This window comes from Nesoenas mayeri (assembly GCF_963082525.1).
Source record: "Nesoenas mayeri genome assembly, chromosome: 29".
NCBI classification, from domain to species: Eukaryota; Metazoa; Chordata; class Aves; order Columbiformes; family Columbidae; genus Nesoenas; species Nesoenas mayeri.
This window is the reverse complement of record NC_137561.1, coordinates 1,952,755-2,526,593: the sequence shown is the minus strand read 5'-3', so window position 1 is coordinate 2,526,593 and position 573,839 is coordinate 1,952,755. Positions and strand designations below refer to the sequence as shown.

Genomic DNA, 573,839 nt, shown 5'->3' with positions numbered 1-573,839 from the left:
GTGTTTCACAAACCACATTAGACGTGTGTCTTTCACAATCCACATTGAATAGTGTGTGTGTCACAGCCCCCATTGCAAAGCGTGTGTGTCATAAACCCCATTGGACAGGGTGTGTGTCACAAACCCCGTTGGACAGCGTGTGTGTCACAAACACCCCTGGACAGGGTGTGTTTCACAAACCCTATTCGACAGCGTATGTGTCACAAACCCCATTGGACAGCGTGTGTGTCACAAACCCTATTGCATAGCGCGCGTGTCACAAACCGTATTAGACAGCCTGTATGTCACAAACTCCATTGGAAAGCGTATGTGTCACAGACCCCATTGGAAAGTGTGTGTCTCACAAATACTCCTGGAAACAGTTTGTGTCACAAACGCCGATGGACAGGGTGTGTGTCACAAATCCCATTGGACAGTGTGTGTGTCACAAACCCTATTGGACAGCGTGTGTGTCACAAACCCCATTGGCCAGCGTTTGTATCAAAACCCGCTTTGGACAGCGTGTGTGTCACAGACCTTATTGGATAGTGTGTGTGTCACAAACACCTTTGGACACCGTTTGTACCACAAACGTCCCTGGAGAGGGTGTCTGTCAAAAACCCCATTTGACAGTGTGTGTGTCACAAATCTCATTGGACAGTGTTTGTGTCAGAAACAAACCCCACTGGAAAGGGTGTGTGTCACAAAAACCCTGCACAGGGTGTTTGTCACAAACCCTATTGGACAGCGTGTGTGTCACAAACCCCCCTGGACACCGTTTGTGTCACAAATGCCTCTGGACAGGGTGTGTGTCACAAACACCCCTGGACAGCCTGTGTGTCACAAACCCCATTGGACAGCGTGCGTGTCACAAATCCCATTAGACAGCCTGTATGTCACAAACCCCATTGGACAGCGTGCGTGTCACAAACCCCATTAGACAACCTTTGTGTCACAAATCCTGTGTGTGTCACATACACCCCTTGAAATCGTTTGTGTCACAAGCGCCCCTGGAAAAGGTCTGTGTCACAAACCACATTGGACAGTGTGTATGTCACAAACCTAGTTGGACATTGCATGTGTCACAAACCCCATTGGACAGGGTGTGTGTCACAAACCCCATTTGACAGCCTGTGTGTCTCAAACCCCATTGGTCAGCGTGTGTGTCACAAACACCTCTGGATAGCCTGTGTGTCACAAACCCCATTGGACAGAGTGCGTGTCACAAACCCTATTAGACACCCTTTGTGTCACAAACCCCATTGGAAAGCGTGTGTATCACAGATCCCATTGGAATGTGTGTGTCTCACAAACACCCCTGAAAACCGTTTGTGTCAGAAACGTCCCTGGACAGGGTGTGTGTCAGAAACCCCATTGGACAGCGTGTGTGTCACAGACCCCACTGGACAGCGTGTGTGTCACAAACCCCATTGGAGAGCGTGTGTGTCACAAACCCCCCTTGACAGAGTGTGTGTCATAAACCTCATTTGACATTGTGTCTGTCAAATCATCATTGAATACTGTGTGTGTCACAAACCCCATTGGACCCTGTGTGTGTCACAACCCCATTGGACAGGGTCTCTTTCAGAAAACCCATTGTACAGCGTTTGTGTCACAAATACCCCAAGAAAACGTTTGTGTCTCAAAGCCCATTGGACAGGGTGTGTGTCACAAACCTCATTGGACAGAGTGTGTGTCACAAACACCATTGGATATCTTGTGTGTCAGAAATCCCATTGAACAGTGTATGTGTCACAAACCCCCCTGGACACCGTTTGTTTCACAAACGCCTCTGGACAGGGTGTGTGTCACAAACACCCCTGGACAGCCTGTGTGTCACAAAATCCATTGGACAGCGTGCGTGTCACAAACCCCATTAAACAGCCTGTATGTCACAAACCCCATTGGACAGTGCGCGTGTCACAAACTCTATTAGACACCCTTTGTGTCACAAACCCCATTGGAAAGCGTGTGTATCACAGATTCCATTGGAAAGTGTGTGTCTCACAAACACCCCTTAAAACCGTTTGTGTCAGAAACGCCCCTGGACAGGGTGTGTGTCACAAACCCCATTGGACAGCGTGTGTGTCACAAACCCGACTGGACAGCGTGTGTGTCACAAACCCTATTGGAGAGCGTGTGTGTCACATATACCCCTTGACAGGGTGTGAGTCACAAACCCCATGGGATATTGTGTCTGTCACAATCCTCATTGAATACTGTGTGTGTCACAAACCCCATTGGACTGTGTGTGTGTCACAAACCCCATTGGACAGCGTGTGTGTCAAAAATATCCCAAGAAACCGTTTGTGTCACAAACGCCCCTGGACAGTTTGTGTTTCACATGCCCCATTGGACAGTTTGTGTGTCACAAACTACCTTGGACAGCGCGTGTGTCAGAAACCCCATTGGACAATGACTGTGTAATAAACCCCATTGGACAGCGTTTGTGTTAAAGACTCCATTGGACAGAGTGTGTGTTCACAAACCCCATTGGATAACTTATGTGTCACAAATCCCATTGGACAGTGTGTGTGTCACAAACTCCCTTGGACAGCGCTTGTGTCAGAAACCTCATTGGAGAATGACTGTGTCAGAAACCTCATTGGAGAATGACTATGTCACAAACCCCATTGGACAGTGTGTGTGTCACAAACCCCATTGGACAGCGTTTCTGTCACAGACTCCATTGGACAGAGCGTATGTCACAAACCCCATTGGATATTGTGTCTGTCACAATCCTCATTGAATACTGTGTGTGTCACAAACCCCATTGGACCGTGTGTGTTTCACAAACCCCATTGGACAGCGTGTGTTTCACAAATATCCCAAGAAACTGTTTGTGTCACAAACGCCCCTGGACAGTTTGTGTGTCACAAACCCCATTGGACAGCGTGTGTGTCACAAACCCCATTGGACAGCGTGTGTGCCACAGACCACATTGGACAGCGTGTTTGTCAAAAACCCCATTTAACGGGATGTGTGTTACAAACCCCTCTGGACAGTGTGTGTGTCACAAACCCCATTGGACAACGTGCATGTCACAAACCCCATTGGACAGTGTGTGTGTCACAAACCCCATCGAACAGCGTGTGTCACAACACCCCTGGAAACTGTGTGTGTCAGAAACACCATTGGACAGTATGTGTGTAACAAACCCCATTGAACGGGTTGAGTATAATAAACCCCATTGCACAGTGTGTGTCACAAGCCCCCCTGGAAACTGTGTGTGTCACAATCAGCACTGGACACTGTGTGTGTCACAAACACCCCTGGACAGGTTGTGTGTCACAAACCCCAATAAATAGTGTATCTGTGACAATCCCCATTGAATAGTGTCTGTGTCACAAACCCCATTGGACAGCGCGTGTGTCACAAACCCCATTGAACAACGTGTGTGTTCACAAAACCCATTGGACAGCGTGTGTGTCACAGACACTCCTGGAGAGGGTGTGTGTCATAAACCCTCTTGGACAGTCTGTGTGTAACAAATACCCCTGGAAACATTTTGTGTCACAAACACCCCTGGACTGCATGTGTGTCACAAACACCCCTGTAAACCGTTTGTGTCACAAACATTGCCGGACAGGGTGTGTGTCACAAACCCCTCTGGACACCGTTTGTGTCACAAACGCCTCTGGACAGGCTGTGTTTCACAAACACCCCTGGACAGCCTGTGTGTCACAAACCCCATTGGACAACGCATGTGCCACAAACCCTATTAGACAACCTTTTTGTCATAAAACCCATTGGAAAGCGTGTGTATCACAGACCCCATTGGAAAGTGTGTTTCTCACAAACACCCCTGGAAACCGTCTGTGTCAGAAACGCCACTGGACAGGGTGTGTGTCAGAAATCCCATTTGACAGCGTGTGTGTCTCAGACCACATTGGACAGTGTGTGTGTAACAAACCTCGTTGGACACCATTTTTGTCAAAAACACCCGTGGAGAGGGTGTGTGTCACAAACCCCATTGGACAGTGTTGTGTGTCAAAAATCCCATTGGACAGCGTGTGTGTCACAAACACCCCTGGATAGGGTGTGTGTCACATACTCCATTGGACAGCGTGTGTGTAACAAACCCCATTGGACAGCGTGTGTGTCACAAACTCCATTGGACAACGTGTGTGTCACAAACCTCCCCAAAACAGTGTGTGTCTCAGAATCTCCATTGGTCAGCGTGTGTGTCACAAACTCCATTGGACAGAGTGTGTGTCACACACCCCGTTGGACAGTGCGTGTATCATAAACCCAATTGGACAGTGTATTTGTCACAAACCCCCCTGGACTCCGTTTGTGTCACAAACGCCCCTGGAGAGGCTCTGTGTCACAAACCCAATAGGACAGCCTTTGTGTCCCAAACCCCATTGGACAGTGTGTGCTGCATAATCCCCATTGGACAGCGTGTGTGTCACAAACCCCATTGGACAGCGTGTGTGCCACAGACCACATTGGACAGCGTGTTTGTCAAAAACCCCATTTAACGGGGTGTGTGTTACAAACCCCTCTGGACAGTGTGTGTGTCACAAACCCCATTGGACAACGTGCATGTTACAAACCCCATTGGACAGTGTGTGTGTCACAAACCCCATCGAACAGCGTGTGTCACAACACCCCTGGAAACTGTGTGTGTCAGAAACACCATTGGACAGTATGTGTGTAACAAACCCCATTGAACGAGTTGAGTATAATAAACCCCATTGCATAGTGTGTGTCACAAGCCCCCCTGGAAACTGTGTGTGTCACAATCAGCACTGGACAGCGTGTGTGTCACAAACACCCCTGGACAGGTTGTGTGTCACAAACCCCAATAAATAGTGTATCTGTGACAATCCCCATTGAATAGTGTCTGTGTCACAAACCCCATTGGACAGCGCGTGTGTCACAAACCCCATTGAACAACGTGTGTGTTCACAAAACCCATTGGACAGCGTGTGTGTCACAGACACTCCTGGAGAGGGTGTGTGTCATAAACCCTCTTGGACAGTCTGTGTGTAACAAATACCCCTGGAAACATTTTGTGTCACAAACACCCCTGGACTGCATGTGTGTCACAAACACCCCTGTAAACCGTTTGTGTCACAAACATTGCCGGACAGGGTGTGTGTCACAAACCCTATTGGACAGTGTGTGTGTTGCAAACACCCCTGGACAGCGTGTGTGTCACAAACCTCCCCAAAACAGTGTGTGTCTCAGAATCCCCATTGGTCAGCGTGTGTGTCATTAACCCAATTGGACAGAGTGTGTGTCACAAACGCCCCTGGACTCCGTTTGTGTCACAAACGCCCCTGGAGAGTGTCTGTGTCACAACCCCAACTGGACAGCCTGTGTGTCACAAACCCCATTGTGCACCGCGTGTGTCAAAAATCGCATTGAACAACGTGTGTGTTCACAAACCCCATTGGACACCGCGTGTGTCACAGACTCCATTGGACAGCCTGTGTGTCACAGACCCCATTGGACAGCGTGTGTGTCACAAACACCCCTGGAAACCGTTTGTGTCACAAACGCCCCTGGACAGGGTGTGTGTAACAAACCCCATTTGACAGCGTGTGTGTCACAAAGCCCATTGGACAGCGTGTGTGTCACAAACACCCCTGGGCAGCGTATGTGTCACAAACTCCATTGAACAGAGTGTGTAACAACACGCCCTGGACACTGTGAGTGTCACTAACCCCCCTAAACTGTATGTTTGTCACAAAGCCTATTGGACAACGTGTGTGTCACAAATCCCATTGGACAGTGTTTGTATCACAAACCTGATTTTACAGCGTGTGTGTCACAAAATGTGTTGGCAACGCGTGTTTCACATTCCCCATTGGACAGCGTGTGTGTCACAAACACCCCTGGAAACCGTTTTTGTCACAAACGCCCCTGGACAGGGTGTGTGTAACAAACCCCATTTGACAGCGTGTGTGTCACAAAGCCCATTGGACAGCGTGTGTGTCACAAACACCCCTGGGCAGCGTATGTGTCACAAACTCCATTGGACAGAGTGTGTAACAACACGCCCTGGACACTGTGAGTGTCACTAACCCCCCTAAACTGTATGTTTGTCACAAAGCCTATTGGACAACGTGTGTGTCACAAATCCCATTGGACAGTGTTTGTATCACAAACCTGATTTTACAGCGTGTGTGTCACAAAATGTGTTGGCAACGCGTGTTTCACATTCCCCATTGGACAGCGTGTGTGTCACAAACCCCATTGGTCAGCGTGTGTGTCAGAATACCCATTGCACAGTGTGTGTATCACAAAAACCCCTGGATACCGTTTGTGTCACAAACACCCCTGGACAGGGTGTGTTTCACAAACCCCATTGGACACCGTGTGTGTCACAAACAACCCTGGACAGCGTGTGTGTCACAAACCCCGTTGGACAGAGTAAGTAACAACACCCCCTGGACACTCTGTGTGTCACAAACCACCCTAAACAGTGTGCGTGTCATAAACCCCCTTGGACAACATGTGTGTCACAGACACCCCTGTACAGGGTGTGTGTCACAAACACCCCTGGACAGGGTCTGTGTCACAAACCCTGTTGAACAGCGCGTGTGTCACAAACCCCATTTGACAGCGTGTGTCAGAAACGCCGTTAGAAAGCGTGTGTGTCACAAAAACCACTGGACAGGGTGTGTGTCACAAACCATCCTGGACACCGTTTGTGTCACAAACGCCCCTGGACAGAGTGTGTGTCACAAACCCCATTGGACAGTTTGTGTGTCACAAACAGCCCTGGATAACGTTTGTGTACAAACGCCCCTGGAGAGGATGTGTGTCACAAACCCCATTGGACAGCCTGTCTGTCACAAATCCCATTCGACAGCGTCTGTCACAAACCCCATTGGGTAGCGTGTGTGTGTCACAAATCCCCTTGGACAGCGTGTGTGTCACTAACCCCATTAGCCAGCGTGTGTGTCACAAACCTCATTGGACAGCGTGTTGTGTCACAAATCCCATTGGAAAGCCTGTGTGTCACAAAGACACCTGGACAATGTGTGTGTCACTGACCCTATTAGCCAGCGTGTGTGTCATAATCCCCATTGGACAGGATGTGTGTCACAAACGCCATTTGACAGCGTGTGTGTCACAAATCCCATTGGACAGCGTGTGTGTCACAAAGACACCTGGACAAAGTGTGTGTCTCAAACCCCATTGGACAGCATGTGTGTAAGAAACCACCCGGGACACCATTTGTGTCACAAACGCCCTTGGACAGGGTATGTGTCAAAACCCCATTGGACAGCGCGTGTGTCACAGACCCCATCGGAGAGTGTGTCTCACAACCCCCCCTTGAAACTATGTGTGTCACAAACCCCATTGGACAGTGTGTGTGTGTCATACCCCATTGGACTTTCTGTGTGTCACAAACACCCCTGGAAACCGCTTGTGTCACAAACTCCCCTGGACAGTGTGTGTGTCACAAACCCCTCTAAACAGCATGTGTAACAATACCCCCTGGACAATATGTGTTTTCACAAAACCCCCTAAACAGTTTTTCTGCCACAAACCTCGTTGGACAGCGTTTTGTTCACAAACCACTTTGGACAGTGTGTGTTGCACAAACCTCATTGGAGAGCGTGTGTGTCACAGACACTATTGGACAGTGTGTGTGTCACAAACACTCCTGGAAATTGTTTGTGTCACAAACACTCCTGGACAGGGTGTGTGTCAAAAACCCCATTTGAAAGTGTGTGTGTCACAAACCCCATTGGACAGTGTGTGTGTCACAAACACCCCTGGGCAGCGTATGTGTCACAAACCCCATTGGACAGAGAGTGTAACAACACGTCCTGGACACTGTGAGTGTCACAAACGCCCCTAAACTGTTTGTTTGCCACAAAGCCTATTGGACAGTGTGTGTGTCACAAACCCCCCTAAACACTTTGTTTGTCACAAAGCCTATTGGACAGTGTGTGTGTCAGAAACCCCATTGGACAGCGTGTGTGTCACAGACTCTATTGGACAGAGTGTGTGTAACGAACCCCATTGGACAGTGTTTGTATCACAAACGCCATTGGACAGCATGTGTCAGAACCGCCACTGGACAGCGTGTGTATCACACATCCCATTGGACAGCGTGTGTGTCACAAACTGCGTTTGGCAACGCGTGTTTCACAAACCCCATTGGACTATGTGTGTGTCACAAATCCCTTTGGACAGCCTTTGTGTCACAAACCCTGTTGGACAGTGTGTGTTTCACAAACCCCATTGGTCAGTGTGTGTGTCACAAACCTCCCTGTTCACCGTTTGTGTCAAAAACGCCCCTAGAGAGGGTGTGTGTCACAAACCCCATTGAACAACGTGTGTGTCAAAAACACCATTGGACAGTGTGTGTGTCACAAACCCTATTGGACAGTGTGTGTGTCCTCAAATCCAGTTGGACAGCGTGTGTGTCACAAACCCCATTGGACAGCGTGTGTGTCACAAACCCCATTGGTCAGCGTGTGTGTCATAGACCTCATTGGATAGTGTGTTTGTTATCAAACACCTCTGGAAACCGTTTGTGTCACAAACGCCCCTGGACAGTGTGTGTGTCACAAACACTCTTGGACAGGGTGTGTGTCACAAACCCCATTGGATAGCGTGTGTGTCACAGACTGTATTGGACAGTGTGTGTGTCACAAACACCCCTGGAAGCCGTTTGTGTCACAAACGCCCCTGGACAGTGTGTGTGTCACAAACCCTATTGTACAGCGTGTGTTTCACAAACCCCATTGGACAGCGCGTGTCACAAACCCCATTGGACAGCGTTTGTGTCACAGACTCCATTGGACAGAGTGTGTGTCACAAACACCATTGGATATCTTGTGTGTCACAAATCCCATTGGACAGTGTATGTGTCCCAAACCGCCCTGGACAGCGTTTGTGTCACAATCGCCTGTGGACAGAGTGTGTGACACAAAAACCCCTGGACAGCCTGTGTGTCACAAATCCCATTGGACAGGGCGCGTGTCACAAACCCCATTAGACAGCCTGTGTCTCACAAACCCCATTGGACATCGTGTGTGTCACAAAACCCATAGGACAGCGTGCGTGTCACAATCGTCCCTGGACACGGTGCGTGTCTCAAACCAGCTGGACAGCGCTTGTCTCACAAACCCCATTGGACAACGAGTGTGTCACAAACCCCATTGGACAGCGTGTGTCACAAATCCCATTCGATACCGTTTTTGTCACAAACTCCATTGGACCGAGTGTGTGTCAGAAACCCCATTGGATAGCGTCTGTATCACAAACCTCATTGGACACTGTATGTGTCACAAACCCCCCTGGACACCTTTTGCGTCACAAATGCCCCTGGACAGCCTGTGTGTCACACACCCCATTGGATATCATGTGTGTCACAAATATCATTGGACAATGTATGTGTCACAAAGCCCACTGGACACCGTTTGTGTCACAAACGCCTCTGGATAGGGTGTGTGTCACAAACCCCATTGGACCGTGTGTGTCTCACAAACCCCATTGGACAGGGTGTGTGTCACAAACCACATTGGACAGTGTGTGTGGCACAAACCTCGTTGGACATTGCATGTGTCACAAACCCCATTGGACAGCGGTTTTTTCACAGACCCCATTGGACAGTGTGTGTGTCACAAACTCCCCTGGACATCATTTGTGTCAGAAGCGCCCCTGGACAGGGTGTGTGTCATACATCCCATTAGACAGTGCGTGTATCACAAACCCCATTGGAGAACGTGTGTAATCACACACCCCATTGGACAGCTTGTTTGTCAAAAAACCCATTGAACAGAGTGTGTGTCACAAAGCCCGTTGGACAGCCAGTGTGTCACAAATCCCATTGCACAGTGTGTGTGTCTCAAACACCATTGGACAGCCTGTGTGTCACAAATCCCATTGGAAAGTGTGTATGTCACAAACCTCATTGGACAGCGTGTGTGTCACAAACACCCCTGGACAGCGTGTGTGTCAGAAACCCCTTTGGACAGCATTTGTAGTCACAAAACCTATTGGACAGTGTGTGTGTCACAAACGTCATTGGACAGCGTGGGTGTCACAAATCCCATTAGACAGCATGTGTGTCACAAACATCCCGGGACAGGGTGTGTGTCACAAACCCCATTGGACAGCGTATTATTAACAAACCCCATTGAACAGTGTGTGTGTAAGAAAACCCATTGGACAGCATGTGTCACAAACCCCCTTGAAACTCTCTCTGTCACAAACACCCCTGGAGAGCGTGTGTGTCACAAACCTCCCTAAACAGGGTGTGTGTCACAATCCCCATTAGACAGTGTGTGTCACAAACGCCCCTGGACAGGGTGTGTGCCACAAACCCCATTGGACAGCGTCTGTACCACAAACACCCTTGGACAGGGTGTGTGTTACAAACCCCATTGCAGAGTGTGTGTGTCACAAACCTCATTCGACAGCGTGTGTAGTAATGAACCCCATTGGACAGCGTGTGTGTATTAAAACCCATTGGACAGTGTGTGTGTCACAAAAAACAGTTGGACAGTGCGTGAGTCACAAACCCCATTGGACAACATGTGTGTAACAAGCCCCATTGGACAGTCTGTGTGTCACAAACCCCGTTTGACAGTGCGTGTGTCACAAACCCTACTGGACAGCGTGTGTGTCACAAACCCCATTGGACAGTATGTGTGTCACAACCACCCCTGGAACCGTTTCTGTAACAAACGCCCTTGGACAGGGCGTGTGTCAAAAATCCTTTTTGACAGGGTGTGTGTCACAAACCCTATTGGACAGCGAGTGTATCACAAACCCCATTGGATAGCGTGTTTGTCACAAACGCCATTGGACAGCCTGTGTGTCACAAACCCCATTGGACAGCCTGTGTGTCACAAACCCCATTGGTTAGTGTGTGTGTCACAAACCCCATTGGACAGCGTGTGTGTCACAAACGCCCCTGCACAGGGTGTGTTTCACAAACCCCAATCGACAGTGTGTGTGTCAGAAACCCCATTGGACAGCTTTTGTGTCAGAAATACACCTGGAAACCGTTTGTGTCACAAATGCCCCTGGACAGGGTGTGTGTCACAAACCCCATTGGCCAGTGTCTGTGTCACAAACCCCATTGGACAGCCTCTGTGTCACAAACACCCCTGGACAGGGTGTGTGTCACAAACCACATTGGACAGCGTATGTGTAAGAAAAACCATTGGACAGCGTGTGTGTCACAAAACCCATTAGACAGCGTATGTCACAACCGCCCCGAAAACTCACTGCATCACAAAAACCCCTGGACAGTGTGTGTGTAAGAAACACCATTGGACAACGTGTGTGTCACAAACCTCTTGGACAGTGCGTGTGTCACAAACCCCATAGAACAATTTGTCTGTCACAATCCCCATTGAATACTGTGTGTGTCTCAAACCCCATTGGACAGTGTGTGTGTCACAAACACCACTGGAAACTGTTTGTGCATCAAATGCCCCTGGAGAGGGTGTGTGTGACAAACCCCATTGGACAGCGTGTGAGTCACAGACCACATTGGACAGTGTGTGTGTGACAAACACCCGTGGCAACCGTTTATATCACAAACGCCCCTGGAGAGGGTGTGTGTCACAAACCCCATTGGACAGCGTGTGAGTCACAAACCCCATTGGAGAGCGTTTGTCACAACGCCCCCTGGAAACTGTGTGTGTCCAAACACCCATGGACAGGGTGATGTGTCACAAATCCCATTGGACAGCGTGTGTATCACAAATCCCATTGGACATCGTGTGTTTTACAAACACAGCTGCATAGGGTGTGTGTCACAAACTCCATTGGACAGTGTGTGTGTCACAAACCCCATTGCACACTGTGTGAGTCACAGATCCCATTGGACTATGTGTGTGTCACAAACACCCCTGGAAACTGTGTGTGTCACAAACCCCATTGGAGAGCGTGTGAGTCACAAACCTCCCTGCAAATTGTGTGTGTCACAAGAACCATTGGACAGCGTGTGTGTCACAAATCCCATTGAAAAGCGTGTGTGTCATAAACCCCATTAGACAGTCTGTCTGTCACAATCCCCATTGAATACTATATGTGTCACAGACCCCTTTGGACAGTGTGTGTGTCACAAATTCCGTTGGACAGCGTGTGTGTCACACACCCCATTGGACAGCGTGTGTGTCACAAACCCCCTTGGACAGCATGTGTTTTACAAACCCCCCTGGACAGTCTGTGTATCATAAACCCCATTGGAAAACGTGTGTGTCACAAACCCCATTGGACAGGGTGTGTGTCACAAACCTCTTTCGACAGCCTGTGTGTCATAAACCCCATTGGAAAACGTGTGTGTCACAAACCTCATTGGAAAACGTCTATGTCACAAAACCCTTTGGACAGCGTGTGTGTCACAAACTGCGTAAGACAGTGCGTGTGTCACAAAGCCCATTGGACAACGTGTGTGTCACAAACCCCACTGAGCAGTGTGTGTGTGTCAAAAACCCTATTGGACAGTGTGTTTGTCACAAACCCCATTGGACAGCGTGTGTCACAACCCCCCCTGGATACTGTGTGTGTCATAAACCTCATTGGACAGAGTGTGTGTCACAATCTCCCATGGACAGTGTGTGTATGACAAACGCCATTGATGGGTGTATCTCATTCCCCACTGGAAACTGTGTGTGTCACAAACTCCATTGGTCTGCGTGTGTCACAAACCCCGTTCGACAGTGCGTGTGTCACAAACCTCACTGGACAGTGTGTATGTCACTATCCCTATTGGACAGTGCGTGTGTCACAAACCCCGTTGGACAGTGTGTGTGTCACAAACCCCGTTTGACAGTGCGTGTGTCACAAACCCTACTGGACAGCGTGTGTGTCACAAAGTCCATTGGACAGTATGTGTGTCACAAACACCCCTGGAAATCGTTTGTGTAACAAACGGACTTGGGCAAGGAGTGTGTCAACAATCCTTTTTGGCAGGGTGTGTGTCACAAACGCCATTGGACAGCGAGTGTATCACAAACCCCATTGGACAGCATGTGTGTCAGAAACGCCCCTAGAGAGGGTGTGTTTTCACAAATTCCATTGGACAGCGCGTGTGTCACAAACACCCTGGACAGCGTTTGTGTCACAAACACCCCTGGACAGCGTGTGTGGCACAAACCCCATTTCACAGGGTGTGTGACACAAACCCCCCTGGACACCGTTTGTGTCACAAACGGCTCTGGACAGGGTGTTTCTCACAAAACCCATTGGACAGCCTGTGTGTCACAAACCGTATTGGACAGTGTGTGTGTCACAAAGCCCATTGTACAGCGTGTGTGTCACAAACCTCCTTGAACAGCGTGTGTTTTACAAACCCTCCTGAACAGCGTGGGTGTCACAAACCCCATTGGAAAACGTGTGTGTCAAAACCCCATTGGACAGTGTGTATTTCACAAACCCCATTGGACAGCGTGTGTGTCACAAATCCCATTGAACGGGGTGTGTATCACAAACCCCATTGCACAATGTGTGTCACAAGCCTCCCTGGAAACTGTGTGTGTCACAAACTCCATTGGATAGCGTGTGTGTCACAAACATCCCTGGACAGGTTGTTTGTCACAAACCCTATTGGACAGCGTGTGTGTAACAAACCCCATTTGACAGCGTGTGTGTCACAAATACACCTGGAAACCGTTTGTGTCACAAACTCCATTGGACAGATGTGTGTCACAAACCTCCTTGGACAGCCTGTGTGTCACAGACACCCCTGGAAACGATTTGAGTCACAAACGCCCCTGGACAAGGTGTGTGTCACAAATCCCATTTGACAGGGTGTGTGTGAGAAACCCCGTTTGACAGCGAGTGTGTCACAAACGGCCCTGGAGAGGGTGTGTGTCACAAACCCCATTGGACAGAGTGACTAAAAACACCCCCTGCACACTGTGTATGTCACAAACCCTCCTAAACAGTGTGTGTGTTACAAACTCCATTGGACAGCCTGTCTGTCACAGAACGGATTGGACAGTGTGTGTGTCACAAACACCCCTGGAAACCGTTTGTGTCACAAAGGCCCCTGGACATAGTGCGTGTCAAAACCCCATTGGCCAGTGTGTGTGTCACAAACCCCTAATAGAGAGCGTGTGTGTCACTAACATCATTGGAGAGTGTGTGTGTCACAAACCTCATTGGACAGCGTGTGTAATAACCCCCCCTGGAAAATTAGTGTGTCACAAACACCCCTGGACAGCGTGTGTGTCACACACCTCCCTAAAAACTGTGTGTCTCACAATCCACATTGGTAAGCGTGTGTGTCACAAACTCCATTAGACAGTGTCTGTCACAGCTCCCCGTGTAAACTATGTGTGTCACAAACCCCATTGGATACCGTGTGTGTCACAGACTGTATTCTATAGTATGTGTGTCACAATAAACAGCCCTGGAGAGGGTGTGTGTCACAAACCCCATTGGACAGAGTGACTAACAACACCCCCTGGACACTGTGTGTGTCACAAACCCCCCTAAACCGTGTGTGTGTCACAAACTCCATTGAACAGCCTGTCTGTCACAGAATGGATTGGACATTGTGTGTGTCACAAACACCCCTGGAAACTGTTTGTGTCACAAACGCTCCCGGACAGGGTGTGTGTCACAAACACCCCTGGACAGCGTGTGTGTTGCAAACTCCATTGGATAGTGTGGGTGTCACAAACCCCGTTGGACAGTTTGAGTGTCACAAACCCCATTGGACATCCTGTGTGTCACAGACCATATTAGACAGTGTGTGTGTCACAAACACCCCTGGAAATCGCTTGTGTCACAAACTCCCCTGGACAGGGTGTGTGTCACAAACACCACTGCACAGCGTGTGTAACAACACCCCCTGGACACTGTGTGAGTCACAAACCCCCCTTGTAGTGTGTGTGTCACAAAACCCTTTGGACAGTGCGAGTGTCACAAATCCCATTGGAAATCATGTGTGTCACAAAGCCTATTGGACAGCGTGTGTGTCACAAACCCCATTGGACAGGCTGTGTGTCACAGACCCTATTGGACATTGTTTGTGTCACAAAAACCCCTGGAAACCGCTTATGCCACAAACTCTCCTGGACAGTGTGTGTGTCACAAACCCCATTGGACAGTGTGTGTCTCACAAATCTCCCTAAACAGCGTGTGTGTCACAATCCCCATTGGACAGCGTGTGTGGCACAAACGACCCAAGACAGGGTGTGTGTCACAAACACCATTGAACAACGTTTTTGTCAGAAACCCCATTGGGCAGAGTGTGTCACAAACCCCATTGTACAGCGTGTGTGTGTCAGACCCCATTGGACATTGTGTGTGTCACAAAAACCCCTGGAAACCGTTTCTATCACAAACGGCCCTGGAGAGGGTGTGTGTCACAAACCCCATTGGACAGAGTGACTAAAAACACCCCCTGCACACTGTGTATGTCACAAACCCTCCTAAACAGTGTGTGTGTTACAAACTCCATTGGACAGCCTGTCTGTCACAGAACGGATTGGACAGTGTGTGTGTCACAAACACCCCTGGAAACCGTTTGTGTCACAAAGGCCCCTGGACATAGTGCGTGTCAAAACCCCATTGGCCAGTGTGTGTGTCACAAACCCCTAATAGAGAGCGTGTGTGTCACTAACATCATTGGAGAGTGTGTGTGTCACAAACCTCATTGGACAGCGTGTGTAACAACCCCCCCTGGAAAATTAGTGTGTCACAAACACCCCTGGACAGCGTGTGTGTCACACACCTCCCTAAAAACTGTGTGTCTCACAATCCACATTGGTCAGCGTGTGTGTCACAAACTCCATTAGACAGTGTCTGTCACAGCTCCCCGTGTAAACTATGTGTGTCACAAACCCCATTGGATACCGTGTGTGTCACAGACTGTATTCTATAGTATGTGTGTCACAATAAACAGCCCTGGAGAGGGTGTGTGTCACAAACCCCATTTGACATCGTGTCTGTCACAAACCACATTGGAGAGCGTGTGTGTGACAAACACCCCTGGACAGCGTGTGTGTCACAAACCCCATTGGACAGTGTGTGTGTCACAAACCCCGTTGGACAGTGCGAGTGTCACAATCCTCATTGGACAGAGTGTGTGTCACAAACACTCCTGGACAGCGTGTGTGTCACAAACCCTATTGGACAGTGTCTGTCACAACCCCCCCCTGAAACTCTGTGTGTCACAAACCCCATTGTACAGCGTTTGTGTCACAAACTCCATTGGACAGCGTGTGTGTCACAAACACCCCTGGAAACCGCTTGTGTCACAAACTCCCCTGGACAGGGTGCGTGTCACAAACACCACTGCACAGCGTGTGTAACAACACCCCCTGGACACTGTGTGGGTCACAAAACCCCCTTACAGTGTGTGTGTCACAATCCTCTTTGGACAGTGCAAGTGTCACAAACCCCATTGGAAAAGGTGTGTTTCACAAACCCTATTGGACAGAGTGTGTGTCACAAACCCCATTGGACAGCCTGTGTGTCACAGACACCATTGGACATTGTGTGTGTCACAAACAGCCCTGGAAACCGTTTGTGTCACAAACGCCCTTGGAGGGGGTGTGTGTCACAAAGCCCATTTGACAGCGTGTGTGTCACAAACCCCGTTGGAAAGCGTGTGTGTCACCAACACCCCTGGAAACCTCTTGTGTCACAAACTCCCCTGGACAGTGTGTGTATCACAAACCCCATTGGACAGCGTGTGTGTCAAAAACCCCTTTGGACAGTGCGAGTGTCACAAACCCCATTGAACAGTGGCTGTCACAACCCCCCCTGGAAAATATGTGTTTCACAAACCCCATTGGACAGTGTGTGTGTCACAAACCCCATTGGACAGTGTCTTTCACAACCCACCCGGAAACTATGTGTGTCACAAAACCCATTGGACAGCGTGTGTGTCACAAACCCCCCTGACAGCGTGTGTGTTACAAATCCCATTGTACAGTCTGTGTGTCACAAACCCCCTTGGGCAGGGTGTCTGTCAGAAAACCCCCTGGAAACCGCTTGTGTCACAAACTCCCCTGGAACGGTTTGTGTGTCACAAACAGCACTGGACAGCATGTGTAACAACACCCCCTGGAAACTATGTGTGTCACAAACCCCCCTAAACAGTGTGTGTGTCACAAAGCCCATTGGACAGTGTGTGTGTCACAAACTCCCCTAAACAGTGTGTGTGTCACAAAACCCATTGGACAGTACGTGAGTCACTAACCTCATTGGACATTGTGTGTGCCACAAACTCCCTTGGACACCGTTTGTGTCACAAGAGCCCCTGGACAGGCTGTGTGTCACAAACCCCTTTGGACAGTGTGTGTGTTACAAACCGTTTGGACAGCGTGTGTGTCACAAACCCTGTTGGACAGTGCCTGTGTCACAAACCCCATTTTACAGTGTCTGTGCCACAAACCCCATTGGACACCGTTTGTGTTACGAACGCCCCTGGAGAGAGTGTGTGTCACAAACCGCAATGGACAGTCTGTGTGTCACAAACCCCATTGTACAGTGTGTGCTGCACAAAAATCATTGGACAGCCTGTGTGTCACAAACCCCCTTGGACAGTGTGTGTTTCACAAACCCCATTGGACAGCGTGTGTGTCACAAACTCCTTTGGCCAGCGTATGTAAGAAACGCCACTGGACAAGGTGTGTATCACAAATTCCATGGGACAGCATGTGTGTCACAAACACCCCTGGACAGCGTGTGTGTCACAAACCCCTTTGCACAGGGTTTGCGTCACAATCCCCCGTGACAACTTTTGTGTCACAAACGCTCCTGGACAGGGTGTGTGTCACAAACACTATGGACAGCGTGTGTGGCACAAACCCCATTGGACAGTGTGTGTGTCACAAACACCGTTGGACAGTGCGAGTGTCACAAACCCCATTGGAAAATGTGTGTGTCAAAAACACCATTGGACAGAGTGTGTGTCACAAACACCCCTGGACAGCGTGTGGTCACAAACCCCTTTGGACAGGGTTTGTGTCACAAACCCCCCCGGACACCGTTTGTGTCACAAACGTCGCTGGACAGGGTAAGTGTCACAAACCCTATTGGAGAGCCTGTGTGTCACAAACCCCATTGGACATCGTGTGTGTCACAGACCCGATTGTACAATCTGTGTGTCACAAACACCCCTGGAAACCGCTTGTGTCACAATCTCCCCTGGACAGGGTGTGTGTCACAAATCCCACTGGACAGCGTGTGTACCAACACCCCCTGGACTATGTGTGTGTCACAAACCCCCCTAAACACTGTGTGTGTCACAAACCCCATTAGACAGTGTGTGTATCACAAACCCCCTTTGACTGTGGAAGTGTCAGAAACCCCATTGGGAAACGTATGTGTCACAAAGCCCATTGGACAGTGTGTGTGTCACAAACCACATTGGACAGTGTCTGTCACAACCCCCCCTGGAAACTTTGTGTCCACCTTTTGTGCCACAAGGGCCCCTGGACAGTGTGTGTGTCACAAACACCCCTGGACAGGGTCTGTGTCACAAACCCTGTTGGACAGCGCGTATTTCACAAACCCCATTTGACAGCGTGTGACAGAAACCCCATTGGACAGCGTGTGTGTCACAAACCCCTTTGTACAGGATGTGTGTCACAAACACCCCTGGACACTGTTTGTGTCACAAACGCCCTTGGACAGGTTGTGTGTCACAAACTCTATGGACAGTGTGTGTGTCACAAACCCCATTGGACAGCGTGTGTGTGACAGACTGTATTGGACAGTCTGTTTGTCACAAACACCCCTGGAAACCGTTTGTGTAACAAACGCCCCTGGAGAGGGTGTGTGTCACAAACCCCATTGGACAACGTGTGTGTCACAAACCCCATTGGACAGTGTGTGTTGTACAAACCCCATTGGACAGGGTGTGTGTCACAAAAAGCGTTGGACAGTGCTTGTGTCACAAATCCCATTGGACAGCCAGTGTGACACAAAACCCATTGGAGAGCGTTTGTGTCACAAACACCATTGGACAGCCTGTGTGTTACAAATCCCATTGGACAGTGTGTGTCTCGGAAACCCCGTTGGGCAGTGTGTGTCACATAAACCCCATTGGACAGAGTGAGTAATAACACCCCCTGGACACTGTGTGTGTCACAAACCACCCTAAACAGTGTGTGTGTCACAAACCCCATTGGACAGTGTATGTTGAACAAAGCCCATTGGACAGGGTGTGTGTCACAAATCCCATTGGACAGTGTGTGTGTCAAAAATCCCGTTGGACAGCATGTGTGTCACAAACCACATTGGACAGCGTGAGTGTCACAAACATACCCTGGACAGAGTGTGTGTCACAATTCCTATTGGACAACGTGTGTGTTGCAAACTCCATTGGATAGTGCGAGTGTCACAAACCCCATTGGACAGTGTGTGTGTCACAAACACCCCTGGAAACCGCTTGTGTCAAAAACTCCCCTGGACAGGGTGTGCGTCACAAAGCCCCCTAAACAGAGTGTGTGTCACAAACCCCATTGGACAGTGTGTGTATCACAGACTGTATTGTATAGTGTGTGTGTCACAAACACCCCTGGAAACCGTTTGTGTCACAAACGCCCTTGGACAGGGTGTGTGTCACAAACCCCATTTCACATCGTGTGTGTCACAAACCACATTGGAGAGCGTGTGTTTACAAACATCCCTGGGCAGCGAGTGTGTTACAAACACCACTGGACAGGGACTGTATCACAAACCCTATTGGACAACGTGTGTGTCTCAAACCCAATTTGACAGCGTGTGTGACACAAAACCCATTGGACAGTGCGTTAGTTACAAAACCTATTGGACAAAGTGTGTGTCACAAACCCCATTGGACAGCCTGTGTGTCACAAACCTCCCTAAACAGTGTGCGTGTCACAATCCCCATTGGACAGTGTGTGTGGCACAAACGCCCCTGAACAGGGTGTGTGTCACAAACACCATTGGACAACGTTTGTGTCACAATCCCCATTGGATAGCGTTTGTGTGTCAGACCCCATTGGACATTGTGTGTGTCACACAAATCCCTGGGAACCGTTTCTGTCACAAACGGCCCTGGAGAGGGTGTGTGTCACAAACCCCATTGGACAGAGTGACTAACAACACCCCCTGGACACTGTGTGTGTCACAAACCCCCCTAAACCGTGTGTGTGTCACAAACTCCATTGAACAGCCTGTCTGTCACAGAATGCATTGGACATTGTGTGTGTCACAAACACCCCTGGAAACTGTTTGTGTCACAAACGCTCCCGGACAGGGTGTGTGTCACAAACCCCATTGGATAGCATGTGTGTCACAAACCCCATTGGACAGTGTGGGTGTCACAAACCCCGTTGGACAGTTTGAGTGTCGCAAACCCCATTGGACACTCTGTGTGTCACAGACCATATTAGACAGTGTGTGTGTCACAAACACCCCTGGAAATCGCTTGTGTCACAAACTCCCCTGGACAGGGTGTGTGTCACAAACACCACTGGACAGCATGTGTAACAACACCCCCTGGACACTGTGTGAGTCACAAACCCCCCTTGTAGTGTGTGTGTCACAAACCCCTTTGGACAGTGCGAGTGTCACAAATCCCATTGGAAATCATGTGTGTCACAAAGCCTATTGGACAGGCTGTGTGTCACAGACCCTATTGGACATTGTTTGTGTCACAAAAACCCCTGGAAACCGCTTATGCCACAAACTCCCCTGGACAGTGTGTGTGTCACAAACGCCATTGGACAGTGTGTGTCTCACAAACCTCCCTAAACAGCGTGTGTGTCACAATCCCCATTGGACAGCGTGTGTGGCACAAACGACCCAAGACAGGGTGTGTGTCACAAACACCATTGAACAACGTTTTTGTCAGAAACCCCATTGGGCAGAGTGTGTCACAAACCCCATTGTACAGCGTGTGTGTGTCAGACCCCATTGGACATTGTGTGTGTCACAAAAACCCCTGGAAACCGTTTCTATCACAAACGGCCCTGGAGAGGGTGTGTGTCACAAACCCCATTGGACAGAGTGACTAAAAACACCCCCTGCACACTGTGTATGTCACAAACCCTCCTAAACAGTGTGTGTGTTACAAACTCCATTGGACAGCCTGTCTGTCACAGAACGGATTGGACAGTGTGTGTGTCACAAACACCCCTGGAAACCGTTTGTGTCACAAAGGCCCCTGGACATAGTGCGTGTCAAAACCCCATTGGCCAGTGTGTGTGTCACAAACCCCTAATAGAGAGCGTGTGTGTCACTAACATCATTGGAGAGTGTGTGTGTCACAAACCTCATTGGACAGCGTGTGTAACAACCCCCCTGGAAAATTAGTGTGTCACAAACACCCCTGGACAGCGTGTGTGTCACACACCTCCCTAAAAACTGTGTGTCTCACAATCCACATTGGTCAGTGTGTGTGTCACAAACTCCATTAGACAGTGTCTGTCACAGCTCCCCGTGTAAACTATGTGTGTCACAAACCCCATTGGATACCGTGTGTGTCACAGACTGTATTCTATAGTATGTGTGTCACAACAAACAGCCCTGGGCAGGGTGTGTGTCACAAACCCCATTTGACATCGTGTCTGTCACAAACCACATTGGAGAGCGTGTGTGTGACAAACACCCCTGGACAGCGTGTGTGTCACAAACCCCATTGGACAGTGTGTGTGTCACAAACCCCGTTGGACAGTGCGAGTGTCACAAAACCCATTGGAAAACGTGTGTTCCACAAACCCAATGGACAGTGTGTGTGTCACAAACCCCATTGGACAGCGTGTGTGTCACAAACCTCATTGGACAGAGTGTGTGTCACAAACACCCCTGGACAGCGTGTGTGTCACGAACCCTATTGGACAGTGTCTGTCACAACCCCCCCTGAAACTCTGTGTGTCACAAACCCCATTGTACAGCGTTTGTGTCACAAACTCCATTGGACAGCGTGTGTGTCACAAACACCCCTGGAAACCACTTGTGTCACAAACTCCCCTGGACAGGGTGTGTGTCACAAACACCACTGCACAGCGTGTGTAACAACACCCCCTGGACACTGTGTGGGTCACAAAACCCCCTTACAGTGTGTGTGTCACAATCCTCTTTGGACAGTGCAAGTGTCACAAACCCCATTGGAAAAGGTGTGTGTCACAAACCCTATTGGACAGAGTGTGTGTCACAAACCCCATTGGACAGCCTGTGTGTCACAGACACCACTGGACATTGTGTGTGTCACAAACAGCCCTGGAAACCGTTTGTGTCACAAACGCCCTTGGAGGGGGTGTGTGTCACAAAGCCCATTTGACAGCGTGTGTGTCACAAACCCCGTTGGAAAGCGTGTGTGTCACCAACACCCCTGGAAACCTCTTGTGTCACAAACTCCCCTGGACAGTGTGTGTATCACAAACCCCATTGGACAGCGTGTGTGTCAAAAACCCCTTTGGACAGTGCGAGTGTCACAAACCCCATTGAACAGTGGCTGTCACAACCCCCCCTGGAAAATATGTGTTTCACAAACCCCATTGGACAGTGTGTGTGTCACAAACCCCATTGGACAGTGTCTTTCACAACCCACCCGGAAACTATGTGTGTCACAAACCCCATTGGACAGCGTGTGTGTCACAAACCCCCCTGACAGCGTGTGTGTTACAAACCTCATTGTACAGTCTGTGTGTCACAAACCCCCTTGGGCAGGGTGTCTGTCAGAAAACCCCCTGGAAACCGCTTGTGTCACAAACTCCCCTGGAACGGTTTGTGTGTCACAAACACCACTGGACAGCATGTGTAACAACACTCCCTGGAAACTATGTGTGTCACAAACCCCCCTAAACAGTGTGTGTGTCACAAAGCCCATTGGACAGTGTGTGTGTCACAAACCCCCCTAAACAGTGTGTGTGTCACAAAACCCATTGGACAGTACGTGAGTCACTAACCCCATTGGACATTGTGTGTGTCACAAACTCCCCTGGACACCGTTTGTGTCACAAGAGCCCCTGGACAGGCTGTGTGTCACAAACCCCTTTGGACAGTGTGTGTGTTACAAACCCTTTGGACAGTGTGTGTGTCACAAACCCCGTTGGACAGTGCCTGTGTCACAAACCCCATTTTACAGTGTCTGTGCCACAAACCCCATTGGACACCGTTTGTGTTACGAACGCCCCTGGAGAGGGTGTGTGTCACAAACCGCAATGGACAGTCTGTGTGTCACAAACCCCATTGGACAGTGTGTGCTGCACAAACATCATTGGACAGCCTGTGTGTCACAAACCCCCTTGGACAGTGTGTGTTTCACAAACCCCATTGGACAGCGTGTGTGTCACAAACTCCTTTGGCCAGCGTATGTAAGAAACGCCACTGGACAAGGTGTGTATCACAAATTCCATGGGACAGCATGTGTGTCACAAACACCCCTGGACAGCGTGTGTGTCACAAACCCCTTTGCACAGGGTTTGCGTGACAATCCCCCGTGACAACTTTTGTGTCACAAACGCTCCTGGACAGGGTGTGTGTCACAAACGCTATGGACAGCGTGTGTGGCACAAACCCCATTGGACAGTGTGTGTGTCACAAACACCGTTGGACAGTGCGAGTGTCACAAACCCCATTGGAAAATGTGTGTGTCAAAAACACCATTGGACAGAGTGTGTGTCACAAACACCCCTGGACAGCGTGTGGTCACAAACCCCTTTGGACAGGGTTTGTGTCACAAACCCCCCCGGACACCGTTTGTGTCACAAACGCCGCTGGACAGGGTAAGTGTCACAAACCCTATTGGAGAGCCTGTGTGTCACAAACCCCATTGGACATCGTGTGTGTCACAGACCCGATTGTACAATCTGTGTATCACAAACACCCCTGGAAACCGCTTGTGTCACAATCTCCCCTGGACAGGGTGTGTGTCACAAATCCCACTGGACAGCGTGTGTACCAACACCCCCTGGACTATGTGTGTGTCACAAACCCCCCTAAACACTGTGTGTGTCACAAACCCCATTAGACAGTGTGTGTATCACAAACCCCCTTTGACTGTGGAAGTGTCAGAAACCCCATTGGGAAACGTATGTGCCACAAAGCCCATTGGACAGTGTGTGTGTCACAAACCACATTGGACAGTGTCTGTCACAACCCCCCCTGGAAACTTTGTGTCCACCTTTTGTGCCACAAGGGCCCCTGGACAGTGTGTGTGTCACAAACACCCCTGGACAGGGTCTGTGTCACAAACCCTGTTGGACAGCGCGTATTTCACAAACCCCATTTGACAGCGTGTGACAGAAACCCCATTGGACAGCGTGTGTGTCACAAACCCCTTTGTACAGGATGTGTGTCACAAACACCCCTGGACACTGTTTGTGTCACAAACGCCCTTGGACAGGTTGTGTGTCACAAACTCTATGGACAGTGTGTGTGTCACAAACCCCATTGGACAGCGTGTGTGTGACAGACTGTATTGGACAGTCTGTTTGTCACAAACACCCCTGGAAACCGTTTGTGTAACAAACGCCCCTGGAGAGGGTGTGTGTCACAAACCCCATTGGACAGCGTGTGTGTCACAAACCCCATTGGACAGTGTGTGTTGTACAAACCCCATTGGACAGGGTGTGTGTCACAAAAAGCGTTGGACAGTGCTTGTGTCACAAACCCCATTGGACAGCCAGTGTAACACAAAACCCATTGGAGAGCGTTTGTGTCACAAACACCATTGGACAGCCTGTGTGTTACAAATCCCATTGGACAGTGTGTGTCTCGGAAACCCCGTTGGGCAGTGTGTGTCACATAAACCCCATTGGACAGAGTGAGTAATAACACCCCCTGGACACTGTGTGTGTCACAAACCACCCTAAACAGTGTGTGTGTCACAAACCCCATTGGACAGCATGTGTGTAACAAACACCCGTGTACAGAGTGTGTGTCACAAACACCCCTGGAAAGGGTCTGTGTCACAAACCCTGTTGGACAGCGTGTGTGTCACAAACCCCTTTCGAGAGCGTGTGTACAGAAACACCATTGGACAGGGTGTGTGTCACAACTCCTATGAACGCGTGTGTGTCAGAAACCCCATTGGACAGTGTCTGTCACAACCCTCTCTGGAAACTATGTGTGTCACAAACCCCATTGGACAGCGTGTGTGTCTCAAATCCCCCTGGACAGTGTGTGTAACAGCACCTCCTGGACAACGTGTGTGTCACAAACCCCCCTAAATATTGTCTGTGTCACAAACCCCTTTTACAGTGTGTGTGTCACAAAACCCATTGAACAGATTGTGTGTCACAAACACCCCTGGACAGGGTGTGTGTCACAAATCGCTCTGGACAGGGTTTGTGTCACTAACCGCATTGGACAATGTGTGTCAGAAAAGTCACTGGACAGGGTGTGTGTCACAAACCCCTTTGGACAGAGTGTGTGTCACAGACGCCATTGGACAGTGTGTGTGTCACAAACCCCACTGGACAGTTTCTGTCACAACCCCCCCTGGAAACTATGTGTGTCACAAACTCCATTGGACAGCCTGTGTATCACAGATCCCATTGGACAGTGTCTGTGTCACAAACACCCATGGAAACCGCTTGTGTTACAAACTCCCGTGGACAGGGTGTGTGTCACAAACCCCATTGGACAGCGTGTGTGTCACAGACTGTATTGGAGAATGTGTGTGTCACAAACACCCCTGGAAACCGTTAGTGTCACAATCTCCCCTGGACAGGGTGTGTGTCACAAATCCGATTGGACAGTGTGTGTTTCACAAACCCCATTGGACAGTGTGTGTGTCACAAACTCCTTTGGCCAGCGTATGTAAGAAACGCCACTGGACAAGGTGTGTATCACAAATTCCATGGGACAGCATGTGTGTCACAAACACCCCTGGACAGCGTGTGTGTCACAAACCCCTTTGCACAGGGTTTGCGTCACAATCCCCCGTGACAACTTTTGTGTCACAAACGCTCCTGGACAGGGTGTGTGTCACAAACGCTATGGACAGCGTGTGTGGCACAAACCCCATTGGACAGTGTGTGTGTCACAAACACCGTTGGACAGTGCGAGTGTCACAAACCCCATTGGAAAATGTGTGTGTCAAAAACACCATTGGACAGAGTGTGTGTCACAAACACCCCTGGACAGCGTGTGGTCACAAACCCCTTTGGACAGGGTTTGTGTCACAAACTCCCCCGGACACCGTTTGTGTCACAAACGCCGCTGGACAGGGTAAGTGTCACAAACCCTGTTGGAGAGCCTGTGTGTCACAAACCCCATTGGACATCGTGTGTGTCACAGACCCGATTGTACAATCTGTGTGTCACAAACACCCCTGGAAACCGCTTGTGTCACAATCTCCCCTGGACAGGGTGTGTGTCACAAATCCCACTGGACAGCGTGTGTACCAACACCCCCTGGACTGTGTGTGTGTCACAAACCCCCCTAAACACTGTGTGTGTCACAAACCCCATTAGACAGTGTGTGTATCTCAAACCCCCTTTGACTGTGGAAGTGTCAGAAACCCCATTGGGAAACGTATGTGCCACAAAGCCCATTGGACAGTGTGTGTGTCACAAACCACATTGGACAGTGTCTGTCACAACCCCCCCTGGAAACTTTGTGTCCACCTTTTGTGCCACAAGGGCCCCTGGACAGTGTGTGTGTCACAAACACCCCTGGACAGGGTCTGTGTCACAAACCCTGTTGGACAGCGCGTATTTCACAAACCCCATTTGACAGCGTGTGACAGAAACCCCATTGGACAGCGTGTGTGTCACAAACCCCTTTGTACAGGATGTGTGTCACAAACACCCCTGGACACTGTTTGTGTCACAAACGCCCTTGGACAGGTTGTGTGTCACAAACTCTATGGACAGTGTGTGTGTCACAAACCCCATTGGACAGCGTGTGTGTGACAGACTGTATTGGACAGTCTGTTTGTCACAAACACCCCTGGAAACCGTTTGTGTAACAAACGCCCCTGGAGAGGGTGTGTGTCACAAACCCCATTGGACAGCGTGTGTGTCACAAACCCCATTGGACAGTGTGTGTTGTACAAACCCCATTGGACAGGGTGTGTGTCACAAAAAGCGTTGGACAGTGCTTGTGTCACAAACCCCATTGGACAGCCAGTGTGACACAAAACCCATTGGAGAGCGTTTGTGTCACAAACACCATTGGACAGCCTGTGTGTTACAAATCCCATTGGACAGTGTGTGTCTCGGAAACCCCGTTGGGCAGTGTGTGTCACATAAACCCCATTGGACAGAGTGAGTAATAACACCCCCTGGACACTGTGTGTGTCACAAACCACCCTAAACAGTGTGTGTGTCACAAACCCCATTGGACAGCATGTGTGTAACAAACACCCGTGGACAGAGTGTGTGTCACAAACACCCCTGGAAAGGGTCTGTGTCACAAACCCTGTTGGACAGCGTGTGTGTCACAAACCCCTTTCGAGAGCGTGTGTACAGAAACACCATTGGACAGGGTGTGTGTCACAACTCCTATGAACGCGTGTGTGTCAGAAACCCCATTGGACAGTGTCTGTCACAACCCTCTCTCGAAACTATGTGTGTCACAAACCCCATTGGACAGCGTGTGTGTCTCAAATCCCCCTGGACAGTGTGTGTAACAGCACCTCCTGGACAACGTGTGTGTCACAAACCCCCCTAAATATTGTCTGTGTCACAAACCCCTTTGTACAGTGTGTGTGTCACAAAACCCATTGAACAGATTGTGTGTCACAAACACCCCTGGACAGGGTGTGTGTCACAAATCGCTCTGGACAGGGTTTGTGTCACTAACCGCATTGGACAATGTGTGTCAGAAAAGTCACTGGACAGGGTGTGTGTCACAAACCCCTTTGGACAGAGTGTGTGTCACAGACGCCATTGGACAGTGTGTGTGTCACAAACCCCACTGGCCAGTTTCTGTCACAACCCCCCCTCGAAACTATGTGTGTCACAAACTCCATTGGACAACCTGTGTATCACAGATCCCATTGGACAGTGTCTGTGTCACAAACATCCATGGAAACCGCTTGTGTTACAAACTCCCGTGGACAGGGTGTGTGTCACAAACCCCATTGGACAGCGTGTGTGTCACAGACTGTATTGGAGAATGTGTGTGTCACAAACACCCCTGGAAACCGTTTGTGTCACAATCTCCCCTGGACAGGGTGTGTGTCACAAATTCGATTGGACAGTGTCTGTGTCACAAACACCCCTGGACAGCGTGTGTGTCACAAACCTCATTGGACAACGTGTGTGTAACAAACACCCCTGGAAACCGTTTGTGTCACAAACGCTCCTGCACAGCGTGTGTGTCACAAACACCCCTGGACAGGGTCTGTGTCACAATCTCTATTGGACAGCGCGTGTGTCACAAATCCCATTCGACAGTGTGTGTCAGAAACACCATTGGACAGTGTGTGTGTCACAAACACCCCTGTACACCGTTTGTGTCACAAACGCCCATGGACAGGCTGTGTGTCACAAACCCTATGGACAGCGTGTGTGTCACAAACCCCTTTGGAGAGGTTGTGTGTCAGAAACCACCCTGGACACCGTTTGTGTCACAAAGGCCCCTGGACATGGTGTGTGTCAAAACCCCATTGGACAGTGTGTGTGTCACAATCCCAATTGGACAGCGTGTGAGGCACAGACTGTATTGGAGAATGTGTGTGTCACAAACCCCATTGGACAGCGCGTGTGTCTCAAACCCATTGGACAGCGTGTGTGTCACAAACACCCCTGGACAGGGTGTGTGTCACAAAGCCCATTTGACAGTGTACGTGTCACAAACCCCTCTGGACACCGTTTGTTTCACAAACGCCTCTGGACAGGGTGTGTTTCACAAACACCCCTGGACAGCCTGTGTGTCACAAACCCCATTGGACAGCGTATGTGCCACAAACCCTATTAGACAGCCTTTTTGTCATAAAACCCATTGGAAAGCGTGTGTATCACAGACCCCATTGGAAAGTGTGTTTCTCACAAACACCCCTGGAAAACGTCTGTGTCAGAAACGCCACTGGACAGGGTGTGTGTCAGAAATCCCATTTGACAGCGTGTGTGTCTCAGACCACATTGGACAGTGTGTGTGTAACAAACCTCGTTGGACACCATTTTTGTCAAAAACACCCGTGGAGAGGGTGTGTGTCACAAACCCCATTGGACAGTGTTGTGTGTCAAAAATCCCATTGGACAGCGTGTGTGTCACAAACACCCCTGGATAGGGTGTGTGTCACATACTCCATTGGACAGCGTGTGTGTAAGAAACCCCATTGGACAGCGTGTGTGTCACAAACTCCATTGGACAGCGTGTGTGTCACAAACCTCCTCAAAACAGTGTGTGTCTCAGAATCTCCATTGGTCAGCGTGTGTGTCACAAACTCCATTGGACAGAGTGTGTGTCACACACCCCGTTGGACAGTGCGTGTATCATAAACCCAATTGGACAGTGTGTTTGTCACAAACCCCCCTGGACTCCGTTTGTGTCACAAACGCCCCTGGAGAGGCTCTGTGTCACAAACCCAATAGGACAGCCTTTGTGTCCCAAATCCCATTGGACAGTGTGTGCTGCATAATCCCCATTGGACAGCGTGTGTGTCACAAACCCCATTGGACAGCGTGTGTGCCACAGACCACATTGGACAGCGTGTTTATCAAAAACCCCATTTAACGGGGTGTGTGTTACAAACCCCTCTGGACAGTGTGTGTGTCACAAACCCCATTGGACAACGTGCATGTCACAAACCCCATTGGACAGTGTGTGTGTCACAAACCCCATCGAACAGCGTGTGTCACAACACCCCTGGAAACTGTGTGTGTCAGAAACACCATTGGACAGTATGTGTGTAACAAACCCCATTGAACGGGTTGAGTATAATAAACCCCATTGCACAGTGTGTGTCACAAGCCCCCCTGGAAACTGTGTGTGTCACAATCAGCACTGGACAGCGTGTGTGTCACAAACACCCCTGGACAGGTTGTGTGTCACAAACCCCAATAAATAGTGTATCTGTGACAATCCCCATTGAATAGTGTCTGTGTCACAAACCCCATTGGACAGCGCGTGTGTCACAAACCCCATTGAACAACGTGTGTGTTCACAAAACCCATTGGACAGCGTGTGTGTCACAGACACTCCTGGAGAGGGTGTGTGTCATAAACCCTATTGGACAGCCTGTGTGTAACAAATACCCCTGGAAACATTTTGTGTCACAAACACCCCTGGACTGCATGTGTGTCACAAACACCCCTGTAAACCGTTTGTGTCACAAACATTGCCGGACAGGGTGTGTGTCACAAACCCTATTGGACAGTGTGTGTGTTGCAAACACCCCTGGACAGCGTGTGTGTCACAAACCTCCCCAAAACAGTGTGTGTCTCAGAATCCCCATTGGTCAGCGTGTGTCATAAACCCAATTGGACAGAGTGTGTGTCACAAACGCCCCTGGACTCCGTTTGTGTCACAAACGCCCCTGGAGAGTGTCTGTGTCACAACCCCAACTGGACAGCCTGTGTGTCACAAACCCCATTGTGCACCGCGTGTGTCAAAAATCGCATTGAACAACGTGTGTGTTCACAAACCCCATTGGACACCGCGTGTGTCACAGACTCCATTGGACAGCCTGTGTGTCACAGACCCCATTGGACAGCGTGTGTGTCACAAACGCCCCTGCACAGAGTGTGTTTCACAAACCCCAATCGACAGTGTGTGTGTCAGAAACCCCATTGGACAGCTTTTGTGTCAGAAATACACCTGGAAACCGTTTGTGTCACAAATGCCCCTGGACAGGGTGTGTGTCACAAACCACATTGGACAGTGTATGTGTAAGAAAAACCATTGGACAGCATGTGTGTCACAAAACCCATTAGACAGCGTATGTCACAACCGCCCCGAAAACTCACTGCGTCACAAAAACCCCTGGACAGAGTGTGTGTAAGAAACACCATTGGACAACGTGTGTGTCACAAACCTCTTGGACAGTGCGTGTGTCACAAACCCCATAGAACAATTTGTCTGTCACAATCCCCATTGAATACTGTGTGTGTCTCAAACCCCATTGGACAGTGTGTGTGTCACAAACACCCCTGGAAACTGTTTGTGCATCAAATGCCCCTGGAGAGGGTGTGTGTGACAAACCCCATTGGACAGCGTGTGAGTCACAGACCACATTGGACAGTGTGTGTGTGACAAACACCCGTGGCAACCGTTTATATCACAAACGCCCCTGGAGAGGGTGTGTGTCACAAACCCCATTGGACAGCGTGTGAGTCACAAACCCCATTGGAGAGCGTTTGTCACAACGCCCCCTGGAAACTGTGTGTGTCCAAACACCCATGGACAGGGTGATGTGTCACAAATCCCATTGGACAGCGTGTGTATCACAAATCCCATTGGACATCGTGTGTTTTACAAACACAGCTGCATAGGGTGTGTGTCACAAACTCCATTGGACAGTGTGTGTGTCACAAACCCCATTGCACACTGTGTGAGTCACAGATCCCATTGGACGATGTGTGTGTCACAAACACCCCTGGAAACTGTGTGTGTCACAAACCCCATTGGAGAGCGTGTGAGTCACAAACCTCCCTGCAAATTGTGTGTGTCACAAGAACCATTGGACAGCGTGTGTGTCACAAATCCCATTGAAAAGCGTGTGTGTCATAAACCCCATTAGACAGTCTGTCTGTCACAATCCCCATTGAATACTGTATGTGTCACAAACCCCCTTGGACAGCATGTGTTTTACAAACCCCCCTGGACAGTCTGTGTATCATAAACCCCATTGGAAAACGTTTGTGTCACAAACCCCATTGGACAGGGTGTGTGTCACAAACCTCTTTCGACAGTCTGTGTGTCATAAACCCCATTGGAAAACGTGTGTGTCACAAACCCCATTGGAAAACGTCTATGTCACAAACCCCTTTGGACAGCGTGTGTGTCACAAACTGCGTAAGACAGTGCGTGTGTCACAAAGCCCATTGGACAACGTGTGTGTCACAAACCCCACTGAGCAGTGTGTGTGTGTCAAAAACCCTATTGGACAGTGTGTTTGTCACAAACCCCATTGGACAGCGTGTGTCACAACCCCCCCTGGATACTGTGTGTGTCATAAACCTCATTGGACAGAGTGTGTGTCACAATCTCCCATGGACAGTGTGTGTATGACAAACGCCATTGATGGGTGTATCTCATCCCCCACTGGAAACTGTGTGTGTCACAAACTCCATTGGTCTGCGTGTGTCACAAACCCCGTTCGACAGTGCGTGTGTCACAAACCTCACTGGACAGTGTGTATGTCACTATCCCTATTGGACAGTGCGTGTGTCACAAACCCCGTTGGACAGTGTGTGTGTCACAAACCCCGTTTGACAGTGCGTGTGTCACAAACCCTACTGGACAGCGTGTGTGTCACAAAGTCCATTGGACAGTATGTGTGTCACAAACACCCCTGGAAATCGTTTGTGTAACAAACGCACTTGGGCAAGGAGTGTGTCAAAAATCCTTTTTGGCAGGGTGTGTGTCACAAACGCCATTGGACAGCGAGTGTATCACAAACCCCATTGGACAGCATGTGTGTCAGAAACGCCCCTAGAGAGGGTGTGTTTTCACAAATTCCATTGGACAGCGCGTGTGTCACAAACACCCTGGACAGCGTTTGTGTCACAAACACTCCTGGACAGCGTGTGTGACACAAACCCCATTTCACAGGGTGTGTGGCACAAATCCCCCTGGACACCGTTTGTGTCACAAACGGCTCTGGACAGGGTGTTTCTCACAAAACCCATTGGACAGCCTGTGTGTCACGAGCCGTATTGGACAGTGTGTGTGTCACAAAGCCCATTGTACAGCGTGTGTGTCACAAACCTCCTTGAACAGCGTGTGTTTTACAAAACCTCCTGAACAGTGTGGGTGTCACAAACCCCATTGGAAAACGTGTGTGTCACAAACCCCATTGGACAGTGTGTATTTCACAAACCCCATTGGACAGCGTGTGTGTCACAAACCCCATTGAACGGGGTGTGTATCACAAACCCCATTGCACAATGTGTGTCACAAGCATCCCTGGAAACTGTGTGTGTCACAAACCCCATTGGACAGCGTGTGTGTCACAAACATCCCTGGACAGGTTGTTTGTCACAAACCCTATTGGACAGCGTGTGTGTAACAAACCCCATTTGACAGCGTGTGTGTCACAAATACACCTGGAAACCATTTGTGTCACAAACTTCATTGAACAGATGTGTGTCACAAACCACATTGGACAGCATGTGTGTCACAGACACCCCTGGAAACGATTTGAGTCACAAACGCCCCTGGAAAAGGTGTGTGTCACAAATCCCATTTGACAGGGTGTGTGTGAGAAACCCCGTTTGACAGCGAGTGTGTCACAAACACCCCTGGACAGGGTGTGTGTCACAAACCCCATTGGAGAGCGTGTGTATCAAAAACTCCATTCGACAGTGTGTTTGTCACAAACACCATTGGACAATGTGTAAGTCACATACCGCATTGGACAATGTCTTTGTCACAAACCCCATTGGACAGGGTTTGTGTCACAAACCAGTTAGACATTGTGTGTGTCACTAATCCCGTTGGACAGCATGTGTCACAACCCCCTCTGGAAACTGTCTGTGCCACAGACCCCATTGGACAGTGGGTGTGTCACAAACCACACTGGAAACAGTTTGTGTCACTAACATCCCTGGACAGGGTGTGTGTCACAAATGCCATGTGGCAGCTTGTGTGCCACAAACCCCATTGGACAGCGTATGTGTTGCAAATAACCCTGGAATTCGTTTGTGTGACAAGCGCCCCTGGACAGGGTGTGTGTCACAAACTCCATTGGACAGTCTGTGTGACATAAGCCCTGTTGGACAGGGTGTGTGTCACAAAACCCATTGGAGGGCGTGCGTGTCAAAAACCTCATTGAACAGCGTGTGTGTCACAAACACCCCTGGACAGGGTTTGTGTCACTAACCGCATTGGACAATGTGTGTCAGAAAAGTCACTGGACAGTGTGTGTGTCACAAACCCCTTTGGACAGAGTGTGTGTCACAGACGCCATTGGACAGTGTGTGTGTCACAAACCCCACTGGACAGTTTCTGTCACAACCCCCCCTGGAAACTATGTGTGTCACAAACTCCGTTGGACAGCCTGTGTATCACAGATCCCATTGGACAGTGTCTGTGTCACAAACACCCATGGAAACCGCTTGTGTTACAAACTCCCGTGGACAGGGTGTGTGTCACAAACCCCATTGGACAGCGTGTGTGTCACAGACTGTATTGGAGAATGTGTGTGTCACAAACACCCCTGGAAACCGTTTGTGTCACAATCTCCCCTGGACAGGGTGTGTGTCACAAATCCGATTGGACAGTGTCTGTGTCACAAACACCCCTGGACAGCGTGTGTGTCACAAACCCCATTGGACAACGTGTGTGTCACAAACACCCCTGGAAACCGTTTGTGTCACAAACGCTCCTGCACAGCGTGTGTGTCACAAACACCCCTGGACAGGGTCTGTGTCACAATCTCTATTGGACAGCGCGTGTGTCACAAACCCCATTCGACAGCGTGTGTCAGAAACACCATTGGACAGTGTGTGTGTCACAAACACCCCTGTACACCGTTTGTGTCACAAACGCCCATGGACAGGCTGTGTGTCACAAACCCTATGGACAGCGTGTGTGTCACAAACCCCTTTGGAGAGGTTGTGTGTCAGAAACCACCCTGGACACCGTTTGTGTCACAAAGGCCCCTGGACATGGTGTGTGTCAAAACCCCATTGGACAGTGTGTGTGTCACAATCCCAATTGGACAGCGTGTGAGGCACAGACTGTATTGGAGAATGTGTGTGTCACAAACCCCATTGGACAGCCTGTGTATCACAGATCCCATTGGACAGCATGTGTGTCACAGACTGTATTGGAGAATGTGTGTGTCACAAACCCTATTGGACAGCCTGTGTATCACAGATCCCATTGGACAGCGTGTGTGTCACAGACTGTATTGGAGAATGTGTGTGTCACAAACACCCCTGGAAACCGTTTGTGTCACAGTCTCCCCTGGACAGGGTGTGTGTCACAAATCCGATTGGACAGCGTCTGTGTTACAAACACCCCTGGACAGTGTGTGTGTCACAAACCCCATTGGACAACGTGTGTGTCACAAACACTCCTGGACAGCGTGTGTGTCACAAACCCCTTTGGACAGGTTGTGTGTCAGTAACCACCCTGGACACCGTCTGTGTCACAAAGACCCCTGCACATGGTTGGTGTCAAACCCCATTGGACAGTGTGTTTGTCACAAACCCCATCGGACAGCGCGTGTGTCACAAACCCCATTCGACAGAGTGTGTCAGAAACGCCATTGGACAGTGTGTGTGTCACAAATACCCCTGGAAAACGTGTGTGTCACAAACCCCATTGAACAGCATGTGTCTCACTAACCCCTTTGGACAGTGTGTGTGTCACAAATCCCCCTGTACATCGTATGTGTAACAAACGTCTCTGAACAGGGTGTGTGTCACAAACTCCATTGGACAGCATGTGTCTCACCAACCCCATTGGACAGTGTGTGTGTCACAAACTCTCCTGGACACCGTTTGTGTAACAAACGCCTCTGGACAGGGTGTGTGTCACAAAGCCCATTGGACAGCGTGTGTGTCACAAACCCCATGGGACAGTGTGAATGTCACAAACCCCATTGGAAAACGTGTGTGTCACAAACCCCATTGGACCGTGTGTGTGTCACAAACCCCATTGAACTGTGTCTGTCACTACCACCCCTGGAAAATATGTGTGTCACATAAACCATTGGACAGCGTGTGTGCCATAAACACCCCTGGACAGGCTGTGTGTCACAAACCCCATTGGACAGTGTGTGTGTCACAAACACCCCTGGAAAACGCTTGTGTCACAAACGGCCCTGAAGAGGGTGTATGTCACAAACACCACTGGACAGCGTGTGTAACAACACCCCCTGGACACTGTGTGTGTCACAACCCTCCCCTAAACAGTGTGTGTGTCACAAAGCCCATTGGACAGTGTGTGTGTCACAAACCCTGTTGGACAATGGAGTGTAAAAAACCCCATTGGAAAATGTGTGTGTCTCAAACCCCATTGGACAGTGTATGTTGAACAAAGCCCATTGGACAGTGTGTGTGTCACAAATCCCATTGGACAGTGTGTGTGTCAAAAATCCCGTTGGACAGCATGTGTGTCACAAACCACATTGGACAGCGTGAGTGTCACAAATATACTCTGGACAGAGTGTGTGTCACAATTCCTATTGGACAGCGTGTGTGTTGCAAACTCCATTGGATAGTGCGAGTGTCACAAACCCCATTGGACAGTGTGTGTGTCACAAACACCCCTGGAAACCGTTTGTGTCACAAACGCCCCTGGACAGGGTGTGTGTCACAAACCCCATTTCACATCGTGTGTGTCACAAACCACATTGGAGAGCGTGTGTTTACAAACATCCCTGGGCAGCGAGTGTGTTACAAACACCACTGGACAAAGACTGTATCACAAACCCTATTGGACAACGTGTGTGTCTCAAACCCAATTTGACAGCGTGTGTGACACAAAACCCATTGGACAGTGCGTTAGTCACAAAACCTATTGGACAAAGTGTGTGTCACAAACCCCATTGGACAGCCTGTGTGTCACAAACCTCCCTAAACAGTGTGCGTGTCACAATCCCCATTGGACAGTGTGTGTGGCACAAACGCCCCTGAACAGGGTGTGTGTCACAAACACCATTGGACAACGTTTGTGTCACAATCCCCATTGGACAGTGTTTGTGTGTCAGACCCCATTGGACATTGTGTGTGTCACACAAATCCCTGGGAACCGTTTCTGTCACAAACGGCCCTGGAGAGGGTGTGTGTCACAAACCCCATTGGACAGAGTGACTAACAACACCCCCTGGACACTGTGTGTGTCACAAACCCCCCTAAACCGTGTGTGTGTCACAAACTCCATTGAACAGCCTGTCTGTCACAGAATGCATTGGACATTGTGTGTGTCACAAACACCCCTGGAAACTGTTTGTGTCACAAACGCTCCCGGACAGGGTGTGTGTCACAAACACCCCTGGACATCGTGTGTGTCACAAACCCCGTTGGACAGTGTGGGTGTCACAAACCCCGTTGGACAGTTTGAGTGTCACAAACCCCATTGGACACCCTGTGTGTCACAGACCATATTAGACAGTGTGTGTGTCACAAACACCCCTGGAAATCGCTTGTGTCACAAACTCCCCTGGACAGGGTGTGTGTCACAAACACCACTGCACAGCGTGTGTAACAACACCCCCTGGACACTGTGTGAGTCACAAACCCCCCTTGTAGTGTGTGTGTCACAAAACCCTTTGGACAGTGCGAGTGTCACAAATCCCATTGGAAATCATGTGTGTCACAAAGCCTATTGGACAGCGTGTGTGTCACAAACCCCATTGGACAGGCTGTGTGTCACAGACCCTATTGGACATTGTTTGTGTCACAAAAACCCCTGGAAACCTCTTATGCCACAAACTCCCGTGGACAGTGTGTGTGTCACAAACGCCATTGGACAGTGTGTGTCTCACAAACCTCCCTAAACAGCGTGTGTGTCACAATCCCCATTGGACAGCGTGTGTGGCACAAACGACCCAAGACAGGGTGTGTGTCACAAACACCATTGAACAACGTTTTTGTCAGAAACCCCATTGGGCAGAGTGTGTCACAAACCCCATTGTACAGCGTGTGTGTGTCAGACCCCATTGGACATTGTGTGTGTCACAAAAACCCCTGGAAACCGTTTCTATCACAAACGGCCCTGGAGAGGGTGTGTGTCACAAACCCCATTGGACAGAGTGACTAAAAACACCCCCTGCACACTGTGTATGTCACAAACCCTCCTAAACAGTGTGTGTGTTACAAACTCAATTGGACAGCCTGTCTGTCACAGAACGGATTGGACAGTGTGTGTGTCACAAACACCCCTGGAAACCGTTTGTGTCACAAAGGCCCCTGGACATAGTGCGTGTCAAAACCCCATTGGCCAGTGTGTGTGTCACAAACCCCTAATAGAGAGCGTGTGTGTCACTAACATCATTGGAGAGTGTGTGTGTCACAAACCTCATTGGACAGCGTGTGTAACAACCCCCCCTGGAAAATTAGTGTGTCACAAACACCCCTGGACAGCGTGTGTGTCACACACCTCCCTAAAAACTGTGTGTCTCACAATCCACATTGGTCAGCGTGTGTGTCACAAACTCCATTAGACAGTGTCTGTCACAGCTCCCCGTGTAAACTATGTGTGTCACAAACCCCATTGGATACCGTGTGTGTCACAGACTGTATTCTATAGTATGTGTGTCACAATAAACAGCCCTGGACAGGGTGTGTGTCACAAACCCCATTTGACATCGTGTCTGTCACAAACCACATTGGAGAGCGTGTGTGTGACAAACACCCCTGGACAGCGTGTGTGTCACAAACCCCGTTGGACAGTGCAAGTGTCACAAACCTCATTGGACAGAGTGTGTGTCACAAACACCCCTGGACAGCGTGTGTGTCACAAATCCTATTGGACAGTGTCTGTCACAACCCCCCCTGAAACTCTATGTGTCACAAACCCCATTGTACAGCGTTTGTGTCACAAACTCCATTGGACAGTGTGTGTGTCACAAACACCCCTGGAAACCGCTTGTGTCACAAACTCCCCTGGACAGGGTGCGTGTCACAAACACCACTGCACAGCGTGTGTAACAACACCCCCTGGACACTGTGTGGGTCACAAACCCCCTTACAGTGTGTGTGTCACAAACCTCTTTGGACAGTGTAAGTGTCACAAACCCCATTGGAAAAGGTGTGTGTCACAAACCCTATTGGACAGAGTGTGTGTCACAAACCCCATTGGACAGCCTGTGTGTCACAGACACCATTGGACATTGTGTGTGTCACAAACAGCCCTGGAAACCGTTTGTGTCACAAACGCCCTTGGAGGGGGTGTGTCTAACAAAGCCCGTTTGACAGCGTGTGTGTCACAAACCCCGTTGGAAAGCGTGTGTGTCACCAACATCCCTGGAAACCTCTTGTGTCACAAACTCCCCTGGACAGTGTGTGTATCAGTGTGTGTCCCCATTGGACAGCGTGTGTGTCAAAAACTCCTTTGGACAGTGCGAGTGTCACAAACCCCATTGAACAGTGGCTGTCACAACCCCCCCTGGAAAATATGTGTTTCACAAACCCCATTGGACAGTGTGTGTGTCACAAACCCCATTGGACAGTGTCTTTCACAACCCACCCGGAAACTATGTGTGTCACAAACCCCATTGGACAGTGTGTGTGTCACAAACCCCCCTGACAGCGTGTGTGTTACAAATCCCATTGTACAGCCTGTGTGTCACAAACCCCCTTGGTCAGGGTGTCTGTCAGAAAACCCCTGGAAACCGCTTGTGTCACAAACTCCCCTGGAAAGGTTTGTGTGTCACAAACACCACTGGACAGCATGTGTAACAACACCCCCTGGAAACTATGTGTGTCACAAACCCCCCTAAACAGTGTGGGTGTCACAAAGCCCATTGGACAGTGTGTGTGTCACAAACCCCCCTAAACAGTGTGTGTGTCACAAAACCCATTGGACAGTACGTGAGTCACTAACCCCATTGGACATTGTGTGTGTCACAAACTCCCCTGGACACCGTTTGTGTCACAAGAGCCCCTGGACAGGCTGTGTGTCACAAACCCCTTTGGACAGTGTGTGTGTTACAAACCCTTTGGACAGTGTGTGTGTCACAAACCCCGTTGGACAGTGCCTGTGTCACAAACCCCATTTTACAGTGTCTGTGCCACAAACCCCATTGGACACCGTTTGTGTTACGAACGCCCCTGGAGAGGGTGTGTATCACAAACCGCAATGGACAGTCTGTGTGTCACAAACCCCATTGGACAGTGTGTGCTGCACAAACATCATTGGACAGCCTGTGTGTCACAAACCCCCTTGGACAGTGTGTGTTTCACAAACCCCATTGGACAGCGTGTGTGTCACAAACTCCTTTGGCCAGCGTATGTAAGAAACGCCACTGGACAAGGTGTGTATCACAAATTCCATGGGACAGCATGTGTGTCACAAACACCACTGGACAGCGTGTGTGTCACAAACCCCTTTGCACAGGGTTTGCGTCACAATCCCCCGTGACAACTTTTGTGTCACAAACGCTCCTGGACAGGGTGTGTGTCACAAACGCTATGGACAGCGTGTGTGGCACAAACCCCATTGGACAGTGTGTGTGTCACAAACACCGTTGGACAGTGCGAGTGTCACAAACCCCATTGGAAAATGTGTGTGTCAAAAACACCATTGGACAGAGTGTGTGTCACAAACACCCCTGGACAGCGTGTGGTCACAAATCCCTTTGGACAGGGTTTGTGTCACAAACCCCCCCGGAAAACTGTTTGTGTCACAAACGCCGCTGGACAGGGTAAGTGTCACAAACCCTATTGGAGAGCCTGTGTGTCACAAACCCCATTGGACATCGTGTGTGTCACAGACCCGATTGTACAATCTGTGTGTCACAAACACCCCTGGAAACCGCTTGTGTCACAATCTCCCCTGGACAGGGTGTGTGTCACAAATCCCACTGGACAGCGTGTGTACCAACACCCCCTGGACTATGTGTGTGTCACAAACCCCCCTAAACACTGTGTGTGTCACAAACCCCATTAGACAGTGTGTGTATCACAAACCCCCTTTGACTGTGGAAGTGTCAGAAACCCCATTGGGAAACGTATGTGCCACAAAGCCCATTGGACAGTGTGTGTGTCACAAACCACATTGGACAGTGTCTGTCACAACCCCCCCTGGAAACTTTGTGTCCACCTTTTGTGCCACAAGGGCCCCTGGACAGTGTGTGTGTCACAAACACCCCTGGACAGGGTCTGTGTCACAAACCCTGTTGGACAGCGCGTATTTCACAAACCCCATTTGACAGCGTGTGACAGAAACCCCATTGGACAGCGTGTGTGTCACAAACCCCTTTGTACAGGATGTGTGTCACAAACACCCCTGGACACTGTTTGTGTCACAAACGCCCTTGGACAGGTTGTGTGTCACAAACTCTATGGACAGTGTGTGTGTCACAAACCCCATTGGACAGCGTGTGTGTGACAGACTGTATTGGACAGTCTGTTTGTCACAAACACCCCTGGAAACCGTTTGTGTAACAAACGCCCCTGGAGAGGGTGTGTGTCACAAACCCCATTGGACAGCGTGTGTGTCACAAACCCCATTGGACAGTGTGTGTTGTACAAACCCCATTGGACAGGGTGTGTGTCACAAAAAGCGTTGGACAGTGCTTGTGTCACAAACACCATTGGACAGCCTGTGTGTTATAAATCCCATTGGACAGTGTGTGTCTCGGAAACCCCGTTGGGCAGTGTGTGTCACATAAACCCCATTGGACAGAGTGAGTAATAACACTCCCTGGACACTGTGTGTGTCACAAACCACCCTAAACAGTGTGTGTGTCACAAACCCCATTGGACAGCGTGTGTGTCACAAACCTCATTGGACAACGTGTGTGTCACAAACACCCCTGGAAACCGTTTGTGTCACAAACGCTCCTGCACAGCGTGTGTGTCACAAACACTCCTGGACAGGGTCTGTGTCACAATCTCTATTGGACAGCGCGTGTGTCACAAACCCCATTCGACAGCGTGTGTCAGAAACACCATTGGACAGTGTGTGTGTCACAAACACCCCTGTACACCGTTTGTGTCACAAACGCCCATGGACAGGCTGTGTGTCACAAACCCTATGGACAGCGTGTGTGTCACAAACCCCTTTGGAGAGGTTGTGTGTCAGAAACCACCCTGGACACCGTTTGTGTGTCACAAAGGCCCCTTGACATGGTGTGTGTCAAAACCCCATTGGACAGTGTGTGTGTCACAATCCCAATTGGACAGCGTGTGAGACACAGACTGTATTGGAGAATGTGTGTGTCACAAACCCCATTGGACAGCCTGTGTATCACAGATCCCATTGGACAGCATGTGTGTCACAGACTGTATTGGAGAATGTGTGTGTCACAAACACCCCTGGAAACCGTTTGTGTCACAGTCTCCCCTGGACAGGGTGTGTGTCACAAATCCGATTGGACAGCGTCTGTGTTACAAACACCCCTGGACAGTGTGTGTGTCACAAACCCCATTGGACAACGTGTGTGTCACAAACACTCCTGGACAGCGTGTGTGTCACAAACCCCTTTGGACAGGTTGTGTGTCAGTAACCACCCTGGACACCGTCTGTGTCACAAAGACCCCTGCACATGGTTGATGTCAAACCCCATTGGACAGTGTATTTGTCACAAACCCCATCGGACAGCGCGTGTGTCACAAACCCCATTTGACAGAGTGTGTCAGAAACGCCATTGGACAGTGTGTGTGTCACAAATACCCCTGGAAAATGTGTGTGTCACAAACCCCATTGGACAGCATGTGTCTCACCAATCCCTTTGGACAGTGTGTGTGTCACAAATCCCCCTGTACATCGTATGTGTAACAAACGTCTCTGGACAGGATGTGTGTCACAAACCCCATTGGACAGCATGTGCCTCACCAACCCCATTGGACAGTGTGTGTGTCACAAACTCTCCTGGACACCGTTTGTGTAACAAACGCCTCTGGACAGGGTGTGTGTCACAAAGCCCATTGGACAGCGTGTGTGTCACAAACCCCATGGGACAGTGCGAATGTCACAAACCCCGTTGGAAAACGTGTGTGTCACAAACCCCATTGGACCGTGTGTGTGTCACAAACCCCATTGAACTGTGTCTGTCACTACCACCCCTGGAAAATATGTGTGTCACATAAACCATTGGACAGCGTGTGTGCCATAAACACCCCTGGACAGGCTGTGTGTCACAAACCCCATTGGACAGTGTGTGTGTCACAAACACCCCTGGAAAACGCTTGTGTCACAAACGGCCCTGAAGAGGGTGTATGTCACAAACACCACTGGACAGCGTGTGTAACAACACCCCCTGGACACTGTGTGTGTCACAACCCCCCCTAAACAGTGTGTGTGTCACAAAGCCCATTGGACAGTGTGTATGTCACAAACCCTGTTGGACAATGGAGTGTAAAAAACCCCATTGGAAAATGTGTGTGTCTCAAACCCCATTGGACAGTGTATGTTGAACAAAGCCCATTGGACAGAGGGTGTGTCACAAACCCCATTGGACAGTGTGTGTGTCAAAATTCCCGTTGGACAGCATGTGTGTCACAAACCACATTGGACAGCGTGAGTGTCACAAACATACCCTGGACAGAGTGTGTGTCACAATTCCTATTGGACAGCGTGTGTGTTGCAAACTCCATTGGATAGTGCGAGTGTCACAAACCCCATTGGACAGTGTGTGTGTCACAAACACCCCTGGAAACCGCTTGTGTCAAAAACTCCCCTGGACAGGGTGTGCGTCACAAAGCCCCCTAAACAGAGTGTGTGTCACAAACCCCATTGGACAGTGTGTGTATCACAGACTGTATTGTATAGTGTGTGTGTCACAAACACCCCTGGAAACCGTTTGTGTCACAAACGCCCCTGGACAGGGTGTGTGTCACAAACCTCATTTCACATCGTGTGTGTCACAAACCACATTGGAGAGCGTGTGTTTACAAACATCCCTGGGCAGCGAGTATGTTACAAACACCACTGGACAGGGACTGTATCAGAAACCCTATTGGACAACGTGTGTGTCTCAAACCCAATTTGACAGCGTATGTGACACAAAACCCATTGGACAGTGCGTTAGTCACAAAACCTATTGGACAAAGTGTGTGTCACAAACCCCATTGGACAGCCTGTGTGTCACAAACCTCCCTAAACAGTGTGCGTGTCACAATCCCCATTGGACAGTGTGTGTGGCACAAACGCCCCTGAACAGGGTGTGTGTCACAAACACCATTGGACAACGTTTGTGTCACAATCCCCATTGGACAGCGTTTGTGTGTCAGACCCCATTGGACATTGTGTGTGTCACACAAATCCCTGGGAACCGTTTCTGTCACAAACGGCCCTGGGGAGGGTGTGTGTCACAAACCCCATTGGACAGAGTGACTAACAACACCCCCTGGACACTGTGTGTGTCACAAACCCCCCTAAACCGTGTGTGTGTCACAAACTCCATTGAACAGCCTGTCTGTCACAGAATGGATTGGACATTGTGTGTGTCACAAACACCGCTGGAAACTGTTTGTGTCACAAACGCTCCCGGACAGGATGTATGTCACAAACCTCATTGGATAGCATGTGTGGCACAAACCCCATTGGACAGTGTGGGTGTCACAAACCCCGTTGGACAGTGTGAGTGTCGCAAACCCCCTTGGACACTCTGTGTGTCACAGACCATATTAGACAGTGTGTGTGTCACAAACACCCCTGGAAATCACTTGTGTCACAAACTCCCCTGAACAGGGTGTGTGTCACAAACACCCCTGGACAGCGTGTGTGTCACAAACTCCTTTGCACAGGGTTTGCGTCACAATCCCCCGTGACAACTTTTGTGTCACAAACGCTCCTGGACAGGGTGTGTGTCACAAACGCTATGGACAGCGTGTGTGGCACAAACCTCATTGGAAAGTGTGTGTGTCACAAACACCGTTGGACAGTGCGAGTGTCACAAACCCCATTGGAAAATGTGTGTGTCAAAAACACCATTGGACAGAGTGTGTGTCACAAACACCCCTGGACAGCGTGTGGTCACAAATCCCTTTGGACAGGGTTTGTGTCACAAACCCCCCCGGAAAACTGTTTGTGTCACAAACGCCGCTGGACAGGGTAAGTGTCACAAACCCTATTGGAGAGCCTGTGTGTCACAAACCCCATTGGACATCGTGTGTGTCACAGACCCGATTGTACAATCTGTGTGTCACAAACACCCCTGGAAACCGCTTGTGTCACAATCTCCCCTGGACAGGGTGTGTGTCACAAATCCCACTGGACAGCGTGTGTACCAACACCCCCTGGACTATGTGTGTGTCACAAACCCCCCTAAACACTGTGTGTGTCACAAACCCCATTAGACAGTGTGTGTATCACAAACCCCCTTTGACTGTGGAAGTGTCAGAAACCCCATTGGGAAACGTATGTGCCACAAAGCCCATTGGACAGTGTGTGTGTCACAAACCACATTGGACAGTGTCTGTCACAACCCCCCCTGGAAACTTTGTGTCCACCTTTTGTGCCACAAGGGCCCCTGGACAGTGTGTGTGTCACAAACACCCCTGGACAGGGTCTGTGTCACAAACCCTGTTGGACAGCGCGTATTTCACAAACCCCATTTGACAGCGTGTGACAGAAACCCCATTGGACAGCGTGTGTGTCACAAACCCCTTTGTACAGGATGTGTGTCACAAACACCCCTGGACACTGTTTGTGTCACAAACGCCCTTGGACAGGTTGTGTGTCACAAACTCTATGGACAGTGTGTGTGTCACAAACCCCATTGGACAGCGTGTGTGTGACAGACTGTATTGGACAGTCTGTTTGTCACAAACACCCCTGGAAACCGTTTGTGTAACAAACGCCCCTGGAGAGGGTGTGTGTCACAAACCCCATTGGACAGCGTGTGTGTCACAAACCCCATTGGACAGTGTGTGTTGTACAAACCCCATTGGACAGGGTGTGTGTCACAAAAAGCGTTGGACAGTGCTTGTGTCACAAACCCCATTGGACAGCCAGTGTGACACAAAACCCATTGGAGAGCGTTTGTGTCACAAACACCATTGGACAGCCTGTGTGTTACAAATCCCATTGGACAGTGTGTGTCTCGGAAACCCCGTTGGGCAGTGTGTGTCACATAAACCCCATTGGACAGAGTGAGTAATAACACCCCCTGGACACTGTGTGTGTCACAAACCACCCTAAACAGTGTGTGTGTCACAAACCCCATTGGACAGCATGTGTGTAACAAACACCCGTGGACAGAGTGTGTGTCACAAACACTCCTGGAAAGGGTCTGTGTCACAAACCCTGTTGGACAGCGTGTGTGTCACAAACCCCTTTCGAGAGCGTGTGTACAGAAACACCATTGGACAGGGTGTGTGTCACAAATCCTATGAACGCGTGTGTGTCAGAAACCCCATTGGACAGTGTGTGTGTCACAAACACCCCTGTACACCGTTTGTGTCACAAACGCCCATGGACAGGCTGTGTGTCACAAACCCTATGGACACCGTGTGTGTCACAAACCCCTTTGGAGAGGTTGTGTGTCAGAAACCACCCTGGACACCGTTTGTGTCACAAAGGCCCCTGGACATGGTGTGTGTCAAAACCCCATTGGACAGTGTGTGTCAGAAACACCATTGGACAGTGTGTGTGTCACAAACACCCCTGTACACCGTTTGTGTCACAAACGCCCATGGACAGGCTGTGTGTCACAAACCCTATGGACAGCGTGTGTGTCACAAACCCCTTTGGAGAGGTTGTGTGTCAGAAACCACCCTGGACACCGTTTGTGTGTCACAAAGGCCCCTTGACATGGTGTGTGTCAAAACCCCATTGGACAGTGTGTGTGTCACAATCCCAATTGGACAGCGTGTGAGACACAGACTGTATTGGAGAATGTGTGTGTCACAAACCCCATTGGACAGCCTGTGTATCACAGATCCCATTGGACAGCATGTGTGTCACAGACTGTATTGGAGAATGTGTGTGTCACAAACACCCCTGGAAACCGTTTGTGTCACAGTCTCCCCTGGACAGGGTGTGTGTCACAAATCCGATTGGACAGCGTCTGTGTTACAAACACCCCTGGACAGTGTGTGTGTCACAAACCCCATTGGACAACGTGTGTGTCACAAACACTCCTGGACAGCGTGTGTGTCACAAACCCCTTTGGACAGGTTGTGTGTCAGTAACCACCCTGGACACCGTCTGTGTCACAAAGACCCCTGCACATGGTTGATGTCAAACCCCATTGGACAGTGTATTTGTCACAAACCCCATCGGACAGCGCGTGTGTCACAAACCCCATTTGACAGAGTGTGTCAGAAACGCCATTGGACAGTGTGTGTGTCACAAATACCCCTGGAAAATGTGTGTGTCACAAACCCCATTGGACAGCATGTGTCTCACCAATCCCTTTGGACAGTGTGTGTGTCACAAATCCCCCTGTACATCGTATGTGTAACAAACGTCTCTGGACAGGATGTGTGTCACAAACCCCATTGGACAGCATGTGTCTCACCAACCCCATTGGACAGTGTGTGTGTCACAAACTCTCCTGGACACCGTTTGTGTAACAAACGCCTCTGGACAGGGTGTGTGTCACAAAGCCCATTGGACAGCGTGTGTGTCACAAACCCCATGGGACAGTGCGAATGTCACAAACCCCGTTGGAAAACGTGTGTGTCACAAACCCCATTGGACCGTGTGTGTGTCACAAACCCCATTGAACTGTGTCTGTCACTACCACCCCTGGAAAATATGTGTGTCACATAAACCATTGGACAGCGTGTGTGCCATAAACACCCCTGGACAGGCTGTGTGTCACAAACCCCATTGGACAGTGTGTGTGTCACAAACACCCCTGGAAAACGCTTGTGTCACAAACGACCCTGCAGAGGGTGTATGTCACAAACACCACTGGACAGCGTGTGTAACAACACCCCCTGGACACTGTGTGTGTCACAACCCCCCCTAAACAGTGTGTGTGTCACAAAGCCCATTGGACAGTGTGTATGTCACAAACCCTGTTGGACAATGGAGTGTAAAAAACCCCATTGGAAAATGTGTGTGTCTCAAACCCCATTGGACAGTGTATGTTGAACAAAGCCCATTGGACAGAGGGTGTGTCACAAACCCCATTGGACAGTGTGTGTGTCAAAATTCCCGTTGGACAGCATGTGTGTCACAAACCACATTGGACAGCGTGAGTGTCACAAACATACCCTGGACAGAGTGTGTGTCACAATTCCTATTGGACAGCGTGTGTGTTGCAAACTCCATTGGATAGTGCGAGTGTCACAAACCCCATTGGACAGTGTGTGTGTCACAAACACCCCTGGAAACCGCTTGTGTCAAAAACTCCCCTGGACAGGGTGTGCGTCACAAAGCCCCCTAAACAGAGTGTGTGTCACAAACCCCATTGGACAGTGTGTGTATCACAGACTGTATTGTATAGTGTGTGTGTCACAAACACCCCTGGAAACCGTTTGTGTCACAAACGCCCCTGGACAGGGTGTGTGTCACAAACCTCATTTCACATCGTGTGTGTCACAAACCACATTGGAGAGCGTGTGTTTACAAACATCCCTGGGCAGCGAGTATGTTACAAACACCACTGGACAGGGACTGTATCACAAACCCTATTGGACAACGTGTGTGTCTCAAACCCAATTTGACAGCGTATGTGACACAAAACCCATTGGACAGTGCGTTAGTCACAAAACCTATTGGACAAAGTGTGTGTCACAAACCCCATTGGACAGCCTGTGTGTCACAAACCTCCCTAAACAGTGTGCGTGTCACAATCCCCATTGGACAGTGTGTGTGGCACAAACGCCCCTGAACAGGGTGTGTGTCACAAACACCATTGGACAACGTTTGTGTCACAATCCCCATTGGACAGCGTTTGTGTGTCAGACCCCATTGGACATTGTGTGTGTCACACAAATCCCTGGGAACCGTTTCTGTCACAAACGGCCCTGGAGAGGGTGTGTGTCACAAACCCCATTGGACAGAGTGACTAACAACACCCCCTGGACACTGTGTGTGTCACAAACCCCCCTAAACCGTGTGTGTGTCACAAACTCCATTGAACAGCCTGTCTGTCACAGAATGGATTGGACATTGTGTGTGTCACAAACACCGCTGGAAACTGTTTGTGTCACAAACGCTCCCGGACAGGATGTATGTCACAAACCTCATTGGATAGCATGTGTGGCACAAACCCCATTGGACAGTGTGGGTGTCACAAACCCCGTTGGACAGTGTGAGTGTCGCAAACCCCCTTGGACACTCTGTGTGTCACAGACCATATTAGACAGTGTGTGTGTCACAAACACCCCTGGAAATCACTTGTGTCACAAACTCCCCTGAACAGGGTGTGTGTCACAAACACCCCTGGACAGCGTGTGTGTCACAAACTCCTTTGCACAGGGTTTGCGTCACAATCCCCCGTGACAACTTTTGTGTCACAAACGCTCCTGGACAGGGTGTGTGTCACAAACGCTATGGACAGCGTGTGTGGCACAAACCTCATTGGAAAGTGTGTGTGTCACAAACACCGTTGGACAGTGCGAGTGTCACAAACCCCATTGGAAAATGTGTGTGTCAAAAACACCATTGGACAGAGTGTGTGTCACAAACACCCCTGGACAGCGTGTGGTCACAAATCCCTTTGGACAGGGTTTGTGTCACAAACCCCCCCGGAAAACTGTTTGTGTCACAAACGCCGCTGGACAGGGTAAGTGTCACAAACCCTATTGGAGAGCCTGTGTGTCACAAACCCCATTGGACATCGTGTGTGTCACAGACCCGATTGTACAATCTGTGTGTCACAAACACCCCTGGAAACCGCTTGTGTCACAATCTCCCCTGGACAGGGTGTGTGTCACAAATCCCACTGGACAGCGTGTGTACCAACACCCCCTGGACTATGTGTGTGTCACAAACCCCCCTAAACACTGTGTGTGTCACAAACCCCATTAGACAGTGTGTGTATCACAAACCCCCTTTGACTGTGGAAGTGTCAGAAACCCCATTGGGAAACGTATGTGCCACAAAGCCCATTGGACAGTGTGTGTGTCACAAACCACATTGGACAGTGTCTGTCACAACCCCCCCTGGAAACTTTGTGTCCACCTTTTGTGCCACAAGGGCCCCTGGACAGTGTGTGTGTCACAAACACCCCTGGACAGGGTCTGTGTCACAAACCCTGTTGGACAGCGCGTATTTCACAAACCCCATTTGACAGCGTGTGACAGAAACCCCATTGGACAGCGTGTGTGTCACAAACCCCTTTGTACAGGATGTGTGTCACAAACACCCCTGGACACTGTTTGTGTCACAAACGCCCTTGGACAGGTTGTGTGTCACAAACTCTATGGACAGTGTGTGTGTCACAAACCCCATTGGACAGCGTGTGTGTGACAGACTGTATTGGACAGTCTGTTTGTCACAAACACCCCTGGAAACCGTTTGTGTAACAAACGCCCCTGGAGAGGGTGTGTGTCACAAACCCCATTGGACAGCGTGTGTGTCACAAACCCCATTGGACAGTGTGTGTTGTACAAACCCCATTGGACAGGGTGTGTGTCACAAAAAGCGTTGGACAGTGCTTGTGTCACAAACCCCATTGGACAGCCAGTGTGACACAAAACCCATTGGAGAGCGTTTGTGTCACAAACACCATTGGACAGCCTGTGTGTTACAAATCCCATTGGACAGTGTGTGTCTCGGAAACCCCGTTGGGCAGTGTGTGTCACATAAACCCCATTGGACAGAGTGAGTAATAACACCCCCTGGACACTGTGTGTGTCACAAACCACCCTAAACAGTGTGTGTGTCACAAACCCCATTGGACAGCATGTGTGTAACAAACACCCGTGGACAGAGTGTGTGTCACAAACACTCCTGGAAAGGGTCTGTGTCACAAACCCTGTTGGACAGCGTGTGTGTCACAAACCCCTTTCGAGAGCGTGTGTACAGAAACACCATTGGACAGGGTGTGTGTCACAAATCCTATGAACGCGTGTGTGTCAGAAACCCCATTGGACAGTGTGTGTGTCACAAACACCCCTGTACACCGTTTGTGTCACAAACGCCCATGGACAGGCTGTGTGTCACAAACCCTATGGACACCGTGTGTGTCACAAACCCCTTTGGAGAGGTTGTGTGTCAGAAACCACCCTGGACACCGTTTGTGTCACAAAGGCCCCTGGACATGGTGTGTGTCAAAACCCCATTGGACAGTGTGTGTGTCACAATCCCAATTGGACAGCGTGTGAGACACAGACTGTATTGGAGAATGTGTGTGTCACAAACCCCATTGGACAGCCTGTGTATCACAGATCCCATTGGACAGCATGTGTGTCACAGACTGTATTGGAGAATGTGTGTGTCACAAACACCCCTGGAAACCGTTTGTGTCACAGTCTCCCCTGGACAGGGTGTGTGTCACAAATCCGATTGGACAGCGTCTGTGTTACAAACACCCCTGGACAGTGTGTGTGTCACAAACCCCATTGGACAATGTGTGTGTCACAAACACCCCTGGACAGCGTGTGTGTCACAAACCCCATTGGACAGGTTGTGTGTCAGTAACCACCCTGGACACAGTCTGTGTCACAAAGACCCCTGCACATGGTTGGTGTCAAACCCCATTGGACAGTGTGTTTGTCACAAACCCCATTGGACAGCGCGTGTGTCACAAACCCCATCGGACAGCGCGTGTGTCACAAACCCCATTCGACAGAGTGTGTCAGAAACGCCATTGGACAGTGTGTGTGTCACAAATACCCCTGGAAAATGTGTGTGTCACAAACCCCTTCGGACAGCATGTGTCTCACCAACCCCATTGGACAGTGTGTGTGTCACAAATCCCCCTGTACATCGTATGTGTAACAAACGTCTCTGGACAGGGTGTGTGTCACAAACCCCATTGGACAGCATGTGTCTCACCAACCCCATTGGACAGTGTGTGTGTCACAAACTCTCCTGGACACCGTTTGTGTAACAAACGCCTCTGGACAGGGTGTGTGTCACAAAGCCCATTGGACAGCGTGTGTGTCACAAACCCCATGGGACAGTGCGAATGTCACAAACCCCGTTGGAAAATGTGTGTGTCACAAACCCCATTGGACCGTGTGTGTGTCACAAACCCCATTGAACTGTGTCTGTCACTACCACCTCTGGAAAATATGTGTGTCACATAAACCATTGGACAGCGTGTGTGCCATAAACACCCCTGGACAGGCTGTGTGTCACAAACCCCATTGGACAGTGTGTGTGTCACAAACACCCCTGGAAAACGCTTGTGTCACAAACGGCCCTGAAGAGGGTGTATGTCACAAACACCACTGGACAGCGTGTGTAACAACACCCCCTGGACACTGTGTGTGTCACAACCCCCCCTTAAACAGTGTGTGTGTCACAAAGCCCATTGGACAGTGTGTGTGTCACAAACCCTGTTGGACAATGGAGTGTAAAAAACCCCATTGGAAAATGTGTGTGTCTCAAACCCCATTAGACAGTGTATGTTGAACAAAGCCCATTGGACAGGGTGTGTGTCACAAACCCCATTGGACAGTGTGTGTGTCAAAATTCCCGTTGGACAGCATGTGTGTCACAAACCACATTGGACAGCGTGAGTGTCACAAACATACCCTGGACAGAGTGTGTGTCACAATTCCTATTGGACAGCGTGTGTGTTGCAAACTCCATTGGATAGTGCGAGTGTCACAAACCCCATTGGACAGTGTGTGTGTCACAAACACCCCTGGAAACCGCTTGTGTCAAAAACTCCCCTGGACAGGGTGTGCGTCACAAAGCCCCCTAAACAGAGTGTGTGTCACAAACCCCATTGGACAGTGTGTGTATCACAGACTGTATTGTATAGTGTGTGTGTCACAAACACCCCTGGAAACCGTTTGTGTCACAAACGCCCCTGGACAGGGTGTGTGTCACAAACCTCATTTCACATCGTGTGTGTCACAAACCACATTGGAGAGCGTGTGTTTACAAACATCCCTGGGCAGCGAGTATGTTACAAACACCACTGGACAGGGACTGTATCACAAACCCTATTGGACAACGTGTGTGTCTCAAACCCAATTTGACAGCGTGTGTGACACAAAACCCATTGGACAGTGCGTTAGTCACAAAACCTATTGGACAAAGTGTGTGTCACAAACCCCATTGGACAGCCTGTGTGTCACAAACCTTCCTAAACAGTGTGCGTGTTACAATCCCCATTGGACAGTGTGTGTGGCACAAACGCCCCTGAACAGGGTGTGTGTCACAAACACCATTGGACAACGTTTGTGTCACAATCCCCATTGGACAGCGTTTGTGTGTCAGACCCCATTGGACATTGTGTGTGTCACACAAATCCCTGGGAACCGTTTCTGTCACAAACGGCCCTGGAGAGGGTGTGTGTCACAAACCCCATTGGACAGAGTGACTAACAACACCCCCTGGACACTGTGTGTGTCACAAACCCCCCTAAATCGTGTGTGTGTTACAAACTCCATTGGACAGCCTGTCTGTCACAGAACGGATTGGACAGTGTGTGTGTCACAAACACCCCTGGAAACCGTTTGTGTCACAAAGGCCCCTGGACATAGTGCGTGTCAAAACCCCATTGGCCAGTGTGTGTGTCACAAACCCCTAATAGAGAGCGTGTGTGTCACTAACATCATTGGAGAGTGTGTGTGTCACAAACCTCATTGGACAGCGTGTGTAACAACCCCCCCTGGAAAATTAGTGTGTCACAAACACCCCTGGACAGCGTGTGTGTCACACACCTCCCTAAAAACTATGTGTCTCACAATCTACATTGGTCAGCGTGTGTGTCACAAACTCCATTAGACAGTGTCTGTCACAGCTCCCCGTGTAAACTATGTGTGTCACAAACCCCATTGGATACCGTGTGTGTCACAGACTGTATTCTATAGTATGTGTGTCACAACAAACAGCCCTGGACAGGGTGTGTGTCACAAACCCCATTTGACATCGTGTCTGTCACAAACCACATTGGAGAGCGTGTGTGTGACAAACACCCCTGGACAGCGTGTGTGTCACAAACCCCATTGGACAGTGTGTGTGTCACAAACCCCGTTGGACAGTGCGAGTGTCACAAAACCCATTGGAAAACGTGTTTTCCACAAACCCCATTGGACAGTGTGTGTGTCACAAACCCCATTGGACAGCGTGTGTGTCACAAACCTCATTGGACAGAGTGTGTGTCACAAACACCCCTGGACAGCGTGTGTGTCACAAACCCTATTGGACAGTGTCTGTCACAACTCCCCCTGAAACTCTGTGTGTCACAAACCGCATTGTACAGCGTTTGTGTCACAAACTCCATTGGACAGTGTGTGTGTCACAAACACCCCTGGAAAACGCTTGTGTCACAAACTCCCCTGGACAGGGTGTGTGTCACAAACACCACTGCACAGCGTGTGTAACAACACCCCCTGGACACTGTGTGGGTCACAAAACCCCCTTACAGTGTGTGTGTCACAAACCTCTTTGGACAGTGCAAGTGTCACAAACTCCATTGGAAAAGGTGTGTGTCACAAACCCTATTGGACAGAGTGTGTGTCACAAACCCCATTGGACAGCCTGTGTGTCACAGACACCATTGGACATTGTGTGTGTCACAAACAGCCCTGGAAACCGTTTGTGTCACAAACGCCCTTGGAGGCGGTGTGTGTCACAAAGCCCATTTGACAGCGTGTGTGTCACAAACCCCGTTGGAAAGCGTGTGTGTCACCAACACCCCTGGAAACCTCTTGTGTCACAAACTCCCCTGGACAGTGTGTGTATCACAAACCCCATTGGACAGGGTGTGTGTCAAAAACCCCTTTGGACAGTGCGAGTGTCACAAACCCCATTGAACAGTGGCTGTCACAACCACCCCTGGAAAATATGTGTTTCACAAACCCCATTGGACAGTGTGTGTGTCACAAACCCCATTGGACAGTGTCTTTCACAACCCACCCGGAAACTATGTGTGTCACAAACCCCATTGGACAGCGTGTGTGTCACAAACCCCCCTGACAGCGTGTGTGTTACAAATCCCATTGTACAGTCTGTGTGTCACAAACCCCCTTGGGCAGGGTGTCTGTCAGAAAACCCCCTGGAAACCGCTTGTGTCACAAACTCCCCTGGAAAGGTTTGTGTGTCACAAACACCACTGGACAGCATGTGTAACAACACCCCCTGGAAACTATGTGTGTCACAAACCCCCCTAAACAGTGTGTGTGTCACAAAGCCCATTGGACAGTGTGTGTGTCACAAACCCCCCTAAACAGTGTGTGTGTCACAAAACCCATTGGACAGTACGTGAGTCACTAACCCCATTGGACATTGTGTGTGTCACAAACTCCCCTGGACACCGTTTGTGTCACAAGAGCCCCTGGACAGGCTGTATGTCACAAACCCCTTTGGACAGTGTGTGTGTTACAAACCCTTTGGACAGCGTGTGTGTCACAAACCCCGTTGGACAGTGCCTGTGTCACAAACCCCATTTTACAGTGTCTGTGCCACAAACCCCATTGGACACCGTTTGTGTTACGAACGCCCCTGGAGAGGGTGTGTGTCACAAACCGCAATGGACAGTCTGTGTGTCACAAACCCCATTGGACAGTGTGTGCTGCACAAACATCATTGGACAGCCTGTGTGTCACAAACCCCCTTGGACAGTGTGTGTTTCACAAACCCCATTGGACAGCGTGTGTGTCACAAACTCCTTTGACCAGCGTATGTAAGAAACGCCACTGGACAAGGTGTGTATCACAAATTCCATGGGACAGCATGTGTGTCACAAACACCCCTGGACAGCGTGTGTGTCACAAACCCCTTTGCACAGGGTTTGCGTCACAATCCCCCGTGACATCTTTTGTGTCACAAACGCTCCTGGACAGGGTGTGTGTCACAAACGCTATGGACAGCGTGTGTGGCACAAACCCCATTGGACAGTGTGTGTGTCACAAACACCGTTGGACAGTGCGAGTGTCACAAACCCCATTGGAAAATGTGTGTGTCAAAAACACCATTGGACAGAGTGTGTGTCACAAACACCCCTGGACAGCGTGTGGTCACAAACCCCTTTGGACAGGGTTTGTGTCACAAACCCCCCCGGACACCGTTTGTGTCACAAACGCCGCTGGACAGGGTAAGTGTCACAAACCCTATTGGAGAGCCTGTGTGTCACAAATCCCATTGGACATCGTGTGTGTCACAGACCCGATTGTACAATCTGTGTGTCACAAACACCCCTGGAAACCGCTTGTGTCACAATCTCCCCTGGACAGGGTGTGTGTCACAAATCCCACTGGACAGCGTGTGTACCAACACCCCCTGGACTATGTGTGTGTCACAAACCCCCCTAAACACTGTGTGTGTCACAAACCCCATTAGACAGTGTGTGTATCACAAACCCCCTTTGACTGTGGAAGTGTCAGAAACCCCATTGGGAAACGTATGTGCCACAAAGCCCATTGGACAGTGTGTGTGTCACAAACCACATTGGACAGTGTCTGTCACAACCCCCCCTGGAAACTTTGTGTCCACCTTTTGTGCCACAAGGGCCCCTGGACAGTGTGTGTGTCACAAACACCCCTGGACAGGGTCTGTGTCACAAACCCTGTTGGACAGCGCGTATTTCACAAACCCCATTTGACAGCGTGTGACAGAAACCCCATTGGACAGCGTGTGTGTCACAAACCCCTTTGTACAGGATGTGTGTCACAAACACCCCTGGACACTGTTTGTGTCACAAACGCCCTTGGACAGGTTGTGTGTCACAAACTCTATGGACAGTGTGTGTGTCACAAACCCCATTGGACAGCGTGTGTGTGACAGACTGTATTGGACAGTCTGTTTGTCACAAACACCCCTGGAAACCGTTTGTGTAACAAACGCCCCTGGAGAGGGTGTGTGTCACAAACCCCATTGGACAGCGTGTGTGTCACAAACCCCATTGGACAGTGTGTGTTGTACAAACCCCATTGGACAGGGTGTGTGTCACAAAAAGCGTTGGACAGTGCTTGTGTCACAAACCCCATTGGACAGCCAGTGTGACACAAAACCCATTGGAGAGCGTTTGTGTCACAAACACCATTGGACAGCCTGTGTGTTACAAATCCCATTGGACAGTGTGTGTCTCGGAAACCCCGTTGGGCAGTGTGTGTCACATAAACCCCATTGGACAGAGTGAGTAATAACACTCCCTGGACACTGTGTGTGTCACAAACCACCCTAAACAGTGTGTGTGTCACAAACCCCATTGGACAGCATGTGTGTAACAAACACCCGTGGACAGAGTGTGTGTCACAAACACCCCTGGAAAGGGTCTGTGTCACAAACCCTGTTGGACAACGTGTGTGTCACAAACCCCTTTCGAGAGCGTGTGTACAGAAACACCATTGGACAGGGTGTGTGTCACAAATCCTATGAACGCGTGTGTGTCAGAAACCCCATTGGACAGTGTCTGTCACAACCCTCTCTGGAAACTATGTGTGTCACAAACCCCATTGGACAGCGTGTGTGTCTCAAACCCCCCTGGACAGCGTGTGTAACAGCACCTCCTGGACAACGTGTGTGTCACAAACCCCCCTAAATATTGTCTGTGTCACAAACCCCTTTGTACAGTGTGTGTGTCACAAAACCCATTGAACAGATTGTGTGTCACAAACACCCCTGGACAGGATGTGTGTCACAAATCGCTCTGGACAGGGTTTGTGTCACTAACCGCATTGGACAATGTGTGTCAGAAAAGTCACTGGACGGGGTGTGTGTCACAAACCCCTTTGGACAGAGTGTGTGTCACAGACCCCATTGGACAGTGTGTGTGTCACAAACCCCACTGGACAGTTTCTGTCACAACCCCCCCTGGAAACTATGTGTGTCACAAACTCCATTGGACAGCCTGTGTATCACAGATCCCATTGGACAGTGTCTGTGTCACAAACACCCATGGAAACCGCTTGTGTTACAAACTCCCGTGGACAGGGTGTGTGTCACAAACCCCATTGGACAGCGTGTGTGTCACAGACTGTATTGGAGAATGTGTGTGTCACAAACACCCCTGGAAACCGTTTGTGTCACAATCTCCCCTGGACAGCCTGTGTGTCACAAATCCGATTGGACAGTGTGTGTTTCACAAACCCCATTGGACAGCGTGTGTGTCACAAACTCCTTTGGACAGCGTATGTAAGAAACGCCACTGGACAAGGTGTGTATCACAAATTCCATGGGACAGCATGTGTGTCACAAACACCCCTGGACAGCGTGTGTGTCACAAATCCCTTTGCACAGGGTTTGCGTCACAATCACCTGTGACAACTTTTGTGTCACAAACGCTCCTGGACAGGGTGTGTGTCACAAACGCTATGGACAGTGTGTGTGGCACAAACCCCATTGGACAGTGTGTGTGTCACAAACACCGTTGGACAGTGCGAGTGTCACAAACCCCATTGGAAAATGTGTGTGTCAAAAACACCATTGGACAGAGTGTGTGTCACAAACACCCCTGGACAGCGTGTGGTCACAAACCTCATTGGACAACGTGTGTGTCACAAACACCCCTGGAAACCGTTTGTGTCACAAACGCTCCTGCACAGCGTGTGTGTCACAAACACCCCTGGACAGGGTCTGTGTCACAATCTCTATTGGACAGCGCGTGTGTCACAAACTCCATTCGACAGCGTGTGTTAGAAACACCATTGGACAGTGTGTGTGTCACAAACACCCCTGTACACCGTTTGTGTCACAATCTCCCCTGGACAGGGTGTGTGTCACAAATCCCACTGGACAGCATGTGTACCAACACCCCCTGGACTATGTGTGTGTCACAAACCCCCCTAAACACTGTGTGTGTCACAAAACCCATTAGACAGTGTGTGTATCACAAACCCCCTTTGACTGTGGAAGTGTCAGAAACCCCATTGGGAAACGTATGTGCCACAAAGCCCATTGGACAGTGTGTGTGTCACAAACCACATTGGACAGTGTCTGTCACAACCCCCCCTGGAAACTTTGTGTCCACCTTTTGTGCCACAAGGGCCCCTGGACAGTGTGTGTGTCACAAACACCCCCGGACAGGGTCTGTGTCACAAACCCTGTTGGACAGCGCGTATTTCACAAACCCCATTTGACAGCGTGTGACAGAAACCCCATTGGACAGCGTGTGTGTCACAAACCCCTTTGTACAGGATGTGTGTCACAAACACCCCTGGACACTGTTTGTGTCACAAACGCCCTTGGACAGGTTGTGTGTCACAAACTCTATGGACAGTGTGTGTGTCACAAACCCCATTGGACAGCGTGTGTGTGACAGACTGTATTGGACAGTCTGTTTGTCACAAACACCCCTGGAAACCGTTTGTGTAACAAACGCCCCTGGAGAGGGTGTGTGTCACAAACCCCATTGGACAGCGTGTGTGTCACAAACCCCATTGGACAGTGTGTGTTGTACAAACCCCATTGGACAGGGTGTGTGTCACAAAAAGCGTTGGACAGTGCTTGTGTCACAAACCCCATTGGACAGCCAGTGTGACACAAAACCCATTGGAGAGCGTTTGTGTCACAAACACCATTGGACAGCCTGTGTGTTACAAATCCCATTGGACAGTGTGTGTCTCGGAAACCCCGTTGGGCAGTGTGTGTCACATAAACCCCATTGGACAGAGTGAGTAATAACACTCCCTGGACACTGTGTGTGTCACAAACCACCCTAAACAGTGTGTGTGTCACAAACCCCATTGGACAGCATGTGTGTAACAAACACCCGTGGACAGAGTGTGTGTCACAAACACCCCTGGAAAGGGTCTGTGTCACAAACCCTGTTGGACAGCGTGTGTGTCACAAACTCCTTTCGAGAGCGTGTGTACAGAAACACCATTGGACAGGGTGTGTGTCACAAATCCTATGAACGCGTGTGTGTCAGAAACCCCATTGGACAGTGTCTGTCACAACCCTCTCTGGAAACTATGTGTGTCACAAACCCCATTGGACAGCGTGTGTGTCTCAAACCCCCCTGGACAGCGTGTGTAACAGCACCTCCTGGACAACGTGTGTGTCACAAACCCCCCTAAATATTGTCTGTGTCACAAACCCCTTTGTACAGTGTGTGTGTCACAAAACCCATTGAACAGATTGTGTGTCACAAACACCCCTGGACAGGATGTGTGTCACAAATCGCTCTGGACAGGGTTTGTGTCACTAACCGCATTGGACAATGTGTGTCAGAAAAGTCACTGGACGGGGTGTGTGTCACAAACCCCTTTGGACAGAGTGTGTGTCACAGACCCCATTGGACAGTGTGTGTGTCACAAACCCCACTGGACAGTTTCTGTCACAACCCCCCCTGGAAGCTATGTGTGTCACAAACTCCATTGGACAGCCTGTGTATCACAGATCCCATTGGACAGTGTCTGTGTCACAAACACCCATGGAAACCGCTTGTGTTACAAACTCCCGTGGACAGGGTGTGTGTCACAAACCCCATTGGACAGCGTGTGTGTCACAGACTGTATTGGAGAATGTGTGTGTCACAAACACCCCTGGAAACCGTTAGTGTCACAATCTCCCCTGGACAGGGTGTGTGTCACAAATCCGATTGGACAGTGTGTGTTTCACAAACCCCATTGGACAGCGTGTGTGTCACAAACTCCTTTGGCCAGCGTATGTAAGAAACGCCACTGGACAAGGTGTGTATCACAAATTCCATGGGACAGCATGTGTGTCACAAACACCCCTGGACAGCGTGTGTGTCACAAATCCCTTTGCACAGGGTTTGCGTCACAATCCCCCGTGACAACTTTTGTGTCACAAACGCTCCTGGACAGGGTGTGTGTCACAAACGCTATGGACAGCGTGTGTGGCACAAACCCCATTGGACAGTGTGTGTGTCACAAACACCGTTGGACAGTGCGAGTGTCACAAACCCCATTGGAAAATGTGTGTGTCAAAAACACCATTGGACAGAGTGTGTGTCACAAACACCCCTGGACAGCGTGTGGTCACAAACCTCATTGGACAACGTGTGTGTCACAAACACCCCTGGAAACCGTTTGTGTTACAAACGCTCCTGCACAGCGTGTGTGTCACAAACACCCCTGGACAGGGTCTGTGTCACAATCTCTATTGGACAGCGCGTGTGTCACAAACTCCATTCGACAGCGTGTGTTAGAAACACCATTGGACAGTGTGTGTGTCACAAACACCCCTGTACACCGTTTGTGTCACAAACGCCCTTGGAGGCGGTGTGTGTCACAAAGCCCATTTGACAGCGTGTGTGTCACAAACCCCGTTGGAAAGCGTGTGTGTCACCAACACCCCTGGAAACCTCTTGTGTCACAAACTCCCCTGGACAGTGTGTGTATCACAAACCCCATTGGACAGGGTGTGTGTCAAAAACCCCTTTGGACAGTGCGAGTGTCACAAACCCCATTGAACAGTGGCTGTCACAACCACCCCTGGAAAATATGTGTTTCACAAACCCCATTGGACAGTGTGTGTGTCACAAACCCCATTGGACAGTGTCTTTCACAACCCACCCGGAAACTATGTGTGTCACAAACCCCATTGGACAGCGTGTGTGTCACAAACCCCCCTGACATCGTGTGTGTTACAAATCCCATTGTACAGTCTGTGTGTCACAAACCCCCTTGGGCAGGGTGTCTGTCAGAAAACCCCCTGGAAACCGCTTGTGTCACAAACTCCCCTGGAAAGGTTTGTGTGTCACAAACACCACTGGACAGCATGTGTAACAACACCCCCTGGAAACTATGTGTGTCACAAACCCCCCTAAACAGTGTGTGTGTCACAAAACCCATTGGACAGTACGTGAGTCACTAACCCCATTGGACATTGTGTGTGTCACAAACTCCCCTGGACACCGTTTGTGTCACAAGAGCCCCTGGACAGGCTGTATGTCACAAACCCCTTTGGACAGTGTGTGTGTTACAAACCCTTTGGACAGCGTGTGTGTCACAAACCCCGTTGGACAGTGCCTGTGTCACAAACCCCATTTTACAGTGTCTGTGCCACAAACCCCATTGGACACCGTTTGTGTTACGAACGCTCCTGGAGAGGGTGTGTGTCACAAACCGCAATGGACAGTCTGTGTGTCACAAACCCCATTGGACAGTGTGTGCTGCACAAACATCATTGGACAGCCTGTGTGTCACAAACCCCCTTGGACAGTGTGTGTTTCACAAACCCCATTGGACAGCGTGTGTGTCACAAACTCCTTTGACCAGCGTATGTAAGAAACGCCACTGGACAAGGTGTGTATCACAAATTCCATGGGACAGCATGTGTGTCACAAACACCCCTGGACAGCGTGTGTGTCACAAACCCCTTTGCACAGGGTTTGCGTCACAATCCCCCGTGACAACTTTTGTGTCACAAACGCTCCTGGACAGGGTGTGTGTCACAAACGCTATGGACAGCGTGTGTGGCACAAACCCCATTGGACAGTGTGTGTGTCACAAACACCGTTGGACAGTGCGAGTGTCACAAACCCCATTGGAAAATGTGTGTGTCAAAAACACAATTGGACAGAGTGTGTGTCACAAACACCCCTGGACAGCGTGTGGTCACAAACCCCTTTGGACAGGGTTTGTGTCACAAACCCCCCCGGACACCGTTTGTGTCACAAACGCCGCTGGACAGGGTAAGTGTCACAAACCCTATTGGAGAGCCTGTGTGTCACAAATCCCATTGGACATCGTGTGTGTCACAGACCCGATTGTACAATCTGTGTGTCACAAACACCCCTGGAAACCGCTTGTGTCACAATCTCCCCTGGACAGGGTGTGTGTCACAAATCCCACTGGACAGCATGTGTACCAACACCCCCTGGACTATGTGTGTGTCACAAACCCCCCTAAACACTGTGTGTGTCACAAACCCCATTAGACAGTGTGTGTATCACAAACCCCCTTTGACTGTGGAAGTGTCAGAAACCCCATTGGGAAACGTATGTGCCACAAAGCCCATTGGACAGTGTGTGTGTCACAAACCACATTGGACAGTGTCTGTCACAACCCCCCCTGGAAACTTTGTGTCCACCTTTTGTGCCACAAGGGCCCCTGGACAGTGTGTGTGTCACAAACACCCCTGGACAGGGTCTGTGTCACAAACCCTGTTGGACAGCGCGTATTTCACAAACCCCATTTGACAGCGTGTGACAGAAACCCCATTGGACAGCGTGTGTGTCACAAACCCCTTTGTACAGGATGTGTGTCACAAACACCCCTGGACACTGTTTGTGTCACAAACGCCCTTGGACAGGTTGTGTGTCACAAACTCTATGGACAGTGTGTGTGTCACAAACCCCATTGGACAGCGTGTGTGTGACAGACTGTATTGGACAGTCTGTTTGTCACAAACACCCCTGGAAACCGTTTGTGTAACAAACGCCCCTGGAGAGGGTGTGTGTCACAAACCCCATTGGACAGCGTGTGTGTCACAAACCCCATTGGACAGTGTGTGTTGTACAAACCCCATTGGACAGGGTGTGTGTCACAAAAAGCGTTGGACAGTGCTTGTGTCACAAACCCCATTGGACAGCCAGTGTGACACAAAACCCATTGGAGAGCGTTTGTGTCACAAACACCATTGGACAGCCTGTGTGTTACAAATTCCATTGGACAGTGTGTGTCTCGGAAACCCCGTTGGGCAGTGTGTGTCACATAAACCCCATTGGACAGAGTGAGTAATAACACTCCCTGGACACTGTGTGTGTCACAAACCACCCTAAACAGTGTGTGTGTCACAAACCCCATTGGACAGCATGTGTGTAACAAACACCCGTGGACAGAGTGTGTGTCACAAACACCCCTGGAAAGGGTCTGTGTCACAAACCCTGTTGGACAGCGTGTGTGTCACAAACCCCTTTCGAGAGCGTGTGTACAGAAACACCATTGGACAGGGTGTGTGTCACAAATCCTATGAACGCGTGTGTGTCAGAAACCCCATTGGACAGTGTCTGTCACAACCCTCTCTGGAAACTATGTGTGTCACAAACCCCATTGGACAGCGTGTGTGTCTCAAACCCCCCTGGACAGCGTGTGTAACAGCACCTCCTGGACAACGTGTGTGTCACAAACCCCCCTAAATATTGTCTGTGTCACAAACCCCTTTGTACAGTGTGTGTGTCACAAAACCCATTGAACAGATTGTGTGTCACAAACACCCCTGGACAGGATGTGTGTCACAAATCGCTCTGGACAGGGTTTGTGTCACTAACCGCATTGGACAATGTGTGTCAGAAAAGTCACTGGACGGGGTGTGTGTCACAAACCCCTTTGGACAGAGTGTGTGTCACAGACCCCATTGGACAGTGTGTGTGTCACAAACCCCACTGGACAGTTTCTGTCACAACCCCCCCTGGAAGCTATGTGTGTCACAAACTCCATTGGACAGCCTGTGTATCACAGATCCCATTGGACAGTGTCTGTGTCACAAACACCCATGGAAACCGCTTGTGTTACAAACTCCCGTGGACAGGGTGTGTGTCACAAACCCCATTGGACAGCGTGTGTGTCACAGACTGTATTGGAGAATGTGTGTGTCACAAACACCCCTGGAAACCGTTAGTGTCACAATCTCCCCTGGACAGCCTGTGTGTCACAAATCCGATTGGACAGTGTGTGTTTCACAAACCCCATTGGACAGCGTGTGTGTCACAAACTCCTTTGGACAGCGTATGTAAGAAACGCCACTGGACAAGGTGTGTATCACAAATTCCATGGGACAGCATGTGTGTCACAAACACCCCTGGACAGCGTGTGTGTCACAAATCCCTTTGCACAGGGTTTGCGTCACAATCACCTGTGACAACTTTTGTGTCACAAACGCTCCTGGACAGGGTGTGTGTCACAAACGCTATGGACAGTGTGTGTGGCACAAACCCCATTGGACAGTGTGTGTGTCACAAACACCGTTGGACAGTGCGAGTGTCACAAACCCCATTGGAAAATGTGTGTGTCAAAAACACCATTGGACAGAGTGTGTGTCACAAACACCCCTGGACAGCGTGTGGTCACAAACCTCATTGGACAACGTGTGTGTCACAAACACCCCTGGAAACCGTTTGTGTCACAAACGCTCCTGCACAGCGTGTGTGTCACAAACACCCCTGGACAGGGTCTGTGTCACAATCTCTATTGGACAGCGCGTGTGTCACAAACTCCATTCGACAGTGTGTGTTAGAAACACCATTGGACAGTGTGTGTGTCACAAACACCCCTGTACACCGTTTGTGTCACAATCTCCCCTGGACAGGGTGTGTGTCACAAATCCCACTGGACAGCATGTGTACCAACACCCCCTGGACTATGTGTGTGTCACAAACCCCCCTAAACACTGTGTGTGTCACAAAACCCATTAGACAGTGTGTGTATCACAAACCCCCTTTGACTGTGGAAGTGTCAGAAACCCCATTGGGAAACGTATGTGCCACAAAGCCCATTGGACAGTGTGTGTGTCACAAACCACATTGGACAGTGTCTGTCACAACCCCCCCTGGAAACTTTGTGTCCACCTTTTGTGCCACAAGGGCCCCTGGACAGTGTGTGTGTCACAAACACCCCCGGACAGGGTCTGTGTCACAAACCCTGTTGGACAGCGCGTATTTCACAAACCCCATTTGACAGCGTGTGACAGAAACCCCATTGGACAGCGTGTGTGTCACAAACCCCTTTGTACAGGATGTGTGTCACAAACACCCCTGGACACTGTTTGTGTCACAAACGCCCTTGGACAGGTTGTGTGTCACAAACTCTATGGACAGTGTGTGTGTCACAAACCCCATTGGACAGCGTGTGTGTGACAGACTGTATTGGACAGTCTGTTTGTCACAAACACCCCTGGAAACCGTTTGTGTAACAAACGCCCCTGGAGAGGGTGTGTGTCACAAACCCCATTGGACAGCGTGTGTGTCACAAACCCCATTGGACAGTGTGTGTTGTACAAACCCCATTGGACAGGGTGTGTGTCACAAAAAGCGTTGGACAGTGCTTGTGTCACAAACCCCATTGGACAGCCAGTGTGACACAAAACCCATTGGAGAGCGTTTGTGTCACAAACACCATTGGACAGCCTGTGTGTTACAAATCCCATTGGACAGTGTGTGTCTCGGAAACCCCGTTGGGCAGTGTGTGTCACATAAACCCCATTGGACAGAGTGAGTAATAACACTCCCTGGACACTATGTGTGTCACAAACCACCCTAAACAGTGTGTGTGTCACAAACCCCATTGGACAGCATGTGTGTAACAAACACCCGTGGACAGAGTGTGTGTCACAAACACCCCTGGAAAGGGTCTGTGTCACAAACCCTGTTGGACAGCGTGTGTGTCACAAACTCCTTTCGAGAGCGTGTGTACAGAAACACCATTGGACAGGGTGTGTGTCACAAATCCTATGAACGCGTGTGTGTCAGAAACCCCATTGGACAGTGTCTGTCACAACCCTCTCTGGAAACTATGTGTGTCACAAACCCCATTGGACAGCGTGTGTGTCTCAAACCCCCCTGGACAGCGTGTGTAACAGCACCTCCTGGACAACGTGTGTGTCACAAACCCCCCTAAATATTGTCTGTGTCACAAACCCCTTTGTACAGTGTGTGTGTCACAAAACCCATTGAACAGATTGTGTGTCACAAACACCCCTGGACAGGATGTGTGTCACAAATCGCTCTGGACAGGGTTTGTGTCACTAACCGCATTGGACAATGTGTGTCAGAAAAGTCACTGGACGGGGTGTGTGTCACAAACCCCTTTGGACAGAGTGTGTGTCACAGACCCCATTGGACAGTGTGTGTGTCACAAACCCCACTGGACAGTTTCTGTCACAACCCCCCCTGGAAGCTATGTGTGTCACAAACTCCATTGGACAGCCTGTGTATCACAGATCCCATTGGACAGTGTCTGTGTCACAAACACCCATGGAAACCGCTTGTGTTACAAACTCCCGTGGACAGGGTGTGTGTCACAAACCCCATTGGACAGCGTGTGTGTCACAGACTGTATTGGAGAATGTGTGTGTCACAAACACCCCTGGAAACCGTTTGTGTCACAATCTCCCCTGGACAGGGTGTGTGTCACAAATCCGATTGGACAGTGTGTGTTTCACAAACCCCATTGGACAGCGTGTGTGTCACAAACTCCTTTGGCCAGCGTATGTAAGAAACGCCACTGGACAAGGTGTGTATCACAAATTCCATGGGACAGCATGTGTGTCACAAACACCCCTGGACAGCGTGTGTGTCACAAATCCCTTTGCACAGGGTTTGCGTCACAATCCCCCGTGACAACTTTTGTGTCACAAACGCTCCTGGACAGGGTGTGTGTCACAAACGCTATGGACAGCGTGTGTGGCACAAACCCCATTGGACAGTGTGTGTGTCACAAACACCGTTGGACAGTGCGAGTGTCACAAACCCCATTGGAAAATGTGTGTGTCAAAAACACCATTGGACAGAGTGTGTGTCACAAACACCCCTGGACAGCGTGTGGTCACAAACCTCATTGGACAACGTGTGTGTCACAAACACCCCTGGAAACCGTTTGTGTCACAAACGCTCCTGCACAGCGTGTGTGTCACAAACACCCCTGGACAGGGTCTGTGTCACAATCTCTATTGGACAGCGCGTGTGTCACAAACTCCATTCGACAGCGTGTGTTAGAAACACCATTGGACAGTGTGTGTGTCACAAACACCCCTGTACACCGTTTGTGTCACAAACGCCCATGGACAGGCTGTGTGTCACAAACCCTATGGACAGCGTGTGTGTCACAAACCCCTTTGGAGAGGTTGTGTGTCAGAAACCACCCTGGACACCGTTTGTGTCACAAAGGCCCCTGGACATGGTGTGTGTCAAAACCCCATTGGACAGTGTGTGTGTCACAATCCCAATTGGACAGCGTGTGAGGCACAGACTGTATTGGAGAATGTGTGTGTCACAAACCCCATTGGACAGCCTGTGTATCACAGATCCCATTGGACAGCATGTGTGTCACAGACTGTATTGGAGAATGTGTGTGTCACAAACACCCCTGGAAACCGTTTGTGTCACAGTCTCCCCTGGACAGGGTGTGTGTCACAGATTCGATTGGACAGCGTCTGTGTTACAAACATCCCTGAACAGTGTGTGTGTCACAAACCCCATTGGACAACGTGTGTGTCACAAACACTCCTGGACAGCGTGTGTGTCACAAACCCCTTTGGACAGGTTGTGTGTCAGTAACCACCCTGGACACCGTCTGTGTCACAAAGACCCCTGCACATGGTTGGTGTCAAACCCCATTGGACAGTGTGTTTGTCACAAACCCCATCGGACAGCGCGTGTGTCACAAACCCCATTCGACAGAGTGTGTCAGAAACGCCATTGGACAGTGTGTGTGTCACAAATACCCCTGGAAAATGTGTGTGTCACAAACCCCATTGGACAGCATGTGTCTCACCAACCCCTTTGGACAGTGTGTGTGTCACAAATCCCCCTGTACATCGTATGTGTAACAAACGTCTCTGGACAGGATGTGTGTCACATAAACCTCATTGGACAGCATGTGTCTCACCAACCCCATTGGACAGTGTGTGTGTCACAAACTCTCCTGGACACCGTTTGTGTAACAAACGCCTCTGGACAGGGTGTGTGTCACAAAGCCCATTGGACAGCGTGTGTGTCACAAACCCCATGGGACAGTGCGAATGTCACAAACCCCGTTGGAAAACGTGTGTGTCACAAACCCCATTGGACCGTGTGTGTGTCACAAACCCCATTGAACTGTGTCTGTCACTACCACCCCTGGAAAATATGTGTGTCACATAAACCATTGGACAACGTGTGTGCCATAAACACCCCTGGACAGGCTGTGTGTCACAAACCCCATTGGACAGTGTGTGTGTCACAAACACCCCTGGAAAACGCTTGTGTCACAAACGGCCCTGCAGAGGGTGTATGTCACAAACACCACTGGACAGCGTGTGTAACAACACCCCCTGGACACTGTGTGTGTCACAACCCCCCCTAAAGAGTGTGTGTCACAAAGCCCATTGGACAGTGTGTATGTCACAAACCCTGTTGGACAATGGAGTGTAAAAAACCCCATTGGAAAATGTGTGTGTCTCAAACCCCATTGGACAGTGTATGTTGAACAAAGCCCATTGGACAGGGTGTGTGTCACAAACCCCATTGGACAGTGTGTGTGTCAAAAATCCCGTTGGACAGCATGTGTTTCACAAACCACATTGGACAACGTGAGTGTCACAAACATACCCTGAACAGAGTGTGTGTCACAATTCCTATTGGACAGCGTGTGTGTTGCAAACTCCATTGGATAGTGCGAGTGTCACAAACCCCATTGGACAGTGTGTGTGTCACAAACACCCCTGGAAACCGCTTGTGTCAAAAACTCCCCTGGACAGGGTGTGCGTCACAAAGCCCCCTAAACAGAGTGTGTGTCACAAACCCCATTGGACAGTGTGTGTATCACAGACTGTATTGTATAGTGTGTGTGTCACAAACACCCCTGGAAACCGTTTGTGTCACAAACGCCCCTGGACAGGGTGTGTGTCACAAACCCCATTTCACATCGTGTGTGTCACAAACCACATTGGAGAGCGTGTGTTTACAAACATCCCTGGTCAGCGAGTGTGTTACAAACACCACTGGACAGGGACTGTATCACAAACCCTATTGGACAACGTGTGTGTCTCAAACCCAATTTGACAGCGTGTGTGACACAAAACCCATTGGACAGTGCGTTAGTCACAAAACCTATTGGACAAAGTGTGTGTCACAAACCCCATTGGACAGCCTGTGTGTCACAAACCTCCCTAAACAGTGTGCGTGTCACAATCCCCATTGGACAGTGTGTGTGGCACAAACGCCCCTGAACAGGGTGTGTGTCACAAACACCATTGGACAACGTTTGTGTCACAATCCCCATTGGACAGCGTTTGTGTGTCAGACCCCATTGGACATTGTGTGTGTCACACAAATCCCTGGGAACCGTTTCTGTCACAAACGGCCCTGGAGAGAGTGTGTGTCATAAACCCCATTGGACAGAGTGACTAACAACACCCCCTGGACACTGTGTGTGTCACAAACCCCCCTAAACCGTGTGTGTGTCACAAACTCCATTGAACAGCCTGTCTGTCACAGAATGCATTGGACATTGTGTGTGTCACAAACACCCCTGGAAACTGTTTGTGTCACAAACGCTCCCGGACAGGGTGTATGTCACAAACCTCATTGGATAGCATGTGTGTCACAAACACCATTGGACAGTGTGGGTGTCACAAACCCCGTTGGACAGTTTGAGTGTCGCAAACCCCATTGGACACCCTGTGTGTCACAGACCATATTAGACAGTGTGTGTGTCACAAACACCCCTGGAAATCACTTGTGTCACAAACTCCCCTGAACAGGGTGTGTGTCACAAACACCACTGGACAGCATGTGTAACAACACCTCCTGGACACTGTGTGAGTCACAAACCCCCCTTGTAGTGTGTGTGTCACAAACCCCTTTGGACAGTGCGAGTGTCACAAATCCCATTGGAAATCATGTGTGTCACAAAGCCTATTGGACAGCGTGTGTGTCACAAACTCCATTGGACAGGCTGTGTGTCACAGACCCTATTGGACATTGTTTGTGTCACAAAAACCCCTGGAAACCGCTTATGCCACAAACTCCCGTGGACAGTGTGTGTGTCACAAACCCCATTGGACAGTGTATGTCTCACAAACCTCCCTAAACAGCGTGTGTGTCACAATCCCCATTGGACAGCGTGTGTGGCACAAACGACCCAAGACAGGGTGTGTGTCACAAACACCATTGAACAACGTTTTTGTCAGAAACCCCATTGGGCAGAGTGTGTCACAAACCCCATTGTACAGCGTGTGTGTGTCAGACCCCATTGGACATTGTGTGTGTCACAAAAACCCCTGGAAACCGTTTCTATCACAAACGGCCCTGGAGAGGGTGTGTGTCACAAACCCCATTGGACAGAGTGACTAAAAACACCCCCTGCACACTGTGTATGTCACAAACCCTCCTAAACAGTGTGTGTGTTACAAACTCCATTGGACAGCCTGTCTGTCACAGAACGGATTGGACAGTGTGTGTGTCACAAACACCCCTGGAAACCGTTTGTGTCACAAAGGCCCCTGGACATAGTGCGTGTCAAAACCCCATTGGCCAGTGTGTGTGTCACAAACCCCTAATAGAGAGCATGTGTGTCACTAACATCATTGGAGAGTGTGTGTGTCACAAACCTCATTGGACAGCGTGTGTAACAACCCCCCCTGGAAAATTAGTGTGTCACAAACACCCCTGGACAGCGTGTGTGTCACACACCTCCCTAAAAACTGTGTGTCTCACAATCCACATTGGTCAGTGTGTGTGTCACAAACTCCATTAGACAGTGTCTGTCACAGCTCCCCGTGTAAACTATGTGTGTCACAAACCCCATTGGATACCGTGTGTGTCACAGACTGTATTCTATAGTATGTGTGTCACAACAAACAGCCCTGGGCAGGGTGTGTGTCACAAACCCCATTTGACATCGTGTCTGTCACAAACCACATTGGAGAGCGTGTGTGTGACAAACACCCCTGGACAGCGTGTGTGTCACAAACCCCATTGGACAGTGTGTGTGTCACAAACCCCGTTGGACAGTGCGAGTGTCACAAAACCCATTGGAAAACGCGTGTTCCACAAACCCCATTGGACAGTGTGTGTGTCACAAACCCCATTGGACAGCGTGTGTGTCACAAACCTCATTGGACAGAGTGTGTGTCACAAACACCCCTGGACAGCGTGTGTGTCACAAACCCTATTGGACAGTGTCTGTCACAACCCCCCCTGAAACTCTGTGTGTCACAAACCCCATTGTACAGCGTTTGTGTCACAAACTCCATTGGACAGCGTGTGTGTCACAAACACCCCTGGAAACCGCTTGTGTCACAAACTCCCCTGGACAGGGTGTGTGTCACAAACACCACTGCACAGCGTGTGTAACAACACCCCCTGGACACTCTGTGGGTCACAAAACCCCCTTACAGTGTGTGTGTCACAAACCTCTTTGGACAGTGCAAGTGTCACAAACCCCATTGGAAAAGGTGTGTGTCACAAACCCTATTGGACAGAGTGTGTGTCACAAACCCCATTGGACAGCCTGTGTGTCACAGACACCATTGGACATTGTGTGTGTCACAAACAGCCCTGGAAACCGTTTGTGTCACAAACGCCCTTGGAGGGGGTGTGTGTCACAAAGCCCGATTGTACAATCTGTGTGTCACAAACACCCCTGGAAACCGCTTGTGTCACAATCTCCCCTGGACAGGGTGTGTGTCACAAATCCCACTGGACAGCGTGTGTACCAACACCCCCTGGACTATGTGTGTGTCACAAACCCCCCTAAACACTGTGTGTGTCACAAACCCCATTAGACAGTGTGTGTATCACAAACCCCCTTTGACTGTGGAAGTGTCAGAAACCCCATTGGGAAACGTATGTGCCACAAAGCCCATTGGACAGTGTGTGTGTCACAAACCACATTGGACAGTGTCTGTCACAACCCCCCCTGGAAACTTTGTGTCCACCTTTTGTGCCACAAGGGCCCCTGGACAGTGTGTGTGTCACAAACACCCCTGGACAGGGTCTGTGTCACAAACCCTGTTGGACAGCGCGTATTTCACAAACCCCATTTGACAGCGTGTGACAGAAACCCCATTGGACAGCGTGTGTGTCACAAACCCCTTTGTACAGGATGTGTGTCACAAACACCCCTGGACACTGTTTGTGTCACAAACGCCCTTGGACAGGTTGTGTGTCACAAACTCTATGGACAGTGTGTGTGTCACAAACCCCATTGGACAGCGTGTGTGTGACAGACTGTATTGGACAGTCTGTTTGTCACAAACACCCCTGGAAACCGTTTGTGTAACAAACGCCCCTGGAGAGGGTGTGTGTCACAAACCCCATTGGACAGCGTGTGTGTCACAAACCCCATTGGACAGTGTGTGTTGTACAAACCCCATTGGACAGGGTGTGTGTCACAAAAAGCGTTGGACAGTGCTTGTGTCACAAACCCCATTGGACAGCCAGTGTGACACAAAACCCATTGGAGAGCGTTTGTGTCACAAACACCATTGGACAGCCTGTGTGTTATAAATCCCATTGGACAGTGTGTGTCTCGGAAACCCCGTTGGGCAGTGTGTGTCACATAAACCCCATTGAACAGAGTGAGTAATAACACCCCCTGGACACTGTGTGCGTCACAAACCACCCTAAACAGTGTGTGTGTCACAAACCCCATTGGACAGCATGTGTGTAACAAACACCCGTGGACAGAGTGTGTGTCACAAACACCCCTGGAAAGGGTCTGTGTCACAAACCCTGTTGGACAACGTGTGTGTCACAAACCCCTTTCGAGAGCGTGTGTACAGAAACACCATTGGACAGGGTGTGTGTCACAAATCCTATGAACGCGTGTGTGTCAGAAACCCCATTGGACAGTGTCTGTCACAACCCTCTCTGGAAACTATGTGTGTCACAAACCCCATTGGACAGCGTGTGTGTCTCAAACCCCCCTGGACAGCGTGTGTAACAGCACCTCCTGGACAACGTGTGTGTCACAAACCCCCCTAAATATTGTCTGTGTCACAAACCCCTTTGTACAGTGTGTGTGTCACAAAACCCATTGAACAGATTGTGTGTCACAAACACCCCTGGACAGGGTGTGTGTCACAAATCGCTCTGGACAGCTTGTGTGTCACAATCTCCATTGGACAGAGTGTGTGTCAAAACCCCATTGGACAGCGTGTGTGTCACGAACCCCATTGGACAACATGTGTGTCACAAACCCGATTGTACAGGCTGTGTGTAACAAACACCCCTGGACAGCGTGTGTGTCACAAACCCCATTGAACAGTGTGTATCTCGGTAACCCCGTTGGGCAGCGTGTGTCTCATAAACCCCATTGGACAGTGTGTGTGTCACAAAAAGCGTTAGACAATGGCTGTGTCACAAACCCCATTGGACAACGTGTGTGTCACAAACCCCAGTGGACAATGTGTGTGTTTCAGAAACCCCATTAAACAGTCTGTTTGTCACAATCCCCACTGAATAATGTGCGTGTCACAAACACCTTTGGACAGTGCGTGTGTCATAAAACCCATTAAAAAGCGTGTGTGTCACAGACCCCATTGGACAGCGTGTGCGTGACAAAGACCCCTGCACTGAGTGTGTGTCTGTAACCCCATTCGACAGGGTGTGTGTCACAAACCCCATTCTAGAGCCTGTGTGTCACAAACCCCATTCGACAACGTGTGTAGTAATGAACCTCGTTAGCCAGAGTGTGTGTCACAAACCTCGCTTGACAGGGTGTGTGTCACAAAGCACATTGGACAGTGTGTGTGTCACAAAAAACAGTTGGACAGTGTGTGAGTCACAAATCCCATTGGACAACGTGTGTGTCACAAACCCCGTTAGACAGTCTATCTATCACAATCCCCATTGAATACTGTGTGTGTCACAAACCCCATTGGACAGTGTGTGTGTCACAAACACCCCTGGACAGGTTGTGTGTCACAAATCCCTTTGGACAGCGGATGTGTCACAGATACCCCTGGACAGCGTGTGTGTCACAAAACCCATTGGACAGTGTGTGTGCCAGAAACCCCATTGGACAGTGTGTGTGTTACAAACCACCCTGGACAGCATGTGTGTCATAAACCCCATTGGACAACGTGTGTGTCACAAAACCCATGGGACAGTGTGTGTGTCACAAACCCCATTGGAAAGTGTGTGTCACAACCTCCCATTCAAACTGTGTGTGTCACGAACCCCATTTGACAGCGTCTGTTTCCCAGTCCCCCTGGACAATGTGTGTGTCACAAACCCCATTGTACGGGGTGTGTATCACAAACCCCATTGGACAGTGTGTGTTACTACCCCCCCTTGAAACTGTGTGTGTCACAAACTCCATTGGACAGCGCGTGTGTCATAAAAGCCACTGGACAGGGTGTGTGTCACAAACTCCATTGGTTAACGTCTGTGTCACAAACCCCATTGGACAGTATGTGTGTCACAAACACCCCTGGACAGCGTGTGTGTCACAAATTCTTTTGGACAGGGTGCGTGTCACAAACTCCCCTGTACACCGTTTGAGTCACAAATGCCCCTGGACAGGGTGTGTGTCAAAACCCCACTGGACAGTGTGTGTGTCACCAGCCCCATTGGATATCGTGTATGTCACAATCCCCATTGGACAGTGTGTGTGTCATTAAACCCAGTGGACAGTGCGTGTGTCACAATACCCTTTGGACAACGTGTGTGTCACAAACTTCATTGGAAAGTGTGTCTGTCATAATCCCCATTGATTATTGTGTGTGTCACAAACTCCAATGGACAGTGTGTGTGTCACGAACCTCGTGGGAGAGTGCGAGTGTCACAAATCCCGTTGGAAAACGTGTTGGTGACAAACCTCATTGGAGAGCGTGTGTGTCACAAACCCCATTGGACAACGTGTGTGTCACAAAGCCCATTGGACAGCCTGTGTGTCACAAAACCCATTGGAAAGCGTGTGTTTCCCAGACCCGATTGGACAGTGTTTGTGTCACAAACACCCATGGAAACCGTTTGTGTCACAATCGCCCCTGGACAGGGTGTGTGTCACAAACCCCATTCGACAGGGTGTGTGTAACAAACCCCATTGGACAGTGTCTGTGTCACAAACCTCATTGGACAGTGTGTGTGTCACAAAAACCCATGGAAAACGTCTGTGTCACTAACGCCCCTGTACAGGGTGTGTGTCACAAACCCCATCGGATAGCGTGTTTATCACAAACCCCATTGGACAGTGTATGTGTCACAAACCCTCCTGGACACCATTTGTGTCACAAACGCCCCTGAACAGTCTGTGTGTCACAAACCCCATTGGACAGGGTCTGTGTCACAAACACCCCTGGACAGGGGGTGTGTCACAAATCCCATTGGACAGCGCACATGTCACAAACACCCCTGGACACCGTTTGTGTCACAAACGCCCCTGAACAGTCTGTGTGTCACACACCCCATTGGACAGCGCGTGTGTCACAAACCTCATTGGAAAGTGTGTGTCACAACCCCCCATTGAAACTGTGTGTATCACGAACCCCATTGGACAGCGTCTGTTTCCCAGTCCCCCTGGACAATGTGTGTGTCACAAACCCCATTGTACGGGGTGTGTATCACAAACCCCATTGAACAGTGTGTGTTACTACCCCTCCTTGAAACTGTGTGTGTCACAAACTCCATTGAACAGCGCGTGTGCCATAAAAGCCACTGGACAGGGTGTGTGTCACAAACTCCATTGGTTAACGTCTGTGTCACAAACCCCATTGGACAGTATGTGTGTCACAAACACCCCTGGACAGCGTGTGTGTCACAAATTCCTTTGGACAGGGTGCGTGTCACAAACCCCCCTGTACACCGTTTGAGTCACAAATGCCCCTAGACAAGGTGTGTGTCAAAACCCCACTGGACAGTGTGTGTGTCACCAGCCCCATTGGATATCGTGTATGTCACAATCCCCATTGGACAGTGTGTGTGTCACTAAACCCAGTGGACAGTGCGTGTGTCACAATACCCTTTGGACAACGTGTGTGTCACAAACTTCATTGGAAAGTGTGTCTGTCATAATCCCCATTGATTATTGTGTGTGTCACAAACTCCAATGGACAGTGTGTGTGTCACGAACCTCGTGGGAGAGTGCGAGTGTCACAAATCCCGTTGGAAAACGTGTTGGTGACAAACCTCATTGGAGAGCGTGTGTGTCACAAACCCCATTGGACAGCGTGTGTGTCACAAACCCCATTGGACAGCGTGTGTGTCACAAAGCCCATTGGACAGCCTGTGTGTCACAAAACCCATTGGAAAGGGTGTGTTTCCCAGACCCGATTGGACAGTGTGTGTGTCACAAAAAACCATGGAAACCGTTTGTGTCACAATCGCCCCTGGACAGGGTGTGTGTCACAAACCCCATTCGACAGGGTGTGTGTAACAAACCCCATTGGACAGTGTGTGTGTCACAAAAACCCATGGAAAACGTTTGTGTCACTAACGCCCCTGTACAGGGTGTGTGTCACAAACCCCATCGGATAGTGTGTTTATCACAAACCCCATTGGACAGTGTTTGTGTCACAAACACCCATGGAAACCGTTTGTGTCACAATCGCCCCTGGACAGGGTGTGTGTCACAAACCCCATTCGACAGGGTGTGTGTAACAAACCCCATTGGACAGTGTCTGTGTCACAAACCTCATTGGACAGTGTGTGTGTCACAAAAACCCATGGAAAACGTCTGTGTCACTAACGCCCCTGTACAGGGTGTGTGTCACAAACCCCATCGGATAGCGTGTTTATCACAAACCCCATTGGACAGTGTATGTGTCACAAACCCTCCTGGACACCATTTGTGTCACAAACGCCCCTGAACAGTCTGTGTGTCACAAACCCCATTGGACAGGGTCTGTGTCACAAACACCCCTGGACAGAGGGTGTGTCACAAATCCCATTGGACAGCGCACATGTCACAAACACCCCTGGACACCGTTTGTGTCACAAACGCCCCTGAACAGTCTGTGTGTCACACACCCCATTGGACAGCGCGTGTGTCACAAACCTCATTGGAAAGTGTGTGTCACAACCCCCCATTGAAACTGTGTGTATCACGAACCCCATTGGACAGCGTCTGTTTCCCAGTCCGCCTGGACAATGTGTGTGTCACAAACCCCATTGTACGGGGTGTGTATCACAAACCCCATTGAACAGTGTGTGTTACTACCCCTCCTTGAAACTGTGTGTGTCACAAACTCCATTGAACAACGCGTGTGCCATAAAAGCCACTGGACAGGGTGTGTGTCACAAACTCCATTGGTTAACGTCTGTGTCACAAACCCCATTGGACAGTTTGTGTGTCACAAACACCCCTGGACAGCGTGTGTGTCACAAATTCCTTTGGACAGGGTGCGTGTCACAAACCCCCCTGTACACCGTTTGAGTCACAAATGCCCCTAGACAAGGTGTGTGTCAAAACCCCACTGGACAGTGTGTGTGTCACCAGCCCCATTGGATATCGTGTATGTCACAATCCCCATTGGACAGTGTGTGTGTCACTAAACCCAGTGGACAGTGCGTGTGTCACAATACCCTTTGGACAACGTGTGTGTCACAAACTTCATTGGAAAGTGTGTCTGTCATAATCCCCATTGAATATTGTGTGTGTCACAAACTCCAATGGACAGTGTGTGTGTCACGAACCTCGTGGGAGAGTGCGAGTGTCACAAATCCCGTTGGAAAACGTGTTGGTGACAAACCTCATTGGACAGCGTGTGTGTCACAAACCCCATTGGACAACGTGTGTGTCACAAACCCCATTGGACAGCCTGTGTGTCACAAAACCCATTGGAAAGGGTGTGTTTCCCAGACCCGATTGGACAGTGTGTGTGTCACAAAAAACCATGGAAACCGTTTGTGTCACAATCGCCCCTGGACAGGGTGTGTGTCACAAACCCCATTCGACAGGGTGTGTGTAACAAACCCCATTGGACAGTGTGTGTGTCACAAAAACCCATGGAAAACGTTTGTGTCACTAACGCCCCTGTACAGGGTGTGTGTCACAAACCCCATCGGATAGTGTGTTTATCACAAACCCCATTGGACAGTGTATGTGTCACAAACCCTCCTGGACACCAAATGTGTCACAAACGCCCCTGAACAGTCTGTGTGTCACAAACCCCATTGGACAGGGTCTGTGTCACAAACACCCCTGGACAGGGGGTGTGTCACAAACCCCATTGGACAGCGCACATGTCACAAACACCCCTGGACAGGGTTTATTTCACAAACCCCATTTGACAGTGTGCGTTTCACAAACCCCATTTGACAGCATGTTTGTCACAAATCCCGTTGGACAGTGTGTGTTTAACAAACCCCGTTGGACAGCTCGTGTGTCATAAATCCCATTGGACAGCGCGCATGTCACAAACACCCCTGGACACCGTTTGTGTCACAAACGCCCCTTGACAGGCTATGTGTCACAAACCCCTTTGGACACTGTGTCTGTCACAATCCCCATTGAATACTGTGTGTGTCACAAACCCTATTGGACAGCGTGTGTGTCACAAACACCGTTGGACAGTGCGTGTGTAACAAACCCCATTGGACAGGGTATTTGTCACAAACCCCATTGGACAGCGTGTGTGTCACAGACTCCATTGAACAGTGTGTGTGTCACAAACACCCCTGGAAACTGTTTGTGTAAACGCCGCTGGACAGGGTGTGTTTCACAAACCCCATTTGACAGCGTGCAGTCACAAATCCCATTGGACAGTTTGTGTGTCAAAAACCCCTTTGGAAAGCGCGTATGTCACAAACACCCCTGGACACCGTTTGTGTCACAAACGCCCCTGAACAGTCTGTGTGTCACACACCCCATTGGACAGCGCGTGTGTCACAAACCCCATTGGAGAGCGTGGGTGTCAAACACCCCTGGAGAGTGTGTGTGTCACAATCACCCCTGGAAATCATTTGTGTCACAAACGCCCCTGGAGAGGGTGTGTGTCCCAAACCCCATTTAAGAGCGTGTCTATCATTAACCCCATGGGACAGCCTGTGTGTCACTAATTCCATTGTACAGCGTGTGTGTCACAAACCCCCCTGGACATCGCTTGTGTCACAAACGCCCCTGGACAGAGTGTGTGTCAGAAAACCCATTTGATAGCGTGTGTGTCACAAAACCCATTAGACAGCCTGTGGGTCACAAACCCCATTGGAAATCGTGTGTGTCACAAACCCCGTTGGACAGCGCGTGTGTCATAAACCCCATTGGACAAAGAGTGTGTCACAAACCCCCTTGGACAGCCTGTGCCACAAACCCCATTCGATAGCGTATGTGCACAAACTCCATTGGACAGCGTATGTGTCATAAACCCCATTGGATAGCGTGTGTGTCACAAACCCCATTGGACACCGTTTGAGTCACAAACGCCTCTGGACAGGGTGTGTGTCACAAAAAACCCTGGACGACCTGTGTGTCACAAATCCCATTGGAGAGCGCGCGTGTCACAAACCCCATTAGATAACCTGTGTGTCACAAACCCCATTGGAAACCGTGTGTCACAGACCCCTTGGACAGTGTGTGTCTGACAAACACCCCTGTAAACCGTTTTTATCACAAACGGCCCTCTAGAGGGTGTGTGTCAGAAATCCCATTGGACAGCGTGTGTGTCACAAACCCCACTGGACAGCGTGTGTGTCACAAAGAACCCTGGACAGGGTGTGTGTCACAAACCCTATTGGACAGCATGTGTGTCACAAATACCCCAAGAAACCGTTTGTGTCACAAACGCCCCTGGACAGTGTGTGTGTCACAAACACCCCTGGAAACCATTTGTGTCACAAACGCCCCTGTAGATGGTGTGTGTCACAAGCACCCCTGGACAGTGTGTATGTCACAAACCCCATTGGACAGCGTGTGTCACAAAAACCATTGGACAGCGTTTGTGTCACAGACTCCATTGGACAGAGTGTGTGTCACAAACACCATTGAATATTTTGTGTGTCACAAATCCCATTGGACAGTGTATGTGTCACCAACCCCCTGGACACTGTGTCACAAACGCTTCTGGACAGGGTGTGTGTAACAAACACCTCTGGACAGCCTGTGTGTCACAAATCCCATTGGACAGCGCACGTGTCACAAACCCCATTAGAAAGCCTGTGTCTCACAAACCCCTTTGGAAAGCGTGTGTGTCAGAGACCCCATTGGACAGTGGGTGTCTCACAAACACCCCCGGAAAACTTTAGTGTCACAAACGCCTCTGGATAGGGTGTGAGTCACACACCCCATTGGACAGCCTGTGTGTCACAAACCCCATTTGACACCGTGTGTGTCACAAACCCCATTGGACAGAGCGTGTGTCAAAAACCTCATTGGACAGCGTGGGTATCACAAACACCCCTGGACAGCGTGTGTGTAACAAACCCCATTGGACAGTCTGTGTGTGACAAACCCCATTGGACAGCGTGTGTGTCACTAACCACATTGGAGAGCGTGTGTGTCACAAAACGTATTGGACAGCATGTGTGTCACAAACGGCTCTGGACAGCGTGTGTGTCACAAACTCCATTGGACAGTGTGTGTGTCACAAACACCCCTGGACAGGGTGTGTGTCACAAACCCCATTTGACAGTGTGTGTGTCACAAACCCAATTGGAGAGTGTGTGTGTCACAATCCTCATTGAATACTGTGTTTGTCACAAACCCCATTGCACAGCGTGTGTGTCACAAACGTCATTGGACAGCGCGTGTGTCACACATCCCATTGGACAGCCTGTGTGTCACAAACCTCATTTGACAGGGTGTGTGTCAGAAACCCCATTGGACCGCGTGTGTGTCACAAATACCCCTCGACAACGTGTGTGTCAAAAATCCTATTGGACAGCCTGTGTTTGACAAACCCCATTGGACAGCGTGTGTGTCACTAACCCCATTGGAAAGCGTGTGTTTTAGAAATACCCATGGACAGGGTGTGTGTCACAAACCCCATTGGACAGCGTGTGTTTCACAAATACCCCAATAAACCGTTTGTGTCACAAATGCCCCTCGACAGCGTTTGTGTCACAAACCCCGTTGGACAGTGTTTGTGTCACATACTCCCTTGGACAGCGCGTGCGTCATAAACCCCATTGGACAATGACTGTGTCACAAACCCCATTGGACAGTGTGTGTCACAAACCTCATTGGACAGCATTTGTTTTCACAGACTCCATTGGACAGAGTGTGTCTCACAAACACCATTGCATATCTTGTGTGTCACAAATCCCATTGGAAAGCGTATGTGTCACAAATCCCCCTGGACACCCTATGTCTCACAATCACTTCTGGACAGGGTGTGTGTCACAAACACCCCTGGACAGCCTGTGTGTCACAAATCCCATTGGACAGCGCGCGTGTCACAAACTCCATTAGACAGCCTGTGTGTCACAAAGCCCATTGGAAAGCGTGTGTGTCACAGACCCCATTGGACAGTGTGTGTGTCACAAACACCCCTCAAAAACGTTTGTGTCACAAGAGCCCCTGGACAGAATGCGTGTCAGAAGCCCCATTGGACAGCGAGTGTGTCACAAACCCCATTGGACAGCGTGTGTGTCACAAACATCCCTGGGCAGGGTGTGTGTCACAAACCCCATTGGACAGCGTGTTTGTCACAGTCTCCATTGGAGAGAGTGTGTGTCACAAACACCATTGGATATCTTGTGTGTCACAAATCCCATTGGACAGTGTATGTGTCACAAACCCCCCTGGGCATCGTTTGTGTCATAATGGCCTCTGGACAGTGTGTGTGTCACAAACCACATTGGACAGTGTTTGTTTCACAAACACCCCTAAAAACCGTTTGTGTCACAAATGCCCCTGGACAGGGTGTGTGTCAAAAACCCTATTGGACAGCGTGTGTATCACAAACCCCATTGGACAGCGTGTGTGTCACAAACACCCCTGGGCAGCGAGAGTGTCACAAGTACCAATGGACATGGTCCATTGTCCCTATTGGACAACATTTGTGTAACAAGAACCTTTGGATAGACTGTGTGTCAGAAACCACCATGCACACCATTTGTGCCACAAAGGCCTCTGGACTTGGTGTGTGTCAAAACCCCATTGGACGCTTTGTGTGTCACAAACACCCCTGAACACAGTTTGTGTCACAAACATCCCTGGAGAGGATGTGTGTCACAAACCCCATTGGACAGCCTGTGTGTCACAAACCTCATTCGACAGTGAGTGTGTCACAAACCCCATTCGACAGCGAGTGTGTCACAAACCCCATTGTACAGCGTGTGTCACAACCCCATTGTACAGCGTGTGTGTCACAGACTGTATTGGGCAGTGTGTGTGTCACAAACACCCCTGGAAAACGCTTGTGTCACAAACTCCCCTGGACAGGGTGTGTGTCACAAACCCCATTGGACAGCGCGTGTGTCACAAACCCCTTTGGACAGTGTTTGTGTCACAAAGACCCCCGACACCTTTTGTGTCACAAACGCCCCTGGACAGTGTGTGTGTCACAAACCCTATTGACCGCGTGTGTTTCACAAACCCAATTGGAGACCCTGTGTGTCACAAACCCCATTGGACATTGTGTGTGTCACAAACCCCGTTGGACAGTGCGAGTGTCACAAACCCCATTGGAAAACGTGTGTGTCACAAACCACATTGGACCGTGTGTGTGTCACAAACTCCCCTGGACAGAATGTGTGTTACAAACCTCCCTAAACAGTGTCTGTGTCACAAACACCATTAGACAGCGTGTGTGTATCACAAACCCCTTTTGACTGTGCGAGTGTCAGAAACCCCATTGGAAAACGTGTGTGTCACAATCCCATTGGACAGTGTCTGTCACAACCCCCCCTGGAAACTATGTGTGTCACAAACCCCATTAGACAGCGTGTGTGTCACAAACACCCTTGGACAGCGCGTGTGTCACAAACCCCCCTGGACACCTTTGGTGTCACAAACGCCCCTGTACATGGTGTTTGTCACAAACCCTATGGACAGGGTGTGTGTCACAGACCCAATTGGAGACCCTGTGTGTCACTAATCCCATTGGACATTGTGTGTGTCACAAACCCCTTTAGACAGTGCGAGTGTCACAAACCCCATTGGAAAACGTGTGTGTCACAAACCCCATTGGAAAGAGTGTGTGTCACAAACACCCCTGGAGAGCGTGTGTGTGACAAACCACATTGGACAGCGTGTGTCTCACAAACACCCCTGCACAGCGTGTGTGTCACAAACACCCCTGTACAGGGTCTGTGTCACAAATCCTGTTGGACAGCGTGTGTTTCACAAACCCCATTCGACAGCTTGTGTCAGAAAAGCCATTGGACAGTGTGTGTGTCACAAACCCCATTGGAGAATCTGTGTGTCACAAAACCCATTGGAGAGTGTTTGTTTCTCAAACACCCATGGAAACCGCTTGTGTCACAAATTCCCCTGGACTGGGTGTGTGTCACAAACCCCACTGGACAGCGTGTGTAACAGCACCTCCTGGACAATGTGTGTGTCACAAACCCCCCTAAATAGTGTCTGTGTCAGAAACCCCTTTGGACAGTGCTTGTAACACAAACGTCGTTGGAGAGTGCGTGTATCACAAACGCCGTTGGACAGTGTGAGTGTCACAAAGCCCATTGGAAAACGTGTGTGCCACAAACGCCATTGGAAAGTGTGTGTGTCACAAACCCCATTGGATAGTGTCTGTCACAACCCCCCCTAGAAACTATGTGTGTCACAAACCCCATTGGAGAGCGTGTGTGCCACAAACTCCCATGGACAGTGTTTGTGTCACAGACCCCATTGGACAGCCTGTGTGTCACAGATGGTATGGGACAGTTTGTGTGCCACAAACACCCCTGGAAACCATTTGTGTCAGGAACGCCCTTGGACAGGGTGTGTGTCACAAATCCCATTTGACAGTGTGTGTATCACAATCCCCATTGGACAGTGTGTGTGTCACAAACACCCGTGGAAAACGCTTGTGTCACAAACTCCCATGGACAGTGTGTGTGTCACAAACCTCATTGGTCAGCATGTGTGTCACAGACTGTATTGGACAGTTTGTGTACCACAAACACCTCTGGAAACCGTTTGTGTCAGAAACGCCCTTGGACAGGGTGTGTGTCACAAACCCCATTTGACGACGTGTGTATCACAAACCCAATTGGACAGCGTGTGTGTCACAAACACCCCTGGATAGGGTGTGTGTCACAAACACCGCTGGACAGGGTCTGTGTCACAAACCCTATTCGACAACGTGTGTGTCACAAACCCACTTCGACAGCCTGTGTGTCACAAACCCCATTGGACAGCGTGTGTGTCAAAAACGCCGTTGGACAGCGTTTGTGTCACAAACCTCCCTAAACAGTATGTGTGTCACAAACCCCATTGGACAGCGTGTGTGGTACAAACGCCCCTGGAAAGGATGTTTTTCACAAACACCATTGGACAGCGTGTGTGTCACAAACCGCATAGGACAGCATTTGTAACAAACTGCGTTATACAGCGTGTGTGTCTGACACCATTGGACATTATGTGTGTCACAAACACCCCTGGAAACCATTTGTGTCACAAACACCCCTGGACAGGGTGTGTGTCACAAACCCCATTGGACATTGTGTGTGTCACAAACCCCATTGGACAGTGTGAGTGACACAAACGCCTTTGGAAAACGTGTGTGTCACAAACCCCATTGGACAGTGTCTGTCACAAATCCCCTGGAAACTTTGTGTGTCACGAACCCCATTGGACATCCTGTGTGTCACAGAACCCATTGGACATTGTTTGTGTCACAAACACCCCTGGAAAACGCTTGTGTAACAAACTCCCCTGGACAGTGTGTGTGTCACAAACACCATAGGACTGGCTGTTTGTCACAAACCCCATTGGACAGAGTGAGTAATAACACCCCTTGGTCACTGTGTGTGTCACAAACCACCCTAAACAGTGTGTGTGTCACAAACGCAATTGGACAGCATGTGTGTCACAAACACCCCTGGACAGGGTGTGTGTCACAAACCCCCCTGGACAGGGTGTGTGTCACAAAGGCCATTGGACAGCGTGTGTGTCACAGACTGTATTGGACAGTGTGTTTGTCACAAACACCTCTGGAAACTGTTTGTATCACAAACGCGCCTGGACAGGGTGTGTATCAGAAACCCCATTGGAAAACGTGTGTGTCACAAACACCCCTGGAGAGCGTGTGTGTCACAAACCCCTTTGGACAGGATGTGTGTCAGAAACCACCCTGGACACCGTTTGTGTCACAAAGGCCCCTGGACATGGTGCATGTCAAAACCCCATTGGACAGTGTGTGTGTCACAAACCCCATTGGACAGTTTCTGTCACAACCTCCCCTGGAAACTATGTGTGTCACAAACCCAATTCGTCACTCTGTGTGTCACAAACACCCCTAAACAGTGTGCGTTTCACAAAGCCCATTAGAATGTGTCTGTGTCACAAACCCCATTGGAGAGTGTGTGTGTCACAAACCCCTTTGGTCAGTGTCTGTCACAAACCCCCCTGGAAACTATGTGTGTCACAAACCCAATTTGTCACTCTGTGTGTCACAAACACGCCTAAACAGTGTGTGTTTCACAAAGCCCATTAGAATGTGTGTCTGTCACAAACCCCATTGGACACTGTATGTATCACAAACCCCTTTGGTCAGTGTCTGTCACAACCGTCCCTGGAAACTATGTGTGTCACAAACCCAATTCGACACTCTGTGTGTTCACAAACCCCCCTAAACAGTGTGTGTGTCACAAAGCCCATTGGACACTGTGTGTGTCACAAACCCCATTGGACAGTGTGTGTGTCACAAACCCCGTTGGACAGTGTGAGTGTCACAAACCCCTTTGGAAAACATGTGGGTCACAAACCTCATTGGACAGTGTCTGTCACAAAGCCCCCTGGAAACTACGTGTGTCAGAAATCCCATTGGACAGCCTGTGTGTCACAGACCCCATTGGACATTGTTTGTGCCACAACCACACCTGGAAAACGCTTGTGTCACAAACTCCCCTGAACAGTGTGTGTGTCAGAAACCCCATAGGACAGGGTGTGTGTCACAAACCCCATTGGACAGAGTGAGTAACAACACCCCCTGGTCACTGTGTGTGTCACAAACCACCCTAAACAGTGTGTGTGTCACAAACCCCATTGGACAGCATGTGTGTCACAAAAACCCCTGGACAGGGTGTTTGTCACAAACCCTCCTGGACAGCGTGTGTGTCACAAACCCCATTGGACAGTCTGTGTGTCACAGACTGTATTGGACAGTGTGTGTGTCACATACACCCCTAGAAACCGTTTGTGTCAAAAACACCCCTGGACAGGGTGTGTGTCACAAACCTCATTGGACAGCGTGTGTGTCACAAGCCCCATTAGACAGCCTGTGTGTCACAAACCCCGTTGGACAGTGTGAGTGTCACAAACCCCATTGGAAAGCGTGTGTGTCACAAACTCCCATGGACAGCGTGTGTGTCACAAACCCCATTGGACAGTCTGTGTGTCATAAACACCCCTGGACAGTGTGTTTGTCGTAAACCCCATAGGACAGGGTGTTTGTCACAAACCCCATTGGACAGAGCGAGTAACAACACCCCCTGGTCACTGTGTGTGTCACAAACCACCCTAAACAGTGTGTGTGTCACAAACCCCTTTGGACAGCATGTGTGTCACAAACACCCCTGGACAGGGTGTGTGTCACAAACACTCCTGTACAGAGTGTGTGTCACAAAACCCATTGGACAGCGTGTGTGTCACAAACCCCCCTGGACAGGGTGTGTGTCACAAAACCAATTGGAAAACATATGTGTCACAAACCCCATTTGACAGTGTGTGTGTCACAAACCTCATTGGACAGTGTCTGTCACAACCCCCCCTGGAAACTATGTGTGTCAGAAACCCATTTCGACACTCTGTGTGTCACAAACCCGCCTAAACAGTGTGTGTGTCACAAAGCCCTTTGGACAGTGTGTGTGTAACAAACCCTATTGGACAGTGTCTGTCACACCCCCCCCTGGAAACTACGTGTGTCACAAACCCCATTGGACAGCCTGTGTGTCACAGACATCACTGGACAGTGTGTGTGCCACAAACACCCCTGGAAACCGTTTGTGTCACAAATGCCCCTGGACAGGGTATGTGTCACAAACACCCCTGGACATCGTGTTTGTCACAAACCATATTGGAGTTTGTGTGTGTCACAAACCCAAATGGACAGTGTCTGTCAAAACCCCCTCTTGAAACTATGTGTGTCACAGACCCCATTGGACATTGTTTGTGTCACAAACACCCCTGAAAAACGCTTGTGTCACAAATTCCTCTGGACAGTGTGTGTGTCACAGACTGTATTGGACAGTGTGTGTGTCACAAACAGCTCTGGAATCTGTTTGTGTCACAAACGCCCCTGGACAGGGTGTGTGTCACAACCCCCTTTTGACAGCGTGTGTGTCACACACCCCATTGGACAGCCTGTGTCACAAACTCCATTGGACAAAGTATGTAACAACTACCCCTGGTCACTGTGTGTGTCACAAACCACCCTAAACAGTGTGTGTGTCACAAACCGCATTGGATAGCATGTGTGTCACAAACACCACTGGACAGGGTGAGTGTCATAAACCCTATGGAGAGCGTGTGTGTCACAAACCCCATTGGACTGTGTTTGTGTCACAAACCCCATTGGACAGTGTCTGTCACAACCCCCCCTGGAAACTATGTGTGTCACAAACTCCATTGGAGAGCTTGTGCGTCACAAACCCCCCTGGACAGCGTGTGTGTCACAAACCCCATTGGACAGTCTGTGTGTCACAGACTCCACTGGACAGTGTGTGTGTCACAAACACCCCTGGAAACATCTTGTTTCACAAACTCCCCTTGACAGGGTTTGTAGTCACAAACCCCATTGGACAGCGTGTGTGTCACAGACTGTTATGGACAGTGTGTGTGTCACAAACAACCCATGAGACCATTTGTGTCACAAACGCCCGTGGACAGGGTGTGTGTCACAAACCCCGATGGACAGTGCGAATGTCACAAACCCCATTGGACAGTGTCTGTCATAAACCCCCCCCGGAAACTATGTGTGTCACAAATCCCATTGGACAGCCTGTGTGTCACAAACGCCACTGGACAGTGTGTGTGTCACAAACCCCATTGGACAGTGTCTGTCACAACCCTCCCTGGAAACTATGTGTGTCACAAACCCCATTGGACAGCGTCTGTGTCACAAACCCCATTGGACACCGTGTGTGTCACAAATACTCCAGGAAACCGTTTGTGTCAAAAATGCCCCTGGAGAGGGGGTGTGTGTCACATACTCCCTTGGACAGCTCTTGTGTCAGAAACCCTATTTAACAATGACTGTGTCACAAACCCCATTGGACAGCGTTTGTGTCACAAACTCCATTGGACAGAGTGTGTGTCACAAACACCATTGGTCATCTTGTGTGTCACAAATCCATTGGACAGTGTATGTGTCACAAACCCCCCTGGACACCATTTGTGTCACAATCGCCTCTGGACAGGGTGTGTCTCACAAACATCCCTGGACAGACTCTGTGTCACAAATCCCATTGGACAGCGCGCGTGTCACAAACCCCATTAGACAGCCTGTGTGTCACAAACCCCATTGGAAAGCGTGTATTTCACAGACCCCATTGGACAGTGTGTGTCTCACAAACACCGCTGGAAAACGTTTGTGTCACAAACGACCCTGGACAGGGTGTGTGTCAGAAATCCCATTGGACAGCGTGTGTAGTCACAAACCCCACCGGGCAGCGTGTATGTCACAAGCACCCCTGGACAGGGTGTGTGTCACAAAGCCTATTTGACAGCGTGTGTGTCACAAATACCCCAGGAAACTGTTTGTGTCACAAACGCCCCTGGACAGTGTGTGTGTCACAAACACAGCTGGAAACCATTTGTGTCACAAACGCCCCTGGAGAGAGTGTGTGTCACAAACACCCCTGGACAGTGTATGTGTCACAAACCCCATTGGACAGTGTGTATGTCACAATTCCTATTGAATACAGTGTGTCACTACCCCATTGGACAGCATGTGTCACAAACCCCATTGGACAGCGTTTATGTCACAGACTCCATTGGACAGGGTGTGTGTCACAAACACCCCTGGGCAGCCTGTGTGTCAGAAACCCCACTGGACAGCGCACGTGTCACAAACCCCAATAGACAGCCTGTGTGTCACAAACCCCATTGGACAGCACGTGTGTCACAAACCCCATTAGACAGCCTGTGTGTCACAAACCCCATTGGAAAGCGTCTGTGTCAACGACCCCATTGCACAGTATGTGTCTCACAGACACCCCTGAAAAACGTTTGTGTCACAAACACCCCTGGACAGGGTGCGTGTCAGACACCCAATTGGACAGCGTGTGTGTCACAGACCCCATTGCACAGTATGTGTCTCACAGACACCCCTGGACACCGTTTCTGTCACAAATGCCCCTGGACAGGGTGTGTGTCACACACCCCATTGGATATCTTGTGTGTCACAAATCCCATTGGACAATGTATGTGTCACAAAGCCCCCTGGAAACCGTGTGTGTCACAAATGCCTCTGGATAGGGTGTGTGTCACACACTCCATTGGACAGTGTGTGTGTCACAAACCCCGTTGGACAGTGTGTGTGTCACAAACCCCATTGGACCGCGTGTGTGTCCCAAACACCCCTGGACAGCGTGTGTGTCACAAACCCCATTGGACAGCCTGTGTGTGACAAGCCCCATTGGACAGCGTGTGTGTCACTAACCCCATTGGACAACGTGTGTGTCACAAATCCCTTTGGACAGCGTGTGTGTCACAAACACCCCTGGACAGGGTGTGTGTCAGAAACCCCATTGGAGCGTGTGTGTGTCACAAACCTCATTGGAGAGCGTGTGTGTCACAAATACCCCAAGAAACCGTTTGTGTCACAAACGCCCCTGGACATGGTGTGTGTCACAAACTCCATTGGATAGTGTGTGTGTCACATACTCCCTTGGGCAGCGCGTGTGTCAGAAACCCCATTGGACAATGACTGTGTGACAAACCCCATTCGACAGCGTGTTTCACAAACCCCATTGGACAGCGTTTGTGTCAAAGTCTCCATTGGATAGAGTGTATGTCACAAACCCCATTAGACATCGTGTGTCACAAAGCCCATTGGACAGTGTGTGTGTCACAAACCCCCCTGGACACTGTTTGTGTCACAAACGCCTCTGGACAGCCTGTGTGTCACAAACCCCATTGGACAGCACGCGTGTCACAAACCCCTATGGAAAGCGTGTGTGTCACAAACCCCATTGGACAGCCTGTTTGTCACAGACCACATTGGACATTGTTTGTGTGACAAACACCCCTGGAAACCGCTTGTGTCACAAACTCCCCTGGACAGTGTGTGTGTCACAAAACCCATTGGACATAGTGTGTGTCACAAACCTCCCTAAAGAGTGTGTGTGTCACATTCCCCATTGTAAAGCCAGTGTGGCACAAACGCCCATGGACAGGTGTGTTTCACAAACAACATTTGACAGCGTTTGGGTCACAAACCCCATTGTACAGCGTGTGTCACATACCCCATTGTACAGCGTGTGTGTGTCAAACCCCATTGGACATTGTGTGCGTCACAAACACCCCTGGATAATGTTGGTGTCACAAACGCCCCTGGAGAGGGTGTGTGTCACAAACCCTATGGGACAGAGTGAGTAACAAAACCTCCTGGACACTGTGTGTGTCACAAACCACACTAAACTGCGTGTGTGTCACAAACTCCATTGGACAGTATGTGTGTCACAAACACCCCTGGACAGGGTCTGTGTCACAAACCCCATTGGGCAGCGTGTGTGTCACTAACCCCATTGGAGATAGTGTGTTTCAGAAACACCCCTGGACAGGGTGTGTGTCACAAACACCCCTGGACAGCGTGTGTGTATCAAACCCCTTTGGACAGTGTGTGTGTCACAAATCCCCCTGGACAGTGCTTGTCTCACAAACGCCCCTGGACATGGTGTGTGTCAAAACCCCATTGGACAGCCTGTGTGTCACAAACCCCATTTTACACCTTGTTTGTCACAAACCCCTTTGGACAGCGCGTGTGTCACAAACCCCATTGGACCGCGTGTGTGTCACAAACACCCATGGACAGCGTGTGTGTCACAAATCCCATTGGATAGCCTGTGTTTGACAAACCCTATTGGACAGCGTGTGTGTCATTAACGCAGTTGGAGAGCGTGTGTGTCAGAAACACCCCTGGACAGGGTGTGTGTCACAAACCCCATTGGAGCGTGTGTGTGTCACAAACCCCATTGGACAGCGTGTGTGTCACAAATCTCATTGGACAGCGCGCGTGTCACAAACCCCATTAGACAGTCCGTGTGTCACAAACCCCATTGGAAAGCCTGTATTTCACAGACTCCATTGGACAGTGTGTGTCACACAAACACCCCTGGAAAACATTTGTGTCACAAACGACCCTTTACAGGGTGTGTGTCAGAAATCCCATTGGACAGCCTGTGTAGTCACAAACCCCACTGGACAGCGTGTATGTCACAAGCACCTCTGGACAGGGTGTGTGTCACAAACACAGCTAGAAACCATTTGTGTCACAAACGCCCCTGGAGAGGGTGTGTGTCACAAACACCCCTGGACAGTGTGTGTGTCACAAATCCCATTGGACAATGTATGTGTCACAAAGCCCCCTGGAAACCGTGTGTGTCACAAACGCCTCTGGATAGGGTGTGTGTCACACACCCCATTGGACAGTGTGTGTGTCACAAACCCCGTTGGACAGTGCGTGTGTCACAAACCCCATTGAACCGCGTGTGTGTCCCAAACACCCCTGGACAGCGTGTGTGTCACAAACCCCATTGGACAGCATGTGTGTGACAAACCCCATTGGACAGTGTGTGTGTCACTAAGCCCATTGGAGATCGTGTGTGTCAGAAACACCCCTGGAGAGGGTGTGTGTCACAAACCCCATTGGACAGCGTTTGTGTCACAGACTCCATTGGACATAGTGTGTGTCAAAAACATCATTAGATATCTTCTGTGTCACAAATCCCATTGGACAGCGTATGTGTCACAAACCCCCCTGGACACCGTTTGTGTCACAAACACCCCTGAACAGCCTGTGTGTCAAAAATCCCATTTGACAGCGCGCGTGTAACGAACCCCATTAGGTAGCCTGTGTGTCACAAACCCCATTGGAAAGCGTGTGTGTCACAGACACTATTGCACAGTGTGTGTCTCACAAACACCCCTGGAAAACGTTTGTGTCACAAACACCCCTGGACAGGGTGCGTGTCAGAAACCCCATTGGACAGCGTGTGTGTCACAGACCCCATTGGACAGTGTGTGTCTCACAAACACCCCTGGAAAACCTTTGTGTCACAAACGCCCCTGGACAGGGTGCATGTCACAAACACCATTGGACAGCGTGCGTGTCACAAACCCCATTGGACAGCGTATGTCACAAACCCGATTCGATACCGTTTTTGTTCACAAATTCCATTGGACAGAGTGTGTGTCACAAACCTCATTGGTTATCGTCTGTGTCACAAACCCCATTGGACAGTGTATGTGTCACAAAACCCCTTGGACACCGTTTGTGTCACAAACACCCCTGGACAGCCTGTTTGTATCAAACTCCTTTGGACAGTGTGTGTGTCACAAGCCCCATTGGACAGCATGTGTCTCACAAACCCCATTAGACAGCCTGTGTGTCACAAACCCCATTGGAAAGCGTGTGTGTCAAAGACCCCATTGGACAGTGTGTGTCTCACAAACACCCCTGGAAAACGTTTGTGTCACAAACGTCCCTGGACAGGGTGCATGACAGAAACCCCATTGGACAGCATGTGTGTCACAGACCCCATTGGACAGTGTGTGTCTCACATACACCCCTGGAAAACGTTTGTGTCACAAACGCCCCTGGACAGAGTGCATGTGAGACACCCTATTTGACAGCGTGTGTGTCACAAACCCCATTGGAAGGACGTGTGTCACAAACCCCATTTGATACCATTTTTGTCACAAACTCCATTGGACAGAGTGTGTGTCACAAACCCCATTGGATAGCGTCTGTGTCACAAACACCATTGGACAGTGTATGTGTTCCAAACCCCCCTGGACACCGTTTGTGTCACAAATGCCCCTGGACAGGGTGTCTGTTACACACGCCCCTGGACTTGGTGTGTGTCACACACCCCATTGGAAATCTTGTGTGTCACAAATCCCATTGTACAATGTATGTGTCACAAAGCCCCCTGGACATCATTTGTGTCACAAACGCCTCTGGATAGGGTGCGTGTCACACACCCCATTTGACAGCTTGTGTGTCACAAACCCGTTTGACACCGTATGTGTCACACACCGCATTGGACAACCTGTGTGTGACAAACCTCATTTGACACCTTCTGTGTCACAAACCCCTTTGGACAGCGCGTGTGTCACAAACCCCATTGCACCTCGTGTGTGTCACAAACACCCCTGGACAGCGTGTGTGTCACAAATCCCATTGGACAGCCTGTGTTTGACAAACCCCATTGGACAGCCTGTGTGTCACTAACCCAATTGGAGAGCATGTGTGTCAGAAACACCCCTGGACAGCGTGTGTGTCACAAACCCCATTCGACAGCGTGTGTGTCACAAACCCCATTAGACAGTGTGTGTGTCACAAACACCCCAAGAAACCGTTTGTGTCACAAACACCCCTGGACAGGGTGTGTGTCACAAACCCCGTTGGACAGCGCATGTGTCACAAAGCCCATTGGACAACGAGTGTGTCACAAATCCCATTGGACAGCGTGTGTCACATACCCCATTCGATACCGTTTGTGTCACAAACTACATTAGACAGCGCGTGTGTCACAAAACCCATTGGACAGCATGTGTGTCACAAACACACCTGGACAGGGTCTGTGTCACAAACCCTGTTGGACAGCGCATGTGTCAGAAACGCCATTCGACAGCGTGTGAAAGAAACCTCATTGGACAGCGTGTGTGTCACAAACCCCTTTGGGCAGGGAGTGTGTCACAAACCCCACTGGACACCGTTTGCGTCAAAAACGCCCCTGGACAGAGTGTGTGTCACAAACTCAATGGACAGAGTCTGTGTCACAAACCCCATTGGCGAGCGTGTGTGTCACAATCCCCATTGAATACTGTGTTTGTCACAAACCCCATTGCACAGCCTGTGTGTCACAAACCCCATTGGACAGCGTGTGTGTCACAAAACCCGTTGGACAGCGCGTGTGTCACAAACTCCCCTGGACAGCGTGTCTGCCACAAACCTCATTTGACAGTCTGTATGTCACAGACCCCATTGGACAGTGTGTGTGTCACAAAGCCCCCTGGAAACCGCCTGTGTCACAAACTCCCTTGGACAGTGAGTGTGTCACAAACACCACTGGACAGTGTGTGTGTCAAAATCCCCTTTGGACAGTGCGAGTGCAACAAACCCCACTGGACAGTGTGTGTGTCACAAACCCCATTGGACAGCGTGTGTGTCACAAACCACATTGGACAGTGTGTGTGTCACAAACCACATTGGACAGTATCTGTCACAAGCCCCCCTGGAAACTATGTGTGTAAAAAACCTTCCTAAACGGTGTGTGTGTCACAAAGCCCCTTGGACAGTGTGTGTGTCACAAACCCCATTAGACAGTGTGTGTGTCAAAAATCCCTTTGGACAGTACGAGTGTCACAAACCCCTTTGGAAAACGTGTGTGTCACAAACCCCATTGGACAACGTGTGTGGCACAAACCCCATTGGACTGCGTATGTGTCACAAACCCCATTGGACAGTGTCTGTCACAATGCCCCCTGGAGCCTATGTGTGTCAGAACTCCATTGGACAGTGTGTGTTTCACAAACCCCATTGGACAGCGTGTGTGTCACAAACCACATTGGACAGTATCTGTCACAAGTCCCCCTGGAAACTATGTGTGTCACAGACCCCCCTAAACAGTGTTTGTGTCACAAAGCCCCTTGGACAGTGTGTGTGTCACAAACCCCACTGGACAGCCTGTGTGTCACAAACCTCCCTAAACATTGTGAGTGTCACAATCCCCATTGGACAGCGTGTGTGGCACAAACGCCCCTGGACAAGGTGTGTTTCACAAACACTATTTGACAGCGTGTGTGGCACAAACCCCATTGGACAGTGTGTTTGTCACAAACCCCGTTGGACAGTGTCTGTCACAAATCCCCCTCTGGAACCTATGTGTGTCAAAACCCCATTGGACAGTGTGTGTCTCACAAACCCCATTGGACAGCCTGTGTGTCACAAAAGCCATTGGAGAGTGTGTGTGTCACAAATCCCGTTGGAAAGTGTCTGTCACAATCCTCCTTGGAAAATATGTGTGTCACAAACCCCATTGGACAGCGTGTGTGTCACAAACTCCTCTGGAAACCGCTTCTGTCACAAACTCCCCTGGAGAGGGTGTATGTCACAAACACCACTGGACAGCATGTGTAACAACACGCCCGTTACACTGTGTGTGTCACAAACCTCCCTAAAAAGTATATGTGTCACAAAGCTCATTGGACAGTGTGTGTGTCACAAACCTCATTGGACAGTTTGTGTGTCAAAAACCCGTTGGACAGTGTATATGTCATAAACCCCATTGGACAGTGTGTGTTTCACAAACCCCATTGGACAGCATGTGTGTCACAAACCTCCCTAAACAGCGTGTGTGTCACAAACACCACTGGACAGTGTGTGTGTCAAAATCCCCTTTGGACAGTGGAAGTGCAACAAACCCCATTGGACAGTGTGTGTGGCACAAACGCCCCTGGACAGGGTGTGTTTCACAAACACCATTTGACAGCCTTTGTGTCACAAACCCCATTGTACAGCGTGTGTCACAAACCCCATTGTACAGCGTGTGTGTGTCAGACCCCATTGGACATTGTGTGTGTCACAAATACCGCTGAATACCGTTTCTGTCAAAAACCCCACTGGACAGAGTGAGTAACAACACCCCCTGGACACTTTTTGTGTCACAAACCACCCTAAACTGTGTGTGTGTCACAAACCTCATTGGACAGCATGTGTGTCACAAACACCCCTGGACAGGGTGTGTGTCACAAACCCCATTGGACAGAGTGTGTGTGTTACAAAAACCCCTGGACAGGGTGTGTGTCGCAAATGCCCCTGTATAGCGTGTGTGTCACAGACCCCATTGGACACTGTGTGTGTCACAAACACCCCTGGAAACTGCTTGTGTCACAAACTCCCCTAGACAGCGTGTGTGTCACAAACCCCACTCGACAGCGTGTATAACAACACCCCGTGGACAATGTGTGTGTCACAAACCCCCCTAAACAGTGCGTGTGTCACAAACTGCATTAGACAGTGTGTGTATCACAAACCCCGTTTGACTGTGCGAGTGTCACATAAGCCATTGGAAAACGTGTGTGCCACAAACTCCATTGGACAGTGTCTGTCACAACATCCCCTGGAAACTATGTGTGTCACAAACCCCATTAGACTGCGTGTGCGTCACAAACCGCCCTGGACAGCGTGTGTGTCACAAACCAAATTGGATAGCCAGTGTGACACAGACCCCATTGGACAGTGTGTGTGTCACAAACACCCCTGCACAGCGTGTCTGTCACAACGTCCCCTGTAAACTATGTGTGTCACAAACCCCAATGGACTGAGTGTGTGTCACAGACCCCATTGGACATTGTGTGTTTCACAAACACCCGTTGAAACCGCTTGTGTCACAAACTCCCCTGGAGAGACTGTGTGTCACAGGCCCCATTGGATAGTGTGTGTGTCACAAATCCCCCTGGAAACCGCTTTTGTCACAAACTCCCCTGCACAGTGTGTGTGTCACAAACCCCATTGGACAGCGTGTGTGCCACAGACTGTATTGGACAGTGTGTGTGTCACAAACACCCCTGGAAACCGTTTGTGTCACAAACGCCCCTGGAGAGGGTGTGTGTCACAAACCCCATTGGACACCGTGTGTGTCACAAACCCCATTGGACAGCCTGTGTGTCACAAACCCCTTTGGACAGTGTGTGTGTCACAAATCCTGTTGGACAGCGTGTGTGTCACAAACCCCATAGGACAGAGTGAGTAACAACACCCACTGGACACTGTGTGTGTCACAAACCACCCGAAACAGTGTGTGTGTCACAAACCCCATTGGACAGCATGTATGTCACAAACAGCCCTGGACTGGGTGTGTGTCACAAACACCCCTGGACAGGGTCTGTGTCACAAACCCTGTTGGACAGCGTGTCTGTCACAAACCCCCCTGGACACCATTTGTGTCACAAATGCCCCTGGAGAGGGTGTTTGTCACAAACCCTATGGACAGCGTGTGTGTCACAAATCCCATTGGAGAGCGTGTGTGTCAGAAACCCCATTGGACAGTGTCTATCACAAACACCCCTGGAAAACGCTTGTGTCACAAACTCCCCTGGGCAGGGTGTGTGTCACAAACCCCATTGGACAGCGTGTGTGTCACAGACTGTATTGGACAGTGTGTGTGTCACAAACATCCCTGGAAACCGTTTGTGTCACAAACGCCCGTGGACAGGGTGCGTGTCACAAACCGCATTGGACAGCTTGTGTGTCAAAAACACCCCTGGACAGCATGTGTGTCACAAACACCATTGGACAGCGTGTGTGTCACAAACACCCCTGGACAGCGTGTGTGTCACAAACCCCTTTGGACAGACTGTGTGTCAGAATCCACCCTGGACACCGTTTGTGTCACAAAGGCCCGTGGACATGGGGTCTGTCAAAATCCCATTGAACATTGTGTCTGTCACAAACCCCATTGGGCAGAGTGTGTGTCACAAACCTCATTGGACAGTGTGTGTGTCACAAAACCAGTTGGACAGTGCGAGTGTCACAAACCCCATTGGAAAACGTGTGTGTCACAAACCTCATTGGACAGTGTCTGTCAAAACCTCGCCTGGAAAGTATGTGTCTCAGAAACCCCATTGGACAACGTTTGTGTCACACACCCCATTGGACATTGTTTGTGTCACAAACACCTCTGGAAACCGCTTGTGTCACAAACTCCCCTGGACAGTGTGTGTGTCACAGACCCCATTGGACAGCATGTGTGTCACAGACTGTATTGGACAGTGTGTGTGTCGCAAACACCCCTGGACACCATTTGTGCCTCAAAGGGCTCTGGACATGGTGTGTGTCAAAAACCCATTGGACAGCCTGTGTGTCACGAATCCCATTGGACAGTGTGTGTGTCACAAACTCCCCTGCACACCGTTTGTGTCACAAAGGCCCCTGGACATGGTGTGTGTTAAACCTCATTGGACAGTGTGTCTGTCACAAACCCCATTGGAGAGTGTGTGTGTCACAGACCCCATTGGACAATGTGTGTCAAAAACACCCCTGGAAACCGCTTGTGTCACAAACCCCCCTGGACACCGTTTGTGTCACAAATGCCCTTGGACAGGGTGTATGTCACAAACCCTATGGGCATCGTGTGTGTCACAAACCTCATTGGACAGTGTCTGTCACAACCTCCTTTGGAAACTATGTGTGTCACAAACCTCACTGGAAAGCTTGTGTGTCACAAACCCCATTGGACAGCGTGTGTGTCACAGACTGTATTGGACAGTGTGTGTGTCACAAACACCACTAGAAACCGTTTGTGTCACAAACGCCCCTGGACAGTGTGTGTCTCACAATACCCATTGGACAGCGTGTGTGTCACAAACACCCCTGGACAGCGTGTTTCTCACAAACCCCATTGGACAGTGTGTGTGTCACAAACCTCATTGGACAGTGTCTGTCACAACATCCCCTGTAAAATATGTGTGTCACAAACCCCATTGGACAGCGTGTGTGTCACAAACTCCTATGGACAGCGTGTGTGTCACAAACCCTATTGGACAGCCTGTGTGTCACAAACACCCCTGGACCGTGTCTGTGTCACAAAGCCCATAGGACACGGTGTTTATCACAAACCCCATTTGACAGAGTGAGTAACAACACCCCCTGGTAACTGTGAGTGTCACAAACCACCCTAAACAGTGTGTGTGTCACAAACCTTATTGGACAGCACGTGTGTCACAAACATCCCTGGACAGGGTGTGTGTCACAAACACCCCTGGACAGGGTGTGTGTCACAAACCCCATTGGACAGCGTGTGTGTCACAGATTGTATTAGACAGTGTGTGTATCACAAACACCCCTGAACAGGGTGTGTGTCACAAACCCCATTGGAAAACGTGTGTGTCACAGACTGTATTAGACAGTGTGTGTGTCACAGACACCCCTGGAAACCGTTTGTGTCACAAACGCCCTTGGACAGGGTGTGTGTCAAAAACCCCATTTGACAGCATGTGTGTCACAAACCCCATTGTACAGCGTGTTTTTCACAAACACCCCTGGACAGAGTATGTGTCACAAACCCCATTGGACAGAGTGAGTAACAACACCCCCTGGTCACTGTGTGTGTCACAAACCACCCTAAACAGTGTGTGTGTCACAAACCTTATTGGACAGCATGTGTGTAACAAACACCCCTGGAGAGGGTGTGTGTCACAAACACCCCTGGACAGGGTCTGTGTCACAAACTGTGTTGGTCAGCGCGTGTGTCACAAACCCCATTCGACAGTGTTTGTCAGAAACGCCATTGGACAGCGTGTGTGTCACAAACCCCCCTGGACACCGTTTGTGTCACAAACGCCCCTGGACAGGGTGTGTTTCACAAACCCTATGGACAGCGTGTGTGTCACAAATCCCATTGGATAGTGTCTGTCACAACCTCTCCTGGAAAATATGTGTTTCACAAACCCTATTGGACAGCCTGTGTGTCACAAACACCCCTGGACAGTGTTTGTGTCACAAAACACCCCTGGACAGGGTGTGTGTCACAGACTGTATTAGACAGTGTGTGTTTCACAAACACCCCTGGAAACCGTTTGTATCACAAACGCCCCTGGACAGCGTGTGTGTCAGAAACCCCATTGGACAACGTTTGTGTCACAGACTGTATTGGACAGTGTGTGTGTCACAAACATTCCTGGAAACTGTTTGTATCACAAACGCCCCTGGACAGCGTGTGTGTCAGAAACCCCATTGGACAGTGTTTGTGTCACAGACTGTATTGGACAGTGTGTGTGTCACAAACACCCCTGGAAACCGTTTGTGTCACAAATACCCCTGGACAGTTTGTGTGTCACAAAACCTATTGGAGAGCGTGTGTGTCACAAACACCCCTGAAGAGCGTGTGTGTCACAAACCCCTTTGGAGAGGTTGTGTGTTAGAAACCACCCTTATCACCGTTTGTGTCACAAAGGCCCCTGGACATGGTGTATGTCACAGACCCCATTGGACAGTGTGTGCGTCACAAACCCCGTTGGACAGTGTGAGTGTCACACACTCCTTTGGAAAACGTGTGGGTTACAAACACCATTGGACAGTGTGTGCGTCACAAACCCCGTTGGACAGCATCTGTGTCACAGACTGTATTGGACATTGTTTGTGTCACACACGCCCCTGGAAACCGGTTGTGTCACAAAATCCCCTGGACAGTGTGTGTGTCACAAACCCCATAGGACAGGGTGTGTGTCACAAACCCATTGGACAGAGTGAGTAACAACACCCCCTGGTCACTGTGTGTGTCACAAACCACCCTAAACAGTGTGTGTCACAAACACCATTGGACAGCATGTGTGCCACAAACACCCATGGACAGGGTGTGTGTCACAAACCCCATTGGACAGCGTGTGTGTAACAGACCCCATTGGACAGTGTGTGTGTCACAAACAACCCTGGAATCGCTTGTGTCACAAACTCCCCTGGACAGGGTGTGTGTCACAAACACCACTGGACAGCGTGTGTAACAACACCCCCTGGACACTGTGTGTGTCACAAACCTCCCTAAACAGTGTGTGTGTCACAAAGCCCATTGGACAGTGTGTGTGTCACAAACTCCCCTGGACAGTCTGTGTATCACAAACCCCGTTGGAGAGCGTGTGTGTCACAAACCTCATTGGACAACGTGTTTGTCACAAACCCCATTGGAAAGTCTGTGTATCACAAACCCCATTTGAGAGCGTGTGGGTCAAAAACTCCTTTGGAAATTCTGTGTATCACAAACTCCATTGGACAGCGTGTGTGTCACAAACCCCATTGGACAGAGTGTGTTTCACAACCCCATTGGTCAGCCTGTGTGTCAGAAACCCCACTAGACAGAGTGTGTGTCACAAACTCCATTGAATACTGTGTGTGTCACAAACCCCAATGGACAACGTGTGTGTCACAAACCTCATTGGACAGCGTGTGTGTAAAAAAACCCATTGGACGGCATGTGTGTCACAAATCCCATTGGACAGCCTGTGTGTCACAAACACCCCTGGACAGGGTGTGTGTCACAAACTCCATTTGACAACGTGTGTGTCACAAACCCCTTTGGAGAGTGTGTGTATCAGAATCCCCATTGGACAGCCTTTGTATCAGAAACGCCATTGGACCGTGTGTGTGTCACAAACCCCTTTGTACAGTGCGTGTGTCACTACCCCATTGGACAGTGTGTAACAAAACCCATTCGACAGCCTGTGTGTCACAAACCCAATTGGACACAGTGTTTGTTACAAACCCCATTGGACAGCGTGTGTGTCACAAACCCCATTGGACAGAGTGTGTGTCACAAACCCCATTGGACTCTGTGTGTGTCACAAACCACATTGGACAGCGTGTGTGTAAGAAAAACTATTGGACAGCGTGTGTATCACAAACCCCATTGGACAGCATGTGTCAAAAAACCTCCTGGAAACTCTCTGTGTCGCAAAAAACCCTGGACAGTGTGTGTCACAAACCTCCCTAAATAGTGTGTGTGTCACAATCCCAATTGCACAGTGTGTGTCAGAAACGTCCCTGGACAGGGTGTGTGTCACAATCCCCATTGAAGAGCGTGTTTGTCAGAAACCCCATTCGACAGAGTGTGTGTCACGAACCCCATTGGACAGCATGTGTGTCACAAACCCCATTGGACACCGTTTGTGTTCAAAACGACCCTGGCCAGGGTGTGTGTCAAAACCCCATTGGACAGTTTGTGTGTCATACACCACATTGGACAGCGTGTATGTCACAAACCCCATTGGACAGTATGTATGTCACAAAACCAGTTGGACAGTTCGTGTGTCAAATACCCCATTAGACAACATGTGTGTCAAAACCCCATTGGACAGAGTGTGTCTCAACCCCCCTTGGAAACTGTGTGAGTCACAAACCCCATTGCGCAGCGTGTTTGTCACAAACTCCCCATTGCGCAGTGTGTGTGTCACAAACCCCATTGGACACCGTGTGTGTCACAGATCCCATTGGATAGTACGTGTGTCACAAACACCCCTGGAAACCGTTTGTGTCACAAACGCCCCTGGACATGGTGTGTGTCACAAACCCCATTTGACAGCGTCTGTGTCACAAACACCATTGGACAGCGTGTGTGTAAGAAAACCCATTGGACAGCATGTGTGTCAAAAAACCCATTTGACAGTGTGTGTGTCACAAAACCCACTGGACATAGTGTGTGTCACAAACCCCTTTAGACAGTGTGTGGGTCATAAACCTCATTCGACAGCGTATGTGTAAGAAAACCCATTGGATGGCATGTGTGTCACAAACCCCATTGGACAGCGTGTGTCACAAGACCCCCTGGAAACTGTCTGTGTCACATACAGCCCTGGACAGCGTGTGTGTCACAAACCTCCCTAAACAGTGTTTGTATCACAAACCCCATTGGACAGCGTGTGTGTCACAAACCCCATTGGACAGCGTGTGTGTCACAAAGCCCCTGGACAACGTTTGTGTCACAAACGCCGCTGGACAGGGTGTGTGTCACAAATCCCACTGGACAGGGTGTGTGTCACCAAACCCAGTGGACAGTCTGTCTGTCACAATCCCCATTGAATACTGTGTGTGTCAAAAACCCCATTGGACAATGTGTGTGGGCCTACCCCATTGGACAGCGTATGTGTCAAAAATCCCATTGGACAGTGTTTCTGTCACAATCCCCTTTGAATTCCGTGTGTGCCACAAACCCCATTGGACAGCGTGTGTGTCAAAAACCTCATTTCACAGAATCACAGAATCACAGAATCGACTGGGTTGGAAAAGCCCTCAGAGATCATCGAGTCCAACCCTTGGTCCAACTCTAGTCTCTTTACTAGATCATGGCACTAAGTGCCATGTCCAACCTCACTTTAAAAACCTCCAGGGACGGTGAGTCCACCACCTCCCTGGGCAGGTCGTGCCAATGCCTGACCACTCTCTCTGTAAAGAATTTCTTCCTAATATCCAGTCTAAATTTCCCCTGGCAGAGTTTAAGCCCATGGCCCCTTGTCCTATTGCTGACTGCCTGGGAGAAGAGACCAATCCCCACCTGGCTAGAACTGCCCTTCAGGTAGTTCTAGAGAGTGATGAGGTCACCTCTGAGCCTCCTCTTCTCCAGACTAAACAACCGCAGCTCCCTCAGCCTCTCCCCATAGGGCTTGTGCTCAAGTCCCTTCACCAGTCTTGTTGCTCTTCTCTGGACCCGCTCCAGCACTTCAATCTCTTTCCTGAACTGAGGGGCCCAGAACTGAACACAATACTCCAGGTGTGGCCTCCCCAATGCAAAGTACAGGGGAAGGATCACTTCCCTTGTCCTGCTGACCATGCTATTTTTGATACAGGACAGGATACCATTGGCCTTCTTGGCCACCTGGGCACACTGTTTGCTCATGTTGAGCTTCCTGTCAATTAGTCCCCCCAGGTCCCTTTCTGCCTGGCTGCTCTCCAGCCACTCTGCGCCCAGCCTGTAGCGCTGCAGAGGGTTGTTGTGACCGAAGTGCAGCACCCGGCACTTGGCCTTATTGAACTTCATCCCATTGGAATCAGCCCGCTTTTCCAGTCTATCCAGATCCCTCTGCAGAGCCCTCCTGCCTTCCAGCAGGTTGACACACCCTCCCAACTTAGTGTCATCAGCAAATTTGCTGATGATGGTCTCAATCCCCTCGTCTAAATCGTCAGTAAAGATGTTACACAGGACTGGACCCAACACTGACCCCTGGGGACACCACTAGTGACCGGCCGCCAGCTGGATGCAGCCCCATTCACCAGCACCCTCTGGGCCCGGCCCTCCAGCCAGTTCTTAACCCAGTGGAGAGTGCACTTGTCCAAGCCACGGGCTACCAGCTTTTGCAGGAGAATATTATGGGAGACAGTGTCAAAGGCCTTGCTGAAGTCCAGATAGACCACATCTACAGCTTTCCCCTCATCCACCAGCTGAGTCACCTGATCATAAAAGGAGATCAGGTTGGTCAGACAGGACCTGCCCCTCCTAAACCCATATTTTCTCAATTTCATTTATCTATTTCTACTTAATTTACCTTGGCTATTGTCAGTGAAACCAAGGACTTCTCTGGAGTGCAGCTGCAGGTGCAAACTGGTAAGAAGAGGCACAGACAGGACAGCACCTTGATTAACATCCAGGTCAATCAACAAGCTATTCTCTGCCATTACCGTCATGCTCGGTATAAAGCTGGAGGTGCCTTTTCCAGCCCGTTAGTTTTGGTTTTCCGGCTGCTTTGCTTAGCTCTGTTCGAAAGTTCCATTCTATGAGGAGTTCAGTGTTAGTTCAGTTTTATGATGTTTTGCTGGTTTTCAGTTGGCCCTTGGGCCTCTCTGCCTTTTGCACTTGTACTTTCTCTTGCCTGGATCAGCTGTTCAGGACCAGGGTGCTCTCTTCTTTTGGGCTGCCTGTTCAGCACAACTGGAGTTCTGTGGGGGATTGCACAGAGTATCATATATTTTACTTTATGTGTATTTTAGTTTAAGCATATTAGTAGTAGCAGTATATTATTTTCATTATCTTATTATATTTTTTCTAAACCCACAAGGTTCTCCCTTCCCATTCAGTTCTCGCCCTTATCCCACCTGAGGACTGGGAGCAGGATGTGAGCAGCTCTCATGCTCTTGGTTGGTGGCTGTGGTAAAATCATGACAAGAAAGGGCGGTAGTAGCTTCAGAAATCTTGAAAATCACTTTCCAAGATGACGCCTTTTATTTTATTTTATTTTAGTATTTTTGGTAGAGGGAACAGCAAGAGAAAGGAAAATCATCAGAAACTGCAGCTCTGGAGGTCCAGAGTGGAGCTCAGGATAAAGAAATGTCATTCTGAGCGCAGTGCTGTGGTCATTCAGAGGGACTCAGGATCAGCCATGACTTTGTGTTTCCAGGAACAGCTGGTGAGGATGGAGAGACAGCAGCACAGGTGGGGACACACTGGGCTGAGAACAAGGTGGGGAAGCACATGGGGTGTCTGCAGCCTGTGGGGAAACAGCCACAGGCCTGGGACAGTGCAGGATGGACCATGGTGGACATGGCCAAGGGCGCTGGCAAGGCTGGATGTCCCTGCAAGAGCCAAGGTCTTTGTCCCCTTGGCTATGGCTGATGTCCCTGCCAGCGAGGCCTAAGAGGAGACACATGGTTGTCATGGTCATGGCTCCCCATTGCCTCCTTGCACCCCCAGGGAGTGTCACACCATTGTCCTGCACTGGGCATCGCACTCCCCACAGCCCCAGGAAGAGCCCTGAGCCACACGTGAGGGACAGGATCTCCCTTCCAGGGGCAGGGGCTCAAGGCTTGGCCATTGTCCTTCATCAGACAAACCAAGGGCTTTCTCAGCACCAGAGCTGCTGCACTTTGCCTTTGCCTGATGCAATCAGTGCCTCCAATTATCTGCTCTAACGAGTCCCTGGGAGGCTTTGTCAGTAACAGCCCTCAGTGGGGCCCATTAATGCTTCAAGGTACTTTGGAGTTTGTTCTGGCTTGGACTTCTTGAGCAGATTCTTCAGTCTGTGCTTGGTATCTGACGTTCACGGACTCAGCACCAAATACGCCATGGGGCTAATTAAAATGCAGAAAGCCCTAACGAGCAATGTTTCTTTCTGTATTTTTTTTTACACCTTTCAGAGTTGTAGAACTAACTGGAGAGGTTTCAATGGGACACTTGCTGATGAAGGTTTCAAAGAAGATTTCATAAAAGAGTTTTTTTTCTTTCAAGGGTATTTTCTGTCATTTCTCAGTGTATAGAAGAAGTGACAGCAGCATTCTACACTGGACATTGCTCCCGAGGGTCTCCTGAAGACATCTGGACAGGCAGGAGAACAGTCCCTTGAGGCTGGACACTGTATGCACAACCTGGCTCCTCACCCCCACCCCCAGTCTACCGGGTCCCTCATTGGCCCCCAGAGATTGCATCACTTTTCCTCCATCAGACTTCTCCACTGAGCTCTGCAGGAGATGCTGCAGCTCCTGTGCACCAGCTCCACCTGCTCTCCTGTGCAAACACTGCACAGTTCAATCAACAGCAAAACACTTTCCTCAGCTGTGTATGTAAGTGGATCTGATGAGGTCCAGCATCCACAAGGGACACCCACACAAGAACTGCTTTAGACAGAGAGACAGGAGAGGATAGAAATAAACACAATGAAAGTGTTGACTGCCATGTCAATTAGAGCTCTGAAGAACGGGGCAAGTTTGTAACTCCCTGAAGCTCAAAGCAGAAACCAGACAGTTGAGAGGCCACTGAATGACCAAAGAGCAAGTGGAGGAGAAACTTGAGAGCACTGGGAAGGGCAAACGTCCAGACAGGGCTGGAAAGTTGTCCTTGGACAGGGACACTTAATCAGGAGAGGTGGGAACTCCTGAATGACGAGGGAGATGAAATAATAGAGTGTTGGTAATAGAAGTACAGGAGAAGACCAATATTTCTTCTCCTACCCTTAGTGCACTTCCACATAATTCACTTTTTGGCTTCTTTCTTTTAAATTTTAATATGCTAAAAAAAAAAAAAATTAACAAAGATCTCCAATCAAACAAACAAACCAAACAAACAAAAGAAACAAAATACCCACAAAACCAAAGCAAAAAAACCCTCAAACCTATTAAACAATAACAACAACCAAAACCAAAAACAAAATGGCAAGAAAACCAACAAAAAAATGCATAAACAAAACAACAATAATAAAGTGCATGTTTCCAGACAGACATCAGTCATCAATTGTCTCACCATAAACAGCCAGGGCCATTTTAGGGGTCCCCCCAGTGTATCTGAGGTGCTGGCCTGGGATTGGCATCTATCACAAAGGACCTGGGGAGACCAGAGCACGTTGCAGTGCAGGTGGAGCCTGGGCAGGGGTTCCCGGGGCATCTACACTGGCACCTGGTGTTTGTGTCCCTGGAGCTGAAGACATTTGTGTCCTAAATCCATCCCCAGTTCTGGAAAATTCTTTCATTAACTGCCACCAGATAGCCCTACAAGCATGAAGCCAAGATCATGTTGTGTCTTGCACAGCGCCCCATGCCCTCTGAACCTGCCCTGCCCAGAACTCCTCACACGTTGCCCAGAGCGAGTCACACTGAGGTGTTGGCTGGTTCCCTGGCTGGGATGTTGGTTTAGATGGTCACCTACAGCACAGGTGGGTCCTGCCCCATCATCGCCTGCTCTGCTCCAGTCTGAAACAGAGCCCAACATCACAATGGGATCATGAGAGAACTGAGGCTGAAGGGACCTCAGGAGTCTGCAGTCCAACCCGTCACCAACTGGGTCACACCAAGGTGTTCAAGCCTTGATTCAATCAGAGCTTTAGCAGGACTAGAGAAGTGATCACCCCTTTGTACTGGGCACTGGTGAGGCTGCACCTTGAATCCTGGGGTCAGTTTGAGGCCCCTCATGGCAAGGAAGACATTGAGGTGCTGGAGAGAGTTCAGAGGAGGTGACAAGGCTGGTGAAGGGTCAGGAGCACCAGTCTCACGAGGAGCGGTTGAGGGAGCTGGGGCTGTTCAGCCTTGAGAACAGGAGGCTGAGGAGAGACCTTATTACTCTCTACAGCTGCCTGAAAGGAGGTTTTATCATGGGGGGTGTTGGTCTCTTCTCCCAAGTAGCAAGTGATAGGACAAGAGGAAATGGCCTCAAGTTGCACACGGAGAGGTTTAGATTGGATATTAGGAAGAAATTCTTTAGGGAAAGGGTTTTGAAGCAATGGAGCAGACTGCCCAGTGAGGTTGTGGAGTTGCCATCACTGAAGGTGTTTAAAACACAGATAGATGGGGCTCTTAGGGACATGGTTTAGTGCCACATTTAGGTTATGGTTCGACTCGATGATCTTAAGTGTCTCTTCCAGCCACAATTATTCTATGATTCCATGATAAGTCATGTTTGCTATTTTCTTTCTCAGAGGACCATGCAGCCTCCCTGAGAGCCAGGACTTAGTTCTGAGGTGTTTGGGAGACGTCTCACGGTCACACCAGCCAGTTCCACCAGCCCCTGTCTGTCCCTTCCCAGACCAAACCTCTTCTCCATATCCCAAACTTCCAGGTGAGTTTCTGGGACACAACAAATGCTGTCCAGGTCCTCTGGGCTTGTTCAGAGAGAGCAGCTTGCCAACATGGTGATGGGCTCTCTGTGCACCTCAAAGCTTTCCTGACCATTTTTCTCAATGCCCCACTTGTACCCAACCTTTCTGGTCCTTGAGCTGTACATTTGGGGATTGAGCAGGGATGTAGGGAAGGTGTAGAAAAAAGGCTTTGTCACACTGTCTTGGGAGGGCTGTTCTGGGCATCCCACAGTCCAGGATGAGGGTGCTGGAGAAACCAGTGGCACAGGTGAGGTGAGAGGTCCAGGTGGAGAAGGCCTTGTGCCTGTCTACACTGTGACAGAGGGCAGTGATGCATTCATGGGATGCCCATGTGAACAGGAAGGGGACAAATGGCTCTAAAATGCCTTCCAGCCAGTTCTTTACCCATCGCACATACACCATCCAGGCCACGAGCTGCAGCTTCTCCAGGAGATGCTGTGGGACATGGTGTCAAAGGCTTCACTACAGTCTAAGGACACAACACCCACAGCCCGTGTGGCGGATTCACTGCCCACGACAGACTTTCCCTCATCTGCTCAGCGGTCACCTTGTCACAGAAGGAGATTAGGCTGGTCAAGCAGGACCTGCCTTTCATCAAGCCATGCTGATTGGGACCCATTGCTCGTCTGTGTGTGTGACCTCACAGTCCTTTCCTAGCCATGTTCCTGCTGTTGGCCAATCCCCTGCAGAGGCAGAAGTGACCTCACAGTGCCCTCCACAGCCATTGGCTTCCTACTGGACTATGAGTTCCTCTTAAACAAGTGACCACATGGAATCGTACCCACCATCACCCTCCTTGTGGTCCAGTGTGTGAGCAGATCAAACTAAGATGCTTTCATCAAATGTATCTGATAGATTTCCTATCATGGGTTTGAGTGGAGAAACGTTCCTCAGAGGTGCTGCTGTATTTATTCTGGGACATTTGACATCTCTGCTTCTGCACCTCATTTTCTTCTTCTTCTATCTCTGTCTATTCTGATGTGAAAGAGCTCTTCAAGGAAAAGATTCATGGAATCCTACAATAACGCAGGTTGGAAGAGACCCCTGAACACCATCTCTGTCCCACTGACCTTTATGGCACCCCAAGGAACAGCTGATGGCATTTGTGCTCACTTGGATTCATCTCACCACATGCACACAGTGGACATGCACATGATGTGTATGTTTACAACTCATCTGCACAATGAAAACATGGACTTTTGACCTAGTGTTTCATAGAATCATAGAATGTCCTGAGTTGGAAGGACCCACAATGATCATGGAGTCCAACTCCTGTCCCTGCACAGGACACCCCACAGGTCACCCCGTGTGTCTGAGGATGTTGTCCAGTCTCTTCTTGAACACTGTCAGGTTGGGGCCGTGACACCTCCCTGGGGAGCCTGTTCAGTGTCCAGCACCTCTGGGGGAAGAACCTTTTCCTCATGTAAAACTGACCCTCCCCTGGCACATCTTCCTGCCATTCCCTCATGTTCTGTCACTGGCCACCAGAGGAAAGACCACAGAACATTCCCTTCCTTCTCCCCTTGTGAGGAAGCTGTAGCCACCATGAGGTCTCCTTTGAGTCTTTTCTTCTGCTCTGATGCTCAGAAACCCCTTGGCTTGCTTTCTGCAGCAGAAAGGAGGAGCCATGAGCTCCAGGCAATGGGAAGGGGGATCCTGTCCCTCACACACGGCTCAGGGCTCTTCCTGGGACCGTGGGATGTGGGTGTGCAAGGCTCAGGGAAGGACAACACTGGGACAACAACTTCCAGCTTCCCCATGGGGCTGCAAGGAGGCAGCGAGGCCCCAGTGCCATGAGGACAACATGTCTGCTCCTGGGCCTCATTGCAGAGACAACTGCCCTGGTCAAGGGGACACAGACCTGGGTTCTGTGGGTCCCTTCCAGCCTTACAGCGCCCTTTGCCATCTCCACCACAGGCTGTTCTGCATGGTGCTGCCCCTGCCCCTCTTTCCCTGCAGGCTGCAGACACACATCTCGCTTCCCACCTGCTCTCACCCAGCATTTCTGCACCTTCACTGCTGTGTCTGCACCCTCACCGGCTGCTCTTTGGCACACAAACCATGGGCTGATCCAGCTCCCTCTGGGTCACCTCTTGCCCCACAGCACTGCCTTTCCAGTGACATTTCTTACTCCTGATATCCATTCCTCACCTTCCAAGTAGACTTCTTTTTTCTCTTTCCTGCTTCTTTCCACTATCACGAAAAGCTCGTTTATCTCATGAACTGCCCTTCATGCAGGGAACCCAACCCGTTAGGCTTCTTATGGTCTTTTACCTGACCAGAGAGAAGTCACCTCGCCATGATCTCCTAAATCCCATGAGTGCTGCTGGCCTTTCAGCTTCTCTGACAGACACGACCATGTTCCTGCTGCTGTCCCGTCATGTTCTCAGGTGGGATGGACATGACAACCCGTCTCTCTTCCTGGGTAAGACCTGTGGACCCTTGGGCAGAGGTTCTTTCCCAGTCATGTCCCTGCTGGGCTGTCACCTCCAGACACAGAACTGACCCCACTGTCCTTTCACAGTCACAGGATTCCGCCTGGATTATGAGTGTCTGAGACTCAAATGACCTCATAACACCGAACCCATCCATCCCCCTCCCCATCACCCAGGGCCTGACCAGATAATAGTGTGCTTGTATCAAATCAAACAAAAGTATTTCCCCCTAAATGTTTGAGTGGAGAAACTTTCTTTGCAGTAACTATTCTATATTCAAAAACGTGTCCAGGGGGAAGACTCATTGAATCATAGAGTCAGTCAGGTTTGAAGAGAGCCCTGAACATCTTCTTGCTTCACTCTCCTTCCCAAAGCAGGTGACCAGGTGAGGTTCTTCAATGTCTTCGCTCAGCTTTGCATCATCTCCATCACAGCACAAAAGGGAGAATAAAGACCTTCAGCAGTTTTGGCCCAAGTGCTGGTCACTGCGGGATGACACACTAACTGCACAGAGGACACTGCATCGCAGATGATATTTGGGCTTGATGTTTCAGTGAACTTCCCACCAAGCATCCACTTCTTCAGCCCAAACAGCATCAATCCGGCTATAAGGACACCACAAGAGACCATGTCCAAGGCCTGGCACAATTTCATACACACAACATGCCTGTCTTTCCCCTGCCCATTTTGGTTCACAAGTCTCTTTCTTGTCCTCCAAGTGCCTGCAGATGGCTGCAGGAGGACTTGTCCCATCACCTTCCCAGGGACAGAGACAAGCTGAGCAGCCTGTGATTCTCCCTATTCTCCTTCCTGCCTTTCTTGAAGATGGGTTTGACAGATGCCAGGACCTCCTCGATTGCACTGTCATTTTGAAAACACAATCCAGAATCACAGGGCAACTGAGGTGAATCTCACTGGGTCAGTGGGGTTTGTTCCCAGAGTCACACACACAAATGTCAGGGTTGTGCCAGGTGTCCACAACTGAGTTGGCTTTGTGGACTCTCATCTGAGACAGAATCATAGAATCATAGAATACTGTGATTGGAAGAGACCCTTGGGATCATTGAGTCCAACCACAGCCCAGCTCTCTCACTAAACCATGTCCCTGAGAACCTCGTCTAAACACCTTTAAACCCCTCCAGGGTTGGTGACTCCCCCACTGCCCTGAGCAGCCTGTTCCAATGCCTGACAACGCTTTCCATGAAATACTTTTTTCCTAATATCCAATCTAAACCTCCCCTGGTGCAAATTGCAGCCAATTCCTCTTGTCCAATCACTTACTACTTGGGAGAAGAGACCAAGACTTGCCATATTGCAACCTCCTGTCAGGCAGTTGTGGACAGTGAGAAGGTCTTCCCTCAATCTCCTGTTCTCCAGGCTGAACAGCCTCAGTTCCCTCAACCGCTCCTCATCACACTTGTGCTCCAGCCCCTCAGCAGCTTTGTTGCCTCCTCTGCACTCTCTCTAGTACCTCAATGTCCTTCTTGAGATGAGGGGCCCAAAACTGAACACAGGATTCAACGTGTGGCCTCACCAGTGCTGAGAGCATTGGCAATATCCCTTCTCTAGTCCTGCTGGCCACACTATTCCTGATACAAGCCAGGATGCAGGTGCCCTTTTTGGCCACCTGGAAACATTCTGGCTCATATTCAGCCAGCTATCGATCAACACTCGCACATCCCTTTCCACCAGGCAGCTTTACAGCCACTCCTCCCTGAGCCTCTAGCACTGCCTGGGGTTGTTGTGACCCAAGTGTAGGACTTAGAACTTGGCTTTGTTAAGCCTCAGACAATAGGCCTCATCCACATGATCCAGCATGTCCAGATCCTTAGGCATGGCCATCCTCATGTCCCACGTCATGAGGAATGGTCATGGGGACCTCAGTTCAAAACAGCACATCCTAGTGCTGTATTCAGGGCTTCATGGAACATGCAGGAATAGCTGATGGTGTTTGTACTGAGTCGGGTTCATCTTATGTCCATGATATGCATGCTCATATCTCATCCATGCAGTGGAAACACTGCCTTCTGACTTCCTCATTCAGTGTCCTTGTGTTGAGGGATGAACAACCTCTCTCAGCTGGGGTGAAGGGCCAGTGCAGGAAATGGTGGTTTTGAGGGGCTGGTCTGTGGTGACTGTGCTGGGCCAGTTTCCCCAGGTTGTCCCATGAACATGGGCACACAGCAGCCCCTGCTCTGCTGGTGCTTCAGGGCTCTCCCAGGAGGCCTGGCTGGGAGAGGACCCTGCTGTGTGCCAGCCCTGCACACTCACACACTTCAGCCCTTCACTAGTATTTTCTTCTCTGGGGCATTTGCCAGTTCAGCCCTCCCACCCCCTCCTGAATTGTGCCACCCCCTGCCCTCTCCCCAGCCCAGCCCACAGAGCAGCCACACTGGAACTGGAACTGGTCCCACAGCAGTGGGGACCAGTGAGAATGAAGGACAGTGAGAATGTTCATCCAGCCGGCAAGCTGAGTGGGTCTCCAGCACAGGCAGCTTGCAGACCCAGGTCCAGACTGGCTCCCCAGGACAGCATGAGACATTTGGCCTAAGGGATCCTCAGGAAGGTCCTGCGGCCACAGTGCCAGGGCCACCTGCTCCGAGCTGCCACCTGCAGCAAAGGGTTTCTCTTTCCACGTCTTTCCTGCACACATACAGTGCCCCACTCTTCTCCTGGAACATCCCGTCTCCCCACAGAGCCCTTTCCCAAGGGACCTGAGCTATGCTGACCTGGCCAGCTGTTCCTGCCCCCCTTCCCACACCTCATACAGCTGTGATCTGGCGGTGCTGCTCTGCAGAGCAAGTGGGCTGTGGTGCCCAGGACCATGGAGTGAGTCCGCAGACTCATGCTGGTCAGGGTGGGAGGAAGACCCAGCTCAGGGTGGCTCCTGCTCACTCCCCCTCAGCACACAGACATGGCTCCTGCAGCCCCAGAGATCCCAGAGGGAGGATTCCGGGCAAACAAAGCAGTGCAGGGTCCTTCATTTCATTTAAACACACAGAGAGTACAGCTCCTTATTTACACAAACACTATGGGACACACTAGACAGGTAGATATGGACACAGCCATAAGAAGACAAACAATTTTGCTTGTGGATAGCATTAATAAAGGCAAGAAAAGCAAACACTAAAGAGAAAAAAACCAAAAACAACAAAAAAACCCAACACAAAAGCTGCAGAACTCAGGTCGAAATAGTAATGTGTTATATCACAAGTGACATGCAGAAGCAGGAAGTCACTTCATTACAGCTTTTGAAAAGCGAACAGTCATCACTTTCCTTATAGACTCCTTAAGCTCCTGGTTCCTCATGCTGTAGATGAGGGGGCTCACTGCTGGAGGCACCACCGAGTACAGAACAGACACCACCAGGTCCAGGGGTGGGGAGGAGATGGATGAGGGTTTCAGGTAGGCAAACATAGCAGTGCTGAGGAACAAAGAGACCACGGCCAGGTGAGGGAGGCAGGTGGAAAAGGCTTTGTGCCGTCCCTGCTCAGAGGGGATCCTCAGCATGGCCCTCAGGATCTGCACATAGGACACCACAATGAACACAAAACAGCCAAATGCTAAAGAGAGAGTGACCACAATAAGCCCTAGTTCCCTGAGGTAGGAGTGTGAGTAGGAGAGCTTGAGGATCTGGGGGATTTCACAGAAGAACTGGCCCAGGGCATTGCCCTTGCACAGGGGCAGTGAAAATGTATTGGCCGTGTGCAGCACAGCACTGAGAAACCCAGTGGCCCAGGCAGCTGCTGCCATGTGGACACAAGCTCTGCTGCCCAGGAGGGTCCCGTAGTGCAGGGGTTTGCAGATGGCAACGTAGCGGTCGTACGACATGATGGTAAGGAGATAAAACTCTGCTGAAATTAAAAAGACAAACAGAAAGAGTTGTGTAGCACACCCTTCATAGGATATGGCTCTGGTATCCCACAGAGAGTTTGCTATGGATTTGGGGACAATGGTGGAGATGCAGCCCAGGTCGAGGAGGGCGAGGTTGAGCAGGAAGAAGTACATGGGGGTGTGCAGGTGCTGGTCCCAGGCTATGGTGGTGATGATGAGGCCGTTGCCCAGGAGGGCAGTCAGGTAGATGCCCAGGAAGAGTCACAAGTGCAAGAGCTGCAGCTCCCGTGTGTCTGTGAACGGCAGGAGGAGGAACTGGGTGATGGAGCTGCTGTTGAACATTGGCTGCCTGTGGGCATGAGGACCTGTGCAAGGAGGAAAAGACAGTGACAAGTTAGAGGAGAATAAACATGCTGTTTCTCATGGAACACCCCTTCACCGATGGAGGGATGTTTCAACTCATTCTTTATTTCTACCAAGTGAGAAAAACAGTTCATCAGAGTTTAAAATGCAGCTTGGACATCTAATTTCTATGAACGCACCTCTGGGTAAAGACTCCCTAAATTGGTATCAGAACAAAAACTGACCCACACTGCCACCCCAACCACAGAGAGTAAGAGCACCAGGGACAGGTGGAGAAACAGGGAAGGACACTGCAGTGCTACCAGAAAATAAAGCAAGGACAGAAAGGCAGACGGGCATGCTGTGGAACCTTCTCCTGACCCCACTGTGCTGCTGCCACTCACATAATGACACTGTAGAGCAAGTACTTTTAACACCTTACTTGTGTACCCCGTTCCAGGAACCCCTCACCTGGAGGTCCAGCTGCTGAGGTGGAGACTCGTGACCTGGAGCCCATGGCTTTGGGGCAGAGGGTCTGCTGGGGAGGAGAGGAGACCAGGAATTGCACTGGGAAATGTGTCTGCACTGCAGGAGTTGGCAGGGAGGCCTGAATCCCCTCCCCAGAATTTCAGGTCCACCTCCCTCTCCCTGCCCATGTCTGTGCTGCCTACAGCTGTGTGTCTGTCCCTGGTCTGCTCCCTGTCAGTGTCACAGACCCCGTCCCACCCGCTGTGTGCTCAGCTCTGTCCTGCTCACACCTCCTGGCACTGCCCAGGGGCAGCTCTGTGTGTGCAGAGGCTCAGGAGCAGCTCAGACATGTCCTAACGAGAACTGGGGTCTCAGTGTCTTCTCCAAAGGGAGAAATAAATCCCCATCTTCCACTGCACACCCAGACGAGCAAGAGTGGAAAACTAAAAGCACAGACTGCTTCCCTTGCGACTCTTGCTGTATCAAAGTTGCTGTTCAGAAGGACCCTGTGCCATGTCTGTGGGGGGATCTGGAGCTCTGAGCAGCCCTGACCCACACAGCCCCCTTCAGCCCCACAAGCTCCCTGCCTGCCCTGCCGGGGGTCGCTCCTTCCCCCCACAGCTTCTCCCCTCCTTGTTGTTTGGCTCTCCATGGGCAGGCTGAGCGCTGACCCTGGCAGGCGGCAGAGTCCCTGCCCAGCACAGCCCTGGGGTGCAGGGACCCTGCTCTGCAGGACAGCCCTGGGCACCCCTGCATGCACATTGACATTTACACCCCACAGCCACCCTGGGGAGAACGCAGCATTCACGTCTTGTCACTCACAGTGCAGAAAGCAATCCCTGCTCTGCAGCGCATCCTCCTCTCTGATCAGAGAACCTCTGAGAGCTGTACTCACATCTCTCGCAGGCTCTGCAATGTGACAGCTTTCTGAGATCCTACCATGATTTGCAGATGCAATGCCCTGCAGCCACAGGCTTCATATCGGAGAGGATTTCATTTCCAGTGACCTCTCAGCATCCTCCCAGCCCAGACTGCGTTTCCCTCTCTGTGCCTGGCTGCTGTGCCCTCGGTGCTGCAGGCAGAGCCCTCAGCCCTGCTGCGTGTGCAGAGGAGCTGCTCCTGGGCAGAGCTGTCTCTCTGCAGCGCTGCCGCTGCCATGAGCTCCCTGTGTCCCAGGAGCCCAGCCCAGCTCAGCAGCACAGGAGCAGCCCGTGATGTCCCTTTCTCTGTCCCCTCTGGGCTCCTCCAGGTGTCCCTGGGGCTCCAGGGGCACATCCTCTGAAACAACCTCAATTAATCATTGATGTTGATTCTCTCTCCTCTGAAGAGACACATCACTGTGTTCTTTGTAATAAACAATGAATTAGTATGAGAATCAACTTTTCTTGTCCCATCATTAGACAGGACCCCAGCAATATTACAGCAAAGGATTTAATTCTTCAAAGCTGGGGGAGGAATATCTTCAGTTGAATGAGTTCAGGCATTTTATTCTGGTTTTATACTCCCAGGTCTAGAGAGACATTCATCAGTCTCTGGCCATGTCATGTCTGTGTTCTGATTCAAAGCCTTTGCACACATGGGCTCTTGGACACTTGGTACCAGGTTTCTTGTGCAGGTCAGAGCTGGGCTGGTGCCACAGCTGGGGTGGCTCAGCCCAGATGTGAGGCCATGTCCTCAGCCAGGGACTGACTGGGGAGCTGGAGCTGTCAGTGCTGCAGACAGAGCTGTGACACGGATGGAATGAACTGCCAGGCAGGGTGGCAGGAGTGAGTTCATCTGGTCTCAAGGACAGCAGCCTCCAAGCACAGCAACAGTCCAGATCAGAACTCGGTCCAGACCTGGAAGGCAATTCAAGGGCCCATAATGAGCTGTTACTACTGCAGGAACAGTTAAAGGAGAAACAAAGACACTGTGTAAACACTGATGAATTTAATAAGAGCTGAGAATCTCTGTGTCCTCTTGTCCTCACTCTTCACCAGCAAGGTCTCCCAGGCCTCTGTGGCTGAAGGCGGAAGGGGATCAAGTGAGGGTCAATGGAACTAACACAATCCTCTCCAGTCTATGGGACAGCAGGGGCAGCATCCCAGGAGCTGGGACAGCAGGACCATGTCACAGTGAGGCCACTCTCCACCATCTTGGAAAGCTCATGGAGACTGGGGGGACTCCCTGACCACTGGCAGCTCTCACACAGTGTGTGCACTTTTCAAAATGGCCCATGGGTGAGCAGGGGAACTAAGGGCTGTGCCCCAGAGCATGGCCACTGGGACCCCATTTCTGGGTGTCTGGAAGAGAAGGTGACGGGGTTTGGCCAGGGCAGTTGTGTCTGTTTATCCTCTTTGCTTTCTGTGAGGAAAGGACAGGGTTGTGGATGTTGGGAAAACATTGATGGTCTGTTACCTGGAAGTCAGCAAGGCATTCGGCATTATCCCCCACAACATTCTTGTGCCCAAGGCAGTAAATTCTGGTCTGTGTCAGTGTGCAAGTAGATAGGTAAAAGTAATTTGGATGGTTGGGCTTGGAAAGGTGCTGTAGAAAGGGAGAAACTTTCCAGTCATGAGGACAGTCCAGCACTGGAAGCTGTTTCCCAGGAGTGCGCACTCACTCTGTCCCAGAAAGTGCCCAAGATGTGTGTGGATAAAGCCCTGAGCAATCTGGTCTGACCCTGCTGTGAGCAGGAGGTTGGTCAACACACCTCCAGAGGTCTCTTTGAGCCTGAATGATGCTGTCCTTCCTTCTCCTTTATGTTTTCAGTTTAGGGAGAGCTCTCAGGTGCTCCCTGAGCACAGGAATAATTCACGTGAGGTGCAGGGCTGCTTTACAAGTGCTCCTAAACAGCCCTGACACACATCTATTGCATCCCTTTTCATTTGCCCCAACCCAGGTTCTTCTTTTTTGCTCAGTTCATTCCCATCTTGTTGATCCTTTCAGAACAGGTTACTGAAGAGGTGTCAGCATCCATGTACAGAGCCTGCACAGCAGCCAGGCAGCAAAGCCGCCGTTACAGTAATGGAGACGAGGCTCTTGACCAGTTCCTTGAACCAACGGATCAGTGTGACTTGTCTGCTGAGATTCCCGGGAACATCTGAACTGTAAGTGCAGAGCATGTGAGTCCTGGTTGGCTATCCTGGCTTGTCTCCTGACCCATGTGGTGCTTCAGGCTGTGAAGAGAATCAAAACCAGCCATTGGACTGGGGTAGTTCCATTTTACACGTGTCACACAGGGCAGATGAGGGAGCTCAGAACTCCAGACTCTGCGGCACGGTTGGGACTGCAGAGACTGGAAATGCAGGTGACAGTGTGTGTCAGTGCACACACATCAAGATTCTGGCTTCCTTTGGGCCTTTGCACTGACCTGGGATCTGTTCCCTGGCCAACTTTGTCTCAAAAAGAAACTGTTCTCCTATGCAATCTCCACAACACACCACATAAGAAATAATTAAAAGGTAGAAAAATAATGAAAGAAGCACAAATTGGGGGTAATTCTGTCTAAGAGGTGTACTCTTTAAATGATTAAAACAAAAAAGAAGTGAGAGAAAAAGCATTGTTCTAAGAAATCTTTTCAAGAAAAAACTGCTGAGGTGTAATACATGCCTGGAAAAGCAAGAATGACTGTTAGGACTGAAATTAAAGAGATTTTAATCATCATGATCATCAGTGAGAATGAGGAGTTCCCTGTTACTGTTACTAGTGACAGCATCACTGTTGACAAACATCCTTCAGAGCATCTCCATTTTTCCTGGGCTCCAAAGCTCATCCTGCTCAGAGTTTGACAGGATTGCTGCAAACCCCTGTGACCCAAATCTCTGCAACTGTCTCTGCCCAACAGCCTTTTACCCCAGGAAGGGGAAAACTGCCAATGCAGACACCAACCCAGTGCCCAACCTGCCTGGAGAGCCAGGACAGTTGTGCCACACAACAGCCACCTCTGAGGGAACCTGGAGGTGATGGAACTGAAATGGTTTCAACCCAAATCAGAGAATCGTAGAATCATTGAGGCTAAAAATGACCATTAAGAACATGGAGTCCAACCGTAAATCAAACACTGCCCATTCTACCACTAAACCATATCCCTAATCGCCACATCTCCACGTCTTTTAAACTCGTCTAGCAATGGTAGCTCCAATCCTGAGCTGGCAGGACACCATTGGCTGCAGTTGGACATAAGATACTGGTCATGGCTGTGAGTTCAGCCCTGGCTGGCAGAATGTCTCACACCCTCACTGAGGAGGGCAGGGGGCTGGGAGATGGGAGCACGTTTCAGTTTCCAGATCCCAGCACAGAGCCCAAACCATCCTGCCCTTGGACTCTGGATCCCATTTCCTGAGATGCAAAGCTGGTGGCCTTCTGAGGATAATCATGTTAAAAGGCATGAATAATCCTTCCAGTGTTTGTGCAATTTGTCTAGGAATGTCACTTTTATATGCTTATATTTAAATATCTCTAAAATAGTAAACTGCATCAGTGGTCGCCCCTCTGGCAATGACAATTAAATAGGCATTTGCACTATAAGGCTCCATACCCCATCCACAAGCACACATCTAAGTGGTTCAGATGAAGGGTGGTCTGGCAAACGTCACCCTTTGTGTCCCCAGGTGATGGACACTGCTCATGTGCCTCTGCAGAGAGTGGCAGGAGCTGGATCCCCTTCTCGGGACAGACTCCTTCCAGGAGAGAGACAGACACAGGGGGAACTCATCGGGTCTTTAGGGCATTTCACTGGGCATCAGTTTTGACATATTGGGTGCTGTCCTGTGACTGCCCTTTCTGCACAAATGATCATACAAACACAACCATTTAGTGAGACATGGTCATAAAGGGGCTGTTATGGACAAGAAAGCTCACCGTGAACTGTGGAGAGAGCAAGGAAGTTCATAATAAGCACCAGGAAGAACCAAGAAGCTCGAGGCCTCTTCTGAAGAGCAGGAGGCCTGAGCAGCCGTGATTGGCCATTGTAGGTGTGGGAGAGGGTCAGGGCATGTCAGGGAGAAGCAATGAGATGGCTGATGGCTTCAGTGAACCCTTCCAGCCATGTCTGAGCCCAGCAATGGAAAGTAGTTGATGTCTGCAGGTGGAGGAGGAACAGGAGGAAGATTTTCCTGGGAATACGGAAGGAAGAAAGGCCTCTCTTGGGCTAATCATGTATGGCAGTGCCATTTGCATGCTGTGGGCATGGCTGTGCCTGGGAGATGGGGAACGGCTGCTGCTGGGGTGGCTGTGCTCGGTCATGGCCCATGAGCTGACCCTGCTCTGCTCCTCTCTTACACTGCCCACACTTGGATGGACCTCAGGAATCATCCATGAACCTGGTGGATCCATGAACCTCCTGGAATGATGGGCTATGGATCCAAATAGAGGATTCAAGCAAGTGTGGGACTGGGAGGTGACTGGTGACCATTGCCAGGTGAATGAAAGAAGCTGGATGAGTTGTGAGGAGCTCACAGGCATTTCCAACTCCACAGAACACCAGAGCCTTGCAGTTAAAGCAACAGCACTTGACATAAACACCACCCCCAAAACACAAAACACTCACACTGACCACAGGAAAAGCCTTGAAAAACATTGGAGAAAGATCTACCAGGTCCCAGGGGTCAGGGCTCAGCCATTCTGGTGATGAACAAGCATCAAGGGCTGACATGGCATCAGAGCCACCTCCACATGGCCCTCACCACCTGGAACCAGCGTCTCCAAGTCTTTCCTTCACCAGCCTCCAGGGACAGGGACCTGCACTGGTTGTTTCCTTCACAGCTGTGTCAGCGATGGCCCTTCATGGGGTCAGAAACTTGGGGTTTGCTTCTGCCTTTCACTTCATGAGAGGTTTGTTCATTCTTTCAGTATCTGCAGTTCAGGATTATGGCACCAGAGGGCTCACTAACATCGAAAATGCTCTTACAAGCAAAGACTCTGTGCATCATTTTCCTATAAGCTTCAAGTCAGGTGTGAATGAAGCGAGAGTTTTCAGGACTAGCCAAACAGAGACCATTTCCACAACAAATAGCAATAAAGCCAAATTTCTTCGATTTCCTTCCCTGCTCGCCCTTCCCTCCCTTTCCAGAACAGTTGGCATCAGCAGCCTCCAGTTCATATTGATGTGGAATGTCTCCTAGGAAAGACTGAATATGTCAGAAAACTGGGTGCCTAAATCAGCATGTGAGTGAGGAGACAGGCCAGGACAGCTCAAGAGGAGTCACACTCCTCTGGACCAAGAGGTGGGTGTTCCTGGCAATCTCAGGTGCCACAGCACAGCGATACTTGTGTTCAGGGAGCTGGTCAAGTGACCCATCTCCTGTTCCCATAGGAACTAAGCAGGTCCCTCAGCAGGCCAAATCCTGCTCTCCTGAAATCCTGCTCTTGGCCTTGTTCTCATCTCCTAGGAGCCTCAGCTCCACTTTCCCATCCCTGACTGTTCCATCCTGACCAACTCTTTCTGGTTTGTAAGTGTGAAGTCCCACAGGGCACCTCACCCCACTGACTCCTCAGTCACCCGTGTCAGGAAGATGTTGTCAATGAGCTCCAAACCCTCCTGGACGGCTGGTACCTTGCAGATATTGGGATATCTCAGGTCTGCGATGAGGACACGGCCCTGGAAACATGAGGCTTCTTTCATTTGTCTGAAGGAGGCCTCATCTCATTCCAGTTCCTGATCAATGGGCCTGTAGCTGATGTCCAGTGACCACAACACGGCCCATGTTGTTCTGCCCTCTCATGCTGACTCCTCAACGTTCAGCTGACATTGTCTGTCCCCAGGCAGAGCTCCACACATTCCTGCTGCTCAACCATATGAAGGGAAACATCAGAAACTCCAGAGCTCTGGCATTATGAGTATCAGACACATAGGACCCCACATTTTACTCAGGAGATGATATTTATAGTGTCCTGTAACGCCTCATGATGTTATGTTGGGAGAGAGACTCTCATCAGGATAAACCGCCTGCGTGCAAACAATAACAGATGAGCAAATGGAACTTCAGTCCAGGGAGAGTCCAGACCTTGTGAATATCTGGTGTTCGCCCATCAGAAAGCTCTGAATTGTGAAAAGATGAAATGAGGAGTTCTCAGTGACCCTGAGGAGAAGGGCCTGGGCACTACAAGGTCCCCACAGCAGCCCGTGGTGCACGCTCACCATGAACAAGGCAGCTGCACACGGGGCTGCATGAGGAGGAGCGTGAGGACCCAGACACCTGCAGTTCTCATCCCATTCGGTTCAGCACTGCTGTGACCCACACACACGGGTGTGTGCCAGTGTGCGGCTTCCCAGTCTGGAGCAGCAGGGAGGGACTGCAGAGTGCAGGGCTGTGCCAAGGCAGGTTCAGCACCTTGTGCACATGGTGTGGGGTGCTGAGGGACCTGGGCTGCTTTGGCCCAGCAGCGCTGGGGAGGCTGCAGCAGTGCAGGAGTAGCCTGAGAGTGCTTGAAGGGCAGTTTCAGAGGTGGTGGAGGTTTCTGCATAGTGGGAAAGAGCTTGAGAAAGAAATAATGGCCCAAAGTGCATCTGGGGAGGTCCAGGCTGGCCATGAGCAGAAAGGAATGTGATGGAAGGGCAGTGCTGTGGTGGAGCAGGTCAGCAGAGGGAGTCTGCATCAGCCCAAGGCTTTGTGCTTCAAGGAGCAGCTGGGGAGGATGGAGAGATCTCAGCAAAGGAAGGAAGATGCTCAGACAGGAGCAAGGTGGGGCAGCAGGGGGGATGTCTCCAGCCTGCAGGGACAGAGGTGCAGGGGATGCCACAGCACAGGACAGGCTGTCGTGGAGATGATCACGGGATGTAAAGAGGCTGAAAGCCCCACCAGACATGAGCTCCTTCTCCCCTTGGCTGTGGCTGTTGTCTGCACCTCTGTTGCCTGTGAGGAGACACCTTGTCCTTGCAGCACAGGGGCCTCATGGCCTCCTTGTCCCCAGCCAGGAACCTGGGAAGGGTGGGACCATAGTCCTGCCCTTGGCCTTGCACAGCCCCACATCACACTGTCCCAGGAAGGGCCCTGGGCAACGTGGGAGGGACAGGATCTGCCTTCCCATGCTATGAGGTCAGGGCTTGGCTTTTGGTTAAAGAAACACAACCAGGTTTCCTCAGTATCAGAGATATCTTTACTTTGCTTTTCCTGACCTCCAGTTTTCTTCTCTAACCAAACCTGGATATTGTTTCTCAGTAGGTTCCCTCAGTGTGACCCATTAACCTTACAAGAAACTTTGGAGTTTGAATCTAACTTTGACTTCTTGAGAAGTTTCATCAACTTCCTCCAGGGTCTTAGGTCCATGGACTCAGCACCAAACCCACCAGAGGGGTCATTAAAGCGTCTTGTACTGCTCCTGTGCTGCTGAGCTGGGCTGGGCTCCTGGGACACAGGGAGCTCATGGCAGCGGCAGCGCTGCAGAGAGACAGCTCTGCCCAGGAGCAGCTCCTCTGCACACGCAGCAGGGCTGAGGGCTCTGCCTGGGGATCTCAGCAGACGAGCAAGGCAGAGAGAGATTAAAGGTGGTCAGGACTGGAGGGTGACTGAGAGCTCACTGGAGGAGAAACCTTTGCAGCCCTTGCCATGGTAAGTCTCTGGTGCAGGGCAGTGCAGCTGTAGCTCCTGGAGGCATCTCCTGAAACTGGCACAGGCACAGCTTGTGGGATCTGTAAGGACGGGGCTCTTGTCAGGCCATGTTGAACAGCTGTGAAGCCGGGGGAGCACCCAGGGGTGCCCAGGGCTGTCCTGCAGAGCAGGGTCCCTGCACCCCAGGGCTGTGCCGGGCAGGGACTCTGCCGCCTGCCAGGGTCAGCGCTCAGCCTGCCCGGGAGATCCCATGGCAGCCACTGTGGGGGGAAGGAGCGACCCCCGGCAGGGCAGGCAGGGAGCTTGTGGAGTTGAAGGGGGCTGTGTGGGTCAGGGCTGCTCAGAGCTCCAGATCCCCCCACAGACATGGCACAGGGTCCATCTGAACAAGGACATCAACACAGAAACAGCTGTCAGGGAAGAAGTCTGTGCTTTCAGTTTTCCACTCTTGCTCGTCTGGGTGTACAGTGGGAGATGGGGATTTATTTCTCTCTTTGGAGAAGACACTGAGACCCCAGTTCTCGTTAGGACGTGTCTGAGCTGCTCCTGAGCCCCTGCACACACAGAGCTGCCCCTGGGCAGTGCCAGGAGGTGTGAGCAGGACAGAGCTGAGCACACAGCGGGTGGGACGGGGTCTGTGACACTGACAGGGAGCAGACCAGGGACAGACACACAGCTGTAGGCAGCACAGACATGGGCAGGGAGAGTTAACTGCTACCAGAAATGCTACGGGTGGGTTTTCGGAACGTCTCTCAGATACTTTCCAGTGCAGACACATTTCCCAGTGCAACCCCTGGTCTCCTCTCCTCCCCAGCAGACCCTCTGCCCTAAAGCCATGGGGTCCAGATCACGAGTCTCCACCTCAGCAGCTGGACCTCCAGGTGAAGGGTTCCTGGAACATGGTACTCAAAAAAGGTGCTACAAGTACTTGCTCTCCAGTGTCATGTGGGTGGCAGCAGCACAGCCGGGTCAGGAGAAGGTTTCACAGCATGCCCGTCTGCCTTTCTTTCCTTGCTTTGTTTTCTGGTACCACTGCAGTGTCCTTCCCTGTTTCTCCACCTGTCCCTGGTGCTCATGCTCTCTGGGGTTGGGGTGGGCATGAGTATCAGTTTTTGTTCTGACAGCAGTTCACTGGATCTTGCCTCACAGGTCTGTTCATGGAAACCAGCTACCCAAGCTGCAATTTAAACTGTGATGAACTGTTTTTCTCAGCTAGTAGAAAGAGAGAATTGGCAGAAAAATCCCATCATTAGGTAAGGGGTTTTCCAGGAGAAACAGTCTGTTTATTTTCCTCAGAGAACTCTCCCCTAACTTGTCACTGTCCTTTCCTCCTTGCACAGGTCCCCATGACCAGAAACAGCCAATGTCCAACAGCAGCTCCATCACCCAGTTCCTCCTCCTGCCGTTCACAGACACACGGGAGCTGCAGCTCTTGCACTTCTGGCTCTTCCTGGGCATCTACCTGGCTGCCCTCCTGGGCAACGGCCTCATCATCACCACCATAGCCTGGGACCAGCACCTGCACACCCCCATGTACTTCTTCCTGCTCAACCTCGCCCTCTTGGACCTGGGCTCCATCTCCACCATTGTCCCCAAATCCATGGCCAACTCTCTATGGGACACCAAGGTCATTTCCTATGGAGGGTGTGCTACACAACTCTTTCTGTTTCTCTTTTTAGCTTCAGCAGAGTATTCTCTTCTCACCATCATGTCATACGACCGGTTCGTTGCCATCTGCAAACCCCTACACTACGGGACCCTCCTGGGCAGCAGAGCTTGTGTCCACATGGCAGCAGCTGCCTGGGCCACTGGGTTTCTCAGTGCTGTGCTGCACACGGCCAATACATTTTCACTGCCCCTGTGCAAGGGCAATGCCCTGGGACAGTTCTTCTGTGAAATCCCCCACATCCTCAAGCTCTCCTGCTCACACTCCTACCTCAGGGAACTTGGGCTTCTTGTGATTAGTGTCTGTTTATTACTTGGGTGTTTTGTGTTCATTGTGGTGTCCTATGTGCAGATCTTGAGGGCCGTGCTGAGGATCCCCTCTGAGCAGGGACGGCACAAAGCCTTTTCCACCTGCCTCCCTCACCTGGCCGTGGTCTCCCTGTTCATCAGCACTGTCATATTTGCCCACCTGAAACCCCCTTCCAACTCCTCCCCATCCCTGGACCTGGTGGTGTCTGTTCTGTACTCGGTGGTGCCTCCAGCAGTGAACCCCCTCATCTACAGCATGAGGAACCAGGAGCTGAAAGTGGCACTGAAGAGGCTGATTCAGTCATTTTTCTTTCAGCAACAATAAGTTACTCATGTCTCTTCAGAAGTGATTTCCAGTTCATCTCAGGAACCTCCTGTGCATTGAGCATTTCATCTGTGATAACCATGTTTGTCAAGGATTTTCTTCACCCACGGCCCTTCTCCAGAGCAGCGACTCAGAGGCCTGTCCACCTGTTTCTGGGGCCCTGGTACAGCTGGTGTCCTGTGTCACATCTCTGTAATACAGGTGTGGACCCATTTTGAAATCACTGTATTTCTGAAATTGCAGCCATCTTTTTGAAACACCCCACAAAAGGGGATTTCCTCAGTCTCAGTATTTGGAGCTTGGGCTCTTCTTCCAAGACTGTGGTCAGCCTGAATAAATTTCCCCCACAAGGCCATGCTGCTGTACTTGTGCTTTTAATGGCTCAGGGGAGGACATGGGGCACCATGTTACATCATGGTGCTGGTTTGAGTGTTCATCTGTGGGTGCCCAGTGTTCCTGGAGATGGTGAAGGACCTTCCGTGATCTGCCTTGAACAGTATCGCTGTGGTTTCCAGGCACCACAGCCTGCTCCCTGTGCTCTGTGCTTCAACAGGAGAATGAATGACCCCCAGAACCCTGTTTCTGCATTCCCCAGCTCAGGGCAGGCTGCTCTGTCACTGCGGTAGCAGGAGCAGCATGAAGAGCTCCTGGCCAGGAGTCGTGTGCTGGTGAGAGGGGCTGGCACAGGAGGAAACAAGAGCAGGGGACAAAGTGGGGCTGGCCTTCCTTCCATCATGCCATGGCTGGCCCCAGCCCTTAGGCTGATAGGCTGATCCCCCTCTCTGTCCCAACCCATCTCTCCATCCACCCATCCATCCATCCATCCATCCATCCCAGTACTCCATCTGGGTGAGCTGCCCCATCACGTTTCTCATCCCAAAGAGATCATAGAATAATTTAAGTTGGGAGAGACTCTCAAGATCATTGAGTTCAATTATTAACCTAACTCTGGCACTAAATCATGTCCCTAAGAACCTCATCTATATGTCTTTTAAACACCTCCAGGGATGGTCACTCAACCACTCCTTGGGCAGGCTGTTCCAATGCCTCACCAACTCTTCCATGAAGAAACTTTTCCTAATATATGAACCGAATATTCCCAGGTGCAACTTGAGGCCGTTTTCTCTCCTTCCACCACTTGCTACATTGGTGAACAGACCAACACCCTCCATGTTCCAACCTCCTTTCAGGTAGCTGTAGACAGCCATAAGGTCTCCCCTCAGCCTTCTTTTTTCCAGGCTAAACAGTCCCAGTTACCTCCACTGCTCCCCGTCTGACTTGTTCTCCAGACCCCTCACCAGCTTAGTTGCCCTTCTCTGAACTCACTCCAGCACCCCAAGGTCTTTCCTGTAGTGAGGGGCCCAAAACTGAACACAGGATTTGAGGTGCTGCCTCACCAGTGCCAAGAACAGAGGGATGATCACTTGCCAGGTCCTGCTGGCCACACTATTCCTGATGCATGCTGGGATGCTGGTGGCCTTCTTGGCCACCCGAGCACACGCTGGCTCATGCTCAGTCACTGTCCATCAACACCCCCAGGGCCTTTTCCATTGGACAAATTTCCAGCCGCTCTTCCCTGAGCCCGTAGTGCTGCCTGGGGTTGTTGTGACCCAAGTGCAGGACCCAGCACTGGGCATGAAATTGAACAAGTCCAAGAGTTGGATTGTTCACCTGGGATAGAGTAACACTGAGTGCAAGTGTAGATTGGGAGAGAGCGGCTGGAGAGCAGCCCTGCAGAGAGGGATCTGGCGTGATGGTTGGCCACAGGGTCAACAGGAGGCAACACTGTCCCCCAGCAGTCAAGACGATAGCCCCCATCATGGGGTGCATCAAACACAGCATGGCCATGTGGTCAAAAGAGGTGACTATGCTGCTGTATTCAGCATTAGTGCGGCCTCACCTTGAGAGCTGTCTGCAGTTGTGGGACACACACATAATTACAACAAGGATGTAAAGGTCCTTTAATGCATCTAGATCATCCCCAAGCCCATTGGAGGTCCTTAGGAAGAGTTCCTCTCTCCAAATATCCAGCCCAGCTTGTTGCTGGAGAAACTGCCCCTGGACCCTCATCCCAGACCCCATCTCCTCCACCCCATACAGGCAGTGCTCTCCCCCTTGGCACTGAGGTGGTTCCAGGGACCCAAGAGACACCTGTAGGAGGAGATGTTGGGTGGGGATATGGTGTCCTTCAGTGCTCCTCATGGTACCTCCTGCTGGGCTTTGTGCCACTGGTCACAACCCTCTGAGCCTGGATGTTCAGCCAGTTCTCAGTGGTGCTGAGCAGGAACATGCCCACGAGCACATTGGGCTGCACTGGGAGGAGCGTGGCCACCCAGACAAGGGCAGTTATTGCCCATCGTGACTCAACACTGGTGCGGTCACATCTGGAGCCGTGTGTCCCAGTGTGAGGTTCCCCATTCTGGAGGAACGGGAGGAGCTGTCGTGTGGCCAGAGAAAGTCTGGGTCATGTGTGGAGATGTTGAGAGACCCAAACTTCTTTAGCCTGGTGAAGGGGAGCCTGAGGAAACGTGCTGTTTCTACTGAAACTGAGTTGATTTTCTTCATGCATTTTGAACTTCTCTCCTTCACAGCCAGTACAGTCTTTTGCTTACATTTACTATGAGAATAATGAGGTAGCGCTGTTTCTTCCCTGGGATAGAGTTCATTTTGTCTTTTAGCAGCTTTACAGTGTTTGCCATTTGCTATGAAAGGAATGTCAGAACTCACTGGTATCTTGGCTGTTGTCAGGGAAACCAAGGACTTCTTTGGCCATCCAGCTGTGGATGCAGATCGGCAGGAGGGGACACACACAGGACAGCACCTGGATTGACGTGCAGGCTGATCAATGACATACTCCCTATGATTAGCGCCATGCTCAATCTTAACCTGGAGTCGGCTTTCAGGGCTTGTTACATCCGTTACTTTGGCTTTTCCAGCTGGTTTGGTCAGTTCCATTCACAAGTTTCATCCTGTCAGGAGTTCGATGTCAGTTCGGCCTTTTGCCGTTCTGTCATTTTGCCGTTGGCCTTTGGGCCTTTCTGCCTGTTGCCCTTTTGCTCTCTCTCGCTGGGATGGGCTGTTCAGGACCAAGGTGCTCCCTTCTGCAGGACTGGCTGCTCCGTGTGACTGGAGTTACACGGGGGATGGTACTGAGTATATTATCTTAATTTAATTTATCTATTTCTATTTAATTTAGCTGGACTATTGTCAGTGAAACCAAGGACTTCTCTGGAGTGCAGCCGCAGGTGCAAATTTTTAGGAGGGGGCACAGACAGGACAGCACCTTGATTGACATCCAGGTCAATCAACAAGCTATTCTCTACCATTAGCGTCATGCTCAGTATAAAGCTGGAGGTGCCTTTTCCAGCCCGTTAGTTTCGGTTTTCCGGCTACATTGGTTAGCTCTGTTTGGAAGTTCCATTCTATTGGGAGTTCAGTGTTAGTTCAGTTTTACGATGTTTTGCTGGTTTTCAGTTGGCCCTTGGGCCTCTCTGCCTTTTGCACTTGTACTTTCTCTTGCTGGGATCAGCTGTTCAGGACCAGGGTGCTCTCTTCTTTTGGGCTGCCTGTTCAGCACAATGGGAGTTCTGTGGGGGATTGTACTGAGTGTCATATATTTTACTTTATATATATGTTAGTATAAGTATATTATTAGTAGTAGTGTATTATTTTTATTGTCTTATTAATTTTTTGTCTAAACCCACAAGTTTCTCCCTTCCCATTCAGTTCTCTCCCTTATCCCACCTGGGGACTGGGAGCAGGATGTGAGCAGCTCTCATGGTCTTGGTTGGTGGCTGTGGTAAAACCATGACAAGAAAGGGCAATAGTAGTTTCAGAAATCTTGAAAATCACTTTCCAAGATGGCGCCGTTTATTTTATTTTATTCTACTATTTTTGGTAGAGGGAACAGCAAGAGAAAGGAAAATCATCAGAAACTGCAGCTCTGGAGGTCCAGAGTGGAGCTCAGGATAAAGAAATGTCATTCTGAGCGCAGTGCTGTGGTCATTCAGGACTCTGGATCAGCCATGGCTTTGTGTTTCCAGGAACAGCTGGTGAGGATGGAGAGACAGCAGCACAGGTGGGGACACACTGGGCTGAGAACAAGGTGGGGAAGCGCATGGGGTGTCTGCAGCCTGTGGGGAAACAGCCACAGGCCTGGGACAGTGCAGGATGGACCATGGTGGACATGGCCAAGGGTGCTGGCAAGGCTGGATGTCCCTGAAAGAGCCAAGGTCTTTGTCCCCTTGGCTATGGCTGATGTCCCTGCCAGCGAGGCCTAAGAGGAGACACATGGTTGTCATGGCCATGGCACCCCATTGCCTCCTTGCACCCCCAGGGAGTGTCACACCATTGTCCTGCACTGGGCATCGCACTCCCCACAGCCCCAGGAAGAGCCCTGAGCCACACGTGAGGGACAGGATCTCCCTTCCAGGGGCAGGGGCTCAAGGCTTGGCCATTGTCCTTCATCAGACAAACCAAGGGCTTTCTCAGCATCAGAGCTGCTGCACTTTACCTGTGCCTGATGCAATCACTGCCTCCAATTATCTGCTCTAACGAGTCCCTGGGGAGTCTTTGTCAGTAACAGCCCTCAGTGGGGCCCATTAATGCTTCAAGGCACTTTGGAGTTTGTTCTGGCTTGGACTTCTTGAGCAGATTCTTCAGTCTGTGCTTGGTATCTGAGGTTCATGGACTCAGCACCAAATATGCCATGGGGCTCATTAAAACACAGAAAGCCCTAACGAGCAATGTTTCTTTCTGTAATTTCCTTCACATCTTCAAGCCTTGTAGAACTAACTGTAGAGGTTTCAATGGGACACTTGTTGATGAAGGTTTCAAAGATCTAATGAAGGAGGCTTATTATTTCAAGGTTGTTTTCTGTCATTTTTCAGTGTATGGAAGAAGTGACAGCAGCATTATACACTGGACATTGATCCCGAGGGTCTCCTGAAGACATCTGGACAGGCAGGAGAACAGTCCTTGAGGCTGGACACTGTATGGACAACCGGGCTCCTCACCGCCACCCCCAGTCTGCCGGGTCCCTCATTGGCCACCAGAGATTGCATCACTTTTCCTCCATCAGACTTCTCCACTGAGTTCTGCAGGAGATGCTGCAGCTCCTGTGCACCAGCTCCACCTGCTCTCCTGTGCAAACACTGCACAGTTCAATCAACAGCAAAACACTTTCCTCAGCTGTGTGTGTAAGTGGATCTGATGAGGTCCAGCATCCACAAGGGACACTCACACAAGAACTGCTTTAGACAGAGAGACAGGAGAGGATAGAAATAAACACATTGAACGTGTTGACTGCCATGTCAATTAGAGCTCTGAAGAACGGAGCAAGTTTGTAACTCCCTGAAGCTCAAAGCAGAAACCAGACAGTTGGGAGGCCACTGAATGACCAAAGAGCAAGTGGAGGAGAAACCTGAGAGCACTGGGAAGGGCAAACGTCCAGACAGGGCTGGAAAGTTGTCCTTGGACAGGGACATTGAATCAGGAGAGGTGGGAACTCCTGAATGACGAGGGAGATGAAATCATAGAGTGTTGGTAATAGAAGTACAAAGAAAGACCAATATTTCTTCTCCTACCCTTAGTACATCAGTTATCAGCTGTCTCACCATAAACAGCCAGGGCCATTTTAGGGCCCCAGTGTACCTGAGGTGCTGGCCTGGGATTGACATCTGTCACACAGGACCTGGGGAGACCAGAGCACCGTGCAGTGCAGGTGGAGCCTGGGCAGGGGTTCCCGGGGCATCTACACTGGCACCAGGTGTTTGTGTCCCTGGAGCTGAAGACATTTGTGTCCTAAATCCATCTCCAGTTCTGGAAAACTCTTTCCTTTCCAAAGAAAAGAAACTCCCCTATAAAGACATTTAAATCAATAAATGAATAAATAAATAAATAGATAAATGAATAAGTAAATGAATAAATAAAAAAATAAATAAATAAGCAAAGAAGTAAATAAATAAATACGTACTTAAGCAAATAAATAATTAAATAAGTATAATAAATAAGTAAATAAGTAAATAAGTAAATAAGTAAATAAGTAAACAAATGCATACATAAATAAATATATAAATACATGCATAAGTAGAAAGGAAAAGAAAGAAAGAAAGAAAGAAAGGAAGGAAGGAAGGAAGGAAGGAAAGAAAGACGGAAGGAAGGAAGGAAGGAAAGATGGAAGGAAGGAAGGAAGGAAGAGAGAGAGAGAGAGAAAGAGAGAAAGAGAGAAAGAGAGAAAGAGAGAAAGGAAGGAAGGAAGGAAGGAAGGAAGGAAGGAAGGAAGGAAGGAAGGAAGGAAGGAAGGAAGGAAAAAAGAATGAAAGAAAGAAAGAGAAAGAAAGAAAGAAAGAAAGAAAAGAAAGAAAGAAAAGAAAGAAAGAAAGAAAGAAAAAGAAAGAAAAAGAAAAAGAAAGTTGGCACCTTCCTTTGCTTTGGATCTTTGTCTTCAGCTCTTCTCATTTTAGTTTTTTTGACATCAACTGACATCTGATGGGCCTGCAGGCATGAAGCCAAGATCATGTTGTGTCTTGCACAGCGCCCCATGCCCTCTGAACCTGCCCTGCCCAGGACTCCTCACACGTTGCCCAGAGCGAGTCACACTGAGGTGTTGGCTGGTTCCCTGGCTGGGATGTTGGTTTAGATGGTCACCTACAGCACAGGTGGGTCCTGCCCCATCATCGCCTGCTCTGCTTCAGTCTGAAACAGAGCCCAACATCACAATGGGATCATGAGAGAACTGAGGTTGAAGGGACCTCAGGAGTCTGCAGTCCAACCCGTCACCAACTGGGTCACACCAAGGTGTCCAAGCCTTGATTCAATCAGAGCTTTAGCAGGACTAGAGAAGTGATCACCCCTTTGTACTGGGCACTGGTGAGGCTGCACCTTGAATCCTGGGGTCAGTTTGAGGCCCCTCATGGCAAGGAAGACATTGAGGTGCTGGAGAGAGTTCAGAGGAGGGTGACAAGGCTGGTGAAGGGTCTGGAGCACCAGTCTCACGAGGAGCGGTTGAGGGAGCTGGGGCTGTTCAGCCTGGAGAACAGGAGGCTGAGGAGAGACCTTATTACTCTCTACAGCTGCCTGAAAGGAGGTTTTATCATGGAGGGTGTTGGTCTCTTCTCCCAAGTAGCAAGTGATAGGACAAGAGGAAATGGCCTCAAGTTGCACACAGGGAGGTTTAAATTGGGTATGAGGAATAAATTCTTCAGGGAAAGGGTTTTGAAGCAATGGAGCAGACTGTCCAGTGAGGTTGTGGAGTCACCATCACTGAAGGTATTTAAAACACAGATAGGTGGGGCTCTTAGGGACATGGTTTGGTGCCAGATTAAGGCTATGGTTGGACTCGATGATCTTAAGGATCTCTTCCAGCCCCAATTATTCTATGATTCCATGATAAGTCATGTTTGCTATTTTCTTTCTCAGAGGACCATGCAGCCTCCCTGAGAGCCAGGACTTTTCTGAGGTGTTGGAGAGACGTCTCACGGTCACACCAGCCAGTTCCACCAGCCCCTGTCTGTCCCTTCCCAGACCAAACCTCTTCTCCATATCCCAACCTTCCAGGCGAGTTTCTGGGACACAGCAAATGCTTTCCAGGTCCTCTGGGCCTGTTCAGAGAGAGCAGCTTGCCAACATGGTGATGGGCTCTCTGTGCACCTCAAAGCTTTCCTGACCATTTTTCTCAATGCCCCACTTGTACCCAACATTTCTGGTCCTTGAACTGTACATGAGGAGATTGAACAGGGATGTGGGGAAGGTGTAGAAGAAAGGCTTTGTCAGACTGTCTCAAAAGGGCTGTTCTGGGCATCCCACAGTCCAGAATGAGGGTACTGGAGAAAGCAGTGGCACTGGTGAGAGGTCCAGGAGGAGCTGCAGCTTCTCCAGGAGATGCTGTGGGACACGGTGTCACAGGCTTCACTGCAGTCTAAGGACACAACACCCACAGCCCGTGTGGCGCATTCACTCCCCACGACAGACTTTCCCTCATCTGCTCAGCGGTCACCTTGTCACAGAAGGAGATCAGGCTGGTCAAGCAGGACTTGCCTTTCATCCAGCCATGCTGATTGGGCCCCATTGCTCGTCTGTGTGTGTGACCTCACAGTCCTTTCCCAGCCATGTTCCTGCTCTTGGCCAATCCCCTGCAGAGGCAGAAGTGACCTCACAGTGCCCTCCACAGCCATTGGTTCCTACTGTACTATGAGTTCCTGAGACACAGTGACCACACGACATCGTACCCACCATCACCCTCCTTGTGGTCCAGTGTGTGAGCAGATCAAACTGAGCTGCTTTCATCAAATGTATCTGATAGATTTCCTATCAAGGGTTTGAGTGGAGAAACGTTCCTCACAGGAGCTGCTGTATTTACTCTGGGGCATTTTATATCTCCAAGGAAAAGATTCATGGAATCCTACAATAACATAGGTTGGAAGAGACTCCTGAACACCATCTCTGTCCCACTGACCTGTATCGCACCCCAAGGAACAGCTGATGGCCTTTGTGCTCCCTTGGGTTCATCTCACCACATGCACACACTGGACATGCACATGATGTGTGTGTTTACATCTCATCTGCACAATGAAAACATGGACTTTTGACCTAGTGTTTCATGGAATCATGGAATGTCCTGACTTGGAAGGACCGACAAGGATCATGGAGTCCAAGTCCTGTCCCTGCACAGGACACCCCACAGGTCACCCCGTGTGTCTGAGGACGTTGTCCAGTCTCTTCTTGAACACTGTCAGGTTGGGGCCGTGACACCTCCCTGGGGAGCCTGTTCAGTGTCCAGCACCTCTAGGGGAAGAACCTTTTCCTCATGTCCAACCTAAAACTCCCCTGACACATGTGTCTTCTGTTCCCTTCCATTCCTTCTCCCCTTGTGAGGAAGCAGCAGCCACCATGAGATCTCCTTTGAGTCTTTTCTTCTGCTCTGATGCTCAGAAACCCCTTGGTTTGCTTTCTGAAGCAGAAAGGAGGAGCCATGAGCTCCAGGCCATGGGAAGGTGGATCCTGTCCCTCACACATGGCTCAGGGCTCTTCCTGGGACCGTGGGATGTGGGGGTGCAAGGCCCAGGGAAGGACAACACTGGGACAACAACTTCCAGCTTCCCCATGGGGCTGCAAGGAGGCAGCGAGGCCCCAGTGCCATGAGGACAACATGTCTGCTCCTGGGGTCAGTGGCAGAGACAACTGCCCTGGCCAAGGGGACACAGACCTGGGTTCTGTGGGTCCCTTCCAGCCTTACAGCGCCCTTTGCCATCTCCACCACAGGCTGTTCCACACGGTGCTGCCCCTGCCCCTCTTTCCCTGCAGGCTGCAGACACCCATCTCGCTTCCCACCTGCTCTCACCCCAGCATCTCTGCACCTTCACTGCTGTGTCTGCACCCTCACTGGCTGCTCTTTGGCACACAAACCATGGGCTGATCCAGCTCCCTCTGGGTCACCTCGTGCACCACAGCACTGTCCTTCCAGTGACATTTCTTCCTTCTCATATCCATTCCTCACCTTGCAAGCAGACTTCTTTTTTCTCTTTCCTGCTTCTTCCCACTATCAGGAAAAGCTCGACCATCTCATAAACTGCGCTTCATGCAGGGAACCCAACCCGTTAGGCTTCTTGTGGTCTTTTACCTGACCAGAGAGAAGTCACCTCCCCATGATCTTCTAAATCCCATGAGTGCTGCTGGCCTTTCAGCTTCTCTGACAGACACAACCATGTCCCTGCCCATGTCCCGTCATGTTCTCAGGTGGGATGGACATGACAACCCGTCTCTCTTCCTGGGTAAGACCTGTGGGCCCTTGGGCAGAGGTTCTTTCCCAGCCATGTCCCTGCTGCTGGGCTGTCACCTCCAGAGATAGAACCGACCCCACTGTTCCCTTCACAGCCAAAGTCTTTCCACCCAATTATGTGTTTCGGAGACTCAACTGCCATCATAATCCCACACCCATCCATCTCCCTTTTTATGGGCCGCGATCTGACTAGATAAAACTATGCTTGTTTTATCAAACTGGTCAAATCTATTTCATGCTAAAGATCTGAGAGGAGAAGCGTTCTTTACAGGAATGTGAAATGTTGAAACCTTTTCTATGTCCTCTCCTACCTCTTATTTCTTATTGTTTTCCTTCTTCCTGGTTGCTCATGGTGAATCTGCTACCTGAAGTGCAAAGCCAATCCCACACCCAGAGGTGAGATCTTGTTTATTCCGGAGTTGTGCAAGTCTGGATGCTGGAATGAAACCAGCACAACAGATAGAGAAGGAACATCTATTATATACAAATCTTACCCCTACATTCAGACCCTCCCGGCAGTCCAAAGGAGTCAACTTTTCACACATTGACATATTGGTTACATAATCATTTTGCCACTACACATGCTTTTTGAGAGAGGGTCCCGGGCTGAGCCTGGGGCTCCCATCCTAGGGATGTGTGTTTTAGTATTAGAATGAGTGTATAAAGAGCAAAGCTCAGCTAAAGGACACTTTATGTAACTGTCTTGAGACAGATGCTAAAATAAGATTCAGCTAATTGTGCAGACTCCAGAGTGTCTGCGCTGCAAGGACAATATCCTTTGCAGGTTCTGATTAGGAGCCTGGCTGTGAGAGGACACTGCTGTGTGCCAGCCCTGCACACACACACTGTTCAGCTGCACACTGACGTTTCATCTGTGGACAATTCTGTAGGAATAAGCTTGAGAGAAACTTTGCAAGAAGATATAAACCATCATGCACTGCCCAAAGAAGATCACTTTTCCTTGTGCAAGTACTGTTACTGAGGCCAGCTCTGTCACAGCAATGCCCATTGCCTGTCCCTGCCTGCGTCCACAGCACTGATACACAGCAGGACGGTGACCAAGCTGCCAGAGCACTCAGGCCTTGCACCAACACCAGGGATGAGAAGGAGAGTGTGGAGTGGAACCAGAACAGCTCTGGGAGAACAAGTGCTGCTGCTCCCTGGCAGGGCTGCCATGAGAGAGCTGTTTTCCCCTCCACCCACGCACAGGAACTGTCCCTGCAGCTCCAAAAAGCCTTTGCAGGAAGGACATAGTGAAAAACAAGTCACTAAAGAGCCCTTTACTCTGTTTAGAGACAAGGAGAGCACTGCTGCTCATTTAAGCAGCCAACATTATAGAAGAAAATCCAGCAGTGAAAGGGGATGACAACAATATCACAATTAAAAAACAAGCAACAACAGCAGAAAATTCAGTTGACAGGCTGGGCTTATAATTAGCTACATTAAAACTCCTGTATAGAAGAAGATGGCCAGTTCATTGCTTCATAAACCAGAGGGATATGAGTTTGCACAGGGCATCCTTGAGCTCCTGGTTCCTCATGCTGTAGATGAGGGGGTTCACTGCTGGAGGCACCACCGAGTACAGAACAGACACCACCAGGTCCAGGGATGGGGAGGAGACGGATGAGGGTTTCATGTAGGCAAACATGGCAGTGCTGACAAACAGGGAGACCACGACCAGGTGAGGGAGGCAGGTGGAAAAGGCTTTGTGCCGTCCCTGCTCAGAGGGGATCCTCAGCACGGCCCTCAGGATCTGCACATACGACACCACAATGAACACAAAACATCCCCCCCCCAAAAAAGCACTAAACATGAGAAGTCCAAGTTCCCTGAGGTAGGAGTGTGAGCAGGAGAGCTTGAGGATCTGGGGGGTTTCACAGAAGAACTGTCCCAGGGCATTGCCCTTGCACAGGGGCAGTGAAAATGTATTGGCCGTGTGCAGCAGAGCATGGAGAAACCCAGTGGCCCAGGCAGCTGCTGCCATGTGGACACAAGCTCTGCTGCCCAGGAGGGTCCCGTAGTGCAGGGGTTTGCAGATGGCAACGTAGCGGTCGTACGACATGATGGTAAGGAGATAAAACTCTGCTGAAATTAAAAAGACAAACAGAAAGAGTTGTGTAGCACACCCTTCATAGGATATGGCTCTGGTATCCCACAGAGAGTTTGCCATGGATTTGGGGACAATGGTGGAGATGCAGCCCAGGTCGAGGAGGGCGAGGCTGAGCAGGAAGAAGTACATGGGGGTGTGGAGGTGCTGGTCCCAGGCTATGGTGGTAATAATGAGGCCGTTGGAGGTGATGTGATTGAAATGGTTTCAACCCAAATCAGAGAATCATAGAATCATTGATGCTAAAAATGACCATTAAGAACATGGAGTCCAACCGTAAATCAAACACTGCCCATTCTACCACTAAACCATATCCCTAATCGCCACATCTCCACGTCTTTTAAACACGTCTAGCAATGGAAGCTCCAATCCTGAGCTGGCAGGACACCATTGGCTGCAGTTGAACATAAGATACTGGTCATGGCTGTGAGTTCAGCCCTGGCTGGCAGAATGTCTCACACCCTCACTGAGGAGGGCAGGGGGCTGGGGGATGGGAGCACGTTTCAGTTTCCAGATCCCAGCACAGAGCCCAAACCATCCTGCCCTTGGACTCTGGATCCCCTTTCCTGAGATGCAAAGCTGGTGGCCTTCTGAGGATAATCATGTTAAAGGCATGAATAATCCTTCAGGTGCTTATGTAGTATGTCTAGGAATGTCAATTGTATATGCTTATATTTAAATATCTCTAAAATAGTACTCTGTATCAGTGGTAACCCCTCTGACAATGACAATTAAATAGTTATTGGCACTATAAGGCTCCATACCTCATCCACAAGCACACATCTAAGTGGTTCAGATGAAGGGTGGTCTGGCAAACATCACCCTTTGTGTCCCCAGGTGATGGACACTGCTCATGTGCCTCTGCAGAGAGTGGCAGGAGCTGGATCCCCTTCTCGGGACAGACTCCTTCCAGGAGAGACACAGACACAGGGGAACTCATCGGGGCTTTACGGCATTTCACTGGGCATCAGTTTTGACATGTTGGGTGCTGTCCTGTGACTGCCCTTTCTGCACAAATGATCATACAAACACAACCATTTAGTGAGACATGGTCATAAAGGGGCTGTTATGGACAAGGAAGCTCAGCGTGAACTCTGGAGAGAACAAGGATGTTCATAATAAGCAGCAGGAAGAACCAAGAAGCTCGAGGCCTCTTCTGAAGAGCGGGAGGCCTGGGCAGCCGTGATTGGCCATTGTAGGTGTGGGAGAGGGTCAGGGCATGTCAGGGAGAAGCAATGAGATCCTGATGGCTTCAGTGAACCCTTCCAGCCATGTCTGAGCCCAGCAATGGAAAGCAGTTGATGTCTGCAGGTGGAGGAGGAACAGGAGGAAGATCTTCCTGGGAATACGGAAGGAAGAAAGGCCTCTCTTGGGCTAATCATGTATGGCAGTGCCATTTGCATGCTGTGGGCATGGCTGTGCCTGGGAGATGGGGAACGGCTGCTGCTGGGGTGGCTGTGCTCAGTCATGACCCATGAGCTGACCCTGCTCTGCTCCTCTCTTACACTGCCCACACTTGGATGGTCCTCAGGAATCATCCATGAGCCTGGTGGATCCATGAACCTCCTGGAGTGATGGGTATGGATCCAAATAGAGGATTCAAGCAAGTGTGGGATTGGAACACTGAGGTAATTGGTGACCATTGCCAGTCATATGAAAGAAGCTGGATGCATTGTGAGGAGCTCACAGACATTTCCAGCTCCACAGAAAACCAGAGCCTTGCAGTTAAAGCAACAGCACTTGACATAAAACCCACCCCAAAACACAAAACACTCACACTGACCACAGGAAAAGCCTTGAAAAACATTGGAGAAAGATGTACCAGGTCCCAGGGGTCAGGGCTCAGCCATTCTGGTGATGAACGAGCATCAGGGGCTGACATTGCACCAGAGCCACCTCCACATGGCCCTCACCACCTGGAACCAGTGTCTGCAAGTCTTTCCTTCACCAGCCTCCAGGGACAGGGACCTGCACTGGTTGTTTCCTTCACAGCTGTGTCAGTGATGGCCCTTCGTTGGGTCCCAAACACCCGCAGAAACTTGGGGTTTGCTTCTGCCTTTCACTTCATTAGAGGTTTGTTCATTCTCTCAGTAGCTGCAGTTCAGGCTCATGGCACCAGAGGGCTCATTAACATCGAAAATGCTCTTACAAGCCAAGGCTCTGTGCAGCATTTTCCTAGAGGCTTGGAGTCTGGTGTGGATGATTGGAGAGATTTCAGGAATAGCCAAACAGAGAGCATTTTCATAATAAAGAGCAATAGACCTAAATATCTTCTATTTCCTTGCCCCTGTCCCTCCTCCACATTTCCAGAAGAGGTGGTATCAGCAATCTCCAATTATGATTGATCTGGAGTATTTCCTCATGTAGACAAAACAACATGTCAGAAAAGTGGGTACCTGACACACCACTTGAGACAGGAGACAGGCCAGGACAGCTCAAGAGGAGTCACACTCCTCTGGACCAAGAGGTGGGTGTTCCTGGCAATCTCAGGTGCCACAACACAGTGATACTTGTGTTCAGGAGCTGGTCAAGTGACCCATCTCCTGTTCTGTAATGGTGTCTGAGTTTGCTCAGGTCAGCCCTGACTTGAGCCCCATCCACTGCTCGGTGTTCTCCAGACTCCTGCCTTCAGGAACAAAGTCCCAAGAGACCTTGCTGGTGAAGATGGAGGCAAAGAAGCCATGGAGAACCTCAGTCCCATCTGATTCTACTCTTATGAAGTTCAGCAGCAGGCCCACACTCACCCTGTCTGTTTTTTCACTGCAAGTGAAGCTCTGTCAGCTCATCTTGCTGCCCTCAGCCTCCTCTTCAGGTATCAAGTCCGAGGCAGCTTTGTCATCATCCCCACATCCATGGACAAGGTTTCTAAATTCGTCCTTTGCAGCTTCCCCTGCTTCCACCTCCTGTGTGCTGCCTTTTGCCCTGCAGCTCCATCAGGGCAGAGAAGCAGCCTCATGAGATAAATGTTTCTGTTCATGGGTACTTGGAGAGATCATTGTTGTGCTTGGAGCAGCCTGTCCTGTAAAGATTATCAGATTTCCTGAGCTCCTTCACCCTTCGGACCTCCTTCCATGTCACCACTTTGCCCACTATTCCCCATTATTTCCAAGTCTTCCCCTCTGGATCCCACCAGCCTGTGCTGTGCTGCTGGCCTTCCTCCCTCCCCTCTGGTGCCTGGGACCCCACTGTGTCCTGGTCACGACAGCCAAGGTGGACACTGATGTTCACATCCCTTACCAGTTCTTTTTTTTTCCCAGTTCCAGATTCAGGTGAGCATCACCCTTGTTGGCCCACCAGAGAGCCACATTAAGAAGTTGTCCCAAGATCCTCTAGAATGTTGGCACCTACAGCTTTGCCTGGCCAGTGAATGTCAGGGCAATTGCAGTTCCCCATAGGAACCTGCTCAGAGTACAGCTGAACAGTGTGTGTGTGCAGGGCTGGCACACAGCAGTGTCCTCTCACAGCCAGGCTCCTGCCAGAGACCTGCAGGACCAGCAGAGCAGGGGCTGGGCTGTGCCCCTGTGCACTGGACACCCCATAGAAGGTCAGTCATCATGGACTGGCCCCTCACAACCACCATTTCCAGCACTGGCCACTCACCCACAGAGGTTGTTCTTCCCTCCATGGATGGACACTCATTGGATAGTTCAGCAGTCCATGTTTGCTTTGTACAGATGAGATGTGAGCATGCACATCATGTATGTGAGGTGACATGACCATGAGCCAGCACTGTGCCCTTGTGGCCAGGAACGCCAATGGCATCCTGGGGTGTATTAGAAGGGGGTGGTCAGTAGATCGAGAGGTTCTCCTTTCTCTCTACTCTTCTCTGGTGAGACCACATCTGGAATATTGTGTCCAGTTCTGGGCCCCTCAGCTCCAGCAGGACAGGGAACTGATGGAGAGGGTCCAGCGTAGGGCAACAAAGATGATGAAGGGAGTGGAGCACCTCCCTTATGAAGAAAGGCTGAGGGAGCTCGTTCTCTTTAGTCTGGAGAAAAGGAGACTGAGGGGTGACCTTATTAATGCTTATAAATATATAAAGGGTGAGTGTCAGGAGGATGGAGCCAGGCTCTTCTTGGTGGCAAACAATGATAGGACAAGGGGTAATGGGATCAAGCTGGAACACAAGAGGTTCCACTTAAATTTGAGAAAAAACTTCTTCTCAGTAAGGGTGACAGACACTGGAACAGGCTGCCCAGGGGGTTGTGGAGTCTTCTTCTCTGGAGACATTCAAAACCCGCCTGGACATGTTCCTGTGTGACCTCACCAAGGCGTTCCTGCTCCAGAAGGGGGATTGGACTAGATAATCTTTTGAGGTTCCTTCCAATCCCAAACATACTGTGACACTGTGATACTGTGATACTGTGCTGTTGCCTATTGGAATGGGTCTGTGTGGTGTGGGCTGTTTCCATCTTTGTTTCCCTGCAGACACCTGGATTTAGTGCTTTGCCATGGGCTGACTCCACCTTGGGCCATGTCTCACTCTGTGGGCTCCAGTCACTGCCCACCTCAGGCACACACCGTCCATGTGTATCTCATGGGCTCTCCAGGCAGCTCCAGATTCCTCTCCTGGAGGATTATCCTCTGTCCCATCATGCTCTGGGACAGCCCAGCCTGACTGTATCTCATGACCACTCCCTTTCTCCACTGTCAAGAGACAACAAGGGTTGTGTCTTAAACCACAACTCTGTTGTCTATGAGCTACTAACGTGACAACGAGCTTTGACCTCAGGCCCTTTTGAGTGAAATTCCTGGGCCTGTTGTTGAGATCAGCTTTAGAAGAACAACCAAATATTGAGCAACTGCATAGAAGAGATGTCATTTTATTACAAAGATTCTATGGGAGACCAAGCTCTGACACAGTGTTCGGAAAACATTTATACAGGTTTCAGGTATTTTAAAAATAATAATAATGGCTACATTTCTCAGGATAGTCAGCCAAACACAAACAATTATGTACGAACATAAAAACCATAAATAACAATATGGGTAATGCCATCAAAGTAAAAGGGATAAAACAAGGTACAGGCCTGCATTGGGATACAAATAGACATCATTTGTGGACAGTGATGGAAAGCTGATCAGTATAGACAAACACCAAAGAAATCACTTTCCTAATGGACTCCTTGAGCTCCTGGTTCCTCATGCTGTGATGAGGGGGTTCACTGCTGGAGGCACCACTGAGTACAGAACAGACACCACCAGGTCCAGGGAAGGAGAGGATATAGAGAGGGGCTTCAGGTGGGCAAACATGACAGTGCTGAGGAACAGGGAGACCACGGCCAGGTGAGGGAGGCAGGTGGAAAAGGCTTTGTGCCGTCCCTGCTCAGAGGGGATCCTCAGCACGGCCCTCAAGATCTGCACATAGGACACCACAATGAACACAAAACAGCCAAATGCTACTAATACACCAACCACAAGCAAATCAAGTTCCCTGAGGTAGGAGTGTGAGCAGGAGAGCTTGAGGATCTGGGGGATTTCACAGAAGAACTGGCCCAGGGCATTGCCCTTGCACAGGGGCAGTGAAAATGTATTGGCCGTGTGCAGCAGAGCATTGAGAAACCCAGTGGCCCAGGCAGCTGCTGCCATGTGGACACAAGCTCTGCTGCCCAGGAGGGTCCCATAGTGCAGGGGTTTGCAGATGGCAATATAGCGGTCGTACGACATGACGGTGAGAAGAAAATACTCGGTTGAAATGGAAAAGAGAAACAAAAACAGCTGCGCAACACATCCTATGTAAGAGATGGCCCTGGTGTTCCAGAGGGAATTGGCCATGGACTTGGGGAGAATGTTGGAGATGGAGCCCAGGTCGAGGAGGGCGAGGTTGAGCAGGAAGAAGTACATGGAGGTGTGCAGGTGCTGGTCCCAGGCTATGGTGGTGATGATGAGGCCGTTGCCCAGGAGGGCAGCCAGGTAGATGCCCAGGAAGAGCCAGAAGTGCAAGAGCTGCAGCTCCCGTGTGTCTGTGAACGGCAGGAGGAGGAACTGGGTGATGGAGCTGCTGTTGGACATTGGCTGCCTGTGGGCATGAGGACCTGTGCAAGGAGGAAAAGGCAGTGACAAGTTAGAGAATAAACAGGCTGTTTCTCATGGAATACTCCTTCACCGATGGAGGGATGTTTCAGCTCATTCTCTCTTTCTACTAACTGAGAAAAACTGCTCATCACTGTTTAAAATGCAGCTTGGGCATCTGGTTTCCATGAACAGACCTTTGAGGTAAGATCCACTGAACTCGTTTCAGAACAAAAACTGACCCACATCCCCACCCCAATCCCAGAGAGCAAGAGCACCAGGGACAGGTGGAGAAACAGGGAAGGACACTGCAGTGCTACCAGAAAATAAAGCAAGGACAGACAGGCAGACAGGCATGCTGTGGAACTTTCTCCTTACCCGTCTGTGCTGCTGCCACTCACATAATGACACTGGAGAGCAAGTACTTTTAGCACCTTTTTTGTGTACCCCGTTCCAGGAACCCTTCACCTGGAGGTCCAGCTGCTGAGGTGGAGACTCGTGACCTGGAGCCCATGGCTTTGGGGCAGAGGGTCTGCTGGGGAGGAGAGGAGACCAGGGGTTGCACTGGGAAATGTGTCTGCACTGCAGGGGATGGCAGGGGGGCCTGAATCCCCTCCCCAGCATTTCTGGTCCATCTCCCTCTCCCTGCTCATGTCTGTGCTGCCTGCAGCTGTGTGTCTGTCCCTGGTCTGCTCCCTGTCAGTGTCACAGACCCCGTCCCACCCGCTGTGTGCTCAGCTCTGTCCTGCTCACACCTCCTGGCACTGCCCAGGGGCAGCTCTGTGTGTGCAGGGGCTCAGGAGCAGCTCAGACACGTCCTAACGAGAACTGGGGTCTCAGTGTCTTCTCCAAAGAGAGAAATAAATCCCCATCTCCACTATACACCCAGACGAGCAAGAGTGGAAAACTCAAAGCACAGACTCTTTCCCTTGCAGCTGTTCCTGTGTTGATGCTGTTGTTCAGAAGGACCCTCTGTCATGTCAGTGGGGGGATCTGGAGCTCTGAGCAGCCCTGACCCACACAGCTCCCTTCAACCCCACAAGCTCCCTGCCTGCCCTGCCGGGGGTCGCTCCTTCCCCCCACAGCTGCTGCCATGGGATCTCCCGGGCAGGCTGAGCGCTGACCCTGGTAGGCGGCAGAGTCCCTGCCCGGCACAGCCCTGGGGTGCAGGGACCCTGCTCTGCAGGACAGCCCTGGGCACCCCTGGGTGCTCACCCGGCTTCACAGCTGGACAACATGGCCTGACAAGAGCCCCGTCCTTACAGATCCCACACGCTGTGCCTGTGCCAGTTTCAGAAGATGCCTCCAGGAGCTGCAGCTGCACTGCCCTGCACCAGAGACTTACCATGGCAAGGGCTGCAAAGGTTTCTCCTCCAGTGAGCTCTCAGTCATCCTCCAGTCCTGAGCACCTTTAATCTCTCTCTGCCTTGCTCGTCTGCTGAGATGCCCAGGCAGAGCCCTCAGCCCTGCTGCGTGTGCAGAGGAGCTGCTCCTGGGCAGAGCTGTCTCTCTGCAGCGCTGCCGCTGCCATGAGCTCCCTGTGTCCCAGGAGCCCAGCCCAGCTCAGCAGCACAGGAGCAGCACAAGGCGCTTTAATGACCCCTCTGGTGGGTTTGGTGCTGAGTCCATGAATCTCAGACCCTGGAGGAAGGTGATGAAACTTCTCAGGAAGTTAAAGTTAGATGTAAACTCCAAAGTTTGTTGTGTTGTTAATTGGTCCCACTGAGGGAACCTACTGAGAAACAATATCCAGGTTTGGTTAGAAAAGAAAACTGGAGGTCAGGAAAAGCAAAGTAAAGATATCTCTGATGCTGAGGAAACCTGGTTGTGTTTCTTTAACCAAAAGCCAAGCCCTGACCTTGTACCATGGGAAGTCAGATCCTGTCCACTTTGGGCCATTATTTCTTTCTCATGCAGTTTTTCACTATGCAGAAACCTCCACCACCTCTGAAACCGCCCTTCAAGCACTCTCAGGCTACTCCTGCACTGCTGCAGCCTCCCCAGCGCTGCTGGGCCAAAGCAGCCCAGGTCCCTCAGCACCCCACACCATGTGCACAAGGTGCTGAACCTGCCTTGGCACAGCCCTGCACTCTGCAGTTCCTCCCTGCTTCTCCAGACTGGGAAGCCGCACACTGGCACACACCCGTGTGTGTGGGTCACACCAGTGCTGAACCGAATGGGATGAGAACTGCAGGTGTCTGGGTCCCCACGCTCCTCCTCATGCAGCCCCGTGTGCAGCTGCCTTGTTCATGGTGAGCGTGCACCACGGGCTGCTGTGGGGACCTTGTAGTGTCCAGGCCCTTCTCCTCAGGGTCACTGCTCAGCGTGTCAGGTCCTGCTCTGTTCTGATTGATGGGGTTATTGCCCCCGCTATACATCACTGCCCATTTCTCCTTCCACAAATTAAGAGTTTTCTGTTGGGTAAATCCCAGATTTTCTCAAGGTCTTGTCTCTCCCTGGACTGAAGCTCCATTTGTTCAGCTGTAAAAGTTTGCATGCAGATCGTTTATCCTGATGGGGGTGTATCTCCCAACATAACAGCATGAGGACTTATAGGACACTATAAATACCATCTCCTGGAGAAACTGTGGGGACCTGTGCATCTGGTGCTCATAATGCCAGAGGTCTGGAGTCAAAGAGAGAGTTTCTGTTCATGTGGGAGAGCAGCAGGAATGTGTGGAGCTCTGCCTGGGGACAGACAATGTCAGCTGAACGTTGAGGAGTCAGCATGAGAGGGCAGAACAACGTGGGCAATGTTGTGGTCACTGGACATCGGCTACAGGCCCATTGATCAGGAACTGGAATGAGATGAGGCCTCCTTCAGACAAATGAAAGAAGCCTCGTGTTTCCAGGGCCGTGTCCTCATGGTAGACCTGACATATCCCAATATCTGCAAGGAACCGGCCATCCAGGAGGGTTTGGAACCCATTGACAACATCTTCCTGACACGGGTGACTGAGGAGTCAGTGGGGTGAGGTGCCCTGTGGGACTTCACACTTAGAAACCAGAAAGAGTTGGTCAGGATGGAACAGTCAGGGATGGGAAAGTGGAGCTGAGGCTCCTGGGAGATGAGAACAAGGCCAAGAGCAGGATTTCAGGAGAGCAGGATTTGGCCTGCTGAGGGACCTGCTTGGGTCCTATGGGATATGAGCTTGGTGTCTGCAGTGCTTTTCTCTCCCATCTCCTCCCTCCTGTCTCCCACCTGCTGTTGTGCAGCGTTTTTTACCCTTTCTCAAACACAATATCCCAAAGGTGCTGCCAGCATCACTGAGTGGCTCAGATTGGGCAAGGAGTGGGTCCATCTTGGAGCAGCTGAAATCAGCTCTGTCTGACGTTGGTCCGACTCCTGTAGTCTTCTCAGAGTGGTGACAACTGTAGCACACCCGCACTCACGACCAGTTCCAAGACTTTGCCATGTAAACCCAGTACAGGCTAACAGTGTGTTGGCTGTTACAAACTACTTGATCATGGAGAAGAAATGTAAACTATCTTCTGTCAGTAACCTGAGGAAGTCACCAGTCAATGAGCATGTTCCTGTGGGGAACTGTAATTGCTCTGACACTCACTGGCCAGGAAAAGCTGCAGCTGCCAACACTCCAAAGGATCTAGGGCCAACTGGTTAACATGTCTGCCTGGTGGGCCAATGAGAGTGATGCTCACATGGTTCCGGAATTGGAAAACAAGGAAACCCAGGTGAGGGATGTGAACATCAGTGTCCACCTTGGCTGTTGTGACCAGGACACAGTGGGGTCCCAGGCACCAGAGGGGAGGGAGGAAGGCCAGCAGCAGAGCACAGGCTGGTGGGATCCAGAGGGGAAGACTTTGACATACTGGGGGATGGTGGGCAAAGTGGAGACATGGAAGTAGATCTGAAGGGTGAAGGAGCTCAGGACATCTGATAATGCTTACAAGACAGGCTGCTCCAAGCACAACAATGATCTCTCCAAGTATCCATGAACAAAAACATTTATCTTGTGAGGATGCTCATGTGCACTCATGGAGCTGCAGGGCAGCAAAGGCAGCACACAGGAGGTGGAAGCAGGGGAAGCTGCAAAGGAGGAATTTAGAAACCTTGTCCATGGATGCAGGGATGATGACAAAGCTGCCCTGCACTTCCTGCATGGGAAGAACAGCAAGATGAAGTGACAGAGCTTCACTTGCAGTAAGAGAACAGACAGGTTGAACGTGGGCCTGCTGCTGAACTTCATAAGAGTAGAATCAGACGGGACTGAGGTTCTTCATGGCTTCTTTGCCTCCATCTTCACCAGCAAGGTCTCCTGGGACTTGGTTCCTGAAGGCAGGAGTCTGGAGAACACCCAGCAGTGGATGGGGCTCAAGTCAGGGGTGACCTGAGCAAACTCAGACACCGTTACAGAACAGGAGATGGGTCACTTGACCAGCTCCTTGAACACAAGTATCACTGTGCTGTGGCATCTGAGATTGCCAGGGACACCCATCTCTTGGGTGAGAGGAGTGTGACTCCTCTTAAGCTGTCCTGGGCTGTCTCCTCACTCACATGGTGATTTAGGCACCCCCTTTTGTGACATATTCATTCTTTATCAGGAGATGCTCCTCACCAATACGAACTGGAGGCTGCTGAGACCACCTGTTCTGGAAAGGGAGGGGAGTGTGAACAAGAAAGCAAATAGAAGACATTTGGCTTTGTTGCTATTTATTATGGAAATGATCTCTGTCTATTCCTGAAATCCCTCTAATCATCCACATCAGACTCGAAAGCTTTAGGAAAATGATGCACAGAACCTTGGCTTGTAAGAGCATTTTAGATCTTAGTGAGCCCTCTGCTGCCATGATCCTGAACTGCAGATACTGAAAGAATGAACAAACCTCTGATGACGTTAAAAGCAGAAGAAAACCGCAAGTTTCTGAGAGTGTTTGGACCCCATGAAGGGCCATCACTGACACAGCTGTGAAGGATACAACCAGTGCAGGTTCCTGTCCCTGGAGACTGGTGAAGCAAAGACGTGGAGATGCTGGTTCCAGGTGGTGAGGGCCATGTGGAGGTGGCTCTGATGCCATGTCAGCCCCTGATGCTCGTTCATCACCAGAATGGCTGAGCCCTGACCTCTGGGACCTGGTAGATTTTCCTTCAATGTCTTTTAAGGCTTTCCCTGTGGTCAGTGTGAGTGTTTTATGTTTTGGGGGTGGATTTTATGTCAAGTGCTGTTGCTTTAACTGCAAGGCTCTGGTTTTCTGTGGAGTTGGAAATGCCTGTGAGCTCCTCACATCTCATCCAGCTTCTTTCATACACCTGGCAATGGTCACCAATCACCTCAATGTCCCCTTTCCTCTCTTGCTTGAATCCTCTATTTGGATCCACACCTCATCACTCCAGGAGGTTCATGGATCCACCAGGTTCATGGATGATTCCTGAGGACCATCCAAGTGTGGGCAGTGTAAGAGAGGAGCAGAGCAGGGTCAGCTCATGGGCCATGACTGAGCACAGCCACCCCAGCAGCAGCCGTTCCCCATCTCCCAGGCACAGCCATGCCCACAGCATGCAAATGGCACTGCCATACATGATTAGCCCAAGAGAGGCCTTTCTTCCTTCCCTATTCCCAGGAAAATCTTCCTCCTGTTCCTCCTCCACCTGCAGACATCAACTGCTTTCCATTGCTGGGCTCAGACATGGCTGGAAGGGTTCACTGAAGCCATCAGCCATCTCATTGCTTCTCCCTGACATGCCCTGACCCTCTCCCACACCTACAATGGCCAATCACGGCTGCTCAGGCCTCCTGCTCTTCAGAAGAGGCCTCGAGCTTCTTGGTTCTTCCTGGTGTTTATTATGAACTTCCTCGCTCTCTCCAGAGTTCATGGTTACATGTCGTGTCCATAACAGCCCCTTTATGACCATGATTCACTAAATGGTTGTGTTTGTATGATCATTTGTGCAGAAAGGGCAGTCACAGGACAGCACCCAATATGTCAAAACTGATGCCCAGTGAAATGCCGTAAAGCCCCGATGAGTTCCCCTGTGTCTGTGTCTCTCCTGGAAGGAGTCTGTCCCGAGAAGGGGATCCAGCTCCTGCCACTCTCTGCAGAGGCACATGAGCAGTGTCCATCACCTGGGGACACAAAGGGTGACGTTTCCCAGACCACCCTTCATCTGAACCACTTAGATGTGTGCTTGTGGATGAGGTATGGAGCCTTATAGTGCAAATAACTATTTAATTGTCATTGTCAGAGGGGTTACCACTGATACAGAGTACTATTTTAGAGATATTTAAATATAAGCATATACAATTGACATTCCTAGACATACTACATAAGCACCTGAAGGATTATTCATGCCTTTAACATGATTATCCTCAGAAGGCCACCAGCTTTGCATCTCAGGAAAGGGGATCCAGAGTCCAAGGGCAGGATGGTTTGGGCTCTGTGCTGGGATCTGGAAACTGAAACGTGCTCCCATCTCCCAGCCCCCTGCCCTCCTCAGTGAGGGTGTGAGACATTCTGCCAGCCAGGGCTGAACTCACAGCCATGACCAGTATCTTATGTTCAACTGCAGCCAATGGTGTCCTGCCAGCTCAGGATTGGAGCTTCCATTGCTAGACGTGTTTAAAAGACGTGGAGATGTGGCGATTAGGGATATGGTTTAGTGGTAGAATGGGCAGTGTTTGATTTACGGTTGGACTCCATGTTCTTAATGGTCATTTTTAGCCTCAATGATTCTCTGATTCTCTGATTTGGGTTGAAACCATTTCAGTTCCATCACCTCCAGGTTCCCTCAGAGGTGGCTGTTGTGTGGCACAACTGTCCTGGCTCTCCAGGCAGGATGGGCACTGGGTTGGTGTCTGCATTGACAGTTTCCCCTTCCTGGGGTAAAAGGCTGTTGAGCAGAGACAGTTGCAGAGATTTGGGTCACAGGGGTTTGCAGCAATTCTGTCAAACTCTGAGCAGGATGAGCTCTGGAGCCCAGGAAAAATGGAGATGCTCTGAAGGATGTTTGTCAACAGTGATGCTGTCACTAGTAACAGTAACAGGGAACTCCTTATTCTCACTGATGATGATGATGATTAAAATCTCTTTAATTTCAGTCCTAACAGTCATTCTTGCTTTTCCAGGCATGTACTACACCTCAGCAGTTTTTTCTTGAAAGAAGTTCTTAGAACAATGTTTTTTCTCTCACTTCTTCTTTGTTTTAATCATTTAAAGAGTACACCTCTTGGACAGACTTACGACCAAATTGTGCTTCTTTCATTATTTTTCTACCTTTTAATTATTTCTTATGTGATGCGATGTGGAGGTTGCATAGGAGAACAGTTTCTTTTTGAGACAAAGGTGGCCAAGGAACAGATCCCAGGTCAGTGCAAAGGCCCAAAGGAAGCCAGAATCTTTATGTGTGTGCACTGACACACACTGTCACCTGCATTTCCAGTCTCTGCAGTCCCAACCGTGCCACAGAGTCTGGAGTTCTGAGCTCCCTCATCTGCCCTGTGTGACACGTGTAAAATGGAACTACCCCAGTCCAATGGCTGGTTTTGATTCTCTTCACAGCCTGAAGCACCACATGGGTCAGGACACAAGCCAGGATAGCCAACCAGGACTCACATGCTCTGCACTCACAGTTCAGGTGTTCCCGGCAATCTCAGCAGACAAGTCACGCTGATCCGTGGGTTCAAGGAGCTGGTCAAGTGTCTCATCTCCATTTCTGCAATGGTGGCTTTGCTGCCTGGCTGCTGTGCAGACTCTGTACATGGAGGCTGACATCTCTTCAGTAACCTGTTCTGAAAGAGTCAACAAGATGGGAATGAACTGAGCAAAAAAGAATAACCTGGCTGGGGCAAATGAAAAAGAGTGCAATAGATGTGTGTCAGGGCTTTTTGGGGGCACTTGTAAAGCAGCCCTGCACCTCATGTGAATTGTTCCTGTGCTCAGGGAGCACCTGAGAGCTCTCCCTAAACTGAAAACATAAAGGAGAAGGAAGGACAGCATCATTCAGGCTCAAAGGGACCTCTGGAGGTGTCTTGACCAACCTCCTGCTCACAGCAGGGTCAGACCAGATTGCTCAGGGCTTTATCCAAACACATCTTGGTCACTTTCTGGGACAGAGTGAGTGCGCACTCCTGGGAAACAGCTTCCAGTGCTGGACTGTCCTCATGACTGGAAAGTTTCTCCCTTTCTACAGCACCTTTCCAAGCCCAATCATCCAAATTGCTTTTACCCATCTACTTGCACACTGACATAGACCAGAATTTACTGCCTTGGGCACAAGAATGTTGTGGGGGATAATGCCGAATGCAGTAGTAACAGCTCATTATGGGGCCCTTGAATTGCCTTCCAGGTCTGGACCGAGTTCTGATCTGGACTGTTGCTGTGCTTGGAGGCTGCTGTCCTTGAGACCAGATGAACTCACTCCTGCCAACCCTGCCTGGCAATTCATTCCATCCGTGTCACAGCTCTGTCTGCAGCACTAACAGCTCCAGCTCCCCAGTCAGGTCCCTGGCTGAGGACATGGCCTCACATCTGGGCTGAGCCACCCCAGCTGTGGCACCAGCCCAGCTCTGACCTGCACAAGAAACCTGGTACCAAGTGTCCGAGAGCCCATGTGTGCAAAGGCTTTGAATCAGAGCACAGACATGACATGGTCAAAGACTGATGAATGTCTCTCAAGACCTGGGAGTGTAAAATCAGAACAAAATGCCTAAATACCTTTAACTGAAGATATTCCTTCACCAGTTTTCAGAAATTAGATACTTTGCTGTAATATTCCTGGTGTCCTGTCTAATGAAAGGACAAGAAAAGATTATTTTCATACCAATTCATTTTTTAAAATGAAAAATACAATGTTGGAAAGAAATGTCTCTGAACAGGAGAGAATCAACATCACTGATTACTTCAACTTCAAAGTTGTGTCACTGGAGCCCCAGGGACACCTGGAGGAGCCCAGAGGGGACAGAGAAAGGGACATCACGGGCTGCTCCTGTGCTTCTGAGCTGGGCTGGGCTCCTGGGACACAGGGAGCTCATGGCAGCGGCAGCGCTGCAGAGAGACAGCTCTGCCCAGGAGCAGCTCCTCTGCACACGCAGCAGGGCTGAGGGCTCTGCCTGCAGCACCGAGGGCACAGGAGCCAGGCACAGAGAGGGAAACGCAGTCTGGGCTGGGAGGATGCTGAGAGGTCACTGGAAATGAAATCCTCTCAGATATGAAGCCTGTGGCTGCAGAGCATTGCATCTGCAAATCATGTTAGGATCTCAGAAAGCTGTCACATTGCAGAGCCTGCGAGAGATGTAAGTACAGCTCTCCGAGGTTCTCTGATCAGAGGGGAGGATGTGCTGCAGAGCAGGGATTGCTTTCTGCACTGTGAGTGACAAGACGTGAATGCTGCGTTCTCCCCAGGGTGGCTGTGGGGTGTAAATGTCAATGTGCAGGCAGGGGTGCCCAGGGCTGTCCTGCAGAGCAGGGTCCCTGCACCCCAGGGCTGTGCCGGCCAGGGACTCTGCTGCCTGCCAGGGTCAGCGCTCAGCCTGCCCGGGAGAGCCCAGCAACACTGAGGGGAGAAGCTGTGGGGTGAAGGATTGACCCCCAGCAGGGCAGGGTCCTTCTGCTGCTGGGTTCTCCGTGGGTCAGGGCTGCTCACAGCTCCAGCTCATTCCAGAATATTGACAAGAGGAGGTTTCAAGGAGAAGAAGAAGCCAAAGAGTACTACAAAGATAAGGAACCTCCCTGAGTCTGTGTTTTCAGTCTCCTACTCTGGGGAATGAGTGGTGATTAAAGCAGTTCTTAATTTTCAACAAATACTTGAGACACATGAACTGCAGTAGGTCTTGAAGAGAACCCTAGCATGCCTTGCCTCTCCTCTGCCTATGCAGAACCAGCATCACCTTTGCTGGACACCTTACACTTAGTCTGACCTGTCCTGTTTTCCAGCCTGCAGACAGGAAGATGCCCCCAGGCAGTGCCCTGTGAACAGGCAGGATCTCAGGGCCGGGGGCTCCAAGGCGTGAAGCAGCTCCTGTGCAGCCAGAGCTCCAGTTCCTCTGCAGAGCACAGGGGCTGAGAGCAGCTGCCCGGCACTGTTGGTGTCTGGGAGGTGGCTGCACAGCTGGGGAAGGGGGACGCTGTCTGAGTGCCCGGCTGCCTCTGCCCTGGCCTCTCTCACCCCCACCCTCACCGCATTTTCCTTCTTGCTCCCCTGCTCTGGGTCACTGCTCTTGGGATCTTGTTCTTGCTGTCAGGCTCTCTGGGGATGGCAGTTTCAGCTGCAGAGGCACAGCCTGATCTTGGGGGTCCTTTCCTGCAGGTGTGTCCATGGGCACACGTGTCCCAGCTTTGCTCTGACCTGTGGGCTGTGGGCAATGCAGTCTGTGGGGCTGGGGAATGAGCTGTGTGTGTCCTGGGCTAAACGTTGGGTACTGAGACCTTTAGGAAAGGATGAGACCTGTCATGGTCTGAGGTGGGTCCCTCTGCTCTCAGCAGTGCCTGGTGGCTCTTCAGGGTAACATGGGAGTGTGATTAGCCCCCATCTCAGAAAGGTGCCAGCCCAGGGCAGCTGGAGCAGGACAGAGGGACAGAGCAGCTGCCCTCACTCTGCACTGACCCACAGGCAACCTCTTGTTATAGTTGAATTAGTTTTACATCTTATAGTTGAATTAGTTTTTGCAAGATGTATTCGGTTTTGCAAACTGTATCTAAGACTCTTGGTTTTGTAAACTGTATCCAAGATGCTGTATCCAAGATTCTTACCTTATCCTGAAGTTTTCGGACTGTATCCAAGTAGATGTGCATTCAAGCATGATCTTATATAACCATACCCTATTCTTAAAATTGACATAGATCTATGACATATTCTCTTAAAACAGGTAACTTAGAAATAACTGATAAACATGAGAATGTTACTTAGCATCGCTTAGATAGACAGTTTGTGTTAGAATAGGTGTGTAATATGCTAATGGTTGTCAAGAGTTGTAATGAATATATATGTAACTAAATTGTATAAATGTAGTGGACTTTGAATCAGTGGTTGAAGCTTTGGGTGCGAACCCCTGGTTTCCCAGCGCTGGAATAAAAGCACCGCATATAACTACGTCCGTGGTTATTTGTCCTTTTTGCTAACACCCTGGTCTCGCAGGACTCGCTCTGTTCTCCCTGAGTGCAGCAGAAATGCTGAGGGTTTCTGGCACCCAGCAACACTCTGCAGTGAATATGGGGGATATGTAAAAAAACCTGGAACTCCTAAACTGCCTTCACCATCTCTGTTCCCTGTCACTGGGAAAGCAAGTGCTGACAGCCCTTCTGTGTTAGCAGAACCAGGACAGTCCCCACCGTTCCCTGGCCCCACTTCTGCAGAGCTGGGCTGACTTATCGATGGTCCATGGGCAGAGTCCCTGCTCTTGGCTGCACATTTTCCAGCCCCTAGCAGGGCTGCAGCCACAGTGCTGAAAAAAGTACTCCTAGAAAAACACAAGAGTGTCTGTGTGTGACAGGGGAGGGTCTGTGGGACTTCGTTTGATATTTGTCAGAGAACTCTGCCCTGGATTCTCACTGTCTTTTTTTTTTTCTCATGACAGTGCCCCATGTTCAGGAAGAGGAAATGTCCAACAGCAGCTGCATCACCCAGTTCCTCCTCCTGCCCTTCACAGACACACGGGAGCTGCAGCTCTTGCACTTCTGGCTCTTCCTGGGCATCTACCTGGCTGCCCTCCTGGGCAACGGCCTCATCATCACCACCATAGCCTGGGACCAGCACCTGCACACCCCCATGTACTTCTTCCTGCTCAACCTCGCCCTCCTCGACCTGGGCTCCATCTCTATCACTGTCCCCAAATCCATGGCCAACTCTCTCTGGGATTCAAGGGTCATTTCCTTTGCAGGATGTGCTGCCCAGGTCTTCTTTGTATTTTTCTTGTTTGGTGCAGAGTTTTTTCTTCTCACAGTCATGTCGTATGACCGCTACGTTGCCATCTGCAAACCCCTGCACTACGGGACCCTCCTGGGCAGCAGAGCTTGTGTCCACATGGCAGCAGCTGCCTGGGCCACTGCGTTTCTCAATGCTCTGCTGCACACGGCCAATACATTTTCACTGCCCCTGTGCAAGGGCAATGCCCTGGGACAGTTCTTCTGTGAAATCCCCCAGATCCTCAAGCTCTCCTGCTCACACTCCTACCTCAGGGAACTTGGGCTTATTGTCTTTAGTCTGTTAATAGGTTTTGGCTGTTTTGTGTTCATTGTGGTGTCCTATGTGCAGATCTTGAGGGCCGTGCTGAGGATCCCCTCTGAGCAGGGACGGCACAAAGCCTTTTCCACCTGCCTCCCTCACCTGGCCGTGATCTCCCTGTTTGTGAGCACTGCCATGTTTGCCCACCTGAAGCCCTCCTCCATCTCTTCTCCATCCCTGGACCTGGTGGTGTCTGTTCTGTACTCGGTGGTGCCTCCAGCAGTGAACCCCCTCATCTACAGCATGAGGAACCAGGAGCTCAAGGATGCCCTGTGCAAACTCATATCCCTCTGGTTTATGAAGCAATAAACTGGCCATCTTCTTCTATATAGGAGTTTTAATGTAGCTCATTACAAGCCCCGCCTGTCAACTGGATTTTGTGGTGGTGTTGGTTGTTTTCTTATTGTGATGATCTTGTCAACCCCTTTCTAATTCACTGTTGGGTTTTCTTTTATAACTGTTGGCTGCTTAAATGAGCAGCAGTGCTCTCCTTCTCTCTAAACAGAATAAAAGGCTCTTTAGTGACTTGTTTTTCACTATATCCTTTCTGCAAGGGCTTTTTGGAGATGCAGGGACAGTTCCTGTGTACATGGGTAGGAGGAAAAAGAGCTCTCGCATGGCAGCCCTGCCAGGGAGCAGCAGCGCTTGTTCTTCCAGAGCTGTTCTGGTTCCACTCCACACTCTCCTTCCCATCTCTGGTGTTGGTGCAAGGCCTGAGTGCTCTGGCAGCTTGGTCACCGTCCTGCTGTGTGTCAGTGCTGTGGGTGCAGGCAGGGACAGGCAATGGGCACTGCTGTGACAGAGCTGGCCTCAGTAACAGTACTTACACAAGGAAAAGTGATCTTCTTTGGGCAGTGCATGATGGTTTATATTTTCTTGCAAAGTTTCTCTCAAGTTTATTCCTACAGAATTGTCCACAGATGAAACATCAGTGTGCAGCTGAACAGTGTGTGTGTGCAGGGCTGGCACACAGCAGTGTCCTCTCACAGCCAGGCTCCTGCCAGAGACCTGCAGGACCAGCAGAGCAGGGCTGGGCTGTGCCCCTGTGCACTGGACACCCCGTGGAAGGAGCCCCAGGTCAATCACCATGGACTGACCCCTCACAACCACCATTTCCAGCACTGGCTTCTCACCCACAGAGGCTGTTTTCTCTCCATGGATGGACACTCAATGAATAGTTCAGCAGTCCATGTTTGCCTTGTATAGATGAGATGTGAGCACGCACATCATGTATGAGAGGTGACTTGAACCTGAGTGAGCACAAACACCATCAACTATTCCTTTCCATTCCATGAAGGCCTGTGAGACAGACGAGGTCTTGAGGTCACTTCATATTGGGACGAACAACCTATGGGAAATCAGCTGAATGCTGCACTGGGTTGTGCTTCCTTGAACTGAGGTCCTTGTGTCCATTCCTCATGACGTGGGACATGTCAGATGAGTGCAGAGCAGGTGACACAGCGTAGGGCTGAGGTGTCTCCCATCCTTTGGGAGTGGCAGCAGGAGGTCGGAGGGACACTGTGACTCCTGCCGCTGTGTGTAAAAGGGACAGACTCTGTCTCTGAGCATCCCTGGGTGCATAAGGAGCCCATGAGGCCAGCTCAGACATGGATGCCTGATATTGTCTGTGTGTGACTCCAAGAACAACCCCACTGGATCAGTGAGATTCATTTCAGCTGCCTTGGACAGGATCATTGCAAGTGCTCTTGTCTGCTACATCACCCTTGCCCTTGATTCCGCATTGTGCTCCTAAAAGTGCCATAGAAACCAGAGAGGTTCTGGGTCCTTAAAAAATTCAGACCTCAAACCCATCTTCAAGAAGAGCAGGAATAGGAACTGGGATAACCACAGTCTGGCCACCCTACCTCCCTCCCTGGGAAGGGGATGGGACACGTCCTCCTGCAGCCATTTCCAGGAATGTGAGGGACAAGGAAGGGATTGCTGAACCCAAAGGGACAGGGGAAAGAAAGGCATGTTGTGCACAGGGCATTTGCAAGGCTCAGACATGGTCTCCTTCTGCTCAGAGTGGTGCTGATGGGGCTCAAAAAGCAGGTGCTGGGTGGGAAGTTGGCTGAACCATCAAGCCCAAAAATCACCAGTGATACAAAGTCCTCCATGCAGCCAGTTACTGGTGTCATCCCTCAGTGACCAGCACTTGGACAACACTGTTGAACATCTTTATTCTCCCCTTCTATGATGTAACAGAGTGAATCTTTAGCACCTTTGAGGATGATACAAACCTGAGTGGAGGCCTTGAGTAACCTCACCTGGTTCACCCTGAGCAGGAGAGTGAGACAAGAGGGAGGAGACAAGGGCTCTCTGCAAATCTGAGGTATTTTGTGATTCAGTGTTAACATAAATACAGCAGTTCTAGTGAGGAGTGCTTTTCACTCTCATTGTTAGTAGGGAATATATTTGAATAATTTGAACAAGGTGAGGAAGCGAGATGGGTGTCTACAGCCTGTGGGAAAGACAGGCAGGGGTAGGAGTGTGTAGAGCACGGTTCAGTCTTGGTCAGGTCCTGGGTGCTAAGAAGGGGGATGGACGGGTGTGGGATTATGAGGTCAGTTGTGTCTCACACACTCATAATCCAGTCAGAATCCTGTGGCTGTGAAGGGGAAAGTGAGATCAGTTCTGTGTCTGGAGGTGACAGCCCAGCAGCAGGGACATGGCTGGGAAAGAACCTCTGCCCAAGGGCCCACAGGCCCTACCCAGGAAGAGCCCTTGGAGATGGGTTGTCATGTCCATCCCACCTGAGAACATGACGGGACATGGGCAGGGACATGGTCGTGTCTGTCAGAGAAGCTGAAAGAACAGCAGCAGTTGTGGGATTTAGAAGATCATGGGGAGGTGACTTCTCTCTGGTCAGGTAAAAGACCACAAGAAGCCTAACGGGTTGGGTTCCCTGCATGAAGGGCAGTTTATGAGATGGTCGAGCTTTTCTTGATAGTGGGAAGAAGAAGGAAACAGAAAAAAAAAATATCAGAAAGTACAGGTTGGAAGGTGAGGACTGGATATGAGGAGGAAGAAATGTCACTGGAAGGGCAGGACTGTGGGGCAAGAGGTGACCCAGAGGGAGCTGGATCAGCCCATGGTTTGTGTTCAAAGAGCAGCCGGTGAGGGTGCAGACACAGCAGTGAAGGTGCAGAGATGCTGGGTGAGAGCAGGTGGGAAGCGAGATGGGTGTCTGCAGCCTGCAGGGAAAGAGGGGCAGGGGCAGCACCGTGTGGAACAGCCTGTGGTGGAGATGGCAAAGGGCGCTGTAAGGCTGGAAGGGACCCACAGAACCCAGGTCTGTGTCCCCTTGGCCAGGGCAGTTGTCTCTGCCACTGACCCCAGGAGCAGACATGTTGTCCTCATGGCACTGGGGCCTCGCTGCCTCCTTGCAGCCCCAGGGGGAAGCTGGAAGTTGTTGTCCCAGTGTTGTCCTTCCCTGGGCCTTGCACACCCACATCCCACGGTCCCAGGAAGAGCCCTGAGCCGTGTGTGAGGGACAGGATCCCCCTTCCCATTGCCTGGAGCTCATGGCTCCTCCTTTCTGCTGCAGAAAGCAAACCAAGGGGTTTCTGAGCATCAGAGCTGAAGAAAAGACTCAAAGGAGACCTCATGGTGGCTACAGCTTCCTGACAAGAGGAGAAGGAAGGGAAGTTATTGATCTCTTCTCTCTGGTGACCAGTGACAGAACATGAGGGAATGGCAGGAAGATGTGCCAGCGGAAGGGTCAGGTTGCACATGAGGAAAAGGTTCTTCCCCCAGAGGTGCTGGACATTGAACAGGCTCCCCAGGGAGGTGTCACGGCCCCAACCTGACAGTGTTCAAGAAGAGACTGGACAACATCCTCAGACACACGGGGTGACCTGTGGGGTGTCCTGTGCAGGGACAGGAGCTGGACTCCATGATCCTTTGGGTCCTTCCAACTCAGGACATTCCATGATTCTACGAAATACTAGGTCAAAAGTCCATGTTTTCATTGTCCAGATGAGTTGTAAACATACACATCATGTGCATGTCCAGTGTGTGCATGTGATGAGATGAACCCAAGTGAGCACAAATGCCATCAGCTGTTCCTTGGGGTGCCATAAAGGTCAGTGGGACAGAGATGGTGTTCAGGGGTCTCTTCCAACCTGTGTTATTGTAGGATTCCATGAATCTTTTCCTTGGAGATATAAAATGCCCCAGAGTAAATACAGCAGCTCCTGTGAGGAACGTTTCTCCACTCAAACCCTTGATAGGATATCTATCAGATACATTTGATGAAAGCAGCTCAGTTTGATCTGCTCACACACTGGACCACAAGGAGGGTGATGGTGGGTACGATGTCGTGTGGTCACTGTGTCTCAGGAACTCATAGTCCAGTAGGAACCAATGGGTGTGGAGGGGACTGTGAGGTCACTTCTGCCTCTGCAGGGGATTGGCCAAGAGCAGGAACATGGCTGGGAAAGGACTGTGAGGTCACACACACAGACGAGCAATGGGGCCCAATCAGCATGGCTTGATGAAAGGCAGGTCCTGCTTGACCAGCCTGATCTCTTTCTGTGACAAGGTGACCGCTGAGCAGATGAGGGAAAGTCTGTCGTGGGCAGTGAATCCGCCACACGAGCTGTGGGTGTTGTGTCCTTAGACTGCAGTGAAGCCTTTGACACCATGTCCCACAGCATCTCCTGGAGAAGCTGCAGCTCGTGGTCTGGATGGTGTATCTGCGATGGGTAAAGAACTGGGGGGAAGGCATTTTAGAGCCATTTGTCCCCTTCCTGTTCACATGGGCGTCCCATGAATGCATCACTGCTCTACCCCAGTGTAGACAGGCACAAGGCCTTCTCCACCTGGACCTCTCAGCAATGCCACTGGTTTCTCCAGCACCCTCATCCTTGACTGTGGGATGCCCAGAACAGCCCTCCCAAGACAGTTTGACAAAGTCTTTCTTCTACACCTTCCCCACATCCCTGCTCAATCCCCTCATGTACAGCTCAAAGACCAGAAATGTTGGGTAAAAGTGAGGGATTGAGAAAAATGTTCAGGAAAGCTTTGAGGTGCACAGAGAGCCCATCACCATGTTGGCAAGCTGCTCTCTCTGAACAGGCCCAGAAGACCAGCACAGCATTTGCTGTGTCCCAGAAACTCACCTGGAAGGTTGAGATATGGAGAAGAGGTTTGGTCTGGGAAGGGACAGACAGGGGCTGGTGGAACTGGCTGGTGTGACCGTGAGACGTCTCTCCAACACCTCAGAAAAGTCCTGGCTCTCAGGGAGGCTGCATGGTCCTCTGAGAAAGAAAATAGCAAACATGACTTATCATGGAATTATAGAATAATTGTGGTTGGAAGAGACACTTAAGATCATCGAGTCCAACCATAACCTAATTCTGGCACTAAACCTTGTCCCTAAGAGCCCCATCTATCTGTGTTTTAAACACCTTCAGTGATGGTGACTCCGCAACCTCACTGAGCAGTCTGCTCCATTGCTTCAAAACCCTTTCCCTGAAGAATTTATTCCTAATATCCAATCTAAACCTTCTCGTGTGCAACTTGAGGCCATTTCATCTTTTCCTCTGACTTGTTACTTGGGACAAGAGACCAAAACCCTCCATGATAAATCCTCCTTTCAGGTAGTTGTAGACAGTGACAAGGTCTCCCCTCAGCCTCCTGTTCTCAAGGCTGAACAGCCCCAGCTCCCTCAACCGCTCCTCGTGAGACTGGTGCTCCAGACCCTTCACCAGCCTTGTCACCCTCCTCTGAACTCTCTCCAGCACCTCAATGTCTTCCTTGCCATGAGGGGCCTCAAACTGACCCCAGGATTCAAGGTGCAGCCTCACTAGTGCCCAGTACAAAGGGGTGATCACTTCTCTAGTCCTGCTAAAGCTCTGATTGAATCAAGGCTGGAACACCTTGGTGTGACCCAGTTGGTGACGGGTTGGACTGCAGACTCCTGAGGTCCCTTCAGCCTCAGTTCTCTCATGATCCCATTGTGATGTTGGGCTGTGTTTCAGACTGGAGCAGAGCAGGCGATGATGGGGCAGGACCCACCTGTGCTGTAGGTGACCATCTAAACCAACATCTCAGCCAGGGAACCAGCCAACACCTCAGTGTGACTCGCTCTGGGCAACGTGTGAGGAGTCCTGGGCAGGGCAGGTTCAGAGGGCATGGGGCGCTGTGCAAGACACAACGTGATCTTGGCTTCATGCCTGCAGGCCCATCAGATGTCAGTTGATGTCAAAGAAAACTAAAATAAGAAGAGCTAAAGACAAAGATCCAAAGCAAAGGAAGGTGCCAACTTTCTTTTTCTTTTTCTTTCTTTTTCTTTCTTTCTTTCTTTCTTTTCTTTCTTTCTTTTCTTTCTTTCTTTCTTTCTCTTTCTTTCTTTCATTCTTTTTTTCTTCCTTCCTTCCTTCCTTCCTTCCTTCCTTCCTTCCTTCCTTCCTTCCTTCCTTCCTTCCTTCCTTCCTTTCTCTCTCTCTTTCTCTCTTTCTCTCTTTCTCTCTCTCTCTCTCTTCCTTCCTTCCTTCCTTCCATCTTTCTTTCCTTCCTTCCTTCCTTCCTTCCTTCCTTCCTTCCTTCCTTCCTTCCTTCCTTCCGTGTTTCTTTCCTTCCTTCCTTCCTTCCTTTCTTTATTTCTTTCTTTCATTCTTTCTTTCTTTCTTTCTTTCTTTCTTTCTTTCTTTCTTACTTTCTTTCTTTCTTTCTTTCTTTCTTTCTTTTCCTTTCTACTTATGCATGTATTTATATATTTATTTATGTATGCATTTGTTTATTTATTTACTTATTTACTTATTTACTTATTTACTTATTTACTTATTTATTATACTTATTTAATTATTTAATTATTGGCCTAAGTACTTATTTCTTTATTTACTTCATTGCTTATTTATTTATTTATTTATTCATTTACTTATTCATTTATCTATTTATTTATTTATTCATTTATTGATTTAAATGTCTTTATAGGGGAGTTTCTTTTCTTTGGAAAGGAAAGAGTTTTCCAGAACTGGGGATGGATTTAGGACACAAATGTCTTCAGCTCCAGGGACACAAACACCTGGTGCCAGTGGAGATGCCCCGGGAACCCCTGCCCAGGCTCCACCTGCACTGCACGGTGCTCTGGTCTCCCCAGGTCCTGTGTGACAGATGCCAATCCCAGGCCAGCACCTCAGGTAGACTGGGCTACTAAAATGGCCCTGGCTGTTTATGGTGAGACAATTGATGACTGATGTCTGTCTGGAAACATGCACTTTATTATTGTTGTTTTGTTTATGCATTTTTTTGTTGGTTTTCTTGCCGTTTTGTTTTTGGTTTTGGTTGTTGTTATTGTTTAATAGGTTTGAGGGGTTTTTTGCTTTGGTTTTGTGGGGATTTTGTTTCTTTTGTTTGTTTGGTTTGTTTGTTTGATTGGAGATCTTTGTTAATTTTTTTTTTTTTTTTTAGCATATTAAAATTTAAAAGAAAAAAGCCTAAAAGTGAATTATGTGGAAGTGCACTAAGGGTAGGAGAAGAAATATTGGTCTTCTCCTGTACTTCTATTACCAACACTCTAGTATTTCATCTCCCTCGTCATTCAGGAGTTCCCACCTCTCCTGATTCAATGTCCCTGTCCAAGGACAACTTTCCAGCCCTGTCTGGACGTTTGCCCTTCCCAGTGCTCTCAGGTTTCTCCTCCACTTGCTCTTTGGTCATTCAGTGGCCTCTCAACTGTCTGGTTTCTGCTTTGAGCTTCAGGGAGTTACAAACTTGCCCCGTTCTTCAGAGCTCTAATTAACATGGCAGTCAACACTTTCATTGTGTTTATTTCTATCCTCTCCTGTCTCTCTGTCTAAAGCAGTTCTTGTGTGGGTGTCCCTTGTGGATGCTGGACCTCATCAGATCCACTTACACACACAGCTGAGGAAAGTGTTTTGCTGTTGATTGAACTGTGCAGTGTTTGCACAGGAGAGCAGGTGGAGCTGGTGCACAGGAGCTGCAGCATCTCCTGCAGAGCTCAGTGGAGAAGTCTGATGGAGGAAAAGTGATGCAATCTCTGGTGGCCAATGAGGGAACCGGCAGACTGGGGGTGGGGGTGAGGAGCCAGGTTGTGCATACAGTGTCCAGCCTCAAGGGACTGTTCTCCTGCCTGTCCAGATGTCTTCAGGAGACCCTCGGGAGCAATGTCCGGTGTAGAATGCTGCTGTCACTTCTTCTGTACACTGAGAAATGACAGAAAATACCCTTGAAAGAAAAAAACCTCTTTTATGAAATCTTCTTTGAAACCTTCATCAGCAAGTGTCCCATTGAAACCTCTCCAGTTAGTTCTACAACTCTGAAAGGTGTAAAAAAAAATACAGAAAGAAACATTGCTCGTTAGGGCTTTCTGCATTTTAATTAGCCCCATGGCGTATTTGGTGCTGAGTCCGTGAACGTCAGATACCAAGCACAGACTGAAGAATCTGCTCAAGAAGTCCAAGCCAGAACAAACTCCAAAGTACCTTGAAGCATTAATGGGCCCCACTGAGGGCTGTTACTGACAAAGCCTCCCAGGGACTCGTTAGAGCAGATAATTGGAGGCAGTGATTGCATCAGGCACAGGCAAAGTGCAGCAGCTCTGGTGCTGAGAAAGCCCTTGGTTTGTCTGATGAAGGACAATGGCCAAGCCTTGAGCCCCTGCCCCTGGAAGGGAGATCCTGTCCCTCACGTGTGGCTCAGGGCTCTTCCTGGGGCTGTGGGGAGTGCGATGCCCAGTGCAGGACAATGGTGTGACACTCCCTGGGGGTGCAAGGAGGCAATGGGGTGCCATGGCCATGACAACCATGTGTCTCCTCTTAGGCCTCGCTGGCAGGGACATCAGCCATAGCCAAGGGGACAAAGACCTTGGCTCTTGCAGGGACATCCAGCCTTGCCAGCACCCTTGGCCATGTCCACCATGGTCCATCCTGCACTGTCCCAGGCCTGCGGCTGTTTCCCCACAGGCTGCAGACACCCCATGCGCTTCCCCACCTTGTTCTCAGCCCAGTGTGTCCCCACCTGTGCTGCTGTCTCTCCATCCTCACCAGCTGTTCCTGGAAACACAAAGCCATGGTTGATCCAGAGTCCCTCTGAATGGCCACAGCACTGCGCTCAGAATGACATTTCTTGATCCTGAGCTCCACTCTGGACCTCCAGAGCTGCAGTTTCTGATGATTTTCCTTTCTCTTGCTGTTCCCTCTACCAAAAATACTAAAATAAAATAAAATAAAAGGCGTCATCTTGGAAAGTGATTTTCAAGATTTCTGAAGCTACTACCGCCCTTTCTTGTCATGGTTTTACCACAGCCACCAACCAAGAGCATGAGAGCTGCTCACATCCTGCTCCCAGTCCTCAGGTGGGATAAGGGCGAGAACTGAATGGGAAAGGAGAACCTTGTGGGTTTAGAAAAAATATAATAAGATAATGAAAATAATATACTGCTACTACTAATATGCTTAAACTAAAATACACATAAAGTAAAATATATGATACTCTGTGCAATCCCCCACAGAACTCCCATTGTGCTGAACAGGCAGCCCAAAAGAAGAGAGCACCCTGGTCCTGAACAGCTGATCCCAGCAAGAGAAAGTACAAGTGCAAAAGGCAGAGAGGCCCAAGGGCCAAGTGAAAAAGAGCAAAACATCATAAAACTGAACTAACACTGAACTCCCAATAGAATGGAACTTCCGAACAGAGCTAACCAATGTAGCCGGAAAACCAAAACTAACGGGCTGGAAAAGCACCTCCAGCTTTATACCGAGCATGACGCTACTGGTAGAGAATAGCTTGTTGATTGACCTGGATTTTAATCATGTGCTGTCCTGTCTGTGCCTCCTCTTACCAGTTTGCACCTGCAGCTGCACTCCCGAAAAGTCTTTGGTTTCACTGACAATAGTCAAGGTAAATTAAATAGAAATAGATAAATTAAATTAAGAAAATATACTCAGTGCAATCCCCCGTGTAACTCCAGTCACACGGAGCAGCCAGTCCTGCAGAAGGGAGCACCTTGGTCCTGAACAGCCCATCCCAGCGAGAGAGAGCAAAAGGGCAACAGGCAGAAAGGCCCAAAGGCCAACGGCAAAATGGCAGAACGGCAAAAGGCCGAACTGACATCGAACTCCTGACAGGATGAAACTTGTGAATGGAACTGACCAAACCAGCTGGAAAAGCCAAAGTAACGGATGTAACAAGCCCTGAAAGCCGGCTCCAGCTTTAGACTGAGCATGGCGCTAATCATAGGGAATATGTCATTGATCAGCCTGCACGTCAATCCAGGTGCTGTCCTGTCTGTGTCCCCTCCTGCCAATCTGCATCCACAGCTGGATGGCCAAAGAAGTCCTTGGTTTCCCTGACAACAGCCAAGATACCAGTGAGTTCTGACATTCCTTTCATAGCAAATGGCAAACACTGTAAAGCTGCTAGGAGGAAAAATGAACTCTATCCCAGGGAAGAATCAGCGTTATCTCATTATTCTCATAGTAAATGTAAGCAAAAGACTGTACTGGCTGTGAAGGAGAGAAGTTCAAAATGGATGAAGAAAATCGACTCAGTTTCAGTAGAAACAGCACGTTTCCTCAGGCTCCCCTTCACCAGGCTAAAGAAGTTTGGGTCTCTCAACATCTCCACACATGACCCAGACTTTCTCTGACCACACGACAGCTCCTCCCGTTCCTCCAGAATGGGGAACCTCACACTGGGACACACGGCTCCAGATGTGACCACACCAGTGCTGAGTCACGATGGACAATAACTGCCCTTGTCTGGGTGGCCACGCTCCTCCCAGTGCAGCCCAATGTGCTCGTGGGCATGTTCCTGCTCAGCACCACTGAGAACTGGCTGAACATCCAGGCTCAGAGGGTTGTGACCAGTGGCACAAAGCCCAGCAGGAGGTACCATGAGGAGCACTGAAGGACACCATATCCCCACCCAACATCTCCTCCTACAGGTGTCTCTTGGGTCCCTGGAACCACCTCAGTGCCAAGGGGGAGAGCACGGCCTGTATGGGGTGGAGGAGATGGGGTCTGGGATGAGGGTCCTGGGGCAGTTTCTCCTCGTTGTTCATGCAGCAACAAGCTGGGCTGGATATTTGGAGAGAGGAACTCTTCCTAAGGGCCTCCAATGGGCTTGGGGATGGTCTCCAGTTTCCTGCATGCTGCCTTTTCTGGTGGAGATCACAGAGGCTGCCAGCCCTTTAGAGGACCCAGGACAGGCCTTGTCCTTCCTCTGGTCACAGCTGGACCCCAGTTCTCCAGCTTGGCCCCAGCTCAGGAGCCTTGTCCTGTGGTGACTTCTCGGGTAAGGTTGACAAGAGGGGTGCATAAGGTTGTCTTAAGGATGTGTGATGAGCACCAGGACTGAAGTACCAGAGCATAAGGACCAGCATTTTTCTCTCTCTGGTGCTCCTGTCCCCATCCTGTGCTCCCCACAGGGCCCCAACCTGGCACTGATGCTCTGCAGAGCAGTTTGGCTGCAGGACCATGGGGTGACTGCACACTGCTTGTGCTGCTCAGTGAGGGACACAGATGCAACTGCATGGGCTGCACTGTCACTGAACTCTTTCCTGGGGGTCTTAAGCTCTGGAATGAGTCCAGAGCATTTCTTGGGACTCATTGGATTTTCTGCTCATTTCGGTTCAGCAACGCCTTCCTTGTCCTTCAGGTTCCTGGAAACCGGTGCAGGAAGACGCTGCCTATCCCCTTCCCAGGGACAGAGGTAGGCTGACGAGCCCTGAATTCTTCAAATCCTCCTTCAGGCCCTTCTTGAAGATGGGCTTGACATCTTCCTTTCCTGAGGACCTCAGAACTTGACCCTGATTCTGCTGTCACTCTTGAAAGCACAATCCAGCATCATGGGCGAGGGTGATGAAGCAGACAGGAGCACTTGCAATGAGCCATCCCAGCAGCTGAGATGAATCTCACTGGGCCCGTGGGGATTTTTCCTGGAGTCACACACAGAAATGCCAGTCTCAGGAATTCTTATGCACCCAGGGATTCTCAGAGACAGAGGCTGTTCCTTTTACACAGAGGCAGAAATCACAGTGTTCCTTTGGCCTCCTGTTGCCACTCCCAAGGACGGGAGACACCTCAGCCCTGTGGTGTGTCACCTGCTCTGCACTCATCTAAAATATCTCACGTCATGAGGAATGGACACGGGAATCTCAGTTCAAGGAAAAAGATCCCAGTGGGTGGTTTCCCGTGGGCTGTTACTCCCAACATGAAGTGACCTTGAAACACTGTCTGTCTCACAGGCCTTCATGGAACCTTCAGGAATAGCTGGTGTTGTTAGTGTTCACCTGGGTTCATCTCACCTCACATCCATCATGTGCGTGCTCACATCTCATTAGAAAAATGCAGACATGAATTTCTGACCTACTCATTCCGTGTCCGTCCATGGAGGGAAGAACAACCTCTGTGAGTGGGGGAGAGAGGCCAGAGCTAGAAATGGTGGTTAAGAGGGGCCAGTCCATGATGATGCCCTGGGGCAGCTTCTGTGGGGTGTCCAGTGCACAGGGGCACAGCCCAGCCCTGCTCTGCTGGTCCTGCAGGTCTCTGGCAGGAGCCTGGCTGTGAGAGGACACTGCTGTGTGCCAGCCCTGCACACACACACTGTTCAGCTGTACACTGGGGTTTCATCTCTGGGTCACTTTCTTGGACATGTTCTTGGGAGAATCTCTGTTAGAAGACTTAAACCTTCAGGCCCTGCCCATAGAAGATCACCTTTCTGTCTGGAAAGGCTGTTCTGGGGCCAGCTCTGTCACAGCAGTGCCCATTGCCTGTCCCTGCCTGCACCCACAGCACTGACACACAGCAGGACGGTGACCAAGCTGCCAGAGCACTCAGGCCTTGCACCAACACCAGGGATGAGAAGGAGAGTGTGGAGTGGAACCAGAACAGTTCTGGAAGAACAAGTGCTGCTGCTCCCTGGCAGGGCTGCCATGAGAGAGCTGTTTTCCCCTCCACCCACGCACAGGAACTGTCCCTGCCGCTCCAAACAGGCCTTGGTGAAAGGATCTCAGGAAAAAATAGATGCTGCAAGGCCTTTTAATTTGTTGAAACACACATACAGCACAGCTTCTCATTTACTAAGCCCCTCAGTAAGTAAAGCAGACAATGAATTAGAAAGGGGATGACAATATTATCACATGTGAAAAAACACAAGGAGAAACAAAAAAAAAAGAAGACAGGTTGGGCCTGCAACAATTTACACTGTAACTGTTATGCAGAAGATGATGGGCAGTTTATTGCTTCAGAAAATATTCCAGTCATCAGTTTCCACAGGGAATCTTTGAGCTCCTGGTTCCTCATGCTGTAGATGAGGGGGTTCACTGCTGGAGGAACCACTGAGTACAGAACAGACACCACCAGGTCCAGGGATGGAGCAGAGATGGAGGGGGGCTTCAGGTGGGCAAACATGGCAGTGCTGACAAACAGGGAGACCACGGCCAGGTGAGGGAGGCAGGTGGAAAAGGCTTTGTGCCGTCCCTGCTCAGAGGGGATCCTCAGCACGGCCCTCAAGATCTGCACACAGGACACCACAATGGACACAAAAAGGCCAAAAGTTAAACAGGCACTGACTACAAGAAGCCCAAGTTCCCTGAGGTAGGAGTGTGAGCAGGAGAGCTTGAGGATCTGGGGGATTTCACAGAAGAACTGGCCCAGGCCATTGCCCTTGCACAGGGGCAGTGAAAATGTATTGGCCGTGTGCAGCAGAGCATGGAGAAACCCAGTGGCCCAGGCAGCTGCTGCCATGTGGACACAAGCTCTGCTGCCCAGGAGGGTCCCGTAGTGCAGGGGTTTGCAGATGGCAACGTAGCGGTCATACGATATGATGGTGAGGAGAGAATATTCTACTGAAATGAAAAAGAAAAAAAGAAAGACTTGGGCAGCACATCCCATAAAAGAAATGGCCCTGGTACCCATTAAGGAATTTGCCATAGACATGGGGACAATGGTGGAGATGGAGCCCAGGTAGAGGAGAGCGAGGTTGAGCAGGAAGAAGTACATGGGGGTGTGCAGGTGCTGGTCCCAGGCTATAGTGGTGATGATGAGGCCGTTGCCCAGGAGGGCAGCCAGGTAGATGCCCAGGAAGAGCCAGAAGTGCAAGAGCTGCAGCTCCCGTGTGTCTGTGAATGGCAGGAGGAGGAACTGGGTGATGGAGCTGCTGTTGGACACTGGCTGCCTGTGGGCTTGAGGACCTGTGCAAGGAGGAAGAGATAGTGAAGTTTTAGATGAGACTTCTCTGGGAAAAAAACAAAGCCGTTTCCCACAGACCCTCCCACCCTGACACAAACAGAGACCCATTTTTTTTTTTCCAGGAGAACGTCCTGGCTGGAGCCCTCTTCGGTGCTTGGTGAGTGTGCAATGAAGAGCAGGGTCTCTGCCCAGGGGCTCCTGAGCAGTCAGCCTGACCCTGTGTGATCGGGTGGGCAGGGGCCAGTCCTGCGGTTCAGCTTTGTCAGCTGGTGCAGAAGGGACTGTCAGCATCTGTACCCCCAGGCCTGAGAAACTGAGTTGGAGAGGTGTGGGGTTTCTACAGCTCCTTCTCCCCTCCCACCCCGGGGAGTGTTGTTGGGTGTCAGAAACCCTCAGCATTTCTGCTGCACTCAGGGAGAACAGAGCAAGTCCTGCGAGACCAGAGGGTGCCTGTGGGTCAGTGCAGAGTGAGGGCAGCTGCTCTGTCCCTCTGTCCTGCTCCAGCTGCCCTGGGCTGGCACCTTTCTGAGATGGAGGGTGATCACACTCCCATGTTACCCTGAAAAGCCACCAGGCACTGCTGAGAGCAGAGGGACCCACCTCAGACCATGACAGGTCTCACCCTTTCCTAAGGTCTCAGCACCCAACGTTTAGCCCGGGACACACACGGCCCATTCCCCAGCCCCACAGACTGCATTGCCCACAGCCCACAGGTCAGAGCAAAGCTGGGACACGTGTGCCCATGGACACACCTGCAGGAAAGGACCCCCAAGATCAGGCTGTGCCTCTGCAGCTGAAACTGCCATCCCCAGAGAGCCTGACAGCAAGAACAAGATCCCAAGAGCAGTGACCCAGAGCAGGGGAGCAAGAAGGAAAATGCGGTGAGGGTGGGGGTGAGAGAGGCCAGGGCAGAGGCAGCCGGGCACTCAGACAGCGTCACCCTTCCCCAGCTGTGCAGCCACCTCCCAGACACCAACAGTGCCGGGCAGCTGCTCTCAGCCCCTGTGCTCTGCAGAGGAACTGCAGCTCTGGCTGCACAGGAGCTGCTTCATGCCTTGGAGCCCCCGGCCCTGAGGGCAGAGGCTTTGCTGGGTGGGAGAGGAGGCCAGGGGGCTGCTCACAGGAGGGATCTGACCTGCAGGGGGTCACAGGGACTTTTCTCTCTTCTCCCTCCCATAACAACTCCGGGTTTGGTTTCCTCTCATTTCTGATCATTTCCCTGCTGCCTGGAGATTCTCCCCTGGGAGGTGTTTCCCTGTCCATGTCTGTTCCCTGTCAGTGCTCACAGACCATCCCACCCTCTGTGCCCTCCCCCTGGCCCTACAGATCCTGCCTGTTCACAGGCCACTGCCTGGGGCATCTTCCTGTCTGCAGGCTGGACAACACGACAGGTCAGACTAAGTGTAAGGTGTCCAGCAAAGGTGATGCTGCATAGGCAGAGAAGTGGCTGAAGGCATGAGAGGATTATCTTGAAGATCACATAGTTGCAGTTCTCAAACATTTGTTTAAAAATAACCACTGCTTTTCATTTATCCCCATCCATTCCCCAAGAGTAGGAGACTGAAAACAAAGACTCAGGGAATTTCCTTGAATTTAAAATACTCCTTCTCTTGATTTTCTCCTTGAAACCTCTTGTTGTAAATATTCCGGGGGTGATCAGGAATTGTGAGCAGCCCTGACTCACAGCACCCTCTCAACAGCAGAAAGAACTTTCCTGCACAATAGGGTTTGGTCCTTCCACCACATCTTCTCCCCTCAGTGTTGTGGGGATCTCCCAGGCAGACTGAGCGCTGACCCTGGCAGGCGGCAGAGTCCCTGCCCGGCACAGCCCTGGGGTGCAGGGACCCTGCTCTGCAGGGCAGCCCTGGGCACCCCTGGGTGCTCCCCCTGCAGTCACCCTCAGCAGAAGTTGTCATCATTCCCTGTCCCTCTGACAGTGCAGCAGGGAAGCCCTGCTCTGGAGTGTGTTCTTCTCCTCTGCAACAGAGATGCCGTGAGAGATCCTGTAAATTGTGGGATGTACCAGCTTAAGGTCTCCCTCCAGGAAATGCAGCTGCATTGTCCTACAGCCAGAGACTTACCGTGTTAGAACTGTGATTTGTCTCATTGAATCCTCAGCAACCAACCACCCCACATTGCCTTTAATTTCTTTGTGCCTGGCTCCTGTGCCCTCGGTGCTGCAGGCAGAGCCCTCAGCCCTGCTGCGTGTGCAGAGGAGCTGCTCCTGGGCAGAGCTGTCTCTCTGCAGCGCTGCCGCTGCCATGAGCTCCCTGTGTCCCAGGAGCCCAGCCCAGCTCAGCAGCACAGGAGCAGCCCATGATGTCCCTTTCTCTGTCCCCTTTGGGCTCCTCCAGGTGTCCCTGGGGCTCCAGTGGCACAACTTTGAAGTTGAAGTAATTAGTGATGTTGATTCTTTCTCTCTCCTCTTTAGAGACACTTCTTTCCAGCATTTTATTTTTCATTTTAAAAAAATAAATCGATATGAGAATCAACTTTTCTTGTCCCTTCGTTAGACAGAACACCAGGAATGTTACAGCAAAGGATCTAATTCCTCCAAGCTGGGGGAGGAATATCTTCAGGTGAATTAACTTAGGCATTTTGTTCTGGTTTTACACTCCTAGGTCTAGAGAGACATTCATCAGTCTCTGGCCATGTCATGTCTGTGCTCTGCAGCAAAGCCTTTGCACACATGGGCTCTTGGACACTTGGTACCAGGTTTCTTGTGGCAAGTCAGAGCTGGGCTGGTGCCACAGCTGGGGTGGCTCAGCCCAGATGTGAGGCCATGTCCTCAGCCAGGGACCTGACTGGGGAGCTGGAGCTGTCAGTGCTGCAGACAGAGCTGTGACACGGATGGAATGAACTGCCAGGCAGGGTGGCAGGAGTGAGTTCATCTGGTCTGCAAGGACAGCAGCCTCCAAGCACAGCAACAGCCCAGATCAGAACTCAGTACCGACCTGGAAGGCAATTCAAGGGCCCCATAACAGAATCACAGAATCCGAGAATGTCAGGGATTGGAAGGGACCTGGAAAGCTCATCCAGTGCAATCCCCCCATGGAGCAGGAACACCCAGATGAGGTTACACAGGAAGGTGTCCAGGCGGGTTTGAATGTCTGCAGAGAAGGAGACTCCACAACCTCCCTGGACAGCCTGGGCCAGGCTCTGGCACCCTTACTGAGAAGATGTTTCTTCTCAAATTTAAGTGGAACCTCTTGAGTTCCAATTTGAACCTATTACCCCTTGTCCTATCATTGGTTGTCAGAAGAGCCTGGCTCCATCCTTGTGACACTCACCATTTACATATTGATAATCATTAATGCGGTTAACCCTCAGTCTCCACCAAAATAAAGATCTCCAGCTCCCTCAGCCTTTCCTTACACGGGAGATGCTCCACTCCATCATCTTTGTTGCCCTATGCTGGACTCTCTCCAGCAGTTCCCTGTCCTGCTGGAACTGAGGGGCCACAACTGGACACAAGATTCCAGGTGTGGTCTCCCCAGGGCAGAGCAGAGGGGCAGGAGAACCTCTCTGCCCTACTGACCACCCCCTTCTAACCCACCCCAGGTACCATTGGCCTTCCTGGCCACAAGGGCCCAGTGCTGGCTCATGGTCACCCTGCTGTCCCCAGGACCCCCAGGTACCTTTCCCCTACGCTGCTCCCTAACAGCTCATTCCCCAGCTCACACTGGAACCTGGGGTTGTTCCTGCCCAGATCAAGACTCTACACTTGCCCTTGTTCTATTTCATTACATTTCCCCCGCCCAACTCTCCAGCCTGTCCAGGTCTCTGGACGGCAGCACAGCTTCCAGTGTCAGCCACTCCTTGCAGCTTGGTGTGTTCAGCAAACTTGCTGACAGTCACTCTATTTCCTCATGCAAGTCTCTGATGAATTTATTGAACAGTACTGGCCCCAGCACTGCCCCCTGAGGCACTGCACTAGATACAGGCCTCCAACTGGACTCTGCCCCATTGACCACCACTCTCTGTCTTCTTCCCTTCACCAGTTCGCAGTCACCTCACTACCCGCTCATCCAGTCCACAGTTCCTCATTTTAGCAGCAAGGATGCTGTGGGACACTGTGTCAAAGGCTTTACTCAAGTCAAGGTAGACCACATCCACTGTTTTGTCATCATGTATGTCTTCATAAAAGTCAATGAGGTTGGTCAAGCATGACTTCCCCTTGGTGAAGCCATGTGACTGCCCCTAATGACCTCTTAAGTCTTGGTGGTCTAAGGGATCCAGGGATAGAATATTTTAGGTATTGGTGGCCCAAAGTTTCCAGAGGTGGGAAATCCTACATCTTGTTGGCCCAAAGTGTCCAGGGATGGGACATCTTGGGAGCAGAGATAGGACATCTTGATCTGAGTGGCCTAAAGTTTCCAGGGATAGGACATGAGAGGTCTGATATGGGTCAGCCTGGCTTGCGGTAGCCCTAGGGGTCCAGAGATGGGACATTATAGGTCTTGGTGGCCTAAGGGGTTCAGGGATAGCACATCTTGGCCGGGGTGGTCTAAGGGATCCAAGGGTTGGGACATTTAAGTCTTGGTGGCCTGAGATGGCTGCAAATGGGACATCTTGGATCCAGAGTTGGGGCATTATAAGTCTGGGTGGCCCGAAGTGTCCAGGAATGGGATGTTTTAGGTCTTGGTGGTTTAAGGGGTCGAGAGTTGAGAGATCCTGGGTCTTGGTGGCCTCACGGGGTCCAGGGATGGGACATCTTGACCTTGGTAAACCAAGAGGGCTGGAGATGGGACATCTTGGGTGCAGGGATGGGACCTGACTGGGAAGCTGGAGCTGTCAGTGCTGCAGACAGAGCTGTGACACGGATGGAATGAACTGCCAGGCAGGGTGCAGGAGTGAGTTCATCTGGTCTCAAGGACAGCAGCCTCCACGCACAGCAACAGCCCAGATCAGAACTCAGTCCAGACCTCCAGATCAGAACTCAGTCCAGACCTGGAAGGCAATTCAAGGTCCCCATAACGAGCTGTTACTACTGCAGGAACATTTAAAGGAGAAAAAAACTCATTGTGTGGCCACTTATGAATTTAATAAGAGAAAGAGGTGAGAATCCCTATGTCCTCTTGTTCTCACTCTTCACCAGCAAGCTCTCCCAGGCCTCTGTGGCTGGAGGCAGAACAACCAGCAGTGCATGGGGATCAAGTAAGGGGTCACTGGAACTAACACAATCCTTTCTAGTCTATGGCACAGCAGGGGCAGCATCCCAGGAGCTGGGACAGCAGGACCATGTCACAGTGAGGCCACTCTCCACCATCTTGGAAAGCTCATGGAGACTGGGGGGACTCCCTGACCACTGGCAGCTCTCACACAGTGTGTGCACTTTTCAAAATGGCCCATGGGTGAGCAGGGGAACTAAGGGCTGTGCCCCAGAGCATGGCCACTGGGACCCCATTTCTGGGTGTCTGGAAGAGAAGGTGCCGGGGTTTGCCCAGGGCAGGTTGTGCCTGTCCATCCTCTTTGCTTTCTGTGAGGAAAGGACAGGGTTGTGGACGTGGGCAGATCAGTGGTGGTCTGTTACCTGGAAGTCAGCAAGGAATCCAGCATCATTTCCTGCAATATTTTTCTAGCCATGGTAGGATAAAGCACTGAGTTATCTGGTCTAATGCTGCTTTGAGCAGGAGGTTGGTCAAGACACCTTCCAAACTCCCTTTAAACCTGAATAATGCTGTCCTTTCATCCCCCTCATGTTTTCAATTCAAACAAAGCTCTCAGGTTCTCTCTGACCACAGGAATAATTCACATGAGGTGCAGGGCTGCTTTACAAGTGCCCCCAAACAGCCCTGACCACAACTTTTGCATCCCTTTTCATTTGCCCAAACCCAGGCTCTTTTTTGTTGTCCTAATACCCTTCCAGAAGGGACACACCACCTTGTTCGTCCTTTCAGAGCAGGTTGTTCAAGAGGTGTCAGCATCCATGTACAGTGTCTGCACACCAGCCAGGCAGCAAAGCCACCGTTACAGAAATGGGGACGAGGCACTTGACCAGCTCCTTGCACCCAGATATCAGCGTGACATGTCTGCTGAGATGCCAGGAAACACCTAAAATACACGTGAAGGGTACGTGAGTCCTTGTTGTGTATCCTGGCTTGTCTCCTGACCCATGTGGTGCTTCAGGCTGTGAAGAGAATCAAAACCAGCCTTTGGACTGGGGTAGTTCCATTTTACACGTGTCACACAGGGCAGATGAGGGAGCTCAGAACTCCAGACTCTGCGGCACGGTTGGGACTGCAGAGACTGGAAATGCAGGTGACAGTGTGTGTCAGTGCACACACATACAGATTCTGGCTTCCTTTGGGCCTTTGCACTGACCTGGGATCTGTTCCTTGGCCATCATTGTCTCAAAAAGAAACTGTTCTCCTATGCAACCTCCACATCACACCACATAAGAAATAATTAAAAGGTAGAAAAATAATGAAAGAAGCACAATTTGGGGATAATTCTGTCTAAGAGGTGTACTCTTTAAATGATTAAAACAAAAAAGAAGTGAGAGAAAAAAGCATTGTTCTAAGAAATTCTTTCAAGACACAACTGCTGAGGTGTAGTAGATGCTTGGAAAAGCAAGAATAACTGTTAGGAATGAAATTAGAGAGATTTAAATCATCATGATCATCATTGAGAATAAGGAGTTCCCTGTTACTGTTACTAGTGACAGCACCACTGTTGACAAACATCCTTCAGAGCATCTCCATTTTTCCTGGGCTCCAAAGCTCATCCTGCTCAGAGTTTGACAGGATTGCTGCAAACCCCTGTGACCCAAATCTCTGCAACTGTCTCTGCTCAACAGCCTTTTACCCCAGGAAGGGGAAAACTGCCAATGCAGACACCAACCCAGTGCCCAACCTGCCTGGAGAGCCAGGACAGTTGTGCCACACAACAGCCGCCTCTGAGGGAACCTGGAGGTGATGGAACTGAAATGGTTTCAACCCAAATCATAGAATCATAGAATCATTTAGGCTGGAAAAAGACCCTTAAGAATGTAGAGTCCAACCGTAAACTAAACTATGTCCCAAAATGCCACATCTCCACGTCTTTTAAACACGTCTAGCAATGGAAGCTCCAATCCTGAGCTGGCAGGACACCATTGGCTGCAGTTGAACATAAGATACTGGTCATGGCTGTGAGTTCAGCCCTGGCTGGCAGAATGTCTCACACCCTCACTGAGGAGGGCAGGGGGCTGGGAGATGGGAGCACGTTTCAGTTTCCAGATCCCAGCACAGAGCCCAAACCATCCTGCCCTTGGACTCTGGATCCCATTTCCTGAGATGTAAAGCTGGTGGCCTTCTGAGGATAATCATGTTAAAAGGCATGAATAATCCTTCCAGTGTTTGTGTAATTTGTCTAGGAATGTCAGTTTTTAAAGAAAAATAAAAGTTTAACATGCTTACATTTAAATATGTGTAAACTAGTACTCTGCATCTGTGGTAGCCCCTCTGGCAATGACAATTAAATAGATATTTGCACTATAAGGCTCCATACCCCATCCACAAGCACACATCTAAGTGGTTCAGATGACGGGTGGTCTGGCAAACGTCCCCCTTTGTGTCCCCAGGTGATGGACACTGCTCATGTGCCTCTGCAGAGAGTGGCAGGAGCTGGATCCCCTTCTCGGGACAGACTCCTTCCAGGAGAGACACAGACACAGGGGAACTCATCGGGGCTTTACGGCATTTCACTGGGCATCAGTTTTGACATGTTGGGTGCTGTCCTGTGACTGCCCTTTCTGCACAAATGATCATACAAACACAACCATTTAGTGAATCATGGTCATAAAGGGGCTGTTATGGACAAGAAATGTAACCATGAACTCTGGAGAGAGCGAGGAAGTTCATAATAAACACCAGGAAGAACCAAGAAGCTCGAGGCCTCTTCTGAAGAGCAGGAGGCCTGAGCAGCTGTGATTGGCCATTGTAGGTGTGGGAGAGGGTCAGGGCATGTCAGGGAGAAGCAATGAGATGGCTGATGGCTTCAGTGAACCCTTCCAGCCATGTCTGAGCCCAGCAATGGAAAGCAGTTGATGTCTGCAGGTGGAGGAGGAACAGGAGGAAGACTTTCCTGGGAATAGGGAAGGAAGAAAGGCCTCTCTTGGGCTAATCATGTATGGCAGTGCCATTTGCATGCTGTGGGCATGGCTGTGCCTGGGAGATGGGGAACGGCTGCTGCTGGGGTGGCTGTGCTCAGTCATGGCCCATGAGCTGACCCTGCTCTGCTCCTCTCTTACACTGCCCACACTTGGATGGTCCTCAGGAATCATCCATGAGCCTGGTGGATGCATGAACCTCCTGCAGTGATGGGTATGGATCCAAATAGGGGATTCAAGCAAGTTTTGGAGTGGGACATTGAGGTAATTGGTGACCATTGCCAGTCATATGAAAGAAGCTGGATGCATTGTGAGGAGCTCACAGGCATTTCCATCTCCACAGAAAACCAGAGCCTTGCAGTTAAAGCAACAGCACTTGACATAAAACCCACCCCAAAACACAAAACACTCACACTGACCACAGGAAAAGCCTTGAAAAACATTGGAGAAAGATCTACCAGGTCCCAGGGGTCAGGGCTCAGCCATTCTGGTGATGAACAAGCATCAAGGGCTGTCATGGCATCAGAGCCACCTCCACATGGCCCTCACCACCTGGAACCAGTGTCTGCAAGTCTTTCCTTCACCAGCCTCCAGGGACAGGGACCTGCACTGGTTGTTTCCTTCACAGTTGTGTCAGTGATGGCCCTTCGTGGGGTCCCAAACACCCTCAGAAACTTGGGGTTTGCTTCTGCCTTTCACTTCATTAGAGGTTTGTTCATTCTTTCAGTATCTGCAGTTCAGGATCACGGCAACAGAGGGCTCATTGACATACGAAATGCTCTTAGAAGCCGAGGCTCTGTGCATCATTATCCTAAAGGCTTCAAGACTGGTGTGGATGATTAGAGAGATTTCAGAAATATCCAAAAAGAGAGCTTTTCCATAAGAAATAGCAATAAAGCCAAATTTCTTATATTTCCATCATGCTCGCCCGCCCCTCCCTTTCCAGAACAGGTGGCATCAGCAGCCTCCAGTTCATATTGATGTGTTGCATCTTCTGATAAAGAGAGAATATGTCATAAAAGTGGGTGCCTAAACCACCATGTGAGTGAGGAGACAGGCCAGGACACCTCAAGAGGAGTCACACTCCTCTGGACCAAGAGGTGGGTGTTCCTGGCAATCTCAGGTGCCACAGCACAGTGATACTTGTGTTCAGAGAGCTGGTCAAGTGACCCATCTCCTGTTCTGTAATGGTGTCTGAGTTTGCTCAGGTCACCCCTGACTTGAGCCCCATCCACTGCTGGGTGTTCTCCAGACTCCTGCCTTCAGGAACAAAGTCCCAGGAGACCTTGCTGGTGAAGATGGAGGCAAAGAAGCCATGAAGAACCTCAGTCCTGTCTGATTCTACTCTTAGGAAGTTCAGCAGCAGGCCCACGTTCACCCTGTCTATTCTCTTACTGCAAGTGAAGCTCTGTCAGCTCATCTTGCTGCCCTTCCCGTGCAGGTATCAGGTCCAGGGCAGCTTTGTCATCATCCCCACATCCATGGACAAGGTTTCTAAATTCCTCCTTTGCAGCTTCCCCTGCTTCCACCTCCTGTGTGCTGCCTATTTACCCTGCAGCTCCATCAGTGCAGAGGAGCAGCCTCACAAGATAAATGCTTCTTTTCATGTGTGCTTGGGGAGATCATTCTTGTGCTTGGAGCAGAATGTCCTGTAAGGATTATCAGATTTCCTGAGCTCCTTCACCCTTCAGATCTACTTCCATGTCACCACTTTGCCCACCATCCCCCAGTATGTCAAAGTCTTCTCCTCTGGAGCCCCCCAGCCTGTGCTCTGCTGCTGGCCTTCCTCCCTCCATCCTGGTGCCTGGGACCCCACTTCTTTCTGGTCACCACAACCAAGGTGGACACTGATGTTCACATCCCTCACCTGGGTTTCCTTGTTTCCAAGATCCCAATTCAGGTGAGAATCACCGTTGTTGCCCATCAAGCACACATGTTAAGCAGTTGACCAAAGATCCTTTGAAACTGCACCTGCAAATATGCCACGCCAGTGAATGTCAGAACAATTACAGTTTCCCATGGGAACCTGCTCATTGACTGGTGATTTCCTCAGGTTGCTGACAGAAGATCTTTTCCAGTACTTCTCCATGATGCAGCAGATTGTTACACCCAACACACTGTCACCCTGTACTGGGTTTACATGGCAAAGTCTGAGGGTGATTGTGGCTGTGCTGCAGTTGTCACCTCTGAGAGCACAACCGGAGTTTCACTGACATCAGACAGAGGGGATTTCAACTGGCTCCAGGATGGATCCACTCCTTGTCAAATCTGAGCCACTCAGTGATGCTGGCAGCACCTCTGGGATGTTGTATTTGAGAAAGGGTAAAAAACGCTGCACAACAGCAGGTGGGAGAGAGGAGGGAGGAGATGGGAGAGAAAAGCACTGCAGACACCAAGGTCATATCCCATAGGACCCAAGCAGGTCCCTCAGCAGGCCAAATCCTGCTCTCCTGAAATCCTGCTCTTGGCCTTGTTCTCATCTCCCAGGAGCCTCAGCTCCACTTTCCCATCCTTGACTGTTCCATCCTGACCAACTCTTTCTGGTTTGTAAGTGTGAAGTCCCACAGGGCACCTCACCCCACTGACTCCTCAGTCACCCATGTCAGGAAAATGTTGTCAATGGCCTCCAGACCCTTCTGGATGGCTGTTTCCTCACAAATATTGGGATATCTCAGGTCTGCGATGAGGACACGGCCCTGGAAACATGAGGCTTCTTTCATTTGTCTGAAGGAGGCCTCATCTCATTCCAGTTCCTGATCAATAGGCCTGTAGCTGATGTCCAGTGACCACAACATTGCCCATGTTGTTCTGCCCTCTCATGCTGACTCCTCAACGTTCAGCTGACATTGTCTGTCCCCAGGCAGAGTTCCATGCATTCCTGCTGCTTTACCACATGAAGGGAAACTTCGCCTCCAAGTCTAGAGCTCTGTCATTATGAGTACCAGACCTCCAAGGCCCCACAGTTCCTCCAGTAGGGGTTATTTATAGCGTCCTGTAACTGCTCATGCTGTTATGTTGGGAGAGACACCCTCATCAGGATAAGCCGTCTGCATGCAACCATTAACAGCTGAGCAAACGGAGCTTCAGTCCAGGGAGAGCAGTAACTTTGAGGAAACCTGGGATTCAGGACAGAGCAGAACCTGACACGCTGAGCAGTGACCTTGAGGAGAAGGGCCTGGGCACTACAAGGTCCCCACAGCAGCCCGTGGTGCACGCTCACCATGAACAAGGCAGCTGCACACGGGGCTGCATGAGAAGGAGCGTGGGGACCCAGACACCTGCAGTTCTCGTCCCATTCGGTTCAGCACTGGTGTGACCCACACACACGGGTGTGTGCCAGTGTGCGGCTTCACAGTCTGGAGCAGCAGGGAGGAACTGCAGAGTGCAGGGCTGTGCCAAGGCAGGTTCAGCACCTTGTGCACATGGTGTGGGGTGCTGAGGGACCTGGGCTGCTTTGGCCCAGCAGCGCTGGGGAGGCTGCAGCAGTGCAGGAGTAGCCTGAGAGTGCTTGAAGGGCGGTTTCACAGATGGTGGAGGTTTCTGCATAGTGGGAAAGAGCTTGAGAAAGAAATAATGGCCCAAAGTGCAGCTGGGGAGATCCAGGCTGGCCATGAGCAGGAAGGAATGTGATGGAAGGGCAGTGCTGTGGGGGAGCAGGTCAGCAGAGGGAGTCTGCATCAGCCCAAGGCTTTGTGCTTCAAGGAGCAGCTGGGGAGGATGGAGAGATCTCAGCAAAGGAAGGAAGATGCTCAGACAGGAGCAAGGTGGGGCAGCAGGGGGGATGTCTCCAGCCTGCAGGGACAGAGGTGCAGGGGATGCCACAGCACAGGACAGGCTGTCGTGGAGATGATCACGGGATGTAAAGAGGCTGAAAGCCCCACCAGACATGAGCTCCTTCTCCTCTTGGCTGTGGCTGTTGTCTGCACCTCTGATGCCTGTGAGGAGACACCTTGTCCTTGCAGCACAGGGGCCTCATGGCCTCCTTGTCCCCAGCCAGGAACCTGGGAGGTGTGGGACCATAGTCCTGCCCTTGGCCCTGGACAGCCCCACATCACACTGTCCCAGGAAGGGCCCTGGGCAACGTGGGAGGGACAGGATCTGATTTCCCAGGGCTGGGCGTCAGGCCTTGGCCCTTCGGTTAAAGAAACACAACCAGGTTTCCTCAGTATCAGAGATATCTTTACTTTGCTTTTCCTGACCTCCAGTTTTCTTCTCTAACCAAACCTGGATATTGTTTCTCAGTAGGTTCCCTCAGTGTGACCCATTAACCTTACAAGAAACTTTGGAGTTTGAATCTAACTTTGACTTCTTGAGAAGTTTCATCAACTTCCTCCAGGGTCTTAGGTCCATGGACTCAGCACCAAACCCACCAGAGGGATCATTAAAGCGCCTTGTGCTGCTCCTGTGCTGCTGAGCTGGGCTGGGCTCCTGGGACACAGGGAGCTCATGGCAGCGGCAGCGCTGCAGAGAGACAGCTCTGCCCAGGAGCAGCTCCTCTGCACACGCAGCAGGGCTGAGGGCTCTGCCTGGGGATCTCAGCAGACGAGCAAGGCAGAGAGAGATTAAAGGTGGTCAGGACTGGAGGATGACTGAGAGCTCACTGGAGGAGAAACCTTTGCAGCCCTTGCCATGGTAAGTCTCTGGTGCAGGGCAGTGCAGCTGTAGCTCCTGGAGGCATCTCCTGAAACTGGCACAGGCACAGCTTGTGGGATCTGTAAGGACGGGGCTCTTGTCAGGCCATGTTGAACAGATGTGAAGCCGGGGGAGCACCCAGGGGTGCCCAGGGCTGTCCTGCAGAGCAGGGTCCCTGCACCCCAGGGCTGTGCCGGGCAGGAACTCTGCCGCCTGCCAGGGTCAGCGCTCAGCCTGCCCGGGAGATCCCATGGCAGCAGCTGTGGGGGGAAGGAGCGACCCCCGGCAGGGCAGGCAGGGAGCTTGTGGGGTTGAAGGGGGCTGTGTGGGTCAGGGCTGCTCAGAGCTCCAGATCCCCCCACAGACATGGCACAGGGTCCATCTGAACAAGGACATCAACACAGGAACAGCTGCCAGGGAAGAAGTCTGTGCTTTCAATTTTCCACTCTTGCTCGTCTGGGTGTGCAGTGGGAGATGGGGATTTATTTCTCTCTTTGGAGAAGACACTGAGACCCCAGTTCTCGTTAGGACGTGTCTGAGCTGCTCCTGAGCCCCTGCACACACAGAGCTGCCCCTGGGCAGTGCCAGGAGGTGTGAGCAGGACAGAGCTGAGCACACAGCGGGTGGGACGGGGTCTGTGACACTGACAGGGAGCAGACCAGGGACAGACACACAGCTGCAGGCAGCACAGACATGGGCAGGGAGAGTTAACTGCTACCAGAAATGCTGCGAGTGGGTTTTCGGAACGTCTCTCAGATACTTTCCAGTGCAGACACATTTCCCAGTGCAACCCCTGGTCTCCTCTCCTCCCCAGCAGACCCTCTGCCCCAAAGCCATGGGGTCCAGGTCACGAGTCTCCACCTCAGCAGCTGGACCTCCAGGTGAAGGGTTCCTGGAATGTGGTACTCAAAAAAGGTGCTACAAGTACTTGCTCTCCAGTGTCATTATGTGGGTGGCAGCAGCACAGCCGGGTCAGGAGAAAGTTCCACAGCATGCCCGTCTGCCTTTCTGTCCTTGCTTTGTTTTCTGGTAGCACTGCAGTGTCCTTCCCTGTTTCTCCACCTGTCCCTGGTGCTCATGCTCTCTGGGGTTGGGGTGGGCATGAGTATCAGTTTTTGTTCTGACACCAGTTCAGTGGATCTTGCCTCACAGGTGTGTTCATGGAAACCAGCTACCCAAGCTGCAATTTAAACTGTGATGAACTGTTTTTCTCAGCTGGTAGAAAGAGAGAATTGGCAGAAAAATCCCATCATTAGGTAAGGGATTTTCCAGGAGAAACAGTCTGTTTATTTTCCTCAGAGAACTCTCCCCTAACTTGTCACTGTCCTTTCCTCCTTGCACAGGTCCCCATGACCAGAAACAGCCAATGTCCAACAGCAGCTCCATCACCCAGTTCCTCCTCCTGCCGTTCACAGACACACGGGAGCTGCAGCTCTTGCACTTCTGGCTCTTCCTGGGCATCTACCTGGCTGCCCTCCTGGGCAACGGCCTCATCATCACCACCATAGCCTGGGACCAGCACCTCCACACCCCCATGTACTTCTTCCTGCTCAACCTCGCCCTCTTGGACCTGGGCTCCATCTCCACCATTGTCCCCAAATCCATGGCCAACTCTCTATGGGACACCAAGGTCATTTCCTATGGAGGGTGTGCTACACAACTCTTTCTGTTTCTCTTTTTAGCTTCAGCAGAGTATTCTCTTCTCACCATCATGTCGTACGACCGCTACGTTGCCATCTGCAAACCCCTGCACTACGGGACCCTCCTGGGCAGCAGAGCTTGTGTCCACATGGCAGCAGCTGCCTGGGCCACTGGGTTTCTCTATTCTCTGCTGCACACGGCCAATACATTTTCACTGCCCCTGTGCAAGGGCAATGCCCTGGGACAGTTCTTCTGTGAAATCCCCCACATCCTCAAGCTCTCCTGCTCACACTCCTACCTCAGGGAACTTGGGCTTCTTGTGATTAGTGTCTGTTTATTACTTGGGTGTTTTGTGTTCATTGTGGTGTCCTATGTGCAGATCTTGAGGGCCGTGCTGAGGATCCCCTCTGAGCAGGGACGGCACAAAGCCTTTTCCACCTGCCTCCCTCACCTGGCCGTGGTCTCCCTGTTCATCAGCACTGTCATATTTGCCCACCTGAAACCCCCTTCCAACTCCTCCCCATCCCTGGACCTGGTGGTGTCTGTTCTGTACTCGGTGGTGCCTCCAGCAGTGAACCCCCTCATCTACAGCATGAGGAACCAGGAGCTGAAAGTGGCACTGAAGAGGCTGATTCAGTCATTTTTCTGTCAGCAGCAATAAGTTACTCATGTCTCTTCAGAAGTGATTTCCAGTTCATCTCAGGAACATCCTGTGCATTGAGCATTTCATCTGTGATAACCATGTTTGTCAAGGATTTTCTTCACCCACGGCCCTTCTCCAGAGCAGCGACTCAGAGGCCTGTCTACCTGTTTCTGGGGCCCTGGTACAGCTGGTGTCCTGTGTCACATCTCTGTAATACAGGTGTGGACCCATTTTGAAATCACTGTATTTCTGAAATTGCAGCCATCTTTTTGAAACACCCCACAAAAGGGGATTTCCTCAGTCTCAGTATTTGGGGCTTGGGCTCTTCTTCCAAGACTGTGGTCAGCCTGAATAAATTTCCCTCACAAGGCCATGCTGCTGTGCTTGTGTTTTTCATGGCTCAGGGGAGGACATGGGGCACCATGTTACATCATGGTGCTGGTTTGAGTGTCCATCTGTGGGTGCCCAGTGTTCCTGGAGATGGTGAAGGACCTTCCGTGATCTGCCTTGAACAGTATCGCTGTGGTTTCCAGGCACCACAGCCTGCTCCCTGTGCTCTGTGCTTCAACAGGGGAATGAATGACCCCCAGAACCCTGTTTCTGCATTCCCCAGCTCAGGGCAGGCTGCTCTGTCACTGCGGTAGCAGGAGCAGCATGACGAGCTCCTGGCCAGGAGTCGTGTGCTGGTGAGAGGGGCTGGCACAGGAGGAAACGAGAGCAGGGGACAAAGAGCGGGGTGGCCTCGCTTCCATCATGCCAGGGCTGGCCCCAGCCCTTAGGCTGATAGGCTGATCCCCCTCTCTGTCCCAGTCCATCTATTTATCCACCCATCTCTCCATCCATCCATCCATCCATCCCAGCACTCCATCTGGGTGAGCTGCCCCATCACGTTTCTCATCCTAAGAGATCATGGAATAATTTAAGTTGGGAGAGACTCTCAAGATCATTGAGTCCAATTATTAACCTAACTCTGACACTAAACCATGTCCCTAAGAACCTCATCTATATGTCTTTTAAACACCTCCAGGGATGGTCACTCAACCACTCCTTGGACAGGCTGTTCCAATGCCTCACAAACTCTTCCATGAAGAAACTTTTCCTAATATATGAACTGAATATTCCCAGGTGCAACTTGAGGCCGTTTCCTCTCCTTCTACCACTTGCTACATTGGAGAATAGACCAACACCCTCCATGTTCCAACCTCCTTTCAGGTAGCTGTAGACAGCAATAAGGTCTCCCCTCAGCCTTCTTTTCTCCAGGCTAAACAGCCCCACTTACCTCCACTGCTCCCCATCTGACTTGTTCTCCAGACCCCTCACCAGCTTTGTTGCCCTTCTCTGAACTCACTCCAGCACCCCAAGGTCTTTCTTGTAGTGAGGGGCCCAAAACTGAACACAGGATTTGAGGTGCTGCCTCACCAGTGCCAAGAACAGAGGGATGATCACTTGCCTGGTCCTGCTGGCCACACTGTTCTTGATGCATGCTGGGATGCTGGGGGCCTTCTTGGCCACCTGGGCACACGCTGGCTCATGTTCAGTCACTGTCCATCAACACCCCCAGGGCATTTTCCATTGGGCAGATTTCCAGCTGCTCTTCCCTGAGCCCGTAGTGCTGCCTGGGGTTGTTGTGACCCAAGTGCAGGACCCAGCACTGGGCATGAAATTGAACAAGTCCAAGAGTTGGATTGTTCACCTGGGATAGAGTAACACTGAGTGCAAGTGTAGATTGGGAGAGAGCGGCTGGAGAGCAGCCCTGCAGAGAGGGATCTGATGTGATGTTGGCCACAGGGTCAACAGGAGGCAACACTGTCCCCCAGCAGTCAAGACGATAGCCCCCATCATGGGGTGCATCAAACACAGCATGGCCAGGTGGTCAAAAGAGGTGACTATGCTGCTGTATTCAGCATTAGTGCGGCCTCACCTTGAGATCTGTGTGCAGTTCTCGGCCCCACATATTTTTACAACAAGGACGTAAAGGTCCTTGAATGCATCTAGACCATCCCCAAGCCCATTGGATGTCCTTAGGAAGAGTTCCTCTCTCCAAATATTCAGCCCAGCTTGTTGCTGCATGAACAACCAGGAGAAACTGCCCCTGGACCCTCATTCCAGACCCCATCTCCTCCACCCCACACAGGCAGTGCTCTCCCCCTTGGCACTGAGGTGGTTCCAGGGACCCAAGAGACACCTGTAGGAGGAGATGTTGGGTGGGGATATGGTGTCCTTCAGTGCTCCTCATGGTGCCTCCTGCTGGGCTTTGTGCCACTGGTCACAACCCTCTGAGCCTGGATGTTCAGCCAGTTCTCAGTGGTGCTGAGCAGGAATATGCCCACGAGCACATTGGGCTGCACTGGGAGGAGCGTGGCCACCCAGACAAGGGCAGTTATTGCCCATCGTGACTCAGCACTGGTGTGGTCACATCTGGAGCCGAGTGTCCCAGTGTGAGGTTCCCCATTCTGGAGGAACGGGAGGAGCTGTCGTGTGGCCAGAGAAAGTCTGGGTCACGTGTGGAGATGTTGAGAGACCCAAACTTCTTTAGCCTGGTGAAGGGGAGCCTGAGGAAACGTGCTGTTTCTACTGAAATTGCGTTGATTTTCTTCATGCATTTTGAACTTCTCTCCTCCACAGCCAGTACAGTCTTTTGCTTACATTTACTATGAGAATAATGAGATAACGCTGATTCTTCCCTGGGATAGAGTTCATTTTTCCTCCTAGCAGCTTTACAGTGTTTGCCATTTGCTACAAAAGGAATGTCAGAACTCACTGATATCTTGGCTGTTGTCAGGAAAACCAAGGACTTCTTTGGCCATCCAGCTGTGGATGCAGATTGGCAGGAGGGGACACAGACAGGACAGCACCTGGATTGACGTGCAGGCTGATCAATGACATATTCCCTATGATTAGCGCCATGCTCAGTCTAAAGCTGGAGCCGGCTTTTGGGCTTGTTACATCCGTTACTTTGGCTTTTCCAGCTGGTTTGGTCAGTTCCATTCACAAGTTTCATCCTGTCAGGAGTTCGATGTCAGTTCGGCCTTTTGCCGTTCTGCCATTTTGCCGTTGGCCTTTGGGCCTTTCTGCCTGTTGCCCTTTTGCTCTCTCTCGCTGGGATGGGCTGTTCAGGACCAAGGTGCTCCCTTCTGCAGGACTGGCTGCTCCGTGTGACTGGAGTTACACGGGAGATTGCACTGAGTATATTTTCTTAATTTCATTTCTCTATTTCTTTTGAATTTACCGGGACTATTGTCAGTGAAACCAAGGACTTCTCTGGAGTGCAGCTGCAGATGCAAACTGGTAAGAGAAGGCACAGACAGGACAGCACATGATTAAAATCCAGGTCAATCAACAAGCTATTCTCTACCAGTAGCGTCATGCTCGGTATAAAGCTGGAGGTGCTTTTCCAGCCCGTTAGTTTTGGTTTCCAGCTACATTGGTTAGCTCTGTTCGGAAGTTCCATTCTAATGGGAGTTCAGTGTTAGTTCAGTTTTACGATGTTTTGCTCTTTTTCAATTGGCCCTTGGGTCTCTCTGCCTTTTGCACTTGTACTTTCTCTTGCTGGATCAGCTCTTCAGGACCAGGGTGCTCTCTTCTTTTGGGCTGCCTGTTCAGCACAACTGGAGTTCTGTGAGGGATGGCACTAAGTGTCATATATTTTACTTTATGTATATCTTAGTATAAGTATATTATTAGTAGTAGTGTATTATTTTTATTGTCTTATTAATTTTTTGTCTAAACCCACAAGTTTCTCCCTTCCCATTCAGTTCTCTCCCTTATCCCACCTGGGGACTGGGAGCAGGACGTGAGCAGCTCTCATGGTCTTAGTTTGTGGTTGTGGTAAAACCATGACAAGAAAGGGTAATAGTAGCTTCAGAAATCCTGAAAATCACTTTCCAAGATGATGGGAGAAGAGAAACAGCATGAGGAAGGAAAACCATCATAAACTGCAGCTCTGGAGGTCCAGAGTGGAGCTCAGGATCAAGAAATGTCACTCTGAGCACAGTGCTGTGGTCATTCAGGACTCTGGATCAGCCATGGCTTTGTGTTTCCAGGAACAGCTGGTGAGGATGGAGAGACAGCAGCACAGGTGGGGACACACTGGGCTGAGAACAAGGTGGGGAAGCGCATGGGGTGTCTGCAGCCTGTGGGGAAACAGCCACAGGCCTGGGACAGTGCAGGATGGACCATGGTGGACATGGCCAAGGGCGCTGGCAAGGCTGGATGTCCCTGCAAGAGCCAAGGTCTTCGTCCCCTTGGCTCTGGCTGATGTCCCTGCCAGCGAGGCCTAAGAGGAGACACATGGTTGTCATGGCCATGGCTCCCCATTGCCTCCTTGCACCCCCAGGGAGTGTCACACCATTGTCCTGCACTGGGCATCGCACTCCCCACAGCCCCAGGAAGAGCCCTGAGCCACACGTGAGGGACAGGATCTCCCTTCCAGGGGCAGGGGCTCAAGGCTTGGCCATTGTCCTTCATCAGACAAACCAAGGGCTTTCTCAGCACCAGAGCTGCTGCACTTTGCCTTTGCCTGATGCAATCAGTGCCTCCAATTATCTGCTCTAACGAGTCCCTGGGAGGCTTTGTCAGTAACAGCCCTCAGTGGGGCCCATTAATGCTTCAAGGTACTTTGGAGTTTGCTTCTGGCTTGGACTTCTTGAGCAGATTCTTCAGTCTGTGCTTGGTATCTGAGGTTCATGGACTCAGCACCAAATACACCATGGGGCTCATTAAAACACAGAAAGCCCTAACCCTAATGAGTGATGTTTCTTTCTGTAATTTCCTTCACATCTTCCAGACTTGTAGAACTAACTGGAGAGGTTTCAATGGGACACTTGCTGATGAAGGTTTCAAAGATTTCATAAAGCAGGGTTTTTTCTTTCCAGGGTATTTTCTGACATTTTCCAGTGTATGGAAGAAGTGACAGCAGCATTCTACACTGGACATTGCTCCCGAGGGTCTCCTGAAGACATCTGGACAGGCAGGAGAACAGTCCTTGAGGCTGGACACTGTATGGACAACCTGGCTCCGCACCCCCACCCCCAGTCTGCCAGTTCCCTCATTGGCCCCTAGAGATTGCATCACTTTTCCTCCATCAGACTTCTCCACTGAGCTCTGCAGGAGATGCTGCAGCTCCTGTGCACCAGCTCCACCTGCTCTCCTGTGCAAACACTGCACAGTTCAATCAACAGCAAAACACTTTCCTCAGCTGTGTGTGTAAGTGGATCTGGTGAGGTCCAGCATCCACAAGGGACACCCACACAAGAACTGCTTTAGACAGAGAGACAGGAGAGGATAGAAATAAACACAATGAACGTGTTGGCTGCCATGTCAATTAGAGCTCTGAAGAACGGGGCAAGTTTGTAACTCCCTGAAGCTCAAAGCAGAAACCAGACAGTTGAGAGGCCACTGAACGACCAAAGAGCAAGTGGAGGAGAAACCTGAGAGCACTGGGAAGGGCAAACGTCCAGACAGGGCTGGAAAGTTGTCCTTGGACAGGGACATTGAATCAGGAGAGGTGGGAACTCCTGAACGACGAGGGAGATGAAATAATAGAGTGTTGGTAATAGAAGTACAGGAGAAGACCAATATTTCTTCTCCTACCCTTAGTGCACTTCCACATAATTCACTTTTAGGCTTTTTTCTCTTAAATTTTAATATGCTAAAAAAAAAAAAAAATTAACAAAGATCTCCAATCAAACAAACAAACCAAACAAACAAAAGAAACAAAATCCCCACAAAACCAAAGCAAAAAACCCCTCAAACCTATTAAACAATAACAACAACCAAAACCAAAAACAAAACGGCAAGAAAACCAACAAAAAAATGCATAAACAAAACAACAATAATAAAGTGCATGTTTCCAGACAGACATCAGTCATCATTTGTCTCACCATAAACAGCCAGGGCCATTTTAGGGGTCCCCCCAGTGTATCTGAGGTGCTGGCCTGGGATTGGCATCTATCACACAGGACCTGGGGAGACCAGAGCACCGTGCAGTGCAGGTGGAGCCTGGGCAGGGGTTCCCGGGGCATCTCCACTGGCACCAGGTGTTTGTGTCCCTGGAGCTGAAGACATTTGTGTCCTAAATCCATCCCCAGTTCTGGAAAATTCTTTCATTAACTGCCACCAGATAGCCCTACAAGCATGAAGCCAAGATCACGTTGTGTCTTGCACAGCGCCCCATGCCCTCTGAACCTGCCCTGCCCAGAACTCCTCACACGTTGCCCAGAGCGAGTCACACTGAGGTGTTGGCTGGTTCCCTGGCTGGGATGGTGGTTTAGATGGTCACCTACAGCACAGGTGGGTCCTGCCCCATCATCGCCTGCTCTGCTTCAGTCTGAAACAGAGCCCAACATCACAATGGGATCATGAGAGAACTGAGGCTGAAGGGACCTCAGGAGTCTGCAGTCCAAACCATCACCAACTGGTCACACCAAGGTGTTCAAGCCTTGATTCAATCAGAGCTTTAGCAGGACTAGAGAAGTGATCACCCCTTTGTACTGGGCACTGGTGAGGCTGCACCTTGAATCCTGGGGTCAGTTTGAGGCCCCTCATGGCAAGGAAGACATTGAGGTGCTGGAGGGAGTTCAGAGGAGGTGACAAGGCTGGTGAAGGGTCTGGAGCACCAGTCTCACGAGGAGCGGTTGAGGGAGCTGGGGCTGTTCAGCCTGGAGAACAGGAGGCTGAGGGGAGACCTTATTACTCTCTGCAGCTGCCTGAAAGGAGGTTTTATCATGGAGGGTGTTGGTCTCTTCTCCCAAGTAACAAGTGATAGGACAAGAGGAAATGGCCTCAAGTTGCACACAGGGAGGTTTAGATTGGATATGAGGAATAAATTCTTCAGGAAAAGGGTTTTGAAGCAATGGAGCAGACTGCCCAGTGAGGTTGTGGAGTTGCCATCACTGAAGGTGTTTAAAACACAGAAAGATGGGGCTCTTAGGGACATGGTTTAGTGCCAGATTTAGGTTATGGTTGGGCTCAGTGATCTTAAGGGTCTCTTCCAACCACATTTATTCTATGATTCCATGAGAAGTCATGTTTGCTATTTTCTTTCTCAGAGGACCATGCAGCCTCCCTGAGAGCCAGGACTTTTCTGAGGTGTTGGAGAGACGTCTCACGGTCACACCAGCCAGTTCCACCAGCCCCTGTCTGTCCCTTCCCAGACCAAACCTCTTCTCCATATCCCAACCTTCCAGGCGAGTTTCTGGGACACAGCAAATGCTATCCAGGTCCTCTGGGCCTGTTCAGAGAGAGCAGCTTGCCAATATGGTGATGGGCTCTCTGTGCACCTCAAAGCTTTCCTGACCGTTTTTCTCCATGTCCCGCTTGTACCCAACCTTTCTGGTCCTTGAACTGTACATGAGGGGGTTGAACAGGGATATGGGGAAGGTGTAGAAAAAAGACTTTGTCACACTGTCTTGCGAGGGTTTTTCTGGGCATCCCACAGTCCAGGATGAGGGTGCTGGAGAAACCAGTGGCATTGGTGAGAGGTCCAGGTGGAGAAGGCCTTGTGCCTGTCTACACTGGGGTAGAGCAGTGATGCATTCATGGGATGCCCATGTGAACAGGAAGGGGACAAATGGCTCTAAAATGCCCTCCAGCCAGTTCTTTACCCATCGCACATACACCATCCAGGCCACGAGCTGCAGCTTCTCCAGGAGATGCTGTGGGACACGGTGTCACAGGCTTCACTGCAGTCTAAGGACACAACACCCACAGCCCGTGTGGCGCATTCACTCCCCACGACAGACTTTCCCTCATCTGCTCAGCGGTCACCTTGTCACAGAAGGAGATCAGGCTGGTCAAGCAGGACCTGCCTTTCATCAAGCCATGCTGATTGGGCCCCATTGCTCGTCTGTGTGTGTGACCTCACAGTCCTTTCCCAGTCATGTTCCTGCTGTTGGCCAATCCCCTGCAGAGACAGAAGTGACCTCACAGTGCCCTCCACACCCATTAGTTCCTACTGGACTATGAGTTCCTGAGACACAGTGACCACACGACATCGTACCCACCATCACCCCCCTTGTGGTCCAGTGTGTGAGCAGATCAAACTGAGCTGCTCTCATCAAATGTATCTGATAGATTTCCTATCAAGGGTTTGAGTGGAGAAACGTTCCTCAGAGGAGCTGCTGTATTTACTCTGGGACATTTTATATCTCCAAGGAAAAGATTAATGGAATCCTACAATAACACAGGTTGGAAGAGACCCCTGAACTCCATCTCTGTCCCACTGACCTTTATGGCACCCCAAGGAACAGCTGATGGCATTTGTGCTCACTTGGGATCATCTCATCACATGCACACACTGGACATGCACATGATGTGTATGTTTACAACTCATCTGCACAATGAAAACAGGGACTTTTGACCTAGTATTTCGTAGAATCATGGAATGTCCTGAGTTGGAAGGACCCAAAGGATCATGGAGTCCAGCTCCTGTCCCTGCACAGGACACCCCACAGGTCACCCCGTGTGTCTGAGGATGTTGTCCAGTCTCTTCTTGAACACTGTCAGGATGGGGCCGTGACACCTCCCTGGGGAGCCTGTTCAGTGTCCAGCACCTCTGGGGGAAGAACCTTTTCCTCATGTGCAACCTAAACCTCCCCTGACACATGTGTCTTCTGTTCCCTTCCATTCCTTCTCCCCTTGTGAGGAAGCTGTAGCCACCATGAGATCTCCTTTGAGTCTTTTCTTCAGCTCTGATGCTCAGAAACCCCTTGGTTTGCTTTCTGAAGCAGAAAGGAGGAGCCATGAGCTCCAGGCAATGGGAAGGGGGATCCTGTCCCTCACACACGGCTCAGGGCTCTTCCTGGGACCGTGGGATGTGGGTGTGCAAGGCCCAGGGAAGGACAACACTGGGACAACAACTTCCAGCTTCCCCATGGGGCTGCAAGGAGGCAGCGAGGCCCCAGTGCCATGAGGACAACATGTTTTCTCCTGGGCCTCATTGCAGAGACAACTGCCCTGGCCAAGGGGACACAGACCTGGGTTCTGTGGGTCCCTTCCAGCCTTACAGCGCCCTTTGCCATCTCCACCACAGGCTGTTCCACACGGTGCTGCCCCTGCCCCTCTTTCCCTGCAGGCTGCAGACACCCATCTCGCTTCCCACCTGCTCTCACCCAGCATTTCTGCACCTTCACTGCTGTGTCTGCACCCTCACCGGCTGCTCTTTGGAACACAAACCATGGGCTGATCCAGCTCCCTCTGGGTCACCTCTTGCCCCACAGCACTGCCCTTCCAGTGACATTTCTTCCTCCTCATATCCATTCCTCACCTTCCAACCTGTACTTTCTGATATTTTTTTTTTCTGTTTCCTTCTTATTCCCACTATCAAGAAAAGCTCGACCATCTCATAAACTGCCCTTCATGCAGGGAACCCAACCCGTTAGGCTTCTTGTGGTCTTTTACCTGACCAGAGAGAAGTCACCTCCCCATGATCTTCTAAATCCCACAACTGCTGCTGTTCTTTCAGCTTCTCTGACAGACACGACCATGTCCCTGCCCATGTCCCGTCATGTTCTCAGGTGAGATGGACATGACAACCCATCTCCAAGGGCTCTTCCTGGGTAGGGCCTGTGGGCCCTTGGGCAGAGGTTCTTTCCCAGCCATGTCCCTGCTGCTGGGCTGTCACCTCCAGACACAGAACTGATCTCACTTTCCCCTTCACAGCCACAGGATTCTGACTGGATTATGAGTGTGTGAGACACAACTGACCTCATAATCCCACACCCGTCCATCCCCCTTCTTAGCACCCAGGACCTGACCAAGACTGAACCGTGCTCTACACACTCCTACCCCCGCCTGTCTTTCCCACAGGCTGCAGACACCCATCTCGCTTCCTCACCTTGTTCAAATTATTCAAATATATTCCCTACTAACAATGAGAGTGAAAAGCACTCCTCACTAGAACTGCTGTATTTATGTTAACACAGAATCACAAAATACCTCAGGTTTGCAGAGAGCCCTTGTCTCACTCATCTTGTCTCACTCTCCTGCTCAGGGTGAACCAGGTGAGGTTACTCAAGGCCTCCACTCAGGTTTGTATCATCCTCAAAGGCGCTAAAGATTCACTCTGTTACATCATAGAAGGGGAGAATAAAGATGTTCAACAGTGTTGTCCAAGTGCTGGTCACTGAGGGATCACACCAGTAACTGGCTGCACGGAGGACTTTGTATCACTGGTGATTCTTGGGCTTGATGGTTCAGCCAACTTCCCACCCAGCACCTGCTTTTTGAGCCCCATCAGCACCACTCTGAGCAGAAGGAGACCATGTCTGAGCCTTGCAAATGCCCTGTGCACAACATGCCTTTCTTTCCCCTGTCCCTTTGGGTTCAGCAATCCCTTCCTTGTCCTCACATTCCTGGAAATGGCTGCAGGAGGACGTGTCCCATCCCCTTCCCAGGGAGGGAGGTAGGGTGGCCAGACTGTGGTTATCCCAGTTCCTATTCCTGCTCTTCTTGAAGATGGGTTTGAGGTCTGAATTTTTTAAGGACCCAGAACCTCTCTGGTTTCTATGGCACTTTTAGGAGCACAATGCGGAATCAAGGGCAAGGGTGATGTAGCAGACAAGAGCACTTGCAATGATCCTGTCCAAGGCAGCTGAAATGAATCTCACTGATCCAGTGGGGTTGTTCTTGGAGTCACACACAGACAATATCAGGCATCCATGTCTGAGCTGGCCTCATGGGCTCCTTATGCACCCAGGGATGCTCAGAGACAGAGTCTGTCCCTTTTACACACAGTGGCAGGAGTCACAGTGTCCCTCCGACCTCCTGCTGCCACTCCCAAAGGATGGGAGACACCTCAGCCCTACGCTGTGTCACCTGCTCTGCACTCATCTGACATGTCCCACGTCATGAGGAATGGACACAAGGACCTCAGTTCAAGGAAGCACAACCCAGTGCAGCATTCAGCTGATTTCCCATAGGTTGTTCGTCCCAATATGAAGTGACCTCAAGACCTCGTCTGTCTCACAGGCCTTCATGGAATGGAAAGGAATAGTTGATGGTGTTTGTGCTCACTCAGGTTCAAGTCACCTCACATACATGATGTGCGTGCTCACATCTCATCTATACAAGGCAAACATGGACTGCTGAACTATTCATTGAGTGTCCATCCATGGAGAGAAAACAGCCTCTGTGGGTGAGAAGCCAGTGCTGGAAATGGTGGTTGTGAGGGGCCAGTCCATGGTGATTGACCTGGGGCTCCTTCCACGGGGTGTCCAGTGCACAGGGGCACAGCCCAGCCCTGCTCTGCTGGTCCTGCAGGTCTCTGGCAGGAGCCTGGCTGTGAGAGGACACTGCTGTGTGCCAGCCCTGCACACACACACTGTTCAGCTGCACACTGATGTTTCATCTGTGGACAATTCTGTAGGAATAAACTTGAGAGAAACTTTGCAAGAAAATATAAACCATCATGCACTGCCCAAAGAAGATCACTTTTCCTTGTGTAAGTACTGTTACTGAGGCCAGCTCTGTCACAGCAGTGCCCATTGCCTGTCCCTGCCTGCACCCACAGCACTGACACACAGCAGGACGGTGACCAAGCTGCCAGAGCACTCAGGCCTTGCACCAACACCAGAGATGGGAAGGAGAGTGTGGAGTGGAACCAGAACAGCTCTGGAAGAACAAGCGCTGCTGCTCCCTGGCAGGGCTGCCATGCGAGAGCTCTTTTTCCTCCTACCCATGTACACAGGAACTGTCCCTGCATCTCCAAAAAGCCCTTGCAGAAAGGATATAGTGAAAAACAAGTCACTAAAGAGCCTTTTATTCTGTTTAGAGAGAAGGAGAGCACTGCTGCTCATTTAAGCAGCCAACAGTTATAAAAGAAAACCCAACAGTGAATTAGAAAGGGGTTGACAAGATTATCACAATAAGAAAACAACCAACATCACCACAAAATCCAGTTGACAGGCGGGGCTTGTAATGAGCTACATTAAAACTCCTATATAGAAGAAGATGGCCAGTTTATTGCTTCATAAACCAGAGGGATATGAGTTTGCACAGGGCATCCTTGAGCTCCTGGTTCCTCATGCTGTAGATGAGGGGGTTCACTGCTGGAGGCACCACCGAGTACAGAACAGACACCACCAGGTCCATGGATGGAGAAGAGATGGAGGAGGGCTTCAGGTGGGCAAACATGGCAGTGCTCACAAACAGGGAGATCACGGCCAGGTGAGGGAGGCAGGTGGAAAAGGCTTTGTGCCGTCCCTGCTCAGAGGGGATCCTCAGCACGGCCCTCAAGATCTGCACATAGGACACCACAATGAACACAAAACAGCCAAAACCTATTAACAGACTAAAGACAATAAGCCCAAGTTCCCTGAGGTAGGAGTGTGAGCAGGAGAGCTTGAGGATCTGGGGGATTTCACAGAAGAACTGTCCCAGGGCATTGCCCTTGCACAGGGGCAGTGAAAATGTATTGGCCGTGTGCAGCACAGCACTGAGAAACCCAGTGGCCCAGGCAGCTGCTGCCATGTGGACACAAGCTCTGCTGCCCAGGAGGGTCCCGTAGTGCAGGGGTTTGCAGATGGCAACGTAGCGGTCGTAGGACATGACTGTGAGAAGAAAAAACTCTGCACCAAACAAGAAAAATACAAAGAAGACCTGGGCAGCACATCCTGCAAAGGAAATGACCCTTGAATCCCAGAGAGAGTTGGCCATGGATTTGGGGACAGTGATAGAGATGGAGCCCAGGTCGAGGAGGGCGAGGTTGAGCAGGAAGAAGTACATGGGGGTGTGCAGGTGCTGGTCCCAGGCTATGGTGGTGATGATGAGGCCGTTGCCCAGGAGGGCAGCCAGGTAGATGCCCAGGAAGAGCCAGAAGTGCAAGAGCTGCAGCTCCCGTGTGTCTGTGAAGGGCAGGAGGAGGAACTGGGTGATGCAGCTGCTGTTGGACATTTCCTCTTCCTGAACATGGGGCACTGTCATGAGAAAAAAAAAAAGACAGTGAGAATCCAGGGCAGAGTTCTCTGACAAATATCAAACGAAGTCCCACAGACCCTCCCCTGTCACACACAGACACTCTTGTGTTTTTCTAGGAGTACTTTTTTCAGCACTGTGGCTGCAGCCCTGCTTGGGGCTGGAAAATGTGCAGCCAAGAGCAGGGACTCTGCCCATGGACCATCGATAAGTCAGCCCAGCTCTGCAGAAGTGGGGCCAGGGAACGGTGGGGACTGTCCTGGTTCTGCTAACACAGAAGGGCTGTCAGCACTTGCTTTCCCAGTGACAGGGAACAGAGATGGTGAAGGCAGTTTAGGAGTTCCAGGTTTTTTTACATATCCCCCATATTCACTGCAGAGTGTTGCTGGGTGCCAGAAACCCTCAGCATTTCTGCTGCACTCAGGGAGAACAGAGCGAGTCCTGCGAGACCAGGGTGTTAGCAAAAAGGACAAATAACCACGGACGTAGTTATATGCGGTGCTTTTATTCCAGCGCTGGGAAACCAGGGGTTCGCACCCAAAGCTTCAACCACTGATTCAAAGTCCACTACATTTATACAATTTAGTTACATATATATTCATTACAACTCTTGACAACCATTAGCATATTACACACCTATTCTAACACAAACTGTCTATCTAAGCGATGCTAAGTAACATTCTCATGTTTATCAGTTATTTCTAAGTTACCTGTTTTAAGAGAATATGTCATAGATCTATGTCAATTTTAAGAATAGGGTATGGTTATATAAGATCATGCTTGAATGCACATCTACTTGGATACAGTCCGAAAACTTCAGGATAAGGTAAGAATCTTGGATACAGCATCTTGGATACAGTTTACAAAACCAAGAGTCTTAGATACAGTTTGCAAAACCGAATACATCTTGCAAAAACTAATTCAACTATAAGATGTAAAACTAATTCAACTATAACAAGAGGTTGCCTGTGGGTCAGTGCAGAGTGAGGGCAGCTGCTCTGTCCCTCTGTCCTGCTCCAGCTGCCCTGGGCTGGCACCTTTCTGAGATGGGGGCTAATCACACTCCCATGTTACCCTGAAGAGCCACCAGGCACTGCTGAGAGCAGAGGGACCCACCTCAGACCATGACAGGTCTCATCCTTTCCTAAAGGTCTCAGTACCCAACGTTTAGCCCAGGACACACACAGCTCATTCCCCAGCCCCACAGACTGCATTGCCCACAGCCCACAGGTCAGAGCAAAGCTGGGACACGTGTGCCCATGGACATACCTGCAGGAAAGGACCCCCAAGATCAGGCTGTGACTCTGCAGCTGAAACTGCCATCCCCAGAGAGCCTGACAGCAAGAACAAGATCCCAAGAGCAGTGACCCAGAGCAGGGGAGCAAGAAGGAAAATGCGGTGAGGGTGGGGGTGAGAGAGGCCAGGGCAGAGGCAGCCGGGCATTCAGACAGCGTCACCCTTCCCCAGCTGTGCAGCCACCTCCCAGACACCAACAGTGCCGGGCAGCTGCTCTCAGCCCCTGTGCTCTGCAGAGGAACTGGAGCTCTGGCTGCACAGGAGCTGCTTCACGCCTTGGAGCCCCCGGCCCTGAGATCCTGCCTGTTCACAGGGCACTGCCTGGGGGCATCTTCCTGTCTGCAGGCTGGAAAACAGGACAGGTCAGACTAAGTGTAAGGTGTCCAGCAAAGGTGATGCTGGTTCTGCATAGGCAGAGGAGAGGCAAGGCATGCCAGGGTTCTCTTCAAGACCTACTGCAGTTCATGTGTCTCAAGTATTTGTTGAAAATTAAGAACTGCTTTAATCACCACTCATTCCCCAGAGCAGGAGACTGAAAACACAGACTCAGGGAGGTTCCTTATCTTTGTAGTACTCTTTGGCTTCTTCTTCTCCTTGAAACCTCCTCTTGTCAATATTCTGGAATGAGCTGGAGCTGTGAGCAGCCCTGACCCACGGAGAACCCAGCAGCAGAAGGACCCTGCCCTGCTGGGGGTCAATCCTTCACCCCACAGCTTCTCCCCTCAGTGTTGCTGGGCTCTCCCGGGCAGGCTGAGCGCTGACCCTGGCAGGCAGCAGAGTCCCTGGCCGGCACAGCCCTGGGGTGCAGGGACCCTGCTCTGCAGGACAGCCCTGGGCACCCCTGCCTGCACATTGACATTTACACCCCACAGCCACCCTGGGGAGAACGCAGCATTCACGTCTTGTCACTCACAGTGCAGAAAGCAATCCCTGCTCTGCAGCACATCCTCCCCTCTGATCAGAGAACCTCGGAGAGCTGTACTTACATCTCTCGCAGGCTCTGCAATGTGACAGCTTTCTGAGATCCTAACATGATTTGCAGATGCAATGCTCTGCAGCCACAGGCTTCATATCTGAGAGGATTTCATTTCCAGTGACCTCTCAGCATCCTCCCAGCCCAGACTGCGTTTCCCTCTCTGTGCCTGGCTCCTGTGCCCTCGGTGCTGCAGGCAGAGCCCTCAGCCCTGCTGCGTGTGCAGAGGAGCTGCTCCAAATCAGAGAATCATAGAATCATTGATGCTAAAAATGACCATTAAGAACATGGAGTCCAACCGTAAATCAAACACTGCCCATTCTACCACTAAACCATGTCCCTAATCGCCACATCTCCACGTCTTTTAAACACGTCTAGCAATGGAAGCTCCAATCCTGAGCTGGCAGGACACCATTGGCTGCAGTTGGACATAAGATACTGGTCATGGCTGTGAGTTCAGCCCTGGCTGGCAGAATGTCTCACACCCTCACTGAGGAGGGCAGGGGGCTGGGAGATGGGAGCACTTTTCAGTTTCCAGATCTCAGCACAGAGCCCAAACCATCCTGCCCTTGGACTCTGGATCCCATTTCCTGAGATGCAAAGCTGGTGGCCTTCTGAGGATAATCATGTTAAAAGGCATGAATAATCCTTCCAGTGTTTGTGCAATTTGTCTAGGAATGTCACTTTTATATGCTTATATTTAAATATCTATAAAATAGTAAACTGCATCATTGGTCGCCCCTCTGGCAATGACAATTAAATAGGTATTTGCACTATAAGGCTCCATACCTCATCCACAAGCACACATCTAAGTGGTTCAGATGAAGGGTGGTCTGGCAAACGTCACCCTTTGTGTCCCCAGGTGATGGACACTGCTCATGTGCCTCTGCAGAGAGTGGCAGGAGCTGGATCCCCTTCTCGGGACAGACTCCTTCCAGGAGAGACACAGACACAGGGGAACTCATCGGGGCTTTACGGCATTTCACTGGGCATCAGTTTTGACATATTGGGTGCTGTCCTGTGACTGCCCTTTCTGCACAAATGATCATACAAACACAACCATTTAGTGAATCATGGTCATAAAGGGGCTGTTATGGACACGACATGTAACCATGAACTCTGGAGAGAGCGAGGAAGTTCATAATAAACACCAGGAAGATCCAAGAAGCTCGAGGCCTCTTCTGAAGAGCAGGAGGCCTGAGCAGCCGTGATTGGCCATTGTAGGTGTGGGAGAGGGTCAGGGCATGTCAGGGAGAAGCAATGAGATGGCTGATGGCTTCAGTGAACCCTTCCAGCCATGTCTGAGCCCAGCAATGGAAAGCAGTTGATGTCTGCAGGTGGAGGAGCAACAGGAGGAAGATTTTCCTGGGAATAGGGAAGGAAGAAAGGCCTCTCTTGGGCTAATCATGTATGGCAGTGCCATTTGCATGCTGTGGGCATGGCTGTGCCTGGGAGATGGGGAACGGCTGCTGCTGGGGTGGCTGTGCTCAGTCATGGCCCATGAGCTGACCCTGCTCTGCTCCTCTCTTACACTGCCCACACTTGGATGGTCCTCAGGAATCATCCATGAACCTGGTGGATCCATGAACCTCCTGGAGTGATGAGGTGTGGATCCAAATAGAGGATTCAAGCAAGAGAGGAAAGGGGACATTGAGGTGATTGGTGACCATTGCCAGGTGTATGAAAGAAGCTGGATGAGATGTGAGGAGCTCACAGGCATTTCCAACTCCACAGAAAACCAGAGCCTTGCAGTTAAAGCAACAGCACTTGACATAAAACCCACCCCAAAACACAAAACACTCACACTGACCACAGGGAAAGCCTTAAAAGACATTGAAGGAAAATCTACCAGGTCCCAGAGGTCAGGGCTCAGCCATTCTGGTGATGAACGAGCATCAGGGGCTGACATGGCATCAGAGCCACCTCCACATGGCCCTCACCACCTGGAACCAGCATCTCCACGTCTTTGCTTCACCAGTCTCCAGGGACAGGAACCTGTACTGGTTGTATCCTTCACAGCTGTGTCAGTGATGGCCCTTCATGGGGTCCAAACACTCTCAGAAACTTGCGGTTTTCTTCTGCTTTTAACGTCATCAGAGGTTTGTTCATTCTTTCAGTATCTGCAGTTCAGGATCATGGCAGCAGAGGGCTCACTAAGATCTAAAATGCTCTTACAAGCCAAGGTTCTGTGCATCATTTTCCTAAAGCTTTCGAGTCTGATGTGGATGATTAGAGGGATTTCAGGAATAGACAGAGATCATTTCCATAATAAATAGCAACAAAGCCAAATGTCTTCTATTTGCTTTCTTGTTCACACTCCCCTCCCTTTCCAGAACAGGTGGTCTCAGCAGCCTCCAGTTCGTATTGGTGAGGAGCATCTCCTGATAAAGAATGAATATGTCACAAAAGGGGGTGCCTAAATCACCATGTGAGTGAGGAGACAGCCCAGGACAGCTTAAGAGGAGTCACACTCCTCTCACCCAAGAGATGGGTGTCCCTGGCAATCTCAGATGCCACAGCACAGCGATACTTGTGTTCAAGGAGCTGGTCAAGTGACCCATCTCCTGTTCTGTAACGGTGTCTGAGTTTGCTCAGGTCACCCCTGACTTGAGCCCCATCCACTGCTGGGTGTTCTCCAGACTCCTGCCTTCAGGAACCAAGTCCCAGGAGACCTTGCTGGTGAAGATGGAGGCAAAGAAGCCATGAAGAACCTCAGTCCCGTCTGATTCTACTCTTATGAAGTTCAGCAGCAGGCCCACGTTCAACCTGTCTGTTCTCTTACTGCAAGTGAAGCTCTGTCACTTCATCTTGCTGTTCTTCCCATGCAGGAAGTGCAGGGCAGCTTTGTCATCATCCCTGCATCCATGGACAAGGTTTCTAAATTCCTCCTTTGCAGCTTCCCCTGCTTCCACCTCCTGTGTGCTGCCTTTGCTGCCCTGCAGCTCCATGAGTGCACATGAGCATCCTCACAAGATAAATGTTTTTGTTCATGGATACTTGGAGAGATCATTGTTGTGCTTGGAGCAGCCTGTCTTGTAAGCATTATCAGATGTCCTGAGCTCCTTCACCCTTCAGATCTACTTCCATGTCTCCACTTTGCCCACCATCCCCCAGTATGTCAAAGTCTTCCCCTCTGGATCCCACCAGCCTGTGCTCTGCTGCTGGCCTTCCTCCCTCCCCTCTGGTGCCTGGGACCCCACTGTGTCCTGGTCACAACAGCCAAGGTGGACACTGATGTTCACATCCCTCACCTGGGTTTCCTTGTTTTCCAATTCCGGAACCATGTGAGCATCACTCTCATTGGCCCACCAGGCAGACATGTTAACCAGTTGGCCCTAGATCCTTTGGAGTGTTGGCAGCTGCAGCTTTTCCTGGCCAGTGAGTGTCAGAGCAATTACAGTTCCCCACAGGAACATGCTCATTGACTGGTGACTTCCTCAGGTTACTGACAGAAGATAGTTTACATTTCTTCTCCATGATCAAGTAGTTTGTAACAGCCAACACACTGTTAGCCTGTACTGGGTTTACATGGCAAAGTCTTGGAACTGGTCGTGAGTGCGGGTGTGCTACAGTTGTCACCACTCTGAGAAGACTACAGGAGTCGGACCAACGTCAGACAGAGCTGATTTCAGCTGCTCCAAGATGGACCCACTCCTTGCCCAATCTGAGCCACTCAGTGATGCTGGCAGCACCTTTGGGATATTGTGTTTGAGAAAGGGTAAAAAACGCTGCACAACAGCAGGTGGGAGACAGGAGGGAGGAGATGGGAGAGAAAAGCACTGCAGACACCAAGCTCATATCCCATAGGACCCAAGCAGGTCCCTCAGCAGGCCAAATCCTGCTCTCCTGAAATCCTGCTCTTGGCCTTGTTCTCATCTCCCAGGAGCCTCAGCTCCACTTTCCCATCCCTGACTGTTCCATCCTGACCAACTCTTTCTGGTTTCTAAGTGTGAAGTCCCACAGGGCACCTCACCCCACTGACTCCTCAGTCACCCGTGTCAGGAAGATGTTGTCAATGGGTTCCAAACCCTCCTGGATGGCCGGTTCCTTGCAGATATTGGGATATGTCAGGTCTACCATGAGGACACGGCCCTGGAAACACGAGGCTTCTTTCATTTGTCTGAAGGAGGCCTCATCTCATTCCAGTTCCTGATCAATGGGCCTGTAGCCGATGTCCAGTGACCACAACATTGCCCACGTTGTTCTGCCCTCTCATGCTGACTCCTCAACGTTCAGCTGACATTGTCTGTCCCCAGGCAGAGCTCCACACATTCCTGCTGCTCTCCCACATGAACAGAAACTCTCTCTTTGACTCCAGACCTCTGGCATTATGAGCACCAGATGCACAGGTCCCCACAGTTTCTCCAGGAGATGGTATTTATAGTGTCCTATAAGTCCTCATGCTGTTATGTTGGGAGATACACCCCCATCAGGATAAACGATCTGCATGCAAACTTTTACAGCTGAACAAATGGAGCTTCAGTCCAGGGAGAGACAAGACCTTGAGAAAATCTGGGATTTACCCAACAGAAAACTCTTAATTTGTGGAAGGAGAAATGGGCAGTGATGTATAGCGGGGGCAATAACCCCATCAATCAGAACAGAGCAGGACCTGACACGCTGAGCAGTGACCCTGAGGAGAAGGGCCTGGACACTACAAGGTCCCCACAGCAGCCCGTGGTGCACGCTCACCATGAACAAGGCAGCTGCACACGGGGCTGCATGAGGAGGAGCGTGGGGACCCAGACACCTGCAGTTCTCATCCCATTCGGTTCAGCACTGGTGTGACCCACACACACGGGTGTGTGCCAGTGTGCGGCTTCCCAGTCTGGAGAAGCAGGGAGGAACTGCAGAGTGCAGGGCTGTGCCAAGGCAGGTTCAGCACCTTGTGCACATGGTGTGGGGTGCTGAGGGACCTGGGCTGCTTTGGCCCAGCAGCGCTGGGGAGGCTGCAGCAGTGCAGGAGTAGCCTGAGAGTGCTTGAAGGGCGGTTTCAGAGGTGGTGGAGGTTTCTGCATAGTGAAAAACTGCATGAGAAAGAAATAATGGCCCAAAGTGGACAGGATCTGACTTCCCATGGTACAAGGTCAGGGCTTGGCTTTTGGTTAAAGAAACACAACCAGGTTTCCTCAGCATCAGAGATATCTTTACTTTGCTTTTCCTGACCTCCAGTTTTCTTTTCTAACCAAACCTGGATATTGTTTCTCAGTAGGTTCCCTCAGTGGGACCAATTAACAACACAACAAACTTTGGAGTTTACATCTAACTTTAACTTCCTGAGAAGTTTCATCACCTTCCTCCAGGGTCTGAGATTCATGGACTCAGCACCAAACCCACCAGAGGGGTCATTAAAGCGCCTTGTGCTGCTCCTGTGCTGCTGAGCTGGGCTGGGCTCCTGGGACACAGGGAGCTCATGGCAGCGGCAGCGCTGCAGAGAGACAGCTCTGCCCAGGAGCAGCTCCTCTGCACACGCAGCAGGGCTGAGGGCTCTGCCTGGGGATCTCAGCAGACGAGCAAGGCAGAGAGAGATTAAAGGTGCTCAGGACTGGAGGATGACTGAGAGCTCACTGGAGGAGAAACCTTTGCAGCCCTTGCCATGGTAAGTCTCTGGTGCAGGGCAGTGCAGCTGCAGCTCCTGGAGGCATCTTCTGAAACTGGCACAGGCACAGCGTGTGGGATCTGTAAGGACGGGGCTCTTGTCAGGCCATGTTGTCCAGCTGTGAAGCCGGGTGAGCACCCAGGGGTGCCCAGGGCTGTCCTGCAGAGCAGGGTCCCTGCACCCCAGGGCTGTGCCGGGCAGGGACTCTGCCGCCTACCAGGGTCAGCGCTCAGCCTGCCCGGGAGATCCCATGGCAGCAGCTGTGGGGGGAAGGAGCGACCCCCGGCAGGGCAGGCAGGGAGCTTGTGGGGTTGAAGGGAGCTGTGTGGGTCAGGGCTGCTCAGAGCTCCAGATCCCCCCACTGACATGACAGAGGGTCCTTCTGAACAACAGCATCAACACAGGAACAGCTGCAAGGGAAAGAGTCTGTGCTTTGAGTTTTCCACTCTTGCTCGTCTGGGTGTGTAGTGGAGATGGGGATTTATTTCTCTCTTTGGAGAAGACACTGAGACCCCAGTTCTCGTTAGGACGTGTCTGAGCTGCTCCTGAGCCCCTGCACACACAGAGCTGCCCCTGGGCAGTGCCAGGAGGTGTGAGCAGGACAGAGCTGAGCACACAGCGGGTGGGACGGGGTCTGTGACACTGACAGGGAGCAGACCAGGGACAGACACACAGCTGCAGGCAGCACAGACATGAGCAGGGAGAGGGAGATGGACCAGAAATGCTGGGGAGGGGATTCAGGCCCCCCTGCCATCCCCTGCAGTGCAGACACATTTCCCAATGCAACCCCTGGTCTCCTCTCCTCCCCAGCAGACCCTCTGCCCCAAAGCCATGGGCTCCAGGTCACGAGTCTCCACCTCAGCAGCTGGACCTCCAGGTGAAGGGTTCCTGGAACGGGGTACACAAAAAAGGTGCTAAAAGTACTTGCTCTCCAGTGTCATTATGTGAGTGGCAGCAGCACAGACGGGTAAGGAGAAAGTTCCACAGCATGCCTGTCTGCCTGTCTGTCCTTGCTTTATTTTCTGGTAGCACTGCAGTGTCCTTCCCTGTTTCTCCACCTGTCCCTGGTGCTCTTGCTCTCTGGGGTTGGGGTGGGGATGTGGGTCAGTTTTTGTTCTGAAACGAGTTCAGTGGATCTTACCTCAAAGGTCTGTTCATGGAAACCAGATGCCCAAGCTGCATTTTAAACAGTGATGAGCAGTTTTTCTCAGTTAGTAGAAAGAGAGAATGAGCTGAAACATCCCTCCATCGGTGAAGGAGTATTCCATGAGAAACAGCCTGTTTATTCTCTAACTTGTCACTGCCTTTTCCTCCTTGCACAGGTCCTCATGCCCACAGGCAGCCAATGTCCAACAGCAGCTCCATCACCCAGTTCCTCCTCCTGCCCTTCACAGACACACGGGAGCTGCAGCTCTTGCACTTCTGGCTCTTCCTGGGCATCTACCTGGCTGCCCTCCTGGGCAACGGCCTCATCATCACCACCATAGCCTGGGACCAGCACCTGCACACCTCCATGTACTTCTTCCTGCTCAACCTCGCCCTCCTCGACCTGGGCTCCATCTCCAACATTCTCCCCAAGTCCATGGCCAATTCCCTCTGGAACACCAGGGCCATCTCTTACATAGGATGTGTTGCGCAGCTGTTTTTGTTTCTCTTTTCCATTTCAACCGAGTATTTTCTTCTCACCGTCATGTCGTACGACCGCTATATTGCCATCTGCAAACCCCTGCACTATGGGACCCTCCTGGGCAGCAGAGCTTGTGTCCACATGGCAGCAGCTGCCTGGGCCACTGGGTTTCTCAATGCTCTGCTGCACACGGCCAATACATTTTCACTGCCCCTGTGCAAGGGCAATGCCCTGGGCCAGTTCTTCTGTGAAATCCCCCAGATCCTCAAGCTCTCCTGCTCACACTCCTACCTCAGGGAACTTGGGCTTATTGTCTTTAGTCTCTTAGTAGTATTTGGCTGTTTTGTGTTCATTGTGGTGTCCTATGTGCAGATCTTGAGGGCCGTGCTGAGGATCCCCTCTGAGCAGGGACGGCACAAAGCCTTTTCCACCTGCCTCCCTCACCTGGCCGTGGTCTCCCTGTTCCTCAGCACTGTCATGTTTGCCCACCTGAAGCCCCTCTCTATATCCTCTCCTTCCCTGGACCTGGTGGTGTCTGTTCTGTACTCAGTGGTGCCTCCAGCAGTGAACCCCCTCATCACAGCATGAGGAACCAGGAGCTCAAGGAGTCCATTAGGAAAGTGATTTCTTTGGTGTTTGTCTATACTGATCAGCTTTCCATCACTGTCCACAAATGATGTCTATTTGTATCCCAATGCAGGCCTGTACCTTGTTTTATCCCTTTTACTTTGATGGCATTACCCATATTGTTATTTATGGTTTTTATGTTCGTACATAATTGTTTGTGTTTGGCTGACTATCCTGAGAAATGTAGCCATTATTATTATTTTTAAAATACCTGAAACCTGTATAAATGTTTTCCGAACACTGTGTCAGAGCTTGGTCTCCCATAGAATCTTTGTAATAAAATGACATCTCTTCTATGCAGTTGCTCAATATTTGGTTGTTCTTCTAAAGCTGATCTCAACAACAGGCCCAGGAATTTCACTCAAAAGGGCCTGAGGTCAAAGCTCGTTGTCACGTTAGTAGCTCATAGACAACAGAGTTGTGGTTTAAGACACAACCCTTGTTGTCTCTTGACAGTGGAGAAGGGGAGTGGTCATGAGATACAGTCAGGCTGGGCTGTCCCAGAGCATGATGGGACAGAGGATAATCCTCCAGGAGAGGAATCTGGAGCTGCCTGGAGAGCCCATGAGATACACATGGACGGTGTGTGCCTGAGGTGGGCAGTGACTGGAGCCCACAGAGTGAGACATGGCCCAAGGTGGAGTCAGCCCATGGCAAAGCACTAAATCCAGGTGTCTGCAGGGAAACAAAGATGGAAACAGCCCACACCACACAGACCCATTCCAATAGGCAACAGCACAGTATCACAGTATCACAGTGTCACAGTATGTTTGGGATTGGAAGGAACCTCAAAAGATTATCTAGTCCAATCCCCCTTCTGGAGCAGGAACGCCTTGGTGAGGTCACACAGGAACATGTCCAGGCGGGTTTTGAATGTCTCCAGAGAAGAAGACTCCACAACCCCCTGGGCAGCCTGTTCCAGTGTCTGTCACCCTTACTGAGAAGAAGTTTTTTCTCAAATTTAAGTGGAACCTCTTGTGTTCCAGCTTGATCCCATTACCCCTTGTCCTATCATTGTTTGCCACCAAGAAGAGCCTGGCTCCATCCTCCTGACACTCACCCTTTATATATTTATAAGCATTAATAAGGTCACCCCTCAGTCTCCTTTTCTCCAGACTAAAGAGAACGAGCTCCCTCAGCCTTTCTTCATAAGGGAGGTGCTCCACTCCCTTCATCATCTTTGTTGCCCTACGCTGGACCCTCTCCATCAGTTCCCTGTCCTGCTGGAGCTGAGGGGCCCAGAACTGGACACAATATTCCAGATGTGGTCTCACCAGAGAAGAGTAGAGAGAAAGGAGAACCTCTCGATCTACTGACCACCCCCTTCTAATACACCCCAGGATGCCATTGGCGTTCCTGGCCACAAGGGCACAGTGCTGGCTCATGGTCATGTCACCTCACATACATGATGTGCATGCTCACATCTCATCTGTACAAAGCAAACATGGACTGCTGAACTATCCAATGAGTGTCCATCCATGGAGGGAAGAACAACCTCTGTGGGTGAGTGGCCAGTGCTGGAAATGGTGGTTGTGAGGGGCCAGTCCATGATGACTGACCTTCTATGGGGTGTCCAGTGCACAGGGGCACAGCCCAGCCCCTGCTCTGCTGGTCCTGCAGGTCTCTGGCAGGAGCCTGGCTGTGAGAGGATACTGCTGTGTGCCAGCCCTGCACACACACACTGTTCAGCTGTACTCTGAGCAGGTTCCTATGGGGAACTGCAATTGCCCTGACATTCACTGGCCAGGCAAAGCTGTAGGTGCCAACATTCTAGAGGATCTTGGGACAACTTCTTAATGTGGCTCTCTGGTGGGCCAACAAGGGTGATGCTCACCTGAATCTGGAACTGGGAAAAAAAAAGAACTGGTAAGGGATGTGAACATCAGTGTCCACCTTGGCTGTCGTGACCAGGACACAGTGGGGTCCCAGGCACCAGAGGGGAGGGAGGAAGGCCAGCAGCACAGCACAGGCTGGTGGGATCCAGAGGGGAAGACTTGGAAATAATGGGGAATGGTGGGCAAAGTGGTGACATGGAAGGAGGTCCGAAGGGTGAAGGAGCTCAGGAAATCTGATAATCTTTACAGGACAGGCTGCTCCAAGCACAACAATGATCTCTCCAAGTACCCATGAACAGAAACATTTATCTCATGAGGCTGCTTCTCTGCCCTGATGGAGCTGCAGGGCAAAAGGCAGCACACAGGAGGTGGAAGCAGGGGAAGCTGCAAAGGACGAATTTAGAAACCTTGTCCATGGATGTGGGGATGATGACAAAGCTGCCTCGGACTTGATACCTGAAGAGGAGGCTGAGGGCAGCAAGATGAGCTGACAGAGCTTCACTTGCAGTGAAAAAACAGACAGGGTGAGTGTGGGCCTGCTGCTGAACTTCATAAGAGTAGAATCAGATGGGACTGAGGTTCTCCATGGCTACTTTGCCTCCATCTTCACCAGCAAGGTCTCCTGGGACTTGGTTCCTGAAGGCAGGAGTCTGGAGAACACCCAGCAGTGGATGGGGCTCAAGTCAGGGGTGACCTGAGCAAACTCAGACACCATTACAGAACAGGAGATGGGTCACTTGACCAGCTCCTGAACACAAGTATCACTGTGTTGTGGCACCTGAGATTGCCAGGAACACCCACCTCTTGGAACAGAGGAGTGTGACTCCTCTTGAGCTGTCCTGGCCTGTCTCCTGTCTCAAGTGGTGTGTCAGGTACCCACTTTTCTGACATGTTGTTTTGTCTACATGAGGAAATACTCCAGATCAATCATAATTGGAGATTGCTGATACCACCTCTTCTGGAAATGTGGAGGAGGGACAGGGGCAAGGAAATAGAAGATATTTAGGTCTATTGCTCTTTATTATGAAAATGCTCTCTGTTTGGCTATTCCTGAAATCTCTCTAATCATCCACACCAGACTCCAAGCCTCTAGGAAAATGCTGCACAGAGCCTTGGCTTGTAAGAGCATTTTCGATGTTAATGAGCCCTCTGGTGCCATGAGCCTGAACTGCAGCTACTGAGAGAATGAACAAACCTCTAATGAAGTGAAAGGCAGAAGCAAACCCCAAGTTTCTGCGGGTGTTTGGGACCCCACGAAGGGCCATCACTGACACAGCTGTGAAGGAAACAACCAGTGCAGGTCCCTGTCCCTGGAGGCTGGTGAAGGGAAGACTTGGAGACGCTGGTTCCAGGTGGTGAGGGCCATGTGGAGGTGGCTCTGGTGCCATGTCAGCCCTTGATGCTTGTTCATCACCAGAATGGCTGAGCCCTGACCCCTGGGACCTGGTCGATCTTTCTCAAATGTTTTTCAAGACTTTTCCTGTGGTCAGTGTGACTGTTTTGTGTTTTGGGTCTGGTGCCAAGTGCTATTGCTTTAATTGCAAGGCTCTGGTTTTCTGTGGTGTTGGAAATGCCTGTGAGTTCCTCTCAACTCATCCAGCTTCTTTCATACACCTGGCAATGGTCACCAGTCACCTCAATGTCCCAATTCCAAACTTGCTTTAATCCTGTGTTTGTATCTGTACCCCATCACCCCATCTAACAGGCTCATGGATGATTCCTGAGGACCATCCAAGTGTGGGCAGTGTAAGAGAGGAGCAGAGCAGGGTCAGCTCATGGGCCATGACTGAGCACAGGCACCCCAGCAGCAGCCGTTCCCCATCTCCCAGGCACAGCCATGCCCACAGCATCCAAATGGCACTGCCATACATGATTAGCCCAAGAGAGGCCTTTCTGCCTTCCGTATTCCCAGGAAAATCTTCCTCCTGTTGCTCCTCCACCTGCAGACATCAACTGCTTTCCATTGCTGGGCTCAGACATGGCTGGAAGGGTTCACTGAAGCCATCAGCCATCTCATTGCTTCTCCCTGACATGCCCTGACCCTCTCCCACACCTACAATGGCCAATCACGGCTGCTCAGGCCTCCCGCTCTTCAGAAGAGGCCTCGAGCTTCTTGGTTCTTCCTGGTGCTTATTATGAGCTTCCTCGCTCTATCCAGAGTTCATGGTTACATTTCTTGTCCATAACAGCCCCTTTATGACCATGTCTCACTAAATGGTTGTGTTTGTATGATCATTTGTGCAGAAAGGGCAGTCACAGGACAGCACCCAATATGTCAAAACTGATGCCCAGTGAAATGCCGTAAAGCCCCGATGAGTTCCCCTGTGTCTGTGTCTCTCCTGGAAGGAGTCTGTCCCGAGAAGGGGATCCAGCTCCTGCCACTCTCTGCAGAGGCACATGAGCAGTGTCCATCACCTGGGGACACAAAGGGTGACGTTTGCCAGACCACTCTTCGTCTGAACCACTTAGATGTGTGCTTGTGGATGGGGTATGGAGCCTTATAGTGCAAATGCCTATTCAATTGTCATTGTCAGAGGGGCTACCACAGATGCAGAGTACTATTTTACAGATATTTAAATATAAGCATAAAATCTGACATTCCTAGACATATTACACAAACACTTGAAAGATTATTCATGCCTTTAAACATGATTGTGCTCAGAAGGCCACCAGCTTTATATCTCAGGAAATGGGATCCAGAGTCCAAGGGCAGGATGGTTTGGGCTCTGTGCTGGGATCTGGAAACTGAAACGTGCTCCCATCTCCCAGCCCCCTGCCCTCCTCAGTGAGAGTGTGAGACATTCTGCCAGCCAGGGCTGAACTCACAGCCATGACCAGTATCTTATGTCCAACTGCAGCCAATGGTGTCCTGCCAGCTCAGGATTGGAGCTTCCATTGCTAGACGTGTTTAAAAGACGTGGAGATGTGGCGATTAGGGATATGGTTTAGTGGTAGAATGGGCAGTGTTTGATTTACGGTTGGACTCCATGTTCTTAATGGTCATTTTTAGCATCAATGATTCTATGATTCTCTGATTTGGGTTGAAACCATTTCAGTTCCATCACCTCCAGCTTCCCTCAGAGGTGGCTGTTGTGTGGCACAACTGTCCTGGCTCTCCAGGCAGGATGGGCACTGGGTTGGTGTCTGCATTGGCAGTTTCCCCTTCCTGGGGTAAAAGGCTGTTGGGCAGAGACAGTTGCAGAGATTTGGGTCACAGGGGTTTGCAGCAATCCTGTCAAACTCTGAGCAGGATGAGCTTTGGAGCCCAGGAAAAATGGAGATGCTCTGAAGGATGTTTGTGAACAGTGGTGCTGTCACTAGTAACAGTAACAGGGAACTCCTCTTTCTCACTGATGATCATGATGATTAAAATCTCTTTAATTTCAGTCCTAACAGCCATTCTTGCTTTTCCAAGCATCTACTACACCTCAGCAGTTGTTTCTTGAAAGGATTTCTTAGAACAATGCTTTTTCTCTCACTTCTTTTTTGTTTTAATCATTTAAAGAGTACACCTCTTGGACAGACTTACGACCAAATTGTGCTTCTTTCATTATTTTTCTACCTTTTAATTATTTCTTATGTGGTGCGATGTGGAGGTTGCATAGGAGAACAGTTTCTTTTTGAGACAAAGGTGGCCAGGGAACAGATCCCAGGTCAGTGCAAAGGCCCAAAGGAAGCCAGAATCTCTATGTGTGTGCACTGACACACACTGTCACCTGCATTTCCAGTCTCTGCAGTCCCAACCGTGCCGCAGAGTCTGGAGTTCTGAGCTCCCTCATCTGCCCTGTTTGACACGTGTAACATGGAACTACCCCAGTCCAATGGCTGGTTTTGATTCTCTTCACAGCCTGAAGCACCACATGGGTCAGGACACAAGCCAGGATAGCCAACCAGGACTCACATGCTCTGCACTCACAGTTCAGGTGTTCCCGGCAATCTCAGCAGACAAGTCACGCTGATCCGTGGGTTCAAGGAGCTGGTCAAGTGTCTCATCTCCATTTCTGCAATGGTGGCTTTGCTGCCTGGCTGCTGTGCAGACTCTGTACATGGAGGCTGACATCTCTTCAGTAACCTGTTCTGAAAGAGTCAACAAGATGGGAATGAACTGAGCAAAAAAGAATAACCTGGCTGGGGCAAATGAAAAAGGGTGCAATAGATGTGTGTCAGGGCTTTTTGGGGGCACTTGTAAAGCAGCCCTGCACCTCATGTGAATTGTTCCTGTGCTCAGGGAGCACCTGAGAGCTCTCCCTAAACTGAAAACATAAAGGAGAAGGAAGGACAGCATCATTCAGGCTCAAAGGGAGCTCAGGAGGTGTCTTGACCAACCTCCTGCTCACAGCAGGGTCAGACCAGATTGCTCAGGGCTTTATCCAGACACATCTTGGTCACTTTCTGGGACAGAGTGAGTGCGCACTCCTGGGAAACAGCTTCCAGTGCTGGACTGTCCTCATGACTGGAAAGTTTCTCCCTTTCTACAGCACCTTTCCAAGCCCAACCATCCACACTGATTTTATTCATCAACTTACACACTGACACAGACCATAATATCCTACCTTGGGCACAAGAATATTGTGGGAGAGTCTTGCTGACTTCCAGGTAACAGACCACCACTGCTCTGCCCACATTAACCTTGCCCTTTCCTCACAGAAAGCAAAGAGGAATAACCTGCCCTGGGCAAAACCCGTCACCTTCTCTTCCAGACACCCAGCAATGGGGTCCCAGTGGCCATGCTCTGGGGCACAGCCCTTAGTTCCCCTGCTCACCCATGGGCCATTTTGAAAAGTGCACACACTGTGTGAGAGCTGCCAGTGGTCAGGGAGTCCCCCCAGTCTCCATGAGCTTTCACAGATGGTGGAGAGTGGCCTCACTGTGACATGGTCCTGCTGTCCCAGCTCCTGGGATGCTGCCCCTGCTGTCCCATAGACTGGAGAGGATTGTGTTAGTTCCAGTGACCCCTTACTTGATCCCCATCCACTGCTGTTTGTTCTCCACATTCCCGTCTCAAGTCACAGAGGCCTGGGACACATGGCTGGTGAAGAGGGAGGAAAAGAGGACACAGGAATTCTCACCTCTTTCTCTTATTAAATTCATCAGTAGCTACCAAGTGTCTTTATTTGTCCTTTAAGTGTTCCTGCAGTCGTAACAGCTCATTATGGGCCCTTGAATTACCTTCCCGGTCTAGACTGAGTTCTGATCTGGGCTGTTGCTGTGCTTGGAGGCTGCTGTCCTTGAGACCAGATGAACTCACTCCTGCCACCCTGCCTGGCAATTCATTCCATCCGTGTCACAGCTCTGTCTGCAGCACTGACAGCTCCAGCTCCCCAGTCAGGTCCCTGGCTGAGGACATGGCCTCACATCTGGGCTGAGCCACCCCAGCTGTGGCACCAGCCCAGCTCTGACCTGCACAAGAAACCTGGTACCAAGTGTCCGAGAGCCCATGTGTGCAAAGGCTTTGAATCAGAGCACAGACATGACATGGCCAAAGACTGATGGATGTCTCTCTAGACCTTGGAGTGTAAAACCAGAATATAATGCCTAAACTCATTCAACTGAAGATATTCCTTCTTCAGCTTGGAGAAATTAGATCCTTTGCTGTAACCTTCCTGGTGTCCTGTCTAATGATTGGACAAGAAGAGATGATTTTCATACTAACTCATTTAATACAAAGAACATAATGATGGGTGTCTGAAGAGGAGAGAGAATCAACATCACTGATTACTTCAGGTTGTTTCAAGAATGTGCCCCTGGAGCCCCAGGGACACCTGGAGGAGCCCAGAGGGGACAGAGCAAGGGACATCGTGGGCTGCTCCTGTGCTGCTGAGCTGGGCTGGGCTCCTGGGACACAGGGAGCTCATGGCAGCGGCAGCGCTGCAGAGAGACAGCTCTGCCCAGGAGCAGCTCCTCTGCACACGCAGCAGGGCTGAGGGCTCTGCCTGCAGCACCGAGGGCACAGGAGCCAGGCACAGAGAGGGAAACGCAGTCTGGGCTGGGAGGATACTGAGAATTCACTGGAAATGAAATCCTCTCAGATAAGAAGCCTGAGGCTGCAGGGCATTGAATCTGCAAATCTTGGTAGGATCTCAGAAAGCTGTCACATTGCAGAGCCTGCGAGAGATGTTAGTACAGCTCTCAGAGGTTCTCTGATCAGAGGGGAGGATGTGCTGCAGAGCAGGGATTGCCTTCTGCACTGTCAGTGACAAGACGTGAATGCTGCGTTGTCCCCAGGGTGGCTGTGAGGTGTAAATGTCAATGTGCAGGCAGGGGTGCCCAGGGCTGTCCTGCAGAGCAGGGTCCCTGCACCCCAGGGCTGTGCCGGGCAGGGACTCTGCCGCCTGCCAGGGTCAGCGCTCAGCCTGCCCGGGAGAGCCCAGCAATACTGAGGGGAGAAGATGTGGTGGAAGAAGCAAACCCTATTGGGCAGGAAAGTTCTTTCTGTTTTTGAGGGGTTGCTGTGTGGGTCAGGGCTGCTCACAGTTCCTGATCACCTCCGGAATATTTACAACAAGAGGTTTAAAGGAGAAAACCAAGAGAAGGAGTATTTTAAAGTCAAGAAATTTCCCTGAGTCTTTGTTTTCAGTCTCCTACTCTTGGGGAATGGGTGGGGATAAATGCAAAGCAGTTGTTATTTTTAAACAAATGTTTGAGAACTTCAACTGTGTGGTCAGTAGGTCTTCAAGAGAATCCTATCATGCCTTCAGCCACTCCTCTGCCTATGCAGGAACAGCATCACCTTTGCTGGACACCTTACACTTAATCTGACCTGTCCTGTTTTCCAGCCTGCAAACAGGAAGATGCCCCCAGGCAGTGCCCTGTGAACAGGCAGGATCTGTGGGGCCAGGGGGAGGGCACAGAGGGTGGGATGGTCTGTGAGCACTGACAGGGAACAGACATGGACAGGGAAACACCTCCCAGGGGAGAATCTCCAGGCAGCAGGGAAATGAGCAGAAATGAGAGGAAACTGAACCCAGAATTGTTATGGGAGGGAGAGCAGAGCAAAGTCCCTGTGACCCCCTGCAGGTCAGATCCCTCCTGTGAGCAGCCCCCTGGCCTCCTGTCCCACCCAGCAAAGCCTCTGCCCTCAGGGCCGGGGGCTCCAAGGCATGAAGCAGCTCCTGTGCAGCCAGAGCTGCAGTTCCTCTGCAGAGCACAGGGGCTGAGAGCAGCTGCCCGGCACTGTTGGTGTCTGGGAGGTGGCTGCACAGCTGGGGAAGGGTGACGCCGTCTGAGTGCCCGGCTGCCTCTGCCCTGGCCTCTCTCACCCCCACCCTCACCGCATTTTCCTTCTTGCTCCCCTGCTCTGGGTCACTGCTCTTGGGATCTTGTTCTTGCTGTCAGGCTCTCTGGGGATGGCAGTTTCAGCTGCAGAGTCACAGCCTGATCTTGGGGGTCCTTTCCTGCAGGTGTGTCCATGGGCACACGTGTCCCAGCTTTGCTCTGACCTGTGGGCTGTGGGCAATGCAGTCTGTGGGACTGGGGAATGAGCCGTGTGTTTCTTGGGCTACGCGTGGGGTGCTGAGACCTTAGGAAAGGGTGAGACCTGTGGTCTGAGGTGGATCCCTCTGCTCTCAGCAGTGCCTGGTGGCTTTTCAGGGTAACACGGGAGTGTGATCAGCCCCCATCTCAGAAAGGTGCCAGCCCAGGGCAGCTGGAGCAGGACAGAGGGACAGAGCAGCTGCCCTCACTCTGCACTGACCCACAGGCACCCTCTGGTCTCGCAGGACTCGCTCTGTTCTCCCTGAGTGCAGCAGAAATGCTGAGGATTTGTGACACCCAACAACACTCTGCAGTGAATATGGGGGGATATGTAAAAAAACCTGGAACTCCTAAACTGCCTTCACCATCTCTGTTCCCTATCACTGGGAAAGCAAGTGCTGACAGCCCTTCTGTGTTAGCAGAACCAGGACAGTCCCCACCGTTCCCTGGCCCCACTTCTGCAGAGCTGGGCTGACTTTTCGACGGCCCATGGGCAGAGGCCCTGCTCTTGGCTGCACATTTTCCAGCCCCAAGCAGGGCTGCAGCCACAGTGCTGAAAAAGGTACTCCTAGAAAAACACAAGATTGTCTTTGTGTGACAGGGGAGGGTCTACGGGAGTTGGTTTGATTTTTGTCAGAGAACTCTGCCCTGGATTCTCACTGTCTTTTTTTTTTCTCATGACAGCGCCCTGTGCTCAGGAAAAGCAAATGTCCAACAGCAGCTCCATCACCCAGTTCCTTCTCCTGCAGTTCACAGACACACGGGAGCTGCAGCTCTTGCACTTCTGGCTCTTCCTGGGCATCTACCTGGCTGCCCTCCTGGGCAACAGCCTCATCATCACCACCATAGCCTGGGACCAGCACCTGCACACCCCCATGTACTTCTTCCTCCTCCACCTCGCCCTCCTCGACCTGGGCTCCATCTCCACCATTCTCCCCAAGTCCATGGCCAATTCCCTCTGGGACACCAGGGCCATCTCTTACATAGGATGTGTTGCACAGCTATTTTCGTTTCTCTTTTCGATTTCAACCGAGTATTTCCTTCTCACTGTCATGTCGTACGACCGCTACGTTGCCATCTGCAAACCCCTGCACTACGGGACCCTCCTGGGCAGCAGAGCTTGTGTCCACATGGCAGCAGCTGCCTGGGCCACTGGGTTTCTCTATTCTCTGCTGCACACGGCCAATACATTTTCACTGCCCCTGTGCAAGGGCAATGCCCTGGGCCAGTTCTTCTGTGAAATCCCCCAGATCCTCAAGCTCTCCTGCTCACACTCCTACCTCAGGGAACTCAGGCTTCTCATGTTTAGTGCTTTTTTTGGGGGGGGATGTTTTGTATTCATTGTGGTGTCCTATGTGCAGATCTTGAGGGCCGTGCTGAGGATCCCCTCTGAGCAGGGACGGCACAAAGCCTTTTCCACCTGCCTCCCTCACCTGGCCGTGGTCTCCCTGTTCCTCAGCACTGGCATGTTTTCCCACCTGAAGCCCCCCTCCATCTCTTCTCCATCCCTGGATCTGGTGTTGTCTGTTCTGTACTCGGTGGTGCCTCCAGCAGTGAACCCCCTCATTTACAGCATGAGAAACAAGGAACTTAAAGAGTCTATAAGGAAAGTGATGTGTTCTCTTTTCAAAAGCTGTAATGAAGTGACCTCCTGATTCTGCATGTCACTCATAATGTATATGCATTACTAGTTCAACCTGAGTTCTGTAGCTTTTGTGGTGTTCATTTTTTGGGTTTTGTTTTGTTTTTTTTTTTTTTTGGGGGGGGGGGTGTAGGTTTTGGGGGTTTTTTTGGTTTTTTTGGTTTTTTTTTTTTTTTTTTTTTTTTTTTAGTTTTTGTGATTTTTTTCTTTTGGGTGTTTGCTTTTCTTAGTTCTATTAATTCTATCCACAAGCAAAATTTTTTGTCTTCTTATAGCTGTGTCCATATCTACCTTTCTGGTATGTCCCATAGTGTTTGTGTAAATATGGAGCTCTACTCTCTGTGTGTATAAATGAAATAAAGGACCCAGCACTGACTTGTTTGCCCAGAATCCTCTCTCTGGGATCTCTGGGGCTGCAGGAGCCATGTCTGTGTGCTGAGGGGGAGTGAGCAGGAGCCACTCTGAGCTGGGTCTTCCTCCCTCCCTGACCAGCATGAGCCTGCGGACTCACCCCATGGCCCTGGGCACCACAGCCCACTTGCTCTGCAGAGCAGCACCGCCAGGTCGCAGCTGTATGAGGTGTGGGAAGGGGGGCAGGAACAGCTGGCCAGGTCAGCATAGCTCAGGTCCCTTGGGAAAGGGCTCTGTGGGGAGACGGGATGTTCCAGGAGAAGAGTGGGGCACTGTATGTGTGCAGGAAAGACATGGAAAGAGAAACCCTTTGCTGCAGGTGGCAGCTCGGAGCAGGTGGCCCTGGCACTGTGGCCGCAGGACCTTCCTGAGGATCCCCTAGGCCAAATGCCTCATGCTGTCCTGGGGAGCCAGTCTGGACCTGGGTCTGCAAGCTGCCTGTGCTGGAGACCCACTCAGCTTGCTGGCTGGATGAACATTCTCACTGTCCTTCATTCTCACTGGTCCCCACTGCTGTGGGACCAGTTCCAGTTCCAGTGTGGCTGCTCTGCCGGGCTGGGCTGGGGAGAGGGCAGGGGGTGGCACAATTCAGGAGGGGGTGGGAGGGCTGAACTGGCAAATGCCCCAGAGAAGAAAATACCAGTGAAGGGCTGAAGTGTGTGAGTGTGCAGGGCTGGCACACAGCAGGGTCCTCTCCCAGCCAGGCCTCCTGGGAGAGCCCTGAAGCACCAGCAGAGCAGGGGCTGCTGTGTGCCCATGTTCATGGGACAACCTGGGGAAACTGGCCCAGCACAGTCACCACAGACCAGCCCCTCAAAACCACCATTTCCAGCACTGGCCCTTCACCCCAGCTGAGAGAGGTTGTTCATCCCTCAACACAAGGACACTGAATGAGTAGGTCAGAAGCCAATGTTTCCACTGTATGGATAGGATATGGGTATGGACATCATGGACATGAAGTGAGATGAACCCGACTCAGTACAAACACCATCAGCTATTCCTGCATGTTCCATGAAGGCCTGAATGCAGCCCTAGGATGTGCTGCCTTGAACTGAGTTCCCCATGTCCATTCCTCATGACATGGGACATGAGGATGGCCATGCCTAAGGATCTGGACATGCTGGATCATGGGGCTGAGGCCTGTTGTCTGAGGTTTAACAAAGCCAAGTGCTGGGTCCTGCACTTGGGTCACAACAACCCCAGGCAGCGCTAGAGGCTCAGGGAGGAGTGGCTGTAAAGCTGCCTGGTGGAAAGGGATGTGCAGGTGTTGATCGATAGCTGGCTGAATATGAGCCAGAATGTTTCCAGGTGGCCAAAAAGGCCACCAGCATCCTGGCTTGTATCAGGAATTGTGTGACCAGCCCCACTAGAGAAGGGAATTGCCAATGCTCTCAGCACTGGTGAGGCCGCACCTTGAATCCTGTGTTCAGTTTTGGGCCCCTCATCTCAAGAATGACATTTAGGTACTAGAGAGAATACAGAGCAGGCGACAAAGCTGCTGAGGGGCTGGAGCACAAGTGTGATGAGGAGCGGTTGAGGGAACTGGGGCTGTTCAGCCTGGAGAACAGGAGATTGAGGGGAGACCTTCTCACTGTCCACAACTGCCTGACTGGAGGTTGCAATATGGCGAGTCTTGGTCTCTTCTCCCAAGTAGCAAGTGATAGGACAAGAGGAATTAGCTGCAATTTGCACCAGGGGGGGTTTAGATTGGATATTAGGAAAAAATATTTCCTGGAAAGTGTTGTCAGGCATTGGAACAGGCTGCTCAGGGCAGTGGGGGAGTCACCACCCCTGGAGGGGTTTAAAGGGGTTTAGACGAGGTTCTCAGGGACATGGTTTAGTGCGAGAGCTGGGCTGTGGTTGGACTCAATGATCCCAAGGCTCTCTTCCTATCAGAGTATTCTATGATTCTGTGATTCTGCCTCAGATGACAGTCCACAAAGCCAACTCAGTTATGGATGTCGGGCACAACCCTGACATTTGTGTGTGTGACTCTGGGAACAAACCTCATTGACCCAGTGAGATTCACCTCAGTTGCCCTGTGATTCTGGATTGTGTTTTCAAAATGACAAGGAGGTCCTGGCATCTGTCAAACTCATCCTCAAGAAAGGCAGGAAGGAGAATGGGGGAATCACAGGCTGCTCAGCGTGTCTCTGTCCCTGGGAAGGTGATGGGACAAGTCCTCCTGCAGCCATCTGCAGGCACTTGGAGGACAAGAAAGAGACTTGTGAACCAAAATGGGCAGGGGAAAGACAGGCATGTTGTGTGTATGAAATTGTGCCAGGCCTTGGACATGGTCTCTTGTGGTGTCCTTATACATGAATTGGCACTGTCTGGGCTGAAGAAGTGGATGCTTGGTGGGAAGTTCACTGAAACATCAAGCCTAATTATCATCTGCCATGCAGTGTCCTCTGTGCAGTTAGTGTGTCATCCCCCAGTGACCAGCACTTGGGCCAAAACTGCTGAAGGTCTTTATTCTCCCTTCTGTGCTGTGATCGAGATGATGCAAAGCTGAGCGAAGACCTTGAAGAACCTCACCTGGTCACCTGCTTTGGGAAGGAGAGTGAAGCAAGAAGATGTTCAGGGCTCTCTTCAAACCTGACTGACTCTATGATTCAACGAATCTTTCCCCTGGACACGTTTTTGAAGAGAGAATATCTGCAGAAAAGAAAAAAAAAATAGGCAGCAGAGGAGATAGAAATGACGTCAACATAGAAACAACAGTCACTGCAAAGAAAGTTTCTCCACTCAAACATTTAGAGGGAAATACATTTATTTAATTTGATACAACAAGCACACTATTATCTGGTCAGGCCGCGGGCTATGAAAAGGGGGATGGATGAGTTCGGTGTTATGAGGTCAGCTGAGTCTCAGACACTCATAATCCAGGCGGAATCATGTGGCTGTGAAGGGACAGTGGGGTCAGTTCTGTGTCTGGAGGTGACAGCCCAGCAGCAGGGACATGGCTGGGAAAGAACCTCTGCCCAAGGGCCCACAGGCCATACCCAGGAAGAGAGACAGGTTGTCATGTCCATCCCACCTGCGAACATGACGGGACAGCGGCAGGGACATGGTCGTGTCTGTCAGAGAAGCTGAAAGGCCAGCAGCACTCATGGGATTTAGAAGATCATGGCAAAGTGACTTCTCTCTGATCAGGTGAAAGACCACAAGAAGCCTAACGGGTTGGGTTCTCTGCTTGAAAAGCAATTTCTGAGATGGTTGAGTAGCAGAAAAAAAAGCAGGAAGGAGGATAAAATGTCACAAAGTGACTTGGAAGATGGAGACTGGATAACAGGAGGAAGAAATTTCCCTGTAAGGGCAGTGCTGTGGTGCAAGAGGTGACCCAGAGGGAGCTGGATCAGCCCATGGTTTGTGTGCCAAAGAGCAGCCAGTGAGGATGCAGACACAGCAGTGAAGGTGCAGAGATGCTGGGTGAGAGCAGGTGGGAAGCGAGATGGGTGTCTGCAGCCTGCAGGGAAAGAGGGGCAGGGGCAGCACCGTGTGGAACAGCCTGTGGTGGAGATGGCAAAGGGCGCTGTAAGGCTGGAAGGGACCCACAGAACCCAGGTCTGTGTCCCCTTGGCCAGGGCAGTTGTCTCTGCCACTGACCCCAGGAGCAGACATGTTGTCCTCATGGCACTGGGGCCTCGCTGCCTCCTTGCAGCCCCATGGGGAAGCTGGAAGTTGTTGTCCCAGTGTTGTCCTTCCCTGGGCCTTGCACACCCACATCCCACGGTCCCAGGAAGAGCCCAGAGCCGTGTGTTTACATCTCATCTGTACAATGAAAACATGGACTTTTGACCGAGTGTTTCATAGAATCATGGAATGTCCTGAGTTGGAAGGACCCACAAGGATCATCAAATCCCATCCTGTCCCTGCACGGGACACCCCACAGGTCACCCCGTGTGTGTGAGGACGTTGTCCAGTCTCGTCTTGAACACTGTCAGGTTGGGGCCGTGACACCTCCCTGGGGAGCCTGTTCAGTGTCCAGCACCTCTGGGGGAAGAACCTTTTCCTCATGTCCAACCTGACCCTCCCCTGGCACATCTTCCTGTCATTGAATAGAGCAGCAATTTCAAGGATGTTTGAGGAGGTGCCTTTAAGATTTCACAAGTCTATGTTCTATAAAGACAGATGTTCAACTTGTGAGGCACACAAGGCAAAACCTAAATCGGTGTGATTTGTGTTTTCTAAACTCTGGGTACAGTCATTTAAGCATTTAATTATATACAGTCATTTAATTATATACATAGTAGTAGTAGTATATTATACTATTATTATTGTCTTATTAAAATGCTATTTCTGAACCCGGGGGTTTCTCCATTCCCTTCAGTTATCTTCCATATCACACTTAATAGGTTGGGGGACTACATGAGCAGCTATTGTGGTCATAGTTGCTGGCTGGAGTAGAACATTGAGAGGGGGGATAGTAGTGGGTCAAGAACTTTTGAAAATCACTTTGCAAGACGATGGTACTTTTTTTTTTTTTTTTTTTTGGCGAGAAAGAGCATGAGAAAGGAAAACCATCATAAACTGCAGCTCTGGAGGTCCAGAGTGGAGCTCAGGATGAAAAAATGTCATTCTGAGCACAGTGCTGTGGTCATTCAGAGGGACTCTGGATCAGCCATGGCTTTGTGTTTCCAGGAACAGCTGGTGAGGATGGAGAGACAGCAGCACAGGTGGGGACACACTGGGCTGAGAACAAGGTGGGGAAGCGCATGGGGTGTCTGCAGCCTGTGGGGAAACAGCCACAGGCCTGGGACAGTGCAGGATGGACCATGGTGGACATGGCCAAGGGCGCTGGCAAGGCTGGATGTCCCTGCAAGAGCCAAGGTCTTTGTCCCCTTGGCTATGGCTGATGTCCCTGCCAGCGAGGCCTAAGAGGAGACACATGGTTGTCATGGCCATGGCTCCCCATTGCCTCCTTGCACCCCCAGGGAGTGTCACACCATTGTCCTGCACTGGGCATCGCACTCCCCACAGCCCCAGGAAGAGCCCTGAGCCACACGTGAGGGACAGGATCTCCCTTCCAGGGGCAGGGGCTCAAGGCTTGGCCATTGTCTTTCATCAGACAAACCAAGGGCTTTCTCAGCATCAGAGCTGCTGCACTTTGCCTTTGCCTGATGCAATCACTGCCTCCAATTATCTGCTCTAACGAGTCCCTGGGGAGGCTTTGTCAGTAACAGCCCTCAGTGGGGCCCATTAATGCTTCAAGGTACTTTGGAGTTTGTTCTGGCTTGGACTTCTTGAGCAGATTCTTCAGTCTGTGCTTGGTATCTGAGGTTCATGGACTCAGCACCAAATACACCATGGGGCTCATTAAAACACAGAAAGCCCTAACGAGCAATGTTTCTTTCTATAATTTTTTTTAAACCTTCCAGACTTGTAGAACTAACTGTAGAGGTTTCAATGGGACACTTGCTGATGAAGGTTTCAAAGAATATTTCATAAAGGAGGGTTTTTTTCTTTCAAGGGTATTTTCTGTCATTTTTCAGTGTATGGAAGAAGTGACAGCAGCATTCTGCACTGGACATTGATCCCGAGGGTCTCCTGGAGACATCTGGACAGGCAGGAGAACAGTCCTTGAGGCTGGACACTGTATGGACAACCTGGCTCCGCACCCCCACCCCCAGTCTGCCGGTTCCCTCATTGGCCACCAGAGATTGCATCACTTTTCCTCCATCAGACTTCTCCACTGAGCTCTGCAGGAGATGCTGCAGCTCCTGTGCACCAGCTCCACCTGCTCTCCTGTGCAAACACTGCACAGTTCAATCAACAGCAAAACACCTTCCTCAACTGTGTGTGTAAGTGGATCTGATGAGGTCCAGCATCCACAAGGGACACCCACACAAGAACTGCTTTAGACAGAGAGACAGGAGAGGATAGAAATAAACACAATGAACGTGTTGGCTGCCATGTCAATTAGAGCTCTGAAGAACGGGGCAAGTTTGTAACTCCCTGAAGCTCAAAGCAGAAACCAGACAGTTGAGAGGCCACTGAACGACCAAAGAGCAAGTGGAGGAGAAACCTGAGAGCACTGGGAAGGGCAAACGTCCAGACAGGGCTGGAAAGTTGTCCTTGGACAGGGACATTGAATCAGGAGAGGTGGGAACTCCTGAATGACGAGGGAGATGAAATAATAGAGTGTTGGTAATAGAAGTACAGGAGAAGACCAATATTTCTTCTCCTACCCTTAGTGCACTTCCACATAATTCACTTTTAGGCTTTTTTCTTTTAAATTTTAATATGCTAAAAAAAAAAAAAAATAACAAAGATCTCCAATCAAACAAACAAACCAAACAAACAAAAGAAACAAAATCCCCACAAAACCAAAGCAAAAAACCCCTCAAACCTATTAAACAATAACAACAACCAAAACCAAAAACAAAACGGCAAGAAAACCAACAAAAAAATGCATAAACAAAACAACAATAATAAAGTGCATGTTTCCAGACAGACATCAGTCATCAATTGTCTCACCATAAACAGCCAGGGCCATTTTAGGGGTCCCCCCAGTGTATCTGAGGTGCTGGCCTGGGATTGGCATCTATCACACAGGACCTGGGGAGACCAGAGCACCGTGCAGTGCAGGTGGAGCCTGGGCAGGGGTTCCCGGGGCATCTACACTGGCACCAGGTGTTTGTGTCCCTGGAGCTGAAGACATTTGTGTCCTAAATCCATCTCCAGTTCTGGAAAATTCTTTCATTAACCGCCACCAGATAGCCCTACAAGCATGAAGCCAAGATCATGTTGTGTCTTGCACAGCGCCCCATGCCCTCTGAACCTGCCCTGCCCAGGACTCCTCACACGTTGCCCAGAGCGAGTCACACTGAGGTGTTGGCTGGTTCCCTGGCTGGGATGTTGGTTTAGATGGTCACCTACAGCACAGGTGGGTCCTGCCCCATCATCGCCTGCTCTGCTCCAGTCTGAAACAGAGCCCAACATCACAATGGGATCTTGAGAGAACTGAGGCTGAAGGGACCTCAGGAGTCTGCAGTTCAACCCATCACCAACTGGGTCACACCAAGGTGTTCAAGCCTTGATTCAATCAGAGCTTTAGCAGGACTAGAGAAGTGATCACCCCTTTGTACTGGGCACTGGTGAGGCTGCACCTTGAATCCTGGGGTCAGTTTGAGGCCCCTCATGGCAAGGAAGACATTGAGGTGCTGGAGAGAGTTCAGAGGAGGGTGACAAGGCTGGTGAAGGGTCTGGAGCACCAGTCTCACGAGGAGCGGTTGAGGGAGCTGGGGCTGTTCAGCCTTGAGAACAGGAGGCTGAGGGGAGACCTTATTACTCTCTACAGCTGCCTGAAAGGAGGTTTTATCATGGGGGGTGTTGGTCTCTTCTCCCAAGTAGCAAGTGATAGGACAAGAGGAAATGGCCTCAAGTTGCACACGGAGAGGTTTAGATTGGATATTAGGAAGAAATTCTTTAGGGAAAGGGTTTTGAAGCAATGGAGCAGACTGCCCAGTGAGGTTGTGGAGTCCCCATCACTGAAGGTGTTTAAAACACAGATAGATGGGGCTCTTAGGGACATGGTTTAGTGCCAGATTTAGGTTATGGTTCGACTCGATGATCTTAAGTGTCTCTTCCAGCCACAATTATTCTATGATTCCATGATAAGTCATTTTTGCTATTTTCTTTCTCAGAGGACCATGCAGCCTCCCTGAGAGCCAGGACTTTTCTGAGGTGTTTGGGAGACGTCTCACGGTCACACCAGCCAGTTCCACCAGCCCCTGTCTGTCCCTTCCCAGACCAAACCTCTTCTCCATATCCCAACCTTCCAGGCGAGTTTCTGGGACACAGTAAATGCTGTCCAGGTCCTCTGGGCCTGTTCAGAGAGAGCAGCTTGACAACATGGTGATGGGCTCTATGTGCACCTCAAAGTCTTCCTGACCATTTTTCTCAATGCTCCACTTGTACCCAACCTTTCTGGTCCTTGAGCTGTACATGAGGGGATTGAACAGGGATGTGGGGATGGAGTAGAAAAAAGGCTTTGTCACACTGTCTTGGGAGGGCTCTTCTGGGCATCCCACAGTCAAGGATGAGGGTGCTGGAGAAACCAGTGGCACAGGTGAGGTGAGAGGTCCAGGTGGAGAAGGCCTTGTGCCTGTCTACACTGGGGTAGAGCAGTGATGCATTCATGGGATGCCCATGTGAACAGAAAGGGGACAAATGGCTCTAAAATGCCTTCCAGCCAGTTCTTTACCCATCGCACATACACCATCCAGGCCACGAGCTGCAGCTTCTCCAGGAGATGTTGTGGGACACGGTGTCACAGGCTTCACTGCAGTCTAAGGACACAACACCCACAGCCCGTGTGGCGCATTCACTGCCCACGACAGACTTTCCCTCATCTGCTCAGCGGTCACCTTGTCACAGAAGGAGATCAGGCTGGTCAAGCAGGACCTGCCTTTCATCAAGCCATGCTGATTGGGCCCCATTGCTCGTCTGTGTGTGTGACCTCACAGTCCTTTCCCGGCCATGTTCCTGCTGTTGGCCAATCCCCTGCAGAGGCAGAAGTGACCTCACAGTGCCCTCCACACCCATTAGTTCCTACTGGACTATGAGTTCCTGAGACACAAGTGACCACAGGACATCGTACCCACCATCACCCTCCTTGTGGTCCAGTGTGTGAGCAGATCAAACTGAGCTGCTCTCATCAAATGTATCTGATAGATTTCCTATCAAGGGTTTGAGTGGAGAAACGTTCCTCAGAGGAGCTGCTGTATTTACTCTGGGGCATTTTAGATCTCCAAGGAAAAGATTAATGGAATCCTACAATAACACAGGTTGGAAGAGACCCCTGAACACCATCTCTGTCCCACTGACCTTTATGGCACCCCAAGGAACAGCTGATGGCATTTGTGCTCACTTGGGATCATCTCACCACATGCACACAATGGACATGCACATGATGTGTGTGTTTACATCTCATCCACACAATGAAAACAGGGACTTTTGACCTAGTGTTTCATAGAGTCATAGAATGTCCTGAGTTGGAAGGACCCACAAGGATCATGGAGTCCAAGTCCTGTCCCTGCACAGGACACCCCACAGGTCACCCCGTGTGTGTGAGGACGTTGTCCAGTCTCTTGTTGAACACTGTCAGGTTGGGGCCGTGACACCTCCCTGGGGAGCCTGTTCAGTGTCCAGCACCTCTGGGGGAAGAACCTTTTCCTCATGTCCCACTGACCCTCCCCTGGCACACCCTTCTTCCATACCCTCGGGTTCTGTCATTGGTCACCAGAGAGAAGAGATCAGTACCTTCCCCTCCTTCTCCCCTTGTGAGGAAGCTGTAGCCACCATGAGGTCTCCTTTGAGTCTTTTCTTCAGCTCTGATGCTCAGAAACCCCTTGGTTTGCTTTCTGAAGCAGAAAGGAGGAGCCATGAGCTCCAGGCAATGGGAAGGGGGATCCTGTCCCTCACACACGGCTCAGGGCTCTTCCTGGGACCGTGGGATGTGGGTGTGCAAGGCCCAGGGAAGGACAACACTGGGACAACAACCTCCAGCTTCCCTATGGGGCTGCAAGGAGGCACCGAGGCACCTCACCATGGTCTCCTAAATCCCATGAGTGCTGCTGGCCTTTCAGCTTCTCTGACAGACACGACCATGTCCCTGCTGCTGTCCCGTCATGTTCTCAGGTGGGATGGACATGACAACCCATCTCCAAGGGCTCTTCCTGGGTAGGACCTGTGGGCCCTTGGGCAGAGGTTCTTTCCCAGCCATGTCCCTGCTGCTGGGCTGTCACCTCCAGACACAGAACTGACCCCACTGTCCCTTCACAGACACAGGATTCTGACTGAATTATGAGTGTCTGAGACACAACTGACCTCATAATACCACACACACCCATCCCCCTCCTTAGCACCCAGGACCTCACCAGACTGAAGCATGTTCTATACATTCCTACACCTGCCCCTCTTTCCCACAGGCTGTAGACACCCATCTCACTTCCTCACCTTGTTCAAATTTGTCAAATATATTTTCTACTAACACTGTCAGTGAAAAGCACTCCTCACTGGAACTCCTGTACTTCTGTTAACAACTTTCATATCTCTTCTTCTGCCTTACTTTTCTTTTTTTTTTTTTTTCCTATTCTTCCACCTATTCTCTCTCCAGAAACCTGTCCAAGGAAAAATTCTGTCAAATCACAGAATACCTCAGGTTTGCAGAGAGCCCTTGTCTCACTCATCTTGTCTCACTCCCCTGCTCAGGGTGAACCAGGTGAGGCTGCTCAAGGCCTCCACCCAGGTTTGTATCATCCTCAAGGCACTTAAAGTGCTGTGTCTTATATCTTGGAATGGGAGAATAAAGATGTTCAACAGTGTTGTCCAAGTGCTAGTCACTGAGGGATGACACCAGTAACTGGCTGCACACAGGAGTTTGTACTACTGATGACATTTGTGCTGGATGGTTCAGCCAACTTTCCACCCAGCATCCACTTCTTGAGCCCCATCAGCACCACTCTGGCCAGAAGGAGACCATGTCTGAGCCTTGCAAACGCCCTGTACACAACATGCCTTTCTTTCCCCTGTCCCTTTGGGTTCAGCAATCCCTTCCTTGTCCTCACATTCCTGGACATGGCTGCAGGAGGACGTATCCCATCCCCTTCCCAGGGAGGGAGGAAGGGTGGCCAGCCATTTATTCTCCCCATTCCTACTCCTGCTCTTCTTGAGGATGGGATTGCCATCTGCATTTTCTAAGGACCCCAGAACCATTCTGGTTTCTATGGAACTATTGAGATGACAATCTGGACTCACAAGCAAGGGTGACAGAGCAGACTGGAGCACTTGCAATGATCCTGTCCAAGGCAGCTGAAATGAATCTCACTGATCCAGTGGGGTTTGTTCATGGAGTCACACACAGGAATGTCAGGTTCTGTCAGGTGTCCACATCTGAGCTGGCCTCATGGACTTCTTATGCACCCAGGAATGCTCACAGACAGAGCCTGTCCCTTTTACACACAGAGGCAGGAGTTACAGTGTTCCTCTGGCCTCCTTTTGGCACTCCTAAAGGATGGGAGTCACTTCAGCCCTGCGCTGTGTCACCTGCTCTGCACTCATCTGACATGTCCCATAGCATGAAGAATGGACACAAGGACCTTGGTTGAAGGAAGCACATCCCAGTGCTGCATTCAGGCAGTTAACAATGGGCTGTTAGTACCAACATGAAGTGACCTCAAGATCTTGTCTGTGCCACAGGTCTTCATGGAACCCAAAGTAATAGTTGAAGTTGTTTGTGCTCACTCAGGTTCATATCACCTCATGTACATGATGTGCGTGCTCTCATATCATTTGTGCAAAGCAAATATGGATTGCTTAACTACTCATTCAGTGTCTATCAAGGGAGGCAAGAACAGCTTGTGGGGGTGAGAGGCCAGTGCTGGAAATGGTGGTTGTGAGGGACCAGTCCATGGTGACTGACCTGGGGCTCCTTCCACGGGGTGTCCAGTGCACAGGGGCACAGCCCAGCCCTGCTCTGCTGGTCCTGCAGGTCTCTGGCAGGAGCCTGGCTGTGAGAGGACACTGCTGTGTGCCAGCCCTGCACACACACACTGTTCAGCTGCACACGGATGTTTCAACTGTGGGCCAGTTTCTTGGGTATATTCTTGAGAGAAGGTTTGGAAGAAGACCTAAACCTGCAGGCCCTGCCCATAGGAGATCACCTTTCACTTTGGAAAGGCTATTGTGAGGCCAGTTCTGTCCCAGCAGTGCCCATTGCCTGTCCCTGCCTGCACCCACAGCACTGACACACAGCAGGACGGTGACCAAGCTGCCAGAGCACTCAGGCCTTGCACCAACATCAGGGATGAGAAGGAGAGTGTGGAGTGGAACCAGAACAGCTCGGGAAGAACAAGCGCTGCTGCTCCCTGGCAGGGCTGCCATGCCAGAGCTGTTTTCCCCTCCACCCACGCACAGGAACTGTCCCTGCAGCTCCAACAAGTCCTTGCAGCAAGGATATAGCGAGAATCAAGTCTCTACGAGACACGTTATTTTCTTTAAATACAACCAGACTATGGCTCCTCATTTACACAGCCAGTGGTTATAAAAGAAGAGCAGACATTGAATTTTAAAGTGGATGACAAATTATCACAATAAAACAAAAACCCAACCAATAACAACAGATAATACAGATCACAGGCTGCGCCGGTAATTCGTTACATTAAAACTGCTATGTAGAAGCAGATGGGCAGTTTAATGCTTCAGAAAATACTAAGATATGAGTTTGCACAGGGCATCCTTGAGCTCCTGGTTCCTCATGCTGTAGATGAGGGGCTTCACTGCTGGAGGAACCACCGAGTACAGAACAGACACCACCAGGTCCATGGATGGAGAAGAGATGGAGGGGGGCTTCAGGTGGGCAAACATGGCAGTGCTCACAAACAGGGAGATCACGGCCAGGTGAGGGAGGCAGGTGGAAAAGGCTTTGTGCCGTCCCTGCTCAGAGGGGATTCTCAGCACGGCCCTCAAGATCTTCACATAGGACACCACAATGAACACAAAACAGCCAAATACTACTAAGAGACTAAAGACAATAAGCCCAAGTTCCCTGAGGTAGGAGTGTGAGCAGGAGAGCTTGAGGATCTGGGGGATTTCACAGAAGAACTGTCCCAGGGCATTGCCCTTGCACAGGGGCAGTGAAAATGTATTGGCCGTGTGCAGCAGAGCATTGAGAAACCCAGTGGCCCAGGCAGCTGCTGCCATGTGGACACAAGCTCTGCTGCCCAGGAGAGTCCCGTAGTGCAGGGGTTTGCAGATGGCAACGTAGCGGTCGTAGGACATGACTGTGAGAAGAAAAAAACTCTGCACCAAACAAGAAAAATACAAAGAAGACCTGGGCAGCACATCCTGCAAAGGAAATGACCCTTGAATCCCACAGAGAATTGGCCATGGATTTGGGGACAGTGATAGAGATGGAGCCCAGGTCAAGGAGGGCGAGGTTGAGCAGGAAGAAGTACATGGGGGTGTGCAGGTGCTGGTCCCAGGCTATGGTGGTGATGATGAGGCCGTTGCCCAGGAGGGCAGCCAGGTAGATGCCCAGGAAGAGCCCGAAGTGCAAGAGCTGCAGCTCCCGTGTGTCTGTGAACGGCAGGAGGAGGAACTGGGTGATGGAGCTGCTGTTGGACATTTCCTTTTCCTGAACATGGGACACTGTCATGAGAAAAAAAAAAAGACAGTGAGAATCCAGGGCAGAGTTCTCTGACAAATATCAAACGAAGTCCCACAGACCCTCTCCTGTCACACACAGACACTCTTGTGTTTTTCTAGGAGTACCTTTTTCAGCACTGTGGCTGCAGCCCTGCTTGGGGCTGGAAAATGTGTAGCCAAGAGCAGGGACTCTGCCCATGGACCATCGATAAGTCAGCCCAGCTCTGCAGAAGTGGGGCCAGGGAACGGTGGGGACTGTCCTGGTTCTGCTAACACAGAAGGGCTGTCAGCACTTGCTTTCCCAGTGATAGGGAACAGAGATGGTGAAGGCAGTTTAAGGGTTCCAGGTTTTAACATATCCCCCCATATTCACTGCAGAGTGTTGTTGGGTGTCAGAAACCTGCAGCATTTCTTCTGCACTCAGGGAGACCTGAGCGAGTCCTGCGAGACCAGAGGGTGCCTGTGGGTCAGTGCAGAGTGATGGCAGCTGCTCTGTCCCTCTGTCCTGCTCCAGCTGCCCTGGGCTGGCACCTTTCTGAGATGGGGGCTAATCACACTGCCATGTTACCCTGAAAAGCCGCCAGGCACTGCTGAGAGCAGAGGGACCCACCTCAGACCATGACAGGTCTCACCCTTCCCTAAGGTCTCAGCACCTCACGCTTAGCCCAAGAAACACACGGCTCACTCCTCAGTCCCACAGACTGCATTGCCCACAGCCCACAGGTCAGAGCAAAGCTGGGACACGTGTGCCCATGGACACACCTGCAGGAAAGGACCCCCAAGATCAGGCTGTGACTCTGCAGCTGAAACTGCCATCCCCAGAGAGCCTGACAGCAAGAACAAGATCCCAAGAGCAGTGACCCAGAGCAGGGGAGCAAGAAGGAAAATGCAGTGAGGGTGGGGGTGAGAGAGGCCAGGGCAGAGGCAGCCGGGCACTCAGACAGCGTCCCCCTTCCCCAGCTGTGCAGCCACCTCCCAGACACCAACAGTGCCGGGCAGCTGCTCTCAGCCCCTGTGCTCTGCAGAGGAACTGCAGCTCTGGCTGCACAGGAGCTGCTTCATGCCTTGGAGCCCCCGGCCCTGAGGGCAGAGGCTTTGCTGGGTGGGACAGGAGGCCAGGGGGCTGCTCACAGGAGGGATCTGACCTGCAGGGGATCATATTGAATTGTCTGTGTTCTCCCTCCCACAATATATCTGGTTTAGATTTCCTCTCCTTCCCAGATTATATCCCTGCTGCCTGGAGATTCTCCCCTGGGAGGTGTTTCCCTGTCCATGTGTCTTCCCTGTCAGTGCTCACAGACCATCCCACCCTCTGTGCCCTCCCCCTGGCCCTACAGATCCTGCCTGTTCACAGGCACTGCCTGGGGGCATCTTCCTGTTTGCAGGCTGGAAAACAGGACAGGTCAGACTAAGGCTGACGGGTCCAGCCAAGGTGATGTAGGTGCTGTGCACAGGCAGAGGGGTGGGGAAGGGATGCCATGAGCCTTCTGGCACATGCACTGATCACTCACAGTTGCAGTTCAGGTGTCTCAGTGACTTGTTTCAGTATGAGAGCTCATTTTCATTTTATCCTTTCCTGCATCCCCCAGCTCTTGGGAGATGAAACTGAAAAGACAGGCTCAGGAAAGCTCCTTATCAGTCTGCTAATCCTTGCATTGATCTTCTCCTTGAGGCTTCCCCTTGGTAAAATCCTGCAGCTGATCTGGAGCTGTGAGCACTGATGACCCACACAGCACCCTCTCCATAGCAGAAGGACCTTTCCTGCCCAATAGGGTTTGTTTCTTCCCCCCACAGCTTCTCCCCTCAGTGTTGCTGGGATCTCCTGGGCAGGCTGAGCGCTGACTCTGGCAGGCGGCAGAGTCCCTGCCCGGCACAGCCCTGGGGTGCAGGGACCCTGCTCTGCAGGACAGCCCTGGGCACCCCTGCCTGCACATTGACATTTACACCCCACAGCCACCCTGGGGAGAACGCAGCGTTCACGTCTTGTCACTGACAGTGCAGAAGGCAATCCCTGCTCTGCAGCACATCCTCTCCTCTGCATCAGGAAATCTCTAAGAGTTGTACTTACGTCTCTTGTAGGCTCTGCAATGTGACAGCTATCAGAGTCTGCCATGATTTGCAGATGCAATGTCCTGCAGCCACAGGCATCATATCTGAGAGGATTTCATTTCCAGTGACCTCTCAGCATCCTCCCAGCCCAGACTGCGTTTCCTTCTCTGTGCCTGGCTCCTGTGCCCTCGGTGCTGCAGGCAGAGCCCTCAGCCCTGCTGCGTGTGCAGAGGAGCTGCTCCTGGGCAGAGCTGTCTCTCTGCAGCGCTGCCGCTGCCATGAGCTCCCTGTGTCCCAGGAGCCCAGCCCAGCTCAGCAGCACAGGAGCAGCCCATGATGTCCCTTTCTCTGTCCCTGCTGGGATCCTCCAGGTGTCCCTGGGGCTCCAGGGGCACAACTTTGAAGTTGAAGTAATCAGTGATGTTGATTCTCTCTCCTCTGAAGAGACACTTCTTTCCAGCATTGTATTTTTCATTTTAAAAAATAAACTGGTATGACAATCATCTTTCTTGTCCCATCATTAGACAGGACACCAGGAATGTTACAGCAAATTATCTAATTTCTCCAGGCTAGGGGAGGAATATCTTCAGTTGAATGACTTCAGGCATTCTGTCCTGGTTTTACACTGCTAGGTCTAGAGAGACATTCATCAGTCTTTGCCCATGTCATGTCTGTGCTCTGCAGCAAAGCCTTTGCACACATGGGCTCTTGGACACTTGGTACCAGGTTTCTTGTGCAGGACAGAGCTGGGCTGGTGCCACAGCTGGGATGGCTCAGCCCAGATGTGAGGCCATGTCCTCAGTCAGGGACCTGACTGGGGAGCTGGAGCTGTCAGTGCTGCAGATAGAGCTGTTACACGGATGGAATGAACTGCCAGGCAGGGTGACAGGAGTGAGTTCATCTGGTCTCAAGGACAGCAGCCTCCAAGCACAGCAACAGTCCAGATCAGAACTCAGTCCGGACCTGGAAGGCAATTCAAGGGCCCATAATGAGCTGTTACTACTGCAGGAACAATTAAAGGAGAAGCAAAGACACTGTGTGGACACTGATGAATTTAATAAGAGGTGAGAATCTCTGTGTCCTCTTGTCCTCACTCTTCACCAGCAAGGTCTCCCAGGCCTCTGTGGCTGGAGGCAGAACAACCAGCAGTGCGTGGGGATCAAGTCAGGGTCACTAGAACTAACACAATCCTTTCTAGTCTATGGCACAGCAGGGGCAGCATCCCAGGAGCTGGGACAGCAGGACCATGTCACAGTGAGGCCACTCTCCACCATCTTGGAAAGCTCATGGAGACTGGGGGGACTCCCTGACCACTGGCAGCTCTCACACAGTGTGTGCACTTTTCAAAATGGCCCATGGGTGAGCAGGGGAACTAAGGGCTGTGCCCCAGAGCATGGCCACTGGGACCCCATTGCTGGGTGTCAGGAAGAGAAGGTGACGGGGTTTGCCCAGGGCAGGTTGTGCCTGTCCATCCTCTTTGCTTTCTGTGAGGAAAGGACAGGGTTGTGGACGTGGGGAGAACAACAAAGGTCTGTTACCTGGAAGTCAGGAAGGCATTCAGCATCATCCCCCACAACATTCTTGTGCCCAAGGCAGTAAATTCTGGTCTGTGATAGTGTTTATGTAGATGGGTAAAAACAATCTGGATGGTTGGGCTTGGAAAGGTGCTGTAGAAAGGGAGAAACTTTCCAGTCCTGAGGACAGTCCAGCACTGGAAGCTGTTTCCCAGGAGTACGCACCCACTCTGTCCCAGAAAGTGACCAAGATGTGTTTGGATAAAGCCCTGAGCAATCTGTTTTGACCCTGCTGTGAGCAGGAGGTTGGTCAAGACACCTCCTGAGCTCCCTTTGAGCCTGAATGACACTGTCCTTCCTTCCTCTTCATGTTTTCAAATTAGGGAGAACTCTCAGGTTCTCCCTGACCACAGGAATAATTCACATGAGGTGCAGGGCTGCTTTGCAAGTGCCCCCAAACAGTCCTGACCACGTATTTTCCATCCTTTTCCTTTTATCCCTGAGCCAAGATCTTCTTTTTGCTGTCCTAATGCCTCTCCAGAAAGAACAGCCTATGTTGTTAACCCTTTCAGAGCAGGTTGTCCAAGTGGTGTCAGCATCCATGCACAGAGTCTGCACATCAGCCAGACACAAATCCATCATTATAGAAATGGAGACGAGGCACTTGACCAGCTCCTTGCACCCAGATATCAGTGTGACATGTCTGCTGAGATGCCAGGGAACACCTAAAATACACGTGAAGGGTATGTGAGTCCTGGTTGGGTATCCTGGCTTGTCTCCTGACCCATGTGGTGCTTCAGGCTGTGAAGAGAATCAAAACCAGCCATTGGACTGGGGTAGTTCCATTTTACACGTGTCACGCAGGGCAGATGAGGGAGCTCAGAACTCCAGACTCTGTGACACAGTTGGGACTGCAGAGACTGGAAATGCAGGTGACAGTGTGTGTCAGTGCACACACATACAGATTCTGGCTTCCTTTGGGCCTTTGCACTGACCTGGGATCTGTTCCTTGGCCAACTTTGTCTCAAAAAGAAACTGTTCTCCTATGCAACCTCCACATCACACCACATAAGAAATAATTTAAAGGTAGAAAAATAATGAAAGAAGCACAATTTGGGGGTAATTCTCTCCAAAAGGTGTACCCTTTAAATGATTAAACAAAAAAGAAGTGAGAGAAAAAAGCATTGTTCTAAGAACTTATTCCAAGGCACAACTATTGAGGTGTAGTAGATGTTTGGAAAATCAAGAATGACTGTTAGGAATGAAATTAAAGAGGTTTAGTTTATCATAATATTCAGTGAGAATAAGGAGTTCCCTGTTATTGTTACTAGTGACAGCACCACTGTTGACAAACATCCTTCAGAGCATCTCCATTTTTCCTGGGCTCCAAAGCTCATCCTGCTCAGAGGTTGACAGGATTGCTGCAAACCCCTGTGACCCAAATCTCTACAACTGTCTCTGCTCAACAGCCTTTTACCCCAGGAAGGGGAAAACTGCCAATGCAGACACCTACCCAGTGCCCAACCTGCCTGGAGAGCCAGGACAGTTGTGCCACACAACAGCCACCTCTGAGGGAACCTGGAGGGGATGGAACTGAAATGGTTTCAACCCAAATCAGAGAATCATAGAATCATTTAGGCTGGAAAAGACCCTTAAGAATGTGGAGTCCAACCATAAATCAAACACTGCCCAGTCCACCATTAAAGCATATCCCAAAGCACAACCTCTCCACGTCTTTAAAACACCTCCAGCAATGGCAGCTCCAATCCTGGGCTGGCAGGACACCATTGGCTGCAGTTGGACATAAGATACTGGTCATGGCTGTGAGTTCAGCCCTGGCTGGCAGAATGTCTCACACCCTCACTGAGGAGGGCAGGGGGCTGGGAGGTGGGAGCACGTTTCAGTTTCCAGATCCCAGCACAGAGCCCAAACCATCCTGCCCTTGGACTCTGGATCCCATTTCCTGAGATGTAAAGCTGGTGGGGCTTCTGAGGATAATCATGTTAAAAGGCATGAATAATCCTTCCAGTGTTTGTGTAATTTGTCTAGGAATGTCAGTTTTTAAAGAAAAATAAAAGTTTAACATGCTTACATTTAAATATGTGTAAACTAGTACTCTGCATCTGTGGTAGCCCCTCTGGCAATGACAATTAAATAGATATTTGCACTATAAGGCTCCATACCCCATCCACAAGCACACATCTAAGTGGTTCAAATGAAGGGTGGTCTGGCAAACGTCCCCCTTTGTGTCCCCAGGTGATGGACACTGCTCATGTGCCTCTGCAGAGAGTGGCAGGAGCTGGATCCCCTTCTCGGGACAGACTCCTTCCAGGAGAGACACAGACACAGGGGAACTCATCGGGGCTTTACGGCATTTCACTGGGCATCAGTTTTGACATGTTGGGTGCTGTCCTGTGACTGCCCTTTCTGCACAAATGATCATACAAACACAACCATTTAGTGAATCATGGTCATAAAGGGGCTGTTATGGACAAGAAAGCTCACCATGAACTCTGGAGAGAGCGAGGGAGTTCATAATAAGCAGCAGGAAGAACCAAGAAGCTCGAGGCCTCTTCTGAAGAGCAGGAGGCCTGAGCAGCCGTGATTGGCCATTGTAGGTGTGAGAGAGGGTCAGGGCATGTCAGGGAGAAGCAATGAGATGGCTGATGGCTTCAGTGAACCCTTCCAGCCATGTCTGAGCCCAGCAATGGAAAGCAGTTGATGTCTGCAGGTGGAGGAGGAACAGGAGGAAGATCTTCCTGGGAATACGGAAGGAAGAAAGGCCTCTCTTGGGCTAATCATGTATGGCAGTGCCATTTGCATGCTGTGGGCATGGCTGTGCCTGGGAGATGGGGAACGGCTGCTGCTGGGGTGACTGTGCTCAGTCATGGCCCATGAGCTGACCCTGCTCTGCTCCTCTCTTACACTGCCCACACTTGGATGGACCTCAGGAATCATCCATGAACCTGGTGGATCCATGAACCTCCTGGAATGATGGGCTATGGATCCAAATTGAGGATTCAAGCAAGTGTGGGACTGGGACACTGAGGTGACTGGTGACCATTGCCAGGTGAATGAAAGAAGCTGGATGAGTTATGAGGAACTCACAGGCATTTCCAACTCCACAGAAAACCAGAGTCTTGCAGTTAAAGCAACAGCACTTGACATAAACACCACCCCCAAAACACAAAACACTCACACTGACCACAGAATAAGTCTTGCAAAACATTGGAGAAAAATCTAGCAGGTCCCAGGGGTCAGGGCTCAGCCATTCTGGTGATGAACAAGCATCAAGGGCTGTCATGGCATCAGAGCCACCTCCACATGGCCCTCACCACATGGAACCAGCGTCTCCAAGTCTTTCCTTCACCAGCCTCCAGGGACAGGGACCTGCACTGATTGTTTCCTTCACAGCTGTGTCAGTGATGGCCCTTCATGGGGTCCCAAACACCCTCAGAAACTTGGGGTTTGTTTCTGCCTTTCACTTCATTAGAGGTTTGTTCATTCTTTCAGTATCTGCAGTTCAGGATCATGGCACCAGAGGGCTCATTGACATACGAAATGCTCTTAGAAGCCGAGGCTCCGTGCATCTTTATCCTAAAGGCTTCAAGACTGGTGTGGATGATTAGAGAGATTTCAGAAATATCCAAAAAGAGAGCTTTTCCATAAGAAATAGCAATAAAGCCAAATTTCTTATATTTCCATCATGCTCGCCCGCCCCTCCCTTTCCAGAACAGGTGGCATCAGCAGCCTCCAGTTCATATTGATGTGTTGCATCTTCTGATAAAGAGTGAATATGTCATAAAAGTAGGTGCCTAAACCACCATGTGAGTGAGGAGACAGGCCAGGACACCTCAAGAGGAGTCACACTCCTCTGGACCAAGAGGTGGGTGTTCCTGGCAATCTCAGATGCCACAGCACAGCGATACTTGTGTTCAGGAGCTGGTCAAGTGACCCATCTCCTGTTCTGTAATGGTGTCTGAGTTTGCTCAGGTCACCCCTGACTTGAGCCCCATCCACTGCTGGGTGTTCTCCAGACTCCTGCCTTCAGGAACAAAGTCCCAGGAGACCTTGCTGGTGAAGATGGAGGCAAAGAAGCCATGAAGAACCTCAGTCCTGTCTGATTCTACTCTTATGAAGTTCAGCAGCAGGCCCACATTCACCCTGTCTGTTCTTTCATTGCAAGTTAAGCTCTGTCAGCTCATCTTGCTGCCCTTCCCGTGCAGGTATCAGGTCCAGGGCAGCTTTGTCATCATCCCCACATCCATGGACAAGGTTTCTAAATTCCTCCTTTGCAGCTTCCCCTGCTTCCACCTCCTGTGTGCTGCCTATTTACCCTGCAGCTCCATCAGTGCAGAGGAGCAGCCTCACAATATAAATGCTTCTTTTCATGTGTGCTTGGGGAGATCATTCTTGTGCTTGGAGCAGAATGTCCTGTAAGGATTATCAGATTTCCTGAGCTCCTTCACCCTTCAGATCTACTTCCATGTCACCACTTTGCCCACCATCCCCCAGTATGTCAAAGTCTTCTCCTCTGGAGCCCCCCAGCCTGTGCTCTGCTGCTGGCCTTCCTCCCTCCATCCTGGTGCCTGGGACCCCACTTCTTTCTGGTCACCACAACCAAGGTGGACACTGATGTTCACATCCCTCACCAGGGTTTCCTTGTTTCCAAGATCCCAATTCAGGTGAGAATCACCGTTGTTGCCCATCAAGCACACATGTTAAGCAGTTGACCAAAGATCCTTTGAAACTGCACCTGCAAATATGCCACGCCAGTGAATGTCAGAACAATTACAGTTTCCCATGGGAACCTGCTCATTGACTGGTGATTTCCTCAGGTTGCTGACAGAAGATCTTTTCCAGTACTTCTCCATGATGCAGCAGATTGTTACACCCAACACACTGTCACCCTGTACTGGGTTTACATGGCAAAGTCTGAGGGTGATTGTGGCTGTGCTGCAGTTGTCACCTCTGAGAGCACAACCGGAGTTTCACTGACATCAGACAGAGGGGATTTCAACTGGCTCCAGGATGGATCCACTCCTTGTCAAATCTGAGCCACTCAGTGATGCTGGCAGCACCTCTGGGATGTTGTATTTGAGAAAGGGTAAAAAACGCTGCACAACAGCAGGTGGGAGAGAGGAGGGAGGAGATGGGAGAGAAAAGCTCTGCAAACACCAAGGTCATATCCCACAGGACCCAAGCAGGTCCCTCAGCAGGCCAAATCCTGCTCTCCTGAAATCCTGCTCTTGGCCTTGTTCTCATCTCCCAGGAGCCTCAGCTCCACTTTCCCATCCCTGACTGTTCCATCCTGACCAACTCTTTCTGGTTTGTAAGTGTGAAGTCCCACAGGGCACCTCACCCCACTGACTCCTCAGTCACCCATGTCAGGAAGATGTTGTCAATGGCCTCCAAACCCTTCTGGATGGCTGTTTCCTCACAAATATTGGGATATCTCAGGTCTGCGATGAGGACACGGCCCTGGAAACATGAGGCTTCTTTCATTTGTCTGAAGGAGGCCTCATCTCATTCCAGTTCCTGATCAATAGGCCTGTAGCTGATGTCCAGTGACCACAACACTGCCCATGTTGTTCTGCCCTCTCATGCTGACTCCTCAACATTCAGCTGACATTGTCTGTCCCCAGGCAGAGTTCCATGCATTCCTGCTGCTTTACCACATGAAGGGAAACTTCGCCTCTAAGTCTAGAGCTCTGTCATTATGAGTACCAGACCTCCAAGGCCCCACAGTTCCTCCAGTAGGGGTTATTTATAGCGTCCTGTAACTGCTCATGCTGTTATGTTGGGAGAGACACCCTCATCAGGATAAGCCGTCTGCATGCAACCATTAACAGCTGAGCAAACGGAGCTTCAGTCCAGGGAGAGCAGTAACTTTGAGGAAACCTGGGATTCAGGACAGAGCAGAACCTGACACGCTGAGCAGTGACCTTGAGGAGAAGGGCCTGGGCACTACAAGGTCCCCACAGCAGCCCGTGGTGCACGCTCACCATGAACAAGGCAGCTGCACACGGGGCTGCATGAGGAGGAGCGTGAGGACCCAGACACCTGCAGTTCTCATCCCATTCGGTTCAGCACTGGTGTGACCCACACACACGGGTGTGTGCCAGTGTGCGGCTTCACAGTCTGGAGCAGCAGGGAGGAACTGCAGAGTGCAGGGCTGTGCCAAGGCAGGTTCAGCACCTTGTGCACATGGTGTGGGGTGCTGAGGGACCTGGGCTGCTTTGGCCCAGCAGCGCTGGGGAGGCTGCAGCAGGGCAGGAGTAGCCTGAGAGTGCTTGAAGGGCGGTTTCAGAGGTGGTGGAGGTTTCTGCATAGTGGGAAAGAGCTTGAGAAAGAAATAATGGCCCAAAGTGCAGCTGGGGAGGTCCAGGCTGGCCATGAGCAGAAAGGAATGTGATGGAAGGGCAGTGCTGTGCTGGAGCAGGTCAGCAGAGGGAGTCTGCATCAGCCCAAGGCTTTGTGCTTCAAGGAGCAGCTGGGGAGGATGGAGAGATCTCAGCAAAGGAAGGAAGATGCTCAGACAGGAGCAAGGTGGGGCAGCAGGGGGGATGTCTCCAGCCTGCAGGGACAGAGGTGCAGGGGATGCCACAGCACAGGACAGGCTGTCGTGGAGATGATCACGGGATGGAAAGAGGCTGAAGGCCCCACCAGACATGAGCTCCTTCTCCCCTTGGCTGTGGCTGTTGTCTGCACCTCTGATGCCTGTGAGGAGACACCTTGTCCTTGCAGCACAGGGGCCTCATGGCCTCCTTGTCCCCAGCCAGGAACCTGGGAGGGGTGGGACCATAGTCCTGCCCTTGGCCTTGCACAGCCCCACATCACACTGTCCCAGGAAGGGCCCGGGCAACGTGGGAGGGACAGGATCTGACTTCCAATGCTGCGAGGTCAGGGCTTGGCTTTTCATTAAAGCAACACAACCAGGTTTCCTCAGCATCAGAGATATCTTTACTTTGCTTTTCCTGACCTCCAGTTTTCTTCTCTAACCAAATCTGGATATTGTTTCTGAGTAGGTTCCCTCAGTGGGACCCGTTAACAGTACAAGAAACTTTGGAGTTTAATCTAACTTTGACTTCTTGAGAAGTTTCATCACCTTCCTCCAGGACCAGAGGTCAATGGACTCAACAACAAACCCACCAGAGGGGTCATTAAAGCGCCTTGTGCTGCTCCTGTGCTGCTGAGCTGGGCTGGGCTGTGGGACACAGGGAGCTCATGGCAGCGGCAGCGCTGCAGAGAGACAGCTCTGCCCAGGAGCAGCTCCTCTGCACACGCAGCAGGGCTGAGGGCTCTGCCTGGGGATCTCAGCAGACGAGCAAGGCAGAGAGAGATTAAAGGTGGTCAGGAATGGGGAATGACTGAGAGCTCACTGGAGGAGAAACCTTTGCAGTCCTTGCCATGGTAAGTCTCTGGTGCAGGGCAGTGCAGCTGCAGCTCCTGGAGGCATCTCCTGAAACTGGCACAGGCACAGCTTGTGGGATCTGTAAGGACGGGGCTCTTGTCAGGCCATGTTGAACAGCTGTGAAGCCGGGTGAGCACCCAGGGGTGCCCAGGGCTGTCCTGCAGAGCAGGGTCCCTGCACCCCAGGGCTGTGCCGGGCAGGGACTCTGCCGCCTGCCAGGGTCAGCGCTCAGCCTGCCCGGGAGATCCCATGGCAGCAGCTGTGGGGGGAAGGAGCGACCCCCGGCAGGGCAGGCGCAGAGCTTGTGGGGTTGAAGGGGGCTGTGTGGGTCAGGGCTGCTCAGAGCTCCAGATCCCCCCACAGACATGGCAGAGGGTCCTTCTGAACAACTACATCGGGACAGGAACAGCTGTAAGGGAAGGAGTCCGTGCTTTGAGTTTTCCACTCTTGCTCGTCTGGGTGTGCAGTGGGAGATGGGGATTTATTTCTCTCTTTGGAGAAGACGCTCAGAGCCCAGTTCTCGTTAGGACGTGTCTGAGCTGCTCCTGAGCCCCTGCACACACAGAGCTGCCCCTGGGCAGTGCCAGGAGGTGTGAGCAGGACAGAGCTGAGCACACAGGGAGTGGGACGGGGTCTGTGGAGAGTAAGACGTAACGGCTTCCAGAAATGCTGGGGACAGGATTTAAAAACCTCTCTTACATCCTCTCCAGCACAGACACATTTCCCATTGCAACCCCTGGTCTCCTCTCCTCCCCAGCAGACCCTCTGCCCCAATGCCATGGGGTCCAGGTCACGAGTCTCCACCTCAGCAGCTGGACCTCCAGGTGAAGGGTTCCTGGAATGTGGTACACAAAAAAGGTGCTAAAAGTACTTGCTCGCCAGTGTCATTATTTGAGTGGCAGCAGCACAGCTGGGTAAGTAGAAGGTTCCACAGCATGCCCGTCTGCCTTCCTGTCCTTGCTTTGTTTTCTGGTAACACTGCAGTGTTCTTCTCTGTTTCTCCACTTGTCCCTGGTGCTCTTGCTCTCTGGGGTTGGGGTGTGAGTGTGGGTCAGTTTTTTTTCTCACATCAACTCAGGGGGTCTTGCCCCAGAGGTGTGTTCATGGAAACCAGATGCCCAAGCTGTATCTTAAACTGTGATAAACTTTTTTTCTCACCTGGTAGAAAGAGAGAATGAGCAGAAACATCCCTCCATCAGGGAGGGGATTTTCCATGAGATACAGCCTGTTTATTTTCCACAGAGAAGTCTCCCCTAACTTGTCACTGTCTTTTCCTCCTTGTACAGGTCCTCATGCCCACAGGCAGCCAATGTCCAACAGCAGCTCCATCACCCAGTTCCTCCTCCTGCCCTTCACAGACACACGGGAGCTGCAGCTCTTGCACTTCTGGCTCTTCCTGGGCATCTACCTGGCTGCCCTCCTGGGCAACGGCCTCATCATCACCACCATAGCCTGGGACCAGCACCTGCACACCCCCATGTACTTCTTCCTCCTCCACCTCGCCCTCCTCGACATGGGCTGCATCTCCACCATTGTCCCCAAGTCCATGGCCAATTCCCTCTGGGACACCAGGGCCATCTCCTTTTTCGGATGTGCTGCTCAGCTCTTTTTGTTTGTCTTCTGGATAACAGCAGAGTATTCTCTTCTCACCATCATGTCGTACGACCGCTACGTTGCCATCTGCAAACCCCTGCACTACGGGACCCTCCTGGGCAGCAGAGCTTGTGCCCACATGGCAGCAGCTGCCTGGGCCACTGGGTTTCTCAATGCTCTGCTGCACACGGCCAATACATTTTCACTGCCCCTGTGCAAGAGCAATGCCCTGGGCCAGTTCTTCTGTGAAATCCCCCAGATCCTCAAGCTCTCCTGCTCACACTCCTACCTCAGGGAAGCTGGGATTCTTGTGGTCACTGTCTGTTTAGCATTTGGCTGTTTTGTGTTCATCATCGTGTCCTATGTGCAGATCTTGAGGGCCGTGCTGAGGATCCCCTCTGAGCAGGGACGGCACAAAGCCTTTTCCACCTGCCTCCCTCACCTGGCCGTGGTCTCCCTTTTTGTCAGCACTGCCATGTTTGCCAACCTGAAGCCCCCCTCCATCTCCTCCCCATCCCTGGACCTGGTGGTGTCAGTTCTGTACTCGGTGGTGCCTCCAGCAGTGAACCCCCTCATCTACAGCATGAGGAACCAGGAGCTCAAGGATGCCCTGTGCAAGCTCATATGCCTCTGTTTTCAGAAGCAATAAACTGGCCATCTTCTTCTATACAGGAGTTTTAATGTAGCTAATTACAAGCCCAGCCTGTCAACTGGATTTTGTGGTGGTGTTGGTTGTTTTCTTATTATGATAATCTTGTCAACCACTTTCTAATTCACTGCTGGCTTTTTTTTTAATAACTGTTGGCTGATTAAATGAGCAGCAGTGCTCTCCTTCTCTCTAAACATAATAAAAGGCTCTTTAGTGACTTGTTTTTCACTATATCCTTCCTGCAAGGGCTTTTTGGAGCTGCAGGGACAGTTCCTGTGTGTGCGGGGAAGGGAAAACAGCTCTGGCATGGCAGCCCTGCCAGGGAGCAGCAGCGCTTGTTCTTCCCGAGCTGTTCTGGTTCCACTCCACACTCTCCTTCTCATCCCTGGTTCTGGTGCAAGGCCTGAGTGCTCTGGCATCTTGGTCACCATCCTGCTGTGTGTCAGTGCTCTGGGTGCAGGCAGGGACAGGCAATGGGCACTGCTGTGACAGTGCTGGCCTCACAACAGCCTTTCCAGATAGAGAGGTGATCTCCTATGGGCAGGGCCTGAAGGTTTAAGTCTTCTAACAGAGATTCTTCCAAGAACATGTCCAAGAAAGTGACCCACAGATGAAACCCCGGTGTACAGCTGAACAGTGTGTGTGTGCAGGGCTGGCACACAGCAGTGTCCTCTCACAGCCAGGCTCCTGCCAGAGACCTGCAGGACCAGCAGAGCAGGGCTGGGCTGTGCCCCTGTGCACTGGACACCCCGTGGAAGGAGCTCCAGGTCAGTCACCATGGACTGGCTCCTCACAACCACCATTTCCAGCACTGGCCTCTCACCCACAGAGGTTTTTCTTCCCTCCATGGAGGGACACTGAATGAGCAGGTCAGCAGTCCATGTTTGCATTGTACATATGAGACGCAAGCATGCACATCATGTACGTGAGATGGCACGAACCTGAGTGAGCAGAAACGCCATCAGCTACTCCTGGGACTTCCATGAAGGCCTGTGGGACAGACAGTGTCTCGAGATCACTTCACATTGGGAGTAACAGCCCATGAGAAACCACCCACTGGGATTTTCTTCCTTGAACTGAGGTCCCCGTGTCCATTCCTCATGATGTGGGGCTGAGGTGCCTCCCATCCCTTTGGGGTAGCAACAGGAGGCCAGAGGTACAATGATACTCTTCTCTGTGAGTAAAAGGTACAGACTCTGTCTCTGAACATCCCTGGGTGCATAAGGAGTCCACGAGGCCAGCTCTGATGGAACCCTGGCATTTCTGTGTGTGACTCCAGGAACAACCCCAGTGGCCCAGTGAGATTCATCTCAGCTGCTGGGACGGCTCATTGCAAGTGCTCCTGTCTGCTACATCACCCCTGCCTGTGATTCTGGATTGTGCTTTCAAAAGTGACCACAGAATCAGAGAAGTTCTGAGGTCCTTGGGGAAGGAAGATGTCAAGCCCATCTTCAAAAAGGGCCTGAAGGAGGATTTGAAGAATTCAGGGCTGGTCAGCCTACCTCTGTCCTTGAGAAGGGGATAGGCAGCGTCTTCCTGCACCAGTTTCCGGGAACCTGAAGGACAAGGAAGGGATTGCTGAACCGAAATGAGTGGAAAACCCACTGAGTCCCAGGAAATACTCTTGACCCATTCCAGAGCTTTAGACCCCCAGGAAAGAACTCAGTGACAGTGCAGCCCATGCAGTTGCATCTGTGTCCCTCCCTGAGAGGATGTGCAGTCACCCATGGTCCTGCAGCCAACATGCTCTGCAGAGCATCAGTGCCAGGTTGGGGCCCTGTGGGGAGCACAGGATGGGGCCAAGAGAACCAGAGCAGATCAGAGGAGGGATGGGGGAGATCAGACAGGAGCTGACCTGGGCTGTAAATTGCCCTGGAGAGAAAAATACTGGTGTTCAGCTGCCCCAAGATAATACCCAGAGTTAAGAGTGCAGGGACAGAAGTCCTTGCTGTCCTGGTGCTTCACCAGGCCTGGGAAGCAGCTGGAGAAGAACTGGTGTTCCCCACTTGCCATCACCCCTCTTGTCAACCTTACCCCAAAATTCACCCCTAGACAAGGCTCCTGAGCTGGGGCCAAGCTGGAGAACTGGGGTCCAGTTGTGACCAGAAGAAGGACAAGGCCTGTCCTGGGTCCTCTAAAGGGCTGGCAGCCTCTGATATCTGTACCAGAAAAGGCAGTGTGCAGGAAACTGGAGACCATCCTCTCCCCCAGCCAAGCTTGTTACTGCATGAACAACGAGGAGAAACTGCCCTTTGACCCTCATTTCAAACCCCATCTCTTCCACCTATACAAGCAGTGCCCTCCCCCTTGGCACTGAGGTGGTTCCAGGGACCCAAGAGACACCTGTAGGAGGAGATGTTGGGTGGGGATATGGTGTCCTTCAGTGCTCCTCATGGTGCCTCCTGCTGGGCTTTGTGCCACTGGTCACAACCCTCTGAGCCTGGATGTTCAGCCAGTTCTCAGTGGTGCTGAGCAGGAACATGCCCACGAGCACATTGGGCTGCACTGGGAGGAGCGTGGCCACCCAGACAAGGGCAGTTATTGCCCATCGTGACTCAGCACTGGTGTGGTCACATCTGGAGCCGAGTGTCCCAGTGTGAGGTTCCCCATTCTGGAGGAACGGGAGGAGCTGTCGTGTGGCCAGAGAAAGTCTGGGTCACGTGTGGAAATGTTGAAAGACCCAAACTTCTTTAGTCTGATGAAGGGGAGGCTGAGGAAACGTGCTGGTTTTACTGAAATTTGGTTAATTTTCCTCATGCATTTTGAACCTCTCTCCTTCACAGCCAGTACAGTCTTTTGTTTAGATTTACTATGAGAATAATGAGATAATGCTGTTTCTTCCCTGGGGTAGAGTTCATTTTGTCTTTTAACAGCTTTACAGTGTTTGTCATTTGCTATGAAAGGAATGTCAGAACTCACTGGTATTTTGGCTGTTGTCAGGAAAACCAAGGACTTCTTTGGCCATCCAGCTGTGGATGCAGATTGACAGGAGGGGACACAGACAGGACAGCACCTGGATTGACATGCAGGCTGATCAATTAAATATTCCCTATGATTAGCACCATGCTCAGTCTAAAGCTGGAGCCGGCTTTTAGGGCTTGTTACATCCGTTACGTTGGGTTTTCCAGCTGGTTTGGTCAGTTCCATTCACAAGTTTCATCCTGTCAGGAGTTGGATGTCAGTTCGGCCTTTTGCCGTTCTGCCATTTTGCCGTTGGCCTTTGGGCCTTTCTGCCTGTTGCCCTTTTGCTCTCTCTTGCTGGGATGGGCTGTTCAGGACCAAGGTGCTCCCTTCTGCAGGACTGGCTTCTCCATGTGACTGGAGTTACATGAGGGATTGCACTGAGTATATTTTCTTAATTTAATTTATCTATTTCTATTTAATTTACCTGGACTATTGTCAGTGAAACCAAGGACTTCTCTGGAGTGCAGCTGCAGGTGCAAATTGGTAGGAGGGGGCACAGACAGGACAGCACCTTCACTGACATCCAGGTCAATCAACGAGCTTTTCTCTACCATTAGCGTCATGCTCAGTATAAAGCTGGAGGTGCCTTTTCCAGCCCATTAGTTTTGGTTTTCCGGCTGCTTTGCTTAGCTCTGTTTGGAAGTTCCATTCTATTGGGAGTTCAGTGTTAGTTCAGTTTATGATGTTTTGCTGTTTTTCAGTTGGCCCTTGGGCCTCTCTGCCTTTTGCACTTGTACTTTCTCTTGCCTGGATCAGCTGTTCAAAACTAGGGTGCTCTCTTCTTTTGGGCTGCCTGTTCAGCACAATGGGAGTTCTGTGGGGGATTGCACTGAGTGTCATATATTTCACTTTATGTATATCTTAGTATAAGTATGTTAGTAGTAGTAGTGTATTATTTTTATTGTCTTATTAATTTTTTGTCTAAAACCACAAGTTTCTCCCTTCCCATTCAGTTCTCTCCCTTATCCCACCTGGGTACTGGGAGCAGGATGTGAGCAGCTCTCATGGTCTTAGTTGGTGGCTGTTGTAAAACCATGACAAGAAAGGGCAGTAGTAGCTTCAGAAATCTTGAAAATCACTTTCCAAGATGGTGTCAATTTTTAATTTTTTTGTTGTTGTTGGGAAACAGCATGAGGAAGGAAAACCACCAGAAACTGCAGCTCTGGAGGTCCAGAGTGGAGCTCAGGATCAAGAAATGTCATTCTGAGCACAGTGCTGTGGTCATTCAGGACTCTGGATCAGTCATGACTCTGTGTTTCCAGGAGCAGCTGGTGAGGATGGAGAGACAGCAGCACAGATGGGGACACACTGGGCTGAGAACAAGGTGGGGAAGCGCATGGGGTGTCTGCAGCCTGTGGGGAAACAGCCACAGGCCTAGGACAGTGCAGGATGGACCATGGTGGACATGGCCAAGGGCGCTGGCAAGGCTGGATGTCCCTGCAAGAGCCAAGGTCTTTGTTCCCTTGGCTATGGCTGATGTCCCTGCCAGCGAGGCCTAAGAGGAGACACATGGTTGTCATGGCCATGGCACCCCATTGCCTCCTTGCACCCCCAGGGAGTGTCACACCATTGTCCTGCACTGGGCATCGCACTCCCCACAGCCCCAGGAAGAGCCCTGAGCCACACGTGAGGGACAGGATCTCCCTTCCAGGGGCAGGGGCTCAAGGCTTGGCCATTGTCCTTCATCAGACAAGCCAAGGGCTTTCTCAGCATCAGAGCTGCTGCACTTTGCCTGTGCCTGATGCAATCACAGCCTCCAATTATCTGCTCTAACAAGTCCCTGGGAGTCTTTGTCAGTAACAGCCCTCAGTGGGACCCATTAATGCTTCAAGGTACTTTGGAGTTTGCTTTTGGCTTGGACTTCTTGAGCAGATTCCTCAGTCTGTGCTTGGTATCTGAGGTTCATGGTCTCATCACCAAATACACCATGGGGCTCATTAGAACACAGAAAGCCCTAATGAGCGATGCTTCTTTCTGTAGTTTCCTTCACATCTTTCAGACTTGTAGAACTATCTGTAGAGGTTTCAATGGGACACTTGCTGATGAAGGTTTCAAAGAAGATTTCATAAAGGAGGGCTTTTTCTTTCATGGGTATTTTCTCTCATTTTTCAGTGTATGGAAGAAGGGACAGCAGCATTCTACACTGGACATTGTTTCTGAGGGTCTCCTGGAGACATCTGGACAGGCAGGAGAACAGTCCTTGAGGCTGGACACTGTATGGACAACCTGGCTCCTCACCCCCACCCCCAGGCTGCCGGTTCCCTCATTGGCCACCAGAGATTGTATCACTTTTCCTCCATCAGACTTCTCCACTGAGCTCTGCAGGAGATGCTGCAGCTCCTGTGCACCAGCTCCACCTGCTCTCCTGTGCAAACACTGCACAGTTCAATTAACAGCAAAACACTTTCCTCAGCTGTGTGTGTAAGTGGATCTGATGAGGTCCAGCATCCACAAGGGACACCCACACAAGAACTGCTTTAGACAGAGAGACAGGAGAGGATAGAAATAAACACAATGAACGTGTTGACTGCCATGTCAATTAGAGCTCTGAAGAACGGGGCAAGTTTGTAACTCCCTGAAGCTCAAAGCAGAAACCAGACAGTTGAGAGGCCACTGAATGACCAAAGAGTGAGTGGAGGAGAAACCTGAGAGCACTGGGAAGGGCAAACGTCCAGACAGGGCTGGAAAGTTGTCCTTGGACAGGGACATTGAATCAGGAGAGGTGGGAACTCCTGAATGACGAGGGAGATGAAATCAGAGAGTGTTGGTAATAGAAGTACAGGGGAAGACCAGAATTGCTGCTCCTTCCCTTATTAAACTTCCACATAATTCCCTTTTTGGCTTTTTTCTTTTTAATTTTAATATGTTAACAATACAACTAAACAAAAATCTCCAATCAAAGAAAATAACAAACCAAAGAAAATAAACAAAAACAGGCACAAAACAAAAGCAAAACAAAAATCAAACCAAACTACCAAGAAAAACAACCAAAACCAAAACCCAAACCAACCAACGAACCAACCAAACAAAAATACCAAAATGAAAAAACAACAACAAAAAAGTGGACATTTCCAGGCAGACATCAGTCATGACTTGTCTCACCATGAACAGCCAGGGCCATTTTAGGGCCCAGTGTACCTGAGGTGCTGGCCTGGGATTGGCATCTATCACACAGGACCTGGGGAGACCAGAGCACCTTGCAGTGCAGGTGGAGCCTGGGCAGGGGTTCCCGGGGCATCTACACTGGCACCAGGTGTTTGTGTCCCTGGAGCTGAAGACATTTGTGTCCTAAATCTATGCCCAGTTCTGGAGAATTCTTTCCTTTCCAAAGAAAAGAGATTCCCCTGCAAAGACTTTACAATTAATTAATTAATTAATTAATTAATAAGCAAATAAATAAATAAATAAATCAGCAAATAAATAAATAAATAGGTAAAGAAGTAAATAAATAAATAAGTAAATAAGTAAGTAAATACATAAATAAGCAAATAAATAAGTATGTGAATAAGTAAGTAAACAAGTAACTAGATAAGTAAAGAACTAAGTAAGTAAAAAAGTAAATAGATAAACACATAAAAATACATAAATAAATAAATACATACATGAATAAAGAGAAAGAGAGAAAGAGAGAAAGAGAGAAAGAGAGAGAGAAAGAGAGAGAAAGAAAGAAAGAGAGAAAGAAAGAAAGAAAGAAAGAGAAAGAAAGAAAGAAAGAAAGAAAGAAAGAAAGAAACAAAGAAAAAGAAAGAAAGAAAGAAAGAAAGAAAGAAAGAAAGAAAGAAAGAAAGAAAGAAAGAAAGAAAGAAAGAAAGAAAGAAAGAAAGAAAGAAAGAAAGAAAGAGAAAGTTAGTTGACACCTTCCTTTGCTTTGGATCTTTGTCTTCATTTCTTATTTTAACTTTCATTGACATCAACTGACATCTATATGGGCCTGCAGGCATGAAGCCAAGATCATGTTGTGTCTTGCATAGCGCCCCATGCCCTCTGAACCTGCCCTGCCCAGGACTCCTCACACGTTGCCCAGAGCGAGTCACACTGAGGTGTTGGCTGGTTCCCTGGCTGGGATGTTGGTTTAGATGGTCACCTACAGCACAGGTGGGTCCTGCCCCATCATCGCCTGCTCTGCTCCAGTCTGAAACAGAGCCCAACATCACAATGGGATCATGAGAGAACTGAGGCTGAAGGGACCTCAGGAGTCTGCAGTCCGACCCGTCACCAACTGGGTCACACCAAGGTGTTCCAGCCTTGATTCAATCAGAGCTTTAGCAGGACTGGAGAAGTGATCACCCCTTCGTGCTGGGCACTGGTGAGGCTGCACCTTGAATCCTGGGGTCAGTTTGAGGCCCCTCATGGCAAGGAAGACATTGAGGTGCTGGAGAGAGTTCAGAGGAGGGTGACAAGGCTGGTGAAGGGTCTGGAGCACCAGTCTCACGAGGAGCGGTTGAAGGAGCTGGGGCTGTTCAGCCTTGAGAACAGGAGGCTGAGGGGAGACCTTATTACTCTCTACAGCTGCCTGAAAGGAGGTTTTATAATGGAGGGTGTTGGTCTCTTCTCCCAAGTAACAAGTGATCGGACAAGAGGAAATGGCCTCAAGTTGCACACGGGGAGGTTTAGATTGGATATTAGGAATAAATTCTTCAGGGAAAGGGTTTTGAAGCAATGGAGCAGACTGCCCAGTGAGGTTGTAGAGTTACCATCACTGAACGTGTTTACAAGACATACAGAAGAGGTTCTTTGGGACATGGTTTAGTGCCAAATTTAGGTTATGGTTGGACTCGATGATCTTGAGTGTCTCTTCCAACCACAATTATTCTATGATTCCATGATAAGTCATGTTTGCTATTTTCTTTCTCAGAGGACCATGCAGCCTCCCTGAGAGCCAGGACTTTTCTGAGGTGTTGGAGAGACGTCTCACGGTCACACCAGCCAGTTCCACCAGCCCCTGTCTGTCCCTTCCCAGACCAAACCTCTTCTCCATATCCCAACCTTCCAGGCGAGTTTCTGGGACACAGCAAATGCTGTCCAGGTCCTCTGGGCCTGTTCAGAGAGAGCAGCTTGACAACATGTTGATGAGCAATCTGTGCACCTCAAAGCTTTCCTGACCATTTTTCTCAAATCTCCACTTGCACCCAACCTTTCTGGTCCTTGAGCTGTATATGAGGGGATTGAGCAGGGATGTGGGGATGGAGTAGAAAAAAGACTTTGTCAAACTGTCTTGCGAGGGCTGTTCTGGGCATCCCACAGTCCAGGATGAGGGTGCTGGAGAAAACAGTGGCATTGGTGAGACGTCCAGGAGGAGAAGGCCTTGTGCCTGTCTACACTGGGGCAGAGCAGTGATGCATTCATGGGATGCCCATGTGAACAGGAAGGGGACAAATGGCTCTAAAATGCCTTCCAGCCAGTTCTTTACCCATCGCACATACACCATCCAGGCCATGAGCTGCAGCTTCTCCAGGAGATGCTGTGGGACACGGTGTCAAAGGCTTCACTGCAGTCTAAGGACACAACACCCACAGCCCGTGTGGCGGATTCACTGCCCACGACAGACTTTCCCTCATCTGCTCAGCGGTCACCTTGTCACAGAAGGAGATCAGGCTGGTCAAGCAGGACCTGCCTTTCATCAAGCCATGCTGATTGGGCCCCATTGCTCGTCTGTGTGTGTGACCTCACAGTCCTTTCCCGGCCATGTTCCTGCTGTTGGCCAATCCGCTGCAGAGGCAGAAGTGACCTCACAGTGCCCTCCACACCCATTGGTTCCTACTGGACAATGAGTTCCTGAGACACAGTGACCACACGACATCGTACCCACCATCACCCTCCTTGTGGTCCAGTGTGTGAGCAGATCAAACTGAGCTGGTTTCATCAAATGTATCTGATAGATTTCCTATCAAGGGTTTGAGTGGAGAAACGTTCCTCAGAGGAGCTGCTGTATTTTCTCTGGGGCATTTTATATCTCCAAGGAAAATATTAATGGAATCCTACAATAACGCAGGTTGGAAGAGACCCCTGAAAACCATCTCTGTCCCACTGACCTTTATGGCGTCCCAAGGAACAGCTGATGGCGTTTGTGCTCCCTTGGGTTCATCTCACCACATGCACACACTGGACATGCACATGATGTGTATGTTTACATCTCATCTGGACAATGAAAACAGGGACTTTTGACCTAGTGTTTCATAGAATCATAGAATGTCCTGAGTTGGAAGGACCCACAAGGATCATGGAGTCCAACTCCTGTCCCTGCACAGGACACCCCACAGGTCACCCCGTGTGTCTGAGGACGTTGTCCAGTCTCTTGTTGAACACTGTCAGGTTGGGGCCGTGACACCTCCCTGGGGAACCTGTTCAGTGTCCAGCACCTCTAGGGGAAGAACCTTTTCCTCATGTCCAACCTAAACCTCCCCTGGGACACCCTTCTTCCATTCCCTTGGTTATTGTTATCGGTCACCATAGAGAAGAGATCAGTACCTTCCTTTCCTTCTCCCCTTGTGAGGAAGCTGTAGCCACCATGAGGTCTCCTTTGAGTCTTTTCTTCAGCTCTGATGCTCAGAAACCCCTTGGTTTGCTTTCTGAAGCAGAAAGGAGGAGCCATGAGCTCCAGGCAATGGGAAGGGGGATCCTGTCCCTCACACACGGCTCAGGGCTCTTCCTGGGGCTGTGGGATGTGGGTGTGCAAGGCCCAGGGAAGGACAACACTGAGACAACAACTTCCAGCTTCCCCATGGGGCTGCAAGGAGGCAGCGAGGCCCCAGTGCCATGAGGACAACATGTCTGCTCCTGGGGTCAGTGGCAGAGACAACTGCCCTGGCCAAGGGGACACAGACCTGGGTTCTGTGGGTCCCTTCCAGCCTTACAGCACCCTTTGCCATCTCCACCACAGGCTGTTCCACACGGTGCTGACCCTGCCCCTCTTTCCCTGCAGGCTGCAGACACCCATCTCGCTTCCCACCTGCTCTCAGCCCAGCATTTCTGCACCTTCACTGCTGTGTCTGCACCCTCACCGGCTGCTCTTTGGAACACAAACCATGGGCTGATCCAGCTCCCTCTGGGTCACCTCTTGCCCCACAGCACTGCCTTTCCAGTGACATTTCTTACTCCTGATATCCTGTCCTCACCTTCCAAGCTGTACTTTATGACATTTTTTTGTCTTTCCCACTACCAAGGGAAGCTCAGCCACCTCAGAAACTGCTCTTCATGCAGAGAATCCCATCGTCAGGCTTCCTGTGTTTTTTTACCTGACCATAGAGAAGTCACCTCCCCATGATCTTCTAAATCCCAGGACTGCCATCTCACAAACTGCCCTTCATGCAGGGAACCCAACCCGTTAGGCTTCTTGTGGTCTTTTACCTGAACAGAAAAAAGTCACCTCGCCATGATCTCCTAAATCCCAAGAGTGCTGCTGTTCTTTCAGCTTCTCTGACAGACACGACCATGTTCGTGATGTTTCAGGTGGGATGGACATGACAACCCGTCTCTCTTCCTGGGTAAGACCTGTGGGCCCTTGGGCAGAGGTTCTTTCCCAGCCATGTCCCTGCTGGGCTGTCACCTCCAGACACAGAACTGACCCCACTGTCCCCTTCACAGCCACATGATTCCCCCTGGATTATGAATGTCTGAGACTCAGCTGACCTCATTATACCGTCCCATCCATTCACCTCCCCATAGCCCAGGGCCTGACCAGATATTAGTATGCTTGTTGCATCAAATTAAATAAATGTATTTCCCTCTAAATGTTTGAGTGGAGAAACTGTCTTTGCAGCAACTGTTGTTTTTATGTTGACATAATCTTCTCTTCTGCCTCTTTTTTTTTATTTTTTTTTTTTCTTTTCTGCAGATATTCTCTATTTAAAAACGTGTCCAGGGGAAAGATTCATTGAATCATAGAGTCAGTCAGGTTTGAAGAGAGCCCTGAACATCTTCTTGCTTCCCTCTCCTTCCCAAAGCAGGGTGACCAGGTGAGGTTCTTCAAGGTCTTTGCTCAGCTTTGCATCATCTCCATCACAGCACAGAAGGGAGAATAAAGACCTTCAGCAGTTTTGGCCCAAGTGCTGCTCACTGGGGGATGACACACTAACTGCACAGAGGACACTGCATCCCAGATGATATTTGAGCTTGATGTTTCAGTGAACTTCCCACCAAGCATCCACTTCTTCAGCACAAACAGCATCAATCCGTCTATAAGGACACCAGAAGAGACCATGTCCAAGGTCTGGCACAATTTCATACACACAACATGCCTGTCTTTCCCCCGCCCATTTTGGTTCACAAGTCTCTTTCTTGTCCTCCAAGTGCCTGCAGATGGCTGCAGGAGGACTTGTCCCATCATCTTCCCAGGGACAGAGACAAGCTGAGCAGCCTGTGATTCTCCCCATTCTCCTTCCTGCCTTTCTTGAAGATGGGTCTGACGGATGCCAGGACCTCCTCGATTGCACTGTCATTTTGAAAACACAATCCAGAATCACAGGGCAACTGAGGTGAATCTCACTGGGTCAGTGGGGTTTGTTCCCAGAGTCACACACACAAACGTCAGGGTTGTGCCAGGTGTCCATAACTGAGTTGGCTCTGTGGACTCTCGAATGAGACAGAATCATAGAATCATAGAATACTCTGATTGGAACAGAGCCTTGGGATCATTGAGTCCAACTGCAGCCCAGCTCTCGCACTAAACCATGTCCCTGAGAACCTCGTCTAAGCTCCGTTAAAGCCCTCCAGGGTGCTGACTCGCCCACTGCCCTGGGCAGCCTGTTCCAATGCCTGACAACCCTTTCCGGGAAATACTTTTTTCCTAATATCCAATCTAAACCTCCCCTGGTGCAAATTGCAGCCAATTTCACTTGTCCTATCACTTGCTACTTGGGAGAGGACACCAAGACTCGCAAAATTGCAACCTCCTGTCAGGCAGTTGTGGACAGTGAGAAGGTCTCCCCTCAATCTCCTGTTCTCCAGGCTGAACAGCCCCAGCTCCTTTAACCGCTCCTCATCACACTTGCGCTCTGGACACTCAGCAGCTTTGTCGCCTGCTCTGCACTCTCTCTAGTACCTCAATGTCCTTCTTGAGATGAGGGGCCCAAAACTGAACACAGGATTCAAGGTGTGGCCTCACCAGTGCCGAGCACAGTGGCACAGTCACTTCTCTAGTCCTGCTGGCCACACCATTCCTGATACAAGCCAGGATGCTGGTGGCCTTTTTGGCCACCTGGAAACATTCTGGCTCATATTCAGCCAGCTATTGATCAACACTCGCACGTCCCTTTCCACCAGGCAGCTTTACAGCCACTCCTCCCTGAGCCTCTAGTGCTGCCTGGGGTTGTTGTGACCCAAGTGCAGGACCCAGCACTTGGCTTTGTTAAGCCTCAGACGATAGGCCTCAGCCCCATGGTCCAGCATGTCCAGATCCTTAGGCATGGCCATCCTCATGTCCCACATCATGAGGAATGGACATGGGGACCTTAGTTCAAGGCAGCACATCCTAGGGCTGTATTCAGGGCTTCATAGAACATGCAAGAATAGCTGATGGGGTTTGTACTTAGTCGGGTTCATCTCATTTCATGTCCATGATGTCCATACCCATATCCTATCCATACAGTGGAAACATTGACTTCTGACCTACTCATTCAGTGTCCTTGTGTTGAGGGATGAACAACCTCTCTCAGCTGGCGTGAAGGGCCAGTGCAGGAAATGGTGGTTTTGAGGGGCTGGTCTGTGGTGACTGTGCTGGGCCAGTTTCCCCAGGTTGTCCCATGAACATGGGCACACAGCAGCCCCTGCTCTGCTGGTGCTTCAGGGCTCTCCCAGGAGGCCTGGCTGGGAGAGGACCCTGCTGTGTGCCAGCCCTGCACACTCACACACTTCAGCCCTTCACTGGTATTTTCTTCTCTGGGGCATTTGCCAGTTCAGCCCTCCCACCCCCTCCTGAATTGTGCCACCCCCTGCCCTCTCCCCAGCCCAGCCCGCAGAGCAGCCACACTGGAACTGGAACTGGTCCCACAGCAGTGGGGACCAGTGAGAATGAAGGACAGTGAGAATGTTCATCCAGCCAGCAAGCTGAGTGGGTCTCCAGCACAGGCAGCTGACAGAGCCAGGTCCAGACTGGCTCCCCAGGACAGCATGAGACATTTGGCCTAGGGGATCCTCAGGAAGGTCCTGTGGCCACAGTGCCAGGGCCACCTACCCCAAGCTGACATCTGCAGCAAAGGGTTTCTCTTTCCATGTCTTTCCTGCACACATACAGTGCCCCACTCTTCTCCTGGAACATCCCGTCTCCCCACAGAGCCCTTTCCCAAGAGAGCTGAGCTATGCTGACCTGGCCAGCTGTTCCTGCCCCCCTTCCCACGCTCCATACAGCTCCGACGTGGCGGTGCTGCTCTGCAGAGCAAGTGGGCTGTGGTGCCCTGGGCCATGGGGTGAGTCCACAGGCTCCTGCTGGTCAGGGTGGGAGGAAGACCCAGCTCAGGGTGGCTCCTGCTCACTCTCTCTCAGCACACAGACATGGCTCCTTCAGCCCCAGAGATCCCAGAGAGAGGATTCTGGGCAAACAAGTCAGTGCAGGGTCCTTCATTTCATTTAAACACACAGGGAGTTCAGCTCTGCATTTACACAAAGATTATGGGACACATAAGACAGGTAGATATGGACACAGACATAAGATGATAAATGATTTTGCTTGTGGACAGCATTAATAAAACCAAGAAAAGCGAAAATCAAAGGAAACAAAAAAAAATTACAAAACTCAGGCTGAGCTGTTTATGAGTTATATTAGAAGTAACATGCAGAAGAAAGAGGTCAGCTCATGACTGCTTTTGGAAAGCAAACAGTCATCAGTTTCCACAGGGCATCCTTGAGCTCCTGGTTCCTCATGCTGTAGATGAGGGGGTTCACTGCTGGAGGCACCACCGAGTACAGAACAGACACCACCAAGTCCAGCCATGGGGAGGAGATGGAGGGGGGCTTCAGGTAGGCAAACATGGCGGTGCTGAGGAACAGGGAGACCACGGCCAGGTGAGGGAGGCAGGTGGAAAAGGCTTTGTGCCGTCCCTGCTCAGAGGGGATCCTCAGCACGGCCCTCAAGATCTGCACATAGGACACCACAATGAACACAAAACAGCCAAATCCTAAACAGACACTGACTACAATAAGCCCAAGTTCCCTGAGATAGGAGTGTGAGCAGGAGAGCTTGAGGATCTGGGGGATTTCACAGAAGAACTGGCCCAGGGCATTGCCCTTGCACAGGGGCAGTGAAAATGTATTGGCCGTGTGCAGCAGAGCAGTGAGAAACCCAGTGGCCCAGGCAGCTGCTGCCATGTGGACACAAGCTCTGCTGCCCAGGAGGGTCCCGTAGTGCAGGGGTTTGCAGATGGCAATGTAACGGTCGTAGGACATGACTATGAGGAGACAATACTCCGCTGTGATCAAGAAGAGAAACAAAAAGAGCTGTGTCGCACATCCCAAGTATGAGATGCCCCTGGAATCCCACAGAGAGTTGGCCATGGACTTGGGGAGAATGGTGGAGATGGAGCCCAGGTCGAGGAGGGCGAGGTTGAGCAGGAAGAAGTACATGGGAGTGTGCAGGTGCTGGTCCCAGGCTATGGTGGTGATGATGAGGCCGTTGCCCAGGAGGGCAGCCAGGTAGATGCCCAGGAAGAGCCAGAAGTGCAAGAGCTGCAGCTCCCGTGTGTCTGTGAATGGCAGGAGGAGGAACTGGGTGATGGAGCTGCTGTTGGACATTGGCTGCCTGTGGGCATGAGGACCTGTCATAGGAGGAAAGGACAGTGACAAGTTAGGGGAGAATTCTCTGGGGAAAATAAACATGCTGTTTCTCATGGAAAACCCCCTACCTGATGGAGGGATGTTTCAGCTCATTCTCTCTTTCTACTAAGTTTGAATAACAGTTCATCACAGCTTAAAATGCAGCTTAGGCATCTATTTTCCATGAACACACCTCTGGGTCAAGACCCCCTGTGTTGGTGTCAAAACAAAAACTGATCGTTACTCCCACCCCAACCCCAGAGAGCAAGAGCACCAGGGACAGGTGGAGAAACAGTGAAGGACACTGCAGTGCTACTAGAAAATAAAGCAAGGACAGAAAGGCAGACGGGCATGCTGTGGAACCTTCTCCTTACCCGTCTGTGCTGCTGCCACTCACATAATGACACTGGAGAGCAAGTACTTTTAGCACCTTTTTTGTGTACCACGTTCCAGGAACCCTTCACCTGGAGGTCCAGCTGCTGAGGTGGAGACTCGTGACCTGGACCCCATGGCTTTGGGGCAGAGGGTCTGCTGGGGAGGAGAGGAGACCAGGGGTTGCACTGGGAAATGTGTCTGCACTGCAGGGGATTGCAGGGGGGTTCCTCAATCCAGTCCCTGGCATATCTATTAGGAGCTCCTTCCTCCTGCCCATGTCTGTGCTGCCTGCAGCTGTGTGTCTGTCCCTGGTCTGCTCCCTGTCAGTGTCACAGACCCCGTCCCACCCGCTGTGTGCTCAGCTCTGTCCTGCTCACACCTCCTGGCACTGCCCAGGGGCAGCTCCGTGTGTGCAGGGGCTCAGGAGCAGCTCAGACACGTCGTAACGAGACCTGGGGTCTCAGTGTCTTCTCCGAAGAGAGAAATAAATCCCCATCTCCACTGCACATCCAGACGAGCAAGAGTGGAAAACTGAAAGCACAGACTCCTTCCCTGGCAGCTATTTATATCTCCATGTCGTTATTCAGAAGGACCCTGTGCCATGTCTGTGGGGGGATCTGGAGCTCTGAGCAGCCCTGACCCACACTGCCCCCTTCAACCCCACAAGCTCCCTGCCTGCCCTGCCGGGGGTCGCTCCATCCCCCCACAGCTGCTGCCATGGGATCTCCCGGGCAGGCTGAGCGCTGACCCTGGCAGGCGGCAGAGTCCCTGCCCGGCACAGCCCTGGGGTGCAGGGACCCTGCTCTGCAGGACAGCCCTGGGCACCCCTGGGTACCCCCCCTGCAGTCACCCTCAGCAGAAGTTGCCATCATGCCCTGTCCCTCTGGCAGTGCAGCAGGGAAGCGCTGCTCTGAACCATGTTCTTGTCCTCTACATGAGAAATACTGTGAGAGAGACCTGACAGCTCCTGTAAATTGTGGGGTGTATCATCGTTAGATCCCTCAAGGAAATGCAGCTGCATTGTCCTACAGCCAGAGACTTACCGTGTTAGAACTGTGATTTGTCTCATTGAATCCTCAGCAACCAATCACCCCACATTGCCTTTCCCCTCTCTGTGCTTGGCTCCTGTGCCCTCGGTGCTGCAGGCAGAGCCCTCAGCCCTGCTGCGTGTGCAGAGGAGCTGCTCCTGGGCAGAGCTGTCTCTCTGCAGCGCTGCCGCTGCCATGAGCTCCCTGTGTCCCAGGAGCCCAGCCCAGCTCAGCAGCACAGGAGCAGCCCATGATGTCCCTTTCTCTGTCCCTGCTGGGATCCTCCAGGTGTTCCTGGGGCCCCAGTGGCACAACTTTGAAGTTGAAGTAATCAGTGATGTTGATTCTCTCTCCTCTGAAGAGACACTTCTTTCCAGCATTGTATTTTTCATTTTAAAAAAAGAACCGGTATGAGAATCATCTTTTCTTGTCCCATCATTAGACAGGACACCAGGAATGTTACAGCAAATTATCTAATTTCTCCAGGCTAGGGGAGGAATATCTTCAGTTGAATGACTTCAGGCATTCTGTCCTGGTTTTACACTGCTAGGTCTAGAGAGACATTCATCAGTCTTTGCCCATGTCATGTCTGTGCTCTGCAGCAAAGCCTTTGCACACATGGGCTCTTGGACACTTGGTACCAGGTTTCTTGTGCAGGACAGAGCTGGGCTGGTGCCACAGCTGGGATGGCTCAGCCCAGATGTGAGGCCATGTCCTCAGTCAGGGACCTGACTGGGGAGCTGGAGCTGTCAGTGCTGCAGACAGAGCTGTGACACGGATGGAATGAACTGCCAGGCAGGGTGGCAGGAGTGAGTTCATCTGGTCTGCAAGGACAGCAGCAACAGTCCAGATCAAAACCCACTCTAAACATGTAAAGAGTTTTACGCAGGGTGGATTGTGCCTGTCCATCCTCTTTGCTTTCTATGAGGAAACGACAGGGTTTCTGCATGTGGGGACAATAGTTATGGTATTTTACTTGCAAGTCAGCAAGGCATCCATCATCATCCCCTGAAATATTCATGTGTCCAAGGGAGGATATTATGGTCTGCTTTGATGTTCAAGTAAATGGCTATAAAGCAAGCTGGATGGTTGGGCTTAGAAGGACAGTAGGTAAAAGGAGAAACTTTCCAGTCCTGAGGACAGTCCAGCACTGGAAGCTGTTTCCCAGGAGTGCGCACTCACTCTGTCCAAGAAAGTGACCAAGATGTGTTTGGATAAAGCCCTGAGCAATCTGGTCTGACTCTGCTGTGAGCAGGAGGTTGGTCAACACACCTCCTGAGCTCCCTTTGAGCCTGAATGACGCTGTCCTTTCATCCCCTTCATGTTTTCAGTTTAGAGAAAGCTCTTAGATTCTCCCTGATCACAGGAAAAATTCACAGAGGGTCCAGAGCTGCTTTACAAGGGCCCCCAAACGGCCCTGACCACATCTTGTGCATCCCTTCTCATATGTCCACACCCAGGGTGTTTTTCACTGTCCTTATACCCTTCCAGAATGAACAGCCCATCTTGCTAATCCTTTCAGAGCAGGTTGTTCAAGAGGTGTCAGCATCCATGTACAGAGTCTGCGCAGCAGCCAGGCAGCAAAGCCATCATTGCAGAAATGGAGATGAGACACTTGACCAGCTCCTTGCACCCAGATATCAGTGTGACATGTCTGCTGAGATTGCTGGGAACACCTGAACTGTAAGTGCAGAGCATGTGAGTCCTGGTTGGGTATCCTGGCTTGTCTCCTGACCCATGTGGTGCTTCAGGCTGTGAAGAGAATCAAAACCAGCCATTGGACTGGGGTTGTTCCATTTTAGTCATGTCACACGGGGCAGATGAGGGAGCTCAGAACTCCAGACTCTGCTGCACGGTTGGGACTGCAGAGACTGGAAATGCAGGTGACAGTGTGTGTCAGTGCACACACATAAAGATTCTGGCTTCCTTTGGGCCTTTGCACTGACCTGGGATCTGTTCCTTGGCCACCTTTGTCTCAAAAAGAAACTGTTCTCCTATGCAACCTCCAACTCACACCACATAAGAAATAATGAAAAGGTAGAAAAATAATGAAAGAAGCACAATTTGGGGGTAATTCTGTCCAAGAGGTGTACTCTTTAAATGATTAAAACAAAAAAAGAAGTGAGAGAAAATCATTGTTCTAAGAAATTCTTTCAAGACACAACTACTGAAGTGTAGTAGATGTTTTGAAAAGCAATAATGACTGTAAGGAATGAAATTTAAGAGCTTTAGTTTATCATGATTATCAGTGAGAATGAGGAGTTCCCTGTTACTGTTACTAGTGACAGCACCACTGTTGACAAACATCCTTCAGAGCATCTCCATTTTTCCTGGGCTCCAAAGCTCATCCTGCTCAGAGTTTGACAGGATTGCTGCAAACTCTTGTGACCCAAATCTCTGCAACTGTCTCTGCTCAACAGCCTTTTACCCCAGGAAGGGGAAAACTGCCAATGCAGACACCAAACTAGTGCCCAACCTGCCTGGAGAGCCAGGACAGTTGTGCCACACAACAGCCGCCTCTGAGGGAAGCTGGAGGTGATGGAACTGAAATGGTTTCAACCCAAATCATAGAATCATAGAATCATTGAGGCTGGAAAAGACCCTTAAGAACATGGAGTCCAACCGTAAGTCAAACATTGCCAAGACCACCACTAAACCATGTCCCAAAGCGCCACATCTCCATGTCTTTTAAACACCTCCAGCAATGGAAGCTGCAATCCTGAGCTGGCAGGACACCATTGGCTGCAGTTGGACATAAGATACTGGTCATGGCTGTGAGTTCAGCCCTCGCTGGCAGAATGTCTCACACCCTCACTGAGGAGGGCAGGGGGCTGGGAGATGGGAGCACGTTTCAGTTTCCAGATCCCAGCACAGAGCCCAAACCATCCTGCCCTTGGACTCTGGATCCCACTTCCTGAGATGTAAAGCTGGTGGGCCTTTTGTGCATAATCATGTTAAAAGGCATGAGAAGTCCTTCAAGTGTTTGTGTAATTTGTCTAGGAATGTCAGTTGTATATGCTTATATTTAAATATCTGCAAAATAGTACTCTGCATCTGTGGTAGCCCCTCTGGCAATGACAATCAAATAGGCATTTGCACTATAAGGCGCCATACCCCATCCACAAGCACATATCTAAGTGGTTCAGATGACGGGTGGTCTGGCAAACGTCACCCTTTGTGTCCCCAGGTGATGGACACTGCTCATGTGCCTCTGCAGAGAGTGGCAGGAGCTGGATCCCCTTCTCGGGACAGACTCCTTCCAGGAGAGACACAGACACAGGGGGAACTCATCGGGGCTTTACGGCATTTCACTGGGCATCAGTTTTGACATATTGGGTGCTGTCCTGTGACTGCCCTTTCCACACAAATGATCATGCAAACACAACCATTTAGTGAGACGTGGTCATAAAGGGCTGTTATGGACAAGAAAGCTCACCATGAACTCTGGAGAGAGCGAGGAAGTTCATAATAAGCACCAGGAAGAACCAAGAAGCTCGAGGCCTCTTCTGAAGAGCGGGAGGCCTGAGCAGCCGTGATTGGCCATTGTAGGTGTGGGAGAGGGTCAGGGCATGTCAGGGAGAAGCAATGAGATGGCTGATGGCTTCAGTGAACCCTTCCAGCCATGTCTGAGCCCAGCAATGGAAAGCAGTTGATGTGTGCAGGTGGAGGAGGAACAGGAGGAAGATTTTCCTGGGAATACGGAAGGAAGAAAGGCCTCTCTTGGGCTAATCTTGTATGGCAGTGCCATTTGCATGCTGTGGGCATGGCTGTGCCTGGGAGATGGGGAACGGCTGCTGCTGAGGTGGCTGTGCTCAGTCATGGCCCATGAGCTGACCCTGCTCTGCTCCTCTCTTACACTGCCCACACTTGGATGGTCCTCAGGAATCATCCATGAGCCTGGTGGATCCATGAACCTCCTGGAGTGATGGGTATGGATCCAAATAGAAGATTCAAGCAAATGTGAGACTGGAACACTGAGGTGACTGGTGACCATTGCCAGGTGTATGAAAGAAGCTGGATGAGATATGAGGAGCTCACAGGCATTTCCAACTCCACAGAAAACGAGAACCTTGCAGTTCAAGGAACAGCACTTGACATAAACACCACCCCCAAAACACAAGACACTCACACTGACCACAGGAAAAGCCTTCAAAAACATTGGAGAAAAATCTACCAGGTCCCAGGGGTCAGGGCTCAGCCATTCTGGTGATGAACAAGCATCAAGGGCTGACATGGCATCAGAGCCACCTCCACATGGCCCTCACCACCTGGAACCAGTGTCTCCAAGTCTCTCCTTCACCAGCCTCCAGGGACAGGGACCTGCTCTGGTTGTTTCCTTCACAGCTGTGTCAGTGATGGCCCTTCATGGGGTCCCAAACACCCTCAGAAACCTGGGGATTGATTCTGCCTTTTGCTTCATTAGAGGTTTGTTCATTGTTTCAGTATCTGCAGTTCATGATCATGGCACCAGAGGGCTCACTAGCATAGAAAATGCTCTTACAAGCCAAGGCTCTGTGCATCATTTTCCTAAAGGTTTCAAGGCTGGTGTGGATGATTAGAGAGATTTCAGGAATACCAAACAGAGAGCATTTCCATAATATATGGCAATAAATCCAAATTTCTTTAAATTCCGTCCCTGCTTGCCCTTCCCTCCCTTTCCAGAACAGGTGGCATCAGCAACGTCCAGTTCATATTGATGTGTTGCATCTCCTGATAAAGACTGAATATGTCAGAAAAGTGTGTAACTAAATCACCATGTGAGTGAGGAGACAGGCCAGGACACCTCAAGAGGAATCACACTCCTCTGGACCAAGAGGTGGGTGTTCCTGGCAATCTCAGGTGCCACAGCACAGCGATACTTGTGTTCAGGGAGCTGGTCAAGTGACCCATCTCCTGTTCTGTAACGGTGTCTGAGTTTGCTCAGGTCACCCCTGACCTGAGCCCCATCCACTGCTGGGTGTTCTCCAGACTCCTGCCTTCAGGAACCAAGTCCCAGGAGACCTTGCTGGTGAAGATGGAGGCAAAGAAGCCATGAAGAACATCAGTGCTCTCTGATTCTACTCTTAAGAAGTTGAGCAGCAGACCCACGTTCACCCTGTCTATTCTCTTACTGCAAGTGAAGCTCTGTCAGCTCATCTTGCTGCCCTTCCCGTACAGGTATCAAGTCCAGGGGAGCTTTGTCATCATCCCCACATCCATGGACAACGTTTCTAAATTCCTCCTTTGCAGCTTCCCCTGCTCCCACCTCCTGTGTGCTGCCTTTTGCCCTAGAGCTCCAGCAGTTCAGGTAAACAGTCTCATGAGATAAATGGTTCTTTTCACCAGTATTTGAAGAGATCATTCTTGTGCTTGGAGCAGGCTGTCCTGTAAGGCTGATCAGTTTTCCTGAGCTCCTTCACCCTTCAGAGCAACCTCCATGTCACCAAATAGGCCACCATTCCCTAGTATGTCAAAGTCTTCTCCTCTGGACTCCACCAGCCTGTGCTCTGCTGCTGGCCTTCCTCCCTCCCCTCTGTGCCTGGGACCCCACTGTGTCCTGGTCACAACAGCCAAGGTGGACACCGATGATCACATCCCTCAACAGCTCTTCCTTGTTTCCCAGTTACAGATTCAGGTGAGCAGCACCCTTGTTGGCCCACCAGGCAGCCACGTTAAGAAGTTGTCCCAAGATCTTCTAGAATATCGGCACCTACAGCTTTCACTGGTCAATGAATGCCAGGGTAATTACAGTTTCCCATAGGAACCTGCTCATTGACTGCAGAATTCCTCAGGCTGCTGACAGAAGATCTTTTCCATTTCTTCATGATCAATTATTTTGTAACACCGAACATGTTGTCACCCTGTACCAGGGTTTACATGGCAAAGACTTGGAACTGGGGGTGAGTGTGGGTGTGCTACAGTTGTCACCTCTCTGAGAAGACAGCAGGAGTTTGATTATATGTCAGACAGAGACGATTTCAGCTGCTCCAAGATGAACCCACTCCTTGCCCAATCTGAGCCACTCACTGATGCTGGAAGCACCTCTTCTGTCCAGGAAGAGACACAGCTTTGAGGAAATCTGGAATTCACCCATCTGAAAGATCTGAAGGTTGATAAGGGGAAGTGGCCAGTTATGTGTCAGGGTGGCACAATAAACCAATCCGTCAGGACAGAGCAGGACCTGGCATGCTGAGCAGTGACCCTGAGGAGAAGGGCCTGGGCACTACAAGGTCCCCACAGCAGCCCGTGGTGCACGCTCACCATGAACAAGGCAGCTGCACACGGGGCTGCGTGAGGAGGAGCGTGGGGACCCAGACACCTGCAGTTCTCATCCCATTCGGTTCAGCACTGGTGTGACCCACACACACGGGTGTGTGCCAGTGTGTGGCTTCCCAGTTTGGAGAAGCAGGGAGGGACTGGAGAGTGCAGGGCTGTGCCAAGGCAGGTTCAGCACCTTGTGCACATGGTGTGGGGTGCTGAGGGACCTGGGCTGCTTAAGCCCAGCCGTGCTGGGGAGGCTGCAGCAGTGCAGGAGTAGCCTGAGAGTGCTTGAAGGGCGGTTTCAGAGGCGGTGAAGGTTTCTGCATAGTGGGAAAGAGCATGAGAAAGAAATAATGGCCCCAAGTGCAGCTGGGGAGGTCCAGGCTGGCCATGAGCAGAAAGGAATGTGATGGAAGGGCAGTGCTGTGGTGGAGCAGGTCAGCAGAGGGAGTCTGCATCAGCCCAAGGCTTTGTGCTTCAAGGAGCAGCTGGGGAGGATGGAGAGATCTCAGCAAAGGAAGGAAGATGCTCAGACAAGAGCAAGGTGGGACAGCAGGGGGGATGTCTCCAGCCTGCAGGAACAGAGGTGCAGGGGATGCCACAGCACAGGACAGGCTGTCGTGGAGATGATCACGGGATGGAAAGAGGCTGAAAGCCCCACCAGACATGAGCTCCTTCTCCCCTTGGCTGTGGCTGTTGTCTGCACCTCTGATGGCTGTGAGGAGACACCTTGTCCTTGCAGCACAGGGGCCTCACGGCCTCCTTGTCCCCAGCCAGGAACCTGGGAGGTGTGGGACCATAGTCCTGCCCTTGGCCTTGCACAGCCCCACATCACACTGTCCCAGGAATGGCCCGGGCAAGGTGGGAGGGACAGGATCTGCCTTCGCAGGGCTGGCGGTCAGGGCTTGGCTTTTGGTTAAAGAAACACAACCAGGTTTCCTCAGCATCAGAGCCACCTTTACTGTGCTTTTCTTGACCTCCAGTTTTCTTCTCTAACCAAACCGGGATATTGTTTCTCAGTAGGTTCCCTCAGTGGGACCCATTAATATTACAAGAAACTTTGGAGTTTGAATGTGACTTTGACTTCTTGAGAAGTTTCTTCAACTTCCCCTCAGGGTCTGAGGTCCATGGGCTCAGCACCAAACTCACCAGAGGGGTCATTAAAGCGCCTTGTGCTGCTCCTGTGCTGCTGAGCTGGGCTGGGCTCCTGGGACACAGGGAGCTCATGGCAGCGGCAGCGCTGCAGAGAGACAGCTCTGCCCAGGAGCAGCTCCTCTGCACATGCAGCAGGGCTGAGGGCTCTGCCTGGGGATCTCAGCAGACGAGCAAGGCAGAGAGAGATTAAAGGTGGTCAGGACTGGAGGATGACTGAGAGCTCACTGGAGGAGAAACCTTTGCAGCCCTTGCCATGGTAGGTCTCTGGTGCAGGGCAGTGCAGCTGCAGCTCCTGGAGGCATCTCCTGAAACTGGCGCAGGCACAGCTTGTGGCATCTGTAAGGACGGGGCTCTTGTCAGGCCATGTTGAACAGCTGTGAAGCCGGGTGAGCACCCAGGGGTGCCCAGGGCTGTCCTGCAGAGCAGGGTCCCTGCACCCCAGGGCTGTGCCGGGCAGGGACTCTGCCGCCTGCCAGGGTCAGCGCTCAGCCTGCCCGGGAGATCCCATGGCAGCAGCTGTGGGGGGAAGGAGCGACCCCCGGCAGGGCAGGCAGGGAGCTTGTGGGGTTGAAGGGGGCTGTGTGGGTCAGGGCTGCTCAGAGCTCCAGATCCCCCCACAAACATGGCACAGGGTCCTTCTGAACAACAGCATTGATTCAGCAACAGCCACAAGGGAAGGAGTCTGTGCTTTCAGTTTTCCACTCTTGCTCGTCTGGGTGTGCAGTGGGAGATGGGGATTTATTTCTCTCTTTGGAGAAGACGCTCAGAGCCCAGTTCTCATTAGGACGTGTCTGAGCTGCTCCTGAGCCCCTGCACACACAGAGCTGCCCCTGGGCAGTGCCAGGAGGTGTGAGCAGGACAGAGCTGAGCACATAGCGTGTGGGACGGGGTCTGTGACACTGACAGGGAGCAAACCAGGGACAGACACACAGCTGCAGGCAGGACAGACATGGGCAGGACGAGTTAAATGGTGGGGATGGGATTTAGGAACGTCTCTCACATCCTTTCCAGTGCAGACACATTTCCCAGTGCAACCCCTGGTCTCCTCTCCTCCCTAGCAGACCCTCTGCCCCAAAGCCATGGGATCCAGGTCACGAGTCTCCACCTCAGCAGCTGGACCACCAGGTGAAGAGTTCCTAGAACGTGGTACACAAAAAAGGTGCTAAAAGTACTTGCTCTACAGTTTCATTATGTGAGTAGCAGCAGCACAGCCGGGTAAGGAGAAGGTTTCACAGCATGCCCGTCTGCCTTTCTGTCCTTGCTTTATTTTCTGGTAGCACTGCAGTGTCCTTCCCTGTTTCTCCACCTGTCCCTGGTGCTCTTGCTCTCTGGGGTTGGGGTGGAGATGTGGGTCAGTTTTTGTTCTGAAACGAGTTCAGTGAATCTTACCTCAAAGGTCTGTTCATGGAAACCAGATGCCCAAGCTGCGTTTTAAACAGTGATGAACAGTTTTTCTCAGTTAGTAGAAAGAGAGAATGAGCTGAAACATCCCTCCATCAGTGAAGTTGTATTCCATGAGAAACAGCCTGTTTATTCTCTAACTTGTCACTGCGTTTTCCTCATTGCACAGGTCCACATGCCCACAGGCAGCCAATGTCCAACAACAGCTCCATCACCCAGTTCCTCCTCCTGCCATTCACAGACACACGGGAGCTGCAGCTCTTGTACTTCTGGCTCTTCCTGGGCATCTACCTGGCTGCCCTCCTGGGCAACGGCCTCATCATCACCACCATAGCCTGGGACCAGCACCTGCACACCCCCATGTACTTCTTCCTACTCAACCTCGCCCTCCTCGACCTGGGCTCCATCTCCACCATTGTCCCCAAGTCCATGGCCAATTCCCTCTGGGACACCAGGGCCATCTCTTACATAGGATGTGTTGTGCAGCTATTTTTGTTTCTCTTTTCCATTTCAACTGAGTATTGGCTCCTCACCATCATGTCCTACGACCGCTACATTGCCATCTGCAAACCCCTGCACTACGGGACCCTCCTGGGCAGCAGAGCTTGTGTCCACATGGCAGCAGCTGCCTGGGCCACTGGGTTTCTCAATGCTCTGCTGCACACGGCCAATACATTTTCACTGCCCCTGTGCAAGGGCAATGCCCTGGGCCAGTTCTTCTGTGAAATCCCCCAGATCCTCAAGCTCTCCTGCTCACACTCCTACCTCAGGGAACTAGGGCTTATTGTAGTCACTGTCTGTTTATCATTTGTGTGTTTTGTGTTCATTGTGGTGTCCTATGTGCAGATCTTGAGGGCCGTGCTGAGGATCCCCTCTGAGCAGGGACGCCACAAAGCCTTTTCCACCTGCCTCCCTCACCTGGCCGTGGTCTCTCTGTTCCTCAGCACTGTCATGTTTGCCCACCTGAAGCCCCCTTCCAGCTCTTCTCCATCCCTAGACCTGGTGGTGTCAGTTCTTTACTCGGTGGTGCCTCCAGCAGTGAACCCCCTCATCTACAGCATGAGGAACCAGGAGCTCAAGGATGCCCTGTGGAAACTCTTAACTGAGTGTTTTCTGAGGCAATAAACTGCTCATCTGCTTCTACATAGAAGTTTAAATGTAACTTGCTACAAGTCCAGCTTGTCATCTGTATTTGCTGTTGTTGTTGGCATTTTTTTATTCTGATAATGTTGTCTTCCCCTTGCTAAAACACTGTCTGCTTTTCTTTTATAACCCCTGGTTGTGTAAATGAGGAGCCATGATCTGTGTGTATTTATACAAAGTAAAGGCTCCTGTAGTGACTTGATTTTCACTAGATCCTTCCTGGAAGGCCTTTTGGAGCTGCAGGGACACTTCCTGTGATGGGTGAAGGGTAAAAGAGTCCATCGTGACAGCCCTGCCAGGGAGCAGCAGCGCTTGTTCTTCCAGAGCTGTTCTGGTTCCACTCCACACTCTCCTTCTCATCCCTGGTGTTGGTGCAAGGCCTGAGTGCTCTGGCAGCTTGGTCACCGTCCTGCTGTGTGTCAGTGCTGTGGGCGCAGGCAGGGACAGGCAATGGGCACTGCTGTGACAGAGATGGTCTTTGTAAAAGTAATTCCATAAAGAACAGCGATCTTCTTAGGACAGTGTCAGAAGACTTCGGACTTCTTAAAATTTCTGTCAAGAACATGCCCAAGAAAATGGCCACAGATTTAAACACCAGAGTACAGCTGAACAATGTGCGTGTGCAGGGCTGTCACACAGCAGTGTCCTCTCACAGCCAGGCTCCTGCCAGAGACCTGCAGGACCAGCAGAGCAGGGCTGGGCTGTGCCCCTGTGCACTGGACACCCCGTGGAAGGAGCCCCAGGTCAATCACCATGGACTGGCCCCTCACAACCACCATTTCCAGCACTGGCCTCTCACCCCAGCTCAGAGGTCTTTGTCTCTCCATGGAATTACACTGTATGAGTAGGTCAGAGGTTCATGTTTACATTGTACAGATGGGATGTGAGCGTGTACATCATGTATGTGAGGTAAGATGAACATGAATGAGAACAAGCACCATCAGCTATTCCTTGGGGTTCCATTAAGACCTGTGAGACAGACAGTTCATTGAGGTCTCATCATGTTGGTTTTCCCATAGGAAACCAGCAGAAAGCAGCACTGGAATGTGCTTCCTTGAACCAATGTCCACTCCTAATGATGATGAGGGACATAAAAGATAAATGTAAAACATGGCAACTCACCACCGGGCTGAGGTGCCTCCCAACCTTTGGGAATAGGAACATGAGGCCAGACAGACACTGGCTCTTTGTCTCTGTGTATAAGGGAAATTGTCTGTCCCTGAATATTTCAAGGTGTTTTAAGAGTCCACAGGGCCAGCTCAAATGTGGACACCTGACAGAACCCTGATACTTCTGTGTGTGACTCCAAAGACAAACCCCAGTGGCACAGTGAGATTCATCTCAGCTCCCTTGGACAACTTATTGCAAATGTCCCTGTTCACTCCATCACCTTTGCCATCCCCATCACATGCTGTTCTACACAGTCCTACACCTGCCCCTCTTTCCCTGTGGGAAATTCTGGATTGTGGTCTCAGAAGTGCCAGAGTGATCAGAGAGGTTCAGAGGTCCCTCAGAAAGGCAGACGTCAAACCCATCTTCAGGAATGGCAGGAAGGAGAACTGGGAGAACGACAGGCTGCTCAGCCTACGTCTGTCCCCAGGAGGGTGACGGGCCACATTCTCCTGCAGGGATCTCCAGGCATTTGAAGGACAAGGAAGGAATTGTTGAACCCAAATGGGCAGGGGCAAGAAAGTCATGTTGAGTACATGGAGTTTTGCAAGGCCCCAGACATGGTCTGCTGTGGTGCCTTAGAGCAGATTGGTGAGATCTGGGATGTAGATGTGGATGTTGTGATGGGTGGGGAGTTGGCAGCATGACCAAACCCGAACATCATCAGTGGTACAAAGTCCTGTGTTCAGCCAGTTTCTAGTGGCATCCCTCAGTGATGAGTACTGGGACCAACACTGTCCTATGGCTTTATTCTGCCTCTTCATTATGTCGTGGAGCACATTTTCAGCAGGTGACCATCTTAATGAACATCCCAGTCAGTGAACCAGCCAACACCTCAGTGTGACTCGCTCTGGGCAACGTGTGAGGAGTCCTGGGCAGGGCAGGTTCAGAGGGCATGGGGCACAGTGCAAGACACAACATGATCTTGGCTTCATGCCTGCAGGCCCATCAGATGTCAGTTGATGTCAATGAAAATTAAAATAAGAACTGAAGTCAAAGATCCAAAGCAAAGGAAGGTGTAAACTTTCCTTCTCTTTCTTTCTTTCTTTCTTTCTTTCTTTCTTTCTTTCTTTCTTTCTTTCTTTCTTTCTTTCTTTCTTTCTTTCTTCTTATTCATGTATGTATTTAAGTATTTATGTATTTACTTATGTATTTGTCTCTTTATTTACTTGTTTATTTACTTGTTTATTTACTTATTTACTTACTTATATTCTTATTTACTTTTTTACTTATTTATTTACTGATTTACTAATTTATTTATTTATTTATTTGCTTTCTTATTTACTTATTTATTTATTTAGCTATTTTAAAGTCTTTGCATGAGGAGTCTCTTTTCTTTGCAAAGGAAAGAATTCTCCAGAGCTGGGGATGGATTCAGGACACAAATGTCTTCAGCTGCAGGGACACAAACACCTGGTGCCAGTGTAGATGCCCCGGGAACCACTGCCCAGGCTCCACCTGCACTGCACGGTGCTCTGGTCTCGCCAGGCCCTGTGTGATAGATGCCAACACCAGGACAGCACCTCAGGTACCCTGGGCCCCTAAAATGGCCCTTGCTGTTCACGGTGAGACAGCTGATGAAAGATGTATTAAGGGTAGGAGAAGAAATACTGGTCTTCCCCTGTACTTCTATTACCAAGACTTTATGATTTCATCTCCCTCGTCATTCAGGAGTCCCCACCTCTCCTGATTAAATATCCCTGTCCAAGGACAACTTTCCAGCCCTGTCTGGACGTTTGCCCTTCCCAGTGCTCTCAGGTTTCTCCTCCACTCACTCTTTGGTCATTCAGTGGCCTCTCAACTGTCTGGTTTCTGCTTTGAGCTTCAGGGAGTTACAAACTTACCCTGTTCTTCAGAGCTCTAATTGACATGGCAGTCAACATGTTCATTGTGTTTATTTCTATCCTCTCCTGTCTCTCTGTCCAAAGCAGTTCTTGTGTGGGTGTCCCTTGTGGATGCTGGACCTCATCAGATCCACTTACACACACAGCTGAGGAAAGTGTTTTGCTGTTGATTGAACTGTGCAGTGTTTGCACAGGAGAGCAGGTGGAGCTGGTGCACAGGAGCTGCAGCATCTCCTGCAGAGCTCAGTGGAGAAGTCTGATGGAGGAAAAGTGATACAATCTCTGGTGGCCAATGAGGGAACCGGCAGACTAGGGTTGGGGGTGAGGAGCCAGGTTGTCCATACAGTGTCCAGCCTCAGGGACTGTTCTCCTGCCTGTCCAGATGTCTTCAGGAGATCCTCAGGATCAATGTCCAGTGTAGAATGCTGCTGTCACTTCTTCCATACACTGAAAAAATGAGAGAAAATACCATTGAAAGAAAAAACCCCATCTTATGTAATCTTCTTTGAAATCTTCATCAGCAAGTGTCCCATTGAAACCTCTCCAGTTAGTTCTACAAGTCTGGAAGATGTGAAGGAAATTACAGAGAGCAACATCACTCATTAGGGCTTTCTGTGTTTTAATGAGCCCCATGGTGTATTTGGTGCTGAGTCCATGAACCTCAGATACCAAGCACAGACTGAAGAATCTGCTCAAGAAGTCCAAGCCAGAACAAACTCCAAAGTACCTTGAAGCATTAATGGGCCCCACTGAGGGCTGTTACTGACAAAGCCTCCCAGGGACTCGTTAGAGCAGGTAATTGGAGGCAGTGATTGCATCAGGCACAGGCAAAGTGCAGCAGCTCTGATGCTGAGAAAGCCCTTGGTTTGTCTGATGAAGGACAATGGCCAAGCCTTGAGCCCCTGCCCCTGGAAGGGAGATCCTGTCCCTCACGTGTGGCTCAGGGCTCTTCCTGGGGCTGTGGGGAGTGCGATGCCCAGTGCAGGACAATGGTGTGACACTCCCTGGGGGTGCAAGGAGGCAATGGGGTGCCATGGCCATGACAACCATGTGTCTTCTCTTAGGCCTCGCTGGCAGGGACATCAGCCATAGCCAAGGGGACAAAGACCTTGGCTCTTGCAGGGACATCCAGCCTTGCCAGCGCCCTTGGCCATGTCCACCATGGTCCATCCTGCACTGTCCCAGGCCTGTGGCTGTTTCCCCACAGGCTGCAGACACCCCATGCGCTTCCCCACCTTGTTCTCAGCCCAGTGTGTCCCCACCTGTGCTGCTGTCTCTCCATCCTCACCAGCTGTTCCTGGAAACACAAAGTCATGGCTGATCCTGAGTCTCTCTGAATGACCACAGCACTGCGCTCAGAATGACATTTGTTTATCCTGAGCTCCACTCTGGACCTCCAGAGCTGCAGTTTCTGATGGTTTCCTTCCTCATGCTGTTTCTCTGCTCCCATCATCTTGGAAAGTGATTTTCAAGATTTCTGAAGCTACTACTGCCCTTTCTTGTCATGGTTTTACCACACCCACCAACTAAGACCATGAGAGCTGCTCACATCCTGCTCCCAGTCCCCAAGTGGGATAAGGGAGACAACTGAATAGGAAGAGAGAAACTTGTGGATTTAGAAAAAAAAAATAATAAGACAATGAAAATAATACGCTACTAGTAATATTATACTTATACTAAAATACACAAAGTAAAGTATATGACACTCAGTGCAATCCCCCATAGAACTCCAGTTGTGCTGAACAGGCAGCCCAAAAGAAGAGAGCACCCTGGTCCTGAACAGCTGATCCAGGCAAGAGAAAGTACAAGTGCAAAAGGCAGAGAGGCCCAAGGGCCAACTGAAAAACTGGAAAACATCGTAAAACTGAACTAACACTGAACTCCCAATAGAATGGAACTTCCGAACACAGTTAAGCAAAGCAGAGAGAAAACCAAAACTAATGGGCTGGAAACGGCATCTCCAGCTTTATACCGAGCATGACGCTAATGGTAGAGAATAGCTCCTTGATTGACCTGCATGTCAATCCAGGTGCTGTCCTGTCTGTGTCCCCTCCTGCCAATCTGCATCCACAGCTGGATGGCCAAAGAAGTCCTTGGTTTCCCTGACAACAGCCAAGATACCAGTGAGTTCTGACATTCCTTTCATAGCAAATGGCAAACACTGTAAAGCTGCTAAAAGACAAAATGAACTCTATCCCAGGGAAGAAACAGCGTAACCTCATTATTCTCATAGTAAATCTAAACAAAAGACTGTACTGACTGTGAAGGACAGTGGTTCAAAATCCATGAAGAAAATCAACTCAATTTCAGTAGAAACAGCACGTTTCCTCACGCTCCACTTAACCAGGCTACACACTGGGTGTAGTACACCAGTAGTACACACTACTACTACTACTCCACACATGACCCAGACTTTCTCTGGCCACACGACAGCTCCTCCTGTTCCTCCAGAATGGGGAACCTCACACTGGGACACACGGCTCCAGATGTGACCACACCAGTGCTGAGTCACGATGGGCAATAACTGCCCTTGTCTGGGTGGCCACGCTCCTCCCAGTGCAGCCCAATGTGCTCGTGGGCATGTTCCTGCTCAGCACCACTGAGAACTGGCTGAACATCCAGGCTCAGAGGGTTGTGACCAGTGGCACAAAGCCCAGCAGGAGGTACCATGAGGAGCACTGAAGGACACCATATCCCCACCCAACATCTCCTCCTACAGGTGTCTCTTGGGTCCCTGGAACCACCTCAGTGCCAAGGGGGAGAGCATGGCCTGTGTGGGGTGGAGGAGATGGGGTCTGGAATGAGGGTCCAGGGGCAGTTTCTCCTGGTTGTTCATGCAGCAACAAGCTGGGCTGGATATTTGGAGAGAGGAACTCTTCCTAAGGGCCTCCAATGGGCTTGGGGATTGTCTAGATGCATTCAAGGACCTTTACGACCTTGTTGTAAAAATATGTGGGGCCAGGAACTGCACACAGCTCTCAAGATGAGGCCGCACTAATGCTGAATACAGCAGCATAGTCAGCTCTTTTGACCACATGGCCATACTGTGTTTGATGCACCCCAGGATGGGGGTCACTGTCTTGACTGCTGGGGGACAGTGTTGCCTCCTGTTGACCCTGTGGCCAACCATCACGCCAGATCCCTTTCTGCAGGGCTGCTCTCCAGCCGCTCTCTCCCAATCTACACTTGCACTCAGTGTTACTCTATCCCAGGTGAACAATCCAACTCTTGGACTTGTTCAATTTCATGCCCAGTGCTGGGTCCTGCACTTGGGTCACAACAACCCCAGGCAGCACTACGGGCTCAGGGAAGAGCGGCTGGAAATCTGCCCAATGGAAAAGGCCCTGGGGGTGTTGATGGACAGTGACTGAACATGAGCCAGCGTGTGCCCGGGTGGCCAAGAAGGCCACCAGCATCCCAGCATGCATCAGGAACAGTGTGGCCAGCAGGACCAGGCAAGTGATCATCCCTCTGTTCTTGGCACTGGTGAGGCAGCACCTCAAATCCTGTGTTCAGTTTTGGGCCCCTCACTACAAGAAAGACCTTGGGGTGCTGGAGTGAGTTCAGAGAAGGGCAACTAAGCTGGTGAGGGGTCTGGAGAACAAGTCAGACGGGGAGCAGTGGAGGTAAGTGGGGCTGTTTAGCCTGGAGAGAAGAAGGCTGTGGGGAGACCTTATAGCTGTCTACAGCTACCTGAAAGGAGGTTGGAACATGGAGGGTGTTGGTCTGTTCTCCAATGTAGCAAGTGATAAAAGGAGAGGAAAAGGCCTCAAGTTGCACCTGGGAATATTCAGTTCATATATTAGGAAAAGTTTCTTCATGGAAGAGTTTGTGAGGCATTGGAACAGGCTGCCCAAGGAGTGGTTGAGTGACCATCCCTGGAGGTGTTTAAAAGACATATAGATGAGGTTCTTAGGGACATGGTTTAGTGCCAGAGTTAGGTTAATAATTGGACTCAATGATCTTGAGAGTCTCTCCCAACTTAAATTATTATATGATCTCTTTGGGATGAGAAACGTGATGGGGCAGCTCTCCCAGATGGAGTACTGGGATGGATGGATGGACAGATGGGTGGATAGATAGATGGAGTGGGACAGAGAAGGGGATGAGCCTATCAGCCTAAGTGCTGGGGCCAGCCATGGCATGATGGAAGCAAGGCCAGCCTCACTTTGTCCTCTGCTCTGGTTTCCTCCTGTGCCAGCCCCTCTCACCAGCACACGACTCCTGGCCAGGAGCTCTTCATGCTGCTCCCGCTACCGCAGTGACAGAGCAGCCTGCCCTGAGCTGGGAAATGCAGAAACAGGGTTCTGTGGGTCATTCATTCCCCTGTTGAAGCACAGAGCACAGGGAGCAGGCTGTGGTGCCTGGAAACCACAGCGAGACAGTCCAAGGCAGATCACGGAAGGTCCTTCACCATCTCCAGGAACACTGGGCAGCCACAGATGGACACTCAGACCAGCACCATGACGTAACATGGTGCCCCATGTCCTCCCCTGAGCCATGAAAAACACAAGCACAGCAGCATGGTCTTGTGGGGGAAATTTATTCAGGCTGACCACAGCCTTGGAAGAAGAGCCCAAGCCCCAAATACTGAGACTGAGGAAATCCCCTTTTGTGGGGTGTTTCAAAAAGATGGCCCCAATTTCAGAAATACAGTGATGTCAAAATGGGTCCACACCTGTATTACAGAGATGTGACACAGGACACCAGCTGTACCAGGGCCCCAGGAACAGGTAGACAGGCCTCTGAGTCACTGCTCTGGAGAAGTGTCGTGGGTGAAGAAATTCCTTGACAAACATGGTTATCACAGATGAAATGCTCAATGCACAGGAGATTTCTGAGATGAACTGGAAGTCACTTCTGAAGAGACATGAGTAACTCATTGCTGCTGAAAGAAAAATGACTGAACCAGCTTCTTCAGCGCCACTTTCAGCTCCTGGTTCCTCATGCTGTAGATGAGGGGGTTCACTGCTGGAGGCATCACCGAGTACAGAACAGACACTAACAGCTCCAGGGATGGGGAGGAGATGGAGGGGGGCTTCAGATAGGCAAACATGCCAGTGCTGATGAACAGGAAGACCACAGCCAGGTAAGGGAGGCAGGTGGAAAAGACTTTGTGCCGTCCCTGCTCAGAGGGGATCCTCAGCAAGGCCCTCAAGATCTGCACATAGGACACCACAATGAACACAAAACATCCCTCAAAAAAAAGATGCACTAAACATGATAACCCCAAGTTCCCTGAGGTAGGAGTGTGAGCAGGAGAGCTTGAGGATGTGGGGGATTTCACAGAAGAACTGGCCCAGGGCATTGCCCTTGCACAGGGGCAGTGAAAATGTATTGGCCGTGTGCAGCAGAGCATTGAGAAACCCTGAGGCCCAGGCAGCTGCTGCCATGTGGACACAAGCTCTGCTGCCCAGGAGGGACCCGTAGTGCAGGAGTTTGCAGATGGCAACGTAGCGGTCGTACGACATGATGGTGAGAAGAGAATACTCTGCACCAAAGAAGAAAGATACATGGAAGACCTGTGCAGCACATCCTATGTAAGAGATGGTCCTGCTGTCCCACAGAGAATTGGCCATAGACTTGGGGAGAGTGGTGGAGATGGAGCCCAGGTCAAGGAGGGTGAGGTGGAGGAGGAAGAAGTACATGGGGGTGTGCAGGTGCTGGTCCCAGGCTATGGTGGTGATGATGAGGCCGTTGCCCAGGAGGGCAGCCAGGTAGATGCCCAGGAAGAGCCAGAAGTGCAAGAGCTGCAGCTCCCGTGTGTCTGTGAACGGCAGGAGGAGGAACTGGGTGATGGAGCTGCTGTTGGACATCTGCAGCCTCTGGACACAGAGCACTGACCAAAGAAGAAGAGACAGTGACTAGATAGGGGAGATTTCTCTGAGCAAAATCAAAGTCATTTCTCACACACTCTCCCCTGCTCCACCCCCTTGTCCTTTTCCAGACCTTCCTCCAGCTCGGTGTCTGAGCCCTGGGTGGTGCTGGCTGGAGGTACCGTGAGGAGCAGGGCCTGTGTCCGCTGGCTGCCGAGGAGTCACCCCTGCTCTGCAGCAGGGGGCATGGGAATGGGGGGCAGGGGACCGAACTGGGGTTCAGCTTTGTCAGATGGACCCAGGACATGTATCACCTTTCCTAAGGGCTGAGCACCCCATGTTTGGCCAATGACACCCACGACTCCTTTCAAAAACCCTTTATTTTCTCTGCACAGCATCTCTTTGCTCCTCTATAGGGCTTTCAGATAAAACAAAGATGCTGTAAGACAAGTTTGCATCCTGGAGGGAATTTCACAGCTTGGAAGGAAACCTCAAGGCGATAGTAAAGACAGATGATGGCATTTGATTGAGGGAGACTCAGCTCAGTCCCCAGCCCCACAGACTGCATTGCCCACAGCCCACAGGTCAGAGCAAAGCTGGGACACGTGTGCCCATGGACACACCTGCAGGAAAGGACCCCCAAGATCAGGCTGTGACTCTGCAGCTGAAACTGCCATCCCCAGAGAGCCTGACAGCAAGAACAAGATCCCAAGAGCAGTGACCCAGAGCAGGGGAGCAAGAAGGAAAATGCGGTGAGGGTGGGGGTGAGAGAGGCCAGGGCAGAGGCAGCCGGGCACTCAGACAGCGTCCCCCTTCCCCAGCTGTGCAGCCACCTCCCAGACACCAACAGTGCCGGGCAGCTGCTCTCAGCCCCTGTGCTCTGCAGAGGAACTGCAGCTCTGGCTGCACAGGAGCTGCTTCATGCCTTGGAGCCCCCGGCCCTGAGGGCAGAGGCTTTGCTGGGTGGGAGAAAAGGCCAGGGGGCTGCTCACAGGAGGGATCTGACCTGCAGGGGGTCACAGGGACTTTTCTCTCTTCTCCCTCCCATAACAATTCCGGGTTTGGTTTCCTCTCATTTCTGCTCATTTCCCTGCTGCCTGGAGATTCTCCCCTGGGAGGTGTTTCCCTGTCCATGTCTGTTCCCTTTCAGTGCTCACAGACCATCCCACCCCCTGGCCCTACAGATCCTGCCTGTTCACAGGCACTGCCTGGGAGCATCTTCCTGTCTGCAGGCTGGAAAACAGGACAGGTCAGACTAAGGCTGATGGGTCCAGCAAAGGGGACCCTGCTGTGCACAGGCAGAGGGGTAGGGAAGGGATGTCATGAGCCTTCTGGCAGATGTGCTGATCACTCAGGGTTGCAGTTCAGGAGTCTCAGTGACTTGTTTCAGCATGAGGGCTCATTTTCATTTTATTCTTTCCTGCACCCCCCACCCCTTGGGAGAGGAAACTAAAAAGACAGACTCAGCAAAGCTCCTTATCTGTCTGCTAATCCTTGCATTGATCTTCTTGTTGAGGCATCCCCTTGGAAAAATCCTGGGTGTGATCTGAATGTGTGGATGTGTGAGAAGCCCTGACCCACACAGCACCCTCTCCACAGCAGAAGGACCTTTCCTGCCCAATAGGGTTTGCTCCTTCCACCACAGCTTCTCCCCTCAGTGTTGCTGGAATCTCCCGGGCAGCCTGAGCGCTGACCCTGGCAGGCGGCAGAGTCTCTGCCCAGCACAGCCCTGGGGTGCAGGGAGCCTGCTCTGCAGGACAGCCCTGGGCACCCCTGCCTGCACATTGACATTTACACCCCACAGCCACCCTGGGGAGAACGCAGCATTCACGTCTTGTCACTCTGACAGTGCAGAAGGCAATCCCTGCTCTGCAGCACATCCTCCCCTCTGATCAGAGAACCTCTGAGAGCTGTACTTACATCTCTCGCAGGCTCTGCAATATGAAAGCTTTCTGAGATCCTACCATGATTTGCAGATGCAATGCCCTGCAGCCACCGGCTTCATATCGGAGAAGATTTCATTTCCAGTGACCTCTCAGCATCCTCCCAGCCCAAACTGCGTTTCCCTCTCTGTGCCTGGCTCCTGTGCTCTCGGTGCTGCAGGCAGAGCCCTCAGCCCTGCTGCGTGTGCAGAGGAGCTGCTCCTGGGCAGAGCTGTCTCTCTGCAGCGCTGCCGCTGCCATGAGCTCCCTGTGTCCCAGGAGCCCAGCCCAGCTCAGCAGCACAGGAGCAGCCCGTGATGTCCCTTTCTCTGTCCCCTCTGGGCTCCTCCAGGTGTCCCTGGGGCTCCAGGGGCACAACTTTGAAGCTGAAGTAATCAGTGATGTTGATTCTCTCTCCTGTTCAGAGACACTTCTTTCCAGCATTGTATTTTTCATTCTAAAAAATGAATCGGTATGAGAATCATCTTTTCCCATCATTAGCAAGGACACCAGGAATGTTACAGCAAAGCATCTAATCACTCCAGGCTAGGGAAGGAATATCTTCAGTTAAAGGAATTCAGGCATTTTGTTCTGGTTTTACACTCCTAGGTCTACAGAGACATTCATCAGTCTTTGGCCATGTCATGTCTGTGCTCTGATTCAAAGCCTTTGCACACATGGGCTTTTGAACACTTGGTACCAGGTTTCTTGTGGCAGGTCAGAGCTGGGCTGGTGCCACAGCTGGGGTGGCTCAGCCCAGATGTGAGGCCATGTCCTCAGCCAGGGACCTGACTGGGGAGCTGGAGCTGTCAGTGCTGCAGACAGAGCTGTGACACGGATGGAATGAACTGCCAGGCAGGGTGGCAGGAGTGAGTTCATCTGGTCTCAAGGGCAGCAGCCTCCAAGCACAGCAACAGCCCAGATGAGAACTCAGTCTAGACCTTGAAGCCAATTCAAGGGCCCCATAATGACCTGTTAATACTGCAGGAACAGTTAAAGGACAAAGACACTTTGTAGCTACTGATGAATTTAATAAAAGAAATCGGTGAGAATTCCTGTGTCCTCTTGTCCTCCTTCTTCACCAGCCATGTGTCCCAGGCCTCTGTGACTTGATATGGGAATGTGGAGAACAAGTAACAGTGCATGGGGATCAAGTCAGGGGTCACTGGAACTAACACAATCCTCTCCAGTCTATGGGACAGCAGGGGCAGCATCCCAGGAGCTGGGACAGCAGGACCATGTCACAGTGAGGCCACTCTCCACCTTCTGTGAAAGCTCATGGAGACTGGGGGGACTCCCTGACCACTGGCAGCTCTCACACAGTGTGTGCACTTTTCAAAACGGCCCATGGGTGAGCAGGGGAACTAAGGGCTGTGCCCCAGAGCATGTCCACTGGGACCTCATTTCTGGGTGTCTGCAAGAGAAGGTGACGGGTTTTGCCCAGGGCAGGTTGTGCCTGTCCATCCTATTTGCTTTCTGTGAGGAAAGGACAGGGTTGTGGACGTGAGGAGAACAACAAAGACCCATTACCTGGAAGTCAGCAAGGCATTCAGCATCATCCCCCACAACATTCTTGTGCCCAAGGCAGTAAATTCTGGTCTGTGTCAGTGTGTAAGTAGATGGGTAAAAACAATCTGGATGGTTGGGCTTGGAAAGGTGCTGTAGAAAGGGAGAAACTTTCCAGTCCTGAGGACAGTCCAGCACTGGAAGCTGTTTCCCAGGAGTGCGCACTCACTCTGTCCCAGAAAGTGACCAAGATGTGTTTGGATAAAGCCCTGAGCAATCTGGTCTGACCCTGCTGTGTGCTGGAGGTTGGTCAAGACACCTTCTGAGGCCCCATCCAGCCTGAATGACACTGTCCTTCCTTCCCCTTCATGTTTTCAAATTAGGGACAGCTCTCACGTTCTCCCAGACCACAGAAGTAATTCACATGAGGTGCAGGGCTGCTTTACAGGTGCCCCCAAACAGTCCTGAACACATCTTTTCCATCCTTTTTCTTTTGCACTCAGCCAAGATCTTATTTTTTGCTGTCCTAGTGCCTCTCCAGAAAGAACAGCCTGTGTTGTTAACCCTTTCAGAGCAGGTTGTTCAAGAGGTGTCAGCATCCATGTACAGAGTCTGCACATCAGCCAGACTACAAATCCATCATTATAGAAATGGAGACGAGGCACTTGACCAGCTCCTTGCACCCAGATATCAGCGTGACATGTCTGCTGAGATTATAGTGAACACCTGAACTGTAAGTGCAGAGCATGTGAGTCCTGGTTGGGTATCTTTCCTTGTCTCCTGACCCATCTGGTGCTTCAGGCTGTGAAGAGAATCAAAACCAGCCATTGAACTGGGCTAGTTCCATTTTACACGTGTCACACAGGGCAGATGAGGGAGCTCAGAACTCCAGATTCTGCGGCACTGTTGGGACTGCAGAGACTGGAAATGCAGGTGACAGTGTGTGTCAGTGCACACACATAAAGATTCTGGCTTCCTTTGGGCCTTTGCACTGATCTGGGATCAGGTTCTTGTTTTTCTTTGACTAAAAAGGAAACAACTCCCTTATGCCACCTCTGCTTCACACTGGAAAAAAGAAAGGAGAAAATGTATGGGAAAGGGATGATTTGGGAGCAATTATGTCCAAGAGGTGTATTCTTTCAATGATAAAAACTGTAGAAGTGAGAGAAAGCACTGTTCTAAGAACTTCATGCAAGAGGATAACTACTGAGATGTAGTATATATATCAAGTAGTGAGAATGACTGTTGGAAGGCACATTAAAGAGCTTCAGTTCATTAGCATAAGCAAGAATAAGGAATTATCTGTTACTGTTATTAGTCATAGTACCACTGTTCAAAAACATCTTTTAGACCATCTCTGTTGTCCCTAGTCTCCAAAGCTCATCTTGCTCAGAGTTTGACAGGATTGCTGCAAACCCCTGTGACCCAAATCTCTGCAACTGTCTCTGCTCAACAGCCTTTTACCCCAGGAAGGGGAAAACTGCCAATGCAGACACCAACCCAGTGCCCACCTGCCTGGAGAGCCAGGACAGTTGTGCCACACAACAGCCGCCTCTGAGGGAACCTGGAGGGGATGGAACTGAAATGATTTCAACCCAAATCAGAGAAAGAGAGAATCGTAGAATCATTGAGGCTGGAAAAGACCATTAAGAACATGGAGTCCAACTGTAAATCAAACACTGCCAAGTCCACAGCTAAACCATGTCATAAAGCACCACCTCTCCACGTCTTTTAAACACCTCCAGCAATGGAAGCTCCAATCCTGAGCTGGCAGGACACCATTGGCTGCAGTTGGACATAAGATACTGGTCATGGCTGTGAGTTCAGCCCTGGCTGGCAGAATGTCTCACACCCTCACTGAGGAGGGCAGGGGGCTGGGAGATGGGAGCACGTTTCAGTTTCCAGATCCCAGCACAGAGCCCAAACCATCCTGCCCTTGGACTCCGGATCCCGTTTCCTGAGATGCAAAGCTGGTGGGGCTTCTGTGGATAATCATGTTAAAAGGCACGAAAAGTCCTTGAAATGTTTGTGTAATTTGTCTAGGAATGTCAGACCTATATGCTTATATTTAAATATCTTTAAAATAGTACGCTGCATCTGTGGTAGCCCCTCTGGCAATGACAATCAAATAGGCATTTGCACTATAAGGCTCCATACCTCATCCACAAGCACACATCTAAGTGGTTCAGATGAAGGGTGGTCTGGCAAACGTCACCCTTTGTGTCCTCAGGTGATGGACACTGCTCATGTGCCTCTGCAGAGAGTGGCAGGAGCTGGATCCCCTTCTCGGGACAGACTCCTTCCAGGAGAGACACAGACACAGGGGAACTCATCGGGGCTTTACGGCATTTCACTGGGCATCAGCTTTGACATATTGGGTGCTGTCCTGTGACTGCCCTTTCTGCACAAATGATCATACAAACACAACCATTTAGTGAGACATGGTCATAAAGGGGCTGTTATGGACAAGAAAGCTCACCGTGAACTCTGGAGAGAGCGAGGAAGTTCATAATAAGCACCAGGAAGATCCAAGTAGCTCGAGGTCTCTTCTGAAGAGCGGGAGGCCTGAGCAGCCGTGATTGGCCATTGTAGGTGTGGGAGAGGGTCAGGGCATGTCAGGGAGAAGCAATGAGATGGCTGATGGCTGCAGTGAACCCTTCCAGCCATGTCTGAGCCCATGGAAAGCAGTTGATGTCTGCAGGTGGAGGAGGAACAGGAGGAAGATTTTCCTGGGAATACGGAAGGAAGAAAGGCCTCTCTTGGGCTAATCGTGTATGGCAGTGCCATTTGCATGCTGTGGGCATGGCTGTGCCTGGGAGATGGGGAACGGCTGCTGCTGGGGTGGCTGTGCTCAGTCATGGCCCATGAGCTGACCCTGCTCTGCTCCTCTCTTACACTGCCCACACTTGGATGGTCCTCAGGAATCATCCATGAACCTGATGTGTGCATGAACCTCCTGGAGTGATGGAGTTTGGATACAAATAGAGGATTCAAGCAAGTATGGGACTGGGACATTGAGGTGACTAGTGACCATTGCCACGTGTATGAAAGAAGCTGGATGGGTTGTGAGGAATTCATGGGCATGTCCAACTCCACAGAAATCCCGAGCCTTGCAGTTAACACAACAGCACTTGACATAAACACCACCCCCAAAACACAAAACACTCACACTGACCACAGGAAAAGCCTTGAGAAACATTGGAGAAAAATCTAGCAGGTCCCAGGGGTCAGGGCTCAGCCATTCTGGTGATGAACAAGCACCAAGGGCCGACATGGCACCAGAGCCACCTCCAGATTTCGTTCACCACCTGGAACCAGCGTTTCCAAGTCTTTCCTTCACCAGTCTGCAGGGACAAAGACCTGCACTGGTTGTTTCTTTCACAGCTGCCTCAGCAATGGACCTTCATGGAGTCAGAAACCTGGGGTTTGCTTCTGCCTTTCACTTCATTAGAGGTTTGTTCATTCTTTCAGTATCTGCAGTTCAGGATCATGGCAGCAGAGGCCTCACTAACATCAAAAATGCTCTTAAATGTCAAATCTCTGTGAATTATTTTCCTATAGGCTTCAAGTCTGGTGTGGATGATTAGAGAGATTTCAGAATAGCCAAACAGAGAGAATTTCCCTAATAAATAGCAGTAAAGCCTAATTTCTTCTACTGCCTTCTCTGCTCGCCCTTCCTCCCTTTCCAGAACAGGTGGCATCAGCAGCCTCCAGTTCATATTGATGTGGAGCGGCTCCTGATCAAGACTGAATATGTCACAAAAGGGGGTGTCTGAATCACTTTGTGAGTGAGGAGACAGGCCAGGACAGCTCAAGAGGAGTCACACTCCTCTGGGACAAGAGGTTCCTGGGAATCTCAGGTGCCACAGCACAGCGATACTTGTGTTCAGGAGCTGGTCAAGTGACCCATCTCCTGTTCTGTAACGGTGTCTGAGTTTGCTCAGGTCACCCCTGACTTGAGCCCCATCCACTGCTGGGTGTTCTCCAGACTCCTGCCTTCAGGAACCAAGTCCCAGGAGACCTTGCTGGTGAAGATGGAGGCAAAGAAGCCATGAAGAACCTCAGTCCCGTCTGATTCTATTCTTACGAAGTTCAGCTGCAGGCCCACGTTCACCCTGTCTATTCTCTTACTGCTAGTGAAGCTCTGTCAGCTCATCTTGCTGCCCTTCCCGTGAAGGTATCAAGTCCAGGGCAGCTTTGTCATCATCCCCACGTCCATGGACAAGGTTTCTAAATTCCTCCTTTGCAGCGTCCCCTGTTTCCACCTCCTGTGTGCTGCCTTTGTGCCCTGCAGCACCATCGGTTCAGGCAAACAGTCTCATGAGATAAAATTTTCTTTCCTTGGGTACTTGGAGAGATCATTCTTGTGCTTGGAGCAGGTTGTCCTGTAAGGCTGATCAGATTTCCTGAGCTCCTTCAACCTTAAGACCAACCTCCATGTCGTCATATCGCTCACCATCCCCCAGTATGTCAAAGTCTTCTCCTCTGTAGCCCACTAGCCTGTGCTCTGCTGCTGGCCTTCCTACCTCTCCTCTGGGGCCTGGGTCCCCACTGTGTCCTGGTCACAACAGCCAAGGTGGACACTGATGTTCACATCCCTCACCAGGGTTTCCTTGTTTCCCAGTTCCACATCCAGGTGAGCATCACCCTTGTTGGCCCATCAGGCAGACATGTTAAGCAGTTGGCCCAAGATCCTTTGGACTGTTGGCAGCTGCAGCTTTGCCTGGCCAGTGAATGTCAGGGCAATTACAGTTCCCCATAGGAACGTACTCATTCACTGGTGAGTTGCTCGAGTTGCTGACAGAAGATCCATTTCTTCTCCATGATCAAATAATTTGTAGCACACAACATGTTGTCACTCTGTACTGGGCTTAAATGGCAATGACTTGGAACTTGGAGTGAGTGTGGCTGTGCTACAGTTGTCACCTCTCTAAGAAGATAATCGGAGTTTGACCAATGTCAGACAGAGCTGATTTCAACTGCTCCAAGTTGGACCCACTCCTTGCCCAATCTGAGCCACTCAGTGATGCTGGCAGCACCTCTGGGATATTGTATTTGAGAAAGGGTACAAAATGTTGCACAACAGCAGGTGGGAGAGAGGAGGGAGGAGATGGGAGAGAAAAGCACTGCAGACACCAAGGCCATATCCCACAGGACCCAAGCAGGTCCCTCAGCAGGCCAAATCCTGCTCTCCTGAAATCCTGCTCTTGGCCTTGTTCTCATCTCCCAGGAGCCTCAGCTCCACTTTCCCATCCCTGACTGTTCCATCCTGACCAACTCTTTCTGGTTTGTAAGTGTGAAGTCCCACAGGGCACCTCACCCCACTTACTCCTCAGTCATCCGTGTCAGAAAGATGTTGTCAATGAGCTCCAAACCCTCCTGGATGGATGGTACCTTGCAGATATTGGGATATCTCAGGTCTGCCATGAGGACACAGCCCTGGAAACATGAGGCTTCTTTCATTTGTCTGAAGGAGGCCTCATCTCATTTCTCTTGCTCATCAGTGAGTCTGTAGCTGATGTCCAGTGACCACAACACTGCCCATGTTGTTCTGCCCTCTCATGCTGACTCCTCAACGTTCAGCTGACATTGTCTGTCCCCAGGCAGAGCTCCACACATTCCTGCTGCTCTCCCACATGAAGGGAAACCATCCATTTGACTCCAGATCGCTGCCATTATGAACACCAGACACCCAAGATCACACATTTCCTCCAGCAAATGGTATTTGTAGTGTCCTGTAACTCCTCATGCTGTTATCTTGGGAGAGACACCCTCATCAGGGTAAGCAGTCTGTGTGCAACCATCAACAGCTGAGCAAATGGAGCTTCAGTCAAGGGAGAGTCCAGACCTTGTGAATACCTGGTGTTCACCCATCAGAAATCTCTGAAGGTGTACAAGGAGAAATGAGCAGTTCCCGATCAGGGCAGGACAATAACCCCATCCATCAGGACGGAGCAGGACCTGACACGCTGAGCAGTGACCCTGAGGAGAAGGGCCTGGGCACTACAAGGTCCCCACAGCAGCCCGTGGTGCACGCTCACCATGAACAAGGCAGCTGCACACGGGGCTGCATGAGGAGGAGCGTGGGGACCCAGACACCTGCAGTTCTCATCCCATTCGGTTCAGCACTGGTGTGACCCACACACACGGGTGTGTGTCAGTGTGCGGCTTCCCAGTTTGGAGCAGCAGGGAGGAACTGCAGAGTGCAGGGCTGTGCCAAGGCAGGTTCAGCACCTTGTGCACATGGTGTGGGGTGCTGAGGGACCTGGGCTGCTTTGGCCCAGCAGCGCTGGGGAGGCTGCAGCAGTGCAGGAGTAGCCTGAGAGTGCTTGAAGGGCGGTTTCAGAGGTGGTGGAGGTTTCTGCATAGTGGGAAAGAGCATGAGAAAGAAATAATGGCCCAAAGTGCAGCTGGGGAGGTCCAGGCTGGCCATGAGCAGAAAGGAATGTGATGGAAGGGCAGTGCTGTGGTGGAGCAGGTCAGCAGAGGGAGTCTGCATCAGCCCAAGGCTTTGTGCTTCAGGGAGCAGCTGGGGAGGTTGCAGAGATCTCAGCAAAGGAAGGAAGATGCTCAGACAGGAGCAAGGTGGGGCAGCAGGGGGGATGTCTCCAGCCTGCAGGGACAGAGGTGCAGGGGATGCCACAGCACAGGACAGGCTGTCGTGGAGATGATCACAGGATGGAAAGAGGCTGAAAGCCCCACCAGACATGAGCTCCTTCTCCCCTTGGCTGTGGCTGTTGTCTGCACCTCTGATGGCTGTGAGGAGACACCTTGTCCTTGCAGCACAGGGGCCTCATGGCCTCCTTGTCCCCAGCCAGGAACCTGGGAGGGGTGGGACCATAGTCCTGCCCTTGGCCTTGCACAGCCCCACATCACACTGTCTCAGAAAGGGCCCTGGGCAACGTGGGAGGGACAGGATCTGACTTCCAACGATACGAGGTCAGGGCTTGGCTTTTGGATAAAGAAACACAACCAGGTTTGCGCAACATCAGAGAAATCTTTACTTTGCTTTTCCTGACCTCCAGTTTTCATCTCTAATCGAACCTGGATATTGTTTCTCAGTAGGTTCCCTCAGTGGGGCGCATTAACAGTACAAGAAACTTTGGAGTTTGAATCTAACTTTGACTTCTTGAGAAGTTTCTTCAGCTTCCCCTCAGGGTCTGAGGTCCATGGACTCAGCACCAAACCCACCAGAGGGGTCATTAAAGGGCCTTGGGCTGCTCCTGTGCTGCTGAGCTGGGCTGGGCTCCTGGGACACAGGGAGCTCATGGCAGCGGCAGCGCTGCAGAGAGACAGCTCTGCCCAGGAGCAGCTCCTCTGCACACGCAGCAGGGCTGAGGGCTCTGCCTGCAGCACTGAGGGCACAGGAGCCACGCACAGAGAGATTAAAGGCAATTTGGGGTGGCTGGTTGCTGAGGATTCAATGAGACAAATCACAGTTCTAACATGGTAAGTCTCTGGCTGTAGAACAATGCAGCTGCATTTACTGGAGGGAGACCTTAAGCTGGTACATCGCACAATTTACAGTTTTTCTTTCAGGTCTCGCTCACAGTATCTCTGTTGTAGAGGAGAAGAACACACTCCAGAGCAGGGCTTCCCTGCTGCACTGTCACAGGAACAGGGAATGACGACAACTTCTGCTGAGGGTGGCTGCAGGGGAAGCACCCAGGGTTGCCCAGGGCTGTCCTGCAGAGCAGGGTCCCTGTCTGGGGGAGATCCCCAGGCTGCTGTGGGGACAAGCTGTGAGGGAAAGGAGCATCCCTGATAAGGGCAGGAAAGGTGCTTCTGCTGTGGAGAGGGTGCTGTGTGGGTCAGTGCTGCTCACAGCTGCAGATCACCTGCAGGATTTTTCTAAGGTGATGCCCCAATGACAAGATCAATGCAAGGATTACCAGACAGATAAGGAGCATTCCTGAGCCTGTCTTTTCAGTTTCCTCTCCCAAGGGGTGGGGGGTGCAGGAAAGGATAAAATTGAAAATGAGCTCTCATGCTTAAACAAGTCACTGAGACTCCTGAACTGCAACTCTGAGTGATCAGCACATCTGCCAGGAGGATCATGACATCCCTTCCCCACCCCTCTGCCTGTGCACAGCACCTGCATCACCTTGGCTGGACCCGTCAGCCAAGTCCCTGTGACCCCCTGCAGGTCAGATCCCTCCTGTGAGCAGCCCCCTGGCCTCCTGTCCCACCCAGCAAAGCCTCTGCCCTCAGGGCCGGGGGCTCCAAGGCATGAAGCAGCTCCTGTGCAGCCAGAGCTGCAGTTCCTCTGCAGAGCACAGGGGCTGAGAGCAGCTGCCCGGCACTGTTGGTGTCTGGGAGGTGGCTGCACAGCTGGGGAAGGGGGACGCTGTCTGAGTGCCCGGCTGCCTCTGCCCTGGCCTCTCTCACCCCCACCCTCACCGCATTTTCCTTCTTGCTCCCCTGCTCTGGGTCACTGCTCTTGGGATCTTGTTCTTGCTGTCAGGCTCTCTGGGGATGGCAGTTTCAGCTGCAGAGTCACAGCCTGATCTTGGGGGTCCTTTCCTGCAGGTGTGTCCGTGGGCACACGTGTCCCAGCTTTGCTCTGACCTGTGGGCTGTGGGCAATGCAGTCTGTGTGGCTGGGGAATGAGCTGTGTGTGTCCTGGGCTAAACGTTGGGTGCTGAGACCTTAGGAAAGGGTGAGACCTGTCATGGTCTCAGGTGGGTCCTTCTGCTCTCAGCAGTGCCTGGTGGCTCTTCAGGGTAACATGGGAGTGTGATCAGCCTCCATCTCAGAAAGGTGCCAGCCCAGGGCAGCTGGAGCAGGACAGAGGGACAGAGCAGCTGCCCTCGCTCTGCACTGACCCACAGGCACCCTCAGGTCTTGCAGGACTCGCTCTGTTCTCCCTGAGTGCAGCAGAAATGCTGAGGGTTTCTGACAACCAACAACACTCTGCAGTGAATATGGGGGGATATGTAAAAAAACCTGGAACTCCTAAACTGCCTTCACCATCTCTGCTCCCTATCACTGGGAAAGCAAGTGCTGACAGCCCTTCTGTGTTAGCAGAACCAGGACAATCCCCAACGTTCCCTGCCCCACTCCTGCAGAGCTGGGCTGACTTATCAACCTGACTTATTGGCCCTGCTCTTGGTTGCACATTTTCCAGCCCCAAGCAGGGCTGCAGCCACAGTGCTGAAAATGAGTGTCTGTGTGCGACAGGGGAGGGTCTATGGGAGTTGGTTTGATTTTTGTCAGAGAACTCTGCCCTGGATTCTCACTGTCTTTTTTTTTCTCATGACAGCGCCCCGTTCTCAGGAAAAGCAAATGTCCAACAGCAGCTCCATCACCCAGTTCCTCCTCCTGCCCTTCACAGACACACGGGAGCTGCAGCTCTTGCACTTCTGGCTCTTCCTGGGCATCTACCTGGCTGCCCTCCTGGGCAACGGCCTCATCATCACCACCATAGCCTGGGACCAGCACCTGCACACCCCCATGTACTTCTTCCTCCTCCACCTCGCCCTCCTCGACCTGGGCTGCATCTCCACCATTGTCCCCAAATCCATGGCCAACTCTCTGTGGGACACCAGGGCCATTTCCTATGCAGGGTGTGCTGCACAACTCTTTCTGTTTGTCTTTTTAGTTTCAGCAGAGATTTATCTTCTCACTGTCATGTCGTACGACCGCTACGTTGCCATCTGCAAACCCCTGCACTACGGGACCCTCCTGGGCAGCAGAGCTTGTGTCCACATGGCAGCAGCTGCCTGGGCCACTGGGTTTCTCACTGCTCTGCTGCACACGGCCAATACATTTTCACTGCCCCTGTGCAAGGGCAATGCCCTGGGCCAGTTCTTCTGTGAAATCCCCCAGATCCTCAAGCTCTCCTGCTCACACTCCTACCTCAGGGAACTTGGGCTTATTGTAGTCACTGTCTGTTTATCATTTGTATGTTTTGTGTTTATTATGGTGTCCTATGTGCAGATCTTGAGGGCCGTGCTGAGGATCCCCTCTGAGCAGGGACGGCACAAAGCCTTTTCCACCTGCCTCCCTCACCTGGCTGTGGTCTCCCTGTTCCTCAGCACTGGCACGTTTGGCAACCTGAAGCCCCCCTCCATCTCCTCCCCAATCCTGGACCTGGTGGTGTCTGTTCTGTACTCGGTTGTGCCTCCAGCAGTGAACCCCCTCATCTACAGCATGAGGAACCAGCAGCTCAAGGATGCCCTGCGCAAACTCTTATCCCTCTGGTTTCTGAAGCAATAAACTGGCCATCTTCTTTTATACAGGAGTTTTAATGTAGCTAATTACAAGCCCAGCCTGTCAACTGTTTTTTCTGGTGTTGTTGGTTGTTTTCTTATTGTGATAATGTTGTCAACCCCATTTCTAATTCACTGCTGGCTTTTCTTTTATAACTGTTGGCTGCTAAATGAGCAGCAGTGCTCTCCTTGTCTCTAAACAGAATAAAGGGCTCTTTAGTGACTTGTTTTTCACTATATTCTTCCTGCAAGGGCTTTTTGGAGCTGCAGGGACAGTTCCTGTGCGTGGGTGGAGGGTAAAACAGCTCTGGCATGTCAGCCCTGCCAGGGAGCAGCAGCGCTTGCTCTTCCAGAGCTGTTCTGGTTCCACTTCACACTCTCCTTCTCATCCCTGGTGTTGGTGCAAGGCCTGAGTGCTCTGGCAGCTTGGTCACCGTCCTGCTGTGTGTCAGTGCTGTGGGCGCAGGCAGGGACAGGCAATGGAGAGACAAAGACCTCTGAGCTGGGGTGAGAGGCCAGTGCTGGAAATGGTGGTTGTGAGGGGCCAGTCCATGGTGATTGACCTGGGGCTCCTTCCACGGGGTGTCCAGTGCACAGGGGCACAGCCCAGCCCTGCTCTGCTGGTCCTGCAGATCTCTGGCAGGAGCCTGGCTGTGAGAGGACACTGCTGTGTGCCAGCCCTGCACACACACACTGTTCAGCTGTACTCTGGTGTTTGAATCTGTGGCCACTTCTGTAGGAATAAGCTTGAGAGAAACTTGGCAAGAAGATATAAACCATCATGCACTGCCCAAAGAAGATAACTTTTCCTTGTGCAAGTACTGTTACTGAGGCCAGCTCTGTCACAGCAGTGCCCATTGCCTGTCCCTGCCTGCGCCCACAGCACTGACACACAGCAGGACGGTGACCAAGCTGCCAGAGCACTCAGGCCTTGCACCAACACCAGGGATGAGAAGGAGAGTGTGAAGTGGAACCAGAACAGCTCTGGAAGAGCAAGCGCTGCTGCTCCCTGGCAGGGCTGACATGCCAGAGCTGTTTTCCCCTCCACCCACGCACAGGAACTGTCCCTGCAGCTCCAAAAAGCCCTTGCAGGAAGAATATAGTGAAAAACAAGTCACTAAAGAGCCCTTTATTCTGTTTAGAGACAAGGAGAGCACTGCTGCTCATTTAGCAGCCAACAGTTATAAAAGAAAAGCCAGCAGTGAATTAGAAATGGGGTTGACAACATTATCACAATAAGAAAACAACCAACAACACCAGAAAAAACAGTTGACAGGCTGGGCTTGTAATTAGCTACATTAAAACTCCTGTATAAAAGAAGATGGCCAGTTTATTGCTTCAGAAACCAGAGGGATAAGAGTTTGCGCAGGGCATCCTTGAGCTGCTGGTTCCTCATGCTGTAGATGAGGGGGTTCACTGCTGGAGGCACAACCGAGTACAGAACAGACACCACCAGGTCCAGGATTGGGGAGGAGATGGAGGGGGGCTTCAGGTTGCCAAACGTGCCAGTGCTGAGGAACAGGGAGACCACAGCCAGGTGAGGGAGGCAGGTGGAAAAGGCTTTGTGCCGTCCCTGCTCAGAGGGGATCCTCAGCACGGCCCTCAAGATCTGCACATAGGACACCATAATAAACACAAAACACACAAATGATAAACAGACAGTGACTACAATAAGCCCAAGTTCCCTGAGGTAGGAGTGTGAGCAGGAGAGCTTGAGGATCTGGGGGATTTCACAGAAGAACTGGCCCAGGGCATTGCCCTTGCACAGGGGCAGTGAAAATGTATTGGCCGTGTGCAGCAGAGCAGTGAGAAACCCAGTGGCCCAGGCAGCTGCTGCCATGTGGACACAAGCTCTGCTGCCCAGGAGGGTCCCGTAGTGCAGGGGTTTGCAGATGGCAACGTAGCGGTCGTACGACATGACAGTGAGAAGATAAATCTCTGCTGAAACTAAAAAGACAAACAGAAAGAGTTGTGCAGCACACCCTGCATAGGAAATGGCCCTGGTGTCCCACAGAGAGTTGGCCATGGATTTGGGGACAATGGTGGAGATGCAGCCCAGGTCGAGGAGGGCGAGGTGGAGGAGGAAGAAGTACATGGGGGTGTGCAGGTGCTGGTCCCAGGCTATGGTGGTGATGATGAGGCCGTTGCCCAGGAGGGCAGCCAGGTAGATGCCCAGGAAGAGCCAGAAGTGCAAGAGCTGCAGCTCCCGTGTGTCTGTGAAGGGCAGGAGGAGGAACTGGGTGATGGAGCTGCTGTTGGACATTTGCTTTTCCTGAGAACGGGGCGCTGTCATGAGAAAAAAAAAGACAGTGAGAATCCAGGGCAGAGTTCTCTGACAAAAATCAAACCAACTCCCATAGACCCTCCCCTGTCGCACACAGACACTCATTTTCAGCACTGTGGCTGCAGCCCTGCTTGGGGCTGGAAAATGTGCAACCAAGAGCAGGGCCAATAAGTCAGGTTGATAAGTCAGCCCAGCTCTGCAGGAGTGGGGCAGGGAACGTTGGGGATTGTCCTGGTTCTGCTAACACAGAAGGGCTGTCAGCACTTGCTTTCCCAGTGATAGGGAGCAGAGATGGTGAAGGCAGTTTAGGAGTTCCAGGTTTTTTTACATATCCCCCCATATTCACTGCAGAGTGTTGTTGGTTGTCAGAAACCCTCAGCATTTCTGCTGCACTCAGGGAGAACAGAGCGAGTCCTGCAAGACCTGAGGGTGCCTGTGGGTCAGTGCAGAGTGAGGGCAGCTGCTCTGTCCCTCTGTCCTGCTCCAGCTGCCCTGGGCTGGCACCTTTCTGAGATGGAGGCTGATCACACTCCCATGTTACCCTGAAGAGCCACCAGGCACTGCTGAGAGCAGAAGGACCCACCTGAGACCATGACAGGTCTCACCCTTTCCTAAGGTCTCAGCACCCAACGTTTAGCCCAGGACACACACAGCTCATTCCCCAGCCACACAGACTGCATTGCCCACAGCCCACAGGTCAGAGCAAAGCTGGGACACGTGTGCCCACGGACACACCTGCAGGAAAGGACCCCCAAGATCAGGCTGTGACTCTGCAGCTGAAACTGCCATCCCCAGAGAGCCTGACAGCAAGAACAAGATCCCAAGAGCAGTGACCCAGAGCAGGGGAGCAAGAAGGAAAATGCGGTGAGGGTGGGGGTGAGAGAGGCCAGGGCAGAGGCAGCCGGGCACTCAGACAGCGTCCCCCTTCCCCAGCTGTGCAGCCACCTCCCAGACACCAACAGTGCCGGGCAGCTGCTCTCAGCCCCTGTGCTCTGCAGAGGAACTGCAGCTCTGGCTGCACAGGAGCTGCTTCATGCCTTGGAGCCCCCGGCCCTGAGGGCAGAGGCTTTGCTGGGTGGGAGAAAAGGCCAGGGGGCTGCTCACAGGAGGGATCTGACCTGCAGGGAGTCACAGGGACTTGGCTGACGGGTCCAGCCAAGGTGATGCAGGTGCTGTGCACAGGCAGAGGGGTGGGGAAGGGATGTCATGATCCTCCTGGCAGATGTGCTGATCACTCAGAGTTGCAGTTCAGGAGTCTCAGTGACTTGTTTAAGCATGAGAGCTCATTTTCAATTTTATCCTTTCCTGCACCCCCCACCCCTTGGGAGAGGAAACTGAAAAGACAGGCTCAGGAATGCTCCTTATCTGTCTGGTAATCCTTGCATTGATCTTGTCATTGGGGCATCACCTTAGAAAAATCCTGCAGGTGATCTGCAGCTGTGAGCAGCACTGACCCACACAGCACCCTCTCCACAGCAGAAGCACCTTTCCTGCCCTTATCAGGGATGCTCCTTTCCCTCACAGCTTGTCCCCACAGCAGCCTGGGGATCTCCCCCAGACAGGGACCCTGCTCTGCAGGACAGCCCTGGGCAACCCTGGGTGCTTCCCCTGCAGCCACCCTCAGCAGAAGTTGTCGTCATTCCCTGTTCCTGTGACAGTGCAGCAGGGAAGCCCTGCTCTGGAGTGTGTTCTTCTCCTCTACAACAGAGATACTGTGAGCGAGACCTGAAAGAAAAACTGTAAATTGTGCGATGTACCAGCTTAAGGTCTCCCTCCAGTAAATGCAGCTGCATTGTTCTACAGCCAGAGACTTACCATGTTAGAACTGTGATTTGTCTCATTGAATCCTCAGCAACCAGCCACCCCAAATTGCCTTTAATCTCTCTGTGCGTGGCTCCTGTGCCCTCGGTGCTGCAGGCAGAGCCCTCAGCCCTGCTGCGTGTGCAGAGGAGCTGCTCCTGGGCAGAGCTGTCTCTCTGCAGCGCTGCCGCTGCCATGAGCTCCCTGTGTCCCAGGAGCCCAGCCCAGCTCAGCAGCACAGGAGCAGCCCAAGGCCCTTTAATGACCCCTCTGGTGGGTTTGGTGCTGAGTCCATGGACCTCAGACCCTGAGGGGAAGCTGAAGAAACTTCTCAAGAAGTCAAAGTTAGATTCAAACTCCAAAGTTTCTTGTACTGTTAATGCGCCCCACTGGGGGAACCTACTGAGAAACAATATCCAGGTTCGATTAGAGATGAAAACTGGAGGTCAGGAAAAGCAAAGTAAAGATTTCTCTGATGTTGCGCAAACCTGGTTGTGTTTCTTTATCCAAAAGCCAAGCCCTGACCTCGTATCGTTGGAAGTCAGATCCTGTCCCTCCCACGTTGCCCAGGGCCCTTTCTGAGACAGTGTGATGTGGGGCTGTGCAAGGCCAAGGGCAGGACTATGGTCCCACCCCTCCCAGGTTCCTGGCTGGGGACAAGGAGGCCATGAGGCCCCTGTGCTGCAAGGACAAGGTGTCTCCTCACAGCCATCAGAGGTGCAGACAACAGCCACAGCCAAGGGGAGAAGGAGCTCATGTCTGGTGGGGCTTTCAGCCTTTTTCCATCCCGTGATCATCTCCACGACAGCCTGTCCTGTGCTGTGGCATTGCCTGCACCTCTGTCCCTGCAGGCTGGAGACATCCCCCCTGCTGTCCCACCTTGCTCTTGTCTGAGCATCTTCCTTCCTTTGCTGAGATCTCTCCATCCTCCCCAGCTGCTCCTTGAAGCACAAAGCCTTGGGCTGATGCAGACTCCCTCTGCTGACCTGCTCCACCACAGCACTGCCCTTCCATCACATTCCTTTCTGCTCATGGCCAGCCTGGACCTCCCCAGCTGCCCTTTGGCCATTATTTCTTTCTCATGCTCTTTCCCACTATGCAGAAACCTCCACCACCTCTGAAACCGCCCTTCAAGCACTCTCAGGCTACTCCTGCACTGCTGCAGCCTCCCCAGCACTGCTGGGCCAAAGCAGCCCAGGTCCCTCAGCACCCCACACCATGTGCACAAGGTGCTGAACCTGCCTTGGCACAGCCCTGCACTCTGCAGTTCCTCCCTGCTTCTCCAGACTGGGAAGCCGCACACTGGCACACACCCGTGTGTGTGGGTCACACCAGTGCTGAACCGAATGGGATGAGAACTGCAGGTGTCTGGGTCCCCACGCTCCTCCTCATGCAGCCCCGTGTGCAGCTGCCTTGTTCATGGTGAGCGTGCACCACGGGCTGCTGTGGGGACCTTGTAGTGTCCAGGCCCTTCTCCTCAGGGTCACTGAGAACTCGTCATTTCATCTTGTCACAATTCAGAGATTTCTGATGGTCAAATATTAGATATTCACAAGGTCTGGACTCTCCCTGGACTGAAGTTCCATTTGCTCAGCTATTAAATTTGCACGCAGATGGCTTATCCTGATGAGGGTGTCTCTCTTAAGATAACAGGATGAGGAGTTACAGGACACTATAGATATCATCTCCTGGGGAAACAGTGAGGTCTTGGGTGTCTGGTACTCATAATGCCAGAGGTCTGGAGTTTCTGATGTTTCCCTTCATATGGGAGAGCAGCAGGAATGTGTGGAGCTCTGCCTGGGGACAGACAATGTCAGCTGAATGTTGAGGACTCAGCATGAGAGGGCAGAACAACATGGGCAATGTTGTGATGACTGGACATCAGCTACAGACTCACTGATGAGAAATTGGAATATACATGAGGCCTCCTTCAGACAAATGAAAGAAGCCTCATATTTCCAGGGACGTATCCTCATGGCAGACCTGAGATATTCCAATAGCTACAAGGTACCAGCCATCCAGGAGGTTTGGAGCCCATTGACAACATCTTCCTGACACGGGTGACTGAGGAGTCAGTGGGGTGAGGTGCCCTGTGAGACTTCACACTTACAAACCAGAAAGAGTTGGTCAGGATGGAACAGTCAGGGATGGGAAAGTGGAGCTGAGGCTCCTGGGAGATGAGAACAAGGCCAAGAGCAGGATTTCAGGAGAGCAGGATTTGGCCTGCTGAGGGACCTGCTTGGGTCCTGTGGGATATGACCTTGGTGTCTGCAGAGCTTTTCTCTCCCATCTCCTCCCTCCTCTCTCCCACCTGCTGTTGTGCAGCGTTTTTGACCCTTTCTCAAATACAATATCCCAGAGGTGCTGCCAGCATCACTGAGTGGCTCAGATTGGGCAAGGAGTGGATCCATCCTGGATCAGCTGAAATCGGCTCTGTCTGACGCTGGTCAAACTCCTGTTGTCTTCTCAGAGAGGTGACAACTGTAGCACACCCACACTCACCCCCAGTTCCAAGACTTTACCATGTAAGCCCAGTACAGGGCGACAACATGTCGTGTGCTACAAATTACTTGGTCATGGAGAAGAAATAGATATTCTGTCAGCAACTCAAGTAACGCACCAGTGAACGAGCAGCTTCCTATGGGGAACTGTAATTGCCCTGACATTCACTGGCCAGGAAAAGCTGCAGCTGCCAACAGTCTAAAGGATCTTGGGCCAACTGCTTAACATGTCTGCCTGATGGGCCAACAAGGGTGATGTTCACCTGGATCTGGAACTGGGAAACAAGGAGACCCTGGTGAGGGATGTGAACATCAGTGTCCACCTTGACTGTTGTGACCAGGACACAGTGGGGTCCCAGGCACCAGAGGGGAGGGAGGAAGGCCAGCAGCAGAGCACAGGCTGGTGGAATCCAGAGGAGAAGACTTTGACATAATGGGGAATGATGGGCAAAGTGGTGACATGGAAGTAGATCTGAAGGATGAAGGAGCTCAGGAAATCTGATAATCCTTACAGGACAGGCTGCTCCAAGAACAAGAATGATCTCTCCAAGTACCCATGAACAGAAGCATTTATATCGTGAGGCTGCTCATCTGCACTGATGGAGCTGGAGGGCACAAAGACAGCACACAGGAGGTGGAAGCAGGGGAAGCTGCAAAGGAGGAATTTAGAAACCTTGTCCATGGATGTGGGGATGATGACAAAGGTGCCCTGAATTTGATACCTGTACGGGAAGGGCAGCAAAAGGAGCTGACAGAGCTTCACTTGCAGTAAGAGAATAGACAGGATGATCATGGGCCTGCTGCTGAAGTTCATAAGAGTAGAATCAGACGAGACTGAGGTTCTTCATGGCGTCTTTGCCTCCATCTTCACCTGCAAGGTCTCCTGGGACTTGGTTCCTGAAGGCAGGAGTCTGGAGAACACCCAGCAGTGGATGGGGCTCAAGTCAGGGGTGACCTGAGCAAACTCAGACACCATTACAGAACAGGAGATGGGTCACTTGACCAGCTCCCTGAATACAAGTATCACTGTGCTGTGGCACCTGAGATTGCCAGGAACACCCACCTCTTGGTCCAGAGGAGTGTGACTCCTCTTGAGCTGTCCTGGCCTGTCTCCTCACTCACATGGTGATTTAGGCACCCACTTTTCTGACATATTCAGTCTTTATCACGAGATGCAACACATCAGTATGAACTGGAGTCTGCAGATGCCACCTGTTCTGGAAAGAGAAGGAAGGACGAGTAGGGAAGCAAATAGAAGAAATTTGGCTTTATTACTATTTATTATGGAAATGGTCTCTGTTTGGCTATTCCTGAAATCTCTCTAATCATCCACACCAGTCTTGCAGTCTTTAGGAAAATAATGCACAGAGCTTTGGCATTTAAAAGCATTTTAGATGTTAGTGAGCCCTCTGGTGCCATGATCCTGAACTGCAGATACTGAAAGAATGAACAAACCTCTAATGAAGTGAAAGGCAGAAGCAAATCCCAAGTTTCTGAGGGTGTTTGGACCCCATGAAGGGCCATCGCTGACACAGCTGTGAAGGAAACAACCAGTGCAGGTCCCTGTCCCTGAAGGCTGGTGAAGGCAAGACTTGCAGACACTGGTTCCAGGTGGTGAGGGCCATGTGGAGGTGGCTCTGGTGCAATGTCAGCCCTTGATGCTTGTTCATCACCAGAATGGCTGAGCCCTGACCCCTGGGACCTGGTAGATTTTTTTCCAATGTTTTTCAAGGCTTTTCCTGTGGTCAGTGTGAGTGTTTTGTGTTTTGAGGGTGGTGTTTATGTCAAGTACTGTTACTTTAACTGCAAGGCTCTGGATTTCTGTGGAGTTGGAAATGCCCGTTAATTCCTTATAACTCATACAGCTTCTTCATATACCTGGCAATGGTCACCAATCACCTCAATGTCCCAGTCCAAAACTTTCTTGAATCCCCTATTTGGATCCACACCTCATCACTGCAGGAGGTTCATGGATCCACCAGGCTCATGGATGATTCCTGAGGACCATCCAAGTGTGGGCAGTGTAAGAGAGGAGCAGAGCAGGGTCAGCTCATGGGCCATGACTGAGCACAGCCACCCCAGCAGCAGCCGTTCCCCATCTCCCAGGCACAGCCATGCCCACAGCATGCAAATGGCACTGCCATACATGATTAGCCCAAGAGAGGCCTTTCTTCCTTCCGTATTCCCAGGAAAATCTTCCTCCTGTTCCTCCTCCACCTGCAGACATCAACTGCTTTCCATTGCTGGGCTCAGACATGGCTGGAAGGGTTCACTGAAGCCATCAGCCATCTCATTGCTTCTCCCTGACATGCCCTGACCCTCTCCCACACCTACAATGGCCAATCACGGCTGCTCAGGCCTCCCGCTCTTCAGAAGAGGCCTCGACCTTCTTGGTTCTTCCTTGTGATCATTATAAACTTCTTCGCTCTCTCCAGAGTTCATGGTGAGCTTTCTTGTCCATAACAGCTCTTTATGACCATGTCTCACTAAATGGTTGCGTTTGTATGATCATTTGTGCAGAAAGGGCAGTCACAGGACAGCACCCAATATGTCAAAACTGATGCCCAGTGAAATGCCGTAAAGACCCCATGAGTTCCCCTGTGTCTGTGTCTCTCTGGAAGGAGTCTGTCCCGAGAAGGAGATCCAGCTCCTGCCACTCTCTGCAGAGGCACATGAGCAGTGTCCATCACCTGGGGACACGAAGGGTGACGTTTGCCAGACCACCCGTCATCTGAAACATGTAGATGTGTGCTTGTGGATGGGGTATGGAGCCTTATAGTGCAAATGCCTATTTAATTGTCATTGCCAGAGGGGCTACCACTGATGCAGAGTACTATTTTACAGATATTTAAATATAAGCTTATACGACTAACATTCCTAGACAAATTACACAAACATTTGAAGAACTTGTCATGCCTTTTAACCTGATTATCCACAAAAGGCCCACCAGCTTTGCATCTCAGGAAATGGGATCCAGAGTCCAAGGGCAGGACGGTTTGGGCTCTGTGCTGGGATCTGGAAACTGAAACGTGCTCCCATCTCCCAGCCCCCTGCCCTCCTCAGTGAGGGTGTGAGACATTCTGCCAGCCAGGGCTGAACTCACAGCCATGACCAGTATCTTATGTCCAACTGCAGCCAATGGTGTCCTGCCAGCTCAGGATTGGAGCTTCCATTGCTGGAGGTGTTTAAAAGACGTGGAAATGTGGCGCTATGGGACATGGTTTAGTGGTGGATTGGGCAGTGTTTGATTTACGGTTGGACTCCATGTTCTTAAGGGTCTTTTCCAGCCTCAATGATTTTATGATTCTCTGATTCTATGATTTGGGTTGAAACCATTTGAGTTCCATCCCCTCCAGGTTCCCGCAGAGGCGGCTGTTGTGTGGCACAACTGTCCTGGCTCTCCAGGCAGGTTGGGCACTGGGTTGGTGCCTGCATTGGCAGTTTTCCCCTTCCTGGGGTAAAAGGCTGTTGAGCAGAGACAGTTGCAGAGATTTGGGTCACAGGGGTTTCCAGCAATCCTGTCAACCTCTGAGCAGGATGAGCTTTGGAGCCCAGGAAAAATGGAGATGCTCTGAAGGATGTTTGTGAACAGTGGTGCTGTCACTAGTAACAGTAACAGGGAACTCCTCATTCTCACTGATGATCATGATGATTTAAATCTCTTTAATTTCAGTCCTAACAGTCGTTCTTGCTTTTCCAAGCAGCTGCTACACCTCAGCAGTTGTGTCTTGAAAGAATTTCTTAGAACAATGCTTTTTCTCTTGCTTCTTTTTTGTTTTAATCATTTAAAGAGTTCACCTCTTGGACAGAATTACCCTCAAATTGTGCTTCTTTCATTATTTTTCTACGTTTTAGTTATTTCTTATGTGTTGTACAGTGGAACTAGTATAGGGGAATAGTTTCTTTTTGAGACCAAGGCAGCCAAGGAACAGATCCCAGGTCGGTGCAAAGGCCCAAAGGAAGTCAGAATCTTTATGTGTGTGCACTGACACACACTGTCACCTGCATTTCCAGTCTCTGCAGTCCCAACCGTGCAGCAGAGTCTGGAGTTCTGAGCTCCCTCATCTGCCCTGTGTGACACGTGTAAAATGGAACTACCCCAGTCCAATGGCTGGTTTTGATTCTCTTCAGAGCCTGAAGCACCACATGGGTCAGGAGACAAGCCAGGATACCCAACCAGGACTCACATACCCTTCATGTAGATTTTAGGTGTTCCCTGGCATTCTCAGCAGACATGTCACGCTGATATCTGGGTGCAAGGAGCTGGTCAAGTGCCTCATGTCCATTTCTATAATGATGGATTTGTGTCTGGCTGATGTGCAGACTCTGTACATGGATGCTGACACCTCTTGAACAACCTGCTCTGAAAGGGTTAACAACACAGGCTGTTCTTTCTGGAGAGGCATTAGGACAGCAAAAAGTAAGATCTTGGCTCCAGGCAAAAGAAACAAGATGGAAAATATGTGGTCAGGACTGTTTGGGGGCACTTGTAAAGCAGCCCTGCACTTCATGGGAATTACTTCTGTGGCCTGGAATATCCTGAGATTTCTCCCTAATTTGAAAACATGAAGGGGAAGGAAGGACAGCGTCATTCAGGCTCAAAGGGACCTCAGGAGGCATCCTGACCCACCTCCTGCTCACAGCAGGGTCAGACCAGATTGCTCAGGGCTTTATCCAAACACATCTTGGTCACTTTCTGGGACAAAGAGGGTGCGCACTCCTGGGAAACAGCTTCCAGTGCTGGACTGTCCTCATGACTGGGAAGTTTCTCCCTTTCTACAGCACCTTTCCAAGCCCAACCAGCCAGATTGGTTTTACCCATCTACTTACACACTGACAGAGATAAGAATTTACTGCCTTGGGCACAAGAATGTTGTGGGGGATGACACTGAATGCCTTGCTGACATCCTGGTAACAGACCATCAACGTTTTCCCCACGTCCACAACCCTGGCCTTTCCTCATAGAAAGCAAAGAGGATGGACAGGCACAACCTGCCCTGGGCAAACCCCGTCACCTTCTCTTCCAGACACCCAGAAATGGGGTCCCAGTGGCCATGCTCTGAGGCACAGCCCTTAGTTCCCCTGCTCACCCATGGGCCATTTTGAAAAGTGCACACACTGTGTGAGAGCTGCCAGTGGTCAGGGAGTCCCCCCAGTCTCCATGAGCTTTCACAGATGGTGGAGAGTGGCCTCACTGTGACATGGTCCTGCTGTCCCAGCTCCTGGGATGCTGCCCCTGCTGTCCCATAGACTGGAGAGGATTGTGTTAGTTCCAGTGACCCCTGACTTGATCCCCATGCACTGCTGCTTGTTCTCCACATTCCCATATCAAGTCACAGAGGCCCGGGACACATGACTGGTGAAGAAGGAGGACAAGAGGACACAGGAATTCTTATCGCTTTCTTTTATTAAATTCATCAGTAGCTACAAAGTGTCTTTGTCCTTTAACTGTTCCTGCAGTAGTAACAGCTCATTATGGGGCCCTTGAATTACCTTACAGGTCTGGGCTGAGTTCTGATCTGGCCTGTTGCTTTGCTTGGAGGCTGCTGTCCTTGAGACCAGATGAACTCCCTCCTGCCACCCAGCCTGGCAGTTCATTCCATCCGTGTCACAGCTCTGTCTGCAGCACTGACAGCTCCAGCTCCCCAGTCAGGTCCCTGGCTGAGGACATGGCCTCACATCTGGGCTGAACCACCCCAGCTGTGGCACCAGCCCAGCTCTGACCTGCCACAAGAAACCTGGTACCAAGTGTCCAAGAGTCCATGTGTGCAAAGGCTTTGAATCAGAGCACAGACATGACATGGCCAAAGATTGGTGAATGTCTCTCTAGACCTGGGAGTGTAAAATGAGAACAAAATGCCTGAAGTCATTCAACTGAAGATATTCCTCCCCCAGCTTGGAAGAATTAGATCCTTTGCTGTAATATTGCTGGTGTCCTGTCTAATAATGGGACAAGAAAAGTTGATTCTCATACGAATTCATGGTTTATTACAAAGAACAGAATGACGTGTCTCTTCAGAGGAGAGAGAATCAACATCACTGATTAATTGAGGTTGTTTCAAAGGATGTTCCAGTGGAGCTCAAGGGACACCTGGAGGAGCCCAGAGAGGACAGAGAAAGGGACATCATCAGGAGTACACATATCAGGAGTAGCCTGAGAGTGCTTGAAGGGCGGTTTCAGAGGTGGTGGAGGTTTCTTCATAGTGGGAAAGAGCATGAGAAAGAAATAATGGCTGGTGTCCTGTCTAATGAAAGGACAAGAAAAGTTGATTCTCATACTAATTCATTGTTTAATACAAAGAACACAATGATGTGTCTCTTCAGAGGAGAGAGAATCAACATCACCTATTACTTCAGGTTGTCTCAAAGGATGTGCCCCTGGAGCCCCAGGGACACCTGGAGGAGCCCAGAGGGGACAGAGAAAGGGACATCATGGGCTGCTCCTGTGCTGCTGAGCTGGGCTGGGCTCCTGGGACACAAGGAGCTCATGGCAGCGGCAGCGCTGCAGAGAGACAGCTCTGCCCAGGAGCAGCTCCTCTGCACACGCAGCAGGGCTGAGGGCTCTGCCTGCAGCACCGAGGGCACAGGAGCCAGGCACAGAGAGGGAAACGCAGTCTGGGCTGGGAGGATGCTGAGAGGTCACTGGAAATGAAATCCTCTCAGATATGAAGCCTGTGGCTGCAGGGCATTGCATCTGCAAATCTTGGTAGGATCTCAGAAAGCTGTCACATTGCAGAGCCTGCGAGAGATGTAAGTACAGCTCTCAGAGGTTCTATGATCAGAGGGGAGGATGTGCTGCAGAGCAGGGATTGCCTTCTGCACTGTCAGTGACAAGACGTGAATGCTGCGTTCTCCCCAGGGTGACTGTGGGGTGTAAATGTCAATGTGCAGGCAGGGGTGCCCAGGGCTGTCCTGCAGAGCAGGGTCCCTGCACCCCAGGGCTGTACCAGGCAGGGACACTGCTACTGGGTTGTCCGTGGGTCGGGGCTGCTCACAGCTCCAGCTCATTCCCGAATACTGACAAGAGGAGATTTCAAGGTGAAGAAGACAAGAGTACTACAAAGATAAGGAACCTCCCTGAGTCTGTGTTTTCAGTCTCCTGCTCTGGGGAATGGGTGGTGATTAAGAATGTTCTTAATTTTAAACAAATACTTGAGACACATGAACTGAAGTAGGTCTTCAAGAGAATCTCGGCATGCCTTGCCTCTCCTCTGCCTATGCAGAACCAGTATCACCTTCGCTGGACACCTTACACTTAATCTGTAATCTGTTTTCCAGCCTGCAGACAGGAAGATGCCCCCAGGCAGTGTCCTGTGAACAGGCAAGATCTGTAGGGCCAGGGGGAGGGCACAGAGGGTGGGATGATCTGTGAGCACTGACAGGGAACAGACATGGACAGGGAAACACCTCCCAGGGGAGAATCTCCAGGCAGCAGGGAAATGAGCAGAAATGAGAGGAAACCAAACCCGGAATTGTTATGAGAGGGAGAAGAGAGAAAAGTCCCTGTGACCCTTGCAGGTCAGATCCCTCCTGTGAGCAGCCCCCTGGCCTCCTCTCCACCCAGCAAAGCCTCTGCCCTCAGGGCCGGGGGCTCCAAGGCATGAAGCAGCTCCTGTGCAGCCAGAGCTGCAGTTCCTCTGCAGAGCACAGGGGCTGAGAGCAGCTGCCCGGCACTGTTGGTGTCTGGGAGGTGGCTGCACAGCTGGGGAAGGGGGACGCTGTCTGAGTGCCCGGCTGCCTCTGCCCTGGCCTCTCTCACCCCCACCCTCACCGCATTTTCCTTCTTGCTCCCCTGCTCTGGGTCACTGCTCTTGGGATCTTGTTGTTGCTGTCAGGCTCTCTGGGGATGGCAGTTTCAGCTGCAGAGTCACAGCCTGATCTTGTGGGTTCTTTCCTGCAGGCGTGTCCATGGGCACACGTGTCCCAGCTTTGCTCTGACCTGTGGGCTGTGGGCCATGCAGTCTGTGGGACTGGGGAATGAGCCGTGTGTGTCTTGGACTAAACGTTGGGTGCTGAGACCTTAAGAAAAGGGTGAGACCAGTCATGGTCTGTGGTGAGTCCCTCTGCTCTCAGCAGTGCCTGGTGGCTTTTCAGGGTAACATGGGAGTGTGATCAGCCCCCATCTCAGAAAGGTGCCAGCCCAGGGCAGCTGGAGCAGGACAGAGGGACAGAGCAGCTGCCCTCACTCTGCACTGACCCACAGGCACCCTCTGGTCTCGCAGGACTCACTCTGTTCTCCCTGAGTGCAGCAGAAATGCTGAGGGTTTCTGACACCCAACAACACTCCCCAGGGTGGGAGGAGAGAAGGAGCTGTAGAAACCCCAAACCTCTCAAAATCAGTTTCTCAGGCCTGAGGGTGCAGATGCTGACAGTCCCTTCTGCACCAGGAGTGGCTCCAGCTGACAAAGCTGAACACCAGGACTGGCCCCTGCCCACCCGATCACACAGGGTCAGGCTGAGTCCTCAGGAGCCCCTGGGCACAGACTCTCCTCTTCATTGCACACTCATCAAGCACTGACGAGGGCCCAGCCAGGACGTTCTCCTGGAAGAAGAAAAGTGTCTCTGTGTGTGAGGCTCTGTGGGAAATGGCTTTGGTTTTTCCGAGAGAAGTCTCAATTTAAACCTTTTCCTTCTTGCACAGGTCCTCATGCCCACAGGCAGCCAATGTCCAACAGCAGCTCCATCACCCAGTTCCTCCTCCTGCCTTTCACAGACACACGGGAGCTGCAGCTCTTGCACTTCTGGCTCTTCCTGGGCATCTACCTGGCTGCCCTCCTGGGCAACGGCCTCATCATCACCGCCATAGCCTGGGACCAGCACCTGCACACCCCCATGTACTTCTTCCTGCTCAACCTCGCCCTCCTTGACATGGGCTGCATCTCCACCACTCTCCCCAAGTCCATGGCCAATTCCCTCTCAGATTCCAGGGCCATCTCATACTTGGGATGTGCGACACAGCTCTTTTTGTTTCTCTTCTTGATCACAGCAGAGTTTTGTCTCCTCACCATCATGTCGTATGACCGCTACGTTGCCATCTGCAAACCCCTGCACTACGGGACCCTCCTGGGCAGCAGAGCTTGTGTCCACATGGCAGCAGCTGCCTGGGCCACTGGGTTTCTCAATTCTCTGCTGCACACGGCCAATACATTTTCCCTGCCCCTGTGCAAGGGCAATGCCCTGGGCCAGTTCTTCTGTGAAATGCCCCAGATCCTCAAGCTCTCCTGCTCACACTCCTACCTCAGGGAACTTGGGCTTATTTTGGTCAGTGCCTGTTTAACTTTTGGCTGTTTTGTGTTCATTGTGGTGTCCTATGTGCAGATCTTGAGGGCCGTGCTGAGGATCCCCTCTGAGCAGGGACGGCACAAAGCCTTTTCCACCTGCCTCCCTCACCTGGCCGTGGTCTCCCTGTTTGTCAGCACAGGCATGTTTGCCAACCTGAAGCCCCCCTCTATATCCTCCCCATCCCTGGACCTGGTGGTGTCTGTTCTGTACTCTTCAGTGCCTCCAGCAGTGAACCCCCTCATCTACAGCATGAGGAACCAGGAGCTCAAGGATGCCCTCTGGAAACTGATGACTTGATTTCTTCTGAAGCTATAAACTGTCTCTATCTTCTTCTACATAAGAGTATATCTCATTAGAGTTTCATCCTGTGTGCAGTATTTTTTGTGGCTATTTGTGGGGGTTTTTTTTTATTATGACAATATTTTAATTCCCTTTGTAATTCACTGCCTGCTTTTCTTTTCACACCGAGTTGCTGTATCAGTGTGGAATTGTGTTCTCTGTGTTTAAGCAAAATAAAGGGTCCTTCACCATTTTTTTTCACCAGCATTGTTTCTCCGGGATCTTTCTGGAGCTGCAGGGATAGATCGTGTGTGCATGGGTGAGAGGGAAAGGAGCTCTCGCATGGCAGCCCTGCCAGGGAACAGCAGCGCTTGATCTTCCAGAGCTGTTCTGGTTCCACTCCACACTCTCCTTCTCATCCCTGGTGTTGGTGCAAGGCCTGAGTGCTCTGGCAGCTTGGTCACCGTCCTGCTGTGTGTCAGTGCTGTGGGTGCAGGCAGGGACTGGCAATGGGCACTGCTGTGACAGAGCTGGCCTCACAACAGCCTTTCCAGATAGAAAGGTGATCTCCTATGGGCAGGACCTGAAGGTTTAGGTCTTCTTCCAAACCTTCTCTCAAGAATATACCCAAGAAACTGGCCCACAGATGAAACATCAGTGTGCAGCTGAACAGTGTGTGTGTGCAGGGCTGGCACACAGCAGTGTCCTCTCACAGCCAGGCTCCTGCCAGAGACCTGCAGGACCAGCAGAGCAGGGCTGGACTGTGCCCCTGTGCACTGGACACCCCGTGGAAGGAGCCCCAGGTCAGTCACCATGGACTGGCCCCTCACAACCACCATTTCCAGCACTGGCCTCTCACCCACAGACGCTGTTCTTCCCTCCATGGAGGGACACTGAATGAATAGGTGCAGATGTGATGTGCGCACGCACATCATGGATGTGAGGTGAGATGAACACAAGTGAGCACAAACATTCTCAGCTATTTCTTGTGCTTCCATTAAGGTCTGTGGCACAGAGAAGGTCTTGAGGTCACTTCATATTGGGAGGTGAGATTCACTCACTGCCCCAGTGAGATTCATCTCAGCTGCCGTGGACTGGCTCATTGCAAGTGCTCCAGTCTGCTCTGTCACCCTGGCCCATGATTCTGGATTGTGCTTTCAAAAGTGACAAAGTGGTCAGAGGGGTTTAGAGGTCCTTGAAAAAGGTAGATATCAAACCCATCTGCATGAAAAGCACAAAGGAGAATTAATGGCTGGTCAACCTGCCTCCATACCTGGAATTTTGCAAGGTCACAGACATGGTGTTCCGTGGTGTCCCAGTAGCCGGATCAGAGATCTCTGGGCTGGAGAATTGGAAGCTGAGTGGAAAGCTGGCTGGACAATCAAGCCAAATGTCATCAGTGGTACAAAGCCCACCATGCAGCCAGTTACTAGTTTCATCTCTCAGTGACCAGCACTTGGACCAACACTGTTAAACATCTTTTTTCTCCCTCTGTGTGATGTGACGAGTGCACTGTCAGCTCCTCTGTGAATGATGCAAATTTGGGAGGAACCCTTGAACAGCCTCACCTGGTTCATCCTGCCTGGAGCAGGACAGTGAGACAAGTGGGACAAGGGCTCTCTTCAAACCTCAAGTTATTCTGAGATTCAATGAATCTTTCCTTTGTGCAGAGTATTTTGAAGACAAAATAAGAAGAGGAAGGATAAAAAGAATAAGAGACATAAAACGAGTTCTAAAAGTTGTCAACATTAATACAGCAGTTCCTCTGAAGAGTCTTTTTGAACTCAAATCTCTAGTAGGGAATATATTTGATAAATTTGACAAAACAAGCATACTTTGATCTGATCAGGTCCTGGGTCATGAAAAAGGTGATGGATAGTTATGGTATTATGAGTTCAGTTGTGTCTCAGATACTCATAGTCCAGGAGGAATCATGCAGCTGTGAAGGGGACAGTGGGGTCAGTTCTGTGTCTGGAGGTGACAGTCCAGCAGCAGGGACATGGCTGGGAAAGAACCTCTGCCCAAGGGCACACAGGCCGTACCCAGAAAGAGACCTTGGAGATGGGTTGTCATGTCCATTCCGCCTGAGAATATGACGGGACATCAGCAGGAACCACAAGAAGCCTAATGGGTTGGGTTCCCTGCATGAAGGGCATTTTATGAGATGGTCGAGCTTTTCTTGATAGTGGGAAGAAGCAGGAAAGAGAAAAAGAAGTCTACTTGGAAGGTGAGGAATGGATATGAGGAGGAAGAAATGTCACTGGAAGGGCAGTGCTGTGGGGCAAGAGGTGACCCAGAGGGAGCTGGATCAGCCCATGGTTTGTGTTCCAAAGAGCAGCCGGTGAGGGTGCAGACACAGCAGTGAAGGTGCAGAAATGCTGGGTGAGAGCAGGTGGGAAGCGAGATGGGTGTCTGCAGCCTGCAGGGAAAGAGGGGCAGGGGCAGCACCGTGTGGAACAGCCTGTGGTGGAGATGGCAAAGGGCGCTGTAAGGCTGGAAGGGACCCACAGAACCCAGGTCTGTGTCCCCTTGGCCAGGGCAGTTGTCTCTGCCACTGACCCCAGGAGCAGACATGTTGTCCTCATGGCACTGGGGCCTCGCTGCCTCCTTGCAGCCCCATAGGGAAGCTGGAAGTTGTTGTCCCAGTGTTGTCCTTCCCTGGGCCTTGCACACCCACATCCCACGGTCCCAGGAAGAGCCCTGAGCCGTGTGTTTACATCTCATCTGTACAATGAAAACATGGACTTTTGACCTAGTGGTTCATAGAATCATAGAACGTCCTGAGTTGGAAGGATCCAAAGGATCATGGAGTCCAACTCCTGTCCCTGCACAGGACACCCCACAGGTCACCCCGTGTGTCTGAGGACGTTGTCCAGTCTCTTCTTGAACACTGTCAGGTTGGGGCCATGACACCTCCCTGGGGAGCCTGTTCAGTGTCCAGCACCTCTGGGGGAAGAACCTTTTCCTCATGTCCCACTGACCCTCCCCTGGCACATCTTTCTGTCATTGAGTGGAGCAGGAATTTCAAGGATGTTTGAGGAGGTGCCTTTAAGATTTCACAAGTCTATGTTCTATAAAGACAGACGTTCAACTTGTGAAGCACACAAGGCTAAACCTAAATTAGTGTGATTTGTGTTTTCTAAACTCTGGGTACAGTCACTTAAGTGTATTTACAAATCTCCTTCTTGCCAATCTTCCCTTATATTCCCACACCTACAATTAGTGTCATGCTCAGTATAAATTGGAGCTGACATTTCTGGCTGGTTACTTCCGTTAGTTCAGATTTGCCAGGTACTTTGGTTAGTTCAGTTTGGAAGTTCCGTTCTGCTGGGAGTTTTCAGTGAGTTTTTTGCCGTTCTGCCATTTTGCACTTGGCCCTTGGGCCTTTTTGCTCTGTCTTGCTGGGATTGGCTGTTTGGGACCAAGGTGCTCCTTTCTGCAGGACAGGCTGTTCCGTGTGACTGGAGTTACATGACGGATTGCACTGAGTATATTTTCTTAATTTAGTTTAGTTTGATTTTTTATATTTCATTTTAATTTTTAAATGTCATTTCATTTAATTATATGCATAGCAGTAGTAGTATATTATACTATTTTTATTGTCTTATTAAAATGCTATTTCTGAATCCGCGGGTTTCTCCATTCCCTTCAGTTATCTTCCATATTGCACTTAATAGGTTGGGGGAGTACGTGAGCAGCTATTGTGGTCTTAGTTGCTGGCTGGGGTAGAACATTGAGAGGGAAGGATAGTAGTGGCTCAAGAACTCTTGAAAATCACTTTCCAAGATGATGGCACTTTTTTTTTTTTGTAGTGGGAAACAGCATGAGAAAGGAAAATCATCAGAAACTGCAGCTCTGGAGGTCAACAGTGGAGCTTAGGATAAAGAAATGTCATTCTGAGCGCAGTGCTGTGGTCATTCAGAGGGACTCTGGATCAGCCATGACTTTGTGTTTCCAGAAACAGCTGGTGAGGATGGAGAGACAGCAGCACAGGTGGGGACACACTGGGCTGAGAACAAGGTGGGGAAGCGCATGGGGTGTCTGCAGCCTGTGAGGAAACAGCCACAGGCCTGGGACAGTGCAGGATGGACCATGGTGGAGATGGCAAAGGGCGCTGGCAAGGCTGGATGTCCCTGCAAGAGCCAAGGTCTTTGTCCCCTTGGCTATGGCTGATGTCCCTGCCAGCGAGGCCTAAGAGGAGACACATGTTTGTCATGGCCATGGCACCCATTGCCTCCTTGCACCCCCAGGGAGTGTCACACCATTGTCCTGCACTGGGCATCGCACTCCCCACAGCCCCAGGAAGAGCCCTGAGCCACACGTGAGGGACAGGATCTCCCTTCCAGGGGCAGGGGCTCAAGGCTTGGCCATTGTCCTTCATCAGACAAACCAAGGGCTTTCTCAGCATCAGAGCTGCTGCACTTTGCCTGTGCCTGATGCAATCACTGCCTCCAATTACCTGCTCTAACGAGTCCCTGGGAGGCTTTGTCAGTAACAGCCCTCAGTGGGGCCCATTAATGCTTCAAGGTACTTTGGAGTTTGTTCTGGCTTGGACTTCTTGAGCAGATTCTTCAGTCTGTCCTTGGTATCTGAGGTTTATGGACTCAGCACCAAATACGCCATGGGGCTCATTAAAACACAAAAAGCCCTAATGAGCAATGTTTCTTTCCCTAATTTTCTTCAAATCTTTAAGACTTGCAGAACTAACTAGAGAGGTTTCAATGGGACACTTAGTGATGAATATTTCAAAGATTTCATAAAGGAGGGTTTCTTTATTTCAAGGGTATTTTCAATCATTTTCCAGTGTATAGAAGAAGTGACAGCAGCATTCTACACTGAACATTGATCCCGAGGGTCTCCTGAAGACATCTGGACAGGCAGGAGAACAGTCCTTGAGGCTGGACACTGTACGGACAACCTGGCTCCTCACCCCCACCCCTAGTCTGCCGGGTCCCTCATTGGCCACCAGAGATTGCATCACTTTTCCTCCATCAGACTTCTCCACTGAGCTCTGCAGGAGATGCTGCAGCTCCTGTGCACCAGCTCCACCTGCTCTCCTGTGCAAACACTGCACAGTTCAATCAACAGCAAAACACTTTCCTCAGCTGTGTGTGTAAGTGGATCTGATGAGGTCCAGCATCCACAAGGGACACCCACACAAGAACTGCTTTAGACAGAGAGACAGGAGAGGATAGAAATAAACACAATGAACGTGTTGACTGCCATGTCAATTAGAGCTCTGAAGAACGGGGCAAGTTTGTAACTCCCTGAAGCTCAAAGCAGAAACCAGACAGTTGAGAGGCCACTGAATGACCAAAGAGCAAGTAGAGGAGAAACCTGAGAGCACTGGGAAGGGCAAACGTCCAGACAGTGCTGGAAAGTTGTCCTTGGACAGGGACATTTGATCAGGAGAGGTGGGAACTCCTGAATGACGAGGGAGATGAAATTATAGAGTGTTGGTAATAGAAGTACAGGGGAAGACCAATATTTCTTCTCCTACCCTTAGTACATCAGTCATCAGCTGTCTCACCATAAACAGTCAGGGCCATTTTAGGGCCCATTGTACCTGAGATGCTGGGCTGGGATTGGCATCTGTCACACAGGACCTGGGGAGACCAGAGCACCGTGCAGTGCAGGTGGAGCCTGGGCAGGGGTTCCCGGGGCATCTACACTGGCACCAGGTGTTTGTGTCCCTGGAGCTGAAGACATTTGTGTCCTAAATCCGTCCCCTCTTCTGGAGAACTCTTTCCTTTCCAAACAAAAGACACCTCACCAAAGAAACAAAAAAAAATATGTTGACATCTTCCTTTGCTTTGGATCTTTGTCTTCAGTTCTTCTCATTTTAACTTTCATTGACATCAACTGACATCTGATGGGCCTGCAGACATGAAGCCAAGATCACGTTGTGTCTTGCACAGCGCCCCATGCCCTCTGAACCTGCCCTGCCTAGGACTCCTCACACGTTGCCCAGAGCGAGTCACACTGAGGTGTTGGCTGGTTCCCTGGCTGAGATGTTGGTTTAGATGGTCACCTACAGCACAGGTGGGTCCTGCCCCATCATCGCCTGCTCTGCTCCAGTCTGAAACAGAGCCCAACATCACAATGGGATCATGAGAGAACTAAGGCTGAAGGGACCTCAGGAGTCTGCAGTCCAACCCGTCACCAACTGGGTCACACCAAGGTGTTCAAGCCTTGATTCAATCAGAGCTTTAGCAGGACTAGAGAAGTGATCATCCCTTTGTACTGGGCACTGGTGAGGCTACACCTTGAATCCTGGGGTCAGTTTGAGGCCCCTCATGGCAAGGAAGACATTGAGGTGCTGGAGAGAGTTCAGAGGAGGGTGACAAGGCTGGTGAAGGGTCTGGAGCACCAGTCTCATGAGGAGCAGTTGAGGGAGCTGGGGCTTTTCAGTCTGGAGAACAGGAGGCTGAGGGGAGACGTTATTACTCTCTACAGCTGCCTGAAAGGAGGTTTTATAATGGAGGGTGTTGGTCTCTTCTCCCAAGTAATAAGTGACAGGACAAGAGGAAATGGCCTCAAGTTGCACACGGGGAGGTTTAGATTGGATATGAGGAAAAACTTCTTCAGGGAAAGGGTTTTGAAGCAATGGAGCAGACTGCCCAGTGAGGTTGTGAAGTCACCATCACTGAAGGTGTTTAAAACACAGATAGATGGGGCTCTTAGGGACATGGTTTAGTGCCAGATTTAGGTTATGGTTGGACTCGATGATCTTAAGGGTCTCTTCCAGCCACAATTATTCTATGATTCCATGATAAGTCATGTTTGCTATTTTCTTTCTCAGAGGACCATGCAGCCTCCCTGAGAGCCAGGACTTTTCTGAGGTGTTTGGGAGACGTCTCACGGTCACACCAGCCAGTTCCACCAGCCCCTGTCTGTCCCTTCCCAGACCAAACCTTTTCTCCATATCCCAACCTTCCAGGCGAGTTTCTGGGACACAGCAAATGCTGTCCAGGTCCTCTGGGCCTGTTCAGAGAGAGCAGCTTGCCAACATGGTGATGGGCTCTCTGTGCACCTCGAAGCTTTCCTGACTATTTTTCTCAATGTCCCGCTTTTATCCAACATTTCTGATCCTTGAGCTGTACATGAGAGGATTGAACAGGGATGTGGGGATAGTGTAGAAAAAAGACTTTGTCAAATTGTCTTGCGAGGGCTGTTCTGGGCATCGCAAAGTTCAGGATGAGGGTGCTGTAGAAACCAGTGGCATTGGTGAGAGGTCCAGGAGGAGAAGGCCTTGTACCTGTCTACACTGAGGTAGAGCAGTGATGCATTCATGGGACACCCATGTGAACAGGAAGGGAACAAATGGCTCTAAAATGCCTTCCAGCCAGTTCTTTATCCATCGCACATACACCATCCAGGCCACGAGCTGCCGCTTCTCCAGGAGATGCTGTGGGACACGGTGTCAAAGGCTTCACTGCAGTCTAAGGACACAACACCCACAGCCCGTGTGGCGCATTCACTGCCCATGACAGACTTTCCCTCATCTGCTCAGCGGTCACCTTGTCACAGAAGGAGATCAGGCTGGTCAAGCAGGACCTGCCTTTCATCAAGCCATGCTGATTGGGCCCCATTGCTCATCGCGTGTGTGTGACCTCACAGTCCTTTCCCAGCCATGTTCCTGCTGTTGGCCAATCCCCTGCAGAGGCAGAAGTGACCTCACAGTGCCCTCCACACCCATTGGTTCCTACTGGACTATGAGTTCCTGAGAAACAAGTGACCACACGACATCGTACCCACTATCACCCTCCTTGTGGTCCACTGTGTGAGCAGATCAAACTGAGCTGCTTTCATCATGTTTATCAAATACATTCCCTATCAAGGGTTTGAGTAGAGAAATGTTCCTCAGAGGAGATGCTGTATTTACTCTGGGAAATTTTACACCTGTGCTTCTGCCTCTGCTTTTGTTCTCCTTCCTCTGTCTATTCTGACATGAAAGAGGTCTCCAAGGAAAAGATTCATGGAATCCTACAATAACACAGGTTGGAAGAGACCCCTGAACACCATCTCTATCCCACTGACCTTTATGGCACCCCAAGGAACAGCTGATGGCATTTGTGCTCACTTGGGTTCATCTCACCACAGGCACACAGTGGACATGCACATGATGTGTGTGTTTACATCTCATGTGGACAATGAAAACATGGACTTTTGACCTAGTATTTCATGGAAGCATGGAATGTCCTGAGTTGAAAGGACCCACAAGGATCATGGAGTCCAACTGCTGTCCCTGCACAGGACACCCCACAGGTCACCCCGTGTGTGTGAGGACGTTGTCCAGTCTCTTCTTAAACACTGTCAGGTTGGGGCCGTGACACCTCCCTGGGGAGCCTGTTCAGTATCCAGCACCTCTGGGGGAAGAATCTTTTCCTCATGTCCAACCTGACCCTCCCCTGGCACACCCTTCTTCCATTCCCTTGTTTTCTGACATTGGTGACCGCAGAGAAGAGATCAGTGCCTTCCCCTCCTTCTCCCCTTGTGAGGAAGCTGTAGTCACCATGAGGTCTCCTTTGAGTCTTTTCTTCAGCTCTGATGCTCAGAAACCCCTTGGTTTGCTTTCTGAAGCAGAAAGGAGAAGCCATGACCTCCAGGCAATGGGCAGGGGGATCCTGTCCCTCACACACAGCTCAGGGCTCTTCCTGGGACCGTGGGATGTGGGTGTGCAAGGCCCAGGGAAGGACAACACTGGGACAACAACTTCCAGCTTCCCCATGGGGCTGCAAGGAGGCAGCGAGGCCCCAGTGCCATGAGGACAACATGTCTGCTCCTGGGGTCAGTGGCAGAGACAACTGCCCTGGCCAAGGGGACACAGATCTGGGTTCTGTGGGTCCCTTCCAGCCTTACAGCGCCCTTTGCCATCTCCACCACAGGCTGTTCCACACGGTGCTGCCCCTGCCCCTCTTTCCTTGCAGGCTGCAGACACCCATCTCGCTTCCCACCTGCTCTCACCCAGCATTTCTGCACCTTCACTGCTGTGTCTGCACCCTCACCGGCTGCTCTTTGGAACACAAACCATGGGCTGATCCAGCTCCCTCTGGGTCACCTCTTGCCCCACAGCACTGCCCTTCCAATGACATTTCTTCCTCCTCATATCCATTCCTCACCTTCCAAGCTGTACTTTCTGACATTTTTTTGTCTTTCCTTCCTCTTCCCACTACCAAGGGAAGCTCAGCCACCTCAGAAACTGCTCTTCATGCAGAGAATCCCATTATCAGGCTTCTTGTGTTTTTTTACCTGACCATAGAGAAGTCACCTCCCCATGATCTTCTAAATCCCATGAGTGCTGCTGTTCTTTCAGCTTCTCTGACAGACACGACCATGTCCCTGCCCATGTCCCGTCATGTTCTCAGGTGGGATGGACATGACAACCCGTCTGTCTTGCTGGGTAAGACCTGTGGGCCCTTGGGCAGAGGTTCTTTCCCAGCCATGTCCCTGCTGCTGGGCTGTCACCTCCAGACACAGAACTGACCCCACTGTCCCCTTCACACCCACAGGATTCTGACTGGATTATGAGTGTGTGAGACACAACTGATCTCATAATACCACACCCAGCCTTCCACCTCCTTAGCACTCAGGACCTCAACAGACTGAAGCATGTTCTATACATTCCTACCCCTGCCCCTCTTTCCCACAGGCTGTAGACACCCATATCTCTTCCTCACCTTGTTCAAATATGTCAAATATATTTTCTACTAACACTGTGAGGGAAAAGCACTCCTCACTGGAACTTCTGTACTTCCGTTAACACCTTCCATATCTTTTCTTCTGCCTTACTTTTTTTTTTTTTTTTTTTTTTCCCTATTCTTCCACCTATTCTCTTTCCAGAAACCTCCCCAAGGCAAAAATTCTGTCAAATCACAGAATAACTCAGGTTTGCAAGGAGCCCTTGTCTCACTCATCTTGTCTCACTCTCCTGCTCAGGGTGAACCAGGTGAGGCTGCTCAAGGCCGCCACCCAGGTTTGCATCATCCTCAAAGGCAATAAGGCTTCACTCGGTTACATCATAGAAGGGGAGAATAAAGATGCTCAACAGTGTTGTCCAAGTGCTGGTCACTGAGGGATGACACCAGTAACTGGCTGCACACAGGACTTCGTATCACTGGTGATATTTGTGCTGGATGGTTCAGCCAACTTCCCACCCAGCATCCACTTCTTGAGCCCCATCAGCACCACTCTGGCCAGAAGGAGACCATGGCTGAGCCTTGCAAACGCCCTGTACACAACATGCCTTTCTTTCCCCTGTCCATTTGGGTTCAGCAATCCCTTCCTTGTCACTCACATTCCTGGAAATGGCTGCAGGAGGACGTGTCCCATCCCCTTCCCAGGGAGGGAAGCAGGGTGGCCAGCCTGTTATTCTCCCCATTCCTATTCCTGCTCTTCCTGAAGATGGATTTGAGGTCTGCGTTTTCTAAAGACCCAAGAGCCATTCTGGTTTCCTTGACACTTATGAGACCACAATCTGGAATCACAAGAAAGAGTGACAGAGCAGACAGGAGCACTTGCAATGTTCCTTTTCAAGGCAGCTGAGATGTATCTTACTGATCCAGTGGGATTTGTCTATGGAATCACATACAGAAATATCAGATTCTGTCAGGCATCCATATCTGAGTTGGTCTCAGGACTCCTTGTTCACCCAGGGACTCTCAGAGACAGAGTCTGTCCCTTTTACACACAGCGGCAGGAGTCACAGTGTCCCTCCAACCTCCTGTTGCCACTCCCAAAGGACGGGAAACACCTCAGCCCTGCGCTGTGTCACCTGCTCTGCACTCATCTGACATGTCCCACATCATGAGGAATGGACACAGGGAGCTCAGTTCAAGGAAGCACAACCCAGTGCAGCATTCAGCTGATTTCCCATAGGTTGTTCCTCCCAATATGAAGTGACCTCAAGACCTCGTCTGTCTCACAGTCCTTCACGGAATGGAAAGGAATAGTTGATGGTGTTTGTGCTCACTCAGGTTCATGTCACCTCACGTACATGATGTGCGTGCTCACATCTCATTTGTACAAGGCAAACATGGACTTCTGAACTATTCATTGAGTGTCCATCCATGGAGAGAAAACAGCCTCTGTGGATGAGAAGCCAGTGCTGGAAATGGTGGTTGTGAGGGGCCAGTCCATGGTGATTGACCTGGGGCTCCTTCCACGGGGTGTCCAGTGCACAGGGGCACAGCCCAGCCCTGCTCTGCTGGTCCTGCAGATCTCTGGCAGGAGCCTGGCTGTGAGAGGACACTGCTGTGTGCCAGCCCTGCACACACACACTGTTCAGCTGTACTCTGGTGTTTGAATCTGTGGCCACTTCTGTAGGAATAAGCTTGAGAGAAACTTGGCAAGAAGATATAAACCATCATGCACTGCCCAAAGAAGATAACTTTTCCTTGTGCAAGTACTGTTACTGAGGCCAGCTCTGTCACAGCAGTGCCCATTGTCTGTCCCTGCCTGCACCCACAGCACTGACACACAGCAGGACGGTGACCAAGCTGCCAGAGCACTCAGGCCTTGCACCAACACCAGGGATGAGAAGGAGAGTGTGGAGTGGAACCAGAACAGCTCTGGAAGAACAAGCGCTGCTGCTCCCTGGCAGGGCTGACATGCCAGAGCTGTTTTACCCTCCACCCACGCACAGGAACTGTCCCTGCAGCTCCAAAAAGCCCTTGCAGGAAGAATATAGTGAAAAACAAGTCACTAAAGAGCCCTTTATTCTGTTTAGAGACAAGGAGAGCACTGCTGCTCATTTAAGCATCCAAAAGTTATAAAAGAAAAGCCAGCAGTGAATTAGAAATGGGGTTGACAACATTATCACAATAAGAAAACAACCAACAACACCAGAAAAAACAGTTGACAGGCTGGGCTTGTAATTAGCTACATTAAAACTCCTGTATAAAAGAAGATGGCCAGTTTATTGCTTCAGAAACCAGAGGGATAAGAGTTTGCGCAGGGCATCCTTGAGCTGCTGGTTCCTCATGCTGTAGATGAGGGGGTTCACTGCTGGAGGCACCTGCGAGTACAGAACAGACACCACCAGGTCCAGGATTGGGGAGGAGATGGAGGGGGGCTTCAGGTTGGCAAACGTGCCAGTGCTGAGGAACAGGGAGACCACAGCCAGGTGAGGGAGGCAGGTGGAAAAGGCTTTGTGCCGTCCCTGCTCAGAGGGGATCCTCAGCACAGCTCTCAAGATCTGCACATAGGACACCATAATAAACACAAAACACACAAATGCTAAACAAACACTGATCATAATTAGCCCAAGTTCCCTGAGGTAAGAGTGTGAGCAGGAGAGCTTGAGGATCTGGGGGATTTCACAGAAGAACTGGCCCAGGGCATTGCCCTTGCACAGGGGCAGTGAAAATGTATTGGCCGTGTGCAGCAGAGAATAGAGAAACCCAGTGGCCCAGGCAGCTGCTGCCATGTGGACACAAGCTCTGCTGCCCAGGAGGGTCCCGTAGTGCAGGGGTTTGCAGATGGCAACGTAGCGGTCGTACGACATGACAGTGAGAAGATAAATCTCTGCTGAAACTAAAAAGACAAACAGAAAGAGTTGTGCAGCACACCCTGCATAGGAAATGGCCCTGGTGTCCCACAGAGAGTTGGCCATGGATTTGGGGACAATGGTGGAGATGGAGCCCAGGTCGAGGAGGGCGAGGTGGAGGAGGAAGAAGTACATGGGGGTGTGCAGGTGCTGGTCCCAGGCTATGGTGGTGATGATGAGGCCGTTGCCCAGGAGGGCAGCCAGGTAGATGCCCAGGAAGAGCCAGAAGTGCAAGAGCTGCAGCTCCTGTGTGTCTGTGAAGGGCAGGAGGAGGAACTGGGTGATGGAGCTGCTCTTGGACATTTGCTTTTCCTGAGCACGGGGCGCTGTCATGAGAAAAAAAAAGACAGTGAGAATCCAGGGCAGAGTTCTCTGACAAAAATCAAACCAACTCCCATAGACCCTCCCCTGTCGCACACAGACACTCATTTTCAGCACTGTGGCTGCAGCCCTGCTTGGGGCTGGAAAATGTGCAACCAAGAGCAGGGCCAATAAGTCAGGTTGATAAGCCAGCCCAGCTCTGCAGGAGTGGGGCAGGGAACGTTGGGGATTGTCCTGGTTCTGCTAACACAGAAGGGCTGTCAGCACTTGCTTTCCCAGTGATAGGGAGCAGAGATGGTGAAGGCAGTTTAGGAGTTCCAGGTTTTTTTACATATCCCCCATATTCACTGCAGAGTGTTGTTGGGTGTCAGAAACCCTCAGCATTTCTGCTGCACTCAGGGAGAACAGAGCGAGTCCTGCGAGACCAGAGGGTGCCTGTGGGTCAGTGCAGAGTGAGGGCAGCTGCTCTGTCCCTCTCTCTTGCTCCAGCTGCCCTGGGCTGGCACCTTTCTGAGATGGGGGCTGATCACATTCCCATGTTACCCTGAAAAGCCACCAGGCACTGCTGAGAGCAGAGGGATCCACCTCAGACCATGACAGGTCTCACCCTTTCCTAAGGTCTCAGCACCCCACATTTAGCCAAAGAAACACACACAGCTCATTCCCCAGCCCCACAGACTGCATTACCCACAGCCCACAGGTCAGAGCAAAGCTGGGACACGTGTGCCCATGGACACACCTGCAGGAAAGGACCCACAAGATCAGGCTGTGACTCTGCACCTGAAACTGCCATCCCCAGAGAGCCTGACAGCAAGAACAAGATCCCAAGAGCAGTGACCCAGAGCAGGGGAGCAAGAAGGAAAATGCGGTGAGGGTGGGGGTGAGAGAGGCCAGGGCAGAGGCAGCCGGGCACTCAGACAGCATCCCCCTTCCCCAGCTGTGCAGCCACCTCCCAGACACCAACAGTGCCGGGCAGCTGCTCTCAGCCCCTGTGCTCTGCAGAGGAACTGGAGCTCTGGCTGCACAGGAGCTGCTTCATGCCTTGGAGCCCCCGGCCCTGAGGGCAGAGGCTTTGCTGGGTGGGACAGGAGGCCAGGGGGCTGCTCACAGGAGGGATCTGACCTGCAGGGGGTCACAGGGACTTTTCTCTGCTCTCCCTCCCATAACAATTCTGGTGCTGCTCCTCTCATTTCTGATCATTTCCCTGCTGCCTGGAGATTCTCCCCTGGGAGGTGTTTCCCTGTCCATGTCTGTTCCCTGTCAGTGCTCACAGACCATCCCACCCTCTGTGCCCTCCCCCTGGCCCTACAGATCCTGCCTGTTCACAGGCACTGCCTGTGGGCATCTTCCTCTCTGCAGGCTGGAAAACAGGACAGGTCAGACTAAGGCTGACGGGTCCAGCCAAGGTGATGCAGGTGCTGTGCACAGGCAGAGGGGTGGGGAAGGGATGTCATGAGCCTCCTGGCACATGTGCTGATCACTCAGAGTTGCAGTTCAGGAGTCTCAGTGACTTGTTTAAGCATGAGAGCTCATTTTCATTTTATCTTTTCCTGCACTCCCCACCCCTTGGGAGAGGAAACTGAAAAGACAGGCTCAGGAAAGCTCCTTATCTGTCTGGTAATCCTTGCATTGATCTTGTCATTGGGTCATCACCTTAGAAAAATCCTGCAGGTGATCTGCAGCTGTGAGCAGCACCGACCCACACAGCACCCTCTTCACAGTAGAAGCACCTTTCCTGCCCTTATCAGGGATGTTCCTTCCCCTCACAGCTTGTCTCCACAGCACCATGGGGATCTCCCCCAGACAGGGACCCTGCTCTGCAGGACAGCCCTGGGCACCCCTGGGTGCTCCCCCTGCAGCCACCCTCAGCAGAAGTTCTCGTCATTCCCTGTTCCTGTGACAGTGCAGCAGGGAAGCCCTGCTCTGGAGTGTGTTCTTCTCCTCTACAACAGAGATACTGTGAGAGAGACCTGAAAGAAAAACTGTAAATTGTGCGATGTACCAGCTTAAGGTCTCCCTCCAGGAAATGCAGCTGCATTGTTCTACAGCCAGAGACTTACCATGTTAGAACTGTGATTTGTCTCATTGAATCCTCAGCAACCAGCCACCCCACATTGCCTTTAATCTCTCTCTGCCTGGCTCCTGTGCCCTCGGTGCTGCAGGCAGAGCCCTCAGCCCTGCTGCGTGTGCAGAGGAGCTGCTCCTGGGCAGAGCTGTCTCTCTGCAGCGCTGCCGCTGCCATGAGCTCCCTGTGTCCCAGGAGCCCAGTCCAGCTCAGCAGCACAGGAGCAGCCCAAGGTGCTTTAATGACCCCTCTTGTGGGTTTGGTGCTGAGCCCATGAACCTCAGACCCTGGAGGAAGTTGATGAAACTTCTCAAGAAGTCAAAGTCAGATGTAAACTCCAAAGTTTCTTGTACTGTTAATGGGTCCCACTGAGGGAACCTACTGAGAAACTGTCCCAGGGGTCTTTTTCGAGCAGAAAATTGGAGGCAGTGATGACAGATCAGGAAAAGCAAAGTAAAAGTCTCTCTGATGCTTAGTAAACCTGGATGTATTTCATTAACCAAAGGACCAACCTTGACTCCCCTTTAGAAAGCAGATCCTGTCCCTCCCACGTTGCCCAGGGCCCTTCCTGGGGCAGTGTGATGTGGGGCTGTGCAAGGCCAAGGGCAGGACCATGGTCCCACACCTCCCAGGTTCCTGGCTGGGTACAAGGAGGCCATGAGACCCCTGTGCTGCAAGGACAAGGTGTCTCCTCACAGGCATCAGAGGTGCAGACAACAGCCATAGCCAAGGGGAGAAGGAGCTCATGTCTGGTGGGGCTTTCAGCCTCTTTCCATCCTGTGATCATCTCCACGACAGCCTGTCCTGTGCTGTGGCATCCCCTGCACCTCTGTTCCTGCAGGCTGGAGACATCCCCCCTGCTGTCCCACCTTGCTCTTGTCTGAGCATCTTCCTTCCTTTGCTGAGATCTCTCCATCCTCCCCAGCTGCTCCTTGAAGCACAAAGCCTTGGGCTGATGCAGACTCCCTCTGCTGACCTGCTCCACCACAGCACTGCCCTTCCATCACATTCCTTTCTGCTCATGGCCAGCCTGGACCTCCCCAGCTGCACTTGGGGCCATTATTTCTTTCTCATGCTCTTTCCCACTATGAAGAAACCTCCACCACCTCTGAAACCGCCCTTCAAGCACTCTCAGGCTACTCCTGATATGTGTACTCCTGATGATGTCCCTTTCTCTGTCCTCTCTGGGCTCCTCCAGGTGTCCCTTGAGCTCCACTGGAACATCCTTTGAAACAACCTCAATTAATCAGTGATGTTGATTCTCTCTCCTCTGAAGAGACACGTCATTCTGTTCTTTGTAATAAACCATGAATTCGTATGAGAATCAACTTTTCTTGTCCCATTATTAGACAGGACACCAGCAATATTACAGCAAAGGATCTAATTCTTCCAAGCTGGGGGAGGAATATCTTCAGTTGAATGACTTCAGGCATTTTGTTCTCATTTTACACTCCCAGGTCTAGAGAGACATTCACCAATCTTTGGCCATGTCATGTCTGTGCTCTGATTCAAAGCCTTTGCACACATGGACTCTTGGACACTTGGTACCAGGTTTCTTGTGGCAGGTCAGAGCTGGGCTGGTGCCACAGCTGGGGTGGTTCAGCCCAGATGTGAGGCCATGTCCTCAGCCAGGGACCTGACTGGGGAGCTGGAGCTGTCAGTGCTGCAGACAGAGCTGTGACACGGATGGAATGAACTGCCAGGCTGGGTGGCAGGAGGGAGTTCATCTGGTCTCAAGGACAGCAGCCTCCAAGCAAAGCAACAGGCCAGATCAGAACTCAGCCCAGACCTGTAAGGTAATTCAAGGGCCCCATAATGAGCTGTTACTACTGCAGGAACAGTTAAAGGAGAAACAAACTCATTGTCTGGCCACTGATGAACTTAATAAAAGAAAGAGGTGAGAATCCCTATGTCCTCTTGTTCTCCCTCTTGTCCAGCAAGGTCTCCCAGGCCTCTGTGACTGGAGTCAGAACAAGCAGCAGTGTATGTGGATCAAGTCAGGGTCACTGGAAGTAACACAATCCTCTCCAGTCTATGGGACAGCAGGGGCAGCATCCCAGGAGCTGGGACAGCAGGACCATGTCACAGTGAGGCCACTCTGCACCATCTTGGAAAGCTCATGGAGACTGGGGGGACTCCTTGAGCACTGGCAGCTCTCACACAGTGTGTGCACTTTTCAAAATGGCCCATGGGTGAGCAGGGGAACTAAGGGCTGTGCCCCAGAGCATGGCCACTGGGACCCCATTTCTGGGTGTCTGGAAGAGAACGTGACGGGGTTTGCCCAGGGCAGGTTATTCCTCTTTGCTTTCTGTGAGGAAAGGACAGGGTTGTGGACGTGGGCAGAGCAGTGGTGGTCTGTTAACTTGAAGTCAGTAAGGAATCTAGCATCATCCCCCAAAATATTATCGTGCCCAAAGTAGGACATATGGTCTGTGTCAGTGTGCAAGTAGATGGGTAAAAAGCAATCTGAATGGTTGGTCTTGGATAGGTGCTGTAGAAAGGGAGAAACTTTCCAGTCCTGAGGACAGTCCAGCACTGGAAGCTGTTTCCCAGGAGTGCACACTCACTCTGTCCCAGAAAGTGACCAAGATGTGTTTGGATAAAGCCCTGAGCAATCTGGTCTGACCCTGCTGTGAGCAGGAGGTTGGTCAAGACACCTCCTGAGGTCACTTTGATCCTGAATGATGCTGTCCATCCTTCCCCTTCATGTTTACAAATTAGGGAGAGCTCTCAGGTTCTCCCAGATCACAGAAGTAATTCACATGAGGTGCAGGGCTGCTTTACAAGTGCCCTCGAACAGTCCTGACCACATCTTTTCCATCCTTTTTCTTCTGCCTGGAGCCAAGATCTTATTTTTTGCTGTCCTAATGCCTCTCCAGAAAGAACAGCCAGTGTTGTTAACCCTTTCAGAGCAGGTTGTTCAAGAGGTATCAGCATCCATGCACAGAGTCTGCACATCAGCCAGACACAAATCCATCATTATAGAAATGGAGACGAGGCACTTGACCAGCTCCTTGCACCCAGATATCAGCGTGACATGTCTGCCGAGATGCCAGGGAACACCTAAAATCTACGTGAAGGGTATGTGAGTCCTGGTTGGGTATCCTGGCTCGTCTCCTGACCCATGTGGTGCTTCAGGCTGTGAAGAGAATCAAAACCAGCCATGGGACTGGGGTAGCTCCATTTTACATGTGTCACGCAGGGCAGATGAGAGAGCTCAGAACTCCAGACTCTGCTGCACGGTTGGGACTGCAGAGACTGGAAATGCAGGTGACAGTGTGTGTCAGTGCACACACATACAGATTCTGGCTTCCTTTGGGCCTTTACACTGACCTGGGATCTGTTCCTTAGCCTTCTTTGTCTCAAAAAGAAACTGTTCTCCTATGCAACCTCCACATCACATCACATAAGAAATAATGAAAAGGTAGAAAAATAATGAAAGAAGCACAATTTGGGGGTAATTCTGTCCAAGAGGTGTACTCTTTAAATGATTAAAACAAAGAAGAAGTGAGAGAAAAAAGCATTGTTCTAAGAAATCCTTTCAAGACACAACTGCTGAGGTGTAGTAGATGTTTGGAAAAGCAAGAATGACTGTTAGAACTGAAATTAAAGAGATTTAAATCATCATCATTATCAGTGAGAATGAGGAGTTCCCTGTTACTGTTACTAGTGACAGCACCACTGTTCACAAACATCCTTCAGAGCATCTCCATTTTTCCTGGGCTCCAAAGCTCATCCTGCTCAGAGTTTGACAGGATTGCTGCAAACCCCTGTGACCCAAATCTCTACAACGGTCTCTGCTCAACAGCCTTTTACCCCAGGAAGGGGAAAACTGCCAATGCAGGCACCAACCCAGTGCCCAACCTGCCTGGAGAGCCAGGACAGTTGTGCCACACAACAGCCGCCTCTGAGGGAAGCTGGAGGTGATGGAACTGAAATGGTTTCAACCCAAATCATAGAATCAGAGAATCATAGAATCATTTAGGCTGTAAAAGACCCTTAAGAACATTGAGTCCAACCGTAAGGCAAACATTGCCAAGACCACCACTAAATCATGTCCCAAATTGCCACATCTCCACGTCTTTTAAACACCTCCAGCAATGAAAGCTCCAATCTTGAGCTGGCAGGACACCATTGGCTGCAGTTGGACATAAGATACTGGTCATGGCTGTGAGTTCAGCCCTCGCTGGCAGAATGTCTCACACCCTCACTGAGGAGGGCAGGAGACTGGGAGATGGGAGCACGTTTCAGTTTCCAGATCCCAGCACAGAGCCCAAACCATCCTGCCCTTGGACTCTGGATCCCATTTCCTGAGATGCAAAGCTGGTGCGGCTTTTGTGGATAATCATGTTAAAAGCATGAAAAGTCCTTCAGGTGTTTGTGTAATTTGCCTAGGAATGTCAGTTTTTAAAGAAAAATAAAAGTTTAACATGCTTATATTTAAATATCTGTAAAATAGTACTCTGCATCTGTGGTAGCCCCTCTGGCAATGACAGTTAAATAGGTATTTGCACTATAAGGCTCCATACCCCATCCACAAGCACACATCTAAGTGGTTCAGATGACGGGTGGTCTGGCAAACATCACCCTTTGTGTCCCCAAGTGATGGACACTGCTTATGTGCCTCTGCTGAGAGTGGCAGGAGCTGGATCCCCTTCTCGGGACAGACTCCTTCCAGGAGAGACACAGACACAGGGGAAACTCATCGGGGCTTTACGGCATTTCACTCGGCATCAGTTTGACATATTGGGTGCTGTCCTGTGACTGCCCTTTCTGCACAAATGATCATACAAACACAACCATTTAGTGAAACATGGTCATAAAGGGCTGTTATGGACAAGAAATGTAACCATGAACTCTGGAGAGAGCGAGGAAGTTCATAATAAGCACCAGGAAGAGCCAAGAAGCTCGAGGCCTCTTCTGAAGAGCGGGAAACCTGAGCAGCTGTGATTGGCCATTGTAGATGTGGGAGAGGGTCAGGGCATGTCAGGGAGAAGCAATAAGATGGCTGATGGCTTCAGTGAACCCTTCCAGCCATGTCTGAGCCCAGCAATGGAAAGCAGTTGATGTCTGCAGGTGGAGGAGGAACGGGAGGAAGATCTTCCTGGGAATACGGAAGGAAGAAAGGCCTCTCTTGGGCTAATCATGTATGGCAGTGCCATTGGCATGCTGTGGGCATGGCTGTGCCTGGGAGATGGGGAACGGCTGCTGCTGGGGTGACTGTGCTCAGTCATGGCCCATGAGCTGACCCTGCTCTGCTCTTCTCTCATACTGCCCACACTTGGATGGTCCTCAGGAATCATCCATGAGCCTGGTGGATCCATGAACCTCCTGCAGTGATGGGTATGGATACAAATAGGGGATTCGAGCAAGTTTGGGACTGGGACACTGAGGTGACTGGTAGACCTTTGCCAGGTGTATGAAAGAAACTGGATGAGTTGTGAGGAGCTCACAGGCATTTCCAGCTCCACAGGAATCCAGAGCCTTGCAGTTAAAGCAACAGCACTTGACATAAACACCACCGCCAAAACACAAAACCCTCACACTGACCACAGGAAAAGCCTTGAAAAACATTGGAGAAAGATCTATCAGGTCCCAGGGGTCAGGGCTCAGCCATTCTGGTGATGAAAAAGCATCAAGGGCTGACATGGCATCAGAGCCACCTCCACATGGCCCTCACCACCTGGAACCAGTGTCTCCAAGTCTCTCCTTCACCAGCCCCCAGGGACAGGGACCTGCTCTGGTTGTTTCCTTCACAGCTGTGTCAGTGATGGCCCTTCATGGGGTCCCAAACACCCTCAGAAACCTGGGGATTGATTCTGCCTTTTGCTTCATTAGAGGTTTGTTCATTGTTTCAGTATCTGCAGTTCATGATCATGGCACCAGAGGGCTCACTAGCATAGAAAATGCTCTTACAAGCCAAGGCTCTGTGCATCATTTTCCTAAAGGTTTCAAGGCTGGTGTGGATGATTAGAGAGATTTCAGGAATACCAAACAGAGAGCATTTCCATAATATATGGCAATAAATCCAAATTTCTTTAAATTCCGTCCCTGCTTGCCCTTCCCTCCCTTTCCAGAACAGGTGGCATCAGCAACGTCCAGTTCATATTGATGTGTTGCATCTCCTGATAAAGACTGAATATGTCAGAAAAGTGTGTAACTAAATCAGCATGTGAGTGAGGAGACAGGCCAGGACACCTCAAGAGGAGTCACACTCCTCTGGACCAAGAGGTGGGTGTTCCTGGCAATCTCAGGTGCCACAGCACAGCGATACTTGTATTCAGGAGCTGGTCAAGTGACCCATCTCCTGTTCTGTAACGGTGTCTGAGTTTGCTCAGGTCACCCCTGACTTGAGCCCCATCCACTGCTGGGTGTTCTCCAGACTCCTGCCTTCAGGAACCAAGTCCCAGGAGACCTTGCTGGTGAAGATGGAGGCAAAGAAGCCATGAAGAACATCAGTGCTCTCTGATTCTACTCTTAAGAAGTTGAGCAGCAGACCCACGTTCACCCTGTCTATTCTCTTACTGCAAGTGAAGCTGTGTCAGCTCATCTTGCTGCCCTTCCCGTACAGGTATCAAGTCCAGGGGAGCTTTGTCATCATCCCCACATCCATTGCCAAGGTTTCTAAATTCCTCCTTTGCAGCTTCCCCTGCTCCCACCTCCTGTGTGCTGCCTTTTGCCCTAGAGCTCCAGCAGTTCAGGTAAACAGTCTCATGAGATAAATGGTTCTTTTCACCAGTATTTGAAGAGATCATTCTTGTACTTGGAGCAGGCTGTCCTGTAAGGCTGATCAGTTTTCCTGAGCTCCTTCACCCTTCAGAGCAACCTCCATGTCACCAAATAGGCCACCATTCCCTAGTATGTCAAAGTCTTCTCCTCTGGACTCCACCAGCCTGTGCTCTGCTGCTGGCCTTCCTCCCTCCCCTCTGGTGCCTGGGACCCCACTGTGTCCTGGTCACAACAGCCAAGGTGGACACCGATGATCACATCCCTCAACAGCTCTTCCTTGTTTCCCAGTTACAGATTCAGGTGAGCAGCACCCTTGTTGGCCCACCAGGCAGCCACGTTAAGAAGTTGTCCCAAGATCTTCTAGAATATCGGCACCTACAGCTTTCACTGGTCAATGAATGCCAGGGTAATTACAGTTTCCCATAGGAACCTGCTCATTGACTGCAGAATTCCTCAGGCTGCTGACAGAAGATCTTTTCCATTTCTTCATGATCAATTATTTTGTAACACCGAACATGTTGTCACCCTGTACCAGGGTTTACATGGCAAAGACTTGGAACTGGGGGTGAGTGTGGGTGTGCTACAGTTGTCACCTCTCTGAGAAGACAGCAGGAGTTTGATTATATGTCAGACAGAGACGATTTCAGCTGCTCCAAGATGAACCCACTCCTTGCCCAATCTGAGCCACTCACTGATGCTGGAAGCACCTCTTCTGTCCAGGAAGAGACACAGCTTTGAGGAAATCTGGAATTCACCCATCTGAAAGATCTGAAGGTTGATAAGGGGAAGTGGCCAGTTATGTGTCAGGGTGGCACAATAAACCAATCCGTCAGGACAGAGCAGGACCTGGCATGCTGAGCAGTGACCCTGAGGAGAAGGGCCTGGGCACTACAAGGTCCCCACAGCAGCCCGTGGTGCACGCTCACCATGAACAAGGCAGCTGCACACGGGGCTGCGTGAGGAGGAGCGTGGGGACCCAGACACCTGCAGTTCTCATCCCATTCGGTTCAGCACTGGTGTGACCCACACACACGGGTGTGTGCCAGTGTGTGGCTTCCCAGTTTGGAGAAGCAGGGAGGGACTGGAGAGTGCAGGGCTGTGCCAAGGCAGGTTCAGCACCTTGTGCACATGGTGTGGGGTGCTGAGGGACCTGGGCTGCTTCAGCCCAGCCGTGCTGGGGAGGCTGCAGCAGTGCAAGAGTAGCCTGAGAGTGCTTGAAGGGCGGTTTCAGAGGTGGTGGAGGTTTCTTCATAGTGGGAAAGAGCATGAGAAAGAAATAATGGCCCCAAGTGCAGCTGGGGAGGTCCAGGCTGGCCATGAGCAGAAAGGAATGTGATGGAAGGGCAGTGCTGTGGTGGAGCAGGTCAGCAGAGGGAGTCTGCATCAGCCCAAGGCTTTGTGCTTCAAGGAGCAGCTGGGGAGGATGGAGAGATCTCAGCAAAGGAAGGAAGATGCTCAGACAAGAGCAAGGTGGGACAGCAGGGGGGATGTCTCCAGCCTGCAGGAACAGAGGTGCAGGGGATGCCACAGCACAGGACAGGCTGTCGTGGAGATGATCACGGGATGGAAAGAGGCTGAAAGCCCCACCAGACATGAGCTCCTTCTCCCCTTGGCTGTGGCTGTTGTCTGCACCTCTGATGGCTGTGAGGAGACACCTTGTCCTTGCAGCACAGGGGCCTCACGGCCTCCTTGTCCCCAGCCAGGAACCTGGGAGGTGTGGGACCATAGTCCTGCCCTTGGCCTTGCACAGCCCCACATCACACTGTCCCAGGAATGGCCCGGGCAAGGTGGGAGGGACAGGATCTGCCTTCGCAGGGCTGGCGGTCAGGGCTTGGCTTTTGGTTAAAGAAACACAACCAGGTTTCCTCAGCATCAGAGCCACCTTTACTGTGCTTTTCTTGACCTCCAGTTTTCTTCTCTAACCAAACCGGGATATTGTTTCTCAGTAGGTTCCCTCAGTGGGACCCATTAATATTACAAGAAACTTTGGAGTTTGAATGTGACTTTGACTTCTTGAGAAGTTTCTTCAACTTCCCCTCAGGGTCTGAGGTCCATGGGCTCAGCACCAAACTCACCAGAGGGGTCATTAAAGCGCCTTGTGCTGCTCCTGTGCTGCTGAGCTGGGCTGGGCTCCTGGGACACAGGGAGCTCATGGCAGCGGCAGCGCTGCAGAGAGACAGCTCTGCCCAGGAGCAGCTCCTCTGCACATGCAGCAGGGCTGAGGGCTCTGCCTGGGGATCTCAGCAGACGAGCAAGGCAGAGAGAGATTAAAGGTGGTCAGTACTGGAGGATGACTGAGAGCTCACTGGAGGAGAAACCTTTGCAGCCCTTGCCATGGTAGGTCTCTGGTGCAGGGCAGTGCAGCTGCAGCTCCTGGAGGCATCTCCTGAAACTGGCGCAGGCACAGCTTGTGGGATCTGTAAGGACGGGGCTCTTGTCAGGCCATGTTGAACAGCTGTGAAGCCGGGTGAGCACCCAGGGGTGCCCAGGGCTGTCCTGCAGAGCAGGGTCCCTGCACCCCAGGGCTGTGCCGGGCAGGGACTCTGCCGCCTGCCAGGGTCAGCGCTCAGCCTGCCCGGGAGATCCCATGGCAGCAGCTGTGGGGGGAAGGAGCGACCCCCGGCAGGGCAGGCAGGGAGCTTGTGGAGCTGAAAGGGGCTGTGTGGGTCAGGGCTGCTCAGAGCTCCAGATCCTCCCACAGACATGGCACAGGGTCCTTCTGAACAACAGCATTGATTCAGCAACAGCCACAAGGGAAGGAGTCTGTGCTTTCAGTTTTCCACTCTTGCTCGTCTGGGTGTGCAGTGGGAGATGGGGATTTATTTCTCTCTTTGGAGAAGACGCTCAGAGCCCAGTTCTCATTAGGACGTGTCTGAGCTGCTCCTGAGCCCCTGCACACACAGAGCTGCCCCTGGGCAGTGCCAGGAGGTGTGAGCAGGACAGAGCTGAGCACACAGCGCGTGGGACGGGGTCTGTGACACTGACAGGGAGCAAACCAGGGACAGACACACAGCTGCAGGCAGGACAGACATGGGCAGGACGAGTTAAATGGTGGGGATGGGATTTAGGAACGTCTCTCACATCCTTTCCAGTGCAGACACATTTCCCAGTGCAACCCCTGGTCTCCTCTCCTCCCCAGCAGACCCTCTGCCCCAAAGCCATGGGATCCAGGTCACGAGTCTCCACCTCAGCAGCTGGACCACCAGGTGAAGAGTTCCTAGAACGTGGTACACAAAAAAGGTGCTAAAAGTACTTGCTCTACAGTTTCATTATGTGAGTAGCAGCAGCACAGACGGGTAAGGAGAAGGTTCCACAGCATGCCCGTCTGCCTTTCTGTCCTTGCTTTATTTTCTGGTAGCACTGCAGTGTCCTTCCCTGTTTCTCCACCTGTCCCTGGTGCTCTTGCTCTCTGGGGTTGGGGTGGAGATGTGGGTCAGTTTTTGTTCTGAAACGAGTTCAGTGAATCTTACCTCAAAGGTCTGTTCATGGAAACCAGATGCCCAAGCTGCGTTTTAAACAGTGATGAACAGTTTTTCTCAGTTAGTAGAAAGAGAGAATGAGCTGAAACATCCCTCCATCAGTGAAGTTGTATTGCATGAGAAACAGCCTGTTTATTCTCTAACTTGTCACTGCGTTTTCCTCATTGCACAGGTCCACATGCCCACAGGCAGCCAATGTCCAACAGCAGCTCCATCACCCAGTTCCTCCTCCTGCCATTCACAGACACACGGGAGCTGCAGCTCTTGCACTTCTGGCTCTTCCTGGGCATCTACCTGGCTGCCCTCCTGGGCAACGGCCTCATCATCACCACCATAGCCTGGGACCAGCACCTCCACACCCCCATGTACTTCTTCCTGCTCAACCTCGCCCTCCTCGACCTGGGCTCCATCTCCACCATTGTCCCCAAGTCCATGGCCAATTCCCTCTGGGACACCAGGGCCATCTCTTACATAGGATGTGTTGTGCAGCTATTTTTGTTTCTCTTTTCCATTTCAACCGAGTATTGGCTCCTCACCATCATGTCCTACGACCGCTACATTGCCATCTGCAAACCCCTGCACTACGGGACCCTCCTGGGCAGCAGAGCTTGTGTCCACATGGCAGCAGCTGCCTGGGCCACTGGGTTTCTCAATGCTCTGCTGCACACGGCCAATACATTTTCACTGCCCCTGTGCAAGGGCAATGCCCTGGGCCAGTTCTTCTGTGAAATCCCCCAGATCCTCAAGCTCTCCTGCTCACACTCCTACCTCAGGGAACTAGGGCTTATTGTAGTCACTGTCTGTTTATCATTTGTGTGTTTTGTGTTCATTGTGGTGTCCTATGTGCAGATCTTGAGGGCCGTGCTGAGGATCCCCTCTGAGCAGGGACGCCACAAAGCCTTTTCCACCTGCCTCCCTCACCTGGCCGTGGTCTCTCTGTTCCTCAGCACTGTCATGTTTGCCCACCTGAAGCCCCCTTCCAGCTCTTCTCCATCCTTAGACCTGGTGGTGTCAGTTCTTTACTCGGTGGTGCCTCCAGCAGTGAACCCCCTCATCTACAGCATGAGGAACCAGGAGCTCAAGGATGCCCTGTGGAAACTCTTAACTGAGTGTTTTCTGAGGCAATAAACTGCTCATCTGCTTCTACATAGAAGTTTAAATGTAACTTGCTACAAGTCCAGCTTGTCATCTGTATTTGCTGTTGTTGTTGGCATTTTTTTATTCTGATAATGTTGTCTTCCCCTTGCTAAAACACTGTCTGCTTTTCTTTTATAACCCCTGGTTGTGTAAATGAGGAGCCATGATCTGTGTGTATTTATACAAAGTAAAGGCTCCTGTAGTGACTTGATTTTCACTAAATCCTTCCTGGAAGGCCTTTTGGAGCTGCAGGGACACTTCCTGTGATGGGTGAAGGGTAAAAGAGTCCATCGTGACAGCCCTGCCAGGGAGCAGCAGCGCTTGTTCTTCCAGAGCTGTTCTGGTTCCACTCCACACTCTCCTTCTCATCCCTGGTGTTGGTGCAAGGCCTGAGTGCTCTGGCAGCTTGGTCACCGTCCTGCTGTGTGTCAGTGCTGTGGGCGCAGGCAGGGACAGGCAATGGGCACTGCTGTGACAGAGATGGTCTTTGTAAAAGTAATTCCATAAAGAACAGCGATCTTCTTAGGACAGTGTCAGAAGACTTCGGACTTCTTAAAATTTCTGTCAAGAACATGCCCAAGAAAATGGCCACAGATTTAAACACCAGAGTACAGCTGAACAATGTGCGTGTGCAGGGCTGTCACACAGCAGTGTCCTCTCACAGCCAGGCTCCTGCCAGAGACCTGCAGGACCAGCAGAGCAGGGCTGGGCTGTGCCCCTGTGCACTGGACACCCCGTGGAAGGAGCCCCAGGTCAATCACCATGGACTGGCCCCTCACAACCACCATTTCCAGCACTGGCCTCTCACCCCAGCTCAGAGGTCTTTGTCTCTCCATGGAATTACACTGTATGAGTAGGTCAGAGGTTCATGTTTACATTGTACAGATGGGATGTGAGCGTGTACATCATGTATGTGAGGTAAGATGAACATGAATGAGAACAAGCACCATCAGCTATTCCTTGGGGTTCCATTAAGACCTGTGAGACAGACAGTTCATTGAGGTCTCATCATGTTGGTTTTCCCATAGGAAACCAGCAGAAAGCAGCACTGGAATGTGCTTCCTTGAACCAATGTCCACTCCTAATGATGATGAGGGACATAAAAGATAAATGTAAAACATGGCAACTCACCACCGGGCTGAGGTGCCTCCCAACCTTTGGGAATAGGAACATGAGGCCAGACAGACACTGGCTCTTTGTCTCTGTGTATAAGGGAAATTGTCTGTCCCTGAATATTTCAAGGTGTTTTAAGAGTCCACAGGGCCAGCTCAGATGTGGACACCTGACAGAACCCTGATACTTCTGTGTGTGACTCCAAAGACAAACCCCAGTGGCACAGTGAGATTCATCTCAGCTCCCTTGGACAACTCATTGCAAATGTCCCTGTTCACTCCATCACCTTTGCCATCCCCATCACATGCTGTTCTACACAGTCCTACACCTGCCCCTCTTTCCCTGTGGGAAATTCTGGATTGTGGTCTCAGAAGTGCCAGAGTGATCAGAGAGGTTCAGAGGTCCCTCAGAAAGGCAGACGTCAAACCCATCTTCAGGAATGGCAGGAAGGAGAACTGGGAGAACGACAGGCTGCTCAGCCTACGTCTGTCCCCAGGAGGGTGACGGGCCACATTCTCCTGCAGGGATCTCCAGGCATTTGAAGGACAAGGAAGGAATTGTTGAACCCAAATGGGCAGGGGAAAGAAAGGCATGTTGAGTACATGGAGTTTTGCAAGGCCCCAGACATGGTCTGCTGTGGTGCCTTAGAGCAGATTGGTGAGATCTGGGATGTAGATGTGGATGTTGTGATGGGTGGGGAGTTGGCAGCATGACCAAACCCGAACATCATCAGTGGTACAAAGTCCTGTGTTCAGCCAGTTTCTAGTGGCATCCCTCAGTGATGAGTACTGGGACCAACACTGTCCTATGGCTTTATTCTGCCTCTTCATTATGTCGTGGAGCACATTTTCAGCAGGTGACCATCTTAATGAACATCCCAGTCAGTGAACCAGCCAACACCTCAGTGTGACTCGCTCTGGGCAACGTGTGAGGAGTCCTGGGCAGGGCAGGTTCAGAGGGCATGGGGCACAGTGCAAGACACAACATGATCTTGGCTTCATGCCTGCAGGCCCATCAGATGTCAGTTGATGTCAATGAAAATTAAAATAAGAACTGAAGTCAAAGATCCAAAGCAAAGGAAGGTGTAAACTTTCCTTCTCTTTCTTTCTTTCTTTCTTTCTTTCTTTCTTTCTTTCTTTCTTTCTTTCTTTCTTTCTTTCTTTCTTTCTTCTTATTCATGTATGTATTTAAGTATTTATGTATTTACTTATGTATTTGTCTCTTTATTTACTTGTTTATTTACTTGTTTATTTACTTATTTACTTACTTATATTCTTATTTACTTTTTTACTTATTTATTTACTGATTTACTAATTTATTTATTTATTTATTTGTTTTCTTATTTACTTATTTATTTATTTAGCTATTTTAAAGTCTTTGCATGAGGAGTCCCTTTCTTTGCAAAGGAAAGAATTCTCCAGAGCTGGGGATGGATTCAGGACACAAATGTCTTCAGCTGCAGGGACACAAACACCTGGTGCCAGTGTAGATGCCCCGGGAACCACTGCCCAGGCTCCACCTGCACTGCACGGTGCTCTGGTCTCCCCAGGTCCTGTGTGATAGATGCCAACACCAGGACAGCACCTCAGGTACACTGGGCCCCTAAAATGGCCCTTGCTGTTCACGGTGAGACAGCTGATGAAAGATGTATTAAGGGTAGGAGAAGAAATACTGGTCTTCCCCTGTACTTCTATTACCAAGACTTTATGATTTCATCTCCCTCGTCATTCAGGAGTCCCCACCTCTCCTGATTAAATATCCCTGTCCAAGGACAACTTTCCAGCCCTGTCTGGACGTTTGCCCTTCCCAGTGCTCTCAGGTTTCTCCTCCACTTGCTCTTTGCTCATTCAGTGGCCTCTCAACTGTCTGGTTTCTGCTTTGAGCTTCAGGGAGTTACAAACTTGCCCCGTTCTTCAGAGCTCTAATCGACATGGCAGTCAACATGTTCATTGTGTTTATTTCTATCCTCTCCTGTCTCTCTGTCTAAAGCAGTTCTTGTGTGGGTGTCCCTTGTGGATGCTGGACCTCATCAGATCCACTTACACACACAGCTGAGGAAAGTGTTTTGCTGTTGATTGAACTGTGCAGTGTTTGCACAGGAGAGCAGGTGGAGCTGGTGCACAGGAGCTGCAGCATCTCCTGCAGAGCTCAGTGGAGAAGTCTGATGGAGGAAAAGTGATGCAATCTCTGGTGGCCAATGAGGGAACCGGCAGACTGGGGTTGGGGGTGAGGAGCCAGGTTGTCCATACAGTGTCCAGCCTCAGGGACTGTTCTCCTGCCTGTCCAGATGTCTTCAGGAGATCCTCAGGATCAATGTCCAGTGTAGAATGCTGCTGTCACTTCTTCCATACACTGAAAAAATGAGAGAAAATACCATTGAAAGAAAAAACCCCATCTTATGTAATCTTCTTTGAAATCTTCATCAGCAAGTGTCCCATTGAAACCTCTCCAGTTAGTTCTACAAGTCTGGAAGATGTGAAGGAAATTACAGAAAGCAACATCACTCATTAGGGCTTTCTGTGTTTTAATGAGCCCCATGGTGTATTTGGTGCTGAGTCCATAAACCTCAGATACCAAGCACAGACTGAAGAATCTGCTCAAGAAGTCCAAGCCAGAACAAACTCCAAAGTACCTTGAAGCATTAATGGGCCCCACTGAGGGCTGTTACTGACAAAGCCTCCCAGGGACTCGTTAGAGCAGGTAATTGGAGGCAGTGATTGCATCAGGCACAGGCAAAGTGCAGCAGCTCTGATGCTGAGAAAGCCCTTGGTTTGTCTGATGAAGGACAATGGCCAAGCCTTGAGCCCCTGCCCCTGGAAGGGAGATCCTGTCCCTCCCGTGTGGCTCAGGGCTCTTCCTGGGGCTGTGGGGAGTGCGATGCCCAGTGCAGGACAATGGTGTGACACTCCCTGGGGGTGCAAGGAGGCAATGGGGTGCCATGGCCATGACAACCATGTGTCTTCTCTTAGGCCTCGCTGGCAGGGACATCAGCCATAGCCAAGGGGACAAAGACCTTGGCTCTTTCAGGGACATCCAGCCTTGCCAGCGCCCTTGGCCATGTCCACCATGGTCCATCCTGCACTGTCCCAGGCCTGTGGCTGTTTCCCTACAGGCTGCAGACACCCCATGCGCTTCCCCACCTTGTTCTCAGCCCAGTGTGTCCCCACCTGTGCTGCTGTCTCTCCATCCTCACCAGCTGTTCCTGGAAACACAAAGTCATGGCTGATCCTGAGTCTCTCTGAATGACCACAGCACTGCGCTCAGAATGACATTTGTTTATCCTGAGCTCCACTCTGGACCTCCAGAGCTGCAGTTTCTGATGGTTTCCTTCCTCATGCTGTTTCTCTGCTCCCATCATCTTGGAAAGTGATTTTCAAGATTTCTGAAGCTACTACTGCCCTTTCTTGTCATGGTTTTGCCACACCCACCAACTAAGACCATGAGAGCTGCTCACATCCTGCTCCCAGTCCCCAAGTGGGATAAGGGAGACAACTGAATAGGAAGAGAGAAACTTGTGGATTTAGAAAAAAAAAATAATAAGACAATGAAAATAATACGCTACTAGTAATATTATACTTATACTAAAATACACAAAGTAAAGTATATGACACTCAGTGCAATCCCCCATAGAACTCCAGTTGTGCTGAACAGGCAGCCCAAAAGAAGAGAGCACCCTGGTCCTGAACAGCTGATCCAGGCAAGAGAAAGTACAAGTGCAAAAGGCAGAGAGGCCCAAGGGCCAACTGAAAAACTGGAAAACATCGTAAAACTGAACTAACAATGAACTCCCAATAGAATGGAACTTCCAAACAGAGCTAACCAGTGTAGCCGGAAAACCAAAACTAACGGGCAGGAAAATACACCTCCAGCTTTATAGTGAGGATGACACTAATGGTAGAGAATAGCTTGTTGATTGACCTGGATGTCAATCAATGTGTTGTCTTGTCTGTGTCCCCTCCTACCAATTTGCACCTGCAGCTGCACTCCAGAGAAGTCCTTAGTTTCACTGACAATAGTCCAGGTAAATTAAATAGAAATAGATAAATGAAATTAAGAAAATATACTCAGTGCCATCCCCCGTGTAACTCCAGTCACACGGAGCAGCCAGTCCTGCAGAAGGGAGCACCTTGGTCCTGAACAGCCCATCCCAGCAAGAGAGAGCAAAAGGGCAACAGGCAGAAAGGCCCAAAGGCCAACGGCAAAATGGCAGAACGGCAAAAGGCCGAACTGACCTCGAACTCCTGACAGGATGAAACTTCTGAATGGAACTGACCAAACCAGCTGGAAAACCCAAAGTAACGGATGTAACAAGCCCAAAAGCCGGCTCCAGCTTTAGACTGAGCATGGCACTAATCATAGGGATTATTTCATTGATGAGCCTGCATGTCAATCTAGGTGCTGTCCTGTCTGTGTCCCCTCCTGCCAATCTGCATCCACAGCTGGATGGCCAAAGAAGTCCTTGGTTTCCCTGACAACAGCCAAGATACCAGTGAGTTCTGACATTCCTTTCATAGCAAATGGCAAACACAGTAAAGCTGCTAAAAGACAAAATGAACTCTATCCCAGGGAAGAAACAGCGTTATCTCATTATTCTCATAGTAAATCTAAACAAAAGACTGCACTGGCTGTGAAGGAGAGAGGTTCAAAATGCATGAAGAAAATCAACCCAATTTCAGTAGAAACAGCACGTTTCCTCAGGCTCCCCTTCACCAGGCTAAAGCAGTTTGGGTCTCTCAACATCTCCACACGTGACCCAGACTTTCTCTGGCCACACGACAGCTCCTCCCGTTCCTCCAGAATGGGGAACCTCACACTGGGACACTCGGCTCCAGATGTGACCACACCAGTGCTGAGTCACGATGGGCAATAACTGCCCTTGTCTGGGTGGCCACGCTCCTCCCAGTGCAGCCCAATGTGCTCGTGGGCATGTTCCTGCTCAGCACCACTGAGAACTGGCTGAACATCCAGGCTCAGAGGGTTGTGACCAGTGGCACAAAGCCCAGCAGGAGGTACCATGAGGAGCACTGAAGGACACCATATCCCCACCCAACATCTCCTCCTACAGGTGTCTCTTGGGTCCCTGGAACCACCTCAGTGCCAAGGGGGAGAGCACTGCCTGTGTGGGGTGGAGGAGATGGGGTCTGGAATGAGGGTCCAGGGGCAGTTTCTCCTGGTTGTTCATGCAGCAACAAGCTGGGCTGGATATTTGGAGAGAGGAACTCTTACTAAGGGCCTCCAATGGGCTTAGGGATGGTCTAGATGCATTCAGGGACCTTTACATCCTGGTTGTAATTATATGTGGGTCGCAGAACTGCAGACAGCTCTCAAGGTGAGGCCGCACTAATGCTGAATACAGCAGCATAGTCAGCTCTTTTGACCACATGGCCATACTGTGTTTGATGCACCCCAGGATGCCGTTTACCGTCTTGACTGCTGTTGGACAGTGTTGCCTCCTGTTGACCCTGTGGCCAACCATCACGCCAGATCCCTTTCTGCAGGGCTGCTCTCCAGCTGCTCTCTCCCAATCTACACTTGCACTCAGTGTTACTCTCTCCCAGGTGAACAATCCAACTCTTGGACTTGTTCAATTTCATGCCAAGTGCTGGGTCCTGCACTTGGGTCACAACAACCCCAGGCAGCACTACGGGCTCAGGGAAGAGCGGCTGGAAATCTGCCCAATGGAAAAGGCCCTGGGGGTGTTGATGGACAGTGACAGAACATGAGCCAGCGTGTGCCCGGGTGGCCAAGAAGGCCCCCAGCATCCCAGCAAGCATCAGGAATAGTGTGGCCTGCAGGACTAGGCAAGTGATCATCCCTCTGTTCTTGGCACTGGTGAGGCAGCACCTCAAATCCTGTGTTCAGTTTTGGGCCCCTCACTACAAGAAAGACCTTGGGGTGCTGGAGTGAGTTCAGAGAAGGGCAACTAAGCTGGTGAGGGGTCTGGAGAACAAGTCAGATGGGGAGCAGTGGAGGTAACTGGGGTTGTTTAGCCTGGAGAGAAGAAGGCTGTGGGGAGACCTTATAGCTGTCTGCAGCTACCTGAAAGGAGGTTGGAACATGGAGGGTCTTGGTCTATTCTCCAATGTAGCAAGTGATAAAAGGAGAGGAAAAGGCCTCAAGTTGCACCTGGGAATATTCAGTTCATATATTAGGAAAAGTTTCTTCATGGAAGAGTTTGTCACGCATTGGAACAGGCTGCCCAAGGAGTGGTTGAGTGACCATCCCTGGAGGTGTTTAAAAGACATATAGATGAGGTTCTTAGGGACATGGTTTAGTGCCAGAGTTAGGTTAATAATTGGACTCAATGATCTTGAGAGTCTCTCCCAACTTAAATTATTATATGATCTCTTTGGGATGAGAAACGTGATGGGGCAGGGGGCAGCTCTCTCAGATGGAGTACTGGGATGGATGGATGGACAGATGGGTGGATAGATAGATGGAGTGGGACAGAGAGGGGGATCAGCCTATCAGCCTAAGTGCTGGGGCCAGCCATGGCATGATGGAAGCAAGGCCAGCCTCACTTTGTCCTCTGCTCTGGTTTCCTCCTGTGCCAGCCCCTCTCATCAGCACACGACTCCTGGCCAGGAGCTCTTCATGCTGCTCCTGCTACCGCAGTGACAGAGCAGCCTGCCCTGAGCTGGGGAATGCAGAAACAGGGTTCTGTGGGTCATTCATTCCCCTGTTGAAGCACAGAGCACAGGGAGCAGGCTGTGGTGCCTGGAAACCACAGCGAGACAGTCCAAGGCAGATCACGGAAGGTCCTTCACCATCTCCAGGAACACTGGGCAGCCACAGATGGACACTCAGACCAGCACCATGACGTAACATGGTGCCCCATGTCCTCCCCTGAGCCATGAAAAACACAAGCACAGCAGCATGGCCTTGTGGGGGAAATTTATTCAGGCTGACCACAGCTTTGGAAGAAGAGCCCGAGCCCCAAATACTGAGACTGAGGAAATCCCCTTTTGTGGGGTGTTTCAAAAAGATGGCCCCAATTTCAGAAATACAGTGATGTCAAAATGGGTCCACACCTGTATTACAGAGATGTGACACAGGACACCAGCTGTACCAGGGCCCCAGAAACAGGTAGACAGGCCTCTGAGTCACTGCTCTGGAGAAGTGTCGTGGGTGAAGAAATTCCTTGACAAACATGGTTATCACAGATGAAATGCTCAATGCACAGGAGATTTCTGAGATGAACTGGAAGCCACTTCTGAAGAGACATGAGTAACTCATTGTTGCTGAAAGAAAAATGACTGAACCAGCTTCTTCAGCGCCACTTTCAGCTCCTGGTTCCTCATGCTGTAGATGAGGGGGTTCACTGCTGGAGGCACCACCGAGTACAGAACAGACACTAACAGGTCCAGGGATGGAGAGGAGATGGAGGGGGGCTTCAGGTAGGCAAACATGCCAGTGCTGATGAACAGGGAGACCACGGCCAGGTGAGGGAGGCAGGTGGAAAAGGCTTTGTGCCGTCCCTGCTCAGAGGGGATCCTCAGCACGGCCCTCAAGATCTGCACATAGGACACCACAATGAACAAAAAACATCCCTCAAAAAAAGATGCACTAAACATGATAACCCCAAGTTCCCTGAGGTAGGAGTGTGAGCAGGAGAGCTTGAGGATCTGGGGGATTTCACAGAAGAACTGGCCCAGAGCATTGCCCTTGCACAGGGGCAGTGAAAATGTATTGGCCGTGTGCAGCAGAGAATAGAGAAACCCAGTGGCCCAGGCAGCTGCTGCCATGTGGACACAAGCTCTGCTGCCCAGGAGGGTCCCGTAGTGCAGGGGTTTGCAGATGGCAACGTAGCGGTCGTACGACATGATGGTGAGAAGAGAATACTCTGCACCAAAGAAGAAAGATACATGGAAGACCTGTGCAGCACATCCTATGTAAGAGATGTTCCTGCTGTCCCACAGAGAATTGGCCATAGACTTGGGGAGAGTGGTGGAGGTGGAGCCCAGGTCGAGGAGGGCGAGGTTGAGCAGGAAGAAGTACATGGGGGTGTGGAGGTGCTGGTCCCAGGCTATGGTGGTGATGATGAGGCCGTTGCCCAGGAGGGCAGCCAGGTAGATGCCCAGGAAGAGCCAGAAGTGCAAGAGCTGCAGCTCCCGTGTGTCTGTGAACGGCAGGAGGAGGAACTGGGTGATGGAGCTGCTGTTGGACATCTGCAGCCTCTGGACACAGAGCAATGACCAAAGAAGATGAGACAGTGACTAGATAGGGGAGATTTCTCTGAGCAAAATCAAAGCCATTTCTCACACACTCTCCCCTGCTCCACCCCCTTGTCCTTTTCCAGACCTTCCTCCAGCTCGGTGTCTGAGCCCTGGGTGGTGCTGGCTGGAGGTACCGTGAGGAGCAGGGCCTGTGTCCACTGGCTGCCGAGGAGTCAGCCCTGCTCTGCACCAGGGGCCATGGGAATGGGGGGCAGGGGACCAAACTGGGGTTCAGCTTTGTCAGATGGAGCCACAACATGTATCACCTTTCCTAAGGGCTGAGCACCCCATGTTTGGCCAATGACACCCACGACTCCTTTCAAAAACCCTTTATTTTCTCTGCACAGCATCTCTTTGCTCCTCTATAGGGCTTTCAGATAAAACAAAGATGCTGTAAGACAAGTTTGCATCCTGGAGGGAATTTCACAGCTTGGAAGGAAACCTCAAGGCGATAGTAAAGACAGATGATGGCATTTGATTGAGGGAGACTCAGCTCAGTCCCCAGCCCCACAGACTGCATTGCCCACAGCCCACAGGTCAGAGCAAAGCTGGGACACGTGTGCCCATGGACACACCTGCAGGAAAGGACCCCCAAGATCAGGCTGTGACTCTGCAGCTGAAACTGCCATCCCCAGAGAGCCTGACAGCAAGAACAAGATCCCAAGAGCAGTGACCCAGAGCAGGGGAGCAAGAAGGAAAATGCGGTGAGGGTGGGGGTGAGAGAGGCCAGGGCAGAGGCAGCCGGGCACTCAGACAGCGTCCCCCTTCCCCAGCTGTGCAGCCACCTCCCAGACACCAACAGTGCCGGGCAGCTGCTCTCAGCCCCTGCGCTCTGCAGAGGAACTGCAGCTCTGGCTGCACAGGAGCTGCTTCATGCCTTGGAGCCCTCGGCCCTGAGGGCAGAGGCTTTGCTGGATGGGAGAAAAGGCCAGGGGGCTGCTCACAGGAGGGATCTGACCTGCAGGGGGTCACAGGGACTTTTCTCTCTTCTCCCTCCCATAACAATTCCGGGTTTGGTTTCCTCTCATTTCTGATCATTTCCCTGCTGCCTGGAGATTCTCCCCTGGGAGGTGTTTCCCTGTCCATGTCTGTTCCCTGTCAGTGCTCACAGACCATCCCACCCTCTGTGCCCTCCCCCTGGCCCTACAGATCCTGCCTGTTCACAGGGCACTGCCTGGGGGCATCTTCCTGTCTGCAGGCTGGAAAACAGGACAGGTCAGACTAAGGCTGACGGGTCCAGCCAAGGTGATGCAGGATCTGTGCACAGGCAGAGGGGTGGGAAGGGGTGTCATGAGCCTTCTGGCAGATATACTGATAACTCACAGTTGCAGTTCAGGACTCTCAGTGACTTGTTTCAGCATGAGAGCTCATTTTCATTTTATCCTTTCCTGCACCCCCCACCCCTTGGGAGAGGAAACTGAAAAGACAGGCTCAGGAAAGCTCCTTATCTGTCTGCTAATCCTTGCATTGACCTTGACATTGAGGCATCTCCTTGGAAAAATGCTGGGGGTGATGTGGATGTGTGAACAGCCCCAAGCTACACAGCACCCTCTCCACAGCAGAAGCACCTTTCCAGCTCAATAGGGTTTGTTCCTTCCCTCCACATCTTTTCCCCTTCTTGTTGCTGGGCTCTCCCGGGCTGGCTGAGCGCTGACCCTGGCAGGGGGCAGAGTCCCTGCCCGGCACAGCCCTGGGGTGCAGGGACCCTGCTCTGCAGGACAGCCCTGGGCACCCCTGCCTGCACAAAGAGCTTCTCACACCTGGAGTCATCCTCAGCAGGAGGCAGCTGCCATGTGTTATCCCTCTGTTGGTTTAAGGAGGAAATCCCTGCTCTGCTGCAGGTCCTCCTTATCTATACAAGAAAGTTTTTCATAATTTTACTTACGTATCTCGTTTGATGTACCAGCGTTAGGAAATTCCACCAAAATCTACAGATGTAATAATGTGCAGCCACAGACTTACTGTCTGTGAAGATTTCTCTCCTTGTGAACTCGCAGCAATCCTCCCGCCCACATTTCCTTTCCTCTCTCTCTGCCTGGCTCCTGTGCCCTCGGTGCTGCAGGCAGAGCCCTCAGCCCTGCTGCGTGTGCAGAGGAGCTGCTCCTGGGCAGAGCTGCCTCTCTGCAGCGCTGCCGCTGCCATGAGCTCCCTGTGTCCCAGGAGCCCAGCCCAGCTCAGCACCACAGGAGCAGCCCATGATGTCCCTTTCTCTGTCCCCTCTGGGCTCCTCCAGGTGTCCCTGGGGCTCCAGGGGCACATCCTTTGAAACAGCCTGAAGTAATCAGTGATGTTGATTCTCTCTCCTCTGAAGAGACACATCATTGTGTTCTTTGTATTAAACAATGAATTCGTTGGAGAATCAACTTTTCTTGTCCCATCATTCGACAGGACACCAGCAATATTACAGCGAAGGATCTAATATCTCCAAGCTGCAGGAGGAGTATCTTCATTTGAATGAGTTCAGGCATTTTATCCTGGTTTTATACTCTTAGGTCTAGAGAGACATTCATCAGTCTTTGCCCATGTCATGTCTGTGCTCTGATTCAAAGCCTTTGCACACATGGGCTCTTGGACACTTGGTACCAGGCTTCTTGTGCAGGTCAGAGCCGGGCTGGTGCCGGGTGGCTCAGCCCAGATGTGAGGCCATGTCCTCAGCCAGGGACCTGACTGGGGAGCTGGAGCTGTCAGTGCTGCAGACAGAGCTGTGACACGGATGGAATGAACTGCCAGGCAGGGTGGCAGGAGTGAGTTCATCTGGTCTGCAAGGACAGCAGCCTCCAAGCACAGCAACAGTCCAGATCAGAACTCAGTCCAGACCTGGAAGGCAATTCAAGGGCCCATAATGAGCTGTTACTACTGCAGGAACAGTTAAAGGAAAAGCAAAGACACTGCGAACACTGATGAATTTAATAAGAGGTGAGAATCCCTGTGTCCTCTCGTTCTTCCATCTTCACCAGCAAGGTCTCCCAGGCCTCTGTGACTGGAGGCAGAACAAGCAGCAGTGGATGGGGATCAAGTCAGGGGTCACTGGAACTAACACAATCCTCTCCAGTCTATGGGACAGCAGGGGCAGCATCCCAGGAGCTGGGACAGCAGGACCATGTCACAGTGAGGCCACTCTCCACCATCTGTGAAAGCTCATGGAGACTGGGGGGACTCCCTGACCACTGGCAGCTCTCACACAGTGTGTGCACTTTTCAAAATGGCCCATGGGTGAGCAGGGGAACTAAGGGCTGTGCCCCAGAGCATGGCCACTGGGACCCCATTTCTGGGTGTCTGGAAGAGAAGGTGACGGGGTTTGCCCAGGGCAGGTTGTGCCTGTCCATCCTCTTTGCTTTCTGTGAGGACAGGACAGGGTTGTGGATGTTGAGAAAACATCGATGGTCTGTTACCTGGAGGTCAACAAGGCATTTGGCATCATCCCCCACAACATTCTTATGTCCAAGGTAGGATATTATGGTCTGTGTCAGTGTGCAAGTAGATGGGTATATCCAATCTGGATGGTTAGGCTTGGAAAGGTGCTGTAGAAAGGGAGAAACTTTCCAGTTCTGAGGACAGTCCAGCACTGGAAGCTGTTTCCCAGGAGTGCGCACCCACTATGTCCCAGAAAGTGCCCAAGATGTGTTTGGATAAAGCCCTGAGCAATCTGATCTGACCCTGCTGTGAGCAGGAGGTTGGTCAAGACACCTCCCGAGGTCCCTTGGAGCCTGAATGACGCTGTCCTTCCTTCCCCTTCATGTTTTCAAATTAGGGAGAACTCTCTGTTTCTCCCTGAGCACAGAAATAATCCACATGAGGTGCAGGGTTGCTTTACAAGTGCCCCCAAACAATCCTGACAACATCTTTTCCATCCTTTTTCTTTTGCCCTCAGCCAAGATCTTATTGTTTGTTATCCTAATGCTTCTCCAGAAAGAAAAGCCCATGTTGTTAACCCTTTCAGAACAGGTTGTTCAGAAGGTGTCAGCACTTGACCAGCTTCTTGCACCCAAATATCAGCGTGACGTGTGCTGAGATGCCAGGGAACACCTAAAATCTACGTGAAGGGTATGTGAATTCTGATTGGGTATCCTGGCTTGTCTCCTGACCCATGTGGTGCTTCAGGCTGTGAAGAGAATCAAAACCAGCCATTGGACTGGGGTAGTTCCATTTTACACGTGTCACACAGGGCAGATGAGGGAGCTTAGAACTCCAGACTCTGCTGCACTGTTGGGACTGCAGAGACTGAAAATGCAGGTGACAGTGTGTGTCAGTGCACACACATGAAGATTCTGGCTTCCTTAGGGCCTTTGCACTGACCTCGAATCTGTTCCTTGGCCACCTTTGTCTTAGAAAGAAACTCTTCTCCTATGCAACCTCCATACCACACCACATAGGAAATAATTAAAAGGTAGAGAAATAATTAAAGAAGCTCAATTTAGGGGTAATTCTGTCCAAGAGGTGTACTCTTTAAATGATTAAAACAAAAAAAGAAGCGAGAAAAAAGCATTGTTCTAAGATCTTCTTTCAAGACACAACTACTGAGATGTAGTAGATGTTTTGAAAAGCAAGAATGACAGTAAGGAATGAAATCAAAGAGCTTTAGTTTATCATGATCATCAGTTGGAATGAGGAGTTACTGTCACTAGTGACAGCACCACTGTTCACAAACATCCTTCAGAGCATCTCCATTTTTCCTGGGCTCCAAAGCTCATCCTGCTCAGAGTTTGACAGGATTGCTGCAAACCCCTGTGACCCAAATCTCTGCAACTGTCTCTGCTCAACAGCCTTTTACCCCAGGAAGGGGAAAACTGCCAATGCAGACACCAACCCAGTGCCCAACCTGCCTGGAGAGCCAGGACAGTTGTGCCACACAACAGCCGCCTCTGAGGGAAGCTGGAGGTGATGGGATTGAAATGGTTTCGACTCAAAGCATAGAATCAGAGAATCATGGAATCATTGAGGCTGGAAAAGACCATTAAGAACATGGAGTCCAACCGTAAATCAGACACTGCTCAGTCCACCACTAAACCATGTCCCAAAGTGCCACATCTCCATGTCTTTTATACACCTCCAGCAATGGAAGCTCCAATCCTGAGCTGGCAGGACACCATTGGCTGCAGTTGGACATAAGATTCTGGTCATGGCTGTGAGTTCAGCCCTGGCTGGCAGAATGTCTCACATCCTCACTGAGGAGGGCAGGGGGCTGGGAGATGGGAGCACGTTTCAGTCTCCAGATCCCAGCACAGAGCCCAAACCATCCTGCCCTTGGACTCTGGATCCCATTTCCTGAGATGTAAAGCTGTTGGGCCTTTTGTGGATAAACATGTTAAAAGACACGAAAAGTCCTTCAAATGTTTGTGTAATTTGTCTAGGAAAGTCAGTTTTATATGCTTATGTTTAAATATCTGTAAAATAATACTCCGCATCTCTGGTAGCCCCTCTGGCAATGACAATTGAATAGGTATTTGCACTATAAGGCTCCATACCCCATCCACAAACACACATCTAAGTGGTTCAGATGACGGGTGGTCTGGCAAACGTCACCCTTTGTGTCCCCAGGTGATGGACACTGCTCATGTGCCTCTGCAGAGAGTGGCAGGAGCTGGATCCCCTTCTCGGGACACACTCCTTCCAGGAGAGACACAGACACAGGGGGAACTCATTGGGGCTTTACGGCATTTCACTGGGCATCAGTTTTGACATATTGGGTGCTGTCCTGTGACTACCCTTTCTGCACAAATGATCATACAAACACAACCATTTAGTGAGACATGGTCATAAAGGGGCTGTTATGGACAAGAAAGCTCACCGTGAACTCTGGAGGGAGCGAGGAAGTTCATAATAAGCACCAGGAAGAACCAAGAAGCTCGAGGCCTCTTCTGAAGAGCGGGAGGCCTGAGCAGCCGTGATTGGCCATTGTAGGTGTGGGAGAGGGTCAGGGCATGTCAGGGAGAAGCAATGAGATGGCTGATGGCTTCAGTGAACCCTTCCAGCCATGTCTGAGCCCAGCAATGGAAAGCAGTTGATGTCTGCAGGTGGAGGAGGAACAGGAGCAAGATTTTCCTGGGAATACGGAAGGAAGAAAGGCCTCTCTTGGGCTAATCATGTATGGCAGTGCCATTTGCATGCTGTGGGCATGGCTGTGCCTGGGAGATGGGGAACGGCTGCTGCTGGGGTGGCTGTGCTCAGTCATGGCCCATGAGCTGACCCTGCTCTGCTCCTCTCTTACACTGCCCACACTTGGATGGACCTCAGGAATCATCCATGAACCTGGTGGATCCATGAACCGCCTGCAGTGATGGGGTGTGGATCCAAATATAGGATTCAGGCAAGTGTGGGACTGGGACACTGAGGTGACTGGTGACCATTGTCAGGTGTATGAAAGAAGCTGGATTCGTTGTGAGGAGCTCACAGGGATTTCCAACACAGAAAACCAGAGCCTTGCAGTTAAAGCAAGAGCACTTGACATAAAACCCACAACCAAAACACAAAACACTCACACTGACCACAGGAAAAGCCTTGAAAAACATTGGAGAAAGATCTACCAGGTCCCAGGGGTCAGGGATCAGCCATTCTGGTGATGAACAAGCATCAAGGGCTCACATGGCAGAAACTTGGGTTTGCTTCTGCCTTTCACTTCTTTAGAGGTTTGTTCATTCTTTCAGTAGCTGCAGTTCAGGCTCGTGGCACCAGAGGGCTCACAAACATCTAGAATGCTCTTAAATGCCACGGTTCTGTGCATCATTTTCCTAAAGGCTTCAAGTCTGGTGTGGATGATTAGAGATTTCAGGAACAGCCAAACAGAGAGCATTTCCATAATAAATAGCAATAAAGCCAAACTTCTTCTATTTGCTTCCCTGCTCGCCCTTCCCTCCCTTTCCAGAACAGGTGGCATCAGCAGCCGCCAGGTAATACTGATGTGTTTCATCTCCTGATAAAGACTGAATATGTCTGAAAAGTGGGTATCTAAATCACCATGTGAATGAGGAGATAGTCCAGGAAACCTCAAGAGGAGTCACTCTCCTCTGGACCAAGAGGTGGGTGTCCCTGGCAATCTCAGGTGCCACAGGACAGTGATACTTGTGTTCAGGAGCTGGTCAAGTGACCCATCTCCTGTTCTGTAATGGTGTCTGAGTTTGCTCAGGTCACCCCTGACTTGAGTCCCATCCACTGCTGGGTGTTCTCCAGACTCCTGCCTTCAGGAACCAAGTCCCAGGAGACCTTGCTGCTGAAGATGGAGGCAAAGAAGCCATGAAGAACCTCAGTCCCGTCTGATTCAACCCTTATGAAGTTGAGCAGCAGGCCCACATTCACCCTATCTATTCTCTTACTGCAAGTAAAGCTCTGTCAGCTCATCTTGCTGCCCTTCCTATCCAGGGCAGCTTTGTCATCATCCCCACGTCCATGGACAAGGTTTTTAAATTCCTCCTTTGCAGCTTCCCCTGCTCCCACCTCCTGTGTGCTGCCTTTTTACCCTGGAGGTCCATCAGTTCAGAGGAGCAGCCTCACAAGATAAATGCTTCTTTTCATGTGTGCTTGGAGAGATCATTCTTGTGCTTGGAGCAGCCTGTCCTGTAAGGATTATCAGATTTCCTGAGCTCCTTCACCCTTCAGATCTACTTCCATGTCACCACTTTGCCCACCATCCCCCAGTCTGTCAAAGTCTTCTCCTCTGGATTTCACCAGCCTGTGCTCTGCTGCTGGCCTTCCTCCCTCCCCTCTGGTGCCTGGGACCCCTCTGTGTCCTGGTCACAACAAACAAGGTGGACACTGATGTTCACATCCCTCACCTGGGTTTCCTTGTTTCCCAGTTCCAGATCCAGGTGAACATCACCCTTGTTGCCCATCAAGCAGACATGTTAAGCAGTTGGCCCAAGATCCTTTGAAACTGCACCTTCAAATATGCCACGCCAGTGAATGTCAGAACAATTATAGTTTCCCATGGGAACCTGCTCATTGACTGGTGATTTCCTCAGGTTGCTTACAGAAGATCATTTCCAGTACTTCTCCATGGTGCAGCAGATTGTTACACCCAACACACTGTCACCCTGTCCTGGGTTTACATGGCAAAGTCTGAGGGTGATTGTGGGTGTGCTGCAGTTGTCACCTCAGAGAGGACAACAGGAGTTTCACTGACATCAGACAGAGGGGATTTCAGCTGCTCCAGGATGGATCCACTCCTTGCCAGATCTGAGCCACTCAGTGATGCTGGCAGCACCTCTGGGATATTGTATTGGAGAAAGGGCAAAAAACGCTGCACAACAGCAGGTGGGAGAGAGGAGGGAGGAGATGTGCGAGAAAAGCACTGCAGACACCAAGGTCATATCCTACAGGACCCAAGCAGGTCCCTCAGCAGGCCAAATCCTGCTCTCCTGAAATCCTGCTCTTGGCCTTGTTCTCATCTCCCAGGAGCCTCAGCTCCACTTTCCCACCCCTGACTGTTCCATCCTGACCAACTCTTTCTGGTTTGTAAGTGTGAAGTCCCACAGGGCACCTCACCCCACTGACTCCTCAGTCACCCGTGTCAGGAAGATGTTGTCAATGGGCTCCAAACCTCCTGGATGGCTGGTACCTTGCAGATATTGGGATATCTCAGGTCTGCCATGAGGACACAGCCTGGAAACATGAGGCTTCTTTCATTTGTCTGAAGGAGGCCTCATCTCATTCCAATTCCTGATCAATGGGCATGTAGCTGATGTCCAGTCACCACAATATTGCCCATGATGTTCTGCCCTCTCATGCTGACTCCTCAGCAATCAGCTGACATTGTCTGTCCCCAGGCAGAGCTCCACACATTCCTGCTGCTCTCCCACATGAACAGAAACTCTCTCTTTTACTCCAGACCTCTGGCATTATGAGCACCAGACGCACCAGACCCCACAGTTTCTCCAGGAGATGGTATTTATAGTGTCCTATAACTCCTCATGCTGTTATGCTGGGAGATACACCCCCATCAGGATAAACAATTTGCATGCAAACTTTAACAGCTGAGCAAATGGTGATTCAGTCCAGGGAGAGTCCAGACCTTGAGAAAATCTGGTATTTACAAAACAGAAAACTCTTGATCTGCAGAAGGAGAAATGGGCAGTGATGTATCAGGGGGGACAATAACCCCGTCCATCAGGACAGAGCAGGACCTGACACGCTGAGCAGTGACCCTGAGGAGAAGGGCCTGGGCACTACAAGGTCCCCACAGCAGCCCGTGGTGCACGCTCACCATGAACAAGGCAGCTGCACACGGGGCTGCATGAGGAGGAGCGTGGGGACCCAGACACCTGCAGTTCTCATCCCATTCGGTTCAGCACTGGTGTGACCCACACACACGGGTGTGTGCCAGTGTGCGGCTTCACAGTCTGGAGCAGCAGGGAGGAACTGCAGAGTGCAGGGCTGTGCCAAGGCAGGTTCAGCACCTTGTGCACATGGTGTGGGGTGCTGAGGGACCTGGGCTGCTTTGGCCTAGCAGCGCTGGGGAGGCTGCAGCAGTGCAGGAGTAGCCTGAGAGTGCTTGAAGGGTGGTTTCAGAGGTGGTGGAGGTTTCTGCATAGTGGGAAAGAGCATGAGAAAGAAATAATGGCCCAAAGTGCAGCTGGGGAGGTCCAGGCTGGCCATGAACAGAAAGGAATGTGATGGAAGGGCAATGCTGTGGTGGAGCAGGTCAGCAGAGGGAGTCTGCATCAGCCCAAGGCTTTGTGCTTCAAGGAGCAGCTGAGGAGGATGGAGAGATCTCAGCAAAGGAAGGAAGATGCTCAGACAAGAGCAAGGTGGGACAGCAGGGGGGATGTCTGCAGCCTGCAGGGACAGAGGTGCAGGGGATGCCACAGCACAGGACAGGCTGTCGTGGAGATGATCACGGGATGTAAAGAGGCTGAAGGCCCCACCAGACATGAGCTCCTTCTCCCCTTGGCTGTGGCTGTTGTCTGCACCTCTGATGGCTGTGAGGAGACACCTTGTCCTTGCAGCACAGGGGCCTCATGGCCTCCTTGTCCCCAGCCAGGAACCTGGGAGGTGTGGGACCATAGTCCTGCCCTTGGCCTTGCACAGCTCCACATCACACTGTCCCAGGAAGGGCCCTGGGCAACGTGGGAGGGACAGGATCTGACTTCCAATGCTGCGAGGTCAGGGCTTGGCTTTTCATTAAAGCAACACAACCAGGTTTACTAAGCATCAGAGATATCTTTACTTTGCTTTTCCTGACCTCCAGTTTTCTTCTCTAACCAAACCTGGATATTGTTTCTGAGTAGGTTCCCTCAGTGGGACCCGTTAACAGTACAAGAAACTTTGGAGTTTGAATCTAACTTTGACTTCTTGAGAAGTTTCATCACCTTCCTCCAGGACCAGAGGTCAATGGACTCAACAACAAACCCACCAGAGGGGTCATTAAAGCGCCTTGTGCTGCTCCTGTGCTGTGAGCTGGGCTGGGCTCCTGGGACACAGGGAGCTCATGGCAGCAGCAGCGCTGCAGAGAGACAGCTCTGCCCAGGAGCAGCTCCTCTGCACACGCAGCAGGGCTGAGGGCTCTGCCTGGGGATCTCAGCAGACGAGCAAGGCAGAGAGAGATTAAAGGTGGTCAGGAATGGGGAATGACTGAGAGCTCACTGGAGGCGAAACCTTTGCAGTCCTTGCCATGGTAAGTCTCTGGTGCAGGGCAGTGCAGCTGCAGCTCCTGGAGGCATCTCCTGAAACTGGCACAGGCACAGCTTGTGGGATCTGTAAGGACGGGGCTCTTGTCAGGCCATGTTGTCCAGCTGTGAAGCCGGGGGAGCACCCAGGGGTGCCCAGGGCTGTCCTGCAGAGCAGGGTCCCTGCACCCCAGGGCTGTGCCGGGCAGGGACTCTGCCGCCTGCCAGGGTCAGCGCTCAGCCTGCCCGGGAGATCCCATGGCAGCAGCTGTGGGGGGAAGGAGCAACCCCCGGCAGGGCAGGCGCAGAGCTTGTGGGGTTGAAGGGGGCTGTGTGGGTCAGGGCTGCTCAGAGCTCCAGATCCCCCCACACACATGGCAGAGGGTCCTTCTGAACAACTACATCGGGACAGGAACAGCTTGCAGGGAAGGAGTCTGTGCTTTCAGTTTTCCACTCTTGCTCGTCTGGGTGTGCAGTGGGAGATGGGGATTTATTTCTCTCTTTGGAGAAGACACTGAGACCCCTGTTCTCGTTAGGACGTGTCTGAGCTGCTCCTGAGCCCCTGCACACACAGAGCTGCCCCTGGGCAGTGCCAGGAGGTGTGAGCGGGACAGAGCTGAGCACACAGCGGGCGGGACGGGGTCTGTGGGCAGTAAGAGGTAACGGCTTCCAGAAATGCTGGGGACAGGATTTAAAAACCTCTCTTACATCCTCTCCAGCACAGACACATTTCCCAGTGCAACCCCTGGTCTCCTCTCCTCCCCAGCAGACCCTCTGCCCCAAAGCCATGGAGTCCAGGTCACGAGTCTCCACCTCAGCAGCTGGACCTCCAGGTGAAGGGTTCCTGGAATGTGGTACACAAAAAAGGTGCTAAAAGCACTTGCTCGCCAGTGTCATTATTTGAGTGGCAGCAGCACAGCTGGGTAAGTAGAAGGTTCCACAGCATGCCCGTCTGCCTTCCTGTCCTTGCTTTGTTTTCTGGTAACACTGCAGTGTTCTTCCCTGTTTCTCCACTTGTCCCTGGTGCTCTTGCTCTCTGGGGTTGGGGTGTGAGTGTGGGTCAGTTTTTTTTCTCACATCAACTCAGGGGGTCTTGCCCCAGAGGTGTGTTCATGGAAACCAGATGCCCAAGCTGTATCTTAAACTGTGATAAACTTTTTTTCTCACCTGGTAGAAAGAGAGAATGAGCAGAAACATCCCTCCATCAGGGAGGGGATTTTCCATGAGATACAGCCTGTTTATTTTCCACAGAGAAGTCTCCCCTAACTTGTCACTGTCTTTTCCTCCTTGTACAGGTCCTCATGCCCACAGGCAGCCAATGTCCAACAGCAGCTCCATCACCCAGTTCCTCCTCCTGCCATTCACAGACACACGGGAGCTGCAGCTCTTGCACTTCTGGCTCTTCCTGGGCATCTACCTGGCTGCTCTCCTGGGCAACGGCCTCATCATCACCACCATAGCCTGGGACCAGCACCTGCACACTCCCATGTACTTCTTCCTGCTCAACCTCGCCCTCCTCGACCTGGGCTGCATCTCCACCATTGTCCCCAAGTCCATGGCCAATTCCCTCTGGGACACCAGGGCCATCTCCTTTTTCGGATGTGCTGCTCAGCTCTTTTTGTTTGTCTTCTGGATAACAGTAGAGTATTCTCTCCTCACCATCATGTCGTACGACCGCTACGTTGCCATCTGCAAACCCCTGCACTACGGGACCCTCCTGGGCAGCAGAGCTTGTGTCCACATGGCAGCAGCTGCCTGGGCCACTGGGTTTCTCAATGCTCTGCTGCACACGGCCAATACATTTTCACTGCCCCTGTGCAAGGGCAATGCCCTGGGCCAGTTCTTCTGTGAAATCCCCCAGATCCTCAAGCTCTCCTGCTCACACTCCTACCTCAGGGAAGCTGGGATTCTTGTGGTCACTGTCTGTTTAGCATTTGGCTGTTTTGTGTTCATCATCGTGTCCTATGTGCAGATCTTGAGGGCCGTGCTGAGGATCCCCTCTGAGCAGGGACGGCACAAAGCCTTTTCCACCTGCCTCCCTCACCTGGCCGTGGTCTCCCTTTTTGTCAGCACTGCCATGTTTGCCTACCTGAAGCCCCCCTCCATCTCCTCCCCATCCCTGGACCTGATGGTGTCAGTTCTGTACTCGGTGGTGCCTCCAGCAGTGAACCCCCTCATCTACAGCATGAGGAACCAGGAGCTCAAGGATGCCCTGTGCAAGCTCATATGCCTCGGTTTTCAGAAGCAATAAACTGGCCATCTTCTTCTATACAGGAGTTTTAATGTAGCTAATTACAAGCCCAGCCTGTCACCTGGATTTTGTGGTGGTGTTGGTTGTTTTCTTATTATGATAATCTTGTCAACCACTTTCTAATTCACTGCTGGCTTTTTTTTTAATAACTGTTGGCTGATTAAATGAGCAGCAGTGCTCTCCTTCTCTCTAAACATAATAAAAGGCTCTTTAGTGACTTGTTTTTCACTATATCCTTCCTGCAAGGGCTTTTTGGAGCTGCAGGGACAGTTCCTGTGTGTGCGGGGAAGGGAAAACAGCTCTGGCATGGCAGCCCTGCCAGGGAGCAGCAGCGCTTGTTCTTCCAGAGCTGTTCTGGTTCTACTCCACACTCTCCTTCTCATCCCTGGTGCTGGTGCAAGGCCTGAGTGCTCTGGCATCTTTGTCACCATCCTGCTGTGTGTCAGTGCTCTGGGTGCAGGCAGGGACAGGCAATGGGCACTGCTGTGACAGTGCTGGCCTCACAACAGCCTTTCCAGATAGAGAGGTGATCTCCTATGGGCAGGGCCTGAAGGTTTAAGTCTTCTAACAGAGATTCTTCCAAGAACATGTCCAAGAAAGTGACCCACAGATGAAACCCCGGTGTACAGCTGAACAGTGTGTGTGTGCAGGGCTGGCACACAGCAGTGTCCTCTCACAGCCAGGCTCCTGCCAGAGACCTGCAGGACCAGCAGAGCAGGGCTGGGCTGTGCCCCTGTGCACTGGACACCCCGTGGAAGGAGCTCCAGGTCAATCATCATGGACTGGCCCCTCATAACCACCATTTCCAGCACTGGCCTCTCCCCCCAGCTCAGAGTTTTTTGTGCCTCCATGGAATCGCACTGAATGAGTAGGTCAGAAATCCATGTTTTCATTGTACAGATGGGATGTGAGCATGCAGAACAGGTACATGAGTTGACATGAACTTGAGTCAGCACAAACACCATCAGCTATTCCTTGGGGTTCCATGATGGCCTGTGGGACAGACAGGGTCTCGACATCATTTGTCGAGAATGTCAGAACTCACTGGTATCTTGATTGTTGTCAGGGAAACCAAGGACTTCTTTGGCCATTCAGCTGCGGATGCAGATTGGCAGGAGGGGACACTGACAGGACAGCACCTGGATTGACATGCAGGCTGATCAATTAAATATTCCCTATGATTAGCGCCATGCTCAGTCTAAAGCTGGAGCCGGCTTTTGGGCTTGTTACATCCGTTACTTTGGGTTTTCCAGCTGGTTTGGTGAGTTCCACTCAGAAGTTTCATCCTGTCAGGAGTTTGATGTCAGTTCGGCCTTTTGCCGTTCTGCCATTTTGCCGTTGGCCTTTGGGCCTTTCTGCCTGTTGCCCTTTTGCTCTCTCTCACTGGGATGGGCTGTTCAGGACCCAGGTGCTCCCTTCTGCAGGACTGGCTGCTCCGTGTGACTGGAGTTACACGGGGGATAGCACTGAGTGTATTTTCTTAATTTAATTTACCTATTTCTATTTAATTTACCTGGACTATTGTCAGTGAAACCAAGGACTTCTCTGGAGTGCAGCTGCAGGTGCAAACTGGTAAGAGGAGGCACAGACAGGACAGCACCTTGATTAACATCCAGGTCAATCAAGGAGCTATTCTCTACCAGTAGCATCATGCTCAGTATAAAGCTGGAGATGCCTTTTCCAGCCCATTAGTTTTGGTTTTCCGGCTGCTTTGCTTAGCTCTGTTCGGAAGTTCCATTCTATTGGGAGTTCAGTGTTAGTTCAGTTTTATGACATTTTGCTCTTTTTCAGTTGGCCCTTGGGCCTCTCTGCCTTTTGCACTTGTACTTTCTCTTGCTGGGATCAGCTGTTCAGGACCAGGGTGCTCTCTTCTTTTGGGCTGCCTGTTCAGCATAACTGGAGTTCTGTGGGGGATTGCACTGAGTGTCATATATTTTACTTTATGTATATCTTAGTATAAGTATATTATTAGTAGTAGTGTATTATTTTTATTGTCTTATTAATTTTTTGTCTAAACCCACATGTTTCTCCCTTCCCATTCAGTTCTCTCCCTTATCCCACCTGGAGACTGGGAGCAGAATATGAGCAGCTATCAAGGACTTAGATGACATGAAAGGGCAGTAGTAGCTTCAGAAATCCTGAAAATCGCTTTCCAAGATGATGGGAGGACGGAAACAGCATGAGAAAGGAAAACCTTTCTCACTACAGCTCTGGAGGTCCAGAGTGGAGCTCAGGATAAAGAAATGTCATTCCGAGCGCAGTGCTGTGGTCATTCAGGACTCAGGATCAGGCATGACTTTGTGTTTCCAGGAACAGCTGGTGAGGATGGAGAGACAGCAGCACAGGTGGGGACACACTGGGCTGAGAACAAGGTGGAGAAGCACATGGGTTGTCTGCAGCCTGTAAGGAAACAGCCACAGGCCTGGGACAGTGCAGGATGGACCGTGGTGGACATGGCCAAGGGTGCTGGCAAGGCTGGATGTCCCTGCAAGAGCCAAGGTCTTTGTCCCCTTGGTTATGGCTGGTGTCCCTGCCAGTGAGGTCTAAGAAAAGGCACAGTCATCATGGTCAAGGGGCTTCCTTGCCTCCTTGCACCCTCTCACGGAGACAGGGAGGTATGACACCATTGTCCTTCACTTGGCATCACACTGCTCACAGCCCCAGGAAGAGCCCTGAGCCACACCTGAGGGACAGGATCTCCCTTCCAGGGGCAGGGGCTCAAGGCTTGGCCATTGTCCTTCATCAGACAAACCAAGGGCTTTCTCAGCATCAGAGCTGCTGCACTTTGCCTTTGCCTGATGCAATCACTGCCTCCAATTATTTGCTCTAAGGAGTCCCTGGGAGGCTTTGTCAGTAACAGCCCTCAGTGGGGCCCATTAATTCTTCAAGGTACTTTGGAGTTTGCTTCTGGCTTGGACTTCTTGAGCAGATTCTTCAGTCTGTGCTTGGTATCTGAGGTTCATGGACTCAGCACCAAACACACCATGGAGCTCATTAAAACACAGAAAGCCCTAAGGAGCGATGTTTCTTTCCCTAATTTTCTTCAAATCTTCCAGACTTGTAGAACTAACTGGAGAGGTTTCAATGGGACATTTGCTGATGAAGATTTCAAAGAAGATTTCATAAAGGAGGGTTTTTTCTTTCAAGGGTATTTTCTGTCATTTGTCAGTGTATGGAAGAAGGGACAACAGCATTCTACACTGGACATTGATCCTGAGGGTCTCCTGGAGACACTTGGACAGGCAGGAGAACAGTCCCTTGAGGATGGACACTGTATGGACAACCTGGCTCCTCACCCCCACCCCCAGTTTGCCGGGTCCCTCATTGGCCACCAGAGATTGCATCACTTTTCCTCCATCAGACTTCTCCACTGAGCTCTGCAGGAGATGCTGCAGCTCCTGTGCACCAGCTCCACCTGCTCTCCTGTGCAAACACTGCACAGTTCAATCAACAGCAAAACACTTTCCTCAGCTGTGTGTGTAAGTGGATCTGATGAGGTCCAGCATCCACAAGGGACACCCACACAAGAACTGCTTTAGACAGAGAGACAGGAGAGGATAGAAATAAACACAATGAACGTGTTGACTGCCATGTCAATTAGAGCTCTGAAGAATGGGGCAAGTTTGTAACTCCCTGAAGCTCAAAGCAGAAACCAGACAGTTGAGAGGCCACTGAATGACCAAAGAGCAAGTGGAGGAGAAACCTGAGAGCACTGGGAAGGGCAAACGTCCAGACAGGGCTGGAAAGTTGTCCTTGGACAGGGACATTGAATCAGGAGAGGTGGGAACTCCTGAATGACGAGGGAGATGAAATCAGAGTGTTGGTAATAGAAATACAGGGGAAGACCAATATTTCTTCTCCTTCCCTTATTAAACTTCCCCATAATTCCCTTTTTGCCTTTTTTCTTTTAAATTTTAATATGTTAAAAATACAACTAAACAAAAATCTCCAATCAAAGAAAAGAACAAATCAAACAAAATAAACAAGAACACCCACAAAACCAAAGCAAAACAAAAACCAAACCAACTAACCAAGAACAACAACCAAAACCAAAACACAAACCAACCAACGAATCAACTAAACAAAAATACCAAAACGAAAAAACAACAACAAAAAAGTGGATGTTTCCAGGCAGACATCAGTCATCACTTGTCTCACCATAAACAGCCAGGGCCATTTTAGGGCCCAGTGTACCTGAGGTGCTGGGCTGGGATTGGCATCTGTCACACAGGACCTGGGGAGACCAGAGCACCTTGCAGTGCAGGTGGAGCCTGGGCAGGGCTTCCCGGGGCATCTACACTGGCACCAGGTCTTTGTGTCCCTGAAGCTGAAGACATTTGTGTCTTAAATCCATCCCAAGTTCTGGAAAAGTCTTTCATTAACTGACATCTGATGGCCCTACAAGCATGAAGACAAGATTATGTTGTGTCTTGCACAGCGCCCCATGCCCTCTGAATCTGCCCTGCCCAGGACTCGTCACACGTTGCCCAGAGCGAGTCACACTGAGGTGTTGGCTGATTCCCTGGCTGAGATGTTGGTTTAGATGGTCACCTACAGCACAGGTGGATCCTGCCCCATCATCGCCTGCTCTGCTCCAGTCTGAAACAGAGCCCAACATCACAATGGGATCATGAGAGAACTGAGGTTGAAGGGACCTCAGGAGTCTGCAGTCCAACCCGTCACCAACTGGGTCACACCAAGGTGTTCAAGCCTTGATTCAATCAGAGCTTTAGCAGGACTAGAGAAGTGATCACCCCTTTGTAGTGGGCACTGGTGAGGTTGCACCTTGAATCCTGGGGTCAGTTTGAGGCCCCTCATGGCAAGGAAGACATTGAGGTGCTGGAGAGAGTTCAGAGGAGGGTGACAAGGCTGGTGAAGGGTCTGGAGCACCAGTCTCACGAGGAGCGGTTGAGGGAGCTGGGGCTGTTCAGCCTTGAGAACAGGAGGCTGAGGTGAGACCTTATTACTCTCTACAGCTGCCTAAAAGGAGGTTTTATCATGGTGGGTGTTGGTCTCTTCTCCCAAGTAGCAAGTCATAGGACAAGAGGAAATGACCTCAAGTTGCACACGGGGAGGTTTAGATTGGATATTAGTAAAAAATTCTACAGTAAAAGGGTTTTGAAGCAATGGAACAGACTGCCCAATGAGGTTGTGGAGTCCCCATCACTGAAGGTGTTTAAAACACAGATAGATGGGGCTCTTAGGGACATGGTTTAGTGCCAGATTTGGGTTATAGTTAACCTGATGATCTTAAGGGTCTCTTCCAGCCACAAATATTCTATGAATCCATGAGAAGTCATTTTTGCTATTTTCTTTCTCAGAGGACCATGCAGCCTCCCTGAGAGCCAGGACTTTTCTGAGGTGCTGGAGAGACGTCTCACGGTCACACCAGCCAGTTCCACCAGCCTCTGTCTGTCCCTTCCCAGACCAAACCTCTTCTCCATATCCCAACCTTCCAGGCGAGTTTCTGGGACACAGCAAATGCTGTCCAGGTCCTCTGGGCCTGTTCAGAGAGAGCAGCTTGACAACATGGTGATGGGCTCTCTGTGCACCTCAAAGCTTTCCTGACCATTTTTCTCAATGTCCCGCTTGTACCCAACATTTCTGGTCCTTGAGCTGTACAGGAGGGGATTGAGCAGGGATGTGGGGATGGTGTAGAAAAAAGGCTTTGTCAAACTGTCTTGTGAGGGCTGTTCTGGGCATCCCACAGTCCAGGGTGAGGGTGCTGGAGAAACCAGTGCCATTGGTGAGAGGTCCAGGTGGAGAAGGCCTTGTGCCTGTCTACACTGGGGTAGAGCAGTGATGCATTCATGGGACGCCCATGCGAACAGGAAGCCTTGAGATCATTGAGTCCAACCATAACCCAGCTCTTGCACTAAACCATGTCCCTGAGAACCTCAACTAAACACCTTTAAACCCCTCCAGGAGTGGTGACTCCCCCACTGCCCTGGGCAGCCTGTTCCAATGCCTGACAACCCTTTCCAGGAAATACTTTTTGCCTAATATCCAATCTAAACCTCCCATGGTGCAAATTGCAGCCAATTCCGCTTGTCCTATCACTTGCTACTTGGTTGAAGAGACCAAGACTCGCAATATTGCAACCTCCTATCAGGCAGTTGTGAACAGTGAGAAGGTCTCCCCTCAATCTCCTGTTCTCCATTCTGAACAGCCCCAGCTCCCTCAACCGCTCCTCATCACACTTGTGCTCCAGCCCCTCAGCAGCTTTGTCGCCTCCTCTGCACTATCTCTAGTAACTCAATGTCCTTCTTGAGATGAAGGGCCCAAAACTGAACAGGGGATTCAAGGTGCGGCCTCACCAATGCTGAGTACAGCGGCACAATCACTTCTCTAGTCCTGCTGGCCACACTATTTCTGATACAAGCCAGGATGCTGGTGGCCTTTTTGGCCACCTGGAAACATTCTGGCTCATATTCAGGCAGCTATCCATCAACACCCGCACATCCCTTTCCACCAGGCAGCTTTGCAGCCACTCCTCCCTGAGCCTCTAGCGCTGCCTGGGGTTGTTGTGACCCAATGTAGGACCCAGCACTTGGCTTTGTTAAGCCTCAGACAATAGGCCTCAGCCCCATGATCCAGCATGTCCAGATCCTTAGGCATGGCCATCCTCATGTCCCACCTCATGAGGAATGGACATGGGGACCTCATTTCAAGGCAAAACATCCTAGTGCTGCATTCAGGCCCTCATGGAACCTACAGGAGTAGCTGATGGTGTTTGTGCTGAGTTGGGTTCATCTTATGTACATTAAATGCATGCTCATATCTCATCCATGCAATGGAAACGTTGGCTTCTGACTTACTCATTCAGTGTCCTTGTGTTGAGGGATGAACAACCTCTCTCAGCTGGGGTGAAGGGCCAGTGCTGGAAAAGGTGGTTCTGAGGGGCTGGTCTGTGATGACTGTGCTGGGCCAGTTTCCCCAGGTTGTCCCATGAACATGGGCACACAGCAGCCCCTGCTCTGCTGGTGCTTCAGGGCTCTCCCAGGAGGCCTGGCTGGGAGAGGACCCTGCTGTGTGCCAGCCCTGCACACTCACACACTTCAGCCCTTCACTGGTATTTTCTTCTCTGGGGCATTTGCCAGTTCAGCCCTCCCACCCTCTCCTGAATTGTGCCACCGCCTGCCCTCTCCCCAGCCCAGCCCGGCAGAGCAGCCACACTGGAACTGGAACTGGTCCCACAGCAGTGGGGACCAGTGAGAATGAAGGACAGTGAGAATGTTCATCCAGCCAGCAAGCTGAGTGGGTCTCCAGCACAGGCAGCTTGCAGACCTAGGTCCAGACTGGCTCCCCAGGACAGCATGAGGATTTGGCCAAGGGGATCCTCAGGAAGGTCCAGCGGACTGTGGTGCCCAGGGCCATGGGGTGAGTCTGCAGGCTCATGCTGGTCAGGATGGGAGGAAGACCCAGCTCAGGGTGGCTCCTACTCACTCCCCCTCAGCACACAGACATGGTTCCTGCAGCCCCAGAGATCCCAGAGAGAGGAATCTGGGCAAATAGTCAGTGCAAGGTACTTTATTTCACTTTATACACATGGAGAGTACGGGTCCTTATTTATACAAAGACTATGGAACACACCAGACAGGTAGATATGGACACAGCCATAAGAACAGTAATAATTTTGCTTGTGGATACAATTAATACAAGCAAGAAAAGCAAGCACCAGAAAGGAAAACAAACAAACAAACAAACAAACAAACAAACAAAACTAAACCACAAAAGCTACAGAACTCAGATTGAACAAGTGACATGCAGAAGCAGGAGGTCACTTCATTACAGCTTTTGAAAAGCAAACAGTCATCATTTTCCTTATAGACTCCTTGAATTCCCTGTTCCTCATGCTGTAGATGAGGGGGTTCACTGCTGGAGGCACCACCGAGTACAGAACAGACACCACCAGATCCAGGGATGGGGAGGAGATGGAGGGGGGCTTCACGTAGGGAAACATGCCAGTGCTGACAAACAGGGAGACCACGGCCAGGTGAGGGAGGCAGGTGGAAAAGGCTTTGTGCCGTCCCTGCTCAGAGGGGATCCTCAGCACGGCCCTCAAGATCTGCACATAGGAAACCACGATGAACACAAAACAGCCAAATATTAAACAGACACTAACCAAAAAAAGTCCAAGTTCTCTGAGGTAAGAGTGTGAGCAGGAGAGCTTGAGGATCTGGGGCATTTCACAGAAGAACTGGCCCAGGGCATTGCCCTTGCACAGGGGCAGTGAAAATGTATTGGCCGTGTGCAGCAGAGCATTGAGAAACCCAGCGGCCCAGGCAGCTGCTGCCATGTGGACACAAGCTCTGCTGCCCAGGAGGGTCCCGTAGTGCAGGGGTTTGCAGATGGCAATGTAGTGGTCGTACGACATGATGGTAAGAAGGTAAAACTCTGCACCAAGCAAGAAAAATACAAAGAAGACCTGGGCAGCACATCTTGCAAAGGAAATGACCCACAGAGAGTTGGCCATGGATTGGGGACAGTAGTGGAGATGGAGCCCAGGTCGAGGAGGGCAAGGTTGAGCAGGAAGAAGTACATGGGGGTGTGCAGGTGCTGGTCCCAGGCTATGGTGGTGATGATGAGGCCGTTGCCCAGGAGGGCAGCCAGGTAGATGCCCAGGAAGAGCCAGAAGTGCAAGAGCTGCAGCTCCCGTGTGTCTGTGAACGGCAGGAGGAGGAACTGGGTGATGGAGCTGCTGTTGGACATTGGCTGCCTGTGGGCATGAGGACCTGTGCAAGAAGGAAAGACAGTGTCAAGTTAGGGGACACTTCTCTGAGGAAAATAAACATACTGTTTCTCATGGAAAACCCCCTCCCTGATGGAGGGATGTTTCCACTCATTCTCTTTGTCTACCAATTGAGAAAAACAGTTCATCACGGTTTAAAATACAGCTTGGGCATCTGGTTTCCATGCACACACCTGTGAGGCAAGATCCACTGAATTGGTGTAAGAACAAAAACTGATCCCCATTCCCACCCCTTGCTCTCTGGGGTTGGGGTGCAAATGTCGGTCACTTCTTGTTCTGACACCAACTCAAGGGGTCTTGCCCCAGAGCTGTGTTCGTGGAAACCAGATGTCCAAGCTGTCTTTTAAGCTGTGATGAACAGTTTTCTCAGCTGGTAGAAAGAGAGAATGAGCTGAAACATTCCTCCATCAGGGAGGGGGTTTTCCATGAGAAACAGCATGTTTATTTTGCTCAGAGAATTCTCCCCTAACTTGTCACTGTTTTTTCCTCCTATGACAGGTCCTCATGCCCACAGGCAGCCAATGTCCAACAGCAGCTCCATCACCCATTTCCTCCTCCTGCCGTTCACAGATACACAGGAGCTGCAGCTCTTGCACTTCTGGCTCTTCCTGGGCATCTACCTGGCTGCCCTCTTGGGCAACGGCCTCATCATCACCACCATAGCCTGGGACCAGCACCTGCACACCCCCATGTACTTCTTCCTACTCAACCTCGCCCTCCTCGACCTGGGCTCCATCTCCACCACTCTCCCCAAATCCATGGCAAACTCTCTGTGGGATTCAAGGGTCATTTCCAATGCAGGGTGTGCTGCCCAGGTCTTCTTTGTATTTTTCTTGCTTGGTACAGAGTTTTCTATGCTCACAGTCATGTGCTACGACCGCTACGTTGCCATCTGCAAACCCCTGCACTACGGGACCCTCCTGGGCAGCAGAGCTTGTGTCCACATGGCAGCAGCTGCCTGGGCCACTGGGTTTCTCAATGCTCTGCTGCACATGGCCAATACATTTTCACTGCCCCTGTGCAAGGGCAATGCCCTGGGCCAGTTCTTCTGTGAAATCCCCCAGATCCTCAAGCTCTCCTGCTCACACTCCTACCTCAGGGAACTTGGGCTTCTTGTGGTTGGTGTCTCTTTATCATTTGTGTGTTTTGTGTTCATAGTGGTGTCGTATGTGCAGATCTTGAGGGCCGTGCTGAGGATCCCCTCTGAACAGGGACGGCACAAAGCCTTTTCCACCTGCCTCCCTCACCTGGCCGTGGTCTCCCTGTTCCTCAGCACTGGCGTCTTTGCCCACCTGAAGCCCCCCTCTATATCCTCCCCATCCCTGGATCTGGTGGTGTCTGTTCTGTACTCGGTAGTGCCTCCAGCAGTGAACCCCCTCATCTACAGCATGAGGAACCAGGAGCTCAAGGAGTCCATTAGGAAAGTGATTTCATGGGTGTTTGTCAATACTGATCAGCTTTCCATCACCGTCCACAAATGATGTCTATTTGTATCCCAATGCAGGCCTGTACCTTGTTTTATCCCTTTTACTTTGTTAGCATTACCCATATTGTTATTTATGGTTTTTATGTTCGTACATAATTGTTTGTGTTTAGCTGACTATCCTGAAACATGTAGCCATTATCAATATTTTTAAAATACCTGAAACCTGTATAAATGTTTTCCTAACACTGTGCCAGAGCTTGGTCTCCCATAGAATCTCTGTAATAAAATGACATCTCTTCTATGCAGTTGCTCAATATTTGGTTGTTCTTCTAAAGCTGATCTCAACAGCAGGCCCAGGAATTTCACTCAAAAAGGCCTGAGGTCAAAGCTCGTTGTCACGTTGGTAGCTCATAGACAACAGAGTTGTGGTTTAAGACACAACCCTTGTTGTCTGTTGACAGTGAAGAAGGGGAGTGGTCATGAGATAGTCAGGCTGGGCTGTCCCAGAGCATGATGGGGCAGAGGATAATCCTCCAGGAGAGGAATCTGGAGCTGTCTGGAGAGCCCATGAGATACACATGGACGGTGTGTGCCTGAGGTGGACAGTGACTGGAGCCCACAGAGTGAGACATGGCCCAAGGTGGAGTCAGCCCATGGCAAAGCACTAAATCCAGGTGTCTGCAGGGAAACAAAGATGGAAACAGCCCACACCACACAGACCCATTCCAATAGGCAACAGCACAGTATCACAGTATCACAGTGTCACAGTATGTTTGGGATTGGAAGGAACCTAAAAAGATTATCTAGTCCAATCCCCCTTCTGGAGCAGGAACGCCTTGATGAGGTCACACAGGAACATGTCCAGGCGGGTTTTGAATGTCTCCAGAGAAGGAGACTCCACAACCCCCTGGGCAGCCTGTTCCAGTGTCTGTCACCCTTACTGAGAAGAAGTTTTTTCTCAAATTTAAGTGGAACCTCTTGTGTTCCAGCTTGATCCCATTACCCCTTGTCCTATCATTGTTTGCCACCAAGAAGAGCCTGGCTCCATCCTCCTGACACTCACCCTTTATATATTTATAAGCATTAATAAGGTCACCCCTCAGTCTCCTTTTCTCCAGACTAAAGAGACCGAGCTCCCTCAGCCATTCTTCATAAGGGAGATGCTCCACTCCCTTAATCATCTTTGTTGCGCTACGCTGGACCCTCTCCATCAGTTCCCTGTCCTGCTGGAGCTGAGGGGCCCAGAACTGGACACAATATTCCAGATGTGGTCTCACCAGGGAAGAGTAGAGAGGAAGGAGAACCTCTCGATCTACTGACCATCCCCTTCTAATACACCCCAGGATGCCATTGGCCTTCCTGGCCACAAGGGCACAGTGCTGGCTCATGGTCATGTCACCTCACATACATGATGTGCATGCTCACATCTCATCTGTACAAGGCAAACATGGACTGCTGAACTATCCAATGAGTGTCCATCCATGGAGGGAAGAACAACCTCTGTGGGTGAGTGGCCAGTGCTGGAAAAGGTGGTTGTGAGGGGCCAGTCCATGATGACTGACCTTCTATGGAGTGTCCAGTGCACAGGGGCACAGCCCAGCCCCTGCTCTGCTGGTTCTGCAGGTCTCTGGCAGGAGCCTGGCTGTGAGAGGACACTGCTGTGTGCCAGCCCTGCACACACACACTGTTCAGCTGTACTCCGAGCAGGTTCCTATGGAGAACTGTAATTGTCCTGACATTCACTGGCCAGGCAAAGCTGTAGGTGCCAACATTCTAGAGGATCTTGGGACAACTTCTTAATGTGGCTCTCTGGTGGGCCAGCAAGGGTGATGCTCACCTGAATCTGTAACTGAGAAAAAAAAAGAGCTTGTAAGGGATGTGAACGTCAGTGTCCACCATGGCTGTTGTGACCAGGACACAGTGGGGTCCCAGGCACCAGAGGGGAGGGATGAAGGCCAGCAGCACAGCACAGGCTGGTGGAATCCAGAGGAGAAAACTTGGAAATAATGGGGAATGGTGGGCAAAGTGGTGACATGGAAGTAGATCTGAAGGGTGAAGGAGCTCAGGAAATATGAACAGCCTTACAGGACAGGCTGCTCCAAGCACAAGAATGATCTCTCCAAGTACCCATGAACAGAAACATTTATCTCATGAGGCTGCTCCTCTGCACTGATGGAGCTGCAGGGCAAAAGACAGCACACAGGAGGTGGGAGCAGGGGAAGCTGCAAAGGAGGAATTTAGAAACCTTGTCCATGGATGTGGGGATGATGACAAAGCTGCCCTGCACTTGATGCCTGCAGAGGAGGCTGAGGGCAGCAAGATGAGCTGACAAAGCTTCACTTGCAGTGAAAGAACAGACAGGGTGAATGTGGGCCTGCTGCTGAACTTCATAAGAGTAGAATCAGACAGGACTGAGGTTCTTCATGGCTTCTTTGCCTCCATCTTCACCAGCAAGGTCTCCTGGGACTTGGTTCCTGAAGGCAGGAGTCTGGAGAACACCCAGCAGTGGATGGGGCTCAAGTCAGGGCTGACCTGAGCAAACTCAGACACCGTTACAGAACAGGAGATGGGTCACTTGACCAGCTCCTGAACACAAGTATCGCTGTGCTGTGGCACCTAAGATTGCCAGGGACACCCACCTCTTGGTCCAGAGGAGTGTGACTCCTCTTGAGGTGTCCTGGCCTGTCTCCTCACTCACATGATATTTTAGTCACCCACTTTTCTGATATATTTAGACTTTATTAGGAGAGGTATCACATTAATATATACAGCAGGTTGCGGATACCACCTGTTCTGAAAAGGGAGTGAAGGGTGAACAGAGAATGAAATAGACGAAATACTGATTTGTTCCTATTTATTATAGAAATGGTCTCTGTTTGGCTATTCCTGAAATCTCTCTAATCATCCACAACAGACATGAAGCCTTTAGGAAAATGATGCACAGAGATTTCGCTTGTAAGAGCATTTTCGATGTTAATGAGCCCTCTGGTGCCATGATCCTGAACTGCAGATACTGAATGAACGAAAAACCCCTAATGAAGAGAAAGGCAGAAGCAAACCCCAAGTTTCTGAGGGTGTTTGGACCCCATGAAGGGCCATCACTGACACAGCTGTGAAGGAAACAACCAGAGCAGGTCCCTATCCCTGGAGGCTGGTGAAGGAAAGACTTGGAGACACTGGTTCCAGGTGGTGAGCGTCATGTGGAGGTGGCTCTGATGCCATGTCAGCCCCTGATGCTTGTTCATCACCAGAATGGCTGAGCCCTGTCCCCTGGGATCTGGTAGATCTTTCTCAAATGTCTTTCAAGGCTCTTCCTGTGGTCAGTGTGAGTGTTTTGTGTTTTGGCGGTGGTGTTTATGTCAAGTGCTGTTGCTTTAACTGCAAGGCTCTGGTTTTCTGTGGAGTTGGAAATGCCTGTGAGCTCCTCACAACTCATCCAGCTTCTTTCATACACCTGGCAATGGTCACCAGTCACCTCAATGTCCCAGTCCCACACTTGCTTGAATCCCCTATTTGGATCCATACCCATCACTGCAGGAGGTTCATGGATCCACCAGGCTCATGGATGATTCCTGAGGACCATCCAAGTGTGGGCAGTGTAAGAGAGGAGCAGAGCAGGGTCAGCTCATGGGCCATGACTGAGCACAGCCACCCCAGCAGCAGCCGTTCCCCATCTCCCAGGCACAGCCATGCCCACAGCATGCAAATGGCACTGCCATACATGATTAGCCCAAGAGAGGCCTTTCTTCCTTCCATATTCTCAGGAAAACCTTCCTCCTGTTCTTCCTCCACCTGCAGACATCAACTGCTTTCCATTGCTGGGCTCAGACATGGCTGGAAGGGTTCACTGAAGCCATCAGCCATCTCATTGCTTCTCCCTGACATGCCCTGACCCTCTCCCACACCTACAATGGCCAATCACGGCTGCTCAGGCCTCCCGCTCTTCAGAAGAGGCCTCGAGCTTCTTGGTTCTTCCTGCTGCTTATTATGAACTTCCTCACTCTCTCCAGAGTTCATGGTTACATTTCTTGTCCATAACAGCCCCTTTATGACCATGATTCACTAAATGGTTGTGTTTGTATGATCATTTGTGCAGAAAGGGCAGTCACAGAACAGCACCCAATACGTCAAAACTGATTCCGAGTGAAATGCTGTAAAGTCCCGATGAGTTCCCCCTGTGTCTGTATCTCTCCTGGAAGGAGTCTGTCCCGAGAAGGGGATCCAGCTCCTGCCACTCTCTGCAGAGGCACATGAGCAGTGTCCATCACCTGGGGACACAAAGGGTGACGTTTGCCAGACCACCCGTCATCTGAACCACTTAGATGTGTGCTTGTGGATGGGGTATGGAGCCTTATAGTGCAAATACCTATTTAATTGTCATTGCCAGAGGGGCTACCACTGATGCAGAGCACTGTTTTACATATCTTTAAATATAAGCATATAGGACTGACATTCCTACACAAATTACAAAAACACTTGAAGGATTATTCATGCCTTTTAACATGAGTATCCACAGAAGTCCCACCAGCTTTGCATCTCAGGAAATGGGATCCAGAGTTCAAGGGCAGGATGGTTTGGGCTCTGTGCTGGGATCTGGAAACTGAAACGTGCTCCCATCTCCCAGCCCCCTGTCCTCCTCAGTGAGGGTGTGAGACATTCTGCCAGCGAGGGCTGAACTCACAGCCATGACCAGTATCTTATGTCCAACTGCAGCCAATGGTGTCCTGCCAGCTCAGGATTGGAGCTGCCATTGCGGGAGGTGTTTCAAAGACATGGAGATGGGGCACTTTGGGACATGGTTTAGTGGTGGACTTGGCAGTGTTTGATTTATGGTAGGATGCTGTGTTATTAAGGGTATTTTCTAGCCTAAATGATTCTATGATTCTCTGATTTGGGTTGAAACCATTTCAGTTCCATCACCTCCAGCTTCCCTCAGAGGCGGCTGTTGTGTGGCACAACTGTCCTGGCTCTCCAGGCAGGTTGGGCACTGGGTTGGTGTCTGCATTGGCAGTTTTCCCCTTCCTGGGGTAAAAGGCTGTTGAGCAGAGACAGTTGCAGAGATTTGGGTCACAGGGTTTTGCAGCAATCCTGTCAAACTCTGAGCAGGATGAGCTTTGGAGCCCAGGAAAAATGGAGATGCTCTGAAGGGTGTTTGTGAACAGTGGTGCTGTCACTATTAACAGTAACAGGGAACTCCTTATTCTCACTGATGATCATGATAAGCTAAAGCTCTTTAATTTCGTTTCCTACAGTCATTCTTACTTCTCAAAACATCTACTACACCTAAGCAGTTTGATCTTGAAAGAAGTTCTTAGAACAATGCTTTTTCTCTTGCTTCTTCTTTGTTTTAATCATTTAAAGGGTACACCTCTTGGACAGAATTACCCCAAAATTGTGTTTCTTTCATTATTTTTCTACCTTTTGTTTATTTCTTATGTGGTGTGATGTGGAGGTTGCATAGGAGAACAGTTTCTTTTTGAGACAAAGGTGGCCAAGGAACAGATCCCCGGTCAGTGCAAAGGCCCAAAGGAAGCCAGAATCTGTATGTGTGTGCACTGACGCACACTGTCACCTGCATTTCCAGTCTCTGCAGTCCCAACAGTGCCGCAGAGTCTGGAGTTCTGAGCTCCCTCATCTGCCCTGTGTGACACGTGTAACATGGAACTACCCCAGTCCAATGGCTGGTTTTGATTCTCTTCACAGCCTGAAGCACCACATGGGTCAGGAGACAAGCCAGGATACCCAACCAGGACTCACATGCTCTGCTCTTACAGTTCAGGTGTTCCCGGGAATCTCAGCAGACATGTCACACTGATATCTGGGTGCAAGGAGCTGGTCAAGAGCCTTGTCTCCATTTCTGTAACGGTGGCTTTGCTGCCTGGCTGCTGTGCACACTCTGTAAATGGATGCTGACACCTCTTCAGTAACCTATTCAGAAAGGATCAACAAGATGGGAATGAAATGAGCGAAAAAGAAGAACCTGGGTTGGGGCAAATGAAAAAGGATGCAATAGATGTGCGTCAGGGCTGTTTGGGGGCACTTGTAAAGCAGCCCTGCACCTCTTTGAATTATTCCTGTGGTCAGGGAGAACCTGAGAGCTGTCCCTAATTTAAAAACATGAAGGGGAAGGAAGGACAGCATCATCCAGGCTGGATGGGACCTCAGGAGGTGTGTTGACCAACCTCCTGCTCACAGCAGGGTCAGACCAGATTGCTCAGGGCTTTATCCAGACACATCTTGGTCACTTTATGGGACAAAGTGGGTGCGCACTCCTGGGAAATAGCTTCCAGTGCTGGACTGTCCTCATGACTGGAAAGTTTCTCCCTTTCTACAGCACCTTTCCAAGCCCAAACATCCAGATGGCTTTTTACCCATCTAATTGCACACTAATACAGACCATAATATCCTACCTTGGACACAAAAATATTGCAGGGGGTGACACTGAATGCCTTGCTGACTTCCAAGTATCAGTCCACCACTGGTAACAGACCATCAACGTTCTCCCCACGTCCACAACCCTGTCCTTTCCTCACAGAAAGCAAAGAGGATGGACAGGCACAACCTGCCCTGGGCAAACCCCGTCACCTTCTCTTCCAGACACCCAGAAATGGGGTCCCAGTGGCCATGCTCTGGGGCACAGCCCTTAGTTCCCCTGCTCACCCATGGGCCATTTTGAAAAGTGCACACACTGTGTGGGAGCTGCCAGTGGTCAGGGAGTCCCCCCAGTCTCCATGAGCTTTCACAGATGGTGGAGAGTGGCCTCACTGTGACATGGTCCTGCTGTCCCAGCTCCTGGGATGCTGCCCCTGCTGTCCCATAGACTGGAGAGGATTGTGTTAGTTCCAGTGACCCCTGACTTGATCCCCATCCACTGTTGGTTATTCTGCCTCCAGTCACAGAGGCCTGGGAGACCTTGCTGGACAAGAGGGAGAACGAGAGGACACAGGGATTCTCACCTCTTATTATATTCATCAGTGTCCGCACAGTGTCTTTGTTTCTCCTTTAACTGTTCCTGCAGTAGTAACAGCTCATTATGGGCCCTTGAATTGCCTCACAGGTCTAGACTGAGTTCTGATCTGGACTGTTGCTGTGCTTGGAGGCTGCAGTCCTTGAGACCAGATGAACTCACTCCTGCCACCCTGCCTGGCAGTTCATTCCATCCGTGTCACAGCTCTGTATGCAGCACTGACAGCTCCAGCTCCCCAGTCAGGTCCCTGGCTGAGGACATGGCCTCACATCTGGGCTGAGCCACCCCAGCCGTGGTACCAGCCCAGCTCTGTCCTGCACAAGAAACCTGGTACCAAGTGTCCAAGAGCCCATGTGTGCAAAGGCTTTGAATCAGAACACAGACATGACATGGCCAAAAATTGATGGATGTCTCTCTAGACCTAGGAGTATGAAACCAGAACAAAATGCTTAAATTCTTTTAACTGAAGCTATTCCTTCCCCAGTTTGCAGAAATTAGATACATTCCTGTAATATTTGTGGTGTCCTGTCTAATGATGGGACAAGAAAATATGATTCTCATACCAATTCATTTTTTAAAATGAAAAATACAATGCTGGAAAGAAGTGTCTCTGAAGAGGAGAGAGAATCAACATCACTGATTACTACAACTTCGAAGTTGTGCCACTGGAGCCCCAGGGACACCTGGAGGAGCCAAGAGGGGACAGAGAAAGGGACATCATGGGCTGCTCCTGTGGTGCTGAGCTGGGCTGGGCTCCTGGGACACAGGGAGCTCATGGCAGCGGCAGCGCTGCAGAGAGACAGCTCTGCCCAGGAGCAGCTCCTCTGCACACGCAGCAGGGCTGAGGGCTCTGCCTGCCGCACCGAGGGCACAGGAGCCAGGCAGAGAAAGAGGAAAGGAAATGTGGGGGGAGGATTGCTGTGAGTTCACAAGGAGTGAAATCTTCACAGACAGTAAGTCTGTGGCTGCACATTATTACATCTGTAGATTTTGGTGGAATTTCCTACCGCTGGTACATCAAACGAGATACGTAAGTAAAACTATTAAAGACTTTCTTGTATAGATAAGGAGGACCTGCAGCAGAGCAGGGATTTCCTCCTTAAACCAACAGAGGGATAACACATGGCAGCTGCCTCCTGCTGAGGATGACTCCAGGTGTGAGAAGCTCTTTGTGCAGGCAGGGGTGCCCAGGGCTGTCCTGCAGAGCAGGGTCCCTGCACCCCAGCGCTATGCCGGGCAGGGACTCTGTCCCCTGCCAGGGTCAGCGCTCAGCCTGCCCGGGAGAGCCCAGCAACAAGGAGGGGAAAAGATGTGGAGGGAAGGAACAAACCCTATTGGGCTGGAAAGGTGCTTCTGCTGTGGAGAGGGTGCTGTGTGGCTTGGGGCTGTTCACACAACCACATCACCCCCAGCATTTTTCCAAGGAGATGCCTCAATGTCAAGGTCAATGCAAGGATTAGCAGACAGATAAGGAGATTTCCTGAGCCTGTCGTTTCAGTTTCCTCTCCCAAGGGGTGGGGGGTGCAGGAAAGGATAAAATGAAAATGAGCTCTCATGCTGAAACAAGTCACTGAGACTCCTGAACTGCAACTGTGAGTTATCAGTACATCTGCCAGAAGGCTCATGACACCCCTTCCCCACCCCTCTGCCTGTGCACAGATCCTGCATCACCTTGGCTGGACCCGTCAGCCTTAGTCTGACCTGTCCTGTTTTCCAGCCTGCAGACAGGAAGATGCCCCCAGGCAGTGCCTGTGAACAGGCAGGATCTGTAGGGCCAGGGGGAGGGCACAGAGGGTGGGATGGTCTGAGAGCACTGACAGGGAACAGACATGGACAGGGAAACACCTCCCAGGGGAGAATCTCCAGGCAGCAGGGAAATGATCAGAAATGAGAGGAAACTGAACCCGGAATTGTTATGGGAGGGAGAGCAGAGAAAAGTCCCTGTGACCCCCTGCAGGTCAGATCCCTCCTGTGAATAGCCCCCTGGCCTCCTGTCCCACCCAGCAAAGCCTCTGCCCTCAGGGCCGGGGGCTCCAAGGCATGAAGCAGCTCCTGTGCAGCCAGAGCTGCAGTTCCTCTGCAGAGCACAGGGGCTGAGAGCAGCTGCCCGGCACTGTTGGTGTCTGGGAGGTGGCTGCACAGCTGGGGAAGGGGGACGCTGTCTGAGTGCCCGGCTGCCTCTGCCCTGGCCTCTCTCACCCCCACCCTCAGCGCATTTTCCTTCTTGCTCCCCTGCTCTGGGTCACTGCTGTTGAGATCTTGTTCTTGCTGTCAAGCTCTCTGGGGATGGCAGTTTCAGCTGCAGAGTCACAGCCTGATCTTGTGGGTCCTTTCCTGCAGGTGTGTCCATGGGCACACGTGTCCCAGCTTTGCTCTGACCTGTGGGCTGTGGGCAATGCAGTCTGTGGGGGTGGGGAATGAGCCGTGTGTGTTCTGGGCTAAACGTGGTGTGCTGAGACCTTAGGAAAGGTTGGGACATGTCATGGTCTGAGGTGGGTCCCTCTGCTCTCAGCAGTGCCTGGTGGCTTTTCAGGGTAACATGGGAGTGTAATCAGCCCCCATCTCAGAAAGGTGCCAGCCCAGGGCAGCTGGAGCAGGACAGAGGGACAGAGCAGCTGCCCTCACTCTGCACTGACCCACAGGCACCCTCTGGTCTCACAGGACTTGCTCTGTTCTCCCTGAGTGCAGCAGAAATGCTGAGGGTTTCTGACACCCAACAACACTCTGCAGTGAATATGGGGGGATTTGTAAAAAAACCTTTAACTCCTAAACTGCCTTCACCATCTCTGTTCCCTATCACTGGGAAAGCAAGTGCTGACAGCCCTTCTGTGTTAGCAGAACCAGGACAGTCCCCACCGTTCCATGGCCCCACTTATGCAGAGCTGGGCTGACTTATCGACGGCCCATGGGCAGAGGCCCTGCCCTTGATTGCACATTTTCCAGCCCCAAGCAGGGCTGCAGCCACAGTGCTGAAGATGTTCTCCTAGAAAATCAAAAGGGTGTCTGTGTCTGACAGGGGAGGGTCTGTGGAAGTTGGTTTGATGTTTGTCAGAGAACACTTCCCTGGCTTCACACTGTCTTTTTCTTTCACATGACAGCGCCCCATGTTCAGGAAAAGCAAATGTCCAACAGCAGCTTCATCACCCAGTTCCTCCTCCTGCCGTTCACAGACACACGGGAGCTGCAGCTCTTGCACTTCTGGCTCTTCCTGGGCATCTACCTGGCTGCCCTCCTGGGCAACGGCCTCATCATCACCACCATAGCCTGGGACCAGCACCTCCACACCCCCATGTACTTCTTCCTGCTCAACCTCGCCCTCCTCGACCTGGGTGCCATCTCCACCATTGTCCCCAAGTCCATGGCCAACTCTCTCTGGGATACCAGGGTCATTTCCTACACAGGATGTGCTACACAGCTCTTTCTGTTTGTCTTTTTAGCTTCAGCAGAGTTTTACCTTCTCACCATCATGTCGTACGACCGCTACGTTGCCATCTGCAAACCCCTGCACTACGGGACCCTCCTGGGCAGCAGAGCTTGTGTCCACATGGCAGCAGCTGCCTGGGCCACTGGGTTTCTCAATGCTCTGCTGCACACGGCCAATACATTTTCACTGCCCCTGTGCAAGGGCAATGCCCTGGGCCAGTTCTTCTGTGAAATCCCCCAGATCCTCAAGCTCTCCTGCTCACACTCCTACCTCAGGGAACTTGGGCTTCTTGTGGTTACTGTATGTTTAGACCTCTGGTGTTTTTTGTTCATTGTGATGTCCTATGTGCAGATCTTGAGGGCCGTGCTGAGGATCCCCTCTGAGCAGGGACGGCACAAAGCCTTTTCCACCTGCCTCCCTCACCTGGCCGTGGTCTCCTTGTTCATCAGCACTGCCATGTTTGCCTACCTGAAGCCCCCTTCCATTTCTTCTCAATCCCTGGATCTGATGGTGTCTGTTCTGTACTCAGTGGTGCCTCCAGCAGTGAACCCCCTCATCTACAGCATTAGGAACAGGGAACTCAAGGATGCCCTGTGTAAACTCATATATTATTTTTTGTAAAGCAATAAACTGCCAATCTGCTTCTACATAGGTGTTTTAATGTAGCTAATTACAGGTCCAGCTTTCATCTGGATTTTTTGTTGTTATTAGTTGTTTTCTTATTGTGATAATGTTGTCATCCCCTTTCTAATTCACTGTCAGCTTTTCTTTTATAACTGTTGGCTGTGTCTAAACACAATAAAGGGCTCTTTAATGACTTGTTTTTCACTATATCCTTCCTGCAAGCCCTTATTAGAGTTGCAGGGATGGTTCCTGTGTTCATGAGAGGAGGGTAAAAGAGTCCATCCTGGCAGTCCTGCCAGGGAGCAGCAGCGCTTGTTCTTCCAGAGCTATTCCGGTTCCACTCCACACTCTCCTTCTCATCCCTGGTGTTGGTGCAAGGCCTGAGTGCTCTGGCAGCTTGGTCACCGTCCTGCTGTGTGTCAGTGCTGTGGGCACAGGCAGGGACAGGCAATGGGCACTGCTGTGACAGAGTTGGCCCCAGAACAGCCTTTCCAGATAGAAAGGTGATCTCCTATGGGCAGAGCTGGAAGGTTCAAGTCTTCATTTTCCTACAAAGTTTTTCTCAATAACGTGTCCAAGAAAGTAACCCTCAGATTAAACACCATTGTACAGCTGAACAGTGTGCGTGTGCAGGACTGGCACACAGCAGTGTCCTCTCACAGCCAGGCTCCTGCCAGAGACCTGCAGGACCAGCAGAGCAGGGCTGGGCTGTGCCCCTGTGCACTGGACACCCCATGGAGCCCCAGGTCAATCACCATGGACTGGCCCCTCACAACCACCATTTCCAGCACTGGCCTCTCACACACAGAGGTTTTTCTTCCATCCATGGATGGACACTCAATGAATAGTTCATCAGTCCATATTTGCCTTGTACAGATGAAATGTGAGCACGCACATCATGTACGTGAGGTGACATGAACCTGAGTGAGCACAAACACCATCAACTATTCCTTTCCATTCCGTGCAGGCCTGTGGCACAGGCGAGGTCCTGAGGTCACTTCATATTGGGAGGAACAACCTATGGGAAATCACCTGAATGCAGCACTGGGTTGTGCTTCCTTGAACTGAGCTCCCTGTGTCCATTCCTCGTGACGTGGGACATGTCAGATGAGTGCAGAACAGGTGACACAGCGCAGGGCTGAGGTGTCTCCCGTCCTTTGGGAGTGGCAACAGGAGGCCAGAGAGAAACTGGGACTACGGCCTCTATGTGTAAAAGGGACAGACTCTGTCTCTGAGCATCCCTGGGTACAGAAGGAGTCCACGAGGCCAGCTCAGACATGGATGCCTGACAGAACCTGACATTTGTGTGTGTGACTCCAGGAACAAACCCCACTGCCCCAGTGAGACTGATCTCAGCTGCCTTACACAGGATCATTGCCAGATCCCCTTGCCTGGGATTCTGGATTGTGCTCTCATAAGAACCAGGGTAATTAGGGAGGTCCTGGGGTCCTTGGAAAAGGCAGAAATCAAAGCCATGTTCAAGAAAGGCAAGCAAAGGCATTGGGAGCCTGGTCAGCCTTTCTCTGTCCCTGGGAAGGGATTGGACACGTCCTCCTGTAGAATGCGATTTTAACTCTTTTGGGGGTGATGCAAAGATGAGTCAAGGCCTTAAACAGGACAGTGTTCACCCAGCCTTGAGCAGGACAGTGAGACAAGATGAGTGAGACAAGGGCTCTCTTCAAGCAAGGCAAGGAAGTGAGATGGGTATCTACACCCTGTAGGGAAAGGGGGGCAGGTGTAGGACTATGTAGAGCACCGTTCAGTCTTGGTGAGGTCCTGGGTGCTAAGGAGGGGGATGGATGGGTTCTGTATTATGAGGTCAGTTGGGTCTCAGACACTCATAATCCAGTCAGAATCATGTGGCTGCGAAGGGACAGTGAGGCCAGTTCTGTGTCTGGAGGTGACAGCCCAGCAGGGACATGGCTGGGAAAGAACCTCTGCCCAAGGGCCCACAGGCCCTACCCAGGAAGAGAGACGGGTTGTCATGTCCATCCCACCTGAGAACATGACGGGACATGGGCAGGGACATGGTCGTGTCTGTCAGAGAAGCTGAAAGGCCAGCAGCACTCATGGGGTTTAGAAGATCATGGCGAGGTGACTTTTTTCTGGTCAGGTAAAGACCACAAAAAGCCTAAAGGGTTGGGTTCCCTGCATGAAGGGCAGTTTATGAGATGGTCGAGCTTTTCTTGATAGTGGGAAGAAGCAGGAAAGAGAAAAAAGGAGTCTACTTGGAAGGTGAGGAATGGATATGAGGAGTAAGAAATGTCACTGGAAGGGCAGTGCTGTGGGGCAAGAGGTGACCCAGAGGGAGCTGGATCAGCCCATGGTTTGTGTTCCAAAGAGCAGCCGGTGAGGGTGCAGACACAGCAGTGAAGGTGCAGAAATGCTGGGTGAGAGCAGGTGGGAAGCGAGATGGGTGTCTGCAGCCTGCAGGGAAAGAGGGGCAGGGGCAGCACCGTGTGGAACAGCCTGTGGTGGAGATGGCAAAGGGCGCTGTAAGGCTGGAAGGGACCCACAGAACCCAGGTCTGTGTCCCCTTGGCCAGGGCAGTTGTCTCTGCCACTGACCCCAGGAGCAGACATGTTGTCCTCATGGCACTGGGGCCTCGGTGCCTCCTTGCAGCCCCATGGGGAAGCTGGAGGTTGTTGTCCCAGTGTTGTCCTTCCCTGGGCCTTGCACACCCACATCCCACGGTCCCAGGAAGAGCCCTGAGCCGAGTGTGAGGGACAGGATCCCCCTTCCCATTGCCTGGAGCTCATGGCTCCTCCTTTCTGCTTCAGAAAGCAAACCAAGGGGTTTCTGAGCATCAGAGCTGAAGAAAAGACTCAAAGGAGACCTCATGGTGACTACAGCTTCCTCACAAGGGGAGAAGGAGGGGAAGGTACTGATCTCTACGCTCTGACGACCAATTACAGTCCCCAAGGGAATGGAAGAAGGGTGTGCAAGGGGAGGTTCAGGTTGGACATGAGGAAAAGGTTCTTTCCCCAGAGGTGCTGGACACTGAACAGGCTCCACAGGGAGGTGTCACAGCCCCAACCTGACAGTGTTCAAGAAGAGACTGGACAACGTCCTCAGACACACGGGGTGACCTGTGGGGTGTCCTGTGCAGGGACAGGACTTGGACTGCATGATCCTTGTGGGTCCTTCCAACTCAGGAGATTCCTTGATTCTATGAAATACTAGGTCATCATATGCATGTCCACTGTGTGCATGTGGTGAGATGAACCCAAGGGAGCACAAATGCCATCAGCTGTTCCATGGGGTGCCATAAAGGTCAGTGGGACAGAGATGGTGTTCAGGGGTCTCTTCCACCCTGTGTTACTGTAGGATTCCATGAATCTTTTCCTTAGAGATATAAAATGCCCCAGAGTAAATACAGCAGCTCCTCTGAGGAACGTTTCTCCACTCAAACCCTTGATAGGAAATCTATCAGATACATTGGATGAAAGCAGCTCAGTTTGATCTGCTCACACATTGGACCACAAGGAGGGTGATGGTGGGTACGATGTCGTGTGGTCACTTGTCTCAGGAACTCATAGTCCAGTAGGAACCAATGGGTGTGGAGGGCACTGTGAGGTCACTTCTGCCTCTGCAGGGGATTGGCCAACAGCAGGAACATGACTGGGAAAGGACTGTGAGGTCACACGCAGACGAGCAATGGGGCCCAATCAGCATGGCTTGATGAAAGGCAGGTCCTGCTTGACCAGCCTGGTCTCCTTCTGTGACAAGGTGACCGCTGAGCAGATGAGGGAAAGTCTGTCGTGGGCAGTGAATGCGCCACACGGGCTGTGGGTGTTGTGTCCTTAGACTGCAGTGAAGCCTTTGACACCGTGTCTCACAGCATCTCCTGGAGAAGCTGCAGCTCGTGGCCTGGATGGTGTATGTGCGATGGGTAAAGAACTGGCTGGAAGGCATTTTAGAGCCATTTGTCCCCTTCCTGTTCACATGGGCATCCCATGAATGCAGCACTGCTCTACCCCAGTGTAGACAGACACAAGGCCTTCTCCTCCTGGACCTCTCACCAATCCCACTGGTTTCTCCAGCACCCTCATCCTGGACTGTGGGATGCCCAGAACAGCCCTCGCAAGACAGTTTGACAAAGCCTTTTTTCTACACCATCCCCACATCCCTTCTCAGTCCCCTCATGTACAGCTCAAGGACCAGAAAGGTTGGGTACAAGTAGGGTATTGAGAAAAATGGTCAGGAAAGCTTTGAGGTGCACAGAGAGCCCATCACCATGTTGGCAAGCTGCTCTCTCTGAACAGGCCCAGAGGACCTGGACAGCATTTGCTGTGTCCCAGAAACTCGCCTGGAAGGTTGGGATATGGAGAAGAGGTTTGGTCTGGGAAGGGACAGACAGGGGCTGGTGGAACTGGCTGGTGTGACCGTGAGACGTCTCCCAAACACCTCAGAAAAGTCCTGGCTCTCAGGGAGGCTGCATGGTCCTCTGAGAAAGAAAATAGCAAACATGACTTATCATGGAAGCATAGAACAAGTGTTGCTGGAAGAGACCTTAAGGGGATCATCGAGTTCTCTCATGATCCCATTGTGATGTTGGGCTCTGTTTCAGACTGGAGCAGAGCAGGCGATGATGGGGCAGGACCCACCTGTGCTGTAGGTGACCATCTAAACCAACATCCCAGCCAGGGAACCAGCCAACACCTCAGTGTGACTCGCTCTGGGCAACGTGTGAGGAGTCCTGGGCAGGGCAGGTTCAGAGGGCATGAGGCGCTGTGCAAGACACAACATGATCTTGGCTTCATGCCTGCAGGCCCATCAGATGTCAGTTAATGTCAATGACAATTAAAATAAGAGGAACTGAAGACAAAGATCCAAAGCAGAGGCAAGTGTCAACATACTTTTTTTTTGTTTCTTTGGTGTAGTGTCTTTTCTTTGAAAAGGAAAGAGTTTTCCAGAGCTGGGCATGGATTCAGGACACAAATGTCTTAAGCTTCAGTGACACAAACACCTGGTGCCAGTGTAGATGCCCCGGGAACCCCTGCCCAGGCTCCACCTGCACTGCAAGGTGCTCTGGTCTCCCCAGGTCCTGTGTGATAGATGTCAATCCCAGGCCAGCACCTCAGGTACACTGAGCCCCTAAAATGGCCCTGGCTGTTTATGGTGAGACAGCTGATGACTGACGTCTGCCTGGAAATCTCCACTTTTTTGTTGTTGTTTTTTTGTTTTGGTATTTTTGTTTGGTTGGTTCGTTGGTTGGTTTGGGTTTTCTTTTTGGTTGTTGTTCTTGGTTGGTTGGTTTGGTTTTTGTTTTGCTTTGGTTTTGTGGGTGTTTTTGTTTATTGTGTTTGGTTTGTTATTTTCTTTGATTGGAGATTTTTGTTTAGTTGTTTTTTCAACATATTAAAATTTAAAAGAAAAAAGCCAAAAAGGGAATTATGGGGAAGTTTAATAAGGGAAGGAGAAGAAATATTGGTCTTCCCCTGTACTTTTATTACCAACACTCTCTGATTTCATCTCCCTCGTCATTCAGGAGTTCCCACCTCTCCTGATTCAATGTCCCTGTCCAAGGACAACTTTCCAGCCCTGTCTGGACGTTTGCCCTTCCCAGTGCTCTCAGGTTTCTCCTCCACTTGCTCTTTGGTCATTCAGTGGCCTCTCAACTGTCTGGTTTCTGCTTTGAGCTTCAGGGAGTTACAAACTTGCCCCGTTCTTCAGAGCTCTAATTGACATGGCAGTCAACACGTTCATTGTGTTTATTTCTATCCTCTCCTGTCTCTCTGTCTAAAGCAGTTCTTGTGTGGGTGTCCCTTGTGGATGCTGGACCTCATCAGATCCACTTACACACACAGCTGAGGAAAGTGTTTTGCTGTTGATTGAACTGTGCAGTGTTTGCACAGGAGAGCAGGTGGAGCTGGTGCACAGGAGCTGCAGCATCTCCTGCAGAGCTCAGTGGAGAAGTCTGATGGAGGAAAAGTGATGCAATCTCTGGTGGCCAATGAGGGACCCGGCAGACTGGGGGTGGGAGTGAGGAGGCAGGTTGTCCATACAGTGTCCAGCCTCAAGGACTGTTCTCCTGCCTGTCCAGATGTCTTCAGGAGACCCTCGGGATCAATGTCCAGTGTAGAATGCTGCTGTCACTTCTTCCATACACTGGAAAATGAGAGAAAATACCCTGGAAAGAAAAAACCCTCCCTTCTGAAATCTTCTTTGAAACCTTCATCAGCAAGTGTCCCATTGAAACCTCTACAGTTAGTTCTACAAGTCTAGAAGGTTTAAAGAAAATTACAGAAAGAAACATTGCTCATTAGGGCTTTCTGTGTTTTAATGAGCCCCATGGTGTATTTGGTGCTGAGTCCATGAACCTCAGATACCAAGCACAGACTGAAGAATCTGCTCAAGAAGTCCAAGCCAGAAGCAAACTCCAAAGTACCTTGAAGCATTAATGGGCCCCACTGAGGGCTGTTACTGACAAAGCCTCCCAGGGACTCGTTAGAGCAGATAATTGGAGGCAGTGATTGCATCAGGCAAAGGCAAAGTGCAGCAGCTCTGATGCTGAGAAAGCCCTTGGTTTGTCTGATGAAGGACAATGGCCAAGCCTTGAGCCCCTGCCCCTGGAAGGGAGATCCTGTCCCTCACGTGTGGCTCAGGGCTCTTCCTGGGGCTGTGGGGAGTACGATGCCCAGTGCAGGACAATGGTGTGACACTCCCTGGGGGTGCAAGGAGGCAATGGGGTGCCATGGCCATGACAACCATGTGTCTCCTCTTAGGCCTCGCTGGCAGGGACATCAGCCAGAGCCAAGGGGACAAAGACCTTGGCTCTTGCAGGGACATCCAGTGTCACCCTTGGCCATGTCCACCATGGTCCATCCTGCACTGTCCCACGCCTATGGCTGTTTCCCCACAGGCTGCAGACACCCCATGTGCTTCCCCACCTTGTTCTCAGCCCAGTGTGTCCCCACCTGTGCTGCTGTCTCTCCATCCTCACCAGCTTTTCCTGGAAACACGGAGTCATGACTGATCCAGACTCCCTCTGAATGACCACAGCACTGCGCTCAGAATGACATTTCCTGATCCTGAGCTCCACTCTGGACCTCCAGAGCTGCAGTTTCTGATGGTTTTCCTTTCTCATGCTGTTTTCCTCCACTAAAAACAAACAAACCAACAAACAAACAAACAAAAAACAAAAACAAAACAAACAAATAAACAACAAGCAAAAAACCTAAACTGCCACCATCATGGAAAGTGATTTTCAAGATTTCTGAAGCTACTACTGCCCTTTCTTGTCATGGTGTTACCATAGCCACCAACTAAGACCCTGATAGCTGCTCACATTCTGCCCCTAATCCCCAAAGTGGGACAAGGGAGAGAACTGAAAGGGAAGAGAATAACTGATGGGCTTAGAAAATAAAATTCATAAGACAATAAAAGTAATTATAAAGTACTACTACTACTTTTGTACAGATACTAAACTATACATAAAATAAATGATACTCAGTGCAATCCCTCACAGCTCTCCAGTCATGTGGAATAGCTAACCCAAAAGAAGGGAGCACCCCGGTCCTGAACAGCTGATCCCAGCAAGAGAAAACAAAAACGTGAAAGGCAGAAAGGCCCAACGGCCAACTTAAACACAACAAAATGTCATAAAACTGAACTAACACTGACCTCCCAACAGAATGAACAGAACCAACCAACGTAGCCAGAAAATCTGAACTAACTAGCTGGAAAAGGCATCTCCAGTTTTATACTGAGCATGACACTAATGGTAGAGAATAGCTCATTGATTGACCTGGATGTCAATCAAGGTGCTGTCCTGTCTGTATCCCTCCTAGCCAAGATATCAGTGAGTTCTGACATTCCTTTCATAGCAAATGGCAAACACTGTAAAGCTGCTAAAAGACAAATGAACTCTATTCCAAGGAAGAAACAGCGTTACCTCATTATTCTCATAGTAAATCTAAACAAAAGACTGTACTGGCTGTGAAGGAGAGAGGTTCAAAATGCATGAAGAAAATCAAATCAGTTTCAGTAAAACCAGCACGTTTCCTCAGGCTCCCCTTCACCAGGCTAAAGAAGTTTGGGTCTCTCAACATCTCCACATGTGACCCAGACTTTCTCTGGCCACACGACAGCTCCTCCCGTTCCTCCAGAATGGGGAACCTCACACTGGGACACTCGGCTCCAGATGTGACCACACCAGTGCTGAGTCACGATGGGCAATAACTGCCCTTGTCTGGGTGGCCACGCTCCTCCCAGTGCAGCCCAATGTGCTCGTGGGCATGTTCCTGCTCAGCACCACTGAGAACTGGCTGAACATCCAGGCTCAGAGGGTTGTGACCAGTGGCACAAAGCCCAGCAGGAGGCACCATGAGGAGCACTGAAGGACACCATATCCCCACCCAACATCTCCTCCTACAGGTGTCTCTTGGGTCCCTGGAACCACCTCAGTGCCAAGGGGGAGAGCACTGCCTGTATGGGGTGGAGGAGATGGGGTCTGGAATGAGGGTCCAGGGGCAGTTTCTCCTGGTTGTTCATGCAGCAACCAGCTGGGCTGGATATTTGGAGAGAAGAACTCTTCCTAAGGCCCCCAATGGGCTTGGGGATGGTCTAGATGCATTCAAGGACCTTTAAGACCTCGGTGTAAAAATATGTAGGGCCCAGTACTGCACACAGCTCTCAAGGTGAGGCCGCACTAATGCTGAATGCAGCAGCATAGTCACCTCTTTTGACCACATGGCCATGCTGTGTTTGATGCACTCCAGGATGGGGGTCACTGTCTTGACTGCTGGGGGACAGTGTTGTCTCCTGTTGACCCTGTGGCCAACCATCACGCCAGATCCCTTTCTGCAGGGCTGCTCTCCAGCCGCTCTCTCCCAATCTACACTTGCACTCAGTGTTACTCTATCCCAGGTGAACAATCCAACTCTTGGACTTGTTCAATTTCATGCCCAGTGCTGGGTCCTGCACTTGGGTCACAACAACCCCAGGCAGCACTACGGGCTCAGGGAAGAGCGGCTGGAAATCTGCCCAATGGAAAAGGCCCTGGGGGTGTTGATGGACAGTGACTGAACATGAGCCAGCGTGTGCCTGGGTGGCCAAGAAGGCCCCCAGCACCCCAGCATGCATCAGGAATAGTGTGGCCAGCAGGACCAGGCAAGTGATCATCCCTCTGTTCTTGGCACTGGTGAGGATGCACCTCACATCTTGTGTTCAGTTTTGGGCCCCTCACTACAGGAAAGACCTTGGGGTGCTGGGGTGAGTTCAGAGAAGGGCAACAAAGCTGGTGAGGGGTCTGGAGAACAAGTCAGACGGGGAGCAGTGGAGGTAACTGGGGCTGTTTAGCCTGGAGAAAAGAAGGCTGAGGGGAGACCTTATTGCTGTCTACAGCTACCTGAAAGGAGGTTGGAACATGGAGGGTGTTGGGCTATTCTCCAATGTAGCAAGTGGTAGAAGGAGAGGAAACGGCCTCAAGTTGCACCTGGGAATATTCAGTTCATATATTAGGAAAAGTTTCTTCATGGAAGAGTTGGTGAGGCATTGGAACAGCCTGCCCAAGGAGTGGTTGAGTGACCATCCCTGGAGGTGTTTAAAAGACATATAGATGAGGTTCTTAGGAATATGGTTTAGTGCCAGAGTTCTGTTAATGGTTGGACACAGTGATCTTGAGGGTCTCCTTCAACCTAAATGATTCTGTGATCTCATTGGGATGGGAACCATGGTGAGGCAACTCTCCCAGATGGAGTACTGGTATGGATGGATGGATGGATGGATGGATGGATGGATGGATGGATGGGTGGATGGATGGATGGTTGTAGAGATGGGTTGGGACATAGAGGGGGATCAATCTATCAGCCTAAGTGCTGGGGGCAGCCATGGCACGATGGAAGCACGGCCAGCCCCTCTTTGTCCCCTGCTCTGGTTTCCAAGAGAGCCTTTACACCTGTTGCTGGCAGCCCTGCTGTGCCAGCCCCTCTCACCAGCACACGACTCCTGGCCAGGAGCTCTTCATGCTGCTCCTGCTACCGCAGTGACAGAGCAGCCTGCCCTGAGCTGGGGAATGCAGAAATAGCGTTCTGTGGGTCATTCATTCCCCTGTTGAAGCACAAAGCACAGGGAGCAGGCTGTGATGCCTGGAAACCACAGCGAGACAGTCCAAGGCAGATCACGGAAGGTCCTTCACCATCTCCAGGAACACTGGGCACCCACAGATGGACACTCAGACCAGCACCATGACGTGACATGGTGCCCCATGTCCTCCCCTGAGCCATGAAAAACACAAGCACAGCAGCATGGCCTTGTGGGGGAAATTTATTCAGGCTGACCACAGCTTTGGAAGAAGAGCCCGAGCCCCAAAGACTGAGACTGAGGAAATCCCCTTTTGTGAGGTGTTTCAAAAAGATGGCTGCAATTTCAGAAATACAGTGATTTCAAAATGGGTCCACAACTGTATTACAGAGATGTGACACAGGACACCAGCTGTACCAGGGCCCCAGAAACAGGCAGACAGGCCTCTGAGTCACTGCTCTGGAGAAGGGCCGTGGGTGAAGAAATTCCTTCACAAACACGGTTATCATAGATGAAATGCTCAATGCACAGGAGCTATCTGAGATGAACTGGAAATAACTTCTGAAGAGATATGGGTAACTTATTGTTGCTGAAAGAAAAATGACTGAATTGGCTTCTTCAGTGCCACTTTAAGCTCCTGGTTCCTCATGCTGTAGATGAGGGGGTTCACTGCTGGAGGAACCACCGAGTACAGAACAGACACCACCAGGTCCAGGGATGGGGAGGAGATGGATGAGGGTTTCAGGTGGGCAAACATGGCAGTGCTGATGAACAGGGAGACCACGGCCAGGTGAGGGAGGCAGGTGGAAAAGGCTTTGTGCCGTCCCTGCTCAGAGGGGATCCTCAGCACGGCCCTCAAGATCTGCACATAGGACACCACAAGGAACACAAAACATCCCTCAAAAAAAGATACACTAAACATGATAAGACCAAGTTCCCTGAGGTAGGAGTGTGAGCAGGAGAGCTTGAGGATCGGGGGGATTTCACAGAAGAACTGGCCCAGGGCATTGCCCTTGCAGTGCCCTTGCAGGGGCAGTGAAAATGTATTGGCCGTGTGCAGCAGAGCACTGAGAAACCCAGTGGCCCAAGCAGCTGCTGCCATGTGGACACAAGCTCTGCTGCCCAGGAGGGTCCTGTAGTGGAGGGGTTTGCAGATGGCAACGTAGCGGTCGTACGACATGATGGTGAGGAGATAAAACTCTGCTGAAATTAAAAAGACAAACAGAAAGAGTTGTGTAGCACACCCTGCATGGGAAATGGCCCTGGTGTCCCACAGAGAGTTGGCCATGGATTTGGGGACAATGGTGGAGATGGCACCCAGGTCGAGGAGGGCGAGGTTGAGCAGGAAGAAGTACATGGGGGTGTGGAGGTGCTGGTCCCAGGCTATGGTGGTGATGATGAGGCCGTTGCCCAGGAGGGCAGCCAGGTAGATGCCCAGGAAGAGCCAGAAGTGCAAGAGCTGCAGCTCCCGTGTGTCTGTGAACGGCAGGAGGAGGAACTGGGTGATGGAGCTGTTGTTGGACATTTGCTTTTCCTGAACATGGGGCACTGTCATGAGAAAAAGAAAAAAAAAAAAAAAGACAATGAGAATCCAGGGCAGAGTTCTCTGACAAAAATCAAACTAAGTCCCGTAGACCCTCCCCTGTCACACACAGACACTCTTGTTTTTTTCTAGGAGTACCTTTTTCAGCACTGTGGCTGCAGCCCTGCTTGAGGCTGGAAAATGTGCAACCAAGAGCAGGGCCTCTGCCCATGGGCCGTCGATAAGTCAGCCCAGCTCTGCAGAAGTGGGGCCAGGGAACGGTGGGGACTGTCCTGGTTCTGCTAACACAGAAGGGCTGTCAGCACTTGCTTTCCCAGTGACAGGGAACAGAGATGGTGAAGGCAGTTTAGGAGATCCATCTTTTTTTACATATCCCCCCATATTCACTGCAGAGTGTTGCTGGGTGTCAGAAAGCCTCAGCATTTCTGCTGCAGTCAGGGAGAACAGAGCGAATCCTGCAAGACCTGAGGGTGCCTGTGGGTCAGTGCAGAGTGAGGGCAGCTGCTCTGTCCCTCTGTCCTGCTCCAGCTACCCTGGGCTGGCACCTTTCTGAGATGGGGGCTGATCACACTCCCACATTACCCTGAAGAGCCACCAGGCACTGCTGAGAGCAGAGGGACCCACCTCAGACCATGACAGGTCTCAACCTTTCCTAAGGTCTCAGCACCCAACGTTTAGCCCAGGACACACACAGCTCATTCCCCAGCCCCACAGACTGCGTTGCCCGCAGCCCACAGGTCAGAGCAAAGCTGGGACACGTGTGCCCATGGACACACCTGCAGGAAAGGACCCCCAAGATCAGGCTGTGACTCTGCAGCTGAAACTGCCATCCCCAGAGAGCCTGACAGCAAGAACAAGATCCCAAGAGCAGTGACCCAGAGCAGGGGAGCAAGAAGGAAAATGCGGTGAGGGTGGGGGTGAGAGAGGCCAGGGCAGAGGCAGCCGGGCACTCAGACAGCATCCCCCTTCCCCAGCTGTGCAGCCACCTCCCAGACACCAACAGTGCCGGGCAGCTGCTCTCAGCCCCTGTGCTCTGCAGAGGAACTGCAGCTCTGGCTGCACAGGAGCTGCTTCATGCCTTGGAGCCCCCGGCCCTGAGGGCAGAGGCTTTGCTGGGTGGGACAGGAGGCCAGGGGGCTGCTCACAGGAGGGATCTGACCTGCAGGGGGTCACAGGGACTTTTCTCTCTTCTCCCTCCCATAACCATTTCGGGTTCGGTTTCCTCTCATTTCTGATCATTTCCCTGCTGCCTGGAGATTCTCCCCTGGGAGGTGTTTCCCTGTCCATGTCTGTTCCCTGTCAGTGCTCACAGACCATCCCACCCTCTCTGCCCTCCCCCTGGCCCTACAGATCCTGCCTGTTCACAGGCACTGCCTGGGGGCATCTTCCTGTCTGCAGGCTGGAAAACAGGACAGGTCAGACTAAGGCTGACGGGTCCAGCCAAGGTGATGCAGGTGCTGTGCACAGGCAGAGGGGTGGGGAAGGGATGTCATGAGCCTCCTGGCAGATGTGCTGATCACTCAGAGTTGCAGTTCAGGAGTCTCAGTGACTTGTTTCAGCATGAGAGCTCATTCTCATTTTATCCTTTCTTGCACCCCCCACCCCTTGGGAGAGGAAACTGAAAAGACAGGCCCAAGAAAGCTCCTTATCCATTTGGTAATCCTTGCATTGATCTTCTGCTTGAGGCATCTGCTTGAAAAAATGCTGGGGGTGACCTGGAGCTGTGAGCAGTGCTGACCCACAGCACCATCTCCACAGCAGAAGCACCTTTCCTGTCCTGATAGTGGTCTCTCCTTCCACCCAACAGCTTCTCCCCTCAGTGTTGCTGGGATCTCCCGGACAGGCTGAGCGCTGACCCTGGCAGGCGGCAGAGTCCCTGCCCGGCACAGCCCTGGGGTGCAGGGACCCTGCTCTGCAGGACAGCCCTGGGCACCCCTGCCTGTGCAAACAGCTTCTCACACCTGAAGTCATCCTCAGCAGGAGGCAGCTGCCATGTGTTATGGCTCTGATGGTTTAAGGAGGAAATCCTTGCTCTGCTGCAGGTGCTCCTTATCTATAAAAGAAAGTCTCTGATATTTTTACTTACATATCTCGTTTAATGTACCAGCGTTAGGAAATTCCACCATAATCTACAAATGCAATAACGTGCAGCCACAGACTTACTGTCTCTCCTTGTGAAGTCACAGCAGTCCTCTCCCCACATTGCCTTTCCCTATCTGTGCCTGGCTCCTGTGCCCTCGGTGCTGCAGGCAGAGCCCTCAGCCCTGCTGCGTGTGCAGAGGAGCTGCTCCTGGGCAGAGCTGTCTCTCTGCAGCGCTGCCGCTGCCATGAGCTCCCTGTGTCCCAGGAGCCCAGCCCAGCTCAGCAGCACAGGAGCAGCCCATGATGTCCCTTTCGCTGTCCCCTCTGTGCTTCTCCAGGTGTCCCTGGGGTTCCAGGGACACATCCTTTGAAACAACCTCAATTAATCATAGACGTTTATTCTCTCTCCTCTGAAGAGACACATCATTGTGTTCTTTGTAATAAACAATGTATTAGTATGAGAATCAACTTTTCTTGTCCCATCATTAGACAGGCCACCAGCAATATTACAGCAAAGGATCTAATTCTTCCAAGCCGGGGAAGGAATATCTTCAGTTAAATGAGTTAAGGCATTTTATTCTGGTTTTATACTCCCAGGTCTAGAGAGACATTCATCAGCCCTTGGCCATGTCATGTCTGTGCTCTGATTCAAAGCCTTTGCACAGATGGGCTCTTGGACACTTGGTAACAGGTTTCTTGTGGCAGGTCAGAGCTGGGCTGGTGCCACAGCTGGGGTGGCTCAGCCTAGATGTGAGGCCATGTCCTCAGCCAGGGACCTGACTGGGGAGCTGGAGCTGTCAGTGCTGCAGACAGAGCTGTGACACGGATGGAATGAACTGCCAGGCAGGGTGGCAGGAGTGAGTTCATCTGGTCTCAAGGACTGCAGCCTCCAAGCACAGCAACAGTCCAGATCAGAACTCAGTCCAGACCTGGAAGGCAATTCAAGGGCCCATAATGAGCTGTTACTACTGCAGGAACAGTTAAAGGAGAAACAAAGACACTGTGCAGACACTGACGAATTTAATAAGAGATGAGAATCAGTGTCCTCTTGTCCTCCCTCTTCACCAGCAAGGTCTCCCAGACCTCTGTGGCTGGAGGTAGAACAACCAGCAGTGGATGGGAATCAAGTTGGGGTCACGGGAACTAACACAATCCTCTCCAGTCTATGGGACAGCAGGGGCAGCATCCCAGGAGCTGGGACAGCAGGACCATGTCACAGTGAGGCCACTCTCCACCATCTGTGAAAGCTCATGGAGACTGGGGGGACTCCCTGACCACTGGCAGCTCCCACACAGTGTGTGCACTTTTCAAAATGGCCCATGGGTGAGCAGGGGAACTAAGGGCTGTGCCCCAGAGCATGGCCACTGGGACCCCATGTCTGGGTGTCAGGAAGAGAAGGTGACGGGGTTTGCCCAGGGTAGGTTGTGCCTGTCTATCCTCTTTGCTTTCTGTGAGGAAAGGACAAGGTTGTGGATCTGGGGTAACAACGATGATCTGGTACGTGAATGTCAGCAAGGCATACATTGTCATCTCCTGTAGCATTATTGTGTCCAAGGTAGGATATTATGGTCTGTGTCAGTGTGTAAATAGATGGGTAAAAAGCCAAGTGTCCAAGATGTGTCTGGATCAAGACAGAGTAATCTGGTCTGACCCTGCTGTGAGCAGGAGGTTGGTCAAGACACCTCCCGACGTCCGATCCAGCCTGAATGACGCTGTCCTTCCTTCCCCTTCATGTTTTCAAATTAAGGAGAGCTCTCAGGTTCTCCCAGATCACAGAAGTAATTCACATGAGGTGCAGGGCTGCTTTACAAGTGCCCCCAAACAGTCCTGACCACATCTTTTCCATCTTTTTCTTTTGCCGGAGCCAAGATCTTATTTTTTGCTGTCCTAATGCCTCTCCGGAAAGAACAGCCTGTGTTGTTAACCCTTTCAGAGCAGGTTGCTCAACAGGTGTCAGCATCCATGCACAGAGTCTGCACATCAGCCAGACACAAATCCATCATTATAGAAATGGAGACGAGGCTCTTGACCAGCTCCTTGCACCCAGATATCAGTGTGACATGTCTGCTGAGATGCCAGGGAACACCAGAACTTTAAGAACCGAGAAGTTTTAGTCGTCTCTGAGCATCTTGGTTCATCTCCTGACCCATGTGGTGGTTCAGGCTGTGAAGAGAATCCAAACCAGCCATTTGACTGGGCTAGTTGCATTTTACATGGTGCCAAACAGGGCAGATGAAGGGGGCTTATAACTCCAATCTCTGCTGCACAGATGGGATTTCAGAGATTAGAAATATAGGAAACAATGTATTGTCAGTGTACACCACATAAAGATTCTGGCTTCCTTTGTGCCTTTTCACTAGGCTGGGATCTGTTCCTTGGCTTTCTTTAACTACAAAGGAAACAACTCCCCTATGCCACCTGCCCCTCACACCAGAAAAAGAAAGGAGAAAATGGATGGAAGAGGGATGAACTGGGAGAAATTCTGACCAACAGGTGTATTCTTTCAATGATAAAAAAGGTGGATGTGGGAGAAAGCACTGTTCCAAGGACTTCATACAAGAGGCAAGCTACTGAGATGCAATATGTATTTTGAGAAGTGAGAATAACTGCTGGGAGGGAAATTAAAGAGCTTTAATTCATCAACATAATCAAGAATACAGAGTACTCTGTTACTGTTAATAGTGACAGCACCACTGTTCACAAACACCCTTCAGAGCATCTCCATTTTTCCTGAGCTCCAAAGCTCATCCTGCTCAGAGTTTGACAGGATTGCTGCAAACTCTGTGACCCAAATCTCTACAACTGTCTCTGCTCAACAGCCTTTTACCCCAGGAAGGGGAAAACTGCCAATGCAGACACCAACCCAGTGCCCAACCTGCCTGGAGAGCCAGGACAGTTGTGCCACACAACAGCCGCCTCTGAGGGAACATGGAGGTGATGGGATTGAAATGGTTTCAACCCAAATCATAGAATCATAGAATCATTTAGGCTGGAAAAGACCATTAAGAACATGGAGTCCAACTGTAAGTCAAACATTGCCAAGACCACCACTGAACCATGTCCCAAGGTGACACATCTCTCTGTCTTTTAAACACCTCCAGCAATGGAAGCTCCAATCCTGAGCTGGCAGGACACCGTTGGCTGCAGTTGGACATAAGATACTGGTCATGGCTGTGAGTTCAGCCCTGGCTGGCAGAATGTCTCACACCCTCACTGAGGAGGGCAGGGGGCTGGGAGATGGGAGCACGTTTCAGTTTCCAGATCCCAGCACAGAGCCCAAACCATCCTGCCCTTGAACTCTGGATCCCATTTCCTGAGATGCAAAGCTGGTGGCCTTCTGTGGATAATCATGTTAAAAGGCATGAATAATCCTTCAAGTGTTTGTGTAATTTGTCTAAGAATGTCAGTTTTATATGCTTATATGTAAATATCTATAAAGTAGTACACTGCATCAGTGGTAGCCAATCTGGCAATGACAATTAAATAGGTATTTGCACTATAAGGCTCCATACCCCATCCACAAGCACACATCTAAGTGGTTCAGATGACGGGTGGTCTGGCAAACGTCACCCTTTGTGTCCCCAGGTGATGGACACTGCTCATGTGCCTCTGCAGAGAGTGGCAGGAGCTGGATCCCCTTCTCGGGACAGACTCCTTCCAGGAGAGACACAGACACAGGGGAACTCATCGGGGCTTTACGGCATTTCACTGGGCATCAGTTTTGACATATTGGGTGCTGTCCTGTGACTGCCCTTTCTGCACAAATGATCATACAAACACAACCATTTAGTGAGACATGGTCATAAAGGGGCTGTTATGGACAAGAAAGCTCACCATGAACTCTGGAGAGAGCGAGGAAGTTCATAATCAGCACCAGGAAGAACCAAGAAGCTCGAGGCCTCTTCTGAAGAGCGGGAGGCCTGAGCAGCCGTGATTGGCCATTGTAGGTGTGGGAGAGGGTCAGGGCATGTCAGGGAGAAGCAATGAGATGGCTGATGGCTTCAGTGAACCCTTCCAGCCATGTCTGAGCCCAGCAATGGAAAGCAGTTGATGTCTGCAGGTGGAGGAGGAACAGGAGGAAGATCTTCCTGGGAATATGGAAGTTAGGAAGGCCTCTCTTGGGCTAATCATGTATGGCAGTGCCATTTGCATGCTGTGGGCATGGCTGTGCCTGGGAGATGGGGAACGGCTGCTGCTGGGGTGGCTGTGCTCAGTCATGGCCCATGAGCTGACCCTGCTCTGCTCCTCTCTTACACTGCCCACACTTGGATGGTCCTCAGGAATCATCCATGAGCCTGGTGGATCCATGAACCTCCTGCAGTGATGGGTATGGATCCAAATAGGGGATTCAAGCAAGTTTGGGACTGGGACACTGAGGTGACTGGTGACCATTGTCAGGTGTATGAAAGAAGCTGGATGAGTTGTGAGGAATTCACAGGCATTTCCAACTCCACAGAAAACTAGAGCCTTGCAGTTAAAGCAACAGCACTTGAAATAAACACCACCCCCAAAACACAAAACACTCACACTGACCACAGGAAAAGCCTTGAAAAACAGTTCAGAAAGATCTACCAGGTCCCAGGGGTCAGGGCTGAGCCATTCTGGTGATGAACAAGCATCAAGGGCTGTCATGGCATCAGAGCCACCTCCACATGGCCCTCACCGCCTGGAAAAAGTGTCTCCAAGTCTTTCCTTCACCAGCCTCCAGGGACAGGGACCTGCTCTTGTTGTTTCCTTCACAGCTGTGTCATTGATGGCCCTTCATGGGGTCCAAACACCCTCAGAAACTTGGGATTTGCTTCTGCCTTTCACTTCATTAGAGGTTTGTTCATTCTTTCAGTAGTTGCAGTTCAGGATCATGGCAGCAGAGGGCTCATGAACATCAAAAATACTCTTACAAGCAAAGGCTCTTTGCATCATTTTCCTAAAGGCTTCAAGTGTCGTGTGGATAATTAGGGGGATTTCAGGAATTGCAAAACCGAGACAATTTCCACAATAAAGAGCAATAAAGCCAAATTTCTTCTATTCCCTTCCCTGCTCGCCCTTCCCTCCCTTTCCAGAACAGGTGGCATCAGCACCTCAGGTGGAGGGATCATTCTTGTGCTTGGAGCAGCCTGTCCTGTAAGGATTATCAGATTTCCTGAGCTCCATCACCCTACAGATCTACTTCCATGTCTCCACTTTGCCCACCATTCCCCAGTATGTCAAAGTCTTCCCCTCTGGATCCCACCAGCCTGTGCTCTGCTGCTGGCCTTCCTCCCTCCATCCTGGTGCCTGGGACCCCACTGTGTCCTGGTCACAACAGCCAAGGTGGACACTGCTGTTCACATCCCTCACCAGTTACTCCTTTTTTTCCAGTTCCAGATCCAGGTGAGCATCACCCTTGTTGACCCACCAGGCAGACATGTTAAGAATTTGTCCCAAGATCCTCTGGAATTTCGGTACCTCCAGCTTTCCCTGGCCAGTGAATGTCAGGGCAATTACAGTTCCCGATAGGAACGTACTCGTTGACTGGTGACTTCCTCAGGTTACTGACAGAAGATCTTTTCCATTTCTTCTCCATGATCAAGTAGTTTGTAACACCCAACATATTGTCACCCTGTACTGGGCTTACATGGCAAAGACTTGGGACTGGGGCTGAGTGTGGGTGTGCTACAGTTGTCACCTCTCTGAGAAGACAACAGGAGTTTGACCAATGTCAGACAGAGCTGATTTAGCTGCTCCAAGATGGACCCACTCCTTGCCCAATCTGAGCCACTCAGTGATGCTGGCAGCACCTCTGGGATATTTATTTGAGAAAGGGTAAAAAACACTGCACAACAGCAGGTGGGTGAGAGAAGGGAGGAGATGTGAGCAAAAAGCACTGCAGACACCAAGGTCATATCCCACAGGACCCAAGCAGGTCCCTCAGCAGACCAAATCCTGCTCTCCTGAAATCCTGCTCTTGGCCTTGTTCTCATCTCCCAGGAGCCTCAGCTCCACTTTCCCATCTCTGACTGTTCCATCCTGACCAACTCTTTCTGGTTTGTAAGTGTGAAGTCCCACAGGGCACCTCACCCCACTGACTCCTCAGTCACCTGTGTTAGGAAGACGTTGTCAATGAGCTCCAAACCCCTCCTTGTCCCCAGCCAGGAACCTGGGAGATGTGGGACCATAGTCCTGCCCTTGGCCTTGCACAGCCCCACATCACACTGTCCCAGGAAGGGCCCTGGGCAATGTGGGAGGGACAGGATCTGACTCCCCAGGGTTGGGGGTCAGGACTTAGTCCTTTGGTTAACGAAACACATTCAGGTTTACTGAGCATCAGAGACACATTTACATTGCTTTTCCTGACCTGTCATCACTGCCTCCAGTTTTCTGCTCTAACCAAACTCTGGGGTCAGTTCTTCAGTTCTGTCCCTCAGTGGGACCCGTGTATATTACAGGAAACTTTGCAGTTTGCATCTGAGTTTGACTTCTTGAGAAGTTTCTTCAGCTTCCCCTCAGGGTCTCAGGTTCATGGACTCAGCACCAAACCCACCAGAGGGGTCATTAAAGTGCCTTGGGCTGCTCCTGTGGTGCTGAGCTGGGCTGGGCTCCTGGGACACAGGGAGCTCATGGCAGCGGCAGAGCTGCAGAGAGACAGCTCTGCCCAGGAGCAGCTCCTCTGCACACGCAGCAGGGCTGAGGGCTCTGCCTGGGGATCTCAGCAGACGAGCAAGGCAGAGAGAGATTAAAGGTGCTCAGGACTCGAGGATGACTGAGAGCTCACTGGAGGAGAAACCTTTGCAGCCTTGTCATGGTAAGTCTCTGGTGCAGGGCAGTGCAGCTGCAGCTCCTGGAGGCATCTCCTGAAACTGGCACAGGCACAGCTTGTGGGATCTGTAAGGATGGGGCTCTTGTCAGGCCATGTTGAACAGCTGTGAAGCCGGGGGAGCACGCAGGGGTGCCCAGGGCTGTCCTGCAGAGCAGGGTCCCTGCACCCCAGGGCTGTGCCGGGCAGGGAATCTGCCGCCTGCCAGGGTCAGCGCTCAGCCTGCCCGTGGAGATCCAAACAACAAGGAGGGGAGAAGATGTGGGGGGAAGGAGTGATCCCAGGCAGGACAGGGTCCTTGTGCTGTGGAGAGGGTGTTGTGTGGATCAGAGTTGCTGACAACTCACCCCCAGGGACATTCCAAGAGGGACAACAAGGCAGGGATTATCTGAAAGGGAAGCAATTATTGCCTTTTGTCCTCTATTCTTGGCTGGCTGGCTAGGAAAGGGAAGATGGAAATGAGTCTTTCAGTTACGGGGAAGTGCTGAAACTCCAGATATTTATTTTTCTCTGAGAGCGCAATTCAACACACTCTGGCTCACAGAGCAGCAACATCTCCTTTCCAGCCCCTTTAGGGCTGGTATGATGTCCTCAGCAGAATCCGCACACACATAGAGATGTTCCTGGGCAGTGCTGAGCTGCCAGGAGGTTTGTGCAGGGAAGAGCTGAGCACACAGGGGGTGGGACAGACTGACACTGAGAGCAGTGACAGGGAGTTGACATGTGGACAGAGAAACTGCTCCCGGCAGGAACAGCTCCAGGCAGTGGAGACCTGGGCAGGGGGAGAGAGAGACCTTCTGCCAAAAGTGCCATCACAGGGGGAACTTGGGCACCTTCCTGCCATCCCCTGCAGTGTTGATGTCTACCCCTTAGCAGTGCTGCCAGGCTCCTCTCCCACCCACCACAGCTTCTGTCCTCAAGTCTGTGGTGTCTTGAGCTGAGGCACTTCCTTGGCAGCCCAGCTTCCAAGAAGGAGAAGCTCCTGAGGGCCTGTCCGTGTCTCCCTGTTCTCTCTCAGCAGAAGCGCTGGGCCATGTCTCCTTGTCCACTCGGTGACTCCGCTGCCTGTGTTCTTCCCTCAAACTCTCTGCAGCTGGGCTTTCAGCTGAAGATCAGATACTGATGCTGCAAGTCCTGCCATGCAGATGTCTCTGTGGGAGCAAATTCCCTAAGCCCATCATGCCCTCTGGGGCTCCGGGATGTGCAATGTGTGGGGCTGGGGAACGAGCCCATTCTGTCCCAGTCAGAACAGCTTTAGGACACCCCAGTGCTTCCCTGGCATGATATTGTGAATTATGATTACGATATAAGTAGATTATAATTGTGTATAAACACAAGAACTCCCCCCCTTTCCCAGGTCCCGGTGCTGTAGGGCAGGGTTGACACCTTGGGAGCCCACAGGAAGAGGCCCTGATCCTCACAGCACAATCAGAAAGCACAAACCAACGCTCCAGCCAGGGACATGACCACAGCGGCTGCCAAAAAGGAGAGAACAATTTACATTTCTATATGTGGTGGCACAGGTGGGAGTAGAAGAGGGATGTTGGTTGAGGGGGGGAAGAGATTTTCTGGGAGAACTCTGTCCTGATTTCTCTACGTGCTCTCCTGTTTTCACAGTGCCACATGCCCACAGGCAGCAAACGTCCAACAGCAGCTCCATCACCCAGTTCCTCCTCCTGCCGTTCACAGACACACGAGAGCTGCAGCTCTTGCACTTCTGGCTCTTCCTGGGCATCTACCTGGCTGCCCTCCTGGGCAACGGCCTCATCATCACCACCATAGCCTGGGACCAGCACCTGCACACCCCCATGTACTTCTTCCTGCTCAACCTCGCTATCCTGGACCTGGGCTCCATCTCCACCATTGTCCCCAAGTCCATGGCCAATTCCTTCTGGGACACCAGGAACATCTCTTACACAGGATGTGTTGCACAGCTCTTTCTCTTTACCTTCTTGGTAGTAGCAGAATATTGTCTTCTCACCATCATGTCGTACGACCGCTACGTTGCCATCTGCAAACCCCTGCACTACGGGACCCTCCTGGGCAGCAGAGCTTGTGTCCACATGGCAGCAGCTGCCTGGGCCACTGGGTTTCTCACTGCTCTGCTGCACATGGCCAATACATTTTCACTGCCCCTGTGCAAGGGCAATGCCCTGGGCCAGTTCTTCTGTGAAATCCCCCAGATCCTCAAGCTCTCCTGCTCACACTCCTACCTCAGGAAAGCTGGGCTTCTTATAGTCGGCTTTTCTTTCGCTTTTGGCTGTTTTGTGTTCATTGTGGTGTCGTATGTGCAGATCTTGAGGGCCGTGCTGAGGATCCCCTCTGAGCAGGGACGGCACAAAGCCTTTTCCACCTGCCTCCCTCACCTGGCCGTGGTCTCCCTGTTCCTCAGCACTGGCATGTTTGCCTACCTGAAGCTCCCCTCCATCTCCTCCCCATCCCTGGACCTGGTTTTGTCCTTTCTGTACTCAGTGGTGCCTCCAGCAGTGAACCCCCTCATCTACAGCATGAGGAACCAGGAGCTCAAGGATGCCCTGAGGAAACAGATGACTGGATTTCTTCTGAAGCTATAAACTGTCTCTAACTTCTTCTACATAAGAGTTATAGGCCAACTCATTGCAGGTTCATCCTGTGTGCAGTATTTTTTGTTTCTCCTTGTGTTTGTTTATTGTGAGAAAGTTTTAATTTTCTTTGTAATTCACTGCCTGCTTTTCTCACTGAGTGGCTGTGTCAGTGACGAATTAATGCTCTCTGTGTTTGAGTAAAATAAAGGGACTTTCCACAATTTTTTTTCTACTGACATTGTAACTCCAAGGCCTTTCTGGAGCTGCAGGGACAGTTTCTGTGACTGGAGTAGGGGAATCATGTCCAGTATGGCAGCTGTGCCAGGGAGCAGCAGCGCTTGTTCTTCCAGAGCTGTTCTGGTTCCACTCCACACTCTCCTTCTCATCCCTGGTGTTGGTGCAAGGCCTGAGTGCTCTGGCAGCTTGGTCACCATCCTGCTGTGTGTCAGTGCTGTGGGCGCAGGCAGGGACAGGCAATGGGCACTGCTGTGACAGAGCTGGCCTCACAACAGCCTTTCCAGATACAAAGGTGATCTCCTATGTACAGAACATGATGGTTTATGTCTTCAAGCATATGAGTACAAAAGTGTCTCACAGATGTAACCCCAGTGTACAGCTGATCAGAGTGTGTGTGCAGGGCTGTCACACAGCAGTGTCCTCTCACAGCCAGGCTCCTGCCAGAGACCTGCAGGACCAGCAGAGCAGGGCTGGGCTGTGCCCCTGTGCACTGGACACCCCGTGGAAGGAGCCTCAGGTCAGTCATCATGGACTGGCCCCTCACAACCACCATTTGCAGCCCTAGCCTATTTCCCCATCTCACAGAGGTTGTTCTTCCCTCCACTGAGGGACCCTGAATGAGTAGGTCAGAAATCCATGTTTGCACTGTTCAGATGAGATGTGAGCACACACATCATGTATGTGAGGTGACATGAACCTGAGTGAGGAAAAATTCCATCAGCTATTCCTGGACGTTCCATGAAGGCCTGTGGGACAGACAGTTTCTCGAGGTCACTTCACGTTAGGAGTAACAGCTCATGGGAAACCACCCACTGGGATCTTCTTCCTTGAACTGAGCTCCCTGTGTCCATTCCTCATGATGTGGGACATGTCAGATGAGTGCAGAGCATGTGACACGCCACAGGGCTGAGGTGCCTCCCATCCCTTTGAATGGCAACAGGAGGCCAGAGGGACACTGTGACTCCTGCCTCTGTGTGTAAAAGGGACAGACTCTGTCTCTGAACATCCCTGGGTGCATAAGGAGCCCATGAGGTAGGGTCACTTGTGGATGCTTGATGAAACTCTGACATTTCTGTGTGTGACTCCAGGAACAAACTCCACAGGCCCACTGAGATTCATCTCAGCTGCCTTGGACAGGCTCATTGCAAGTGCTCCTGTCTGCTACATCACCCTTGACCGTGATTCTGGATTGTGTTCTCAAAAGTGCCATAGAAACCAGAATGGTTCTGGGGTCCTTAGAAACCGCAAACCTCAAACCCATCTTGAAGAAGAGCAGGAATAGGAACTGGGAGCATTACAGGCTGGCCACCCTACCTTGCTCCCTGGGAAGGTGTTGGGAGACGTCCTCCTGCAGCCATGTCCAGGAATGTGAAGGACAAGAAAGGGATTGCTGAACCAGAATGGACAGGGGAAAGAAAGACATGTTGTGAACAGGCTGTTTTCAAGGCTCAGACATGGTCTCCTTCTGGCTACCAAGTGCAGATTGGGAAGTGCAAACAGGATATGAGGAGTAAGAAATGTCACTGGAAGGGCAGTGCTGTGGTGCAAGAGGTGACCCAGAGGGAGCTGGATCAGCCCATGGTTTGTGTTCCAAAGAGCAGCCGGTGAGGGTGCAGACACAGCAGTGAAGGTGCAGAGATGCTGGGGTGAGAGCAGGTGGGAAGCGAGATGGGTGTCTGCAGCCTGCAGGGAAAGAGGGGCAGGGGCAGCACCGTGTGGAACAGCCTGTGGTGGAGATGGCAAAGGGCGCTGTAAGGCTGGAAGGGACCCACAGAACCCAGGTCTGTGTCCCCTTGGCCAGGGCAGTTGTCTCTGCCACTGACCCCAGGAGCAGACATGTTGTCCTCATGGCACTGGGGCCTCGCTGCCTCCTTGCAGCCCCAGGGGGAAGCTGGAAGTTGTTGTCCCAGTGTTGTCCTTCCCTGGGCCTTGCACACCCACATCCCACGGTCCCAGGAAGAGCCCTGAGCTGTGTGTGAGGGACAGGATCCCCCTTCCCATTGCCTGGAGGTGATGGCTTCTCCTTTCCGCTGCAGAAAGCAAACCAAGGGGTTTCTGAGCATCAGAGCTGAAGAAAAGACTCAAAGGAGACCTCATGGTGGCTACAGCTTCCTCACAAGGGGAGAAGTAAAGGAAGGTACTGATCTGTTCTCTGTGGTGACCGATAACAATACCCAAGGGAATGGAAGAAGGGTGTCCCAAGGGAGGTTTAGGTTGGACATGATGAAAACGTCCTTCCCCCAGAGGTGCTGGACACTGAACAGGCTCCCCAGGGAGGTGTCACGGCCCCAACCTGACAGTGTTCAAGAAGAGACTGGACAACGTCCTCAGACACACGGGGTGACCTGTGCGGTGTCCTGTGCAGGGACAGGAGTTGGACTCCATGATCCTTGTGAGTCCTTCCAACTCAGAACATTCTATGATTCTATGAAACACTAGGTCATAAGTCCCTGTTTTCATTGTCCAGATGAGTTGTAAACACACACATCATGTGCATGTCCAGTGTGTGCATGTGGTGAGATGAACCCAAGTGAGCACAGATGCCATCAGCTATTCCTTGGGGTGCCATAAAGGTCAGTGGGACAGAGATAGTGTTCAGGGGTCTCTTCCAACCTGTGTTATTGTAGGATTCCATGAATCTTTTCCTTGGAGAGCTCTTTCATGTCAGAATAGACAGAGGAAGGAGAACAAAAGCAGAGGCAGAAGCACAGATGTAAAATGCCCCAGAGTAAATATAGCAGCTCCTCTGAGGAACGTTTCTCCACTCAAACCCTTGATAGGGAATGTATTTGATAAACATGATGAAAGCAGCTCAGTTTGATCTGCTCACACACTGGACCACAAGGAGGGTGATGGTGGGTACGATGTCATGTGGTCACTTGTGTCTCAGGAACTCATAGTCCAGTAGGAACCAATGGCTGTGGAGGGCACTGTGAGGTCACTTCTGCCTCTGCAGGGGATTGGCCAACAGCAGGAACATGGCTGGCAAAGGACTGTGAGGTCACACACACAGACGAGCAATGGGGCCCAATCAGCATGGCTTGATGAAAGGCAGGTCCTGCTTGACCAGTCTGATCTCCTTCTGTGACAAGGTGACCGCTGAGCAGATGAGGGAAAGTCTGTCGTGGGCAGTGAATCCGCCACACGGGCTGTGGGTGTTGTGTCCTTAGACTGCAGTGAAGCCTTTGACACCGTGTCCCACAGCATCTCCTGGAGAAGCGGCAGCTCGTGGCCTGGATGGTGTATGTGCGATGGGTAAAGAACTGGCTGGAAGGCATTTTAGAGCCATTTGTCCCCTTCCTGTTCACATGGGCATCCCATCAATGCATCACTGCTCTGCCCCAGTGTAGACAGGCACAAGGCCTTCTCCACCTGGACCTCTTACCAATGTCATTGGTTTCTACCGCACCCTCATCCTGGACTGTGGGATGCCCAGAACAGCCCTCACAAGACAGTTTGAAAAAGTATTTTTTCTACACCATCCCCAGATCCTTGTTCAATCCCCTCATGTACAGCTCAAGGACCAGAAAGGTTGGGTACAAGTAGGGTATTGAGAAAAATGGTCAGGAAAGCTTTGATGTGCACAGAGAGCCCATCACCATGTTGGCAAGCTGCTCTCTCTGAACAGGCCCAGAGGACCTGGACACCATTTGCTGTGTCCCAGAAACTCGCCTGGAAGGTTGGGATATGGAGAAGAGGTTTGGTCTGGGAAGGGACAGACAGGGGCTGGTGGAACTGGCTAGTGTGACCGTGAGACGTCTCCCAAACACCTCAGAAAAGTCCTGGCTCTCAGGGAGGCTGCATGGTCCTCTGAGAAAGAAAATAGCAAACATGACTTATCATGGAAGCATAGAACAAGTGTTGTTGGAAGAGACCCTTAAGGGGATCATCGAGTCCAACCATAACCTAAATCTGGCACTAAACGATGTCCCTAAGAGCCCCATCTATCTGTGTTTTAAACACCTTCAGTGATGGGGACTCCACAACCTCACTGGACGGTCTGCTCCATTGCTTCAAAACCCTTTCCATGAAGAATTTCTGTCTAATGTCCAATCTAAACCTCCCCGTGTGCAACTTGAGGCCATTTCCTCTTGTCCTATCATTTGCTACTTGGGAGAAGAGACCAACACCCTCCATGACAAAACCTCCTTTCAGTTGATGTCAATGACAATTAAAATAAGAGGAACTGAACACAGAGATCCAAAGCAGAGGAAGGTGACAACATACTTTTTGTTTGTTTGTTTGGTGTGGTGTCTTTTCTTTGAAAAGGAAAGAGTTTTCCAGAACTTGGGATGGATTTAGCGCTCAAATGTCTTCAGCTCCAGGGACACAAACACTTGGTGCCAGTGTAGATGCCCCGGGAACCCCTGCCCAGGCTCCACCTGCACTGCAAGGTGCTCTGGTCTCCCCAGGTCCTGTGTGATAGATGCCAATCCCAGCCCAGCACCTCAGGTACACTGGGCCCTAAAATGGCCCTGACTGTTTATGGTGAGACAGCTGATGAAAGATGTTCTAAGGGTAAGAGAACAAATATCAGTCTTCCTTTGTACTTCTATTACCAACACTCTCTGATTTCATCTCCCTCGTCATTCAGGAGTTCCCACCTCTCCTGATTCAATGTCCCTGTCCAAGGACAACTTTCCAGCCCTGTCTGGACGTTTGCCCTTCCCAGTGCTCTCAGGTTTCTCCTCCACTTGCTCTTTGGTCATTCAGTGGCCTCTCAACTGTCTGGTTTCTGCTTTGAGCTTCAGGGAGTTACAAACCTGCCCCATTCTTCAGAGCTCTAATTGACATGGCAGTCAACACGTTCATTGTGTTTATTTCTATCCTCTCCTGTCTCTCTGTCTAAAGCAGTTCTTGTGTGGGTGTCCCTTGTGGATGCTGGACCTCATCAGATCCACTTACACACACAGCTGAGGAAAGTATTTTGCTGTTGATTGAACTGTGCAGTGTTTGCACAGGAGAGCAGGTGGAGCTGGTGCACAGGAGCTGCAGCATCTCCTGCAGAGCTCAGTGGAGAAGTCTGATGGAGGAAAAGTGATGCAATGTCTGGTGGCCAATGAGGGACCCGGCAGACTGGGGGTGGGGGTGAGGAGCCAGGTTGTCCATACAGTGTCCAGCCTCAAGGACTGTTCTCCTGCCTGTCCAGATGTCTTCAGGAGACCCTCGGGATCAGTGTCCAGTGTAGAATGCTGCTGTCACTTCTTCCATACACTGGAAAATGATTGAAAATACCCTGGAAAGAAAAAACCCTCCTTCATGAAAACTTCTTTGAAATCTTCATCAGCAAGTGTCCCATTGAAACCTCTACAGTTAGTTCTACAAGGCTTGAAGATTTGAAGAAAATTAAGATAAGAAACATTGCTCGTTAGGGCTTTCTGTGTTTTAATGAGCCCCATGGTGTATTTGGTGCTGAGTCCATGAACCTCAGATACCAAGCACAGACTGAAGAATCTGCTCAAGAAGTCCAAGTCAGAACAAACTCCAAAGTACCTTGAAGCATTAATGGGCCCCACTGAGGGCTGTTACTGACAAAGCCTCCCAGGGACTCGTTAGAGCAGATAATTGGAGGCAGTGATTACATCAGGCACAGGCAAAGTGCAGCAGCTCTGATGCTGAGAAAGCCCTTGGTTTGTCTGATGAAGGACAATGGCCAAGCCTTGAGCCCCTGCCCCTGGAAGGGAGATCCTGTCCCTCACGTGTGGCTCAGGGCTCTTCCTGGGGCTGTGGGGAGTGCGATGCCCAGTGCAGGACAATGGTGTGACACTCCCTGGGGGTGCAAGGAGGCAATGGGGTGCCATGGCCATGACAACCATGTGTCTCCTCTTAGGCCTCGCTGGCAGGGACATCAGCCATAGCCAAGGGGACAAAGACCTTGGCTCTTGCAGGGACATCCAGCCTTGCCAGTGCCCTTGGCCATGTCCACCATGGTCCATCCTGCACTGTCCCAGGCCTGTGGCTGTTTCCCCACAGGCTGCAGACACCCCATGCGCTTCCCCACCTTGTTCTCAGCCCAGTGTGTCCCCACCTGTGCTGCTGTCTCTCCATCCTCACCAGCTGTTCCTTGAAACACAAAGCCATAGCTGATCCAGAGTCCCTCTGAATGACCACAGCACTGTGCTTAGAATGACATTTCTTTATCCTGAGCTCCACTCTGGACCTCCAGAGCTGCAGTTTCTGATGATTTTCCTTTCTCTTGCTGTTTCCCACTACCAAAAAAGAAAAAGTGCTATCGTCTTGGAAAGTGATTCTCAAGAGTTCTTGAGCCACTACTATCCTTCCCTGTCAATGTTCTACCCCAGCCAGCAACTAAGACCACAACAGCTGCTCACGTACTCCCCCAACCTATTAAGTGTGATATGGAAGATAACTGAAGGGAATGGAGAAACCCGTGGGTTCAGACATAGCATTTTAATAAGACAATAAATATAGTATAATATACTACTACTGCTATGTATATAATTAAATGAAATGACATTTAAAAATTAAAATGAAATATAAAAAATCAAACTAAATTAAATTAAGAAAATATACTCAGTGCAATCTGTCATGTAACTCCAGTCACACGGAACAGCCTGTCCCGCAGAAAGGAGCACCTTGGTCCCAAACAACCAATCCCAGCAAGACAGAGCAAAAAGGCTCAAGGGCCAGCTGCAAAATGGCAGAACAGCAAAAAACTCACCCAAAACTCCCAGCAGAACGGAACTTCCAAACTAAACTAACCAAAGTACCTGGCAAATCTGACCTAACAGAAGTAACCAGACAGAAATGTCAGCTCCAGCTTATACTGAGCATGACACTAATTGTAGATGTGGGAATATAAGGGAAGATTGGCAAGAAGGAGATTTGTAAATACGCTTAAGTGACTGTACCCAGAGTTTAGAAAACACAAATCACACTAATTTAGGTTTAGCCTTGTGTGCTTCACAAGTTGAACCTCTGTCTTTATAGAACATAGACTTGTGAAATCTTAAAGGCACCTCCTCAAACATCCTTGAAATTGCTGCTCCACTCAATGACAGGAAGATGTGCCAGGGGAGGGTCAGGTTGGACATGAGGAAAAAGTTCTTCCCCCAGAGGTGCTGGACACTGAACAGGCTCCCCAGGGAGGTGTCACGGCCCCAACCTGACAGTGTTCAACAAGAGACTGGACAACGTCCTCAGACACACGGGGTGACCTGTGGGGTGTCCTGTGCAGGGACAGCAGTTGGACTCCATGGTTCTGTGGGTCCTTCCAACTCAGGACATTCTATGATTCTATGAAACACTAGGTCAAAAGTCCTTGTTTTCATTGTACAGATGAGATGTAAACACATGGCTCAGGGCTCTTCCTGGGACCGTGGGATGTGGGTGTGCAAGGCCCAGGGAAGGACAACACTGGGACAACAACTTCCAGCTTCCCCATGGGGCTGCAAGGAGGCAGCGAGGCCCCAGTGCCATGAGGACAACATGTCTGCTCCTGGGGTCAGTGGCAGAGACAACTGCCCCGGCCAAGGGGACACAGACCTGGGTTCTGTGGGTCCCTTCCAGCCTTACAGCGCCCTTTGCCATCTCCACCACAGGCTGTTCCACACGGTGCTGCCCCTGCCCCTCTTTCCCTGCAGGCTGCAGACACTCATCTCGCTTCCCACCTGCTCTCAGCCCAGCATCTCTGCACCTTCACTGCTGTGTCTGCACCCTCACCGGCTGCTCTTTGGCACACAAACCATGGGCTGATCCAGCTCCCTCTGGGTCACCTCGTGCACCACAGCACTGTCCTTCCAGTGACATTTCTTCCTTCTCATATCCATTCCTCACCTTGCAAGCAGACTTCTTTTTTCTCTTTCCTGCTTCTTCCCACTATCAGGAAAAGCTCGACCATCTCATAAACTGCCCTTCATGCAGGGAACCCAACCCGTTAGGCTTTCCGTGACATTTACTCCTGATAACCAGTCTCTACTTCCCAATCTGTACTTGGTGGCTTTGGGTTTTTTTCTCGAAGCTTTACCACCTCAGAAACTGCCCATCAAGCAGAGATCCAACCTGTTATTCTTCTAGTCTTCTTGCACTTGACCAGAGAGAAGTAACCTCACCATGATCTCCTAAATCCCACAAGTGTTGCTGGCCTTTCAGCTTCTCTGATACACACGACCATGTCCCTGCTGCTGTCCCGTCATGTTCTCAGGTGAGATGGATGTGACAACTTCTCTTCAAGATCTCTTCCTGGGTAGGATCTGTCGTACTTAGGCTGAGGTTCTTTCCCAGCCATGTCCCTGCTGCTGGGCTGTCACCTCCAGAGACACAACTGACCTCACTGTCCCCTTCACAGCCACAGGATTCTGACTGGATTGTGAGTGTCTGAGACCCAACTGACCTCATAATACAGAACCCATCCATCCCCCTCCTTAGCACCCAGGACCTCACCAAGACTGAACAGTGCTCTACATAGTCCTACACCTGCCCCCCTTTCCCTACAGGCTGTAGATACCCGTCTCACTTCCTTGCCTTGCTTGAAGAGAGCCCTTGTCTCACTCATCTTGTCTCCCTGTCCTGCTCAAGGCTGGGTGAACACTGTCCTGTTCAAGGCCTTGACCCATCTTTGCATCACCCCCAAAAGAGTTAAAATCGCATTCTACAGGAGAACATGTCCAATCCCTTCCCAGGGACAGAGAAAGGCTGATCAGGCTCCCAATACCTTTGCTTGCCTTCCTTGAACATGGCTTTGATTTCTGCCTTTTCCAAGGACCCCAGGATCTCCCTAATTACCCTGGTTCTTATGAGAGCACAATCCAGAATCCCAGGCAAGGGTAACAGAGCAAACTGGAGCCCTGGCAATGATCCTGTGTAAGGCAGCTGAGATCAGTCTCACTGGGGCAGTGGGGTTTGTTCCTGGAGTCACACACAGAAATGTCAGGTTCTGTCAGGCATCCATGTCTGAGCTGGCCTCGTGGACTCCTTCTGTACCCAGGGATGCTCAGAGACAGAGTCTGTCCCTTTTACGCATAGAGGCCGTAGTCTCAGTTTCTTTCTGGCCTCCTGTTGCCACTCCCAAAGGACGGGAGGCACCTCAGCCCTGTGGTGTGTCACCTGCTCTGCACTTATCTGACATGCCCCACGTCATGAGGAATGGACACGGGGATCACAACTGGAGGATACACAACCCAGTGCTGCATTCAGGTGGTTTCCCACAGGATGTTTCTCCCAACATGAAGTGACCTCGAGACATTGTCTGTCCCACAGAACTCTCTTCATGGAACTCTCAGGAATAGCTGATGCTGTTTATGCTCACTTGGGTTCATCTCACCTCACATACATGGTGTGTGTGCTCACACCTCATCTGTATGATGCAAACATGGACTGCTGACCTGCTCATTCAGTGTCCCTCCATGGATGGAAGAACAACTTCTGTGAGCTGGGGAGAGAAGCCAGTGCTGGAAATGGTGGTTGTGAGGGGCCAGTCCATGGTGATTGACCTGGGGCTCCTTCCACGGGGTGTCCAGTGCACAGGGGCACAGCCTAGCCCTGCTCTGCTGGTCCTGCAGGTCTCTGACAGGAGCCTGGCTGTGAGAGGACACTGCTGTGTGCCAGCCCTACACACACTCTGTTCAGCTGTACTCTGCTGTTTAATCTGTGGGTGACTTTTGTAGGAATACGCTTGAGAGAAACTATGCAAGAAGATATAAACCATCACGCACTGCCCTGAGGAGATCTTGTTTCTATCTGGAAAGGCTGTTGTGAGTCCAGCTCTGTCACAGCAGTGCTCATTGCCTGTCTCTGCCTGCACCCACAGCACTGACACACAGCAGGACGGTGACCAAGCTGCCAGAGCACTCAGGCCTTGCACCAACACCAGGGATGAGAAGGAGAGTGTGGAGTGGAACCAGAACAGCTCTGGAAGAACAAGCGCTGCTGCTCCCTGGCACTGCTGCATTGCTGGACATTTTTCCCTTCCATCCATGCACACAGGAACTGTCCCTGCAGCTCTAGAAAGATCTTGTTGAAAGGATGTCAACTAAATAATTTCATGGAGGACACTTTATTTTCCTTAAACACAGACAGCACAATTCCACACTGACACAGATACTCAGTGTGAAAACAAAAGCAGGCAGTGAATTACAAAGGAAATTAAAATATTATCATAATAACAAAACCACAACTAGACACAGAAAAAACTGCACACATAATGATCCTGCAAGGAGTTAGATTATAACTCTTATATAGAAGTGTGTGAGGTGGTGACATGGACGTCGGTCTGAAGGGTGAAGGAGCTCAGGGAATCTAAGCTTTACAGGGCAGCCTGCTCCAAGCACAAGAATGATCTCTCCAAGTACCCATGAACACAAGCATTTATCTCATTGAGGGTACTCATCTGAACCGATGGAGCTCCAGGGAAAATAGGCAGCACACAGGAGGGGGAAGCAGGGGAAGCTGCAAAGGAGGAATTTATTATGTGCATGTAGGTATGATGGCAAATATGCCCTGGGCTTGATCCTTGAACAGGAATCTGAGGGCAGCAAGATGAGCTGACACTGCTTAATTTGCAGTAAAAGAATGCACAGGGTGAACGTGGGCATGCTGCTGAACTTGTTAAGAGCTGAATCACACAGGACTGAGGTTCTTCATGGCTTCTTTGCCTCCATCTTCAACAGCAAGGTCTCCTGGGACTTTGTTCCTGAAGGCAGGAGTCTGGAGAACACCCAGCAGTGGATGGGGCTCAAGTCAGGGCTGACCTGAGCAAACTCAGACACCGTTACAGAACAGGAGATGGGTCACTTGACAAGCTCCCTGAACACAAGTATCGCTGTGCTGTGGCACCTGAGATTGCCAGGGACAGCCACCTCTTGGTCCAGAGGAGTGTGACTCCTCTTGAGCTGTCCTGCCCTGTCTCCTCACTCACATGGTGATCTAGGTACCCACTTTTCTGACATATTCAGTCTCTACTAGGAGACATTCCACATCAATATGAACTGGAGGCTGCTAGTGCCAACTGTTCTGGAAAGGCAGGGAAGGGCAAGCAGGGAAGGAAATAGAAGAAATTTGGCTTTATTGATATTTATTTTAGAAATGGTCTCTGTTTGGCTATTCCTGACATTTCTCTAGTCATTCACATCAGTCTTGCAGTCTTTAGGAAAAAGATGCACAACGCCTTGGCTTGTAAGAGCATTTTCGATGTTAGTGAGCCCTCTGGTGCCATGATCCTGAACTGCAGATACTGAAAGAATGAACAAACCTCTAATGAAGTGAAAGGCAGAAGCAAACTCCAAGTTTCTGAGGGTGTTTGGACCCCATGAAGGGCCATCGCTGACACAGCTGTGAAGGAAACAACCAGAGCAGGTCCCTGTCCCTGGAGGCTGGTGAAGGCAAGACTTGGAGACACTAGTTCCAGGTGGTTAGGGCCATGTGGAGGTGGCTCTGATGCCATGTCAGCCCCTGATGCTTGTTCATCACCAGAATGGCTGAGCCCTGACCCCTGGGACCTGGTAGATCTTTCTCCAATGTTTTTCAAGGCTTTTCCTGTGGTCAGTGTGAGTGTTTTGTGTTTTGGGGGTGGTGTTTATGTCAAGTGCTGTTGCTTTAACTGCAAGGCTCTGGATTTCTGTGGAGTTGGAAATGCCTGTGAGCTCCTCACAACTCATCCAGCTTCTTTCATACACCTGGCAATGGTCAACAGCCACTTCAATGTCCCATTCCAACTCTTGCTTGAATCCTCTATTTGGATCCATACCCATCACTGCAGGAGGTTCATGGATCCACCAGGCTCATGGATGATTCCTGAGGACCATCCAAGTGTGGGCAGTGTAAGAGAGGAGCAGAGCAGGGTCAGCTCATGGGCCATGACTGAGCACAGCCACCCCAGCAGCAGCCGTTCCCCATCTCCCAGGCACAGCCATGCCCACAGCATGCAAATGGCACTGCCATACAAGATTAGCCCAAGAGAGGCCTTTCTTCCTTCCGTATTCCCAGGAAAATCTTCCTCCTGTTCCTCCTCCACCTGCAGACATCCACTGCTTTCCATTGCTGGGCTCAGACATGGCTGGAAGGGTTCACTGAAGCCATCAGCCATCTCATTGCTTCTCCCTGACATGCTCTGACCCTCTCCCACACCTACAATGGCCAATCACGGCTGCTCAGGCCTCCCGCTCTTCAGAAGAGGCCTCGAGCTTCTTGGTTCTTCCTGGTGCTTATTATGAACTTCCTCGCTCTCTCCAGAGTTCATGGTGAGCTTTCTTGTCCAAAACAGCCCTTTATGACCATGTCTCACTAAATGGTTGTGTTTGTATGATCATTTGTGCAGAAAGGGCAGTCACAGGACAGCACCCAATATGTCAAAACTGATGCCCAGTGAAATGCCGTAAAGCCCTGATGAGTTTCCCTGTATCTGTGTCTCTCCTGGAAGGAGCCTGTCCCGAGAAGGGGATCCAGCTCCTGCCACTCTCTGCAGAGGCACATGAGCAGTGTCCATCACCTGGGGACACAAAGGGTGACGTTTGCCAGACCACCCGTCATCTGAACCACTTAGATGTGTGCTTGTGGATGGGGTATGGAGCCTTATAGTGCAAATACCTATTTAATTGTCATTGCCAGAGGGGCTACCACTGATGCAGAGCACTGTTTTACAAATCTTTAAATATGAGCATATACGTCTGACATTCCTAGACATATTACACAAACACTTGAAGGATTGTTCATACCTTTTAACATGAGTATCCACAGAAGCCCCACCAGCTTTGCATCTCAGGAAATGGGATCCAGAGTCTAAAGGCAGGATGGTTTGGGCTCTGTACTGGGATCTGGAAACTGAAACGTGCTCCCATCTCCCAGCCCCCTGCCCTCCTCAGTGAGGGTGTGAGACATTCTGCCAGCGAGGGCTGAACTCACACCCATGACCAGTATCTTATGTCCAACTGCAGCCAATGGTGTCCTGCCAGCTCAGGATTGGAGCTTCCATTGCGGGAAGTGTTTAAAAGACATGGACATGTGGCACTTTGGGACATGGTTTGGTGGAGTACTTGGGAGTGTTAGATTTACCGTTTGACTCCATGTTCTTAAGGGTCTTTTCCAGCCTCAATGATTCTATGATTCTATGATTTGGGTTGAAATCATTTCAGTTCCATCACCTCCAGGTTCCCTCAGAGGCGGCTGTTGTGTGGCACAACTGTCCTGGCTCTCCAGGCAGGTTGGGCACTGGGTTGGTGTCTGCATTGGCAGTTTTCCCCTTCCTGGGGTAAAAGGCTGTTGAGCAGAGACAGTTGTAGAGATTTGGGTCACAGGGGTTTGCAGCAATCCTGTCAAACTCTGAGCAGGATGAGCTTTGGAGCCCAGGAAAAATGGAGATGCTCTGAAGGATGTTTGTGAACAGTGGTGCTGTCACTAGTAACAGTAATAGGGAACTCCTTATTCTCACTGATGATCATGATGATTTAAATCTCTTTAATTTCAGTCCTAACAGTCATTCTTGCTTTTCCAAGCAGCTGCTACACCTCAGCAGTTGTGTCTTGAAAGAATTTCTTAGAACAATGCTTTTTCTCTCACTTCTTTTTTTGTTTTAATCATTTAAAGAGTACACTTCTTGGACAGAATTACCCCCAAATTGTGCTTCTTTCATTATTTTTCTACCCTTTAATTTTTTCTTATGTGGTGTGATGTGGAGGTTGCATAGGAGAACAGTTTCCTTCTGAGACAAAGGTGGCCAAGGAACAGATCCCAGGTCGGTGCAAAGGCCCAAAGGAAGCCAGAATCTTTATGTGTGTGCACTGACACACACTGTCACCTGCATTTCCAGTCTCTGCAGTCCCAACAGTGCAGCAGAGTCTGGAGTTCTGAGCTCCCTCATCTGCCCTGTGTGACACGTGTAAAATGGAACTACCCCAGTCCAATGGCTGGTTTTGATTCTCTTCACAGCCTGAAGCACCACATGGGTCAGGAGACAAGCCAGGATACCCAACCAGGACTCACATACCCTTCACGTAGATTTTAGGTGTTCCCTGGCATCTCAGCAGACATGTCACGCTGATATCTGGGTGCAAGGAGCTGGTCAAGTGTCTCGTCTCCATTTCTATAATGATGGATTTGTGTCTGGCTGCTGTGCAGACTCTGTACATGGATGCTGACACCTCTTGAACAACCTGCTCTGAAAGGGTTAACAACACAGGCTGTTCTTTCTGGAGAGGCATTAGGACAGCAAACAGCAAGATCTTAGCTGAGGTCAAAAGAAAAAGGATGGAAAAGATGTGGTCAGGACTGTTTGGGGGCACTTGTAAAGCAGCCCTGCACCTCATGTGGATTACTTCTGTGCTCAGGGAGAAACAGAGAGTTCTCCCTAATTTGAAAACATGAAGAGGAAGGAAGGACAGCGTCATTCAGGCTCAAAGGGACCTCAGGAGGTGTCTTGACCAACCTCCTGCTCACAGCAGGGTCAGACCAGATTGCTCAGGGCTTTATCCAAACACATCTTGGTCACTTTCTGGGACAGAGTGGGTGTGCACTCCTGGGAAACAGCTTCCAGTGCTGGACTGTCCTCAGGACTGGAAAGTTTCTCCCTTTCTACAGCACCTTTCCAAGCCCAACCATCCAGATTGGATTTACCCATCTACTTGCAGACTGACCATAATATCCTACCTTGGACACAAAAATATCGCAGAGGATGACACTGAATGCCTTGCTGACTTACAGGGTACAGACCCCCACTGGTAACAGACCACCAATGGTCTCCCCACATCCACAACCCTGTCCTTTCCTCACAGAAAGCAAACAGGATGGACAGGCACAACCTGCCCTGGGCAAACCCCGTCACCTTCTCTTCCAGACACCCAGAAATGGGGTCCCAGTGGCCATGCTCTGGGGCACAGCCCTTAGTTCCCCTGCTCACCCATGGGCCATTTTGAAAAGTGCACACACTGTGTGAGAGCTGCCAGTGGTCAGGGAGTCCCCCCAGTCTCCATGAGCTTTCCAAGATGGTGGAGAGTGGCCTCACTGTGACATGGTCCTGGTGTCCCAGTTCCTGGGATGCTGCCCCTGCTGTCCCATAGACTGGAGAGGATTGTGTTAGTACCAGTGATCCCTGACTTGATCCCCATCCGCTGCTGCTTGTTCTGCCTCCAGCCACAGATGCCTGGGAGACCTTGCTGGTGAAGACAGAGGACAAGAGACACAGAGATTATCACTTCTCTACCTTCTTAAATTTATCAGTGGCCACACAGTGTCTTCGTTTCTCTTCTAACTGTTCCTGAAGTAGTAACAGCTCCTTGTGGGGCCTTGAATTGCCTTCCAGGTCTGGACTGAGTTCTGATCTGGACTGTTGCTGTGCTTGGAGGCTGCTGTCCTTGCAGACCAGATGAACTCACTCCTGCCACCCTGCCTGGCAGTTCATTCCATCCGTGTCACAGCTCTGTCTGCAGCACTGACAGCTCCAGCTCCCCAGTCAGGTCCCTGGCTGAGGACATGGCCTCACATCTGAGCTGAGCCACCCGGCACCAGCCCGGCTCTGACCTGCACAAGAAGCCTGGTACCAAGTGTCCAAGAGCCCATGTGTGCAAAGGCTTTGAATCAGAGCACAGACATGACATGGGCAAAGACTGATGAATGTCTCTCTAGACCTAAGAGTATAAAACCAGAATAAAATGTCTGAACTCATTCAACTGAAGATATTCCTCCCCCGGATTGGAGGAATTAGATCCTTTGCTGTAATCTTCCTGGTGTCCTGTCTAAGGATGGGACAAGAAAAGTTGATTCTCATACTAATACTTTATTTAATACAAAGAACACAATGATGTGTCTCTTCAGAGGAGAGAGAATCAACATCACTGATTAATTGAGGTTGTTTCAAGGATGTGCCTCTGGAGCCCCAGGGACACGTGGAGGAGCCAAGAGGGGACAGAGAAAGGGACATCATGGGCTGCTGCTGTGCTGCTGAGCTGGGCTGGGCTCCTGGGACACAGGGAGCTCATGGCAGCGGCAGCGCTGCAGAGAGACAGCTCTGCCCAGGAGCAGCTCCTCTGCACACGCAGCAGGGCTGAGGGCTCTGCCTGGGGATCTCAGCAGACGAGCAAGGCAGAGAGAGATTAAAGGTGGTCAGGAATGGGGAATGACTGAGAGCTCACTGGAGGAGAAACCTTTGCAGCCCTTGTCATGGTAAGTCTCTGGTGCAGGGCAGTGCAGCTGCAGCTCCTGGAGGCATCTCCTGAAACTGGCACAGGCACAGCTTGTGGGATCTGTAAGGACGGGGCTCTTGTCAGGCCATGTTGAACAGCCGTGAAGCCGGGGGAGCACCCAGGGGTGCCCAGGGCTGTCCTGCAGAGCAGGGTCCCTGCACCCCAGGGCTGTGCCGGGCAGGGACTCTGCCGCCTGCCAGGGTCAGCGCTCAGCCTGCCCGGGAGAGCCCATGGCAGCAGCTGTGGGGGGAAGGAGCGACCCCCGGCAGGGCAGGCGCAGAGCTTGTGGGGTTGAAGGGGGCTGTGTGGGTCAGAGCTGCTCAGAGCTCCAGATCCCCCCACAGACATGGCAGAGGGTCCTTCTGAACAACTACATCGGGACAGGAACAGCTTGCAGGGAAGGAGTCTGTGCTTTCAGTTTTCCACTCTTGCTCGTCTGGGTGTGCAGTGGGAGATGGGGATTTATTTCTCTCTTTGGAGAAGACACTGAGACCCCTGTTCTCGTTAGGACGTGTCTGAGCTGCTCCTGAGCCCCTGCACACACAGAGCTGCCCCTGGGCAGTGCCAGGAGGTGTGAGCGGGACAGAGCTGAGCACACAGCGGGCGGGACGGGGTCTGTGGGCAGTAAGAGGTAACGGCTTCCAGAAATGCTGGGGACAGGATTTAAAAACCTCTCTTACATCCTCTCCAGCACAGACACATTTCCCAGTGCAACCCCTGGTCTCCTCTCCTCCCCAGCAGACCCTCTGCCCCAAAGCCATGGAGTCCAGGTCACGAGTCTCCACCTCAGCAGCTGGACCTCCAGGTGAAGTGTTCCTGGAATGTGGTACACAAAAAAGGTGCTAAAAGTACTTGCTCGCCAGTGTCATTATTTGAGTGGCAGCAGCACAGCTGGGTAAGTAGAAGGTTCCACAGCATGCCCGTCTGCCTTCCTGTCCTTGCTTTGTTTTCTGGTAACACTGCAGTGTTCTTCCCTGTTTCTCCACTTGTCCCTGGTGCTCTTGCTCTCTGGGGTTGGGGTGTGAGTGTGGGTCAGTTTTTTTTCTCACATCAACTCAGGGGGTCTTGCCCCAGAGGTGTGTTCATGGAAACCAGATGCTCAAGCTGTATCTTAAACTGTGATAAACTTTTTTTCTCACCTGGTAGAAAGAGAGAATGAGCAGAAACATCCCTCCATCAGGGAGGGGATTTTCCATGAGATACAGCCTGTTTATTTTCCACAGAGAAGTCTCCCCTAACTTGTCACTGTCTTTTCCTCCTTGTACAGGTCCTCATGCCCACAGGCAGCCAATGTCCAACAGCAGCTCCATCACCCAGTTCCTCCTCCTGCCCTTCACAGACACACGGGAGCTGCAGCTCTTGCACTTCTGGCTCTTCCTGGGCATCTACCTGGCTGCCCTCCTGGGCAACGGCCTCATCATCACCACCATAGCCTGGGACCAGCACCTGCACACTCCCATGTACTTCTTCCTGCTCAACCTCGCCCTCCTCGACCTGGGCTGCATCTCCACCATTGTCCCCAAGTCCATGGCCAATTCCCTCTGGGACACCAGGGCCATCTCCTTTTTCGGATGTGCTGCTCAGCTCTTTTTGTTTGTCTTCTGGATAACAGCAGAGTATTCTCTCCTCACCATCATGTCGTACGACCGCTACGTTGCCATCTGCAAACCCCTGCACTACGGGACCCTCCTGGGCAGCAGAGCTTGTGTCCACATGGCAGCAGCTGCCTGGGCCACTGGGTTTCTCAATGCTCTGCTGCACACGGCCAATACATTTTCACTGCCCCTGTGCAAGGGCAATGCCCTGGGCCAGTTCTTCTGTGAAATCCCCCAGATCCTCAAGCTCTCCTGCTCACACTCCTACCTCAGGGAAGCTGGGATTCTTGTGGTCACTGTCTGTTTAGCATTTGGCTGTTTTGTGTTCATCATCGTGTCCTATGTGCAGATCTTGAGGGCCGTGCTGAGGATCCCCTCTGAGCAGGGACGGCACAAAGCCTTTTCCACCTGCCTCCCTCACCTGGCCGTGGTCTCCCTTTTTGTCAGCACTGCCATGTTTGCCTACCTGAAGCCCCCCTCCATCTCCTCCCCATCCCTGGACCTGGTGGTGTCAGTTCTGTACTCGGTGGTGCCTCCAGCAGTGAACCCCCTCATCTACAGCATGAGGAACCAGGAGCTCAAGGATGCCCTGTGCAAGCTCATATGCCTCTGTTTTCAGAAGCAATAAACTGGCCATCTTCTTCTATACAGGAGTTTTAATGTAGCTAATTACAAGCCCAGCCTGTCACCTGGATTTTGTGGTGGTGTTGGTTGTTTTCTTATTATGATAATCTTGTCAACCACTTTCTAATTCACTGCTGGCTTTTTTTTTAATAACTGTTGGCTGATTAAATGAGCAGCAGTGCTCTCCTTCTCTCTAAACATAATAAAAGGCTCTTTAGTGACTTGTTTTTCACTATATCCTTCCTGCAAGGGCTTTTTGGAGCTGCAGGGACAGTTCCTGTGTGTGCGGGGAAGGGAAAACAGCTCTGGCATGGCAGCCCTGCCAGGGAGCAGCAGCGCTTGTTCTTCCCGAGCTGTTCTGGTTCCACTCCACACTCTCCTTCTCATCCCTGGTGTTGGTGCAAGGCCTGAGTGCTCTGGCATCTTGGTCACCATCCTGCTGTGTGTCAGTGCTCTGGGTGCAGGCAGGGACAGGCAATTGGCACTGCTGTGACAGTGCTGGCCTCACAACAGCCTTTCCAGATAGAGAGGTGATCTCCTATGGGCAGGGCCTGAAGGTTTAAGTCTTCTAACAGAGATTCTTCCAAGAACATGTCCAAGAAAGTGACCCACAGATGAAACCCCGGTGTACAGCTGAACAGTGTGTGTGTGCAGGGCTGGCACACAGCAGTGTCCTCTCACAGCCAGGCTCCTGCCAGAGACCTGCAGGACCAGCAGAGCAGGGCTGGGCTGTGCCCCTGTGCACTGGACACCCCGTGGAAGGAGCTCCAGGTCAATCATCATGGACTGGCCCCTCATAACCACCATTTCCAGCACTGGCCCCTCACAACCCACAGAGGTTTTTCTTCCCTCCATGGAGGGACACTGAATGAGCAGGTCAGCAGTCCATGTTTGCATTGTACATATGAGACGCAAGCATGCACATCATGTACGTGAGATGGCACGAACCTGAGTGAGCAGAAACGCCATCAGCTACTCCTGGGACTTCCATGAAGGCCTGTGGGACAGACAGTGTCTCGAGATCACTTCACATTGGGAGTAACAGCCCATGAGAAACCACCCACTGGGATTTTCTTCCTTGAACTGAGGTCCCCGTGTCCATTCCTCATGATGTGGGGCTGAGGTGCCTCCCATCCCTTTGGGGTAGCAACAGGAGGCCAGAGGTACAATGATACTCTTCTCTGTGAGTAAAAGGTACAGACTCTGTCTCTGAACATCCCTGGGTGCATAAGGAGTCCACGAGGCCAGCTCTGATGGAACCCTGGCATTTCTGTGTGTGACTCCAGGAACAACCCCAGTGGCCCAGTGAGATTCATCTCAGCTGCTGGGACGGCTCATCTCAAGTGCTCCTGTCTGCTACACCAACCTTGCCTGTGATTCTGGATTGTGCTTTCAAGAGTGACCACAGAATCAGAGAAGTTCTGAGGTCCTTGGGAAAGGAAGATGTCAAACCCATCTTCAAAAAGGGCCTGAAGGAGGATTTGAAGAATTCAGGGCTGGTCAGCCTACCTCTGTCCTTGAGAAGGGGATAGGCAGCGTCTTCCTGCACCAGTTTCCGGGAACCTGAAGGACAAGGAAGGGATTGCTGAACCGAAATGAGTGGAAAACCCACTGAGTCCCAGGAAATACTCTTGACCCATTCCAGAGCTTTAGACCCCCAGGAAAGAACTCAGTGACAGTGCAGCCCATGCAGTTGCATCTGTGTCCCTCCCTGAGAGGGTGTGCAGTCACCCATGGTCCTGCAGCCAACATGCTCTGCAGAGCATCAGTGCCAGGTTGGGGCCCTGTGGGGAGCACAGGATGGGGCCAGGAGCACCAGAGCAGATCAGAGGAGGGATGGGGGAGATCAGACAGGAGCTGACCTGGGCTGGAAATTGCACTGCAGAAAAAAATGCTGGTGTTCAGCTGACCCAAGATAACACCCAGAGTTTAGGGTGCAGGGCCCGAAGTCCTTGCTGTCCTGGTGCTTCACCAGGCCTGGGAAGCAGCTGGAGAAGAACTGGTGTTCCCCACTTGCCATCACCCCTCTTGTCAACCTTACCCCAAAATTCACCCCTAGACAAGGCTCCTGAGCTGGGGCCAAGCTGGAGAACTGGGGTCCAGTTGTGACCAGAAGAAGGACAAGGCCTGTCCTGGGTCCTCTAAAGGGCTGGCAGCCTCTGATATCTGTACCAGAAAAGGCAGTGTGCAGGAAACTGGAGACCATCCTCCCCCCCAGCCAAGCTTGTTACTGCATGAACAACGAGGAGAAACTGCCCTTTGACCCTCATTTCAAACCCCATCTCTTCCACCTATACAAGCAGTGCCCTCCCCCTTGGCACTGAGGTGGTTCCAGGGACCCAAGAGACACCTGTAGGAGGAGATGTTGGGTGGGGATATGGTGTCCTTCAGTGCTCCTCATGGTGCCTCCTGCTGGGCTTTGTGCCACTGGTCACAACCCTCTGAGCCTGGATGTTCAGCCAGTTCTCAGTGGTGCTGAGCAGGAACATGCCCACGAGCACATTGGGCTGCACTGGGAGGAGCGTGGCCACCCAGACAAGGGCAGTTATTGCCCATCGTGACTCAGCACTGGTGTGGTCACATCTGGGGCCGTGTGTCCCAGTGTGAGGTTCCCCATTCTGGAGGAACGGGAGGAGCTGTCGTGTGGCCAGAGAAAGTCTGGGTCACGTGTGGAGATGTTGAAAGACCCAGACTTCTTTAGTCTGATGAAGGGGAGGCTGAGGAAACGTGCTGGTTTTACTGAAATTTGGTTAATTTTCCTCATGCATTTTGAACCTCTCTCCTTCACAGCCAGTACAGTCTTTTGTTTAGATTTACTATGAGAATAATGAGATAATGCTCTTTCTTCCCTGGGGTAGAGTTCATTTTGTCTTTTAGCAGCTTTACAGTGTTTGCCATTTGGTATGAAAGGAATGTCAGAACTCACTGGTATTTTGGCTGTTGTCAGGGAAACCAAGGACTTCTTTGGCCATCCAGCTGTGGATGCAGATTGGCAGGAGGGGACATAGACAGGACAGCACCTGGATTGACATGCAGGCTGATCAATTAAATATTCCCTATGATTAGCGCCATGCTCAGTCTAAAGCTGGAGCCGGCTTTTAGGGCTTGTTACATCCGTTACGTTGGGTTTTCCAGCTGGTTTGGTCAGTTCCATTCGCAAGTTTCATCCTGTCAGGAGTTCGATGTCAGTTCGGCCTTTTGCCGTTCTGCCATTTTGCCGTTGGCCTTTGGGCCTTTCTGCCTGTTGCCCTTTTGCTCTCTCTTGCTGGGATGGGCTGTTCAGGACCAAGGTGCTCCCTTCTGCAGGACTGGCTGCTCCGTGTGACTGGAGTTACACGGGGGATGGCACTGAGTATATTTTCTTAATTTAATTTATCTATTTCTATTTAATTTACCTGGACTATTGTCAGTGAAACCAAGGACTTCTCTGGAGTGCAGCTGCAGGTGCAAATTGGTAGGAGGGGGCACAGACAGGACAGCACCTTCATTGACATCCAGGTCAATCAACGAGCTTTTCTCTACCATTAGCATCATGCTCAGTATAAAGCTGGAGGTGCCTTTTCCAGCCCATTAGTTTTGGTTTTCCGGCTGCTTTGCTTAGCTCTGTTCGGAAGTTCCATTCTAATGGGAGTTCAGTGTTAGTTCAGTTTTACGATGTTTTGCTCTTTTTCAGTTGGCCCTTGGGTCTCTCTGCCTTTTGCACTTGTACTTTCTCTTGCTGGATCAGCTGTTCAGGACCAGGGTGCTCTCTTCTTTTGGGCTGCCTGTTCAGCACAACTGGAGTTCTGTGAGGGATGGCACTAAGTGTCATATATTTTACTTTATGTATATCTTAGTATAAGTATATTATTAGTAGTAGTGTATTATTTTTATTGTCTTATTAATTTTTTGTCTAAACCCACAAGTTTCTCCCTTCCCATTCAGTTCTCTCCCTTATCCCACCTGGGGACTGGGAGCAGGACGTGAGCAGCTCTCATGGTCTTAGTTTGTGGCTGTGGTAAAACCATGACAAGAAAGGGTAATAGTAGCTTCAGAAATCCTGAAAATCACTTTCCAAGATGATGGGAGAAGAGAAACAGCATGAGGAAGGAAAACCATCATAAACTGCAGCTCTGGAGGTCCAGAGTGGAGCTCAGGATCAAGAAATGTCATTCTTAGCGCAGTGCTGTGGTCATTCAGGACTCTGGATCAGCCATGGCTTTGTGTTTCCAGGAACAGCTGGTGAGGATGGAGAAACAGCAGCACAGGTGGGGACACACTGGGCTGAGAACAAGGTGGGGAAGCGCATGGGGTGTCTGCAGCCTGTGGGGAAACAGCCACAGGCCTGGGACAGTGCAGGATGGACCATGGTGGACATGGCCAAGGGCGCTGGCAAGGCTGGATGTCCCTGCAAGAGCCAAGGTCTTCGTCCCCTTGGCTCTGGCTGATGTCCCTGCCAGCGAGGCCTAAGAGGAGACACATGGTGGACATGGCCATGGCACCCCATTGTCTCCTTGCACCCCCAGGGAGTGTCACAGCATTGTCCTGCACTGGGCATCGCACTCCCCACAGCCCCAGGAAGAGCCCTGAGCCACCCGTGAGGGACAGGATCTCCCTTCCAGGGGCAGGGGCTCAAGGCTTGGCCATTGTCCTTCATCAGACAAACCAAGGGCTTTCTCAGCATCAGAGCTGCTGCACTTTGCCTTTGCCTGATGCAATCAGTGCCTCCAATTATCTGCTCTAACGAGTCCCTGGGAGGCTTTGTCAGTAACAGCCCTCAGTGGGGCCCATTAATGCTTCAAGGTACTTTGGAGTTTGCTTCTGGCTTGGACTTCTTGAGCAGATTCTTCAGTCTGTGCTTGGTATCTGAGGTTTATGGACTCAGCACCAAATACACCATGGGGCTCATTAAAACACAGAAAGCCCTAACCCTAATGAGTGATGTTTCTTTCTGTAATTTCCTTCACATCTTCCAGACTTGTAGAACTAACTGGAGAGGTTTCAATGGGACACTTGCTGATGAAGGTTTCAAAGATTTCGTAAAGCAGGGTTTTTTCTTTCCAGGGTATTTTCTGACATTTTCCAGTGTATGGAAGAAGTGACAGCAGCATTCTACACTGGACATTGATCCCGAGGGTCTCCTGAAGACATCTGGACAGGCAGGAGAACAGTCCTTGAGGCTGGACACTGTATGCACAACCTGGCTCCTCACCCCCACCCCCAGTCTGCCGGGTCCCTCATTGGCCACCAGAGATTGCATCACTTTTCCTCCATCAGACTTCTCCACTGAGCTCTGCAGGAGATGCTGCAGCTCCTGTGCACCAGCTCCACCTGCTCTCCTGTGCAAACACTGCACAGTTCAATCAACAGCAAAACACTTTCCTCAGCTGTGTGTGTAAGTGGAGCTGATGAGGTCCAGCATCCACAAGGGACACCCACACAAGAACTGCTTTAGACAGAGAGACAAGAGAGGATAGAAATAAACACAATGAACGTGTTGACTGCCATGTCAATTAGAGCTCTGAAGAACGGGGCAAGTTTGTAACTCCCTGAAGCTCAAAGCAGAAACCAGAGAGTTGAGAGGCCACTGAATGACCAAAGAGCAAGTGGAGGAGAAACCTGAGAGCACTGGGAAGGGCAAACGTCCAGACAGGGCTGGAAAGTTGTCCTTGGACAGGGACATTGAATCAGGAGAGGTGGGAACTCCTGAATGACGAGGGAGATGAAATTATAGAGTGTTGGTAATAAAAGTACAGGAGAAGACCAATATTTCTTCTCCTCCGCTTAGTACATCAGTCATCACTTGTCTCACCATAAACAGCCAGGGCCATTTTAGGGCCCAGTGTACCTGAGGTGCTGGGCTGGGATTGGCATCTGTCACACAGGACCTGGGGAGACCAGAGCACCTTGCAGTGCAGGTGGAGCCTGGGCAGGGGTTCCTGGGGCATCTACACTGGCACCAGGTGTTTGTGTCCCTGCAGCTGAAGACATTTGTGTCCTAAATCCATCCCCACTTCTGGAAAGCTCTTTCATTAACCGACATCTGATGGGCCTGCAGGCATGAAGTCGAGATCATGTTGTGTCTTGCACAGCGCCCCATGCCCTCTGAACCTGCCCTGCCCAGGACTCCTCACACGTTGCCCAGAGCGAGTCACACTGAGGTGTTGGCTGGTTCCCTGACTGGGATGTTGGTTTAGATGGTCACCTACAGCACAGGTGGGTCCTGCCCCATCATCGCCTGCTCTGCTCCAGTCTGAAACAGAGCCCAACATCACAATGGGATCATGAGAGAACTGAGGCTGAAGGGACCTCAGGAGTCTGCAGTCCAACCCGTCACCAACTGGGTCACACCAAGATGTTCAAGCCTTGATTCAATCAGAGCTTTAGCAGGACTAGAGAAGTGATCATCCCTTTGTACTGGGCACTGGTGAGGCTGCACCTTGAATCCTGGGGTCAGTTTGAGGCCCCTCATGGCAAGGAAGACATTGAGGTGCTGGAGAGAGTTCAGAGGAGGGTGACAAGGCTGGTGAAGGGTCTGGAGCACCAGTCTCACGAGGAGCGGTTGAGGGAGCTGGGGCTGTTCAACCTTGAGAACAGGAGGCTGAGGGGAGACCTTATTACTCTCTACAGCTGCCTGAAAGGAGGTTTTATCATGGAGGGTGTTGGTCTCTTCTCCCAAGTAACAAGTGATAGGACAAGAGGAAATGGCCTCAAGTTGCACACTGGGAGGTTTGGATTGGATATTAGGAAGAAATTCTTCAGGGAAAGGGTTTTGAAGCAATGGAGCAGACTGCCCAGTGAGGTTGTGGAGTCACCATCACTGAAGGTGTTTAAAACACAGATAGATGGGGCTCTTAGGGACATGGTTTAGTGCCAGATTTAGGTTATGGTTGGACTCGATGATCTTAAGGGTCTCTCCCAGCCACAATTATTCTATGATTCCATGATAAGTCATGTTTGCTATTTTCTTTCTCAGAGGACCATGCAGCCTCCCTGAGAGCCAGGACTTTTCTGAGGTGTTGGAGAGACGTCTCACGGTCACACCAGCCAGTTCCACCAGCCCTTATCTGTCCCTTCCCAGACCAAACCTTTTCTCCATATCCCGACCTTCCAGGCGAGTTTCTGGGACACAGCAAATGCTGTCCAGGTCCTCTGGGCTTGTTCAGAGAGAGCAGCTTGACAACATGGTGATGGGCTCTCTGTGCACCTCAAAGCTTTCCTGACCATTTTTCTCAGTGCTCCACTTGCACCCAACCTTTCTGGTCCTTGAACTGTACGTGAGGGGGTTGAACAGGGATGTGGGGATGGAGTAGAAAAAAGACTTTGTCAAACTGTCTTGGGAGGGCTGTTCTGGGCATCCCACAGTCCAGGATGAGGGTGCTGTAGAAACCAGTGGCACTGGTGAGGTGAGAGGTCCAGGAGGAGAAGGCCTTGTGCCTGTCTACACTGGGGCAGAGAGCAGTGATGCATTCATGGGACGCCCATGTGAACAGGAAGGGGACAAATGGCTCTAAAGCGCCTTCCAGCCAGTTCTTTACCTATCGCAGATACACCATCCAGGCCACGAGCTGCAACTTCTCCAGGAGATGCTGTGGGACACGGTGTCAAAGGCTTCACTGCAGTCTAAGGACACAACACCCACAGCCCGTGTGGCGGATTCACTCCCCACGACAGACTTTCCCTCATCTGCTCAGCGGTCACCTTGTCACAGAAGGAGATCAGACTGGTCAAGCAGGACCTGCCTTTCATCAAGCCATGCTGATTGGGCCCCATTGCTCGTCTGTGTGTGTGACCTCACAGTCCTTTGCCAGCCATGTTCCTGCTGTTGGCCAATCCCCTGCAGAGGCAGAAGTGACCTCACAGTGCCCTCCACAGCCATTGGTTCCTACTGGACTATGAGTTCCTGAGACACAGTGACCACACGACATCGTACCCACCATCACCCTCCTTGTGGTCCAGCGTGTGAGCAGATCAAACTGAGCTGCTTTCATCAAATGTATCTGATAGAGTTCCTATCAAGGGTTTGAGTGGAGAAACGTTCCTCAGAGGAGCTGCTGTATTTACTCTGGGACATTTTATATCTCCAAGGAAAAGATTCATGGAATCCTACAATAACACAGGTTGGAAGAGACCCCTGAACACCATCTCTGTCCCACTGACCTTTATGGCACCCCAAGGAACAGCTGATGGCATTTGTGCTCCCTTGGGTTCATCTCACCACATGCACACACTGGACATGCACATGATGTGTGTGTTTACATCTCATCTGCACAATGAAAACATGGACTTTTGACCTAGTGTTTCATGGAATCATGGAATTTCCTGAGTTGGAAGGACCGACAAGGATCATGGAGTTCAAGTCCTGTCCCTGCACAGGACACCCCACAGGTCACCCCGTGTGTCTGAGGACGTTGTCCACTCTCTTCTTGAACACTGTCAGGTTGGGGCCGTGACACCTCCCTGGGGAGCCTGTTCAGTGTCCAGCACCTCTAGGGGAAGAACCTTTTCCTCATGTCCAACCTAAACCTCCCCTGACACATGTGTCTTCTGTTCCCTTCCATTCCTTGTCCCCTTGTGAGGAAGCAGCAGCCACCATGAGATCTCCTTTGAGTCTTTTCTTCTGCTCTGATGCTCAGAAACCCCTTGGTTTGCTTTCTGAAGCAGAAAGGAGGAGCCATGAGCTCCAGGCCATGGGAAGGTGGATCCTGTCCCTCACACATGGCTCAGGGCTCTTCCTGGGACCGTGGGATGTGGGTGTGCAAGGCCCAGGGAAGGACAACACTGGGACAACAACTTCCAGCTTCCCCATGGGGCTGCAAGGAGGCAGCGAGGCCCCAGTGCCATGAGGACAACATGTCTGCTCCTGGGGTCAGTGGCAGAGACAACTGCCCTGGCCAAGGGGACACAGACCTGGGTTCTGTGGGTCCCTTCCAGCCTTACAGCGCCCTTTGCCATCTCCACCACAGGCTGTTCCACACGGTGCTGCCCCTGCCCCTCTTTCCCTGCAGGCTGCAGACACTCATCTCGCTTCCCACCTGCTCTCAGCCCAGCATCTCTGCACCTTCACTGCTGTGTCTGCACCCTCACCGGCTGCTCTTTGGCACACAAACCATGGGCTGATCCAGCTCCCTCTGGGTCACCTCGTGCACCACAGCACTGTCCTTCCAGTGACATTTCTTCCTTCTCATATCCATTCCTCACCTTGCAAGCAGACTTCTTTTTTCTCTTTCCTGCTTCTTCCCACTATCAGGAAAAGCTCGACCATCTCATAAACTGCCCTTCATGCAGGGAACCCAACCCGTTAGGCTTCTTGTGGTCTTTTACCTGACCAGAGAGAAGTCACCTCCCCATGATCTTCTAAATCCCATGAGTGCTGCTGGCCTTTCAGCTTCTCTGACAGACACAACCATGTCCCTGCCCATGTCCCGTCATGTTCTCAGGTGGGATGGACATGACAACCCGTCTCTCTTCCTGGGTAAGACCTGTGGGCCCTTGGGCAGAGGTTCTTTCCCAGCCATGTCCCTGCTGCTGGGCTGTCACCTCCAGAGATAGAACCGACCCCACTGTTCCCTTCACAGCCAAAGTCTTTCCACCCAATTATGTGTTTCGGAGACTCAACTGCCATCATAATCCCACACCCATCCATCTCCCTTTTTATGGGCCGCGATCTGACTAGATAAAACTATGCTTGTTTTATCAAACTGGTCAAATCTATTTCATGCTAAAGATCTGAGAGGAGAAGCGTTCTTTACAGGAATGTGAAATGTTGAAACCTTTTCTATGTCCTCTCCTACCTCTTATTTCTTATTGTTTTCCTTCTTCCTGGTTGCTCATGGTGAATCTGCTACCTGAAGTGCAAAGCCAATCCCACACCCAGAGGTGAGATCTTGTTTATTCCAGAGTTGTGCAAGTCTGGATGCTGGAATGAAACCAGCACAACAGATAGAGAAGGAACATCTATTATATACAAATCTTACCCCTACATTCAGACCCTCCCGGCAGTCCAAAGGAGTCAACTTTTCACACATTGGCATATTGGTTACATAATCATTTTGCCACTACACATGCTTTTTGAGAGAGGGTCCCGGGCTGAGCCTGGGGCTCCCATCCTAGGGATGTGTGTTTTAGTATTAGAATGAGTGTATAAAGAGCAAAGCTCAGCTAAAGGACACTTTATGTAACTGTCTTGAGACAGATGCTAAAATAAGATTCAGCTAATCGTGCAGACTCCAGAGTGTCTGCGCTGCAAGGACAATATCCTTTGCAGGTTCTGATTAGGAGCCTGGCTGTGAGAGGACACTGCTGTGTGCCAGCCCTGCACACACACACTGTTCAGCTGCACACTGACGTTTCATCTGTGGACAATTCTGTAGGAATAAGCTTGAGAGAAACTTTGCAAGAAGATATAAACCATCATGCACTGCCCAAAGAAGATCACTTTTCCTTGTGCAAGTACTGTTACTGAGGCCAGCTCTGTCACAGCAATGCCCATTGCCTGTCCCTGCCTGCGCCCACAGCACTGATACACAGCAGGACGGTGACCAAGCTGCCAGAGCACTCAGGCCTTGCACCAACACCAGGGATGAGAAGGAGAGTGTGGAGTGGAACCAGAACAGCTCTGGGAGAACAAGTGCTGCTGCTCCCTGGCAAGGCTGCCATGAGAGAGCTGTTTTCCCCTCCATCCACGCACAGGAACTGTCCCTGCAGCTCCAAAAAGCCTTTGCAGGAAGGACATAGTGAAAAACAAGTCACTAAAGAGCCCTTTACTCTGTTTAGAGACAAGGAGAGCACTGCTGCTCATTTAAGCAGCCAACATTATAGAAGAAAATCCAGCATTGAAAGGGGATGACAACAATATCACAATTAAAAAACAAGCAACAACAGGAGAAAATTCAGTTGACAGGCTGGGCTTGTAATTAGCTACATTAAAACTCCTGTATAGAAGAAGATGGCCAGTTCATTGCTTCAGAAAACAGAGGGATATGAGTTTGCACAGGGCATCCTTGAGCTCCTGGTTCCTCATGCTGTAGATGAGGGGGTTCACTGCTGGAGGCACCACCGAGTACAGAACAGACACCACCAGGTCCAGGGATGGGGAGGAGACGGATGAGGGTTTCATGTAGGCAAACATGGCAGTGCTGACAAACAGGGAGACCACGACCAGGTGAGGGAGGCAGGTGGAAAAGGCTTTGTGCCGTCCCTGCTCAGAGGGGATCCTCAGCACGGCCCTGAAGATCTGCACATACGACACCACAATGAACACAAAACATCCCCCCCCCAAAAAAGCACTAAACATGAGAAGTCCAAGTTCCCTGAGGTAGGAGTGTGAGCAGGAGAGCTTGAGGATCTGGGGGGTTTGACAGAAGAACTGTCCCAGGGCATTGCCCTTGCACAGGGGCAGTGAAAATGTATTGGCCGTGTGCAGCAGAGCGTGGAGAAACCCAGTGGCCCAGGCAGCTGCTGCCATGTGGACACAAGCTCTGCTGCCCAGGAGGGTCCCGTAGTGCAGGGGTTTGCAGATGGCAACGTAGCGGTCGTACGACATGATGGTAAGGAGATAAAACTCTGCTGAAATTAAAAAGACAAACAGAAAGAGTTGTGTAGCACACCCTTCATAGGATATGGCTCTGGTATCCCACAGAGAGTTTGCCATGGATTTGGGGACAATGGTGGAGATGCAGCCCAGGTCGAGGAGGGCGAGGTTGAGCAGGAAGAAGTACATGGGGGTGTGGAGGTGCTGGTCCCAGGCTATGGTGGTAATAATGAGGCCGTTGGAGGTGATGTGATTGAAATGGTTTCAACCCAAATCAGAGAATCATAGAATCATTGATGCTAAAAATGACCATTAAGAACATGGAGTCCAACCGTAAATCAAACACTGCCCATTCTACCACTAAACCATATCCCTAATCGCCACATCTCCACGTCTTTTAAACACGTCTAGCAATGGAAGCTCCAATCCTGAGCTGGCAGGACACCATTGGCTGCAGTTGGACATAAGATACTGGTCATGGCTGTGAGTTCAGCCCTGGCTGGCAGAATGTCTCACACCCTCACTGAGGAGGGCAGGGGGCTGGGAGATGGGAGCACGTTTCAGTTTCCAGATCCCAGCACAGAGCCCAAACCATCCTGCCCTTGGACTCTGGATCCCATTTCCTGAGATGCAAAGCTGGTGGCCTTCTGAGGATAATCGTGTTAAAAGGCACGAAAAGTCCTTCAAGTGTTTGTGTAATTTGTCTAGGAAAGTCAGTTTTTAAAGAAAAATAAAAGTTTAACATGCTTACATATAAATATCTGTAAAATAGTACTCTGCATCAGTGGTAGCCCCTCTGGCAATGACAATTAAATAGGTATTTGCACTATAAGGCTCCATACCCCATCCACAAGCACACATCTAAGTGGTTCAGGTGAAGGGTGGTCTGGCAAACGTCACCCTTTGTGTCCCCAGGTGATGGACACTGCTCATGTGCCTCTGCAGAGAGTGGCAGGAGCTGGATCCCCTTCTCGGGACAGACTCCTTCCAGGAGAGACACAGACACAGGGGGAACTCATCGGGGCTTTACGGCATTTCACTGGGCATCAGTTTTGACATATTGGGTGCTGTCCTGTGACTGCCCTTTCTGCACAAATGATCATACAAACACAACCATTTAGTGAGACATGGTCATAAAGGGCTGTTATGGACAAGAAAGCTCACCATGAACTCTGCAGAGAGCGAGGAAGTTCATAATAAGCACCAGGAAGAACCAAGAAGCTCGAGGCCTCTTCTGAAGAGCGGGAGGCCTGAGCAGCCGTGATTGGCCATTGTAGGTGTGGGAGAGGGTCAGGGCATGTCAGGGAGAAGCAATGAGATGGCTGATGGCTTCAGTGAACCCTTCCAGCCATGTCTGAGCCCAGCAATGGAAAGCAGTTGATGTCTGCAGGTGGAGGAGGAACAGGAGGAAGATTTTCCTGGGAATATGGAAGGAAGAAAGGCCTCTCTGGGCTAATCATGTATGGCAGTGCCATTTGCATGCTGTGGGCATGGCTGTGCCTGGGAGATGGGGAACGGCTGCTGCTGGGGTGGCTGTGCTCAGTCATGGCCCATGAGCTGACCCTGCTCTGCTCCTCTCTTACACTGCCCGCACTTGGATGGTCCTCAGGAATCATCCATGAGCCTGGTGGATCCATGAGCCGCTTGGACTGATGGGTATGGATCCAAATAGGGGATTCGAGCAAGTTTGGGACTGGTACATTAAGGTGACTGGTCACCATTGCCAGGTGAATGAAAGAAGCAGGATGAGTATGAGGAGCTCACAGGCATTTCCAGCTCCACAGAAAACCAGAGCCTTGCAGTTACAGCAACAGCACTTGACATAAACACCACCCCCAAAACACAAAACACTCACACTGACCACAGGAAAAGCCTTGGAAAACCTTGGAAAGATCTCCCAGGTCCCAGGGGTCAGGGCTCAGCCATTCTGGTGATGAACAAGCATCAAGGGCTGACATGGCATCAGAGCCACCTCCACATGGCCCTCACCACCTGGAACCAGTGTCTCCAAGTCTTTCCTTCACCAGCCTCCAGGGACAGGGACCTGCACTGGTTGTTTCCTTCACAGCTGTGTCAGTGATGGCCCTTCATGGGGTCCCAAACACCCTCAGAAACTTGGGGTTTGTTTCTGCCTTTCACTTAATTGGAGGTTTGTTCATTCTCTCAGTATCTGCAGTTCAGGTTCATGGCACCAGAGGGCTCATTAACATCGGAAATGCTCTTACAAGCCAATGCTCTGTGCATCATTTTCCTAAAGGCTTCAAGTCTGATGTGGATGATTAGAGAGATTTCAGGGGTAGCCAAACAGAGACCATTTCCATAATAAATAGCAATAAAGCCAAATTTCTTCTATTCCCTTCCCTGCTCGCCCTTCCCTTCCTTTCCAGAACAGGTGGTCTCAGAGGACTCCAGTTCATATTGATACTGAGCGTCTTCTGGTAAAGTCTGAATATGTCAGAAAAGTGGGTGCCTAAATCAGCACATGAATGAGAAGATAGTCCAGGACAGCTCAAGAGGAGTCACACTCCTCTGGACCAAGAGGTGGGTGTTCCTGGCAATCTCAGGTGCCACAGCACAGCGATACTTGTGTTCAGGAGCTGGTCAAGTGACCCATCTCCTGTTCTGTAACGGTGTCTGAGTTTGCTCAGCTCACCCCTGACTTGAGCTCCATCCACTGCTGGGTGTTCTCCAGACTCCTACCTTCAGCAACAAGTCCCCAGAGACCTTGCTGGTGAAGATGGACGCAAAGAAGCCATGAAGTATCTCAGTCCTGTCTGATTCTACACTTACAAAGTTCAGCAGCAGGCCTGTGTTCACCATGTCTACTATTTTACTGTAAGGCTCTTCTTGCTGCCCTCAGCCTCCTCTGCAGGTATCAAGTCCAGATCAGGTTTGGCATTGTCCCCACATCCATGGACAAGGTTTCTAAATTCCTCCTTTGCAGCTTCCCCTGCTTCCACCTCCTGTGTGCTGCCTTTGTGCCCTGGAGCTCCATCGGTTCAGACAAACACCCTAATGAGATAAATGCATCATTTCACGGGTTCTCGGATAGATCATTCCTGTGCTTGAAGCAGCCTGTCCTGTAGGGCTGATCAGATTTCCTGAGCTCCTTTACTCTTCAGATCTGCTGCCCATGGAACCACCTGAATCACCCACCCAGTTTGACAAAGTAGCAGCTCTGCTGCTGGCCTTCCTCCCTCCCCTCTGGTGCCTGGGACCCCACTGTGTCCTGGTCACAACAGACAAGGTGGACACTGATGTTCACATCCCTCACCAGGGTTTCCTTGTTTCCCAGTTCCAGATCCAGGTGAGCATCACTCTCATTGGCCCACGATGCAGACATGTTAAGCAGTTGGCCCAAGATCCTCTGGACTGTTGGCACTTGCCAGTTTGTCAGGCCAGTGAATATCAGAGCAATTACAGTTCCACATAGGAACCTGCTCATTGACTGGAGACTTACTCCTTGAGCTGCTGACAGAAGATCTTGTCCATTTCTTCTACACGATCATGTGGTTTGTAACACCCAACACATTGTCACTCTCTATTGGGTTTACATGACAAAGTCTTGGAACTGGGAGTGAGTGTGGGTGTGCTACAGTTGTCACCTCTCTGAGAAGACAACAGGAGTTTGACCAATGTCAGACAGAGCCGATTTCAGCTGCTCCAAGATGGACCCACTCCTTGCCCAATCTGAGCCACTCAGTGATGCTGGCAGCACCTCTGGGATATTGTATTTGAGAAAGGGTAAAAAACGCTGCACAACAGCAGGTGGGAGAGAGGAGGGAGGAGATGGGAGAGAAAAGCACTGCAGACACCAAGGTCATATCCCATAGGACCCAAGCAGGTCCCTCCGCAGGCCAAATCCTGCTCTCCTGAAATCCTGCTCTTGGCCTTGTTCTCATCTCCCAGGAGCCTCAGCTCCACTTTCCCATCCCTGACTGTTCCATCCTGACCAACTCTTTCTGGTTTGTAAGAGTGAAATCCAACAGGGCACCTCACCCCACTGCCTCCTCAGTCACCCGTGTCAGGAAGATGTTGTCAATGAGCTCCAAACCCTCCTGGATGGCCGGTACCTTGTAGATATTGGGATATCTCAGGTCTGCCACGACGATACAGCCCTGGAAACATGAGGCTTCTTTCATTTGTCTGAAGGAGACCTCATCTCATTCCTCTTCCTTACCAGTGAGTCTGTAGCTGGTGTCCAGTCACCACAACATTGCCCATGTTGTTCTGCCCCCTCATGCTGACTCCTCAACATTCAGCTGACATTGTTTGTCCCCAGGAAGAGCTCCACACATTCCTGCTGCTCTCCCACATGAACAGGAACTCTCTCTTTGACTCCAGACCTCTAGCATTATGAGTACCAGACACCCACGACCCCACTGTTTCCCCAGGAGATGATATTTATAGTGTCCTGTAACGCCTCATGTTATGTTGGGAGAGACACCCTCATCAGGATAAGCCATCTGCATGCAAACTTTAATAGCTGAGCAAATAGAGCTTCAGGCAAGGGAGAGTTCAGACCGTGTGAATATCTGGTGTTCACCCATCAGAAATGTCTGAATTGTGACAAGATGAAATGAGGAGTTCTCAGTGACCCTGAGGAGAAGGGCCTGGGCACTACAAGGTCCCCACACCAGCCCGTGGTGCACGCTCACCATGAACAAGGCAGCTGCACACGGGGCTGCATGAGGAGGAGCGTGGGGACCCAGTCACCTGCAGTTCTCATCCCATTCGGTTCAGCACTGGTGTGACCCACACACACGGGTGTGTGCCAGTGTGCGACTTCCCAGTCTGGAGAAGCAGGGAGGAACTGGAGAGTGCAGGGCTGTGCCAAGGCAGGTTCAGCACCTTGTGCACATGGTATGGGGTGCTGAGGGACCTGGGCTGCTTTGGCCCAGCAGCGCTGGGGAGGCTGCAGCAGTGCAGGAGTAGCCTGAGAGTGCTTGAAGGGCGGTTTCAGAGGTGGTGGAGGTTTCTGCATAGTGGGAAAGAGCATGAGAAAGAAATAATGGCCCAAAGAGCAGCTGGGGAGGTCCAGGCTGGACATGAGCAGAAAGGAATGTGATGGAAGGGCAGTGGTGTGGTGGAGCAGGTCAGCAGAGGGAGTCTGCATCAGCCCAAGGCTTTGTGCTTCAAGGAGCAGCTGGGGAGGATGGAGAGATCTCAGCAAAGGAAGGAAGATGCTCAGACAAGAGCAAGGTGGGGCAGCAGGGGGGATGTCTGCAGCCTGCAGGGACAGAGGTGCAGGGGATGCCACAGCACAGGACAGGCTGTCGTGGAGATGATCACGGGATGGAAAGAGGCTGAAAGCCCCACCAGACATGAGCTCCTTCTCCCCTTGGCTGTGGCTGTTGTCTGCACCTCTGATGCCTGTGAGCAGACACCTTGTCCTTGCAGCACAGGGGCCTCATGGCCTCCTTGTCCCCAGCCAGGAACCTGGGAGGGGTGGGACTATAGTCCTGCCCTTGGCCTTGCATAGCCCCACATCACACGGTCCCAGGAAGGGCCCTGGGCAACGTGGGAGGGACAGGATCTGACTTCCCATGCTACGAGGTCAAGGCTTGGCTTCTGGTTAAAGAAACACATCCAGGTTTCCTCAGCATCAGAGACATCTTTACTTTGCTTTTCCTGACCTCCAGTTTTCTTCTCTAACCAAACCTGGATATTGTTTCTCAGTAGGTTCCCTCAGTGGGGCCCATTAACTGTACAAGAAACTTTGGAGTTTGAATCTAACTTTGACTTCTTGAGAAGTTTCTTCAGCTTCCCCTCAGGGTCTGAGGTCCATGGACTCAGCACCAAACCCACCAGAGGGGTCATTAAAGCGCCCTGGGCTGCTCCTGTGCTGCTGAGCTGGGCTGGGCTCCTGGGACACAGGGAGCTCATGGCAGCGGCAGCGCTGCAGAGAGACAGCTCTGCCCAGGAGCAGTTCCTCTGCACACGCAGCAGGGCTGAGGGCTCTGCCTGGGGATCTCAGCAGACGAGCAAGGCAGAGAGAGATTAAAGGTGCTCAGGACTGGAGGGTGACTGAGAGCTCACTGGAGGAGAAACCTTTGCAGCCCTTGCCATGGTAAGTCTCTGGTGCAGGGCAGTGCAGCTGTAGCTCCTGGAGGCATCTCCTGAAACTGGCACAGGCACAGCTTGTGGGATCTGTAAGGACGGGGCTCTTGTCAGGCCATGTTGAACAGCTGTGAAGCTGGGTGAGCACCCAGGGGTGCCCAGGGCTGTCCTGCAGAGCAGGGTCCCTGCACCCCAGGACTGTGCCGGGCAGGGACTCTGCCGCCTGCCAGGGTCAACGCTCAGCCTGCCCGGGAGATCCCATGGCAGCAGCTGTGGGGGGAAGGAGCGACCCCCGGCAGGGCAGGCAGGGAGCTTGTGGGGTTGAAGGGGGCTGTGTGGGTCAGGGCTGCTCAGAGCTCCAGATCCCCCCACAGACATGGCACAGGGTCCTTCTGAACAACGACACCAATACAGGAACAGCTGTAAGGGAAGGAGTCTGTGCTTTCAGTTTTCCACTCTTGCTCGTCTGGGTGTGCAGTGGAGATGGGGATTTATTTCTCTCTTTGGAGAAGACACTGAGACCCCAGTTCTCTTTAGGACGTGTCTGAGCTGCTCCTGAGCCTCTGCACACACAGAGCTGCCCCTGGGCAGTGCCAGGAGGTGTGAGCAGGACAGAGCTGAGCACACAGCGGGTGGGACGGGGTCTGTGACACTGACAGGGAGCAGACCCAGGGACAGACACACAGCTGCAGGCAGCACTGACATGGGCAGGGAGAGGGAGACCAGAAATGCTGGGGAGGGGATTTAGGACTCCCTTCCATCACCTGCAGTTCAGACACATTTCCCAGTGCAACCCCTGGTCTCCTCTCCTGCCCAGCAGACCCTCTGCCCCAAAGCCATGGGGTCCAGGTCACGAGTCTCCATCTCAGCAGCTGGACCTCCAGGTGAAGGGTTCCTGAAACAAGGTACACAAATAAGGTGCTGAAAGTACTTGCTCCACAATGTCATTATGTGAGTGGCAGCAGCACAGCCGGGTCAGGAGAAGGTTCCACACCATGCCCATCTGCCTTTCTGTGCTTGGTTTATTTCTCAGGAACACTGCAGTGTTCTTTTCTGTTTCTCCACCTGTCCCTGGTGCTCTTGCCCTCTGGGTTTGGGGTGGTAGTCTGGGTCAGTTTTTGTTCTGACACCAATTTAGGGGGTTTTCACCCAGAGGTGTGTTCATAGAAATTAGATGCCCAAGCTGCATTTTAAAGTGTGATGACCTGTTTTTCTCACTTGATAGAAATAAAGAATGAGCTGAAACCTCCATCCATCGGTGAAGGGGTATTCCATGAGAAACAGCCTGTTTATTCTCCTCTAACTTGTCACTGTCCTTTCCTCCTTGCAGAGGTCCTCATGCCCACAGGCAGCCAATGTCCAATAGCAGCTCCATCACCCAGTTCCTCCTCCTGCCATTCACAGACACACGGGAGCTGCAGCTCTTGCACTTCTGGCTCTTCCTGGGCATTTACCTGGCTGCCCTCCTGGGCAACGGCCTCATCATCACCACCATAGCCTGGGACCAGCACCTCCACACCCCCATGTACTTCTTCCTGCTCAACCTCGCCCTCCTCGACCTGGGCTCCATCTCAACCGCTGTCCCCAAATCCATGGCCAACTCCCTCTGGCAGACCAGGGCCATCTCCTCTGCAGGATGTGCTGCACAGCTCTTTCTGTTTGTCTTTTGCCTTTCAGCAGAGTTTTTTCTCCTCACAGTCATGTCTTACGACCGCTACGTTGCCATCTGCAAACCCCTGCACTACGGGACCCTCCTGGGCAGCAGAGCTTGTGTCCACATGGCAGCAGCTGCCTGGGCCACTGGGTTTCTCAATGCTCTGCTGCACACGGCCAATACATTTTCACTGCTACTCTGTCAAGGTAATACCGTTGAACAGTTCTTCTGTGAACTTCCCCAGATCCTTAAGCTCTCCTGCTCAGATGCCTATCTCAGGGAATTTAAACTTCTTGTTTTCAGTACTTTTGTCATTTTGGGATGTTTCATTTTCATTGTGGTGTCCTATGTGCAGATCTTTAGGGCTGTGCTGAGGATCCCCTCTGAGCAGGGACGGCACAAAGCCTTTTCCACCTGCCTCCCTCACCTGGCCGTGGTCTCCCTGTTTGTCAGCACTGGCATGTTTGCCTACCTGAAGCCCCCCTCCATCTCTTTGCCATCCCTGGATCTAGTGGTGTCTGTTCTGTACTCATTGGTGCCTCCAACATTGAACCCCCTCATCTACAGCATGAGAAACCAGGAGCTCCAGAATGCAGTGTGGAAACTGATGCCTCGATGACTTCCAGAACCTCTAGACTGTCCGTCTGTTTCAACATATGACTCTGTCCTGGTTTTGTTAAAAACAAGTTTCTCTTTCAGTGAATTTTGCCTGTCAGCTAAAGCCTTCATATTAACTGCATTTTCCTGGAGAACCAGACACATGTTTTGGTAAAATCTAGCAATGGAATGCAAACTTATTGATAAGCACGGATGGACATCTCGCGAGAGGGGCGACGAGAAACAAGTGACCAAGAAACTGACCAACTGTGTATAACATTCCATTCACGTGAATACTTCATATAAAATGGGAGATCACGAGGATCTCGTCCCTTCTTTTCCCTTTTCCCTATGGCCGACATTAGGAGAGGACCTTGCTAGTCGTCCCTGTGAACTGAGGCCTAGTGAGAGACTGAATCCAGCTCTGGTTGGCTGTGGAGTCGAATCCAGGACTTTGGGTGCCGGCTCTGCAGTTGCTGAGACTTTCAAGATTGGTTTTGTATATTTTGTATTATTTTCTCTATTCTTACTAGTAGCATTAGTAAAACATCTTTAATTTTTCCAACTCTCTTCTCTCTGTCCTTCTTTTTTCCTCCCAATCGCCTCTCCTGAGTGGAAGGGGGAAGAGGGAGGGGCAAAAAGGGGAAAGTGGGGGGGGGAGAGGGGGTTAACAATACATCTGCCAGGGTTTTATTGTCACCCCGCAATCTTAACCCTCGACAGACTCATAATGTAACTCATTACAGGTCCATCCTTTCTCATTAGTTTGTTGCTGTTGTCGTCATTTTTATGTTTGTGTTGTCTTTTGTTCTGTCTTTTTTTTTTTTTTAACTTTAATAATTTTATCTACAAAGGAATGTGGACAGCCCATTTCAACTTCATTATCTACTTTACTAGTGTGACCCTGTAACTATGTGAACATGGAGCTCTACTCTATTTTTAGTTAAAAAAAAAAAATAAATGTACCTGCAATGACTTGTTTTTCTGACTGATACCCAAGTATCTACAAAAGAACCAAAACTCCTTCTTTGCAAGTTCCCTACCAAGTGCAAGGGGAAAAGAGGGACCTAAAACCTTCCATGGCAAAAATGCAATGGAGCAGTCGTGGAGGTGCCCTCCTACTAGGAATGGGGAATGTTCCCATCCCTTAGGAAATCCTTCTCTCCCTCATGACCTGCATGGTTTTTTCGTTTGGGAACACCCTCATTATTGTGCAGGTGATGGCAAAACAGCATTTTCACATCCCCATGGACTTCTTCTTGGGACATTTGTTCTCCCTGGAGACTTTCTGCATATCCACTCCCCTATCCCAGCTGATGGGCAGCGTTGTGGCTGGGGACAGCACCATCCCTGCTCATCACTGCGTTAGTGCTGTTTCCTGCACCTTGTCCTTGTACAGAGCGCTCACTACTGGTGACCACATCCTGTGATCAGTACTGGGCTGTGTGTCATCCCCTGCCCTGTACAAGACTCATGACCTGGGACGTCTGTCTCCCATGGGCAGACACACTAGGGGCTCCTCCGTCATCTACAGGAATCGTTTCAGTTGTGTCCTGGGTACAGTTCTGTGGTCCCAGCAGAGTTGACCACTTCTGTGATTTACCACATTGCTGGAGCTCTCACGCAGTGACACGGTGACACTCAGGCTCTCTCTTTTCCTGACCTGCTTTTTAGATCACATTCTCCTCTTCCTGTTCACAAGGTTATCCTCTGTGTGTATCAGATCTCCGTGGGTAGGCAGAAGACCTTTACCACCTCTTCCTCTCTCCTCACCAGGGCTGCTGTTTTCTACAACACCCTAATTCTTGTCTCTGTGATACCCACAACAGCCCTCTTTAATAGTTTAACAAAGCCCATCCTCATGCTCCTTTTCAATCCCCCCATCTACAGCCTGAGGACCAGAAAGTTTGCAGAGAGGGAGACACTTAAAAAATGCTCAGGAAAGCTGTGAGTGGCACAGAGGCCCCATTGGAGTCATGGGCACAGAGGAAGAATTCACTTCTGATTCTCTTCCAAACAGCGCCTGATGGGCTAGACAGGTGTTCACTGTGCCCCTGCCACTCCCCTGGAACTGTGAGATATGGAGAAAGCTTTTGGTGTATGAAGGGCCAGAGAGGTGCCATTAGAGCTGGCTGCAGTCACTGTGAGATCTCTCTCAAACATCTTGGAAAATCCAGAGAGATCAGGGAGACTGCAAGATCCTCGGAAAAGGCAAATAACAAACCCAGCTTCCAGAAGGACAAGAAAGAAGACTGGGACTATTACCTGTAGATCAGCTTCACCTCAGTCCCTGGGGAGGTGATGAGGCAAATGCTCTTGCAACCATCTCCAGGCCATTGAAGGACAAGAAAGGGATGGCTGAAACTGCATGAGATGAGAAAGAAGGGTATGTTGTGTACCTGGACTTTTGCCAGTCCTTGAATGTGGTATCCCGAAGTCTTAGCAGGTTTCTGATGTCTGAATGGAAGATCTGGATGATGCGGTGGATGGGAAGTTGGCTGGCTGATCAGGAACAAATGCCATCAGCGGTACTGATGGAGCCAGATACTATCAGCATCCCTCAGTGACCACAACAATTTCGCAGAAATGGCTTAAGAGCCTAGCATTCTGGAAATTAAGACATTTTCAGCTATTACTTAGAGATGTTTGTTTGTTTGTTTGTTTGCTTGTTTCTTTGTTTCTTTGTTTGTTTCTTAGTTTGTTTCTTCTGCATAGGTTTATATAAAATTTACATTTTAGGCTTGATTCGGTTGTCCTCACAGAGGTCTCCACTGCCTCCAAGATACTCTGGGGTAACTGAGGCACCCAGGAGGGAAAGATAAGCCAGGATCTCTTCTGGTTCATGCGCTGGTTTGCAGGCACAGTACCTCTGGGGTGGTGCGGGGCTTGACCTTCCTCCAGGGCTGCTGGGTGGGCTGTGAAGAGGCCTCTCCAGCACAGAACTACAACGAGTCCCTTTGGGTGCTGGCTGAGAGGTCACTTCTGACTGGTCAGCACAGGGGACAGCGACACTCTGAGGTCATGAAGGTCATCAGAAAGCTTCCTCCAACAAGATGACACATGTAGAGAGGTCAGGGGGAACCTGTGCAAGAGAGATGTGAGATGTGGGGGAAGGGAGAGAGACTTTGCCAAAAAAGATGAAAGAAAAGGTAAAATGGGTTTTGGTGATGTTCTTGTGAAAACATTTCTGTTTAGTCCCGTGTCGTGGTTTAGCCCGAGCTGGCAGTCACAACCACGATAGCTGCTCACTCACTCCCACCCCCCACCCCAAAATTGGGGGAGAGAATCGAAAGAGAAGGGAGAAACTCCTGGATTGAGATAAACACAGTTTAATAAAATAGCAAAATAATACTAATATACCACCATGGCTAATAACACATATAAAATGGAAAATGGAATATAAAATAAGATACTCAATGCAATTCCTCACCAAGCAGCCGGTCCAAGAAAGAGAGAGAGCAGCCTGGTTCTGAACACCTGATCCCCGGAGAAGAGGGAAAAGTGCAGAAAGGCCCAGAGGTCATTGCAAAATGGTAAAATGGCAAAAGGTCAAAGCAAAACAAACTCCCAAATGGAACTCCACCGAAACACAGTAGAACTGAAACAGGGCTCAATCTCTGCATCCAGAAAACCCTGCCCTCCTTCAGCATGAAGCCTGATGCTGATGTCATGGAATATTCTCATTGGTCAGTCTGGCTGTCAGTCAAGCTCTGTCCCATCCATGCCTTCCTTCCCAGCTGCTTCGCACCTGTGGGCACGGAGCTCAGAAAGACCTTGGCTCCCAGACAGCAACTAAGATAATAGGCTCTTGTATTCTCTTTGTTCCACTTAAAACCACTGGAAAGTTACTTGGAGAAAAACATTCTCTGTCCCGAGGTGTTATCTGATTTTTCCCAAACTAAATCCAAACAATGACCATGTAGCTGCAAAAAAGTTTCTAACTGCATGAAGAAAATTAATTCAGTTTCAGTCAAATCAACGCAATGAGATTTGAGCAAACTTTTCTAGAGGAAAATGTGGGTCGGGGGGCTGGAACTAGATGATCTTTAAGGTCTCTTCCAACTCAAACCATTCTGTGATTCTAAGGGAAGAGGGAGATGTGTTTCCTTATCCTCTCCACAAGATAGAATACCTACCCGAACACAGTAAAGACATCAATACCAGAGCAAAGACCGTAGACTTTGTTTGTATTAACATGTTCCCAAACTCAGCAAAATCAGGAGATAAGTGGCACAGACAGAAAACTCAGTGACCTGCGCAGACACTCTCCACCAAATAGCTACTATAACTGTAGCACCGTTAATACAAAACTGCCATGTCTCATGCCCCACGTTGGGCACAAAAAGGAACGTAGTGGGTTAACCTGGCTGCCACATTTTAGTTTCCACCAAACCACACAATCACTCCCCTGCTCGAGAGGACACGGGGAAGAAAAACTCATGGTTTGAGATAAAGGCAGTTTAATAAAGAAAAGCACAGATTGCCTGTGGAAGCAAAAGGATTTATTCTCTTTGCCATCAGCAGGTGATGTCCAACCCTTTCCTGGGAAACTGGGCATCAGTTCATGTAGCAGTTACCCCTGCACACCTCAGCCCTTCTCATGGCTTTTATTGCTGAGCATCACAAGAGGACAAGCAAGCTCCAGCTGGTCTGACTGTACTGACTGACTTCCTTGGTCATGGGGAACCTGAGGACATTCCCTGCTGTCATCAGGGGAAGACTCAGAGGGGAAGACACCACAACACCATTCGGGTTTCCACTCTCCTGAATGGGAGTTCAGGAGGTCTCAGGTCTGACCTCCTCCTCACAGCACGTTCAGCTGTGGAGTGAGACCACGTTGCTCAAGGCTCCCATGTGGGAGCTGGAAAACATCCAAGGACAGAGACAGCACAACAAAGCTGGGGAAGCTGCTCCAATGCTTTGATGCCTTCACTGAGAAGGATATTTTCCTTATCTGCATCCTGAACCTTCCTCATTTCAACATCTGATTGTTGTCTGTTATCCTCCTGCCGAGCATGGCCATGACAAGACTGACTCCACCTTCTGGAAAAACCTCCCCGCACGGACAGAGAGGCTGTTACAAGATGCCCAAAGCCTTCTCTTCTCCAGGCTGAACAAAGGCCCTTTGCCTCAGTTTCTCCTCCCAGCAAGTGTCCCAGTCCCTGAGCATCTTAGCAGCCCTCCACTGACCTCTCTCCCAGTTATCAACACCTTCAGGGGTTAGTCTATGCCAAGTGCAGGACCTGCCGTTTGCCCTTCCCTGTCGTGATGTTCCTGACAGGACAGCCCTCTTGCCTATGAGGTTTCCCAATTTAGCATCATCAACAAATGTGGTGAGAGTTGTCTCCTCAAGGTCACAGATTATCAAAGTATTAAACTGCCCAGGTCTCAGTAGAGTCCCCTGTGCTGCCCCACAAGCCCCCAGCAAGTCCCAGTGGTCTCGAGGTTGGGCATGAGACCCCTTCACCACTGCTCTGTCAGCCTCATATCCAATTGGTGTTCACCCATCTGTTTGTCAACCCATCCGACTGTAATGGCCTACCTCGGGTACAAGAACAGTGAGGGACAGCATGCCAAGAGCCTTGCTGAAGCTGAGGTGAATGACATCCACTGTTCTCCCCTCACACAGAAATGCAGTTACTTCATCATGAAGGCAATCAAGTTTGTGAGACATTAATTACCCTTGCTAAGTCCATGCTGATGGCTCTCGGACACATTTTTCTCTAGTAGGTGCCCAGAAATGTCACCCAAGAGGACTCATTGGACAGGTCACTCCTCACCAAAGTGTTCTTGTGCAGCTTGTGGTTCCCTGGCTGGCACTTTTGGCTGCAACATTGGGTTTTTCTCACTCACAAGAGACCTCTACCAATCCTGTGACCTTTCAAAAGGGATGTTCCAAAGATGTGTTGATCTCCTGCAACATCCTTGTCACTGTTCTGCCTGTTATATGGTGTATTTAATTTCTGTGATCTTTCACCTATTTTCACCTGTCCTGATATAATGACTGTTTCTAAAGTCCCATTTTCAGTTGCAGACTCTCTACACAAAGGCCCTTTTCATTATTCTCCAGTTTTCTTTTTCTCTTATTCTTTATTCGTTCAGATTGCTCTCAACTTGCCAGCTGCTGTTTTGAACTTCAGGTAGTTAAATGTTTGCCTGTTTTGCAGTAGTCTAATTGTCTTCTTAGTCAACTCTTTAATTATGTTTGTATCTTTATTCTTTTATCTGCTTACCTAAAACATTTCTCCTAAGATTATCCCTTGTTGAAAGACAACCTCATTAGAGGCAGCTTGTACTTAACTTATGGTGGAGGAGTGTGTTTTATTATTTTTGAAGCTTAATTGTGCTTCACTTTTCTTTGTTTGTAATTAGGAAAAATGATTTGGTGCCTCTGTGCAGCCAGCTTTCTAGGAAGAGCATTTGGGAGATGGTACAAAGGAGCTGTAACATCCAGCTGCAGAGAAATGTGGACAAATCTGATGTAATGAAAAGTGAGAACAAGTCCCAGGGGGCAACGAGAGAAAGGGTAAGGTTGGGCAGGTGAGGAGGAGCGTTGTCCATACCATGTTGGACCTCAGGGGACAGCTTTTCCTACCTGTCCAGACCTACTGAGGAGACATTCTGGATCATTATCAACCAGAGAATGCTACTATCACCTCTTCACTGAACTGAAAAGGAACATAATATGCCCTTCAAAATACAGAATAATTTCTGCTAGGTGCATTTTGAAATCTTCCTTCTTTGCTACATTATGAAACAGCTCAAATTAGTCTTGAAGACTTGAAGAAAATTGCAGGAAGGGAAACAGTTCATTAATACTTTCTGTATTTTAATGAGCCCCATGGTGTATTTGGCCCTTAGTCCATGAACTACAGAAACTGAGAGGAGACTGAACAAATTGCTCAGGAGGTGGAAGTCAGAAGCGCAACTCAAAGTACCTTGAAACACTGATTGACCCCACTGAGGGTCATTATTGACAAAGCCTCTCCATGGACTCGTTAGAGAAGATAATTGAAGGTTGTGATTGCAGGTAGGAAAAGGCACTGTACAGGTCGTTCTGCTATGGAGAAAATCCTTGGTTTGTTTTACCAGCCAAAGGCCAAACCCTGACCCCAGGCCCTGGGAAGGCAGATCCCTCATGCGTGTCTCAGGCTCTTCCTGGAGCAGTGGGGTGTGAGTTTGAGCAAGGCCAAGTGTAGGAAACTGTACAGCCCCTCCCGGCTTCCCCAAAAAGGGGCAACGAGAATCAAAGTCCAGACAGAGTCTCAAAACAGAGTTTATCCTGGTAGGTGTCAGAGACAGATACAACTGCCATAGCCAGGGGGACAAAGACCTTGGTCCTGTGTGGCCTTTCAGCCTCACCAGAGCCCTTGGCCATGTCTACTTCATGTTTGCTGATACTGTCCCCTTCAGGCACCTTTGTCCATTCAGGCAGTTGACATCCATCTTGCTTTCCTACCTCGCTCTCATCCCACCATTTCCTACTTTCACTGATGTCTCTCCACCCTCTCTGCTCTTTCCTTGTAGCACAAAGCCATGGGCTGATCCAGACTCCCTCTGCGTGACCACTTGCACCACAGCACTGCCCTTGGATGGAGATGTCTTTTTCTGAACATCCAGCCTTCCAAGTTGCACTTTGTGGAGGTTTCCTTCTCTTCCTACTACCAAGCAAAGCTCCATTATCTCTGAAACCACCCTTCAAGCAGTTGCAGACTACTGCTACAGTGCCCTGAGCTTCCACTTCACCAGACTCAAGAAGCCCAGGTTTCTCAGCCTCTCTCAAAGGCCCCAAACCCTATCCTGGCAGATCTCTGGAGCTTCTCTGGTTCCTCTCCATTCCTCCAGAACAGGGAGTCCCACACCCAGACACAGTAGCCCAGATGTGGCCACCACAGCACTGATTCAAGGGGCTGAAGTTTTGAGGGGTTGAGGAGGTCATCCTTCTTCTCTACTCAGCGCTGCTACAATTTGTCTCGCTCGCTTCCCTCAGGGTTTTCTATGCCCCACCACACCCACACTTCAGACACAGCTGTCCTCCACATCTTCCAGCAGTCCTGCTTTGTCTTCTTGAGAAAAAACATATCCAAGAGACCATTCCCACTATGTTGGATCAAGGAATACCTTCTACTTTCCCTTAAACCAAAGACTTCCAGGGGCTAAACTTGTGATGCTTTCTCCAGCTGTCTAAGGGACAACTCATCCTCTCCCTAACCTTCATCAGGAGGTTCAGTGATCTTGATGACCATTGTACATGGAGAGTTAGAGGTCCACATAACAGTAAACTAGAGTAGACCCAGGGCTGTGCCCATGTCCAGCTTGGTCTTCAGTCTGTATTGTGCTGAGCACACAGTTGCAGGATAGATTGGGTTGCAACAGAGAAGTCTGCAGGAAGCTCCCACCTGCTGCCAGTGATGAGGCCAACTGCATGTCCTTATCTTTATGTAAAACTGCAGCAACAAATTCACATGTGAGGAGCCTCTTTTAGGGCCAGTAGAAATTTTTCCTTGTAAGAAAACACTGAATATGATCAGTGGAGCGAAATGGGATAACCCTTCTAGAGATGAGTTCTGCAAGACGAGCTGCACCAGCTGTCCAGGCAAAAGTAACCTCACCAGGATCTTCCAAGCCACATGCCGTTCAACTCCAGAGGCAGAACTGACCTCACAGCCACCTTCACAGTCCCATGCTGCTGGAGTAGGAGTTTCTAAGGCACAGCTGAGCTCAGCACAGCATTCTCACCTGTCTCCTCCTTTTGGTTTACAAGCTGATCAGATACAGGTCACCCCACATTCCTTTTCCCACACCCTGAGACTGCTCTGGGACCTCATGTCCTGCCCCCAAGGTGCCAAGCAGCCTAAGTCCAGGTTAGGAAAGGGACTGAAGGTGAGGGATTGAGAGCATGGAAAGGAGGGCTTTGGGTGTTAGGCTTTCAGGTTAGGGATTAGAGCTCACCTTCCAGGGTTCAGGATTAGACAAAGGTTTGCAGGAGGGTTTGGAGCTCTGCTAAGAGCGTCCAGTTAGTGTTTAGGGTATAGGCAGGCTTTGAGTGTTAGGGTTTTGTCAGGGCTGGGGTCAGGGCTAGGCTGAAGGCCAGCGTTTTCATGTGAGGGGTAAGGAAGGACAAAGGTAGAGCAAGTGTGAGAGGTTAGGGGTTTGGGCTTTGGTTTAGAGGTAAGGTTTGAGGTTAAGGGTTAGAGTAGTGGATTCATTTCAAGGTGAGGGGGAGCATTTAGGGGTAGGAAAAAGCTGAAACCTTTGCAGAAAAGAACTCAAGGCAATCACTGAAAAAGTCTTCAGTTCCAGCATGCTTAGTTTTTATGAATTTTCAGATTTTTATTATTATTGTTTTTTATTAACAACACTAAGGCCATGTACTAGCAAGTTGATCACATTCTCTTGATTTATGTGAATAATTTTAGGCTTATGAAAACAAACTTTGTTCTGTATTTAGAGTGCAACATTCTCTCTATGTACTTCTGTTTCACTGGCTTTTCTCCATCCTCTCCCTATTCTGTCTTCAAAGAGCTCTCCAAGGGAAAGATTCCTTGCATCATAGAATAACTCAGATTGGAAGAGACCTGAATGTCATCTTGTCTGACTGTGCTGCTTGAGGCAGGGTGAATTTGATGGGGTAGCTCAAGGGCTCCCCGCAGTTTGCCTTTATCCACAAGGCACCATAAAGTGAGCTCTAACCCATCATAGATAGAGATAATGAAGATGTTCACAGGTGTTGTCTCAAGTGCTGGTCACTGAGGGATGCCAACAGTGACTGCCCTCCAGGAGGAGTCCATTCCACTGATGGCATCTGGGCCTGACCATCCAGCCAAACTCCCACACACATTCTCATCTTTATTTTCCATCCAGATATCACTAATACGCCTATGGTGGACCATGTCAAAGGCCTTGTTAAAGCCCAGGTACACAACATTCCCTACTTTCCCCTCCCATGCAGGTTCTGCACTCTTTTTTGTTTCCTTCAAGTGCCTGGAGATGTCTGGAAGAGCATTTGCCCCATCACTTGCCCAGGGACTGAGGTGAAGCTGCCCAGCCTGTAACTCTACCAATCATCTTCCTTTGTAACCTACTTGAAGACAATTTTGCTATTTTATTTCTCAAAGGACCATGGAAGCTCCCTGATAGCCACAACTTTTCTGGGGTGTTTGAGAGACAGAGACACCAGCCAGCTCCACCAGCAACTCTCTGCCCCTTCCCACACCAAAGGCTTTCTCTATATCCTGTCCTTCCAGGTGAGTTTCTGGGACACAGCAAATGCCGTTCAGGTCCTCTGGACCTGTTCAGAACACAACAGCAGGTCAACAACTCTGATGGTCTCAGTGTGAACCTCAAAGCTTTCCTAACATTTTTTCTCAGTGCTCCACTTCTGCTCAGCCTTTCTGGTTCTTGGGCTGCAGGTTGAGCAGGGATGTGAGGATGGTGTAGGAAAAAGGCTTTGTCAAACTGTCTCAGGAGTGCTGTTCTGGAATCATGCAGTCAAGCATGAGGGTGCTGTAGAAAACAGTGGCACTGGTGAGGTGAGAGGGCCAGGTGGAGAAGGTCTTCTGCCTGTCTGCACTGGGGTGAAGAGCAGCAATGCATTCACAGGATGCCCATGTGAATGGGAAGAGAAAAACTGGCTCTGAAATGCTGATTATGAAAACATGAGTGCCACGGTATTACTGTAGATCTCCAGCATACATCAAGGATAGAGGGACTGATACAGGATTGATACATCAAGGACAGAGGGATAGCTTATGACAGACAAAATCTGTGTTTATGGCAGTAACTTTGGTGGGAACACAAAATATATCGTTTATGTCATGACTCACTTTGCAAATCAGCAAATGCTTGAGCAAGAATCATAGCAAGTATAAATGCAAGCCTGAGTTTGTAATAAATGTCTCTCATTGCACCTTCCTGAGTGTCCGTGCCTCATTCACTGCACCTTCACTGGCTGTTTGTTAAAACACAAAGCCATGGGCTGATCCCGACTCTGGGTGACCTCCTGCACCACAGCACTGCCCTTCCACTGACGTTTCTTCCTCCTGATATCCAGAATGCACCTCCCAAGTTGTCCTTTCCAGTTATTGTTTTTTTCCCCTCTCCGGCCTCTTCCCACAACCATGGAAAGCTCGACTATCTCAGAAACTGCTCTGCAGGCAGGGACCCCAACCCGTCAGACTTCTTGTGGTCTTTAGCCTGACCAGAGAGAAGTAGCCTCACCATGTTCTTCTAAATCCCATGACTTGCTGGCCTTTTAGCTCCTCTGACAGACACAACAATGTGCCTGATGCTGTCCCGTCATGTACTCAGGCAGAATGGACATGACAACTCGTCTCCAAACGCTCTTCCTGGGCAGGGCCTCTGGCGCACTCTGGCAGAGGTTCTTTCCCAGCCATGTTCCTGCTGCTGGCCTGTCACCTTCAGAGGCAGAACTGACCGTACAGTCCCCTTCGCAGCCACAGGCTTGTCACAGGGCAGTGATTTTGGGGGTTCTGCTTACGGCAGAACAATATTTATATTTCTTAAAGAGAAGTGCAACCTTAAAGAATTGGGCGATGGGTTTGCTCTATTATTTACTGCATGGGGGAGACACATCAAACCAAGTAACGCTTACCTTCTTTCCGGGTGCATGTATTTGTTCATGAAGCAAACCTTCAGGCGTCTTCTCTCCCTGAGGACTGTTCACTCCAGGGGCTGTGTTTGGAACCTCTGGAGGCAAACTCTCAGGCGACACGTATATCCATCAACATGCAAACGTTCAGGGTTCTTCTTCCCCTGATAACTGCTCGCTCCAGAGCCTGTACTTGGGGCTCTGAAGGCAAACTTCCAGGGGAGACCCGTAATAGCATGCAAAGTGGACTTTCAGGAAGCAAAATTTTCAGAAAAAAATATTTAAAGGAGTAAAATAACAAAAGGTCTGGTTCAAGTAGGGTACCTGCACAGAGGTCCAAACGAGCATAGAAAGCTACCAACTTTTATATCTTTACAGACCATCCAGACCAAGATTGATTCCAATGGCAAAATTTCACCACCAGGTCATGACCAGATAAAAGTACACTTGTTTTATCAAATTGATCAAATATATTTCCCACTAATGATCTGAGTGGAGAAACGTTCTTCACAGGAACTGCTTTACTTATGTTGACACCTCTTCTATGTCCTTCTCTGTCTTTTTTTCTTTTTCTCTTCCTCCATCTATTCTCTCTTCAAAAGCCTCTCCAAGGGAAAAACTCTTTGAATCACAGAGTAACTCAGGTTTGAAGAGAGCCCTGAACATCATCTTGTCTCACTCTCCTGCTCAAGGCAGAGTGAACCAGGTGAGGTTGTTCAAGGCCTTTGCCCAGCATCGTGTCATCCACAAAGGAGCTGAAAGTGCACTGCGTCACATCATACAGGGGGAGGATAAAGATGTTCAGCAGTGCTGGCCCAAGTGCTGGTCCCTGAGGGATGTCACTAGTAACTGGCTGCACCGAGGACACTGATGACACCTGAGCTTGATTGTTCAGTCAAATTCCCACCTAGCGTGCACTTCTTCAGCCCAGACAGTGCCAGTCTGGCTAGAAGGACACCAGAGGACATCGTGTGTGAAGGACTTGCAAAATTCCATGTACATAACTTGCCTGACTTTCCCCTGCTCGCTCTGGTTCAGCAATCCCTTTCTTGTCTTTCAAGTGCCTGCACATGGTTGCAGGTGATCCAACCCCTTCCCAGGGATGGAAGTGGGCTGACCAGCCTTTATTTCTCCTAATTCTTCTTTCTGCCCTTCCAGAAGAGGGTTTTGTCATCTGCCTTCTCCAAATACCTAAGAATCTCTCTGATTGCTTTGGCACTGTTAGGATCACAATACAGAATCTTAGGCAAGGGTGATGTAGCAGATGGGGGCACTTGCAATGAACCTGTCCATGGGAGCTGAGACGAATCTCACTGGGCCAGTGGGGTTTATTCCTGGAGCCACACACAGAAATGTCAGCGTTCTGTCAGGCATCCACATATGAGCTGGCCTCATGGACTCCTTACACATCCATGGATGTTCAGATGCAGTCTTTCCCATTTGCACACAGGTGCAGGAGTCACTGTGTCTCTCTGACCTCCTGCTATGAGTCCGAGAGGCTGGGAGACACTTCAGCCCTGCCATTTGTCACCCTACTCTGCACTTACATGAGATACATGAAGAACGGACACGGGATCTTCTATTCCAAGCAGCACATCCCAGTGCTACATTCAGGTGGTTCCCCAAGGGATGTTACTCTCAACATGAAATCACATCAAGACACTGTCTGTCCCACTGACCTTCATAGAACCCCAAGGAAGAGCTGATGGTGTTTCTGCTCACTGGGGTTCATCACCTCAGAAGCACTTTGTGCGTTTGTTTACATCTTGTCTACACAATGCAAACATGGACATCTGACCTACTCATTAGTTGTGCTGCCAGGGAGGGACAAAGAACCTCTTCAAGCTGAATGAGAAGCCAGTGCTGGAAATGGTGATTGTGAGAGGCTGGTCCATGATGACTGACCACCAGCAGGTTCTCTAGGGTGTACAGTGGACATGGGCACAACCACTCAGAGAGAAAATGATTTACATTACATATGCTATGCAGAAGATATGAGCAGGTTATTGCTTTGGAAAGCAGCCAGTCATCAGTTGCCACACTGAATCCTTGAGCTCCTTGTTCCTCATGCTGTAGATGAGGGGGTTCACTGCTGGAGCAACCACTGAGTACAGAACAGACACCACCAGATCCAGGGATGGGGAGGAGATGCAGGGGGGTTTCAGGTGGGAAAATATGATCGTGCTGACAAACAGGGAGACCACGGCCAGGTGAGGGAGGCAGGTGGAAAAGGCTTTGTGCCGACCCCGCTCAGAGGGGATCCTCAGCACAGCTCTGATGATCTGCACATAGGACACCACAATGAACACAAAACATGTGAAAATTAAACAGGCACTAAACACAAGAAGCCCAAGTTCCCTGAGGTAGGATTGTGAGCAGGAGAGCCTGAGGATCTGGGAGATTTCACAGAAGAACTGGCCCAGGGCATCGCCCTTGCACAGGGGCAGTGAAAATGTATTGGCCGTGTGCAGCAGAGCAGTGAGAAACCCAGCGGCCCAGGCAGCTGCTGCCATGTGGACACAAGCTCTGCTGCCCAGGAGGGTCCCGTAGTGCAGGGGTTTGCAGATGGCAATGTAGCGGTCGTACGACATGATGGTGAGGAGAGAATACTCTGCTATTATCAAGAATGCAAATGAAAAGAGCTGTGCAGCACATCCCCAAAAGGAGATGGCCCTGGTGTCCCAGAGGGAGTTGGCCATGGACTTGGGGACAGTGGTGGAGATGCAGCCCAGGTCGAGGAGGGCGAGGTTGAGCAGGAAGAAGTACATGGGGGTGTGGAGGTGCTGGTCCCAGGCTATGGTGGTGATGATGAGGCCGTTGCCCAGGAGGGCAGCCAAGTAGATGCCCAGGAAGAACCAGAAGTGCAAGAGCTGCAGCTCCCGTGTGTCTATGAACGGCAGGAGGAGGAACTGGGTGATGGAGCTGCTGTTGGACATTGGCTGCTGTGGGCATGAGGAAAGGAGGAAAAGACAGTAACACATCAGAGGACACTTCTATGAAGAAAAGAAACATGCTGTTTCTCATGGAAAATCCCTACCTGATGGAGGGATGTTTCCACTCTTTCTGTTTCTACCAACTGAAGAAAACAGTTCATCACAGTTTAAAATGGAGGTTGGGCATCTAGATACCATGAACAAACCTCTGGGTCAAAATCCCCTGGGCTGGAGTCAGAACAAAAACTGACCGACACTTGCACCCCGACCCCAGAGAGCAAGAGAACCAGGGACAGGTGGAGAAACAGGGAAGGACACTGCAGTGCTACCAGAAAATAAAGCAAGGACAGAAAGGCAGACGGGCATGCTGTGGAACCTTCTCCTTACCTGTCTGTGCTGCTGCCACTCACATAATGACACTGGAGAGCAAGTTCTTTTAGCACCTTTTTTGTGTATCCCATTGCAGGAACCCTTCACCTGGAGGTCCAGCTGCTGAGGTGGAGACTCGTGACCTGGACCCCATGGCTTTGGGGCAGAGGGTCTACTGGAGAGGAGAGGAGACCAGGGGTTGCACTGGGAAATGTGTTTGCACTGAAAGGGATTACAGGGGGATTCCTAAATCCCGTCCGTGGCATATCTGGTAGCAGTTAACTCTCCTTGCCCATGTAAGTGCTGCCTGCAGCTGTGTGTCTGTCCCTGGTCTGCTCCCTGTCAGTGTCACAGACCCCGTCCCACTCCCTGTGTGCTCAGGTCTGTCCTGCTCACACCTCCTGGCACTGCCCAGGGGCAGCTCTGTGTGTGCAGGGGCTCAGGAGCAGCTCAGACACGTCCTAACGAGAACTGGGGTCTCAGTGTCTTCTCCAAAGAGAGAAATAAATCCCCATCTCCCACTGCACACCCAGACAAGCAAGAGTGGAAAACTGAAAGCACAGATTCCTTCCCTGGCAGCTATTCCTGTATTGATGTCCTTGTTCAGAAGGACCCTGTGCCATGTCTGTGGGGGATTTGGAGCTCTGAGCAGCCCTGATCCACACAGCCCCCTTCAACCCCACAAGCTCTCTGCCTGCCCTGCCGGGGGTCGCTCCTTCCCCCCACAGCTGCTGCCATGGGATATCCCGGGCAGGCTGAGCGCTGACCCTGGCAGGCGGCAGAGGCCCTGCCCGGCACAGCCCTGGGGTGCAGGGACCCTGCTCTGCAGGACAGCCCTGGGCACCCCTGCGTGCTCACCCGGCTTCACAGCTGTTCAATATGGCCTGACAAGAGCCCCGTCCTTACAGATCTCAAAAGCTGTGCCTGTGCCAGTTTCAGGAGATGCCTCCAGGAGCTACAGCTGCACTGCCCTGCACCAGAGACTTACCATGGCAAGGGCTGCAAAGGTTTCTCCTCCAGTGAGCTCTCAGTCACCCTCCAGTCCTGAGCACCTTTAATCTCTCTCTGCCTTGCTCGTCTGCTGAGATGCCCAGGCAGAGCCCTCAGCCCTGCTGCGTGTGCAGAGGAGCTGCTCCTGGGCAGAGCTGTCTCTCTGCAGCGCTGCCGCTGCCATGAGCTCCCTGTGTCCCAGGAGCCCAGCCCAGCTCAGCAGCACAGGAGCAGCCCAAGGCACTTTAATGACCCCTCTGGTGGGTTTGGTGCTGCGTCCATGGACCTTCGACCCTGGAGGAAGGTGATGAAACTTGTCAAGAAGTCAAAGTTAGATTCAAACTCCAAAGTTTCTTGTAGCGTTAATGGGCCCAACTGAGGGAACCTACTGAGAAACAATATCCAGGTTTGGTTAGAGAAGAAAACTGGAGGTCAGGAAAAGCAAAGTAAAGATATCTCTGATGCTGAGGAAACCTGGTTGTGTTTCTTTAACCAAAAGCCAAGCCCTGACCTTGTACCATGGGAAGTCAGATCCTATCCCTCTCACATACCCCAGGGCCCTTCCTGGGACAGTGTGATGTGGGGCTGTGCAAGGCCAAGGGCAGGACTATGGTCCCACCCCTCCCAGGTTCCTGGCTGGGGACAAGGAGGCCATGAGGCCCCTGTGCTGCAAGGACAAGGTGTCTCCTCACAGGCATCAGTGGTGCAGACAACAGCCACAGCCAAGGGGAGAAGGAGCTCATGTCTGGTGGGGCTTTCAGCCTCTTTCCATCCCGTGATCATCTCCACGACAGCCTGTCCTGTGCTGTGGCATCCCCTGCACCTCTGTCCCTGCAGGCTGCAGACATCCCCCCTGCTGCCCCACCTTGCTCCTGTCTGAGCATCTTCCTTCCTTTGCTGAGATCTCTCCATCCTCCCCAGCTGCTCCTTGAAGCACAAAGCCTTGGGCTGATGCAAACTTCCTCTGCTGACCTGCTCCACCACAGCACTGCCCTTCCATCACATTCCTTTCTGCTCATGGCCAGCCTGCACCTCCCCAGCTGCACTTTGGGCCATTATTTCTTTCTCATGCTCTTTCCCATTATCCAGAAATCTTCCACCACCTCTGAAACCGCCCTTCAAGCACTCTCAGGCTACTCCTGCACTGCTGCAGCCTCCCCAGCGCTGCTGGACCAAAGCAGCCCAGGTCCCTCAGCACCCCACACCATGTGCACAAGGTGCTGAACCTGCCTTGGTACAGCCCTGCACTCTGCAGTTCCTCCCTGCTGCTCCAGACTGGGAAGCCGCACACTGGCACACACCCGTGTGTGTGGGTCACACCAGTGCTGAACCGAATGGGATGAGAACTGCAGGTGTCTGGGTCCCCACACTCCTCCTCATGCAGCCCCGTGTGCAGCTGCCTTGTTCATGGAGAGCGTGCACCATGGGCTGGTGTGGAGCCCATTGACAACATCTTCCTGACACGGGTGACTGAGGAGTCAGTGGGGTGAGGTGCCCTGTGGGACTTCACACTTACAAACCAGAAAGAGTTGGTCAGGATGGAACAATCAGGGATGGGAAAGTGGAGCTGAGGCTCCTGGGGGATGATCACAAGGCCGAGAGCAGGATTTCAGGAGAGCAGGATTTGGCCTGCTGAGGGACTTGCTTGGGTCCTATGGGATATGACCTTGGTGTCTGCAGTGCTTTTCTCTCCCATCTCCTCCCTCCTTTCTCCCACCTGCTGTTGTGCAGCGTTTTTTACCCTTTCTCAAATACAATATCCCAGAGGTGCTGCCAGCATCACTGAGTGGCTCAGATTGGGCAAGATTGGGTCCATCTTGGATCAGCTGAAATCGGCTCTGACATTGGTCAAATTCCTGTTGTTTTCTCAGAGAGGTGACAACTGTAGCACACCCACACTCACTCTCAGTTCCAAGGCTTTGCCATGTAAACCCAGTACAGTGTAACAGTGTGTTGGCTGTTACAAACTACTTGATCATGGAGAAGAAATGGAAAAGATCTTCTGTCAGTAACCTGAGGAAGTCAACAGTCAATGAGCAGGTTCCTATGGGGAACTGTAATTGCCCTGACATTCACTGGCCAGGCAAAGCTGCAGCTGCCAACAGTGCAAAGGATCTTGGGCCAGCTGCTTAACATGTCTGCCTGATGGGCCAAAAAGAGTGATGCTCACCTGGATCTGGAACTGGCAAACAAGGAAACCCTGATGAGGGATGTGAACATCAGTGTCCACCTTGGCTGTTGTGACCAGGACACAGAGGAGTCCCAGGCACCAGAGGGGAGGGAGGAAGGCCAGCAGCAGAGCACAGGCTGGTGGAATCCAGAGGAGAAGACTTTGACATACTGGGGGACGGTGGGAAAAGTGGAGACATGGAAGTAGATCTGAAGGATGAAGGAGCTCAGGAAATCTGATAATCCTTACAGGACAGGCTGCTCCAAGCACAAGAATGATCTGTCCAAGTACCCATGAACAGAAGCATTTATATCGTGAGGCTGCTCATCTGCACTGATGGAGCTGCAGGGCACAAAGGCAGCACACAGGAGGTGGGAGCAGGGGAAGCTGCAAAGGAGGAATTTAGAAACCTTGTCCATGGATGTGGGGATGATGACAAAGCTGCCCTGGACTTGATACCTGCATGGGAAGGGCAGCAAGATGAGCTGACAGAGCTTCACTTGCAGTAAGAGAATAGACAGGGTGAACGTGGGCCTGCTGCTCAACTTCTTAAGAGTAGTATCAGACGGGACTGAGGTTGTTCATGGCTTCTTTGCCTCCATCTTCACCAGCAAGGTCTCCTGGGACTTTGTTCCTGAAGGCAGGAGTCTGGAGAACACCCAGCAGTGGATGGGGCTCAAGTCAGGGGTGTCCTGAGCAAACTCAGACACCGTTACAGAACAGGAGATGGGTCACTTGACCAGCTCCTGAACACAAGTATCACTGTGCTGTGGCACCTGAGATTGCCAGGAACACCCACTTCTTGGTCCAGAGGAGTGTGACTCCTCTTCAGGTGTCCTGGACTATCTCCTCATGCACATGGTGATTTAGGCACCCACTTTTCTGACATATTCAGTCTTTATCAGGAGACGCTCCATATCGATATTAACTGAAGGCTGCTGATGCCACCTGTTCTGGAAAGGGAGGGAAAGGCGAGCAGGGGAGGGACTAGAAGAAATTTGGCTTTATTGCTATTTATATGCAAATGCTCTCTGTTTGGTTATTCCTGAAATCCCCCTAATCATCCACACCAGACTTGAGGCCTTTAGGAAAATAATGCACAGAGCCTTGGCTTGTAAGAGCATTTTCGATGTTAGTGAGCCCTCTGCTGCCACGATACTGAACTGCAGATACTGAAAGAATGAACAAACCTCTAATGTAGTGAAAGGCAGAAGCAAACCCCAAGTTTCTGAGGGTGTTTGGACCCCATGAAGGGCCATCGCTGACACAGCTGTGAAGGAAACAACCAGTGCCGGTCCCTGTCCCTGGGGGCTGGTGAAGGCAAGACTTGGAGACACTGGTTCCAGGTGGTGAGGGCCATGTGGAGGTGGCTCTGATGCCATGTGAGCCCTTGATACTTGTTCATCACCAGAATGGCTGAGCCCTGACCCCTGGGACCTGGTAGATTTTTCTGAACTGATTTTCAAGGCTTTTCCTGAGGTCAGTGTGAGTGTTTTCTGCTTTGGTGGTGAGTTTGATGCGAACTGATCTTGCTTTCATGTAAGGCTCTGGTTTTCTGCAGAGCTGGAAATGTCTGTGAGTTCCTCACAACTCATCCAGCTTCTTTCACACACCTAGTAATGGTCACCAATTGCCTCAATGTCCCACTCCAAAACTTGCTTGAATCCTCTGTTTGGATCCACATCCCATCATTCCAGGAGGTTCATGCATTTACCAGGTTCATGGATGATTTCATGTGGACAGCTTAAGAGAGATGCAGATCAAGGTCAGTTCATTGGTCATGACTGAGTACAGCCACCCCAGCAGCAGCCGTTCCCCATCTCCCAGGCACAGCCATGCCCACAGCATGCAAATGGCACTGCCATACATGATTAGCCCAAGAGAGGCCTTTCTTCCTTCCGTATTCCCAGGAAAATCTTCCTCCTGTTCCTCCTCCACCTGCAGACATCAACTGCTTTCCATTGCTGGGCTCAGACATGGCTGGAAGGGTTCACTGAAGCCACCAGCCATTTCATTGCTTCTCCCTGACATGCCCTGACCCTCTCCCACACCTACAATGGCCAATCACGGCTGCTCAGGCCTCCCGCTCTTCAGAAGAGGCCTCGAGCTTCTTGGTTCTTCCTGGTGCTTATTATGAACTTCCTCGCTCTCTGCAGAGTTCATGGTTACATTTCTTGTCCATAACAGCCCTTTATGACCATGTCTCACTGAATGGTTGTGTTTGTATGATCATTTGTGCAGAAAGGGCAGTCACAGGACAGCACCCAATATGTCAAAACTGATGCCCAGTGAAATGCCGTAAAGCCCCGATGAGTTTCCCCTGTGTCTGTGTCTCTCCTGGAAGGAGTCTGTCCCGAGAAGGGGATCCAGCTCCTGCCACTCTCTGCAGAGGCACATGAGCAGTGTCCATCACCTGGGGACAAAAAGGGTGACGTTTGCCAGACCACCCGTCATCTGAACCACTTAGATGTGTGCTTGTGGATGGGGTATGGAGCCTTATAGTGCAAATACCTATTTAATTGTCATTGCCAGAGGGGCTACCACTGATACAGAGTAATATTTTACAGATATTTAAATATAAGCATATACAACTGACATTCCTAGACATATTACACAAACACTTGAAGGATTATTCATGCCTTTTAACATGATTACCCTCAGAAGGCCACCAGATTTACATCTCAGGAAATGGGATCCAGAGTCCAAGGGCAGGATGGTTTGGGCTCTGTGCTGGGATCTGGAAACTGAAACGTGCTCCCATCTCCCAGCCCCCTGCCCTCCTCAGTGAGGGTGTGAGACATTCTGCCAGCCAGGGCTGAACTCACAGCCATGACCAGTATCTTATGTCCAACTGCAGCCAATGGTGTCCTGCCAGCTCACGATTGGAGCTTCCATTGCTGGAGGTGTTTAAAAGACATGGAGATGTGGCTCTTTGGGACATGGTTTGGTGGAGTACCTGGGAGTGTTAGATTTACGGTTTGACTCCATGTTCTTAATGGTCTTTTCCAGCCTCAATGATTTTATGATTCTCTCCTTCTCTGATTTGGGTTGAAATGATTTCAGTTCCATCCCCTCCATGTTCCCTCAGAGGCGGCTGTTGTGTGGCACAACTGTCCTGGCTCTCCAGGCAGGTTGGGCACTGGGTTGGTGTCTGCATTGGCAGTTTTCCCCTTCCTGGGGTAAAAGGCTGTTGAGCAGAGACAGTTGTAGAGATTTGGGTCACGGGGGTTTGCAGCAATCCTGTCAAACTCTGAGCAGGATGAGCTTTGGAGCCCAGGAAAAATGGAGATGCTCTGAAGGATGTTTGTGAACAGTGGTGCTGTCACTAGTAACAGTAACAGGGAACTCCTCATTCTCACTGATGATCATGATGATTTAAATCTCTTTAATTTCAGTCCTAACAGTCATTCTTGCTTTTCCAAGCATCTACTACACCTAAGCAATTGTGTCTTGAAAGAATTTCTTAGAACAATGCTTTTTCTCTCACTTCTTTTTTGTTTTAATCATTTAAAGAGGACACCTCTTGGACAGAATTACCCTAAAATTGTGCTTCTTTCATTACTTTTCTACCTTTTAATTATTTCTTATGTGGTGTGATGTGGAGGTTGCATAGGAGAACAGTTTCTTTTTGAGACAAAGAAGGCCAAGGAACAGATCCCAGGTCAGTGCAAAGGCCCAAAGGAAGCCAGAATCTTTATGTGTGTGCACTGACACACACTGTCACCTGCATTTCCAGTCTCTGCAGTCCCAACCGTGCAGCAGAGTCTGGAGTTCTGAGCTCCCTCATCTGCCCTGTGTGACACGTGTAAAATGGAACTACCCCAGTCCAATGGCTGGTTTTGATTCTCTTCACAGCCTGAAGCACCACATGGGTCAGGAGACAAGCCAAGATACCCAACCAGGACTGACATGCTCTGCTCTTACTGTTCAGGTGTTCCTGGGAATCTCTGCAGACATGTCACACTGATATCTGGGTGCAAGGAGCTGGTCAAGTGCCACGTCTCCATTTCTATAATGATGAGTTTGTGTCTGGCTGCCCACGCTGCCCACAGCCGCGAGGTGGGGGTTTTGCTCTGTAGATCAAGTGTGCTATGGTGACTCTGTGGGGCCCTACTTGTCAGGCTGGGAGGCAACCCCAGGTGATGGTGGTCACTGCCACTGACCACCTCCCACACAAGCTCTTGGGTGGCCATGGAGGGTGCTCAGAGGGACCCTGCCTTATTCACCTTGTGCGTGGGTGCTGGCCACCAACAAGCAACACCTGAGCAAACAGCCTGAAGTCTCTCGAAAGCCACACTGGGACCATGATCTCCTCACACTGAGCCCACAGAGAAACAAGCAGAGCAATGAGCCTCTTGAGAGTCTGTTACTAAGGAATGTTCTTCAAGGAACTTTGGAAGAAGACCTAACCCTTCAGGCACTGCGCTAAGGAGATGCCCTTGCTGATGGAGATGCTGTTCTGAGCCCAGCTCTGTCACAGCAGTGCCCACCGCCTGTCCTGGTCACAGGACTGACACACAGCAGGACGGCGACCAAGCCTTGGGAGCGCTCAGGCCTTGCAGCAACACAACGGCTTAGAAGGAGAGTGTGGGAGTGGAAAGAGAAGGACTCTGGGAAGAACAAGGCTGGTGCTGCCTGGCAGAGCTGCTCTGCTGGGACTGTTTCCTCCATCTTCGCACACAGACACCTTGTGCTGAGCTTCACAAAGGTTGCAGAGGAAGGATCTGAGACAAACAATTCACTGCAGGGTCATTTATTTTCTTCAAATACACAGAAAGCAGGACTTCTCATTTACAAGATCTTTGACTTGATCTATAAAGGTGGACAAAGATGTGGGATGAATAATAACATTTCTTTGAGTGAAATATTATCAGAGTTAAAAAGGCAAAACCAAAAAAGTCTTCCCCCAACTCCAAAAACTCATCTAAAACTACAAAATATAAAAAAGACAGGTTGGACCTGTCATGAGTCATGTCATGAGTGATATAGAGAAGATGGGAAGTTTAATGCCTTTGAAAAGAATCCAGCCATTAGTTACTTCAAGGCATCCTTGAGCTTCTGGTTCCTCATGCTGTAGATGAGGGGGTTCACTGCTGGAGGCATCACCGAGTACAGAACTGACACAACCAGGTCCAGGAATGAGGAGGAGATGGAGGGGGGCTTCAGGTAGGCAAACATGACAGTGGTGACTAACAGAGAGACCACGGCCAGGTGAGGGAGGCAGGTGGAAAAGGCTTTGTGTCGTTCCTGCTCAGAGGGGATCCTCAGCACGGCCCTGAAGATCTGCACATAGGACACCACGATGAACACAAAACAGCCAAAACTGATTAACAGACTAAACACAATAAGGCCAAGTTCCCTGAGGTAGGAGTGTGAGCAGGAGAGCTTGAGAATCTGGGGGATTTCACAGAAGAACTGGCCCAGGGCATTGCCCTTGCACAGGGGCAGTGAAAATGTATTGGCCGTGTGCAGCAGAGCATTGAGAAACCCAGTGGCCCAGGCAGCTGCTGCCATGTGGACACAAGCTCTGCTGCCCAGGAGGGTCCCGTAGTGCAGAGGTTTGCAGATGGCAACATAGCGGTCGTACGACATGATGGTGAGGAGACAACACTCTGCTGTGATCAAGAAGGAAAATGAAAAGGTCTGTGCAGCACATCCTGAGTATGAGATGACCCTGTTGTCCCAGAGGGAATTGGTCATGGATTTGGGGACAATGGTGGAGATGGAGCCCAGGTCAAGGAGGGCGAGGTTGAGCAGGAAGAAGTACATGGGGGTGTGCAGGTGCTGGTCCCAGGCTATGGTGGTGATGATGAGGCCGTTGCCCAGGAGGGCAGCCAGGTAGATGCCCAGGAAGAGCCAGAAGTGCAAGAGCTGCAGCTCCCGTGTGTCTGTGAAGGGCAGGAGGAGGAACTGGGTGATGGAGCTGCTGTTGGACATTGGCTGCCTGTGGGTATGAGAACCTGTGTAAGGAGGAAAAGTCAGTGAGAAGTTAGAGGTGTATAAACAGGCTGTTTCTCATGGAATACCCCTTCACCGATGGAGGGATGTTTCAGCTCGCTCTTTATTTCTATCAAGTGAGGAAAAGAGTTCATCACAGTTTAAAATGCAGCTTGGTCATCTAATTTCTATGAACACACCTCTGGGTCAAGACCCCCTGTGTTGATGTCAGAACAAAAACTGACCCACAATTTCAGCCCAACCCCAGAGAGCAAGAGCAGCAGGGACAGGTGGAGAAACAGGGAAGGACACTGCAGTGCTACTAGAAAATAAAGCCAGGAGAGAAAGGCAGACGGGCATACTGTGGAACCTTCTCCTGACCCGGCTGTGCTGCTGCCACTCACATAATGACACTGGAGAGCAAGTACTTTTAGCACCTTATTTGAGTACCTCGTTGCAGGAACCCTTCACCTGGAGGTCCAGCTGCTGAGGTGGAGACTCGTGACCTGGACTCCATGGCTTTGGGGCAGAGGGTCTGCTGAGGAGGAGAGGAGACCAGGGGTTGCACTGGGAAATGTGTCTGCAGTGCAGGGGATTGCAGGGGGTTCCCAAATCCAGTCCCTGGCATATCTGGTAGGAGCTCTTCTCCCTGCCCATGTCTGTGCTGCCTGCAGCTGTGTGTCTGTCCCTGGTCTGCTCCCTGTCAGTGTCACAGACCCCGTCCCACCCGCTGTGTGCTCAGCTCTGTCCTGCTCACACCTCCTGGCACTGCCCAGGGGCAGCTCCGTGTGTGCAGGGGCTCAGGAGCAGCTGAGACACGTCTGGAGCTCTGAGCAGCCCTGACCCACACAGCCCCCTTCAACCCCACAGGCTCCCTGCCTGCCCTGCCGGGGGTCGCTCCTTCCCCCCACAGCTGCGTCCATGGGATCTCCCGGGCAGGCTGAGCGCTGACCCTGGCAGGTGGCAGAGTCCCTGCCCGGCACAGCCCTGGGGTGCAGGGACCCTGCTCTGCAGGACAGCCCTGGGCACCCCTGGGTGCTCCCCCGGCTTCACAGCTGTTCAACATGGCCTGACAAGAGCCCCGTCCTTACAGATCCCACAAGCTGTGCCTGTGCCAGTTTCAGGAGATGCCTCCAGGAGCTACAGCTGCACTGCCCTGCACCAGAGACTTACCATGGCAAGGGCTGCAAAGGTTTCTCCTCCAGTGAGCTCTCAGTCATCCTCCAGTCCTGACCACCTTTAATCTCTCTCTGCCTTGCTCGTCTGCTGAGATCCCCAGGCAGAGCCCTCAGCCCTGCTGCGTGTGCAGAGGAGCTGCTCCTGGGCAGAGCTGTCTCTCTGCAGCGCTGCCGCTGCCATGAGCTCCCTGTGTCCCAGGAGCCCAGCCCAGCTCAGCACCACAGGAGCAGCCCAAGGCACTTTAATGACCCCTCTGGTGAGTTTTGTGCTGACTCCATGAACCTCAGGCTCTGAGGGGAAGCTGAAGAATCTTCTCAAGAAGTCAAAGTCAGATGCAAACTCCAAAGTTTCTTGTACTATTAATGGGTCCCACTGAGGGATCCTACTGAGAAAGAACATCCAAGTTTGTTAGAGAAAAAAACTGGAGGCAGAGATGAAAGGTCAGGAAAAGCGAAGAAAAGGTGGCTGTGACGCAGAGTAAACCTGGTTGTGTTTCATTAACCAAAGGGTCAAGCCCAGAACCCACTTTGGAATTCAGATCCTGTCCCTCCCACGTTGCCCAGGGCCCTTCCTGGGACAGTGTGATGTGGGGCTGTGCAAGGCCAAGGGCAGGACTATGGTCCCACACCTCCCAGGTTCCTGGCTGGGGACAAGGAGGCCATGAGGCCCCTGTGCTGCAAGGACAAGGTGTCTCCTCACAGGCATCAGAGGTGCAGACAACAGCCACAGCCAAGGGGAGAAGGAGCTCGTATCTGGTGGGGCTTTCAGCCTCTTTCCATCCCGTGATCATCTCCACGACAGCCTGTCCTGTGCTGTGGCATCCCCTGCACCTCTGTCCCTGCAGGCTGCAGACATCCCCCCTGCTGCCCCACCTTGCTCCTGTCTGAGCATCTTCCTTCCTTTGCTGAGATCTCTCCATCCTCCCCAGCTGCTCCTTGAAGCACAAAGCCTTGGGCTGATGCAGACTCCCTCTGCTGAGCTGCTCCACCACAGCACTGCCCTTCCATCACATTCCTTTCTGCTCATGGCCAGCCTGCACCTCCCCAGCTGCACTTTGGGCCATTATTTCTTTCTCATGCTCTTTCCCACTATGCAGAAATCTCCACCACCTCTGAAACCGCCCTTCAAGCACTCTCAGGCTACTCCTGCACTGCTGCAGCCTCCCCAGCGCTGCTGGGCCAAAGCAGCCCAGGTCCCTCAGCACCCCACACCATGTGCACAAGGTGCTGAACCTGCCTTGGCACAGCCCTGCACTCTCCAGTTCCTCCCTGCTGCTCCAGACTGGGAAGCCGCACACTGGCACACACCCGTGTGTGTGGGTCACACCAGTGCTGAACCGAATGGGATGAGAACTGCAGGTGTCTGGGTCCCCACGCTCCTCCTCATGCAGACCCATGTGCAGCTGCCTTGTTCATGGTGAGCGTGCACCACGGGCTGGTGTGAGCCCATTGACAACATCTTCCTGACACGGGTGACTGAGGAGTCAGTGGGGTGAGGTGCCCTGTGGGACTTCACACTTACAAACTAGAAAGAGTTGGTCAGGATGGAACAGTCAGGGATGGGCAAGTGGAGCTGAGGCTCCTGGGAGATGAGAACAAGGCCAAGAGCAGGATTTCAGGAGAGCAGGATTTGGCCTGCTGAGGGACCTGCTTGGGTTCTATGGGATATGACCTTGGTGTCTGCAGTGCTTTTCTCTCTCATCTCCTCCCTCCTCTCTCCCACCTGCTGTTGTGCAGCATTTTTTACCCTTTCTCAAATACAATATCCCAGAGGTGCTGCCAGCATCACTGAGTGGCTCAGATTGGGCAAGGATAGGGTCCATCTTGGATCAGCTGAAATCGGCTCTGTCTGACGTTGGTCAAACTCCTGTTGTCTTCTCAGAGAGGTGACAACTGTAGCACACGCACACTCACCCCCAGTTCCAAGTCTTTACCATGTAAGCCCAGTATAGGGCGACAACATGTCATGTGCTACAAATTACTTGGTCATGGAGAAGAAATAGATCTTCTGTCAGCAACTCAAGTAACGCACCAGTGAATGAACAGCTTCCTATGGGGAACTGTAATTGCCCTGACATTCACTGGCCAGGCAAAGCTGCAGCTGCCAACAGTCTAAAGGATCTTGGGCCAACTGCTTAACATGTCTGTCTGATGGACCAACAAGGGTGATGTTCACCTGGATGTGGAACTGGGAAACAAGGAAACAGGGATGTGAGGGATGTGAACATCAGTGTCCACCTTATCTGTCGTGACCAGGACACAGAGGGGTCCCAGGCACCAGAGGGAGGGAGGAAGGCCAGCAGCACAGCACAGGCTGGTGGAATCCAGAGGATAAGACTTGGACATACTGGGGGATGATGGTCAATGTGGAGACATGGAAGTAGATCTGAAGGGTGCAGGAGCTCAGGAAATCTGATAATCCTTACAGGACAGGCTGCTCCAAGCACAAGAATGATCTCTCCAAGTACCCATGAACAGAAACATTTATGTCATGAGGCTGCTCCTCTGAACTGATGGAGCTGCAGGGCAAAAGGCAGCACACAGGAGGTGGGAGCAGGGGAAGTTGCAAAGGAGGAATTTAGAAACCTTGGCCATGGATGTGGGGATGATGACAAAGCTGCCCTGGACTTGATACCTGCACGGGAAGGGCAGCAAGATGAGCTGACAGAGCTTCACTTGCAGTAAGAGAATAGACAGGGTGAACGTGGGCCTGCTGCTGAACTTTGTAAGAGCAGAAACAGTCAGGACTGAGGTTGTTCAAGGCTTCTTGTCCTCCATCTTCACCAGCAAGGTCTCCTGGGACTTTGTTCCTGAAGGCAGGAGTCTGGAGAACACCCAGCAGTGGATGGGGCTCAAGTCAGGGGTGACCTGAGCAAACTCAGACACCATTACAGAACAGGAGATGGGTCACTTGACCAGCTCCCTGAACACAAGTATCGCTGTGCTGTGGCACCTGAGATTGCCAGGAACACCCATCTCTTGATCCAGAGGAGTGTGACTCCTCTTGAGCTGTCCTGGCCTGTGTCCTCACTCACAACGTAAATCAGGCAGCCCCTTTTCTGACATATCCAATCTTTATCAGGAGCCGCTCCACATCAATATGAACTGAAGGCTGCTGATGCCACCTATTCTGGAAAGGGAGGGAAGGGTGAGCAGGGAAGGAAATAGAAGAAATTTGGCTTTATTGCTATTTATTATGGAAATGGTCTCTGTTTGACTATTCCTGAAATCTCTCTAACCATCCACACCAGACTTGAAGCCTTTAGGAAAATGATGCACAGAGCCTTGGCTTGTAGGAGCATTTTCGATGTCAATGAGCCCTCTGCTGCCACGATCCTGAACTGCAGCTGCTGAAAGAATGAACAAACCTCTAATGACGTGAAAAGCAAAAGCAAACCCCAAGTTTCTGAGGGTGTTTGGACCCCATGAAGGGCCATCGCTGACACAGCTGTGAAGGAAACAACCAGTGCAGGTCCCTGTCCCTGGAGGCTGGTGAAGGCAAGACTTGGAGACACTGGTTCCAGGTGGTGAGGACCTTGTGGAGCTGGCTCTGATGCCATGTAAGTCCTTGATGCTTGTTCATCACCAGAATGGCTGAGCCCTGACCCCTGGGACCCGGTAGATTATTCTCCAATGTTTTTCAAGGCTTTTTCTGTGGTCGGTGTGAGCTTTGGGGCATGGTTTAGTGGTGGACTTGTCAGTGTTTGATTTAAGGTTGGACTCTGCGTTCTCTTTTCCACTCTAAATGATTCTATGATTCTATGATTCTATGATTCTATGATCTGCAATTCCATCCCCTCCAGCTTCCCTCAGAGGCGGCTGTTGTGTGGCACAACTGTCCATAGGAGAATAGTTTCTTTTTGAGACAAAGGTGGCCAAGGAACAGATCCCAGGTCAGTGCAAAGGCCCAAAGGAAGCCAGAATCTGTATGTGTGTGCACTGACACACACTGTCACCTGCATTTCCAGTCTCCGCAGTCCCATCAGTGCCGCAGAGTCTGGAGTTCTGAGCTCCCTCATCTGCCCTGTGTGACACGTGTAAAATGGAACTACCCCAGTCCAACGGCTGGTTTTGATTCTCTTCACAGCCTGAAGCACCACATGGGTCAGGAGACAAGCCAGGATACCCAACCAGGACTCACATACCCTTCACGTAGATTTTAGGTGTTCCCTGGCATCTCAGCAGACATGTCACGCTGATATCTGGGTGCAAGGAGCTGGTCAAGTGCCTCGTTTTCATTTCTATAATGATGGATTTGTGTCTGGATGATGTGCAGACTCTGTGCATGGATGCTGATACCTCTTGGACAACCTGCTCTGAAAGGGTTAACAACATGGGCTGTTCTTTCTGGAGAAGCATTAGGACAGCAAAAAATAAGATCTTGGCTCAGGGTAAAAGAACAAGAATGGAAAAGATGTGGTCAGGACTGTTTGGGGGCACTTGTAAAGCAGCCCTGAACCTCATGTTAATTACTTCTTTATTCTGGGATAACCTGAGAGTTCTCCCTAACTTGAAAACATGAAGGGGAAGGAAGGACAGCATCATTCAGGCTCAAAGGGACCTCAGGAGGTGTCTTGACCAACCTCCTGCTCACAGCAGGGTCAGACCAGATTGCTCAGGGCTTTATCCAAACACATCTTGGTCACTTTCTGGGACAGAGTGAGTGCGCACTCCTGGGAAACAGCTTCCAGTGCTGGACTGTCCTCAGGACCTGAAAGTTTCTCCCTTTCTACAGCACCTTTCCAAGCCCAACCATCCAGGTGGTTTTTTACCCATCTACTTGCACACTAACACAGACCATAATATCCTACCTTGGGCACAAGAATATTTTGGGGGATGATGCCAAATGCCTTGCTGACCTCCAGGTAACAGACCATCAATGTTGTCCCCACTTCCACAATCCTGTCCTTTCCTCACAGAAAGCAAAGAGGATGGACAGGCACAACCTGCCCTGGACAAACCCTGTCACCTTCTCTTCCTGACACCCAGAAATGGGGTCTCAGTGGCCATGCTCTGGGGCACAGCCCTTAGTTCCCCTGCTCACCCATGGGCCATTTTGAAAAGTGCACACACTGTGTGAGAGCTGCCAGTGCTCAGGGAGTCCCCCCAGTCTCCATGAGCTTTCACAGATGGTGGAGAGTGGCCTCACTGTGACATGGTCCTGCTGTCTCAGCTCCTGGAATGCTGCCCCTGCTGTCCCATAGACTGGAGAGGATTGTGTTAGTTCCAGTGACCCCTGACTTGATCCCCATCCACTGCTGCTTGTTCTGCAGATTCCTGTCTCAAGTCACAGAGGCCTGGGACACATGGTTGGTGAAGATGGAGGACAAGAGGACACAGGGATTCTCACCTCTTTCTCTTATTAAATTCATCAGTAGCTACAAAGTGTCTTTGTTTGTCTTTTAACTGTTCCTGCAGTAGTAACAGCTCATTCTGGGCCCTTGAATTGCCTTACAGGTCTAGAATGAGGTCTGATCTGGGCTGTTGCTGTTCCTGGAGGCTGCTGTCCTTGCAGACCAGATGAACTCACTCCTGCCACCCTGCCTGGCAGTTCATTCCATCCGTGTCACAGCTCTGTCTGCAGCACTGACAGCTCCAGCTCCCCAGTCAGGTCCCTGGCTGAGGACATGGCCTCACATCTGGGCTGAGCCACCCCAGCTGTGGCACCAGCCCAGCTCTGACCTGCACAAGAAACCTGGTACCAAGTGTCCAAGAGCCCATGTGTGCAAAGGCTTCAATTCAGAGCACAGACATGGCATGACCAAAGATTGATGAATGTCTCTCTAGATCTAGGAGTGTAAAACCAGGACAGAATGCCTAAAGTCATTCAACTGAAGATATTCCTCCCCTAGCCTGCAGAAATTAGATGCTTTGCTGTAACATTCCTGGTCCCTGCACCCCAGAAGATGTGGCGGAAGGAGCAAACCCTATTGGGCAGGAAAAGTGCTTCTTCTGTTGAGGGGGTGCAGTGCAGGTCAGGGCTGCTCACAGCTCCTGATCACCCCCGCAATATTTACAAGAGGTTTCAAGGAGAAAATCAAGAGAAGGAGTATTTTAAAGTTAAGGATCTTCCCTGAGACTTTGTTTTCAGTTTCTTACTCTTGGGAATGGGTGGGGATAAATGCAAAAGGAGTTCTTATTTTGAAACAAATATTTGAGAACTGCAACTGTGTGATCAGTAGGTCTGCAAGAGAATCCCGTCATGCCTTCAGCCACTCCTCTGCTTATACAGAACCAGCATCACCTTTGCTGGACACCTTACACTTAATCTGTAATCTGTTTTCCAGCCTGCAGACAGGAAGATGCCCCCAGGCAGTGCCTGTGAACAGGCAGGATCTGTAGGGCCAGGGGGAGGACACAGAGGGTGGGATGGTCTGTGAGCACTGACAGGGAACAGACATGGACAGGGATACACCTCACAGGGGAGAATCTCCAGGCAGCAGGGAAATGATCAGAAATGAGAGGAAACCAAACCCGGAATTATTATGGGAGGGAGAAGAGAGAAAAGTCCCTGTGACCCCCTGCAGGTCAGATCCCTCCTGTGAGCAGCCCCCTGGCCTCCTGTCCCACCCAGCAAAGCCTCTGCCCTCAGGGCCGGGGGCTCCAAGGCATGAAGCAGCTCCTGTGCAGCCAGAGCTGCAGTTCCTCTGCAGAGCACAGGGGCTGAGAGCAGCTGCGCGGCACTGTTGGTGTCTGGGAGGTGGCTGCACAGCTGGGGAAGGGGGACGCTGTCTGAGTGCCCGGCTGCCTCTGCCCTGGCCTCTCTCACCCCCACCCTCACCGCATTTTCCTTCTTGCTCCCCTGCTCTGGGTCACTGCTCTTGGGATCTTGTTCTTGCTGTCAGGCTCTCTGGGCATGGCAGTTTCAGCTGCAGAGTCACAGCCTGATCTTGTGGATCCTTTCCTGCAGGTGTGTCCATGGGCACACGTGTCCCAGCTTTGCTCTGACCTGTGGGCTGTGGGCAATGCAGTCTGTGGGGCTGGGGAATGAGCTGTATGTGTCCTAGGCTAAACGTGGGGTGCTGAGACCTTAGGAAAGGGTGAGACCTGTCATGGTCTGAGGTGGGTCCCTCTGCTCTCAGCAGTGCCTGGTGGCTTTTCAGGGTAACATGGGAGTGTGATCAGCCCCCATCTCAGAAAGGTGCCAGCCCAGGGCAGCTGGAGCAGGACAGAGGGACAGAGCAGCTGCCCTCACTCTGCACTGACCCACAGGAACCCTCTAGTCTCGCAGGACTCGCTCTGTTCTCCCTGAGTGCAGCAGAAATGCTGAGGGTTTCTGACACCCAACAACACTCTGCAGTGAATATGGGGGTTATGTAAAAAGCCTGGAACTCCTAAACTGCCTTCACCATCTCTGTTCCCTATCACTGGGAAAGCAAGTGCTGACAGCCCTTCTGTGTTAGCAGAACCAGGACAGTCCCCACCATTCCCTGGCCCCACTTCTGCAGAGCTGGGCTGACTTATCGACGGCCCATGGACAGAGCCCTGCACTTGGTTGCACATTTTCCAGCCCCAAGTAGGGCTGCAGCCACAGTGCTGAAAAAGGTACTCCTAGAAAAACACAAGAGTGTCTGTGTGTGACAGGCGAAGGTCTAAGGGAGTTGGTTTGATTTTTGTCAGAGAACTCTGCCCTGGATTCTCACTGTCTTTTTTTTTTTTCTCATGACAGCGCCCCGTGCTCAGGAAAATCAAATGTCCAACAGCAGCTCCATCACCCAGTTCCTCCTCCTGCCCTTCACAGACACACGAGAGCTGCAGTTCTTGCACTTCTGGCTCTTCCTGGGCATCTACCTGGCTGCCCTCCTGGGCAACGGCCTCATCATCACCACCATAGCCTGGGACCAGCACCTCCACACCTCCATGTACTTCTTCCTGCTCAACCTCGCCCTCCTCGACCTGGGCTCCATCTCCATCATTGTCCCCAAATCCATGGCCAACTCTCTGTGGGGCACCAGGGCCATTTCCTATGCAGGGTGTGCTACGCAACTCTTTCTGTTTGCCTTTTTAGTTTCAGCAGAGCTTTATCTTCTCACCATCATGTCGTACGACCGCTACATTGCCATCTGCAAACCCCTGCACTACACGACCCTCCTGGGCAGCAGAGCTTGTGTCCACATGGCAGCAGCTGCCTGGGCCACTGGGTTTCTCACTGCTCTGCTGCACACGGCCAATACATTTTCACTGCCCCTGTGCAAGGGCAATGCCCTGGGCCAGTTCTTCTGTGAAATCCCCCACATCCTCAAGCTCTCCTGCTCACACTCCTACCTCAGGGAACTTGGGCTTGTCATTTTTAGCACTTCTCTTTTTGAGGGATGTTTTGTGTTCATTGTGGTGTCCTATGTGCAGATCTTGAGGGCCGTGCTGAGGATCCCCTCTGAGCAGGGACGGCACAAAGCCTTTTCCACCTGCCTCCCTCACCTGGCCGTGGTCTCCCTGTTCATCAGCACTGTCATATTTGCCCACCTGAAACCCCCCTCCATCTCCTTCCCATGGCTGGACCTGGTGGTGTCTGTTCTGTACTCGGTGGTTCCTCCAGCAGTGAACCCCCTCATCTACAGCATGAGGAACCAGGAGCTGAAAGTGGCACTGAAGAAGCTGATTCAGTCATTTTTCTTTCAGCAACAATAAGTTACTCATGTCTCTTCAGAAGTGATTTCCAGTTCATCTCAGGAACATCCTGTGCATTGAGCATTTCATCTGTGATAACCATGTTTGTCAAGGAATTTCTTCACCCACGGCCCTTCTCCAGAGCAGTGACTCAGAGGCCTGTCTACTTGTTTCTGGGGCCCTGATACAGCTGGTGTCCTGTGTCACATCTCTGTAATACAGGTGTGGACCCATTTTGAAATCACTGTATTTCTGAAATTACAGCCATCTTTTTGAAACACCCCACAAAAGGGGATTTCCTCAGTCTCAGTATTTGGGGCTTGGGCTCTTCTTCCAAGGCTGTGGTCAGCCTGAATAAATTTCCCCCACAAGGCCATGCTGCTGTGCTTGTGCTTTTCATGGCTCAAGGGAGGACATGGGGCACCATGTTACGTCATGGTGCTGGTCTGAGTGTCCATCTGTGGGTGCCCAGTGTTCCTGGAGATGGTGAAGGACCTTCCGTGATCTGCCTTGGACTGTCTCGCTGTGGTTTCCAGGCACCACAGCCTGCTCCCTGTGCTCTGTGCTTCAACAGGGGAATGAATGACCCACAGAACCCTATTTCTGCATTCCCCAGCTCAGGGCAGGCTGCTCTGTCACTGCGGTAGCAGGAGCAGCATGAAGAGTTCCTGGCCAGGAGTCGTGTGCTGGTGAGAGGGGCTGGCATAGGAGGAAACCAGAGCAGGGGACAAAGCGGGGCTGGCCTTGCTTCCATCATGTCATGGCTGGCCCCAGCCCTTAGGCTGATAGGCTGATCCCCCTCTCTGTCCCAGTCCATCTATTTATCCACCCATCTGTCCATCCATCCATCCCAGTACTCCATCTGGGAGAGCTGCCCCATCACATTTCTCATCCCAAAGAGATCATATAATAATTTAAGTTGGGAGAGACTCTAAAGATCATTGAGTCCAATTATTAACCTAACTCTGGCACTAAACCATGTCCCTAAGAACCTCATCTATATGTCTTTTAAACACCTCCAGGGATGGTCACTCAACCACTCCTTGGGCAGCCTGTTCCAATGCCTCACAAACTCTTCCATGAAGAAACTTTTCCTAATATATGAACTGAATATTCCCAGGTGCAACCTGAGGCCTTTTCCTCTCCTTTTATCACTTGCTACATTGGAGAATAGACCAAGACCCTCCATGTTCCAACCTCCTTTCAGGTAGCTGTAGACAGCTATAAGGTCTCCCCACAGCCTTCTTTTCTCCAGGCTAAACAGCCCCACTTACCTCCACTGCTCCCCATCCGACTTGTTCTCCAGACCCCTCACCAGCTTTGTTGCCCTTCTCTGAACTCACTCCAGCACCCCAAGGTCTTTCTTGTAGTGAGGGGCCCAAAACTGAACACAGGATTTGAGGTGCTGCCTCACCAGTGCCAAGAACAGAGGGATGATCACTTGCCTGGTCCTGCAGGCCACACTATTCCTGATGCTTGCTGGGATGCTGGGGGCCTTCTTGGCCACCCGGGCACACGCTGGCTCATGTTCTGTCACTGTCCATCAACACCCCCAGGGCCTTTTCCATTGGGCAGATTTCCAGCCGCTCTTCCCTGAGCCCGTAGTGCTGCCTGGGGTTGTTGTGACCCAAGTGCAGGACCCAGCACTGGGCATGAAATTGAACAAGTCCAAGAGTTGGATTGTTCACCTGGGAGAGAGTAACACTGAGTGTAAGTGTAGATTGGGAGAGAGCGGCTGGAGAGCAGCCCTGCAGAAAGGGATCTGGCGTGATGGTTGGCCACCGGGTCAACAGGAGCCAACACTGTCCAACAGCAGTCAAGATGGTAAACGGCATCCTGGGGTGCATCAAACACAGCATGGCCATGTGGTCAAAAGAGCTGACTATGCTGCTGTATTCAGCATTAGTGCGGCCTCACCTTGAGAGCTGTCTGCAGTTCTGCGACCCACATATAATTACAACCAGGATGTAAAGGTCCCTGAATGCATCTAGACCATCCCTAAGCCCATTGGAGGCCCTTAGTAAGAGTTCCTCTCTCCAAATATCCAGCCCAGCTTGTTGCTGCATGAACAACCAGGAGAAACTGCCCCTGGACCCTCATTCCAGACCCCATCTCCTCCACCCCACACAGGCAGTGCTCTCCCCCTTGGCACTGAGGTGGTTCCAGGGACCCAAGAGACACCTGTAGGAGGAGATGTTGGGTGGGGATATGGTGTCCTTCAGTGCTCCTCATGGTGCCTCCTGCTGGGCTTTGTGCCACTGGTCACAACCCTCTGAGCCTGGATGTTCAGCCAGTTCTCAGTGGTGCTGAGCAGGAACATGCCCACGAGCACATTGGGCTGCACTGGGAGGAGCGTGGCCACCCAGACAAGGGCAGTTATTGCCCATCGTGACTCAGCACTGGTGTGGTCACATCTGGAGCCGTGTGTCCCAGTGTGAGGTTCCCCATTCTGGAGGAACAGGAGGAGCTGTCGTGTGGCCAGAGAAAGTCTGGGTCACGTGTGGAGATGTTGAGAGACCCAAACTTCTTTAGCCTGGTGCAGGGGAGCCTGAGGAAACGTGCTGGTTTTACTGAAATTGGGTCAATTTTCTTCATGCATTTTGAACCTCTCTCCTTCACAGCCAGTGCAGTCTTTTATTTACATTTACTATGAGAATAATGAGGTAACGCTGTTTCTTCCCTGGGATAGAGTTCATTTTTTTTTAGCAGCTTTACAGTGTTTGCCATTTGCTATGAAAGGAATGTCAGAACTCACTGAGATCTTGGCTGTTGTCAGGGAAACCAAGGACTTCTTTGGCCATCCAGCTGTGGATGCAGATTGGCAGGAGGGGACACAGACAGGACAGCACCTGGACTGACATGCAGGCTGATCAATGACATATTCCCTATGATTAGCGCCATGCTCAGTCTAAAGCTGGAGCCGGTTTTCAGGGCTTGTTACATCCGTTACTTTGGGTTTTGCAGCTGGTTTGGTCAGTTCATTCAGAAGTTTCATCCTGTCAGGAGTTCGATGTCAGTTCGGCCTTTTGCCGTTCTGCCATTTTGCCATTGGCCTTTGGGCCTTTCTGCCTGTTGCCCTTTTGCTCTCTCTGGCTGGGATGGGCTGTTTAGGACCAAGGTGCTCCCTTCGGCAGGACTGGCTGCTCCGTGTGACTGGAGTTACACGGGGGATGGCACTGAGTGTATTTTTTTAATTTAATTTATCTATTTCTCTTTAATTTACCTTGACTATTGTCAGTGAAACCAAGGACTTCTCTGGAGTGCAGTTGCAGGTGCAAATTTTTAGGAGGGGGCACAGACACAACACCACCTTGATTGACATCCAGGTCAATCAACAAGCTATTCTCTACAATTAGCGTCATGCTCAGTATAAAGCTGGAGGTGCCTTTTCCATCCCGTTAGTTTTGGTTTTCTGGCTACATTGCTTAGCTCTGTTCAGAAGTTCCATTCTATTGGGAGTTCAGTGTTAGTTCAGTTTTATGATGTTTTGCTGGTTTTCAGTTGGCCCTCGGGCCTCTCTGCCTTTTGCACTTGTACTTTCTCTTGCTGGGATCAGCTGTTCAGGACCAGGGTGCTCTCCTCTTTTGGGCTGCCTGTTCAGCACAGTGAAAGTTATGTGGGGGATTGCACTGAGTGTCATATATTTTACTTTATGTATATCTTAGTATATTATTAGTAGTAGTGTATTATTTTTATTGTCTTATTAATTTTTTCTCTAAACCCACAAGTTTCTCCCTTCCCATTCAGTTCTCTCCCTTATCCCACCTGGGGACTGGGAGCAGGATGCGAGCAGCTCTCATGGTCTTAGTTGGTGGCTGTGGTAAAACCATCACAAGAAAGGGCAGTAGTAGCTTCAGAAATCTTGAAAATCACTTTACAAGATGACGCCTTTTATTTTATTTTATTTTAGTATTTTTGGTAGAGGGAACAGCAAGAGAAAGGAAAACCACCAGAAACTGCAGCTCTGGAGGTCCAGAGTGGAGCTCAGGATCAAGAAATGCCATTCTGAGCACAATGCTGTGGTCATTCAGATGGACTCTGGATCAGCCATGACTTTGTGTTTCCAGCAACAGCTGGTGAGGATGGAGAGACAGCAGCACAGGTGGGGACACACTGGGGTGGGAACAAGTCAGGGAAGCGCATGGGGTGTCTGCAGCCTGTGGGGAAACAGCCACAGGCCTGGGACAGTGCAGGATGGACCATGGTGGACATGGCCAAGGGCGCTGGCAAGGCTAGATGTCCCTGAAAGAGCCAAGGTCTTTGTCCCCTTGGCTATGGCTGATGTCCCTGCCAGCGAGGCCTAAGAGGAGACACATGGTTGTCATGGCCATGGCACCCCATTGCCTCCTTGCACCCCCAGGGAGTGTCACACCATTGTCCTGCACTGGGCATTGCACTCCCCACAGCCCCAGGAAGAGCCCTGAGCCACACGTGAGGGACAGGATCTCCCTTCCAGGGACAGGGGCTCAAGGCTTGGCCATTGTCCTTCATCAGACAAACCAAGGGCTTTCTCAGCATCAGAGCTGCTGCTCTTTGCCTTTGCCTGATGCAATCACTGCCTCCAATTATCTGCTCTAACGAGTCCCTGGGAGGCTTTGTCAGTAACAGCCCTCAGTGGGGCTCATTAATGCTTCAAGGTACTTTGGAGTTTGCTTCTGCCTTGGACTTCTTGAGCAGATTCTTCAGTCTGTGCTTGGTATCTGAGCTTCATGGACTCAGCACCAAATACACCATGGGGCTCATTAAAACACAGAAAGCCCTAATGAGCGATGTTTCTTTCTGTAATTTTCTTCAAATCTTCCAGAATTGTGGAACTAACTGTAGAGGTTTCAATGGGACACTTGCTGCTGAAGGTTTCAAGGAAGATTTCATAAAGGAGGGTTTTTTTATTTCAAGGGTATTTTCAATCATTTTCCAGTGTATAGAAGAAGTGACAGCAGCATTCTACACCGGACATTGATCCCGAGGGTCTCCTGAAGACATCTGGACAGGCAGGAGAACAGTCCTTGAGGCTGGACACTGTATGGACAACCTGGCTCCTCACCCCCACCCCCAGTCTGCCGGGTCCCTCATTGGCCACCAGAGATTGCATCACTTTTCCTCCATCAGACTTCTCCACTGAGCTCTGCAGGAGATGCTGCAGCTCCTGTGCACCAGCTCCACCTGCTCTCCTGTGCAAACACTGCACAGTTCAACCAACAGCAAAACACTCTCCTCAGCTGTGTGTGTAAGTGGATCTGATGAGGTCCAGCATCCACAAGGGACACCCACACAAGAACTGCTTTAGACAGAGAGACAGGAGAGGATAGAAATAAACACAATGAACGTGTTGGCTGCCATGTCAATTAGAGCTCTGAAGAACGGGGCAAGTTTGTAACTCCCTGAAGCTCAAAGCAGAAACCAGGCAGTTGAGAGGCCACTGAATGACCAAAGAGCAAGTGGAGGAGAAACCTGAGAGCACTGGGAAGGGCAAACGTCCAGACAGGGCTGGAAAGTTGTCCTTGGACAGGGACATTTAATCAGGAGAGGTGGGAACTCCTGAATGACGAGGGAGATAAAATCATAGAATGTTGGTAATAGAAGTACAGGGGAAGACCAATATTTCTTCTCCTACCCTTAGTACATCAGTCATCAGCTCTCTCACCATAAACAGCCAGGGCCATCTTAGGGCCCCAGTGTACCTGAGGTGCTGGCCTGGGATTGGCATCTGTCACACAGGACCTGGGGAGACCAGAGCACCGTGCAGTGCAGGTGGAGCCTGGGCAGGGGTTCCTGGGGCATCTACACTGGCACCAGGTGTTTGTGTCCCTGGAGCTGAAGACATTTGTGTCCTGAATCCATGCCCAGCTCTGGAAAACTCTTTCTTTTTCAAAGAAAAGACACCACACCAAAGAAACAAAAAAAAAGTATGTTGACACCTGCCTCTGCTTTGGATCTTTGTCTTCAATTCCTCTTATTTTAATTGTCATTGACATTAACTGACATCTGATGGGCCTGCAGGCATGAAGCCAAGATCATGTTGTGTCTTGCACAGCGCCCCATGCCCTCTGAACCTGCCCTGCCCAGGACTCCTCACACATTGCCCAGAGCGAGTCACACTGAGGTGTTGGCTGGTTCCCTGGCTGGGATGTTGGTTTAGATGGTCACCTACAGCACAGGTGGGTCCTGCCCCATCATCGCCTGCTCTGCTCCAGTCTGAAACAGAGCCCAACATCACAATGGGATCATGAGAGAACTGAGGCTGAAGGGACCTCAGGAGTCTGCAGTCCAACCTGTCACCAACTGGGTCACACCAAGGTGTTCAAGCCTTGATTCAATCAGAGCTTTAGCAGGACTAGAGAAGTGATCACCCCTTTGTACTGGGCACTGGTGAGGCTGCACCTTGAATCCTGGGGTCAGTTTGAGGCCCCTCATGGCAAGGAAGACATTGAGGTGCTGGAGAGAGTTCAGAGGAGGGTGACAAGGCTGGTGAAGGGTCTGGAGCACCAGTCTGACGAGGAGCGGTTGAGGGAGCTGGGGCTGTTCAGCCTTGAGAACAGGAGGCTAAGGAGAGACCTTATTACTCTCTACAACTAACTGAAAGGAGGTTTTATCATGGAGGGTGTTGGTCTCTTCTCCCAAGTAGCAAGTGATAGGACAAGAGGAAATGGCCTCAAATTGTACACAAGAAGGTTTAGATTGGATAGGAGGAATAAATTCAGGGGAAAGGGTTTTGAAGCAAAGGAACAGACTGCCCAGTGAGGTTGTGGAGTCCCCATCACTGAAGGTGTTTAAAACACAGATAGATGGGGCTCTTAGGGACATGGTTTAGTGCCAGATTTAGTTTATGGTTGGACTCGATGATCTTAAGGGTCTCTTCCAACCACAATTATTCTATGATTCCATGATAAGTCATTTTTGCTATTTTCTTTCTCAGAGGACCATGCAGCCTCCCTGAGAGCCAGGACTTTTCTGAGGTGCTGGAGAGACGTCTCACGGTCACACCAGCCAGTTCCACCAGCCCCTGTCTGTCCCTTCCCAGACCAAACCTTTTCTCCATATCCCAACCTTCCAGGCGAGTTTCTGGGACACAGCAAATGCTGTGCTGGTCTTCTGGGCTTGTTCAGAGAGAGCAGCTTGCCAATACGTTGATGGGCTCTCTGTGCACCTCAAAGCTTTCCTGACCATTTTTCTCAATACCCTACTTGTACCCAACCTTTCTGGTCCTTGAGGGGACATGAGAAGGACTTGTATATGAGGGGATTGAGAAGGGATGTGGGGATGGTGTAGAAAAAAGGCTTTGTCAAACTGTCTTGCAAGGGCTGTTCTGGGCATCCCACATTCCAGGATGAGGGTGCTGGAGAAACCAGTGGCATTGGTGAGAGGTCCAGGAGGAGAAGGCCTTGTGCCTGTCTGCACTGGGGCAGAGCAGTGGTGCATTCATGGACGCTCATGTGAACAGGAAGGGGACAAATGTCTCTAAAACGCCTTCCAGCCAGTTCTTTACTCATCGCACATACACCATCCAGGCCACGAGCTGCAGCTTCTCCAGGAGATGCTGTGGGACACGGTGTCAAAGGCTTCACTGCAGTCTAAGGACACAACACCCACAGCCCGTGTGGCGGATTCACTGCCCACGACAGACTTTCCCTCATCTGCTCAGCGGTCACCTTGTCACAGAAGGAGATCAGGCTGGTCAAGTAGGACCTGCCTTTCATCAAGCCGTGCTGATTGGGCCCCATTGCTCGCCTGTGTGTGTGACCTCACAGTCCTTTCCCAGTCATGTTCCTGCTGTTGGCCAATCCCCTGCAGAGGCAGAAGTGACCTCACAGTCTCCTCCACAGCCATTGGCTTCCTACGGGACTATGAGTTCTTGAGACACAAGTGACCACATGGCATAGTACGCACCATCACTCTCCTGTTCAGTGTCCAGCACCTCTGAGGGAAGAACCTTTTCCTCGTGTCCAACCTAAACTTCTCCTGACACATCTTCCTGCCAATACCTTGGGCTCCTTCACTAGTCACCAGAGAGAAGAGATCAGTACCTTCCCTTCCTTCTCCCCTTGTGAGGAAGCTGTAGCCACCATGAGGTCTCCTTTGAGTCTTTTCTTCAGCTCTGATAGTGAGAAACCCCTTGGTTTACTTTCTGAAGCTGAAAGGAGAAGCCATGACCTCCAGTCTCTTTCCCTGCAGGCTGCAGACACCCATCTCGCTTCCCCACCTGCTCTCACCCAGCATCTCTGCACCTTCACTGCTGTGTCTGCACCCTCACTGGCTGCTCTTTGGAATACAAACCATGGGCTGATCCAGCTCCCTCTGGGTCACCTCTTGCCCCACAGCACTGCCCTTCCAGTGACATTTCTTCCTCCTCATATCCAGTCCTCACCTTCCAAACTGTAGTTTCTGATATTTTTTTTTTTTCTGTTTTTTCTTGTTCCCACTCTCAAGAGAAGCTCAGCCACCTCAGAAACTGCCCTTCACGCAGGGAACCCAATCCGTTAGGCTTCTTATGGTCTTTTACCTGACCATAGAGAAGTCACCTCACTATGATCTCCTAAATCCCGTGAGTGCTGCTGTTCTTTCAGCTTCTCTGACAGACACGACCATGTCCCTGCCCATGTCCCGTCATGTTCTCAGGTGGGATGGACATGACAACCCGTCTCTCTTCCTGGGTAAGACCTGTGGGCCCTTGGGCAGAGGTTCTTTCCCAGCCATGTCCCTGCTGCTGGGCTGTCACCTCCAGACACAGAACTGACCCCACTGTCCCCTTCACAGCCACATGATTCTGCCTGGATTACGAGTGTCTGAGACACAACTGACCTCATAATACTGAACCCATTTATCCCCCTCCCCATAGCCCAGGGCCTGACCAGATAATAGCATGCTTGTTGTAACAAATTAACAAATGTATTTCTCTCTAAATGTCTGAGTGGAGAAACTTTATTTGCAGCAACTGTTGTTTTTATGATTTTATGTTGACATCATTTCTATCTCCTCTTCTGCCTCTTTTTTTTTTCTTTTTCTTTTCTGCAGATATTCTATATTCAAAAACATGTCCAGGGGAAAGATTCATTGAAACATAGAGTCAGTGAGATTTGAAAAAAGCCCTGAATATCTTCTTGCTTCACTCTCCTTCCCAAAGCAGGGTGACCAGGTGAGGTTCTTCAAGGTCTTCCCTCAGCTTTGCATCATCTCCATCACAGCACAGAAGGGAGAATAAAGACCATCAGCAGTTTTGGCCCAAATGCTGCTCACTGGGGGATGACACACTAACTGCACAGAGGACACTGCATCGCAGATGATATTTGGGCTTGATGTTTCAGTGAACTTCCCACCAAGCATCCACTTCTTCAGCCCAAACAGCATCAATCGGGCTATAAGGACACCACAAGAGACCATGTCCAAGGCCTGGCACAATTTCATACACACAACATGCCTGTCTTTCCCCCGCCCATTTTGGTTCACAAGTCTCTTTCTTGTCCTCCAAGTGCCTGCAGATGGCTGCAGGAGGAGTTGTCCCATCACCTTCCCAGGGACAGAGACACGCTGAGCAGCCTGTGATTCCCCCCATTCTCCTTCCTGCCTTTCTTGAAGATGGGTTTGACGGATGCCAGGACCTCCTCGATTGCACTGTCATTTTGAAAACACAATCCAGAATCACAGGGCAACTGAGGTGAATCTCACTGGGTCAGTGGGGTGTGTTCCCAGAGTCACGCACACAAATGTCAGGGTTGTGCCAGGTGTCCATAACTGAGTTGGCTCTGTGGACTCTCATGTGAGGCAGAATCATAGAATCATAGAATACTGTGATTGGAAGAGAGCCTTGGGATCATTGAGTCCAACCACAGCCCAGCTCTCGCACTAAACCATGTCCCTGAGAACCTCGTCTAAACACCTTTAAACCCCTGCAGGGCTGGTGACTCCCCCACTGCCCTGAGCAGCCTGTTCCAATGCTTGACAACCCTTTCCAGGAAATACTTTTTGCCTAATATCCAATATAAACCTCCCCTGGTGCAAATTGCGGCCAATTCCGCTTGTCCAATCACTTGCTACTTGGGAGAAGAGACCAAGACTCGCCATATTGCAACCTGCTGTCAGGCAGTTGTGGACAGCGAGAAGGTCTCCCCTCATGCTCCTGTTCTCCAGGCTGAACAGCCCCAGCTCCTTTAACCGCTCCTCATCACACTTGTGCTCCAGCTCCTCAGCAGCTTTGTCACCTGCTCTGCACTCTCTCTAGTACCTCAATGTCCTTCTTGAGATGAGGAGCCCAAAACTGAACACAGGATTCAACGTGCGGATTCACCAGTGCTGAGAGCATTGGCAATATCCCTTCTCTAGTCCTGCTGGCCACACTATTCCTGATAAAAGCCAGGATGCTGGTGGCCTTTTTGGCCACCTGGAAACATTCTGGCTCATATTCAGCCAGCTATCGGGCTGGTGAAGAGGGAGAATGAGGGATTCTCGCCTCTTATTAAATTCATCAGTGTCCACACAGTGTCTTTGTTTCTCCTTTAACTGTTCCTGCTGTAGTAACAGCTCTTTATGGGCCCTTGAATTGCCTTCCAGGTCTGGACTGAGTTCTGATCTGGACTGTTGTTGTGCTTGGAGGCTGCTGTCCTTGAGACCAGATGAACTCACTCCTGCCACTCTGCCTGGCAGTTCATTCCATCCGTGTCACAGCTCTGTCTGCAGCACTGACAGCTCCAGCTCCCCAGTCAGGTCCCTGGCTGAGGACATGGCCTCACATGTGGGCTGAGCCACCCCAGCTGTGGCACCAGCCCAGCTCTGACCTGCACAAGAAACCTGGTACCAAGTGTCCAAGAGCCCATGTGTGCAAAGGCTTTGAATCACAGCACAGACTTGACATGGCCAGAGATTGATGAATGTCTCTCTAGACCTGGGAGTATAAAACCAGGATAAAATGCCTGAACTAATTCAACTGAAGATATTCCTCCCCCAGCTTGGAAGAATTAGATCCTTCACTGTAATATTGCTGGGGTCCTGTCTAATGATGGGACAAGAAAAGTTGATTCTTATACTAATTCATTGTTTATTACAAAGAACACAATGATGTGCCTCTTCAGAGGAGAGAGAATCAACATCACTGATTAATTGAGGTTGTTTCAAAGGATGTGTCCCTGGAGCCCCAGGGACACCTGGAGGAGCTCAGAGGGGACAGAGAAAGGGACATCATGGGCTGCTGCTGTGCTGCTGAGCTGGGCTGGGCTCCTGGGACACAGGGAGCTCATGGCAGCGGCAGCGCTGCAGAGAGACAGCTCTGCCCAGGAGCAGCTCCTCTGCACACGCAGCAGGGCTGAGGGCTCTGCCTGCAGCACCGAGGGCACAGGAGCCAGGCACAGAGAGGGAAACGCAGTCTGGGCTGGGAGGATGCTGAGAGGTCACTTGAAATGAAATCCTCTCCGATATGAAGCCTGTGGCTGCAGGGCATTGCATCTGCAAATCATGGTAGGATCTCAGAAAGCTGTCACATTGCAGAGCCTGCGAGAGATGTAAGTACAGCTCTCAGAGCTTCTCTGATCAGAGGGGAGGATGTGCTGCAGAGCAGGGATTGCCTTCTGCACTGAGGGGAGAAGCTGTGGGGGGAAGGAGCGACCCCCGGCAGGGCAGGGTCCTTCTGCTGCTGGGTTCTCCGTGGGTTGGGGCTGCTCACAGCTCCAGCTCATTCCAGAATATTGACAAGAGGAGGTTTCAAGGAGAAGAAGAGAAAGAGCACTACAAAGATAAGGAACCTCCCTGAGTCTCTGTTTTCAGTCTCTTACTCTGGGGAATGGGTGGTGATTAAGGCTGTTCTTAATTTTAAACAAATACTTGAGACACATGAACTGCAGTAGGTTTTCAAGAGAATCCTGGCATGCCTTGCCTCTCCTCTGCCCATGCAGAACCAGCATCACCTTTGCTGGACACCTTACACTTAATTTCACCTGTCCTGTTTTCCAGCCTGCAGACAGGAAGATGCCCCCAGGCAGTGCCTGTGAACAGGCAGGATCTGTAGGGCCAGGGGGAGGGCACAGAGGGTGGGATGGTCTGTGAGCACTGACAGGGAACAGACATGGACAGGGAAACACCTCCCAGGGGAGAATCTCCAGGCAGCAGGGAAATGATCAGAAATGAGAGGAAACCGAACCCGGAATGGTTATGGAAGTGAGAAGAGAGAAAAGTCCCTGTGACCCCCTGCAGGTCAGATCCCTCCTGTGAGCAGCCCCCTGGCCTCCTCTCCCACCCAGCAAAGCCTCTGCCCTCAGGGCCGGGGGCTCCAAGGCGTGAAGCAGCTCCTGTGCAGCCAGAGCTGCAGTTCCTCTGCAGAGCACAGGGGCTGAGAGCAGCTGCGCGGCACTGTTGGTGTCTGGGAGGTGGCTGCACAGCTGGGGAAGGGGGACGCTGTCTGAGTGCCCGGCTGCCTCTGCCCTGGCCTCTCTCACCCCCACCCTCACCGCATTTTCCTTCTTGCTCCCCTGCTCTGGGTCACTGCTCTTGGGATCTTGTTCTTGCTGTCAGGCTCTCTGGGGATGGCAGTTTCAGCTGCAGAGTCACAGCCTGATCTTGTGGATCCTTTCCTGCAGGTGTGTCCATGGGCACACGTGTCCCAGCTTTGCTCTGACCTGTGGGCTGTGGGCAATGCAGTCTGTGGGGCTGGGGAATGAGTCGTGTGTTTCTTGGACTAAATGTCGGTTGCTGAGACCTTAGGAAAGGGTGAGACGTGTCATAGTTTGAGGTGGGTCCCTTTGCTCTCAGCAGTGCCTGGTGGCTTTTCAGGGTAACATGGGAGTGTGATCAGCCCCCATCTCAGAAAGGTGCCAGCCCAGGGCAGCTGGAGCAGGACAGAGGGACAGAGCAGCTGCCCTCACTCTGCACTGACCCACAGGAACCCTCTGGTCTCGCAGGACTCGCTCTGTTCTCCCTGAGTGCAGCAGAAATGCTGAGGGTTTCTGACACCCAACAACACTCTGCAGTGAATATGGGGGGTGGTGTAAAAAAACCTTCAACTCCTAAACTGCCTTTACCATCTCTGCTCTGTATCACTGGGAAAGCAAGTGCTGACAGCCCTTCTGTGTTAGCAGAACCAGGACAGTCCCCACCGTTCCCTGGCCCCACTTCTGCAGAGCTGGGCTGACTTATCGACGGCCCATGGGCAGAGGTCCTGCTCTTGGTTGCACATTTTCCAGCCCCAAGCAGGGCTGCAGCCACAGTGCTGAAAAAGGTACTCCTAGAAAAACACAAGAGTGTCTGTGTGTGACAGGGGAGGGTCTGTGGGAGTTGGTTTGATTTTTGTCAGAGAATTCTGCCCTGGATTCTCACTGTCTTTTTTTTTTTCTCATGACAGCGCCCCGTGCTCAGGAAAATCAAATGTCCAACAGCAGCTCCATCACCCAGTTCCTCCTCCTGCCCTTCACAGACACACGGGAGCTGCAGCTCTTGCACTTCTGGCTCTTCCTGGGCATCTACCTGGCTGCCCTCCTGGGCAACGGCCTCATCATCACCACCATAGCCTGGGACCAGCACCTCCACAACCCCATGTACTTCTTCCTGCTCAACCTCACCCTCCTTGACATGGGCTCCATCTCCACCATTCTCCCCAAGTCCATGGCCAACTCTCTGTGGGACACCAGGGCCATCTCATACTTGGGTTGTGCGACACAGCTCTTTTTGTTTCTCTTCTTGGTCACAGCAGAGTTGTGTCTCCTCACCATCATGTCCTATGACCGCTACGTTGCCATCTGCAAACCCCTGCACTACGGGACCCTCCTGGGCAGCAGAGCTTGTGTCCACATGGCAGCAGCTGCCTGGGCCACTGGGTTTCTCAATGCTCTACTGCTCACGGCCAATACATTTTCACTGCCCCTGTGCAAGGGCAATGCCCTGGGCCAGTTCTTCTGTGAAATCCCCCAGACCCTCAAGCTCTCCTGCTCACACTCCTACCTCAGGGAACTTGGGCTTATTGTAGTCAGTGTCTGTTTAGGATTTGGGTGTTTTGTGTTCATTGTGGTGTCCTATGTGCAGATCTTGAGGGTCGTGCTGAGGATCCCCTCTGAGCAGGGACGGCACAAAGCCTTTTCCACCTGCCTCCCTCACCTGGCTGTGGTCTCCCTGTTCCTCAGCACTGACGTCTTTGCCCACCTAAAGCCCCCCTCCATTTCTTCCCTGTCCCTGGACCTGGTGGTGTCTGCTCTGTACTCAGTGGTTCCTCCAGCAGTGAACCCCCTCATCTACAGCATGAGGAACCAGGAGCTCAAGGATGCCCTGTGCAAACTCATATCTTATTGTTTTGTAGAGCAATAAACCACCCATCTGCTTCTACATAGGTGCTTTAATGTAGCTAATTACAGGTGCAGCCTGTCATCTGGATTTTTTGTTGTTATTAGTTGTTTTCTTATTGTGATAATGTTGTCATCCCCTTTCTAATTCATTATTGGCTTTTCTTTTATAACTGTTGGTTGTGTAAATAAGGAGTCGTGCTCTTCTTGTCTCTAAACACAATAAAGGGCTCTTTAGTGACTTGTTTTTCACTATTTCCTTCCTGCAAGCCCTTTTTAGAGCTGCAGGGATGGTTCCTGTGTCCATGGGTGAAGGGGAACAGAGTCCACCCTGGCAGCCCTACCAGGGAGCAGCAACGCTTGTTCTCCCAGAGCTGTTCTGGTACCACTCCACACTCTCCTTCTCATCCCTGGTGTTGGTGCAAGGCCTGAGTGCTCTGGCAGCTTGGTCACCGTCCTGCTGTGTGTCAGTGCTGTGGGCGCAGGCAGGGACAGGCAATGGGCACTGCTGTGACAGAGCTGGCCTCACAACATCCTTTCTACAGAGAAAGGTGATCTGGTCAGGGCAGGGTGTGAAGGTTTAGCTCTTCTTAAAAAAAATTCTCTCAGAACATGCCCAACAAAGTGGCCACAGATTCAAACCCCAGTGTACATCTGAACAGTGTGTGTGTGCAGGGCTGGCACACAGCAGTGTCCTCTCACAGCCAGGCTCCTGCCAGAGACCTGCAGGACCAGCAGAGCAGGGCTGGGCTGTGCCCCTGTGCACTGGACACCCCGTGGAAGGAGCCCCAGGTCAATCACCATGGACTGGCCCCTCACAACCACCATTTCCAGCACTGGCCTCTCACCCCAGCTCAGAGGTCTTTGTCCCTCCATGGAATTGCACTGAAGGAGTAGGTCAGAGATCATGCTCACATTGTACAGATGAGATGTGAGCACGTACATCATGTAAGTGAGTTGATATGAACACAAGACAGCACAAACACCATCAACAGTTCCTTGGGGTTCCATGATTGCCTGTGAGACAGACAGTTCATTGAGGTCACATCATGTTGGGACTAATATCCCATAGGAAACCACCAGAATGCAGCACTGGGACGTGCTTCCTTGAACCAATGTCCACTCTTAATGATGAGGGACATCAAAGATAAATGAAGAACATGACAACACACCACGAAGCTGAGGTGCCTCCCAACCTTTGGGAATAGGAACAGGAGCCCATAGGGACACTGTGACTCCTGTTTCTGTGTGTATAAGGGAAACTGTCTGTCCCTGAATATCTCACTGTGTTTTAAGAGTCCACAGGGCCAGCTCAGATGTGGACACCTGACAGAACCCTGATATTTCTGTGTGTGACTCCAGGGACAAACCACAGTGGCACAGTGAGATTCATCCCAGCTCCCTTGGACAGGCTCATTGCAAATGACCCTGTTTGCTCCATCACCTTTGCCATCCCCATCACATGCTGTTCTACACAGTCCTACACCTGCCCCTCTTTCCCTGTGGGAAATTCTGGACCGTGGTCTCAGAAGTGCCAGAGTGATCAGAGAGGTTCAGAGGTCCCTCAGACAGTCAGATGTCAAACCCATCTTCAGGAATGGCAGGAAGGAGAACTGGGAGAACGACCGGATGCTCAGCCTACGTCTGTCCCCGGGAGGGTGAGGGGCCACATTCTCCTGCAGGCATCTCCAGGCAGCAGAAGGACAAGGAAGGAATTGCTGAACCCAAACGGGCAGGGGAAAGAAAGGCATGTTGAGGACATGGAGTTTTGCAAGTCCCCAGACATGGTGTCCTGTGGTGCCTTAGAGCAGATTGGTGAGATCTGGGATGCAGATGTGGATGTTGTGATGGGTGGGGAGTTGGCAGAATGACCAAACCCAAACACCACCAGTGGTACAAAGTCCTGTGTTCAGCCAGTTAAAAGCGGCATCCCTCAGTGATGAGTACTTGGGCCGACACTGTTGAATGGCTTCATTCTGCCTCTTCATTATGTAATGGAGCACATTTTCAGCTCCTTTGTGGATGATGCAAAGCTGGGCAGAGGCCTAGAACAACCTCACCTGGTGTACCCTGCCTTGAGCAGGAGAGGGAGACAAGATGATGTTCAGGGCTCTCTTCAAACCTGAGTTATTCTATGGTTCAATTATTCTATGGTGAGAGTCAGTGGGACATGAGGAAAAGGTTCTTCCCCCAGAGGTGCTGGACACTGAACAGGCTCCCCAGGGAGGTGTCACGGCCCCAACCTGACAGTGTTCAAGAGGAGACTGGACAACGTCCTCAGACACACGAGGTGACCTGTGGGGTGTCCTGTGCAGGGACAGGAGTTGTACTCCATGATCCTGTGGGTCCTTCCAACTCAGAACATTCCATGATTCTATGAAACACTAGGTCAAAAGTCCACGTTCTCATTGTCCAGGTGAGATGTAAACATACACATCATGTGCATGTCCACTGTGTGCATGTGGTGAGATGAACCCAAGTAAGCACAAATGCCATCAGCTATTCCTTGGGGTACCATAAAGGTCAGTGGGACAGAGATGGTGTTCAGGGGTCTCTTCCAACCTGCATTATTGTAGGATTCCATGAATCTTTTCCTTGGAGATATAAAATGCCCCAGAGTAAATACAGTAGCTCCTCTGAGGAACGTTTCTCCACTCAAACCTTGATAGGAAATCTATCAGATACATTTGATGAAAGCAGCTCAGTTTGATCTGCTCACACACTGGACCACAAGGAGGGTGATGGTGGGTACGATGTCATGTGGTCACTTGTGTCTCAGGAACTCATAGTCCAGTAGGAACCAATGGGTGTGGAGGGCACTGTGAGGTCACTTCTGCCTCTGCAGGGGATTGGCCAACAGCAGGAACATGGCTGGGAAAGGACTGTGAGGTCACACACACAGACGAGCAATGGGGCCCAATCAGCATGGCTTGATGAAAGGCAGGTCCTGCTTGACCAGCCTGATCTCCTTCTGTGACAAGGTGACCGCTGAGCAGATGAGGGAAAGTCTGTCGTGGGCAGTGAATCCGCCACACGGGCTGTGGGTGTTGTGTCCTTAGACTGCAGTGAAGCCTTTGACACCGTGTCCCACAGCATCTCCTGGAGAAGCTGCAGCTCGTGGCCTGGATCGTGTATCTGTGATGGGTAAAGAACTGGCTGGAAGGCATTTTAGAGCCATTTGTCCCCTTCCTGTTCACATGGGCATCCCATGAATGCATCACTGCTCTGCCCCAGTGTAGACAGGCACAAGGCCTTCTCCTCCTGGACCTCTCACCAATGCCACTGGTTTCTATAGCACCCTCATCCTGGACTGTGGGATGCCCAGAACAGCCCTCGCAAGACAGTTTGACAAAGTCTTTTTTCTACTCCATCCCCACATCCCTGCTCAATCCCCTCATGTACAGCTCAAGGACCAGAAAGGTTGGGCGCAAGGGGGACATGGAGAAAAATGGTCAGGAAAGCTTTGAGGTGCACAGAGAGCCCATCAACACGTTGTCAAGCTGCTCTCTCTGAACAGGCCCAGAGGACCTGGACAGCATTTGCTGTGTCCCAGAAGCTCGTCTTGCCATGAGGGGCCTCAAACTGACCCCAGGATTCAAGGTGCAGCCTCACCAGTGCCCAGTACAAAGGGATGATCACTTCTCTAGTCCTGCTGAAGCTCTGATTGAATCAAGGCTTGAACACCTTGGTGTGACCCAGTTGGTGACGGGTCGGACTGCAGACTCCTGAGGTCCCTTCAGCCTCAGTTCTCTCATGATCCCATTGTGATGTTGGGCTCTGTTTCAGACTGGAGCAGAGCAGGCGATGATGGGGCAGGACCCACCTGTGCTGTAGGTGACCATCTAAACCAACATCCCAGCCAGGGAACCAGCCAACACCTCAGTGTGACTCGCTCTGGGCAACGTGTGAGGAGTCCTGGGCAGGGCAGGTTCAGAGGGCATGGGGCGCTGTGCAAGACACAACATGATCTTGACTTCATGCCTGCAGGCCCATCAGATGTCAGTTGATGTCAATGAATGTTAAAATAAGAACTGAAGACAAAGCAAAGGAAGGTGTCAACTTTCTTTCTTTCTTTTTTTCTGTTTTACTTCCTTCCTTCCTTCCTTCCTTCCCTCCCTCCTTCCTTCCTTCCTTCCTTCCTTCCTTCCTTCCTTCCTTCCTTCCTTCCTTCTTCTTTCTTCCTTTTTTTCTTCCTTTTTTTCTTTCTTTCCTTCTTTCCTTCTGTCCTTTATTTCTTTCTTCTTTTTCTTTCTATTTATGTATGTATTTATATATTTATGTGGTTTTTTTACTTATATACTTATTTATTTATTATTTATTTATTTACTTATATACTTACTTACTTACTTACGTATTTACTTAGTTTCTTATATATTTATTTATTGAAAAGTCTTAGAAGTATTTAAAAGTGCAGCACTCGGCACTTGGCCTTATTGAACTTCATCCCATTGGAATCAGCCCATTTTTCCAGTCTTTCCAGATCCCTCTGAAGAGTCCTCCTATTTATGTACTTATTTATTTATTTATTTTTATGTTTGTTTCTTTATCTATTCATTTATTTATTTAAAAGCCTTTGTTGGGGAGTTATTTTTCTTTGGAAAGGAAAGAGTTTTCCAGAACTGGGGATGGATTTAGGACACAAATGTCTTCAGCTGCAGGGACACAAACACCTGGTGCCAGTGTAGATGCCCCGGGAACCCCTGCCCAGGCTCCACCTGCACTGCACGGTGCTCTGGTCTCCCCAGGTCCTGTGTGACAGATGCCAATCCCAGGCCAGCACCTCAGGTACACTGGGCCCCTAAAATGGCCCTGGCTGTTAATGGTGAGACAAGTGATGACTGATGTCTGCCTGGAAACCTCCACTTTTTTGTTGTTGTTTTTTTTTTTTGGTATTTTTTTTGGTTGGTTCATTGGTTGGTTTGGGTTTTGTTTTTGGTTGTTGTTCTTGGTTGGTTGGTTTGTTTTTTGTTTTGCTTTGGTTTTTTGTGGGTGTTTTTGTTTATTTTGTTTGGTTTGTTATTTTCTGTGATTAGAGATTTTTGTTTAGTTGTATTGTTAACATATTGAAATTTAAAATAAAAAAGCCAAAAAGGGAATTATGGGGAAGTTTAATAAGGAAAGGAGAAGAAATATTGGTCTTCCCCTGTACTTCTATTACCAACACTCTCTGATTTCATCTCCCTCGTCATTCAGGAGGTCCCACCTCTCCTGATTAAATGTCCCTGTCCAAGGACAACTTTCCAGCCCTGTCTGGACGTTTGCCCTTCCCAGTGCTCTCAGGTTTCTCCTCCACTTGCTCTTTGGTCATTCAGTGGCCTCTCAACTGTCTGGTTTCTGCTTTGAGCTTCAGGGAGTTACAAACTTGCCCCATTCTTCAGAGCTCTAATTAACATGGCAGCCAACACGTTCATTGTGTTTATTTCTATCCTCTCCTGTCTCTCTGTCTAAAGCAGTTCTTGTGTGGGTGTCCCTTGTGGATGCTGGACCTCATCAGATCCACTTACACACACAGCTGAGGAAAGTGTTTTGCTGTTGATTGAACTGTGCAGTGTTTGCACAGGAGAGCAGGTGGAGCTGGTGCACAGGAGCTGCAGCATCTCCTGCAGAGCTCAGTGGAGAAGTCTGATGGAGGAAAAGTGATGCAATCTCTGGTGGCCAATGAGGGAAGCGGCAGACTGGGAGTGGGGGTGAGGAGCCAGGTTGTCCATACAGTGTCCAGCCTCAAGGACTGTTCTCCTGCCTGTCCAGATGTCTCCAGGAGACCCTCAGGAACAATGTCCAGTGTAGAATGCTGCTGTCCCTTCTTCCATACACTGAAAAATGAGAGAAAATACCCATGAAAGAAAAAGCCCTCCTTTATGAAATCTTCTTTGAAACCTTCATCAGCAAGTGTCCCATTGAAACCTCTACAGATAGTTCTACAAGTCTGAAAGATGTGAAGGAAATTACAGAAAGAAGCATCGCTCATTAGGGCTTTCTGTGTTTTAATGAGCCCCATGGTGTATTTGGTGCTGAGACCATGAACCTCAGATACCAAGCACAGACTGAGGAATCTGCTCAAGAAGTCAAAGCCAAAAGCAAACTCCAAAGTACCTTGAAGCATTAATGGGTCCCACTGAGGGCTGTTACTGACAAAGCCTCCCAGGGACTCGTTAGAGCAGATAATTGGAGGCTGTGATTGCATCAGGCACAGGCCAAGTGCAGCAGCTCTGATGCTGAGAAAGCCCTTGGTTTGTCTGATGAAGGACAATGGCCAAGCCTTGAGCCCCTGCCCCTGGAAGGGAGATCCTGTCCCTCACGTGTGGCTCAGGGCTCTTCCTGGGGCTGTGGGGAGTGCGATGCCCAGTGCAGGACAATGGTGTGACACTCCCTGGGGGTGCAAGGAGGCAATGGGGAGCCATGGCCATGACAACCATGTGTCTCCTCTTAGGCCTCGCTGGCAGGGACATCAGCCATAGCCAAGGGGATAAAGACCTTGGCTCTTTCAGGGACATCCAGCCTTGCCAGCGCCCTTGGCCATGTCCACCATGGTCCATCCTGCACTGTCCTAGGCCTGTGGCTGTTTCCCCACAGGCTGCAGACACCCCATGCGCTTCCCCACCTTGTTCTCAGCCCAGTGTGTCCCCACCTGTGCTGCTGTCTCTCCATCCTCACAAGCTGTTCCTGGAAACACAGAGTCATGACTGATCCAGAGTCCTGAATGAACACAGCACTGTGCTCAGAATGACATTTCTTGATCCTGAGCTCCACTCTGGACCTCCAGAGCTGCAGTTTCTGGTGGTTTTCCTTCCTCATGCTGTTTCCCAACAACAACAAATAAATTAAAAATTGACACCATCTTGGAAAGTGATTTTCAAGATTTCTGAAGCTACTACTGCCCTTTCTTGTCATGGTTTTACAACAGCCACCAACTAAGACCATGAGAGCTGCTCACATCCTGCTCCCAGTACCCAAGTGGGATAAGGGAGAGAACTGAATGGGAAGGGAGAAACTTGTGGGTTTAGACAAAAAATTAATAAGACAATAAAAATAATACACTACTACTACTAACATACTTATACTAAGATATACATAAAGTGAAATATATGACACTCAGTGCAATTCCCCACAGAACTCCCATTGTGCTGAACAGGCAGCCCAAAAGAAGAGAGCACCCTAGTTTTGAACAGCTGATCCAGGCAAGAGAAAGTACAAGTGCAAAAGGCAGAGAGGCCCAAGGGCCAACTGAAAAACAGTAAAACATCATAAACTGAACTAACACTGAACTCCCAATAGAATGGAACTTCCGAACAGAGCTAAGCAAAGCAGCCGGAAAACCAAAACTAATGGGCTGGAAAAGGCACCTCCAGCTTTATACTGAGCATGACGCTAATGGTAGAGAAAAGCTCATTGATTGACCTGGATGTCAATGAAGGTGCTGTCCTGTCTGTGCCCCCTCCTACCAATTTGCACCTGCAGCTGCACTCCAGAGAAGTCCTTGGTTTCACTGACAATAGTCCAGGTAAATTAAATAGAAATAGATAAATTAAATTAAGAAAATATACTCAGTGCCATCCCCCGTGTAACTCCAGTCACACGGAGCAGCCAGTCCTGCAGAAGGGAGCACCTTGGTCCTGAACAGACCATCCCAGCCAGAGAGAGCAAAAGGGCAACAGGCAGAAAGGCCCAAAGGCCAACGGCAAAATGGCAGAACGGCAAAAGGCCGAACTGACATCGAACTCCTGACAGGATGAAACTTGCGAATGGAACTGACCAAACCAGCTGGAAAACCCAACGTAACGGATGTAACAAGCCCTAAAAGCCGGCTCCAGCTTTAGACTGAGCATGGCGCTAATCATAGGGAATATTTAATTGATCAGCCTGCATGTCAATCCAGGTGCTGTCCTGTCTGTGTCCCCTCCTGCCAATCTGCATCCACAGCTGGATGGCCAAAGAAGTCCTTGGTTTTCCTGACAACAGCCAAAATACCAGTGAGTTCTGACATTCCTTTCATACCAAATGGCAAACACTGTAAAGCTGCTAAAAGACAAAATGAACTCTACCCCAGGGAAGAAAGAGCATTATCTCATTATTCTCATAGTAAATCTAAACAAAAGACTGTACTGGCTGTGAAGGAGAGAGGTTCAAAATGCATGAGGAAAATTAACCAAATTTCAGTAAAACCAGCACGTTTCCTCAGCCTCCTCTTCATCAGACTAAAGAAGTCTGGGTCTTTCAACATCTCCACACGTGACCCAGACTTTCTCTGGCCACACGACAGCTCCTCCCGTTCCTCCAGAATGGGGAACCTCACACTGGGACACACGGCCCCAGATGTGACCACACCAGTGCTGAGTCACGATGGGCAATAACTGCCCTTGTCTGGGTGGCCACGCTCCTCCCAGTGCAGCCCAATGTGCTCGTGGGCATGTTCCTGCTCAGCACCACTGAGAACTGGCTGAACATCCAGGCTCAGAGGGTTGTGACCAGTGGCACAAAGCCCAGCAGGAGGCACCATGAGGAGCACTGAAGGACACCATATCCCCACCCAACATCTCCTCCTACAGGTGTCTCTTGGGTCCCTGGAACCACCTCAGTGCCAAGGGGGAGGGCACTGCTTGTATAGGTGGAAGAGATGGGGTTTGAAATGAGGGTCAAAGGGCAGTTTCTCCTCGTTGTTCATGCAGTAACAAGCTTGGCTGGGGGGGAGGATGGTCTCCAGTTTCCTGCACACTGCCTTTTCTGGTACAGATATCAGAGGCTGCCAGCCCTTTAGAGGACCCAGGAGAGGCCTTGTCCTTCTTCTGGTCACAACTGGACCCCAGTTCTCCAGCTTGGCCCCAGCTCAGGAGCCTTGTCTAGGGGTGAATTTTGGGGTAAGGTTGACAAGAGGGGTGATGGCAAGTGGGGAACACCAGTTCTTCTCCAGCTGCTTCCCAGGCCTGGTGAAGCACCAGGACAGCAAGGACTTCGGGCCCTGCACCCTAAACTCTGGGTGTTATCTTGGGTCAGCTGAACACCAGCATTTTTTTCTGCAGTGCAATTTCCAGCCCAGGTCAGCTCCTGTCTGATCTCCCCCATCCCTCCTCTGATCTGCTCTGGTGCTCCTGGCCCCATCCTGTGCTCCCCACAGGGCCCCAACCTGGCACTGATGCTCTGCAGAGCATGTTGGCTGCAGGACCATGGGTGACTGCACACCCTCTCAGGGAGGGACACAGATGCAACTGCATGGGCTGCACTGTCACTGAGTTCTTTCCTGGGGGTCTAAAGCTCTGGAATGGGTCAAGAGTATTTCCTGGGACTCAGTGGGTTTTCCACTCATTTCGGTTCAGCAATCCCTTCCTTGTCCTTCAGGTTCCCGGAAACTGGTGCAGGAAGACGCTGCCTATCCCCTTCTCAAGGACAGAGGTAGGCTGACCAGCCCTGAATTCTTCAAATCCTCCTTCAGGCCCTTTTTGAAGATGGGTTTGACATCTTCCTTTCCCAAGGACCTCAGAACTTCTCTGATTCTGTGGTCACTCTTGAAAGCACAATCCAGAATCACAGGCAAGGTTGGTGTAGCAGACAGGAGCACTTGAGATGAGCCGTCCCAGCAGCTGAGATGAATCTCACTGGGCCACTGGGGTTGTTCCTGGAGTCACACACAGAAATGCCAGGGTTCCATCAGAGCTGGCCTCGTGGACTCCTTATGCACCCAGGGATGTTCAGAGACAGAGTCTGTACCTTTTACTCACAGAGAAGAGTATCATTGTACCTCTGGCCTCCTGTTGCTACCCCAAAGGGATGGGAGGCACCTCAGCCCCACATCATGAGGAATGGACACGGGGACCTCAGTTCAAGGAAGAAAATCCCAGTGGGTGGTTTCTCATGGGCTGTTACTCCCAATGTGAAGTGATCTCGAGACACTGTCTGTCCCATAGGCCTTCATGGAAGTCCCAGGAGTAGCTGATGGCGTTTCTGCTCACTCAGGTTCGTGCCATCTCACGTACATGATGTGCATGCTTGCGTCTCATATGTACAATGCAAACATGGACTGCTGACCTGCTCATTCAGTGTCCCTCCATGGAGGGAAGAAAAACCTCTGTGGGTGAGAGGCCAGTGCTGGAAATGGTGGTTGTGAGGGGCCAGTCCATGATGATTGACCTGGAGCTCCTTCCACGGGGTGTCCAGTGCACAGGGGCACAGCCCAGCCCTGCTCTGCTGGTCCTGCAGGTCTTTGGCAGGAGCCTGGCTGTGAGAGGACACTGCTGTGTGCCAGCCCTGCACACACACACTGTTCAGCTGTACACCGGGGTTTCATCTGTGGGTCACTTTCTTGGACATGTTCTTGGAAGAATCTCTGTTAGAAGACTTAAACCTTCAGGCCCTGCCCATAGGAGATCACCTCTCTATCTGGAAAGGCTGTTGTGAGGCCAGCACTGTCACAGCAGTGCCCATTGCCTGTCCCTGCCTGCACCCAGAGCACTGACACACAGCAGGATGGTGACCAAGATGCCAGAGCACTCAGGCCTTGCACCAGCACCAGGGATGAGAAGGAGAGTGTGGAGTGGAACCAGAACAGCTCTGGAAGAACAAGCGCTGCTGCTCCCTGGCAGGGCTGCCATGCCAGAGCTGTTTTCCCTTCCCCGCACACACAGGAACTGTCCCTGCAGCTCCAAAAAGCCCTTGCAGGAAGGATATAGTGAAAAACAAGTCACTAAAGAGCCTTTTATTATGTTTAGAGAGAAGGAGAGCACTGCTGCTCATTTAATCAGCCAACAGTTATTAAAAAAAAAGCCAGCAGTGAATTAGAAAGTGGTTGACAAGATTATCATAATAAGAAAACAACCAACACCACCACAAAATCCAGGTGACAGGCTGGGCTTGTAATTAGCTACATTAAAACTCCTGTATAGAAGAAGATGGCCACTTTATTGCTTCTGAAAACAGAGGCATATGAGCTTGCACAGGGCATCCTTGAGCTCCTGGTTCCTCATGCTGTAGATGAGGGGGTTCACTGCTGGAGGCACCATCGAGTACAGAACTGACACCACCAGGTCCAGGGATGGGGAGGAGATGGAGGGGGGCTTCAGGTAGGCAAACATGGCAGTGCTGAGGAACAGGGAGACCACGGCCAGGTGAGGGAGGCAGGTGGAAAAGGCTTTGTGCCGTCCCTGCTCAGAGGGGATCCTCAGCACGGCCCTCAAGATCTGCACATAGGACACGATGATGAACACAAAACAGCCAAATGCTAAACAGACAGTGACCACAAGAATCCCAGCTTCCCTGAGGTAGGAGTGTGAGCAGGAGAGCTTGAGGATCTGGGGGATTTCACAGAAGAACTGGCCCAGGGCATTGCCCTTGCACAGACGCAGTGAAAATGTATTGGCCGTGTGCAGCAGAGCATTGAGAAACCCAGTGGCCCAGGCAGCTGCTGCCATGTGGACACAAGCTCTGCTGCCCAGGAGGGTCCCGTAGTGCAGGGGTTTGCAGATGGCAACGTAGCGGTCGTACGACATGATGGTGAGGAGAGAATACTCTGCTGTGATCAAGAAGACAAACAAAAAGAGCTGAGCAGCACATCCGAAAAAGGAGATGGCCCTGGTGTCCCAGAGGGAATTGGCCATGGACTTGGGGACAATGGTGGAGATGCAGCCCAGGTCGAGGAGGGCGAGGTTGAGCAGGAAGAAGTACATGGGAGTGTGCAGGTGCTGGTCCCAGGCTATGGTGGTGATGATGAGGCCGTTGCCCAGGAGAGCAGCCAGGTAGATGCCCAGGAAGAGCCAGAAGTGCAAGAGCTGCAGCTCCCGTGTGTCTGTGAACGGCAGGAGGAGGAACTGGGTGATGGAGCTGCTGTTGGACATTGGCTGCCTGTGGGCATGAGGACCTGTACAAGGAGGAAAAGACAGTGACAAGTTAGGGGAGACTTCTCTGTGGAAAATAAACAGGCTGTATCTCATGGAAAATCCCCTCCCTGATGGAGGGATGTTTCTGCTCATTCTCTCTTTCTACCAGGTGAGAAAAAAAGTTTATCACAGTTTAAGATACAGCTTGGGCATCTGGTTTCCATGAACACACCTCTGGGGCAAGACCCCCTGAGTTGATGTGAGAAAAAAAACTGACCCACACTCACACCCCAACCCCACAGAGCAAGAGCACCAGGGACAAGTGGAGAAACAGGGAAGAACACTGCAGTGTTACCAGAAAACAAAGCAAGGACAGGAAGGCAGACGGGCATGCTGTGGAACCTTCTACTTACCCAGCTGTGCTGCTGCCACTCAAATAATGACACTGGCGAGCAAGTACTTTTAGCACCTTTTCTGTGTACCACATTCCAGGAACCCTTCACCTGGAGGTCCAGCTGCTGAGGTGGAGACTCGTGACCTGGACTCCATGGCTTTGGGGCAGAGGGTCTGCTGGGGAGGAGAGGAGACCAGGGGTTGCACTGGGAAATGTGTCTGTGCTGGAGAGGATGTAAGAGAGGTTTTTAAATCCTATCCCCAGCATTTCTGGAAGCCGTTACCTCTTACTGCCCACAGACCCCGTCCCGCCCGCTGTGTGCTCAGCTCTGTCCCGCTCACACCTCCTGGCACTGCCCAGGGGCAGCTCTGTGTGTGCAGGGGCTCAGGAGCAGCTCAGACACGTCCTAACGAGAACAGGGGTCTCAGTGTCTTCTCCAAAGAGAGAAATAAATCCCCATCTCCCACTGCACACCCAGACGAGCAAGAGGGAAAACTGAAAGCACAGACTCCTTCCCTGCAAGCTGTTCCTGTCCCGATGTAGTTGTTCAGAAGGACCCTCTGCCATGTCTGTGGGGGGATCTGGAGCTCTGAGCAGCCCTGACCCACACAGCCCCCTTCAACCCCACAAGCTCTGTGCCTGCCCTGCCGGGGGTTGCTCCTTCCCCCCACAGCTGCTGCCATGGGATCTCCCGGGCAGGCTGAGCGCTGACCCTGGCAGGCGGCAGAGTCCCTGCCCGGCACAGCCCTGGGGTGCAGGGACCCTGCTCTGCAGGACAGCCCTGGGCACCCCTGTGTGCTCCCCCGGCTTCACGGCTGTTCAACATGGCCTGACAAGAGCCCCGTCCTTACAGATCCCACAAGCTGTGCCTGTGCCAGTTTCAGGAGATGCCTCCAGGAGCTGCAGCTGCACTGCCCTGCACCAGAGACTTACCATGGCAAGGGCTGCAAAGGTTTCTCCTCCAGTGAGCTCTCAGTCATTCCCCATTCCTGACCACCTTTAATCTCTCTCTGCCTTGCTCGTCTGCTGAGATCCCCAGGCAGAGCCCTCAGCCCTGCTGCGTGTGCAGAGGAGCTGCTCCTGGGCAGAGCTGTCTCTCTGCAGCGCTGCTGCTGCCATGAGCTCCCTGTGTCCCAGGAGCCCAGCCCAGCTCACAGCACAGGAGCAGCACAAGGCGCTTTAATGACCCCTCTGGTGGGTTTGTTGTTGAGTCCATTGACCTCTGTTCCTGGAGGAAGGTGATGAAACTTCTCAAGAAGTCAAAGTTAGATTCAAACTCCAAAGTTTCTTGTACTGTTAACGGGTCCCACTGAGGGAACCTACTCAGAAACAATATCCAGATTTGGTTAGAGAAGAAAACTGGAGGTCAGGAAAAGCAAAGTAAAGATATCTCTGATGCTTAGTAAACCTGGTTGTGTTGCTTTAATGAAAAGCCAAGCCCTGACCTCGCAGCATTGGAAGTCAGATCCTGTCCCTCCCACGTTGCCCGGGCCCTTCCTGGGACAGTGTGATGTGGGGCTGTGCAAGGCCAAGGGCAGGACTATGGTCCCACCCCTCCCAGGTTCCTGGCTGGGGACAAGGAGGCCATGAGGCCCCTGTGCTGCAAGGACAAGGTGTCTCCTCACAGCCATCAGAGGTGCAGACAACAGCCACAGCCAAGGGGAGAAGGAGCTCATGTCTGGTGGGGCCTTCAGCCTCTTTCCATCCCGTGATCATCTCCACGACAGCCTGTCCTGTGCTGTGGCATCCCCTGCACCTCTGTCCCTGCAGGCTGCAGACATCCCCCCTGCTGCCCCACCTTGCTCTTGTCTGAGCATCTTCCTTCCTTTGCTGAGATCTCTCCATCCTCCCCAGCTGCTCCTTGAAGCACAAAGCCTTGGGCTGATGCAGACTCCCTCTGCTGACCTGCTCCACCACAGCATTGCCCTTCCATCACATTCCTTTCTGTTCATGGCCAGCCTGGACCTCCCCAGCTGCACTTTGGGCCATTATTTCTTTCTCATGCTCTTTCCCACTATGCAGAAACCTCCACCACCTCTGAAACCGCCCTTCAAGCACTCTCAGGCTACTCCTGCACTGCTGCAGCCTGCCCAGCGCTGCTGGGCCAAAGCAGCCCAGGTCCCTCAGCACCCCACACCATGTGCACAAGGTGCTGAACCTGCCTTGGCACAGGCCTGCACTCTGCAGTTCCTCCCTGCTGCTCCAGACTGGGAAGCCGCACACTGGCACACACCCGTGTGTGTGGGTCACACCAGTGCTGAACCGAATGGGATGAGAACTGCAGGTGTCTGGGTCCCCACGCTCCTCCTCATGCAGCCCCGTGTGCAGCTGCCTTGTTCATGGTGAGCGTGCACCACGGGCTGGTGTGGGGACCTTGTAGTGCCCAGGCCCTTCTCCTCAGGGTCACTGCTCAGCGTGTCAGGTCCTGCTCTGTCGTGATGGACGGGGTTATTATCCCCCCTGATACATCACTGCCCATTTCTCCTTCTGCAGATCAAGAGTTTTCTGTTTTGCAAATACCAGATTTTCTCAAGGTCTGGACTCTCCCTGGACTGAATCACCATTTGCTCAGCTGTTAAAGTTTGCATGCAAATTGTTTATCCTGATGGGGGTGTATCTCCCAGCATAACAGCATGAGGAGTTATAGGACACTATAAATATCATCTCCTGGAGAAACTGTGGGGTCTGGTGTGTCTGGTGCTCATAATGCCAGAGGTCTGGAGTAAAAGAGAGAGTTTCTGTTCATGTGGGAGAGCAGCAGGAATGTGTGGAGCTCTGCCTGGGGACAGACAATGTCAGCTGATTGCTGAGGAGTCAGCATGAGAGGGCAGAACATCATGGGCAATATTGTGGTGACTGGACATCAGCTACATGCCCATTGATCAGGAATTGGAATGAGATGAGGCCTCCTTCAGACAAATGAAAGAAGCCTCATGTTTCCAGGCTGTGTCCTCATGGCAGACCTGAGATATCCCAATATCTGCAAGGTACCAGCCATCCAGGAGGTTTGGAGCCCATTGACAACATCTTCCTGACACGGGTGACTGAGGAGTCAGTGGGGTGAGGTGCCCTATGGGACTTCACACTTACAAACCAGAAAGAGTTGGTCAGGATGGAACAGTCAGGGGTGGGAAAGTGGAGCTGAGGCTCCTGGGAGATGAGAACAAGGCCAAGAGCAGGATTTCAGGAGAGCAGGATTTGGCCTGCGGAGGGACCTGCTTGGGTCCTGTAGGATATGACCTTGGTGCCTGCAGTGCTTTTCTCTCTCATCTCCTCCCTCCTCTCTCCCACCTGCTGTTGTGCAGCATTTTTTACCCTTTCTCAAATACAATATCCCAGAGGTGCTGCCAGCATCACTGAGTGGCTCAGATTGGGCAAGGATAGGGTCCATCTTGGAGCAGCTGAAATCGGCTCTGTCTGACGTTGGTCAAACTCCTGTTGTCTTCTCAGAGAGGTGACAACTGTAGCACACGCACACTCACCCACAGTTCCAAGTCTTTACCATGTAAGCCCAGTACAGGGCGACAACATGTCATGTGCTACAAATTACTTGGTCATGGAGAAGAAATAGATCTTCTGTCAGCAACTCAAGTAACGCACCAGTGAATGAGCAGCTTCCTATGGGGAACTGTAATTGCCCTGACATTCACTGGCCAGGCAAAGCTGCAGCTGCCAACAGTCTAAAGGATCTTGGGCCAACTGCTTAACATGTCTGTCTGATGGACCAACAAGGGTGATGTTCACCTGGATGTGGAACTGGGAAACAAGGAAACAGGGATGTGAGGGATGTGAACATCAGTGTCCACCTTATCTGTCGTGACCAGGACACAGAGGGGTCCCAGGCACCAGAGGGAGGGAGGAAAGCCAGCAGCAGAGCACAGGCTGGTGGAATCCAGAGGATAAGACTTGGACATACTGGGGGATGATGGTCAATGTGGAGACATGGAAGTAGATCTGAAGGGTGCAGGAGCTCAGGAAATCTGATAATCCTTACAGGACAGGCTGCTCCAAGCACAAGAATGATCTCTCCAAGTACCCATGAACAGAAACATTTATGTCATGAGGCTGCTCCTCTGAACTGATGGAGCTGCAGGGCAAAAGGCAGCACACAGGAGGTGGGAGCAGGGGAAGTTGCAAAGGAGGAATTTAGAAACCTTGGCCATGGATGTGGGGATGATGACAAAGCTGCCCTGGACTTGATACCTGCACGGGAAGGGCAGCAAGATGAGCTGACAGAGCTTCACTTGCAGTAAGAGAATAGACAGTGTGAACGTGAGCCTGCTGCTGAACTTTGTAAGAGCAGAAACAGTCAGGACTGAGGTTGTTCAAGGCTTCTTGTCCTCCATCTTCACCAGCAAGGTCTCCTGGGACTTGGTTCCTGAAGGCAGGTGTCTGGAGAACACCCAGCAGTGGATGGGGCTCAAGTCAGGGGTGACCTGAGCAAACTCAGACACCATTACAGAACAGGAGATGGGTCACTTGACCAGCTCCCTGAACACAAGTATCGCTGTGCTGTGGCACCTGAGATTGCCAGGGACACCCACCTCTTGGTCCAGAGGAGTGTGACTCCTCTTGAGGTGTCCTGACCTGTCTCCTCACTCCCATGGTGATTTAGGTACCCAGTTTTCGGACATATTCAGTTTTTATCAGGAGGTGCAACACATCAATATGGACTGGAGGCTGCTGATGCCACGTGTTCTGGAAAGGGAGGGAAGGGTGAGCAGGGAAGGAAATAGAAGAAATTTGACTTTATTACTATTTGTTATGAAAATGTTCTCTGTTTGGCTATTCCTGAAATCTCCCTAATCATTCACACTAGACTTGAAGCCTTTAGGAAAATGATGCACAGAGCCTTGGCTTGTAGGAGCATTTTCGATGTCAATGAGCCCTCTGCTGCCACGATCCTGAACTGCAGCTGCTGAAAGAATGAACAAACCTCTAATGACGTGAAAAGCAAAAGCAAACCCCAAGTTTCTGAGGGTGTTTGGACCCCATGAAGGGCCATCGCTGACACAGCTGTGAAGGAAACAACCAGTGCAGGTCCCTGTCCCTGGAGGCTGCTGAAGGAAAGACTTGGAGACACTGGTTCCAGGTGGTGAGGGCCATGTGGAGCTGGCTCTGATGCCATGTAAGTCCTTGATGCTTGTTCATCACCAGAATGGCTGAGCCCTGACCCCTGGGACCCGGTAGATTATTCTCCAATGTTTTTCAAGGCTTTTTCTGTGGTCGGTGTGAGCTTTGGGGCATGGTTTAGTGGTGGACTTGTCAGTGTTTGCTTTAAGGTTGGACTCTGCGTTCTCTTTTCCACCCTAAATGATTCTATGATTCTATGATTCTATGATTCTATGATCTGCAATTCCATCCCCTCCAGCTTCCCTCAGAGGCGGCTGTTGTGTGGCACAACTGTCCATAGGAGAATAGTTTCTTTTTGAGACAAAGGTGGCCAAAGAACAGATCCCAGGTCAGTGCAAAGGCCCAAAGGAAGCCAGAATCTGTATGTGTGTGCACTGACACACACTGTCACCTGCATTTCCAGTCTCTACAGTCCCAACAGTGCCGCAGAGTCTAGAGTTCTGAGCTCCCTCATCTGCCCTGCGTGATACGTGTAAAATGGAACTACCCCAGTCCAATGGCTGGTTTTGATTCTCTTCACAGCCTGAAGTACCACATGGGTCAGGAGACAAGCCAGAATACCCAACCAGGACTCACATACCCTTCACGTAGATTTTAGGTGTTCCCTGGCATCTCAGCAGACATGTCACACTGATATCTGGGTGCAAGGAGCTGGTCAAGTGCCTCGTTTTCATTTCTATAATGATGGATTTGTGTCTGGATGATGTGCAGACTCTGTGCATGGATGCTGATACCTCTTGGACAACCTGCTCTGAAAGGGTTAACAACATGGGCTGTTCTTTCTGGAGAAGCATTAGGACAGCAAAAAATAAGATCTTGGCTCAGGGTAAAAGAACAAGAATGGAAAAGATGTGGTCAGGACTGTTTGGGGGCACTTGTAAAGCAGCCCTGAACCTCATGTTAATTACTTCTTTATTCTGGGATAACCTGAGAGTTCTCCCTAACTTGAAAACATGAAGGGGAAGGAAGGACAGCATCATTCAGGCTCAAAGGGACCTCAGGAGGTGTCTTGACCAACCTCCTGCTCACAGCAGGGTCAGACCAGATTGCTCAGGGCTTTATCCAAACACATCTTGGTCACTTTCTGGGACAGAGTGAGTGCGCACTCCTGGGAAACAGCTTCCAGTGCTGGACTGTCCTCAGGACCTGAAAGTTTCTCCCTTTCTACAGCACCTTTCCAAGCCCAACCATCCAGGTGGTTTTTTACCCATCTACTTGCACACTAACACAGACCATAATATCCTACCTTGGGCACAAGAATATTTTGGGGGATGATGCCAAATGCCTTGCTGACCTCCAGGTAACAGACCATCAATGTTGTCCCCACTTCCACAATCCTATCCTTTCCTCACAGAAAGCAAAGAGGATGGACAGGCACAACCTGCCCTGGACAAACCCTGTCACCTTCTCTTCCTGACACCCAGAAATGGGGTCTCAGTGGCCATGCTCTGGGGCACAGCCCTTAGTTCCCCTGCTCACCCATGGGCCATTTTGAAAAGTGCACACACTGTGTGAGAGCTGCCAGTGCTCAGGGAGTCCCCCCAGTCTCCATGAGCTTTCACAGATGGTGGAGAGTGGCCTCACTGTGACATGGTCCTGCTGTCTCAGCTCCTGGAATGCTGCCCCTGCTGTCCCATAGACTGGAGAGGATTGTGTTAGTTCCAGTGAGCCCTGACTTGATCCCCATCCACTGCTGCTTGTTCTGCAGATTCCTGTCTCAAGTCACAGAGGCCTGGGACACATGGTTGGTGAAGATGGAGGACAAGAGGACACAGGGATTCTCACCTCTTTCTCTTATTAAATTCATCAGTAGCTACAAAGTGTCTTTGTTTGTCTTTTAACTGTTCCTGCAGTAGTAACAGCTCATTCTGGGCCCTTGAATTGCCTTACAGGTCTAGAATGAGGTCTGATCTGGGCTGTTGCTGTTCCTGGAGGCTGCTGTCCTTGCAGACCAGATGAACTCACTCCTGCCACCCTGCCTGGCAGTTCATTCCATCCGTGTCACAGCTCTGTCTGCAGCACTGACAGCTCCAGCTCCCCAGTCAGGTCCCTGGCTGAGGACATGGCCTCACATCTGGGCTGAGCCACCCCAGCTGTGGCACCAGCCCAGCTCTGACCTGCACAAGAAACCTGGTACCAAGTGTCCAAGAGCCCATGTGTGCAAAGGCTTTGCTGCAGAGCACAGACATGACATGGCCAAAGACTGATGAATGTCTCTCTAGACCTAGGAGTGTAAAACCAGAACAAAATGCCTGAATTCCTTTAACTGAAGATATTCCTTCCCTAGCCTGGAGTGATTAGATGCTTTGCTGTAACATTCCTGGTGTTCTTTCTAATGATGGGAAAAGAGGATTCTCATACCGATTCATTCTTTAGAATGAAAAATACAATGCTGGAAAGAAGTGTCTCTTCAGAGGAGAGAGAATCAACATCACTGATTACTTCAGCTTCAAAGTTGTGCCCCTGGAGCCCCAGGGACACCTGGAGGAGCCCAGAGGGGACAGAGGAAGGGACATCACGGGGTGCTCCTGTGCTGCTGAGCTGGGCTGGGCTCCTGGGACACAGGGAGCTCATGGCAGCGGCAGCGCTGCAGAGAGACAGCTCTGCCCAGGAGCAGCTCCTCTGCACACGCAGCAGGGCTGAGGGCTCTGCCTGCAGCACCGAGGCCACAGGAGCCAGGCACAGAGAGGGAAACGCAGTCTGGGCTGGGAGGATGCTGAGAGGTCACTGAAAATGAAATCTTCTTAGATATGAAGCCTGTGGCTGCAGGGCATTGCATCTGCAAATCATGGTAGGATCTCAGAAAGCTGTCCCATTGCAGAGCCTGTGAGAGATTTAAGTACAGCTCTCAGAGGTTCTCTGATCAGAGGGGAGGATGTGCTGCAGAGCAGGGATTGCCTTCTGCACTGTCAGAGTGACAAGACGTGAATGCTGCATTCTCCCCAGGGTGGCTGTGGGGTGTAAATGTCAATGTGCAGGCAGGGGTGCCCAGGGCTGTCCTGCAGAGCAGGCTCCCTGCACCCCAGGGCTGTGCTGGGCAGAGACTCTGTCGCCTGCCAGGGTCAGCGCTGAGCCTGCTCAGGAGATCCCAACAACACTGAGGGGAGAAGCTGTGGTGGAAGGAGCAAACCCTATTGGGCAGGAAAGGTCCTTCTGCTGTGGAGAGGGTGCTGTGTGGGTCAGGGCTTCTCACACATCCACACATCCAGATCACACCCAGGATTTTTCCAAGGGGATGCCTCAACAAGAAGATCAATGCAAGGATTAGCAGACAGATAAGGATCTTTGCTGAGTCTGTCTTTTTAGTTTCCTCTCCCAAGGGGTGGGGAGTGCAGGAAAGAATAAAATGAAAATGAGCCCTCATGCTGAAACAAGTCACTGAGACTCCTGAACTGCAACTCTGAGTGATCAGTACATCTGCCAGAAGGCTCATGACATCCCTTCCCTACCCCTCTGCCTGTGCACAGCAGGGTCCCCTTTGCTGGACCCATCAGCCTTAGTCTGACCTGTCCTGTTTTCCAGCCTGCAGACAGGAAGATGCCCCCAGGCAGTGCCTGTGAACAGGCAGGATCTGTAGGGCCAGGGGGAGGGCACAGAGGGTGGGATGGTCTGTGAGCACTGACAGGGAACAGACATGGACAGGGAAACACCTCCCAGGGGAGAATCTCCAGGCAGCAGGGAAATGAGCAGAAATGAGAGGAAACCAAACCCGGAATTGTTATGGGAGGGAGAAGAGAGCAAAGTCCCTGTGACCCCCTGCAGGTCAGATCCCTCCTGTGAGCAGCCCCCTGGCCTTTTCTCCCATCCAGTAAAGCCTCTGCCCTCAGGGCCGGGGGCTCCAAGGCATGAAGCAGCTCCTGTGCAGCCAGAGCTGCAGTTTCTCTGCAGAGCACAGGGGCTGAGAGCAGCTGCCCGGCACTGTTGGTGTCTGGGAGGTGGCTGCACAGCTGGGGAAGGGGGACGCTGTCTGAGTGCCCGGCTGCCTCTGCCCTGGCCTCTCTCACCCCCACCCTCACTGCATTTTCCTTCTTGCTCCCCTGCTCTGGGTCACTGCTCTTGGGATCTTGTTCTTGCTGTCAGGCTCTCTGGGGATGGCAGTTTCAGCTGCAGAGTCACAGCCTGATCTTGGGGGTCCTTTCCTGCAGGTGTGTCCATGGGCACACGTGTCCCAGCTTTGCTCTGACCTGTGGGCTGTGGGCAATGCAGTCTGTGGGGCTGGGGACTGAGCTGAGTCTCCCTCAATCAAATGCCATCATCTGTCTTTACTATCGCCTTGAGGTTTCCTTCCAAGCTGTGAAATTCCCTCCAGGATGCAAACTTGTCTTACAGCATCTTTGTTTTATCTGAAAGCCCTATAGAGGAGCAAAGAGATGCTGTGCAGAGAAAATAAAGGGTTTTTGAAAGGAGTCGTGGGTGTCATTGGCCAAACATGGGGTGCTCAGCCCTTAGGAAAGGTGATACATGTTGTGGCTCCATCTGACAAAGCTGAACCCCAGTTCGGTCCCCTGCCCCCCATTCCCATGCCCCCTGCTGCAGAGCAGGGCTGACTCCTCGGCAGCCAGTGGACACAGGCCCTGCTCCTCACGGTACCTCCAGCCAGCACCACCCAGGGCTCAGACACCGAGCTGGAGGAAGGTCTGGAAAAGGACAAGGGGGTGGAGCAGGGGAGAGTGTGTCAGAAATGGCTTTGATTTTGCTCAGAGAAATCTCCCCTATCTAGTCACTGTCTCTTCTTCTTTGGTCAGTGCTCTGTGTCCAGAGGCTGCAGATGTCCAACAGCAGCTCCATCACCCAGTTCCTCCTCCTGCCGTTCACAGACACACGGGAGCTGCAGCTCTTGCACTTCTGGCTCTTCCTGGGCATCTACCTGGCTGCCCTCCTGGGCAACGGCCTCATCATCACCACCATAGCCTGGGACCAGCACCTGCACACCCCCATGTACTTCTTCCTCCTCCACCTCGCCCTCCTTGACCTGGGCTCCATCTCCACCACTCTCCCCAAGTCTATGGCCAGTTCTCTGTGGGACAGCAGGACCATCTCTTACATAGGATGTGCTGCACAGGTCTTCCATGTATCTTTCTTCTTTGGTGCAGAGTATTCTCTTCTCACCATCATGTCGTACGACCGCTACGTTGCCATCTGCAAACTCCTGCACTACGGGTCCCTCCTGGGCAGCAGAGCTTGTGTCCACATGGCAGCAGCTGCCTGGGCTGCTGGGTTTCTCTATTCTCTGCTGCACACGGCCAATACATTTTCACTGCCCCTGTGCAAGGGCAATGCCCTGGGCCAGTTCTTCTGTGAAATCCCCCACATCCTCAAGCTCTCCTGCTCACACTCCTACCTCAGGGAACTTGGGGTTATCATGTTTAGTGCATCTTTTTTTGAGGGATGTTTTGTGTTCATCGTGGTGTCCTATGTGCAGATCTTGAGGGCCGTGCTGAGGATCCCCTCTGAGCAGGGACGGCACAAAGCCTTTTCCACCTGCCTCCCTCACCTGGCCGTGGTCTCCCTGTTCCTTAGCACTGGCATGTTTGCCTACCTGAAGCCTTCCTCCATCTCCTCCCCATCCCTGGACCTGGTGGTGTCTGTTCTGTACTCGGTGGTGCCTCCAGCAGTGAACCCCCTCATCTACAGCATGAGGAACCAGGAGCTGAAAGTGGCCCTGAAGAAGCTGATTCAGTCATTTTTCTTTCAGCAACAATAAGTTACTCATGTCTCTTCAGAAGTGATTTCCAGTTCATCTCAGGAACCTCCTGTGCATTGAGCATTTCATCTGTGATAACCATATTTGTCAAGGAATTTCTTCACCCACGACACTTCTCCAGAGCAGTGACTCAGAGGCCTGTCTACCTGTTTCTGGGGCCCTGGTACAGCTGGTGTCCTGTGTCACATCTCTGTAATACAGGTGTGGACCCATTTTGAAATCACTGTATTTCTGAAATTGCAGCCATCTTTTTGAAACACCCCACTAAAGGGGATTTCCTCAGTCTCAGTCTTTGGGGCTTGGGCTCTTCTTCCAATGCTGTGGTCAGCCTGAATATATTTCCCCCACAAGGCCATGCTGCTGTGCTTGTGTTTTTCATGGCTCAGAGGAGGACATGGGGCACCATGTTACGTCATGGTGCTGGTCTGAGTGTCCATCTGTGGGTGCCCAGTGTTCCTGGAGATGGTGAAGGACCTTCCATGATCTGCCTTGGACTGTCTCGCTGTGGTTTCCAGGCACCACAGCCTGCTTCCTGTGCTCTGTGCTTCAACAGGGGAATGAATGACCCACAGAACCCTGTTTCTGCATTTCCCAGCTCAGGGCAGGCTGCTCTGTCACTGCGGTAGCAGGAGCAGCATGAGGAGCTCCTGGCCAGGAGTCGTGTGCTGGTGAGAGGGGCTGACACAGGAGGAAACAAGAGCAGGGGACAAAGTGAGGCTAGCCTTGCTCCCATCATGCCATGGCTGGCCCCAGCCCTTAGGCTGATAGGCTGATCCCCCTCTCTGTCCCAGTCCATCTATTTATCCACCCATCTGTCCATCCATCCATCCCAGTACTCCATCTGGGAGAGCTGCCCCATCACGTTTCTCATCCCAAAGAGATCATATAATAATTTAAGTTGGGAGAGACTCTAAAGATCATTGAGTCCAATTATTAACCTAACTCTGACACTAAACCATGTCCCTAAGAACCTCATCTATATGTCTTTTAAACACCTCCAGGGATGGTCACTCAACCACTCCTTGGGCAGCCTGTTCCAATGCGTGACAAACTCTTCCATGAAGAAACTTTTCCTAATATATGAACTGAATATTCCCAGGTGCAACTTGAGGCCTTTTCCTCTCCTTTTATCACTTGCTACATTGGAGAATAGACCAAGACCCTCCATGTTCCAATCTCCTTTCAGGTAGCTGTAGACAGCTATAAGGTCTCCCCACAGCCTTCTTTTCTCCAGGCTAAACAGCCCCACTTACCTCCACTGCTCCCCATCCGACTTGTTCTCCAGACCCCTCACCAGCTTTGTTGCCCTTCTCTGAACTCACTCCAGCACCCCAAGGTCTTTCTTGTAGTGAGGGGCCCAAAACTGAACACAGGATTTGAGGTGCTGCCTCACCAGTGCCAAGAACAGAGGGATGATCACTTGCCTGGTCCTGCAGGCCACACTATTCCTGATGCTTGCTGGGATGCTGGGGGCCTTCTTGGCCACCCGGGCACACGCTGGCTCATGTTCTGTCACTGTCCATCAACACCCCCAGGGCCTTTTCCATTGGGCAGATTTCCAGCCGCTCTTCCCTGAGCCCGTAGTGCTGCCTGGGGTTGTTGTGACCCAAGTGCAGGACCCAGCACTGGGCATGAAATTGAACAAGTCCAAGAGTTGGATTGTTCACCTGGGAGAGAGTAACACTGAGTGCAAGTGTAGATTGGGAGAGAGCAGCTGGAGAGCAGCCCTGCAGAAAAGGATCTGGCGTGATGGTTGGCCACAGGGTCAACAGGAGGCAACACTGTCCAACAGCAGTCAAGACGGTAAACGGCATCCTGGGGTGCATCACACACAGCATGGCCATGTGGTCAAAAGAGCTGACTATGCTGCTGTATTCAGCATTAGTGCGGCCTCACCTTGAGAGCTGTCTGCAGTTCTGCGACCCACATATAATTACAACCAGGATGTAAAGGTCCCTGAATGCATCTAGACCATCCCTAAGCCCATTGGAGGCCCTTAGTAAGAGTTCCTCTCTCCAAATATCCAGCCCAGCTTGTTGCTGCATGAACAACCAGGAGAAACTGCCCCTGGACCCTCATTCCAGACCCCATCTCCTCCACCCCACACAGGCAGTGCTCTCCCCCTTGGCACTGAGGTGGTTCCAGGGACCCAAGAGACACCTGTAGGAGGAGATGTTGGGTGGGGATATGGTGTCCTTCAGTGCTCCTCATGGTGCCTCCTGCTGGGCTTTGTGCCACTGGTCACAACCCTCTGAGCCTGGATGTTCAGCCAGTTCTCAGTGGTGCTGAGCAGGAACATGCCCACGAGCACATTGGGCTGCACTGGGAGGAGCGTGGCCACCCAGACAAGGGCAGTTATTGCCCATCGTGACTCAGCACTGGTGTGGTCACATCTGGAGCCGAGTGTCCCAGTGTGAGGTTCCCCATTCTGGAGGAACGGGCGGAGCTGTCGTGTGGCCAGAGAAAGTCTGGGTCACATGTGGAGCTGTTGAGAGACCCAAACTTCTTTAGCCTGGTGAAGGGGAGCCTGAGGAAACGTGCTGGTTTTACTGAAATTGGGTTAATTTTCTTCATGCATTTTGAACCTCTCTCCTTCACAGCCAGTACAGTCTTTTGCTTACATTTACTATGAGAATAATGAGGTAACGGTGTTTCTTCCCTGGGATAGAGTTCATTTTGTCTTTTAGCAGCTTTACAGTGTTTGCCATTTGCTATGAAAGGAATGTCAGAACTCACTGATATCTTGGCTGTTGTCAGGGAAACCAAGGACTTCTTTGGCCATCCAGCTGTGGATGCAGATTGGCAGGAGGGGACACAGACAGGACAGCACCTGGATTGACATGCAGGCTGATCAATGACATATTCCCTATGATTAGCGTCATGATCAGTCTAAAGCTGGAGCCGGCTTTTGGGCTTGTTACATCCGTTACCTTGGGTTTTCCAGCTGGTTTGGTCAGTTGCATTCAGAAGTTTCATCCTGTCAGGAGTTCGATGTCAGTTCGGCCTTTTGCCGTTCTGCCATTTTGCCGTTGGCCTTTGGGCCTTTCTGCCTGTTGCCCTTTTGCTCTCTCTGGCTGGGATGGTCTGTTCAGGACCAAGGTGCTCCCTTCTGCAGGACTGGCTGCTCCGTGTGACTGGAGTTACACGGGGGATGGCACTGAGTATATTTTCTTAATTTCATTTATCTATTTCTATTGAATTTACCTGGACTATTGTCAGTGAAACCAAGGACTTCTCTGGAGTGCAGCTGCAGGTGCAAATTGGTAGGAGGGGACACAGACAAGACAACACATTGATTGACATCCAGGTCAATCAAGGAGCTATTCTCTACCATTAGTGTCATCCTCACTATAAAGCTGGAGGTGTATTTTCCTGCCCGTTAGTTTTGGTTTTCCGGCTACACTGGTTAGCTCTGTTTGGAAGTTCCATTCTATGGGGAGTTCAGTGTTAGTTCAGTTTTACGATGTTTTGCTGTTTTTCAGTTGACCCTTGGGCCTCTCTGCCTTTTGCACTTGTACTTTCTCTTGCTGGATCAGCTGTTCAGGACCAGGGTGCTCTCTACTTTTGGGCTGCCTGTTCAGCACAGTGGGAGTTCTGTGGGCAATTGCACTGAGTGTCATATATTTTACTTTATGTATATTGTCGTATATTATTAGTGGTAGTGTATTACTTTTATTGTCTTATTAATTTTTTGTCTAAACCCACAAGTTTCTCCCTTCCCATTCAGTTCTCTCCCTTATCCCACCTGGGGACTGGGGGCAGGATGTGAGCAGCTCTCATGGTCTTAGTTGGTGGCTGTGGTAAAACCATGACAAGAAAGGGCAGTAGTAGCTTCAGAAATCTTGAAAATCACTTTCCAAGATGGTGTAAATATTTAATTTTTTGTTGTTATTGCGCAATGAGGAAGGAAAATCATGAGAAAGGAAAACCATCAGAAACTGCAGCTCTGGAGATCCAGAGTGGAGCTCAGGATCAGGAAATGTCATTCTGAGCGCAGTGCTGTGGTCACTCAGAAAGACTCTGGATCAGTCATGACTCTGTGTTTCCAGGAACAGCTGGTGAGGATGGAGAGACAGCAGCACAGGTGGGGACACACTGGGCTGAGAACAAGGTGGGGAAGCGCATGGGGTGTCTGCAGCCTGTGGGGAAACAGCCACAGGCCTGGGACAGTGCAGGATGGACCTTGGTGGACATGGCCAAGGGTGCTGGGAAGGCTGGATGTCCCTGAAAGAGCCACGGTCTTTGTCCCCTTGGCTATGGCTGATGTCCCTGCCAGCGAGGCCTAAGAGGAGACACATGGTTGTCATGGCCATGGCACCCCATTGCCTCCTTGACCCCCAGGGAGTGTCACACCATTGTCCTACACTGGGCATCGCACTCCCTACAGCCCCAGGAAGAGCCCTGAGCCACACGTGAGGGACAGGATCTCCCTTCCAGGGGCAGGGGCTCAAGGCTTGGCCATTGTCCTTCATCAGACAAACCAAGGGCTTTCTCAGCATCAGAGCTGCTGCACTTTGCCTTTGCCTGATGCAATCACTGCCTCCAATTATCTGCTCTAACGAGTCCCTGGGGAGGCTTGGTCAGTAACAGCCCTCAGTGGAGCCCATTAATGCTTCAAGGTACTTTGGAGTTTGCTTCTGGCTTGGACTTCTTGAGCAGATTCTTCAGTCTGTGCTTGGTATCTGAGGTTCATGGACTCAGCACCAAATACGCCACGGGGCTCATTAAAACACAGAAAGCCCTAACGAGCAATGTTTCTTTCTGTATTTTTTTTTAAACCTTCAAGCCTTGTAGAACTAACTGTAGAGGTTTCAATGGGACACTTGCTGATGAAGGTTTCAGAGAAGATTTAATGAAGGAGGTTTATTATTTCAAGATTTTTTTCTGTCATTTTTCAGTGTGTAGAAGAAGTGACAGCAGCATTCTACACTGGACATTGATCTCGAGGGTCTCCTGGAGACATCTGGACAGGCAGGAGAACAGTCCTTGAGGCTGAACACTGTATGGACAACCTGGCTCCCCACCCCCACCCCCAGTCTGCCGGTTCCCTCATTGGCCACCAGAGACTTGGTAATTGAAGTACAGGGGAAGACCAGAATTTATTCTCCTTCCCCATAATTCACTTTCTGGCTTTTTTCTTTTTAATTTTAATATGTTAAAAAAACAACTAAACAAAGATCTCCAATCAAACAAAGAAACCAACCAAACAAAAGAAACAAAAAACCCAAAAAAACAAAGCAAAAAAACCCTCAAACCAATTAACCAACCAAGAACAAAAACAAAACAGCAACAAAAACAACAAAACAAACCACAAACAAAACAACAACAATAAAGTGGACGTTTCCAGATAAACGTCAGTCATCAGCTGTCTCACCATAAACAGCCAGGGCCATTTTAGGGGCCCCATTGTACCTGAGGTGCTGGCCTGGGATTGGCATCTGTCACACAGGACCTGGGGAGACCAGAGCACCTTGCAGTGCAGGTGGAGCCTGGGCAGGGCTTCCCGGGGCATCTACACTGGCACCAGGTGTTTGTGTCCCTGGAGCTGAAGACAGTTGTGTCCTGAATGCATCCCCAGTTCTGGAGAACTCTTTCCTTTTCAAAGAAAAGAGACTCCCCTACAAAGACTTTAATAAGTAAATAAGTAAATGAACAAGTAAATAACTAAATAAGTAATAAGTAAATAAATAAATAAATAAAATAAATAAATAAATAAATAAGTATATCAATAAGTAAATAAGTAAATAAATAAACAAATAAATAAGTAAATAAGTAAATGTATACATGAATACATAAATAAATACATAAATACATAAATAAAAACATAAATACATAAATACATACATTAAGAGAAAGAAAGAGAGAAAGAAAGAGAGAAAGAAAGGGAGAAAGAAAGAGAGAGAGAAAGAGAGAAAGAGAGAAAGAGAGAAAGAAAGAAACGAAGAAAGAAAGCAACAAAAGAAAGAAAGAAAGAAAGAAAGAAAGAAAGAAAGAAAGAAAGAAGGAAAGAAAAAGAAGGAAGGAAAAGAAGAAAAAGAAAGATGGTTGACACCTTCCTTTGCTTTGGATCTTTGTCTTCAGTTCTTCGTATTTTAATTGTCATTGACATCAACTGACATCTGATGGGCCTGCAGGCATGAAGCCAAGATCATGTTGTGTCTTGCACAGCGCCCCATGCCCTCTGAACCTGCCCTGCCCAGGACTCCTCACACGTTGCCCAGAGCGAGTCACACTGAGGTGTTGGCTGGTTCCCTGGCTGGGATGTTGGTTTAGATGGTCACCTACAGCACAGGTGGGTCCTGCCCCATCATCGCCTGCTCTGCTCCAGTCTGAAACAGAGCCCAACATCACAATGGGATCATGAGAGAACTGAGGCTGAAGGGACCTCAGGAGTCTGCAGTCCAACCCGTCACCAACTGGGTCACACCAAGGTGTTCAAGCCTTGATTCAATCAGAGCTTTAGCAGGACTAGAGAAGTGATCATCCCTTTGTACTGGGCACTGGTGAGGCTGCACCTTGAATCCTGGGGTCAGTTTGAGGCCCCTCATGGCAAGGAAGACATTGAGGTGCTGGAGAGAGTTCAGAGGAGGGTGACAAGGCTGGTGAAGGGTCTGGAGCACCAGTCTCACGAGGAGCGGTTGAGGGAGCTGGGGCTGTTCAGCCTGGAGAACAGGAGGCTGAGGGGAGACCTTATTACTCTCTACAGCTGCCTGAAAGGAGGTTTTATCATGGAGGGTGTTGGTCTCTTGTCCCAAGTAGCAAGTGATAGGACAAGAGGAAATGGCCTCAAGTTGCACACGGGGCGGTTTAGATTGGATATGAGGAAGAAATTCTTCAGGGAAAGGGTTTTGAAGCAATGGAATAGACTGCCCAGTGAGGTTGTGGAGTCTCCATCACTGAAGGTGTTTAAAACACAGATAGATGGGGCTCTTAGGGACATGGTTTAGTGCCAGATTTAGGTTATGGTTGGACTTGATGATCCCCTTAAGGGTCTCTTCCAGCAACACTTGTTCTATGCTTCCATGATAAGTCATGTTTGCTATTTTCTTTCTCAGAGGACCATGCAGCCTCCCTGAGAGCCAGGACTTTTCTGAGGTGTTTGGTAGACGTCTCACGGTCACACTAGCCAGTTCCACCAGCCCCTGTCTGTCCCTTCCCAGACCAAACCTCTTCTCCATATCCCAACCTTCCAGGCGAGTTTCTGGGACACAGCAAATGCTGTCCAGGTCCTCTGGGCCTGTTCAGAGAGAGCAGCTTGCCAACATGGTGATGGGCTCTCTGTGCACCTCAAAGCTTTCCTGACCATTTTTCTCAATGTCCCACTTTTACCCAACCATTCTGGTCTTTGAGCTGTACATGAGGGGATTGAGCAGGGATTTGGGGAAGGTGTAGAAAAAAGGCTTTGTCAAACTGTCTTGCGAGGGCTGTTCTGGGCATCCCACAGTCCAGGATGAGGGTGCTGGAGAAAACAGTGGCATTGGTGAGAGGTCCAGGAGGAGAAGGCCTTGTGCCTGTCTACACTGGGGTAGAGCAGTGATGCATTCATGGGATGCCCATGTGAACAGGAAGGGGACAAATGGCTCTAAAATGCCTTCCAGCCAGTTCTTTACCCATCACAGATACACCATCCAGGCCACGAGCTGCAGCTTCTCCAGGAGATGCTGTGGGACACGGTGTCAAAGGCTTCACTGCAGTCTAAGGACACAACACCCACAGCCCGTGTGGCGGATTCACTGCCCACGACAGACTTTCCCTCATCTGCTCAGCGGTCACCTTGTCACAGAAGGAGATCAGGCTGGTCAAGGAGGACCTGCCTTTCATCAAGCCATGCTGATTGGGCCCCATTGCTCGTCTGTGTGTGTGACCTCACAGTCCTTTCCCAGCCATGTTCCTGCTGTTGGCCAATCCCTTGCAGAGGCAGAAGTGACCTCACAGTGCCCTCCACACCCATTGGTTCCTACTGGACAATGAGTTCCTGAGACACAGTGACCACACGGCATCGTACCCACCACCACCCTCCTTGTGGTCCAGCGTGTGACCAGATCAAACTGAGCTGCTTTCATCAAATGTATCTGATAGATTTCCTATCAAGGGTTTGAGTGGAGAAACGTTCCTCAGAGGAGCTGCTGTTTTTACTCTGGGGCATTTTAGATCTCCAAGGAAAAGATTCATGGAATCCTACAATAACAGAGGTTGGAAGAGACCCCTGAACACCATCTCTGTCCCACTGACCTGTATGGCACCCCAAGGAACAGCTGATGGCATTTGTGCTCACTTGGGTTCATCTCACCACATGCACACACTGGACATGCACATGATGTGTGTGTTTACATCTCATCTGCACAATGAAAATATGGATTTTTGACCTAGTGTTTCATAGAATCATAGAATGTCCTGAGTTGGAAGGACCGACAAGGATCATGGAGTCCAACTCCTGTCCCTGCACAGGACACCGCACAGGTCACCCCGTGTGTCTGAGGACGTTGTCCAGTCTCTTCTTGAACACTGTCAGGTTGGGGCCGTGACACCTCCCTGGGGAGCCTGTTCAGTGTCCAGCACCTCTAGGGGAAGAACCTTTTCCTCATGTCCAACCTGACCCTCCCTGGCACATCTTCCTGACATTCCCTTGGGTATTGTCTTTGGTCACCACAGAGAACAGGTCAGTGCCTTCCATTCCTTCTCCCCTTGTGAGGAAGCTATAGCCACCATGAGGTCTCCTTTGAGTCTTTTCTTCAGGTCTGATGCTCAGAAACCCCTTAGTTTGCTTTCTGAAGCAGAAAGGAGGAGCCATGAGCTCCAGGCAGTGGGAAGGGGGATCCTGTCCCTCACACACGGCTCAGGGCTCTTCCTGGGACCGTGGGATGTGGGTGTGCAAGGCCCAGGGAAGGACAACACTGGGACAACAAATTCCAGCTTCCCCATGGGGCTGCAAGGAGGCACCGAGGCCCCAGTGCCATGAGGACAACATGTCTGCTCCTGGGGTCAGTGGCAGAGACAACTGCCCTGGCCAAGGGGACACAGACCTGGGTTCTGTGGGTCCCTTCCAGCCTTACAGCGCCCTTTGCCATCTCCACCACAGGCTGTTCCACACGGTGCTGCCCCTGCCCCTCTTTCCCTGCAGGCTGCAGACACCCATCTCGCTTCCCACCTGCTCTCACCCAGCATCTCTGCACCTTCACTGCTGTGTCTGCACCCTCACCGGCTGCTCTTTGGAACACAAACCATGGGCTGATCTAGCTCCCTCTGGGTCACCTCTTGCCCCACAGCACTGCCCTTTCAGTGACATTTCTTCCTCCTCATATCCAGTCCTCACCTTCCAAGTAGACTTCATTTTTCTCTTTCCTGCTTCTTCCCACTATCAAGAAAAGCTCGACCATCTCATAAACTGCCCTTCATGCAGGGAACCCAACCCGTTAGGCTTCTTGTGGTATTTTACCTGACCAGAGAGAAGTCACCTCGCCGTGATCTCCTAAATCCCATGAGTGCTGCTGGCCTTTCAGCTTCTCTGACAGACACGACCATGTCCCTGCCCATGTCCCGTCATGTTCTCAGATGGGATGGACATGACAACCCGTCTCTCTTCCTGGGTAAGACCTGTGGGCCCTTGGGCAGAGGTTCTTTCCCAGCCATGTCCCTGCTGCTGGGCTGTCACCTCCAGATACAGAACTAACCCCACTGTCCCTTCACAGCCAAAGTCTTTCCACTCAATTATGAGTTTTGGAGACTCAACTGCCGTCATAATCTCACACCCATCCATCCCCCTCCTTATGGGCCGCGACCTGACTAGATAAAACTACGCATGTTTTCTCAAACTGATCAAATCTATTTCCTGCTAAAGATCTGAGAGGAAAATCATTCTTGATAGGAATGTGAAATGTTGAAACCTTTTCTATGTCCTCTCCTACGTCTTTTATTTCTTATTGTTTTCCTTCTTCCTGGTTGCTCATGGTGAATCCGCTACCTGAAGTGCAAAGCCAATCCCACACCCAGAGATGAGATCTTATTTATTCCAGAGTTGTGCAAGTCTGGATGCTGGAATGAAACCAGCACAACAGATAGAGAAGGAACATCTATTATATAGAAACCTTATCCCTACATTCAGACCTTCCCGGCAGTCCTAAAGAGCCAAGTGTTCACACATTGGCATATTGGTTACAAAATCATTTTACCACTACACATGCTTGTTGAGAGAGGGTCCCGGGCTGAGCCTGGGGCTCCCATCCTGGGGATGTGTGTTTTAGTATTAGAATGAGCGTAAAAGGAGTAAAGCTCAGCTACAGGACACTTCATGTAACCGTCTTGAGACTAATGTTAAAAAAAGACTCAGCTAATTGTGCAGGCTCCAGAGTGTCTGCGCTGCAAGGACAGTATTCTTTGCAGGTTCTTATTAGGTGTTTTAAACGTCACGTTTATCTTTGTTAGCAGAGCACACTGACCAAACCTAAGAGGATCCACATATTTTAGGTTAGGTTAGCAGAGGATTTACATATTTTATGTGGGATGGTGTTTTGGCTGACTCAGGTTCATGTCACTTCACGTACATGATGTGCATGCTCACATCTTAGCAGTACAAAGCAAACATGAACCTCTCACCTACTCATTCAGTGTAACATTCAGTGTAATTCCATGGATGGACAAAGACCTCTGAGCTGGGGTGAGAGACCAGTGCTGGAAATGGTGATTGTGAGGGGCCAGTCCATGGTGATTGACCTGGGGCTCCTTCCACAGGGTGTCCAGTGCACAGGGGCACAGCCCAGCCCTGCTCTGCTGGTCCTGCAGGTCTCTGGCAGGAGCCTGGCTCTGAGAGGACACTGCTGTGTGCCAGCCCTGCACACATACACTGTTCAGCTGCACGCTGATGTTTCATCTGTGGTCACTTCTGTAGGAATAACCTTGAGAGAAACTTTGCAGGAAGATATAAACCATCATGCACTGCCCAAAGAAGATCACTTTTCCTTGTGCAAGTACCTTTACTGAGGCCAGCTCTGTCACAGCAGTGCCCATTGCCTGTCCCTGCCTGCGCCCACAGCACTGACACACAGCAGGACGGTGACCAAGCTGCCAGAGCACTCAGGCCTTGCACCAACACCAGGGATGAGAAGGAGAGTGTGGAGTGGAAACAGAACAGCTCTAGAAGAACAAGCGCTGCTGCTCCCTGGCAGGGCTGCCATGCCAGAGCCGTTTTCCTCTCCACCCACGCACAGGAACTGTCCCTGCAGCTCCAAAAAGCCTTTGCAGGAGGGATATAGTGAAAAACAAGTCACTAAAGAGCCCTTTATTTTGTTTAGAGACAAGGAGAGCACTGCTGCTCATTTAGCAGCCAACATTATAGAAGTAAATCAAGCAGTGAAAGGGGATGACAACAATATCACAATAAAAGAACAAGCAACAACAGTAGAAAATCCAGTTGACAGGCTGGGCTTGTAATTAGCTACATTAAAGCTCTTGTATAGAAGAAGATGGCCAGTTTATTGCTTCTGAAAACAGAGGCATATGAGCTTGCACAGGGTATCCTTGAGCTCCTGGTTCCTCATGCTGTAGATGAGGGGGTTCACTGCTGGAGGCACCACCGAGTACAGAACAGACAGCACCAGATCCAGGGATGGAGAGGAAATGGATGAGGGTTTCAGATCAGCAAACATGCCAGTGCTGAGGAACAGGGAGACCACGGCCAGGTGAGGGAGGCAGGTGGAAAAGGCTTTGTGCCGTCCCTGCTCAGAGGGGATCCTCAGCACGGCCCTCAAGATCTGCACATAGGACACCACAATGAACACAAAACACCCAAATACTACTAATATACAAACCACAATAAGGCCAAGTTTCCTGAGGTAGTAGTGTGAGCAGGAGAGCTTGAGGATCTGGGGGATTTCACAGAAGAACTGGCCCAGGGCATTGCCCTTGCACAGGGGCACTGAAAATGTATTGGCCGTGTGCAGCAGAGCATGGAGAAACCCAGTGGTCCAGGCAGCTGCTGCCATGTGGACACAAGCTCTGCTGCCCAGGAGGGTCCCGTAGTGCAGGGGTTTGCAGATGGCAACGTAGCGGTCGTACGACATGATAGTGAGAATAGAATACTCTGCTGTGATAAAGGTGAGAAACAAAAAGAGCTGTGCAGCACATCCTGAGTATGAAATGGCCCTAGTGTCCCACAGGGAATTGACCATGACATTTGGGACAGTGGTGGAGATGCAGCCCAGGTCGAGGAAGGCGAGGTTGAGCAGGAAGAAGTACATGGGGGTGTGGAGGTGCTGGTCCCAGGCTATGGTGGTGATGATGAGGCCGTTGCCCAGGAGGGCAGTCAGGTAGATGCCCAGGAAGAGCCAGAAGTGCAAGAGCTGCAGCTCCCGTGTGTCTGTGAACGGCAGGAGGAGGAACTGGGTGATGGAGCTGCTGTTGGACATTTGCTTTTCCTGAGCACAGGGCGCTGTCATGAGAAAAAAAAAAAGACAGTGAGAATCCAGGGCAGAGTTCTCTGACAAAAATCAAACCAACTCCCACAGACCCTCCCCTGTCACACACAGACACTCTTGTGTTTTTCTAGGAGTACCTTTTTCAGCACTGTGGCTGCAGCCCTGCTTGGGGCTGGAAAATGTGCAACCAGGAGCAGGGACTCTGCCCATGGGTCATTGATAAGTCAGCCCAGCTCTGCAGAAGTGGGACCAGGGAACAGTGGGGACTGTCCTGGTTCTGCTAACACAGAAGGGCTGTCAGCACTTGCTTTCCCAGTGATACAGAGCAGAGATGGTGAAGATAGTTTAGGAGTTCCAGATTTTTTTACATATCCCCCGATATTCACTGCAGAGTGTTGTTGGGTGTCAGAAACCCTCAGCATTTCTGCTGCACTCAGGGAGAACAGAGTGAGTCCTGCGAGACCAGAGGGTGCCTGTGGGTCAGTGCAGAGTGAGGGCAGCTGCTCTGTCCCTCTGTCCTGCTCCAGCTGCCATGGGATGGCACCTTTCTGAGATGGGGGCTGATCACACTCCCATGTTACCCTGAAAAGCCACCAGGCACTGCTGAGAGCAGAGGGACCCACCTCAAACCAGGACAGGTCTCACCCTTTCCTAAGGTCTCAGCACCCAACGTTTAGCCCAGGACACACACAGCTCATTCCCCAGCCCCACAGACTGCATTGCCCACAGCCCACAGGTCAGAGCAAAGCTGGGACACGTGTGCCCATGGACACACCTGCAGGAAAGGACCCACAAGATCAGGCTGTGACTCTGCAGCTGAAACTGCCATCCCCAGAGAGCCTGACAGCAAGAACAAGATCCCAACAGCAGTGATCCAGAGCAGGGGAGCAAGAAGAAAATGCGGTGAGGGTGGGGGTGAGAGAGACCAGGGCAGAGGCAGCCGGGCACTCAGACAGCGTCCCCCTTCCCCAGCTGTGCAGCCACCTCCCAGACACCAACAGTGCCGGGCAGCTGCTCTCAGCCCCTGTGCTCTGCAGAGGAACTGGAGCTCTGGCTGCACAGGAGCTGCTTCATGCCTTGGAGCCCCCGGCCCTGAGGGCAGAGGCTTTGCTGGGTGGGACAGGAGGCCAGGGGGCTGCTCACAGGAGGGATCTGACCTGCAGGGGGTCACAGGGACTTTTCTCTCTTCTCCCTCCCATAACCATTCCGGGTTCAGTTTCTTCTCATTTCTGATCATTTCCCTGCTGCCTGGAGATTCTCCCCTGGGAGGTGTTTCCCTCTCCATGTCTGTTCCCTGTCAGTGCTCACAGACCATCCCACCCTCTGTGCCCTCCCCCTGGCCCTACAGATCCTGCCTGTTCACAGGCACTGCCTGGGGGCATCTTCCTGTTTACAGGCTGGAAAACAGATTACAGATTAAGTGTAAGGTGTCCAGCGAAGGTGATGCTGGTTCTGCATAGGCAGAGGAGAGGCAAGGCATGCCAGGATTCTCTTAAAGACCTACTGCAGTTCATGTGTCTCAAGTATTTGTTTAAAATTAAGAACAGCCTTAATCACCACCCATTCCCCAGAGTAGGAGACTGAAAACACAGACTCAGGGAGGTTCCTTATCTTTGTAGTACTCTTTGTCTTCTTCTCCTTGAAACCTCCTCTTGTCAATATTCTGGAATGAGCTGGAGCTGTGAGCAGCCCCCACCCACGGAGAACCCAGCAGCAGAAGGACCCTGCCCTGCCGGGGGTCGCTCCTTCCCCCCACAGCTTCTCCCCTCAGTGCAGAAGGCAATCCCTGCTCTGCAGCACATCCTCCCCTCTGATCAGAGAACTTCTGAGAGCTGTACTTACATCTCTCGCAGGCTCTGCAATGTGACAGCTTTCTGAGATCCTACCAAGATTTGCAGATGCAATGCCCTGCAGCCACAGGCTTCATATCGGAGAGGATTTCATTTCCAGTGACCTCTCTGCATCCTCCTAGCTCAGACTGCGTTTCCCTCTCTGTGCCTGGCTCCTGTGCCCTCGGTGCTGCAGGCAGAGCCCTCAGCCCTGCTGCGTGTGCAGAGGAGCTGCTCCTGGGCAGAGCTGTCTCTCTGCAGCACTGCCGCTGCCATGAGCTCCCTGTGTCCCAGGAGCCCAGCCCAGCTCAGCAGCACAGGAGCAGCCCATGATGTCCCTTTCTCTGTCCCCTCTGAGCTCCTCCAGGTGTCCCTGGGGCTCCAGGGGCACAACTTTGAAGTTGAAGTAATCAGTGATGTTGATTCTTTCTCTCTCCTCTTTAGAGACATTTCTTTCCAGCATTTAATTTTTCATTTTAAAAAAATAAATCGGTATGAGAATCAACTTTTCTTGTCCCATCGTTAGACAGAACACCAGAAATGTTACAGCAAAGGATCTAATTTCTCCAAGCCGGGGGAGGAATATCTTCAGGTGAATTAACTTAGGCATTTTGTTCTGGTTTTACACTCCTAGGTCTAGAGAGACATTCATCAGTCTCTGGCCATGTCATGTCTGCTCTGCAGCAAAGCCTTTGCACACATGGGCTCTTGGGCACTTGGTACCAGGTTTCTTGTGCAGGTCAGAGCTGGGCTGGTGCCACAGCTGGGGTGGCTCAGCCCAGATGTGAGGCCATGTCCTCAGCCAGGGACCTGACTGGGGAGCTGGAGCTGTCAGTGCTGCAGACAGAGCTGTGACACGGATGGAATGAACTGCCAGGCAGGGTGGCAGGAGTGAGTTCGTCTGGTCTCAAGGACAGCAGCCTCCAAGCAAAGCAACAGCCCAGAGCAGAACTCAATCCGGACCTGTAAGGCAATTCAAGAGCCCCATAATGAGCTGTTACTACTGCAGGAACAGTTAAAGGAGAAATAAAGACACTGTGTGACTGTGAATTTAATATGTGAAATAACTGAAATTCTCTGTGTCTCTTGTCCTCAGTCTTCACCTGCAAGGTCTCCCAGGCCTCTGTGGCTGGAGGCAGAACAAGCAGCAGTGGATGGGGCTCAAGTCAGGGTCACTGGAACTAACACAATCCTCTCCAGTCTATGGGACAGCAGGGGCAGCATCCCAGGAGCTGGGACAGCAGGACCATGTCACAGTGAGGCCACTCTCCACCATCTGTGAAAGCTCATGGAGACTGGGGGGACTCCCTGACCACTGGCAGCTCTCACACAGTGTGTGCTCTTGTCAAAATGGCCCATGGGTGAGCAGGGGAACTAAGGGCTGTGCCTCAGAGCATGGCCACTGGGACCCCATTTCTGGGTGTCTGGAAGAGAAGGTGACGGGGTTTGCCCAGGGCAGGTTGTGCCTGTCCATCCTGTTTGCTTTCTGTGAGGAAAGGACAGGGTTGTGGACGTGGGGAAAACGTTGATGGTCTGTTACCAGGATGTCAGCAAGGCATTCAGTGTCATCCCCCACAACATTCTTGTGCCCAAGGCAGTAAATTCTTATCTGTGTCAGTGTGTAAGTAGATGGGTAAAACCAATCTGGCTGGTTGGGCTTGGAAAGGTGCTGTAGAAAGGGAGAAACTTCCCAGTCATGAGGACAGTCCAGCACTGGAAGCTGTTTCCCAGGAGTGCGCACCCTCTTTGTCCCAGAAAGTGACCAAGATGTGTTTGGATAAAGCCCTGAGCAATCAGGTCTGACCCTGCTGTGAGCAGGAGGTGGGTCAGGATGCCTCCTGAGGTCCCTTTGAGCCTGAATGACGCTGTCCTTCCTTCTTCTTCATGTTTTCAAATTAGGGAGAACTCTCAGGATATTCCAGGCCACAGAAGTAATTCCCATGAAGTGCAGGGCTGCTTTACAAGTGCCCCCAAACAGTCCTGACCACATATTTTCCATCTTTTTTCTTTTGCCTGGAGCCAAGATCTTACTTTTTGCTGTCCTAATGCCTCTCCAGAAAGAACAGCCTGTGTTGTTAACCCTTTCAGAGCAGGTTGTTCAAGAGGTGTCAGCATCCATGTACAGAGTCTGCACATCAGCCAGACACAAATCCATCATTATAGAAATGGACATGAGGCACTTGACCAGCTCCTTGCACCCAGATATCAGCGTGACATGTCTGCTGAGAATGCCAGGGAACACCTAAAATCTACATGAAGGGTATGTGAGTCCTGGTTGGGTATCCTGGCTTGTCTCCTGACCCATGTGGTGCTTCAGGCTGTGAAGAGAATCAAAACCAGCCATTGGACTGGGGTAGTTCCATTTTACACGTGTCACACAGGGCAGATGAGGGAGCTCAGAACTCCAGACTCTGCGGCACGGTTGGGACTGCAGAGACTGGAAATGCAGGTGACAGTGTGTGTCAGTGCACACACATACAGATTCTGGCTTCCTTTGGGCCTTTGCACTGACCTGGGATCTGTTCCTTGGCTGCCTTGGTCTCAAAAAGAAACTATTCCCCTATACTAGTTCCACTGTACAACACATAAGAAATAACTAAAACGTAGAAAAATAATGAAAGAAGCACAATTTGAGGGTAATTCTGTCCAAGAGGTGAACTCTTTAAATGATTAAAACAAAAAAGAAGCAAGAGAAAAAGCATTGTTCTAAGAAATTCTTTCAAGACACAACTGCTGAGGTGTAGCAGCTGCTTGGAAAAGCAAGAACGACTGTTAGGACTGAAATTAAAGAGATTTAAATCATCATGATCATCAGTGAGAATGAGGAGTTCCCTGTTACTGTTACTAGTGACAGCACCACTGTTCACAAACATCCTTCAGAGCATCTCCATTTTTCCTGGGCTCCAAAGCTCATCCTGCTCAGAGTTTGACAGGATTGCTGCAAACCCCTGTGACCCAAATCTCTGCAACTGTCTCTGCTCAACAGCCTTTTACCCCAGGAAGGGGAAAACTGCCAATGCAGACACCAACCCAGTGCCCAACCTGCCTGGAGAGCCAGGACAGTTGTGCCACACAACAGCCGCCTCTGCGGGAACCTGGAGGGGATGGAACTGAAATCGTTTCAACCCAAATCATAGAATCAGAGAATCATAAAATCATTGAGGCTGGAAAAGACCCTTAAGAACATGGAGTCCAACCGTAAATCAAACACTGCCCAATCCACCACTAAACCATGTCCCATAGCGCCACATTTCCACGTCTTTTAAACACCTCCAGCAATGGAAGCTCCAATCCTGAGGTGGCAGGACATCATTGGCTGCAGTTGGACATAAGATACTGGTCATGGCTGTGAGTTCAGCCCTGGCTGGCAGAATGTCTCACACCCTCACTGAGGAGGGCAGGGGGCTGGGAGATGGGAGCACGTTTCAGTTTCCAGATCCCAGCACAGAGCCCAAACCATCCTGCCCTTGGACTCTGGATCCCATTTCCTGAGATGCAAAGCTGGTGGGGCTTCTGTGGATACTCATTTTAAAAGGCATGAATAATCCTTCAAGTGTTTGTGTAATTTGTCTAGGAATGTCAGTCTTATATGCTTATATTTAAAGATTTGTAAAACAGTGCTCTGCATCAGTGGTAGCCCCTCTGGCAATGACAATTAAATAGGTATTTACACTATAAGGCTCCATACCCCATCCACAAGCACACATCTAAGTGGTTCAGATGACGGGTGGTCTGGCAAACGTCACCCTTTGTGTCCCCAGGTGATGGACACTGCTCATGTGCCTCTGCAGAGAGTGGCAGGAGCTGGATCCCCTTCTCGGGACAGACTCCTTCCAGGCAACACAGACACAGGGGAACTCATTGGGGCTTTACGGCATTTCACTGGGCATCAGTTTTGACATATTGGGTGCTGTCCTGTGACTGCCCTTTCTGCACAAATGATCATACAAACACAACCATTTAGTGAGACATGGTCATAAAGGGCTGTTTTGGACAAGAAAGCTCACCATGATCTCTGGAGAGAGCGAGGAATTTTATAATAAGCACCTGGAAGAAACAAGAAGCTCGAGGCCTCTTCTGAAGATCAGGAGGCCTGAGCAGCCGTGATTGGCCATTGTAGGTGTGGGAGAGGGTCAGGGCATGTCAGGGAGAAGCAATGAGATGGCTGATGGCTTCAGTGAACCCTTCCAGCCATGTCTGAGCCCAGCAATGGAAAGCAGTTGATGTCTGCAGGTGGGGGAGGAATGAGGAATGTTGTGAGGAATTCACAGGTATTTCCAACTCCACAGAAAACCAGAGTCTTGCAGTTAATGCAATAGCACTTGACATAAACACCACCCCCAAAACACAAAACACTCACACTGACCAGAGGAAAAGCCTTGAGAAACATTTGAGAAAAATCTACCAGGTCCCAGGGGTCAGGGCTCAGCCATTCTGGTGATGAACAAGCATCAAGGGCTGACATGGCATCAGAGCCACCTCCACATGGCCCTCACCACCTGGAACCAGTGTCTGCAAGTCTTTCCTTCACCAGCCTCCAGGGACAGGGACCTGCACTGGTTGTTTCCTTCACAGCTGTGTCAGTGATGGCCCTTCATGGGGTCCAAACACCCTCAGAAACTTGGGATTTGCTTCTGCCTTTCACTTCATTAGAGGTTTGTTCATTCTTTCAGTAGCTGCAGTTCAGGATCATGGCACCAGAGGGCTCACTAACATCGAAAATGCTCTTAAATGCCAAGACTCTGTGCATCATTATCCTAAAGGATTCAAGTCTGGTGTGGATGATTAGGGAGATTTCAGGAATACCCAAAGAGATACCATTTGCATAATAAATAGCAATAAAGCCAAATTTCTTCTATTTCATTCCATTCTCTCCCTTCCCTCCCTTTCCAGAACAGGTGGTATCAACAGCCTCCAGTTCATATTGATGTGTTGCATCTCCTGATAAAGACTGAATATGTCAGAAAAGTGGGTGCCTATATCACCATGTGAGTGAGGAGACACTCCAGGACACCTCGAGAGGAGTCACACTCCTCTGGATCAAGAGGTGGGTGTCCCTGGCAATCTCAGTTGCCACAGCACAGCGACACATGTGTTCAGGGAGCTGGTCAAGTGACCCATCTCCTGTTCTGTAACGGTGTCTGAGTTTGCTCAGGTCACCCCTGACTTGAGCCCCATCCACTGCTGGGTGTTCTCCAGACTCCTGCCTTCAGGAACCAAGTCCCAGGAGACCTTGCTGGTGAAGATGGAGGCAAAGAAGCCATGAAGAACCTCAGTCTCGTCTGATTCTTCTCTTACAAAGTTCAGCAGCAGGCCCACGTTCACCCTGTCTATTGTTTCACTGCAAGTGAAGCTCTGTCAGCTCACCTTGCTGCCCTGAGTCTCCCCTGTAGGTATCAAGTCCAGGGCAGCTTTGGCTTATTCTCTGCATCCATGGCCAAGGTTTCTAAATTCCTCCTTTGCAGCTTCCCCTGCTCCCACCTCCCATGTGCTGCATTTGTGCCCTGGAGCTCCATCAGTGCAGAGGAGCAGCCTCACGAGATAAATGCTTCTGTTCATCGGCACTTGGAGAGATCATTCTTGTATTTGGAGCAGGTTGTCCTGTAAAGCTGATCAGATTTCCTGAGCTCCTTCACTCTTCACATCTAGCTGTGTGTCACAACCTTTTCTGGCCTCCATCCCCCATTATGTCAAAGTCTTCTCCTCTGGAGCCCACCAGCCTGTGCTCTGCTGCTGGCCTTCCTCCCTCCCCTCTGGTGCCTGGGACCCCTCTGTGTCCTGGTCACAACAGCCAAGGTGGACACTGATGTTCACATCCCTCACCAGGGTCTCCTTGTTTCCCAGTTCCAGATCCAGGTGAACATCACCTGTGTTGGCCCATTAGGCAGACATGTTAAGCAGTTGTTCCAAGATCCTCTGGAATGTTGGTACCTCCAGCTTTGCCTGGCCAGTGAATGTCAGGGCAATTACAGTTCCCCATAAGAACATTCTTATTGACTGGAGACTTCCTAAGGTTGCTGACAGAAGATCTTTTCCATTTCTTGTCCATGATCAAGTAGTTTGTAACAGCCAACATGTTGTCACCCTGTACTGGGCTTACATGGTAAAGACTTGGAACTGGGAGTGAGTGTGCGTGTGCTACAGTTGTCACCTCTCTGAGAAGACAACAGGAGTTTGACCAATGTCAGACAGAGCCGATTTCAACTGCTCCAAGATGGACCCACTCCTTGCCCAATCTGAGCCACTCAGTGATGCTGGCAGCACCTCTGGGATATTGTATTTGAGAAAGGGTAAAAAACGCTGCACAACAGCAGGTGGGAGAGAGGAGGGAGGAGATGGGAGAGAAAAGCACTGCAGACACCAAGGTCATATCCCATAGGACCCAAGCAGGTCCCTCAGCAGGCCAAATCCTGCTCTCCTGAAATCCTGCTCTTGGCCTTGTTCTCATCTCCCAGGAGCCTCAGCTCCACTTTCCCATCCCTGACTGTTCCATCCTGACCAACTCTTTCTGGTTTGTAAGTGTGAAGTCCCACAGGGCACCTCACCCCACTGACTCCTCAGTCACCCGTGTCAGGAAGATGTTGTCAATGAGCTCCAAACCCTCCTGGATGGCTGGTACCTTGCAGATATTGGAATATATCAGGTCTGCCATGAGGACACGGCCCTGGAAACATGAGGCTTCTTTCATTTGTCTGCAGGAGGCCTCATCTCATTCCTCTTCCTCACCAGTGAGTCTGTAGCTGGTGTCCAGTCACCACAACACTGCCCATGTTGTTCTGCCCTCTCATGCTGACTCCTCAACGTTCAGCTGACATTGTCTGTCCCCAGGCAGAGCTCCACACATTCCTGCTGCTCTCCCACATGAAGGGAAACCATCCCTTTGACTCCAGACCTCTGGCATTATGAGTATCAGACACCCAAGTCCCCACTGTTTCCCCAGGAGATGATATCTATAGTGTCCTGTAACTCCTCATGCTGTTATGTTGGGAGAGACACCCTCATCAGGATAAGCCATCTGCGTGCAAACTTCAATAGCTGATCAAATGGAGCTTCAGTCAAGGGAGAGTCCAGACCTTGTGAATATCTGGTGTTCGCCCATCAGAAAAGTCTAAGTTTTGACAAGAAGAAATGAGGAGTTCTCAGTGACCCTGAGGAGAAGGGCCTGGGCACTACAAGGTCCCCACAGCAGCCCGTGGTGCACGCTCACCATGAACAAGGCAGCTGCACACGGGGCTGCATGAGGAGGAGCGTGGGGACCCAGACACCTGCAGTTCTCACCCCATTCGGTTCAGCACTGGTGTGACCCACACACACGGGTGTGTGCCAGTGTGCGGCTTCCCAGTCTGGAGAAGCAGGGAGGAACTGCAGAGTGCAGGCCTGTGCCAAGGCAGGTTCAGCACCTTGTGCACATGGTGTGGGGTGCTGAGGGACCTGGGCTGCTTTGGCCCAGCAGTGCTGGGGAGGCTGCAGCAGTGCAGGAGTAGCCTGAGAGTGCTTGAAGGGCAGTTTCAGAGGTGGTGGAGGTTTCTGCATAGTGGGAAAGAGCATGAGAAAGAAATAATGGCCAAAGGGCAGCTGGGGAGGTCCAGGCTGGCCATGAACAGAAAGGAATGTGATGGAAGGGCAGTGGTGTGGTGGAGCAGGTCAGCAGAGGGAGTCTGCATCAGCCCAAGGCTTTGTGCTTCAAGGAGCAGCTGGGGAGGATGGAGAGATCTCAGCAAAGGAAGGAAGAAGCTCAGACAAGAGCAAGGTGGGGCAGCAGGGGGGATGTCTGCAGCCTGCAGGGACAGAGGTGCAGGGGATGCCACAGCACAGGACAGGCTGTCGTGGAGATGATCACGGGATGGAAAGAGGCTGAAAGTCCCACCAGACATGAGCTCCTTCTCCCCTTGGCTGTGGCTGTTGTCTGCACCTCTGATGCCTGTGAGGAGACACCTTGTCCTTGCAGCACAGGGGCCTCATGGCCTCCTTGTCCCCAGCCAGGAACCTGGGAGGGGTGGGACCATAGTCCTGCCCTTGGCCTTGCACAGCCCCACATCACACTGTCCCAGGAAGGGCCTGGGCAACGTGGCAGGGACAGGATCTGACTTCCCATGGTACAAGGTCAGGGCTTGTCTTCTGGTTAAAGAAACACATCCAGGTTTCCTCAGCATCAGAGACATCTTTACTTTGCTTTTCCTGACCTCCAGTTTTCTTCTCTAACCAAACCTGGATATTGTTTCTCAGTAGGTTACCTCAGTGGGGCCCATTAACAGTACAAGGAACTTTGGAGTTTGAATCTGACTTTGACTTCTTGAGAAGTTTCATCACCTTCCTCCAGGGTCTGAGGTCCATGGACTCAGCACCAAACCCACCAGAGGGGTCATTAAAGCACCTTGTGCTGCTCCTGTGCTGCTGAGCTGGGCTGGGCTCCTGGGACACAGGGAGCTCATGGCAGCGGCAGCGCTGCAGAGAGACAGCTCTGCCCAGGAGCAGCTCCTCTGCACACGCAGCAGGGCTGAGGGCTCTGCCTGGGCATCTCAGCAGACGAGCAAGGCAGAGAGAGATTAAAGGAGGTCAGGACTGGAGGACGACTGAGAGCTCACTGGAGGAGAAACCTTTGCAGCCCTTGCCATGGTAAGTCTCTGGTGCAGGGCAGTGCAGCTGTAGCTCCTGGAGGCATCTCCTGAAACTGGCACAGGCACAGCTTGTGGGACCTGTAAGGACGGGGCTCTTGTCAGGCCATGTTGAACAGCTGTGAAGCCGGGGGAGCACCCAGGGGTGCCCAGGGCTGTCCTGCAGAGCAGGGTCCCTGCACCCCAGGGCTGTGCCGGGCAGGGAATCTGCCGCCTGTCAGGGTCAGCGCTCAGCCTGCCCGTGGAGATCCAAACAACAAGGAGGGGAGAAGCTATGGGGGAAAGGAGTGATCCCAGGCAGGACAGGGTCCTTGTGCTGTGGAGAGGGTGCTGTGTGGATCAGAGTTGCTGACAACTCACCCCCAGGGACATTCCAAGAGGGACAACAAGGCAGGGATTATCTGAAAGGGAAGCAATTATTGCCTTTTGTCCTCTATTCTTGGCTGACTGGCTAGGAAAAGGAAGATGGGAATGTGTCTTTCAGTTACGGGGAAGTGCTGAAACTCCAGATATTTATTTTTCTCTGAGAGCGCAATTCAACACACTCTCGCTCACAGAGCAGCAACATCTCCTTTCCACCCCCTTTAGGGCTGGTATGATGTTCTCAGCAGAATCCGCACACACATAGAGATGTTCCTGGGCAGTGCTGAGCTGCCAGGAGGTTTGTGCAGGGAAGAGCTGAGCACACAGGGAGTGGGACAGACTGACACTGAGAGCAGTGACAGGGAGTTGACATGGGGACAGAGAAACTGCTCCCGGCAGGAACAGCTCCAGGCAGTAAAGACCTGGGCAGGGGGAGAGAGGGACCTTCTGCCAAAAGTGCCATCATAGGGGGAACTTGGGCACCTTCCTGCCATCCCCTGCAGTGTTGATGTCTACCCCTTAGCAGTGCTGCCAGGCTCCTCTCCCACCCACCACAGCTTCTGTCCTCAAGTCTGTGGTGTCTTGAGCTGAGGCACTTCCTTGGCAGCCCAGCTTCCAAGAAGGAGAAGCTCCTGAGGGCCTGTCCATGTCTCCCTGTTCTCTCTCAGCAGGAGCACTGGGCCATGTCTCCTTGTCCACTTGGTGACTCCGCTGCCTGTGTTCTTCCCTCAAACTCTCTGCAGCTGGACTTTCAGCTGAAGATCAGATACTGATGCTGCAAGTCCTGCCATGCAGATGTCTCTGTGGGAGCAAATTCCCTAAGCCCATCATGCCCTGTGGGGCTCCGGGATGTTCTATGTGTGGGGCTGGGGAACGAGCCCATTCTGTCCCAGTCAGAACAGCTTTAGGACACCCCAGTGCTTCCCTGGCATGATATTGTGAATTATGATTACGATATAAGTAGATTATAATTGTGTATAAACACAAGAACTCCCCCCCTTTCCCAGGTCCCGGTGCTGTAGGGCAGGGTTGACACCTTGGGAGCCCACAGGAAGAGGCCCTGATCCTCACAGCACAATCAGAAAGCACAAACCAACGCTCCAGCCAGGGACATGACCACAGCGGCTGCCAAAAAGGAGAGAACAATTTACATTTCTGTATGTGGTGGCACAGGTGGGAGTAGAAGAGGGATGTTGGTTGAGGGGGGGAAGAGATTTTCTGGGAGAACTCTGTCCTGATTTCTCTACGTGCTCTCCTGTTTTCACAGTGCCACATGCCCACAGGCAGCAAACGTCCAACAGCAGCTCCATCACCCAGTTCCTCCTCCTGCCGTTCACAGACACACGAGAGCTGTAGCTCTTGCACTTCTGGCTCTTCCTGGGCATCTACCTGGCTGCCCTCCTGGGCAACGGCCTCATCATCACCACCATAGCCTGGGACCAGCACCTGCACACCCCCATGTACTTCTTCCTGCTCAACCTCGCTATCCTGGACCTGGGCTCCATCTCCACCATTGTCCCCAAGTCCATGGCCAGTTCCTTCTGGGACACCAGGAACATCTCTTACACAGGATGTGTTGCACAGCTCTTTCTCTTTACCTTCTTGGTAGTAGCAGAATATTGTCTTCTCACCATCATGTCCTACGACCGCTACGTTGCCATCTGCAAACCCCTGCACTACGGGACCCTCCTGGGCAGCAGAGCTTGTGTCCACATGGCAGCAGCTGCCTGGGCCACTGGGTTTCTCACTGCTCTGCTGCACATGGCCAATACATTTTCACTGCCCCTGTGCAAGGGCAATGCCCTGGGCCAGTTCTTCTGTGAAATCCCCCAGATCCTCAAGCTCTCCTGCTCACACTCCTACCTCAGGAAAGCTGGGCTTCTTATAGTCGGCTTTTCTTTCGCTTTTGGCTGTTTTGTGTTCATTGTGGTGTCCTACGTGCAGATCTTGAGGGCCGTGCTGAGGATCCCCTCTGAGCAGGGACGGCACAAAGCCTTTTCCACCTGCCTCCCTCACCTGGCCGTGGTCTCCCTGTTCCTCAGCACTGGCATGTTTGCCTACCTGAAGCTCCCCTCCATCTCCTCCCCATCCCTGGACCTGGTTTTGTCCTTTCTGTACTCAGTGGTGCCTCCAGCAGTGAACCCCCTCATCTACAGCATGAGGAACCAGGAGCTCAAGGATGCCCTGAGGAAACAGATGACTGGATTTCTTCTGAAGCTATAAACTGTCTCTAACTTCTTCTACATAAGAGTTATAGGCCAACTCATTGCAGGTTAATCCTGTGTGCAGTATTTTTTGTTTCTCCTTGTGTTTGTTTATTGTGAGAAAGTTTTAATTTTCTTTGTAATTCACTGCCTGCTTTTCTCACTGAGTGGCTGTGTCAGTGACGAATTAATGCTCTCTGTGTTTGAGTAAAATAAAGGGACTTTCCACAATTTTTTTTCTACTGACATTGTAACTCCAAGGCCTTTCTGGAGCTGCAGGGACAGTTTCTGTGACTGGAGTAGGGGAATCATGTCCAGTATGGCAGCTGTGCCAGGGAGCAGCAGCGCTTGTTCTTCCAGAGCTGTTCTTGTTCCACTCCACACTCTCCTTCTCATCCCTGGTGTTGGTGCAAGGCCTGAGTGCTCTGGCAGCTTGGTCACCGTCCTGCTGTGTGTCAGTGCTGTGGGCGCAGGCCGGGACAGGCAATGGGCACTGCTGTGACAGAGCTGGCCTCACAACAGCCTTTCCAGATACAAAGGTGATCTCCTATGTACAGAACATGATGGTTTATGTCTTCAAGCATATGAGTACAAAAGTGTCTCACAGATGTAACCCCAGTGTACAGCTGATCAGAGTGTGTGTGCAGGGCTGTCACACAGCAGTGTCCTCTCACAGCCAGGCTCCTGCCAGAGACCTGCAGGACCAGCAGAGCAGGGGCTGGACTGTGCCCCTGTGCACTGGACACCCCGTGGAAGGAGCCTCAGGTCAGTCATCATGGACTGGCCCCTCACAACCACCATTTGCAGCCCTGGCCTATTTCCCCATCTCACAGAGGTTGTTCTTCCCTCCACTGAGGGACCCTGAATGAGTAGGTCAGAAATCCATGTTTGCACTGTTCAGATGAGATGTGAGCACACACATCATGTATGTGAGGTGACATGAACCTGAGTGAGGAAAAATTCCATCAGCTATTCCTGGACGTTCCATGAAGGCCTGTGGGACAGACAGTTTCTCGAGGTCACTTCACGTTAGGAGTAACAGCTCATGGGAAACCACCCACTGGGATCTTCTTCCTTGAACTGAGCTCCCTGTGTCCATTCCTCATGATGTGGGACATGTCAGATGAGTGCAGAGCATGTGACACGCCACAGGGCTGAGGTGCCTCCCATCCCTTTGAATGGCAACAGGAGGCCAGAGGGACACTGTGACTCCTGCCTCTGTGTGTAAAAGGGACAGACTCTGTCTCTGAACATCCCTGGGTGCATAAGGAGCCCATGAGGTAGGGTCACTTGTGAATGCTTGATGAAACTCTGACATTTCTGTGTGTGACTCCAGGAACAAACTCCACAGGCCCACTGAGATTCATCTCAGCTGCCTTGGACAGGCTCATTGCAAGTGCTCCTGTCTGCTACATCACCCTTGACCGTGATTCTGGATTGTGTTCTCAAAAGTGCCATAGAAACCAGAATGGTTCTGGGGTCCTTAGAAACCGCAAACCTCAAACCCATCTTGAAGAAGAGCAGGAATAGGAACTGGGAGCATTACAGGCTGGCCACCCTACCTTGCTCCCTGGGAAGGTGTTGGGAGACGTCCTCCTGCAGCCATGTCCAGGAATGTGAAGGACAAGAAAGGGATTGCTGAACCAGAATGGACAGGGGAAAGAAAGACATGTTGTGAACAGGCTGTTTTCAAGGCTCAGACATGGTCTCCTTCTGGCTACCAAGTGCAGATTGGGAAGTGCAAACAGGATATGAGGAGTAAGAAATGTCACTGGAAGGGCAGTGCTGTGGTGCAAGAGGTGACCCAGAGGGAGCTGGATCAGCCCATGGTTTGTGTTCCAAAGAGCAGCCGGTGAGGGTGCAGACACAGCAGTGAAGGTGCAGAGATGCTGGGGTGAGAGCAGGTGGGAAGCGAGATGGGTGTCTGCAGCCTGCAGGGAAAGAGGGGCAGGGGCAGCACCGTGTGGAACAGCCTGTGGTGGAGATGGCAAAGGGCGCTGTAAGGCTGGAAGGGACCCACAGAACCCAGGTCTGTGTCCCCTTGGCCAGGGCAGTTGTCTCTGCCACTGACCCCAGGAGCAGACATGTTGTCCTCATGGCACTGGGGCCTCGCTGCCTCCTTGCAGCCCCATGGGGAAGCTGGAGGTTGTTGTCCCAGTGTTGTCCTTCCCTGGGCCTTGCACACCCACATCCCACGGTCCCAGGAAGAGCCCTGAGCCGTGTGTGAGGGACAGGATCCTCCTTCCCATTGCCTGGAGCTCATGGCTTCTCCTTTCCGCTGCAGAAAGCAAACCAAGGGGTTTCTGAGCATCAGAGCTGAAGAAAAGACTCAAAGGAGACCTCATGGTGGCTACAGCTTCCTCACAAGGAGAGAAGTAAAGGAAGGTACTGATCTGTTCTCTGTGGTGACCGATAACAATACCCAAGGGAATGGAAGAAGGGTGTCCCAAGGGAGGTTTAGGTTGGACATAATGAAAACGTCCTTCCCCCAGAGGTGCTGGACACTGAACAGGCTTCCCAGGGAGGTGTCACGGCCCCAACCTGACAGTGTTCAAGAAGAGACTGGACAACGTCCTCAGACACACGGGGTGACCTGTGCGGTGTCCTGTGCAGGGACAGGAGTTGGACTCCATGATCCTTGTGAGTCCTTCCAACTCAGAACATTCTATGATTCTATGAAACACTAGGTCATAAGTCCCTGTTTTCATTGTCCAGATGAGTTGTAAACACACACATCATGTGCATGTCCAGTGTGTGCATGTGGTGAGATGAACCCAAGGGAGCACAAATGCCATCAGCTGTTCCTTGGGGTGCCATAAAGGTCAGTGGGACAGAGATGGTGTTCAGGGGTCTCTTCCAACCTGTGTTATTGTAGGATTCCATGAATCTTTTCCTTGGAGAGCTCTTTCATGTCAGAATAGACAGAGGAAGGAGAACAAAAGCAGAGGCAGAAGCAGAGATGTAAAATGCCCCAGAGTAAATACAGCAGCTCCTCTGAGGAACGTTTCTCCACTCAAACCCTTGATAGGGAATGTATTTGATAAACATGATGAAAGCAGCTCAGTTTGATCTGCTCACACACTGGACCACAAGGAGGGTGATGGTGGGTACGATGTCATGTGGTCACTTGTGTCTCAGGAACTCATAGTCCAGTAGGAACCAATGGCTGTGGAGGGCACTGTGAGGTCACTTCTGCCTCTGCAGGGGATTGGCCAACAGCAGGAACATGGCTGGGAAAGGACTGTGAGGTCACACACACAGACGAGCAATGGGGCCCAATCAGCATGGCTTGATGAAAGGCAGGTCCTACTTGACCAGTCTGATCTCCTTCTGTGACAAGGTGACCGCTGAGCAGATGAGGGAAAGTCTGTCGTGGGCAGTGAATCCGCCACACGGGCTGTGGGTGTTGTGTCCTTAGACTGCAGTGAAGCCTTTGACACCGTGTCCCACAGCATCTCCTGGAGAAGCGGCAGCTCGTGGCCTGGATGGTGTATGTGCGATGGGTAAAGAACTGGCTGGAAGGCATTTTAGAGCCATTTGTCCCCTTCCTGTTCACATGGGCATCCCATCAATGCATCACTGCTCTGCCCCAGTGTAGACAGGCACAAGGCCTTCTCCACCTGGACCTCTTACCAATGTCATTGGTTTCTCCAGCACCCTCATCCTGGACTGTGGGATGCCCAGAAAAGCCCTCACAAGACAGTTTGAAAAAGTATTTTTTCTACACCATCCCCACATCCTTGTTCAATCCCCTCATGTACAGCTCAAGGACCAGAAAGGTTGGGTACAAGTAGGGTATTGAGAAAAATGGTCAGGAAAGCTTTGATGTGCACAGAGAGCCCATCACCATGTTGTCAAGCTGCTCTCTCTGAACAGGCCCAGAGGACCTGGACAGCATTTGCTGTGTCCCAGAAACTCGCCTGGAAGGTTGGGATATGGAGAAGAGGTTTGGTCTGGGAAGGGACAGACAGGGGCTGGTGGAACTGGCTGGTGTGACCGTGAGACGTCTCCCAAACACCTCAGAAAAGTCCTGGCTCTCAGGGAGGCTGCATGGTCCTCTGAGAAAGAAAATAGCAAACATGACTTATCATGGAAGCATAGAACAAGTGTTGTTGGAAGAGACCCTTAAGGGGATCATCGAGTCCAACCATAACCTAAATCTGGCACTAAACGATGTCCCTAAGAGCCCCATCTATCTGTGTTTTAAACACCTTCAGTGATGGGGACTCCACAACCTCACTGGGCGGTCTGCTCCATTGCTTCAAAACCCTTTCCATGAAGAATTTCTGTCTAATGTCCAATCTAAACCTCCCCGTGTGCAACTTGAGGCCATTTCCTCTTGTCCTATCATTTGCTACTTGGGAGAAGAGACCAACACCCTCCATGACAAAACCTCCTTTCAGGCAGCTGTACACAGCAACAAGGTATCCCCTCAGCCTCCTGTTCTCCAGGCTGAACAGCCCCAGCTCCCTCAACCGCTCCTCGTCAGACTGGTGCTCCAGACCCTTCACCAGCCTTGTCACCCTCCTCTGAACTCTCTCCAACACCTCAATGTCTTCCTTGCCATGAGGGGCCTCAAACTGACCCCAGGATTCAAGGTGCAGCCTCACCAGTGCCCACTACAAAGGGGTGATCACTTCTCTAGTCCTGCTAAAGCTCTGATTGAATCAAGGCTTGAACACCTTGGTGTGACCCAGTTGGTGATGGGTTGGACTGCAGACTCCTGAGGTCCCTTCAACCTCAGTTCTCTCATGATCCCATTGTGATGTTGGGCTCTGTTTCAGACTGGAGCAGAGCAGGCGATGATGGGGCAGGACCCACCTGTGCTGTAGGTGACCATCTAAACCAACATCCCAGCCAGGGAACCAGCCAACACCTCAGTGTGACTCGCTCTGGGCAACGTGTGAGGAGTCCTGGGCAGGGCAGGTTCAGAGGGCATGGGGCGCTGTGCAAGACACAACATGATCTTGGCTTCATGCCTGCAGGCCCATCAGATGTCAGTTGATGTCAATGACAATTAAAATAAGAGGAACTGAACACAGAGATCCAAAGCAGAGGAAGGTGACAACATACTTTTTGTTTGTTTGTTTGGTGTGGTGTCTTTTCTTTGAAAAGGAAAGAGTTTTCCAGAACTTGGGATGGATTTAGCGCTCAAATGTCTTCAGCTCCAGGGACACAAACACTTGGTGCCAGTGTAGATGCCCCGGGAACCCCTGCCCAGGCTCCACCTGCACTGCAAGGTGCTCTGGTCTCCCCAGGTCCTGTGTGATAGATGCCAATCCCAGCCCAGCACCTCAGGTACACTGGGCCCTAAAATGGCCCTGACTGTTTATGGTGAGACAGCTGATGAAAGATGTTCTAAGGGTAAGAGAACAAATATCAGTCTTCCTTTGTACTTCTATTACCAACACTCTCTGATTTCATCTCCCTCGTCATTCAGGAGTTCCCACCTCTCCTGATTCAATGTCCCTGTCCAAGGACAACTTTCCAGCCCTGTCTGGACGTTTGCCCTTCCCAGTGCTCTCAGGTTTCTCCTCCACTTGCTCTTTGGTCATTCAGTGGCCTCTCAACTCTCTGGTTTCTGCTTTGAGCTTCAGGGAGTTACAAACCTGCCCCATTCTTCAGAGCTCTAATTGACATGGCAGTCAACACGTTCATTGTGTTTATTTCTATCCTCTCCTGTCTCTCTGTCTAAAGCAGTTCTTGTGTGGGTGTCCCTTGTGGATGCTGGACCTCATCAGATCCACTTACACACACAGCTGAGGAAAGTATTTTGCTGTTGATTGAACTGTGCAGTGTTTGCACAGGAGAGCAGGTGGAGCTGGTGCACAGGAGCTGCAGCATCTCCTGCAGAGCTCAGTGGAGAAGTCTGATGGAGGAAAAGTGATGCAATGTCTGGTGGCCAATGAGGGACCCGGCAGACTGGGGGTGGGGGTGAGGAGCCAGGTTGTCCATACAGTGTCCAGCCTCAAGGACTGTTCTCCTGCCTGTCCAGATGTCTTCAGGAGACCCTCGGGATCAGTGTCCAGTGTAGAATGCTGCTGTCACTTCTTCCATACACTGGAAAATGATTGAAAATACCCTGGAAAGAAAAAACCCTCCTTCATGAAAACTTCTTTGAAATCTTCATCAGCAAGTGTCCCATTGAAACCTCTCCAGTTAGTTCTACAAGGCTTGAAGATTTGAAGAAAATTAAGATAAGAAACATTGCTCGTTAGGGCTTTCTGTGTTTTAATGAGCCCCATGGCCTATTTGGTGCTGAGTCCATGAACCTCAGATACCAAGCACAGACTGAAGAATCTGCTCAAGAAGTCCAAGTCAGAACAAACTCCAAAGTACCTTGAAGCATTAATGGGCCCCACTGAGGGCTGTTACTGACAAAGCCTCCCAGGGACTCGTTAGAGCAGATAATTGGAGGCAGTGATTGCATCAGGCACAGGCAAAGTGCAGCAGCTCTGATGCTGAGAAAGCCCTTGGTTTGTCTGATGAAGGACAATGGCCAAGCCTTGAGCCCCTGCCCCTGGAAGGGAGATCCTGTCCCTCACGTGTGGCTCAGGGCTCTTCCTGGGGCTGTGGGGAGTGCGATGCCCAGTGCAGGACAATGGTGTGACACTCCCTGGGGGTGCAAGGAGGCAATGGGGTGCCATGGCCATGACAACCATGTGTCTCCTCTTAGGCCTCGCTGGCAGGGACATCAGCCATAGCCAAGGGGACAAAGACCTTGGCTCTTGCAGGGACATCCAGCCTTGCCAGTGCCCTTGGCCATGTCCACCATGGTCCATCCTGCACTGTCCCAGGCCTGTGGCTGTTTCCCCACAGGCTGCAGACACCCCATGCGCTTCCCCACCTTGTTCTCAGCCCAGTGTGTCCCCACCTGTGCTGCTGTCTCTCCATCCTCACCAGCTGTTCCTTGAAACACAAAGCCATAGCTGATCCAGAGTCCCTCTGAATGACCACAGCACTGTGCTTAGAATGACATTTCTTTATCCTGAGCTCCACTCTGGACCTCCAGAGCTGCAGTTTCTGATGATTTTCCTTTCTCTTGCTGTTTCCCACTACCAAAAAAGAAAAAGTGCTATCGTCTTGGAAAGTGATTCTCAAGAGTTCTTGAGCCACTACTATCCTTCCCTGTCAATGTTCTACCCCAGCCAGCAACTAAGACCACAACAGCTGCTCACGTACTCCCCCAACCTATTAAGTGTGATATGGAAGATAACTGAAGGGAATGGAGAAACCCGTGGGTTCAGACATAGCATTTTAATAAGACAATAAATATAGTATAATATACTACTACTGCTATGTATATAATTAAATGAAATGACATTTAAAAATTAAAATGAAATATAAAAAATCAAACTAAATTAAATTAAGAAAATATACTCAGTGCAATCTGTCATGTAACTCCAGTCACACGGAACAGCCTGTCCCGCAGAAAGGAGCACCTTGGTCCCAAACAACCAATCCCAGCAAGACAGAGCAAAAAGGCTCAAGGGCCAGCTGCAAAATGGCAGAACAGCAAAAAACTCACCCAAAACTCCCAGCAGAACGGAACTTCCAAACTAAACTAACCAAAGTACCTGGCAAATCTGACCTAACGGAAGTAACCAGACAGAAATGTCAGCTCCAGCTTATACTGAGCATGACACTAATTGTAGATGTGGGAATATAAGGGAAGATTGGCAAGAAGGAGATTTGTAAATACGCTTAAGTGACTGTACCCAGAGTTTAGAAAACACAAATCACACTAATTTAGGTTTAGCCTTGTGTGCTTCACAAGTTGAACCTCTGTCTTTATAGAACATAGACTTGTGAAATCTTAAAGGCACCTCCTCAAACATCCTTGAAATTGCTGCTCCACTCAATGACAGGAAGATGTGCCAGGGGAGGGTCAGGTTGGACATGAGGAAAAGGTTCTTCCCCCAGAGGTGCTGGACACTGAACAGGCTCCCCAGGGAGGTGTCACGGCCCCAACCTGACAGTGTTCAACAAGAGACTGGACAACGTCCTCAGACACACGGGGTGACCTGTGGGGTGTCCTGTGCAGGGACAGCAGTTGGACTCCATGGTTCTGTGGGTCCTTCCAACTCAGGACATTCTATGATTCTATGAAACACTCGGTCAAAAGTCCTTGTTTTCATTGTACAGATGAGATGTAAACACATGGCTCAGGGCTCTTCCTGGGACCGTGGGATGTGGGTGTGCAAGGCCCAGGGAAGGACAACACTGGGACAACAAATTCCAGCTTCCCCATGGGGCTGCAAGGAGGCACCGAGGCCCCAGTGCCATGAGGACAACATGTCTGCTCCTGGGGTCAGTGGCAGAGACAACTGCCCTGGCCAAGGGGACACAGACCTGGGTTCTGTGGGTCCCTTCCAGCCTTACAGCGCCCTTTGCCATCTCCACCACAGGCTGTTCTACACGGTGCTGCCCCTGCCCCTCTTTCCCTGCAGGCTGCAGACACCCATCTCGCTTCCCACCTGCTCTCACCCAGCATTTCTGCACCTTCACTGCTGTGTCTGCACCCTCACTGGCTGCTCTTTGGCACACAAACCATGGGCTGATCCAGCTCCCTCTGGGTCACCTCTTGTACCACAGCACTGCCTTTCCGTGACATTTACTCCTGATAACCAGTCTCTACTTCCCAATCTGCCCTTGGTGGCTTTGGGTTTTTTTCTCGAAGCTTTACCACCTCAGAAACTGCCCATCAAGCAGAGATCCAACCTGTTATTCTTCTAGTCTTCTTGCACTTGACCAGAGAGAAGTAACCTCACCATGATCTCCTAAATCCCACAAGTGCTGCTGGCCTTTCAACTTCTCTGATACACACGACCATGTCCCTGCTGCTGTCCCGTCATGTTCTCAGGTGAGATGGATGTGACAACCTCTCTTCAAGATCTCTTCCTGGGTAGGATCTGTCAGACTTAGGCTGAGGTTCTTTCCCAGCCATGTCCCTGCTGCTGGGCTGTCACTGGCCTCACTGTCCCCTTCAGAGCCACATGATTCTGACTGGATTATGAGTGTCTGAGACCCAACTGACCTCATAATACCGAACCCATCCATCCCCCTCCTTAGCACCCAGGACCTCACCAAGACTGAACGGTGCTCTACATAGTCCTACACCTGCCCCCCTTTCCCTACAGGCTGTAGACACCCATCTCACTTCCTTGCCTTGCTTGAAGAGAGCCCTTGTCTCACTCATCTTGTCTCCCTGTCCTGCTCAAGGCTGGGTGAACACTGTCCTGTTCAAGGCCTTGACCCATCTTTGCATCACCCCCAAAAGAGTTAAAATCGCATTCTACAGGAGGACGTGTCCGATCTCTTCCCAGAGACAGAGAAAGGCTGACCAGGCTCCCAATGCCTTTGCTTGCCTTCCTTGAACATAGTTTTAATTTCTGCCTTTTCCAAGGACCCCAGGACCTCCCTAATTACCCTGGTTCTTATGAGAGTACAATCCAGAATCCCAGGCAAGGGTGACAGAGCAAACTAGAGCCCTGGCAATGATCCTGTGTAAGGCAGCTGAGATCAGTCTCACTGGTGCAGTGGGGTTTGTTCCTGGAGTCACACACACAAATGTCAGGTTCTGTCAGGCATCCATGTCTGAGCTGGCCTCGTGGACTCCTTCTGTACCCAGGGATGCTCAGAGACAGAGTCTGTCCCTTTTACGCATAGAGGCCGTAGTCTCAGTTTCTCTCTGGCCTCCTGTTGCCACTCCCAAAGGACGGGAGACACCTCAGCCCTGCACTGTGTCACCTGCTCTGCATTCACCTGATATGTCCCACGTCACGAGGAATGGACACGGGGATCACAGTTGGAGGATGCGCAACCCAGTGCTGCATTCAGGTGGTTTCCCATAGGATGTTTCTCCCAACATGAAGTGACCTCGAGACGTTGTCTGTCCCACAGAACTCTCTTCATGGAACTCTCAGGAATAGCTGATGCTGTTTATGCTCACTTGGGTTCATCTCACCTCACATACAGGGTGTGCGTGCTCACATCTCATCTGAACAATGCAAACATGAAATTCTGACCTGCTCATTCAGTGTACCTCCATGGATGGAAGAGCAATGTCTGTGAGCTGGGGACAGAAGCCAGTGCTGGAAATGGTGGTTGTGAGGCCTAGTCCATGACGATGGCCTGGGGCAGCTTCTGTGGTGTGTCCAGTGCACAGGGGCACAGCTCAGCCCCTGCTCTGCTGGTCCTGCAGGTCTCTGGCAGGAGCCTGGCTGTGAGAGGACACTGCTGTGTGCCAGCCCTGCACACACACACTGTGCAGATGTACAATGGTGTTTCATCTGTGGGTGACTTTTGTAGGAATATGCTTGAGATAAACTTTGTAAGAAGATCTAAACATTCAGTCCCTGCCCTGAGGAGATCATCTTTCTGCCTGGAAAGGCTGTTGTGAGGCCAGCTCTGTCACAGCAGTGCCCATTGCCTGTCCCTGCCTGCGCCCACAGCACTGACACACAGCAGGACGGTGACCAAGTGCCAGAGCACTCAGGCCTTGCACCAACACCAGGGATAGGAAGGAGAGTGTGAAGTGGAACCAGAACAGCTCTGGAAGATCAAGCGCTGCTGTTCCCTGGCAGGGCTGCCATGCGAGAGCTCCTTTCCCTCTCACCCATGCACACACGATCTATCCCTGCAGCTCCAGAAAGATCCCGGAGAAACAATGCCGGTGAAAAAAAATGGTGAAGGACCCTTTATTTTGCTTAAACACAGAGAACACAATTCCACACTGATACAGCCACTCGGTGTGAAAAGAAAAGCAGGCAGTGAATTACAAAGGGAATTAAAATATTATCTTAATAAAAAAAAAAAAAAAACACAAATAGCCACAAAAAATACTGCACACAGGATGAAACTCTAATGAGATATACTCTTATGTAGAAGAAGATAGAGACAGTTTATAGCTTCAGAAGAAATCAAGTCATCAGTTTCCAGAGGCAATCCTTGATCTCCTGGTTCCTCATGCTGTAGATGAGGGGGTTCACTGCTGGAGGCACCGAAGAGTACAGAACAGACACCACCAGGTCCAGGGATGGGGAGGAGATGGAGGGGGGCTTCAGGTTGGCAAACATGCCTGTGCTGACAAACAGGGAGACCACGACCAGGTGAGGGAGGCAGGTGGACAAGGCTTTGTGCCGTCCCTGCTCAGAGGGGATCCTCAGCACGGCCCTCAAGATCTGCACGTAGGACACCACAATGAACACAAAACACCCAAATGCTAAACAGGCACTGACCACAATAAGCCCAAGTTCCCTGAGGTAGGAGTGTGAGCAGGAGAGCTTGAGGATCTGGGGCATTTCACAGAAGAACTGGCCCAGGGCATTGCCCTTGCACAGGGGCAGTGAAAATGTATTGGCCGTGAGCAGCAGAGCATTGAGAAACCCAGTGGCCCAGGTAGCTGCTGCCATGTGGACACAAGCTCTGCTGCCCAGGAGGGTCCCGTAGTGCAGGGGTTTGCAGATGGCAATGTAGCGGTCGTATGACATGACAGTGAGGAGACAATACTCTGCTGTGATCAAGAAGAGAAACAAAAAGAGCTGTGTCACACATCCCAAGTATGAGATGGCCCTGGAATCCCAGAGGGAATTGGCCATGGACTTGGGGACAGTGGTGGAGATGCAGCCCATGCCAAGGAAGGCGAGGTTGAGCAGGAAGAAGTACATGGGGGTGTGCAGGTGCTGGTCCCAGGCTATGGTGGTGATGATGAGGCCGTTGCCCAGGAGGGCAGCCAGGTAGATGCCCAGGAAGAGCCAGAAGTGCAAGAGCTGCAGCTCCCGTGTGTCTGTGAACTGCAGGAGGAGGAACTGGGTGATGGAGCTGCTGTTGGACATTTGCTGCTGTGGGCATGAGAACCTGTGCAAGGAGGAAAAGGTTTAGACTGAGAATTTTCTGGGAAAAAACAAAGCCATTTCCCACAGACCCTCACACCCCGTCACACAAAGAGACACTTTTCTTTTTCCAGGAGAACGTCCTGGCTGAGCCCTCGTCGGTGCTTGATGAGTGTGCAATGAAGAGCAGCGTCTCTGCCCAGGGGCTCCTGAGGACTCTCCCTGACCCTGTGTGATCGGGTGGGCAGGGGCCAGTCCTGGGGTTCAGCTTTGTCAACTGGAACCGCTCCTGGTGCAGAAGGGACTGTCAGCATCTGCACCCCCAAGCCTGAGAAAATGAGTTTGAGAGGTTTCGCGTTTCTACAGCTCCTTCTCCCCTCCTACCCTGGGGAGTGTTGTTGGGTGTCAGAAACCCTCAGCATTTCTGCTGCACTCAGGGAGAACAGAGCGAGTCCTGCGAGACCAGAGGGTGCCTGTGGGTCAGTGCAGAGTGAGGGCAGCTGCTCTGTCCCTCTGTCCTGCTCCAGCTGCCCTGGGCTGGCACCTTTCTGAGATAGGGGCTGATCACACTCCCACGTTACCCTGAAGAGCCACCAGGCACTGCTGAGAGCAGAGGGACCCACCTCAGACCATGACAGGTCTCACTCTTTCCTAAGGTGTCAGCACCCAACGTTTAGGCCAGGACACACTCAGCTCATTCCCCAGCCCCATCGACTGCATTGCCCACAGCCCACAGGTCAGAGCAAAGCTGGGACACGTGTGCCCATGGACACACCTGCAGGAAAGGACCCACAAGATCAGCCTGTGACTCTGCAGCTGAAACTGCCATCCCCAGAGAGCCTGACAGCAAGAACAAGATCCCAAGAGCAGTGACCCAGAGCAGGGGAGCAAGAAGGAAAATGCGCTGAGGGTGGGGGTGAGAGAGGCCAGGGCAGAGGCAGCCGGGCACTCAGACAGCGTCCCCCTTCCCCAGCTGTGCAGCCACCTCCCAGACACCAACAGTGCCGGGCAGCTGCTCTCAGCCCCTGTGCTCTGCCGAGGAACTGCAGCTCTGGCTGCACAGGAGCTGCTTCATGCCTTGGAGCCCCCGGCCCTGAGGGCAGAGGCTTTGCTGGGTGGGACAGGAGGCCAGGGGGCTGCTCACAAGAGGGATCTGACCTGCAGGGGGTCACAGGGACTTTTCTCTCTTCTCCCTCCCATAACAATTCCGAGTTTGGTTTCCTGTCATTACTTATCAGTTCCCTGCTGCCTGGAGATTCTCCTCTGGGAGGTGTTTCCCTGTCCATGTCTGTTCCCTGTCAGTGCTCACAGACCATCCCACCCTCTGTGCCCTCCCCCTGGCCCTACAGATCCTGCCTGTTCACAGGGCACTGCCTGGGGGCATCTTCCTGTCTGCAGGCTGGAAAACAGGACAGGTCAGACTAAGGCTGATGGGCCCAGCAAAGGGGACCCTGCTGTGCACAGGCAGAGGGGTGGGGAAGGAATGTCATGAGCCTTCTGGCAGATGTGCTGATCACTCAGGGTTGCAGTTCAGGAGTCTCAGTGACTTGTTTCAGCATGAGGGCTCATTTTCATTTTATCCTTTCCTGCACCCCCCACCCCTTGGAAGAGGAAACTAAAAAGACAGACTCAGCAAAGCTCCTTATCTATCTGCTAATCCTTGCATTGATCATCTTGTTGAGGCATCCCCTTGGAAAAATCCTGGGTGTGATCTGGATGTGTGGATGTGTGAGAAGCCCTGACCCACACAGCACCCTCTCCACAGCAAAAGGACCTTTCCTGCCCAATAGTGTTTGCTCCTTCCACCACAGCTTCTCCCCTCAGTGTTGCTGGGCTGTCCCGGGCAGGCTGAGCGCTGACCCTGGCAGGCGGCAGAGTCCCTGCCCGGCACAGCCCTGGGGTGCAGGGAGCCTGCTCTGCAGGACAGCCCTGGGCACCCCTGCCTGCACATTGACATTTACACCCCACAGTCACCCTGGGGAGAACGCAGCATTCACGTCTTGTCACTGACAGTGCAGAAGGCAATCTCTGCTCTGCAGCACATCCTCCCCTCTGATCAAAGAACCTCTGAGAGCTGTACTTACATCTCTCGCAGGCTCTGCAATGTGACAGCTTTCTGAGATCCTACCATGATTTGCAGATTCAATGCCCTGCAGCCACAGGCTTCATATCTGAGAGGATTTCATTTCCAGTGACCTCTCAGCATCCTCCCAGCCCAGACTGCGTTTCCCTCTCTGTGCCTGGCTCCTGTGGCCTCGGTGCTGCAGACAGAGCCCTCAGCCCTGCTGCGTGTGCAGAGGAGCTGCTCCTGGGCAGAGCTGTCTCTCTGCAGCGCTGCCGCTGCCATGAGCTCCCTGTGTCCCAGGAGCCCAGCCCAGCTCAGCAGCACAGGAGCAGCCCGTGATGTCCCTTTCTCTGTCCCCTCTGGGCTCCTCCAGGTGTCCCTGGGGCACCAGGGGCAAATCCTTGAAACAACCTGAAGTAATCAGTGATGTTGATTCTCTCTCCTCTGAAGAGACACATCATTGTTTTCTTTGTATTAAACAATGAATTAGTATGAGAATCAACTTTTCTTGTCCCATCATTAGACAGGACACCAGCAATATTACAGCAAAGAATCTAATACCTCCAAGCTGGGGGAGGAATATCTTCAGTTGAATGACTTCAGGCATTTTGTTCTCATTTTATACTCCTAGGTCTAGGGAGACATTCATCAGTCTATGGCCATGTCATGTCTGTGCTCTGATTCAAAGCCTTTGCCCACATGGGCTCTTGGACACTTGGTACCAGGTTTCTTGTGCAGGTCAGAGCTGGGCTGGTGCCACAGCTAGGGTGGCTCAGCCCAGATGTGAGGCCATGTCCTCAGCCAGGGACCTGACTGGGGAGCTGGAGCTGTCAGTGCTGCAGACACAGCTGTGACACGGATGGAATGAACTGCCAGGCAGGGTGGCAGGAGTTAGTTCATCTGGTCTACAAGGACAGCAGCAACAGTCCAGATCAAAGCCCAGTCTAAACGTGTAAAGAGGTTTATGCAGGGTGCATTGTGTCTGTCCATCCTCTTTGCTTTCTGTGAGGAAACGACAGGGTTGCTGGATGTACGGACAATAGTTATGGTATTTTACTTGCAAGTCAGCAAGCCATCCATCATCATCCCCTGCAATATTCATGTGTCCAAGGCAGGATATTATGGTCTGCTTTGATGTTCAAGTAAATGACTATAAAGCAAGCTGGATGGTTGGGCTTAGAAGGACAGTAGGTAAAAGGAGAAACTTTCCAGTCCTGAGGACAGTCCAGCACTGGAAGCTGTTTCCCAGGAGTGCGCACTCACTCTGTCCCAGAAAATGACCAAGATGTGTTTGGATAAAGCCCTGAGCAATCTGGTCTGACCCTGCTGTGAGCAGGAGGTTGGTCAAGACACCTCCTGAGCTCCCTTGGAGCCTGAATAACGCTGTCCTTCCTTCTTCTTCATGTTGTCCATTTAGGGACAGCTCTCAGGTTCTCCCTGAGCACAGGAATAATTCAGAGAAGGTCTAGGGCTGCATTACAAGTGCCTCCAAACAGCCCTGACCACAACTTTTGCATCCTTTTTCTTTTGCCCTGAGCCAAGATCTTCTTTTTTCTTGTCCTAATGCCTTTCCAGAAAGAACTGCTCATCTTGGTAACCCTTTCAGAGCAGGTTGTTCAAGAGGTGTCAGCATCCATGTACAGAGTCTGCACAACAGCCAGACATCAAATCCATCATTATAGAAATGGAGACGAGGCTCTTGACAAGCAATTTGAACCGAGCAATTGGCACAACTTGTCTGCTGAGATTCCAGGGAACACTTGAACTTAAGGAAAGCGAGAATTTTTAGTCCTCTCTGAGCATCCTGGTTCATCTCCTGACCCATGTGGTGCTTCAGGTTGTGAAGAGAATCAAAACCAACTTCTTGACTGGGGTAGTTCCATTTTACATGGTGCCAAACAGGGCAGACAAATGGGGCTTATAACTCCAATCTCTGCTGCACAGTTGGGACTTCAGAGATTAGAAATATAGGGAATGATGTTGTGTCAGTGCACACCACATAAAGATTCTGACTTCCTTTGTGCCTTTTCAATAAGCTGGGATCTGTTCCTTGGCTTTCTATGGCTACAAAGGAAACAACTCCTCTATGCCGCCTGCCCCTCACACCAGAGAAAGAAAGGAGAAAATGTATGGAATAGGGATGATTTGGGAAAAAATTCTGACCAAGAGGTGCATTCTTTCAATAAAAAAAAGGTGGAAGTGGGAAAAAGCACTGTTCTAAGAACTTCACACAAGAGGTCAACTACTGTAACGCAACATATATTTTGAGAAGTGAGAATGACTGCTGGGAGCTTTAGTTCCTCACCATAACCAAGAATACGGAGTGTTCTGTTATGGTTATTAGTGATAGAACTACTATTCAAAAACATCCTTGAAAACGTCGCTGTGATGCCTTGGCTCCAAAGCTCAGTCCGCTCAGTGTTTGACAGGACTGCTTCAAACATCTGTGACCCAAGTCTTTTACCCAAGGAAGGGAAAAACTTCCAGTGCAGGCACCAAACCAGTGCCCAACCTGCCTGGAGAGCCAGGACAGTTGTGCCACACAAGAGCCACCCTGGACAGAAGCTACGGTTAGTGAGGATTGAAATTATTTAAACTCCAATCATAGAATCACAGCGTTATAGAATCATTTAGTTTGGAAAAGACACATAAGAACATGGAACTCCAACGTAAGAACTCCACATAAGAACTCCAACAATAAACCATATCCCTAAGTGCCACATCTGCACATCTTTTAAACACCTCCAGCAATGGCAGCTCCAATCCTGAGCTGGCAGGACACCATTGGCTGCAGTTGGACATAAGATACTGGTCATGGCTGTGAGTTCAGCCCTCGCTGGCAGAATGTCTCACACCCTCACTGAGGAGGGCAGGAGGCTGGGAGATGGGAGCACGTTTCAGTTTCCAGATCCCAGCACAGAGCCCAAACCATCCTGCCCTTGGACTCTGGATCCCATTTCCTGAGATGTAAAGCTGGTGGGCCTTTTGTCGACAATCATGCTAAAAGGCATGAAAAGTCCTTCAAATGTTTGTGTAATTTGTCTAGGAATGTCAGTTTTATATGCTTATGTTTAAATATCTGTAAAATAATGCTCCACATGTCTGGTAGCCCCTCTGGCAATGACAATTAAATAGGTATTTGCACTATAAGGCTCCATACCCCATCCACAAGCACACATCTAAGTGGTTCAGATGACGGGTGGTCTGGCAAACGTCACCCTTTGTGTCCCCAGGTGATGGACACTGCTCATGTGCCTCTGCAGAGAGTGGCAGGAGCTGGATCCCCTTCTCGGGACAGACTCCTTCCAGGAGAGACACAGACACAGGGGAACTCATCGGGGCTTTACGGCATTTCACTGGGCATCAGTTTTGACATATTGGGTGCTGTCCTGTGACTGCCCTTTCTGCACAAATGATCATACAAACACAACCATTTAGTGAGACATGGTCATAAAGGGGCTGTTATGGACAAGAAATGTAACCGTGAACTCTGGAGAGAGAGAGGAAGTTTATAATAAGCAGCAGGAAGAACCAAGAAGCTCGAGGCCTCTTCTGAAGAGCGGGAGGCCTGAGCAGCCGTGATTGGCCATTGTAGGTGTGGGAGAGGGTCAGGGCATGTCAGGGAGAAGCAATGAGAAGGCTGATGGCTTCAGTGAACTCTTCCAGCCATGTCTGAGCCCAGCAATGGAAAGCAGTTGATGTCTGCAGGTGGGGGAGGAACAAGAGGAAGATTTTGCTGGGAATATGGAAGGAAGAAAGGCCTCTCTTGGGCTAATCATGTATGGCAGTGCCATTTGCATGCTGTGGGCATGGCTGTGCCTGGGAGATGGGGAACGGCTGCTGCTGGGGTGGCTGTGCTCAGTCATGGCCCATGAGCTGACCCTGCTCTGCTCCTCTCTTACACTGCCCACACTTGGATGGTCCTCAGGAATCATCCATGAGCCTGGTGGATCCATGAACCTCCTGGAGTGATGCGGTTTGGATCCAAATAGAGGATTCAAGCAAGTGTGGAACTGGAACAATAAGGTGACTGGTGACCATTGCCAGGTGTATGAAAGAAGCTGGATGAGTTGTGAGGAATTCACAGGCATTTCCAACTCCACAGAAAACCAGAGTCTTGCAGTTAAAGCAACAGCACTTGAAATAAACACCACCCCCAAAACACAAAACACTCACACTGACCAGAGGAAAAGCCTTGAAAAACAGTTCAGAAAGATCTACCAGGTCCCAGGGGTCAGGGCTCAGCCATTCTGGTGATGAACAAGCATCAAGGGCTGTCATGGCATCAGAGCCACCTCCACATGGCCCTCACCGCCTGGAACCAGTGTCTCCAAGTCTTTCCTTCACCAGCCTCCAGGGACAGGGACCTACTCTTGTTGTTTCCTTCACAGCTGTGTCAGTGATGGCCCTTCATGGGGTCCAAACACCCTCAGAAACTTGGGATTTGCTTCTGCCTTTCACTTCATTAAAGGTTTGTTCACTCTTTCAGTAGTTGCAGTTCAGGATCATGGCAGCAGAGGGCTCATGAACATCAAAAATGCTCTTACAAGCAAAGGCTCTTTGCATCATTTTCCTAAAGGCTTCAAGTGTCGTGTGGATAATTAGGGGGATTTCAGGAATTGCAAAACCGAGACAATTTCCACAACAAAGAGCAATAAAGCCAAATTTCTTCTATTCCCTTCCCTGCTCGCCCTTCCCTCCCTTTCCAGAACAGGTGGCATCAGCACCTCAAGTGGAGGGATCATTCTTGTGCTTGGAGCAGCCTGTCCTGTAAGGATTATCAGATTTCCTGACCTCCATCACCCTACAGATCTACTTCCATGTCTCCACTTTGCCCACCATCCCCCAGTATGTCAAAGTCTTCCCCTCTGGATCCCACCAGCCTGTGCTCTGCTGCTGGCCTTCCTCCCTCCCCTCTGGTGCCTGGGACCCCACTGTGTCCTGGTCACAACAGTCAAGGTGGACACTGATGTTAACATCCCTCACCAGTTACTCCTTTTTTTCCAGTTCCAGATCCAGGTGAGCATCACCCTTGTTGACCCACCAGGCAGACATGTTAAGAATTTGTCCCAAGATCCTCTGGAATTTCGGTACCTCCAGCTTTTCCTGGCCAGTGAATGTCAGGGCAATTACAGTTCCCGATAGGAACGTACTCGTTGACTGGTGACTTCCTCAGGTTACTGACAGAAGATCTTTTCCATTTCTTCTCCATGATCAAGTAGTTTGTAACACCCAACATATTGTCACCCTGTACTGGGCTTACATGGCAAAGACTTGGGACTGGGGCTGAGTGTGGGTGTGCTACAGTTGTCACCTCTCTGAGAAGACAACAGGAGTTTGACCAATGTCAGACAGAGCTGATTTAGCTGCTCCAAGATGGACCCACTCCTTGCCCAATGTGAGCCACTCAGTGATGCTGGCAGCACCTCTGGGATATTTATTTGAGAAAGGGTAAAAAACGCTGCACAACAGCAGGTGATAGAGAGAAGGGAGGAGATGTGAGCAAAAAGCACCGCAGACACCAAGGTCATATCCCATAGGACCCAAGCAGGTCCCTCCGCAGGCCAAATCCTGCTCTCCTGAAATCCTGCTCTTGTCCTTGTTCTCATCTCCCAGGAGCCTCAGCTCCACTTTCCCATCCCTGACTGTTCCATCCTGACCAACTCTTTCTGGTTTGTAAGTGTGAAGTCCCACAGGGCACCTCACCCCACTGACTCCTCAGTCACCTGTGTTAGGAAGACGTTGTCAATGAGCTCCAAACCCCTCCTTGTCCCCAGTCAGGAACCTGGGAGATGTGGGACCATAGTCCTGCCCTTGGCCTTGTACAGACCAACATCACACTGTCCCAGGAAGGGCCCTGGGCAATGTGGGAGGGACAGGATCTGACTCCCCAGGGTTGGGGGTCAGGACTTAGTCCTTTGGTTAACGAAACACATTCAGGTTTACTGAGCATCAGAGACACATTTACATTGCTTTTCCTGACCTGTCATCACTGCCTCCAGTTTTCTGCTCTAACCAAACTCTGGGGTCAGTTCTTCAGTTCTGTCCCTCAGTGGGACCCGTGTATATTACAGGAAACTTTGGAGTTTGCATCTGAGTTTGACTTCTTGAGAAGTTTCTTCAGCTTCCCCTCAGGGTCTCAGGTTCATGGACTCAGCACCAAACCCACCAGAGGGGTCATTAAAGTGCCTTGGGCTGCTCCTGTGCTGCTGAGCTGGGCTGGGCTCCTGGGACACAGGGAGCTCATGGCAGCGGCAGCGCTGCAGAGAGACAGCTCTGCCCAGGAGCAGCTCCTCTGCACACGCAGCAGGGCTGAGGGCTCTGCCTGGGGATCTCAGCAGACGAGCAAGGCACAGAGAGATTAAAGGTGGTCAGGACTGGAGGATGACTGAGAGCTCACTGGAGGAGAAACCTTTGCAGCCTTGTCATGGTAAGTCTCTGGTGCAGGGCAGTGCAGCTGTAGCTCCTGGAGGCATCTCCTGAAACTGGCACAGGCACAGCTTGTGGGATCTGTAAGGACGGGGCTCTTGTCAGGCCATGTTGAACAGCTGTGAAGCCGGGTGAGCACCCAGGGGTGCCCAGGGCTGTCCTGCAGAGCAGGGTCCCTGCACCCCAGGGCTGTGCCGGGCAGGGACTCTGCCGCCTGCCAGGGTCAGCGCTCAGCCTGCCCGTGGAGATCCAAACAACAAGGAGGGGAGAAGCTGTGGGGGGAAGGAGTGATCCCAGGCAGGACAGGGTCCTTGTGCTGTGGAGAGGGTGCTGTGTGGATCAGAGTTGCTGACAACTCACCCCCAGGGACATTCCAAGAGGGACAACAAGGCAGGGATTATCTGAAAGGGAAGCAATTATTGCCTTTTGTCCTCTATTCTTGGCTGGCTGGCTAGGAAAGGGAAGATGAAAATGTGTCTTTCAGTTACGGGGCAAGTGCTGAAACTCCAGATATTTATTTTTCTCTGAGAGCGCAATTCAACACACTCTGGCTCACAGAGCAGCAACATCTCCTTTCCACCCCCTTTAGGGCTGGTATGATGTTCTCAGCAGAATCCGCACACACATAGAGATGTTCCTGGGCAGTGCTGAGCTGCCAGGAAGTTTGTGCAGGGAAGAGCTGAGCACACAGGGGGTGGGACAGACTGACACTGAGAGCAGTGACAGGGAGGAGACATGGGGACAGAGAAAGAGCTCCCGGCAGGAACAGCTCCAGGCAGTGGAGACCTGGGCAGGGGGAGAGAGAGACCTTCTGCCAAAAGTGCCATCACAGGGGGAACTTGGGCACCTCCCTGCCATCCCCTGCAGTGTTGATGTCTACCCCTTAGCAGTGCTGCCAGGCTCCTCTCCCACCCACCACAGCTTCTGTCCTCAAGTCTGTGGTGTCTTGAGCTGAGGCACTTCCTTGGCAGCCCAGCTTCCAAGAAGGAGAAGCTCCTCAGGGCCTGTCCGTGTCTCCCTGTTCTCTCTCAGCAGAAGCGCTGGGCCATGTCTCCTTGTCCACTTGGTGACTCCGCTGCCTGTGTTCTTCCCTCAAACTCTCTGCAGCTGGGCTTTCAGCTGAAGATCAGATACTGATGCTGCAAGTCCTGCCATGCAGATGTCTCTGTGGGAGCAAATTCCCTAAGCCCATCATGCCCTCTGGGGCTCTGGGATGTGCTATGTGTGGGGCTGGGGAATGAGCCCATTCTATCCCAGTCAGAACAGCTTTAGGACACCCCAGTGCTTCCCTGGCATGATATTGTGAATTATGATTACGATATAAGTAGATTATAATTGTGTATAAACACAAGAACTCCCTCCCTTTCCCAGGTCCCGGTGCTGTAGGGCAGGGTTGACACCTTGGGAGCCCACAGGAAGAGGCCCTGATCCTCACAGCACAATCAGAAAGCACAAACCAACGCTCCAGCCAGGGACATGACCACAGCGGCTGCCAAAAAGGAGAGAACAATTTACATTTCTGTATGTGGTGGCACAGGTGGGAGTAGAAGAGGGATGTTGGTTGAGGAGGGGAAGAGATTTTCTGGGAGAACTCTGTCCTGATTTCTTTACGTGCTCTCCTGTTTTCACAGTGCCACATGCCCACAGGCAGCAAACGTCCAACAGCAGCTCCATCACCCAGTTCCTCCTCCTGCCCTTCACAGACACACGGGAGCTGCAGCTCTTGCACTTCTGGCTCTTCCTGGGCATCTACCTGGCTGCCCTCCTGGGCAACGGCCTCATCATCACCACCATAGCCTGGGATCAGCACCTCCACACCCCCATGTACTTCTTCCTGCTCAACCTCGCTGTCCTGGACCTGGGCTCCATCTCCACCATTGTCCCCAAGTCCATGGCCAATTCCTTCTGGGACACCAGGAACATCTCCTACACAGGATGTGTTGCACAGCTCTTTCTCTTTACCTTCTTGGTAGTAGCAGAATACTGTCTCCTCACTGTCATGTCGTACGACCGCTACGTTGCCATCTGCAAACCCCTGCACTACGGGACCCTCCTGGGCAGCAGAGCTTGTGTCCACATGGCAGCAGCTGCCTGGGCCACTGGGTTTCTCACTGCTCTGCTGCACACGGCCAATACATTTTCACTGCCCCTGTGCAAGGGCAATGCCCTGGGCCAGTTCTTCTGTGAAATCCCCCAGATCCTCAAGCTCTCCTGCTCACACTCCTACCTCAGGGAACTTGGGCTTATTTTGGTCAGTGCCTGTTTAACTTTTGGCTGTTTGTGTTCATTGTGGTGTCCTACGTGCAGATCTTGAGGGCCGTGCTGAGGATCCCCTCTGAGCAGGGACGGCACAAAGCCTTTTCCACCTGCCTCCCTCACCTGGCCGTGGTCTCCCTGTTTGTCAGCACAGGCATGTTTGCCAACCTGAAGCCCCCCTCCATGTCCTCCCCATCCCTGGACCTGGTGGTGTCTGTTCTGTACTCTTCAGTGCCTCCAGCAGTGAACCCCCTCATCTACAGCATGAGGAACCAGGAGCTCAAGGATGCCCTGAGGAAACAGATGACTGGATTTCTTCAGAAGCTATAAACTGTCTCTAAGTTCTTCTACATAAGAGTTATAGGCCAACTCATTGCAGGTTCATCCTGTGTGCAGTATTTTTTGTTTCTCCTTGTGTTTGTTTATTGTGAGAAAGTTTTAATTTTCTTTGTAATTCACTGCCTGCTTTTCTCACTGAGTGGCTGTGTCAGTGACAAATTCATGCTCTCTGTGTTTGAGCAAAATAAAGGGACTTTCCACAATTTTTTTTCTACTGACATTGTAACTCCAAGGCCTTTCTGGAGCTGCAGGGACAGTTTCTGTGACTGGAGTAGGGGAATCATGTCCAGTATGGCAGCTGTGCCAGGGAGCAGCAGCGCTTGTTCTTCCAGACCTGTTCTGGTTTCCACTCCACACTCTCCTTCTCATCCCTGGTGTTGGTGCAAGGCCTGAGTGCTCTGGCAGCTTGGTCACCGTCCTGCTGTGTGTCAGTGCTGTGGGTGCAGGCAGGGACAGGCAATGGGCACTGCTGTGACAGAGCTGGCCTCACAACAGCCTTTCCAGATAGAAAGGTGATCTCCTATGTACAGAACATGATGGTTTATGTCTTCAAGCATATGAGTACAAAAGTGTCTCACAGATGTAACCCCAGTGTACAGCTGATCAGAGTGTGTGTGCAGGGCTGGCACACAGCAGTGTCCTCTCACAGCCAGGCTCCTGCCAGAGACCTGCAGGACCAGCAGAGCAGGGGCTGGACTGTGCCCCTGTGCACTGGACACCCCGTGGAAGGAGCCTCAGGTCAGTCATCATGGACTGGCCCCTCACAACCACCATTTGCAGCCCTGGCCTATTTCCCCATCTCACAGAGGTTGTTCTTCCCTCCACTGAGGGACCCTGAATGAGTAGGTCAGAAATCCATGTTTGCACTGTTCAGATGAGATGTGAGCACACACATCATGTATGTGAGGTGACATGAACCTGAGTGAGGAAAAATTCCATCAGCTATTCCTGGACGTTCCATGAAGGCCTGTGGGACAGACAGTTTCTCGAGGTCACTTCACGTTAGGAGTAACAGCTCATGGGAAACCACCCACTGGGATCTTCTTCCTTGAACTGAGCTCCCTGTGTCCATTCCTCATGATGTGGGACATGTCAGATGAGTGCAGAGCATGTGACACGCCACAGGGCTGAGGTGCCTCCCATCCCTTTGAATGGCAACAGGAGGCCAGAGGGACACTGTGACTCCTGCCTCTGTGTGTAAAAGGGACAGACTCTGTCTCTGAACATCCCTGGGTGCATAAGGAGCCCATGAGGTAGGATCACTTGTGGATGCTTGATGAAACTCTGACATTTCTGTGTGTGACTCCAGGAACAAACTCCACAGGCCCACTGAGATTCATCTCAGCTGCCTTGGACAGGCTCATTGCAAGTGCTCCTGTCTGCTACATCACCCTTGACTGTGATTCTGGATTGTGTTCTCAAAAGTGCCATAGAAACCAGAATGGTTCTGGGGTCCTTAAAAACCGCAGACCTCAAACCCATCTTGAAGAAGAGCAGGAATAGGAACTGGGAGCATTACAGGCTGGCCACCCTACCTTGCTCCCTGGGAAGGTGTTGGGAGACGTCCTCCTGCAGCCATGTCCAGGAATGTGAAGGACAAGAAAGGGATTGCTGAACCAGAATGGACAGGGGAAAGAAAGGCATGTTGTGTACAGGCTGTTTTCAAGGCTCAGACATGGTCTCCTTCTGGCTACCAAGTGCAGATTGGGAAGTGCAAACAGGATATGAGCAGTAAGAAATGTCACTGGAAGGGCAGTGCTGTGGTGCAAGAAGTGACCCAGAGGGAGCTGGATCAGCCCATGGTTTGTGTGCCAAAGAGCAGCCGGTGAGGGTGCAGACACAGCAGTGAAGGTGTAGAAATGCTGGGGTGAGAGCAGGTGGGAAGTGAGATGGGTGTCTGCAGCCTGCAGGGAAAGAGGGGCAGGGGCAGCACCGTGTGGAACAGCCTGTGGTGGAGATGGCAAAGGGCGCTGTAAGGCTGGAAGGGACCCACAGAAGCCAGGTCTCTGTCCCCTTGGCCAGGGCAGTTGTCTCTGCCACTGACCCCAGGAGCAGACATGTTGTCCTCATGGCACTGGGGCCTCGCTGCCTCCTTGCAGCCCCATGGGGAAGCTGGAGGTTGTTGTCCCAGTGTTGTCCTTCCCTGGGCCTTGCACACCCACATCCCACGGTCCCAGGAAGAGCCCTGAGCCGTGTGTGAGGGACAGGATCCCCCTTCCCATTGCCTGGAGGTGATGGCTTCTCCTTTCCGCTGCAGAAAGCAAACCAAGGGGTTTCTGAGCATCAGAGCTGAAGAAAAGACTCAAAGGAGACCTCATGGTGGCTACAGCTTCCTCACAAGGGGAGAAGTAAAGGAAGGTACTGATCTGTTCTCTGTGGTGACCGATAACAATACCCAAGGGAATGGAAGAAGGGTGTCCCAAGGGAGGTTTAGGTTGGACATGATGAAAACGTCCTTCCCCCAGAGGTGCTGGACACTGAACAGGCTCCCCAGGGAGGTGTCACGGCCCCAACCTGACAGTGTTCAAGAAGAGACTGGACAACGTCCTCAGACACACGGGGTGACCTGTGCGGTGTCCTGTGCAGGGACAGGACTTGGACTCCATGATCCTTGTGAGTCCTTCCAACTCAGAACATTCTATGATTCTATGAAACACTAGGTCATAAGTCCCTGTTTTCATTGTCCAGATGAGATGTAAACACACACATCATGTGCATGTCCAGTGTGTGCATGTGGTGAGATGAACCCAAGGGAGCACAAATGCCATCAGCTGTTCCTTGGGGTGCCATAAAGGTCAGTGGGACAGAGATGGTGTTCAGGGGTCTCTTCCAACCTGTGTTATTGTAGGATTCCATGAATCTTTTCCTTGGAGAGCTCTTTCATGTCAGAATAGACAGAGGAAGGAGAACAAAAGCAGAGGCAGAAGCAGAGATGTCAAATGTCCCAGAGTAAATACAGCAGCTCCTCTGAGGAACGTTTCTCCACTCAAACCCTTCATAGGAAATGTATTTGATAAACATGATGAAAGCAGCTCAGTTTGATCTGCTCACACACTGGACCACAAGGAGGGTGATGGTGGGTACGATGCCGTGTGGTCACTGTGTCTCAGGAACTCATAGTCCAGTAGGAACCAATGGGTGTGGAGGGCACTGTGAGGTCACTTCTGCCTCTGCAGGGGATTGGCCAACAGCAGGAACATGGCTAGAAAGGACTGTGAGGTCACACACACAGGCGAGCAATGGGGCCCAATCAGCATGGCTTGATGAAAGGCAGGTCCTGCTTGACCAGCCTGATCTCCTTCTGTGACAAGGTGACCGCTGAGCAGATGAGGGAAAGTCTGTCGTGGGGAGTGAACGCGCCACACGGGCTGTGGGTGTTGTGTCCTTAGACTGCAGTGAAGCCTTTGACACCGTGTCCCACAGCATCTCCTGGAGAAGCTGCAGCTCGTGGCCTGGATGGTGTATGTGCAATGGGTAAAGAACTGGCTGGAAGGCATTTTAGAGCCATTTGTCCCCTTCCTGTTCACATGGGCATCCCATCAATGCATCACTGCTCTGCTCCAGTGTAGACAGGCACAAGGCCTTCTCCACCTGGACCTCTTACCAATGTCATTGGTTTCTACCGCACCCTCATCCTGGACTGTGGGATGCCCAGAAAAGCCCTCACAAGACAGTTTGAAAAAGTATTTTTTCTACACCATCCCCACATTCTTGTTCAATCCCCTCATGTACAGCTCAAGGACCAGAAATGTTGGGTACAAGTAGGGTATTGAGAAAAATGGTCAGGAAAGCTTTGAGGTGCACAGAGAGCCCATCACCATGTTGTCAAGCTGCTCTCTCTGAACAGGCCCAGAGGACCTGGACAGCATTTGCTGTGTCCCAGAAACTCGCCTGGAAGGTCGGGATATGGAGAAAAGGTTTGGTCTGGGAAGGGACAGACAGGGGCTGGTGGAACTGGCTGGTGTGACTGTGAGACCTCTCTCCAACACCTCAGAAAAGTCCTGGCTCTCAGGGAAGCTGCATGGTCCTCTGAGAAAGAAAATAGCAAAAATGACTTATCACAGAATCATAGAATAATTGTGCTTGGAAGAGACCCTTAAGATCATTGAGTCCAACCATAACCTAAATCTGGCACTAAACCATGTCCCTAAGAGCCCCATCTATCTGTGTTTTAAACACCTTCAGTGATTGGGACTCCACAACCTCACTGGGCAGTCTGCTCCATTGCTTCAAAACCCTTTCCCTGAAGAATTTCTTCCTAATATCCAATCTAAACCTCTCCGTGTGCAACTTGAGGCCATTTCCTCTTGTCCTATCACTTGCTACTTGGGAGAAGAGACCAACGCCCTCCATGATAAAACCTCCTTACAGGCAGCTGTAGAGAGTAATAAGGTCTCTCCTCAGCCTCCTGTTCTCAAGGCTGAACAGCCCCAGCTCCCTCAATCGCTCCTCGTAAGACTGTTGCTCCAGACCCTTCACCAGCCTTGTCACCCTCCTCTGAACTCTCTCCAGCACCTCAATGTCTTCCTTGCCATGAGGGGCCTCAAACTGACCTCAGGATTCAAGGTGCAGCCTCACCAGTGCCCAGTACAAAGGGATGATCACTTCTCTAGTCCTGCTAAAGCTCTGATTGAATCAAGGCTTGAACACCTTGGTGTGACTCAGTTGGTGACGGGTTGGACTGCAGACTCCTGAGGTCCCTTCAGCCTCAGTTCTCTCATGATCCCATTGTGATGTTGGGCTCTGTTTCAGACCGGAGCAGAGCAGGCGATGATGGGGCAGGACCCACCTGTGCTGTAGGTGACCATCTAAACCAACATCCCAGCCAGGGAACCAGCCAACACCTCAGTGTGACTCGCTCTGGGCAACGTGTGAGGAGTCCTGGGCAGGGCAGGTTCAGAGGGCATGGGGCGCTGTGCAAGACACAACGTGATCTTGGCTTCATGCCTGCAGGCCCATCAGATGTCAGTTGATGTCAATGACAATTGAAATAAGAAGAACTGAAGTCAAAGATCCAAAGCAAAGGAAGGTGTCAACATATTTTTAATTAATTAATTAATTAATTTTAACATCTTTATCAGGGAGTTACTTTTCTTTGGAAAGGAAAGAGTTCTCCAGAACTGGGCATGGATTTAGGACACAAATGTCTTCAGCTCCATGGACACAAACACCTGGTGCCAGTGTAGATGCCCCGGGAACCCCTGCCCAGGCTCCACCTGCACTGCACGGTGCTCTGGTCTCCCCAGGTCCTGTGTGACAGATGTCAATCCCAGGCCAGCACCTCAGGTACACTGGGGCCCTAAAATGGCCCTGGCTGTTTATGGTGAGACAGCTGATGAAAGATGTATTAAGGGTAAGAGAAGAAATATTGATCTTCCCCTGTACTTCTATTACCAACACTCTATAATTTCATCTCCCTCGTCATTCAGGAGTTCCCACCTCTCCTGATTCAATGTCCCTGTCCAAGGACAACTTTCCAGCCCTGTCTGGATGTTTGCCCTTCCCAGTGCTCTCAGGTTTCTCCTCCACTTGCTCTTTGGTCATTCAGTGGCCTCTCAACTGCCTGGTTTCTGCTTTGAGCTTCAGGGAGTTACAAACTTGCCCCGTTCTTCAGAGCTCTAATTGACATGGCAGTCAACACGTTCATTGTGTTTATTTCTATCCTCTCCTCTCTCTCTGTCTAAAGCAGTTCTTGTGTGGGTGTCCCTTGTGGATGCTGGACCTCACCAGATCCACTTACACACACAGCTGAGGAAAGTGTTTTGCTGTTGATTGAACTGTGCAGTGTTTGCACAGGAGAGCAGGTGGAGCTGGTGCACAGGAGCTGCAGCATCTCCTGCAGAGCTCAGTGGAGAAGTCTGATGCAGGAAAAGTGATGCAATCTCTGGTGGCCAATGAGGAACCCGGCAGACTGGGGGTGGGGGTGAGGAGCCAGGTTGTCCATGCAGTGTCCAGCCTCAGGGACTGTTCTCCTGCCTGTCCAGATGTCTCCAGGAGAACCTCGGGATCAATGTCCAGTGTAGAATGCTGCTGTCACTTCTTCTATACACTTAAAACATGACAGAAAATACCCTGGAAAGAAAAAACCCTCCTTCACGAAATCTTCTTTGAAACCTTCATCAGCAAGTGTCCCATTGAAACCTCTACAGTTAGTTCTACAAGTCTGGAAGATGTGAAGAAAATTAGGGAAATAAACATTGGTCATTAGGGCTTTCTGTGTTTTAATGAGCCCCATGGTGTATTTGGTGCTGAGTCCATGAACGTCAAATACCAAGCACAGACTGAAGAATCTGCTCAAGAAGTCCAAGCCAGAACAAACTCCAAAGTGCCTTGAAGCATTAATGGGCCCCACTGAGGGCTGTTACTGACAAAGCCTCCCAGGGACTCGTTAGAGCAGATAATTGGAGGCAGTGATTGCATCAGGCACAGGCAAAGTGCAGCAGCTCTGATGCTGAGAAAGCTCTTGGTTTGTCTGATGAAGGACAATGGCCAAGCCTTGAGCCCCTGCCCCTGGAAGGGAGATCCTGTCCCTCACGTGTGGCTCAGGGCTCTTCCTGGGGCTGTGGGGAGTGCGATGCCCAGTGCAGGACAATGCTGTGACACTCCCTGGGGGTGCAAGGAGGCAATGGGGTGCCATGGCCATGACAACCATGTGTCTCCTCTTAGGCCTCGCTGGCAGGGACATCAGCCATAGCCAAGGGGACAAAGACCTTGGCTCTTGCAGGGACATCCAGCCTTGCCAGCACACTTGGCCATGTCCACCAAGGTCCATCCTGCACTGTCCCAGGCCTGTGGCTGTTTCCCCACAGGCTGTAGACACCCCATGCGCTTCCCCACCTTGTTCTCAGCCCAGTGTGTCCCCACCTGTGCTGCTGTCTCTCCATCCTCACCAGCTGTTCCTTGAAACACAGAGTCATGACTGATCCTGAGTCCCTCTGAATGACCACAGCACTGTGCACAGAATGACATTTCTTGATCCTGAGCTCCACTCTGGAACTCCAGAGCTGCAGTTTCTGATGGTTTTTCTTTCTTATGCTGTTTTCCTCCACCAAAAAAAAACCAAATCAAACGAAACCAAACCAAAAACAAATCAAAAAAACAAAACTGCCACCATCTTGGAAAGTGATTTTTAGAATTTCTGAAGCTACTACTGCCCTTTCTTTTCATGGTGTTACCACAGCCACCAACTAAGACCCTGATAGCTGCTCACATCCTGCCCCTAATCCCCAAAGTGGGACAAGGGAGAGAACTGAAAGGGAAGAGAATAACTCGTGGGCTTAGAAAATAAAATTCATAAGACAATAAAAGTAATTATAAAATATTACTACTAGTAGTGTACAGATACTAAAATATACATAAAATAAATGATACTCAGTGCCATTCCCCACAGATCTCCAGTCATGTGGAACAGCTAACCCAAAAGAAGGGAGCGCCCTGGTCCTGAACAGCTGATCCCAGCAAGAGAAAGCAAAAATGTAAACGGCAGAAAGGCCCAACGGCCAACTTAAACACAACAAAATGTCACAAAACTGAACTAACACTGACCTCCCAACAGAATGAACAGAACTAACCAACGTAGTCAGGAAATCTGAACTAACCAACTGGAAAAGGCATCTCCAGTTTTATACCGAGCATGACACTAATGGTAGAAAATACCTCGTTGATTGACCTGGATGTCAATGAAGGTACTGTCCTGTCTGTGCCCCCACCTATCCATTTGCACCTGGAGCTGCACTCCAGAGAAGTCCTTGTTTTCACTGACAATAGTCCAGGTAAATTAAATACAAATAGATAAATTAAATTAAGAAAATACACTCAGTGCCATCCCCCGTGTAACTCCAGTCACACGGAGCAGCCAGTCCTGCAGAAGGGAGCACCTTGGTCCTGAACAGCCCATCCCAGCCAGAGAGAGCAAAAGGGCAACAGGCAGAAAGGCCCAAAGGCCAACGGCAAAATGGCAGAACGGCAAAAGGCCGAACTGACATCGAACTCCTGACAGGATGAAACTTCTGAATGGAACTCACCAAACCAGCTGGAAAACCCAAAGTAACGGATGTAACAAGCCCTAGAAGCCGGCTCCAGCTTTAGACTGAGCATGGCGCTAATCATAGGGAATATGTCATTGATGAGCCTGCATGTCAATCCAGGTGCTGTCCTGTCTGTGTCCCCTCCTGCCAATCTGCATCCTCAGCTGGATGGCCAAAGAAGTCCTTGGTTTCCCTGACAACAGCCAAGATCTCAGTGAGTTCTGACATTCCTCTCATAGCAAATGGCAAACACTGTAAAGCTGCTAAAAGACAAAATGAACTCTACCCCAGGGAAGAAACAGCGTTACCTCATTATTCTCATAGTAAATGTAAGCAAAAGACTCTACTGGCTGTGAAGGAGAGAGGTTCAAAATGCATGAGGAAAATTAACCCAATTTCAGTAAAACCAGCACGTTTCCTCAGCCTCCCCTGCACCAGGCTAAAGAAGTTTGGGTCTCTCAGCATCTCCACACGTGACCCAGACTTTCTCTGGCCACACGACAGCTCCTCCCGTTCCTCCAGAATGGGGAACCTCACACTGGGACACACGGCTCCAGATGTGACCGCACCAGTGCTGAGTCACGATGGGCAATAACTGCCCTTGTCTGGGTGGCCACGCTCCTCCCAGTGCAGCCCAATGTGCTCGTGGGCATGTTCCTGCTCAGCACCACTGAGAACTGGCTGAACATCCAGGCTCAGAGGGTTGTGACCAGTGGCACAAAGCCCAGCAGGAGGTACCATGAGGAGCACTGAAGGACACCATATCCCCATCCAACATCTCCTCCTACAGGTGTCTCTTGGATCTCTGGAACCACCTCAGTGCCAAGGGGGAGAGCACGGCCTGCATGGGGTGGAGGAGATGGGGTCTGCAATGAGGGTCCAGGGGCAGTTTCTCCTGGTAGTTCAGGCAGCAACAAGCTGGGCTGGATATTTGGAGAGAGCAACTCTTCCTAAGCGCCTCCAATGGGCATGAGGATGGTCTCCAGTTTTCTGCATGCTGCCTTTTCTGGTGGAGATCACAGAGGCTGCCAGCCCTTTAGAGGACCCAGGACAGGCCTTGTCCTTCCTCTGGTCACAGCTGGACCCCAGTTCTCCAGCTTGGCCCCAGCTCAGGAGCCTTGTCTAGGGGTGACGTTTGGGGTAAGGTTGACAAGACTGGTTCATAAGTTTGTCTTAAGGACATGTGATGAGCACCAGGACTGAAGTACCAGAGCAAAAGGATGTTGCTTCTGGGTGAACACTTTCTTCAGTTTCCAGTCCAGGTCAGCTCCTGTCTGATCTCCCCCATCCCTCCTCTGATCTGCTCTGGTGCTCCTGGCCCCATCCCGTGCTCCCCACAGGGCCCCAACCTGGCACAAATGCTCTGCAGAGCAGTTTGGCTGCAGAACTATGGGGTGACTGCACACTGGTTGTGCTGCTCAGTGAGGGTCACAGATGCAACTGCATGGGCTGCACTGTCACTGAGCTCATTCCTGGGGGTCTAAAGCTCTGGAATGAGTCCAGAGCATTTCTTGGGAGTCATTGGGTTTTCCGCTCATTTCGGTTCAGCAATGCCTTCCTTGTCCTTCAGGTTCCCGAAACTGGTGCAGGAAGACGCTGCCTATCCCCTTCTCAGGGACAGAGGTAGGCTGACCAGCCCTGAATTCTTCAAATCCTCCTTCAAGCCCTTCTTGAAGATGAGCTTGACATCTTCCTTTCTTGAGGACCTCAGAACTTGACTCTGATTCACACTGTCCCTTTGGCCTCCTGTTGCCACTCCCAAGGATGGGAGAAACCTCAGCCCTGTGGTGTGTCACCTGCTCTGCACTCATCTGAGATGTCCCACATCATGAGGAATGGACACGGGGAGCTCAGTTCAAGGAAGAAGATCCCAGTGGGTGGTTTCCCATGGGCTGTTACTCCCAACATGAAGTGACCTTGAAACACTGTCTGTCTCACAGGCCTTCATGGAACCTTCAGGAATAGCTGGTGTCGTTAGTGTTCACCTGGGTTCATCTCACCTCACATCCATCATGTGCATGCTCACATCTCATCAGAACAATGCAGACATGAATTTCTGACCTACTCATTCCGTGTCCCTCCATGGAGGGAAGAACAACCTCTGTGAGTAAGGGAGAGAGGCCAGAGCTGGAAATGGTGGTTAGGAGGGGCCAGTCCATGACGATGCCCTGGGGCAGCTTCTGTGGGGTGTCCAGTGCACAGGGGCACAGCCCAGCCCTGCTCTGCTGGTCCTGCAGGTCTCTGGCAGGAGCCTGGCTGTGAGAGGACACTGCTGTGTGCCAGCCCTGCACACACACACTGTTTATCTATACACTGGTGTTTGAATCTGTGGGACACTATCGTAAGCATATGATTGAAGATATAAACCATCGTGTATTACCCTGAGGAGATCACCTTTCTCTGTGGAAAGGCTGTTCTGAGACCAGCTCTGTGACACAAGTGCCCATTGCCTGTCCCTGCTTGCGCCCACAGCACTGACACACAGCAGGACGGTGACCAAGCTGCCAGAGCACTCAGGCCTTGCACCAACACCAGGGATGAGAAGGAGAGTGTGGAGTGGAACCAAAACAGCTCTGGAAGAACAAGCACTGCTGCTCCCTGGCAGTGCTGACATGCGAGAGCTCTTTTCCCTTCCACCCATGCACACAGGAACTGTCCCTGCAGCTCCAGAAAGCTCCCGGAGAAAGAATGCTGGTGAAAAAAAGTGGTGAAGGACCCTTTATTTTGCTTGAACACAGAGAACAAGATTCAACACTGACACAGCCACTTGGTGTGAAAAGAAAAGCAGGCAGTGAATTACAAACAAAATTAAAATATTATCATAAAAAAAAAAAAAAAACAACCAACCAACCAAACAAACAAAAAACCACCAACAACACAAATAGAGACAAAAAATAAATACTGCACACAGGATTAACCTCCAATGAGATAGAATATAATCTTATGTAGAAGAAGATTGATACAGTTTATAGCTTCAGAAGAAATCCAGTCATCAGTTTCCACAGGGCATCCTTGAGCTCCTGGTTCCTCATGCTGTAGATGAGGGGGTTCACTGCTGGAGGCACCACTGAGTACAGAACAGACACCAGCAAGTCCAAGAATGGTGAAGAGATGGAGGGGGGCTTCAGGTGGGCAAATACAGCAGTGCTGAGGAACAGGGAGACCATGGCCAGGTGAGGGAGGCAGGTGGAAAAGGCTTTGTGCCGTCCCTGCTCAGAGGGAATCCTCAGCACGGCCCTCAAGATCTGCACATAGGACACCACAATGAACACCAAACACATAAAAACTAAAGATCCATTAAACAGAATAAGCCCAAGTTCCCTGAGGTAGGTGCCCGAGCAGGAGAGCTTGAGTATCTGTGGGATTTCACAGAAGAACTGTCCCAGGGCATTGCCCTTGCACAGGGGCAGTGAAAATGTATTGGCTGTGTGCAGCAGAGCATTGAGAAACCCAGCGGCCCAGGCAGCTGCTGCCATGTGGACACAAGCTCTGCTGCCCAGGAGGGTCCCGTAGTGCAGGGGTTTGCAGATGGCAACGTAGCGGTCGTACGACATGACGGTGAGAAGAGAATACTCTGCACCAAACAAGAAAAATACAAAGAAGACCTGGGCAGCACATCCTGCAAAGGAAATGACCCTGGAATCCCACAGAGAGTTGTCCATGGATTTGGGGACCGTGATGGAGATGGAGCCCAGGTCGAGGAGGGCGAGGTTGAGCAGGAAGAAGTACATGGGGGTGTGCAGGTGCTGGTCCCAGGCTATGGTGGTGATGATGAGGCCGTTGCCCAGGAGGGCAGCCAGGTAGATGCCCAGGAAGAGCCAGAAGTGCAAGAGCTGCAGCTCCCGTGTATCTGCGAACGGCAGGAGGAGGAAATGGGTGATGGAGCTGCTGTTGGACATTGGCTGCCTCTGGGCATGAGGACCTGTCATAGGAGGAAAAGACAGTGACAAGTTAGGGGTGACTTCTCTGAGGAAAATAAACATGTTATTTCCCATGGAAAACCACCTCCCTGATGGAGGGATGTTTCAGCTCATTCTCTCATTCAGGGGGTCCTGAATCCCCTCCCCAGCATTTCTGGTCCATCTCCTTCTCCCTGCCCATGTCTGTGCTGCCTGCAGCTGTGTGT

The 573,839-nt window shown here is 51.0% G+C and overlaps 31 protein-coding genes and 5 pseudogenes across 36 annotated transcripts; 21 read left to right on the top strand and 15 right to left on the bottom strand.

Moving 5' to 3' along the window:
* Nucleotides 1-125,587: 125,587 nt before the first annotated feature.
* LOC308050735 (olfactory receptor 14J1-like) lies at nucleotides 125,588-126,523 on the top strand (the record flags this gene model as incomplete). The annotated part of the gene is made up of 1 exon (XM_080360876.1): nucleotides 125,588-126,523. The coding sequence occupies one exon, from the start codon at nucleotides 125,588-125,590 to the stop codon at nucleotides 126,521-126,523; it is 936 nt and encodes a 311-aa protein (XP_080217002.1).
* An 11,252-nt stretch (nucleotides 126,524-137,775) lies between these two features.
* LOC308050734 (olfactory receptor 14A16-like) lies at nucleotides 137,776-144,420 on the bottom strand (the record flags this gene model as incomplete). The annotated part of the gene is made up of 2 exons (XM_080360875.1): nucleotides 137,776-138,428; nucleotides 144,138-144,420. The coding sequence occupies 2 exons, from the start codon at nucleotides 144,418-144,420 to the stop codon at nucleotides 137,776-137,778; spliced, it is 936 nt and encodes a 311-aa protein (XP_080217001.1).
* An 11,551-nt stretch (nucleotides 144,421-155,971) lies between these two features.
* On the top strand, nucleotides 155,972-156,904 carry LOC308050603 (olfactory receptor 14A16-like; the record flags this gene model as incomplete). The annotated part of the gene is made up of 1 exon (XM_080360764.1): nucleotides 155,972-156,904. The coding sequence occupies one exon, from the start codon at nucleotides 155,972-155,974 to the stop codon at nucleotides 156,902-156,904; it is 933 nt and encodes a 310-aa protein (XP_080216890.1).
* Nucleotides 156,905-169,545: 12,641 nt separating this feature from the next.
* Nucleotides 169,546-466,270, bottom strand: LOC308050575 (olfactory receptor 14J1-like; the record flags this gene model as incomplete). Its single annotated transcript, XM_080360738.1, has 2 exons — nucleotides 169,546-170,043; nucleotides 465,581-466,270. The coding sequence occupies 2 exons, from the start codon at nucleotides 466,268-466,270 to the stop codon at nucleotides 169,777-169,779; spliced, it is 957 nt and encodes a 318-aa protein (XP_080216864.1). The 3' UTR covers nucleotides 169,546-169,776.
* On the top strand, nucleotides 184,845-185,780 carry LOC308050649 (olfactory receptor 14A16-like; the record flags this gene model as incomplete). The annotated part of the gene is made up of 1 exon (XM_080360805.1): nucleotides 184,845-185,780. The coding sequence occupies one exon, from the start codon at nucleotides 184,845-184,847 to the stop codon at nucleotides 185,778-185,780; it is 936 nt and encodes a 311-aa protein (XP_080216931.1).
* Nucleotides 197,721-198,653, bottom strand: LOC308050732 (olfactory receptor 14A16-like; the record flags this gene model as incomplete). Its single annotated transcript, XM_080360873.1, has 1 exon — nucleotides 197,721-198,653. The coding sequence occupies one exon, from the start codon at nucleotides 198,651-198,653 to the stop codon at nucleotides 197,721-197,723; it is 933 nt and encodes a 310-aa protein (XP_080216999.1).
* Nucleotides 208,233-208,757, top strand: LOC308050606 (olfactory receptor 14J1-like; the record flags this gene model as incomplete). Its single annotated transcript, XM_080360766.1, has 1 exon — nucleotides 208,233-208,757. One exon carries the CDS (start codon nucleotides 208,233-208,235, stop codon nucleotides 208,755-208,757), a length of 525 nt encoding a protein of 174 aa, XP_080216892.1.
* On the top strand, nucleotides 218,812-220,293 carry LOC308050613 (olfactory receptor 14C36-like; the record flags this gene model as incomplete). Its single annotated transcript, XM_080360771.1, has 1 exon — nucleotides 218,812-220,293. One exon carries the CDS (start codon nucleotides 218,812-218,814, stop codon nucleotides 219,757-219,759), a length of 948 nt encoding a protein of 315 aa, XP_080216897.1. The 3' UTR covers nucleotides 219,760-220,293.
* LOC308050648 (olfactory receptor 14J1-like) lies at nucleotides 232,374-233,289 on the bottom strand (annotated as a pseudogene). The gene has a single exon. The product of its transcript is annotated as an olfactory receptor 14J1-like (transcript).
* On the top strand, nucleotides 245,596-246,528 carry LOC308050580 (olfactory receptor 14J1-like; the record flags this gene model as incomplete). The annotated part of the gene is made up of 1 exon (XM_080360743.1): nucleotides 245,596-246,528. One exon carries the CDS (start codon nucleotides 245,596-245,598, stop codon nucleotides 246,526-246,528), a length of 933 nt encoding a protein of 310 aa, XP_080216869.1.
* On the bottom strand, nucleotides 260,275-261,216 carry LOC308050647 (olfactory receptor 14A16-like; the record flags this gene model as incomplete). The annotated part of the gene is made up of 1 exon (XM_080360804.1): nucleotides 260,275-261,216. The coding sequence occupies one exon, from the start codon at nucleotides 261,214-261,216 to the stop codon at nucleotides 260,275-260,277; it is 942 nt and encodes a 313-aa protein (XP_080216930.1).
* Nucleotides 271,629-272,561, top strand: LOC308050646 (olfactory receptor 14J1-like; the record flags this gene model as incomplete). Its single annotated transcript, XM_080360803.1, has 1 exon — nucleotides 271,629-272,561. The coding sequence occupies one exon, from the start codon at nucleotides 271,629-271,631 to the stop codon at nucleotides 272,559-272,561; it is 933 nt and encodes a 310-aa protein (XP_080216929.1).
* On the top strand, nucleotides 294,123-295,055 carry LOC308050645 (olfactory receptor 14J1-like; the record flags this gene model as incomplete). The annotated part of the gene is made up of 1 exon (XM_080360802.1): nucleotides 294,123-295,055. One exon carries the CDS (start codon nucleotides 294,123-294,125, stop codon nucleotides 295,053-295,055), a length of 933 nt encoding a protein of 310 aa, XP_080216928.1.
* Nucleotides 296,379-297,311, bottom strand: LOC308050643 (olfactory receptor 14J1-like; the record flags this gene model as incomplete). Its single annotated transcript, XM_080360800.1, has 1 exon — nucleotides 296,379-297,311. One exon carries the CDS (start codon nucleotides 297,309-297,311, stop codon nucleotides 296,379-296,381), a length of 933 nt encoding a protein of 310 aa, XP_080216926.1.
* LOC308050730 (olfactory receptor 14A16-like) lies at nucleotides 310,298-311,212 on the top strand (the record flags this gene model as incomplete). The annotated part of the gene is made up of 1 exon (XM_080360871.1): nucleotides 310,298-311,212. One exon carries the CDS (start codon nucleotides 310,298-310,300, stop codon nucleotides 311,210-311,212), a length of 915 nt encoding a protein of 304 aa, XP_080216997.1.
* LOC308050642 (olfactory receptor 14J1-like) lies at nucleotides 323,112-324,044 on the bottom strand (the record flags this gene model as incomplete). Its single annotated transcript, XM_080360799.1, has 1 exon — nucleotides 323,112-324,044. The coding sequence occupies one exon, from the start codon at nucleotides 324,042-324,044 to the stop codon at nucleotides 323,112-323,114; it is 933 nt and encodes a 310-aa protein (XP_080216925.1).
* On the top strand, nucleotides 336,531-337,486 carry LOC308050641 (olfactory receptor 14A16-like; annotated as a pseudogene). Its single transcript has one exon. The product of its transcript is annotated as an olfactory receptor 14A16-like (transcript).
* Nucleotides 345,818-346,753, bottom strand: LOC308050640 (olfactory receptor 14C36-like; the record flags this gene model as incomplete). Its single annotated transcript, XM_080360798.1, has 1 exon — nucleotides 345,818-346,753. The coding sequence occupies one exon, from the start codon at nucleotides 346,751-346,753 to the stop codon at nucleotides 345,818-345,820; it is 936 nt and encodes a 311-aa protein (XP_080216924.1).
* Nucleotides 358,718-359,650, top strand: LOC308050752 (olfactory receptor 14A16-like; the record flags this gene model as incomplete). Its single annotated transcript, XM_080360893.1, has 1 exon — nucleotides 358,718-359,650. One exon carries the CDS (start codon nucleotides 358,718-358,720, stop codon nucleotides 359,648-359,650), a length of 933 nt encoding a protein of 310 aa, XP_080217019.1.
* On the bottom strand, nucleotides 367,203-368,362 carry LOC308050754 (olfactory receptor 14J1-like; annotated as a pseudogene). Its single transcript has one exon. The product of its transcript is annotated as an olfactory receptor 14J1-like (transcript).
* LOC308050639 (olfactory receptor 14J1-like) lies at nucleotides 368,924-369,883 on the top strand (the record flags this gene model as incomplete). The annotated part of the gene is made up of 1 exon (XM_080360797.1): nucleotides 368,924-369,883. The coding sequence occupies one exon, from the start codon at nucleotides 368,924-368,926 to the stop codon at nucleotides 369,881-369,883; it is 960 nt and encodes a 319-aa protein (XP_080216923.1).
* On the top strand, nucleotides 379,917-380,840 carry LOC308050638 (olfactory receptor 14A16-like; the record flags this gene model as incomplete). Its single annotated transcript, XM_080360796.1, has 1 exon — nucleotides 379,917-380,840. The coding sequence occupies one exon, from the start codon at nucleotides 379,917-379,919 to the stop codon at nucleotides 380,838-380,840; it is 924 nt and encodes a 307-aa protein (XP_080216922.1).
* On the bottom strand, nucleotides 391,450-392,568 carry LOC308050637 (olfactory receptor 14A16-like; the record flags this gene model as incomplete). Its single annotated transcript, XM_080360795.1, has 1 exon — nucleotides 391,450-392,568. The coding sequence occupies exon 1, from the start codon at nucleotides 392,422-392,424 to the stop codon at nucleotides 391,450-391,452; it is 975 nt and encodes a 324-aa protein (XP_080216921.1). The 5' UTR covers nucleotides 392,425-392,568.
* Nucleotides 402,750-403,860, top strand: LOC308050636 (olfactory receptor 14J1-like; the record flags this gene model as incomplete). The annotated part of the gene is made up of 2 exons (XM_080360794.1): nucleotides 402,750-402,810; nucleotides 402,905-403,860. 2 exons carry the CDS (start codon nucleotides 402,750-402,752, stop codon nucleotides 403,858-403,860), a joined length of 1,017 nt encoding a protein of 338 aa, XP_080216920.1.
* On the top strand, nucleotides 421,509-422,441 carry LOC308050578 (olfactory receptor 14A16-like; the record flags this gene model as incomplete). Its single annotated transcript, XM_080360741.1, has 1 exon — nucleotides 421,509-422,441. The coding sequence occupies one exon, from the start codon at nucleotides 421,509-421,511 to the stop codon at nucleotides 422,439-422,441; it is 933 nt and encodes a 310-aa protein (XP_080216867.1).
* Nucleotides 433,374-456,807, bottom strand: LOC308050585 (olfactory receptor 14A16-like; the record flags this gene model as incomplete). The annotated part of the gene is made up of 2 exons (XM_080360748.1): nucleotides 433,374-434,026; nucleotides 456,525-456,807. 2 exons carry the CDS (start codon nucleotides 456,805-456,807, stop codon nucleotides 433,374-433,376), a joined length of 936 nt encoding a protein of 311 aa, XP_080216874.1.
* On the top strand, nucleotides 441,365-442,282 carry LOC308050635 (olfactory receptor 14A16-like; the record flags this gene model as incomplete). The annotated part of the gene is made up of 1 exon (XM_080360793.1): nucleotides 441,365-442,282. One exon carries the CDS (start codon nucleotides 441,365-441,367, stop codon nucleotides 442,280-442,282), a length of 918 nt encoding a protein of 305 aa, XP_080216919.1.
* An 8,870-nt stretch (nucleotides 466,271-475,140) lies between the features above and the next one.
* LOC308050733 (olfactory receptor 14J1-like) lies at nucleotides 475,141-483,922 on the top strand (the record flags this gene model as incomplete). The annotated part of the gene is made up of 2 exons (XM_080360874.1): nucleotides 475,141-475,964; nucleotides 483,847-483,922. The coding sequence occupies 2 exons, from the start codon at nucleotides 475,141-475,143 to the stop codon at nucleotides 483,920-483,922; spliced, it is 900 nt and encodes a 299-aa protein (XP_080217000.1).
* Nucleotides 483,923-489,399: 5,477 nt separating this feature from the next.
* Nucleotides 489,400-490,332, top strand: LOC308050729 (olfactory receptor 14A16-like; the record flags this gene model as incomplete). The annotated part of the gene is made up of 1 exon (XM_080360870.1): nucleotides 489,400-490,332. The coding sequence occupies one exon, from the start codon at nucleotides 489,400-489,402 to the stop codon at nucleotides 490,330-490,332; it is 933 nt and encodes a 310-aa protein (XP_080216996.1).
* Nucleotides 490,333-501,196: 10,864 nt separating this feature from the next.
* LOC308050579 (olfactory receptor 14A16-like) lies at nucleotides 501,197-502,129 on the bottom strand (the record flags this gene model as incomplete). Its single annotated transcript, XM_080360742.1, has 1 exon — nucleotides 501,197-502,129. One exon carries the CDS (start codon nucleotides 502,127-502,129, stop codon nucleotides 501,197-501,199), a length of 933 nt encoding a protein of 310 aa, XP_080216868.1.
* Nucleotides 502,130-512,406: 10,277 nt separating this feature from the next.
* Nucleotides 512,407-513,342, top strand: LOC308050728 (olfactory receptor 14C36-like; the record flags this gene model as incomplete). Its single annotated transcript, XM_080360869.1, has 1 exon — nucleotides 512,407-513,342. The coding sequence occupies one exon, from the start codon at nucleotides 512,407-512,409 to the stop codon at nucleotides 513,340-513,342; it is 936 nt and encodes a 311-aa protein (XP_080216995.1).
* An 11,468-nt stretch (nucleotides 513,343-524,810) lies between these two features.
* On the bottom strand, nucleotides 524,811-525,743 carry LOC308050582 (olfactory receptor 14A16-like; the record flags this gene model as incomplete). Its single annotated transcript, XM_080360745.1, has 1 exon — nucleotides 524,811-525,743. The coding sequence occupies one exon, from the start codon at nucleotides 525,741-525,743 to the stop codon at nucleotides 524,811-524,813; it is 933 nt and encodes a 310-aa protein (XP_080216871.1).
* Nucleotides 525,744-537,671: 11,928 nt separating this feature from the next.
* Nucleotides 537,672-538,782, top strand: LOC308050727 (olfactory receptor 14J1-like; annotated as a pseudogene). Its single transcript has 2 exons — nucleotides 537,672-537,732; nucleotides 537,827-538,782. The product of its transcript is annotated as an olfactory receptor 14J1-like (transcript).
* A 10,451-nt stretch (nucleotides 538,783-549,233) lies between these two features.
* On the bottom strand, nucleotides 549,234-550,600 carry LOC308050586 (olfactory receptor 14A16-like; the record flags this gene model as incomplete). Its single annotated transcript, XM_080360749.1, has 1 exon — nucleotides 549,234-550,600. The coding sequence occupies one exon, from the start codon at nucleotides 550,598-550,600 to the stop codon at nucleotides 549,686-549,688; it is 915 nt and encodes a 304-aa protein (XP_080216875.1). The 3' UTR covers nucleotides 549,234-549,685.
* Nucleotides 550,601-560,754: 10,154 nt separating this feature from the next.
* LOC308050726 (olfactory receptor 14J1-like) lies at nucleotides 560,755-561,688 on the top strand (annotated as a pseudogene). Its single transcript has one exon. The product of its transcript is annotated as an olfactory receptor 14J1-like (transcript).
* A 10,463-nt stretch (nucleotides 561,689-572,151) lies between these two features.
* Nucleotides 572,152-573,612, bottom strand: LOC308050576 (olfactory receptor 14J1-like; the record flags this gene model as incomplete). The annotated part of the gene is made up of 1 exon (XM_080360739.1): nucleotides 572,152-573,612. The coding sequence occupies one exon, from the start codon at nucleotides 573,610-573,612 to the stop codon at nucleotides 572,680-572,682; it is 933 nt and encodes a 310-aa protein (XP_080216865.1). The 3' UTR covers nucleotides 572,152-572,679.
* Between the last annotated feature and the right edge of the window lie 227 nt (nucleotides 573,613-573,839).